Source organism: Anabas testudineus, chromosome 16 (assembly GCF_900324465.2).
Source record: "Anabas testudineus chromosome 16, fAnaTes1.2, whole genome shotgun sequence".
Lineage (NCBI taxonomy): Eukaryota > Metazoa > Chordata > Actinopteri > Anabantiformes > Anabantidae > Anabas > Anabas testudineus.
In genome coordinates this window covers 5475710-6039596 of record NC_046625.1, presented here as the reverse complement: position 1 = coordinate 6039596, position 563887 = coordinate 5475710, and the positions used below count along the sequence as shown (strand labels likewise).

General features: G+C 38.7%; 48 protein-coding genes, 2 long non-coding RNA genes and 1 pseudogene across 104 annotated transcripts; 22 read left to right on the top strand and 29 right to left on the bottom strand.

The window, feature by feature from the left end:
- The first annotated feature begins 9524 nt into the window (after positions 1 to 9524).
- Positions 9525 to 41778, top strand: LOC113169532 (persulfide dioxygenase ETHE1, mitochondrial-like). 13 transcript variants are annotated; one of them, XM_026371012.1, is made up of 7 exons: positions 9525 to 9997; positions 10664 to 10808; positions 21051 to 21199; positions 21584 to 21713; positions 21900 to 21989; positions 22173 to 22289; positions 22435 to 22729. In XM_026371012.1, the coding sequence occupies exons 1-7, from the start codon at positions 9788 to 9790 to the stop codon at positions 22479 to 22481; spliced, it is 888 nt and encodes a 295-aa protein (XP_026226797.1). In that variant the 5' UTR covers positions 9525 to 9787; the 3' UTR covers positions 22482 to 22729. The 13 variants fall into 13 exon arrangements, 12 of the variants coding, with proteins under 12 accessions (XP_026226797.1, XP_026226795.1, XP_026226802.1 ...); XM_026371010.1 differs by lacking the exons at positions 21051 to 21199; positions 21584 to 21713; positions 21900 to 21989; positions 22173 to 22289; positions 22435 to 22729 and adding exons at positions 11125 to 11273; positions 11627 to 11756; positions 11935 to 12024; positions 12539 to 12655; positions 12779 to 12967 and having other exon boundaries at positions 9534 to 9997; XM_026371017.1 differs by lacking the exons at positions 9525 to 9997; positions 10664 to 10808 and adding exons at positions 12825 to 13860; positions 15838 to 15982.
- LOC113169534 lies at positions 24624 to 27222 on the top strand (annotated as a pseudogene).
- A 3310-nt stretch (positions 41779 to 45088) lies between the features above and the next one.
- Positions 45089 to 62531, top strand: phldb3 (pleckstrin homology-like domain, family B, member 3). 5 transcript variants are annotated; one of them, XM_026371007.1, is made up of 15 exons: positions 45089 to 45499; positions 51194 to 51342; positions 51540 to 51650; positions 52007 to 52144; positions 52593 to 52724; positions 53679 to 53858; positions 56667 to 56777; positions 58371 to 58472; positions 58622 to 58709; positions 59239 to 59404; positions 59566 to 59647; positions 59975 to 60154; positions 60362 to 60569; positions 60832 to 60917; positions 61742 to 62531. In XM_026371007.1, the coding sequence occupies exons 2-15, from the start codon at positions 51196 to 51198 to the stop codon at positions 61874 to 61876; spliced, it is 1866 nt and encodes a 621-aa protein (XP_026226792.1). In that variant the 5' UTR covers positions 45089 to 45499; positions 51194 to 51195; the 3' UTR covers positions 61877 to 62531. The 5 variants fall into 5 exon arrangements, with proteins under 5 accessions (XP_026226792.1, XP_026226794.1, XP_026226789.1 ...); XM_026371009.1 differs by having other exon boundaries at positions 45090 to 45499; positions 59975 to 60127; XM_026371004.1 differs by having other exon boundaries at positions 45091 to 45499; positions 60359 to 60569.
- Positions 62532 to 63403: 872 nt separating this feature from the next.
- Positions 63404 to 68190, top strand: LOC113169530 (B-cell receptor CD22-like). Its single transcript, XM_026371003.1, has 11 exons — positions 63404 to 63480; positions 63774 to 63840; positions 63971 to 64339; positions 64418 to 64714; positions 65513 to 65770; positions 65854 to 66114; positions 66753 to 67019; positions 67130 to 67426; positions 67529 to 67619; positions 67806 to 67854; positions 68053 to 68190. The coding sequence occupies exons 2-11, from the start codon at positions 63795 to 63797 to the stop codon at positions 68110 to 68112; spliced, it is 1995 nt and encodes a 664-aa protein (XP_026226788.1). The 5' UTR covers positions 63404 to 63480; positions 63774 to 63794; the 3' UTR covers positions 68113 to 68190.
- Positions 68191 to 68867: 677 nt separating this feature from the next.
- si:dkey-24p1.1 (uncharacterized protein LOC556718 homolog) lies at positions 68868 to 78597 on the bottom strand. 2 transcript variants are annotated; one of them, XM_026371002.1, is made up of 18 exons: positions 78434 to 78597; positions 78286 to 78340; positions 77405 to 77479; positions 76881 to 77297; positions 76063 to 76362; positions 75487 to 75750; positions 75003 to 75266; positions 74600 to 74896; positions 74138 to 74428; positions 72109 to 72366; positions 71417 to 71683; positions 71157 to 71238; positions 71003 to 71063; positions 70776 to 70915; positions 70555 to 70609; positions 69408 to 69466; positions 69259 to 69328; positions 68868 to 69111 (listed from the first exon to the last, which is right to left on the bottom strand). In XM_026371002.1, exons 3-18 carry the CDS (start codon positions 77457 to 77459, stop codon positions 68890 to 68892), a joined length of 3102 nt encoding a protein of 1033 aa, XP_026226787.1. In that variant the 5' UTR covers positions 77460 to 77479; positions 78286 to 78340; positions 78434 to 78597; the 3' UTR covers positions 68868 to 68889. The 2 variants fall into 2 exon arrangements, with proteins under 2 accessions (XP_026226787.1, XP_026226786.1); XM_026371001.1 differs by lacking the exons at positions 78286 to 78340; positions 78434 to 78597 and having other exon boundaries at positions 77405 to 77599.
- A 212-nt stretch (positions 78598 to 78809) lies between these two features.
- On the bottom strand, positions 78810 to 80019 carry irgq2 (immunity-related GTPase family, q2). The gene has a single exon (XM_026372736.1). It carries the CDS (start codon positions 79947 to 79949, stop codon positions 78810 to 78812), a length of 1140 nt encoding a protein of 379 aa, XP_026228521.1. The 5' UTR covers positions 79950 to 80019.
- A 650-nt stretch (positions 80020 to 80669) lies between these two features.
- Positions 80670 to 109164, bottom strand: LOC113169043. Its single transcript, XM_026370172.1, has 8 exons — positions 109020 to 109164; positions 108268 to 108579; positions 107778 to 107990; positions 84387 to 84482; positions 84054 to 84275; positions 83747 to 83915; positions 83607 to 83664; positions 80670 to 83387 (listed from the first exon to the last, which is right to left on the bottom strand). Exons 1-8 carry the CDS (start codon positions 109060 to 109062, stop codon positions 83055 to 83057), a joined length of 1446 nt encoding a protein of 481 aa, XP_026225957.1. The 5' UTR covers positions 109063 to 109164; the 3' UTR covers positions 80670 to 83054.
- Positions 87779 to 98557, bottom strand: LOC113170140 (sialic acid-binding Ig-like lectin 14). 2 transcript variants are annotated; one of them, XM_026372073.1, is made up of 10 exons: positions 98524 to 98557; positions 98166 to 98283; positions 97416 to 97835; positions 96655 to 96975; positions 96238 to 96519; positions 96043 to 96139; positions 89575 to 89765; positions 89367 to 89475; positions 89059 to 89116; positions 87779 to 88687 (listed from the first exon to the last, which is right to left on the bottom strand). In XM_026372073.1, the coding sequence occupies exons 2-10, from the start codon at positions 98227 to 98229 to the stop codon at positions 88328 to 88330; spliced, it is 1902 nt and encodes a 633-aa protein (XP_026227858.1). In that variant the 5' UTR covers positions 98230 to 98283; positions 98524 to 98557; the 3' UTR covers positions 87779 to 88327. The 2 variants fall into 2 exon arrangements, with proteins under 2 accessions (XP_026227858.1, XP_026227859.1); XM_026372074.1 differs by lacking the exons at positions 87779 to 88687; positions 89059 to 89116; positions 89367 to 89475; positions 89575 to 89765 and adding exons at positions 93512 to 94162; positions 94530 to 94599; positions 95663 to 95768 and having other exon boundaries at positions 95873 to 96139.
- Positions 102309 to 105835, bottom strand: LOC113170142. The gene is made up of 3 exons (XR_003299621.1): positions 105584 to 105835; positions 105373 to 105478; positions 102309 to 102859 (listed from the first exon to the last, which is right to left on the bottom strand). It is a non-coding gene; the product is annotated as an uncharacterized LOC113170142 (long non-coding RNA).
- A 2465-nt stretch (positions 109165 to 111629) lies between the features above and the next one.
- LOC113169041 (sialic acid-binding Ig-like lectin 14) lies at positions 111630 to 114989 on the bottom strand. The gene is made up of 7 exons (XM_026370170.1): positions 114926 to 114989; positions 114079 to 114522; positions 113294 to 113611; positions 112980 to 113186; positions 112704 to 112797; positions 112372 to 112429; positions 111630 to 111992 (listed from the first exon to the last, which is right to left on the bottom strand). Exons 1-7 carry the CDS (start codon positions 114987 to 114989, stop codon positions 111630 to 111632), a joined length of 1548 nt encoding a protein of 515 aa, XP_026225955.1.
- Positions 114990 to 116541: 1552 nt separating this feature from the next.
- On the bottom strand, positions 116542 to 121734 carry LOC113169038 (sialic acid-binding Ig-like lectin 5). Its single transcript, XM_026370168.1, has 8 exons — positions 121667 to 121734; positions 120395 to 120537; positions 119526 to 119846; positions 119102 to 119383; positions 118716 to 119003; positions 118493 to 118598; positions 117599 to 117668; positions 116542 to 117225 (listed from the first exon to the last, which is right to left on the bottom strand). Exons 1-8 carry the CDS (start codon positions 121732 to 121734, stop codon positions 117127 to 117129), a joined length of 1377 nt encoding a protein of 458 aa, XP_026225953.1. The 3' UTR covers positions 116542 to 117126.
- Positions 121735 to 126366: 4632 nt separating this feature from the next.
- LOC113169034 (sialic acid-binding Ig-like lectin 5) lies at positions 126367 to 130344 on the bottom strand. Its single transcript, XM_026370160.1, has 7 exons — positions 129897 to 130344; positions 129152 to 129472; positions 128724 to 129005; positions 128338 to 128625; positions 128130 to 128238; positions 127811 to 127868; positions 126367 to 127375 (listed from the first exon to the last, which is right to left on the bottom strand). Exons 1-7 carry the CDS (start codon positions 130342 to 130344, stop codon positions 127016 to 127018), a joined length of 1866 nt encoding a protein of 621 aa, XP_026225945.1. The 3' UTR covers positions 126367 to 127015.
- Positions 130345 to 132260: 1916 nt separating this feature from the next.
- LOC113169033 lies at positions 132261 to 146731 on the bottom strand. The gene is made up of 18 exons (XM_026370159.1): positions 146251 to 146731; positions 145508 to 145924; positions 144375 to 144695; positions 143899 to 144201; positions 143310 to 143591; positions 142926 to 143213; positions 142670 to 142781; positions 142505 to 142574; positions 142017 to 142360; positions 139271 to 139332; positions 138641 to 139045; positions 137610 to 137930; positions 137110 to 137436; positions 136383 to 136664; positions 135990 to 136286; positions 135747 to 135858; positions 135585 to 135654; positions 132261 to 134379 (listed from the first exon to the last, which is right to left on the bottom strand). The coding sequence occupies exons 1-18, from the start codon at positions 146300 to 146302 to the stop codon at positions 134008 to 134010; spliced, it is 4437 nt and encodes a 1478-aa protein (XP_026225944.1). The 5' UTR covers positions 146303 to 146731; the 3' UTR covers positions 132261 to 134007.
- A 3831-nt stretch (positions 146732 to 150562) lies between these two features.
- On the top strand, positions 150563 to 158504 carry LOC113170141 (sialic acid-binding Ig-like lectin 5). The gene is made up of 5 exons (XM_026372075.1): positions 150563 to 150665; positions 155937 to 156359; positions 156492 to 156800; positions 157345 to 157441; positions 157540 to 158504. The coding sequence occupies exons 1-5, from the start codon at positions 150623 to 150625 to the stop codon at positions 157646 to 157648; spliced, it is 981 nt and encodes a 326-aa protein (XP_026227860.1). The 5' UTR covers positions 150563 to 150622; the 3' UTR covers positions 157649 to 158504.
- Positions 158505 to 163647: 5143 nt separating this feature from the next.
- Positions 163648 to 167236, top strand: LOC113169030 (sialic acid-binding Ig-like lectin 14). Its single transcript, XM_026370157.1, has 5 exons — positions 163648 to 163690; positions 164914 to 165336; positions 165464 to 165772; positions 166527 to 166623; positions 166720 to 167236. The coding sequence occupies exons 1-5, from the start codon at positions 163648 to 163650 to the stop codon at positions 166826 to 166828; spliced, it is 981 nt and encodes a 326-aa protein (XP_026225942.1). The 3' UTR covers positions 166829 to 167236.
- Positions 167237 to 171056: 3820 nt separating this feature from the next.
- On the top strand, positions 171057 to 175314 carry LOC113169027 (sialic acid-binding Ig-like lectin 14). Its single transcript, XM_026370151.1, has 4 exons — positions 171057 to 171249; positions 173898 to 174320; positions 174448 to 174756; positions 174895 to 175314. The coding sequence occupies exons 1-4, from the start codon at positions 171057 to 171059 to the stop codon at positions 175209 to 175211; spliced, it is 1242 nt and encodes a 413-aa protein (XP_026225936.1). The 3' UTR covers positions 175212 to 175314.
- Positions 175315 to 193506: 18192 nt separating this feature from the next.
- LOC113169023 (sialic acid-binding Ig-like lectin 14) lies at positions 193507 to 197024 on the top strand. Its single transcript, XM_026370144.1, has 6 exons — positions 193507 to 193519; positions 193807 to 194229; positions 194357 to 194665; positions 194956 to 195249; positions 195571 to 195668; positions 195765 to 197024. The coding sequence occupies exons 1-6, from the start codon at positions 193507 to 193509 to the stop codon at positions 195900 to 195902; spliced, it is 1275 nt and encodes a 424-aa protein (XP_026225929.1). The 3' UTR covers positions 195903 to 197024.
- An 8682-nt stretch (positions 197025 to 205706) lies between these two features.
- Positions 205707 to 210256, bottom strand: LOC113169019 (sialic acid-binding Ig-like lectin 8). The gene is made up of 6 exons (XM_026370138.1): positions 210205 to 210256; positions 209428 to 209850; positions 208498 to 208812; positions 206980 to 207261; positions 206378 to 206471; positions 205707 to 205985 (listed from the first exon to the last, which is right to left on the bottom strand). The coding sequence occupies exons 1-6, from the start codon at positions 210254 to 210256 to the stop codon at positions 205877 to 205879; spliced, it is 1275 nt and encodes a 424-aa protein (XP_026225923.1). The 3' UTR covers positions 205707 to 205876.
- A 3921-nt stretch (positions 210257 to 214177) lies between these two features.
- On the bottom strand, positions 214178 to 218977 carry LOC113170820 (sialic acid-binding Ig-like lectin 7). Of its 3 annotated transcripts, none has more exons than XM_026373086.2 (8): positions 218774 to 218977; positions 218598 to 218708; positions 217965 to 218372; positions 217218 to 217538; positions 216591 to 216911; positions 215457 to 215729; positions 214849 to 214945; positions 214178 to 214456 (listed from the first exon to the last, which is right to left on the bottom strand). In XM_026373086.2, the coding sequence occupies exons 2-8, from the start codon at positions 218656 to 218658 to the stop codon at positions 214348 to 214350; spliced, it is 1590 nt and encodes a 529-aa protein (XP_026228871.1). In that variant the 5' UTR covers positions 218659 to 218708; positions 218774 to 218977; the 3' UTR covers positions 214178 to 214347. The 3 variants fall into 3 exon arrangements, with proteins under 3 accessions (XP_026228871.1, XP_026228872.1, XP_026228870.1); XM_026373087.2 differs by having other exon boundaries at positions 218598 to 218691; XM_026373085.2 differs by having other exon boundaries at positions 218598 to 218977.
- A 3435-nt stretch (positions 218978 to 222412) lies between these two features.
- On the bottom strand, positions 222413 to 238368 carry mag (myelin associated glycoprotein). 4 transcript variants are annotated; one of them, XM_026373151.1, is made up of 12 exons: positions 238266 to 238368; positions 232610 to 232710; positions 231556 to 231648; positions 231066 to 231434; positions 230346 to 230642; positions 229884 to 230141; positions 229070 to 229330; positions 228489 to 228797; positions 227718 to 227817; positions 227000 to 227096; positions 226673 to 226726; positions 222413 to 226356 (listed from the first exon to the last, which is right to left on the bottom strand). In XM_026373151.1, the coding sequence occupies exons 3-12, from the start codon at positions 231599 to 231601 to the stop codon at positions 226198 to 226200; spliced, it is 1950 nt and encodes a 649-aa protein (XP_026228936.1). In that variant the 5' UTR covers positions 231602 to 231648; positions 232610 to 232710; positions 238266 to 238368; the 3' UTR covers positions 222413 to 226197. The 4 variants fall into 4 exon arrangements, with proteins under 4 accessions (XP_026228936.1, XP_026228935.1, XP_026228937.1 ...); XM_026373150.1 differs by having other exon boundaries at positions 231556 to 231631; XM_026373153.1 differs by lacking the exon at positions 227000 to 227096 and having other exon boundaries at positions 226253 to 226356; positions 231556 to 231631.
- A 5894-nt stretch (positions 238369 to 244262) lies between these two features.
- lsr (lipolysis stimulated lipoprotein receptor) lies at positions 244263 to 255766 on the bottom strand. 2 transcript variants are annotated; one of them, XM_026370754.1, is made up of 11 exons: positions 255567 to 255766; positions 254181 to 254510; positions 252800 to 252919; positions 252396 to 252452; positions 251186 to 251332; positions 250231 to 250434; positions 250013 to 250069; positions 248874 to 248990; positions 248411 to 248705; positions 245465 to 245936; positions 244263 to 245047 (listed from the first exon to the last, which is right to left on the bottom strand). In XM_026370754.1, exons 1-11 carry the CDS (start codon positions 255604 to 255606, stop codon positions 245012 to 245014), a joined length of 1875 nt encoding a protein of 624 aa, XP_026226539.1. In that variant the 5' UTR covers positions 255607 to 255766; the 3' UTR covers positions 244263 to 245011. The 2 variants fall into 2 exon arrangements, with proteins under 2 accessions (XP_026226539.1, XP_026226540.1); XM_026370755.1 differs by lacking the exon at positions 252396 to 252452 and having other exon boundaries at positions 255567 to 255765.
- Positions 255767 to 255928: 162 nt separating this feature from the next.
- Positions 255929 to 261404, bottom strand: LOC113169389. Its single transcript, XM_026370758.1, has 8 exons — positions 261232 to 261404; positions 260671 to 260701; positions 259953 to 260446; positions 259211 to 259285; positions 258678 to 258932; positions 257895 to 257948; positions 257744 to 257782; positions 255929 to 257354 (listed from the first exon to the last, which is right to left on the bottom strand). Exons 1-7 carry the CDS (start codon positions 261272 to 261274, stop codon positions 257745 to 257747), a joined length of 990 nt encoding a protein of 329 aa, XP_026226543.1. The 5' UTR covers positions 261275 to 261404; the 3' UTR covers positions 255929 to 257354; position 257744.
- Positions 261405 to 264209: 2805 nt separating this feature from the next.
- On the top strand, positions 264210 to 269362 carry zmp:0000000881 (spindle assembly checkpoint kinase). Of its 2 annotated transcripts, XM_026370756.1 has the most exons (6): positions 264210 to 264675; positions 264768 to 264885; positions 266124 to 266277; positions 266887 to 267025; positions 267390 to 267497; positions 268140 to 269362. In XM_026370756.1, the coding sequence occupies exons 3-6, from the start codon at positions 266132 to 266134 to the stop codon at positions 269055 to 269057; spliced, it is 1311 nt and encodes a 436-aa protein (XP_026226541.1). In that variant the 5' UTR covers positions 264210 to 264675; positions 264768 to 264885; positions 266124 to 266131; the 3' UTR covers positions 269058 to 269362. The 2 variants fall into 2 exon arrangements, with proteins under 2 accessions (XP_026226541.1, XP_026226542.1); XM_026370757.1 differs by lacking the exon at positions 264210 to 264675 and having other exon boundaries at positions 264736 to 264885.
- Positions 269363 to 271262: 1900 nt separating this feature from the next.
- si:dkey-199f5.8 (beta-1,4-galactosyltransferase 3) lies at positions 271263 to 289317 on the bottom strand. The gene is made up of 8 exons (XM_026371379.1): positions 289276 to 289317; positions 288528 to 288712; positions 279027 to 280268; positions 275933 to 276168; positions 274696 to 274883; positions 274456 to 274578; positions 274230 to 274334; positions 271263 to 274116 (listed from the first exon to the last, which is right to left on the bottom strand). The coding sequence occupies exons 3-8, from the start codon at positions 279295 to 279297 to the stop codon at positions 273858 to 273860; spliced, it is 1182 nt and encodes a 393-aa protein (XP_026227164.1). The 5' UTR covers positions 279298 to 280268; positions 288528 to 288712; positions 289276 to 289317; the 3' UTR covers positions 271263 to 273857.
- Positions 289318 to 290194: 877 nt separating this feature from the next.
- Positions 290195 to 291210, top strand: LOC113170825. Its single transcript, XR_003299667.1, has 3 exons — positions 290195 to 290242; positions 290359 to 290620; positions 290944 to 291210. It is a non-coding gene; the product is annotated as an uncharacterized LOC113170825 (long non-coding RNA).
- A 494-nt stretch (positions 291211 to 291704) lies between these two features.
- Positions 291705 to 297763, bottom strand: psmc4 (proteasome 26S subunit, ATPase 4). Its single transcript, XM_026373053.1, has 11 exons — positions 297670 to 297763; positions 296912 to 297010; positions 296359 to 296545; positions 295427 to 295573; positions 294983 to 295092; positions 294747 to 294840; positions 294486 to 294653; positions 294333 to 294409; positions 293859 to 294027; positions 293033 to 293088; positions 291705 to 292153 (listed from the first exon to the last, which is right to left on the bottom strand). Exons 1-11 carry the CDS (start codon positions 297700 to 297702, stop codon positions 292040 to 292042), a joined length of 1254 nt encoding a protein of 417 aa, XP_026228838.1. The 5' UTR covers positions 297703 to 297763; the 3' UTR covers positions 291705 to 292039.
- A 1965-nt stretch (positions 297764 to 299728) lies between these two features.
- LOC113169156 lies at positions 299729 to 302965 on the top strand. Its single transcript, XM_026370338.1, has 5 exons — positions 299729 to 299858; positions 300177 to 300533; positions 301031 to 301300; positions 301940 to 302002; positions 302182 to 302965. The coding sequence occupies exons 1-5, from the start codon at positions 299774 to 299776 to the stop codon at positions 302289 to 302291; spliced, it is 885 nt and encodes a 294-aa protein (XP_026226123.1). The 5' UTR covers positions 299729 to 299773; the 3' UTR covers positions 302292 to 302965.
- Positions 302966 to 303911: 946 nt separating this feature from the next.
- On the top strand, positions 303912 to 317836 carry scn1ba (sodium channel, voltage-gated, type I, beta a). Of its 4 annotated transcripts, none has more exons than XM_026370964.1 (7): positions 303912 to 304916; positions 305056 to 305823; positions 311560 to 311726; positions 312784 to 313024; positions 313261 to 313402; positions 313691 to 313762; positions 314010 to 317836. In XM_026370964.1, exons 2-6 carry the CDS (start codon positions 305727 to 305729, stop codon positions 313755 to 313757), a joined length of 714 nt encoding a protein of 237 aa, XP_026226749.1. In that variant the 5' UTR covers positions 303912 to 304916; positions 305056 to 305726; the 3' UTR covers positions 313758 to 313762; positions 314010 to 317836. The 4 variants fall into 4 exon arrangements, with proteins under 4 accessions (XP_026226749.1, XP_026226750.1, XP_026226752.1 ...); XM_026370965.1 differs by having other exon boundaries at positions 303912 to 305304; positions 305442 to 305823; XM_026370967.1 differs by having other exon boundaries at positions 303912 to 305823; positions 310901 to 311726.
- Positions 316947 to 341748, bottom strand: gramd1a (GRAM domain containing 1A). Of its 4 annotated transcripts, XM_026370956.1 has the most exons (21): positions 341423 to 341748; positions 340594 to 340738; positions 337103 to 338137; positions 331197 to 331416; positions 330960 to 330980; positions 330601 to 330685; positions 330289 to 330392; positions 329955 to 330050; positions 329590 to 329670; positions 328700 to 328818; positions 328157 to 328466; positions 327222 to 327375; positions 326073 to 326219; positions 324833 to 324954; positions 324112 to 324254; positions 322918 to 323021; positions 322190 to 322417; positions 321571 to 321655; positions 320363 to 320470; positions 319160 to 319280; positions 316947 to 318966 (listed from the first exon to the last, which is right to left on the bottom strand). In XM_026370956.1, the coding sequence occupies exons 3-21, from the start codon at positions 337564 to 337566 to the stop codon at positions 318868 to 318870; spliced, it is 2811 nt and encodes a 936-aa protein (XP_026226741.1). In that variant the 5' UTR covers positions 337567 to 338137; positions 340594 to 340738; positions 341423 to 341748; the 3' UTR covers positions 316947 to 318867. The 4 variants fall into 4 exon arrangements, with proteins under 4 accessions (XP_026226741.1, XP_026226742.1, XP_026226743.1 ...); XM_026370957.1 differs by lacking the exons at positions 340594 to 340738; positions 341423 to 341748 and adding an exon at positions 339403 to 339516; XM_026370958.1 differs by lacking the exons at positions 337103 to 338137; positions 340594 to 340738; positions 341423 to 341748 and adding an exon at positions 339403 to 339826.
- A 2039-nt stretch (positions 341749 to 343787) lies between these two features.
- Positions 343788 to 347524, top strand: si:ch211-225p5.8 (uncharacterized protein LOC555567 homolog). 2 transcript variants are annotated; one of them, XM_026370970.1, is made up of 6 exons: positions 343788 to 344058; positions 344243 to 344409; positions 344838 to 345072; positions 345910 to 346069; positions 346313 to 346366; positions 347492 to 347524. In XM_026370970.1, exons 1-5 carry the CDS (start codon positions 344016 to 344018, stop codon positions 346356 to 346358), a joined length of 651 nt encoding a protein of 216 aa, XP_026226755.1. In that variant the 5' UTR covers positions 343788 to 344015; the 3' UTR covers positions 346359 to 346366; positions 347492 to 347524. The 2 variants fall into 2 exon arrangements, with proteins under 2 accessions (XP_026226755.1, XP_026226754.1); XM_026370969.1 differs by lacking the exon at positions 347492 to 347524 and adding an exon at positions 346503 to 346835.
- On the top strand, positions 346845 to 348384 carry LOC113169508 (potassium voltage-gated channel subfamily E member 1). Its single transcript, XM_026370971.1, has 2 exons — positions 346845 to 347608; positions 347906 to 348384. The coding sequence occupies exon 2, from the start codon at positions 347934 to 347936 to the stop codon at positions 348351 to 348353; it is 420 nt and encodes a 139-aa protein (XP_026226756.1). The 5' UTR covers positions 346845 to 347608; positions 347906 to 347933; the 3' UTR covers positions 348354 to 348384.
- A 2-nt stretch (positions 348385 to 348386) lies between these two features.
- On the bottom strand, positions 348387 to 350780 carry dnajc28 (DnaJ (Hsp40) homolog, subfamily C, member 28). Of its 4 annotated transcripts, none has more exons than XM_026370960.1 (2): positions 350715 to 350780; positions 348387 to 349930 (listed from the first exon to the last, which is right to left on the bottom strand). In XM_026370960.1, the coding sequence occupies exon 2, from the start codon at positions 349918 to 349920 to the stop codon at positions 348757 to 348759; it is 1164 nt and encodes a 387-aa protein (XP_026226745.1). In that variant the 5' UTR covers positions 349921 to 349930; positions 350715 to 350780; the 3' UTR covers positions 348387 to 348756. The 4 variants fall into 4 exon arrangements, with proteins under 4 accessions (XP_026226745.1, XP_026226748.1, XP_026226746.1 ...); XM_026370963.1 differs by having other exon boundaries at positions 350745 to 350777; XM_026370961.1 differs by having other exon boundaries at positions 350711 to 350770.
- Positions 350781 to 351518: 738 nt separating this feature from the next.
- Positions 351519 to 368266, bottom strand: LOC113169500. 8 transcript variants are annotated; one of them, XM_026370944.1, is made up of 34 exons: positions 367966 to 368266; positions 367546 to 367593; positions 367249 to 367346; positions 366773 to 367025; positions 366527 to 366555; positions 366024 to 366321; positions 365675 to 365718; positions 365195 to 365480; positions 364834 to 364863; positions 364025 to 364050; positions 363491 to 363761; positions 363361 to 363404; positions 362403 to 362688; positions 362005 to 362048; positions 361496 to 361760; positions 360836 to 360864; positions 360373 to 360559; positions 359098 to 359147; positions 358664 to 358736; positions 358361 to 358560; positions 357901 to 357978; positions 357510 to 357636; positions 356706 to 356770; positions 356164 to 356237; positions 355456 to 355670; positions 355086 to 355339; positions 354783 to 354911; positions 354112 to 354253; positions 353935 to 353964; positions 353335 to 353369; positions 352854 to 353137; positions 352532 to 352571; positions 352316 to 352364; positions 351519 to 352160 (listed from the first exon to the last, which is right to left on the bottom strand). In XM_026370944.1, the coding sequence occupies exons 2-31, from the start codon at positions 367553 to 367555 to the stop codon at positions 353039 to 353041; spliced, it is 3771 nt and encodes a 1256-aa protein (XP_026226729.1). In that variant the 5' UTR covers positions 367556 to 367593; positions 367966 to 368266; the 3' UTR covers positions 351519 to 352160; positions 352316 to 352364; positions 352532 to 352571; positions 352854 to 353038. The 8 variants fall into 8 exon arrangements, with proteins under 8 accessions (XP_026226729.1, XP_026226731.1, XP_026226733.1 ...); XM_026370946.1 differs by having other exon boundaries at positions 356164 to 356234; XM_026370948.1 differs by having other exon boundaries at positions 358464 to 358495.
- Positions 368267 to 368283: 17 nt separating this feature from the next.
- On the bottom strand, positions 368284 to 380222 carry LOC113169502. Of its 3 annotated transcripts, none has more exons than XM_026370952.1 (28): positions 380067 to 380222; positions 378495 to 378546; positions 378242 to 378285; positions 377704 to 377977; positions 377455 to 377498; positions 376814 to 377099; positions 376515 to 376562; positions 376333 to 376367; positions 375877 to 376150; positions 375604 to 375632; positions 374980 to 375262; positions 374781 to 374824; positions 374367 to 374625; positions 373797 to 373844; positions 373528 to 373562; positions 372859 to 373144; positions 372698 to 372741; positions 372337 to 372622; positions 372194 to 372222; positions 372026 to 372090; positions 371432 to 371646; positions 371105 to 371355; positions 370827 to 370955; positions 370509 to 370644; positions 370345 to 370374; positions 370009 to 370052; positions 369536 to 369821; positions 368284 to 369355 (listed from the first exon to the last, which is right to left on the bottom strand). In XM_026370952.1, the coding sequence occupies exons 1-28, from the start codon at positions 380133 to 380135 to the stop codon at positions 369333 to 369335; spliced, it is 3648 nt and encodes a 1215-aa protein (XP_026226737.1). In that variant the 5' UTR covers positions 380136 to 380222; the 3' UTR covers positions 368284 to 369332. The 3 variants fall into 3 exon arrangements, with proteins under 3 accessions (XP_026226737.1, XP_026226738.1, XP_026226740.1); XM_026370953.1 differs by having other exon boundaries at positions 368284 to 369352; XM_026370955.1 differs by lacking the exons at positions 368284 to 369355; positions 369536 to 369821; positions 370009 to 370052; positions 370345 to 370374 and having other exon boundaries at positions 371188 to 371355.
- A 598-nt stretch (positions 380223 to 380820) lies between these two features.
- Positions 380821 to 383718, bottom strand: LOC113170255 (apoptosis-associated speck-like protein containing a CARD). 2 transcript variants are annotated; one of them, XM_026372273.1, is made up of 4 exons: positions 383636 to 383718; positions 382790 to 383086; positions 382362 to 382415; positions 380821 to 382107 (listed from the first exon to the last, which is right to left on the bottom strand). In XM_026372273.1, the coding sequence occupies exons 2-4, from the start codon at positions 383040 to 383042 to the stop codon at positions 381842 to 381844; spliced, it is 573 nt and encodes a 190-aa protein (XP_026228058.1). In that variant the 5' UTR covers positions 383043 to 383086; positions 383636 to 383718; the 3' UTR covers positions 380821 to 381841. The 2 variants fall into 2 exon arrangements, with proteins under 2 accessions (XP_026228058.1, XP_026228059.1); XM_026372274.1 differs by lacking the exon at positions 383636 to 383718 and adding an exon at positions 383514 to 383587.
- On the top strand, positions 383521 to 391687 carry LOC113170253. Of its 3 annotated transcripts, none has more exons than XM_026372272.1 (5): positions 383521 to 383798; positions 384705 to 384730; positions 384850 to 385128; positions 385315 to 385505; positions 391466 to 391687. In XM_026372272.1, exons 1-5 carry the CDS (start codon positions 383555 to 383557, stop codon positions 391635 to 391637), a joined length of 912 nt encoding a protein of 303 aa, XP_026228057.1. In that variant the 5' UTR covers positions 383521 to 383554; the 3' UTR covers positions 391638 to 391687. The 3 variants fall into 3 exon arrangements, 2 of the variants coding, with proteins under 2 accessions (XP_026228057.1, XP_026228056.1); XM_026372271.1 differs by lacking the exon at positions 391466 to 391687 and adding an exon at positions 385611 to 386068; XR_003299626.1 differs by lacking the exons at positions 383521 to 383798; positions 384705 to 384730; positions 384850 to 385128; positions 385315 to 385505 and adding exons at positions 390744 to 391109; positions 391176 to 391367 and having other exon boundaries at positions 391466 to 391593.
- Positions 391688 to 393630: 1943 nt separating this feature from the next.
- LOC113170256 (apoptosis-associated speck-like protein containing a CARD) lies at positions 393631 to 395818 on the bottom strand. Its single transcript, XM_026372276.1, has 3 exons — positions 395515 to 395818; positions 394993 to 395046; positions 393631 to 394734 (listed from the first exon to the last, which is right to left on the bottom strand). Exons 1-3 carry the CDS (start codon positions 395765 to 395767, stop codon positions 394469 to 394471), a joined length of 573 nt encoding a protein of 190 aa, XP_026228061.1. The 5' UTR covers positions 395768 to 395818; the 3' UTR covers positions 393631 to 394468.
- Positions 395819 to 397273: 1455 nt separating this feature from the next.
- Positions 397274 to 401321, bottom strand: etsrp (ETS1-related protein). Of its 2 annotated transcripts, none has more exons than XM_026370713.1 (8): positions 401232 to 401321; positions 400433 to 400514; positions 399334 to 399453; positions 399173 to 399247; positions 398942 to 399091; positions 398621 to 398854; positions 398321 to 398439; positions 397274 to 398157 (listed from the first exon to the last, which is right to left on the bottom strand). In XM_026370713.1, exons 1-8 carry the CDS (start codon positions 401283 to 401285, stop codon positions 397873 to 397875), a joined length of 1119 nt encoding a protein of 372 aa, XP_026226498.1. In that variant the 5' UTR covers positions 401286 to 401321; the 3' UTR covers positions 397274 to 397872. The 2 variants fall into 2 exon arrangements, with proteins under 2 accessions (XP_026226498.1, XP_026226499.1); XM_026370714.1 differs by having other exon boundaries at positions 399334 to 399420.
- A 4399-nt stretch (positions 401322 to 405720) lies between these two features.
- fli1rs (Fli-1 proto-oncogene, ETS transcription factor-related sequence) lies at positions 405721 to 420372 on the top strand. 3 transcript variants are annotated; one of them, XM_026370709.1, is made up of 10 exons: positions 405721 to 405876; positions 411403 to 411608; positions 412589 to 412752; positions 414821 to 415024; positions 415995 to 416072; positions 417467 to 417535; positions 417648 to 417710; positions 418519 to 418566; positions 418816 to 418902; positions 419314 to 420372. In XM_026370709.1, exons 1-10 carry the CDS (start codon positions 405859 to 405861, stop codon positions 419835 to 419837), a joined length of 1461 nt encoding a protein of 486 aa, XP_026226494.1. In that variant the 5' UTR covers positions 405721 to 405858; the 3' UTR covers positions 419838 to 420372. The 3 variants fall into 3 exon arrangements, with proteins under 3 accessions (XP_026226494.1, XP_026226497.1, XP_026226496.1); XM_026370711.1 differs by lacking the exon at positions 405721 to 405876 and adding an exon at positions 405923 to 406431; XM_026370712.1 differs by lacking the exon at positions 418816 to 418902.
- A 207-nt stretch (positions 420373 to 420579) lies between these two features.
- Positions 420580 to 423819, bottom strand: zp3d.2 (zona pellucida glycoprotein 3d tandem duplicate 2). Its single transcript, XM_026370136.1, has 8 exons — positions 423249 to 423819; positions 422539 to 422654; positions 422332 to 422435; positions 421916 to 422090; positions 421686 to 421791; positions 421487 to 421572; positions 421324 to 421397; positions 420580 to 420923 (listed from the first exon to the last, which is right to left on the bottom strand). Exons 1-8 carry the CDS (start codon positions 423735 to 423737, stop codon positions 420580 to 420582), a joined length of 1494 nt encoding a protein of 497 aa, XP_026225921.1. The 5' UTR covers positions 423738 to 423819.
- Positions 423820 to 424724: 905 nt separating this feature from the next.
- Positions 424725 to 425719, bottom strand: LOC113169015 (sperm acrosome membrane-associated protein 4-like). Its single transcript, XM_026370133.1, has 3 exons — positions 425496 to 425719; positions 425096 to 425215; positions 424725 to 424930 (listed from the first exon to the last, which is right to left on the bottom strand). Exons 1-3 carry the CDS (start codon positions 425545 to 425547, stop codon positions 424725 to 424727), a joined length of 378 nt encoding a protein of 125 aa, XP_026225918.1. The 5' UTR covers positions 425548 to 425719.
- An 846-nt stretch (positions 425720 to 426565) lies between these two features.
- Positions 426566 to 432173, bottom strand: ccdc105 (coiled-coil domain containing 105). Its single transcript, XM_026371688.1, has 8 exons — positions 431470 to 432173; positions 431062 to 431346; positions 430126 to 430230; positions 429718 to 429868; positions 428192 to 428358; positions 428010 to 428105; positions 427813 to 427926; positions 426566 to 427134 (listed from the first exon to the last, which is right to left on the bottom strand). The coding sequence occupies exons 1-8, from the start codon at positions 431761 to 431763 to the stop codon at positions 426907 to 426909; spliced, it is 1440 nt and encodes a 479-aa protein (XP_026227473.1). The 5' UTR covers positions 431764 to 432173; the 3' UTR covers positions 426566 to 426906.
- Positions 432174 to 432262: 89 nt separating this feature from the next.
- On the bottom strand, positions 432263 to 441543 carry si:ch73-95l15.5 (paramyosin). Of its 2 annotated transcripts, none has more exons than XM_026371687.1 (11): positions 441351 to 441543; positions 440388 to 440615; positions 439296 to 440308; positions 438945 to 439091; positions 437092 to 437169; positions 435988 to 436104; positions 435350 to 435499; positions 435000 to 435167; positions 434497 to 434622; positions 434043 to 434234; positions 432263 to 433033 (listed from the first exon to the last, which is right to left on the bottom strand). In XM_026371687.1, the coding sequence occupies exons 2-11, from the start codon at positions 440560 to 440562 to the stop codon at positions 432929 to 432931; spliced, it is 2271 nt and encodes a 756-aa protein (XP_026227472.1). In that variant the 5' UTR covers positions 440563 to 440615; positions 441351 to 441543; the 3' UTR covers positions 432263 to 432928. The 2 variants fall into 2 exon arrangements, with proteins under 2 accessions (XP_026227472.1, XP_026227471.1); XM_026371686.1 differs by having other exon boundaries at positions 441378 to 441543.
- Positions 441544 to 443803: 2260 nt separating this feature from the next.
- Positions 443804 to 447121, bottom strand: LOC113168980 (lysosomal thioesterase PPT2-like). The gene is made up of 8 exons (XM_026370087.1): positions 446786 to 447121; positions 446202 to 446355; positions 445534 to 445629; positions 445288 to 445395; positions 445086 to 445169; positions 444891 to 444975; positions 444364 to 444418; positions 443804 to 444246 (listed from the first exon to the last, which is right to left on the bottom strand). Exons 1-8 carry the CDS (start codon positions 446927 to 446929, stop codon positions 444103 to 444105), a joined length of 870 nt encoding a protein of 289 aa, XP_026225872.1. The 5' UTR covers positions 446930 to 447121; the 3' UTR covers positions 443804 to 444102.
- Positions 447122 to 447830: 709 nt separating this feature from the next.
- dhx16 (DEAH (Asp-Glu-Ala-His) box polypeptide 16) lies at positions 447831 to 463115 on the top strand. Its single transcript, XM_026371672.1, has 21 exons — positions 447831 to 448097; positions 448749 to 448951; positions 449119 to 449357; positions 450088 to 450256; positions 450372 to 450428; positions 450605 to 450859; positions 451044 to 451277; positions 451758 to 451949; positions 452438 to 452548; positions 452807 to 452922; positions 453534 to 453744; positions 454025 to 454123; positions 454929 to 455081; positions 455484 to 455624; positions 456078 to 456240; positions 456347 to 456465; positions 457246 to 457313; positions 457639 to 457801; positions 458597 to 458758; positions 461956 to 462129; positions 462434 to 463115. Exons 2-21 carry the CDS (start codon positions 448754 to 448756, stop codon positions 462560 to 462562), a joined length of 3153 nt encoding a protein of 1050 aa, XP_026227457.1. The 5' UTR covers positions 447831 to 448097; positions 448749 to 448753; the 3' UTR covers positions 462563 to 463115.
- A 1114-nt stretch (positions 463116 to 464229) lies between these two features.
- Positions 464230 to 467175, top strand: rnf183 (ring finger protein 183). Its single transcript, XM_026372540.1, has 2 exons — positions 464230 to 464443; positions 465606 to 467175. Exon 2 carries the CDS (start codon positions 465645 to 465647, stop codon positions 466602 to 466604), a length of 960 nt encoding a protein of 319 aa, XP_026228325.1. The 5' UTR covers positions 464230 to 464443; positions 465606 to 465644; the 3' UTR covers positions 466605 to 467175.
- Positions 467176 to 467321: 146 nt separating this feature from the next.
- On the top strand, positions 467322 to 469729 carry LOC113170438. The gene is made up of 2 exons (XM_026372541.1): positions 467322 to 469203; positions 469294 to 469729. Exons 1-2 carry the CDS (start codon positions 468502 to 468504, stop codon positions 469378 to 469380), a joined length of 789 nt encoding a protein of 262 aa, XP_026228326.1. The 5' UTR covers positions 467322 to 468501; the 3' UTR covers positions 469381 to 469729.
- Positions 469730 to 470196: 467 nt separating this feature from the next.
- On the top strand, positions 470197 to 473595 carry mgat1a (alpha-1,3-mannosyl-glycoprotein 2-beta-N-acetylglucosaminyltransferase a). The gene is made up of 3 exons (XM_026371600.1): positions 470197 to 470401; positions 471200 to 472079; positions 472203 to 473595. Exons 2-3 carry the CDS (start codon positions 471471 to 471473, stop codon positions 472899 to 472901), a joined length of 1308 nt encoding a protein of 435 aa, XP_026227385.1. The 5' UTR covers positions 470197 to 470401; positions 471200 to 471470; the 3' UTR covers positions 472902 to 473595.
- Positions 473596 to 474396: 801 nt separating this feature from the next.
- On the top strand, positions 474397 to 481510 carry sh3bp5la (SH3-binding domain protein 5-like, a). The gene is made up of 6 exons (XM_026371598.1): positions 474397 to 474630; positions 476527 to 476589; positions 476990 to 477118; positions 478504 to 478668; positions 478871 to 479044; positions 479402 to 481510. The coding sequence occupies exons 1-6, from the start codon at positions 474397 to 474399 to the stop codon at positions 479945 to 479947; spliced, it is 1311 nt and encodes a 436-aa protein (XP_026227383.1). The 3' UTR covers positions 479948 to 481510.
- Positions 481511 to 482134: 624 nt separating this feature from the next.
- Positions 482135 to 538939, top strand: gabbr1a (gamma-aminobutyric acid (GABA) B receptor, 1a). 4 transcript variants are annotated; one of them, XM_026372012.1, is made up of 24 exons: positions 482135 to 482473; positions 485101 to 485187; positions 485435 to 485499; positions 488060 to 488198; positions 490992 to 491177; positions 492342 to 492359; positions 499729 to 499889; positions 506733 to 506867; positions 510777 to 510947; positions 511603 to 511704; positions 511991 to 512056; positions 512219 to 512410; positions 515714 to 515959; positions 516589 to 516652; positions 517544 to 517621; positions 522412 to 522562; positions 526080 to 526212; positions 529356 to 529472; positions 530879 to 530989; positions 532699 to 532792; positions 534286 to 534413; positions 536549 to 536677; positions 537371 to 537514; positions 537703 to 538939. In XM_026372012.1, the coding sequence occupies exons 2-24, from the start codon at positions 485109 to 485111 to the stop codon at positions 537985 to 537987; spliced, it is 2994 nt and encodes a 997-aa protein (XP_026227797.1). In that variant the 5' UTR covers positions 482135 to 482473; positions 485101 to 485108; the 3' UTR covers positions 537988 to 538939. The 4 variants fall into 4 exon arrangements, with proteins under 4 accessions (XP_026227797.1, XP_026227799.1, XP_026227798.1 ...); XM_026372014.1 differs by lacking the exon at positions 536549 to 536677; XM_026372013.1 differs by lacking the exon at positions 492342 to 492359 and having other exon boundaries at positions 537703 to 537987.
- A 1964-nt stretch (positions 538940 to 540903) lies between these two features.
- Positions 540904 to 542955, bottom strand: tnfb (tumor necrosis factor b (TNF superfamily, member 2)). The gene is made up of 4 exons (XM_026372469.1): positions 542300 to 542955; positions 542117 to 542171; positions 541948 to 542004; positions 540904 to 541735 (listed from the first exon to the last, which is right to left on the bottom strand). The coding sequence occupies exons 1-4, from the start codon at positions 542492 to 542494 to the stop codon at positions 541305 to 541307; spliced, it is 738 nt and encodes a 245-aa protein (XP_026228254.1). The 5' UTR covers positions 542495 to 542955; the 3' UTR covers positions 540904 to 541304.
- Positions 542956 to 563887: the final 20932 nt, after the last annotated feature.

Genomic DNA, 563887 nt, shown 5'->3' with positions numbered 1-563887 from the left:
GAGTAAAACAACGCTAAGTTCCTCGGTTATGCAGTCATATTTGAGCAGTTGGTATTCAGACAGGACTCCATGTGCACACTGAGGATTTCAGATGAACCGTCTTTCATTTAAAAACTCTGCTTCCTGTCGATATAGGGTAAAGGTTTGCTCTGTTTTTAAGTACTAACTTTGGAAGATGTGTGCTTTATGTATATTTGTTTTGTTGTTTTTTTATCCATCCTTTCCCAAAAGATTTAGGCAAGTTGTGTAGAATAGTGAAACGATTTCTGGGCATCTGTGTCCCTGAAATGACTTTGTTTTCTTATAGTTTACTTTAGAATTCAAAGCACAAACACGCATCTAGTCACTAGAGGAGAGTTGCTGCAGTTACTTTAACTCCATTTACACCTAATTTTAATACTTTTAAAGGAATAGTTTGATGTTTTTGGGAAATATGCTTATTGTTTTTTTTGGTGAGAATGAAATCACAAGGTCAGTAGCATTCTCACTAGCTTTTCACCTGTGTTTCCAGTGGTTATGTTAAAGGTCTGGCTCCAGTTTAGTATGCAATGAACAGCTATTGTAGTGTTGCTGTGGTATTGCTCTTCACATCTAATTCTCAACAAGAACGCCCCTAACGCCCCTATGGGTCAGGCTATCGCTTTATACCCACTACAATCAATTCATACTATAATACTAAAGAATTCTATTAAAAGAATTTCAACTAGCCAAAATGCCGTCTATTGTGAGAGCAGTTCAAGATAACGAAGGAGTCGTCATTCTGTCCCTCCTTGACAATCTTTTAATAATGAGAGATTCACCAGTGCCAGAAAGTTTGACTGTCACGGGAAAGAATATAAAAGGATTTTAAAGTTGGTTTAGTATCTGTGACTGGCAGCTTCCTGACAGGAACTCTGCTGCCCTCTCAATAAACCCCAATGATGTGCCTTTCCGTACAAGATAAAACAAATACTATTAAGCTGCAAAAGCAACTGCACCTGAAGGGTTGCTGCAAAGCTGAACTAAAGGTTCTACCCTGCTCCCCTGTCTGATACCACAGGGAGGTGAGCCTGGCAGCGCTGTGTCAACCTGACTAGTACAAATTGATGTAATGTGCCAGTCAATCTGATCAGAGTAAACAAAGACTCTAACATTCTCAACGTGGGAGCAAGTGAAGCCTTATTTAATACATTTATTCACTCATTCAGTCACTGTCACAAGCAGCAAGATATAACTTGTTCAACAACAAGCATGCAGTACGCAGACATTTTATATTTTCAGTAGTCTTCCACATGGAGGGCAGTGATCTTATTACTACACTATCCAGCTGAATGCAAATATACAAAATAGAAATTCTGAACATTTTTATGTAATTGACATGACTGTAGAAGTACACAAACACTTACAGTGGGAAAATACTGCACTACATTTATTATTTAAGTGTCTTTATTAAATTCTCAAAGTAAAAAATTGCTGAAAATGTACAGTAAATAATGAATCTAAAAGAATATCTCTGTTAGCTGCAGGGTTGTGGAACAAAAACAGCAGGTGGTAAAGGTGGAGCTGGATTTATGCACTGACACATGCTTAATCCATTATAATCAATTTTTTATTAGTTCATTCCATTTTTTATGACTAAAAAGGCTGGAAAATAAAAGTAGTTTGGTCATTTTCTGCTTAAGTGCCACTGTGGTCACTTGTTATGTTTCCTGATGTGTAAGATTATTTAAATTACACTTTACAAAATTATATTACACCTCGTCATCCCACACCATGTTTGATTTTTGAAGTGAACTCAGTGGTGTAACCTAGAAGACGTTAAATAACACCACAACTTGAGCTCCTCATTGCTGCCAGCGCCTCACACTGTGTGATGTAGTAACGTGATAGGAGAACAAAATACTCTAGAGAAGTCTGGAAACACACACACAGAGGGAGAGAGAGACTCTACTCACAATTATGCCTCTTCAGATTCACAATCGATTATTGGATACATATCTTTCTTTCATCATGTGTCATTATGTGCATCTTTCTGTGCCGTTATCTTCCTCAGTATTTGTGAGTGGGGGCGACTCCATGGTGTGGTGTCCCTTACCATCTGTTGTTAAACTCTGACCCAAGCTCACAATTATCCCCATGCATATTTCATAGAAGGCCGATGACAAGAGTGCACATATCTGTTACTAACCTGACTGCTGGAGGCTCGCCTGTTCTGACGGGAAGAGAAAGATTAAGTTAGAGATGGATAAAGAGCAAACTGGAAGGAGACAGGGGAAGGTGCTGAAGGGTGTCACACAATGAAATGATTAAGTGGTAACTGTGGAGAGGAGGAGGGCCGCGGCAGCATCACGAGAGAAGAGGCGACAAACTGCTGAAATAAGCTGGAGATGATGGGTTCACAGAAACAGGGAAGATATCTGTGGATTAAAGATGCACCAGGGCAAGAAGACGTCATCGGAGTCTTGCAACTGTCAGTGCAACAGTGATACGCGTCTTTTCCTCTCTGTGCTACCAGCTGGTTTAACAAATGGAAAAGGCACACCTGGTGAATAATCGTATGCATACAAATGAAGCCGCCACATGCTGACATTCAGGTGAGAGAAGTATGTTGTGAGCCAGTCATGCATGATGTAGTATATTGAGCAATGCAATCAGTCACCGATTCCCTTTGTAGTTTGTAGTTAATCAACTGAGGTGAACACTGCTTAACCAATATCACTGCAATCTGTGGGCTTATTTTGCATTTACTCATGAATTCAGAGCATTTTTTATTAATAGTTCCTTATTTAAATGTTATTCAAGTCATCCTTCTTATTTTTGTGGGAAATTCAGTTTAAGGTCGTCTCATTATTTAACCAAGCGTAATTACATATTAGACATTTGCATTAACATAATTGTGTTTTTGAGTAATGTGAGATAATAGGATGCTGTTTAAAATATCATAAATATCATATTAAACTTGTATATTGCATTGCCTTGGTTTCTCTTTGCAGGACTCGATGGATGATTCAGGATTTGCCTTCATTTCTGTGTCCCACCTCTCTTCTATGTGAAAACCAGCTGATCTCTCCTAGACAAACACATGTTTACATCTGCTACACTTGACAAACATCAACCTTAACTCCAAAGACGCTGTAGACTTTTTGATTGGTACCAGTAGCTTAAGCAAGTATGGATTCACAGGTCCACACGGGCAGCACCAGGACTCCTGATGCACAGCAGACAGTTGCTGAATCGGTCAATCAGTCTCCCGAGCACTGGTCATCAACTTCTTTTCAAAGTCCAATAAGTTATGAAGTATCGAACATATCATCTCTGGTCCCTCCTACGGTCCTCACACTTGTACCCCAGTATACACCGTCGACTTATACAAACATCTACCCAGAGCTTCCATCCTTTTCTGAACTAACATCAGAGCCTCAGCTTCCACAAACATCTTCCTCTGGTTACTTAGAGGCTCATGATCAGAAATCCCAGACTTCACCAGTTCCTAGCAGTAATAATCCTCATGAAGCTCAGCAGATGAAACCGTCAGATGGGGGACCACTGGAGGAAGGATCAGTAGGTCTCATATTACCCAAAGATCTGCCTCAGGAAGGACCAGGTATGGAAATAATTAATGCTGTTGTTCAAAAGGGAGCTGCTGCAGTATTTAAAATGCTCAAATGTGATTGAAACACAATCAGTGTTCAAGAAACAGCAACAGTTTGTGGACACCTAAACGTTATATGATTACTAAACATGAAGTTCCATGTTCTTTTACTGTGGATTAATGAGCTGCTCTTCTGATAAAGCTTTAGTTTTAAAGCCTGGCTGCAGGGATTTATGTCCATGAGGTTGACCAGTGACAGTGGACAGTAACACTTGGCTCACAGCCACAGTCCGTTTCATCCCACAGTTGTTGGATGGGATTGAGGTTATGTCTCTGTGCAAGCTGGTCACATTCTTCCACTCCAAACCATTTCTGTGCAAAGTTATTATCATGTTCAAAGAGATAAAGGTTTTTGTCCAGCGCATTGTAGCCTGCAATATGATCATTCTAAGAATAATTTGACATTGTGGGAAATATGCTTATTTGACAGACCATTAACAGTTGCAGTAATTACCTCACATCTGTCTGTTCAATAACATTAACATAAAGACACGATACAAGGTTGGAGTCTGAAGTTGACAATGTCACTGTTGCCACCTCTAAAGCTCATGTGAAGTATAACAACAACAATTTGCAGTTTTACAGGGGGTTATATGAGCCTGTTGTTTCCAGTCGAACATCCTCCATATTTACACTTTTACAGCTTTTTACTCTTTTTTCACTGGCACATACAAATGATGATGTTCTTATCACTGCTACAACAATACCACTAAAGAACTAAAATATTTAATAATTCTAATTTAATGTTTTTCTCTAACTTACAAGATTTGACATGACTACTTTGTGGATGTAATGAGGACTAAATACACAGACAGGCCTGTACATCCTGTTCCCCGGTTCTTGTCTTTTCAAGTCATGACATACAAGACTTTTATCCTTTTTAATAACTATATTAAAAAGCAAAGATTTGGTCCAGGATTTCACCACCACTACATGATATAGTCATTATCTGACTTGCCCGTTCTTCAAAGGTGTTAGGGAGACTGTAGTTCCATCTCCTCTTAATATACTATTGATACAGTGGCTCATTTCCAAGCTTCTTGTCACACACAGGCCTTCTGCTTAATGATAAATCTGCCAAAACAGAATTACTTCCACTGTGCACTGAGCCCTTCTTCGTGCATGCTATTTCAACCTCATATTTGATAGCAGCCTTGATCCTTTGCCTCTACAAAATAACCAACTCCGATTTTCCTCCAATTTAAAGTTCGGGGCTCTGTGAGTGTTCTTTTAATCAGCTCGTGGACGAAACAGATAAAATAACATTTTTCATTTTTTCCAAAAACAGAGTAGTGAGGCAGCTTTTAAAAGCCTCAGTAATACCACTCTAATGTGGAATATTATTGTGTGTAATCTATTTTATTGCTATTTGTCCTCAAAGTGGCCTCTGATACTACTAGACATGATATATTTTTGGAGGCTGAGGCAGTGGTGGCTGGGTTTTCTCACACCATCCTAACTTGGAATGCAGCACATCTAATAAATACTAAACCAAAGTGCTTTACATATTTTAATCCTCAAGATAGAAACAATCTGCCCTGATCTGTTTAGCTCTTTGTGATTTGGAAAGAATGATAGAGAATTAAAAGCTTACATTTCATTGCCTCTCATAGTGGAGAGTAGCTTATCCTCTATTTTAATTTAAGAAATGGTTTTTGTCACGCTTCTTTAGGCTGGAATGTTTATTTTATTGTGTACATTTATAGTATATGCATTCTTACTTCACAATTCGGTCACCTTGACATTTATGCCACTGTTCGTCTCCCTGCTGCTGCAGGATGCTGCTGTGAAGCTTTTATCAAAACTACTGAGAGACTCCACCTTATACCAGTGCTCAACCTCCTCAGGTTACTGTCAGTCAAGCATAAAAATGATTTACATTTTTTTTACACATGAGACACTGCATGCAGCTCATGCTTTGCTTTTGCTATTATACACATGTTCTGTCCTCAGTTCACGCTTAAGAAAAATTATGGGCCAGAAGATTGTGACATGCATGATTGTGTAAACTGTTAAACTGTTTAAATAATGATTTATTTCTTTGTTTATTTTTTGGTGAATGTAGCACATCGAGGGTGTCCAACTTATAAACTGTGCCTGATTGTGAGCATCCATGTTGTCGTCATACTGGTCATCACCATTGTCCTGTATGGTAAAGTGCTGTCCATGTCTCTGCTAGTGGTCAGATGTGTACTGTAATTTTAATTAGTTTAAATGATTCATCAGTAAATCTGACTCAAAGGGCAATAAAAGGAACTCACTTTGTCATTTCTATTTTGCTCTTGATACTAGTCGAGTTCCTGATATTACCAATTACATCGGGTGACTCTTCCAATGGTGTGAAAGGGAACTGCAGCATCCCGACTGAGGCCCCTCATCTGTTACATAATCCAGAGAACCAGACAGTGAGCTTCACTAGAGGTAAAGAAAAATATATACTAATAATAATAGTTCAAAATAAATAACATGTGTAATATACATTTACTGTATTTAACTTTATGTGTGGACTGGTATAAAGCTGGTCTTTTCTTTTTATTGTTTGTCTGTATTTTTCTACCTTTTCATCCAAGCTTACCTTCTTATTCATCTCCAGGCTGCATGTCTGTGGTCAGTGGTGGTCAGCGTATTGTTGGTGGTTCACTGGCAGAGACAGGCAAGTGGGGTTGGCAGGTCAGCATGCAGTGGAGAGGGGATCACGTCTGTGGAGGTGCCGTCATCTCATCACACTGGGTCATCACTGCAGCTCACTGCTTTGTTGAGTAAGGTGGAAACTGGGGGCATGAAAGCGAGGATGAGGGGTTAGTTATTATTTAAGGGCACCTCAAAGAAGCCAAACCCAATTTAATATCACGCATCGGTGCAATTTGCATTTAGAACAGCAGTATTTCTTGAATTTCAAAAATGGGGATCTGTCTGCAGAGACTCTCAACTACTTTAAATGAGTCCACAGACAATTTGTATAAGAAGCTCATGAGATTGTTGTCCAGAAAAAATGGCAAATTAAAAATATGTAGAGTTTGTTTGGGCTCAGAATATACTAATAAATGATGTGCTTACAAATAAATGCGATTAATTTCTGGCTAACGCTGTGGTTTCTGCAGATACCAAATGAATAATGCAGCAGACTGGACGGTGGTGGTGGGCACAGTTAATATCGCAGACATCACTCTGGGGAAACATTACAGAGCACTTCAAGTCCTTTACCACCCCAACTTCAACACAAACACTAACGACTATGATGTGGGCCTGCTGCGCACCATCACTGCTATAGAGATGAATGGTAAGAAGGAGGTGGCTCCATCTGTTGGCTAGGCTTGGCAAAAAACACAACACTCCAAATTGGCCTTAGGTGTGAGTGTGAGAAACACATATTTTTAAGTATGCATCATAATTTGGATGAAAAAACATAATATGTGACCTCATACAGTAATGATTGTACAACATACAGTAACTTTTGTGTCTTTATCACTTTGCTCATATGATATTGCTGTGTGTTGTTTGTAGGAGGGGTGCGACCAGTATGTTTACCCAGCCCAAGCGAGTCCTTCCTTCCTGGAGCTACCTGTTGGATCACAGGCTGGGGATCTCTTTATGAAGGAGGTCTGTTACACTGACGGGAGCCCTCTATACCACTTGTACCTGACAGCAAATTGGGTACAAATAGTCCTTTAGTCCAACTGGACCCAAGAGATTCCCTCAAGGTGTTCCTGCGCAAATAGGAGTAGCTAAAATTTAAACTGAGAAAGGGAACAAGAAGCCAATAGCTTACAGATAAAGTCAGTTTCTTTCTTACATATGAGATGTTTGAAGAAATTGAGCATTCAAAGGATGACACCGACTGAAAACAAGACTTCATCTTGTAATTTGCTCCTTTGGGTGCCCTCTGGCAGCCTGAAGCAGCAGCTCAGTTTGCAAGCGTGCTACAGTAGACCCATCGACTGGAGTTTTCACTTTTATTTAGCTCTGTTTGATTTATACACAGTCACTGCCTAGTTTTTCTTTACTCATTTCTTTCCTTGTTTTTATAGGCTATGTGTCGAACGAGCTAAGGCAGGCTCAGGTGAATGTTATAGCTCAGCCCATCTGCTCCCAGCCAAGTGTCTACGGCACATTCCTAACACCGCAGATGATTTGTGCTGGCACCATGGATGGAGGGGTGGACTCCTGCCAGGTATAGACCCAGTGAAATAAATACAAAAACCATAAATCTGCCCCTAAAACTAAATCTGTTTCAATTCAGTCACCACCAAATGGGTACACATTTGATTTATGACTTCATTTATTTGCTCATGTCTTAAGGGAGACAGTGGTGGACCCCTGGTGTGTGAGACAGCCAAAGGGGAGTGGAGGCTAGCAGGAGTGGTGAGCTGGGGAGAGGGTTGTGGACGGTGTAACAAACCAGGAGTCTATAGCAGAGTTACTAAACTGATCGACTGGGTTGAAAGCTATACAGAGGTATAAAGTGATGTTCCTGTCTTTACATTGTATGTATGGCTTGTGTGGCTGTATATAATTAAAATGGGGGACGGACGTATGCTGTTAAAACACACTTTAGTCATTACACAAACCATAAATCAATTAATTATCAAGCGTCGAGATCAGAGTTGTTTATTTTCTGTTGTCAAAAAATAAATGGAAATCATATTAACTGGGGAAACTAAATATTTACACACAGTTTTTTTTTAAACTATATTTCCATATGTGTTTGTCCTTCTCAGTGTTTGCTATTCTGACTCAGTTACAAATAAAAACACACATTCACTCAGTAAGATGTGCTGGATGAAACTATTAGAATCACTGTGTCAAAAACATAAAGTTAAAGTGACAGAAGATGCTTTAATGATTCAATGCATTTCATACACTTCCTTAATGGAAATATACTACATTATAAATTGTTTCCCTTTCCTTTTGCCACAGGACAAACCATATTACTTGGAAGAGACCACAACTGTCGTGGTCAACTTTTCACAGCCTGTTACTTATAACTGAGACACAAATCGCCTGTATCTACCTGTTTTTGTTCATTAATGAACATTTAGTTTGAATATCTAAACTGTTTTAGTTTATACTGAGTGGCTTTTAAACATTGATTTAGTTTTATTCATTTATACAGTGGCAAAAAACTGAAAAAGTTAAGTGACCTATTTACAATTTCCTGGTTTTCTGTATAAATTGGTTATGAAATGTGATCTGAACCACCTTTGGAAGCAATAACGTCAGGCTGTGGATTAGACCAAACAATGTTCAGTAGGAACTTTTGACCATTCTTCATCATAGAACTGCTTTATAGCTCCTATTTTTACGATTTCTGGTGTGAACAGCTCTCTTGAGGTCACTCCACAGCTTCTCCAATGAGTTTGACTGTGCCACTTCATAAGGCAGATATTGTGTCCCAGATGCCATTCTTTAGAACATTTACTTTACTGCTGTTTATGGTCATTGTCCTGTTAAATCACCCAACTTCACCTGAGTTTATGCAGGTGTAATCCACAGCAACACCAAGTACCAAAAAGTGGTTCAGTCAATAATTAAAAAAGGTTTCACTTACTATTTACTTTTACTATTAACTTTATATGTTTAACTTGTTTAATGTGTTCAATAAAGACATAAAAAATCATGTTTGATCAGGTCTAGAGATGGTTGTCTTGAGAAACAGATGAAAGAAACACTACATGTATGTTACCTGAGAGGCATCTCTAGTCTGTTGGAGAAAGAGATCCATTTTGGTCTCTCAGGTTCTGCAAAATCTCAGATGCACCTTTTTATGTTGTGATTGCAGGCTGCTTGTATGGTTAGAAACTCTGTGATCCACTTACTGTCCACAGTCACGTAGGCAGCGGCTCCAAGTTACTCTGGGATTGTGCAACGTGTGCGTCATGAGCGCGCATGGATGACGGTCGTGCGCAAAAACCGAAAATAAGGATCCATGCGTGTGGTGCCCTGATCTGAGTCACTTACACGGGTGATGGTATCTAATATGAATGCAGAACAAGTTAGAGGCACCTTTATCGTCTCGAAGGTCACGGACAACACTTAATTCAAGATCCAGGCTGCAGCCTGTCTGATGTCTGCGTTCGTCTGATCCGGTTCAAGACATTTCTCCATCTGAAGATATTCACCTGTAGTGCATTCAGTGGAAAATACCGACTGGTGACAATGTGCTCGGTGATCAACAGAGTGAAGCCGGTTCAACGGGCTCTGGCTCTCGGGCTTAGACTCAGAACAAGCACCGAGGGTTTGAGCTGCACAGCAGCCGACAGCCGGCGCTTCTGTCCCGGCGTAAGGACCGGCTTTGATCCGCTCCAAGCTTCCAGCAGAAGATGCTGCTCAAGCATGGCGTCGACCAAAGGACTGTTCTTCAGACAAGTAGGTTCACGTTCATGCATGTTTGAGTGTTTCAGTTTAGGTTGTTTATGTCATGTCAACACGAAAAAACAACGTTTATGAACATTTTCGCTGAGCTAACAGTAGCAGGAAGTTAGCTTGACCGAGCTAGCCGTTAGCATAACTGTCAAAGCTGCATTTGTTTCAGCTGGATCTAATTAACTAATATGATTAATTATTATAATGTTAGAGTGTTATAGTTAAGTTTAGTTAAGTTAAACATCCATTACTGTGTTCAGTCTGCTCAGTGGTTTGGTTAGTAACATGTGTAATAATATAGTCTGTAAACTGCACTGTTGTGGTTCTGTCATGATGATAAATATCTATTAACCTGAATATAAAGTTGAACTATAGAGAATAAAATAAAATGGAATAGTACAAAACTATAAAATCGAAACTGAGAAAAACTGTACACAATTGTCCATGGAGCTTAACAAATCTATATGTACAGTAGATCTAGTTTACAAATAGTCAAAGAGACTAACATTTTAAATTAATCAACTCCACATCATAAAATGTCATATTTCTTTCTTAATTCTTTTATCTGTGTCTGTATCTCACACACAAACAGAAACACATGGGACAGCTTTGTTTGTTTTCTTTCCTGTTGTTTATTGCTGAGTCATTCTTACTTGTTTTACTGTCCAGCTGTACGAGTTGGAGAGCACCACCTACACCTACCTGCTGGCTGACACAGAGACCAAGGAGGCTGTCCTCATTGATCCTGTCCTGGAGACCATAGACAGGGACCTGAAGCTCATACATGAACTGGGGCTCAATCTCAAAGTGGCAGGTAGCTGTCTTCTTGTAGTATAACTGATGTTTCATTCCACAAATTCATACAAAGGTTTTCTTCTTTGTGTAATACATTTACAAGCACTTTACACATTATCCTAATAAACCTAAGAAAAGTTGTATATATGGTTACATTTTTATGAAGTCCTTATACTCCTGGAATAAAGTTACATGTACATTGTGTGTTTATATTGTTCTGTTCATCATGTGTCAATATTAGTACATTACAAAAAATGTTTTGAAACTTTGAAAAGCATTAACATGATATTCATATAATCACAAAATGACTCCACTGTATCCTGTTTTTTTGATAGTGAACACCCACTGCCATGCAGACCACATCACCAGCACTGGGCTGATGAAGAAAAGACTGGTTGGGCTGAAGAGTGCCATCTCCAAATTCAGTGGTGCCTCTGCTGATATCCAGCTGTCAGAGGGAGACAAGATCAAATTTGGAAAACAAGTAAGAAGGAGTGTGTGACTTATTACATTAACAATAAATGCACACTACCCTCACTTGAGAGAAAAGTACTATGTATTATATTATATATTAAATGTATAGGTTTAGATCTGTTGGCTTGTCAAAATGTAAATTACCATTTTTATATACAGCTTCTTAGCATTTAATGGGACTGTCTGTCAGTTTGGTAATGTGCTGCTCACGGACACACCCATACATACTTTACATACTTTACCCATACATTTTTGAACTATGTCAGTATACAGAGACTGTCTGTTACAGAGAAACTAATCCCTGACAGAACTTTTCAGTTACAGTTGTTTGTAATACATCAAGTTGTCACTTCTCTTTTCTAGTATCTGACAGTGAGAGAGACACCAGGACACACTGATGGTTGTGTAACTCTGGTGTTAGCGGATCAGAGCATGGCTTTTACTGGGGACGCTCTGCTGATCAGAGGCTGTGGCAGAACAGATTTCCAGCAGGGTAGATGAAACCTTTTGCATCGTTTTAATAATCTTACATTAATTTTGTAAAAGGATTTTCATTACCTACACTTTGACTGAAATTGAAAGCTTATTTTCTTTTATGTTAGATTAACTCAAGGGGGCAGTATTATATTAGTTACCTGTTCTCTGATCACTGCAAAATCTTTCTATTTTAGGCTGCGCTAAGAAGCTCTACCAGTCAATTCATGAGAAGATCTTCACCCTGCCTGATGAGTGCCTTGTCTACCCAGCACATGACTACTTAGGTTGGCTGAAAACACATATCTGTATTAGTCACAAGAGTGAAAAGTGGCTTTGCAAAAATAGTTTTATTGTACTGATAATTTACAAAATGGCACAACATTAGGAAAATGGTAATCCAGCAAAATAATACACTGATACACTCAAAGTCTACTTTATTGTCAAAAAAACAAACTTGAGTGAACGTTGTGCATAGAAAGCAGTCAAAAAATTGCACAATATTAATATATTACTACTGTACTATACTAAAATTATCAGTGAATATTCTGATCCATAATGGTGCATTCAAGATCTGTAAATACGTTTTTTCACAAGTCAATTATGGGCTGGATAGTGTAGTTGTAACATCACCCCGGGTGTGGCCTACCTTCAGTAGAGGTCCTTAGGCAAGACCTCTTACTCTGCCTTGTAAGTTACCCTGTACCTTGTAAGTCACTTTGAATAACTAAATGTAAATACAAATTAAGCTCACAGTTACCACAGATTACCTATTAGGCTGTGTGTGTCTTTGTATATCAGGTCAAACTGTGTCAACGGTTGGTGAGGAGCGCAAGTTTAACCCACGCTTGACCAAGAACCTGGAGGAGTTTGTGAACATCATGAACAACCTGAATCTCCCCAAGCCAGACAAAATAGGTAACAAAGCATTTTTATAGTACAGTCAAATCACCAGCTATGCTCTGTAACCAAATATATATTTTTTGCACAGACTGAAATTTATTCTAGTGCTAAAAAAACATTTTTCCTTTCACTTTGCAGATATTTCAGTGCCTGCTAATCTGGTTTGTGGAGTACATGAAATTTGAGACGTCCTGCAAAAGACACTATTTTAATCAACTATATCACAGCAAAGTGACTGACATTTACATTGTTTTTTCAGTATAGTTACCCTGGAACTGCTCAAGATGTGCTTTTAACATCTGTATGTAAATTAAAAGATGTGTATTTCGAATGCAATCTGGTCAATTTTAGAGTTGGAGATGAGCACTAATAATTTGTACATGATAATATTAGTTTAAATGTAAGTTTGTTTGTTTTTTTACTTTTTATACACCTGTATTATCATCAGCTACAGAATTTATAAAAAGGAAAGCTCTGGTAAGGATGTTCAGTTAAAGGGTTAGTTCAGTATTTGTGAACACTTGGTCATTTCATTATAATTTATAATTTTCTAACTATACCATTTACATTCAGTGGTTAAGTCACTACTACCATGTTGTAAATACATGTCTAGGTGTCAAATACTGTACAAACAAAACTCCTAAATGCAGTGCCTCTTTAAAACCTTGTTTGCTTGAATTTATGCTCAGAACTCACAAATAAGTAGTTTTTCATCATTAAGTAGCAGAAAAATCGCACATCAAATTTTGATGGCCATGTGGAAAAAGACAGATTTGTTGTATGTTTATGGTTAAAAGAGCAATATGATAAGACAAACGCCTTGAGATCTGTTTATTATGTGCCCAAGGGGGAGCATGCACAAAGTAAATAAGGCAGAACCTGGTGGTACATCACTCAGCTGATGTGCACATGATGCATGGAAGAAAAATTCCTAGTTTCCAAATGTGCTTTTATTTTTTTTTATTTCTATCAGCTCATGGCTCCCTGGGACAGGTTTGTTAGGGAGTGTCGCCTCTGACGTGCTTGTTACGCCTCTTAGTCAGCAGCTGTCAGAGAAACTTGCGACGTAAATAAAAGCCGGAGCTTGGTGCTGGGCAGCGGACAACAGGAGCTGCTTACCCGGCGTCATCTCCGACACTGACCCGGTGCGAACAACCAGCTGAAAGTCACTTTACTGCTCCAGGATGGCGACGCAAACCAAAGGACTGCTGTTCAGACAAGTAGGTTCACTCTCAGTTATGATTGTTTCTTAAGTTGTCAGCTTCAAAAACGTGACGATATAAAAAAATGTTTGTAAACAATTCCCTTCTAGCTAAGCTAATTATTATTACCTAGCTAACGGTAATACAAGTGATGTAGTCAGGTTTAAGTTGACTAAGGCTAACTTAGATACTATCACCTAAGTATAAGTAATATTCTAAGTTGTAGTTTAGATTTTGGGATTGTTTTGATTACTTTTTCAAACAAACAGATTCTACTTTTATTACTTTTGTTTGATAAAGTGATGCTCGGTGTTGTAAATTTAACAGTGCCCATGTTAATTGGTGACCGTCTTCAGAATGTGTCGCTGGTTGCTCGTAGTTACGACAGCGGCTGGAAACCGGAAGCGAGCACACAGTGTGGTTTAAAAGTGTAAACAGCAGTAAATAGTAAAGTATAAATACTCTGTTTCAGTCTTGTTTGAGTACATGTCACGTACTATAAATAGACGCAGGGTGCAGCTTTCCTCGTGATTCCCACTGGTCTCCGATCATACCCATAGTTTTTTTAGTCTTTATATTAGCTTATCTCTGTCACATTTGTTACCACACCCTGCACTGCTAATAGACAATACATGGGCATTGAGATGGAGTTGATACGTACACGTACAGTATATAGTCAATGTTGATTTAAACTAGCAGACTAGCATAAACACTCAAGTTTTTCTTTCATATGAATAAAGTGCCTAAAGACAGTGAGTGTCATATGCTGTGCAGATGTTGGTTGGGTTGTAAACACTGGCTCAAAAATGTCACTTATGCAATATGGGAAATTGTTGAAAGAGATTTTCTCAACAACCAGCATTTACACATGATTCATTTATTAGAAAGATCTGCAGAAATGGTTGTGTGCGCGCGTGTGTGTGTGTGTGTGCATGCATGTTAGAAATCACTTAATGTTTAAGACCTAATTAATACATATGACTTGCAGTAAGGGGTGTGGTATTGAGAAGGAAACATGCTCTCTTTCTGTTCCAGCAACTGTTGTAACTATGAGCAACAACTGACGCATTTGTGAGATGGTCACAAGTTAATTAGTTGTCATTAAATTTGAAACACAATGTTTTGGCTGTGTCATGATGACTCTGCAGTTGACAGAGGTATCTGTGTTATCTAGTCTGATATAGACTATTACTGTAGCGGAACATAGGTGAGGTTTCACCTCAACAATTCATTCCTGACCCTGGAAGCAACAGCTAACCAACCAACCAAACAACTCAAGTTCCCCTTTTTGGATTTGTAGCTCTCACAGGTCCTCGTCAAAAGTTTAAATATGTCTGTGACAACTAAGCAAATTCAATTTAAATGTAAATTGTATTGTTATTGGCTTAAGCACTTTACAATGTTTCTTCCCATTCACACACAAAACCCACACTGACATTAAGGCAGAGCTGCCATACAAGTTGCCTCACCCACCACCTGACCCAGTCATCTTTGAAAAACTCTCCCAGTACTGTGGATTTATGCTGTGTCAGTGTCTTCTGTCTCATCATATAATCCCACACTGGCTAGGCTTGTTGTCATGTTACAGAATGAATTTTTAATGTAGTGCACAACTTATACACACTGCTATAGATTGGAAAGTTTTGTGTGTTAGTGGTCAAAGAGTGAACACAGTTAGCATCGACAAGTAACACATCCACATCACAATCTGCTTCATCTCTTCCTTACTTCATTTATCTCTCATTCCATCTCAGGCAATGAGGAGGACAGACATAATTATCAAATATTTAATTAATGTTAACTATTATCAGGTGACTCCAAAGTATAATGTTTCCTGTTTCTCTCTTATTACCTTTATCTCTGTCACGTTCTCACTCATATACACAGCAAACAACGTTGGCTGATAGGTGGGCAATTACTACCTACTTCCTGTTTCCATCTTGCTGTTAAATATTACAAAGTTATTCTTGTGCCCTCACCTGTTTTACTCTTCAGCTGTTTGAATTGGAGAGCTCCACCTACACCTACCTGTTGGCAGACACAGAGACCAACGAGGCTGTCCTCATCGATCCTGTACTGGAGACAGTTGACAGGGATCTGAAGCTCATACATGAACTGGGACTCAATCTGAAAGTGGCAGGTAACCGTACTCTTTTAGCTTGTCAGAGAGATGTGGTATCCTGTAATATAGATATGTTATGATATTTCAGATAACTTTAAAAAATCAGTCACCATCTTCTTTTTCGACCACTATGTTAGCAAAGACATTACATATTACCATATTGCAGCAAAGTCTGTTGGTGATTCTACAAACATTTCTCAGGAACATTGTTATTATAGCCCTGGATGCTATCCATGCTTTTATGTATTTATTTTTTACTTTTCTAATGTATTTGATAGACAGTATGTCATATAGAGTGTTTGTCAAACCCTGTGGTGAAGCATTCTGTGCTCATTTTCTGATAGTGAACACCCACTGCCATGCAGACCACATCACCAGCACTGGGCAAATGAAGAAAAAACTGGTTGGGCTGAAGAGTGCCATCTCCAAATTCAGTGGTGCCTCTGCTGATATCCAGCTGTCAGAGGGAGACAGGATCAAATTTGGAAAACATGTAAGAAGGACTGTAATCTCTGACATATTACATTAAAATAAATGCACAAACCCTCACTTGAGAGAGAAGTACTACTGTATGTACAAGTTTGGATCCATCAGCGTTTCAAAATGTAAACTGCAGACTTTTTAGCATTTTTGTGACTGTGTTTCAGTTTGATAATGTACTACTTATGGACACGCTCACACAATTTGGTTCTGTATCAACATGTAACACATAATTAACAAAACCTTTTGGTTACAGATTCTTATTAAAATCACCTTGTCACTTCTCTTTTCTAGTATTTGACAGTGAGAGAGACACCAGGACACACTGATGGTTGTGTAACTCTGGTGTTAGCGGATCAGAGCATGGCTTTTACTGGGGACGCTCTGCTGATCAGAGGCTGTGGAAGAACAGATTTCCAGCAGGGTAGACGAAACCTTTTGAATTGTTTTAATAATCTTTTTTTCTGCAATTTTATTCTATAGCCACCAGTGTAAAGAGAAAGCTTTTTTTTGATATTTGAACACAGGGGGCAGTATTGGACTAGTTGTCTTATTCATATGTCTAAACTGTGAAAAATGTTGTCTTTTTTGTTGTCTATTTTAGGCTGTGCTAAGACGCTCTACCAGTCCATTCATGAGAAGATCTTCACCCTGCCTGATGAGTGCCTTGTCTACCCAGCACATGACTACTTAGGTTGGCAGAAAACACACATCTGAATGATTATAAAATACCTTGTAGAGTAATATATAAGGTAATATATATGTGCCTAACATAATAACACAATATAATTCTCATCTGATTTTATGTCTTTAATGAGAACAATAATGATGACCTCAAAAATGCTAATTGGAGTCAGGTGTTAGCATAAGTTAAGGAAATTAGTTTGGAGGTGTAGACTAGATCTACTTTGACTGACAAAACCACTCAAACCTTTTGAGTTTGTTCCACACAAGAAGAAGATGCTTACGTTTTCTTGCCACTGTATTTATTTGTTTACATTCAGTATAAAATTCCATTATTTATAATCCATCGCTTGTTTTCATATGTGTCAACATTAAGCCCACAGTTACTATAGTTGACATACTGAGCTGTGTTTGTTTTTGTGTATCAGGTCGAACTGCGTCAACGGTTGGTGAGGAGCGCAAGTTTAACCCAAGATTGACCAAGAACATGGAGGAGTTTGTGAACATCATGAACAACCTGAATCTCCCCAAGCCAAAGAAAATAGGTATTAATAAAATGATATTATACAGTACCTCATACTCTGTTAGTAAGTATAAATTCTGCGTCATAATATTTCCTGCTCCTCGTGATGATTTGTTTTTCTTTTTCCCTTCCAGATATTTCAGTCCCTGCTAATCTGGTTTGTGGAGTACAAGACTGAATGTCCTGCAAAAGCCAGCATTTTAATTAACTGCATCATTGTAAAATTATTAACATTTATTATGTTTTTAGTAATGATTACCTCAAATCTGTTTACCTTAAAGTGCTTTATTGTCTGTATGTAAATGTATGCTGTATATTTGAATAGCTGTTGTAACAGCTCACTTAGTAGTAAGCAAAGTAAATAATGTTGATTGAAAGAATTTAGAATTCAAAATATACTCTTTCCGTCAAAGGAAAAATGCATTACTACAAAGACAAAAAAGGCAAATGAATTACCACATTTAAGTTGGCTTAGCTAAATCAACACTGCACTGATTCAAAAAATTGCTTTTAGAAAGATTTATTTTGATCTCACAAGACCATAGAACTTTATTCCTGTTGACTTCCGTGCCTGCAAAATGCCAGATGCATATTTAATGTTGTGCTGGCAGCCTGCTTGTTTAGATAGAGTCTCTCTGATCAAGTTTATCTCAACAGTCATGTACGCTGCTCCTGCATTTAACAGTACTATAGAAAGTAATGCCACCTGACCTGCTTCTGCAGCAATACTCAGGAGAAGTGGATTCCTATATGGGCAACATGCAGAATTTACAGCAAATTGTCTAGCTTGGCTTTAAGGCTGATGCCCAATATTTTAAATAAAAATATATATATATATATATATATATATATTTATATCAGAGCACTGATCTTTTCTAGAGTTATATATAAAGATTATATAAAATATGTCATAACATAATTATTATTTGAAAATTATAATACTTTAGTTTATATAGTTATGGTTTCTTTAAATGCGCCTCCTGTTCAGTCCTTTCAAAATCTTTAACAGCTGCAACAGCACATTTGCCTCTAAGTCTATTCTCCTCAAAGCTTTTCCATGTCTTTCTTTTAACACTGTCTTTTAGGAGACTAGAAACAAAAGCATGTCACAGTTCTGCAGTGTTTTATAGGTAACGTTTCAATTCAGACACAACTTACATAAACATTTTATTGTAACATGGGGAGGGGGGGCTCCATGCTAATATTAAACACTACAAGACGAAGTGACACCATGCTAGCAGATTAATAAATGTATTTTTTATTATTTTTTTAGCTCATATGTTATTTTTAAAATAAAAATAACAAAGCTCACCTGCGGCTGAACTTTTCTCAGAGTTTGTGATAATGTACTCTATTTTGTTATTAACCCTTATAAATAAAATATTTAAGACAGTTGTTCAGTGTTTCTCATTCTACAGAGCTGAGAATGATCATAACTATACATTATGTTTTCTTGTAAGGTGAAGTCCACTTTATTTATTAGGGCAGTTTTCATGTTAAAACACCCAGAGGAGGCGCTGCACGGAACCCAAGCTGCACGGAACCCAAGCTGCACAGCCTCCTTGTTGTTCCACAGTTTAAACAGTGGTGCTGGTACCAAATATAGCTGCTCTCAAAGTGAGAGACTCTGTTAAAGTCTAAAAGGTCACAGAAAGGTCAAAGTTTAGCTTCTAAGTGGACTAAAGTCAGCGTTTCCTCGATCTATCTGCTACAGGACCGAAGCCAGCTGCTCGGACCTGATCCAGGCTGCAGCCTGTCTGATGTCTGCGTTCGTCTGATCCGGTTCAAGACATTTGTCCATCTGAAGATATTCACCTGTAGTGCATTCAGTGAAAATACCGACTGGTGACAATGTGCTCGGTGATCAACAGGGTGAAGCCGGTTCAACGGGCTCTGGCTCTCGGGCTTAGACTCAGAACAAGCACCGAGAGTTTGAGCTGCACAGCAGCCGACAGCCGGCGCTTCTGTCCCGGCGTAAGGGCTGTCTTAGAGCCGCTCCAAGCTACCAGCAGAAGATGCTGCTCCAGCATGGCGTCGACCAAAGGACTGTTCTTCAGACAAGTAGGTTCACGTTCATGCATGTTTGAGTGTTTCAGTTTAGGTTGTTTATGTCATGTCAACACGAAAAAACAACGTTTATGAACATTTTCGCTGAGCTAACAGTAGCAGGAAGTTAGCTTGACCGAGCTAGCCGTTAGCATAACTGTCAAAGCTGCATTTGTTTCAGCTCGATCTAATTAACTAATATGATTAATTATTATAATGTTAGAGTGTTATAGTTAAGTTTAGTTAAGTTAAACATCCATTACTGTGTTCAGTCTGCTCAGTGGTTTGGATAGAAACTGTATAATCGACTCAGTTCACTGTTGTGTTTGTGTCTCTGTGACACTGTCGTGTAAATAAATATAACTACTGTGTTTTGTCCAGTTTAAAATAACTTTACAGTAAAAAGTATGACTGTGCTAATAGCGGCACATTAAACAAACTATTCAGCCTCAGCTTATTGTTTTTCCCACATAGTTTGACTATTGTTATGTTTTGAAAGTCATAAAGTTTCACAATGAAATGCACGAAGTCATTTGTTAACTTTATTCAACTTGAAGTAAACAGACAGATAATAATTCACCGTATTTTACTCTATTAAGCTGTATATGAAGTTGGACTATATTCAATTAAAACAACAAGCTTTACAAGTGTTTAAAGAAACTCACATGTTCCATTAACTATTTACTTCACATCCTAATGTGTCACAGTTCTTTTTTCCCCTCTCACTATCTCTGGATCAAACCCAAACTTACACCATAATGACATCATTTGTGTATAATTACAATTTACCCTCCTGCTTTTATTGCTGAGTCATTCTTACTTGTTTTACTGTCCAGCTGTACGAGTTGGAGAGCACCACCTACACCTACCTGCTGGCTGACACAGAGACCAAGGAGGCTGTGATCATTGATCCTGTCCTGGAGACCATAGACAGGGACCTGAAGCTTATACATGAACTGGGGCTCAATCTCAAAGTGGCAGGTAGCTGTCTTCTTGTAGCTTATCTGTGTGATATGTTTCCCATCTTCTTTACTGACAATTCTGCACATGTTGCTGAGGAGTAGTGTTTTTATATTATTGTATTGGAATAGGTATAGACCAGTACGAGGTTCTGACTGTGTGATAACCTTAAGAAAATGGTTTCTCAGCATTGCAGTTGCAGCCCTAAAATATGCTTTTTTGGAATATCCCTCAAATACACAAATGTATTTGCACAACTGGTATTTAAAACCAGAAATTTCTTGGATAGTGGTGCTTTGTAAAACAAAGCAAAACAACTCCACTGCCCTTAATGATGGGATTAGGTTATTGTCAAACCCTATAATTAACCACTGTATCCTGTTTTTTTGATAGTGAACACCCACTGCCATGCAGACCACATCACCAGCACCGGGCTGATGAAGAAAAGACTGGTTGGGCTGAAGAGTGCCATCTCCAAATTCAGTGGCGCCTCTGCTGATATCCAGTTGTCAGAGGGAGACAAGATCAAATTTGGAAAACAAGTAAGAAGGACATGTGTCTGTGTGGGGTTTTTTTTTGTTTGTTTGTTTGTTTGTTTTTATTACAGTTGCTTGTTATCCCCTTAAGACCTAATCAGAAGCTCTAACAATAGTAATTAGAGACCATTAGGAAAGGGATGGAACATGCTGGACAGCCTATTTTTATTATAAAGAGAATGACTGTATTGGCTTTTTAAAATTACACTACAATAGATTCTTTTAAACTCTTTAAATTCACTCTTTTTTATTTCAGTAATGCAATGCTTACAGACACACCCATACATACATCTATGTCAGTATATCATCTGTTACAGAGAAACAGATCACTGACGGAACACATCATTTGCTGTTGCTTGTTGAAATCACCTTGTTCCTTCTCTTTTCTAGTATCTGACAGTGAGAGAGACACCAGGACACACTGATGGTTGTGTAACTCTGGTGTTAGCGGATCAGAGCATGGCTTTTACTGGGGACGCTCTGCTGATCAGAGGCTGTGGCAGAACAGATTTCCAGCAGGGTAGATGAAACCTTTTGCATTGTTTTAATAATCTCACATTAATGTTGTAATGGGATTTTTATTACCTAAACTGTTTCTGAAATTGAAAACTTGTTTTCTTTTATGTTAGATGAACACAGGAGGGCAGTATTAGCATTAGTTACCTGTTCTCTTATCTGTGCAACCTGCATTCTCTGTTTATTTTAGGCTGCGCCAAGACGCTCTACCAGTCAATTCATGAGAAGATCTTCACCCTGCCTGACGAGTGCCTTGTCTACCCAGCACATGACTACTTAGGTTGGCAGAAAACACACATCTGTATGATTATAAAATACCTTGTACCATGAGTCAGTTATCATTATGACTACATATAAAATGACACAAGATAAAAAAAATACCAATCTCACAATCTATTAAATATCCGTCAATGCTTATAAATAATGTTACAAATATTGGGCTGTGTTTGTGTTTGTGTATCAGGTCAAACTGTGTCAACGGTTGGTGAGGAGCGCAAGTTTAACCCACGCTTGACCAAGAACCTGGAGGAGTTTGTAAACATCATGAACAACCTGAATCTCCCCAAGCCACACAAAATAGGTAACAAAGCATTTGTATTGGACGGTCCAATCATCACTTTTGCTCTGATAGCTGATATAATTCCTGTGCCAAAATATTTTCAGTCTAATGCACAAATTATTGAAATTTATTCTGGTGCTGAAAATTTTTTTCTTTCACTTTGCAGATATTTCTGTGCCGGCTAATCTGGTTTGTGGAGTACATGAACTCTGAATGTCCTGCTACAGAAGACATTTTAATTAACTACATTACAGCCAAATAATTATAATATTCAGTAGAATTGCCGTGAAAGTGCTCAGAAAGTGCCATGATTGTCTGTAAATGTAAAGATATTTATTTGAATAGATGGTGTTTTTTGGAATGCAATCAGGTCTTTTTATTAGAGTTGGAGATGAGTGCTAATAATTTGTATGAGGAAAAAAAACACTATTACAGTTTTGCGTTTTTGGATTAATTTTAAATGTGTTGTTTGTCTATTTTTACACACCTGTGTTGTTAAGGATTACAGAATTTAGAAGGGAATTTATGAGACAAATCTCTTGTAGAGATGTTCCTTTAAAGTTCCAATGTCAAGTATAAACTGATGAGTTGAAAAAGATGAGGAGTTAAAGAGTCAAGTAAATATGCAGGTATCTGAAGATATTAACAAGGATTTAATTCTGAATTTGTTAGACAGCTAGTGTAAAGGGATTTGAGTTACATACTCCCTGGACAAGAGTTTAGCATCTCCATTCTGGACCACAAGTAAATGATCCAGAGAAGTTTTACTAAGATGTGTGAAAAGTGTTTTACAGTGGTTAAGATGTCAGAGAGTCAAAGCATTAATCAAGCATGCACCAATCAAACCCCTCCTGATGAGCCAAAATGCAGCAGCATGTCAAACCTTAAAAACATCTTGCATAATGAAAGTGAAACAGCTCTTTCTAGAGCGCTTTACTTTCAAGTTCGCGTGCAAGCATAACTAAATGTAAATGTGGAAAATGTCAGGAACAAATCAAAGTTAAACACTTATCGTCCAGACAAGTCAAATATAACATTAACATTTCTTACTGCGGATTTTACCAAGAAAGAGAAGGAAAGGTGCCGACGACATCTCAACCCACAATCTAACCACAACGACGCGTAACTGTGTAGTATGACTATAATAACAATAATCGCATAATAACACACGGCAGGATTTAATTTAAATAACCTTAATTTTAACTTAACTTAACTTAAGTGGTTGGATGGGCATGGATTCACGTACCACATAGTTTGAATTCACACCCACGGCGCCGCCTGTAGGTGTAAGGAGCAGCTCTCCAGGTAAAAACAGCTGAAGAGCAGAACAGGTAAGGGCACAAGAATGACTGTGCAAAATGTAACAGGAATGAAACGTGTGGTAACGATGCACGTCCTCCTCCTCAGCGTCTTGTGATAGTGCGTGAGAGAGAAATGTGAAAAGAGATGGAGCAGAGTGTTTGCATTATGTAAATTATCCATGTCATTGTGAAAGCATAGTCACATATAAAGTGTTCACAAAACAATGGTTGGTGTTTAAAACAGGATTGGTTTCCACAGAAGTATCAACCTGTGTGCTATGGTCCAAAAATCCGAATATGCAGAACTTGTTTGTTTTGCAAATTCACCTTCTTCTGCTGCAGTGACAGAGTTTATATCAGACTGGATAATACAGTCACACAGTCTGTGAACCGCAGAGTCATCATGACAGAGCCATTGGACCAGCATCAGCTTTTAAACGATAACAGGCTGTAGCATCAACTGGATTCAGTGATTTGTTATTAATATTAACAATATAATGCATTCATGTTTGTTGCACATCACGGATCAGACTTAAAATAATCGCCCCTGTTTCCGCTGAATGGTGGAGACTGATCACTACAGTAATTAAATGGAGAGAAGGTACAGTCCCCTGTATATATATATGTATATATATATATGTATGTATATATGTAGCAGGACATGGCTCACATGGTAAAACCTGCAGAGCGACCTGAGCGCTGTCCAAGGTGCTGGGTCAGAGTCCCCAGGACCTCCGTCCACCCCCAGGGAGCTTATTCATGTTGAAATAACTCATTTCAAACATAATACACAGACTAGAAGTAGTGTTTTTATGAATACGAATGATGATAAATATATTATAGTACAAAGAATTTATTACGTTTAGTCCAAATCATGCTAAAGTGAGTGAATACAGAGGAGCGTGTCCAAACTCTTCAGCAGCCACAGAGCTGGAGTCTGTGCCTCCTCACTTCTTCTAATAACTGTTATTTACAAGATTTTTATAAAAACAAATGTTTTATTGAATGTATTTCCATTATTCCAGGTCTGTAGTTTGTTTGGGAGTGTCGTCCCCTGACTCTGACGCCCATGTCCCGCCTCTCAGTTACAAAAGGCTGTAGGATTGTGTTGGGAACAGACAACAGGCGCTCGTTTCAGGGCTTAATCTGTAACACTGACCCGCTACAAGCAACCAACAGAGAGTAACATTACTTCTCCAGGATGGCGACACAAACCAAAGGGCTGCTCTTCAGACAGGTAGGTTCACTCTTATTGATGATTGTTGCTTTGATTGTCAGGTCTAAAGCATGTCTGTAACTTGTGCATAATGCTATAGATTATAGTTTATTTCCTGTTAAATATTACAAAGTCATTCTTGTGCCCTCACCTGTTTTACTCTTCAGCTGTTTGAATTGGAGAGCTGCACCTACACCTACCTGTTGGCAGACACAGAAACCAAGGAGGCTGTCCTCATCGATCCTGTTCTGGAGACAGTTGACAGGGACCTGAAGCTCATACATGAACTGGGACTCAATCTGAAAGTGGCAGGTAGCTGTAGTAGTAGCTTGACAGAGAGATGTGATATCCTGTGATATCCTGGGAAGCTGTATATCATGTGCATGTCATTATAGAATGATTCCACTCATTTTTATACTGTTAATCGCATTATGTTATTGCTAAAACCCCACAGTGAACACCCACTGCCATGCAGACCATGTCACCGGCACTGGGATGATGAAGAAACAACTGGTGGGGCTGAAGAGTGCCATCTCCAAATTCAGTGGTGCCTCTGCAGATATCTTCCTTTCAGAGGGAGACAAGATTAAATTTGGAAAACAAGTAAGAAGGAAATGTGTGATATTAAATTACATAAAATCAGTCCATACAGCACTCATATTAGAGAGAAGGACAAGATATAGATTTAGTTTCAAAACTACAAATACAGTATAAGTCTGTTTAGCATTTTGATTTGAATCTTTGAGTTTGATAATGCAGCTGCTGCTTATGGACACAGCCATGCATACTACAATATATAATACTACAATATATAATACTACAATATATAATACAAGATTTTTCCATTTCCACTGAAGAGTTTTAGTTTCATTTACCACAACCTTCGCAGTAAGTTTAGTTCTGTCTTTGTAAAACCTGTCTTTTAATTCAAATCAACGAAGGAATTGAACAATCTTCCTGCAATTTAAACCTCATTGTATGAGATTAATGTCTATGTAACTTTGTATTAACATGAATAACTCATCACGTTGTCCCTTCACTTTTCTAGTATCTGACAGTGAGAGAGACACCAGGACACACTGATGGTTGTGTAACTCTGGTGTTAGCGGATCAGAGCATGGCTTTTACTGGGGACGCTCTGCTGATCAGAGGCTGTGGAAGAACAGATTTCCAGCAGGGTAGGTGAAACCTTTTGCATTGTTTTAATAATGAAATACCCATTGTTTTTTTGCAAGTTTCATTCCTTAGACCCTGGCCCAAAGTGTAAAGGTTGTTGTTATGTGAACACGGACCTACTTTTAGATTTGTCTTATCTTTGCAAATTGTCCTTTTTACCTCAGGCTGCTCTAAGAAGCTCTACCAGTCAATTCATGAGAAGATCTTCACCCTGCCTGATGAGTGCCTTGTCTACCCAGCACATGACTATTTAGGTCGGCTGAAAACACACATCTGAATAATTATAAAATATCTTGTAGTCGCTGTGAAGACTAACAACGCTGCTGAATGTTCCCCATTCGTAAATATTCTGCCTGATGGAGCCCATGGCCTCTTTTTATCACAGTGACTGAAAGACCTTTAAATGAACTGATAATTGTAGAGATTATATATTAATGTTTCACACAAATATGTATGTTTTGCTCATTTCTCTTAGTAAATGAATGGATATTAATTTAATTTAAATTTCAATTTAATCTCCTTATTTTAGATTTAGGACGTTTAAGCACAACTGTTTAAAAGAGAGATCAGAAAAATGCTCCTCCAACTGTCTGTCAAATATTAGCATTAAAAATATCTATTGTTTTTATGTGTAACAGCACCATGTGAACACAGTTTCTGTAGATGACATGTATGTTTGTCTTTGTGTTGCAGGTCGAACTGTGTCAACGGTTGGTGAGGAGCGAAAGTTTAACGCACGCTTGACCAAGAACCTGAAGGAGTTTGTGGACATCATGAACAACCTGAATCTCTCCTTGCCTAAGAAAATGGGTATTATTATTATTATTATTATTATTATTATTATTATTATTAGTATTATTATTATTATTATTATTATTAATATTATTATTATTTATGTTTTCAAGTCTATGACACTTCTGTGCACAGGCTTATGCACAAATGGTTGAAATGTGTTACTTGTAACCTCACATCTGTTTCTAATAGTTGTTATTTTATTCCCTCTCCAGCTATTTCAGTGCCTGCTAATCTGGTGTGTGGTGTGCAAGATTGAATGTCATGCAAACAGCAGCATATTACTCAAGTAATAACATTTACTGTGGTTTTAGCAAGGATTCTACTTAAACTGTTTACCATAAAGTGCTTTATTGTCTGTATGTAAACGTAAAGAAAAATATCTGAAAAACTGATGTGATTTAGGATGAAGCTACGATGCTATTGGAACACAATCATTTTAGAGTTCGAGTTAAGGGCTATCTGAAAATGAAAGCAAATTACAATTAAAGTTTTTTATGTTTGATTCAAGAGTTTTGAGTTTTCTTTAGTCATGTTACAAACTGGGGGAGTGGATTTTCTAGGACATAGGCAAAACAGGATTGTGACTGGCACTATGAGAAATGTGGGATCCAGCATTTTGGTAGTTTGATCAGCATGAGGGTCTTAAACTCGTCATATGTTAGCTTCTGCTGTTTATACTTTGGTCATAATGTGTCCAACATTATGCGAGTGGCTGAAGTATAATTTAACTTTTAATGTGTCTTGAATGCAGCATAACATACCAAACATAGCGATACATTTAAGAACAGATGTTTAAAAATAATTAAACAATACACATACTTTCTGTAGTAAAGGTCAGGATGGTCCGTCACAACAATAATTGAATACAGATTGCAGTGTTTTCAGCACACATTACAGCACACATTAAATTACACACAATCTGAGTCTTACTGAATGAGATATGTTGATTTTTTTTGCAACACTGCTACAAGTTCAGCAATCATCTGATGATGTGACATCACCATCCTTAATTGTTAACCCATTGATTGACCTCCTGTATTTCCTTCATTAGACCTACATTTTAAATATTATCATCATTGTTTAATTGACATAATGAATAAACGTCCACTGATCATCTCCATCAGTCAGATGGAGGAATACATCTCCAGGACTGTTGACTGTGACATACAGCCTGGATGGAGAGTAAAGGGACGATGTTGGCTACTTCTTAGTTTCCAAATGTGTTGTACTTTATCAGCCGGCGTTTATCTGCTCATCATCCAGTAGGACAGGTTTGTTTGGGAGTGTACAGCTGTCAGAGAACCACAGGAACTCACTGATGTTAAAGCTGTAGGGTTGTGTCGGGCTGCAGACAACAGGCGCTTCTCTCCCTTCTTTTCCCCCTAAGATCCAACATAGACCTGCTTCGAGCAACCAGCAGAAAGTAAAGTCACTGCTTCAGAATGGTGCAAACCCAAGGACTGCTGTTCAGACAAGTAGGTTCACTCTCATTTATGTTTATTGCGTAAGTTGCCAGATCTGAGATTGTTATGATATAAAGTAGCAGCAACATTTGTACATTTTCTTACTTTTGCAAAAACTTAACGTTGATAAAGTGATGCTCGGTGTTGTGAATTTAATAGGGGCCATGTTAATTGGTGACCGTCTTCAGAATGCGTCGGTGGTTGCTCGTAGTTACGGAGAGCAGCTGGAAACCGGAAGAGAGCACACAGTGTTTTTTGTTACCTTAATAAAACAGATGTTTAAAATATGACATAGTCAGTTAAGTGTCACAGCAGTTTGGACGTACTATACTTTAACAAATAAATTAACAGACAGTAGGATCAACTGAGGTCTTTCTTGTCCTTACTGTACGTTTTGTACGAGACATGTTTACTGAGACAGGACTAAAAAAAGAGTATGTGCATACGTTTGTTTCGATAATGTAAGGAAAACCAGACTAACCGGCAATGACAAGGAAATATGCTCTTTTTCCTGTTTATGAAGAACCACCAGACAGTCACCAGTTGACATCCTGTTGCATTGTAGAATGTAACAGGGTTTTATGTCAATTGTGAAACAACAAAAACACTCATCTTAGATTGTAATTGTCCAAGTGTTATGTTTTGCTCACCTGCAGTGTCCAAATTCAAGTGTGTCTGCAATTTAGATTGCAGTACCTGTTTCAAACACTTAGTGGCAGCACTTCAGAGACAATGTGGAGCAACAAAAGACAATGTTGCTCCAATCATCTCTGAGAATTTGTTAAACTTCTGTGGATTTACACTAATCTAAAGTGCCTGAAACTTATCCACACTGCTATTACATAACCACCACCACAGGAAACTTTGTAAGAGATGACACAGTTTGCAGCAACATGTCCACATCACAGTCTCACACACAATAACAAGACAATAGGGAGCATGTGTATAATTACCACACGCTCATTCCTGTTAATAAAAATATTGCAAAGTCATTCTTGTGCCCTTACTTGTTTTACTCTTCAGCTGTTTGAATTGGAGAGCTGCACCTACACCTACCTGTTGGCAGACACAGAAACGAAGGAGGCTGTCCTCATTGATCCTGTTCTGGAGACAGTTGACAGGGACCTGAAGCTCATACATGAACTGGGGCTCAATCTGAAAGTGGCAGGTAGCTGTCGTCTAGAGAGTTAGAGAGATGATGTGTTGCATGAATTCAGATAACTTTAGAAAAAAGTTTTCCTTCTCCTTCATTTTCCCTTACATTAACAAATACATGACATATTATCTTACTGACTCAAATATATCATGCATCATGTGTAGGTCATGTGTAGGTCATCCTGAAATGATTCCACTAAATTTTAAACTCATATAAATTTAGTGTCAAACCTCATGATAAACCAGTCTCTGCTCTTCTTATCATAGTAAACACACACTGCCATGCAGACCATGTCACCGGCACTGGGATAATGAGGAAAAAAGTAGTTGGGCTGAAGAGTGCCATCTCGAAATTCAGTGGTGCCTCTGCAGATATCCAGCTGTCAGAGGGAGACAAGATCACCTTTGGAAAACAGGTAAGAAGGACATGCAAGACATATTACATTAAAATACTTGTATCAACATGTGACACATGACTGCCATGCATTTAGTTAGAGATTCTTATTAAAATCACCTTGTCACTTCTTTTTTCTAGTATCTGACAGTGAGAGAGACACCAGGACACACTGACGGTTGTGTAACTCTGGTGTTAGCGGATCAGAGCATGGCTTTTACTGGGGACGCTCTGCTGATCAGAGGCTGTGGAAGAACAGATTTCCAGCAGGGTAGACGAAACCTTTTGCATTTTTTAATAATGAAAAAAATATTTTTTTCATTCAATAGACACTAATGTAAAGATAAAGGTTTTTCATTGTGTGAACAAGTGCCATTATTGGACTAGTTGTCCTCTGGATATGTTTAACCTATGGAAAATATTGTTTTTCTATTTTAGGCTGTGCTAAGACGCTCTACCAGTCCATTCATGAGAAGATCTTCACCCTGCCTGATGAGTGCCTTGTCTACCCAGCACATGACTACTTAGGTTGGCAGAAAACACACATCTGAATAAATATAAAATACCTTGTAGAGTCACCGGTGTGAAAAGGGGCATTGCAAATACACACATTTTAACCACTAGCTAAGTATTGTAAGTCTATTGCCAGCATCTTTCAAAGCACAATAACCTAATTTAATAAAACAAATTGCAAATATGAGAAAGAAGAAGCCACATGTCATGATACTGTCACCACCATGGCACCGTGTGCTGTAATGCAGTGTTTGGTTGCCAGCAAACACAATACTTAGCTCATATAAGCCAAACCAACAGCCAAGCCACTTTGGTCTCATCCATCAAGAGAAAGAAATAAATATGCATAAACTATGTGTCAGCAAGCATTTGCAGCGCATCACTTTATTCCATGTGTACAAGCATCATGTGAACAATAAGGCCACAGTTACTAGAGATTACCTATTGGACTGTGTTTGTCAGGTCGAACTGTGTCAACGGTTGGTGAGGAGCGCAAGTTTAACCCACGCTTGACCAAGAACCTGGATGAGTTTATGGACATCATGAAGAACCTGAATCTCCCCAAGCCAAAGAAAATAGGTATTAATATAATGTTATTGTACAGTCCAATCACCACATATGCTCTGATAGTTGATATAATTACTGTGCCAAAAGACTTTCAGTTCTGTGACACCTCCCTTCACAGGTTTGTTGCTTGGAACCTTTCGTCTGCTTCATTTCATTTTTCTTCTTCCTTTCCAGATATTTCAGTGCCTGCTAATCGGATTTGTGGGCTACAAGATTGAGTGTCCTGCAAAAAGGCAGCATATCACTCATCATAGTGACAATACTAACCTTTATTGTGCCTCTTACCAGAAAGTCATTTATTGTTTCTTTGAAAATGTAAAGATATCTATAAAGATATCTATTTAAATATATCTCATGTACAGCTCACTCACCCATTGTTTAAATAAAATATAAAGTAAATAAAGTTAATTGTAAGAATTCATTAATTTAACATTTCTAAAAAATGCTCAGCGATGTCAAGTACTTAGATTTGGACGCCTGTCAGAGCTCCAACTTTGAGGAGGTTTAGGAAGTTGCAGTCACCAGCTGGTAATTAATTTGCCAACATGGACATTTATCTTCTTTGTTGACATTTAATTATTATTATAACAGCAACAATTTAGTGAGAGTCTATCTGTACAATGTTGAAAAAAAGACCAATTGGTTTTAGAAGTCATGTAATTTTGGAAGTGAACCAATGTTCTGGTCAACACTATGAAGACAGAACTTCACGGCAACTGGATACAAGAAAACCCACTGAATAGGCCTTAGGATACAACTAAATCAACATTAGGTAATTGAAAAATACTGTACATGTGGAAACTTGCCTAACAGGTCTAGTGTTTAGTGCTTCTGAGTGTGCATTAATGATGCATGTACACAACAACCGACATAACGATCTATGCTTGTTGTGCATCGACTTGTTAGTATGGAAGAAGTAGCTCTGCAGGAGTGATCTCTACTAGCTCTATACTGGTTATGGTAACAAACATAGCTGCCATAAAAGTGTTTGCTGCTGTTAAAGTCTTGAAGTTCTTGGACAGGGTGCACTGTTTAGATAGCAGCTGAGACGGCTCACTTATGGACGCTAAAAAAGTGATCAGCTACTCAGTGAAATCGGCGACTTGAACTTGGTCCGAGTTCTTGAGTCGGAACTCCAACTATAAGGACTGTTCTCCAATCTTCGACATTTTACCATCTCTGTTTTCAAATGTTATTACAACAGGAACAACTTTGGACAAACATGCAAACAAGAGGAGAACATGCACACTGCACAGTCCTAATATGCTTGAGACCATCAGTTGAGTACAGACTCAAAAGCCCCATGAGTGCTACTACAACTACTGTACTAATTCATATTATGAAACACTTAATTAGTAAGTAAAGAAAACAGTCCATCATTACCTTTATAATAAATGAATGTCAGTTAGTCCAAAAACTTTCCTTTGGTCTGATGAGTCCAAGGAAAATGATTCTTAACACACCTCGAGATTGTGTTTAAGCAGGAGAGTGATGGCCTAGCCTCCACATTTACCTGATCTTAATCCAATTAACATGGTTTAGAATGGGTTGGAGCGGTTAGTTGGAGAATGATTCCAGGTGACTACCTAATGAGACTGTCGAAGATGGCAGCTGCAGACTGTTTCTCTGGATTTCTGAAGAGACATCCATCACTCTCAATCAGGACCCCGGAGGCCACTAGCCTTTCACATGCCACACCTTTTAATATGGATAACGTGGACCAGTTCTATAACAACTTGGAGTAGGTGATGCCAAGATACCAGTTTGTCTTCAGCTCCTGGTCAACCACAGCTCTCACCTGTCGGTTGATGGGCTTAACTAAGCTAAAGAGAATGGGATTGTGAAGCTATGATTCCCCCTTCATTGCTATGATCCTGGATCAGCTGCTGATCAGAATACCTCACCATGTGCAGATAAATTGGTGCTGAATGACACAGAACAGGGCCCCTAAAATCCCCCAGTCACAGGCTACTACCACTGTCCTTCATTCATCAGATGTTTCCACTAGTGAAAGACAGGACTGAAACAGAAAGAACATTCACTGAGCAGAGGATGAAGAAGATGAAGAAGACTGTATTTTCCTGTGTAAGTTCTCATGTGACGTTAGGCTCTTGCATTTAATGAGATTGAACTTTTAACATTCAATTTTAAAATATTCAAAATAGGGATGGTTGTCAGAAATGGACAAAATGTATTTTAAAGTTTTTTTTTCAACATGTTTTGAACAGAAAAAGCTTAAGGAAGATAAAGTCACTCCATTCTTAGCTGACACTTTATCCTTTTATTACACCGTGGATGTTCTAAAGTCGCATTTTATGAGGGATCTGTATAAAAATAAAAAGTGTGACAACCAACCCCGTTCTCCACTAAATTTGCCTTGGGAGTACCGATCTCAAAAGCTTGAGTGTCACTTGCAGTAAGATAAGGGGACTGTAGAGTCCACTTAGACGCTGGGATGGGAAGGATTCAGTTCCGTCCCATAAGACCACGAAACCTTGTTCCAGACGACGATGAGTCTGCAAAATGTTGGATAAACTATTGTTACTGCAGTTTACTTGTTTGGGTGGAGTCTCTCTGATCAAGTGTATGTCAGTAGTCACGTAGGCAGCTCCAGCATGTAACACTAGTATTGTACAGTGTGTGCGTTATGAGCGCGCATTGATGCGGTCGTGCGCAACAACCGACAATAGTGATCCAAGCTCGTGCGCTGGTGTGAACTGTTACTATGGAGGAAGTGGCTTTGAAGAAGTCTTGGGTTCTAGCCCACACATTTACTCAATAGCACCAACACTGGTTGAGGTGCCAAATATACAAATAGACAACAATATAAAAGGGATCGAATTGAGAGTTTCATTATCTGCTCCAGATCTGCTCCTGGCTGCAGCTTCTCTGAAGGCTTCGTGTGAAGGCATTTGTCCATCTGAAGATATTCACCTGTAGTGCGTTCAGGAAAAATACCGACTAGTGACTAGTAATGTGCTCGGTGATCAACAGAGTGAAGCCGGTTCAGCGGGCTCTGGCTCTCGGGCTTAGACTCAGAACAAGCACCGAGGGTTTGAGCTGCACAGCAGCCGACAGCCGGCGCTTCTGTCCCGGCGTAAGGGCTGTCTTAGAGCCGCTCCAAGCTTCCAGCAGAAGATGCTGCTCAAGCATGGCGTCGACCAAAGGACTGTTCTTCAGACAGGTAGGTTCACTTTTTAATTTACGTTGCAGTGCTTTAGTTAAAACCTGAAGAGAGCTCGGGAGGTGCCAAAGGGGGAAAAACTTAATCGTGCGTAATTTGTGTTCTGGATTTATTCTCAGGTGTTTTTGACTCTTCAGCTCATAGATCTATGTCTGAACGCCAGGATAACTCTATAACTATAAATCTTACTGAGCATTTAAGTCACAATCTGTGTTTTTGTTTGCGGAGGTTCAAACATAAATGATGAGTTTTTAGGGCGACAAAAGAAGTGAGGAGACACAGACTCCAGCTCTGAGTTTGGGTACCGCATTATTTCACACCGTCTCCAGAACTGTACATGTTAGTTTACACTGATCACAGAGTTACCATGTTGTAGTCATAAATGAAACGTTCAGCAGTCTTGATGGGAACGTTACACACAGACAGATGTTTGCATATCGCAAAACGCACGGTAATAAAGACAGAAAGCTCTGTGCAGGTGCACGAGTGAGCTCTGTTAGGTTGTCAGGTTGTTTTTACGCACGACGGAATCTCTGCCCTGTGCAAAGACCTGAATCCCTGAAGTTTGTTAGCACAGTTAGCATTAATGATGAATAAAGATGTATCATGAATTTTAACCTAATCATAGAAGATGCCGCAGCTGCGTGGAGCACTAATGTCCATTCTTACAGTCTGGATAAGGCGCATCACAGTGGTGTGTTCCTCTGGTTCAGCACACCACTGTTGGCTCATTTTGGTCAGGCTGTTGTTTCTCTGGGTGGCTTCAGCAAAAAATACTGAGTGAACAAATGGTATAAATAAATAAATACCTGCAGTAAGTGAAGTTCAATTCTTCTAAAATCATGAATTACATTTTCTGATATATGATCTGAGATGATCCCTGAGTTTAAACTAGTGCTTCAACTAGCGCAATAGTTCACAAACACTTAACTCCACATCATAATATGTCCCATATCTTCCTTACTTCCTTATTTTCTGTTTCTAACTCACACACAATGACAGAGAGGAGGTGCATAATTACCACCTGCTTTTATTCTGCTGTTTATTGCTGAGTCATTCCTGTACACTTACTTGTTTTACAGCTGTACGAGTTGGAGAGCATCACCTACACCTACCTGCTGGCTGACACAGAGACCAAGGAGGCTGTCATCATTGATCCTGTCCTGGAGACCATAGACAGGGACTTGAAGCTCATACATGAACTGGGGCTCAGTCTGAAAGTGGCAGGTAGCTGTCTTCTATATATAGTATATAAATGGAAAATTCTCTCTGATGATTGATTAGGTTATTAGGTTATTGTCAAATCTAACCGTGAACCACTGTATCCTGTTCTTGTAATAGTGAACACACACTGCCATGCAGACCACATCACCAGCACTGGGCAAATGAAGAAAAGACTGGTTGGGCTGAAGAGTGCCATCTCCAAATTCAGTGGTGCCTCTGCTGATATCCAGCTGTCAGAGGGAGACAAGATCAAATTTGGAAAACAAGTATGAAGGACATGTGTGACATGAAGTTAAATAAATCAATCCATACAGTGCTCGTTTTAGAGACGGTATATTTTTAGTGACTCGGTGTTACAGACACACAGATATCTGACAGAACTTCTTAGCAGCTGCTAAAATAAATCACGTTGTCCTTTATTTTTTCTAGTTTCTGACAGTGAGAGAGACACCAGGACACACTAATGGTTGTGTGACGCTGGTGTTAGCGGATCAGAGCATGGCTTTTACTGGGGACGCTCTGCTGATCAGAGGCTGTGGCAGAACAGATTTTCCCCCAAGGTGGACATACACTGTTATATTGTTCTATCTGACATTAAATGTCTCTTTTTTATGGTGCTTATTAGTTATATAGTTATATTAAAGTGAAAGCTTGTTTGTAATACTGTTAGATGAACACAAGAGGACAGTATTGTATTAAATGTGATTTCCATTTTAGGCTGCCCCAGCAAGCTTTACCACTCGATTCACGAGAAGATCTTCACCTTGCCGGACCACTGCCTTGTCTACCCAGCACACGACTACTTAGGTTGGCTGAAAACACACACAAGCAGACACACACACACACACACACACACACACACACACACACACACACACACACACACACACACACACACACACACACACACATCAAAATGTTTCTATCATATCTGAATTTAACAGTTCTCAATAACATTTTAATAATTATGACTAAACAGTTCAAGAAAGTCTTTATCCTACTCTACTTTGACTTTGCCAACCAGATGTAAGACTGCATATCGACGTGTCAGGGTGGAAGTGGGTATGTGCAGTGCAATAGATGACCTATTGGGCTGTGTTTGTCTTTGTGTATCAGGTCAAACTGTGTCAACAGTTGCTGAGGAGCGCAAGTTTAACCCACGCTTGACCAAGAACCTGGAGGAGTTTGTGAACATCATGAACAACCTGAATCTCCCCAAGCCAGACAAAATAGGTAACAAAGACAATATACTGTACAGTCACCACTGATGCTCAGTAAAAGTCTCCCTGCACAGATGAATAACATTTTTTTTCTTTCACTTTGCAGATATTTCATTGCCTGCTAATATAGTTTGTGGAGTACATGATGTTTGAAACATCCTGGAAAAGACGCCATTTTAATCAGCTGCATCGAGTGATTCACATTTACTCTTTGTTTAATTTAGTAGAATTACTCCTCAACATACAGTGCCTTCCTTTGTATGTATGTAAATGTAAAGATGTGTTTGAATGTTGTTTTTATGTGGAATGTAATCGGGACTTTTTTAGAGATAGAGGTGAGCATATATGATTTTTTTATATGAAGAAAAAAACACTATTACATTGATCTTCCTTTGACTAAACATTGATGCAATTCAAAATAATGTTTTAAATAAACTGTCAGAAAATCACAATGTTTGCTAGTTTATAAGGTAATATAAGGTTAATATGTACTCTGATATTACTGCAGGGTGAGATAGGTGAGTTTTAATCTCAACATATTATTTTCTGATCCTGGAAAATCCTGGAAAACAGCTGACAAACCAAACTGTTACTGTTATTTGGATTTGTCCCAGTGTCATTTCACTGTTTATGTAAAACTGGACTGGTTATCTGTTGTGTTGTTGTGATTTTACAAAGTGAATTTGTTCTGTTCTACATGGCTGATGAAACTGGGAAAATCCAAAGTGACTGCAACTTGTGCCCCCGACTATAGATTGACCTCTAACACAGGAAACTTAACAAAGAGTTAACACAGTTTACATCAACAAGTATAAACAATCTGCTCCTTCTCTTTCTTCCTTTCATCATCTGCCTTCTCTCATCACTCTCTCTCTCTCTCTCTCTCTCTCACACACACACACACACACACAATCACAAGACTATAAGCATGACATGCATTATTACCACCTGTTAATTATTGCAAAGTCATTCTTAGCTCTTACCTGTTTTACTCTTCAGCTGTTTTATATTGTAGAGCTGCACCTACACCCACCTGTCGCTGACACTCAGAGACCAAGGAGGCTGTCCTCATCAGTGCTGTAATAAAGACAGTTGAACGTTTTCATGTTTACCAGTGCCATGTGAACATTAATGCCACAGATACTATAGATGATGTATTAGGCTCCATTTGTATTTGTGTATCATATCAAACTAGGTCAGGAGGAGGAGGAGCAGAAGTTTAACCCACGGCTGACCTGAATATTTCCAAGCCAAGTATAAAAAGCTATTTTTATAGTACAGTCCAAGGGCCACCCATGCTCTGTTAGTCAATATAAGTCCTGTGCCAAATTATTTTCATGACTGTAACATCTTCTTAGCTGGTACCTTCCACCTTCTGATTGGTAATCAGTAGTAGGTAGGACAGCGATCCTTGAGGACCAGGACGGAGAACCCCTGGATTAGACCACATGTTACACAATAACACTATTTATGGTGCCAAATACAGCTGCTGTAAAAGTGAGTACAGTATAATAAGCTCGAAGTTCATCGACAAGGGGTAAGTTTAGCTTCCAGGCGGCTCTGAAGTTGGAGGCTCTTCCTCCCATTTGTCCTGTGGTGTTGTGGCTGTGAAGATATTTCTCCATCTGGTAGTGAATTCAGGAAAAGTACCGGTGAACAACAATGTGCTCGGTAATCAGCAGAGTGAAGCCAGTTCAGCGGGCTCTGGCTCTCGGGCTTAGACTCAGAACAAACACTGACGGCTGGAGTTGTGCAGCAGCCAATAGGAGGAGCTTCTGTCCCGGACTAAACACTGACTTTGAGCCGATCCAAGTTGCCAGCAGAAGATACTGCTCCAGCACAGTGTTGACCAAAGGGCTGTTCTTCAGACAAGTAGGTTCACTTTTTAATTTATGTTGTTATGCTTCAGTTAAAACCTACAGAGTCCAAGAGGGGGGGAAACTAAATGGTGCACACAGGTTCCTAAACTGAGAGAATAGATTAGTAAATTAAAAAAAGTAATTTCATTGTGCTAAAAAGTAAACAAATCAGTCTGGAATTCAACTCCCATAGTTCAGCTTAAGGGGGGGAAGCTACTTGTCAAGTGTTTCACAGTATCTAGATGCTGTTGTTGTGGAGGGCTGTGGTCTATGGATGTCACTGCCTTGTGCTTTTGCATCCAATATCCATCATTTCCAGGTGACAGTTTGCTAATATCCCTTTCCTTAAAGATCTTCCTGTATCTCATATTTACAGTAAACATTTTGATCTGTCCATCTTTTCTCACTTTCTTTAAGCGGCTGCAGATGTGAGAGTGCTGGCTGCCGCATCTAAGGATGCATAGGCAATGTGGTGTGAATGGGATGTCCCATCAGTAGCTGTGCAGCCCTGTAGCCATTATTCAGAGGTGTGGCTCTGCGTTTAGGTTTCAGGGAAATAGGGTCCAGTGTGTCCTACTTCTTTCTTCTTTGTGTTTCCCTGTTGTTATATTACTCACACACACACAAACACACAACAAAGGGAATGAGGTGCATTATTACCACCTGGTTTCATCTTGCTATTTATTGATTTATTCATTCCTGTGCCCTTACTCGTTTCAATGTTCAGCTGTTTGAATTGGAGAGCAGCACCTACACCTACCTGCTGGCTGACACAGAGACCAAGGAGGCTGTCATCATTGATCCTGTCCTGGAGACCATAGACAGGGACCTGAAGCTCATACATGAACTGGGGCTCAATCTGAAAGTGGCAGGTAGGTATTCCCCATTGAATAAATTATTTTTATTAACAATAACACCCATCTGAAATAAGTGAGTGTGAATACAGGCAAGGCTACAGGGTCACCAGGTGGACACCCTCTCAATGACACGTGAACCTACAAAACTCATAACACATAAAACAATACGATAATATGAATCATCAAAACAAGTCCAATAACTTTTATGATTGGATTATGATCGTTATTAAGTTATAAACCCTACAATGAACCACTGTATCCTGTTTTTGTGATAGTGAACACCCACTGCCATGCAGACCACATCACCAGTACGGGGCTGATGAAGAAGAGACTGGTTGGGCTGAAGAGTGCCATCTCCAAATTCAGCGGTGCCTCTGCTGATATCCAGCTGTCAGAGGGAGACAAGATCAAATTTGGAAAACAAGTAAGGAGAAGTGTGTGACTTATTACATGAAAGAGCTCATTTTAAAGAGAATGAGGGCTATAGGTTTAAATCTGCAGACTACAATACAGTAAAAAATATTTAGCATCTTGACTAAAAGACGTGACTGTCCTTCAGTTTGATAATGTTCTGCTTATGGTCACATCTATACGTACTATGTCCCTTCTCTTTTCTAGTATCTGACAGTGAGAGAGACACCAGGACACACTGATGGTTGTGTAACTCTGGTGTTAGCGGATCAGAGCATGGCTTTTACTGGGGACGCTCTGCTGATCAGAGGCTGTGGCAGAACAGATTTCCAGCAGGGTAGACATCATCATCATCAATCTTACATTAATTAGCTTTTTTGTCTGTTAGTTATATTAGATACACTCTAGCTGAAAGTGAAAGTTTTTATTTGTTTTAGATGAAGGTCAGAGGCCATATTGCAGTAATGCAGTATATTAGAGTTAAGGTCAAAGTATTTTAAAACCAAACAAAACACTTTTCACTGGAAATGACAATAAATAACAAATTGAGCTTAATTATAATGTTTTACTGATATATTGAATTGAACTCTGGCTTTGCCTGACACATCACGTCCATAAGAATCCAGTTCAGCCACATTTATCTTCATCACATCTCTGATTCTCGGAAATCTTGCACCTTTGACCACGTCCGTTTTCTTCTAATTGGATTTTTTTCTTTGTGTCATGTACAAGAGTTGAAGTAGACACTAGCTGTGCTGATTGGAGTCACTCAAGTAAAGTTTAATGCTGATTGATTTGCTCATGGTTTAAAGGCTGATAAATTGTTCACATGGGGCCTAACAATTTTGATCTTAACTGTCACTGCATGCTATCTTTCTTCTTTAGGGTGCGCTGAGAAGCTCTACCAGTCAATTCATGAGAAGATCTTCACCCTGCCTGACATGTGTCTTATCTACCCAGCACATGACTACTTAGGTTTGCCAGCATGTTCCCATTCGTAGTAACCAGCACTGAATACCTCTTATATATCTCTTGTAGTAATAATTCAGCTTCTACAGTTTTATTGTGCTGGTAATTTCATAATATACAATACAATGATGCACAGATCAGGTTAACAGCAAATGTCACAGTCTGTTAAATGTTACAAATCATAATGCTGTGAGACAATTGTGCATACATGATTTGTAAATAGGTATTTTTAATGCATCCATTGTTTTCATTTGAACATTAAGGCCACACTTACTGCAGATGACCTGTTGGTCTGTGTTTGTCTTTGTGTATCAGGTCGAACTGCATCAACGGTTGGTGAGGAGCGCAAGTTTAACCCACGCTTGACCAAGAACCTGGAGGAGTTTGTGAACATCATGAACAACCTGAATCTCCCCAAGCCAAAGAAAATAGGTATCAGTACAGTCCAGTCAGCACAAATGCTCCGTTAGTTAATATAAATGCCAAACAATTTTCAACATCTGTCACCTCGTTGCTCAGATGAATGAAATTAGTTCCAGTTCTAATTTCTTTTATTTTTTCTTTGCAGATATTTCAGTACCTGCTAATCTGGTTTGTGGAGTATATGAAGTTTGAAATGTCCTGCAAAAAACACTATTCAGATTCACATTTACATGTGCTTTTACTGTGCTTTTGGAAAACAATCAGGTCTATTTTATAGTAAGAGATGAGCATTAGTAATGTGTACATGAGGAAAACAAAAACACCAAAAGACCTTTTTGTGTTTGAATTCAATTTTAATGTAATTTTTGTTTTACTCTTTATACTGCTGTTTTATTATGAAATACATAACACACAAAAATAGAGTTCTGTTAGGGATGTTCCGTTCAAAGCTTGGTTTAATATCTTTGTATGCTGTCATGCTGAACAGCGGCATTGAGTTAAGGGTCAAGTCACTATTGTGACAATTAAAATAATGTCATGGCCACGAATCTGTGTTCTCTACTCTCATCTGTTCCTCTTGAGTACCTACTATGAGTCTCTTTAATGGCTTTTACTGGGGATGCTCAGCTGATCAGAGGCTGTGGCAGAACACATTTCCAGCAGGGCAGACAGAACCTTTTATATTTTTTTGATGATCAAATACCCAATTTTTCTGCAATTTAATTTCCTAAGTCACTGGCCTGAACCGAAGGCTTTTTGGTTATGTGAACACAAGAGGGCAGTATTGGAGTGATTGTTACTTAGATTTGACTAAACTGTGCAAAATGCTGTCTTTCTGTTTCAGTCTGCACTAAGAGGCTTCACCAGTCAGTTCAGATGCTGCTTTGTCGACTCAGAACATGACTAACACGTTTAAGTTGGCTGAAAATACATCTGGATAACTATAAAATAAGGTGCAACAGAGGAAAACTGACGTCACAAATCAAATCTAACACATCACAACAGAATAATCTGGAATCCTATATTATATTATACTAATAGAGCAATATTGGTGAATACTGAAGCATCATTAGGTACAGATACAGTAGGTAACAAAGTGTGCTACTCCATAGGAGGCAACAGAGATAACAAATCAACAGGTGCCAGGTGCAATGTACTTTTTTCGTCTTCAACTGCACATGGCCTTTCCAGTGATTCCAGACGCCTTTAGCTACACACACACACACACACACACCTTTTTGCATAGCCAGACAATAAAATGACACTATTTGCATTCAGAATCACGGTAGGTCAAAGCTCTACTGGAAAAGTTACAGACTTATTATTCTGCTTGATTTCTAATAGACTTGTGTGTCAGTTATGAGTATTAATACCTCAATAAAATACTAAGTATTGATACAAATCTGCTTCTGGATTTCTAGATATCCTGTACGTGCTGTTCTCAGCTGGCATTTACCTTCTCATTGGCCAGTAGGACAGGTTTGTTTGGGAGTGTCAGCCTCTGACTCAACCACATGTCTCTGCCACAGAGACCTGCACATGTGATAATAAGCTGTAGGATATTGTCGTGCCGATCAGAAGCTTTTAGGGGCAGTACAAAATGTTTTTATTGAGCTGATGTGAATGGAATCGAACTATTCATCATGATTTTGTTCCTTTTGCCCAGATTAAAAGAAGCACTGATTTACTGTTCAATGGAGGTTCGACTTAACCTGTCAAACTTCAGAATAATGCTGTGGCTGTGGAAAGTGTTTCTAAAGTCTGATAACGTCATCATCAATTTCAGATTAGCTTTATAACACAAACCAGTGTTACAAACTGGTGGTGTGAAATTTAAAGGACATGGACAAAAGATTCATTTCAGTATGGGAAATGGAGGATGCAGCATTTTGGGTGGACTATTCCTTTAACTTTACTACTACTACAGTATGATATTAAAAAGTAAACCAAAGCACTTCTGTACTTCCTGTAGTAATGATCAGAGAGGATTTTCCATCACAACAATAACTGTAAACTTAGAGGTAGAGACACTGGTGTAATGAAGCACATTGAATATCAACCATGATGTGATGAATTTACAAGTCTGTTCCATTTAGTCACAGATTTCAGCACTGCGATCTCAAAAGTTATGTTAAGTTAGATTGAAAATGAGTTTATCTCAGGAAGGGATACTGATTTTTAGATTTGGGACAAAGTGCATTGTTTATAGATAGATATTCAGTATCTGTAGAAACCCTAAGACAAGGTATTGGGATGTTAAGAGTTGGATTAATAACAGACTTGATACAGAGTGTAATGTCTCTCATCATATGAACATCATGGATATTTTAGTTGTGAAATGCATGTGAGCCTTTAAACTCCTTAACAACTGCAAAGAACAATGTGTAGGAGAAAACATCATCTGTGTGCGGGTGCTGGCTGGTCACATGCAAACTAATACGTTTAGCCAACAGCCATTTACCAGCTGTCTCTGTCAGCTCCTGAGACAAACAGCATTATTGGACAGCCTCTCGGCCTCACCTAGTGTCCTCACTGACAGACACCTGCATTGTTTTCCATTGAAAACACGAGGTGTGTGTGAACCATGGCTTGTCGCCATCACACCGAAGATATGTTGCCTCAGTGGTAAAACGAAGGTGCCAGCTGTCCTTTCATCCAGTCTGCGTCGCCCATCTGCCAGCGCTCTTTCAGTCTATCTCCCTCTCAGCCCACCTACAGTACACGGCACCACCATGAACTTGCTGCCCATTCTCTCTCACACCGGCCACATGTCACTGGAAAGAATCTATTACACTATCAGCTCATTCACAAAGAGCTGTAAAGAGGCCAGGGAGGGTGGTGAAGTGAACAGGGAGGAGGCCTTAAAGAAAACTCTCCTATGGGGACTTGAAGTGTGCTAGGAATGTTTTATTTCTCCTACTATGTCAATAACAAGAGAGCTTAGTACTCTTAAATCTCTTAAACTACCATCAATAATCCTACTTCCACAGGAGTTTACCCTGCTGCAGTACTCAGTGGTAAGTTTACCATGACTGTGTAATACTTTACGGTATTTTAATCACTGTAGGAAGTGACAGTGTGTTTGTGCTACTAAAATACTTGATTGTACATACTCATGTGACTCACGCTGCCTTTATGGTCATAGATTATCCTACAGTACACTATGTTAGCACTCTTTAAGGAGTTTGGGTGATGTCTGTTGCTGTCATTGTGATTTTCCTTTTAGTTTTTCTTGTTCTGCAAAAACAAAAGGTGTCAGTGTTAAGGTTCTCAAAACAAAACAAAACGAAAAAAATCCAGGTCAGCTTGCCACTGAAGAGCCTTTCATCTGCACAGATCGACCTGCAAACAGTTATTTGTTTCCACGTAAAAACGAACGACAAGTGAAATGTGGTCTTACTGCATCTTCAGGATGGTTTGGGCATGCAGAAACTGTGTTTGACAGACAACTCTGACGCACCTCTTAGCTTTGTGACAAATTACACCAATTATTCTTATTAAAGCACTGTTCATATCATCCAATCTAAAACTGTGGTGTTAGAAAAGCTCTTTTGTGTAAATCTGCATCTGGGATGCTTCAGAAAAGACACTGCACCTGATGTTCTGAAGGGTTCATTTACCTAAGAGAGTTTCAGCCTTTCGAGCACAAGGCACAAGTGCAGATGATCCCCATGTCTTGTTAAATTTGGCCTAAACATGCACAGGGGCATCATAAAAATAGGGACATCTCCACGGAGAGTTTTAAAAAACCCCTTCAGGTTTGTTTTCCTATTGACATGGAGAAAAGTGGACCCAATAACTACATCTGTAGTGTGCTCCCTCTACTGCATAAGGATCAAATTACTTCTTGCTTTTCTAAAAATGTTTCGACTGACCCCCCAAAGCTCCCCTACTCTATTTGACCTTATATTTAGTTGACAATTTAGGAAGCTGTCATTAAAAGTATTTAAATAGCCTAACCTTTTGGTTCAGAGCTCACTGGCTGTGCGCCTGGATGACTGTTCAGTCCAGTGGCTCCTCAGTGAAAAAGCTCTGTCAGCTCCCAGAATAGAAATCTCATTTGGACTCTGGCTGTTGTGTGTAACTGTACAGAAACCTGTGCTGAGGGTTGTTTGGAGTAAGTGGACGTCATATTTGGGATCTAGATCGACCTTTCACGTATGCACTGGCGCACACAGCCCTCTTGGTTACGCGGTGTCCGCCTCCGTCGCCGCGCGCCTCCGCACGCTTTCAGTTCAATATCACCTGTTGACGACGAGCTGCTCGTTTCTCTGTGAGAGACTGAGTCCAACCAGGCAGAGAGGGAGAGACCCATAACCCAGCCGTCAGCTGATGAGGCTGTAACTTTGGTCGAGCCTGACTTGTGTGAAAATGAAAGTGCTTTTTAGAAAAGTTCTCTGAAGTGACGCTGCGTGTTTCCCCCTCGTCCGGCTTTACCAGTCGTCTCATTATGAACTGAAGCAGCCACAGCTCGTCTCCTGAAGGCTGCAACACGTTTTTCCAGGTAAGAGTTGACTTTATTTCATGCTTTACTTCGCTTCCTTTGTGTTTGTCAGCAGCTCCGTTGAGCCTGCTGCCTCCAAACACAAGTTCCTGTTGAGAACAGAGAGGCGAACAAACAGCTTCCCACACAGGACGCGCTGTGAATGTGTTCAAATGGAGGCTCTCAGTGTGTGTGGAGCTTTTAAATGAGGGGATAGAAACAAGACTGTGTCACATCTACTATCAAATGCTTCTGCAGTTAGAAGAAAAGAGGAATTAAAGCTGCTTCCTTATGTTGAATGAACTGACAAAGTAAAAGTTGCTTGAGAGAAAGTTTGTGAAGCAGCCATAGTTCATTGATTTGATGATGTTTCATCCACCCTCTGGCCTTATCTGTAAAACTATTTAACCATCTGAGAGTTAAACGTCTCTTTCTTACTCCAACTTTTGCCCCCTGATAATAAACTGTGTTTACAGTGACCCTGGATATCTCCCCTTTTATCCCTCCATCAGTACATACAGGGTAAACACAGTGGGTGGGGGTGTAGATGATGGAGGGCTGTGAGGAGAGATTTGTCCTGGATCTGGAGAGTTTGACGTCTGGGGAGTTCTGCCTTTTAGTTACGCTGTCTCATGCACACATCTTGTTTTAACCGACACTGGCCAAATCAGCGTCTGAGCTCGGTGTCTGTGTCCCAGGCTGTTATTAATGGATCACTGTCTTGCATCACGGTTCCCAGAGATTTACTCAGGCCAAAGGAATCTCTGTGAGAGCCGCTCGGAGGAGTTACAGTAGTCTGATGCTCCTCTACGGTGGCCAGTAGGTGCAAAACACACTGACGTTTCAGAAAGCAGAACAACAAAAGAGAAAACACAGCGATGTTATGTTTTGTGAAGTACTATTGTTTTCCCAGTTCTACTTTTAACAGTTTGACTTGCCAATAAGAAAATGATTTACATATTAATATTTTAGTGGGAATGCATTTTTATTATTTTTGGAATCAAACCTGACATTTGTTTTGCAACTGCAGAAACCAGTATATCTGCCTGCTCGGCACTGAATATCTCCAGAGCCTTGATCTGAACACGTTTGATATTCAATTCTGTGGGACTGATGCCAGGACCTGAAATGTACAACTGATGATTGATGACTAGGTGATTTTTTATTTTTTATTTTTGAAAGCTCTTGTTTGCATAAAGCCGTCTTTGTAGTGAGTGCAAAACATTTGACAGTGTGACAGCAGCTTATCATTTAATTTTCCACAGGAGTGTAGTGAAATGCATCACGAAACAACAGAAAAGGCTCAAAAATGCAGCTCCCGCTACCTCTAATGTGTTCGTTTATAGTGTTACTAGTCAGCTTCATTGTTAGTAAGGTCATTTAGTATAGAATCCATACCTAGACAGTAGTTTTTATATAGAGCATATTGCTCTGCGTGTGTCAGGCCCGATTTGTCTCTTAGTCCTACAGTGACAGCTGGTTCATGGCCAAACCTCTGTCTTCTCACCTGCTCTTCCTGTTCAACATGAGCTGCGATGACAGATTCCTGCTCCTCGGCACGGAGCCAGCCGGTCCACATTCAGCAGGTCTGTTAGTCCACAGTATTTAAACTGTCAGATGATGGTCTGCTCTTTGCTTAATGTAAGGACAGGTCCATAAAAATGTGTGGCTTGACTAAATCTTTGCATTCATTGATAGAAACCAATGAGTGCAGTATAGCACAAAGGATTCATCCAACCAAACTTCATTCTTATAGCATGAGAGTAAGACTCATTTCCTTTTCTATCTTCAATTAGGGCCTAAATGTACCACAGCCAGGGCAGAGAAGTGGCAAAAAGAAGGACTTCTGATTATTCACTTTGACTGTAAAAGGAGGAAAAGTACTTAGGTTTTCTGGAAACACTGTCAGCATAAGATGCTGATGTGATGATGTCAGGCCTGCTATTGATCACAGAGTTTAAAAGCCTGGAGATTTGGTCTGTGTGCCCGAAGCCACAGCCTGTAATTATGTTCAATAAAAAGAATATTTGGCTTGTCCTACTAATTCACAAGGCGTAATAGTCTGTTTTGGTCTCTGCAGATGAGTTTCAGCAGTGAAAGAAATAAATGTCACATCTGGACTGGACGTGCCCTTCTGGTCTGTGTCATGCCACTGTGCCAAATTTAATGCAGCACTTGTACAGACGCAGATTAAGGTCACAGTGAATGTACACTGTAGAGAGCATGACTTAGTAAACAATCCTCCAAAAATATTCGAGCCTGCAAACTTAAGATGACGGTGAGTGAAACCTCAAGTTGATCAGCTTTTGGTTCTCGCAAAATGTTTTTAGCTGCAGTACTTAGTACACAGCTCGGTGAGTACACTGACTGTACTCCTGCCCAGGTCTGCAGAATAATTTGTCATTGTTGCTGCCCCCCCTGTCACAGTACAGTTGTGCACATGTTCCCCAGCCAAGGGCCTTTGCTTTGAATGAGCACTGATAGGCTGTTATCAGCATTCAGTCCCACTCAGAGCATACCACCATCTGACTCTTTTGTCCTGTATGTAGCTGTTGTGCTGTTGACTTTATGGTTTTGTGTACTTAATGCTTAGCCTCACTTTTCCTTTTAGCGCCTCACCGGTTTGGGGTCCTGACAGGGACGAGTTCGTTTCACAATGCAGCTGTGTGTTTTTTCCACCGTTAGGGAGCCACATGGTCGACTCTTTCCATGGTTCAGGAACGGATTAGTCAAACTTTAAATGTCCAGGATTTAGAATGTGCTGTGTTGCTCTGGCGGGAGCTTCTTCATGTTGTCATCAGGGTTATTTCATATTTCATATTCATCAGTGCTGCCAGTATTGAATTATACTGTGCACATGCAAAAAAAGGTTATGACTGTAGCTGTGTGCGTCTTAAGAAGAGGCAGCTGACATCTGATAAATGTCCTAAAGTGATGTTATAGCTGTTAAGTCTGTGTTGGTCGGACCTAAAGACTACAAGCTTATAAAGGAAAAAAACGTAGGACTGTGGATTTGGAAAGAAATGAGTTTATTAGAGTTCTGCAGCCAACAATTCCTCACAATAGCAGCTCATGCTGACATTAGCTGCTGCTAATATAACTGTCTGCAGGCAAGATGCATTGTGGCAAATATTTTAATATAATATTATGAGTCTGGCAGCACTATAGGAGTGCAACATTCACACAACAACAACACAGCTGTGTTGTTGGAGATGCATAACTCTCACACTGGTCTGATTGTGTGCATGCACTTCACAGTGTGTGTGTAGCTGTTGTACAGTGAGTCAGCTGTTGCCGGTGGTCTGGGGTTGATAATTAGCACTGCAGACTGATACAAAGTCCTGAAGCCTTCTAGGATCAGTTTGAGAGTTATACTCTAGCTTGTGTTACCTCTGGGTAGTCATTACGTAAAACACACACACACCCACGTGCAAACACATGCACCCTTGATGCTGAACTCTGTTTCTTTCTGCTATCTTCGTCGCCTGTCCGCACCCACCCCTCCTTCAATCAAGTCCAATTATATTGGGTACAAAACTGTGTTTAGTTCTTTGATCTAACTCTCAGGGTGAATTTCTCTTCTTCCTTTTTCCTTTTTCTGCATCTGCTGATTTCGATTTTTAAATCCATAACTGATTCTCTTCCTAGCGTCTCGCGCTCTTGCTTTGTCGGTGAACTGTATTTATTTGTTGCTTTTCACAGACCACTGTGTTTACACGGGGTCTGGACTTTAGTCCTGAATGTCCCCCTCCCTCGTCTCTGTGGTGTTGATAGTGTATCTGAGTGGACTTTAGTTAGAGGCCACATAACAAACTCTTGCACTGATCGTTTGGATACAGTGATAATGTAATTCAGAGTGAAGCAGTGCGAGCGCCACACTATGAAATATTAGCACAAATGATCAATTTAGTGAAGGAGTTTAATATTTTCTGAGATATATTTAGGTGCATTGACTTCTTCTCTACAGACATTTGATGCATTAAAACAGATTTTATCCCAGCATAACATTAAATGACACTTCATTATGCAGTAAACCTATATGGCACCTGACTGGTTAGTGTTATTTACACAGTGTTTACTGTTTTTGAGATGATCTTCTCCAGCATTTACACTGATATCACGACATGCTGATGATAAACTGGTGCCTTAGACTGAAAGTAGTTTTATTATGAGTTTTCACTCATTTGTAAAGTGGTTTTACTTGCATTACTCTGTATGAATGGTGCTATGCAAACAAAATGTGATTGATGTGATAGTTCTGCTGCATATGACTCACCTCTTTACCCCGTGCTATTTCTCCATGGAATTTAAGCGTTATTTTTGTAGTAACTTCATCTACCATCATATACTCTTACCTTAGAAACCTTGAGAAGTTGTGTGAGTCATGGTGCAATAATGAGTTTTTCTTTCCTGTTTATTGTCTCATCAGTACGATTTATACTTCGAGTGGGCGATGGTTGTGTCATTCCTGAACATGCAATTTCAGTTTTATTCTTTTCTTGAACACTTTGTCCTGGTTGTCAATGAAATCTAGTTCATTCAGTTCTTATTTCATAGGTGCACATTGAACTTTTTAGTTTGAACTTGTTATATTTATATCGATCTCGGACCAGTTGAGATCGTTACACAGTCATATTCTACATCCGTGAACACATCTGTAAAGTTGCACTTTGAACATTTAGTGTGTCACTGGAAACTAGAGACTGTCCTTTGACATTTTACACTCCACTTCCTGCCCCTCTGTCTGTTTGCGTCTCCCACTCTCCTCTGTGTCTCTCTTGATGTCAGTATGCCAGTCGTTGTTTGGAAACCCTCGCTCGTATCTCGGCTGTATATTTATCTCTGTACTTCCACTTTGCCTGCATTCCCCGCAGCCTAATAAGGTCTGGGTGGACAGAGAGAGAGACAGAGAGAGAGAGAGACAGAGAGAGGGCATATAGAGGAGGATGGTGGGAAAAAGCTGGAATCAAAAGTATTTTCCCACAAATTGGTTTTGGTCTGTTCACATATGTGTTTCTGCTGGCATGTGCATAGAGAGTGACCACACAGATGACGGTGAAAGGACAAAGAATAAAGCTCCAGCACAATATAGCTCTTTAGGCTGACAGATTCTTAAATGCTGTGAAGCACTTTGATGTGAAAGAGTGCAAACACTATATACATGTGGGGATATTTGCTTGGGTCATGTACATGAATGTGACAGAACAAAAGTGAGACAACATAAAAGTACTTCAAAGACTGTTCTGATGTCTGTGGGCAATTTCTCATTCTAGTATTTAATTTATTGTTCTAATTCCACTTCTATCCTTTTTAAGCCTCCAACAGAAAAGACTATTATTTATCATGATTATGTCCACACGAGAGTCCTTCACTAAGAGAGAGACCCTGAAACACGACCACAAACCACCAGCCACATCCTGAATTCTCTGCTTCTCTTTCACGATTCTTGCTTCTGCTTGTCTACGAAATGTTTTCCCCGTCAAACGCTGGTTTCTGGAAACCAGTGGGGATTTCTGTGTTGTAGAGTGATTATGTAGTATTACTCAGCTGTGATCTCCTCTCTGTGAACGGTCACCTGATCCTTCACACGCCTTCAACCGTGCAGCAGATTAGATTACCACAACACTCTCTAAAGTCAGTCAGACCCCCTCCACCCCCACCCCCACCCCTCACTCAGTACCTCTCATTAACTACCTCTTATTTTTTGGCCTTTAGAAATGCCCCAACATAACATGGAGAGCTCCAGGAGTCGGTGGCAGCAGGGGTTCCAGTCACCGTGGATCACCAGAGTGGCTGGAGGTCACAGTCCCACCTCCTCTGGGGCGGAGTCGGATACAGAGAGCAGCAGCACGGACAGTGAGAAGGTAACTGAGTGAGATGAAGCTGTTGATGCTGAAGCTCTTTCATGTGAAATGTCGTGGTGGTTGAACCTGCTCCTGCATGAAAGAAGAAGGAAGTATCTTCTTGCATGCAGTTTAACCGATGAATCATCCCACATTTCCAGACTAAACAGTTTACTGCTTTAAAGCTTGCATGTGATCTGTTTGCCTACTTTTTTCAGCCCTGCATTAAAAAACTGGAGGTGAGCTCACTGAGGTTCCTGACATCGCCTTCAATGCTCCAACAGCGAATCACAGAGATTGACCAGCAGAAGGAGGAACTGAAGATTGAGGTGAGAAGATGCAAGTTGTTGGTTACTGAGTGGCACAAACATAACTTATTAAGTTTGTTTGCATAAACAATAATTCAATATCTCACTCAGTGTTCTCTCTCATCACAGATTTAATTTGCCTCTCTGTAATGAATTATAAAATATTAAACACAGCCTACATGAGGGCACCTTTAAATGGTTTAAATATTTAAGGATTTTCATTCACTGACTCTCTCAACAAATAAACATCTGTGATTGTCTGATCTGCTGAAGTCTGCATTTTTAAAATCTGCACAGCTTTTCCATGGTCACAGTGAAAGAATGCTCGAGCTCTGGTCACTGTGATTCAGCTCAGTGGTGTCTCCTGTTCTTTTTAGCTACAGCTGGAGATCGCTCTGCTGCAGGGTGAGCTGCAGACAGAGAAGAACCAGCTGCACAGACACACACAGAAGCTGCAGGCTCTACAGCAGGAGGCCAGACAAAGAGAGACGCACAAGCACACAGACAGGCGAAAGGTAAGAGTGTCACAGAGCATTTTATTTAATCCTTTCTTACAGGAGCTGTTTTTCAGTAGAGGTTTTATGCCATCATAATTCATGACCAATTGAATTTATTTCTTATAGAAAGTGAAAGCTAATATTTGCTGATTGCTAAATGGCTTAGTGTAGGGATTGACAATGACAACAGAAAAATTAGTTTAAGGGATTCCACAGAACTGTGTGCTCTCTGTAATGGTCCACTAACATCAACACAAGATCCTTTTAATGATAAGCCAGTTCCCATGAAATGATTCTTGCATGTTGAAAGCCTCAGTACAGAGCAGTTTGAAGTTGAACGCCTGCAGTTATCCTGAACAAACTCCATAAACACTGTTGTGAAATAGATCGTTTTTTTTTTTCCTCTTTTGAAATAGTTTTTGTCTTGTTTTTGGTCATTAAAGTTTTCTCACCTTGTCTGTTACAGCAGGAGCGAGAGAGTCTGGAAAAGGAGAGACGCAGGGTGGAGGAGCTGAAGAAGAAGTGTGCGGAGAAGGAGAAACTGATCCCCAGTCAGCCAGAGAGCCAGAGAGAACAGCTAACACTGCAGCTGCAGCAGGTGAGAGACTGATTTCTATACAATACCTAACATTTTTAGAAGTGTGGCATGGAGTTTGGTTTGGTTTGGTCCAATATTGCAAACAGTGTCTGCATTAAACACAGACACACTGGCAACACAATGGATCAGTGCAACCGTTGCATGACAGATATGTTTCCCAGTAAGACGATGTCCTACACAGACATTTAATAATGCTCATGTCTATCTGGCAGCTACCCAAATGAAACACAAAACTGCAACTGATACTGGCTGTTTTGGCACATGACAGTGTGTTGACATCAGCGCCGACTCCTGTTCAACCTGATGTGTCAGTGTGTGAGATGTTTTTACACATAAAGTGGGTATTGTCCCCTGTGAATGTGACCGAACAAGATGGGACATTGCTCCGTTTTTAAATCAGTATTTAGTTACAGGTTTGGTGAGGTGCAGCAGCAGCTTGTTATTGTATGTTGTGACAAGTCTACTTATTTAGAAAGAGCTTTTTGAAACTGGTTTGGTGCAAACGTATAGACATACACAAACAAAGGACTTGAGCATAAATTGCACAAGAACAAGAGAGCAGGCATTCTTCCTATGAGGCAATGAGCCGCCAGGGGTTTTTTACTCACCTGCACAGTTTTTACCTACTGAACAGTGGATTATTCTGTTTCATCGACCTTATTGAAACCACTCTTCATTTTCAGTAAGGACTGAGGCATTGAAACCAGTGCTACAACGCAAAACACGTTCAAATATTTTTACTTATACATACGTTCTATTTCATCCTAAACTTAACATTCAGATCTTGAGGTTACATTTGCATATTGACGCACACACTCTTTCATCAACTATGAAAGTAACGAAATCTGGAGAGATTTTATATATTTATGTTTTGGTGAAAATAATTAACTTTGCATTAATACTATTCACTGAGTAAATAAGAGTCAACCTCTAATTTTCCGTTGTCCAACGCAGGAGAAAGAGGCGATGGAAGCGGCGGTTCGGGCTTTTGAAGACTGGGAGTTTCGTGTCCTGGAGCAAGAGAGCGGCATCGATGAGGAAGACGAGAGCGTGTCAGACAAAGACATTGGAAAGGATGACAGAGACATGGAGAGGGAAATCTCTTGTCAGCAGCATGTGGTCAACACAGCACAGGTAAACGTGTCTTAGACTGGTATAGTTTTCAGAGAATTTCACAGCTGCTCTCTGACGTGTTATACAGGTTTGCAGCTTATCTCTGTCTCTGTGTCGGTGTCAGCATGTCACTGTTTACCCTCACTGGCTGATGTGGGATTAACCTTCACTCAGACTTCCTGTCACAGTTATGTGATGTGTACAGAGCAGGTGGCCAAAATAACAGATACACCTCATAATCTAATCCAACACAATGTCCTCACTAAAAATCTAGTTTTAATCTAGAAGTTTTAGTTTTCAAACTGTGTCCATGTTTAAATAGATTGGGGTTGTTGGGTTTTCTATATAACTCTGTATACACTTAGTTTTTAACCTTACACTGTAAAGTGCCTTGAGATTACTTCTGTTGTGATTTGGCGCTATACAAATAAAATTAAATAAAATTTCATTAAAATATTTCACTTTTATCTTTTAGTGATGTAGGAATAATAGTATTACGATATTTATAACACACGTCAACCTTTACTCCTACAGTCTTTATTGATTATCTTGCTTCATGAAATGTAATATGTTCATGACTCAAGAATAAGACGCAGCATCCGAGCACAGATCCAATGGAAACTTTTACTCAAGCTAAAGTTTCTGCTTTTCTTTCTGGACCTTTTTGAAGCTGCAGTTGGTTGAAATGTGTTTTCTCTTCTCTTCAGAGTTGAAAGAGCCAAAGCAAAATGGATAAATCTTGCTCAGACATTTTGTGGTTTTGCATTTTACAAACAGTTGTTTACTCATTGTACATTAAATATAAAATACTACACTGGGTGAATAGTGGGGATGGGGTGTACACATGTGCACAGTCTCCTTTCCTCACAGTTCATGGTTGTCATTACATGTTAAGGCTTGTGCTCTTTCCTGTCCCTCTATCAGTCGGTGACACATGCATGAACTCTTTACCTCACACTCACCAGCGTCACCCTGACACTGTCACAAGACTCTGTGCAGCGAGATCAATTATATCAGAGGCCTCAGTGAGAGAGAGGGAGCTTGTAGAGAAAGATGGAACAACAGGGGGAAGATGGAAAGATGGAAGACATGAGAGGATTTGGAAGATTGTGGAGCAGGGCTACACAGTCTTGGCTATAAAGACAGATTCATATTGTAAATGAAATACAGTAACGTATTGCACCTGAGTCACCTGGTTTATCTCTACTATGTTCTCACTGTAAGTTTAAACTCTTTGGGAACAGATGATGATTCTGTGCAACAAACAGATGTTCCACGTTTGATTAGATTCAACAGGCTCTCTAAATTTAAACAATGCACTGTAGCATCAAACTCTATATGATTTATTTTGGAAAATAGTCATTTCAAACAATTGGAGGAGGCCTAGAATATGTTGCCACGTATGTGATAAATCTAATTAATTTATAACTTCAATGAGGTTCCAAGACATGTTGCTGCTGTGTGCTTGTGATTTATTGACATGCAGATACTATTTTAAATTTCTAATTCAGTGACTTAACTTTAAAAACAAGTGCATAAACACATGTTAACAATAACAGTGCTATTTACTGTATGTGACCATTTTTTACATGCTCATTGCAACATTTATAATTCAAGTCATATTTACTGTGCAAGTCCAGAGTAACTAGGTGCTTAAGTTTGGATTTTGTGGAGGGGGATGCATAAATTTTATGTCTATAAAATATTTCTTTGCCAGCATTCATATTTTACAGTCTAAATAGCATTGCTGACATGCTGGTGTTTTGCAGGCACACTGTTCAATGTTCAGTGTTAGTTTAGCATAGTAACCTGTGTGTGCTGTTAGGTTTACAGGTATTTGGCCAGAATCCAAAATGTTTAGCATGATGACAGTGCTAATTAAAATTCAGATGATCACAAAAGGTTTTACAGTTCACCCTGCAGGGAACATGAATGTGTGGACCACATGTTAAGGTAATTAGTAGTTATGTAAACCACAATGTCAATCTTAAGCTGAAGCCAAAATGCTGCATTTACATTAATTAGATAGAGCAGTGCTCTGGGACTGTGTACCCTCGCCCAAAGTATCATAACAAAAGTGGCTAAAATATTGTACTATACCAATTTGGAACAACTAAGAGACATCGTATGCTGAAGACGTGGGCAGTGATGATTCTTATGTATAACGAGTCCACGTTCGTCTTTGGCTGCATGTTAACAAAATCTGTTAACATGTGATTTCTGTTTATTTTCTCACATAGAAGTCCTCAAAATTGGCTTTTTCATTCATGTCAGATTCCTCAGGATCCATGTGATTATAGACAAAAGAGCCATGGTGAAAATAATATGGGATTGTTCCCCAATTAGCCGGAGTATGCAAGAGGAGGACTGCAGAGATGAAGAGAGGAATTGTGTGACAGAGGTGGTAGTTGACTCAGCTGCACTGTGGCCTTGCTGCGGATGACAGCTCGTCTCTAAACCCTCTGTCAGTCTGTCACTATATAATGTTTGCTGTCTTAACCTGCTGATTTAATATCAGTCCATCACTTCTTTGAGTCGCACTTTCAGCCATGCTATCATGTGTCTCTCTCGTGCCTCTCATTAACTTGCAAAATGGATGTTTGATTTGCATTGTGTCTCGGCTGAAGAGATTCGCTTCACTAAAGGCTCCGCGGCACACAGCACACATGTCGTCGCATCGGGGATGTTTGCCCAGTATTACAGCATCATGAAAAGATTAAGTAAACTGAGGCCAGCCAGCTGAATCATCCACTGCACATGACACTTGTTTTTAGGAAAGGAAACCATATGGCAGTCCGCACTGATGGAAATTATGTGTTGAATTTTCAGGAGAGAGTCCAGCAGCTAGAGAGACAGCTGAAGGAGATGGAGAAGGAGAAGGAGAGAGAGCTGAACGCCTTGAGGAAAGAGAAGAGAGAACTCATCCACACAAATCAAACAGTAAGATGGATTGAAAATAGTGGGGGCTGGATCCAGTTACTGCTGTGATTTAATACCAAACTGTAATATTTTTTATCAGACGATATCTGTTCTGTCCAGCACATCTGACATATTTTATTGTGACAGTTTTTTACTTTTACTATGACCACAACCACTCTTATATTCTATGTAATGTCGTGTGGGAATGAGAGCTTATCATATAGGGAGTAGTGATAAGTAAGGGGCAGCTAAACCTTTTTATAGGCAGGGCTGATAGGCTTTACAAACTACAAAACGGCATTCATAAAATACATTTTTATTGTTGTCTGTTGTAGTTAATCAAACCTAGACTTCTAGTATTATTAGAGGATGATGGATGATTTCAGACATAGCCTTAGATTTCTAAGCTTAAAAACCTAATGTATCTGTTTCCTTTTTCACTGGGCTTCAGTTCAGTTTTCATCAGAAACATCCAGTGACTGAAATTTTGGCTTAAATTTTGAGACAAGCCCAAACCAGCATGTGTTATCAATGTTTTACTGTGAATACTGTTCCAACGTATGTGATTTACTCAGTCACTAATTAAAAATGTGCAGTGTATTTTATCACAGAGCCAGTGGTTTGCCTTTGATCACCAATTAAAATGAGGAGGAGACGAGATGTGGGCGAGGAAAAAAGTAAATCAGATAGGGAGCGAGTCAGGAAGAGAAAGAGAGAGAGGGAGAGAGAGAGAGGGAGTTCAACAGACTCTGCAGGGAGGGAGGGAGGGAGAGAGGGAGGGAGGAGTAAGCAATGCAAAGGAGGGTGCCGCATGTGTGAACGTGTGCGCACATGTGCATGTGTGAATGTGTGAGAGGGAGAGAAGGCAGGCTGCGAGAAGTTTCCCATCTTCACACCGTGCGGTAAGATACAAAAAAAAATATACACTCTTTATGATCTGTATGTGTGACGGGGATTCAAACTGTGTTAGTCAGAAAATATTTAGTTGTTTGATTAAATGGGAGAACACGGACGGCTAGAGGGAGGGTAGGAGGGAATGTCAGTGCAGAGGAGGAGAGGGGACCAGACAACATGACTGCAGTGTGACTACAGGATGTGCTGCTTCTGACACATGTGTCGTGACCTTTTAAGTGAAGCTTGTTGTGTCTGAAAATGAACTCTACAGCAGACACTTCTGGAAAACTGAATCTGAGGTTTCAGTCTTTGATATCTACGAAATCCTGAAGAAAACTGAAAATAAAAGCTTTTAAATCTCCTCACATTGCCTGTGGGTATGTGCTGGAGTGGAGCAGTGAAAGAGGCAGACAAGGGTTAAACACCGGACTGCATGTGGCGACTGAATTGCTCATGTGTTTGTGAGTCAAGCAGGGAGGGAGGGTTGGAGGGCAAGATGATGAGGAGATGATTATTATTTAACTCATTGCAATCCCTGCTGGAAGTGGAGTTTCCATTCTCAGCCAGATGTGGTATGTCTGATGCAGCAGCTGCCATCAGTCACTGTGTTTGTTATCTTCTCTGCTGCTCCAATTGGAATAAACTGTTAGTGTTTGTGCCATACAGACCCAGTTTTTATCCTAGATAAAGTTTTACAGTAAATTTAATCTGGTTCTGCAGGTTCTCAAAGAGATAAACCCACTCGCTGATTGGTCGAGCATCACTGGTTCTGCCCCCTGCATGATGTCACTCTCACCTCTGACTGTTCACAAGCCTCCTCAGGTACTGTATGGATAAAATAATTATTCATTTATTTGTAATTATTGTCTTCATAAATCAATCTGCTGCACATAGATATATAAAAACCATCATAAACAGGCTGGGACATTTTTATTTTCCATTTGTTAGTGATACACACTCTTCTTTTGCAGGACCCGTCCAAAGAATCCACCACTTTGCACAGAAGACGGAGTTCACATCGCAACAACAAACTCAACGACAGACCCGTGTCGGTACAGGGTGAGCCACCACCAGTCCCCTTTTTCTCCTTTCTATTGTGCATCTGATTGCTTAAGCTGAGATCACTGTGAAATAGGAACAATAAACACTTGCTCGCTGCACTCATGTCCTCATTTTGTCTGTTTGTTTAGTTCCCTCCCTTTTAGTCAAATCAAAGGTGTGTCGGTAAAGTAGGTAAGTTGTTATTACGTCGGTAGGAAGCAGGACTTACCTGTACAGACCGGATGAGAAAGAGTAGCAACCTGAAACTTAAGCCTAAAAACGAATTATACATTTTTCATTCACTCAGTTAATGTCAGAGTAGCCTGATCTCCAAGGTCCTGTCAAGACTTGCCAGGTCTGTCCTTCACCTTTCATCCACTTGCAGTAATCTCTTCCTGAATGCTGGAGTGGATTCGTAATCAAATGTGATTCATCACCTTGATACCAAGCCACTAGCAGGGATCCTCTCACATCTTATATAAAATTCTCCCTGCTGGCCAGCTCATAGTGTTCCTGCATGTCTTTCTCCATCTCCTCACTCTCTCAGGTTTGGTAAGGACACTTCCAGACAGTCAGACCCCGGAGGCATTCACGTCCCCCGTCCCCTCTCAAAGACTCAGCAATGGGCACAGCAGTGGGCACAGACTTGGGACCAGCAACGGTGGCGGGCTCCTCACTCCCTGCAATAGTACAACAAGCTCTCGTGCTGCCAGGTCAGTTACTTCACTGCTTGTCTGATGAAAGCATCTTTTAAGACCGAAATGAAATGAATATATACAACAATAGGAAGGATTTTTAGCCCACATCATCAGCATGGATACAAGAATAGTGACTCTCTTTTTAATAATAAACGTAACTGGTCTTCCTCTCACAGCCCGTGCCTGTTGGATCTTGTGGAAATTGAGAAGAAACTGAGGGAAGCTAAGGCAGAGAGGGAGAGACTCCTCAGAGAGAGGGTGAGTCACCTGCCGTGGGAAACACTAGCTGGCACCTCTAATCACCCGAAACACACTGCGTTAGGCACGGCTGTCTGACGGCTGACACCCACTCAGCTCACACATGATGGTCCAAGAAAACAGCAAGCAGATGTGTGGATGTTTGTAATGCGCGCTCGCAGCACTGGGAAATGCCAAGACTGCGAAATATGGAGCTCCATGATTTATGTGGAGTTTGAAACTGAAAGGGAGAAATGTTTGCATGTATGCGTATATCAGCCCTGAAGACAATCAAAACATATTTTGGACGATGGCTAACAATCTGCTATGATATGTGTGTGCTTCCAGGAAGAGCGACGACAGATGTTGCTGGAGGAGAGAAGAAAGGGAGAGCTCAACTCTCCCAAAACAGAACGTCCAGAGCGAGAGACCCCGCCAAGGCCAGATACGGAACTAAAGGAGGAACCGAAGGCTAGTTCTCCACCCCCAAACTCACCAGAGGTAGCCATGAAAAGACATACAGCAGTGGTAAATGCCTGAAAACATATGTTCTCAGATAGTGATTGCTTTTTAAATGAACACAACATATTAAGCAACCGATTGGTGGAACAGTATGTTTCTGTTTTTGTGTAAAAATCTTTAACCCTTATCAATAATAACTAATTATTTGTGAAGGATATAAGACATTTTAATTATTTAAAAACCACATTTAAACTCCATTTATCTCTTCAGCAGCGCAGCCTGCCTCTTTTCCTCTCTCCGAACTTTGACCTGCGGGCACATGTGGAGTCCATGGGTCATGGGGTGACCGGCTGCACGGACCTGCGGCTGACACCTCGACGCTGTGCAGGCTTCCTCACCAAACGAGGGGGGAGGGTCAAGACCTGGAAGAAGAGATGGTTCCTGTTTGACATGGACCACAGACGCCTAGCCTACTATACAGGTTAGACTGGCTGGAGTGGTGTTGTGTGCACATAATGACTCGTTTGCATGAGTGAAAGCCTTTTGTGTCACGCTAGGCCACTGAAATTAAAACAGGTGTGTTGTACAACAGTATTGCATCAGTAACATTATTTTCCAGCCTCCATCTTTCATTTATTTTGTTCCAAAAAAAAAAGATTTAAATTAAGATGTAGGTTAAAAGAGGAAGAAGACGAGTTAAGTGTCGTTACAGTTTTTCTACATTCCTTCTCTCTTTGTTGCAGACTGTGATGAGAGAAAGCTAAAGGGAGTCATCTACTTCCAGGCCATAGAAGAAGTTTACTACGACCATCTCCGAACAGCAACATCTGTGAGTTCTCATACAGTGCACAGAATAACGTCCATCACGGTCTATTAAGTGGTGCATCCGGCTGTGAGTCTGGAATCCTTAGAGAAATGATTTGATAAATGCAGTTTAAGCTGAACTTGAGTGTAGAAGCAGTTTGTCAAGCTGGAAGTCTTTTATTTGAGGTCCGTGTAATTGTCATCTATTCATAAATCAAACACAGTTATGGCACATAAACTGTTTGAGGAGTCAACTTTAATGTTTTCAACAGACATTTCGTGCCTCCTTAAATAAAAGCACCATGTCATCTCAACTAGAATGACCTTGGCATGTCTTATCTGTGTTTACTGGGGTCTATCTGCTCTAAAGTATTCTACTGGTTTGTGTTTTTTCTTTCTTTGAGTGGGTCATTTAGTTAGATTAGAAACCCAATAGATATGCAGAGGATTAAAAACACAAACAATGTCTTTTTAGGTAACGCTGCTATTGTTGAGTAAATCCCTATTTACTATCTGCTGGCAGGACTGAGGTACTGAAAAAGTGTCATGTGACACTCGAGGTTCAAATGACACCATGGGAAACCCTGTTACTTCAGTTCTGACTTCACTCAAGTGAATTAGCCAAATAATTTGTCTTTAGCAGAATTAATTGTGCACAAAATGTTTTTTGCACATTTTAACAAGAATCTAGTGATTTAGGTTTTAACATAAGTATCAGCATGAGATTTATGACATTTCTGGGCACTGAGTTTATTGAAATCTTGAACAAACTATTATGGAAAATCCTTCAGTCATGTCAAAAAGCTTCTTTTTCATCACCATAACTTATCGCTCTGTGTTTCTCTCCAGTCTCCGCGGCCCAGTCTGACGTTCTGTGTGAAGACATACGACCGTCTTTTCTTTCTGGTGGCTTCCAACGCAGTATCCATGCGGATTTGGATGGATGTCATTGTTACAGCAACAGACGAGCATAGCCGTTATTGACCTTTTTCCATATGTGACTGGAAAATTCTTGAGTGAAGCTACTGAGCAGACAATGCAACGAGTCACTTGTGGCTGTTTGAGGGGCTGGTTTGGCCGACATCCACATCAGGGGCTGATTCTGCACCTGGACTCGTGGATCTGAGGATGAAGTGCGTTAGACTCTGTGGTGCAGCGTTTTTTTTTTTTTTAGGTGCTGAGACGATGAAAGTAAAGACAACGGAGGAAACTGTTACTGAAAGAGGCTTCAGTGGTGACAGAGGTTCACTAGCTGCAAACCACAAATGCATCATCCTGCACACTGGGCGTCTGTTACTCGGAGGATTTACTCTTTGAGTTTGACCTCACCCTGCTGGTCACATACCAGCATTACAAGTGCACACTACAGCAACACACTACAACAACAGGGTCACAATATGAACCCAATTATAGAACAACCCAGCAATAAGTAAACTGTCAGAGAGCTGTTGAGGTTAAACACTGTGATCATTTACTTTATATCATCAGGTATCCTGTATCCTAGTTTTTAGTAAAGACATATTGTACATTACATTTTTGTAAATTAAGTTATAATTTTGAAATTTATATGGGTTTGATATCTAAATAAGTGTATACACTGATGTGAATGCACTATTAAATGGGTATTTGTACAAACTGATTTATTTGGGTCTCTGTTTTTTAACTTTATAACATTAAAATTGTCCAATTCAAATCTCTCTGTTCTTGTAGACTGATAATATGCAGTATTATCAGTCTTATGACGAAGACAACTTCTTTTACTAATTATTATCCATTGGTCAGGTAATAACTTGCTATTAATGCTTGTTTAGGCAATTATCTTTCACTTGTTACACTTTATTTAGGGAATTAGAGAGATAAACTTCCACCTTTTTTATTTTTTCTTGTTGACTAGCTTTTGTTGAATTGCGTTAGACAGATCTCAGACTGGCAGCTGTATTAGTTCAAGCTAAATAATTGAAAGTCACCACTACCAGAACATATGTGCATTCAATTCTACTTTATATGTCTACAGGATTATTTTACTAATACATAGGTAAATTGTAATGCAAAGTTATGATACCTTGCATTACACTTTACCCTAGGTATTACGTAGACAGCTTCAGTTCATTTTAGGTTAAATAATCTTATTGTCTGAGTTCGACTGCTTGGTTAAAATGTTGTAAATAAGTTAAAATAAATGTTTTGTGTGATCACAGATTTGCATTTTAGTGTAAAATGCTACTTAAGGTTAACTACAGTGGGATTTCCTGAGAAAGTGGCCAAAGAATCGTAGTGTGTAAAGTATCAATACATGTTGTTGTGCTGAGCGCCACTCCCCAGACAAATCTCCCAACAGCTGCGCGTTCCACTCAGAAACACCACAAGTCAGACGTGTCCGAGTTGTTGGATTATCACCACTGATCCTTCAATGCTGGTAAAACCTTAATATGCTTCTCCATCAATTTCAAAACAATAAGCGATTATTAGTAATGGACTAGAAGTAAAATATTAACCCAATAATATAAATACACTAACAACTGTGTCCTGTTTGTTTTTCTTCCAGAAAAGAAAGACGCTGTATGCTGATCATCACTTTGAGCTTCAAGGTAAAAACTTAAATCATACTTTTTTTTAAATGCAATTTTATTTTTAGATTTAATGCAAGTGCATTGACTTGAGTGTTTATTATATTTATATTAATGTTTCATTGTGGTATTGATACATTCACCTCACAGTTGCCTTGAACCCTTTTTTGAATATTCATTCACTCACTTTTACTTTGATATCAAAATAGTTTCCCTCCTAAAAACAGTGATCAGAATTTCTATCTATTCTGTGTGAAAAAAGCCTACATGACACGTAATCACAAATTAAAATTCACTGATGTCTCTTTGTGTAGGATCATCAGTGACAGAAAAGCATGACAGGTGCTCTAAAGGTTTTCTTCATGTGCTGTCTACTTCAGGGTAAGTTATTCTGCATCGGGTCATGATGTGGATATGGGAACCTTTGGGAATTTCATGGTTTTCTGCATTCATTTGTATGTGTGTATATTTCTTTTTTTAATTAGTCACTTTTTTTTCCATTTCACTTTAGGTAGCTCATGCCAGCACTGGGCAGCCTTCATGCCTCAGACCATAGAGGGGCTGAGTGGATCCTGTGTGATCATCCCCTGCACTTTCAGCTTGCCCTCAGAGTGGGATCAACATTTGGATGATTCGTGTAAAGTCATCTGGAAGAGAGGGAGCTGGAGCCGAACACAGGTGTTTGATTCCAGCCTCACCGGAGCAAGTACAAGCTTAAACATCCTGCAGGGGAACCTGACTGGGGTTCTGCACGAGAAGGACTGCACCACCATCTTCAACAACCTGCCGTCCAACCATTATGACAACTACTACATCAGGCTGCAGTGTGACAACTTGCTGAAATTCAACTTTCAAACCAGTGTCCTTATCACCGCTCAAGGTTTGTGTTATTTCGCGATACTTTTACACATGTAAAGCCACATTTAATTACTCTTTGTCACTTGATCCTCGTTTTCAGATTCACTGCCTAGACCTGTTCTAACTCCATCCAGGCTGGAGGTGGAAGAAGGAACTCCAGTGAGATTAAACTGCTCCGCTGTTGCTCCTTGTCCCATTCTGCCTCCAGTTCTGACATGGACGCCCAGTATAGGTGACACTGAAGAGACCACAGAAACTCAATCTGTGTCCTCTGTTATGAACTTCACGGCCTCATACGTCCATAATGGACAGAAGATCTCCTGCACCACCCTCTACAACAGACAAGCTGACAACAGGGACCTCCTGTATGAAAAAAGTGTGACCCTACATGTTCTTTGTGAGTAGGTTTTTGTTCATTATGACATGGGCTGAAACATCTATTTAGTTTTGGGCATCCGACATTAACTAGGATGATTCTTTGAATGATCAGTTTGACCATTAACCTCTGCAAAGTGTTCAGATCGTTTCTAAATTAACACCTCAGTAGTATTTCCAACTGTAGAGTTACATATAAACATACCATAATCCAACTGTACTCTGTTTTTATCCGTGATTTGGTGCAATGAAAATATTGTTTAAATATCTAGTCCCTTGTCCCAGCAAATGGTTGACGTGTGCAAACGACAGATCCTGAGATTGCGAATAGGATCTATGGAAATAAGGTTCATTTAAAAGTGCTCATTTCCTTTCCCGTTCTGCATTGAAGTGGGGCTTGTTTGCAAATGGAACAGCGAACGAGTTATAATATTCTAACATGATCAAAGACAAAAAAAATTATCAAACACAATCAGACAAAACTACTGTTTTGTTACACCAGCACATCTAATTCTGAAAAACGCATGAAAGCAGTGATTGTGAATCAGGGTTATTCAATCAAATACTGATTTCTGAATGGTCTTTAGTGAAAACATTATCACCACTTTGTTTACAAGTGAATATATATTTTTTTAATTTCTAAATAATAATTATTCAAATTCTACAAACACTGCATCACTGTTATTTTCATGTGTTATCTTTTTCTTTCTTTATCTATTTTCTAAATAACATATTTTATTTGGAATTTAGGAGAAATATTGTCAGCAGTCCACAAAAATGAAATATTTCACTTATTTATATTTTCAAACTTCTCTTGCAGATCCTCCAAATAACACATCTGTCATCTACCCTGGTCCTGTGACAGAGGGCAGTTCTGTGACTCTGACGTGCAACACTAATGCAAATCCACCTGTGGACAGCTACGCCTGGTACAAAGTGGACGGAGATGAGGTGGCACTAGTGGGTTCCAAGAAGAGGCTTTCCACCACAGTGTCAGAGGTCGACAGCCAGTTTTACTGCAAAGTCAGTAACAAATATGGAGCCCAGAACTCATCCATCACTCATATAGACGTACAGTGTAAGTCAGACAGCAACAGAAACAAAAACAAATGTACAAATACTAAACAAAACACGGACTGAACCCATTCTTTGTTTTTCTAGTTCCTCCTAAGGGCACGGAGGTAATTGTCGATCCCGCAGGTCCAATACTGGAGGGCAGCTCCGTTTCTCTGTTCTGTAGGAGCCGAGCCAACCCATCTGTGAGCAACTACACCTGGTACAGAGATGATGAGGAGGATAAGGAGCATGGACCGACCCTAGTTATAAGTTTAGCCGACCAAAGACATAGTGGGGACTATCACTGTGAAGCAAAAAATGACCTGGGGGAGGAAATTTCAGCACTGACTGAGCTGGACGTTCAATGTAAGTTTAGCACAGTAAAGACACTGATTTACACTGATAACAAACGGCACACATGAGTTTTTCCAGTGTGCTCATTTGCTGAATATGGCTCTACTGTACCACGAGTCCAGCTGTGCTCACCCAAACATGATGTGGGGCCAAGACTCGGCCACAGAGAGCACACTACAGCGTCTGGACCATGAACAGTAAAGCATTGTCTTGTTGCGTGACTCCTTCATGACTGAGCTCTGCAGTGTGTCCACATGTGTGCCAGTGTGTTAATTTGTGTAGATGTTTTGTTTGGTTTGTCTTTATTGAGATGTCATTTCCAAACACAGATAACGAAGAGGTTGTCTCTCAGTTTATGAGAAAACAAATCTAAATTGTACATAGATTTTATCTTAACCGTGTAAGCATTTACAGCAAAGGAATCCAGTTTTGTCTTTATGCATGATCTCTAAACATACGACAAGACCATATTCAGAAGCAGTTTCCAGTTGTCCTTTTTTAAAAGTTTTTTTTTGTTGTATTAAACCAAATCACTTCACCTCAAAACAATCAACAATCAAATCTAAAAAAGTAATTTGTTGGAGTTGAAGCTGCATTTGCCAAACATTAATGGTTTTGGATGCAGTACTAATTAGCTATTATCTTTTCAGATCCCCCTAAGAACACCTCAGTGTTGGTTGACCCCTCTGGTCCGGTGCTTGATGGTAGCTCTGTGACTCTGACCTGCACGAGCATCGGCAATCCAGCAGTGGTTAACTTCACCTGGTTCAGAGTGGTCGAAGGACATATGGAGTTTGTGGGCTCAGAGCGAGACTTCACCTTCAATGTGACCAAACTCTCAGGGGATCAGTACTACTGTCAGGCTCTGAATGTCCACGGATCTGAATACTCAGAGCCTCCAAATATTGATGTCACATGTGAGATGTATTTATTTATTTCTAATTATTAATTATTCATTTCAATATTTTTTCCCAGTGAGATTTGGTCAAGCATGCATAAAAAGCTAAATCTTCTCTCTTTTTTGCAGTTGCTCCAGAAATCCTGCCCTCGTCCCGCTGTGTCAATATTTTATCCCAGATCCGATGTACCTGTGACAGCCAGGGGAACCCGCCTCCATCTCTGGTTTGGGAGTTGGCTGGGGAGCCTGTAAATCACTCTGCTGACATCCCGATCAGGGAAGTTCCCCTGGGCAACATGCAAATAAGGAGCCTCATCACCATGTACCACTGGCAGGAAGACATGCCCTCTCTGGTCTGCTTCAGCACCAATTCCCTGGGCTCTGATAGTCTGAGGTTCAATGTGTCCTCCAGTGAAACTCAGCTAGGTACGTGAATCTGTATGATGCTTCATTTGCTTTGGCTTTTCTTTCACATAAATCGGCTGTTTCGGGTTTTATTGAGTGATTTGGTTTGCGGGGGCTTTTCAGGTCTCCATGCTGTGTCTCTGTTGATCGGTTCTGCAGCGGGGGCACTGGGGATGTTGCTGCTGTGTGTCCCGCTGCTGCTCTTCATTTGCAGGTGAGGAACATAGAAAAGACAGAACTAATGCCAGTGTTAAAAGAATGTTGTGGACACTGGTTGGAAAGAAGAGTAAAGTGACTCTGACATCATGAGCACTCATGTTTATTCCTGATCACTGCTATCGTAAGATGGATAGATGATGAAATGTTCCCATATTAAAAATTCTTTTTGTGTTGCTTTTAGGAAAAGGAGAGGGAGCCTTTCACTCAACAAGGAACTGATCACTAATGAGGTGAGTTAATGCCCTATATAAATGTCTGTATAAAATAGGTGGAAGCTTAAAAATACACGTATCTTACACAAAGACTTGCAACAGAAAAATGGCAAACAAGTGCTGCATACCCAAACAAGTGGAGATGTCAAATTTTGTTGGGTAAAGAAAAGTAAGTTTCTTCACATAACTGAACAAATTGCTCTTATTTCCCCAAAGGCCAAAGTTGAGATCCTCCAGGCAAAGTCAGCGGGTGAGCTGAAGGATGAAGAAATTTGAGACCAGACCTCCAAGACAGCATGTGCTGTGAACTGTCTGGACTCCGGTGGAAACACAAGAGGAGAAACAAAGAAGGAAGCAGCAGCTTCAAAAGCTCATTTTGGACAAGAGAAAGATGTTTGTGGTGAGGTCAGTTACAAATTGATGGCTTAGCTGGTGCAGTTCACCTCCTGACTTTTACTTTATTTTATTAATTGTAGAAAAGTAACGTAAAACCTTTGTGCAAGATTCAAAAAGGATGTTTTGAAAAAATAACTTTTTATTGATAAGTTTGTTTAGTTTTTTCAAAAAAATACATACATACATGTTTGAGCTTATTTATGAAAATACTTTTTTCTGGCACCAGAGTGGCTTTTAAAACCAGGCATTTAGGAAAACACATTGTAAACATACATACATTGAAAAGAAGCCTCAGTAAAGGGATTACAGCACAGCTTTTACAAAATGACACCTATTGAGCAGCATTGCGTTCAGACCTCACAATAATATTAAAACTATAGTACATTTAGTCACTTTTTTTTTTTTTTATAAATTTAACTCAAATCTAACCAGAATATTGACACATTTATATTTAAGTGCTGTTTTGTTTCAAACCGTCACTTCCCTCATGTTTGGAACTTGTTGCTGCACAGCCATGAAAGCAGAAATACACTTTTAAAACAGTACCATATGTAATAAAAAAACTACAAACCCGAAATTTATAGTTGACAAAATATCTTAGGCAGAAGATAGCTGTGTACATAACAACACAAGTAGGTTAAGAACTTAAGTCTTAAATCAGATTTTGATGTCGGAGTACTGAATCTCATCTTCGCCAGAGCTAGTGCTGCTGGAGTCACTGCTGGATCGCTGATGCCCTGGGTTTGCAGTGAAGGTTACCTGTGCATAGTTGAGCTGTACGTCATCGTCACTGGTATCTGTGTCATCATCGAATGGATATGGATATGGAGGGTTGGCTGCATGTGTGGCATTGATGTTCTCATAGTCTGTTAGGCAATCCTGTTTATTCGAGGATAAATCAAGATTATCAGAAAAACAGAATGGTCTAGTTGGTCTGGTTTTTGGTCTACTGTAATCAACCACAAGTAAACACTGCTATAGTATATTGTAACTTGACATATGGAATGAAAGATCTCTGTGTCTGACCTTTGAATTTGGCTTTTCCCTGGACACCTTAGCATACACAGCATCTTCTGCCGGTTTAGCTTGTGTGTTTCTAGAGAAACAAAAAATATTGCCATACATTTTCCATATAATAGTCTTTTTTTTGTATTATATGCAAAACAAATACTCACTTTTGCAAATCCACAGTGTGTCCACCTGGGGGTCCTGTGGGTTTTTGTGCATTAGGAGCCTGAACAAATGCAGACAGAGGACATGAGTGAATGTACAGAAGCAAATGAATCAGTTCATTCATGCTTTCAAATGGATGCTGCAGGTCATCATTTAATTAATGGCTGCAAAATACTGAATGATTACTGTACTGACAGCTGTTGACAGAAAAAACAGTGAGGGAAGTGCTACAGATCGTTGAAAGACACATCCGCCCTTTTTCAAATAGAGCAATAGAAAAAAAAGTCATTTTAGAAAACGGAAGCCAATGCGTGCATAGTAGTTCTGTAAACACTCAAGTGTTAAAGTGAAATTGTTGAGTCCATGAATACTGAAAAACGCTGTTACACAAGTTACTGAGATAAATTATATTTGCTGTGTATAAGTACTGTTGCCATTTTAGGTAATAAAAATTTCAGCATTATAATCAAAATAATTACTTTTTCTAAAATTTTTACTTTGTAGTATATTTCAGTTGACGTGTAGGTTGTGAAACCTTTAGAAAAGTAGAAAGACATCACTGGGGTATTTCCGTGAAACAGCAATGCAGCAGAGGTGTAAATATCCTGTGTTGTGGTTAATAGACTAAATAGGCCTTAATAACAGTTTTCTACAATTTCTCGGTAGCACATGTCATCAGATCTTATCTGCCTGGTAAACAACCACAGCTTACAACTCATGGCTTCAACATAGTGTTTCTTATATCTGAGTTCTTTTGACTTTAAATCTCTCTGCAGATCCACAGACATTTCATGAGGCAGGTGGAGTAGTAGGTGTAGTAGTATTTATGATAAGAACCTGTATAAAACCGTTTGTGCACCTTTAATAATGGTTAATATACTGTGATTTCACTGAATTAAGACTGGTATGTCCAAATGTCTAACGTGAGTTATTTAATATTTATATTAACATTTCCTTTTGTATTTTCATTTAATGACATGCATTTTGTCCTGTGGCAGGTGTTGCCATACTGTTTATATTTTTCTTTGTATAAGTGTAAAATAAATAAAATACTGGTCACAAACTTTAGTTCTCTCTGACACATTTGCTTTCATGTGTTCTTTTCTTAAAAAAAAAAGTTGTTGTAAAGCTTTAAATTGGTTGACTCACCTGTTTTCGGGGGAAATTGATCATGCTGTAAACACAGCTTTTGTCGGATGCAGACCTGTGTGGAACAACAACACATTATGACAGGGAAGATTCATGATGCCATTCATGTCTGAAAGATCTGAAATGAATGCTTTGACTCAAGCATGAGCTGTAGCCCATCAAACCCTATCTTACAGAGTGTTCCTTGTCTTGGGACATTGTCTGTGTGGCTGCTATCTTACGTGCTGTCTGGAGGAGGCTGACATCGCTGGGCCCCTGGATGATACGACTGTTCGGGCAAGAGGTCATCTCTGCTCCTGCAAGGCTCTGCCAAGACAGTCTCATGTATCAGATTCCCCCTCCTGGCATTGTTTGACCAACCCTGACACGTGCACACACACAGATATGCAATTTATGTCTGAATATGTTTAGTAAAGTCGTCCAAATGTTTGCACAAATGAGTCATTACCAGAATGCTAAAACAGGGTTGTGAAGTCCCTTGTGAAGTTTGTTGTTTCTTCTTCCTGTACCTGAAAACAACAAAAATCCAATTATACATGTCAATCTGTGATTTTTCCTTTTTTAATCAAAACTATGCCTATGTCTAACTATTCATACCTTACCTGTAAACTACAAAAGCTATGAGAATAATGAACAGGATAAGAAACAGGCACAGTAAGATCTTCAAAATCTTCATAAAGCTTCCTGTGGTTAAAAGAGACAAGGTGTTGGTACACACACACAAAGTCAACAAGAAGCACAGTGTCAAACTGCTGTGATTCTATCAGAGGGAATATATTTTGTTAAGTCTGATATCCTGCATTGCATATTCAGCACATAACCAGACTTCTTCTTCTCTTTCATGACTGTGAAAATCACTCACCGTCAAAGAGGTGGACTGAAGCAGATTGTTGTTTATCTATTTCATTTGTTGCAACGCAGTAGTAGACTCCAGGTTGGTCTGAGTTCACTGTGTAGATCTGACCATTATGCACTTCTGTATGTGTTTTTGCATTCTTTTCCTCCTTGTACCATAAATACTTGGTGGCTGCTGGATAGCACCAAGTGCTGCAGTTAAGCTCAACATAGCTCATCCCATTACTGGACTGCTTTTCTGTTGATTGAATGATCTTTGTGTATTTTGGACCATCTAAAAAGGGGAATTCAAGAGAAACACAAATTAGACAAAATTATGTTGTCAATATCTTTGTCAAAGATCATACAAAAAGGGCTGCATAAATTAAATGATAATAGTGGATGTGGATTCCACGACAACATCATCTTAAAATTCGTCAAATGGTAGCTTAAGGCCTCTGAGGCCAAATTAAACACCTCAACAATATGTCTACTAATTACACTTTTTTTAGTTCTCATAAGAATGGACAATAAATTGCTGTGGCAAATTAAAATATGTTTATAATGTCTTGTTCTTTTCTGGTTGGAGAGGTAAATCCTACATTATCCATTTGTTCCCAGGCTGTCCAATAAATATAATTATTTTTTATATAAAATATGCATTTATGCATTTTATTTTGTCCCATTCACACACCACCATGATTGTATCAGTCTACTCACACTTGACTTTGATATCGAATTCCTGCGATTGTCCTGTTCCAATTTCATTTTTAGCTGCACACCTGTACAGTCCACTGTCAGAGGGACCAGCAGACTTTACAGAGAAATTCGTTGAACTCGAGCGAAATATTTCCTTCCCATCCTTTGTCCAGGTGAAAGTGCTAACTCGTGGGAAGGACTTGGCAATGCAGCAAAGTTTCAATGGGTTATTTTCAACAACGGTAGATTCAGATTGAATCATCACGTCTTTGGGAACATCTACAGTTACAGAGAAAAAGAAAAAAAAAAGTGTCAGATCATGTCATTGCATAGAAATCATAATCATCAAATTCACATTTTCCTATATACTATAGGTTGGTGGTGGACTTGAATACAATAACATGCACACCTGTAAAATAATAAATACACTCCAATGAATGACTTCCCTAAAACCTTAAAACAATTCAGGCCACCAGGAGGGGGCGATTGATTGGTGATTCACTGCTTGAGAATTACTGTGACTTAAATATGAAGAAATACCACACAACAGAATTACTCGACTAAATGCTGCATTAATATATTTGACTTAAAGTGGCCATGTTATTAAAAGAACGGGTCCCCGAAGTCCCAAATTGTTCCTGTACATTTTCATGTTGAAAAAACGTGTAGATCATAGTGAGTTGCAGGTTTAATACTTTTTCTGAGTGTCTTACAGTTTTATTCCAAAACTAAAATAAACGTGAATACAGCTCTGCACAACCCTGCAGGAAGGATTTTCTGTAAACGTAACTTATGCACAGGTTTTTTTTCCTTCTGCCTGTACCGAGTGTGTGTGAAACCAATGGTCAAAGACACAACCCCGAACCTGGATGCATGAAATGTCTATAATGTAGATCAGTGACAGCTCAGAGACAATATTAACTGCAAAAGGTAATTCAGGACTAATTCAGGTAATTTAGGACTAATTCAATTCAGGACTGCCAAACATACCAAAAAAATTGTGATTTCCATGGGATATGTAGGTTTTAATTAGATAGGGTTCTAAATTTTGCCTTAATTGATTGTTAATTGATATTTGGTTCTTGACTTGTGAATTAAGTTTTAAGAAGCACAGAGTGACTGGACGCAGCAGACACATGAAACCACTTTAAAATGGTGTCAGATAAACATGATACTACCATAAAAATGCTTTCAAAAGTTTCATATGAGGTCTCTGGAACATCTTAAATGTCCCACTGAGAAATTTGCGTGAAATGTCTTTTGCTCTAGATTCTGAGAGAAGCTAGCGTTAGCCACATTAGCCCTTTAGCATTAGTCTGCAGCTAATTTCGCTATATTCAACAAGCTAACCTAGTAAGACAAACAGTGTTGGTAACACTTACATGTTTTAGACTTTGAATAAAAACATCTTCAGGTCTCAGACAGACAGAATCTGTCAGAGTCTGTTTTTAAACTTCAGTCTTAAAGTGAATCCAATGAAAATGAACTTCACACAAATTGTGAGAACAGCCCCGTCAAAAACAATTAAATCCTGTTTGTTCAGGTTATGAGAGGATGTGAAGAAGAAAAGAGACTTCTGTGTTCATCCAAACACCCAATAAATCAGCTGTGTCCGCGCTTTGTGCTGTTTTGTTTGATTTAGGAAGTGAAACAATGGCGGACTGCGAGGTCGTGGGCGGTGCTTAGACCGAGCCTGAGCAGGGATTGGGCCGTTTTAATTAGATCAATTAAGGACAGGTAAATGTGAAAAGCAGGAAGTGTTTACCTGACGTGTGTCCACGTGCACCAGAGAGTCAAATACAGTATGTGTACAAAAATGAGCATCTTAAGTTTTCTGTTTGTTAGAGGAATTACTGTGATTTAAGAATTTATGTCATTGTAGCTGTTCTACACTACAAAAAGACATGAATGCAGCTGTTACGTAGTTTATCTATAGCAATGCCTCACTTTTACTGTGATACAGAGAAAATGCGATTAACTTGATGTGAAAGTTAGGTTTTGATATGATCTGTCTGATTAGTAAAAGACAATGCAGCGTTTAACTACTCACATTTCACCACCAACTTCATCGCTGTGCTGTCTATTAAACCTTCACTGTTTTGGGCTTTGCAGATATACAATCCAGCATCGTTTGAAGTTACATTAAACCTGTGGAGGAGATTGTTGGAGTTTTCCCAGTAATCATGAAATAAATGCCAAGATGACAATTGAGTATTTGCTTTGGAACTCCTCCATAAGGTGAGCTTTGATGGTGGGAAGCTTTCAACAGTGCAGCTGATGGTGATGGTTTTATTTTCTGTGACCTCAGTAGTCATCGACAGCTCAGGTTTGGTGGGTGGATCTGTGGAGAGGAAACATATGAGAGGGATTTTTCAACCTATTTTTCAGCACCAGCACATGAACAGATTGAGTGAATATCTGTCCTGAAAGCTCGGAAAAATCATTATAAAGAGATTTTGGAGTGATAGCATGAACCAGCCAGGTTCAAATGCAGAATAGTGTGATTACTTACACAGTACTCGTATGCACACTTCGTCACTATTTTCTCCTGTATCGATGCTGTTGGTGGCGTTGCACATATAACATGCTTCATCTGTTTTTTGTACCTTCTCTAACTGTAAGACATTTCTATGTGTTGTGGTGGATGTCCACTGTGAGGAGTCAGCTTTTTTGTTGACGCTGTAACGGTACCAAGAGTATGTTGTTGGGGGAGGATAGGCATCAGTGTTACAGGTGAATCTTAGGGAATGTTCAATTTTTACTCTTGAATCAGATTCACTGGTGGAAAGTGTTGTCCTCCTTGGGTGGTCTGAAAGGAAGAAACGACTGTTAGTACACTTTCTTTAATGATACAGTTTATCTGACATCATCAGCTCATATCAGACATACATAGAGCACAAAGTGTAAAAACTTACATTCAACCTTGATTTCAAGTGGCTTTGATGTTCCAGCACCCACAGAGTTTATTGCTTGACATTTATAGTTTCCTCTGTCCTCAGGTTTTATTACTGTATTTATCATATCATTCTGCTGTCCACTAATCAATACTCCATCTTTAAACCATTTGTAGGTCTTAGGTTGTGGATTGCTTCTCTTCACATTACAGCTTAAAGTCATTGTATCTCCTTCTTTGAAGGCAGATTTAGTTGGAGTCATCTTTATCTCAACATCGGGGGCATCTAAAACGGAACATTTTAATATTTGTTAAGCTTACAATGACATGGCACTAAAATACGGAACAGCAAGACAAATGCCAACCATAACATTTTCATTAAAAAAGAATGTTTAAAAATACAATGGCAACATTATTAAAATTACAGCTGTGTTAAAAGGGGTTCAGTTATGGAAAATCACATTAACACCACATTCATTCATTTTAGTAAAAACTAAAGTACTCACATGTAACATTAATAGTTATTGGGTTTGATTTATTTTTTCCATGTGTGTTTGTGGCTTCACAATAGTAATCTCCATTTTGTGTTTCTTTAATTGATGTGAAGTTCAACTCTGATCCCGTGGTGTTTGGGAACAAGTCAACACCTTCTTTTTTAAACCAGGTAAAGGTGGGTTTTGGACGTCCTTTGGCAGAGCAAGTCAGAGTCACAGAATCACGTTCCTTGATAACGTCAGAGCTTTTTGTGGCCAATGTGTTTTTAGGAGAATCTGTGTCAACAAATTCAAAACAAGTTCAGTGAAAACATGAAAATCACATATAACTACAAATGTAGTCATATAGATTTTGATTTCTGCCTCAATAATGAACAGACATCATGCTTTTAAGGGGAAATGTAATTAATGTAATTGTAATTCAGGTGTAAAGAAACAGTTGTGAACGTATTTAAGTAGTACTATTTTAAAAGAAGCTGCTTAGTGCTGCTGGTTCATAAATGGATCATTATGAGAATCATAATGTTGTAGTAAATAATAACAATAAATAATAGTTGATGTGAATAAAGTCTCTGCTTCCAAACTTACATTCCACGGTAATGCTGACATTTTGGATCATATATTTGTCCTTGTTATCCAGTGTTTGACATGAAAACTCCTTCCCATCATCCTCCCAGTTGACTGGGATGCTGACTGTTTTGCTTTTATATGGGGTATTGCTTTGTAAGAGATTTGAAGGGTCTATTGAGTGCAGCAGTGATAGATCTTTGTCTATTGGATCTATTTGTAGGTCTGAGGAACATGAGTGTAAAGTGGAGCATCGGAGTGTTATCGTCCCACTTTCATTCACAACAGGTGGCTTCTCAAAACTGATCGGACATGGATTTTCTAAAAAATGTGAAAGAAGAAAAATAAATGGTTAATTAACCTTATATGTAGAACTACAGTAGTAAGTTATAATAGTTTGTAAAAGGATTATTTTAAAGTTTGAATATTTACAGCTGAGCAGAGCTTTAGCAAAACTGCTGCCAATCCAACATCCAGTAATAAACTTTTGATGATGCAGAATCCCAAACAAAATTTCTCAACATTACAAATGAATTCTCACAGTATCACAAATGTTACTTCAAAATATAAAAACAATGAATTATTATATTACTATATACTATTATTATTATATACTGCATCCAACATCCAATAGAAATACTGGGCGACTTCTATGATGACTGTGTTACAACAGTATGAGTTACTTTTTCTGACATGAAACATTTATTTTCAGAATGCTATATTTCTAGCTTGAAAAGAAATTCTACATTTAATTTATCAATATATTTATTATATTATCAATACTTAACCAAATAACCTGACAATAAACAGAATTTCACTGTTTTGGTCTTCGTACATACCTTTAACTGTGAGGGTAACATTTTTTTTAGTTACCCAGTTTTTCTTGTTGGGGCCTATAAATCTGAAAGAATACTGTCCACTGTCATTTTTTCTGAGGTTGCAGATTAAAACACTGCACAGTGGCTTTTCTGGAGTTGACAAACTCTTCCAATCTGAAGATGAAGAGCCAACATATTGCACTCTGCCTGCAAAATCTGGACTGACAGGACGTGTTAGGTTATTCGTGCTGTAAATGATGGTGGCAGTAAAATTCTTGTGAGCATCTATCCATTGTGCATCCTTCATCCAAAACCAGTATGCATCATCAGCAGGAACTGATCTTGTGACTCTACATTTAATTTCAATACAGGATCCTTCTATGGCACTCAGCTCACTGTCGTCCAGTTTAAAGGGGGCTGATTCTTCACAAGAAATATCTGTGGTGGTGAAAACACAAATGGAAAAATCAGGTACTAGATATGACATTTATGTAAATTATGTTTAGAGCAAACTTTGCAGTACAAATAAATATTGAAATACCTACTTTTTATCAGGGTCAGAAATACCAAGCAGCCAACTGTATGAAAGTTCATTGTCATGTAGGAAAAAAGCTTGAAATCTGAAACCAAAAACAATACAGTGTGTGCTGTATGTGGACATCTTAAGACTCCAGAATCTTTACTGTAAACTGCTTAGTTACCAAAAAAGCTTCATTATTTTCAATGCAAATCAGCCAGTCTCAAGATTTATCTTCCTCTTTTTTTGTCACTTTTCTGACAGTTTTTTCTTCCTCATTTTAACATAGATGTGAGCTTGTAATGACTTTTGCCTGTGTCTAGATACAGCATGGTCCAAAACAAATATTATTTGTGTGATTATGTTTTAAAGTCTCAGGTGAAGGTTTTAAATTTCTTTTTTCCATAATAATGAAATTCATCATACACAACATGGTCAGACTGCAGTCTAATAATAGAAAAATATTACAATTAAATTAAGTGTTTCTAAAAGTTTCTATATCAGGTAAACACATTTTCACGCCACTCTAACACCCATACCATATATATATATATATATATATATTTATATATATATATATATATATATATATATATATATATATATATATATATATATATATATATATATATATAGTGTGTGTCTTCTTGTAGATCCAACAAGATGACTTTTACCAGGGGAAAATTAAAAACTACCAAAATTTCAAAACACTCCACTGAATCAAACCGCTTCTTCACAAACGACCACTTTCACTAGTTAATTTTACTGGTTAAATTTCACAAAAATTTAACAGAAATATAACCATTTTGAGTGACATAAACCTTTACTTGCAGAAATTACTTTTTGTTGAATTAGAAGGTCAAATACGAGCAGTATTTTAGAATGAAAGCAAAATAAGCTTGTTCTTACCTCAGAGGACCCACGTAAAACAGTCTCTAAAAAGCACCCCCTCTTCTAAACTGTGCTGGGAAAAGACACTTGAGTTGAGTTAAAATCTTAAAGAATTTGCATGCCCAATCATGCAAGCCAGAGAACACTATCTTTTATATATACGTACCGATGACAGTGATATACTTTTCCTTCGACTTGCCTGCTACACCTACAATTAGACATGCAGTTGAACTTCGTCTCACTTCCTCTTTTTAATGCTTTTGTTAATAGTGAAAGTCACTTCTCGGGGTATGTGGGGGATGTCTAATAAACAGGCACTAAGCAACATGCAGTACTTAACACTTATTTTCAGAATGTTTGCTTACAGTGAAGGGATTCCTTCAGTACATCATCAACAAACAGTGAAAAAGTATTAACAGATTTATAAAGTATTTTATAAATACTGCATTTCTTGTATCCCAAAACATCAAAGTTAATGTAAACCACACATGAACAGGAAACATCACAAAGAAAAAAAAAAAACGAACAAAAAAGGTTTGACATCATTTCTCCTCCCCAAGAGCAACAGCCGTTATCTTCTCAGCGTCTGCCGCCATTTCATCAATAGCGCCATTTAACGTTTGAAGCATGGCGGCAAAGGAGCGACTGGCGGAACGAGCATGTCTAGGCAGCGCCATCTCCACCAGCTTTGATGAAACTGTGGCCAAGTCCTTTTCTGCTGCCGCCAACCGTTTTTTAACTTCCCCTTTGCTGACCTCCACTGACAGTGCACAAGTCCGAAGTGCTTTGAGTCTTGCGGGTTCCACACCTCGCTGTTGAGCCAGTCGTTCAACAGATTCATCATCCAGGCACAGAGATAATTGTGCTTTTGTGAGGATACGCACTGCTACGCTTGAATCCACCATAGAGGCTACCAGGGGAACAGGAATAGCTGACATTCCACCAGAGAGTGAGGCGGCTGCCCATACTAGTGCTTTGAATGCCTCCTTTTTCTGGGTGACCAGGGTTGAGGTGAGTGCTGGCAGAGCCAAGAGAAGGGCGTGGGCTCGGATCTCTGGTAGGTCATTGCACATGTCCTCCAACAGAGCAGGAAAGTCAAACTTCTCCAAGGAGGATGGTCTGACCAGGTAGACTTTAGGTTTCTTCACACCCTGTGATGTTAGCATTTCCAGACAGAGTTTCTTCTTTTCTTCCAGACTCGTTTCTGTGTCTTTTCGTGAAGCTAAGAGAGTAAAGTACACTGTTTGCAGCTGCAGTGAACGGGCCTCTAAGAACACCTCCACACTGTTGGGTTGGGTTGTCTGTGTGAATACCATAAAGACAGCATTGTAGCGGAGGAACTTAACTCTATCCATGTATCCTTTGGGTTCAAACGGAGAGGTGGCTGGAACAGGTGGCAGGTCCCACAAGCGAAAGTCTGGGTGTTTAGGGTCAGGATAGCCTGCCACTTCCTCTGGGGCAACAGGGGATTGACACGGAGCTGCCCCTTCATCCCCAGGTCCAAGGCCACGGAGGGAGTTCAAGAAGCAGGCTTTTTCATCCCCTCTGTCCCCAACCACAGCTAAGTTGATCCTGCTGATCAGGAGATCCTCCACGGCATCCTTGACTTCTGATAACTTATTACTCTCTAAGGATTCTTTGAGGATCTCAAGGAGGTTTAAGCCTCTGAAAACATCAGCCATTTCTGTGAAAAGAACATTACAGTTATAATATAGAGTGAGTTTCCAAACAAAGGACTAAAACTGATCTACTTTAACAAACTGGATTGTAGAACGTACAGCTGCAGTAGTAAAATTATACTTACACATTGTTGCATCAGTATTTAAAATGCAGAGGGAATATTTTTCTGTAGAATGTCTACTTTACAATTTCTTTTTATACTTTCATTATACTTCTACTTTGGATTTCAATTGCAATACTTTTACCTGTAGTGGGGTATTGATCTTTTTCTACTTTTTTTACTAAAGTTTATTCAAGATGTGAATACTTCTGTGCCACTGTTTATATTATATTAGATGCTTCATGTAATACATGAACTGAATATTACTAACTAATGTATTAAACCTGAAATGTCCTAAAGCCTTTCTGTTAATCATAAGTATTTCTGTTCTACTGTCCATTCAGCAAAATGATGCACTGACCCACCTGCAGGTCTGGAGAAGAAGAAGCACTCTGTGTCCAGTCCTCTGCTGCTTTGAGGCACTGACAGCAGCAGGTTGATCTATTTAAGGTGTCTGTCCAGCTAGTGGAACGTTCTAATCCCAGAAGCTCAGCCTTAATCCAGCATCTGACTAAGCTCATACATGCATAGTGCCCCAATATTTAAAGCTTTGATAAGCCTGCATACACCTTTACAGGAACATAAAGGCATGCAACTATACATTTTTAAAGAAGCACTGTATTTCTTTATTTGTTTTTGAAAAACAGATTACATAAATTGCCAGCAGAAATAAACTGTTACAGCACAAATTTTTACAATTAAATATTCCAAAGGCAAGAAAGAAAAGGGCTCATCAGTACGACTATGCAGTAAAAAATATACAGTCAGCTGTCCCTTTTTAAAAGCAGTCCACTGATATATGAGGTGAAACACATACTGTATTAGAAACACTTGTCATAAAATGCAATGCGTACAAAAAAAGCATTAAAAAGCATTTTTTTACAGAATAAACTGTAAATAAACTGGTAATCACATGTATTTCTAGCGATCTACAGTGTAAGACATCAGAATAAACATGCACTAAAAATAAATATACACATGCTCTATACACTCAGTGGCCTCTTTATTAGGTACACCAGTACAATCTAATCCAGTTCAATACATCAGCTCTGCAATAAATTCTATGTTTACAAGATACTAACTTGAGAGTGCATTATATTAAGAGGTGTTTCTAATGTATTGTCCCCCTCATTTATGTAAATAGAGTGTCCAGAATGTGTTAGAAACACCTCCGTCTTGGATTATATTAGCTTGTGAAGGTGTACCTAATAAAGTGGCCACAGTTTGTACCTTTATACTGACAGATTTTTAGCATCTGTTCAGTTTTTTTAAACACAAGTACGTGTTTCTCTTTCATTGTCAACATACACTATCAATTTAAAACTTTCAATTTCTTTTCGTTCACTAAAAGCTGTCATGATTTCTTCCCCAGTGATTCTTACTTAGAGAAATGTATTACAGATAAAGAGGAACAAAGACATATTAAAACATCTGAGGGGTTAGACTGTATGTGAGAAACCTCTTCTCTTTTAAGAGGAACCCTGTATGCAAAACATGTGAAACCTGCTTAGAGATCCAGATGTTATTTAGGTTCACATCCTCTCACATTTTTTTGTTCATTTGACAGCTGAAGACAGCATCACACTGTTTAATTAAATTCTGAAATACAAGCGAGCTCACTTCAAATACAAGTATACAATACTAGTGAGACTGCAAATGTTTTAATTAGATTCAGCTACAAACAGTTTATAATAACTCTCTTGGAAGTTTGTTCTTTAAATCCTTTAGAAAATGTTGATTGTTTTAGCTGTAACTGGTAACAGTCCTCCCGATTCTTTCAACTATTTTGGAAGAAAGTGATTAAATGATTTACCTAAAATCATGCTTTAACATTGCATGAACACTGTGTGAACTCATACAATTAAAAACAAGAATATTCTACTGTACACAGAAGATCCTTTTATTGGTGCTTTAATGGCAACCATACATCCTACTACAATATTATCCACATTTTGCATCACAAACATCATAATCGAATAATTTCACAGTTCAATGTTTGCGACCGGTGCATTTGTACAAACTATAACAAATGACAAGTTGGTTATTTTAGTTTGTTCCGCTTCTCAACTTGGTAACAGTGAGCAGACTACTTTAAAACCCCTAATGCCTGACTTTGTGTGAACAAACAAACATGGTCTTAGTTTCAGTGTTACATAGGAAACACTTTGTGAGGATGATACAATCAGCAGATAGACGTCAATGGTTCCTATTTGTTGTACAAGTTTAATTTAGTTATCTTTTTATGTAAATGAGGACCTATAACATGCAATGTGACGTTGTCCAAAAGAGTTAACATCACTGCATGGCCTGACTTGTCTAAATGAACCTTTAAAAGTGTAACTTATTAGATTTACAGATGACTGGCCAGTAGTTATTTGGTATCAGAGGAGGGTGGGGGTCTGTGCAAGTTATTGGTTTTCAATTGGATTCCTTTAATTGAAGGCAGTTGGGTGTAAATAATGTTTGTACCATGCAGCTGTGGTTTGTAGTCTACTGGATTCTATGACCCTCTGGCTGAGTCACTGAAATCTTGTGATCAACATATTTAAGACTCCTCATTTCTAATGTAATTAAAAATAATTAAAACATACAGCAATAAGTGTAAACTTTGATAATTTACATGAATCAAATTTTATATTTTACATCCTAAAAGTTAAACTGCAGCCTGAGATTTGACATAATGTATAATTATGAAATTACTTCTCATTCGTTTTTACATATACAATTTACATAGAGGATTAGATATTGGTTGAATATGGCCTGTGTTTTTCATGTTGTGGTAATAGAAAAATAAAATAAAAAAGCAGAAAATAAAAATTAAAGACTTTCTACTGTAAAAACTGCTGTACAATGGTGACTGCTGTTTGTTTTACACTATAACAGTAGCATAACGTTTTTCCAGGGTTTTGACTTTTAATGGGTCAAGACAATCTGTGCCATGGTACAAACTGCACAAACATTACACCACCTAAGAAATTCAACAGTCAACAACTAAACTCCAGAATCCTTAAATCTCATTAACAATATCCGTCACATTTGAAGGCAGCACCACATCCTCACCTTCCCCCATCACTGGAACATAATGATTTGTCTCCTCTGCCTCCACAACCAGCACAGCTTCCACCTCAGTCAGCACCGCCTCCTCAATCAGCACCTCCTCCTGGATGCCCTCACCAGCTTGTTGCTCCTCTGTTTCTCCTCTTTTTATTTCAGCGTACTCCGTCTCTGTGGTCTCTTCTGAATTCTTCACCGTCTGTCTTTTCAATACAGAGAATTTAATGGTGGAGTAATCCACATCTGTCCTCCCTGCTGCCACATCTCCTCCTCCTTCATCAACCACCTGTCAGATACGACACAGAAATATTAGGAGTTATGTATCTAGTGATGCAACAACAGTTTTGTGCCTGAATCAACTTAACTGGCTGATTTAAAAATAAAATAACGAACTGTCAACTCCTGTTCAGTTTGTCTTTTCTACCACTAGATGTCACCAAATAGCAAAATTCAAATTTAGGTTTTAAGTAACTTATGATATGACCAGATGTGTAACCATAAATACCAGTGGGCCTCCTCGACCAGTTGCCTCAGGTACATTTCCATAAGCCCTTTGTTTTTTTCTGAAGAGAAATAAAATTAAAAGCCACAATATTAATATAAAATAAAAGTAAACAAACAAAAAAATGACGCTTAACAACGTACCTGCAGCACTTTCCTATCAAACAGCAAAATATCGTTGAAAGGATTGTTGAAAGAAGTACCCCAGTCAAAAATGCACAAATGATTTCAGTTTTTTTAATCAGACATAAAAACCTCATCATTGGGTCTGTAATCAAGAGGAACACAATGTTAATGAGACAGTATATTAAACCTAAGGCCATAAAAACACTTTACTTTACCGACAACATATACAACTATATTTACATTTAATATTTACAGGTTCCAGCATGTTTCTGTCCAAAATTCAAAGAAGATTCAGGAACACATGAACTAAAAGATGAACCATTACCTGTCTCATTTTTACTGACACACTGAACATCAGTGCTGCTGTTTTCTGTAGTCAGGGTGATTGTGCAGTTGGCTAAGTTGTTCAGCACAGTGGTAATGAGATGGTGCTCAGTGTGGTTCTCCAACAGCTGCCATTTGATGGTGGAAGGGGAAAATCCTTCACCGACACACACACACGACTGTATTCCAAGATGCTTTCTGCTGTTTGAGCTTGTTAGAGATGCTGCAAAACAGGAAAGAAGCACAGCATTAAAGAAAGTTCATCATATGTGGATGATGCAGAATACATGAAGACATCATTTTCCAACAAAATGAGTCAGCTTACAATACTTACTAGTCTGAGCTACAGTTGTATGTTTTGTTGTGTTGCTGTTTTGTGTAGCGGGATTTGTCATCACAGTAGAACCTGCTGTCTCTTCGTTTTTCTGAACTTTAAGAAAATATTTAAATTGAATTAATGATGCAAAATCATTCCCAACTATTCTAAACTGAGGCTGAGAAACACATAGATGAGTAGTCTCAATAACCAGAAAACAGACAAGTGGACAATGTGGCTGAGAGCAGTGTGCAAACCCTTAAGAAAAAATATACTGAAGCTTAATTAAATAATAATTCAATTTAGAAGTATACATGATGTATACATAAGTATGTAAGACATCACTGAATTAAAATCTCTTTCCATCAGTTGTACAGACTAAATAAAATTGTAAAATACCTAAATCTTTATACACATTAGAGACTAAGATGACAAACTGAATCCAACACACACTGAAGGATGAAGATCCAAAACCTCAACAGTGACTTAAAAGATATAAATAAAAGTAAAAAGTAAATGTAAAAAACACAGTATGTTTTACTCACAGGTCACATGAAGAGTCACGTTGTCTGTGAAGTTGGCCTTACAGGTGACATCTATACCATTGTGTTTAACTGGGAGGGTAAGGGTTAAATTTAAGTTTGAGATGTGGTTTTCATTATTTCCTGCACTTGTCCACATCCAAGTGATATTTGACTCAGATCCAGAGCAGAGACCAGGAGTGCAGATCAGTGAGAAATTGGGTCCTGCTGTCAGATCGTAAGTGGGTGAAAACACAGAAAATCAGGGTGATGTAGTTAATTAACTGAATCTAATGAGCAAACATAGAAATGACTGTTCACTTCCAATAGAACTTGTAAAGTAAATTCCAGTTATCACAAAGGACAGTAAGCACAGTGATGCAGTAATGGGGAAATATAAAGTTCTGTCAGTGTTACTGCAGTTCCTGATTGTTCTCTACAGAGGTCAACAAAGCACAAATACTACCTTGGTGTTACCATCACTACAATAAACATATTCAGTGATATGATTTAGATTTTCATACCTTTTACACTGATGGTTGTCAGATCAGACAACATGTGTATTTTTTTCCCATTGAGGATTCCATCAACTCTGAACAGATATGATCCAGAGTCTGTCTTTGTGTTACCGATAGTGATGTTGCAGTTATTCTGATTTGAGTTTGTCTTGGACTCATCAGATCTTAACATATCACTACATTTCACTTTAGGTTTAGATGTACCACATTTGTACTTTATTACACTTTGGTCAGTGCTGTTGTCTTTGACAGGAGAACACAGTATCACATCACAGGGTTCAGTGTCTGCCGCTATTCCTGCAACTGCAAATATCAACAGGGAAAAAAGAGACAGGAACATGTATGGATATTAACATCAAGATGTCAAATTACATATTATGACAGAATACTTTTACTGACAAGTTGTGAGATCACTGAAACACTGGTGAACATGTGAAAGGACACTTTTTTTTTGCAGCAGCAACATGTGACCAATACATCTGTTTCCTGATGCACAAAGCTGATGTTATATTAGACAGTCAGGTTCCTTTCTTATTACATTGCCAGTAAATTCAGCAATATTCAGCAAAATATTTACAAAATTTAGGTTTCTACATATATTTTACAGATTTTATGTCTTTATCTTATTTGGTAATTTGGACAAACTGAATATCTGTAACTGTACCAGCGTTTTCAGAGCATGAAAGGATGAGCATTCATCATAGTATACTGTAAGAATATAGAATAAATACCTGTAATCTCATAAAAATTCTTATGTTTAAACTATCTGTAGCATTCAAATTTGATCCCATTACAAGATTGTAATAAAACTGCACATCATACCTTTAACAGCGAAGAGCACAGTCACCCAGAACCAGAATTAACATTCTGATTTGACAGATGAGATGCTCCGTCTATGTCTCCACCAGGCAAACTGCTCACTTCAAATGCACCAACACAATACAAGAAGTGCAGTAAACATACAGGAAGTTCGGTTGTTGAAACTGGACCAGAAACAGCTTCACGGCGCAGATGTTAATACAGGATGTTACATGTTCACCTATTCCACATTTATGAGATTAAATTTGACTACAACTTTCCCCTGGGGTTTCCATCGGCCCCCTGACATGCAACAGTGCAACAGTTCTGAACAATAAATATCAGAAGTCTCCACCAGGGTTCTTGTCTGCCTCTGGTTCAATACTTATTCAGTCCTCTATACTGCACAAAGAGAGAAAACTGTAACAAAGCAGTGACTTCAGTTACTTACTGTGTTTCACCTGTCTTGTTTTTCTGCTCTCTTCTGTCCACAGTGACTCTTCTTCTTCTGTGTGACTCTGCTCGTAACCAACTCTTCCCCTCCTCACTTTGAAACCTCTTCCTTCTTTGTGTTAAACTGCATGAAGAACTTTGCAGCTCCTCTCTTCACATTGCCTCAATTTAATATGGGTATGATTTCATTACATGTAATTATGCTTCAATCTAGAAACATGTAACTGAAATGCTGATTAATAAACAGAAACCATTTTTGTTGCATGATTATGCACTTAATCGTGAACAAATTTAGAAAAGGGACGTTAATGACAATTGCACAAGCATTAAAACATTCTGGTTATCTTGAGAAACCAACCAACCAACCAGTGTCTTTTCTTTGTGTAGACTTGAAGATTTTGGACAAAATAGCTTCTTGTCATTTATCTTGTATAGTACAGTACATACTGTGCACAGTTTGATACAGACTTGTAATATTGGCAGCACAAGTTGCCTGGTCTATGATAGTTTTCAGGGTGTTTATGTGTAAAAACAAATAAAATGCATCTAATACTGTAAATCTGGTTTCAAATGCATAGTATCTGTGTCCGTCCTGTGTCTCTATTTGGCGTCTTAGTGTCTTTATCTATAGTGCGATATGTGTAGGTCACTGTGGTGGGTATTCATTTGTGCATTTCCTTATTTAGCACCACTGTGTGCTCAGAGTGCCTCTGATAACTTCCTATTTTCAACTTAACATTAAAATACAAGACTCTAACCACCAAGTTAAAGTTAGATTTTGTGTCGAGCTGAGAAACAGACAGACTCTAACAGTCCAAAGCACTTCACAGTTTGCCCTACATGATCATCATACAATGAGGCCACTTGACTGAACCATTTTTGGACAAAAATACATAAAAAATGCAGAGGTGTTTGTCACCCCACCTTCTCTGTGGCAAAACTTTTCATGACTACAACAACAGCTCATGCAAATTGCAAAAAATAAAACTCTGGCTGCTTTATTTTGCAGCTGCATGTATTTCTTACCATGTAGTCATGTCAAGTTTGTCTGCGTACATATATTTCTACGCAGACAAAGTATAAAAATAATCTTGAAGTGACATGTTCAATTTCACAGGTTTTTTAACAGGTTTTTATTTCCACTATTGTAATGTTTTGAACACTTAAATACAGTTTATATATAGCTTCATGAGAAGATTTGTGCAAAGCTAATTTTACCAACTTCAGCTGATGACGTTGCTGTTCTATGAACCACACAGCACACTGGCATTTACACATCAAATTGAGAAGCCATCAAAATCACACAATACACATCTGCCTGCTTCTTCGATTATTTACATCTCCTCTATATAAGAATATATCTCAGTTAGCCTCATAAACAAAAATGCCTATAACAAGCACACATCACATCCAAGCATGGATGACTGCACCTTTACAGCTTCCATTTCACACTCATGCTCAAATTTACCAATAGCTGAAGCTACAATATGCAAATTAAAGAAACACAGGAAACTCTAAATGTCTTCAGCACACCCTCTCTCTGCTGTGCTGTTTAATGAGTGTGTATCACAGATGGCTTCAACAACACTGCTTTACATAAAGATGTAGTTTGGAGCACATGTCTGATAAAAGGTTTTCCAAAAAGTTACTGTATCATTAAGTTATAAAGTTAAATCTGATGCAGTTCTTCATTAGCAGTAGAATTCAGTGCCACATCCTCACCTCCCTCCTCTACTGTTAGAATACACTGTTCTGTCTCCTTATCTTCATCTGTGATCTCTCTGTCCTGGGCATTGCCCTCCAACATGTCACCTTCCCCTCCTCCATTACACGTTGTTTCTTTCTTAATTTCAGTGTACTCTGTCTCTGTGGTTTCTCTCTTCTTTACCTCTGTGGGATTCTTTCTTTTCAACAAGGAGAAGTGAATGTCAGAGTAATATACTTCTACTTCCACGTCATCATCAGCAGGTGCTGACTGCCCAGGGTGGTCATGAGTCCAGTCATCTTCCACTTCTTGTCCAGTAGCAACCTGTGAGGTACAGTAGAGAAATGAAAAGACAACTGCAATTCAATATATGATCTGAGTACGTTTCAGCTTCAACTAAACACAAAGGTAATTTAAACTTTGAAAGCTGTGTCCACTTCACTAAATCATCTGTTCTTTGCCTCTCATGAGTTGTACTGTACAAGCATTGTGCAAGTAAAGTTTACATTGTATTACAACGCAATAAAAAATATTGTGACAATAAAACAGATAAAATCTTTTCACTACATTACATCTCTCAAACTTGAGGTAAAATAAACACTGATTTTCAGCAATAACTTATAACAAATAACAAACATATCATATAGAAATGTGATAACAGATCAGAAATATAGTGGAAATAGAAGTGGAACTACCTGAGTGGTCGATATCTCCACATACTCAGCCAAATCTTCAGAGCACTTCTGTTTTTTCCTGAAGGAAAATGTAATTTTACAAGTGTCTCAAAAAAGGGACCATATGAGAGTTTGAATATTTCCGCCTATGTAGTTTGAGAACTTTCCGACATGTATCCATTATGATATACCTCTGACAATAGTTAGCATTTATGAAAAGTGCTCGTTATTTGCAGTAAAGTGGACAAATAACACTGGTATGACATTTTATGAAAAGTCTAAACAGATATCACAGGAATCACAACAATGCAAAGATAATAAAACTGTACCTGCAGCATTTTCTTGATGAACAGATGATGGTTGCAGAAAGAAGTATCCCGAGCAAAAATGCAACAATGACGTGTAGCCACCAGTTATTTAACAAATCAATGAAGAAATCTGGAGTCAAAAGAGGAAAAGAACTGATGTTATAACTTCTGTGTGTTGTTACTGGTGATAATTTAACACTTCAGTAATGAAAGAATTGTGAACACTTACAGTACCAGGTGATCTCTTGTTTACAGTCATTTCTTATAGTGAGATTTTCTTTTGTTTCTCCATGTTCATTGCTGCTGACACACTCTATAGTTGTTCTGCTAGAAGTGGTCAGAGGAACAGTGAGGCTGCTGTTAACTGTATGTTGTGACCCAGTTGTAAAAACAGAGTATTTCATATTCAACAGCGGCCATGTGATGGTGGGTAAAGGAACCCCCCGACTGATACACACACAGGTTAGGACGTGGGATTGATTCATACATCCAGAGCCATTTAAGATCTTTGGAGAAGCTGCAAACAAACAAGGAGAATCTCAGCATTACTACTAATAAATTAAACTTCTACTGTGTTAAAATACATCGTTTTAAAGTAAACTGCAGTCTATTTACATGTCACAGTTACATCAGTGTGTTTAGTCAGAGTCTGGATTTGGTGTTTAGCTGTGCAGATGTACTGTCCAGAATGGTCAGCTTTCATATTATGGATGATAAGAAAGGCTTGTCCACCCTGTGTTAGTGGTTGACTTTCATCATTTTTATTAAAACTATCATTGAAGCCAGATTTGGTCCATGTCATAGAAGATGCAGGGAAACTATCAACACTGCAGGTTAGATTCAGGGTGTCACCCGTTTTCACAGTTGTAGCTCCACTGATATTCAGATTCTTAACATCTAACAAAAAAGAACAAACAAAAACAAAAACACTCACTTTCACATATTGACATTGAAGATTCAGATTATCTACACTGAGCTGGGAAAACAATAAAGTTAAACATTTAATGTAAATGTAATTTAACGAAATACAGAATCTACTTACAGGTCACATTCAGAGTCACTGTCTCAGTAATAGTCTTACTCCCATTGAAGTTGACCTTACAGGTGACCTCTGTGCTGTGGTGTACAGCTGATGTGTTAAAAGTCAAAGTTGAGCTGTGTCTCTGTGTGACAGCAGTCAGATTCTCAGTCCTGAATTCACTGATGTTTCCTGGGATGTGAGAGTCGTTCTCTCCTGTTTTTTTCCACGTCCAGGTGATTTCAGGAACAGATCCAGAGCAGAGACCAGGAGCAGTGCAGGTCAGTGTGGTCTGATGTCCCTCTATCAGTGGAGGAACTGTCACTGTGGGTTTCTGACTCAGAACTGTTAGAGAGTAAATGCAGAAAGAGCATTAGCAGGAATCAGTCAATGAACAATCAACCTGGATCATTATTAGGTTTAAATTTGACAAAATAATCTGTTGGTTCAAGATTTCAACTGGTTGATAAGTGCAGAACATGGCAGGAAAGTACAAAGAAGGAAGCTCTGTCACTATTGATACAGATCCTACGGGTTTCAATCGGAGAATAATTAATATTACTCTGTTTCATTAAATTATTATTTTAGCCAAATCACACAAAACAAACTCTGTAAATATTATTATTATCTATTTCCTTTATACTACAAAAGGAAAATAGTTAAAAGAAAAGTAATACAATTAATACTGTTGATCTCTATTTCATTACAGCCATAGTAAAAATCTCTCAGTTTAATATCTCAAGAATCTAAAGAGTTAAATATGTTGGTGTATGCAGCTTTAAGAACAAACATTTCCACTGTACAAACAGTATTTGTTGTGGCTGTTGATACCTGTAACAGTAATATTTGCTGTAGAAGTGAATGTGAAGCCATCTGTCTTTCCATTCCTGGTACCAACAAGTCTGAGCTGATATGATCCAGAGTCTGATTTTCTGAGGTCATTGATGATGATGCTGCAGTTTTTCTTACTCACATCAGGCTCCAACAGCGACACTCGTCCTTTAAACTCAGGCTCAATGTTTTCATTCTTATTGGAGTTAAATACTTTTTTGGTAGTGTCAGAATGATCACACCTTTGTTGTGCAGCTGAATTACATTTGTTCCAAATTAACCCTTTGACATTGAAATCAGCTTCAGTAGTGAAAGAACATGGTAAAACCACACAGAGTCCAGTCTCTGCTGTTATTTCTCCTTTAGTAAGGTTTGTACAATAGGATCCAGTTTGACAGTAGTTTTCTAATGATGAGGTCACTGTTAACAAAAAGAAGAAAAGACAAAACATTTGTTAAAAAAAGCAGAGGAATAGATTTTTATAGCATAAGGGAATACTTTTATTTTTAGATCTTCCTATGATGTTTGTATATAGTGTGTCACAGCTTATTATTTTTTATCAGATTCCCCTTTAAGTACATATTTTATTACTAAAGAAATGATAGAAATACACAATATCTGTTGCCCCCCACATATTTAGTCATTTGTCTTTAAAAACACCTCTTCCTGATTTCCCCCAACAATAAATACATCATCCTAGTTTCAGGGAATTACAACATTAAGGCTGCGTAATGTACCTTCAGCTGATTTGCTGCCTCTGACACAGAAGACTAGAGCCACCCAGATGAGAACAAACATCCTAATTCAGTGCTTGAGACGGTCGGTCTCTCCCTCCACAGGACAAACTTCTTCCTTTCAGAAGTACACAACAAGAAATGTTGAAATGATGACACCAGGAATAACAGCATGTCTCACTGTAAAGGTTTAAATACAGCATGTTGCATGTTTAACATCTCTATAGTTCCCAGTAATACATTTTACTGTCATCATCTTCATCGATCATCATCAAACTTATTAAAAAAAGTTCAGATCTATCTGATTCAACTTCTAAATCTTCCTAAATGACTATAAGGTTTAAAAAAGGCTTTATGAAATCAGCAAAGGAAAACTGAAGACATGATACAGTTCACTATTTAAAACAATAAAACAATTATTACAGTCACGTCTGTCTTGTGCTCCTGCCTTCTTCTGTCTTCTTTGTCCTCTTCTCTAAATGGTCTCTACTTCTTTTCTTCATCCTTATGTACTTCCTCCCTCAGTACAACAAGCTTCCAGGAAGTTTCTCGACACATTGCTGGTTATTATTTACTGTCTCCTCAGACTATCACAGCTAAAATCTACCAAAAGAACAATAAATAAAAGATATGCAATTTGGAAAAATGTAAGTCTGTATGTTGACTAATGAATTAATAACTGGAGATTTATAGACAAAATATCTTAAATATAACTGCATGTAGCGCAAAGTCTTTCTGAAAGTTGTCAAAAATACACTCAAGTCAGACATTTAAAAATATAGTTTGACATCACTGATTATCTCATAACTTCCTGTTTAAGGTGCTAAATTATAACTAGTCTGCTAGCTACAGTACACACGACAGAACCTCGAGACACTTCTGTGTACACACACACACCACGTGGCAGGTACTAGTACATTTTAAAATACAGGAAGTGATCTGATGAAGTGCAGCAACATCAGTTTAACAAAAAGTGTTTAAAATAACTATAAGACATATGACTGATCTAGAAATTGTAAAATATAAAATGTAATCAACAAATATATGAGCTTGTGAAAACTATGAGCTATAAATGAGCTTTTTGTTACTATGCATCCTCTACAAAGTCTTTGAAATCAAGAAGCAACTTATGAAATGAGTGTACCATTAAAGAAATTACACAGATTGTTGAAGTCTCAGTGTTTTCATGTATTTAGCTGAATTTAGCTGTGAAGTTTGTGCAAAGCAAACACTTTGAAGCACTAACACTAACACATCTCATTCAGTAATTTACCATGGAATAGATTGAACCATCCTCCCGGGCTTTATTTATCTGAAGGGACAGTTTTCATCTAAATAGTTTCTATGCAGTTTTATTTACAGCTACCGTTCTTTTTTTAGGCTGCATCTGCTTTGACAATTTTCTTGGCACCTACAACGTCTATATACCGTTACAGGGGAAGAGGCGTGGCTTAAGCTCATCTTCAATGACATAAATTCACATGTGCAGTGGATTATGAAAGTCACTTTTCTCTGCAGTCATGTCTACAAATACATCCAGTTGTGTTTAGAATTTTTTATTTTATTTTATAACAAGTCTGTTGCAGAATTCCATGGATCCAGTTTATAGACATGTACCTGTGTGAACCACCAAAGCTCAAGGTGAACTGATCTATTTCCTACAGTACCATCACCTTGGTCCAACTCAACCTGTTATTACAACACCAGACCATAATGAAATATTCATAGGTTCATAGATGCTGCTTAACATAGAATAAAAAAAGATAAAATACAACATGTTGCTAGTGCCTCTACAGAAAAAAAGAAATAAATTCAGTGAATAACGTTCTGTTTTCTCCTTCAAGTTAGGATCAACACATGGCACCTCTTCAACATCCTGCTGACTTTACACTGCTGCCACAACATATTTGATACTTTATGAGAACTAACTGTATTTTCTATTTTTAATAATTAGTCCATGATCATTGGTATTATACAGTCACACTCATCTCTTTGTACTTTAAGGAAATCAATAGCTGTTTTTTTACAATGGCTGTAAATTATTTGACAGCATATTTATGGTGATTAATAAAAGAGTAAGATGGTTGGAAACACCCATAACGCCTTAGCCCAAAGATTTTAGATATTCATATGTTTCAAGTTTCAATATGACCATTACGCCTCGACTGTGTAGCAGCTTCAGCTGCCTCTTCGTATTGAGTCCCGTCATCTTCCTCTTCATGACCTGCATCAACCTGTCAGGTACAATGCACAAATGTTTCACCAGATTCCAGCTGGACATATGTCAGACAATTCTGTACCCAACTCATATCAGCCTCATCTAAACACAAACACTTTCTACAAATCCTGTATTGTTTGTTTCCCTTGATTTGTACAAGCATTGTGTAATTAATGCTTTCACTGCATTACAGTGCAGAATACGAACATAGTGACTGAGATTCAATCTTCTCTGTTTTACATTATATCTCATACAGAGTTGAAATAAAATAATACTGATAGAACTGCATGTTCAACACAAGACTTATATTTAGCATTCAATAAATATCTAATGAGTCATAACCACGTGCAATGATATAAACAGCAGTAATATAATGTACAGACCAGTGGAACAGCTTGAGTGGTCACCATCTCCATCTTCTCAGCCAGATTTCCAGAGCTCATCTGTTTATTTCTGAATGAAAATGTGATTCACAAGTGACAAATAATTAAAATAACAAATAACACAACCAGTAATCAGCAAGTGTCATTTTTTAAAAGTCGCTTTCAAAAACAGGGTTAAAAAAAAGACACAAACAAGTTAAGTTTTTTTCAGCTTACGCAGTTGCTGAACTGTTTTCTATGATTCCAAATCAAAGAGTAGAGCTTGTTTGAAATGTCTGTGAAAATTCTCTAGACCATGGTTTTCCCAGAAAATGCTTTTCAGCTAAGTAACTGGACTTGTTTTAAGTTCTTGAAGACATTTCACCTTCAGAAGGCTTCATCAGTTCTGACTGATTTGCTGAAACAGTAGACTTATAAACCCTGTGAAGTGTTTAACCCTTTAATGGTCACCTGTGGATTGTTGTTGAACCTGGCTTTTATGGGTGTTACTGTGACCACCTGAGACCAGGTGTGAGCAGATGTAAAACTGTGTATGAGTGAATCATGTATACAATATTTACCCTTTGTCTCTCTCCACCAAACAACAACTTTACAATTGTATCGCACAGCACAGAGGAGCCAGCTCCCTAAGACCATCAAGTGCTAACAACTCAGTGACTCAACGGGGTTTTATAAGTCTGCTTTTCCAGCCAATCAGTCAGAACTATCTATATATCTATACCTATATTGACTGTGTCAATTTATTTTTTGTATGACCCTTTATGATGTCGCTGACATAGTCAGGTAATATATTCAGGGTTAGATACAGACAAACTTTTAAAACATGCACTGTGTTACTTACCAGTACAATACAATACAATACAATACAATACCAGTACAATAAAATTCAAAGTCTCTATTATTTATGGGCTTAACTGTTAATGAAAGTAATTGATAAAATGACTTAAATAACTCAAAAATGTTACGGATATATCATTAATGATAGTTAGTATTTACTGTATTTAAAGTCCTCAGGATTTTCACTGGTATGATTTTTTTTGACTGATCAGGAACAATAATAACAACAACAAATCAAAAATATTAAATCAAAAATGCAAAACAAGCATAGTAACACAAGGTTAATAAAACTGTACCTGTGCCATTCTCTTGCTAAACAGAAGATGATCCCAGAAAGAAGCATCACAATCAAAATCTTAAAAAGGTATAGGTACCATTTCATTGCATTATTTGTAGGTGTATCTGAAGTCAGAAGAAAAAATAATAGTGGTGACAGCTGATCTATTGTTCTTGGTGCTAATATAACACAAAACAAACAATTAAAAAAAGCTCTTTTCAACACTTACATGGTAAAATTATGAGGTTTTCTTTTGTTTCTCCATGTTCATTGCTGCTGACACACTCTATAGTGGTTCTGTGATAAGTGGTCAGAGGAACAGTGATGCTGCTGCTCATTCTATGGTTTGACACAGTGATACAGACAGAGTATTCAGTGAGGTTCTTCAACAGCGGCCATGTGATGGTGGGTAAAGGAACCCCCTGACTGATACACACACAGGTTAGGACTTGGGATTGATTCATACATCCAGAGCCATTTAAGATCTTTGGAGAAGCTGCAAACAAACAAGGAGAATCTCAGCATCAATCCTAATAAATTAAACTTCTACTGTGTTAAAATACATCGTTTTAAAGTGAACTGCAGTCTACTTACATGTCACAGTTACATCAGTGTGTTTAGTCAGAGTCTGGATTTGGTGTTTAGCTGTGCAGATGTACTGTCCAGAATGGTCAGCTGTCATATTATGGATGATAAGAAAGGCTTGTCCACCCTGTGTTAGTGGTTCACTTTCATCATTTTTATTAAGGCTTTCATTGAAGCCAGATTTGGTCCATGTCAGCGAAGATGCAGGGAAACTATCAACACTGCAGGTTAGATTCAGGGTGTCACCCGGTTTCACAGTTGTAGCTCCACTGATTTTCAGATTCTTAACATCTAAAACAAAAGAATAATAAAAAAACAAAAACACTCACTTTCACATATTGACATTGACGATTCAGATTATCTACACTGAGCTGGGAAAACAATAAAGTTAAACAAACATTTTCAAATAAAGAATCTACTACTTACATGTCACATTCAGAGTCACTGTCTCCTCTGTAGTCTTGATCCTTGTGAAGTTGACCTTACAGGTGACCTCTGTGCTGTGGTGTTCAGTTGATGTGTTTAAGGTCAAAGTTGAGCTGTGTCTCTGTGTGACAGCAGTCAGATTCTCACTCCTGAATTCAGTGATGTTTCCTGGGATGTGAGAGCCGTTCTCTCCTGTATTTTTCCACGTCCAGGTGATTTCAGGAACAGATCCAGAGCAGAGACCAGGAGCAGTGCAGGTCAGTGTGGTCTGATGTCCCTCTATCAGTGGAGGAACTGTCACTGTGGGTTTCTGACTCAGAACTATTAGAGAGTAAATACAGAAAGAGGATTAGCAGGAGTCAGTCAATGAACAATCATCTGGATCATTATTAGGTTCACATTTGAGAAATTAATCTATTCAAGATTTCAACTGGTCAATAAGTGCAGAACATGGCAGGAAGGTACATAGAAGGAAGCTCTGTCACTATTGATACAGATCCTACTGGTCTCAATCTGAGAATAATTAATTATTACTCTATGTTTCATTAAATTATTATTTCAGCCAAATCTATTGTGAAAAGTAAAATAGTAAACAGAAAAGTAATACAATTAATACTGTTGATCTCTATTTCATTACAGCCATAGTAAAAATCTCTCAGTTTAATATCTCAAGAATCTAAAGAGTTAAATATGTTGGTGTATGCAGCTTTAAGAACAAACATTTCCACTGTACATACAATATTTGTTGTGGCTGTTGATACCTGTAACAGTAATATTTGCTGTAGAAGTGAATGTGAAGCCATCTGTCTTTCCATTCCTGTTACCAAAAACTCTGAGCTGATATGATCCAGAGTCTGATTTTCTGAGGTCATTGATGATGATGCTGCAGTTTTTCTTACTCACATCAGGCTCCAACAACGACACTCGTCCTTTAAACTCAGGCTCAATGTTTTCATTCTTATTGGAGTTAAATACTTTTTTGGTAGTGTCAGAATGATCACACCTTTGTTGTGCAGCTGAATTACATTTGTTCCAAATTAACCCTTTGACATTGAAATCAGCTTCAGTAGTGAAAGAACATGGTAAAACCACACAGAGTCCAGTCTCTGCTGTTATTTCTCCTTTAGTAAGGTTTATACAATAGGATCCAGTTTGACAGTAGTTTTCTAATGATGAGGTCGCTGTTAATAAAAAGAAAAAAAGAGAAAACATTTGTTAAAAAAGCAGAGGAATAGATTTCTATAACGTAAGAGAATACTTTTATTTTTAGATCTTCCTATGATGTATGTATATAGTGTGTCACAGCTCATTATTTTATCAGATATCATTTATTATATATAGTAAATGAAGAAATTAGAGAAATAGAATCTAGATATATGTAGTATATGGAATCTATTGTCCCCCAAATATTTAGCAATTTGTTTTTAAAAACACCTCTCCTTGATTTCCCCCAACAATGAATAGATCATCCTAGTTTCAGGGAATTACAACATTAAGGCAGCGTACTGTACCTTCAGCTTCACCTTTGTTGCCTCTGACACAGAAGACTAGAGCCACCCAGATGACAACAAACATCCTAATTCAGTGATTGAGACGGTCGGTCCCTTCCTCCACAGGACAAACTTCTTCCTTTCAGAAGTACAACAAGAAAAGTTGAAATGATGACACCAGAAATAACAGCATGCCTCACTGTAAAAGGTTTAAATACAGCACGTTGCATGTTTAACATCTCTATAGTTCCCAGTAATACATTTTACTGTCATCTTCATCCATTATCATCAAACTTGATCATAAAAAGCTCAGATCTATCTGATCTAACCTCCAAATCTTCCTAAATATCACTATTTAAAACAATGAAACAATTATTACAGTCACGTCTGTCTTGTGCTCCTGCCTTCTGTCTTCTCTGTCCTCTTCTCCAAATGGTCTCTACTTCTCTTCTTCATCTTTATTTACTTCCTCCCTCAGTACAACAAGCTTCCAGGAAGTTTCTTGACACATTGCTGTTTATTAATTACTGTCTCCTCAGACTGTCACAGCTAAAACCTACCAAAAAATAAATAAATACAACATATGCAATTTGGAAAATGTAAAACTGTATGTTGATACCTGAAGATTTATAGACAAAATATCTCAAATATAACTGCATGCAGCTACTTGGAAAGAACGTAACAGTTTATTATGCAAAGTCTTTCTGAAGTCAGACATTTTAAAATATAGTTTGACATCACTGATTTATCTCATCACTTCCTGTTTAAGGTGCTAAATTATAACTAGTCTGTTATCATCAGCATCTACTATACACGCGACAGAACCTCTAGACTCTTCTGTATACACACACACACACACACCACATGGCCAATACTGGTCACATTTTAAAATACAGGAAGTGACTTGATGAAGTGCAGTTTAACAAAAAGTGCTTCAAAACACTACAAGACATGACTGATCAAGAAATTGTAAAATTTTAATCAATAAATATGAGCTTGTGAAAACTATTCAAGATTTAAAAAAAAAAAAAAAAAAAAAAAAAAAAAAAAAACTATCACAGAGGGAAATTGTTTTGCCTCATTACCATTGTTCTCAACACAGACAGAAAGAAAAAGAACCACAGCCAGGAAAGATCCAACACCAACATAAATACAAAACATCAATACAGAAAAACCTCAATATATACACACAGAATATGTAAAATAGACAAATGAAATTGGTTCAAAATAAATAAATCTATATCCTATGTGGATTGACAGCAAGTAAATGACAACTTCCCCCCACCCCTTACAGAGGGGGGGGAGGAATTGTACAGATTGATTGCCACAGGTAGAAAGGATCTCCTGTGGCGCTCTGTCGAGCATTTAATGTTAATAAGTCTTTGGCTGAATGTGCTCCTTTGTCCAGCCAACAAACTGCAGTGGGAGGGAGGGATTGTCCAGGATTGAGAGGAGTTTAGACAGCATCCTCCTGTCAGCCACAAGATGTAGAGGGTCCAGCTCCACCCCCAGAACAGAGCCAGCCCTCCTGATCAGTTTGTTTAGTCTGTTAGTGTCTGCCACCTTCATGTTGCTGCCCCAGCAGACCACCGCATAAAAGATGACACTGGAACCACAGACTCAAAACATCCGCAGCATGGTGCTGCAGACGTTGAAGGACCTGAGTTTCCTCAGAAAGTACATCCGGCTCTGAGCCTTTATGTACAATGCTTCTGAGTTCTCAGTCCAGTTTTTTGTCCAGGTACACTCTCAGGTATTTGTACTCGGACACGACCTCCATCTCCTCCCCCTGTATAGTGAGAGGGATGACTCCCAGATTTCCTGAAGTCCATCACCAGCTCCTTTGTTTTGTTGATGTTAAGTTGCAGATGGTTGAGTCCACACCAGTCCACAAAACTGTCCACCACTCCACGGTACTCTGTGACATCTCCACCCTTAATACATCCTACAACTGCAGAGTCATCAGAGAACTTGTGATGATGACAGGACTCTGAGTTGTACCTGAAGTCTGAGGTGTACAGGGCTAAGAGGAATGGAGACAGAACTGTTCCCTGTGAAGCAGTTGTGCTACAGACCACAGTGTCAGACACACAGTTCTGCAGGCGGACATACCGTGGGCGGTTGGTGAGGTAGTCCATAATCCAGGAAATCAGGGGAGTGTTGACCTGCATGTTTTTTTGATTTCTCTCCCAGCAGTGCAGGCCGGATGGTGTTGAATGCACTTGTCACGAGCTGGATGAAGGACTCCATGGCCAGAGATCAGACAGGACAGAACTGATTAGTCAATCTTTATTTATACTGACAGAACACAGTAAATCAATGAATTGAATGAAACAGTCACTAGATGGGAGGAGATGAGGTAGGGTGAGTATGGTGGTCTGGTTGGAAACCGGATGTGACGTCAAAACCAAGATGGCCGACCAACGGAGAGCACATGGACAAAATGGAGGACAATGGAGAAAGTTCAGGACTGTAACAAAAGTGTCACACAAACACCACGAGAATATAGTCCAAACCAAAGGAAAGCAATTCAATGTCTAAACCCAGTGTGGGAAAACAGGCTGGGGTAATGAACACATACAGTCCAAACAAAAATTCACATGGCTAAACTGAGAGGTCGAGGGTAATCCAGGTCATACACAGATAGGCAGTCCAGAGATAAGTCCAGCAGGCAAAATCCACAACCGTAAGACAATCCAGGTCGAAACACAGGGAGATCAACAGAAACAGACTAGGGAAGGGAACAACGAGGGAGAAAACAGAGCAGAGAGAAAACTCACAGAACCAGAGGGGTAAACGGGAAGCAGGGTCAGGTCAGGCTGGTCCAGTGAGGGGGAATCCAGGGTAGAAGGGGTACAGGTCCAAGAAAGGGAATCAGGCAGGCACAGGGACAGGTCTGGTACTGCGAGCAGGGGGAATGACACGGAATAAACAGAACTCACAGTACCAGGGGGTCAGGCAGGAGACGGGGTCCAGAGCAGGCAGAATCCAAAAAAATCCAAAAGCAATCAGTCCACAAGAAACACTGGATAGTGTCCGGGTGTAGACAATAGACTATCTAGCAGGGGAGCAAAGTGAGCAGGCCGGTATTTATAGTGTGGGGGAAACCAGGTGTAGTCAATTAGGTAAGTGCATGTGATCAGACTGGGCAGAGGAAACAGGAAGTTGCCAAAATAAGAGCAAGGGGGAATAAGGGCAGCTCCAGGATCAGCCTCTCGAAAGCCTTCATGATGTGTGATGTCAGAGCCACTGGTCTAAAGTCATTGAGGACTCTGGGACGTGGCGTCTTATTCACTGGAACCAGGCACGACTTTTTCCACCCTAGAGGATCTCTCTCCAGTTGCAGGCTGAGATTGAAATAGTGCTGGAGAACAACACATAGCTGAGGAGCACAGGCTTTCAGCACCCTTGGGTGGACTCCATGAGGACCTTCAGCTTTTGTGGGGTGAAGCCTGTGCAGCTCTCTTCTCACCTGCTCAGCTGAGATTGTTAGGGTGGGTGCTGAGTCGTGTGGGGGAGGGACTGAGAAACAGGTAGTGAACTCTGTGGATCAGCCTGGAATCGATTGAAAAAATTATTCAATTCTTATTGAGGGTGGCGTGACTAAAGTCTCCAGAGATCATAAAGAAGGTGTCCGGGTGTCTGGTCTGCAGGTTGGAGGTGACCGTCTGAATGACGTCACACGCAGCAGCGGCGTCAGCAGATGGAGGAACGTAAACAGATTAATATGGAGTGAGAAAACTCTCAGGGTAAATAATATGGAGGAAGTCCCACAGCCAAAAGTTCAATATCAGGACTGCATACACGCCCTTTCACAGTGACATGACCAGGATGGCACCACCTGTTGTTAATGAGAACATCAACCCCCCTCCTCTCCTGAAACCGTCTATATTAACACTGGAGTCAGGAATACCATCATGCAGCCATGTCTCTGTGAAACACATCAAACTACACTCTGTAAAGATTTTCTCCATCCTCATTAGAGCTGTCAGTTCGTCCATCCTATTGTCCAGTGATCTCACATTACCCATATTCACAGAGGGGAGATGTGGTATAAATCTTCTCACCTTCTCTCTGAACATCGCTATTCTCCGTTCTTTATTTCCTCCTTGCTGTTTTTTGCCTCCCCTACATCCCCTCGTTGTCCTCTTTCTGATCTCCTCTGGGATGTTTAAAGTCCCGAACTAACTTATGAAATTAGTGTACAATTAAAAAAAAATTGACAGATTGTTAAAGTCTCAGTGTTTTTATGGATTTTGCTGAATTTAGTTGTGAAGTTTATGCAAAGCAAACACTGTGAAGCACTACCACTTTAACATAGATATAATGTCTAATTTCCAGTCCTGTCTTAGTTCAATGATCATCTAAACACAAACACTTTCTACAAATCCTGTATTGTTTGTTTCCCTTGATTTGTACAAGTATTGTGTAAGTAATGCTTACACTGCATTACAGTGCAGAAAATGAACCCAGTGACTCAGGTTCAATCTTCTCTGTTTTACATTATATCTCATACAGAGTTTAAATAAAATAATACTGATAGAACTGCATGTTCAACACAAGAATAGTATTTAGCATTCAATAAATATCTAATGAGTCATAACCACGTGCAATGATATAAACAGCAGTAATATAATGTACAGACCAGTGGAACAGCTTGAGTGGTCACCATCTCCATCTTCTCAGCCAGATTTCCAGAGCTCATCTGTTTATTTCTGAATGAAAATGTGATTCACAAGTGACAAATAATTAAAATAACAAATAACACAACCAGTAATCAGCAAGTTTCATTTTTTAAAAGTCACTTTCAAAAACAGGGTTAAAAAAAAGACACAAACAAGTTAAGTTTTTTTCAGCCTATGCAGTTGCTGAACTGTTTTCTTTGATTCCAAATCAAAGAGTAGAGCTTGTTTGAAATGTCTGTGAAAATTCTCTAGACCATGGTTTTCCCAGAAAATGCTTTTCAGCTAAGTAACTGGACTTGTTTTAAGTTCTTGAAGACATTTCACCTTCAGAAGGCTTCATCAGTTCTGACTGATTTGCTGAAACAGTAGACTTATAAACCTTGTGAGCAGCTGTAAAACTGTCTGTGTATGAGTGAATCATGTATACAATATTTATTCTTTGACTCTCCCGACCAAACAACAACTTTACAATTGTATCGCACAGCACAGAGGAGCCAGCTTCCTAAGACCATCAGGTGCTAACAACTCAGTGACTCAACGGGGTTTATAAGTCTGCTTTTCCAGCCAATCAGTCAGAACTATCTATATATCTATACCTATATTGACTGTGTCAATTTATTTTTTGTATGACTCTTTATGATGTCGCTGACATAGTCAGGTAATATATTCATGGTTAGATACAGACAAACTTTTAAAACATGCACTGTGTTACTTACCAGTACAATACAACTACATACAGTGAGGGAAAAAATTGTTTGAACCCCAGCTGATTTTGTAAGTTTGCCCACTAACAAAGAAATGATCAGTCTATAATTTCAATGGTAGGTGTATTTGAACAGTGAGACACAACAATGACAAAAAAAATCCAGAAAAATGCGTTTCAAAAAGAGTTATAAATTAATTTGCATTTCCACGAAGGAAAGAAGTATTTGATCCCTTCGAAAAACGTGCTTTAGTACTTGGTGGCAAAACCTTTGTTGGCAATCACAGAGGTCAGCCGTTTCTTGTAGTTGGCCACAAGGTTTGCACACATCTCAGGGGGGATTTTGGCTCACTCCTCTTTGCAGATCCTCTCCAATGTTTGGCAACTCGAACCTTCAGCTCCCTCCACAGATTTTCTATGGGATTAAGGTCTGGAGACTGACTAGGCCACTCCATGACCTTAATATGCTTCTTCTTGAGCCAGTGATTTGTTGCCTTAGCCGTGTGTTTTGGATCATTGTCATGCTGGAGTACCCAACCACGACCCTTTTCAATGCCCTGACTGAGGGAAGGAGGTTCTCACCCAACATTTGACGGTACATGGCCCCATCCATCCTCCCTTTGATGTGGTGCAATTGTCCTGTCCCCTTGGCAGAAAAACACCCCCAAAGCATAATGTTTCCACCTCCATATTTGACAGTGGGGATGGTGTTTTTGGAGTCATAGGGAGCCTTCCTCCTCCTCCAAACACAGCAAGTTGAGTTGATGCCAAAGAGCTCGATTTTGGTTTTATCTGACCACAACACCTTCACCCAGTCTTCCTCTGAATCAGTCAGATGTTCAGTGGCAAACTTCAAACGGGCCTGTAGATGGGCTTTCTTGAGCAGGGGGACCTTGCGGGCACAGCAGGCTTTCAGTCCTTCACGGCGTAGTGTGTTACCAACTGTTTTTTTGGTGACTATGGTCCCAGCTGCCTTGAGATCATTGACAAGTTCCTCCCGAGTGGTTCTTGGCTGATTCCTCACCGTTCTCATTATCATTGAAACTCCACGAGGTGAGATCTTGCATGGAGCTCCAGACCAAGGGAGATTGGCAGTTAATTTATGTTTCTTCCATTTGCGAATAATTGCACCAACTGTTGTCACCTTCTCACCCAGCTGCTTGGCGATGGTCTTGTAGCCCATTCCAGCCTTGTGTAGGTCCACAATCTTGTCCCTGACATCCTTGGAAAGCTCTTTGGTCTTGGCCATGGTGAAGAGTTTGGAATCTGGATTGATTGATTGCTTCTGTGGACAGGTCTCTTTTATACAGGTAACGAGCTGAGAGGGCTGCCAATGTCAGCTCGTTACCTGTATAAGATCCACCTGGGAGCTAGAGATCTTGCTGACGGATAGGGGATCAAATACTTATTTCCTTCATGGAAATGCAAATTAATTTATAACTCTTTTTGAAACGCATTTTTCTGGATTTTTTTTGTCATTGTTGTGTCTCACTGTTCAAATAAACCTACCATTGAAATTATAGCCTGATCATTTCTTTGTTAGTGGGCAAACTTACAAAATCAGCTGGGGTTCAAATAATTTTTTCCCTCACTGTAACAGTGAGAGAAGGGAGTCTCTATTATTTATGGGCTTAACTGTTATAGAAAGTAATTGATAAAATTACTTAAATAACTCAAAAATGTTACGGATATATCATTAATGATAGTTAGTATTTACTGTATTTAAAGTGCTCAGGATTTTCACTTGTATGATCAGGAACAACAATAACAACAACAAATCAAAAATACTAAATCAAAAATGCAAAATAAGCATAGTAACACAAGGTTAATAAAACTGTACCTGTGCCATTCTCTTGCTAAACAGAAGATGACCCCAGAAAGAAGCATCACAATCAAAATCTTAAAAAGGTATAGGTACCACTTCATTGCATTATGTGTAGGCGTATCTAAGGTCAGAAGAAAAAAATAATAGTGGTGACAGCTGATCTGTTGTTCTTGGTGCTAATATAACACAAAACAAACAATTAAAAAAAGCTCTTGTGAACACTTACATGGTAAAATTATGAGGGCTTCTTTTGTTTCTCCATGTTCATTGCTGCTGACACACTCTATAGTGGTTCTGTGATAAGTGGTCAGAGGAACAGTGATGCTGCTGCTCATTTTATGGTTTGACACAGTGATACAAACAGAGAATTCAGTGAGATTCTTCAACAGTGGCCATGTGATGGTGGGTAGAGGAACCCCCCGACTGACACACACAGGTTAGGACGTGGGATTGATTCAGACATCCAGAGCCATTTAAGATCTTTAGAAGAGCTGCAAAAAAACAAGGAAAATCTCAACATCACAGCCAATAATTTTAACTTCTACTGTATAAAAATACACAGTTAATTCACATTAAACAGCGCCGCCAAGCAATAGTGTGGCTGTAAGGGTTTTATGGAAAATTGTGTTTCAGTATAAAGACTTGAGCTGAAGGGGCCCAGTGCTGCGAAACATAGATGCTAGGGGAATTACATAGGTGGGAATTAAGGCTTTGTTTAGTGGAACGCATGTATGTGTGTGCACGTCATATATAAGTTAAGGCAGAATTTATCTCATTAAAACTTAAACATACCAGCCAGTAAAAAGTTATTATTATTATTAGTTATTTCCTTTATTGTTGCTACCATCACCCCCTTTCTTCTTTCACTGTTTAGCCCGTTCTTCTGGAGCCTACGATGCGCTGACTAGCAGCTATGGACAAAGCATAAACAGCTATTCTTACCTCTGATGACTAATTCTCATTGTTCAAGTAAAAAGGAGATGAGTAAAATTAAGGCAAAGCTTTAAAAGGAAGGGCTCTTATGTAAGATTCAGATCCATCGTTCCTATCAGAGAGCCGTTCAAATGAACCGGATCCTTTGTGAATGTAACAGATTTGCTGCGTTTTCCTTGATAAATAGGTTTGCTACCTCCTGATTTAAAAGGACCTGTTTTTAATTGGCTACAGGTGTGGACAAAATGGTTGCTGCCCTTGTGTTAGAAGTTAACAGTTAATATAATGAAAAGTAAAAGCTTATCATATGCGGATAACGCAGAATACATTAACATTTTCTAAAAATTAACAAAATGTCATGAAATTAATCAGATTACAATACTTACTAGTCTGTGTTACAGTTTCATGTTTTGTTGTGCTGCCTTTCTGTGTAGTGGGATTTGTTGTCACGGTAGAACCTGTTGTCTCTTTGTTTTTCTTTTCCTCTTGATCATAAACTTTGAAAAAATATTTTAAATTGAATTAATCAGACAACATCATTCCCAACTATTATAAATACATGATTTTAGACTGTGAGGCTGAGGAACACATGGACGTGTAGTCTCAGTAACCAGAAAACAGACAAGTGGACGATGTGGCTGAGAGAAGTGTGCAAACCCTTAAGAAAAAATATACTGAAGCTTAATTAAATAATAATAATTCCATTTCTAAGTATACATCATGTACTATACTAAGTATACCAATGGTAATTATATATTATGTGTACTTTTTCAATACTTCTTGGGCCAACCTTTTAGCTTGTGAAAGTACACTTTGAAGTACTCCAAATAGATGTTCTGTATAGTGTATATGCAATAGAGTGTTTTTTGTGATGTACTATTGTTGCTGTTTTGTAGATTCACATTTTATAATTTATTGTACTCTTAAAATACACTTTTAAGTAGTGTTGTTTACATTTTTCATTTTTTATGAATTTGTGTTGTGATACTGTAGCATAGCAGTGACAGCTATGTATTATAGTTCACTTCTAGAAGCACTACTAAGTACTCTAAGGAATACTAATATTGAGAAGGTACTTCTATCCACTGTTTACTCTTATTACTAAGAGTCCTGAGTTTATAACACAACAATTAATTACCTTTCACTTACTCTCTTTAACAAGACAAAACACTGTGTTACTTTACAGTTTGACCATCCTGCAACACTCTTGTAAATGTGCTTCCCTGCTCTGAACTTAAACATGTTCTGTCTAAAAACAGTTCTATATTCTGTACTGTACTTGGACATTGCTGAAGTGAAAACTCTTTCCATCAGCTGTACAGTCTAAATAAAATTGTAAAATACCTAAAATCTTAATACACATTAGAGACCAAGATGACAAACTGACTCCAACCCACACTGAAGGATGAAGATCCAGAACCTCAACAGTGACTTAAAAGTAAGAAAAATAAAAAAGTAAATGTAAAAACACAGTACGTTTTACTCACAGGTCACATTAAGAGTCATGTTGTCTGTGAAGTTGACCTTACAGGTGACCTCTACACCATTGTGTTTAACTAGGAGTGTAAGGGTTAAATTTGAGATTGAGATGTTGTTGTCATTATTTGCTGCACTTGTCCACATCAAAGTGATTTGTGGATCAGATCCATTGAAGAGACCAGGAGTGCAGATCAGTGAGATATTGGGTCCTGCTGTCAGATCTTAAGTGGGTGAAAACACAGAAAATCAGGGTGATGTAGTTAATTAACTGAATCTAATAAGCAAACATAGAAATGACTGTTGACTTCAAGTAGAACTTGTAAAGTAAATTCCAGTTAGCACAAAGGACAGTAAGCACAGTGATGCAGTAATGGGGAAATATAAAGTTCTGTCAGTGTAACTGCAGTTCCTGATTGTTGTCTACAGAGGTCAACAAAGCACCAATACTAGGTTGGTGTTTTTTTTTTTTATTCAGTGATATGACATAGATTTTCATACCTTTTACATTGATGGTTGTCAGGTTAGACAACAAGTATATTTTATCCCCATTGAGGATTCCATCAACTCTAAACTGATATGATTCAGACTCTGTCTTTGTGTTATTGATATTGATGTTGCAGTTATTCTGTTTTGAGTTTGTCTTGAACACTTGTCCATTCTTGTTCTGGGACTCAAGTGTTAAAAGATCACTACAGTTCACTTTAGATTTAGGTGGACCACATTTGTACTTTATTACACTTTTGTCAGTGCTGCTGTTGTTGACAGGGGAACATAGTATCTCATCACAGAGTCCAGTCTCTGTCGCTTCTCCTGCAATTACAAATATTAACAGAAAAAAAAGAGACAGGAACATGTATGGATATCATTATCAAGATGTCAAATTACAGATAATGACAGAATACTTTTACTGACAAGTTCTAAGATCACTGAAACAATGGTGAAGATGTGAAAAGACAATTTTTTTTCAGCAGCAGCAACGTGTGACCAATACATCTGTTTCCTGATGCACAAAGCTGATGTTATATTAGACAGTCAGGTTCCTTTATTATTAGATTGCAAAGAAAATTAAGCAAAGGCTCTATGGCTTCTATGTATATTTTATAGATTTTTTGGCTTTATCTCATTTGGTAATTCCACATCAAACATTTCTGCCATACAGTAAGATGTTATGGGTCATGAAAGCTTTAACTAAAATGTACTGAATATCAGTAACTGTACCAACGTTTTTAGAGAATGAAAGGACATCATACCTTTAACAGCGAAGAGCACAGTCACCCAGAAGAGAACAAACATTCTGATTTGGCAGATGAGACGCTCCGTCTATGTCTCCATGGGGCAATTTGGTCCTCTAAATAGCACAAAGACATAAAACTGTAACAAAGCAGTGACTTCAGTTACGTACTGTGTTTCACCTGTCTTGTTTTTCTGCTCTCTTCTGTCCACAGTGACTCTTCTTCTGTGCGACTCTGCTCGTAACCAACTCTTCCCCTCCTCACTTTGACACCTCTTCCTTCTTTGTGTTAAACTGCATGTGGACCTTTGCAGCTCCTCTCTTCACATTGCCTCAATTTAATATGGGTATTATTTTATTATATGTACTGTAATTATACATCAATCTAAAACATGTATCTTAAATACTGATTAATAAAGGGTGTTTCCCTTTATTTTTTCTGTATTATTATGCACTTAGTTGTGAAATTATTTTAAAAAAAGGGACGTTAATGACAGTTACACAAGCATTAAAACAGACAAAATTGCTTCTTGTCATTTATCTTGCATAGTACAGTGCAGAACAGACACAGTTTGACACAGATTTATTTATTATTTTATTATTTATTTTTTGATAGTTTTCACTTCCTTTACCTTTTAATAGAAGGACAGCGCCCTGAGCTCATAAACTTTACTTCCGCAAGTTTTTTTATAAACACCCCTTTAAGTTTAAGCAACCACAGAATGAAATCTATAAAACAGATCACAAAAACAACTATATTCCCCAAATCATAGCATTTACTCTAGCGAGCGGAAATCAAAGTTGGAGAACTCACACAACCAGTGTCAACGTCAGTGTCCACACGCTGCACCTCCACTGTCGGACCATCTAGCATCAGTCTGTAGCTTAGCTCACAGCTAACGACAGTGAACAACAGGAGTCCATCAGTGAGTTTAACCGTGTCCTTCTCTCGTGTTTCCAGATGTCGCTCCAGGCTTCCTCCTGCTCACCTGGAGCGACATCTGGGAACTCTGGAGAAGTCTCTTCTCAGGCTAGCTGCTTGTTAGCCCGACATGCTAATCCGACAACGATGAACTCCTCTCGTTGTTTGCAGATTCAGTTTACGTCAACGCGGCTACTTAACGTGCTGTAGCTGGTGCAACAACAGGAGTAACAAGAACAATATTCACCGTGAAAACTGCACTCTTCCTTCTTAATGTCTCTGTTTCTGTCGTTTGCATTTTTCTATTCGTGCCGCTCCCGCTCGACCTCTCTCTCAGCTGACCCTTGACCTCTCTGACGCCCGTCCTTTAGCCAATCACACTTCAGAACCACTGTCGTGACGTTTCATTTTTCAATCACAATAACATCAGCATTGGTTGTTCAAAGCACGTTGAACATAGTACGTTGCAACCAAACTACAATATAAAAACATTAATCCCAATAGAAATTATTTCTATTGACCTAAAAACTGATTAAGAAATAAAGACAGTGAACACATCTGTAACAATTTTACAGAACAAAAGAACTGGTTATGCATAATTTCCTAAACTTAACAAGTATTTTTATTTAGGTGCCTAAGATATTAGCCTAGGGGCTGCATCAGATTATTCACGTGTAAAAACAAATAAAACAACAAATACTGTAAGTCTAGTTTCAAATGCATGTTCTATTTGGCGTCTTAGTGTCTTTATCTACTGTGCAAAATGTGTAGGTACTGTTCTGAGCAATGTCGCAGTAGTGGGTATCGATCTGTGGATTTCCTTATTTAGCACCACTGTGTGCTCAGAGTGCCTCTGGTAACTTCCCATTTTCAAATTAACATTAAAATGCATGTCTCTAAACACCATCTGTGTGTTCAGGCACATGTACGCTTCCTCACCAAAGTTGTGTCAGACAGAAAGTGTGAGTTAGATTTTGTGTAGAACTGAGAAACAGCCAGACAGACACACTCCAGCAGTCCAAAGCACCTCTCAGTTTGCCTCGCATCAACACTGATGACTTAATGACATTGAGTTGGGCCCCAGGGATCTATTTGTAATAAATTTCAGTGTCTTGTTCATGGACTGCAAAGTTGTGGACAGGTGAGCCCACTTGACTGAATCATTTTTGAACAAACACTCCACCTGCCCTCAACAGCTCATGCAAATTGCAAAAACATGCAAAACACAAACTCTGGTTGCTTTATTTTGCAGCTGCATTTATTTCTTACCATGTAATCATGTAAAGTGTGTCTGCATACTTATATTTTCTATGCAGACAAAGCGTAAAAATATTTCTTGAAGTGATGTGTTAAATTTCACAGGTTTTTTAACAGGTTTCATTTCCACTACTGTGATGTTTCAAGCACTTATATACAGATTAGCTTTATAAGAAGATTCGTGTAAAGCTAATTTTACCTACTTCAGCTAATGACGCTTCCATTTCACACTCATGCTCAAATTCACCAATAGCTGAAGCTACAATATGCAAATTAATAAAGCACAGGAAACTCAAAATGTCTTCAGCCCACCCTCTCTCTGCAGTGCTGTTCAATGAGTGTGCATCACTGATGGCTTCTACAACACTGCTCCACATTAAGATGTAGTTTGGAGCACATGTCTAAAAAAAGGTTTTCCAAAAATAATTACTTTATCTTTAAGCTATAAAGTTAAATCTTATGCAGTACTTTATTAACAGTAGAATACAGTGCCACATCCTCACCTCCCTCCTCTATTGCTAGAATACACTGTTCTGTCTCCTTATCTTCATCTGTGATCGCTCCATTGACTTCCAACATGTCACCTTCCTCTCCTCCATTATATTGTCTCTCACATGTTGTTTCTTTCTTAATTTCAGTGTACTCTGTCTCTGTGGTTTCTCTCTTCTTTACCTCTGTGGGATTCTTTCTTTTCAACAAGGAGAAGTCAATGTTAGAATACTGTGCTTCTACTTCCACATCATCATCAGCAGGTGCTGACTCCCCAGGGTGGTCATGAGTCCAGTCATCTTCCACTTCTTGTCCAGTAGCAACCTGTCAGGTACAGTGGAGAAATGAAAAGACAACTGCAATTCAATACTATATAGATCTGAGTACGTTTCAGTTTCAACTAAACACAAAGGTAATTTAAATTTTGAAGGCTGTGTTTATTTCACTAAATCATCTGTTCTTTGCCTCTCTGGAGTTGTACTGTACAAGCATTGTGAAAGTAAAGTTTACACTGTATTACAAAACAATAAAAAATATTGTGACAATAAAACAGATCAAATCTTTTCAGTACTTTATATGACATCTCTCAGACTTGAGGTAAAATAAACAATGATATTCAGCAGTAACTTAACAAATAACAAACATATCATATAGAAATGTGATAACAGATAAATAAATATAGTAGAAATACCAGTGGAACTACCCGAGTGGTCGCTATCTCCACATACTCAGCCAAATCTTCAGAGCACTTCTGTTTTTTCCTGAAGGAAAATTTAATTTTACAGTGACAAATGTTAACAAATAACAAGTATCTTATGTGATGTTGAATATTTCAGCCTATGCAGTTAGTGAACTCTAACACATTTTCATTATGATATACCTCTGACAATAGTTAGCATTTATTAAAGTGCTAGTTATTTGCAGTAAATTGGACAAATAACTTAAAACACTGTTATGATATTTAATGACAGATTATCAAAAAAAAAGTCTAAATAAATATGAAATCACAATAATGCAAAGATAATAAAACTGTACCTGCAGTAGATGATGGTTGCAGAAAGAAGTATCCCGAGCAAAAATGCAACAATGACGTGTAGCCACGAGTTATTTAACAAGTCTCTGAGGGTAACTGGGGTCAAAAGAGTAAAATAACTGAGGTTATAACTACTGTGTGTTGTTGTTGGTGATAATTTAGAACTTCAGTAATGATAAACTTGTGAACACTTACAGTTCTCAGTACGTCCTTTTGTTTCAAGTCATTTCTTACAGTGAGATTTTATTTTGTTTCTCCATGTTCATTGCTGCTGACACACTCTATAGTTGTTCTGCTAGAAGTGGTCAGAGGAGCAGTGAGGCTGCTGTTAACTGTATGTTGTGACACAGTGTTAAAAACAGAGTATTTAATATTCAGCAGTGACCATGTGATGGTGGGTAAAGGAACCCCCTGACTGATACACACACAGGTTAGGACGTGGGATTGATTCATACATCCAGAGCCATTTAAGATCTTTGGAGGAGCTGCAAACAAACAAGGAGAATCTCAGCATCACTGCTAATAATATCTACACATGTATTTGATTAATGTAAAAATTTAACATTTTCGAAACACAGAATCTATTACTCACAGATCACATTCAGAGTCACTGTCTCCTCTGTAGTCTTGCTCCCATTGAAGTTGACCTTACAGGTGACCTCTGTGTTGTGGTGTTCAGCTGAAGTGTTAAAGGTCAAAGTTGAGCTGTGTCTCTGTGTGACAGCAGTCAGAGTCTCAGTACTGATTTCAGTGATGTTTCCTGGGATGTGAGAGTCGTTCTCTCCTGGTTTTCTCCACGTCCAGGTGATTTCAGGAACAGATCCAGAGCAGAGGCCAGGAGCAATGCAGGTCAGTGTGGTCTGATGTCCCTCTATCAGTGGAGGAACTGTCACTGTGGGTTTCTGACTAACTATTAGGGAATGAATAGAGAAAGAGGATTAGCAGGAGTCAGTCAATGAACAATCAACCTGGATCATTATTAGGTTCAAATTTGACAAATTAATCTGTTGGTTCAAGATTTCAACTGGTCGATAAGTGCAAAACATGGCAGGAAGGTACATAGAAGGAAGCTCTGTCACTATTGTTACAGATCCTACTGGTCTCAATCTGAGAATAAATAAGAACAAACATTACTCTATGTTTCATTAAATTATTATTTCAGCTAAATCACACAAAACCAACTCTGTAAATATTATATGTCATTTTCTTGAAGTACAAAAGTAAAATAGTAAAAAGAAAAGTAATACAATTAATACTGTTGATCTCTATTTCATTACAGCAGTAGTAAAAATCTCTCAGTTTAATGTCTCAAGAATCTAAAGAGCTAAATATGTTGGTGTATGTAGCTTTAAGATCAAACATTTCCACTGTACATACAGTATTTGTTGTGGCTGTTAATACCTGTAACAGTAATAGTTGCTGTAGAAGTGAATGTGAAGCCATCTGTATTTCCATTCCTGTTACCATTAACTCTGAGCTGATATGATCCAGAGTCTGATTCTCGGAGGTGGTTGATGATGATGCTGCAGTTTTTCTTACTCACATCAGGCTCCAACAGCGACACTCGTCTTTTAAACTCAGGCTCAATGTTTTCATTATTACTGGAGTTAAATATTAGTTTGGCAACTTCAGGTTTATCACATTTTTCTTTTGTAGCTGAATTACATTTGAACCAAATAAACTCTTTGACACTGAAATCAGCTTTAGTAGTGAAAGAACATGGTAAAACCACACAGAGTCCAGTCTCTGCTGTTATTTCCCCCTTAATAAGGTTTATACAGTAGGATCCAGTTTGACAGTAGTTTTCTGATGATGAGGTCGCTGTTAACAAAAAGAAGAAAAGAGAAAACATTTGTTAAAAAAGCAGAGGAATAGATTTTTATAACATAAGAGAATACTTTTATTTTTAAAATCTTCCTATGATGTATGTATATAGTGTGTCACAGCTCATTATTTTATCAGATTTCATTTATTATATATCATAAATGAAGAAATGATAGAAATAGAACATCACTGTTGATACAGTTTCTATGCTGAATATTCAAGTTTCATCTTTCCTCACAAATTTAGCAATTTGTCTTTAAAAAACACCTCTCCTTGATTTCCCCCAACAATGAATAGATCATCCTAGTTTCAGAACTACTTCTATGGGAAGATGGTGTAAAAAATAAACTAGTTTAGTGTCGGCATCTTAATAAATCAACATTAAGGCTGCGTACTGTACCTTCAGCTTCACCTTTGTTGCCTCTGACACAGAAGACTAGAGCCACCCAGATGAGAACAAACATCCTAATTCAGTGATTGAGACAGTCGGTCTCTCCCTCCACAGGACAAACTTCTTCCTTTCAGAAGTACAACAAAAAAATTTGAAATGATGACACCAGAAATAACAGCATGTCTCACTGTAAAGGTTTAAATAAAGCATGTTGCATGGTTAACATAGTTCCCAGTAATACATGTTACTGTCATCATCTTCAGAGTTATGATTATCATTTTGATGCTCGCTGTAAAATCTGATGCAGAGAAAAAAACTCATAAACTTGATCAAAAAAAGCTCAGATCTATCTACTGTAATTTAACCTCTAAAGCTTCCTAAATGACTATAATGTTCAAAAAAGGCTTTATGAAATCAGTGAAGGAAAACTGAAGACATGATATAATTCACTATTTAAAACAATAAAACAATTATTACAGTCACGTCTGTCTTGTGCTCCTGCCTTCTTCTGTCTTTGTCCTCTTCTCCAAATGGTCTCTACTTCTCTTCTTCATCCTTTTTCACTTCCTCCCTCAGTACAAGAAGTTTCCAGGAAGTTTCTTGACACATTGCTGGTTATTAATTACTCTACTCTACTAATTATCTCCTCAGACTGTCACACCTAAAACCTACCAAAAGAACAATAAATACAAGATATGCAATTTGGAAAATGTAAATCTGTATGTTGACTAATGAATTAATAACTGAAGATTTAAAGACAAAATATCTTAAATGAGGCATCTAACTAGTCTGTTATCATCAGTAGTTACAGTACATACGACAGAACCTCGAGACATGTCTGTGTATCATAGGCAAAAGAAGAAACACACACACCACATGTGGCAGATACAGGTCACATTTTAAAAACAGGAAGTGCAGCAGCATCAGTTTAACAAAAAGTGTTTAAAATAACTATAAGACATATGACTGATCCAGAAATTGTAAAATATGAAATGTGATTAATAAATATATGAGCTTGTGAAAACTATGAGCTATAAATGAGCTTTTTGTTACTTTGCATCCTCTACAAAGTCTTTGAAATGAAAAGTAACTTATGAAATGAGTGTACAATTAAAAAAATTACACAGATTGAATTTAGTTGTGATGTTTATCCAAAGCAAACACTGTGAAGCACTAACAGTTTAATCTGGAAAATAATTTCCAGTCCTGTCTTAGTTGAATGATCTGAACATTTAGAGAAGTGATTTATCGTGGTCGCATTAGTTTCTTCAAATCTCATTCATTAAGTAATTTACCATGGAATAGATTGAACCATTTGTCTGGGCTTTGTTTATCTGAAGGGACAGTTTTCATCTAAATAGTTTCTATGCAGTTTTACTCACAGCTAATGTACTTTTTTTGGGCTGCATCTGCTTTGACAATTTTCTTGGCACCACCAAAGTTTATTGTGCTGGTACAGGAGAAGAGGAGTGGCTTAAGCTCATCTTTCATGACATAAATTCACATGTGCAGTGGATTATGAAAGTCACTTTTCTCTGCAGTCATGTCTAAAAATACATCCAGTTGTGTTTAGAAAAAAATATCTATTTTATAACAAGTCTTTTGCAGAATTCAATAGATCCAGTTTATAGACATGTACCTGTGTGAACCACCAAAGTTCAAGGTGGAGTGACCCATTTCCTACAGTACCATCACCTTGGTCCAACTCAACCTGTTATTACAGCACCAGGCGATAATGATATATTCATAGGTTCATAGATGCTGCTTAACATAGAATAAAACATCAAGGATAAAATGCAGGATACTGTCAACAACACAACATAAAATATATTATAAAAAGTTAAAATACAACATGTTGATAGTGCCTCTACAGAAAAAAGAAATAAATTCAGTGGATAAAGTTTTCTCCTTCAAGTTAGGATCAACACAGGGTACCTATTCAGCATCCTGCTGACGTTACACTGCTGCCACTACATATTTGATACTATACTATACTATGAGAAGTGTAATTTCTATTTTTAATAATTAGTCCATGATCATTGGTATTATACAGTCACACTCATCTCTTTGTACTTTAAGGAAATCAATAGCTGTTTTTTTACAATGGCTGTAAATTCTTTGACAGCATATTTATGGTGATTAATAAAAGAGTAAGAATGTTGGAAACACCCATAACGCCTTAGCCCAGAGATTTTAGATTTTCATATGTTTCAAGTTTCAATATGACCATCAGGCGTTGACTGTGTAGCAGCTTCAGCTGCCTCTTCGTATTGAGTCCCGTCATCTTCCTCTTCATGACCTGCATCAACCTGTCAGGTACAATGCACAAATGTTACACTAGATTCCAGCTGGATATATGTCAGACAATTCTGTACCCAACTCATGTCAGCCTCATCTAAACACAAAAACCTCCTACAAATTCTGTATTGTTTGTTTCCCTTGATTTGTAAAAGCATTGTTTAAGTAATGCTTAAACTGCATTATAGTGGAGAAAATGAACCCAGTGACTCAGATTCAATCTTTTCTTTTATACATTTCATCTCTTACGGGGTCGAAATAAAAGAGTACCGGTAATAATAGAACTGCATGTTCAACACAAGACTAATATTTAGCATTTAATAAATATCTAATCAGTCATAACCATGTGCAATGATATAAACAGCTGTAACATAACGTACATACCAGTGGAACAGCTTGAGTGGTCACCATCTCCATCTTCTCAGTCAGATTTCCAGAGCTCATCTGTTTATTTCTGAATGAAAATGTGAACCAACACAGACCAATGTTAACAAATAACATAACATTTAAAAAGCAAATTTCATTATATAAAGTCACTTAAAAAATTGGGTTTTACAAAAGAACCACATTTGTCATTTTGATGGTTTGATCACATACAGTCGCTGAACTTTCCACCATTATAAGCTTTTTTTTAATATTATTCGGGGGGATTGAGAGAGATTTGTAAAATCTGCACTGTTACTTGGGAAAACAACAACATGACAATCACAGAAAAAACAGCTTTAAAGCTCAGTTTTCTTGTCTCTATAGTCTGAATGTGTATGCTTCATGCACACTTATAGTAGGTCCATAAATAATGTAATATTTATAAGTATTTTATCCTCTCCACATCCATCACATTTAATTTGAAATGAAACACTCAAGATGTGAGAAATTCAAGACTCTCAGCTTTAGTTCAAGGGTTTGACAAAAGTATGGCATAAACCATTCAGGAGCTACAGCAATGGGGTGTGAGTATGTGTAATTCCAGAATGGTTAATGCAATCTTTGTCAATTAAAATTAAAGCTGAAAGTCTTGACTAAGTGTTTTGGTGTAAAGGGGACAAAAAAATCTACATGCCTTCAATTATGGAACGGAGCTAACTGTGTATGACAGTAAATGGTAAAATGACTGGAGGCAGAAGAAAGAACACATGAACATAGTTGTTATTTACTGTATGTGAAGTGGTCGTGATTTGACCTGAATTTCTCTTTTTGACTGATAACAACAACAACTAAAACAACAACAAATTAAAACTGAGAATCAAAACACATCGTGAGCAATAAATACAACTGTACCTGTAACGTTCTCTTGCAAAACAGATGATGGCTCCAGAAAGAAGTGTCACGATCAAAATCTTGATGATGTATTGTTGACACTTAATGAACAAACTTGTGAATGTATCTGGAGACAAAGGGGACAAAAAATTGTAGATCCAGTTGATCCTTGTAGTTTTTGAGCATAATCTAACACAAAACAAGCAATAATATAATAATAAAAAAAACACTTCTGAACACTTACAGTACCCGGCATCCTTTTGTTTCAAGTCATTTCTTATAGTGAGGTTTTCTTTTGTTTCTCCATGTTTATTGCTGCTGACACACTCTATAGTTGTTCTGCTAGAAGTGGTCAGAGGAACAGTGAGGCTGCTGTTAACTGTATGTTGTGACCCAGTTGTAAAAACAGAGTATTTAATATTCAGCAGCGGCCATGTGATGGTGGGTAAAGGAACCCCCTGACTGATACACACACAGGTTAGGACTTGAGATTGATTCACACATCCAGAGCCATTTAAGATCTTTGGAGGAGCTGCAAACAAACAAGGAGAATCTCAGCATCAAAACTAATAAATTAAACTTCTACTGTGTAAAAATACATCGTTTTAAAGTGAACTTCAGTCTACTTACATGTCACAGTTACATGAGTGTGTTTAGTCAGAGTCTGGATTTGGTGTTTAGCTGTGCAGATGTACTGTCCAGAATGGTCAGCTGTCATATTATGGATGATAAGAAAGGCTTGTCCACCCTGTGTTAGTGGTTCACTTTCATTATTTTTATTAAGACTTTCATTGCAGCCAGATTTGGTCCATGTCATAGAAGATGCAGGGAAACTATCAACACTGCAGGTTAGATTCAGGGTGTCACCCGGTTTCACAGTTGTAGGTCCACTGATATTCAGATTCTTAACATCTAACAAAAAAGAATTAAAAACAAAAACACTCACTTTCACATATTGACATTGAAGATTCAGATTATCTGCACTGAGCTGGGAAAACAATAAAGTTAAACATTTAATGTAAATGTAATTTAACGAAATACAGAATCTACTTACATGTCACATTCAGAGTCACTGTCTCAGTAATAGTCTTACTTCCATTGAAGTTGACCTTACAGGTGACCTCTGTGCTGTGGTGTTCAGTTGAAGTGTTAAAGGTCAAAGTTGAGCTGTGTCTCTGTGTGACAGCAGTCAGAGTCTCAGTGCTGAAAACAGTGATGTTTCCTGGGATGTGAGAGTCGTTCTCTCCTGGTTTTCTCCACGTCCAGGTGATTTCAGGAACAGATCCAGAGCAGAGACCAGGAGCAGTGCAGGTCAGTGTGGTCTGATGTCCCTCTATCAGTGGAGGAACTGTCACTGTGGGTTTCTGATTAAGAACTATTAGAGAGTAAATACAGAAAGAGGATTAGCAGGAGTCAGTCAATGAACAATCAACCTGGATCATTATTAGGTTCAAATTTGACAAATTAATCTGTTGGTTCAAGATTTCAACTGGTCGATAAGTGCAGAACATGGCAGGAAGGTACATAGAAGGAAGCTCTGTCACTATTGTTACAGATCCTACTGGTCTCAATCTGAGAATAATTAATTATTACTCTATGTCTCATTAAAGTATTATTTCAGCCAAATCACACAAATCAACTCTGTAAATATCATTTAAACATTTCCTTGGTACTACACAAATAAAATAGTAAACGGAAAAGTAATACAATAATACTGTTGATCTCTATTTCATTACAGCAGTAGTAAAAATCTCACAGTTTAATATCTCAAGAATCTAAAGAGCTAAATATGTTGGTGTATGCAGCTTTAGGAACAAACATTTCCACTGTACATACAGTATTTGTTGTGGCTGTTAATACCTGTAACAGTAATATTTGCTGTAGAAGTGAATGTGAAGCCATCTGTATTTCCATTCCTGTTACCATTAACTCTGAGCTGATATGATCCAGAGTCTGATTCTCTGAGGTCATTGATAATGATGCTGCAGTTTTTCTTACTCACATCAGGCTCCAACAGCGACACTCGTCCTTTAAACTCAGGCTCAATCTTTTCATTATTACTGGAGCTAAATATTAGTTTGGCAGTGTCAGATTTATCACATTTATTTTGTGCAGCTGAATTACATTTGAACCAACTTAACCCTTTGACACTGAAATTAGCTTCAGTAGTGAAAGAACATGGTAAAACCACACAGAGTCCAGTCTCTGCTGTTATTTCTCCCTTAGTAAGGTTTATACAATAGGATCCACTTTCACAGTTCTTTTCTAATGATGAGGTCACTGTTAACAAAAAGAAGAAAAGACAAAACATTTGTTAAAAAAGCAGAGGAATAGATTTCTATAACATAAGAGAATACTTTTATTTTTAGAATACTTTCTATGATGTATGTACATAGTGTGTCACAGCTCATTATTTTTTGTCAGATTTAATTTATTATATATCGTAAATTAAGAAATTAGAGAAATAGACAGTTTCTATGCTGAATATTCAAGTTTTTTCTTCCCCCATAAATTTAGTAATTTGTTTTTAAAAACACCTCTTCCTGATTTCAAACAATGAATAGATCATCATAGTTTCAGGGAATTACAACAGGCAGAAGAAAACAATTAATTCTGTGGGAAGATAAAAAATAAACTTTGTGTTAAGTGTCGGCATCTTAATAAATCAACATTAAGGCTGCGTAATGTACTTTCAACTGATTTGTTGCCTCTGACACAGAAGACTAGAGCCACCCAGATGAGAACAAACATCCTAATTCAGTGATTGAGACGGTCGGTCTCTCCCTCCACAGGACAAACTTCTTCCTTTCAGAAGTACAACAAAAAAATTTGAAATGATGACATCAGAAATAACAGCATGTCTCACTGTAAAGCTTTAAATAAAGCATGTTGCATGTTTAACAGTTCTATAGTTCCCATTTCACTAACATCATCTTCAGGGTTATGATTATCATTTTGATGCTCATTGAGCTGCTAAACTCACCTAATGAAAAAAAGCTCAGATCTATCTGATCTAACCTCTAAATCTTCCTAAATGACTATAAGGTTTAAAATGACTTTATGAAACATCGAAGTAAAACTGAAGACATGATACAGTTCACTATTTAAAACAATAAAACAGTTATTACAGTCACGTCTGTCTTGTGCTCCGGCCTTCTTCTCTCTTCTCTGTCCTCTTCTCTAAATGGTCTTTACTTCTCTTCTTCGTCCTTTTTTACTTCCTCCCTCAGTACAACAAGCTTCCAGGAAGTTTCTCGACACATTGCTGGTTATTAATTACTGTCTCCTCAGACTATCACAGCTAAAACCTACCAAAAAATAAATAAATACAACATATGCAATTTGGAAAAATGTAAATCTGTATGTTGACTACTTAATTAATACCTGAAGATTTATAAACAAAATATCTTAAATATAACTGCATGTAGGGTTTTGGAAAAAACGGTTTATTATGTAAAGTCTTGTTGAAAGTTGTCAAAAAGACACTGAAGTCAGACCTTTTTAAACATTTTTGTCTTTGTTAATTATCTCATAACTTCCTGTTTAAGGTGCTAAATTATCTACAGTATCTACTATACACATGACAGAACCTTGAGACACTTCTGTGTATCAGAAGAAACAGACACAGCACATGTAGCAGATACTGGTCACATTTTAAAATACAGGAAGTGACTTGACTTGAAGGGCAGACTTTGCATCAGTTAAACAAAAGTGCTTCAAAAAACTATAAGACATATGACTGATCTAGAAATTGTAAAATATGAAATGCGATTAATAAATATATGAGCTTGTGAAAACTATGAGCTATAAATGATGTATTTGTGTTACTATGCATCTTCTACAAAGTCTCTGAAATTAGGAAGAAACTTATGAAATGAGTGTACAATTTTAAAAATTACACATATTGTTGAAGTCTCAGTGTTTTCATATATTTAGCTAAATTTAGTTGTGATGTTTATGCAAAGCAAACACTGTGAAGCACTAACACTTTAATATAAATATAATGTCCAATTTAGTTGAATGATCTGAACATTTAGAGAAGTGATGTATCGTGGTCACATTAGTTAAGTACGAGCGTTTGAAGATCACATCTCTGTGGTAGAAACTGGTTATAGGAGAGTCGCTGGAGCAACAGTCCATCAATAGTAGAACTAAGTATGAATGTCACAGTCACTCATCTTCAAATCTCTTTCATTAAGTAATTTATCATGAAATAGATTGAACTGTCCTCCCGGGCTCTATTTATCTGAAGGGGCAGTTTTCACCTAAATAGTTTCTGTACAGTTTCACTCACAGCTTTTTTTAGGCTGCATCTGCTTTGACAATTTTCTTGGCACCTACAACGTCTATTGTGCTGGTACAGGGGAAGAGGAGTGGCTTAAGCTCATCTTTAACCAACTGTTAGATTTTTGTCTGTTAATCCACAATCTTTCCCTCACCTTAATCTAGTGCTGTGATGCCTGAACACAATCGTAAAAGTGTTGATAACACTGGAGTCACATATCTGTACGTTGAACTGCAAGAATGGATACTTTCCCAAAAGAAAAAACATTGTTGAAGATTGAATAGTTGGGAACATTGCCTGTGTTCATTTTATTGATATGTTAAGAATAAATGTACTTTGGACTCATCATTTATGTTATTAATAATGTTCATATGTTAATCATATTAACACACCCACACACAGGTGAATGCAGTGAAGAAAGTATAAATCTATACACAGGACAGTCCAAACTACAGCTTTATAATTGTATGGCACAGCACAGAGATGCCAGCTCCCCAAGACCATCAAGTGTTAACAACTCAGTGACTCAACAGGGTTTATAAGTCTGCTTTTCCAACCAGTCAGTCAGAACTGATGAAACCATCTGGATGGAAGAGGAAAAGTCTTCAAGAACTTAAAGCAGTTCCAGTTACCACTTGTTTCAAAATACTTGCACCTTGTAGCATTTTGGATAACAATGACTCTGGTCTGGTGCTGACACTGTAGTAGAGATTCTGTTCTTCACCACTGGAACATTACAATGAACATTATACAGTAATGAACTATGATGAACTCTATAAACACACACGACACAAGTAATAACTTTAATTTTACTAAAGAAACATTCAGTGATCAACGATTTTCAATCCAATTGTGACTCAAAGAATCAGAGCTGCAATTTGCCAATGATTGGTACCTACATATATATTTATGTGTCAATGTATTTTTTGTATGAATACATATGTTGTTTATGACATAGTCAGATAATATATTCAGGGTTGGATACAGAGAAACCTTTAAAATGTGCACTGTGTTGGAAATACAACTACATAACAATGAGAGAAGGGAAAATTCAAATTCTCTATTATTTATTTGCTTAACTGTTAAGGAAAGCAATCGGTAAAAAGAACTCAAAAATTTTACCGATATACCATTATATCGGTAATATAGTTAGTTTTTACTGTATTTAAAGTGCTCAGGAGTGTATTTTAAGTGCTTTAAATACTCGGGTATTTTCAAGTGCTCAGCATGACAGACAATAAATTAAACTTAAACATTTTCAAAGTAAACTGCAATCTACTTAAATGTCACAGTTAGGTTTTCTTTATTTATCTCAGTTGACAATATAATTGCCAAATATTATCAGTTTATAACACAACAATTAATTATCTTTCACATTTACTGTCTTTGACAAGACAAAACACCATGTTAGTCTAAAATTTGACCATTTAATTTTGTTCTTCTTCTGCAGCATTTTTGAAAATCTGGTTCTCTGCTCTGACGTAGTCTAAAAATATTTCTATACTCTTGTTGTCATTATTTCCTGCACTTGTCCACATCCAAGTGATATGTGGATCAGATCCAGAGCAGAGACAAGGATCAGGGCAGATCAGTGAGATATTGGGTCCTGCTGTCAGATCGTAAGTGGGTGAAAACACAGAAAATCAGGGTGATGTAGTTAATTAACTGAATCTAATGAGCAAACATAGAAATGACTGTTCACTTCCAATAGAACTTGTAAAGTAAATTCCAGTTAGCACAAAGGACAGTAAGCACAGTGATGCAGTAATAGGGAAATATAAAGTTCTGTCAGTGTTACTGCAGTTCCTGATTGTTGTCTACAGAGGTCAACAAAGCACAAATACTACCTTGGTGTTACCATCACTACAATAAACATATTCAGTGATATGATATAGATTTTCATAACTTTTACACTGATGGTTGTCAGATCAGACAACAGGTATATTTTTTTCCCATTAAGGATTCCATCAACTCTGAGCTGATGTGATCCAGAGTCTATCTTTTTGTTAATGATGGTGATGTTGCAGTTATTCTGATTTGAGTTTGGCTCAGGCACTGATGATTGTCCATTCTTGTTCTGGGACCCAAGTGTTAACATATCACTACATTTCACTTTAGGTGTTGGTCAGTGATTTGGTCAGTTTTCTTGCAACTGCTGAGAATATAAAATATAGCAACTCATAAAAAAAGTCTTTTGTTTAAACTATCTGTAGCATTCAAATTTGATCTCATTACAACATTGCAATAAAACTGCACATCATACATTTAACAGCGAAGAGCACCATTCAGAAGAGAATGAACATTTTGATTTGGCAGATGAGACTCTCGTCTGTGTCTCCACGAGGCAAACTGCTCACTTCAGATGCACCACTACAACAACTACAACAACACAATACAAGAAGTGCAATAAACATACAGGAAGTTAGGTTAATCAAACTGGACCAAAAACAGCTTCATGTTACATGTTCACCTATTCCACATTTATGAGATTACATTTGACTACAACTTTCCCCTGGGGTTTCCATCGGCCCCCTGACATGCAACAGTGCAACAGCTCTGAACAATAAATATCAGAAGTCTCCACCAGGGTTCTTGTCTGTCTCTGGTTCAATACTTATTTAGTCCTCTAAATTTCACAATAAAAGAAAACTTTAACAAAGCAGTGACTTCAGTTACTTACTGTGTTTCACCTGTCTTGTTTTTCTGCTCTCTTCTGTCCACACTGAGTCTTCTTCTTCTGTGCGACTCTGCTCGTAACCAACTCTTCCTCTCCTCACTTTGTAACCTCTTCCTTCTTTGTGTTAAATTGTTAATTAATGAGTTAAATAACAATTTAATATGAGTATGATTTCATTATATGTAATTATGCATCAATCTAGGAACATATATTTTAAATGCTAATTAATAAAGGGAAACCATTTTTGTTGCATGATTATGCACTTAATCGTGAACTGATTTAGAAAAGGGAAGTTAATGACAGTTGCACAAGCATTAAAAAAATTCTGGTTATCTTGAGAAACCGACCAACCAACCAGTGTCGTTCCTTTAAGTAGTCTTGAAGAAGATTATGAACAAAATAGCTTCTTGTCATTTATCTTGTATAGAACATTGCAGAACAGACACTGTGCACACTGTGACTCATAGTATTTTAAAATGCAAAGTGTCTGGGTCCATCCCGGTCTCTATTTGGCGTCTTAGTGTCTTCATCTACTGTGCAAAATGTGTAGGTACTGTTCTGAGCAATGTCACTGTAGTGGGTATTCATCTGTGGATTTCCTCATTTGGCAACACTGTGTGCTCAGAGTGCCTCTGATAACTTCCTATTTTCAACTTAACATTAAAATACAAGACTCTAACCACCATCTGTGCATTCATGCACATGTATGCTTCCGCACTAAGGTTGTATAAAAAAATGAAGAATAAAGGCTAGGGACACTTTTTCTGCAAAGTTATAGCTGCATGAAGTTCGATTTTGTGTAGAGCTGAGAAACAGCCAGACAGACAGAGTGGGTTTACCTCACATCAACACTGATGACTTTATGACATTGAGTCTGACCCCTCATGGACTGCAAAGCTGTGGACAGTTGAGCCCACTTGACCGAACCATTTATGAGCAAAAATACATTTAAGAAATGCAGAAGTGTGTGTCACCTGACCTGCCCTCAACAGCTCATGCAAAATGCAAAAACATGCAAAACATAAAACTCTGGTTGCTGCTGCATTTATTTCTTAGCAATGTAATGTAAAGTGTTAAATTTCACAGGTTTTTTAACAGGTTTTATTTCTACCCCAGTGATGTTTCGAACACTTATATACAGATAATTTAAAACAGCAAATGATGTTCTATGAACCACACATCACACTGATATTTACACATCAGATTGATTAGCCAGTAAAATCACACAATACACATCTGTCTGGTTCTTTGATTATTTACATCTCCTCTATACAACAATATATCTCAGTTAACCTCATAAGTAAAAATGCCTGTAACATCCAGGCATGGATAACTGCATCTTTACAGCTTCCAATTCACACTCACATTCACAAATTCACCAATAGCTGAAGCTACAATATGCAAATTAATGAAGCACGGGAAAATCAAAATGTCTCCAGCCCACCCTCTCTCTGCTGTGCTGTTCAATGAGTGTGCATCACTGATGGCTTCAACAACACTGCTCTACATGAAGATATAATTTGGAGCACGTGTCTAATAAAAGGTTTTCCAAAAAGAATTACTGTATCTTTAAGCCTTAAAGTTAAATCTGATCCAGTTCTTCATTAACAGTAGAATACAGTGCCACATCCTCACCTCCCTCCTCTACTGTTAAAATACACTGTTCTGTCTCCTTATCTTCATCTGTGATCGCTCCCTCCTGAGCATTGCCCTCCAACATTTCACCTTCCTCTCCTCCATTACATGTTGTTTCTTTCTTAATTTCAGTGTACTCTGTCTCTGTGGTTTCTCTCTTCTTTACCTCTGTGGGATTCTTTTGTTTTAACAAGGAGAAGTCAATGTTAGAATACTGTGCTTCTACTTCCACGTCATCATCAGCAGGTGCTGACTCCCCAGGGTGGTCATGAGTCCAGTCATCTTCCACTTCTTGTCCAGCAGCAACCTGTCAGGTACAGTGGAGTAATGAAAAGACAACTTCAATTCAATATATGGTCTCATGTCACACCGCTCTTCAGATCTTTGCATTGACTTCCTGTGGCTGCAAGGATCAAGTTCAAAGCTCTGTCTATTGCCTACAGAGTGGTCAACTCCACAGCTCCATCTTATCTTAGTTCAATCATTCAAGTCTACATCCCCTCCCGTCCACTGCGCTCAACCGGTGAACGACGTCTGGTACCAGCACCACACAGTCGACACCAAGGAAAACTCTTTAGCTCAGTGATGCAAAAACAGATAAAGTCTTTTCAGTACATTACATTTCTCAGACTTGAGGTAAAATAAACAATGATTTTCAGCAATAACTTAACAAATAACAAACAAATCATATAGAAATGTGATAACAGATCAATAAATATAGTGGAAATACCAGTGGAACTACCTGAGTGGTCGATATCTCCACATACTCAGCCAAATCTTCAGAGCACTTCTGTTTTTTCCTGAAGGAAAATGTAATTTTACAGAGACAGATGTTAACAAATAACAAAACAATCAAGTGTTTTAAAAAAGAATAATTTCAGCCTAAGCAGTTAGTGAACTTTCGAACATATAACCATTATGATATACCTCTGACAATAGTTAGCCCTTCTGTAAAGTGCTCATTATTTGCAGTAAAGTGGACAAATAACACTGGTATGATATTTAATGAAAAGTCTAAACAGATATGAAATCACAATAATGCAAAGATAATAAAACTGTACCTGCAGCATTTTCTTGATGAACAGATGATGGTTGCAGAAAGAAGTATCCCGAGCAAAAATGCAACAATGACGTGTAGCCACGAGTTATTTAACAAATATATGAAGATATCTGGAGTCAAAAGAGGAAAATACTTGAGGTTTTAACTACTGTGTGTTGTTGTTGGTGATAATTTAACATGTCAGCAATGAAAAACTTGTAAACACTTACAGTACCCGGCATCATTTTGATTAAAGTCATTTCTTATAGTGAGGTTTTCTTTTGTTTCTCCATGTTTATTGCTGCTGACACACTCTATAGTTGTTCTGCTAGAAGTGGTCAGAGGAACAGTGAGGCTGCTGTTAACTGTATGTTGTGACACAGTGGTAAAAACAGAGTATTTAATATTCAGCAGCGGCCATGTGATGGTGGGTAAAGGAACCCCCTGACTGATACACACACAGGTTAGGACTTGGGATTGATTCATACATCCAGAGCCATTTAAGATCTTTGGAGGAGCTGCAAACAAACATGGAGAATCTCAGCATCAAAACTAATAAATTAAACTTCTACTGTGTAAAAATACATCGTTTTAAAGTAAACTTCAGTCTACTTACATGTCACAGTTACATTAGTGTGTTTAGTCAGAGTCTGGATTTGGTGTTTAGCTGTGCAGATGTACTGTCCAGAATGGTCAGCTGTCATATTATGGATGATAAGAAAGGCTTGTCCACCCTGTGTAAGTGGTTGACTTTCATCATTGTTATTAAAACTATCATTGAAGCCAGATTTGGTCCATGTCATAGAAGATGCAGGGAAACTATCAACACTGCAGGTTAGATTCAGGGTGTCACCCATTTTCACAGTTGTAGCTCCACTGATATTCAGATTCTTAACATCTAAAACAAAAGAATAAACATAAAACAAAAACACTCACTTTCACATATTGACATTGTAGATTCAGATTATCTACACTGAGCTGGGAAAACAATAAAGTTAAACATTTAATGTAAATGTAATTTAACGAAATACAGAATCTACTTACATGTCACATTCAGAGTCACCCTCTCAGTAATAGTCTTGCTCCCATTGAAGTTGACCTTACAGGTGACCTCTGTGCTGTGGTGTTCAGCTGAAGTGTTAAAGGTCAAAGTTGAGCTGTGTCTCTGTGTGACAGCAGTCAGATTCTCAGTCTTGAATTCAGTGATGTTTCCTGGGATGTAAGAGTCGTTCTCTCCTGTATTTTTCCACGTCCAGGTGATTTCAGGAACAGATCCAGAGCAGAGACCAGGAGCAGTGCAGGTCAGTGTGGTCTGATGTCCCTCTATCAGTGGAGGAACTGTCACTGTGGGTTTCTGATTCAGAACTATTAGAGAGTAAATACAGAAAGAGGATTAGCAGGAGTTAGTCAATGAACAATCATCTGGATCATTATTAGGTTAAAATTTGACAAATTAATCTGTTTGTTCAAGATTTCAACTGGTCGATAAGTGCAGAACACGGCAGGAAGGTACATAGAAGGAAGCTCTGTCACTATTGATACAGATCCTACTGGTCTCAATCTGAGAATAATTATTATTACTCTATGTTTCATTAAATGATTATTTCAGCTAAATCACAAAAATCAACTCTGTAAATATCATTTAGTCATTCCCTTGATACTTTAAAAGTAAAATAGTAAAAAGAAAAGTAATACAATAATATTGTTGATCTCTATTTCATTACAGCAGTAGTAAAACAACAACAAACATTTCAACTGTACATACAGTATTTGTTGTGGCTGTTGATACCTGTAACAGTAATAGTTGCTGTAGTAGTGAATGTGAAGCCATCTGTCTTTCCATCCTTGTTACCGTTAACTCTGAGCTGATATGATCCAGAGTCTGATTTTCTGAGGTCGTTGATGATGATGCTGCAGTTTTTCTTACTCACATCAGGCTCCAACAACGACACTCGTCCTTTAAACTCAGACTCAATGTTTTCATTATTACTGGAGTTAAATATTAGTTTACCAGTGTCAGATTTATCACATTTTTCTTTTGTAGCTGAATTACATTTGAACCAAATTATCTCTGTGAAACTGAAATCAGCTTCAGTAGTGAAAGAACATGGTAAAATCACACAGAGTCCAGCCTCTGCTGTTATAATTCCCTTAGTAAGGTTTGTACAATAGGATCCACTTTCACATTTCTTTTCTAATGATGAGGTCGCTGTAACAAAAAGAAGAAAAGAAAACATTTGTTAAAAAAGCAGAGGAATAGATTTCTATAGCATAAGAGAATAGTTTCCTATGATGTACAGTATGTATATAGTTAATATAGTTTCTGTGCTGAATTAAAGTTTCTTCTTCCCCCACAAATTTAGTAATTGTCTTTAAAAACACCTCTTCCTGATTTCAAACAATGAAAAGATCATCATAGTTTCAGGGAATTACAACAGGCAGAAGAAAACAATTAATTCTGTGGGAAGATAAAAAATAAACTTTGGGTTTATCATCGGCATCTTAATAAATCAACATTAAGGCTGCAGACTGTACCTTCAACTGATCTGTTGCCTCTGACACAGATGACTAGAGTCAACCAGATGAGAACAAACATCCTAATTCAGTGTTTGAGACGGTCGGTCTCTCCCTCCACAGGACAAACTTCTTCCTTTCAGAAGTACACAACAAAAAAAGTTGAAATGATGACACCAGAAATAACAGCATGTCTCACTGTAAAAGGTTTAAATAAAGCATGTTGCATGTTTAACATCTCTATAGTTCCCATTTTACTAACATCATCTTCAGAGTTATGATTGTAATTTTGATGCTCATTGAGCTTCTAAACTCATAAACCTAATCAAAAAAAGCTCTGATCTATCTGATCTAACCTCTAAATCTTCCTAAATGATTATAAGGTTTAAAAAGGCTTCAGTCAATCAGTGAAGGAAAACTGAAGACATGATACAGTTCACTATTTAAAACAATAAAACAATTATTACAGTCACGTCTGTCTTGTGCTCCGGCCTTCTTCTCTCTTCTCTGTCCTCTTCTCTAAATGGTCTCTACTTCTCTTCTTCGTCCTTTTTTACTTCCTCCCTCAGTACAAGAAGTTTCCAGGAAGTTTCTCGACACATTGCTCGTTATTAATTACTGTCTCCTCAGACTGTCACAGCTAAAACCTACCAAAAAATAAATAAATACAACATATGCAATTTGGAAAAATGTAAATCTGTATGTTGACTACTTAATTAATACCTGAAGATTTATAGACAAAAATATCTTAAATATAACAGCATGCAGCGTCTTGGAAAGAACGTAATGGTTTATTATGCAAAGTCTTTCTGAAGTCAGACATTTAAAAATATAGTTTGACATCATTGAATTATCTTATAACTTCCTGTTTGAGGTGCTAAATTATAACTAGTCTGTTATTAACAGTATCTACAGTACATACGACAGAACCTCAAAACACTTCTGTGTATCAGAAGAAACACACACACCACATGTGGCAGATACTAGTCACATTTTAAAACATAGGAAGTGACTTGTATTCTGGATCTATCCAGACAGCACGAATCAAAGGTCACAAGCCTTTCGTATCATCCATAATATGACAGCAGCTTTAATTCTAATTGACAGAGATGACATTAACCATTCAGGAACTACACATACTCGCACCCCATTGCTGTATCTCCTGAATGGTTAATGCCATACTTTTGTCAAATCCCTTGAATTAAAGCTGAAATCTTGACCTCTCTCACATCTTCAGCGTTTAATTTCAAATTCAGTATGATTGATGTGAGGATAAAGGCTAATCACTATTACATTATTCACGGACCTACTTGAAGCATAGACATTCAGACTATAGAGACTAGAGAATTGTCATTGATTGTCATGTTGTTGTTTTCCCAAGTAACAGTGCAGATTTTACAAATCTGTCTCAATCCCATCCTGAATAATATTAACTGGAAATGTCAGTGACAACATAAATAGTTATATTTATATTATACATAAAACAGGCTGAGACATAAAGACAATTTAGATCTTTCTAAAGGGCTTTGAATCATTTGCAAACAAATCCCAGTCTTTGGAGTAACAATATGACTCAGAATGATTCTCGACTCAGTAAAAAGAAAGAAAGAGAGGATATTTTGTGTATTAGTCCTTTATACGGTGCCAAACCATTGAGACATTTGTCCTTTGAGAAAATGTTTGATTTGTATATATGTTTAATTAAATGTATAAAAAAAGTCATTGTAATTCTCATGAAAATCGATTTTTCACCAATCCCAAACTACTAATTCAACACATCTGCAGCCATTTGAACATGCAAGTCAAAAGGCCAAGAAGTTGTCATTAAGCAACACTGCTGAGCCACTGAGCCAAACCAAACAATTACCTGCTATTAATCATTTAGGAGGCTACAATTAATAACTATGAATTATTCAGAAATAGAGGAAATTGTTTCCAGCCCTCATTACCATATTGAAACTTGATGATTAAATGATATTTGTTAACACTTGTCAGTGATGAGCTCTGGAAATCTGGCTGAGAAGATAAAGATGATAACCACTCAAGTTGTTCCACTGGTATTTACATTAGTGCTGTTCATATCATTGCATATGGTTATAATACATTAGGCATTTGTTAATCTAGTGCATTCTGCTAAGCATGCTGGGAAGTCAATGCCTGATGGTCATATTGAACCAAAGGAAAATCTTTGACACTGACCTCTCCATGTTGAAAACAAAGACTCCCACAGAGTAAGCACAGTAACAGTATGCTGAAAATGAGACAGAGGTAAAACAGAAAAAAGACAATGGCCAATAAGTGCAATACATGGCAGGAATGTCTTTATAAAGGTTATAATTGTTACTGGTCTCCATCTGAGACTAATTATTACTCTATGTTTCATTAAATGATTATTTCAGCCCAATCACATTAAAACCAACTCTGTAAGTATCTTTCATCAAGACATTTCCTTGGTACTACACAGGTCCAATAAAATAGTAAATCAATAGAAAATATTGGTTAGATAATAAAAAAATAATACAGTGAATACTATTGATCTCTATTTAATTACAGCAGTAGCAGAAATCTCACAGTGTAATATGTCAAGAATCTTATAGATAAATGATACAAAGACAAAATATCTTAAATATAACTGCATGCAGCCTCTTTGAAAGAACTTAATGGTTTATTATGCAAAGTCACTGACAGACATTAAAATATACTCTGACATCACTGAGTTCTCACCTATTACTTCTTGTTTAAACTTGAAGTTGCTAAATTCCAACTAATTTGTTATCATCAGTATCTACAGTACAGACTACAGAACCACTAAACACTTCTGTGCACCAGAAAACACATGAAGAAACACACACCACATGTGGCAGATACTGGTCACATTTTTAAAACAGAGGAAGTGACTTGACGAATTGCAGCAACGTGAGTTTGACAAAAAGTGCTTAAAAGACTATAAGACATGTGACTGATCAATAATATTAAATACTAAAACATAAATAAGCTTGTGAAAACCTTTCAAACATCTCTGTCATGTTAAATTTGCTTTTTGTCTTAATATCCATGCACAACAAAACAACAGCAACAAGAACACTGCTTCTGTCAATTACCCGCTCTAATTGTCTAGTCTCAGTGTTTTCGGGATGTGGATGAATTCATTCTGTGAGGTTTAGGAAAAGCAAACACATTAAAGCAGAGAGACATGAATAAACACTGTCCAACCTCCAGTCGTTGAATGATTGAATTGAAACAGACATCTGAAGATCACATCCCTGTGGTAGAAACTGTTTAGAGAGTCATTTATTGACTGGACTAACAGTTCATCGTTAATCCATGATACAAATCCTTCACATCTGATAAGAGCAAAGTGGAAATATCACAATCCAACAGAGTCCTCAAGTCTTATCCATTATGTCCTTTACAGTAGAATACACTGCCATGTCCTCCCCTTCGTCCTCTTCTGGGACCCAGTGCTGTGTCTCCTCGTCTTCTTCCATCTCTGCCTCCTCCTCTTTGTCCTCCAACATTTCTATTTCTGCTCTTTCCTCTTCTACTTCTCTTTTAACTTCAGCGTACTCTGTCTTGGTGGTCTCTCTTTTTGCTGCCTCCCTTTTTTTTTTCAGCCGGGTGAAGTCGATGCTGGCGTACTCCACATCTTTAGGCCCATTCTGAAGCTTGGGAGCTATTTTCTCCACTGTAACAGCTTCATCTTCAGCTCCCTCTTCGAAGTGGAGCTGATCATCTTCAACCGCTGGACCATCATATATCTGTCAAGTACAATTCAAATTATTTGACTCTTTCCTTGTTGTTGCTCAGGCTCTTTGAGAGCTCACTCAAAGAACAGCTAATTTTCTACAGCTGTTTGCATTTTATCGTCAGTATCTTGAATGACGTGTTCCTGACTGAAATGATACAGAAAAAAAACACATTTACACATCAAAAATACTGCAAAGTAGAGGTGGAAGTAAGTCTTAGTATTAGGCCTCCTGCCCTGACTTCACTTAAGGAAGGTCAAATCATTTCTCTCATCCAATATGCTTCTCACTTCCTAATGTTGTTGGAACTGTAGAACAACTCAGTTCAATCAGGCTCAGAGGGTCAGAGGTGTTATGTCTCATTTACACATTTACATTTACATTTAGTCATTTGCCAGATGCTTTTATCCAAATGTAAGGAGGTCTTGGGTAGGGGTCAAGGTTCAAGCCTCTTTCCCTACAAAGCTTGTAAAGAGCACACAAACCCACCTTCTATTAGTTTGAGGCATGGATTTAAGATTAGTTGTGTTGGATGTTTGTTGTTTTAACCAGAACCAGGGGTGATAAGTGCCAATTAAACCCATACATCTTGGCAAAAGAAAAGTTTTGTTTTGATGGACTCAGAAACCACAAAGACTGACTTAGCACTATTGAATCATTTGCCAGATGCAAATTTTGCACACTATTAACACATATAAAGTTACATCACCACGTCTGTGAATTCAAACTTAATTTTGACTCCTTTATGGTTGGTACCCTCAGTGATGCTCTCTAGTGGTCTGCCGTGCAGGTTGCCAGTTTTGCATTTACCAGAATTAACCAGTTATGTTACATAGACAAAATGCAGCTTCTCAGATTTGTAGACAAATGCAAATATTTAATTAAAAAGTCAGGTTCTGTCAAGTCCTCTGTCTAAGTCTAAGTCTTGAGAAAGGAGTATCAGATCAATTAATCTTTTATCAGTGTTAGTGAATCAAGTTTCCAGTCCTCAAATTTGCAGCTTAAGCCTGATATGAGTCAACTCACATGACTACACCTCAGCATTATTACTATAAGTAGGCTACTGTTATTTTTGAAACATATCAGATTTGTTTCAGATTATTCTCTTCTAGCTCATTTTCATTTCAGTTTACAGTTTAGAGAGAACTGAACTAAAACTATATAATATTATGAAGAAACTATGTTTAATAAGTGTAATATTAAATGAATATAAATACCAGTGGATCATCTTGGTTGGACACCATCTGAAGAGTCTCATCCAGATGTCCAGAACCTTTCTGTTTTTTTCTAAAGTTGAACATCAACAGAAGGTGAGGTAATGTTACTGTATTATCCACTAACAAAATGTGGTAATTAATTCATCAAATTAAATACTGTACCTGTGGCAATTATTTACCAAACAGCAAAGGACTGTTGACATGAGAACACCAATCAAAAAAGCGATGATGGTTTCCAATTGTGAAGCAATTTTTAAAAACGTTTTGCCATTTTCTGCAATGAGAAGGAAGAAATTTAGATGTTTACGTGCAGTTTGTTCTCAACAATAATCTGCACACATGCAACAGGTACTAAAAATGCAAACAGCAGTCCAACATCAAGGTATTATAGTTGAGAACACGTACCCTCTTGCTGAGACAGGTTCTTTTGGATTTTAAGGATCTTGAGGTTTTTCTTTACTTCCCCATTTGTATTGCTAGCGACACACTCCACAGATCTGTTGGCGTGGTCTTTCACTACGAGTGTGAGTGTGCTGTTGACTGTGTGGTTTGACACAGTAGTGATGACAGAGTACTCTGTGTAGTTCTCCAGCAGTGGCCATCTGATGGTGGGTAAAGGAAACCTGAGGACACTGATACACACACACGTCAGGACGTCTGACTGAACTTCGCAGCGTGAAGAGTTTAAGATCTTTGGAAACCCTGAAATCACAACAGACATCAATAGTTTAGTGCAAAATGTGGAGATAAAAAGCACAGTATCAACATTTAGCTGCACAGTTAGTACACTCTACTTACATGTGACAGTTACATCAGCATGAAGAGTCAAAGTTGTGTCCAGGTGTTTTACTGTACACATGTACCGTCCAGCCTGTTCTTCTGTCACATTAGGCATGAAAAGTGTGGCTGATCCAGTGTTGTTCTGCAGGTCGGTGTCAGTTCCACTGTGCAGGGTCGTGTTGAAGCCAAGTTTAGTCCACTTAATGAAAGACCGAGGGAAACTGTCAACACTGCAGGTGAGATTCAGAGCATCTCCCTCTTCAACAGTCATATTCCCAGTGATCAGGGGACTTCTTACATCTGTGTGAAAATATTTAAACAAATAACTGAACGTGGGGTCAAGACGTAAAAAACAAATCAAATAAGTAGAAGAAAGAATAAATACACCACAATATATTGCAATATATATTGTAAATTATATACATGATTTGTTACAATATAAGAAAAACAACGATGTTTGGACAACTTGTTGATGTGCTACTGACTATTAAACATGATAAAATTTGATAAAAAAAAAAAAGGCAGCTGCAGGCAGTATTATATAAATATTTCATCTATATTAAAGGTAAACACACATTTTAAACCTGAAAATATATAGAACAATATACTGCAGCCATTATCTGTTCTGTAATATACTGGCCTGAAGTATGGATTGGCCAGAGAGCAACTAAAACAATTTTAATAAATATGTTGTTGTCAAAATGACAGAACAGAACAACAGAGAAGTTGTAATCTTTGTACTAACATATCACTGTAACATCCACTTGTTTCTTCAGCGTGTTGTTTAGATGTTTTACTGTGCAGATGTACTGTCCAGAGTCTTTTGTAGTGATGTTAGTGAGGGAAAAAGTGGCTTTTCCATTTTCTTCCTGCAGGAAAGGCTCGGTGACATTGTGCAGGTCGGTCAAAGTATCGTTCTGCAGGTTCATTTCTGTGCCGTTTTGAACGTCTGGTATAGAACGTCCAGTCCATGTGACTAACGATGGAGGGAAACTGTCCACAGTGCAGGTCAGATTGAGAGTCTCACCCTCCTTCACACTTGTATTTCCTGTGATTTTAACTTCTTTTATGTCTATGACACAAAATTTAATATGTTATTTTGTGATAGTGCCCATAACTTTCTAAATTTCCTGTTCGTGTTTTAAAGTTGAACACAGTTCAGAAAAACTCCAGATGTTTCATGACAGCACATCTCTTTGTAGATAGTTTAGTACAAATTAAAGTTGTAAACATGGTTTTACTCACAGGTCACATTCAGAGTCACTGTCTCCTCTGTAGTCGTGTCACCTTTGAAGTTGACCTTACAGGTGACCTCTGTGTCATGGTGTTCAGCTGAAGTGTTAAAGGTCAAAGTTGAGCTGTGTCTCTGTGTGACAGCAGTCAGATTCTCAGTCCTGAATTCAGTGATGTTTCCTGGCATGTGAGAGTCGCTCACTCCTGGTTTTCTCCACGTCCAGGTGATTTCAGGAACAGATCCAGAGCAGAGACCAGGAGCAGTGCAGGTCAGTGTGGTCTGATGTCCCTCTATCAGTGGAGGAACTGTCACTGTGGGTTTCTGACTCAGACCTAATAAGAAAGTAGTGTGAAGATTAAAAGTCACTTAAAGCTTAGATGAAATACTCAGTTAAAATGTAAGTCCTACATAAGTGAAAGAACAAAATACAAAATACTTTTGGGGCCAAAAGCACAAGGTGCTATGGTACTATGTGCAGATGGATCAGTCATGGATCAAAATGTACATCACTATAATGTTGCAGCTTTGAACTACATTTAACTACATCAGCTGCTTTGATGACCATAAAGCTTAATTATATTTTTATTTTTATATATATTATTTTACATACTAGTTGCTACTTTGTTAATTTCACAATTGAGATTGTTTTAATAATCTGATTTGGAGAAGGGACTATTATCTATAGTTATCAAATAAATGTAGTGAAGTGCCATATTTACCTCTGAAAAGAAGCTAAGTCAAAGTATGAAGTAGGATAAAAGGGAAATACTAATTATGTAAATTAATTAAATGTACTACAGAACATTATTTGCTTTCCACCACTGCATGAGACTTTGTTAAATTTTTCAATGAGGCATTACGTAAAGCTTATTCTGTCTGTAGTACTGCTGTAGTTCCTACTGGTTACCCACAGAGGTCGACAAATGCCAAGTACTCTTTTCAGTTCATTCACTATTAACACACTCAATCCACCAAATATGTAACGATTAAGTAATATATAACAATTCACTTCACTGAACACATTTATTGTTGTTCTTCATACCTGTAACACTGACAGTTGCTCTTTTAGAGAATGTTAATCTATCCGGGCTCTGAAGATAGAGACCATTAACTCTGAGCTGATAGGATCCAGAATCGGACTCTCTGAGGTCGTTGATGACGATGCTGCAGTTCTTCTCACTCACATCAGACTCCAACAGTGACACTCGCCCCATGAACCCAGCCAGAATGTTTCTGTTGTTCTCATCACTGTCAAATATTATATCTGACTGACCACATCTGGATTCTGTGGGTTCACATTTGGACCAAACTATATACTGGGATGTAAAGTAGTAGCTCGTAGAAAAAGAGCATGGTATCACAACACAGAGTCCAGCCTCTGCTGTAATTTCTCGTTTAGGTAGAGTGATACAGTATGGACCTTGACAGAACTCCTGAAGTGATGCACCTGTTAATAAAAACAGAACAAGAAAACTAGGAACTGGATATTTCACAACAATATATATTAAGTAGACAACACAACAGAATCTAACTAATTATCTTAGAACAGATACAGTGAGAAATGTTACTGATAAGCTGATATATCAGGGTGGTAACCTGAATATCTTGGTAATTTGAATTATTGCTAACTCGCATGATGGCATGAAAACAAAACCATCATAAAGTTGAATACCTGTATCAGCGTTGCTGCTTCTCACAGAGAAAAGCAGAGTCACACAGATGAGAACAATCATCCTCGTTTGTCAGTTTCTCCCCTCGCAGGACAAACTTTGCACTAAAAATACAGTGAACATGCAAAAACTGAACCAAAGGAAGCACTACAGTGACAACACAGATCTTAAAACAGGACGTTGCAAGTTCAGTTGTTCCATAGTTGCGAGATTAAATCGTTTCACCCAAGGGTGTGACGACTTTAGAGTCACATTTTCTCACAGAGTGCTGTATAATAATCATAATATAGTATAAATTAATTGCACTACAATCATTTTTACAAAAGCAGCTGCAGTAAAATAAATATCTATGATATTTTTTGTCGGTTAAGGGCCCCCGTATACTGTAGATTTGAGCCCCTGACTCAGTTACTGAAAGCACAGACTGTGAAAAGTCAAATAGTATTTTGACAACATAACATAACTTTTCAGTTTCAAAAGGACATTTTGAATTAAATTATCTTGTGTTTTACCTCTTCTCGACTGTGCTCCTGCTCTTCCCTCCACAGTGTTTCAGGTCTGAAGTGACTCTTTGTCTCCTCTGTTTGGGTTTGTGCAACGTTTCAGGAAGTTTCCTCACATTTGTTGAGAAATATCTCCTTGATACTGACAGGTTTTCATATGGTTAGAATGTGTAAATATCACATAATATAATAACTAATAACAATCTTTATCATTGAATGATGAAATGACATTAACGTTAGTTTGCTTGTTTATCTAGATTCTTTCAATGACTGTAAAATACGCAAAAAAGGAAAGTAATGTAATTTTCCCCCCTTTAAAAAATCTTAAACCAATTTTCTGCATGTGTTTTTATCTATACTGTAAATAAATAACCATGTATGAGAGTAAGATACTGTTCTCTGCTTTAATAATGTTTATTAATTTAAACTTTGCCTTTTTTTTTAACACTGCTGTCTTCTCAGTGTCTCTGAACGCATCATGGTTGCACTTTAAGGTGATAGACTTCCACTCACTTTAGCTAAAACCTTTAAAAAATTAAAATGATAAAAGTTTAACTTCATCATGACAGTGAAGGGAGAAGTTTTAGTTACTAGCAGTAATTTATTAGGAAAAAATACGTGGCATGATAAAAGTTGTGCACCATGAAGCATTTTTCCATTTTTGAAACAGTCAAACCATCTGTTAGATAACACAGTCAACTGTGGGATGACATTTGATTCGTTAATGCTATAAACGTGTGTCCTGTATATTTATACATACTCCATATATGGGATAGAAGAAGTCCCTCTAGTCCCGCTAGAGACCCAAAGTTGCTCAGATGCAAACTATTGCTCTGATTTGCTGCTCGAGAACTTTCTCTTCCTCCTCAGGAAGAGAAATTAAGGAAGTGGAGTTGACGAAAGAAAGAAAGGAAGCTGAAGAGTTGCAATCACATCTCTTAATACAGGAAGTTAAATGTTTAGTTTTCTTCAGTTTTTCCATTGTTGCATAGTTAAATTTGGTCACTTTTTTATTCAGGGTGTTGCTAATCTGTTTCTTTCAGTGTGAAGTGTTTCCTGCAATCAGTTCTATAGTTAAAACACCTCACTAACACCTCTGATACAGTAGATGTGTAGCTCCATTGACGAATACTGTGACAAACACCAACAGTCACAAAATAAATATCTGTAGTTCACCTATCATCATGCATCCTTTCTCCAGACACCTTTCCTTAGAGCAATGCCGTGTATTTGGATAAACATTTTCTATGTATTTATAAAGGAATAACAAATATATGGAAAGAGAAATTTAACTGCATATTTCACTTTTTCTTCTCTTTCCTTCCTGCCCGCATATTAAAACCTGTCGATGTTGTTGTTATCTCGCCTATTTAACTGCTGCAGTTCCCACTGGTTACCCACAGAGGCCGACAAATGCCAAGTGCTCGTTCATGTTCATGCAGTTTTAACAGTAGGCACACCGATGAACATCTCCATTGTACACAATGTACTTCTCTTTTCTGTTGTTCTATTACATGAGAGTGCAAAAAACACTCAGGCAGAAACGGCTGTATGGAAACAGCTGTGTGCCCAGTTTAACAACTTTAAACACAGGGAGTTGCAAGATTTGCATTTTACAATTCTCAACAGTATTAACTTTTGTTATTATCATCTTTATAGTCACAAGATCAGTGAAATTATTTATTTTGTCTGTGATATCTGCTACAAAAAGCTTTCAAATAAACATTTTTTATTTATATATAAAAGAAAAAACAGCTTTATAATGATAAAATAAAATAAGAAAGAGTTTACACTACTGTATATAACAATGAAAAAGTTACTACCTGTCACCTGTGCTTTGTGAACAGTCACTGCAGAACCTGAAGACATTTCTTCATGTACCAAAAGAAAGAAAGACACATAAACACCACATGTGACAGATACTGGACAATTTTAAAATTAGCTTTTTATGCTACTATCCATCCACTGCAAATATATAGAATAATTAATATTAAAATAATAATAATTCAAACAAAAAAAAGAAAGTATTACACTGTATTTGGAATCAAAAATCTAATTATGAACTACAGAATCTGCAATTTGGGTAAATTACCCACTTGATTTGTTTAAATTAGTCACAGCTCTGTGGTAGAAACTGTTTAGAGACGAGTCATTCATTGACTGGACAGTTCATCGTTATTCCATGATACAAATCCTTCACATCTGAAAAGAGCAAAGAGGAAAAATCACAATCCAACACAGTCCTCAACTCTTATCCATTATGTCCTTTACAGTAGAATACACTGCCATGTCCTCCCCTTCCTCCTCTTCTGGGACCCAGTGCTGTGTCTCCTCGTCTCCTTCTATCTCGGCCTCCTCCTCTTTGCCCTCCAACATTTCTCTTTCTGCTGCAGCATCTTCTCTTTCCACTTCTACTTCTCTTTTAAGTTCAGCATACTCTGTCTTAGTGGTCTCTCTTTTTGCTTCCTCTCTGGGACTTCTTCTTTTCAGCCGGGAGAAGTCAATGGTGGCGTACTCCACATCTTTAGGCCCATTTTGGATTTCAGCAGTCACTTCCTCTACTGGAACAGCTCCATCCTCTACAGCTACCTGTAATAAGTCAAATGGGTGTGTGTATGTATCTATCTATCTATCTATATATATATATATATATATATATATATATATATATATATATATATATATATATAAAGAATAGCTAAATACAGTATAATATTTAATGAATATAAATACCAGTGGAGCCTTTTGATTGGGCACCATCTGAAGAGTCTCATCCAGATTTCCAGAGCTCTTCTGCTTTTTTCTAGAGTAAATGTATTTACACAACAACAAATTCAAATTGACGCATAAGATTATCCTCTGACAAAATGGAATTAATCAACAAAATAAATTCTGTACCTGCGGCAATTATTTACCAAACAGCAAACCACTGCTGAAATGACAACACCAATCACAAAGGCGATGATGTTTTCCAACCGTGAAATAAATTTGAACAACGCTCTGACTTTTTCTGCAATTAGACAGAAAAAATAAAAAATGTTTGTCTCTTTCTTTTTAGCAGTAATCAGCACACATACAACAGCACATGCTATATGTGTTTGAAGTGCAAACAGCAGTCCAACAAAGCAGAAGTGTAATAGTTGAGAACACGTACCCTCTTGCTGAGACAGGTTTATTTGGATCTTGAGGTTTTTCTTTACTTCCCCATTTGTATTGCTAGCGACACACTCCACAGATCTGTTGGCGTGGTCTTTCACTGTGAGTGTGAGTGTGCTGTTGACTGTGTGGTTTGACACAGTAGTGATGACAGAGTACTCTGTGTAGTTCTCCAGCAGTGGCCATCTGATGGTGGGTAAAGGAAACCTGAGGACACTGATACACACACACGTCAGGACGTCTGACTGAACTTCGCAGCGTGAAGAGTTTAAGATCTTTGGAAACCCTGAAATCACAACAGACATCAATAGTTTAGTGCAAAATGTGGAGATAAAAAGCACAGTATCAACATTTAGCTGCACAGTTAGTACACTCTACTTACATGTGACAGTTACATCAGCATGAAGAGTCAAAGTTGTGTCCAGGTGTTTTACTGTACACATGTACCGTCCAGCCTGTTCTTCTGTCACATTAGGCATGAAAAGTGTGGCTGATCCAGTGTTGTTCTGCAGGTCGGTGTCAGTTCCACTGTGCAGGGTCGTGTTGAAGCCTAGTTTAGTCCACTTAATAAAAGACCGAGGGAAACTGTCAACACTGCAGGTGAGATTCAGAGCATCTCCCTCTTCAACAGTCGATTTCCCAGTGATCAGGGGACTTCTTACATCTGTGTGAAAATATTTAAACAAATACAGTAACTGAATTTAAGCCCATTAGGTAGGAAACATAAAATCTATTTAAAGAATAAGTCAACATATTTTAGATTATATTATATAAAGATGTGTATCCAGTGAGGCTAACATAGAACAAAAGACAAATATTACAGGAAGTTGAAGTTGAATGAAAAAGTTACTAAATAGTTTACTAAGCTTTTTTCTGCACTAAAGTCAGTTTCAGTTACATAATAAGAAAAGGTACGAGACCATTAACTCAGCGTTAGAGAACAACAGAGAAGTTGTAATCTTTGTACTAACATCTCACTGTAACATCCACTTGTTTCTTCAGCGTGTTGTTCAGATGTTTTACTGTGCAGATGTACTGTCCAGACTCTTTTGTAGTGATGTTAGTGAAGAACAGAGTGGCCAGTCCCCTTTCTTCCTGCTGGTTAGTCTCAATGTCGTGCTGTAGATTAATTTCTTTTCCGTTTTGGATGTTTTCACTATAAAGTTCAGTCCATATGACCAACGATGGAGGGAAACTGTCAGTAGTGCAGGTCAGATTGAGAGTCTCACCCTCCTTCACACTTGTATTCCCCATGATTTTAACTTCTTTTATGTCTATGAAACAAAATTTAATATGTTATTTTGTGATAGTGCCCATAACTTTCCACATTACCTATTAATGTTATAAAGTTGAACACAGTTCAGAAAAACTCCAGATGTTTCATGACAGCACATCTCTTTGCAGATAGTTTAGTACAAATTAAAGTTGTATACATGGTTTTACTCACAGGTCACATTCAGAGTCACTGTCTCCTCTGTAGTCGTGTCACCTGTGAAGTTGACCTTACAGGTGACCTCTGTGCTGTGGTGTTCAGCTGAAGTGTTAAAGGTCAAAGTTGAGCTGTGTCTCTGTCTGACAGCAGTCAGATTCTCAGTCCTGAATACAGTGATGTTTCCTGGGATGTGAGAGTCGTTCTCTCCTGGTTTCCTCCACGTCCAGGTGATTTCAGGAACAGATCCAGAGCAGAGACCAGGAGCAGTGCAGGTCAGTGTGGTCTGATGTCCCTCTATCAGTGGAGGAACTGTCACTGTGGGTTTCTGACTCAGACCTAATGACAAAGCAGAGTGAAGATTATCACTCAGGTAAATCTAGGTTAAAATAACATGTTGCAACTTAAAACCTTCCAAATGAATATGACAAAACTATAAAAGTATAATCTCAACAAACTTATTTGAGTTAAAGTGCTATTTATGCAGCGCATTTTATGTCAATTAATATATTATTACTGGATGATAATTACTGATGCATGTATGTTTATCACTTTAATGTTGCAGCTGATTCCACTGGAGCTTACTTTAACTCGACTATAGGCTGTGTTGATGATTATAGGATTTGAATCTAATATTTATACTGTAATGTGAATGACTTTGCAAACTAGTTTGTCATTATCAGACTGGAGATTGTTTAAATAAGCAGCTCGTTAGTGTACCGGTAAGATCACCACCTTCCATGTGGGAGACTGGGGCTGAATCCCAGCAGTGACACATACCCTTGTAAGTCGAATTGGATAAAAGTGTCTGCCAAATTGCTAAATATAAACTTAAATCAGAATCAGATTCAGAAAACTATAGTTCTTAAAGAAATGTAGAGAAGTAAAAGTGGACATACTCAAGTATACCTCAAAATTTTACAGTGCAGTTAAAATAATATATATTTTTTTTAATGTCAAAAAATTGAGTGGGGTCAGTAAGACAAACGTATCTTGCCTATGTTACTGCTGCAGTTCCTACTAGTTGCCAAAAAATGCCAATGAATGCCAAGTACTATGTTCAATCCCTCTTAAAAGTATTAACACACCAAACGTGTTGGTGCAGTTCATGGGCAAAATGATTGGTAAAATATTGTTAAAGCTTCTCATACCTTTAACAGAGACATTTGCTCTTGGGGAGAATGTAAATCCATCAGTCTTCAAGACACCATTAACTCTGAGCTGATACGATCCAGAGTCTGATTCTCTGAGGTCTTTGACGATGATGCTGCAGTTGTTCTTACTCAGGTCAGGCTCCAACAATGAGACTCGTCCCATGAATCCAGCCTGAACTTTTTTGTTGTTCTTATTAGTGTGGAATATCATATCTGAGTCAGCACATTTAATTTTTTTTTGTTCACATTTGTACCAAACTATATGCTGGGATGTAAAGGCAGCACCAGTAGAGAAAGAACATGGGATCACAACACAGAGTCCCGTCTCTGCTGTTATTTGTCCTTCAGTAAGAGTGATACAGAATTGATCTTTACAGAACTGTCTTTCTCCTGCAAACCTGTTCACCTGGTCACCTGTTAATCAAACAGAAAAAGAAACACAGTGATACACAGTGATATACAACAACGGTCAGACACAGCAATGGAATTTCATGGTTTTACATATTTCTTACATTATAATTGCTCAACACATATTCATGTAAAAAACTACTTATCCTAGAATTTCAAAGTAAGTAAACAGATTCAACAGAAATACTACTGATGACCTGAGAATTCAGGTTGGAAAACGAGATACTTGTAATTTAGAAACAACATGAAATATTATCACTGTAAATTACTGCTGATTGTTTTGTTCATATATACTGGTCACCTTAAAACAATATTACAATAAAGCTACATACCTTTGTTGCTTCTCACAGCGAAAAGCAGAGCCACACAGATGAGAACAATCATCCTCGTTTGTCAGACTCTCCAACCGCAGGACAAACTTTACAGTAAAAATGCTGTAAACATGCATAAACCAAAGGAAGCTCCACAGTTGACATGACAGATTGTATAACACAAGTTCAATCATTCTGTGACTGTAGATTATCACACCTGAATCAAGAGTGTGGCTACTTAAGCCATCTGTTCTCATTTGGATCCTATATAAAATATTATTTACAGAAGCAACTGCAATAGAAAAAATATCTAATCCTTGCACTGATTGAGAGCCCCTATCCAGCCCTAAAATCATTTAATATAAGCACAGATTATTAATGTTTGATTATCATACCCTCAACCAATTGTTCAGCAATGAATGTGGATATAAGATTTTATATAAGAATAAATTATCTTGTTTTTCTTTTACCTCCTCTCGCCCTCTGCTCTGCACTCCACTACACACTCATCTCTGCTAAGTGTTTCTGCTCTGAACTGACTCTTCCTCTTCTCATTTTTCTATTTCTATCCTGCTGCTTTTTTGCGGAAGTTTGCTCCATTTCTGACCCATAGTTTCAATTACTTCATTTCAACTGCATGCAGCCTCTTAGGAAGCATTTTGCCTTTAGGTTGTCTATGATTTATACTATGCGCAATAGTTTATGTGGATCCAGAAGAGCAGTGCTCATGTTTGATCCTTAATAGCCATATGACATGCAGTCACTATGCTACCTCTGGCAGGGTTTTCAATTTCCCTTGTTTGAATGAAGTAACTGAACAAAAGTGGTTCCAAAACATTACAAACTAATCAGGATGCAAAAATGGTTTTCAAATACTGCAGAAGGCAATTGTAAGATTGAGTTTCCATGCGGTTTGCTGTTATTAACAGTGATACACTGTGACAAAACATATGAAGCAGCAAGAAAACCAAATAAAGACAGTTCAAAAGTTTAAAAGGAGGTAAACACAAAGCAAAGAGTGATTTCTTCATACAGGACGCGAGTTTACACCACATTATCACCAAATACAATGCAGTTAAGTTTCATTTTTGCTAATAGAAAAGCCACAATGCTGCATGGGAGTGAGACACACATTAACAACACAGAACATAATTCCACTAGACTTAGTCCGTTATCATGTGTGCTGTGGTTATCATAGAGTTTAACTCTAATTTAGGTTATCTGAAATTTTTAATTTCATAGTAATTGAAACAGCATCTTCATCCACAAGACAAACTTTGCAATAAAAATTAACTAAAATGGCAGAGTTGATGAAACAGAAAATAGGAAGTGTTGTCACTAAAAGGATTAAAAGAAAGTTGAATGTTTTAGTTTTTACATTGTGAATTACCTACTCACCAACACATCCCTTGACGGGGGGACCTCCGCTGGCTCTTTGAAGGAATGATGATGTGGTTATCTTGCACAACCCCATTTTCATTTCTGCCAACACACTAAGGGTTTCTATGAGCTTCCACAGTTTGTCTGACACTGCTGTGTGGTTTGACACTGATGAAAATGTATTTAGTGTGGTTCTCCAATAACGACCATTTGATGATGTGTAAAGAAGAAATAGATATAATGTATAAAGGATAAAATGAAAAACCTTAAGCGTTTCAAATATGAGGATTGTGGTTTTTGGACCTGAATATAATACCAGACACAAGTTCGAACAAAACAATGTTTAATAAAAAAAAAACAAGGAAGAAACAAATAGGGCAAACAAAGTAGAAAACAAACAAACAGCAGATAACAAGGCACAAAGTCACAACAGAACACAGGAGACGTGGATCAGTGCAAAGTAACAACTCAAGACTTGAGAGTAACAAGACAAGAATTAACAACAGAAAACCACCAGTAACACGGCAATTCATGAAACTGATAAAGGGAAGCTGGGAAAAAAATCCTGTAACATTGAAATTACAGCTGACTGAATGTGTTTTGTGTCAACTAAGATGTGACAGTTCTAAACCAGACTTTTTATAGGCTAAAATAGATTATACTGGAAATAATCTAAATCTTATGACTGTTATATAGCAAATTCAGTCTTGATGACCCTAGACCTCAAACCTTCATGTCAACTTCTGAGTATCAGCCACTGAGACAATATACTTTTGTAAAGTATGTAAGAGAATTAACTGAGAGTCACCATCTCTTCTGTGGTCTTGCTGCCTGTGAAGTTGACGTTACAGGTGACCAGGAGGAGTGCAGGTCAGTGGAGAAATCAACCTGAGCTTCTAAATCAGATCTAGAGAGAGAGGATTTAAAGAAAGACAAGTGTGAGTTCATGATTACAATCAAGTGAATGGAACAATGAGATTTCAAAAAGTCAGTGAGGTGACTCCAGTGAGCATTTCTAAAGTTAACTTCAAACTGGAGTACAATGATATTAAGTGAGTGGAAGAAAAGCTGCCATTGTTGTTGCTGTTCCCACATCTCACCACCAGAGGACGATACCAACCACGTCATTTCATGTTTAGTTTAGTTCACACAAATGTCACAAGTACAGGTTTCAACAAAGTTTTTATTAAGTCAGTTTCTTTATCGCTGTTAACTGGGACTGTTTGAGCAGGCTTCTACCGCTATCTCTGTCTTATCTTCCATTCAAGTAAATATCATCAAAATCAACGAGAATTTTGCTATTTGACTTTAAATTCAGTAGCTGAAAGAGTCCAGCCTCAGCTGTTAATGTACTTTCAATGAACTGGGAGCTAATGCTGGGTAATTTTAGCTAAATTCTTATGGTAATAAAAACATCATTGGATAACCTTAGTTGATGCCCAAACGACAAGGTTTTTAACAACAGGTTCGACACATTGTGTTAAAGGCCCAGTAGCTGGCAGTATAATGCATGAAATATTGTGCGGCCCAATTAAAAAAACTCAACTTAGCATTATCCATGTGTGCTATTGGGAGATACAAATGTGTGTCATCACACACTTCGTCCACCGACAGCGGAATGAAATATCACAAATATCACGTCTGCGTATAACATGGATGGAAAGCATGTAAAATGAGTATAATATTGGACGCCTGGGACACACCATACTCAGGTACTGAGAGTGAAGACAGAAGTTGTCAGTAGAGACACAAAACTTCCTGTTAAAGTCAAATATGATATAAACCAAAGTAATACAGACCTGATGGAATTCAGATATGGACAAGTCACATGCAAGAATGATGAATTTTGGGTGATCCCACATCTTATTGATATATTATTGTTTCAGTCACAGAAGTTGCAGTGGCATGGGGAGGTGCTGGATTAACTAGCTTAACAGTTTGAAAAAGAAATCTAGGATTATGGCGATTGGTACAAATAAGATGTGAAAAATAACATAGAATTCTTTAACATTCTAATATAAACTATTAGTTGCTCCTTCATGAGGACACAGTGAACTGTAAGACCAGTTGTCTTCCATTTACCCTTCTACATACCTGCTTGCAATTTTGAATGCTATTTGTACTCTGTGGAGCTTGAATAGAGGACTATACTACTTTAGAATATTGTGTGTGCAATACATGTGTTCTTAACACCTGTGAAAGGAAGTATATGTGTGAAACATGTCATTTTCTTAGCGTTAAAAACCCCACAGGAAGATGCACCAAGCTGCAGAGGTTCTGGTTCAGAGAGATTAGTAGACACATTCTCAGCTCTATATCTGGCTGAGGTATTTTAAGTAACACAAATGTCTGCAACACCCAAGGTTGATAATTCAACTCCAGGTTTCCCCAGTTCCTGGCCCTGTATCAAAGTGTCCCTGGACAAGACACTGAACCCCAAACCCTCAGCACCTATATATAGAGCACTGTTTTAACTCAGCTCATGTTTCTGACTGACTAACTTGGCCGCTTCTGAGTTATAATGACAATCTGTGAAGAGTGTGAGTGTGAAGAGGAACTTATCACTAAGAATACAATGATGTCTTCTTACATAGGCCTACCTGTTCTTCTGTTTTCTTGTTTGGGGATAAGAAACAAACAAAAAGTTTTCTTTTCATTTCATTGTTTTTCATTTTTTCATTTTATAGTGTAAACTTATGTACTTGTCCCTGTGTTCAGTATAAAACCTCAGTGAACCCTGTTAGCACAAAGTAAAAGATCAAAAGGAGGAGGAGGTGAGAAAGTTCAGTCACTTCAGTTCTCTTCTGCCAAAGATAGAAACACTCAGCAGCAATCATTGTGAAGAGAAGACAGGAAGAGGTAAAAGAAAAAATGTAATAACTATAACACGATTAAACCATTTATTTAGTTACAGTAATTTTTGCTGTTCACTGTTCTTAGGAATTCCTGCTCGTGAAAGAAAAGATCTTCTCCAGTGGACACAGACACAGAGTGTTCGAAGTACTGATTTAGGATGTTTGTCCTCATCTGGATGTCTCTGGTCTTCTGTGCCAAAGGTAGAGTATGCCGTGTTAATGAAGATCTGTTTTGAGGCTGCAGTCGACATTTTGATGTTTAAACACCAGGATGATCTGTAACATTTCTTCATTGAGATGATGTCGAATTGATTGGATTTAACCTTCCTGTTGTGTTCAGTTCGTCATAATTCGTTTAGTGTTACCACTCAAAAAGGTCAAAAAAACCCATAATAAAACAGCACTACTTAAATTATTATTAAAATAATAATTAGTATATTATCACCTAATGTGCTCGTTTTTTATGAACTTACTATCACAAGTAGGTGCGTGGACCCAAAAGCACAAGCTGAGGCAGGCTGGAGAGCAAGTGTCTTTTATTCAGCAGGTGGTAGATATATAAAACAAAGAGATGAACGGAGTAAACTAAGGATGCTGCACTAACCGGCAGGAGTGTAAGAAAACAAAAATACAATAACTGAATAACTGCACTGGCAGGGGAAAAAGTCCAAAAACAGGATAGTAACTAAAAGCGGCTGCTCTAACGGGCAGGTAGACAGACATACATAGAGTCCGGAGTTAATGGTTCAGAAAATCGTTTTAGTTGAGCTGGTTTCAGGCAGACAGGTGTGGTCTTTCCAGAGAAGGTGACGAACTGACAGGGGAGCAGAGTTGTGGAGTGGGTTATATAGCAATGGGGCAGAGACAATGACACAGGTGAACCAGATGAGTGTTAACAAGGTGCCTGGAGGTAGAGAAGCAGGAACATGCAGGGTATCTGAAATGAGAAAGGGGACCATAAATGAGTACAGACAGGAATGGCAGAGAACAGAATATGCAGAAATGGTGACAGAACCCCCCTCTCAACGGCCGGCACCGGACGGCCCACCAGGCTGATCAGGATGGGCACGATGGAAGGACCGCACCAGAGCTGGATCCAGGATGGACCGGGCAGGAACCCAGGAACGCTCCTCAGGACCGTACCCCTCCCAGTCGACCAGATACTGAAGACCCCGACCTCGCCGGCGGGAACGGAGGAGACGGCGGACCGTGAAGGCCGGCGCACCACCAACAAGCCGGGCGGGCGGAGGGGGCACGGAGGCGGGAGCCAGAGGACTGGTCCGAACCGGCTTGAGGTGAGAGACATGAAAGGTGGGATTCACCCGGAGGGACCGAGGGAGCCTGAGCATCACAGCCACCGGATTGACGATCTTGGATACAGGAAAAGGACCCACAAAGCGGGGAGCCAGCTTTCTGGAATCCACCCTCAATGGTAGGTCGCGAGTGGACAGCCACACACGCTGTCCCGGGGCGTACAGGGGAGCTGGAGAGCGGCGTTTGTTGGCCGCCGTAACATAGCGGTGGGATGTTCTGATAAGGGAGTTCCGGACTCTGATCCATGTCCTTCGGCAGCGTCGGATGAAGGCCTGAACAGAGGGCACGTCCGATTCTTGCTCCTGGGATGGGAAAAGGGGAGGTTGATAACCATAGGCTGCCTGGAAAGGTGAGAAGCCAGTTGCTGAGGAGGGAAGGGAATTGTGAGCATATTCTACCCAGAGAAGGGATTTTGACCACGTGGAAGGTTCTTTTGAGCAGAGACAGCGGAGAGTCCTTTCCAGATCCTGGTTCATCCTTTCGGTTTGGCCGTTTGATTGGGGATGAAACCCAGAACTGAGGCTGGCTGTGGCCCCCAGGAGTCGGCAGAAATCTTTCCAGAACCTCGCTACAAACTGGGGCCCTCTGTCAGAGACAATGTCCAACGGGAGACCATGGAGCCGGAACACCTGTGACAGCATGACCTCAGCTGTCTCCTTGGCAGAGGGCAGCTTTGGAAGGGGAACAAAGTGTGCGGCTTTAGAAAATCTGTCGACAACAGTGAGTATGGTAGTGTTACCTTCAGATGGAGGAAGGCCTGTTATGAAATCCAGAGAGAGGTGTGACCAAGGACGCCGCGGAATTGGGAGTGGGTGCAAGAGCCCAGCAGGAGCTCTGTTGGAGGTTTTATTTTGAGCACAGGTAGAGCAGGCTGCAACAAATTCCCTGACGTCGGCATGGAGAGTCGGCCACCAGAACCGTTGTTTGATCATGGCTAGGGTTCTATCAGATCCAGGATGACAGGCGAGACGAGAAGAATGGGACCACTGCAAAACCTGTGACCTGAGAGCATCAGGAACAAACAGACAGCGGGGAGGACAGTTAGGTGGAACAGGGAGATTGGTGACTGCATCAGCTACCTGTTTCTCTATGGGCCAACGTGCAGCACCGATGAAGCAGGACGAGGGGATGATGAGATCTGCTGGCTCAGAGTCCTCGGTGTCTGGGAACTGGCGGGACAGGGCATCAGCCTTGGTATTCCTGGAACCCGGCCGGTAGACAATAGAGAAGTTGAACCGGGTGAAGAATAAAGCCCACCGAGCCTGTCGTGCGTCTTGCCTCTTGGCAGAACGGAGATATGCCAGGTTCTTGTGGTCAGTCCAGACCACAAACGGCTGTTCGCTCCCCTCCAGCCAGTGGCGCCACTCCTCCAGCGCCAACTTCATGGCTAGCAATTCTTTGTTGCCCACATCGTAGTTGCGTTCAGCAGGAAGCAGCTTTCTAGAAAAGAAGGCACAGGGGTGTAATTTGTTGTCCGACACTGACCTTTGAGAAAGGACTGCTCCTACGCCAGAACTTGAGGCATCCACCTCAACCACAAACTGCCTCTTGGGGTCAGGGATGGTAAGGACAGGAGCCGATGTGAAGCGGTGTTTGAGGTCCCGGAAGGCTTGGTCAGCCTCGGCGGTCCAGAAGAACGGAGACTGGTTGGAGGTCAGTTGGTGGAGGGGTGAGGCGACTGAGCTATAATTACGAATGAATCGTCTGTAGAAATTTGCAAACCCCAGAAAGCGCTGCAGCTGTTTCCGGGAGGTGGGAGTAGGCCAATCGAGGACAGCCTTGGTTTTTCCTGGATCCATTTCCATGCGATCAGGGGAGATGATGTATCCGAGAAAGGTTGTGGATGACACATGGAAAGCACATTTCTCTGCTTTTACAAAAAGCCCATTAGCCAAAAGTCTTTGCAGTACCATGCGAACATGCTTTATGTGCTCCTGCAGGTCCTTGGAAAAGATCAGGACATCATCGAGATACACAAATACAAAGATGTTGACCATGTCTCGGAGCACGTCGTTCACTAGGGCCTGGAATACAGCGGGAGCATTTGTGAGCCCGAAAGGCATCACCAGGTATTCGTAATGGCCGTTCGGAGTGTTGAAGGCAGTCTTCCATTCGTCCCCTTCCTTAATCCTCACCAGATGGTAGGCGTTCCGTAGGTCCAATTTGGTGAAGACTGTGGCTCCCTGAAGGAGCTCAAAGGCAGAGGAGATGAGTGGGAGTGGATATTTGTTTTTTATTGTAATGTCATTGAGGCCTCTATAGTCAATGCAGGGACGGAGACCTCCGTCCTTCTTACCGACAAAGAAGAATCCTGCACCAGCTGGTGAAGAGGAGGGTCTAATGATTCCAGCGGCCAGAGACTCTGCGATATACTTTTCCATAGCCAGCCTCTCTGGGGAAGAAAGGGAGAAAAGACGACCTCTGGGTGGGATGGACCCTGGTAGAAGGTCTATGGAGCAGTCATAGTAAGGTCCTCCAGCTGTTGCTCATGACATCTGATTGCTTTCGCCTGTGCTTCCAACTCACCAGCCACATTGCCCAGGTTTGCTGGGTCCATGTTGGTCAGTTCGTTCTATCACAAGTAGGTGCGTGGACCCAAAAGCACAAGCTGAGGCAGGCTGGAGAGCAAGTGTCTTTTATTCAGCAGGTGGTAGATATATAAAACAAAGAGATGAACGGAGTAAACTAAGGACGCTGCACTAACCGGCAGGAGTGTAAGAAAACAAAAATACAATAACTGAATAACTGCACTGGCAGGGGAAAAAGTCCAAAAACAGGATAGTAACTAAAAGCGGCTGCTCTAACGGGCAGGTAGACAGACATACATAGAGTCCGGAGTTAATGGTTCAGAAAATCGTTTTAGTTGAGCTGGTTTCAGGCAGACAGGTGTGGTCTTTCCAGAGAAGGTGACGAACTGACAGGGGAGCAGAGTTGTGGAGTGGGTTATATAGCAATGGGGCAGAGACAATGACACAGGTGAACCAGATGAGTGTTAACAAGGTGCCTGGAGGTAGAGAAGCAGGAACATGCAGGGTATCTGAAATGAGAAAGGGGACCATAAATGAGTACAGACAGGAATGGCAGAGAACAGAATATGCAGAAATGGTGACACTTACATTCTTATGAACATTACAAGTTTTGACTTTTTATTAAGGGCCTATAGGCTATTAAGCTTCCACAAATTGGTTTTGAGCAAACTAGAATTACTGCACTGAGTTTTTGTTCCTTTGCCAACCAGTGAAGCTGTAGTTTACATACTGTACATTTCTGTCTAGACTCACAATCTTAACAGTTCTTATACAAGTTCAAGTGGAATTCGAGCACCAACATTTAATTAACCTATTAAACCCAGATGCAGGTTTAATTTATAATAGAGGTGTAAAATGCTTTTCTCTTTTCTGTCTCAAGTTGCTTTAAATTTGTGGCTTTATAGCGCTGTTGCTTTAGCTGTCAGTACATGTAAACCACATCATCGCACCTTCAGAAAATAAAGATATTTTTGTCGACTGGTTGATGTCGACTATGGTGTCAGTAGATTTGGTTAAGAACCATTTTAGAGTTTATGGTGGAGTTTCCTGTAGCATTAGTGGCTCCACAGTCAGCGTTCATTTCAACATAAATGATTTCTTTAAAACAAATTATATGAGTTCATGTGGGTTTTGGGGATTGCCATAAAACTAATTGTTTCCTGATTCTTCACTGCCTTGTAGACTTGTCACATTATAGAAATTATATTTTAAAATGTGCTCTTGATGATGTTGAGCTAAGCAGTGGAAGTGTCATTGAGTGTTTGGAGAATATTTCTTCTACCTCTCTGTGCTTCGTCCACATTCTATGATCTAATGAGATGAACTTGTAAATCAGTAAAACAGGACTGGAACACAACAGGAAGGTTGAATAGGATTTAAATGTTGTACCATGTTGCCAAACAGTTCAAATAAAAACTTTTATGTAAGAATAGTGTAATCTTGTTTATATAAATCAAAGGGGAATCTGATAACTGAAGATGTGTCAACAAAAAGACAGGAAACAGCAGTGAAATAATCAGATGCCTTTTACGAAAGTGATTCTTATTTTGTAATATTTTAGTACTTCAGTTAACATTTACTTCATGTTCTTGTTATAATTGTTTTTCTCTTTGAATCTCTTGGATCACAGGTACCGTGGTGGTAAAAATAAAAAACTGTCAAACTGGATCCTACTGCATCACCCTTCCTGAAGGAGAAATAACAGCAGAGGCTGGACTCTGTGTTGTTTTACCATGTTCCTTCACTAATGATGCTGCCCATGATGTCACAGGTTTAATTTGGTACAAATGTAATTCAGCTATAAAAGAAAGATGTGATATATCTGAAACTGGAAAACTAATATTTAATTCCAGTAGTAATGAAAACAATGAGCCTGAGTTTAGAGGACGAGTGTCGCTGTTGGAGCCTGATGTGACTGAGAAAAACTGCAGCATCTTCATCAATGACCTCAGAAAATCAGACTCTGGATCATATCAGCTCAGACTTGTTGGTTACAGGGATGGAAAGACAGATGGCTTCACCTTCATTTCAAAAGCAACTATTACTATTACAGGTACAGACAAAAACAGACACAGACAAAACTAATTGTATATGTACAGTGTAACGTACACAGTGCACTGAGGTGTTCAGCTATATGGACAACAATAATTATAATGTTAATAAATATATATTACTCACCTATTAGATCTGATTCAGACGCCCACAGTGGTGATTCATCCACTGACAGAGGGACAGCACATCACACTCACCTGCACTGCTCCTGGTCTCTGCTCTGGATCTGTTCCTAACATCACCTGGATGTGGAGAAAACCAGGAGAGTCTCACATCACAGGGAACAGCACTGCTTTAAGGACTGAGAACCTGACTGCCATCAGACAGAGACACAGTTCAACTTTGTCCTTTGACCGTTCAGTCACACAGAGTGGCACAAACATCACCTGTAAAGTCACCTTCCCTGGAAACATCAACACAGAGGAGAGTCTGTGTGTGGCCAGTGAGTAGCACATATTTTACATTATTTACAATAATTGTTTGCGTGTTCTTTGTCTAACTGTATATTTTCTCAGATGTTATGGAACTGAAAATCAGTGTAAATACTCTCATAGAAAGGTGATGAGCGATTCTTGTTAACCTGCTGTGTTTCCCAGCATCATTTACTATATTTTACTGTATTGACATCGATGTTATAAAAAGTAAGTGAGACAGATGTCGGTAAGAATACAGCCTGCTGGTAACATTACATGTGTTGAATAATGTGGGTAGTTGGTGGTGAGTTACAGCACGGTCCAAAGACATCTTTATTTCACTTTCACTCCCTTTGTGCACATATGTTGTCACAAATACTGCTAATAATCCAAACTTACAGCCTGTTTAGATCCATCCTGCCAGATCATATCTTTGCAACAAAGCAGAGCATCGGTTACTTTTTTAATGTTTTTTAAATGTGTGTTGACAAAGATTGCAGCAAATCTCAAATCTCAAATGATCCTCCAGAAATATTAAGTGTTGTTGTAATAATACAATATTATTTTTTCTAGTGGCTCATCATGGACCAAGTCCAGTGATTTTCTTGACCATTGCTGTTGTATCTCTCATTGTAAATGTCATCTTCATAATCTACTTCTTGTTCCTTTGGTGAGTTACTACACAGTCATTTGAAGTTTTTAATGCTCTTCGAATAAACTGGACATTCAATAAATCATAATCATTTTGTTTCTTCCTATTCTCCAAAGGAACTCAAGACAAAAGGTGAAACCAGGTCAAGAGGACAGACCTCACAAATCACGTCAGGAAACAGACAATTCACCAGTGTATGCGAACGTTGTCAGGCCTCTGAGATAACCAGTTTTATGGAGTGTGCACACATTTAATAGTTAAATCAGATTAACTGTGATAGTCTTTAGCAAATATAATTGTAACTGCACATTTATCTTTCATGAGGCATAAATTGGAGACTGTGCAATCTCACCTGAAAACCAGAAAAATTAAGTATGACATATTCTTATAATCTTCATTACAGTGACTTTACTGACTGCAGTGACTATTCTCATGTGGCACAAGTTAAATATAAATCATGTTCTGTTAGGTGTTCATGCAAAATCTATCTAGTTCAATGCAGTTTATTTATACAGCGCCAAATCAACAACAACAATCACCTCAAGAAACGTTACATTGAATTACATGGAAAACATGGACAACTGTAATGTACCCCATCTGCAGAAGCATCAGTCACCTCAGCTCAAAGTTCATGGTCTGCTACAACACACAAGGATTCACTGTAGGTCTCCTGCATTAATGGGATTCTCAGTGTGCACAACTCAACACTCTGTTAGTTTAACAGTGTAACAAGTCTATCACTTCCTTAATAACAGAATCGATTAATATTCTCTTTAAAAGAAATGTCTCTGTTGAAAATATGAATATTATGTAGAGTGAAGATATTCATGATCTGGTGTATTTATAGTCTGGACCATGAAGTAGCTTTGGGTAGTTGTCGACCTCTGTAGACAATGACTAGGAACTACAGCAGTTCCTGATGAAGTGACTGATGATCTTCACACTGCTCACTCAGAAACCCACAGTGACAGTTTCTCCACCAACTTCCACTGCTCCTGGTCTCTAATGTGTCAAGACTGAGAATCGAACCGACTGCTGTCACACAGAAACAGCTCAACAGTGGCAGATCTAGAAATGTTGATGTGGGGGTATAAAACTGCTGCAAGAGCTTCTAACAGGATGCCATGGGATGGTGATCTGGGATGATGCTAATTTACATTTAGTCATTTGGCAGATGCTTTTATCCAAAGCGACTTACAAGTGAGGAACAAGGCAAGCAAACCAAATCTAAGTCAAGGAGAAAAACATCAAAGCAAATCTCAGTTGACCACTGTTACCCCATACTAGTAGTGGTAATAATAATAATAACGATATTAATGTATAACTTTTGTAATAAGTTCAGCTTTTCATGTGCAGCTTTGACAAGTGTCTAAAATGTTCTCTTCTATTTCTTTGCTTGTTGTATCTGTATTAGGATGTTTTCACTTGTGATATGTTGTATGCTCCAAGTTGTGTTTTACACATTTTTGTGAATAAATGCTTGAAATGTTGTGGTTCAACTGTCTTCAACTTAATGACATTTAATCTTAAAATATTCAGTATAGTGCAGAATGCACCGTACGAATAGCTCTATTTAAATGCTGTATTTCCAAATACAGCATTTAGAGAGAGAAAGAACATGGTATCACAACACAGAGTTCAGTCTCTGCTCATATTTGTCCTTCAGTAAGAGTGATACAGAATTGATCTTTACAGAATTGTCTTTCCCCTGTAAACCTGTTCACCTGTTAATAAAAACGGAACAAGAAAATACATATTTAATATACACAGTGATATACAACAACGGTCAGACACAACGATGGAAGTTCATGGTTTCACATATTTCTTACATAATAATTGCTCAACACATATTAATTTAAAAAACTACTTATCCTAGAATTTCAAAGTAAGATGAGATGAGAACAATCATCCTCGTTTGTCAGATTCTCCAACCGCAGGACAAATTTTGCAGCAAAAATGCTGTAAAAAAAAAAGAAAAAGTACTCAGTGTGGTTCTCCAATAACGAACATTTGAGGATGTGTAAAGAAGAAATAGATATAATGTATAAATGATGGAGAAAAACCTTCAGCCTTGCAGACCAGATAAGAGGATTTGGGTTTTTGAGCCTGATTAAAATACCAGACACAAGTTCGAACAAAACAAGGTTTAATGAAAAAACAAGGGAGAAACAAATAGGGCCTACAAAGTAGAAAATAAAAAAACAGCAGATAACCCGGCACAAATTCACAAAAGGACACAGGAGACGTGGCTCAGTGCAAAGTAACAACTCAAGACTTGAGAGAAACAAGACAAGAATTATCAACAGAAAACCACCAGTAACACGGCACAGGGACACAAAATAACAACTGAAACTAGAAGATCACAAAAGGGCAGGCTAAACTTACAGAGGGACAGGGCAAAGGTAAAGTCCAGGGACAAACAAGGTCATCCAAAAAAACTAAACACAAGGCAAGAAATAAGACAAGGTCACAGGGCTGGACAGTAGTGTGAGGACTCACATTAACAGTGATTATTTGGCAGAGGAGTGAGGAGGTGGTTAAATAGAAGGAGACAGGAGGACCAGGTGAAATCAAGCAAGGAGAACAGGTGAAATTCATGAAACTGATTAAGGGAAACTGGAAAAAATGCTGGAAAATTGAAATTACAGCTGACTGAATAGGCTAAAAAAGATCATACTGGAAATAATCTAAATTCTTATGACTGTTATATAACACATTCAGTCTTGGTGATCCTAGACCTCAAAGCGTCATGTCAACTTCAGAGTATCAGCCACTGAGACAATATAGTTTTTAAAAGTATATGAGAATTACCTAAGCGTCACCGTCTCTTCTGTGGAGTGCAGGTCAGTGGAGAAATCAACCTGAGCTTCTAAATGAGATCTAAAGAGAGAGGAAATAAAGAAAGACAAGTGTGAGTTCATGATTACAATCAAGTGAATGTAACAATGAGATTTCAAAAAGTCAGTGAGGTGACTCCAGTGAGCATTCCTAATGTAAACTTCAAACTGGAGTACAATGATATTAAGTTAGTGGAAGAAAAGCTGCCATTGTTGTTGCTGTTCCCACATCTCACCACCAGAGGACGATACCAACCACGTGTTTAGTTCACACAAATGTCACAAGTACAGGTTTCAACAAAGTTTTCATTAAGTCAGTTTCTTTAGTAAATCTTAATTTAATAAAAACTCTTCAGGGCTGTTAACTGGGACTGTTTAAAAAGGCTTCTAACTCTATCTCTGTCTTATCGTCCATTCAAGTAAATAACATCAAAATCAACAAGAATTATGCAATTTGACTTTAAATTCAGAAGCTGAAAGAGTCCAGCCTTGGCTGTTATTGTACTTTCACTAAGCGTGATACAGTGATTATATTTGCAGTGCTGTTTCCTCCTGGAGTGGTACCTGTTAATGATGAGGGAGAAAGAAAACACAATTTTTAAAAGTAAAAGATGTTTAAATTTCGATGGAACAGAAAGAAACAGCATATGAACAAAAGTAGTTTTACTGAATTGTAGCAGCATTCGAATATATATTTATCGAGTGCATCCTTCGTTTCAATTGTAATTATTTTTTTTTAATTACACAGTCTCTAAGGTAAATAGATCTTAAGGATCAACCTAGTTTTACAAACCATACAAAACAGGAGAAATACTTAGTAATAATAATAATAGCCTTATTTATAAAGCACGTATCCAAGAGTACAAAGTGCTGTACACTAAAACAGACAATAATTAAAATTAAAAAACAAAATTTTAACACAAGGATAGAAATGAGGACAAAACAAGAGAATTAAAGCTAGCACAAGCATGTCACATATAATCAAAAAAGATAATTAGATAAAAATGAGTTTTAAGACAAGACTTAAAAGATGACACTGACTCAGAAAGCTCGATTTCCTCAGGGAGATCATTCCAAAATTTTGGAATCTTGGAAAAGATAAAATCTAGTACCTGAGGATCTCAGGTGATATGGAGGATTGTATGAAATTAAAAGGGCTTTAAATGTAATAAATGAAATCTTAAAATTGACTCTACAATGAACTGGGAGCTAATGCTGGGTAATTTTAGCTATATTCTTAAGGTGATAAAAACATTGGACAACCTTAGTTAATAGCCCAGTAGGTGGCAGTATAGTGCATGAAATATTGTGTGGCCCAATTAAAAGAACTAACATCTTAATGGAGTTTAACTGCATGAAATTTAAAGACATCCAGTTTCTTAGATCAGACATGTCAATAGTAGAGAACTCAGCTTAGCATTATTCACGTGTGCTGTTGGGAGATACAAGTGTGTGTCATCAGCGTAACAGTAGAAAGAAATATCCCGTCTGTGTAAAACATCTCAGATGGAAAGCATGTAAAATGAGAATAATATTGGACGCCTGGGGCACACCATACTCAGATACTGAGAGTGAAGACAGAAGTTGTCAGTAGAGACACAAAACTTCCTGTTAAAGTCAAATGTCAAATATGATATAAACCAAAGTAATACAGACCTGATGGAATTCAGATATGGATAAGTCACATCCAAGAATGATGAATTTTGGGTGATCCCACATCTTATTGACTCTACTTTGAAGACAAAGTGTGACAGGAAATTGTTTCAGTCACAGACGTTGCAGTGGCATGGGGAGGTGCTGGATTAACTAGCTTAACGGTTTGAAAAAGGAATCTAGGATTATGGCGATTGGTACAAATAAGTTGTGAAAAATGAGATCCTAGCATCCTTTACCATTCAAATGTAAATTATTTGTTGCTCCTTCATGAGGATATAATGAACTGTAAGACCAGTTGTCTTCCATTTACACTTTGCCCTTCTACATAGCTTCTTGTAATTTTGAATGCTAGTTGTACTCTGTGGAGCTTGAATAGACGACTATGCTACTAAAGAATACTGTGTGTGTAAACAGAGATGACTTTATTATATTGACTTTATGTGTGTATAAATATACATGTGTTCTTAACAACTGCGAAAGGAAGTATATGTGTGAAACATGTCATTTTCTTAGCGTTAAAAACCCCACAGGAAGATGCACCAAGCTGCAGAGTTTCTGGTTTAGAGAGATTAGTACACACATTCTCTGCTCTATATCTGCCTGAGGTATTTTAAGTAACACATAAAGGTCTACAACACCGAAGGTTGGTGAGTCAACTCCCACAAATCCTGGACCCCATGTATAGTGTCCCTGGACAAGACACTGAACCCCAAACCCTCAGCCCCTAAAACGCAGCCGCCTTTCTTTGAGAAATTCCCAAAGGAAATTAAAGTATCAATTATTATTGTGAAATTAGAGATATTTAAATTTTTATTGTAGAAAATGTCAGCATGAAAAATTCAGCCAAGATAGTACATCCACACCTTGTCAGCATGTATTAGGCTAATGTGTTTAGTTAAGTTATCAGATTTCTCTTTGATTATATATATACTGTATATGATTATGAGTGAGTTAGAGGAAGAGAGAAAGAAACTAAACTGGGACAGGACCAGGCAGGGATAATAACAGGAAGTTGAAAGTGATCTGGTCTATTTGGAAACTTACTGGTTGTTTCTGGTAGGTAATCAATGAGCTGTCAGTCATCGTACAGCATAGTTTTAACTCAGCTCATGTTTCTGACTAACTTGGCCAGTTCTGAGTTATAATGACAATCTAACACCTCTAATTGTGAAGAGGAAGTTATCACTAAGAATATACTGATGCCTTCTTACATAGGCCTACCTGTTCTTCTGTATTCTTGTTTGGGGATAACAAAGAAAACGTTTACTTTTCATTTAATTTTTTCTCATTTTTTTCATTTTATAGTGCAAACTTCCAACTTATGCACTTGTCCCAGTGTTCAGCATAAAACCTTAGTGAACACTGTTAGCACAAAGTAAAAGATCTAAAGGAGGAGGAGGTGAGAAAGTTCAGTCGCTTCAGTTCTCTTCTGCCAAAGATAAAGAAAAAGAAGAAAGCCTTTATTCGTCATATGTCACATGTACATGTTACAATGAAATTGGTCCTCTGCATTTAACCCATTCCCCTGGGGGAGCAGTCAGACACTCAGCAGCAATCATTGTGGAGAGAAGACAGGAAGAGGTAAAATGTAATAACTATAACACAATTAAACCATATTTTAGTTACAGTAAGTGATTTGTGCTGTTCACTGTACTTACAAATTTGTGCTCTTGAAAGAAAAGATCTACTTCAGTGGACACAGACACCGAGTGTTTGAAGTACTGACTTAAGATGCTTGTCCTCATCTGGATGTCTCTGGTCTTCTGTGCCAAAGGTAGAGTACGCAGCGTTAATGAAGATCTGTTCTGAGGCTGCAGACGACATTTTGATGTTTAAACACCAGGATGATCTGTAACATTTCTTCACTGAGATAATGTTAAATTGATTGGATTTAACCTTCCTGTTGTGTTCAGTTCGTTGTAATTGGTTTAGTGTTACCAGTCGAAAAGGTCAACCCCATAATAAAACAGCACTACTTAAATTATTATTAAAATAATAATTAGTATATTACCACCTAATGTGCTCGTTTTTTATGAACTTACATTCTTATGAACGTACAAGTTTTTGACTTTTTATTAATGACCTTTAGGCCATTAAGCTCCCACAAATTGGTTTTGAGTAAACTAGAAATGCATTTAGTTTTTGTTCCTTTACCAACCAGTGAAATTGTAGTTTACACACATTTCTGTCCAGATTCATAATCTCAACAGTTCTTATACAAGTTCAAGTGGAATTTGAACACAAAAATTGAATTAAATTAAAACACAGATGCATCTTTCAATTTATAATGGAGGCACCAAATCTGTTAGTACAGACACTGCTGCTTTAGCTGTCAGAATATGCAAACCACATCATCGCACCATCAATCAGAAAATAAAGATACTTTTGTCGACTGGTTGATGTCGACTATGGTGTCAGTAGATTTGGTTAAGAACCATTTTACAGTTTATGATGGAGGTTCCTGTAGCATTAGTGGCTCCACACTTAGTGTTCATGTTAACATAAATGATTTTTTAAAACAACTTATATGACTTCATGTCATAATCACTCTTGTCACATTATAGAAACTATATTTTACAATGTCTTCTTGATGACGATGAGCAAAGCAGTGGAAGTGTCATTGAGTGTTTAGAGAATATTTCTTCTACCTCTCTGCGCTTCGTCCACATTCTATGATCTAATGAGATGAACTTGTAAATCAGTAAAACAGGACTGGAACACAACAAGAGAGTTAAATAGGATTTAAATGCTGTACCATGTTGCCAAAGAGTTCAAATAAAAAAGTTTATATAAGAGTAGTATAATCTTGTTTATATAAATCAAAGGGGAATCTAATAACTGACAATGTATCAGCAAATAGACAGGAAATAGCAGTGAAATAATCAGATGCCTTTTAAAAAAAGTTATTCTTATTTTGTAATATTTTAGTACTTCAGTGAACATTTACTTCATGTTCTTGTCATAATTGTTTTTCTCTTTGAATCTCTTGGATCATAGGTACCGTGGTGGTAAAAATAAAACACTGTCAAACTGGATCCTACTGCATCACCCTTCCTGAGGGAGAAATAACAGCAGAGGCTGGACTCTGTGTTGTTTTACCATGTTCCTTCACTAATGATGCTGTCTTCAATGTCACAGGTTTTATTTGGCACAAATGTCATTCAGCTACAAATAAAAGATGTGATATATCTGGCACTGGACGACTAATATTTAACTCCAGTAGTAATGAAAACGTTGAGCCTGAGTTTAGAGGACGAGTGTCGCTGTTGGAGCCTGATGTGACGAAGAAAAACTGCAGCATCATCATCAATGACCTCAGAAAATCAGACTCTGGATCATATGAGCTCAGACTTGTTCGTAACAGGAATGGAAAGACAGATGGCGCCACCTTCCCTTCAAAAGCAATAATTACTGTTACAGGTACAACAACCAAAACTAATTGTATATGTAGAGTGTAATGTACACAGTGCACTGAGTTGTTCAGCTCTATGGACAACAATAATAATAATATTAATAAATATATTTTATGTATTTACTCACCTATTAGATCTGATTCAGACGCCCACAGTGGTGATTCATCCACTGACAGAGGGACAGCACACCACACTCACCTGCACTGCTCCTGGTCTCTGCTCTGGATCTGTTCCTAACATCACCTGGATGTGGAGAAAACCAGGAGAGTCTCACATCACAGGGAACAGCATTGCTTTAAGGACTGAGAACCTGACTGCCATCAGACAGAGACACAGCTCAACTTTGTCCTTTGACCGTTCAGCCGCACAGAGTGGCACAAAGGTCACCTGTAAGGTCACCTTCACTGAAAGCATCAACACAGAGGAGAGTCTGAGTGTGGCCAGTGAGTAGCACATATTTTACATTATTTACAATAATTGTTTGCGCGTTCTTTGTCTAACTGTATATTTTCTCAGATGTTATGGAACTGAAAGTCAGTTTAAATACTCTGATAGAAAGATGATGATTTCTGTGTTTGCAGTATTTCAAAGATCTTAAAAAGCTCTGCCTGTGTGATTCAGTCAGAGGTCCTCACCTGTGTGTGTGTCAGTGAAGGGTTTCCCATACCGACCATCACGTGGCCGCTGGTGGAGAACCACACTAAGTACTCAGTCACTTCCACTGTGTCAAACCACACAGTTAACAGCACCATCACCCTTACTGTAAAACACCACACCAGCACTGTTGCTGAGTGTGTCAGTAGCAATGGAAATGTGTACGTAAAACAGAACCTCACCATCAGAGCTTCAGGGAGCGATGTCGAGACAGATGTCGGTAAGAATACAGCCTGCTGGTAACATTACATGTGTTGAATAATGTGGGTAGTTAGTGGTAAATTACAGCACGGTCCAAAGACATATTTATTTTACTTTCACTCCCTTTGTGCACATTTCTTATGACACTGATTACAAATACTACTAATAATCCAAAATTACAGCCTGTTTAGATCCATCCTGCCAGATCATATCTTTGCATCAGTTACTTTTTTAATATGTGTTCATAAAGATTACAGCAAGTAATCAACCCATGTCCACACCTCAAATGATCCTTCAGAAATTTTAAATGTTGTTGTAATAACACAATATTATTTTTTTTAGTGGCTCATCATGGACCAAGTCCAGTGATTTCCGTGACCATTGCTGTTGTATCTCTCATTGTAAATGTCATCTTCATAATCTACTTCTTGTTCCTTTGGTGAGTTACTACACATTCATTTCAAGTTTTGAATGCTCTTTGAACAAACTGGATATTCAAGAAATCATAACCTTTTTTTCTTATTATTCTCCAAAGGAACTCAAGACAAAAGGTGAAACCAGGTCAAGAGGACAGACCTCACAAATCACAGCACGAAACAAACGATTTATCAGTGTATGCGAACGTCGACAGGCCTCTGGGATAACCAGTTTCATAGAGTGTGTAAAGATTAAATTGTTAAATCAGATTAACTGTGACAGTCTTTAGCAGATATAATTGTAACTGCACATTTATCTTTCATGAGGCATAAATTGGAGACTGTGCAATCTCACCTGAAAACCAGAAAAATTAAGTATGACATATTCTTATAATCTTCATTACAGTGGCTTTACTGACAGCAGTGACTATACTCATGTCGTACAAGTTAAATACAAATCATGCTCTATTAGTTGTTCATGCAAAATCTATTTAGTACAATGCAGTTTTTTTATACAGCGCCAAATCAACAACAACAATCACCTCAAGAAACGTTACATTGAATTACATGGAAAACATGGACAACTGTAATGTACCCCATCTGCAGAAGCATCAGTCACCTCAGCTCAAAGTTCATGGTCTGCTACAACACACAAGGATTCACTGTAGGTCTCCTGCATTAGTGTGACAGTGTGAACAACTCAACACTCAGTTAGTTTAACAGTGTAACAAGTCTATTAATTCCTTAATAACAGAATCGGATTAATATTCTCTTTAAAAGAAATGTCTCTGTTGAAAATATGAATATTATGTAGAGTGAAGATATTCATGATCTGGTGTATTTATAGTCTGGACCATGAAGTAGCTTTGGGTAGTTGTCGACCTCTTTAGACAATGACTAGGAACTGCAGCAGTTCCTGATGAAGTGACTGATGATCTTCACACTGCTCACTCAGAAACCCACAGTGACAGTTTCTCCACCAACTTCCACTGCTCCTGGTCTCTAATGTGTCAAGACTGAGAATCGAACCGACTGCTGTCACACAGAAACAGCTCAACAGTGGCAGATCCAGAGATGTTTGAGGGACAAAAATGCTGCAAGAGCTTCTAACAGGATGCCATGGGATGGTGATCTGGGATGATGCTAATTTACATTTAGTCATTTGGCAGACGCTTTTATCCAAAGCGACTTACAAGTGAGGAACAAGGCAAGCAAACAAAATCTAAGTCAAGGAGAAAAAAATCAAAGCAAATCTCAGTTGACCACTGGTACCCCCATACTAGTAGTGGTAATAATAATAATTAATGCTATTAATGTGTAACTTTTGTAATAGGTTCAGCTTTTATGTGCAGCTTTGACATGTGTCTAAAATGTTCTCTTCTATTTCTTTGCTTGTGTATCTGTATTAGGATGTTTTCACTTCTGATATGTTGTATGCTCCAAGTTGTGTTTTACACATTTTTGTGAATAAATGCTTGAAATGTTGTGGTTTAACTGTCTTCAACTTAATGACATTTAATCTTAAAATATTCAGTATTGCAGAATGCACCGTATGAAGTGCTCCATTTAAATGCTGTATTTCCAAATACTTTGCTCACCTGTTAATAAAAACGGAACAAGAAAACACATATTTAATATACACAGTGATATACAACAACGGTCAGACACAACAATGGAATTTCATGGTTTCACATATTGCTCACATAATAATTGCTCAACACATATTATTTTAAAAAACTACTTATCCTAAAATTTTAAAGTAAGATGAGATGAGAACAATCATCCTCATTTGTCAGATTCTCCAACCGCAGGACAAATTTTGCAGTAAAAATGCTGTAAACATGCATAAAACAAAGAAAGCTCCACAGTTAACATCAAAGATCATAAAACAGGAGTTCAATCATTCTGTGGCTGAATATAACACACTGAAAGCAAGGGTGTGGCTACTTAAGCCATCACTGGAATTTATATACAATATTTTTTACTGCAAAAAAACAAAAAAACTAAACACAAGGCAAGAAATAAGACAAGGTCACAGGGCTGGACAGTAGTGTGAGGACTCACATTAACAGTGATTATTTGGCAGAGGAGTGAGGAGGTGCTTAAATAGAAGGAGACAGGAGGATCAGGTGAAATCAATTAAGACGAACAGGGACTTATTTGTACATGAATATAAAACTGATTAAGGAAAGCTGGAAAAAAAATCCTCTAAAATTGAAAATACAGCTGACTGAATGTGTTTTGTGTCAACTAAGATGTGACAGTCCTAAACCAGACTTTTTATAGGCTAAAATGAAGTTGACTTTACAGGCGACTAGGAGCAGTGCAGGTCAGTGGAGAAATCAACCTGAGCATCTAAATGAGATCTAACATGAAAGGAAATAAAGAAAGACAAGTGTGAGTTCATGTTTACAATCAAGTGAATGTAACAATGAGATTTCAAAAAGTCAGTGAGGTGACTCCAGTGAACATTCCTAATGTAAACTTCAAACTGGAGTACAATGATATTAAGTGAGTGGAAGAAAAGCTGCCATTGTTGTTGCTGTTCCCACATCTCACCACCAGAGAGCGATAACAACCACATCATTTCATGTTTAGTTTAGTTCACACAAATGTCACAAGTACAGGTTTCAACAAAGTTTTTATTAAGTCAGTTTCTTTAGTAAATCTTAGTTTAATAAAAACTCTTCAGGTCTGTTAACTGGGATGTTTGAACAGGCTTCTACCTCTATCTCTGTCTTATCTTGCACTCAATAAATAACATCAAAATCAACAAGAATTATGCTATTTGACTTTAAATTCAGTAGCTGAAAGAGTCCAGCCTTGGCTGTTATTGTACTTTCACTAAGCGTGATACAGTGATTATATTTGCAGTGCTGTTTCCTCCTGGAGTGGTACCTGTTAATGATGAGGGGCAAAGAAAGCACATTTTTTAAAAGTAAAAGATGTTTAGATCTTGATAGATTAGAAAGAAATAATAGATAAACAAAAGTAGTTTTACTGAATTGTAGCAGAATTCAAATATATATTATCATTAAACGCATTCAAGTGTTTAAATTGTATTTTATTTTTTTTAAGTTACAGAGTTTCCAAGGTGAAAAGATCTTGAGGATCATTCTAGTTTTACAAACCAACAGGTTCGACACATTGTGTTAAAGGCCCAGTAGGTGGCAGTATAGTGCATGATATATTGTGTGGCCCAATTAAATTAACTTGTAAATTATTTGAGTTTAACTGCATAAAATTTAAAGACATCCAGTTTGTTAGATCAGACATATCAATAGTAGAGAACTCAGCTCAGCATTATCCATGTGTGCAATAGGGAGATACAAGTGTGTGTCATCAGCGTAACAGTGGTAGTATAAGTATAATTTCTAGGGAAATCGTAGAATAATGAATCAGAATTATGTTGGACAAAGTATTGAGCAAGGGTTACACTATATTAGTAACTAAAAGGGAAGACCTAAAGTTGTCAGTAGACATAACACTTCCTTTTAATCAAATATAATATAAACCAAAGTAATACATAGGGCGTTTCTCTGTGCTATGTTTTACAGAACCCTGCCTTTTTCGAGAATCTTCAATACAAAGAGTAATTTGGAGATGGGGTAATAACTGTCAGCTAGAGTCGGATCAAGCCCAGTTTTCTTTAACACAGGCTGCATACAGGAAAGTTTGAAATGACATAGGCAGTGGACAGTGATCTGTCAAATATAGAGAGAAAATATAGACCTAAACAGTAAATTATGTTTAACAAGAACTTAGCTGGTCTCAAATCACACCTACAGCATGTTGCCTTCTGTTGAGTTATGGTATAAAGTGCCATAACTCCTGTGAGTCACATCCACCTCTTTTTGACTATACTTTAAAGACAAAGTGTGACAGGAACTTGTTGCAGAGACATGGGCAGGTGCTGGATTAACTAGCTAATCAGCAGTTTACTACTATAGAATATTGTGTGTGTAGACAGAGATGACTTGTTTATTTGTATATGAATATATACAGTATGTGTTCATAACATATGTAAAGGGAAGTATATGTGTGAAACATGTCATTTTCTCAACATGAAAACCCAACAGGACGATGCACCAAACTGCAGTGTATTTAGAAAGATTAGAATCTATTAGAACTATATCTGCATGAGGTATTTTATGTAACACAAAGGTCTGTAATACCCAAGTTGGTGATTCCACTCCCTGTTTCCCCAGGTCCTGGCCCCATATCAAAGTGTCCCTGGACAAGACACTGAATCAAACCCTCAGCACCTAAAATGCAGCTCCCTTTCCATGAGAATGTCCCCAAGGGAATTAAGACATGTTAAGTTTTATTGTGGAAAATGTCAGCATAAGAAATTCAGCAAAGATATTAGATCCACACCTTGTCAGGGTGCATCTGGAGCAGCAGAGTATTTTAGGAGTAGTAGTCAAGAAAGTGAAAACCATACAAGGAGGAAGCCATGAGCAGTGAAGTGACAAGTGCGTTCAGGCGACTGAGTCTGGGGGAGGAAACTAAAGAGGAGACTGAAGAAGCCAGAAAACAGGTAACAATAAACACAGTCAGGTCCAAGAAACAGGTCAACACCAGAAGAACGCCTACAACCAGGGCTAATCCAATATCCAAAAACAAAGTCCAAGAAAAAGGAAAACAAGGTCAGAGAAGGACTTACAAAATCAATGGAGCAGGCAGAAAATCAGAGGTCTGAGGTGCAGATCCAGTCAGGTAACAGAGAGCAGGAGATAACTGGCTGACAAGTGACTTCAGGTTTGAAGTGGCACCATCTGACCAATGCTGAAGGCACGATTGCAACAGATCAGGGTGATTAGTGACAGAAAAACCAGAAGAGAAAGATAGTCAATAAATTAACCAACCAGGGCATAACTGGAAGTCGGGCATTGGAATACAGTAGCAGCAGCTGGGTGACAATGATTATCAGTGAGCTGGAAAAGAGGAAGAAGCTAAACTGGGGCAAAACCAGGAAGGGAAAATAAAAGGAAGTTGAAAGTGACTGTGCAATAAATTGATCTGATCTATTTGGAAACTTACTGGTTGTCTCTGGTAAGTAATCAATGAGCTGTCAGTCATCGTACAGCACAGTTGTAACTCAGCTCATGTTTCTGACGGACTGACTTGGCCAGTTCTGAGTTATATTGACAATCTGAAACCTCTAAGTGTGAAGAGGAAGTTATCAGTAAGAATACAATGATGCCTTTTAAGGCGATGTTTATGTGATCTCATGTGACATTTCTTAAAGATTATGCACAGTATAAACCATAAAAAGGACATTAAAAGACATGAATTAATGTTGATGTGACTGTCATCTCTCATCTGACACTGAAGATAACAAAATAGTTTCAAGCACATCATACTATGCACACATTGGTCACACACAGGCCTGTTCTTCTGTATTCTTGTTTGGGGATAACAAACAAAACATTTACTTTTCATTTAATTTTTTCTCATTTTTTTCATTTTATAGTACAAACTTCCAACTTATGTACTTGTCCCAGTGTTCAGTATAAAACCTCAGTGAACACTGTTAGCACAAAGTAAAAGATCAAAAAGAGGAGGAGGTGAGAAAGTTCAGTCACTTCAGTTCTCTTCTGCCAAAGACAGAAACACTCAGCAGCAATCATTGTGAAGAGAAGACAGGAAGAGGTAAAAGAAAACATGTAATAACTATAACACGATTAAACCATTGATTTAGTGACAGTAAGTGATTTGTGCTGTTTACTGTTCTTAGGAATTTGTGCTCTTGAAAGAAAAGATCTTCTCCAGTGGACACAGATACCGAGTGTTCGAAGTACTGACTTAAGATGTTTGTTCTCATCTGGATGTCTCTGGTCTTCTGTGCCAAAGGTAGAGTATGCAGCGTTAATGAAGATCTGTTCAGAGGCTGCAGACAACACTTTGAATGTTTAAACACCAGGATGATCTGTAACATTTCTTCATTGAGATGATGTCGAATTGATTGGATTTAACCTTCCTGTTGTGTTCAGTTCGTTGGAATTTGTTTAGCGTTACCACTCAAAAAGGTCAAAAAACCCCATAATAAAACAGCACTACTGAAACTTAGTTTAGTATATTATCACCTAATGTGCTCATTTTTTATGAACTTACATTCTTATGAACATTACAAGTTTTGACTTTTTATTAATGACCTTTAGGCCATAAAGCTCCCAGAAATGGGTTTTGAGTAAACTAGAAATACTGCACTGAGTTTTTGTTGTTTTACCAACCAGTGAACGTGTAGTTTATGTGCATTTCTGTCCAGACTCATAATCTTAACAGTTCTTATAAGAGTTCAAGTGGAATTTGAACACAAAAATTGAATGACCTTGTTAAAACAGCGGCTGGTTAGTGTAGTGGTAACATCACCGCCTACCATGTGGAAGACTGGGGTTCAAATCCCAGCTATGGCTACCTCCAGTAGGGGTCCTTAGGCAAAACCTCCTCACGCTGCCCTGCCTACCATTGTAACTTGTGTAATGTAAAACACTGATGCATGTTTCAATTTATAACAGAGGCGCAAAATCTCTTGGTGCACACACATTGTACCACGTGCTTGTCTTGCTTTTAATTTCTGGCGTTATAGCACTGTTGCTTTAGCTGTCAGTATATGCAAACCACATCATCGCACCTTCAGAAAATAAAGATACTTTTGTCGACTGGTTGATGTCGACTATGGTGTCAGTAGATTTTAGAGTTTATGATGGAGTTTCCTGTAGCATTAGTGGCTCCACAGTTAGTGTTCATGTAAATATTAATTATTTTTTAAAACAAATTATATGGCTTCATGTGGGTTTGGGGCATTGCCATAAATTGTTTCCTGATTCTTTTCTGCCTTGTACACTTGTCACATTATAGAAACTATATTTTACAATGTCTTCTTGATGACGATGAGCAAAGCAGTGGAAGTGTCATTGAGTGTTTAGAGAATATTTCTTCTACCTCTCTGCGCTTCGTCCACATTCTATGATCTAATGAGATGAACTTGTAAATCAGTAAAACAGGACTGGAACACAACAAGAGAGTTAAATAGGATTTAAATGCTGTACCATGTTGCCAAAGAGTTCAAATAAAAAAGTTTATATAAGAGTAGTATAATCTTGTTTATATAAATCAAAGGGGAATCTAATAACTGACAATGTATCAGCAAATAGACAGGAAATAGCAGTGAAATAATCAGATGCCTTTTAAAGAAAGTGATTCTTATTTTGTAATATTTTAGTACTTCAGTGAACATTTACTTCATGTTCTTGTCATAATTGTTTTTCTCTTTGAATCTCTTGGATCATAGGTACCGTGGTGGTAAAAATAAAACACTGTCAAACTGGATCCTACTGCATCACCCTTCCTGAGGGAGAAATAACAGCAGAGGCTGGACTCTGTGTTGTTTTACCATGTTCCTTCACTAATGATGCTGTCTTCAATGTCACAGGTTTTATTTGGCACAAATGTCATTCAGCTACAAATAAAAGATGTGATATATCTGGCACTGGACGACTAATATTTAACTCCAGTAGTAATGAAAACGTTGAGCCTGAGTTTAGAGGACGAGTGTCGCTGTTGGAGCCTGATGTGACGAAGAAAAACTGCAGCATCATCATCAATGACCTCAGAAAATCAGACTCTGGATCATATGAGCTCAGACTTGTTGGTAACAGGAATGGAAAGACAGATGGCGCCACCTTCCCTTCAAAAGCAATAATTACTGTTACAGGTACAACAACCAAAACTAATTGTATATGTAGAGTGTAATGTACACAGTGCACTGAGTTGTTCAGCTCTATGGACAACAATAATAATAATATTAATAAATATATTTTATGTATTTACTCACCTATTAGATCTGATTCAGACGCCCACAGTGGTGATTCATCCACTGACAGAGGGACAGCACGTCACACTCACCTGCACTGCTCCTGGTCTCTGCTCTGGATCTGTTCCTAACATCACCTGGATGTGGAGAAAACCAGGAGAGTCTCACATCACAGGGAACAGCATTGCTTTAAGGACTGAGAACCTGACTGCCATCAGACAGAGACACAGCTCAACTTTGTCCTTTGACCGTTCAGCCGCACAGAGTGGCACAAAGGTCACCTGTAAGGTCACCTTCACTGAAAGCATCAACACAGAGGAGAGTCTGAGTGTGGCCAGTGAGTAGCACATATTTTACATTATTTACAATAATTGTTTGCGCGTTCTTTGTCTAACTGTATATTTTCTCAGATGTTATGGAACTGAAAGTCAGTTTAAATACTCTGATAGAAAGATGATGATTTCTGTGTTTGCAGTATTTCCAAAGATCTTAAAAAGCTCTGCCTGTGTGATTCAGTCAGAGGTCCTCACCTGTGTGTGTGTCAGTGAAGGGTTTCCCATACCGACCATCACGTGGCCGCTGGTGGAGAACCACACTAAGTACTCAGTCACTTCCACTGTGTCAAACCACACAGTTAACAGCACCATCACCCTTACTGTAAAACACCACACCAGCACTGTTGCTGAGTGTGTCAGTAGCAATGGAAATGTGTACGTAAAACAGAACCTCACCATCAGAGCTTCAGGGAGCGATGTCGAGACAGATGTCGGTAAGAATACAGCCTGCTGGTAACATTACATGTGTTGAATAATGTGGGTAGTTAGTGGTAAATTACAGCACAGTTCAAAGACATATTTATTTTACTTTCACTCCCTTTGTGCACATTTCTTATGACACTGATTACAAATACTACTAATAATCCAAAATTACAGCCTGTTTAGATCCATCCTGCCAGATCATATCTTTGCATCAGTTACTTTTTTAATATGTGTTCATAAAGATTACAGCAAGTAATCAACCCATGTCCACACCTCAAATGATCCTTCAGAAATTTTAACTGTTGTTGAAATAATACAATATTATTTTTTCTAGTGGCTCATCATGGACCAAGTCCAGTGATTTTTTTGACCATTGCTGTTGTATCTCTCATTGTAAATGTCATCGTCATAATCTACTTCTTGTTCCTTTGGTGAGTTACTACACATTCATTTCAAGTTTTGAATGCTCTTTGAACAAACTGGATATTCAAGAAATCATAACCTTTTTTTCTTATTATTCTCCAAAGGAACTCAAGACAAAAGGTGAAACCAGGTCAAGAGGACAGACCTCACAAATCACAGCAGGAAACAAACGATTTATCAGTGTATGCGAACGTCGACAGGCCTCTGGGATAACCAGTTTCATAGAGTGTGTAAAGATTAAATTGTTAAATCAGATTAACTGTGACAGTCTTTAGCAGATATAATTGTAACTGCACATTTATCTTTCATGAGGCATAAATTGGAGACTGTGCAATCTCACCTGAAAACCAGAAAAATTAAGTATGACATATTCTTATAATCTTCATTACAGTGGCTTTACTGACAGCAGTGACTATACTCATGTCGTACAAGTTAAATACAAATCATGCTCTATTAGTTGTTCATGCAAAATCTATTTAGTTACAATGCAGTTTTTTTATACAGCGCCAAATCAACAACAACAATCACCTCAAGAAACGTTACATTGAATTACATGGAAAACATGGACAACTGTAATGTACCCCATCTGCAGAAGCATCAGTCACCTCAGCTCAAAGTTCATGGTCTGCTGCAACACACAAGGATTCACTGTAGGTCTCCTGCATTAGTGTGACAGTGTGAACAACTCAACACTCAGTTAGTTTAACAGTGTAACAAGTCTATTAATTCCTTAATAACAGAACGGATTAATATTCTCTTTAAAAGAAATGTCTCTGTTGAAAATATGAATATTATGTAGAGTGAAGATATTCATGATCTGGTGTATTTATAGTCTGGACCATGAAGTAGCTTTGGGTAGTTGTCGACCTCTTTAGACAATGACTAGGAACTGCAGCAGTTCCTGATGAAGTGACTGATGATCTTCACACTGCTCACTCAGAAACCCACAGTGACAGTTTCTCCACCAACTTCCACTGCTCCTGGTCTCTAATGTGTCAAGACTGAGAATCGAACCGACTGCTGTCACACAGAAACAGCTCAACAGTGGCAGATCCAGAGATGTTTGAGGGACAAAAATGCTGCAAGAGCTTCTAACAGGATGCCATGGGATGGTGATCTGGGATGATGCTAATTTACATTTAGTCATTTGGCAGACGCTTTTATCCAAAGCGACTTACAAGTGAGGAACAAGGCAAGCAAACAAAATCTAAGTCAAGGAGAAAAAAATCAAAGCAAATCTCCGTTGACCACTGGTACCCCATACTAGTAGTGGTAATAATAATAATAATGCTATTAATGTGTAACTTTTGTAATAGGTTCAGCTTTTCATGTGCAGCTTTGACATGTGTCTAAAATGTTCTCTTCTATTTCTTTGCTTGTTGTATCTGTATTAGGATGTTTTCACTTCTGATATGTTGTATGCTCCAGGTTGTGTTTTACACATTTTTGTGAATAAATGCTTGAAATGTTGTGGTTTAACTGTCTTCAACTTAATGACATTTAATCTTTAAAATATTCAGTATAGTGCAGAATGCACCGTATTAACGGCTCTATTTAAATGCTGTATTTCCAAATACAGCATTTAGAGAGAGAAAGAACATGGTATCACAACACAGAGTTCAGCCTCTGCTCTTATTTGTCCTTCAGTAAGAGTGATACAGAATTGATCTTTACAGAATTGTCTTTCCCCTGTTAACCTGTTCACCTGTTAATAAAAACAGAACAAGAAAATACATATTTAATATACACAGTGATATACAACAACGTCAGACACAACAACGGAATTTCATGGTTTCACATATTGCTCACATAATAATTGCTCAACACATATTATTTTAAAAAACTACTTATCCTAAAATTTTAAAGTAAGATGAGATGAGAACAATTATCCTCGTTTGTCAGATTCTCCAACCACAGGACAAACTTTGCAGTAAAAATGCTGTAAACATGCATAAACCAAAGGAAGCTCCACAGTTAACATCAAAGATCATAAAACAGGAGTTCAATCATTCTGTGGCTGAATATAACACACCTGAAAGCAAGGGTGTGGCTACTTAAGCCATCACTGGAATTTATATACAATATTTTTTACTGCAAAAAAAACTGCAAAAAAACTAAACACAAGGCAAGAAATAAGACAAGGTCACAGGGCTGGACAGTAGTGTGAGGACTCACATTAACAGTGATTATTTGGCAGAGGAGTGAGGAGGTGCTTAAATAGAAGGAGACAGGAGGATCAGGTGAAATCAATGAAGACGAACAGGTGCAATCCATAAAACTGATTAAGGAAAGCTGGAAAAAGAATCCTTTAAAATTGAAAATACAGCTGATTGAATGTGTTTTGTGTCAACTAAGATGTGACAGTTCTAAACCAGACTTTTTATAGGCTAAAATAGATTTTGGAAATAATATAAAATGAAGTTGACTTTACAGGCGACTAGGAGCACTGCAGGTCAGTGGAGAAATCAACCTGAGCTTCTAAATCAGATCTAATGAGAGAGGAAATAAAGAAAGACAAGTGTGAGTTCGTGATTACAATCAAGTGTATGTAACATTGAGATTTCAAAAAGTCAGTGAGGTGACTCCAGTGAGCATTCCTTATGTAAACTTCAAACTGGAGTACAATGATATTAAGTGAGTGGAAGAAAAGCTGCAATTGTTGTTGCTGTTCCCACATCTCACCACCAGAGAGCGATAACAACTACGTCATTTCATGTTTGGTTTAGTTCACACAAATGTCACAAGTACAGGTTTCAACAAAGTTTTTATTAAGTCAGTTTCTTTAGTAAATCTTAGTTTAATAAAAACTTTTCAGGTCTGTTAACTGGGACTGTTTGAACAGGCTTCTACCTCTATCTCTGTCTTATCTTGCACTCAATAAATAACATCAAAATCAACAAGAATTATGCTATTTGACTTTAAATTCAGTAGCTGAAAGAGTCCAGCCTTGGCTGTTATTGTACTTTCACTAAGGTTGATACAGTGATTATATTTGCAGTGCTGTTTCCTCCTGGAGTGGTACCTGTTAATGATGAGGGGCAAAGAAAGCACATTTTTTAAAAGTAAAAGATGTTTAGATCTTGATAGATTAGAAAGAAATAATAGATAAACAAAAGTAGTTTTACTGAATTGTAGCAGAATTCAAATATATATTATCATTAAACGCATTCAAGTGTTTAAATTGTATTTTATTTTTTTTAAGTTACAGAGTTTCCAAGGTGAAAAGATCTTGAGGATCATTCTAGTTTTACAAACCAACAGGTTCGACACATTGTGTTAAAGGCCCAGTAGGTGGCAGTATAGTGCATGAAATATTGTGTGGCCCAATTAAATTAACTTGTAAATTATTTGAGTTTAACTGCATAAAATTTAAAGACATCCAGTTTGTTAGATCAGACATATCAATAGTAGAGAACTCAGCTCAGCATTATCCATGTGTGCAATAGGGAGATACAAGTGTGTGTCATCAGCGTAACAGTGGTAGTATAAGTATAATTTCTAGGGAAATCGTAGAATAATGAATCAGAATTATGTTGGACAAAGTATTGAGCAAGGGTTACACTATATTAGTAACTAAAAGGGAAGACCTTAAGTTGTCAGTAGACATAACACTTCCTTTTCATCAAATATAATATAAACCAAAGTAATATATAGGGCGTTTCTCTGTGCTATGTTTTACAGAACCCTGCCTTTTTCGAGATTCTTCAATACAAAGAGTAATTTGGAGATGGGGTAATAACTGTCAGCTAGAGTCGGATCAAGCCCAGTTTTCTTTAACACAGGCTGCATACAGGAAAGTTTGAAATGACATAGGCAGTGGACAGTGATCTGTCAAATATAGAGAGAAAATATGGACCTAAACAGTAAATTATGTTTAACAAGAATTTAGCTGGTCTCAAATCACACAGACTACATGTTGCCTTCTGTTGAGTTATGGTATAAAGTGCCATAACTCCTGTGAGTCACATCCACCTCTTTTAGACTATACTTTAAAGACAAAGTGTGACAGGAACTTGTTGCAGAGACATGGGCAGGTGCTGGATTAACTAGCTAATCAGCAGTTTACTACTATAGAATATTGTGTGTGTACACAGAGATGACTTGTTTATTTGTAAATGAATATATACAGTATGTGTTCATAACATATGTAAAGGGAAGTATATGTGTGAAACATGTCATTTTCTCAACATGAAAACCCAACAGGACGATGCACCAAACTGCAGTGTATTTAGAAAGATTAGAATCTATTAGAACTATATCTACATGAGGTATTTTATGTAACACAAAGGTCTGTAATACCCAAGTTGGTGATTCCACTCCCTGTTTCCCCAGGTCCTGGCCCCATATCAAAGTGTCCCTGGACAAGACACTGAATCAAACCCTCAGCACCTAAAATGCAGCTCCCTTTCCATGAGAATGTCCCCAAGGGAATTAAGACATGTTAAGTTTTATTGTGGAAATGTCAGCATAAGAAATTCAGCAAAGATATTAGATCCACACCTTGTCAGGGTGCATCTGGAGCAGCAGAGTATTTTAGGAGTAGTAGTCAAGAAAGTGAAAACCATACAAGGAGGAAGCCATGAGCAGTGAAGTGACAAGTGCGTTCAGGCGACTGAGTCTGGGGGAGGAAACTAAAGAGGAGACTGAAGAAGCCAGAAAACAGGTAACAATAAACACAGTCAGGTCCAAGAAACAGGTCAACACCAGAAGAACGCCTACAACCAGGGCTAATCCAATATCCAAAAACAAAGTCCAAGAAACAGGAAATCAAGGTCAGAGAAGGACTTACAAAATCAATGGAGCAGGCAGAAAATCAGAGGTCTGAGGTGCAGGTCCAGTCAGGTAACAGAGAGCAGGAGATAACTGGCTGACAAGTGACTTCAGGTTTGAAGTGGCACCATCTGACCAATGCTGAAGGCACGATTGCAACAGATCAGGGTGATTAGTGACAGAAAAACCAGAAGAGAAAGATAGTCAATAAATTAACCAACCAGGGCATAACTGGAAGTCGGGCATTGGAATACAGTAGCAGCAGCTGGGTGACAATGATTATCAGTGAGCTGGAAAAGAGGAAGAAGCCAAACTGGGGCAAAACCAGGAAGGGAAAATAAAAGGAAGTTGAAAGTGACTGTGCAATAAATTGATCTGATCTATTTGTAAACTTACTGGTTGTTTCTGGTAAGTAATCAATGAGCTGTCAGTCATCGTACTGCACAGTTGTAACTCAGCTCATGTTTCTGACGGACTGACTTGGCCAGTTCTGAGTTATATTGACAATCTGAAACCTCTAAGTGTGAAGAGGAAGTTATCAGTAAGAATACAATGATGCCTTTTAAGGCGATGTTTATGTGATCTCATGTGACATTTCTTAAAGATTATGCACAGTATAAACCATAAAAAGGACATTAAAAGACATGAATTAATGTTGATGTGACTGTCATCTCTCATCTGACACTGAAGATAACAAAATAGTTTCAAGCACATCATACTATGCACACATTGGTCACACACAGGCCTGTCTGTTCTTCTGTTTTCTTGTTTGGGGATAACAAACAAAACATTTACTTTTCATTTAATTTTTTCTCATTTTTTTCATTTTATAGTACAAACTTCCAACTTATGTACTTGTCCCAGTGTTCAGTATAAAACCTCAGTGAACACTGTTAGCACAAAGTAAAAGATCAAAAAGAGGAGGAGGTGAGAAAGTTCAGTCACTTCAGTTCTCTTCTGCCAAAGATAGAAACACTCAGCAGCAATCATTGTGAAGAGAAGACAGGAAGAGGTAAAAGAAAAAATGTAACAACTATAACACGATTAAACCATTGATTTAGTGACAGTAAGTGATTTGTGCTGTTTACTGTTCTTAGGAATTTGTGCTCTTGAAAGAAAAGATCTTCTCCAGTGGACACAGATACAAAGTGTTTAAAGTGTTGACTTAAGATGTTTGTTCTCATCTGGATGTCTCTGGTCTTCTGTGCCAAAGGTAGAGTATGCAGCGTTAATGAAGATCTGTTCAGAGGCTGCAGACGACATTTTGATGTTTAAACACCAGGATGATCTGTAACATTTCTTCACTGAGATGATGTCGAATTGATTGGATTTAACCTTCCTGTTGTGTTCAGTTCGTTGGAATTTGTTTAGCGTTACCACTCAAAAAGGTCAAAAAACCCCATAATAAAACAGCACTACTGAAACTTAGTTTAGTATATTATCACCTAATGTGCTCATTTTTTATGAACTGACATTCTTATGAACATTACAAGTTTTGACTTTTTATTAATGACCTTTAGGCCATAAAGCTCCCAGAAATGGGTTTTGAGTAAACTAGAAATACTGCACTGAGTTTTTGTTGTTTTACCAACCAGTGAACGTGTAGTTTACGTGCATTTCTGTCCAGACTCATAATCTTAACAGTTCTTATAAGAGTTCAAGTGGAATTTGAACACAAAAATTGAATGACCTTGTTAAAACAGCAGCTGGTTAGTGTAGTGGTAACATCACCGCCTCCCATGTGGAAGACTGGGGTTCAAATCTCAGCTATGGCTACCTCCAGTAGGGGTCCTTAGGCAAAACCTCCTCACGCTGCCCTGCCTACCATTGTAACTTTAATGTAAAACCTGAGCATGTATTTTCAATTTCTAACAGAGGCGCAAAATCTCTGGTGCACACACATGTCCACTAAGCTATTTTCTTGCGGTTAAAATTTCTGGTTTCGTATAGATCCTGTGCTTAGTGCTTCACGTATATGCAAACCACATAAACCTAAAAAATAAAGCTTCATGTGGTCGATTGCTTTATGTCGACTTACTGCCTTGTACAGTCATGTTTAGAGTTATGATGAGTTGTGTAGCATTAGTGAAACTCAACAATGTTAGGTCATTGTAAATATTAAGTTTGATTTTTAAAAAATTATATGGCTGTACTCATGTGGGTTTGGGGATTGCCTAAAATTGTTTCCTGATGCTTTTGTCTCTCTTGCACAATGTGTCACTTGATCACATTATAACAAGAGGTTAGTTGTTAAAGTGTCTTTTGATGACATGAGCAAAGCAGGGAAGTGTCATGAAGTTTTGTTTGGAGAATATTTCTTCTACCTCTCTGTGCTTCATCCACATTCTATGATCTAATGAGATGAACTTGTAAAATAAGCAAAATGTGACTGGAACACAACAGGAGGGTTAAATAGGATTAACTATTGCCGTAGCATATTGCCAAACAGTTCAAATAAAAAAGTTTATACAGGAATAGTATAATCTTGTCTTTATAATCAAAGCGATATCTGAACTGAAGATGTGTCAACAAAAAGACAGGAAACAGCAGTGTGATGGTCAGATACCTTTTAAAGATTCTTATTTTGTAATATTTTAGTCCTTCAGTGAACATTTATACACTTCATGTTCTTGTCATAACTGTTTTTCTCTTTGAATCTCTTGAATCACAGGTACCGTGGTGGTAAAAATAAAACACTGTCAAACTGGATCCTACTGCATCACCCTTCCTGAAGGAGAAATAACAGCAGAGAATAGACTCTGTGTTGTTTTACCATGTTCCTTCACTAATGATGCTGTCTTCAATGTCACAGGTTTAATTTGGTACAAATGTGATTCAGCTATAAAAGAAAGATGTGATAAATCTGGCACTGGCAAACTAATATTTACCTCTGGTGGTGAAAACATTGAGCCTGAGTTTAGAGGACGAGTGTCGCTGTTGGAGCCTGATGTGACGAAGAAAAACTGCAGCATCATCATTAATGACCTCAGAAAATCAGACTCTGGATCATATCAGCTCAGACTTGTTGGTTACAGGGATGGAAAGACAGATGGCGCCGCCTTCACTTCAAAAGCAATTATTACTATTACAGGTACAACAACCAAAACTAATTGTATATGTAGAGTGTAACGTACACAGTGAGTTTTTCAGCTCTAAACAAGAATAATAATAATAATAAATATATTATGTATTTACTCACCTATTAGATCTGATTCAGACACCCACAGTGGTGATTCATCCACTGACAGAGGGACAGCACATCACACTCACCTGCACTGCTCCTGGTCTCTGCTCTGGATCTGTTCCTAACATCACCTGGATGTGGAGAAAACCAGGAGAGTCTCACATTACAGGGAACAGCATTGCTTTAAGGACTGAGAACCTGACTGCCATCACACAGAGACACAGTTCAACTTTGACCTTTGACCGTTCAGCCACACAGAGTGGCACAAACGTCACCTGTAAGGTCACCTTCACTGAAAACATCAACACAGAGGAGAGTCTGATTGTGAACCTCACCATAAGAGCTATAGGGAGAGAGACAGATGTCGGTAAGAATACAGCCTGCTGGTAACATTACATGTGTTGAATGATGTAGTTAGTTGGTGGTGAGTTACAGCACGGTCCAAAGACCTCTCTATTTTACTTTCACTCCCTTTGTGCACATTTGTTGTGACACTGATCACAAATACTGCTAATAATCCAAACTTACAGCCTGTTTAGATCCATCCTGCCAGATCATATCTTTGCATCAAGGCAGAGCATCAATTACTTTTTTAATCTGTTTTTTTTTTATATGTGTTCATAAAGATTGCAGCAAGTAATCAACCCAAGTCCACACCTCAAATGATCCTCCAGAAATTTTGACGGTTGTTGTAATAATACAATATTATTTTTTCTAGTGGCTCATCATGGACCAAGTCCAGTGATTTTCGTGACCATTGCTGTTGTATCTCTCATTGTAAATGTCATCTTCATAATCTACTTCTTGTTCCTTTGGTGAGTTACTACACATTCATTTCAAGTTTTTAATGCTCTCTGAATAAACTGGACATTCAAGAAATCATAATCATTTATTCTTCCTATTCTCCAAAGGAACTCAAAACAAAAGGTGAAACCAGGTCAAGAGGACAGACCTCACAAATCACGTCAGGAAACAGACGATTCACCAGTGTATGCAAATGTCGTCAGGCCTATGGGATAACCAGTTTCATGGAGTGTGCACACATTTAATAGTTAAATCAGATTAAGTGTGACGTTCTTTAGCAGATATAATTGTAACTGCACATTTATCTTTGATGAGGCATAAACTGGAGTTAATTAGGTACAATATGTGCCATTGAACAATAAAAATCATTTTGACTTGTTTTTTTTAACTTGTGATTGATGATTTTCACACTGCTCACTCAGAAACCCACAGTGACAATTTCTCCACCGACCTGCACTGCTCCTGGTCTCATGTGTATCAAGACTGAAAATCCGACTGCTGTCACACAGAAACAGCTCAACAGTGGCAGATCTAGAAATTTTGACGTAGTGGGACAACACTGCTGCAAAAGCTTCTGACAAGGTGGCGTGGGATGGTGATCTGGGATGATGCTAATTTACATTTACATTTAGTCATTTGGCAGACGCTTTTATACAAAGCGACTTACAAGTGAGGAACAAGAAAAGCAAACAAAATCTAAATCAAGAAGAAAAACATCAAAGCAAAGTGCTTTCAAAAAAGTGTTTCTGTTTCATGAGATGCAAGTCCAAGAGAGCAACCCAGCAAAGAGAGAGTGTCAACTGTGTGGTGCGCAGAACAGTGGACGGGATGGGATATAGACCTTAATGACTGAGTTGAGGTAAGTTGAGTTGAGTTGAGTTGTGTTGTGTACTCCAGGTAGGGTCTGATCTTTCTGATGTTGTGAATGGCATATCTACATGACCTAGAGACTGTGGCAATGTGTTCGTTGAAGGTCAGTTGGTCATCAGTGATGACCCCCAGATTTCTGCCCACTTAGCGGGAACCATCACTGCAGATCCAATGTTGTGTTGTGTCGAAGGTCTGGCAGGGAAGACTAGAACTTCAGTCTTGGAAATGTTAAATTGAAGATGTCTTTCTCTCAACCAAGCAGAGGCAGAGTTGCGTGACGAGACAGTAAAGTCCTTAGACGGAAAGCAGAGGAAGAGCTGGATTTCATGCGCATGGCAGTGATAGAAAAAAGCCACGTGAGAGCCTAGAGAAGAAGTATAGATAAGAGAAGCGGACCAAGGACTGCCCTGGAAGCCCTGTGGTACACCGATGGAGAGGTTATGGGAGTAAGAAATCACGCCCCTGGCAGGATACCTTGAAGGTTCATCCAGACAAGTATGACGAAGCCAGACTAGAGCTGATCCAGGGATGCCGAGAAGTTTTAGACTGCAATCATAAGGATCTGATCATAGTGTCAAAGGCTGCAGATTGGTCCAATAGAATGAGGACAGAAGAGTTACCTGCAGCTTTTGCCACCCATAGGGATTCCACAGGAGTCAGAAGGGCCGTTTCTGTGGAGTGACCACTCTTGAAGCCAGACTGATTGACATTGGGGAGATTGTTGCAGGAAAGAAAGTCTGAGAGTTGATTGACTGCATGTTCCAGGGTCTTGGCCAGAAATGGAAGAAGAGAGACTGGTCTGTAGTTTTTCACAAGGGAGGGTTCCAGAGAAGGCTTCTTCAACAGTGGAGTAATCTGGGCCTCCTTGAATAAGGTGGGAAAGGTGCCTTTTGTCAGAGAAGTGTTGATGATCTGTGTAATGGCTGGTATTAGTGTTGGTGCAATAGCTTGAAGAAGAGTGGAGGGGACCAGATCCAGAGAGCATGTGGTCCGGCGATTCAAGAGGAGGAGGCTGGATACATCGTCCTCTGACGGGGTTGAAAACATCAAGTGAGATGCGTCAGTGGGTTTATTTTATAAATGTCATCATCAGGAAGAGAGAACTGGGAGCTGGGATGGCTGTCACCTTGTTGATGAATGAAGAGGCTCCGCTGTGAGACGGAGGTGGGGGTGGATAGAGTAGAGACTTGAAGGAGGAGAACAGCTTTCTGGTGTCTGTGATGTTGCTGAGCTAGTCCTGGTAGTATTCAGTCTGCTTCCTAGTTACACTGTGAGAGAAAGATGCAAGCAAATCCCGATAATCAGCAAGAGCAAGTTGAGATTTGCGCCACTTCCTCTCAGCACACCTGAACATTGATGCATTGTTCACTGATCTAGTCAGTGAGCCACAACTTGGAAGCCGAAGGACGAGCAGGTCAGGAAGATATCGGGCAGAAACTATCCAGGCTTTCTGGAGGGGAAGAGGGTTAAAGTGAACAAAAGAGATTGAAAGTGGAAAAGGCTGGAAACAACATGTCTTGTGGTGTCACAAAGAGGGCTGAACACAAGGGCTGATGGTTCTGCTGATGCGCCAGCAAAACAGGTGCCTTAAATATGGTCTTAATTGGCTATGGCTGAAACCACCTTTGTTAGGTCAAAAGTGTGAATGCTCGGTGATTACTAAGCTGAAACAACCCCCAACAACAACAACAACCCAAACTCTCTACCTACATTCTTAACACTTATTGAAACAGACTAACAAACTGGCTAAATCAGCAGACTCAAGAGAAATCAAGAGAAAAAAAACAAACAAATTTCAAACAATCCTTACCTATTTAGTAGATCTTCTGTCCTAGTTTGGTCCTGCTAATGTTTTATATTGTTTATATACAACAGACAACAACAGCTAAAAACACTTTGAGATAAATGTAGAATTTATATGATTAGAGAATAAAAACATGTCATGAGGTTCATTGTTTTTCTGCCTCTGTCTGTCTTTTAATCACTTCCTGTTTATCTTTCAGATTCTTCTGCAGTGTTAGTTCATCTACTGTGACATACTGTAGTCGAGATCTGACCGCGTCATTAAAATCCAAGTAGGAAAATGTAGTTACTACAATAACTATAAGATTATTAAAGATTTGACTTGTGCAATAGTCATCATATATATATTTATTCCCATTGTGGCTTGTAATCTTTTGATAGTGAAGAAAGTGTAATGTTATGTGTGCAAGCTTTCAAAAAACTACAGTTACCAAACTATCCACATCTATAATATGTACATTTTACTATTTCTTGTTTAAATCATATTATAAAAACTATAGTGCGCATCATACAAAAATTCAAACACATATTGATAAAAGTCTAAATTGAACACTGGTACACAATAATAATAATAATAATGTGTAACGTTTGTAACAAGTTTTGCTTTTCATGTGCACCTTTGACATGTGCCAAAAATGTTGTATCTGCATTGAGATGTTTAAGAAAAGCTGCCATAGTTGTTGCTGTTTCCACATCTCACCACCAGAGGAGGATGACAACCAGATAATTTCATGTTTAGTTCACACAAATGTCACAAGTACAGGTTTCAACAGGTTTTTAGGGTGTGGTACCTGTTAATGATGAGGGACAAAGAAAACACATTTTTTAACATGAAAGATGTTTTGATGGAACAGAAACAAACAGATAATAAAAATGGTTTTACATTTGTTGTTTTGAATTGTAGCAGCATTCGAATACTGTATATATTTATTGAGTGCATCCTTCGTTTAAATTGTAATTATTTTTTTAAAATAACACAGTTTCCAAGGTGAATAGATCTTGAGGATCATCCTAGTTTTCCAAACAATACTAAAGAGAAATACTTCTTAAAAATAATAAAATAGGCTTATTTATAAAGCACTCATGAAAGAGTACAAAGTGCTGTACACTAAAACAGACAATATTTAAAATAAAAAAAAAACATCTAACATAAGGATAGAAATTAGGATAAAGCAAGATAATTAAAGCTAGCACAAGTGTGTCACATACAATCAAAAAAGGCAATTAGATAAAATTTACATAAAAGATGACACTGACTCAGAAAACTCTATTTCCTCAAGGACATCATTTCAAAATTTTGGAATCTTTCTACAGATACAAGTCTACTACCTGAATCTTAGATCAGACATACACACTGCAAAGAACACAGCTTAGCATTATCCATGTGTGCGATATGGTGATTCAGGTGCTGGTCATATAATTAGAATATCATCAAAAAGTTCATTTATTTCAGAAATTCTGTTCAAAAAGTGAAACTTGTATAATATATTCCTGCATTACACACAGACTCATACACTTCAAGTGTTTTTTTATTTTATTTTGATGATTAGAACTGACAACTAATGAAAAACCCAAATTCAGTATCTCAGAAAATTAGAATATTACTTAAGACCAATACAAAGAAAGTCTGCGGCACTGCTCAGTTGTTATGAGAGCCCAGGTTGCTCTGATAGTGGCCTTCAGCTCTTCTGCATTGTTGGGTGTGGCATATCACATCTTCCTCTTCACAATATCCCATAGCTTTTCTATGGGGTTAAGGTCAGGCGAGTTTGCTGGCCAGTTAAGAACAGGAATACCATGGTCCTTAAACTAGGTACTGGTAGATTTGGCACTGTATGCAGGTGCCAAGTCCTGTTGGAATATAAAATCTGCATCTACCTGAAGTTGGTCAGCAGGTAGATTATGTGCTTCTCCTCTCTTCCTCCAGACTCTGGGACCCTAATTTCCAAAGGAAATGCAAAATTTACTTTCATCAGAGAACATAACTTTGGACCACGAGAGTGGCTTGACACAAGGAATGCGACAGCTGAAACCCATGTCTTGCATACATCTGTGTGTAGGGGTTCTTGAAGCACTGACTCCAGCTGCAGTCCACTCTTTGTGAATCTCCCCTGCATTTTTGAATGGGTTTCGTTTCACAATTCTCTCCAGGGTGCGGTTATCCCTATTGCTTGTACACTCATCAGTCTTCCCCATGATTGTGTAGCCTACAGAACTAGACTGAGAGACCATTTAAAGGCCTTTGCAGGTGTTTTGAGTTAATTAGCTGATTAGAGTGTGGAAAAATCCTTTCTTTGAATTGATCTTAAGGAATATTAAAATTTTCTGAGATACTGAATTTGGGTTTTTCATTAGTTGTCAGTTCTAATTCAAATTAAAAGAAATAAACCCTCGAAATATATGAGTCTGTGTGTAATGCATGAATATAATATACAAGTTTCACTTTTTGAACAGAATTAGTGAAATAAATAAACTTTTTGATGATATTCTAATTATATGACCAGCACCTGTACAAGTGTGTGTCATTAGGGTAACAATGGAATTAAATATAATTTCTGTGTAAAACATCTCAGAGGGAAATCATGTATAATGAGAATAATATTGGAAAGTATTGGGCCCTGGGGCACACCATATTAGTAACTAAGAGGTAAGACATAAAGTTATCAGTAGACACAACACTTCCTATTAATCAAATATAATTTAAACCAAAGTATTACATAGGGCGTTTCTCTGTGGTGTGTTTTACAGAAACGTGCCTTTTTTGAGAATCTTCGAGACAAAGAGTAATTTGTAAATGGGGTGATAACTGTCAGATAGAGTCGGACCAAGCCCAGGTTTTTTTTAACACAGGCTGTATACAGGCAAGTTTGAAATGATACAGCCAGTGCACAGTGATCTGTTGAATATAGAGAGCAAATATGGAACAAACAGTATATGAGGTTTAATAAGAACTTAGCTGGACTTAAATCACACAGACTGGGTGTTGCCTTATGGTATAAAGTACTATAACCCCTGTGAATCACATCCATATCTTTTTGACTATACTTTAAAGACAAAGTGTTACAGGAACTTATTGCAGAGACATGGGGAGGTGCTGGATTAACTATAATAATAAAACTTTTATAATCCCAGAGGGGAATTGTTTTGCCTCATTACAGTTGTTCTCAACACAGATAGAAAGAAAGGCAACCACAACCAGGAAAGAACCACACCAACATGAATACACATAACCAATAACATCAATACAGAAAACCCAATATGTGTACAGAATACGTAAAATGTGCAAAATATAGGTCAATATTTATAGCCTAAGGTGGAACAACAGCAAGTACAAGACACAACTATCACTTCCCCCCATCCCTTACAGAGGGGGGAGAAATTGGACAGGATTGAGAGGAGTTTGGACAGCATCCTCCTCTCAGCCACAACATGTAGAGGGTCCAGCTCCACCCCCAGAACAGAGCCAGCTCTCCTGATCAGTTTGTTCAGCATGTTAGTGTCTGCCACCTTCATGTTGCTGCCCCAGCAGACCACAGCATAAAAGATGACACTGGAACCACAGACTCATAAAACATTTGGAGCAGAGTGCTGCAGAGATTAAAGGACCTGGGTCTCCTTAGAAGTACATCTGGCTGAACCTTTTTGTACAATGCTGCTAAGTTCTTTGTTGTCCAAGTACACTCCCAGGTATTTGTACTCGTATATGATCTCCACCTCCTCCCCCTGTATAAAGAGAGGGATAACAGCACTCCCAGATTTCCAGAAGTCCATCACCAGCTCCTTTGTTTTATTGATGTTGAGTTGAAGATGGTTGAGTCCACACCAGTATGTGACATCTCCACCCTTAATACATCCTACAACTATAGAGTCATCAGAGAACTTCTGAAGATGGCAGGACTCTGAGTTGCACCTGAAGTCTGAGGTGTACCGGTGGAAGAGGAATGGAGACAGTACTCCTGTGGAGCACCTGTGCTACAGACCACAGTGTCAGACAAAATGCAGCTGCCTTTCCATAAGAATTTTCCCAAGACAATTAAGACAATTTTTATTGTGGAAAATGTCAGCATAAGAAAGTCAGCAAAGATAGTACATCCCCACCTTATCAGGGTGCATCTGGAGCAGCAGAACATAGGATTCTAAGAGTTGTAGCCTAGAAAGTGAAATCCATACAGGAAGAAAGCCATGAGCAGCAAAATTACAGGTGCATTCAGGCGACTGAGTCTGGGGGAGGAAACTAAAGAGGAGACTGGAGAGGTCAGAAAGCAGGTAACAATAGCAACATCCACAAACACAGTCAGGTCCAAGAAACAGGTCAACACCTAAAGCACGCCCACAACCAGGGCTAATCCAATATCCAAAAACAAGGTCCAACAAAAAGGCAAACAAGGTCAGAGAGGGGCTTACTAAATCAATGTAAGGTAGAAAATCAGAGGTCTGGGGTGCAGGTCCAGTCAGGTAACAGAGACCAGGAGGTAACTGGTTGGCAAGGGCTTCATGTATGAAGTGGCACCATCTGGCCAATGCTGGAGGACTGTAGAGCTGGTTATAAAGGTAAGGTACAAGTGCAACAGATCAGGGTGATTAGTGATGGGAGAACCAGAGGAGTAACACAGTCAGTAAATTAACAAAACCAGGGCATAACTGGAAGTCAGGCCTCCGAATAAAGTAGCAGCAGCTGGGTGACGATGATTATGAGTGAGCTGGAAAAGAGAAATAAGCTAAACTGGGGAAAAACCAGGAAGGGACAATACCAGGACGTTAGTGACTGTGCCAGAAATTTATCTGATCTATTTGTAAACTTACTGGTTGTTTCTGGTAAGTAATCAATGAGCTGTCAGTCATCGTACTGCACAGTTGTAACTCAGCTCATGTTTCTGACGGACTGACTTGGCCAGTTCTGAGTTATAATGACAATCTGAAACCTCTAAGTGTGAAGAGGAACTTATCACTAAGAATACAATGATGCCTTTTAAGGCGATGTTTATGTGATCTCATGTGACTTTTCTTAAAGATTATGCACAGTATAAACCATAAAAAGACATTTAAAGACATGAATTAATGATGATGTGACTGTCATCTCTCATCTGACACTGAAGATAACAAAATAGTTTCAAGCACATCATACTATGCACACAAGGGGTGGGAAACAAAAAGTTTTCTTTTCATTTTATTGTTTCTAATTTTTTAATTTTATAGTGTAAACTTCCAACTTATGTACTTGTCCCAGTGTTCAGTATAAAACCTTAGTGAACACTGTTAGCATAAAGTAAAAGATTAAAAGGAGGAGGAGGTGAGAAAGTTCAGTCACTTCAGTTCTCTTCTGCCAAAGATAGAAACACTCAGCAGCAATCATTGTGAAGAGAAGACAGGAAGAGGTAAAAGAAAAAATGTAATAACTATAACACGATTAAACCATTTATTTAGTGACAGTAAGTGATTTGTGCTGTTCACTGTTCTTAGGAATTTGTGCTCCTGAAAGAAAAGATCTTCTCCAGTGGACACAGACACAGAGTGTTCGAAGTATTGACTTAGGATGTTTGTCTTCATCTGGATGTCTCTGGTCTTCGGTGCCAAAGGTAGAGTACGCAGCGTTTATCAAGATCTGTTCTGAGGCTGCAGTCAACATTTTGATGTTTAAACACCAGGATGATTTGTAACATTTCTCCATTGAGATGATGTCAAATTGATTGGATTTAACCTTCCTGTTGTGTTCAGTTTGTGATAATTGGTTTAATTTTATCATTCGAAAAGGTCAAATAACCCCATAATAAAACAGCATTGCTTAAATAATTATTAAAATAATAATTAGTATATTATCACCTAATGTGCTCGTTTTCTATGAACTTAAATTGTTATGAACATTACAAGTTTTGACTTTTTACTTTAACCCTATAGGCCATTAAGCTCCCACAAATTGGTTTTAAGTAAACTAGAAATACTGCACTGAGTTTTTGTTCCTTTACCAACTAGTGAAGTTGAAAATTTATTCACACACATTGTACCACTTGCTTGTCTTGCTTTTAATTTCTGGCGTTATAGCGCTGTTGCTTTAGCTCTCAGTATATGCAAACGCAATCATCACACCTTCAGAAAATAAAGATACTTTTGTCGACTGGTTGATGTCGACTATGGTGTCAGTAGATTTAGTTAAGAACCATTTTAGAGATTAAGATGGAGGTTCCTGTAGCATTAGTGGTTTCATAGTTATTCATTTTAACACAAATCACTATTAAAACAAATTATATAACTTCATGTGGGTTTTGGGGATTGCCCCTAACCCTAACCCAGCAGTGATGCTGTTACATCTCCATCTTTCATATCAACAATGTTGGCAAAGTCCTTTATACAAGTTCTGAACATTCAATGGGAATAAACAAGGTACACTTAATAGTTTGTTGGTGTTACAGTGCTAATGTATTGGGTGGGTGATGTGAGCACATCTCTAATGAGATCGAGCACCAACATAATCTACACCATGCGTTCTCAATGTCATTGAGTGTTTGGAGAATATTTCTTCTACCTCTCTGTGCTTTGCCCACATTCTATGATGTAATGAGATGAACTTGTAAATCAGTAAAACAGGACTTAAACACAACAGGAGGGTTAAATAGGATTTAAATGCTGTACCATGTTGCCAAAAAGTTTATATAAGAATAGTATAATATATATAGGAAACAGCAGTCAGATATGTTTTTAAGAGTTCTTATTTTGTAATATCTTAGTTCTTAATTTTCTTGTGATAATTCTTTTTCTCTTTGAATCTCTTGGATCACAGGTACCGTGGTGGTAAAAATAAAACACTGTCAAACTGGATCCTACTGCATCACCCTTCCTGAAAGAGAAATAACAGCAGAGGCTGGACTCTGTGTTGTTTTACCATGTTCTTTCACTAATGATGCTGTCTTCAATGTCACAGGTTTTATTTGGTACAAATGTGATTCATCTACAAAACAAAGATGTGATATGTCTGCCGCTGGCAAACTAATATTTAATTCCAGTAGTAATGAAAACGTTCAGCCTGAGTTTAGAGGACGAGTGTCGCTGTTGGAGACTAATGTGACCAAGAAAAACTGCAGCATCATCATCAATGACCTCAGAAAATCAGACTCTGGATCATATGAGCTCAGACTTGTTGGTAACAAGGATGGAAAGACAGATGGCTTCACCTTCATTTCAAAAGCAACTATTACTATTACAGGTACAACAACCAAAACTAATTGTATATGTAGAGTGTAACGTACACAATGCACTGAGTTGTTCAGTTCTATGGACAACATTAATAATAATATTAATAAATATATTTTATGTATTTACTCACCTATTAGATCTGAGTCAGACACCCACAGTGGTGATTCATCCACTGACAGAGGGACAGCACATCACACTCACCTGCACTGCTCCTGGTCTCTGCTCTGGCTCTGTTCCTAACATCACCTGGATGTGGAGAAAACAAGGAGAGTCTCACATCACAGGGAACAGCATTGGTTTAAGGACTGAGAACCTGACTGCCATCAGACAGAGACACAGCTCAACTTTGACCTTTGACGGTTCAGTCACACAGAGTGGCACAAAGGTCACCTGTAAGGTCACCTTCACTGGAAACATCAACACAGAGGAGAGTCTGAGTGTGGCCAGTGAGTAGCACATATTTTACATTATTTACAATAATTGTTTGCTTGTTCTTTGTCTATTTGTATATTTTCTCAGATGTTATGGAACTGAAAAAAATCAGTGTAAATACTCTGATAGGGTGAAAGTTGATGAGTGATTCTTTTTAACCTGCTGTGTTTCCCAGCATCATTTACTATATTTCACTGTATTCATGTTATAAAAATGGATCGAAGTAGAACTGGACAGTACATCTGCATGGCAAAACTACAACCTGATAAAAAAAGTTGATGTAACACATTTTCTGTGTTTGCAGTATTTCCAAAGATCTTAAAAAGCTCTGCCTGTGTGATTCAGTCAGAGATCCTCACCTGTGTGTGTGTCAGTGAAGGGTTTCCTATACCGACCATCACATGGCCGCTGGTGAAGGACCACAATAAGTACTCAGTCACTTCCACTGTGTCAAACCACACAGTTCACAACACCATCACCCTTACTGTAAAACACCACACCAGCACTGTTGCTGAGTGTGTCAGCAGCAATGGAAATGTGTACGTAAAACAGAACCTCACCATCACAACTTCAGGGAGCGATGTTGAGACAGATGTCGGTAAGAATACAGCCTGCTGGTAACATAACATGTGTTGAATAATGTGGGTAGTTAGTGGTGAGTTACAGCACAGTTCAAAGACATCTTTATTTTACTTTTATATTTATTTTACACTGATCACAAATACTACTAATAATCCAAACTTACAGCCTGTTTAGATCCATCCTGCCAGATCATATCTTTGCATCAAGGCAGAGCATCAGTTACTTTTTTAAAATGTGTTCATAAAGATTACAGCAAGTAATCAACCCAAGTCCACACCTCCAGAATCCTCCAGAAATTTTAACTGTTGTTGTAATAATACAATATTATTTTTTCTAGTGGCTCATCATGGACCAAGTCCAGTGATTTTCTGTGACCATTGCTGTTGTATCTCTCATTGTAAATGTCATCTTCATAATCTACTTCTTGTTCCTTTGGTGAGTTACTACACATTCATTTCAAGTTTTGAATGCTCTTTGAATAAACTGGACATTCAAGAAATCATAATCATTTTTTTTTCCTATTCTCCAAAGGAACTCAAGACAAAAGGTGAAACCAGGTCAAGAGGACAGACCTCACAAATCACGGCAGGAAATAGACGATTTATCATTGTATGCGAACGTCGACAGGCCTCTGGGATAACCAGTTTTATGGAGTGTGTAAAGATTTAAACGTTAAATCAGATTAAGTGTGACAGTCTTTAGCAGATATAATTGTAACTGCACATTTATCTTTCATGAGGCATAAAATGGAGACTGTGCATCTCACCTGAAAACCAGAAAAATTAATTATGACATTCTTATAATCTTCATTTCAATGACTTTACTGACAGCAGTGACTATACTCAAATCATGCTCTGTCAGGTGTTCACGCAAAATCGATCTACTTCAATGCAGTTTATTTATACAGCGCCAAATCAACAACAACAATCACCTCAAGAAACTTTACATTGAATTACATGGAAAACATGGACAACTGTAATGTACCCCATCTGCAGCAGCAACAGTCACCTCAGGTCAAAGTTCATGGTCTGCTACAACACACAAGGATTCACTGTAGGTCTCCTGCAGTAATGGGATTCCCAGAGTGTGCACAACTCAACACTCTGTTAGTTTAACAGTGTAACAAGTCTATTAATTCCTTAATAACAGAATGGATTAATATTTTGTTTAAAAGAAATGTCTCTGTTTAAGATATGAATATTATATAAAATGAAGATATTCATGACTGTGCTGAGGAACTGCACCAGTCTGGTGTATTCATAGTCTGGACCATGAAGTAGCTTTGGGTAGTTGGTGACCTCTGTAGACAATGACTAGGAACTACAGCAGTTCCTGATGAAGTGACTGATGATCTTCACACTGCTCACTCAGAAACCCACAGTGACAGTTTCTCCACCAACCTGCACTGCTCCTGGTCTCTAATGTGTGTCAAGACTGAGAATCGAACCGACTGCTGTCACACAGAAACACAGCTCAACAGTGGCAGATCTAGAGATTTTGATGTGGGGGCACAATAATGATGCAAGAGCTTCTGACAGGATGCCATGTGATGGTGATCTGGGATGATGCTAATTTACTTGTAAGCGACTTACAAGTGAGGAACAAGGCAAGCAAACAAAATCTAAGTCAAGGAGAAAAAAATCAAAGCAAATCTCAGTTGACCACTGGTACCCCATACTAGTAGTGGTAATAATAATAATAATGCTATTAATGTATAACTTTTGTAATAAGTTCAGCTTTTCATGTGCAGCTTTGACATGTGTCTAAAATGTTCTCTTCTATTTCTTTGCTTGTTGTATCTGTATTAAGATGTTTTCACTTCTGATATGTTGTATGCTCCAAGTTGTGTTTTACACATTTATGTGAATAAATGCTTGAAATGTTGTGGTTTAACTGTCTTCAACCTAATGACATTTAATCTTAAAATATTCAGTATAGTGCAGAATGCACCGTATTAACAGCTCTATTTAAATGTTGTATTTCCAAATACAGCATTTAGAGAGAGAAAGAACATGGTATCACAACACAGAGTCCAGTCTCTGCTCTTATTTGTCCTTCAGTAAGAGTGATACAGAATTGATCTTTACAGAATTGTCTTTCCCCTGTTAACCTGTTCACCTGTTAATAAAAACAGAACAAGAAAACACATATTTAATATACACAGTGATATACAACAACGTCAGACACAACAATGGAATTCCATGGTTTCACATATTGCTTACATAATAATTGCTCAACACATATTAATTTAAAAAACTACTTATCCTAGAATTTCAAAGTAAGATGAGATGAGAACAATCATCCTCGTTTGTCAGATTCTCCCACCGCAGGACAAATTTTGCAGCAAAAATGCTGTAAAAAAAAAAAAGAAAAAGTACTCAGTGTGGTTCTCCAATGACGACCATTTGATGATGTGTAAAGAAGAATAACCAGACCAGCAGACCAGATAAGAGGATTTGGGTTTTTGAGCCTGATTAAAATACCAGACACAAGTTCGAACAAAACAAGGTTTAATGAAAAAACAAGGGAGAAACAAATAGGGCCTACAAAGTAGAAAACAAAAAAACTGCAGATAACCCGGCACAAATTCACAAAAGGACACAGGAGACGTGGCTCAGTGCAAAGTAACAAGTCAAGACTTGAGAGTAACAAGACAATAATTATCAACAGAAAACCACCAGTAACAAAGAAGAGGGAGACAAAATAACAAGGCAAGAAATAAGACAAGGTCACAGGGCTGGACAGTAGTGTGAGGACTCACATTAACAGTGATTATTTGGCAGGGGAGTGAGGAGGTGCTTAAATAGAAGGAGACAGGGGGACCAGATGAAATCAATCAAGGAGAACAGATGCAATTCATGAAACTGATTAAAGGAAGCTGGAAAAAAAATGCTGGAAAATTGAAATTACAGCTGACTGAATGTGTTTTGTGTCAACTAAGATGTGACAGTTCTAAACCAGACTTTTTATTGGCTAAAATAGATCATACTGGAAATAATATAAATTTTATGACTGTTACATAGCACATTCAGTCTTAGTGTTTCTAGACCTTGAACCTTCATGTCAACTTAAGAGTATCAGCCACTGAGACAATATCATTTTGTAAAGTATGTGAGACCAGGAGCAGTGCAGGTCAGTGGAGAAATCAACCTGAGCTTCTAAATGAGATCTAACATGAAAGGAAATAAAGAAAGACAAGTGTGAGTTCATGATTACAATCAAGTGAATGAAACAATGAGATTTCAAAAAGTCAGTGAGGTGACTCCAGTGAACATTCCTAATGTTATCTTCAAACTGGAGTACAATGATATTAAGTGAGTGGAGGAAAAGCTGCAATTGTTGTTGCTGATCCCACATCTCACCACCAGAGAACGATAACAACCACGGGTTTAGTTCACACAAATGTCACAAGTACAGGTTTCAACAAAGTTTTTATTAAGTCAGTTTCTTTAGTAAATCTTAATTTAATAAAAACTCTTCAGGGCTGTTTACTGGAACTGTTTGTGAACAGGCTTCTACCTCCATCTCTGTCTTATCTTCCATTCAAGTAAATATTTGATTTTAAATTCAGTAGCTGAAAGAGTCCAGCCTCGGCTGTTAATGTTCCTTCACTGAACTGGGAGCTAATGCTGGGTAATTTGAGCTATATTCTTAAGGTGATAAAAACATCATTGGACAACTTTAGCTGATGTTCAAAACACCAAGATTTTTAACAACAGGATCGACACATTGTGTTAAAGGCCCAGTAGCTGGCAGTATAGTGCATGAAATATTGTGCGGCCCAACAGTTGAAAAAACTCAACTTAGCATTATCCATGTGTGCTATTGGGAGATACACGTGTGTGTCATCAGCATAACAGTGGAATAAAATATCACGTTTGCACATACCATCTCCGATTGAAAGCATGTAAAATGAGAATAGTATTGGACGCCTGGGGCACACAATACTCAAGTCATGAGAGTAAAGATAGAACTTGTCAGTAGAGACACAAAACTTCCTGTTAGTCAAATATGATATAAACCAAAGTAATACAGACCTGATGGAAATTCAGATATGGATAAGTCACATCCAAGAATGATGAATTTTGGGTGATCCCACATCTTATTGACTCTACTTTCAAGACAAAGTGTGACAGGAAATTGTTTCAGTCACAGATGTTGCAGTGGCATGGGGAGGTGCTGGATTAATTAGCTTAACAGTTTGTAAAAGGAATCTAGGATTATGGCGATTGGTACAAATAATTTGTGAGAAATAAGATCCTAGCATCCTTTACCATTCAAATGTAAATTATTAGTTGCTCCTTCATGATCATAAAATGAACCATAAGATCAGTTTTCTTCCATTTACACTTTGCCCTTCTACATACCTGCTTGCAATTTTGAATGCTATTTGTACTCTGTGGAGCTTGAATAGACAACTCTATACTATAAAATATTGTGTGTGCAATACATGTGTTCTTAACACCTGTGAAAGGAAGTATATGTGTGAAACATGTCATTTTCTTAGCATTAAAAACCCCACAGGAAGATGCAGCAAGCTGCAGAGTTTCTGGTTCAGAGAGATTAGTAGACACATTCTCAGCTCTATATCTGGCTGAGGTATTTTAAGTAACACATCACGTTTTACAACAGCCAAGGTTGGTGATTCAACTCCAGGTTTCCCCAGTTCATGGCCCCCATAACAAAGTGTCCCTGGACAAGACACTGAACCTCAAACCCTCAGCCCCTAAAATGCAGCCGCCTTTCCTTGAGAAATTCCCCAAGGGAAATAAAGTATCAATTATTATTCTGTAATTAGAGATATTTTAATTTTTATTGTGGAAAATGTCAGAATAAGTAATTCAGAAAAGATAGTGCATCCACACCTTGTCAGCGTGCATTAGGCTAACGTGTTTAATTAAGTTCTCATATTTGTATGTATGTATATATATATATATATATATAGATATGTATGCATGTATATATGCACAGTTTTAACTCGGCTCATGTTTCTGACTAACTTGGCCAGTCCTGAGTTATAATGACAATCTGAAACCTCTAAGTGTGAAGAGGAAGTTATCACTAATAATACAATGATGCCTTCTTACACAGGCCTACCTGTTCTTTGTTTGGGGATAAGAAAGAAAAAAAAAGTTTCCTTTTTATTTAATTTTTTTCTCATATTTTTCATTTCATTCATTTATTTCATTTAGTGCAAACTTCCAACTTATGTACTTGTCCCTGTGTTCAGCATAAAACCTTAGTGAACACTTTTAGCACAAAGTAAAAGATCAAAAGGAGGAGGAGGTGAGAAAGTTTAGTCACTTCAGTTCTCTTCTGCCAAAGATAGAGACACTCAGCAGCAATCATTGTGAAGAGAAGACAGGAAGAGTTAAAAGAAAAAATTGAATAACTATAACACGATTCTCCTCAAAGAAAAGATCTTCTCCAGTGGACACAGACACCGAGTGTCTGAAGTTCTGACTTAGGATGTTTGTCCTCATCTGGATGTCTCTGGTCTTCTGTGCCAAAGGTAGAGTATGCAGCGTTAATGAAGATCTGTTCAGAGGCTGCAGACGACATTTTGATGTTTAAACACCAGGATGATCTGTAACATTTCATCACTGAGATGATGTTAAATTGATTGGATTTAACCTTCCTGTTGTGTTCAGTTCGTTGTAATTGGTTTAGTGTTACCACTCAAAAAGGTCAAAAAACCCCATAATAAAACAAGACTACTTAAATTATTATTAAAATAATAATTTGTATATTATCAATTAATGTGACTGTTTTTTATGAACTTACATTCTTATGAACGTACAAGTTTTGACTTTTTATTAATGGCCTTTAGGCTTTTAATTTCTGGCATTATAGCGCTGTTGCTTTAGCTGTCAGTATACGTGAACCACATCATCACACCTTCAGAAAATAAAGACATTTTTGTCGACTGGTTGATGTCGATTAAGGTGTCAGTAGATTTGGTAAAGAACTATTATAGAGTTTATGATGGAGGTTCCTGTAGCATTAGTGGCTCCACAGTTAGTGTTCATGTTAACATAAATGATTTTTTAAAACAACTTATATGACTTCATGTCATATAATCACACTTGTCACATTATAGAAACTATATTTTACAATGTGTTCTTGATGACGATGAGCAAAGCAGTGGAAGTGTCATTGAGTGTTTAGAGAATATTTCTTCTACCTCTCTGTGCTTTGTCCACATTCTATGATCTAATGAGATGAACTTGTAAATCAGTAAAACAGGACTGGAACACAACAAGAGAGTTAAATAGGATTTAAATGCTGTACCATGTTGCCAAAGAGTTCAAATAAAAAAGTTTATATAAGAGTAGTATAATCTTGTTTATATAAATCAAAGGGGAATCTAATAACTGACAATGTATCAGCAAATAGACAGGAAATAGCAGTGAAATAATCAGATGCCTTTTAAAGAAAGTGATTCTTATTTTGTAATATTTTAGTACTTCAGTGAACATTTACTTCATGTTCTTGTCATAATTGTTTTTCTCTTTGAATCTCTTGGATCATAGGTACCGTGGTGGTAAAAATAAAACACTGTCAAACTGGATCCTACTGCATCACCCTTCCTGAAGGAGAAATAACAGCAGAGGCTGGACTCTGTGTTGTTTTACCATGTTCCTTCACTAATGATGCTGTCTTCAATGTCACAGGTTTTATTTGGCACAAATGTCATTCAGCTACAAATAAAAGATGTGATATATCTGGCACTGGAAAACTAATATTTACCTCTGGTGATGAAAACATTGAGCCTGAGTTTAGAGGACGAGTGTCGCTGTTGGAGCCTGATGTGACCAAGAAAAACTGCAGCATCATCATCAATGACCTCAGAAAATCTGACTCTGGATCATATGAGCTCAGACTTGTTGGTAACAAGGATGGAAAGACAGATGGCTTCACCTTCATTTCAAAAGCAATTATTACTATTAAAGGTACAACAACCAAAACGAATTGTATATGTAGACTAAAGATGTTTGTTGCTAAACCTACAGTGTTGTTGTACAGCTCTATTGATTATTTAAGAAGTTAGATATTTTAGTGTATTTTATTTAAAAGTATGAGATGTCAGACGTTTTGTCTGCTTCTACTACCACATTAGATTTTTTTTTGTACTTTTCTTATTTATAGTTGTCAAGCTAAAACTAAACACAGCTTTTGATCATCCTCTGGTGGAGGGCAGAAGGAACTGCTGTAACAACAAAACAACAAAATAATCATAATTTCAATAAATATATTTTATGTATTTACTCACCTATTAGATCTGATTCAAGCGCCCACAGTGGTTATTCATCCACTGACAGAGGGACAGCACATCACACTCACCTGCACTGCTCCTGGTCTCTGCTCTGGAGCTGTTCCTAACATCACCTGGATGTGGAGAAAACCAGGAGAGTCTCACATCTCAGGGAACAGCATTGGTTTAAGGACTGAGAACCTGACCGCCATCAGACAGAGACACAGTTCAACTTTGACCTTTGACCGTTCAGCCACACAGAGTGGCACAAACATCACCTGTAAGGTCACCTTCACTGAAAACATCGACACAGAGGAGAGTCTGATTGTGAACCTCACCATCAGAGCTTCGGGGAGCGAGACAAATGTCGGTAAGAATACAGCCTGCTGGTAACATTACATGTGTTGAAATTTTGACGGTTGTTGTAATAATACAATATTATTTTTTCTAGCGGCTCATCATGGACCAAGTCCAGTGATTTTCTTGACCATTGCTGTTGTATCTCTCATTGTAAATGTCATCTTCATAATCTACTTCTTGTTCCTTTGGTGAGTTACTACACATTAATTCCAAGTTTTGAATGCTCTCTGAATAAACTGGACATTCAAAAAATCATAATCATTTTTGTTCTTCCTTTTCTCCAAAGGAACTCAAGACAAAAGGTGAAACCAGGTCAAGAGGACAGACCTCACAAATCACAGCAGGAAACAAACGATTTATCAGTGTATGCAAACGTCGTCAGGCCTCTGGGATGACCAGTTTCATGGAGTGTGTAAAGATTTAAAAGTAAATCAGATTAAGTGTGACAGTCTTTAGCAGATATAATTGTAACTGCACATTTATCTTTGATGAGGCATAAACTGGAGTTAATTAAGTATGATATGCGCCATTGATCATGACAATAAAAATCATTTTGACTTGTTTTTTTTTTTTTTGTTTTTTGCTAGTAGTTTACTCAACACTTCAAAAACTTGAATAATCCCTAATGTTGAGTCTTAAATTGCTTTTGAAGAAATTACACAGAAGTGAATATGCTGTCAGTGACAACACTACATTTATAATGACTACAATGTCTACAATATGTATGCTGTTTATTTATACAGCACCAAATCAACAACAACAATCACCTCAAGACACTTTACATTGAATTACATGGAAAACATGGACAACTGTAATGTACCCCATCTGCAGCAGCATCAGTCACCTCAGCTCAAAGTTCATGGTCTGCTGCAACACACAAGGATTCACTGTAGGTCTCCTGCTTTAATGGGATTCTCAGTGTGCACAACTCAACACTCTGTTAGTTTAACAGTGTAACAAGTCACCTGCTTAATAACAGAATGGATTAATATTGTCTTTAAAAGAAATGTCTCTGTTCAAGATATGAATATTATGTAGAGTGAAGATATTCAAGACTGTGCTGAGGAACTGCACCAGACTGGTGTATGTATAGTCTAAACTTTGGGTAGTTGTCGGCCTCTGTAGACAGTGACTAAGAACTGCAGCAGTTCCTGATCAAGTGACTGATGATCTTCACACTGCTCACTCAGAAACCCACAGTGACAGTTTCTCTACCGACCTGCACTGCTCCTGGTTTCATGTGTGTCAAGACTGAGAATCTGGAGATGTGGGGTGGTGATCTGGGATGATACTAATGTTTATATAGTTTATATACAACAGACAGCAAGAGCTAAAAACACATTAAAACAAATGGTTCCTACAGGCAGTAGGGTTTATGTGATTGGAAAATAAAAACATATTATGTGGTTCATTGTTTTCCTGTGAATACCTGAGTCACCATAGCAGCTTCTGAAAGTCATCCAGATGAGGATAAATGTCCTGATTTGGAGATCGAGTCAGTATCAGGACAACTTTTACACTAGAAGTGGAGAAAACATTCAGCTCCACAGCTGCCGTCACAAATCATAACACAGGAAATCAAATGTTTAGTTATTCCACACTTGCTTTAAAAGATGTGATGGTCACTTTACTGTGTTACTTCTTCTTCTCTTTCGGCTTTTCCCATCAGGGGTCGCCACAGCGAATCATCCTTCTCCACCTAACTCTATCATGAACATCTTCTACCCTAACACCAGCCAACCTCATGTCCTCTGTTAAGACATCCATATATCTCCTCTTTGGTCGTCCTCTTGCCCTCCTGCCTGGCAGCTCCATCTCCAACATCCTTCTACCAATATACTCACTATCCCTCCTCTGAACATGTCCAAACCATCTCAGTCTGGCCTCTCTGACTTTGTCGCTAACACAGGCAACGTGAGCCGTCCCTCTGATGTGCTCGTTCCTTATTCTGTCTAACCTGGTCACTCCTAAGGAGAACCTCAACATCTTCATCTCTGCTACCTCCATCTCAGCCTCTTGTCTCTTTCTCACTGCTACCGTCTCTAACCCATAGAGCAGAGCTGGTCTCACCACTGTCTTGTAGACCTTTCCTTTGAGTCTTGCTGACACTCTTCTGTCACACAACACTCCCGACACTTTCCTCCACCCGCTCCAACCTGCCTGCACTCGCCTCTTCACCTCTTTTCCACACTCTCCATCACACTGAACTGTTGACCCCAAGTACTTAAACTCCTGTACCTTCTTCACCTCAGCCCCCTGTAACCTAACGCTTCTACCTGGATCCCTCTCGTTCAGACACATGTATTCTGTCTTACTACGACTGACCTTCATGCCTCTTCTTTCCAGAGCAAACCTCCACCTTTCCAGCTGTTCCTCTACCTGCTCTCTACTCTCACTGCAAATCACAATGTCACTTTACTGTATTACTAATCTTTGTTTATCTGATGTAGATAAACATAGCTATAACAGGTCTGATATAATAACTGTCTGCCAGTCCAGCTCTGATTCACTGTTGTCCCAGCTGTGACTCTGACAGTAACTCTATTAAAGACTGTAGAAAAAGGCTGCACAGTGTCAGAATAATTAGAAATGGGTTTGGTAACTGAGAGGTCATCGATTTGAATCATCTGAAGAGTCACATAACACGTAACACATGCTCGCGAATTAGGTTAATATCTTTATCCTACACTAAAACTGAGAAGTAGTGATATTGGACCAAATATTCTTTCCTCCAAGTTTCTCTGACAACCTTGAATTGTGTATGATACATGGTGAATGGATTTATTTGACTGCAGGAGCTAAAAACAAGTCAGACACAGAGTAATTAGTCAAAATGTTTGTTTGTTTTTTTGTTGCCAACAAATATAAATATAAACTACTTCCATACTCATACTGCATAATGAACAATATAAGTTACAGTCTTATCGTGTCTTATTAATAACACTTGAGTTAAAGATATCAGATCAGGGTACGTCCTCATAGGACACAGTATATTATTATTATTATCTGCTACACTAGATGACGCTTGTTAGTTCACAGGCTGGGCAATAACATCATACTCAGGTGATTTGTCCACTTTCTGTAGTGACATATAAGTTCTGTCCTCTTGCTCTGGTTTCACCTTTTTTCTCGAGTTCCTGTGGAGAGAAAGGAGAAAGAGTTGGTTACAGTTCATTGTATAAAAGCCTCAGTGTCAGGTTGAAACACCAAGAAAAGAAGATTGAAGTGAAGACATGCAGCATAGAGGCAGTGGTTAAAACAGGCTTACACAGAATTCATGGAATGAAGGCCAGTCCAAATCATGGCGGTAACAGGCAGAAACAAAGTCCTGAGACAACCGTGAAGTCTACAGACAATGAGTTAAACTGAAAACAGATAAAATGACTGGCTATATGCATTTCCATTGAAGCTGAATAGATTCAGCAAGATATGTGAAGCAAAAACAGGTGTGACGGCAGAGACACAGAATTGACTGGGATCTCCAGTGCATCAGCAGAGTGTTAGAAACTTAAAATGAGCAATAACTCACCAAAGGAACGCAAAGTAGCTTATGAAGATGAGATTTATGATGAGAGATACAACAGCAACAGTCAAAAGATGCACTGCATTCAGTCCATGATGATCTATAAGATAGATAAGATAAGATAAGATATGAGGTGCAGTCACTGTGTTGCTACAAAACCACTTTGGTCACTGACTAAATGAGAAATGAGAGGGAGCAACTAAATCACATATAGTGTCATCTGTACATTTCTATAGAATTGTTTTCTTGTTTAGATTTGTATTGAGCGTTTGCTGCAGTTTAAAACTAAATCCACAACACAATAATGTGTGTAAAATAAAAAGTCTGTATATTTTCCAAATCCTCCAAAATAACAAAAATGTGCAAAACTGAAGTTAAAAATATATAAATAACAAGATACTGAACAGGTAATGTAACTTAAATCTGTACCTGCCTGGCTAACCTAACTTAAGACTGAGTCATTTCACATTAAACAGTAGCTCCTGCATGCATGGTATCATCATCCTGGTGGTGTCTAATAAAATTTAACAAATACTGTTTTTATCTTCAATACATTCTCACTGACGTCGGTGATTGATGAGTGTTATGTGTGTCGTGGGTGCACTCACCTTCCTGTCTCTGTGATACTTTGGTGACGAGGTTGTAATGCATGTCACCATTTATATTACTACTGACACACTCGACAACAGTGCCGCTGTGCTCTTTTACAGTGTGGATGACCGTGCTGGTGACTGTGTGGTTTGACACGGTGGTGATGACAGAGTACTCAAACTGGTCTTCCAATAGGGGCCATCTGATGGTGGGTACAGGAAACCCCTCACTGATACACACACAGGAGAGGACGTCTGACTGAACCTCACATCCAGAGCCCTTTAAGATCTTGGGTAAAACTGCAGTCACACAGAAAACAAACATTAGTTAGTAACTTTAAAACTACAATATTTTTTAACAGAAGCTCAATACCATACTCACTGGAGACTTCAGCATATGTCAGAGAGGAGTTAATGTTTTCTTTTACTAAGTCACTTAATGATCCTGTAATCTGCATGTTTTGATTTATTAATTTGATATGGATTTCACTGTTTATACAGCATGTCTTCAAGTTGGGTTTGTATCTCGTGCGTGTGTGTGTGTAGTGCAATTTCATGCACTTTGTTCCATTAGATCATTACGGACTACACCACCAATGTAAAGTAGTTAGGGAGGCACAGGTGAGTGACGGACTTGGAACGCAGCCGTCACCAGACAGTCAGACGTTTAAAGACGGTTATTGTACTTGTGAGACTTTTATAGATCTTGTTTTCAAGTTTGTTTGTTTTTTTATTATTCTTATAATTAAATTAAATAAAAAAAAGTTAATAAAATTAATACATAATACATTTTAACTGCTTTTGTTATATTTTTAACTTTTCAGTCCTTATATTGTGGCCTTAATTTTATGTGTTTTATAGAAAACCAAGCTTGGTCAATGTTCCTCACAGATCACTGCTGCCCTCTTGTGGTGATAACACACACTGTGCAGAGTGTTGCCCAGGCCCCAGGGGAACCAGTTGGATTCAGGTTAATGTTCTTATGAAAAAGTCTGGCAATAAAAATCAAAATAAAAATATAAGAGCACAAAATATGAAAGTACAGGGCTCTTCAAGTTGTTCAGGATAAATTAACGGACGAAGTTTGGTCTTGCAAAAGTCAAATACCATTAATTTACTGTGAAAAAACATTTAGTGGTACAAGTGGTACTTTTTGTCTTCAGGGTGTTCAGGTGTTTTGTTGTGCAGATATACTGTTCAAGTGTCAGTGTCGTTCTGTGGATTTGTTTTTGTTTCATTTTGGATGATTTGGTCAGAAAGTTTAATCCATATGACAAATGATGGAGGGAAACTGTCAACAGTGCAGATCACATTCAGAATTCAGAGTCTCACCCTCCTTCACACTTGTATTCCCTGAGATTTTACTTTCTTTTACATCCATGAAACTAAATTTAATGTTATTTTATATACTGTGATAGTGCCCATAACTTTCCAAATTTCCTTTTCATGTTTTAAATTTGAACACAGTAAAAAAAAAAACTCTCTCTTTGCAGATAGTTTAGTACAAATTAAAGAGGTAAACATGGTTTTGCTCACAGGTCAGAGTCACTCCCTCCTCTGTAGTCGTGTCACCTGTGAAGTTGACCTTACAGGTGACTTCTGTGCTGTGGTGTACAGCTGAAGTGTTAAAGGTCAAAGTTGAGCTGTGTCTCTGTGTGACAGCAGTCTGAGTCTCAGTCCTGAAAACAGTGATGTTTCCTGGGATGTGAGAGTCGTTCTCTCCTGGTTTTCTCCACGTCCAGGTAATTTCAGGAACAGATCCAGAGCAGAGACCAGGAGCAGTGCAGGTCAGTGTGGTCTGATGTCCCTCTATCAGTGGAGGAACTGTCACTGTGGGTTTCTGACTCAGTCCTAATGAGAAAGCAGAGTGAAGATTATCACTCAGTTAAATCTGGGTTAAAATAACATGTTGCAACTAAAGATCTTCATTAAAATGCAAAAAAAGCAAAACTACAAAAGTATAATCTCAAAAAAACTGAATTAAAGTGCTGTTTATGTTAAAGTTGCAGATGATTCCACTGGAGCTTACTTTAACTCGACTATAGGCTGTGTTGATGATGAGAGGATTTGAATCTAATAATTATTCTGTAATGTGAATGACTTTGCAAACTAGTTTGTCATTGTCAAACTGGAGACTGTTTAATTAAACAGATTCAGAAAACTATTGTTCTTAAAGAAATGTAGTGAAGTAAAAGTATGAAGTAGCAAAAAGTGGACATACTCAGGTATACCTCAAAACTGTACAGTGCAGTATAAATAAAATCATTTTTTCTATATTAAACATTTGAGTGGGGGCAGTAAGACAAAAATATCTTGCCTATGTTACTGCTGCAGTTCCTACTGGTTGTTAAAAGAAGCCAACAAATGCCAAGTGTTCATTCCCTGTTAACAGTATTAACACACCAAATGTGTTGGTGCAGTTCATGGGTAAAATGATTGTTAAAATATTGTTAAAGCTTCTCATACCTTTAACAGAGACATTCGCTCGTAGGGAGAATGTAAATCCATCTGTCTTCTGATTCAGATTGTGATCATTAACTCTGAGCTGATAGGATCCAGAGTCTGATTCTCTGAGGTCGTTGACGATGATGCTGCAGTTGTTCTTACTCAGGTCAGACTCCAACAATGAGACTCGTCCCATGAATCCAGCCTGAACTTTTTTGTTCTTATTAGTGTGGAATATCATATCTGAGTCAGCACATTTAATTTTGTTTTGTTCACATTTGTACCAAACTATATGCTGGGATGTAAAGGCATCACTAGTAGAGAAAGAACATGGGATCACAACACAGAGTCCAGTCTCTGCTGTTATTTGTCCTTCAGTAAGAGTGATACAGAATTGATCTTTACAGAATTGTCCTTCCCCTGCAAACCTGTTCACCTGTTCACCTGTTAATAAAAACAGAACAAGAAAACACATATCTAATACACAGTGATATACAACACTGGTCAGACACAGCAACAGAATTTCATGGTTTCACATATTTCTTACATACTAACTGCTCAACACATATTAATTTAAAAACTACTTATGTAAGTAGTAAGTAAGTAAGTTAAGTAAGTAAACAGATTCAACAGAAATACTACTGATGACCTGAGAATTCAGGTTGGAAAACGAGATACTTGTAATTTGGAAACAACCTGAAATCACTGATAAGTACATTTATCACTGTAAATTACTGCTAATTGTTTTGTTTAAATATACTGGTCACCTTAAAACAATATTATAATAAGGTTACATACCTTTGTTGCTTGTCACAGAGAAAAGCAGAGCCACACAGATGAGAACAATCATCCTCGTTTGTCAGATTCTCGTCCGCAGGACAAACTTTGCAGTAAAAATGCTGTAAACATGCAAAAACCAAAGGAAGCTCCACAGTTAACATCACAAAAAATAACATCAAAGACATATTTAGCAATTGCATGCACAGGATTTTGGGATTACTTCACACTGAGTAAAAACAATACCAGAGTGAAATCTAAATAGATCATACTGGAAATAATCTGTTTTTAGTTTTATGACTCTAATATAGCACATTCAGTCTTAGTGATCCTAGATCCCAATGTTTTATGTCAATTTCAGAGAGTGGACTACAATGATATAACATTTCAAGAGAGTAGAAGAAAAGCTGCCATTGTTGTTGCTGTTCCCACATCTCACTGCCAGAGGAGGATAACAACCACTTAGTTTCATGTTTAGTTTAGTTCACACAAATTTCACAAGTACAGGTTTCAACCAAAGTTTTTATTAAGTCAGTTTCTTCTGTAAATCTTAGTTTAATAAAAACTTTTCAGGTCTGTTAACTGGGATTGTTTGAACAGGCTTCTACCTCTATCTCTGTCTTATCTTGCACTCAATAAATAACATCAAAATCAACAAGAATTATGCTATTTGACTTTAAATTCAGTAGCTGAAAGAGTCCAGCCTTGGCTGTTATTGTTCGTTCACTAAGGTTGATACAGTGATTATATTTGCAGTGCTGTTTCCTCCTGGAGTGGTACCTGTTAACGATGAGGGGCAAAGAAAGCACATTTTTTAAAAGTAAAAGATGTTTAGATCTTGATAGATTAGAAAGAAATAATAGATAAACAAAAGTAGTTTTACTGAATTGTAGCAGAATTCAAATATATATTATCATTAAACGCTTTCAAGTGTTTAAATTGTATTTTTATTTTTTTTAAGTTACAGAGTTTCCAAGGTGAATAGATCTTGAGGATCATTCTAGTTTTACAAACCAACAGGTTCGACACATTGTGTTAAAGGCCCAGTAGGTGTCAGTATAGTGCATGAAATATTGTGTGGCCCAATTAAATTAACTTGTAAATTATTTGAGTTTAACTGCATAAAATTTAAAGACATCCAGTTTGTTAGATCATATCAATAGTAGAGAACTCAGCTCAGCATTATCCATGTGTGCAATAGGGAGATACAAGTGTGTGTCATCAGCATAACAGTGGAATTAAATATTATGTCTGTGTATAAAATCTTCCTATTAAAAGTAAAATCATGTAGAATGAGAATAATATTGGACCAAGTATTGAGCCCTGGGGCACACCATATTAGTAACTAAGAGGTAAGATGTAAACGTGTCAAACACACAAAATGTCCTATTAGTCAAATATGATATATACCAAAGTAATACAGACCCACCCAGTGCCTCAATCTATCCAGCAGAAATGCATGATTAATTGTGTCAAAGGCAGCACTTAAATCCAACACCACTAGGACAGAACAATTACCATAGTCAACATTGCTTAAAAGGTGGTTTGTGATTTGTGGAAGGGCGTTTCTCTGTGCTGTGATTTTTACAGAAACCTGCCTTTTCCGAGAATCTTCAATAGAAAGAGTAATTTGGAGATGGGGTGGTGGCTGTCAGCTAGAGTCCGATCAAGCCCAGATTTCTTTAACACAGGCTGGATACATCACCACACAAGTTATGGTATACAGTACCATAACTCACCTTTGAGTCACATCCAAGAAGGATTTGTTTTGGGTGATCCCACATCTTATTGATTACTTTGGAGACAAAGTGTGACAGGAACTTGTTTCAGTCACAGACGTTGCAGAGGCATGGGGAGAAGGAATCTAGAATTATGGCAATTGGTATAACTAAGTTGCAAAATATAAGGTCCTACGATCCTTTACCATTCAAATGTAAGTTAATAGTTGCTCCTTCATGATCATAAAATAAACTGTAAGCTCTGCCCTTCTACATACCTGCTTGCAGTTTTGAATGCTATTTGTACTGTCTGTGGAGCTTGAATAGAGGAATATACTACTATAAAATATTGTGTGTGTACACAGCGATGACTTGTTTGTATGTATAAATATACATGTGTTCTTAGCACGTGTAAAAGGAAGTATAGGTGTGAAACGTGTCATTTTCAAAACATAAAAACCCAACAAGAAGATGCACCAAGCTGCAAGGTTGGTGATTCAACTTCCAGTTTCCCCAGTTCTTGGCTCTATATCAAAGTGTCCCTGGACAAGACACTAAACCCCAAATACTCGGCACCTAAAATGCAGCTCCCTTTCCATGTAAATTTCCCCAAAGGAATTAAGAAATGTTCATTTTTATTGATAAGATATCACATCCACACCTTATCAGCATGACTAGGTCAAGTGTCAGGTGGCTAACATGTGTAGCCTAATGCTGTTATCAGCTTCCCCTTTGATTGTATATACACAGAATTATACTATTCATAAATAAATATTTTTATTTGAATTGTTTGGCAATATGTTACAGCAATTCTTCATTTAAATCCTATTTAAAGCTAAGGGGAAAATCATACAAAAAGCACACCTACAGCCACGGCTAATCCAATATCCAAATTTAAAAAACAAGGTCCAAGAAACAGGCAAACAAGGTCAGACAGTGACTTACAAAATCAATGGAGCAGGCAGAAAATCAGAGGTCTGAGGTGCAGGTTCAGTCAGGTAACCAGGAGGTAAGTGGTTGGCAAGTGGTTTCACCTTCAGGTTTGAAGTGGCATCATCTGGCCAATGCTGTAGGACTGTGTACAAGTGGAACAGATCAGGGTGGTTAGTGACTGCCAACTCTGAGTTATAATGACTAATCTAGTCAAGTGTGAAGAGGAAGTTATCACTAAGAATACAATGATGCCTTTTAAAGCGATGTTTCTGTGATCTCAGTGACATTACATAAACATAATGCACAGTATAAACCGTAAAAGACACAAATTAATAATGTTGCTGTGACTGTCATCTTTCATCTGACACTGAAGATAATAAAATATTTTCACACACATCATACTGTGCACACATTTGTTATACATAGGCCTACCCATTCTTTGTTTTTCTTGTTTGGGAAAGATAAACAAACAAAAATTTTACTTTTCATTTCATTGTTTCTAATTTTTCAGTTTATACTGCAAACTTCCAACTTATGTACTTGTCCCAGTGTTCAGCATAAAACCTTAGTGAACACTGTTAGCACAAAGTAAAAGATGAAAAGGAGGAGGAGGTGAGAAAGTTCAGTCACTTCAGTTCTCTTCTGCCAAAGATAGAGACACTCAGCAGCAATCATTGTGAAGAGAAGACAGGAAGAGGTAAAAGAAAAAATGTAATAACTATAACACGATTAAACTATTGATTTAGTGACAGTAAGTGATTTGTGCTGTTCACTGGAATCTGAGGGTCATTCTTTCCTGTTTTGTGCCACATTCAGGGGATTCCAGGAAAATACCTGTGTCACCATAGCTGCATCTTAAAGCAGAGTCATCCATATGAAGATAAATATACTGATTTGGTGATCGAGTCAGTGTCAGAACAACCTTTACACTAGAAGTGGAGAAAACATTCAGGAAGTTCAGCTGATGCCATGAAATAAAGGAAGCGGCGTCACAAATCATAACACAGGAAATCAAATGTTTAGTTTAAAAGATGTGATGGTCACTTTACTCTGTTACTAATCTTTGTTTATCTGATGTAGAAAAACGTGGCTACAACAGGTCTGATATAATAACTGTCTGCCAGTCCAGCTCTGAGCCCCGATTCACTGATGTGAGCTGTGACTCTGACAGTAACTCTATTTAAGACTGTAGAAAAACGCTGCACAGTGTCAAAGTCATTAGAAATGGGTTTAGTAACTGTGACATCATCGATTTGAATCATTTGAAGAGTCACATGACTGCAGGAGCAACAAACAAGTCAGACACAGAGTAATTAGTCAAACTGTTTTTTTTATTGCTGCTAACAAATACAAATATAAACTACTTCCATACTCATACTGCATAATGAACAATATAAGTTACAGTTTTATCGTGTCTTATTAATAACACTTGAGTTAAAGATATCAGATCAGGGTACGTCCTCATAGGACACAGTATATTATTATTATTATCTGCTACACTAGATGACGCTTGTTAGTTCACAGGCTGGGCAATAACATCATACTCAGGTGATTTGTCCACTTTCTGTAGTGACATATAAGTTCTGTCCTCTTGCTCTGGTTTCACCTTTTTTCTCGAGTTCCTGTGGAGAGAAAGGAGAAAGAGTTGGTTACAGTTCATTGTATAAAAGCCTCAGTGTCAGGTTGAAACACCAAGAAAAGAAGATTGAAGTGAAGACATGCAGCATAGAGGCAGTGGTTAAAACAGGCTTACACAGAATTCATGGAATGAAGGCCAGTCCAAATCATGGCGGTAACAGGCAGAAACAAAGTCCTGAGACAACCGTGAAGTCTACAGACAATGAGTTAAACTGAAAGCAGATAAAATGACTGGCTATATGCATTTCCATTGAAGCTGAATAGATGCAGCAAGATATGTGAAGCCAAAGCAGGTGTGACGACAGAGACGGAGAATTGACTGGGATCTCCAGTGCATCAGCAGAGTGTTAGAAACTTAAAATGAGCAATAACCCACCATAGGATGACAAAGTAGATTATGAAGATGAGATTTATGATGAGAGATACAACAGCAACAACAGTCAAAAGATGCACTGCATTCAGTCCATGATGATCTATAAGATAGATAAGATCAGATAAGATATGAGGTGCAGTCACTGTGTTGCTACAAAACCACTTTGATCACTGACTAAATGAGAAATGAGAGGGAGCAACTAAATCACATATAGTGTCATCTGTACATTTCTATAGAATTGTTTTCTTGTTTAGATTTGTATTGAGTGTTTGCTGCAGTTTAAAACTAAATCCACAACACAATAATGTGTGTAAAATAAAAAGTCTGTATATTTTCCAAATCCTCCAAAATAACAAAAATGTGCAAAACTGAAGTTAAAAATATATAAATAACAAGATACTGAACAGGTAACGTAACTTAAATCTGTACCTGCCTGGCTAACCTAACTTAAGACTGAGTCATTTTACATTAAACAGTAGCTACTGCATGCATGGTATCATCATCCTGGTGGTGTCTAATAAAATTCAACAAATACTGTTTTTATCTTCAATACATTCTCACTGGCGTCAGTGATTGATGGAGAGTGTTATGTGTGTTGTGGGTGCATTCACCTTCCTGTCTCTCTGATACTTTGGTGATGAGGTTGTAATGCATGTCACCATTTATATTACTACTGACACACTCGACAACAGTGTCTTTTACAGTGTGGATGACCGTGCTGGTGACTGTGTGGTTTGACACGGTGGTGATGACAGAGTACTCAAACTGGTCTTCCAATAGGGGCCATCTGATGGTGGGTACAGGAAACCCCTCACTGATACACACACAGGTCAGGACGTCTGACTGAACCTCACATCCAGAGCCCTTTAAGATCTTGGGTAAAACTGCAGTCAAACAGAAAACAAACATTATTAGTAACTTTAAAGCTACAATAGACTTTACAGAAGCTCCATATTCCTCCCTAACTATGCCACCAATATTAATTTTATAGAAACTGTGAATGACGAATTGTATTTTCATGTCTGACCTATGGACTCTTTGCTGAATAGATTAAAAACCTGGACACATACTGTCTGACATATACAGTACAGTACAAAATCATGTAATCTAAAAAATGTCCAGGTGTGTTAAGTTTCTATTACAGCAATCCAGAGACTCCAGTGAGACTGAGATTTACTTTGAAGACTCCCCACAGTTCAGAAAACCTCCAGATGTTTCATGACAGCAGATCTCTTTGCAAATCTTCTTCTTCTTCTCTTTCGGCTTTTCCCATCAGGGGTCACCACAGCGAATCATCCTTTTCCACCTAACTATCATGAGCATCTTCTACCCTAACACTAGCCAACCTCATGTCCTCTGTTAAGACATCCATATATCTCCTCTTTGGCCGTCTTCTTGCCCTCCTGCCTGGCAGCTCCATCTCCAACATCCTTCTACCAATATATCACTATCCCTCCTCTGAACATGTCCGAACCATCTCAGTCTGGCCTCTCTGACTTTGTCGCTAACACAGGCAACGTGAGCCGTCCCTCTGATGTACTCGTTCCTTATTCTGTCTAACCTGGTCACTCCTAAGGAGAACCTCAACATCTTCATCTCTGCTACCTCCATCTCAGCCTCTTGTCTCTTTCTCACTGCTACCGTCTCTAACCCATAGAGCAGAACTGGTCTCACCACTGTCTTGTACAGATCTCTTTGCAAATAGTTTTATTAAAAATTAAAGTTGTAAATATGGTTTTACTCACAGGTCACATTCAGAGTCACTGTCTCCTCTCTAGTCGTGATGCCTGGGAAGTTGACCTTACAGGTGACCTCTGTGTCATGGTGTTCAGCTGAAGTGTTAAAGGTCAAAGTTGAGCTGTGTCTCTGTGTGACAGCAGTCAGAGTCTCAGTCTTGAATTCAGTGATGTTTCCTGGGATGTGAGAGTCGCTCTTTCCTGGTTTTCTCCACGTCCAGGTGATTTCAGGAACAGATCCAGAGCAGAGACCAGGAGCAGTGCAGGTCAGTGTGGTCTGATGTCCCTCTATCAGTGGAGGAACTGTCACTGTGGGTTTCTGACTCAGACCTAATGAGAAAGCAGAGTGAAGATTATCACTCAGTTAATTCTAGACTAAAATAACATGGTCACATTCAGAATTCAGAATTTCACCCTCCTTCACACTTATATTCCCTGAGATTTTACTTTCTTTTACATCCATGAAACTAAATTTAATGTTATTTTATATACTGTGATAGTGCCCATAACTTTCCAAATTTCTTTTTCATGTTATAAAGTTCAACACAGTTCAGAAACCTCCAGATGTTTCATGACAGCACATCTCTTTGCAGATAGTTTAGTACAAATTAATGTTGTAAACATGGTTTTACTCACAGGTCATATTCAGAGTCACTGTCTCCTCTGTAGTCGTGTCACCTTTAAAGTTGACCTTACAGGTGACCTCTGTGCTGTGGTGTTCAGCTGAAGTGTTAAAGGTCAAAGTTGAGCTGTGTCTCTGTGTGACAGCAGTCAGAGTCTCAGTCCTGAATTCAGTGATGTTTCCTGGGATGTGAGAGTCGTTCTCTCGTGGTTTTCTCCACGTCCAGGTGATTTCAGGAACAGATCCAGAGCAGAGACCAGGAGCAGTGCAGGTCAGTGTGGTCTGATGTCCCTCTATCAGTGGAGGAACTATCACTGTGGGTTTCTGACTCAGACCTATTGAGAAAGTGTGAGGATTATCACTCAGTTAACTACATCAGAGTCTGTTTAGATGATCATGTGATTTAAATCTTCTAATTGTAATTTTAATTTAACTAGTCAACAGTATGCAGTTTCACATGGAGAGTGTTTTATTCTCTATTATCTTTTAACTATTATTTGATCTGATACTTAAATAAATGTACTTACTAGTTTACTACCACTTAATAAAACTGTGTTAAATGTTATGAAGGGTGATTAAATAAAACTTAATATCTATGTAACTGCTGCAGTTTCTTCTGGTTGCCCACAGAGGTCGACAAATTGGACAAGTACCCCTTTTAGTTCATTCACTATTAACACAATCAATACACCAAATATGTAACGATTAAGTAATTTATAACAATTCACTTCACTAAACTTATTTAATGTTGTTCTTCATACCTGTAACATTGACAGTTGCTCTTGTAGAGAATATAAATCTATCCGTGCTCTGAAAATAGAGACCATTAACTCTGAGCTCATAGGATCCAGAATCGGACTCTCTGAGGTCGTTGATGACGATGCTGCAGTTCTCCTCACTCACATCAGACTCCAACAGTGACACTCGTCCCATGAACCCAGCCTGAATGTTTCTGTTGTTCTCATCACTGTCAAATATTATATCTGACTCACCACATCTGGATTCTGTGGGTTCACATTTGGACCAAACTATATACTGGGATGTAAAGTAGGAGCTCATGGAAAAAGAGCATGGTATCACAACACAGAGTCCAGCCTCTGCTGTAATTTCTTCTTTAGGTAGAGTGATACAGTATGCACCTTGACAGAACCTTTCCAGAACTGATGCACCTGTTGATAAAAACAGAACAAGAAAACTAGGAACTAGATATTTCACAACAATATATATTGAGTAGACAACACAGCAGAATCTAATTAATTATCTTAGAACAGATACAGTGAGAAATGTTACTGATAAGCTGATATATCAGGGTGGTAACCTGAATATCTTGGTAATTTGAATTATTGCTAACTCACATGATGGCATGAAAACAAAACTATCATAAAGTTGAATACCTGTATCAGCGTTGCTGCTTCTCACAGAGAAAACCAGAGTCACACAGATGAGAACAATCATCCTCGTTTGCTGCTGTAGAGCTGCTTTCTCCCACTACAGGAGAAACTACACTAAAAATGCAGTGAACATTGAAGCAAAGATTGTGATAAAAAATGTTAGTGTGCGATTCTTTTACCTTCAACCACTTGTTCAGACGGGAATGTGAAAATGTCCTGTTCAAAAAGACATTCTAGAAATTGTAAATTGCAAATGTTTCTTATCGGAAACTATTGTGCAACATTTCAGGAAGTACATTTCAAAGCGATATTTAACTTTGCTGAATTCTTTCATTGGATTAGAATTTCACTGTAGATTATCAGACTATTGTAATATACATTGTACATTGAATATTTATATAATATATAACATTTAAATGTCTTTAGTTGTTGTTTCTATAATCCTCTCAATGAAAGTTAACTTCCGCAAAGCTTTTCAAAAAAGGAAGTTATCTGAGTGTTTTTTCTTATTTTGAGCAAACTAGTTTGTGACCGTTTGCTGTCTGGTGGTTTTAACACTGAATGACAAAATCCCACATAAAACCTCCACAATGTCCAAAACACACATTGCTGTGCAATTGCAGAAAATGGTGTGTGTTAGTTCCATGTATTAAATATTCAGTAGGTGTGTATTAAAAAGATGAATATTGTGACAGATTAAGTGTATAAATTATCTAATTTGCTGTATTTAGCACTGTTTTGTTCTCAGTGTCTCAGTGTCTCACTTCCTGTTTGCATTGTTAAGCAACAGCTTGGTTTCATCCGTTGACTGATTGTCTAATCATTGTAATATTGCAAACATCCCTTTGTGGAGGTCATTTGTCTATGTCCCTGCAGTGTCCCCACCACGTTCTCATTATGGACTGTTACAGACCTTTTGCTCTTTTCCTACCATAGTAGCAGAACAAACATTAGGCTAGGGTCTACAACACCCTACCCAACACCTTATAGGTAACCTTCATGTGCCATTATCTTTAGCTGACGGGTCAAAGGTCAAAGTTGAGCTGTGTCTCTGTGTGACCGCAGTCAGAGTCTCAGTCCTGAAAACAGTGATGTTTCCTGGGATGTGAGAGTCGTTCTCTCCTGGTTTTCTCCACGTCCAGGTGATTTCAGGAGCAGATCCAGAGTAAAGACCAGGAGCAGTGCAGGTCAGTGAATGGAACCTACATTTTCAACACTATAAGCTTGAACATAATAAGTACAAATTAAGACAGGGACATTTGTAGAACTGTTTGTCACTATTGTTGTAGTTCCTACTGGTCTCCACCAGAGGATGATCATGGTCAATTATTACTTTACGTCCCCTTGGTTCAGTCAAATCACACAAAACACATACTGATGTCAACAGTTTTCATTTCCTTCATGCCACATAGTTCCGAAAAAAATATGTTCCCAGGAAGACCTGTTGCGGTTTCGCTTTAGTTACGCATGACAAATATAAATGGGAAAATACAAATTTAAAGAATGGTAATTCTACTGACCTCTCTTGTGTTGTGATAGTAGAAGAAATCTCATTTTGATTTCTCAAAATGCGAATAAAAATGTCCAACTCTTAAGAATCCATATAGCTAACCATCCTGATGCCCATTAGACTGCAGTTTTAATAACACATCTTTCAATACATACAGTTTGTTGAACTAGCGAGAGTTCAGCCTCTGCTGTTGTTTAGACAGATTTCTTTTTGTACTGTTATAACAGAGAGGAAAAGAGAAAAAAAACATTTAAAAAGAGCAATAAGAGTTTTGATTTTGATCACACAGTAGGAGATTACAGCTCGGCAAAGATTGCTTTATCTAAAAAGTATTAGCTCATTTAATGATTGTTTTCAGCACCATTAGACAGCTGTCTGTTTGTGGAGTCATTCAATTATCAGATTCCCATCTGAAACAAAAATTACAAAATACAGTTTTTCAGTGTTCATGATGATGGTGAGGTTGCTTTTTAAAACCACATTTTCATAGCTGCTGACACACTCAACAACAGTGCTGAATTACATTTGTACCAAATTAGACCTGTGACACTGAAGACAGCATCATTAGTGAAGGAACATGGTAAAACAACACAGAGTCCAGCCTCTGCTGTTATTTCTCCTGGTTTTCTCTGGTTTTTCTCCTTTTAATGCACAAAATAAGCTCTGTTAGGCCCTATGATAAAGAGGCTGGAAAGCTGTAGACCTGCCAGCACCCGCACTTGCTGCAGTTATGCACCATTTATCTATCCCCATTTCATTTATTCTGATAAACTGGATAATATACTATCACACCTCTCTGCAGTGTTAACTATGATGTTTGGCTTTGGGCTGCATTAGTAAATGCTAGGAGCATACAATCTATGCCTGATTTTCCATCATGATGAATAGATGTTGGAGATGATCCTAACAATACAGCGTTTTAACATTCAATCCTTTATGTATTTAAAGTTACATACTCTACCTGTGGCACAGAAGAGCAGAGCCATGCAGATGAAAACAAACATCGAGAGAAGGAAGTTTGTGTTGTGTTTCTCCCTTTCAGCAGCACAAATTACAAACTAACATACAGTGAACACAATAAGTTGTGATGGGGATTACGGGTCCTCTCAAGACCACCACACGTACAGTTATCATTTCATAATAACCACCTATAGAAAGTTCACCAGCAGATAAAATGAAACACATTTTGTTTTTTAGATTCCTCCTTGACCATTCCTTTTCCAAAGAGGAAAGTATTCACCACTCGGCCACAAAATTAAACACAGCTGTTGTTTAAATTTTGTGGTAGACAGGTCAGCATGGACGGTCTGACTGGTCTGTGGTTACACAGCAAGTCACAGTGCACTCATGGCCACCTACTGTGTTGTTCTGTAACTTAATTAGTGTGAAGGAATTGAACATTTGATCATACTGTAGTGTCTTTTTAATATTTCTCTAATTAGCAGACTCCACAAAGTATTTCTGCTCTCATGCAACAGTTTATTTCCTATTTCCATATGGTAATTATTCGGTTTCAATGTTGTTATAATATGGCCTGATGTCACTGGCCAGATTTCCTGTTCATACTGCTGCTGGTTATCTTCAGCCAGGGTACATTTAATGATGAACTTGAAGTACTTTTGTTAGTAAGACTGAGATTTTTGTTTGTGCTATAGATACTGCATAAATGGTGAAGAGCTAAAGCTGTAGTATCAGCTGTTTGGATGTATACAGGGCAGAGCTATGAGCTAAATGCTTAAATCAGCATACTAACATCCTCATTTTGACATTTTTATCATGATGCTTAGCAGGAAGTGTTCATAGTTTAGTGTATCACAGTAAACACAAAATAGGAAACTGTTGGGGCTGAGATTTTTAGTTAAAGGCCAAAGGTCAAGTATATGACCTGGTACCACCTAGAGACTCAAAAGTCTTTCATTTAGAACAGTAAGCATCAAAACTAAAAGTAGCCTACTCGTAATGCAGAATGACTAATTTTGAGGTTTTTACACCTTATATACCTTTTCAATGATCATGTATGTGCCTAATAACTATAATTGTAATTACTTTCTTGTTTTTTGATTCTGTATTATTAATTTGAATTAGAAACGTTACTAGTGGACTAAAAGTACAATATTTGCCTCTTTAAGTTCATGTATAAAGTAGCAGAACATTTATATTCTCAAGCTAATTAGGTGTAAATAGCTCAAAATTGTGTCTAAATACAATAGAGAGGTTAATGTACTTAGTTTATTCCCATCACAGTTAATGAGACAGCACGAGGAACAGTTTTCCATCAATCAATTTTTTCATTCCATATTGTTTTGCTTTTTTTAAAACTTTATTTATGTTTGCATGGAACTGAAGACAGATGAATTTGCTTGAGGTGTGAAGATGTTTAAAACAAAAACAAAAAGAAAGCAAGCAAACTACATCATTGCAGAAAAACCTACTGTCATGAAGTAACAGTGCTCATTTGCAGAGGGATTGCAAACCCTGATCTGAATTATTGTGTCAATTATACAGTATAGGAAAAAAAATCTCCATAATGATAATTATGATCACCACAAAGTATAGGACATAGAAATGTTTCTTCACAACACACTGGGACAAAAGATTAGGTAAGACATATTTGATATTTCTACTTTGTTTCCATAAAATTAAACAAAAGATAAAACCCTGCATGAGGCTTTATGTCATATATCTGGCACCATTCACCACTAAGTCAGTAGAACAATGTCTTAACAAAAGGCTAATAAGAATGAACATCATGCAGCAAGTCGTCTGTCCCAACTTTAAACGTGATCTATGCTACTGTCCTTTTCCTTTTGTCAGTTACCACAGTCAGAGACTTTTGTTGCATCTGTAAAACCAATTAGAAACAGCTCACAGACAGATGCTGCTGCTGCTGCTGCTGCTGCTGCCTTGATTAACTTAATCTATCATTTCAAATGAGGCAGCCTCAGTATGATGTTGTTTCATAACATACATTTATAAAGCCTACTCTAATTGAAGCATGTGTATCAAAAGTAATTTCCGTCTTCATGAAGAGATGATTATACATCTCCCACTAGACTTTACTTTCCACTTGAGCCTTTTATCAAAACGAGTACATACAAATGTAATGTCTGTCTAGGAAGGAAAAAAGTCAGTGAACAGTTTAGCTGTTCCCCATTTTTCAGAAAGCATTTCCTGTAAATGTAATGACACAGACGTCTATGACAGTATGTTCTTCAGTTAAGGCTGCAGAGTGTCTTGGGGCTTTATAGTTACTAAGCACTTTTAGAGAAACAGAATCTGTGGCAGAATGAAAGCAGAAGAATGACAGTGATAGCTTCCTTATATGGTTTAGACTCTCACATAATCAAATGAGGAACTCCACTGACTTATGTCAAAATTTGCACTAGTGTTCCGCCTGCAAAAACAGATATGTAATGCCCTTTGAACCTTCAGTTTGTATTTATATAATCTGAGAGAAATAGCTCCTTATGATTTTATCAGGGTTTATTTCGACCTGAACCTGGAGGGTACAGTATTAAAAGAGAAAGCAGCGTTAGAAACTAGGTGCACAGTGGTTGAAAGTCGGAGGCATTTACCAGGTAGGGATTGCCCAACTTGAGATGCCACAGGTTGCATTATGAGTAACATAGGACCCAGTTTATTGGCACCTGTCTCATGCTAGGTCTCCTTCAGGCTTATACTCATTGATGGAGAGCTGCTTTAATGGTAAATAGGAAAAACCTTGACTAAAAAGGTTAGAGGTCAAGCACTGTTTTCTAAGCTTGTGTTAAGACAATGTTCAGCGTTGAATGATGTGTGACAACATGTTTTAGTTTGCCACACTGTCTCTATTTTAGTTTAATACTCACAGTAAATGTGTGCCTGCTGGCAAAACACTCATGCAGGGTATTTACTGTACATAGTGGCTTTCCTTTTCTTATCCATATATATATCTTATTAATATATATTATTGACAACATTGTTATCACGTTAAATTATTAGTGAATTTTGATATTATATCAAAGGCTCATCAAATGTTTTTGAAAAGCACAACCAGCTGGCTAGTCAGCATCACACAACATTTTGTGATTCAAACATCTGATGCAACCTTGCAAGAAAAAAATGCATCAACTTCTTAAGTTCAGCGATGCTCAAACTTCCCCAGAGATCGGTGTCCTTTGATCTTTTCAGCACAATATGAATACACACACACACCCACCCATACACACACACACACACACACACAAATACATACATTGTCTAAACAAGATAACACTTTGGCTGCTCATACATGAGCGCGAGTATGTTGTGCTCTGATCAGCAGAGAGCTAGTCCCTATGCCGAAGGGAGAAGAAGTAGAAGCTAGACGGACATGTTGCATTGGCTGTGAAGCAGAACAACTTCCAAATAGTCACAACATGTACTACAAATAAAAAACTGGATAAATGTTGACATATTTTAGGGGAGAACAATACATCACTTAAATTTACAAAATGTCTTGGAAACCCCTTTAGATTACAGCCTGTGACTTATTGTGTAGTTTAACTGAATTAGAGGATATACAACACTGTATCTGTACAGTATATACAAATACATACTTGTAGGTACTTGGTAACAAGAAGAAATAAAGAGATAACAAGCTGCATTTGTAATGTTACCTTTGCATTTTCTTTCCTGGGTTTGAACGTCCTGCATAGAGGTGACAAGGTAACTTTGTTTTCCACTGCAGTGCCATTGAAGGGTATATGTGTGTTTGTGTGTCTATTTTAAATAATATTTCTAAAATATAGTTAATCAGTCAATTGAAAGCAACGTATGTCCTTACCTACATTTTGCATTTTGCATGTAGATACTGACATTTAACCGTGGCTGCTAATGTACCTTAGCTGAAGAGTCCATTGTGGAAATGGTCAAGAACCTTTTCCAGCCCTAAATTAAGAAAGGTGGTTTTGCAGTTGATTTAGCTGTGTTAAAGTGGTGTTAAATGTCTAATTAATGAAGACAAAGTGACATCTGTGTTGTTGCTATGGTACAGCACCATTGACGTTCCTCCATCACGCAACCCTAAGGTTTACGAACGTTTCCATGTTGGTAAGTAGCGTAGCCCACATAGATCCACTTTTTCTTTCAATAATAGAATATGCACCCCATAGTTCTGGCTAGCATTATACACATACCACATATTACACAACATACACTGATTAAAATATACCTACACTGTTAGTCGTCACTAAATTACCTCTTGTCTTTCATCTTGTTACCATATACCTACAACTATGTATCTGTACACACTGGTACAACAGGTACAGCATTGTTACAAAAATGATCCTGTAAATTTGGTTTAACTACAAGTTGTATAATCTAAAGTGTTACGAACTTCTTCAGTTAAGTGATGTCGAAAGTGATGGTGCCATTTGTTTCATTTATTTGGAGGGCTACTTAGTCACAGCACACATTATATACAGTTATACTGAAAACAAGATTCTGAGACGCGTTTTCATCTCCCGTCTCTGCCAGTTATCTTCCTGGGAATTTAATTTACCAAAGTAAAGAGAAAAGAGGGTCTGCTCTCCATTCGCAGACACACAAAGAAAGATAACAGAACAAAAAGCACGGTTACTCCTTGCCCTGATGCATCGACTGGCAGCAGACACAATGACAGTTACAAGAGACAGGTTCAGCTCAAAAGGTCAGACAGAGGCAAGCAGATGTCTGTCTTTGACAACAACAGAAAGCATCACGATGAGCAGCATGAAAAAGGCAACAAAAACATGGTTGCAGGTTAACATTGTATGTTGTAGAGCCCATGTATTACAAACTGAGGCTAAAAATGTAAATCATTTTTTGTACATTGTCCAGAGGGTCGTGGTCTGACCTGAAAAAGTACAAGGCATATGAAGGGCCGTCCGATGGAGGAGGGGCAGCTTCAGAGGGGAGTACTGGCATCAAGTAGGACATTATAAATGACAAACATGAGAAAGAAGGAGTGAAGATGAAGAGTGAGATCCAGTAGAAGAGGGGCAGTTATTGTACAGTTTATGGGGAAGAGGATGTGTGTGATACGGGGCTGCCACTGCGTCTCGCATAGCCGAGGGATCAGGGAAGGATTGCGATTCATTTGGCTTTGATTTCCGAGTAGTTGCTGCCATCATCCCCCCTCCCTGAGGCCCCCTCCCTGGACCTGGCCCCAATAAACTCCAGAGCAGCATAATTCAACTCTTGCCTCTCCTGTCCTGCCATAGAGCCCACAGGTTGATAATCCCCGTCTTCTCCCTGCAGACAGAAGAACCGATCAGTGGCACAAATCCCTGGCAAGGTGCCGGTGACATCCACAGATGACAGACGAGCGCGACAGACACCATAAAGAAAGGATGTTAGTGATTACTGGTCGACGTACTGACAAGGAGACTGAGATGTTTCCTGTTAGTTTGGCAGTTTGTGTTAGCAATGAGGCAGCTATGCAGAAGGCGGTTCGGAAACAAACAGCAGTGTACAGAACACAGAAGCTGAAATGCGAGGAGATGCATCTGTCACTGAAGCTTGTGCTTTTAATTTAATGGCTTTTTCTTTTTTCTTTTAGGAACCTTACCGTAGTCTCCTCTAGAATGGAGTTAAACTTTGAGCCCAACAGCTCTGTCTTAAGCTGTGCAAGAGTTAGGGGAGAGAAAAACAGACAGAAAAATGCAGAGAAGCGATGAAAGCAAGAGAAAACAGTGTTTGGAAAGGTCATGGTTGGAGCTACTAGAATACTAGTGGGAGAGATTGTTTCTGTGACCTCGTTTTCAGAGGTCAAAATGGGGTCTCATAATTTACATCTTGTTTACATTACACAAAACTGTAACCCCAAACAATGTGAGAATGGTGATCCAACCCATCCTCCATCATCATCATAATCATTGACATCAGCACGTCTCACCACTTTCTTCCTCAGATTTTGTTTGTCCTTCTTGACTGCGCTGTAGTACAAAGCTGGGTTCTCCAGGACCACGTCCTGCCTAGGGTTGCCATTCTCTCTGGGGGACGGAGTCACATAATCAGACTCGGTCTCGACTGCCACTAACGCAGGGCGACACGCCAAGCCTGGGCATCCATTTTAAAACAACAAGCTCTGTGAGGTTATGCTGGAGGCCAACTGTGGCTGTGAGTGACGTGGTTATTCAATGGGTTTAGTTGCTGAGCTGACACCCACTTCAGGGGTGATTTGCCAAAGAAAGCTTGCAAATTTGGGGGTCCAAATATGCCTTGAGTCTAGAATAAAGCACCTTGGTTAAGGGGGCTACCTGGGTTGTATTTAGCATAGCAGGTCAAGGATACAGAAGCAGGGTCAGAGCAGGGAATAGAGCCTGCAAAATATAAGGTTAGTCCAGCTTGCTAACCCACTCCACAAGGCAGCCAGTGTAGATCTCGAAGGATTTCAACAGGGAATTGTTGTTGCAAATAAACTGAAATTGCTCTGGAGAAATTATTCTCATGTCCACATCAATCCCACATTCACTCATACTGAAAGTGCACCAATGTTTTAGAATGGATGACAAGGCTTAAGTGTTTCCTCAGCTTTCAGAAAATGCTCAGTGAGGAAAATGACTACTTCTGCCTTGCATTGACCTGTCCATTAGTTCCACATGTATACTCACTTCTTGTTATTGTGGCCAACATATCTCACTGCTGCAATGATGAAGGCTATGACCGCCACTCCTCCGATGGTGCCAACTATAACTGCCATCATGTACTTTTCTGAAAATAAAGATGATCAAAATTAAAAATGGGGTCATGCAACTTAATTATTGATGTAAAGTTTGAACTACACATTGAAAACGAGCACACAATGATGTTATATATTGTAAATATATATGGTTATAAGATGTACATGCAACATTACATCAAGGTAAAAAAAAACTGTTTAATAATGAGGAGAAAAAAATTTCTAACTTTGAACAATTAAAATACATCTTAAATCTTTGTTGACTAAATTACAGCATGGCTGCATTGGTTTATTGAAGTAAATTATTTGCACAGGCAAAAAAAAAAAAAAAAAAGATAACACATGGGGATGAGGGAAAACTGAAAGTCTTTTTCCAGTATTGTTCTCTAAATATACAAACCTCCAATACTGTATTATTAACAGCATGCCACTCTGTCTACTTCAGATGTAAATATATAGCTGTTCACTTCCCTAAATTACTTAAATAGGTCCACTGCAGACAACATGCATTTATTGGGGACTATTTTCTGCTATGTATTAATACAATATAGAGTGATTCGCGTGCAGATGCATGGACGTTGGACAACAATGTAACACTGACATGGAGGAATTCATAGTTTTGGCCACACAGATATGATCAGTCAGAAAAACTGATTCATTGTTAGTTTCAGTCTTTTTGTACAAAGAGCAGAGGTCTACTCACTCTCCTGCTGTAGTTCCAGAAGTACACTCTCTCTTCCGTACATGTTGGAGATGCTGCAGTGCACGTTGACAGCAGGGCCGCCGTTTTCAACCCGCTCGCCTTTCTCACGTAGCTTGATCATGCCTGTGGAGGTGTGTCCATCTGTGTGCGTGTAGAAGTTGTACCGGCCATCCGTTTCATTGATGGTGATGTTCAGGTCAGGCAGGTAGAACTCGATGGTGGGTTCAGGGTTTCCTGTGGCCATGCAGACACACTGGACACCCTCCCTCACCACTGTGCACTTTGACTCCTCCAGAAGCACTGGGGCATCTATTGGAGGCGGTGAAGGGTTACAATTAGAGCAGTGGAAAATGTAACACCAACTATTATTGGATTATTGGATCTGGATAGGCACTGGGGTTCATACTTTACATAACAGTTGTCAGAGAAATAACATGCATAAAATGAAAACTCATAAAACTCAGTTTACCCATTGGAAATAATGAAGATCATCCTATTAGAGATGTTCAAACCTGCATCTCTTAAGTGTCCTACTTTTTTAAAGTAATGTTGGGTGAAATACAGAACAGTGATTCACCCACACTCGACAGTGATGTTGAGGGAGCTGCTGGCTCTGCCGTGTTCATTCTCAGCCAGGCAGCGGTACTGTCCGTCTCCCTGAGGTGTGATCTCAGTGATCTCCAGCACTGAGAGCTCGTCAGCAGTGATAGTCCCTACAAGCTCCCCATCTTTCAGCCAGGTGAGGGTCGGGGCTGGGCTGCCCTGGGTGCTGCAGTGCAGGGACAGAGAAGTGCCTTCTAGTACCGTCATGGAGTCATTTACCTGGGGCTCACGTGGAGGATCTGCAACAGAGAAAGTGAGCTTTTTTTTCTTTGTAATTCACATGTGAATGTCTCTTTATGGTTTATAAACAGTGCCTTTAATTGATAGACACAACATTTTGTTAAATCATTAATCACCGTTTTTGGGGTTAGCAGAAAAAAAGCTATGAACCCAGCACTGACAATGTCTTTTGAGCTAATATGGCAAACTTGTTAACAAACAGCTTATCTGCACATTCAGCTGGTATAGTACAACATTATCATTCATTTGAAGTCAAGCTAAATAATCCTTTATGTTCACCAGCTAGCTTTATTAATGAAAACATCTGCATGATGTGAGCCGGACAAATAAAGGACATGAAACTCATTAAAACTAAACAAACATTTGTATAAAACTGGGACACAGCTCTGGTGATTGCCTCGTATACTTCTTTATTGTTCTGCTGAAGGGTTATTAGTTAAGGCACTCTGATTTTGAAACACAAACTAATAAAATATATAAAAAGCAAAGCCAAGACATGATTTAATTCCCCACTATGTACTAACTGTACACTACTATGTCTCAGAGACTTACATTTCACAGCCAGGTACAGTGAAGTGTTCATGGTTCCATAACCATTATCCCCGACACAGGTGTAGATGCCCTCCTGAGCAGGCGTCACATCATCCAGAGAGAGCGAGATGTTGGATGCTGTGTCCCACATAAGCTCCTGGTCTCCAAACATCCAGGAGATCTTGGAAGGAGGGTTACTGTCCACCTCACAGTGCAACATGACAGAGCTGCCCTCCATCACCTCTGAGGACACGTTCACCCACACGGATCGTGGAGCATCTGTTAGGAAGTGAAAATTAATACACAAGCTCTCAGGTAACCACTGAACATTATCAGCAAACTCAGACTTAAAGTTTTTGTTTAATCCTGAACTTCCTTATATTCTTGAGTTTTACTGATTATGGGAATATCATTAGTATTTAGGACTTTAGGACCTTTAAACTGCAAGTGGAAAAGCAGTATGAATTTTCTTATTTGTCTTACATTTTACGTCTAGAGAGATTAATCTCTCGTAGACCAGTGTGGTGTTGGGGTAGTAGACCCTGCAGCCCAGGAGCTGTCCGTTGTGCATAGGTCTGGGTGTGAAGGTCAGTGTACTGGAGAGTACTGCTGTGTTGCTCTCCTCCAGGTAGTCAGATGAGAACTCTGGATCAGGCAGGTAGTCTGTGTACATCCACTGAATCTCTGGAGTCATGTCGGGGCAGTTGTCAGGAGCATAACATGTCAATTCAAGACTATCATCACTGACAATCTCCTCAGGGACATCAATGTTTGGTTGATCTGGTGAAGAAAATAAACACAATTGTATTATTTCCTGAATTATAATTTATTTGTAAAGTAGCAATTTATTTTTATGCTGAGATTCAGTTAATCAGACTAGAACAAAGATTAGTAATTGTGTTCTATTCAATGAAATGCGTCAGAAACATTAAAATACAAAATAAAAAGACAATAGCATAAAATAACAAATGATGGAAATGACAAAGAATGAAAACAAAAGAATGCAAAAGCAAGGTCACTTCCATTTAACATTATAATACAGTGGCTGCTTGACAGTGCTTAACATGAATTGATGATTGTGTTCTTCTGAATCCTGGTCATTAATTATATAAGATGTTAAAGCTGAAAAATGAATAAAAACACAGTAACTGCTGCTTACTTGGCCTTTTGTGAATGTATATTCCTCTCTAGTCGTTGACTTACCGAGAACTTTGAGCTCAGCAAAGTCTGGGAATGTGTACATGTTGGCTCCACCGAGGTCTGCGCGAAAGTAGTATCTCCCTGAGTGCTCTGTGCCGATGTTGTTGATGAGCAGAGTGCAGTTCCTCTGGTGCAGGTCACCCAGCAGCTTGGTGCGGCCCTTGTAACTCTCATGCACGATGTCTGTGCGTGATTTGAAGACTACCGGAGGGAAAAGTTGAGGGTAGGGTTGGCCAAAATACCAGATGCCGTGAATGCCACGGTACGGCCTGATTCCAGACGGATACATAAAGGTGCACGGGATGACCACGCAGGAGTTTGTCATGGCTGAGATGTCCCGAGGTACCCAAACATTCCACTGGCAAGTGGCATCTGAATAGCAGAGACAGATGTTGAGTGAACTATGATACATGAGCACTGCATGTGTGCTGATAAGTGCAAGGTATTGTAGAGGAATATCATCATACAAGGAAGGGAATAAGAAATGTATTACCATTGATGATCAACAGCAGTGGTAAGAGCAACTCTAAACACCACATGGTCCCTTCTCAACTCTTGACCACAGACCTCTGGAACATATAACAGCCTGTCAGTTGCAGCGAATGCATCATCAAGAGAAAAAAGAAAAATCAGATGTCTTGTTTACAGCACTGAGACTGCTGCATGAGTCATCTAGCTCTTAGAATTACAGAAATATTTTTAATGTTTTTGAGATTCTGAGTGCACACAATTTATGCACATAACACTGTGAAGTACTTCAGGTAAAATGTTTCACCAAAGCCTATTCCATTTTTCTACACAATGCATTTTATATATATTTAAAATAAAACACCTGAGCACAAACAAATCTTTAAACTTTAAAGTGATGCATTTGTGTGTTTAAATAAAGTGATGTTGCAGAATCTTCACTGCCCATAGAGTGAAAAAGATTTCCCCTCAACAAAAGTCATAAAATGTCAATCACCTGTTTTTTCTGTTATTGCTATTGTACAACAGTGATGTTTTATTGAGCGTTCATCTGCAAAATTAAGAGTTTGCATTGCTAACAAGCAATTCTAATTAGTTTTTTCTATCTTATCACAGATCTCTTTTTTCCAGCATTCATCTTTGCACAGTGGTTAATTTCATGCCCCAGCAGCATACCACAGCAGCACCACCACTGTTAATCAAAAACATATTTATCTACAAAAACACCACAATGTTTACTCCCAGATAACCTCCCAACTTTCTTATATTAGGAACAGAAAAAAGAATATTGTGCTGGAAAGAAACAACTAACCTAACCCTAACTGTATGGTATGGTAACAACATGCCAAGTATAGTGAATTTGGTCCAAGTGAAAGAAATTAAAGCCATATTTGTCTTAAATAAGATGTAAAGTATGATTAAAATATGATTCACAGCAGAGATGTGCACAGTTCCTTTGGGGAAGAGGCTTAATTTGTGATTTATTCAATATTAAACATTGAAACACATCTACATTTAATCCAATATGTGTATCCCAGAGAATTTACACATCAGTAAAGGGCTAAAATAGTATGATTCACCTTGAAATGTTGATGGGTAGAAACAACTCTGCAGAACACCTCGTCAGCAGCTCCACTAGAGGGTGCTCATTCACACCCAGTCAGCTTGACAACCTTCTTCTCTGAAAAAAACAAACACAACTAGTGACATCAGCATCATCAGGCAGTGACATCACTCACAATCCCCCCACTCATGCACAGAAACATAGTAAGTTACACAAAGTCATCGTCAGTCAGCACCTGTTTGCCCCCCCCCCTCTCCAGTAGAGTAACTCGTTATGGCTGTGATACGTAATCGCAGTTCCAGTGAATGACTCTTGCTGTGACACAAAGCTGTAGTCCTGTCACCACACATCGTATTATCATTAGATTACCAATACGATCTGGATGTACTGTATGTAAACAGATGCTACTGCATAATCCATTCATTAAGAAAATAAACAAAATGGCACCACAGAGGGACTTTAACCATTCAGTCAGAATGTCTTCCCAGTAATCCTGCTACAGGAAGATTAAGATTCAAGATTCAGGAATGAGTTCTTAGATTAGTCCATCACCATGTAGCTTTGTTCAAAGAGAAGTCTTACATGCAAAATAATGTGTTTTTGATGTTGTTTATGTGTTTTATATCTATGTCTAGTAACCAAAATATCACTAATACCCAGCAATAATCTATGTATATTAGTTATTTTATATATAGACCACAGCTTCTTCGTCTTTCCATGGACACAAGGAATAAATGTAATGGATCTGGGTAACATTTGCGAGGGATTGGCCTGCAGGAGTATGTTCTGTCACTGCAAGAAGAGCATAGTAGGAGTTAATTCTCTTGTGTTATTAGATCTTAAATCTAAATCTAGAAATACTGACATGATAATGTGACATGGTGATCTTGAACTGTTGCACTAATGTTTCAGTCCAACAGTCCAGAGTTCGTCTCTAAGCTGCTGACTGATAGCTTAGGAGCTTTCCTGCTTTCCAAGAAGATTTTGCCTCAATACAAAATATATCAACATTTAAAAATAAGCAAGATTATCTCTGCCAATGTTAATTGGCACATGTAAAACAGTAGCATTAATTACATGACCAGTCTAATTAAATTGTATACTAATATCATGATGACTGTTACTTTGGATGTAAAATTAATTTATGCAGAAGTAGAAGCAGAAGATTTAGCCTCATGCTGCAGCAGCCGGGGTGTGCAGATGGCAGGCCTAAGAGTGGATTGTGTTATAGAGCTTCGTGATTAACACATCCCAACATCCCCCGGATAATCCATGACCAATATTAGCCTTGTTGATGGAGAGAGGTAAAAAAAAAAAAAAAAGAAAGAAATCTGTTGGTGGTTTGACAAGCGGTCATCATGCTGCTCATCATAAAGTCATGTTATTTATATTTTAAGCTCACTTGTCTCAGAGCTGTCTTACACTTTCTGTTTTGCCACCCATTTTAAAAACAGCAAGTAGTAGATGCAGACATAAGATGGGACCACAAATCTTTTGGCAAACAGAAGATAATTAAAGATAAATTGCAAATATAACAGTTCTGGCCAGCTGGTAAATGCGTGTCCAATACCGTCTTTATATATGGTCTGGAAGGGGTCAGGTCTTGAGATGTCTTGGCCCATGATACCACACTGTCGATAATGACAATACTAACTTTTTTTTACTCCAGTATTGCGTCAAGCTGCACCATCTGCGCTGCAACAAAAGGCCAAGAACCGAGCAAGTGTGTCCAGGCAGAGAGGCAGTGCATCAGCAATGGCCGAAGAGAATGGGGCAGAGCAGCCAGGCAGGGCCGCTGACACCATCCGCGACCCCATCAACAACAGCCTCATTGATGGGGCAGACAAACGGCTGGCACAGAGCACAGAGCATACGTGTGCACAATTACACACACAAAACACTTGCCTCATACCAGCCTCAGCACCAGTCTCCTGATCCCTCTAAGTCCTGACTTCTTTTCCAGTTGTTTTTGTCCTCCCTGAGTTGTTCCTCTTGCTCTGAATCCTAGGTTATGTGGGAAAGTACAGAAAAGGAAGATAAAGAAAGATTAGAGGTGATTAGAGGAAGGGGAGGAGAGGAAGTATGGGCAGCCGTAAATATGTGTTCAGGCATTTCTCGGGTCATTCTTTGGCCCACTCAGCATTCCTAGCCTCTGTTCACCATTTCATTGAGTTGCCACGTTTCTCTAAACTGTGAACTCTTGCTCGTGCATCCCTGTGAGGTCCAAGCAAAATATGTTGAAATTAACGGAACTTTTTGGCTGTTTGGCGAAGGAACGATGACTCAGTATCACTTTGAGTGAGGCTGTGTTAGAGCAACATACGGACAGTAGGAGGAACATAGAACTTGTGACATGAATATGTTTATGTAAATGACAGATTTACATTGCTTTGATACAGTTTTGATGTTGGAAAGATTCATTTGTTTTAAATCCTGACCAACAAGAGCTTAAATACCCTTCATTAGACTCAAGGAAGTGTTTGTATCTGATGCCATGGCGGAAAAATTTGAATTTCAGAAATGTGAAAAAAAGGCTTCGGGGCATGATCATTGATCTTATGCAGATGTAATATTTTGCCTGGTGAGGAATGTTTGTAGGCGAGAAGCATGAGCATGGATCCACTCATAGGACCATCTAGTTTACATTTAAACGTAACAAAGACAACTTGTCTGTTCAAGTGGAATTTGTTTTCTACCCTTCATTGTTACATGCAGAGTGAGTCACTGTATCCAAAAGCCGTTAGGCCAACGGCCAAGTGATGGCATCGGCTGAGGCATGGATAACCTCAAGGGAATCCCTCTGGAATCAGTCTAGAGATGAGCTGAAGAGAAGGCTGCATTGACGCCCCCCCACCCCCTTCCTCAGGCGACATAAGGCATGCCAAAAGACTCCTCAGTGTGGGTTTTCAGCTATGCGGCCTTCCTCTGTATCCCCCCTGCGCTGGTTGTAAGCTCAGCCTGCTCCATTGTCCTGCTGGGACTGTAGCCACTGTACACACGGTATATGTGTTTAAACGTGCGAGAAGAGATCCAGTGAGCATCTAAGCAAAATGACATTTTTCCACTTTAAATTGATTCAGTTTCCTTTTTGAAAAGAAAAAGTGACTTTATCAACACTTTCAAAGTAAAACATTTTCAGCAAAAGAAATGACAGTAAAAACTTTTATGATAAATCAGAAAAATAACCCATAAAAGTTGAACTCGGTTCAGAACTGAACGTAATGTTATCTAAATCAGCATCAGCATGTTTTTCTTTTTACTGCCCTGTGCAGATCCTCGTCTTCTAATATCCTAAGTAATCATACAATCACCATCATTACTTATTCCACATCACGCTTCAGGGACACAGATACTATCTGAACAATCAGCTCTGCTAAATCAGGCCACGGCACCTTTTATGAGTCATTTTACATTATTGAAATTGCTCACACAAACCAAAAGGCTCACACGATTGTGCCAAGAAGAACATTTTCATTGTGAATATCGTCTGTGGCTCGTGCACAAGAGCTTTGCCGTGCCTCTTGGATGGGGAGACAAAGAATGGGAACCTTGTCCGCAGAACACTGCCCATTGTGTGAGGAAGAAACTAGAGGAATTTTTCCGGAACAGGCCTGCTCACAGCTTGCACTTTGCTGTTTGCCTATGACGCCCGTTTGTCCACCACAAGCTAAGGCCCCCACTAAAATACTCAGAGGAGCAGATGGTCTTAAAACATGACTGCTCCCCCTCCCACACATGGTGCGTTGAGCTGCGATGAGCCCAGCGCACCACACACACACACACACACACACACTCTAACACACAAGATGCAAACATAAACACGAAGATATGCCAACATCCAGTCACACAGTCTGTCCACAGTACTGCAGCGAGTGCTGGCATAAAAACAACACTGAGACTGGACTTTGAGCTTGCTGCTCGCTCCACTTACAGTTAATACTCTGGAGTGTTTGTAGTAGCTGTTATCTTGTTCATGATGTAAGAAGTATTTTGATATTTTAGGGTTATTTTAACTGTACTTTACATCTGTTTTGTATTTAATATTGCTGATGTGCATTTTTACTATAAGTCTTTGTAGGAGTTTTCTATGTGAAAGGAAATGAAACCACAGAAGAGTATGTTAGCATTTGCAAGTCTGTGGGCGTGTGTCACACCGACTTTGCCAGTTTTCACTTATGCAACATATATTTTAATGTTTTTAAAAAATTTAGTTGACACATAGTAATTTCCTGCTTGGTTAGGCATACAGTCAGCATCTCTAGATAGCAGGTGGAGAGAGATGGCTTGAACAGATATAAACTTTCTTTTCTATTAACCCCAAGACCTCATGCACTGAGCGCGACAGTAGAATGAGCTTCAGATCACCAACATAAGTACATGTAGCTTATTTCCATCTTTGTACCTGGCAAACCTGGTGACTCTGGCAATCCCCAGCCCAGTTGGCAGATGGTGAGCCACAGGCCTCTTCTCTCATTACAGTTCTCTCCCTTCCGTTCTCAACAAAAGGGGGCGACAAACAGAGCCATCACCTGTTCATCCACACAGAGTAATAAAGTGTGGCCCCATTTAAATGTGCCCCAAATCAAGATGGTGAATATAAATCTGTCCTTCTACCACAGGTCTGTCAGGAGTGACATGTGGTTGGATGACACATCTTTGCACTAAAGGTGTGAAGAGAGATTAAAACAAAGGTTCTTTTTAATTACAGATACAAACAAAATAAAATCCCCATATCTCACACTGTTCCTAAACAAAGTCTGGATTTAAAAACTTGGTACACAGGTCCATCGATTCTTACAAAACACATTAACTGGCCTAATGGGGAAGCTATAATTAAAGGTCAAAATCTGAAAAACAAATGTAACATCATTGATTTTCCACCGTGATCTTGTTCAAAATTCACCAGCTGAGACATAATCGGGAATAAACACTACACTGCTCCACTATTACTGGGACTTGTATGAAAAACATGTTTTTCCTTTGCAGTAAAATTTTTTTACTGCAAAACATTTTTCTTATTAAAACTTTCACTTGCACATTCAGGGAACGCTGTGGCCTCTGACAGCATCAATACAAGCAATATATCTTTCACTCAATTAAATAACATAGATCACTGTTAAATGACTTGTAAAATGTTTGTCTGTGTAATCGGAGGCTCTTCTAACTGGCACTGAATCTCTGTTTGGATGTGGTAATACACTCTGGCAATTACAGGAATGGCTCAACGCTAATGGCACAGGCAGCAAAATCTGTCCAGCAATAATTGGCTGGGCTTTTAGCAGCTCCCAATAACATCAAATAACAAGCACACACACATAGAAACCACTCACTCCCTGATTGTGCACCCTTACACATCATCACATATCGCTCACACACACACACACACACACACACACATTCATTACTAACTCAGTCCAACTTGTGACTCATCCAACTGTCAACTGCTTTTTCACTCACTCACCAGCTCGTCTATGAACACCCAGCAAACAACCACAAACTCACCCTGCCTGTAGGTGTTTGAACAAAAATAACAAAGAAAAAAAATGCTTCAAAAGCGAATAGTAATCATTGTTGGCCCTCTAGTTGCTCCCTTTGTTCTCCCTTGTTTTTATCCCTTTGCACCCAATTGACATAAGAAAATAAAAAAAGCAGAAGAAAAACCTGCTGCTCACCTGTGTAGGTGAGTGCGGCCGACCTCCAAGCATCCAAGAGTGTGAGCAGTGCAAGCAGCCTTCCTTCTGACACTCACATGCAAAGCGTCATGCCAGCAGGACCTCTCGCCACTCTCTGTACCAAGCCCCAACGGTGGGGAATAAACTGCCCTCCCCAGTGCCACCACCATCATCACCATCATCACCATCACCCCTCCCATATGAAAATCAGTTCCCTAGTGTGGCAGCATTGTTCGGAGACTTCGCCCTAAGGCCCAGCCATTCATAAATACACACAGGGCCACAAAGGGCCACACTGTTTCCCCTCGCCCCAACAAATATGGGTAAGGCTTTGAGCTCCGAGGCCTTTCTGTCCAACGCGGCCGGCTGGTTTACACTAGATAACTGAGCATATTTGATCTTTTTGGATTGATGGAGTGCACATCCACATTTTGTTGTTGGTTTTAAGGGCAAAGTAAAACAACACAGGAAGTGAGAGTGGAAGGTGGTGATGAGGGTGTGTGGAGGGGTAAGACCAGCACGGTGGAAAGAGAGAAAGATTAAAAGGGTGAAGAGGTTAAAAGCTTCTGTTCGTGTTTTACTTTAATTAGTCAAGAACTGTGTTTTTGCACGTTTTACCACAGTGACCACAAATCCACTGTACAGAGAATAATGAAGTGAATCATGTTTTGAGATGCGTTTTGCCACTTTCCTGCCACTGGATTCCCATCCCCTCCTATCATGACACTAAATCTTCTAGCAGAAACATATTTGCAAAAAAGTGATCCATCATGCCTGATGTCGTAAAGCGATTATAAGTGTAAACTTTTAATTTTAAACTTTTATACCAATATAATTGCATGATGCTTGTTCTCACATGGGATAGCACTGAGGTCATAGTTATGTTGTATGTGTATGTTTTCTGCTGCTGAATTTAATTCAAGTGAATTTAAAGTGTATTAAATTGTAAAGGTGTAACGTCATAAAGTTGCCACTGAGTGTATGAATTGCATTATTTAGCAGTAACAGAAACAGGAAACTATCTTCAGTGTCAAAACGTTTAACAGGTTGATTTTCACAACACTAAAATCACTCAATTTAGGTTTAATTACTCTGATAAATAACCACAACTCAGATGCTGACATAAGCAGTATGTACTCAGAAACAGAAGTACAAACACTCCCATGGTGTATAAATAATGTCATTATCATTGTCCCTGAAGAGGTTTATAACAAGCCATCGTTTCTGATGATCTAGTGAAGTGTGACTCTGACAGACAGTGATAAACATCATGCACCAATTTATTAAGAATCTACTTAAAACATTTACTTTAGTCTAGTTTACTGAAGCCTTAACTACATATTTGAATTTAGTATTGCTGCAGTAGGGCACAGGGCTTTTTTACATTAGTATAAAGCTGGGACTAATACACTGGAACACTTGTACAGTATGACGAACATCTGCACTGCTGCTGTGATTGGAGACGTTGCACACTCCTCCTCGACGTCCTTTGAATAAACCACACAGTGAACTGAGGTCACACTGGAGCTATGTTTGGACATCGTTTTGTTCCTCTTTTCCATTTTCCTGCCTCCTCAAAGCTCTTCTCCTTCTCATTTAAAGGAAATATGGTTAGCGTAATTTTATATTTTTGTACTACTACTGATGTGGTTTGACTAAAATTACAACTTCACCACATTGTCACTTGTCGTTTGAGGCATTTGGATAATAAATTGGGAAATGTGCCTGTTGTAGCCGACCTGCCAACTCATCCTTCCTACTACCAACACCATTAATAAAAACACAACACTAAAATTGGCACTAATAAGTGTTAACACTATCTTATGGTGGCCCTATCATGAAACCCCAATGCTTGTTAACACACCTCCTCCCTCCTCTTGACACAGTAGCCATTGTCTCCTGAGGCCCTCTGGGGCAGAACAGCTCAGCTCGAGCCTGACACGGCACAACACTGGGAAGTCGATGTGCACAGATAATTGTCTTTTAATCACAACAATCCTCTTTTCTCTTCCCTCGCTCATTTGTCTCTGTCTCTTGTTCGACCTTTCTCTTACAGTCGTAACTCAAGTTCAACCAGCCACACTAAGTTGGTGAGCTATGGATTTCATGATGGGAACAGGGTTGAACCCAACAATCATGGGTGCATACTGGAGGTGACTTTGGGGAAAACGAATGATAACTGGTTCATTTCTCTTTGCTAGTCACATGGCATGAGAGGTCAGTAATGCAAAGTGATTTTTATATGAGAAACAGTGGTTCTCATCCTGTCTCCAACCAACTATCAGTTAGGTTGAACTCCTGTGTTTGTATTAATTTGAGATTAGTTGCCTAATGAACCTACTAATAAACCCAGTTCAATATTTTAAAGACCAAACACACAGCATCATGTTTTTACAGTATCATGGTGTAGATGTGGAGGGGTGTGTGGGTGGGTGTGGGGGTAGTTGGGATTGTGCTGGACAGAGACGAGTTACAGAACAACACACTGAGAATGGATCCATTGTCCCTCTGTTCACTTTACTGGACAGCAGCAATGCACGGCTGCCATTTGCAAACAGTTTGAGAAACTTATCAGGTGTTTATTTAAATCCAGATTATCCTGATCTAGAAGAACTTAGCCTTGAAAACATTTACTGGACGTGCTAATGGAAAATCATATATCAATGTCCAATTTTATGTTTGACCCTATTCAATGCTTTCTATCCACAGATCGGACATGCTGTATCCCTGTGTCACATGGGACCTTTATTCCCACAGGTGCAACTAATCTCACATTTGTCCTACTTGGCCCGAGTTCCCATATTGAGCTCCAACTGTCGTTGTGTAGCTTGGATTTGAAGTGTGTTTAATATCGAGGCCATTTTTTGTGTTGTTGCATGACTCATTAGGAGATGAGACTGTTTTTCTAAATGTTTTCTATTCTACAGACAGAGATAACTTTCTCTCCAACCCACTGTTTGATTGCTGCCCCTCAAGCATCTCCCTCTCTTCCCAACCAGGCTCCTTGAGTTGGACCATAAGCCACCCTATGACCTCCCTCTGGTCCCTGGTTTTTGATGCTTCAGTCCAGATGTTGAGCCCTGGATCTTCATCACCACCCTTGTGTTCACAATGTCCTGATAGTGCTGTATCTGTCTGTCTATCTTCCGCATGATGGCCCATAGTGCAAATCTGTTATGCTGCTTTAATCTCTCTGTTGGCTGTAGTGGCAGAGGGTCCCCCCTTGTGTTTTTAGTTTTTCTATTTGGGGTGGAGGTGATGAGTTCAGAGGGTGCCATATGCTGGACATATGGTAAAGACCTGCATTGTAATACTGAGCTATAAAAATAAAACGTTTTTGTCAGCATTTGTCTAAATGGTCGGAAAACAGTGCATGAAAAAGCCAATTAGCACAAAAAATAACACTTAATGTGGCTGTGATGGAAAATAAAAACCTTTCAAACCTTCATGTTAGGTGATGATGAGAATGACTGAAATAAAAATAAACCCTTTTTCCTAATAAATGAATATTCAGAATGCATATTAAACAGAACAGATCAACCAATACCACATACCAAGACTGTAATAATACAGAGCACACTGCTGCCACTTTAGTGTTACCAATAAATTATCACAATTGTCCACTCACTGCCATTCTGCTGCAAAAAATGATTTTAATATGAGAAATTTAACCCAGAAAAGAAAAAACCTAAGAAAAGGAATGATGCAGGTTGAGGATCTGCTCTTTAGTAAATCTAAAAGTAACATTAACTGTAGATCAGAAAACAGCAGAGCTCTTACCTTATCAGCTGATCAAAAGCCAGTGAGGAGCTCAGAGAGTCGCCTTCTCTCCTTCAGCATTTGCTTTCTCTCCTGCTCACCCTCCTCTCTCCTCTTCCTCCCTCCCTCTGCAGATCGGGTCTTTGGCATACAGAACCTGTGATGTGGGGGGAGCCTACCCTTTCAGTTTGGAGGTTTTAGATACATATTTCTTAAAGAAATGGTTACTGATGTTTGAACACATTTTGAATTGTATTTTGCAGTTTTTCCATTTTTCTATAAACGATATTATCAAACCGCTTGAACAAACAGAGGCAGTTTCTGACATTTGGCAACAGGGAGACTGTACGAAAAACATCACTTGACACAGACAATCACACAAAATCTAACCAAAGCATCAATTTAACCAGATTATTAAAGCCATTTTATTTTTAAGTAAGTGTTTCTCACTTTTTCCATTGATTTGTCCTCCAAATATTGCCTGTATCAAAAGGTTAGCAACTACTTTGAGTGAATGTTGTCAATTCCATGTTGAATGGTGGCAATGGGTGTGATAAACTGCATCTATACTTTTAAATGCAAGTGACACAGCAGCTGCATATTCTGAACTTTACAATCTACAAATAACCTGAATTTTCACTGGTAACACCAGGCAGAATACATCATTGTAAGGCTGTGGAGGTCAGGCTGCAGGACGGGGGTATGTAGTGCTCTGATTGGCTACCCCCAGTGCCACCTCCATCAGTCAGATCATGATTGGGTGTTCCTCCACTGGACATCGAGTGAGGCGCCTACATGTGGCCAAGGGGTCCAAACTCTCAAAGTAGTAGTGAGTAAAAAACTAACTTGATTTTTCTCATTCTTTATTTTTTCTGGCTTTTTTGAGCCTCACACTTTTTAGGAAACTTACTTACCAATCTACTAAACTTATTTATTTCATATACATATGCAAAATAAAATCTCACAGAACAAGCGAGCTGTGCTTTTATGATTCCCTAAAAGTAAAAAACATTTTAACTGGTGCATCCACCTAATTTTCAATGAGCCTCTAACATAGTGAACCCTGAACCATGTTTAGAAAGAAACTGTGGTGAATCCAAAAAGCTAATTTTAGCTTTCCCGTCCATGTGACAAAATGTCTCAGGTTGAGCAGGATGTTTATTACAGTTAAGGACATTTCTATTTTTGCAGGAACATTTCACAAAACAGTGCTCTTTTATTCAGGAACACCTTTCTTTAAACTCACATTGAAAAACATTCCCACCTAGAAGCCAATAAGTACAGAACAGTCTAATCTGTCAGGCACTATGACTATTTTCATGACAGCAGATTATTAAAAAATAACCTAAAGTTAAACCTACAGTGATTAATTGAATTCTCAAACTGCCTAAATATTTTGTGACGGTTACACTTTTTTTTTTTTTTCTTACAGCTTCATTACATCAGCAACTGAAATCTTTCCTTATCATAAAAATGTGCCACTTTAAAATGACATTAAAATTGATGTAAATAATAGCTAACTCCACTCCTCTGTGCCTCCACTAGTAGAAAAAAAAAAGAGAAGCAACGCACTGATTCCTGTTTAATTCAAACACTCATGCTATCTAACCTTTTCAGTACTCTAATCTTGAAGGTTTCATTTTGACACAACCTTTCAATGTGACCATTGAATTGATACTGAAAATTCAATTGCTGGCAGAATGATAAGTTTGGTTTCATACGGACTAAACAGAATCCAAACATGGAAACAATTTCAGTTTGTGCATGCAGCAACTGTCACGGCTGATGTAAGGTGGTAACCGGTGGTAGAAATGATTAGCACGAACCTTAATCGCTGTAACCATCTTAGAATCAGAAAGCACAGTGCATGCAGAGCGAAGGGAGACAGAGAAACCTGAAAAAGAAAAAACAACTAGCACCATTTTAAATAGTTAATCAGGAAATCAATAATGTTTCACCTACTTTTCAGGTGACACAGGTGAGCACTTTTCCTGCTTGAATCCTAAATGCATGTTACAGCATCTGAAATGTCAGTAAAAATCCAGTGTTCTTACCTTTAATCTGTAACTACTATCTGAGTGGACAATGCTTCACACTTCATAACACTTCACAAGATCTAGACAAGTGGTTTACACACATTATTTCTGCAAAGCACAGAACAGTTCACTGTACCATTAGATAACAGACTAACGTGAGGGTGTCATCTAGTGGTAAACACGGAAACTCAAATTCAGTAAATGGCTTGTCAGTGGAGACCTTTATTGTAAAATCAGGTTTAATTACATCACAATATACATTTGCATTTTTAGAGTGAATTACTGGTCAGCTGCACAATACACTGTAGGTTAAAACTGAAATTTAGTGTAAAAAACAAATCAGAAATAAGAATCAGAAAAATAAAACAGTGTAGTAGATTTTTTTTTTATCTGAGACTGGTACTTTGTTCACTTGGTTTCTAAATACACTGAATGAGCACACTCTAATACAACTAAAAGCAACACAGGTTTTCTTATAAAAAGATTTTTTTTCACAAGTAAAAACCAAACCACCCATAAACCCTCACAAATCTACATCTGTAACTTTATCGAATAAGCTAAACTAGGTCAAAGTTGAAACTAATGAGAGAAGGAATACATGTCAACGTGTGAACACGCTCCGATTTACCAGGAATTATTTATCAACTTGACTTTTACATCTACAAGTTCAATTCTGTACACTCTAAGGCACTTGTGGCAGCCACAACCTTTTATACATGAAAAGGCACAGAACATTCGTCAGCGCACCTCTTCCCCGTTTTAAAGGTATACATACACATTCATCATCAATATGTGGTACGTTTTCGGTATAGTATGCAATATAAAAAATAAAAAAAATTAAAAATCAGCACAGCCAAGTAGCAGTGTGATTAATATTTACAGTCTCAGAAAGCAAAAGCTCCTTTTAGATGGATTAAACCGTCATGGTTGGACAGGTTCCTCACGTCACAGTTACACGACCAGGCTCTCCCGACTCACGGCTCCGTTCTATAAGACAAAAGAATCATAATTCTCATGTGATCTTATATCTTTAGGTCAGTCAGACTTTAGAGACAAATTTGTGATTTTCTTAATGAAAACACACCTCATTGAAAAAAAGAGAAGTAATAAACACGTTATACATGTTAGTCTTTAAATCTAGTGCCGTCTGTGGTAAATCACTCTTAACAAAGAAGGTGTCAGCCAAAGTACATGTTGCTTGATTTTATGCTATGGCTAACCTTGCAACTCTTCTTAGAAGGAGAAGTTCATTGGAAGATGATCTTATCTTTTCATGAAATGTGTTGGCATGAAGTGAAATATAAGATGTTATCAGACATATTGTTACTGTTAAACACAGCAAGCTTAAATTCAGCTTGAAACGCCGACACCTATTTGAATGAGCACAGTTTATCTGTTACTCACCTTACGGAGGTTGCTTTTCTTAGAAGATGGTACACTTTCATCATCACTGTATGGTGGTGGTGGTGGAGGATGCGGAAAGTCATCACGGCGACCAGTGTGCCCAGAAGGAGGGATCACAGGAAGTGGTGGGGGCCCACGAGGTGCTCTCCCTCGATCTGAGCGCTCGCTCTCGCTGTCCAGGTGCTCCCTGCTGCGGGACCTCTGCTGCTCACCCATCTTCTTCCTTTCCATGGCCTCTCGTAGGAAGCTGTCGTCATAATCGTCTCGACCACCCCTGGAAGCGGCACCCTGCCGGCGATCCCTCTCCAGCTCCACCAGATCGTCACGGCTGCGGCTGCGTCTTCCAGGAAGGCCTCCATAGCCTCCTCCATCTCCTCTCCGACGATCCTCTGGGGAGTAATCGCGACGTCTGCGGTCATCAAAGTCCCGATTGTATCCACTGCGGGCACTGCTGCTCCACTCGTCATCCGAGCTAAAGAGAAAGTTGCACATTTAGATGAACAGGAATCTAGATACACTTCTGCAGAGTTGAAGTCAAGTCAATGTTAAACTTAACTCTCACTCCTGTGTTACAGTTTTAAACGAGGCTGTTGTTCAGCTTAAACTCAGGCACGGCCTCTTTTCCAAGTTACACAATCCGCACAGAAGGAAAAGACCGGAACCCAGTGCTCATCTTACATTAGTGAACGGAGAACTAGAGAGGTGACAGAACTTTAACTCTAGATCAAAGTTCTGCTCATTTCTTTCAGAAGGGCAAACAATTAGGTGTGTATTTGTTGAAGTTAATATCTTTAAGGTTTATTGTTCAAGTAATCAAGACACCATTTTTAGTTTATGCTGGGGCAATGATGACTAAAAACATTAGAAACCAAGTGCTCTGTCCTGCACAAATAGCACAAAACACCACACATAGGAAGTGTGATAACTGTCGGGCATTTAGTTTAGCTGAAATTCAGGTGCACCCAAACCAAAACCACAAGTATCACTTTAGCGTGTGCATCCACCCACTGCAAACATCAACTGAGGGGTGGCTTATTTCTGAGAATCTAATAAAACAGAGAGTTGTTTCCCCAACATATTGAAGGTTCCACATTTAAATACTGCTTGTGTAAAGATTTCTTTTCCAGAGTTGGTAGTTTTATCTTTATTTTTTATTTTATTTTTCTCTTAATTTGTCAAATGTTGTTTGTGTTTTTTTATAATTTGTCTACAGCTAGGAGGGAAAGGACATTCTTTACTTTGTCAGGTTAACACAATTCAAAATGACTGAATGAGACATTGAGGCTCCACAGTGATGAACAACTGCGAAGTCATTCACCTGCCAAACACGTCATAATATGTTATATTTTAAAATAAAACCACACTACATTGGGTGATGCTGGCAATATGTGGTCCTGTTCTGAAAATTTTGACAGTCACTGTCAGAAGCTTTTCACCACAATAAAGACATGTAACAAACCAAGAGGCCCAACTGACTTTAAATCTAGAGCTATTAGTAATTTTGATATTGAAAGTCAAGCATGCCTTTCTTTCATTTCACCAGAGAAAAGCAAAAGTACATTAAATTACAAATATTTCATATCACTGTATCATTATTACAAGGATGTGTCTTTCAGTTTTATTTTTTTTTTTTGCCTTTTGTCTTTTTATAATGACTTCTGAGAAACCAAAAAAACCCCTTTAAGACTGATTGGGGAAACCCCTCAGGACACAGACTCAACTATATGGTTAACTCTATTTAACTCTCAACTGTGATGAGACAGTGCTAGAATATTTGTGCCTGAGGGTAAATATGAATACAATTGCAAGAAAAAGTAGGTGATTTCAATTACCGGGTTTTCCGCATTAATTGCTCATGAAATGTGTTCCGACTTCCAACAAAATCACAAATACCAAACAACAAAACATTTCTAAGCTCATAAAACACCAACAATCATGATGTTTTATGTTTTTATTGAAACATGATGATGTTTTATGATCTATTAAACATACAACGAAAGATGTTAATGGAGAAAGTAAGTGAAACTGTTTTGTTTTGTTGGTTGAACCACTTTTTGCGACAATAACCTCAAAAAAGCTTTTCCTGTAGTCTGTCTATCTCATTCCACAGCTTCTCTTCTTGGTTCAGATCTGGGCTCTGACTGGGCCACTCTATAAGGTTTAATCTTGTGTCTCTGAAGTCATTTTGTGGTAGATTTACTTTCTCATAGTCCTGCTGCATCACCCAGCTACTTCTGAACTTCTTCTTGTGGACAGCCACCCTGAAGTTATCATGAGATTATTTAGGGATGTTGTGGTGGCAGGTGGTTTTCTTTTCACACCATAAGTACTGTTGTGTGTTCTTCCCAAACAATGATTCAGTCATATCTCTACAAGACGTTTTACCAGTAGCGTAGTGTGGTCAGAGTGTCAGGGTGGCAAACTTCCGGCACGCTATAAATTATCTCCATTTATAGACTTCTAGAGTTTGTTGTTCGCATTAATCTAGCCTGGTGTTTCTTCCTTTTTCCACCAAGACTTTGTATGTTATATTGGTGTATTTAAGACATAATTCACTGCCTTTTCTTACTTGCAGTGCAGGTTACTGATGTCAGTGTCCGAAAATACAAACAATGGAGAAACTGCATCTACTGTACGTTACTGTAACATCTATTGTAATCTGTGATTCTAGGATAAGGGAGGTTAAACCTACCCGAACTCATACTGAATTTTTGCTGAATTTTTTCAAATATTCTGCTATGAAGCTCTTACATCTATTGTTAATGGATTTCTTCAGTGAGGTACATACTTTAAATATTTAAGCAATAAACCATTTGCTTTGTGCTTTCTGAAGAAAAATAAAAACAATACCACAGGTGGAGGTGTAATTTTATACTTCTCACCAATATTTTCAAAACTGGTTGACGAAGGTTTGACACAGGTGTTGCTAAGGGAGTTAAGACTCACCCTCTCCTGCCTCTGGGTTCATCTGGCCGCCGGTGGGGTGGATAGTCGTCACGGCCATAGCGGCGACCAATGTCATCAAGGTTGTCCATGGAGCGGGCACGTACTCGATCTCCCATATAGCCCTCACCACGCCGTGGGTAGTCATCACGACGCTGACCTTGCTGAGAGACGCTGCTGATGGTGCTCATGGCTTCATCACGGTCATAAACCGTGGCCAAAGGTGGCGGCTGGGAACGACCCCCACGGCCTCGAGGATCACTATCATGTAGGGAACTGACTTCCGTCATATTATCCACTGAGGGAAGAAAAGAGGAGAGATAAGTGGGACACTATTTAATAATCAAAAGGAATTGACTTTACATCTATTTGGAGGAATTGTAAACCAGGGACAGGCATGACTCATAGATGCCACAAACTCTTGATGCTTTTAGACCAGATTAGCATGAAGAGATCAGTCACTCACTGCGGTTGTAGTTGGCAGGTCTCGATGGGTCCAACTTGGCCAGCTCCCTCTCCATATAGTAAATGGCACGGGTGGCATTCCCATCAGGATCCACCTGAATACGATACCCACTGCGAGCTGGAGAAAAGAACAAAGTAAGACTTTAGCCTCTGCAACCACACACAGGTAACACTTAGTCTTTGAATTCAAATACATGTACAAATATATTATACTTATTAAAGATAAATAATATTTTACACCTTTTCTGAGATATTAGGTTAAAAAATTAAACAAGACATGTCTCTCAGTTCTTGTATGACAAGTGCATAGTCTTTTCAGATTATTAGTTATAGGGCCTTTAATGTAAAAACGTGTTGATGAGTATATTCATTTGACTTTCACACCAAAAAGTGGTTCTTGGAAATTTGCAGACGAAGTTACGATTGTCAGTAAACAGAGTGAGCATTGTGCAATTACTGGTACTTAAAGGACGGAAACACTTGGAGATATTTATGTCATCAACAATATTCCAGAGCACCATGACAGATGGGTAATGTGTCTCTTTGTACAGCAAAGTGTTTATAAATGAAAGGCAGTCATGAAAGTTGCAGTGATTTTAAATGAGAAAATACAGTTGACAATGCAACACAGCATGAAACTGGACAACAACCTACATACAGAGCAGCTGTCAAAGTGAAGGGACTTTCCAACAACTAACCTATTTAATTTCATCTACTGCAATAACACAATAATAAATAAAATGTTAAGCATTAATACTAACTTAGCATAAATATATCGGTATTATATTTAAACTACTAATAATCATTCGCTCTTTAAGTTTTAAGCTGTAAATAGCTTGTATAACAGATCTGAACAACTTGTAGGTGTCATTAATGTGTTGTGCTTGAGTAGAGTAATATAAATGCAAGGCAGGCACATTATATACAACACTATGAAGAATATTAGTTACTTCTACAAAATCTAAAAATAAAAATGCTGACAGGCCAAACAGCCAGAACAACTCATTTCAAGTAAGTGGAAACATGCGATGGTTTGATCTCTCGACTGCACTCTTAGGCAATGGGTTTTGCAGTGCGTAATTCCCCAAGCACATAAATATAGAAACTGGGCTTCCAAAAGTGTGCGTTCCATTTACTCACTGTGGTCCCCTCCACCGTCTTGTTCATGCAGCAAAGGCACCTGGGAACCCTGTCCAACTGCACAGAGACAAATTTGCAAATTAGTTAAAGGGAACTTGTGAAGCAAATGAATTGTGAGAGCTGCTACAGATAATAATCATCAGTTGTTCTTTAATCATATATAAAATAACCTACAGTAAGATGATTTTAAGATTGATTTTAAGGTAAGCAACCATCACCTGAGCTGGCGCCATCATAGTCACGACCATAACCATTATGTGGAGGTGGGGGTCCAGCGCCGTTGGGTATGGGAAGCAGGGGCATGACAGGCTGGTTCATTACTGAGCCACCATATACTGGCTGGCCATACATACTGGGAGCGTAGAGGGTGGCAGCATAATGACTAGGCACACCTTTCTTCACCGCTTTTCCTGCTTCATACACTGTTAAATAATAGAAGAAATTTACTTGCAGTGGAAAGTAATACAAAAGTGTAACTGTGTGGAACACAAACTTTAAACCAACCCTTTATTTCATTGTTTGCAGGGACAAAAGTAAAACAGCAACTGTTGAAGGTCAATAACTATTCATGATTAACTTTTTTACAGTACACAGCTAGAATTAGTTTAAAAATAGCACCAATACAGTAGAGACAGTAAAAAAACACACTAAACTACTTTGTGTCATTACAAAATGTGCATGGTGTTGAAACATTTATGTCAAACGCTATAATCATACTGCACTAACACCTCATCTTCAATCATGTCAGTTATGTGTAAGCATTAATGTAAGAATATGACCATAAAACCAGATGACATAACAAATATCCTCGTCACACAAATGTCCTCACTGGAGGCTAGAACAACTCATAACAACGAGAACTACTATGTATACCAACACTTCAGTCACTGTATAGTTCTGGAGTTTCCTCTTTTCAAATTCGAAACTGGTGTTCACAACATCACAGGACTGAATAATTTATCTATCTAATATTATCTATTTATTACAATGCTGTAATCAAATCCCTCTTAGGAAAGAGATCTTAGCCACTTGTTTCATACATCAAAGGTATGATAGGTTATAGAATCCTCAACACTTTTTTGTGAAGCAGTACTCACTGTAAATAAATACAGATGAATGCAGTAAAACAAAGACTACAAGTGCAGTTCCTGTGACTATACTTGTGGTACTTACATGCTCGTGGGCAGCAGCAGCGCTCAGGGCAACAGGGGCAGCTGACGTAGCAGCAGCAGGTATGTGGACAGCACTGGCACCAGCAGATCCCAATCATGAGCAGCAGCAACAGGAAGCCAATAACCACCAAAACAACCAGGAGCCAGTCTGTGTGGGCCAGAAGGGGGAGCATTAGATGCATTTATACCAAATATTTACAGTATCAAGTTTGTTTAGTGACCAAGTCAGTCTAAACAACACAGTTAAAACTTGGGTGCTGCTCATTTATAAATGTAAACAAACTGGATAATTAGATAAACATGGTTACTGCCTGAATCGATCACAGTTGTAATTTTGATATTTTTTAATGTTTTGTCAAACCAGTAAAGCTGGTTTGTTCCTGGCACAATTACAGTAAAAGCTAGTTCAGGCACAGGCTGCTGAAAAAACAAAAATAGCAATGAGAAAGAAGAGGTTTTTGTTTATATGTTCAAATGAATTGTCTGAAATGGAAAATGAATAAGCAAAGTACAGAGAAAGACATTATGTGGCCATGTTGTTCACTGATGAGGAAATGTGTGCTGAATGCCCTTTTGTTGCAACCAGGCAGTGGCACACTAGCTGCACTCGCCAGTGAAAGTCATACATGGAAATTTAGCCATACTGAAGAAAGAGAAACTGAAGCAGATAACGAGGGTGTGAAGGAGGGAATGATAAAGATGTAATCCACACTGGCTGAACAGCTGGATGTAAATGAACGTCTTCTAGTATATGGTGTTCTGTTTTTTAATTTTAAAACAGGATGTTTGTAGCTTTAAAGAAAGGAGCTCGTTTTCAAGATGAGTCATGGGTTCTGGGTATTCAGAGTAAGGCCTTAGCAGGAAACCACTGACTATAATGGGCCTAACTGAGGCCTAACTGAATTCTGTTTAGGAAGATTTTTTTATTCTGTCTCTCATTAAGATATTCATTAGCACCAGCCTGTGTACTGGCTAATTGTCCTGGGGCCCATCACAAAGATAACCATATATACATTCACACATAAAAACTACAAGAACATTAACACAAAAAAAAAACAACTAAAGGAAAATACATTTAAGAACCATTTACAACACACAACTTCAAAAAACCTCAAGCACAGAAGCTGAAGATACGTCTAGGAAATTAACAACTAAACCTCACAATCTACTGAGAGATATGACTACAAGCTTTATCAAGGGGCTTGTACTACCTTCCATAACCAGTAAGTCAATGCCAGGCAGGAGGTCAGTAGTATTTGACTTTCTCTCTGTGAAAGAAAGATAAAGCCACAATTACTTTAAAGTGCCCCGCGGTATCGGTTTAATTTCTCTGCCTACAAGTGAAGACTCAAAGACGGGGGGACAGAATGTGGCTGGTGGCCGGTCTCCTCACTTTTAACTCCAAAATGCGCCCACACACTAGCTCATGAGACACATGCAGCTCAATTTCACACCGACTTCATCTGGCACATTTCCAATATTTTATTACCTTATGTGCAGTCATGTGCATATAGGAGGATGAGCGTAAAGAGAGCGGAAGAAACCAGAGGAAAAGAAGAAGCAAATACTGTGTTTATGTGCGTCAGAATGTGACTGTACAGTATATGTTACTTACCAAGCACAATTAGCTCTGTGTAGTCTTCGCCATTTCCTGAAAGGTCTTGTGATGACACGACAGAACAGACGTAGACGCCGCTGTCCCCCCATGCAGTCTGTGCAATATTTAGGTCTGCATCTGTGAGAAACATGTGATCCACAGGTTTATTTTAAAGTGACTACAGTAAAGAAAGATCTTATAAGTGTAAGTTCATTAGACATAGTTTCACACACTGATCACCGTGTTTCCCCTTTTTTATTCTCTTCATACCGTTTCTTTTAATCCCTCTCTGCACATTATTTGTCATTTCTTGAAGAGACTACTGAACCCGAGGGTGTTGGAGAATCAGGCCTCAAAATCATGCAAAGACGAGCACCGATGGGAGAAGGCTCTCAGACGCCTGCAAAGGTCACACAGCTGCAGAAGAAACAAGTGGGAGGAAGGGGGTATTTCTGTGTGTGTGTGTGTGTGTGTGTGTGTGTGTGTGTATGTGTGTGTGTGATGAGTAGCAGAAGGGGTAACCTCTAACACTAACCCCTAAAAGTCTACAGTAACCACCTATCCATCCCAGCTGTGGAGAGGGTCAGCACATCAGCATCATTCTGACCTCCACTTCATTCTTTTCTTGTTGGTAACAATGATTTAAGTGTTTAGCAGGGTGTTCAGTACACTTAGTCACATACAGGCCTGTCATAAAAACACGTTTGATGAGTGGTGTTCTGCTTCTGTGTTAATTTTGATGATAACTGCATAAAATATTAGTTATTTCATTTAACCGAACATCGATTTTTCCTACTGATCTTGATAAATCATATTTAGCTTTTAGCATCCATCCTAACATCAATACAACATTGACATACTCAGGCTCTTCAGTCTAAAAAGCAGAAGTACACAGAAATTCAAATGAGTGACAGTCACTGTCGGTCCAACCCAAGAAGACACATACGCTCATCAGACAAAACATTAAATTCAACAGGTGGTTTTCATGTTGTAGTGAACAAAGGTTGGCATAAAATCTCTGTTTTTGGTCTGAAGTGTGTGCTAGGTGAGAGACAGATTTACATAAATAGATTTTAATTTTAAGTTCAAACTGAAAAAATAAAATTATTGAATAGATTTAAATTATGTCTGGAAACTATATCATCACTACACTAGATCACTAATATGATGTTACAATTCAAATAAAGCGACTACTTCCAACATAATTGGTGTTTAGTGCTTGAAAAATGATTATCAAGTCCGCTTCCAGCTCTGTTGTATAATTGTTAAATAACTTTTACTTCATGTTCATGGCATAATTTAGACTACAATTATTTTTATATTCAATTTTAGCTGTCAAGTATATCACACAAATCTATAATATTTATCCATACAGAGCATCATTTTGGGATCAACTCACCATTTACAATGCTGATCTTGCGAGCCTGGTAGTCTGTGCCCAGCGTAATCGCAGTGCCTTGCTTGGAGGCCACTATGCGTACTGTCCTCTGGCTGTCGGCACACTCGATGTTGGGGTTGTAGTTGGGGTTGCTTTGCGCTATGATGTTGCTCGTGCTGCTGGGATTCAGAGCAGCCTGGATGGGGTCCTGGCAATATGATTTGTACCTCCATGTAATAACGGGAGGCTGGGTTGCAGTTGTCTGATAGTTACAGGTGAGGGTGACGGGCTGGAAGAGGATGACAACGTATCTCTTGGTGGGGCACTGGACTGTGATGGCCATGGTGGTTTCTGGAAAGAAATAAAAAATAATAACAAATTAATAAGATAAATCAACATGGAGTGGTAAATGGCAATGATTGTTATTAGTATGTTTAGTAAGTGTTGTTCGCTGGCTATGGTTTCAGGCTGGTGTGCAATGGCCTTGGGGTGTGGTATATAACAAACACTGTTTCTTCACAGCCAGTATCACTGAGAGTGGGTGCAATGAGTCACCACAGAAAGGCTCTGTGTTTTCAGTCTGATCATAACAGTGAAGTAAATTGGGATCATTTATGGTTTCCTGCTCGCTGGATGCTTGTCATCCAGATACTGTCTCATTCCTCTCTGAGCAAGCCGGATTAATTAACAACAGACTATACACAGTGAATATAGGAGGTGTTGGTCTACTCATGGAATTAGCAGGAGTAATAAAAATACAGATGAGAGATGCTCAATAGTTACTGTGGCTGCAGTGACATTAACTTTAGTTTCACACTGCTAATTGTAAAAGCCCCGACACAGCACAGTATGTACAGAATTTTTATATTTAGTAAAATATATAAACATCGTTGGATTAAACAGAAACACAACTTTGTCAGCAATTTAATCTTTGAAGATTTTGTTTAAACATAATCACAGAAATTGGAGTGGGACTGTACTGGACCACAAACCAAAGTGTATTTTGTTTTAAGTTGTTCCATGTCTACTTTATCTGAATGCTGGGCCCTGTTCAGTAAATCATGACAGAAGTGCTTGTCTGTACTTCCCGAGGCCCTGTTTTAGTAATTTTATGCCATTTGAGGACTGTAATTTGTGGAACTTCTGAAAGAAACTGAACTGAACTAAAATGACGCCATGAATGTTTTAGTCCAGCCCCTGAGTGTCTCCTACGCCACATTTCCCCATCGCTCACATCAAAAATCTAATAATTTAAAACAACTTTGCAACTAAATCACGTTTTACATTCATGTACAGAGCCGAGAAAACTGGGTCAATACGAGCAAAACAGTGAAGCAGCTACAACAGCAACAGGAGGCTGTTCACGGAAGAGGGCCCACCCTGTCGCAGAAAAACAGGCCAGCTTACCTGCTGCCACCAGAGCCGCCATTACCAGCCTCCAAAACATGTTCACTCGTCTCTCCTCGACGTCCCAGTCGATGTTACTCTAAATAATCGATCAAACACACGAACAAAATGGTCAAGCTGTGCCTAACATTGAGCGCCACTCGAGGTTTCCTTCAGCCAGGTAGCCTCAGCTCCATTTTGTGTCTTCGTACGTTGTACGTTGGAGGTGAAGGGAGCAGCTACCTGAGCGCGCTGACGTCAGCCGCGCAGCCAACAGGTGAGCGTCCACACACAGGTAACGAAACACCGGGGGGGGCGGCTGAGTGTGTTTGTTCTGTTTGTCTGCTTCTCTTTGTTAGTTTGTTTTTATTTTTTGAAGATGAAATCGTTCAAATAAAAACAGGGAAGTGAGAGAAGAAAATTATTTGAAAGAAAAAAAACTTTTACTGAGATGGGAATTTTAAATTTGACCCAATATTTGTACTCACCTCCTAGTTGGTACGAGCCAGACAGTGACAGCAGTGTCAGGTCAGTGTTAGTTAATGTTCAACTGTGTGTGTGTGTGTGTGTGTGTGTGTGTGTGTGTGTGTGTGTGTTCTGCTGTAACTAACAACAGATCCTGCACAGGTGAGATTTTGCTGTTTTACTCCTTTTTCCTACTTATCGCGCATAATTACAAATTCACAAATTATTTTAATCCGACAGTGGTAAATAATTAATTAGGCTGTATTTACTATTAGTACTTTTGATACCTCAATTTGATCCTGTCGTAAAGTCCACTCTGCATTTTACAGACAAATATTCTGCTTTTTAATCCCATCAAATGTATTCATTCTTTACATATTGAAATTGAATCGCCAACTAATTATTATTATTATTATTATTAGTTTTTATAAGTTTTAACAGTAGAGTTTAACCTTTACCAGCAGCTACTTACAAATGAATGCGTGAATTATTATCAAGTATAACTATAATTGTGAAATGCGCTATTTTGCATTAACAGTCGCCAGTGAATCAACTGCTGGTCTTTGAGTAAACTCATGCAGGACTGTGGTTTTAATAGTTTAGTTTGATCTGAGTACTTTCAGTTGCTATTCACTAAAACTAAAACTAAAACTAACATACAATTCTCAACAATTTCAACATTGATTTATAAGAATTTTACGATTTAGCATTAATTGTTGTTTCGTCATGTCGAGACCAAAATAACTAATAACATTATTATATTATAACATTATATATTATTATTTCCCAGTATGTGTAGTAAATTATAACACAATCATTGTTGTTTAAAACAACATTTTAATAAGGACAGCGGGTAGCCTACATGATAAGGCCAATGTGGCAGAAAGCAAATATGATTCATATCAAAGTGATAGGTAAATAAACATAATACATTTTTAAGACCAACAGTCTTACACAGTTGTGAGCATTTTCTGCTTCATTGCGTAATAGCAAGCTCAATACGCTGAGTTTGAGTGTTAAACAGACAAAAAACAACTTTGTTTTTTCAGCTCAGGCATTCAGATATTGTGATGTTTTTTTTATTTTCACCTGGCATTTTATAAGTTAAAGCTGTTAATTATTAACCTAATAAGGAAAAGTTCTAAACTTTTTACCATAATAACAATAGTCTTAATGACTATACAATGAAAGTACTGTGTACTATTAAGCTGTTTTCATATGTAATACAAATACAAAGAAATAGCTATAATGTAAAAAGCTTTATGAAATGCTTAGCAAGACACTGGCCTCTGCTGTCCCTTTCTTGCTCCTGCAGTGGTCATCACTGTTGAGCAATTTGTCATCCTGTTTAAAAAAAAAGGGGGGAAAGTATATTATATTTAAAAAATAAATATATTCACAATTCAGAGGTTGGACAACCAGTTCACACCTGTATTTTCTGGAAATAATATTTGAAACTAATATTTTAAAGTAACTAGGAGTTTGCATCAAATGAGTTTAGGGAAGTATGAATAATTTAGTGTTAAAAAAGGTCATGATGCATTTGTGGCAGCACTTACAGGAAACAATACAATGAAGTGTAACCATATAATTTTTTGACCCATTATTCTTCTACAATTTCATAATTTTCACAAGGAGTCATACAAAATCTGGTTTGAGCGAGTTGTGTGACTCGAAAAAACATGTTGAAAGTGTGAAGTGTGTAATTAGTGACCATACTGAGTCACACTTACACTAAATCACCATAGGTACCATCACGATCAAAAGGAAACCTGAAACACGAAAATGCAATAATGCCATGTTGAGTCAAGACAAAGAAATTTAGCACGGTATAGGTGGTACATCAGAAGTGAATAACATCCAGTGATTACAATAAATACTAACCAAGGCTGGAAATCAGCTTAGTGGGAGCACAGCTACAGGGCTGCTGCTGTTTATCTAAAGTAAAAGTAAATAAATAAAATAGTATCAGTGCCTCCACAGAACCATATGATGAATGTCTGAATTAATTTTTATAGGAATTATTATTAATATAATTATTAATGAATTTACACAATAAAAGGGTTTATAAAAAATACAGGTAAGCACAGTTAAATATTTTTGTTTGTGGGAGTAATAGTGTAATTATAATATATAATACAGTAATAATATGTATCATGTATTAATTTCCCTTCATAAAGGTTGAGTTTTTGCTGAAATGGTTTTAGACAGGTCCTGTGTCAACTGTACTTGTACTTTATTATACATACATGAAGAAGTATCAATAGAGCTGTTAATGTTACTTATTTAGCCCCATTGATATTATTGATTGAACAAAATAATAGAAGCACATGACTGGATAACTCACTACATGTAAGCAGCTTTAAAACAGAGCATTATAATTTTCATGAAGTTAGGCTTTATTGCAAGACTGTTGTGTTTGACTGCATTACTTTTAGTCACATGCACTGGTACACAAACTGGTAGTTGAGTGTACAGTATAAACTGGCCAGATGAGAATCACCTTATAGATTAAAAACACAGAAATCACCATATTATGACATAAGATGTAAATTAAATTGTATGAGAGCAGAAGTACCGTTTTACACAGACCTGTTCAGACCTGTTCAGTTATTGTCTTTGAAACGGTTACACTTAGCCTCAGTATTGGAAAAAACGTTGTCTCACCTTGTGCAGATATGTTTCTGATCTGTAATCCATTGCTAGTTTCCGCCTCAAATTTCGACGTGTCCACTGGGCAGATGATGGTGATGTGGGACTGGTGACTGCACACATCACAAGTATTAGGAGGAGGTGTGGACACCTCAGAGCATTCCGGAAACGCTCGTTCGTGTTCTTTGAAGTACAGACGAGTGTCGTTAGGTCCAAATATGTTCATCAGCTTTGGGCATCTTTCCTTGTCCATGCAGGTAAAGCACCGCACTGCAGTCAAAAGAAAAAACCTGGATGAGAAGAACTAAAGAGCTCCCAACAGAACATGTAATATACATTTCAGAGCTTTAAAAAAATCCTGCTATGTTTATAATTTAAAATAAAATGTCTTTGGTCTCCTGCAGGTTGAGCCCCTGTAATAAAAAATAAATAAATAGAATATATAGTGTATTACAGTACTTTCATTACAGTAAAAAGTTATATTAGCTCATATCTAATTAAACATATGCACCGTGTTGTATGAAGAAGGTTCACTTTTTGCTATGTACCTTTTTGATTGAGAGCAGATCCCTCAGAAACAGGAGCAAAGATTACAAATGATGCCAAGCAGAACTGAAGGTACACTGGAAATACAAAGAAAAATGTATCATTATGCCAATAATTAAAAAATATATTTTCTTCAGGATGTAGAAATATTATTAATTCCAAAGATGGTATTATTTACTACAGACTCTAAATGAGATATAGGAATAATGTCATGCAGGAATTATACACTTAGTTGCCACTTAATTAGGAGTATCTAGACAATTTAAAACGTAGTTGTTGTGCCAAGTCTGATTTTATGTTGTCTGTCTCAGGTTTTTATGTTGTTCTACGATTTAGTCATTAAATTATCTGTTTTAGCACAGAGGTCATGGTTTTTATGTTCCACCAGTCTGTATTATGTTCAGAGGTGTTTCTAATATGCTGTGTTCTGAATAAAAATTCAGGACAAATGCATATTAATTTAAGTTAGCCTTAATCTTTGTAATAAACATGCAAGTAAATCCACATTTTAATTTATATAAATCAAAAAAATTAACTATACACTTGAGCCTGTGGCAGAGCTGTTGGATTGAATTGCACTAGACTGTGTATATTTCTTAAATGTTGTTGCATACATAGATGTACTCATCTCTGATAATTAATATATACATATATATTTGATATATAAATATAACATTAATATTAATATGTTCTATAAGTGCATTAGCGACTATTTGAAAATAATATGGATTAAAATGTAATTACATTTCAATTTCTTCCCTCCAGTCCTTTTCCTGTTGTTTCTCCTTTTTCCACGAACCAGTGTTGGAACTTTTGTTTCTGCTAAGTTTCCCACGGAGTCCATGTCAGTCTTCACCATGCATTTACCTTCTGCTAATTCTATGTCTGGCTGTTTTTCTGTAATGGCTGTTGATCCTGGTAAAGTGTTAAGTGTTTCCACCTCCAGGCCTTCTTCTGGCACAGCTATCGGCGTGGCTGGTGGAAATGTCATCTTTGAAACCACAGCTGAAGTAATCGGGTTTAATAAACTCTCCTCAGCAAAAACAGAGTGTGGCTCAGGCATCATGGACGGGTTTTCAGCATTTGAACATGGTTGTGCAGGCACCACTGGGCGTGTCATTATTTTTTCCTCCTTAGGAATGGGTCTCACGAAGCTGCCTTGGTCTTCTTCAGGCAAAACATTTTCAGTGTAGCTGTCACTGAACTTATGCTTCATGTTTGAAGAGAGGCCATCCTCTCTGGAATATAAAAAAAATAATGCTTTCCTTACAAACTACAAAAACTCCCTGTTTTCTTTATTAATTTATTCAATGAAAAGAAATTATCATAGTTTAGCTTCATAAATGTGAACAAGACCAGGAAGAAGCTAAAATCAAAATGGCTCCGCCATCACTGTTTTAACTGTGCATGACATGACTATGACACTGATCTCATAAAATTATAAGAAAAGAGCAAAACATACCCACTCTCCTGGGTGTGACAGCCCTGGCAACCTTAAAGTGTAAAATATAACACAGTTAACTTACTAATAAATGTCTTCATTTACAAAACAGGTACTTTTAAAATCGATCATTTAAATAAAATTGCAAACAAGCCAAATTCTGCTCTTTGTGTATTATTCATTGCAGTTACCTTAAAAAATGTCTTCACATGATGAAAATACTACTACTGTTATTAGTAATAACGATTAAAATATATAGCAGGTATATAACAATGCATAACAGCAACACTACAACTCCGTGTGGAAATGAGAAGCAGAACTAGAAGCAGCATGAGTTGTATGATTGAATACGATTGAATTGTTTTTTCTGTTACTGACAAGATTTCAGCAGCAAAAACATGAACACAATTCTCTCTTCTAAAACGGTGGTTTTATCAAAAGTATGTCGAGTTTAAGAACCAGACCGTGCTCCCTGAAATCTTCTGGCTGAAGCTCTAGAATGAATGAGGATGAGCACAATGTGAACTTTCCTATTGTCTGACTAAAGCTGTCAAATGATGAAATTTAAACAAACAAACTTACTTTCTGGCTGGGATCCGGATAAAACATCTGTTGGTTGAGTCATTGTGATCAACAAAAATGAGCAACAGTAAAGAAATTAAGTTGCTGTTAAGGTTCTGGCCTGAGAGCAGAATGGCTAATCCAGGAAATAAACGGCATCTTATGTCGTGTGAATTTAACTATACAACGCCTCCATCTGGTGGACCAGACATTTACCTCAAAATGAACATTTGAAACAAACTGCAGGTTGCATTTACAGAATATCCAGCTCCAGTGCTGGATATTCACACTCATGCACATGTTTCGGTTTCTTTACCTAAGAATCCAAAGTTTTTTCATAAGGATAACCGATTTTGTTTTGAAGGGCGCCTCAGGTGACGGTTGATTTGTACCATGTGTTGCAGCTTTTGCTTTCTGTACGAGCTGCAGATTAGCATTTTATAATATAATGTGCTCACATGTGTTCACATGTGCCATTAAAATGTGTCTTAGTTAATCGTAAACATGTGAACATTTTCCCAATAATTTATTTGCATATGTTTTTTTTTTCAGTTTCAAGACCAAGTGTCTCTAATTTCGCAGAAGAAGTCACCAAGTGACTCATACTAGCCTGACAAACATTGCACTTCCTCTTTCTCCCTCTCGCTGAACAGTCCTGGCCTACTCTCTTTAATGCCTTTTATTTTCATGAAGTTGTTTTCTCACTATTTGCATTTTTCTGTCAGGAAGTTTGTCAGATTTCAAAATCAAGTAGGAGGAGAGACAGAAACGTTCTATTAAAAGTAGTCTCATGAGATTTATTTAAATTCAAGCCCAAGCAGTGCAACAGAGAGACAAGAGAAGAAACACTGCCACCTGTGAAATAAAGTTATTATTAACCACAGGTCACATGATCTACCCAGCAGCAGTTGTTCAGTTGTTTACTTTTGATTGTCTTCATTGAATCTTAAACCAGGTTTACTTGTGTTTAAAAGGATATAATTGTTTGTTGAAATGACTTTAACATCTCAATACCACGTGATTATTATGTTAAATATTTGTGCTAATGTTTGTGCTCCTGGACTTATTGTCTGTATCACTTTTAGGCTTATTTTAATAGATTTAAAGTGCAGTTACCTTTCAGGCAAGTAGTTAAAGAATGTTTCCATTAACATTATCACCAGAAATATAGTTCAGGTGAAGATGCACATGTTTGTTTTATTCTTTGTTGACTTATAGGTAAATGTAAGTAGGTTAAGTTTAAAAATTGTGGCATTAATTCACTTCAATTCAGTTTATTTTTATAACGCCACATACCAACAGCAAACATCTCTTTATTTTACAAAGTGAATTTAACACCTTACAGGATTATATGGAAACTCCAACAAATCCCACTTGAGCAAACACTAGGCAACAACGGAGAGGAAAAACATAACAGAAGAAGAAACTCGAGCAGAACTAGTGAGTGGCCAACTGCCTCGACCCGCTGAGGAGAATGGAGAGATAAAAGAGCAACAATCTGCAGACAAGTAACTGTACCAGGCAGGATATTAGGGCCAGTAACTGCACTGTGGAAACATACAGCCCCAAGGCAGAGGATACTTGCAGAAAGGACCAGGTAGAGGGAGACAGAGAGGAGGAAACACAACTAGAGGAGAAAGAAAACACAGTATGACAAAGAATGAAGGCATATGAATGGAAAGGGAGACAAGAGGAGAGGAGCTTAGTCGAGGTTCTCCAGCAGTCTAAGTCTCTGACAGCATGTTCTGTGTCCATCAGAAGTGTTTTTTTTTTTCTTTACGATTGTAGAACTATTTGAATTCCCCAAACATGCAGAAAGAAATGTTGAGGACATGACCTCACTGTCCTCACTGGTAGCTACAACCCCCATTGCCAAGACAACAAGGAAACCCATAATAAACAATAGGATCAAATATAATTTCATTATAATACCCCTTTATAATAACTCATTGCTTTTCTCTATGTTTATAAGTGTAGGTATGATAAATGGAAATCCTGTACAACATCACTGTAAATATATATTAATTTGCATTAATATTGCTTTAAAAGCAAGAAATTAACAGTAAACTAGTATCTGAGTGGTGCCTCAGTGAAATATCAAGACAGAGGGTTGAGAATGTTTTTTTTTCCTACATAATGCCAGTAGTCCTCACGACAGAATTTATAGTATGCGAATAATGCTGCAGAGAGTTTGTTTCTTCAGAACTGGGTGTGGAGCAACCAAAACTGAAACAACTTTTGGAGGACGAATGACTCCTGTGCACTTCAAAGACATTCGGATGAGTAATCATAATAAGACCTTAACCGACTCACTGTAACCTTCTTTCAAAAGTAATTATATTAATTTACACCTGACCATGCTTGCCTTACCCTTAGCAACACTTAGCAGTACAGTACACATTTAGGCCACAGTAAGGCCACGTTAATAGTAGCAAAGCAATTTCCATCAATTTGACAGCACAATTGTTTTGCTCTATTTGAAAAAAAAAAACCTGTACTACAACTTTCTGTTGTTTCTTAGTGATCATTCCATGTTCAGATAAGATAAAACTTTACTGATCGCTCACTGGGTAAGAGATTTAGATGTTACAGATCATGTATTTCTGAGTTATGGTGACTATTTTATTACTTTCTATGTAATTTATTGTTGGTATTTGGTTGGAATCATGTATATATATATATATATATATATATATATACTGAATTTAAATGCATTGAATAGCAGCTCATACCCAGTCCAACTTTTTTAGTGTGTCTCCAATAAAGGCAAGCAGTATAAGAAAAAGAGATACTCGGTTAAAACTACATTTGTTTTGTTTAGGACAGGTTTAGGTCTTAGGTTTTCCAGGAAGCTGGATTGTCAGTTTACCTGTGAAAAATATTTGCCTGTATACTCACCGGTCACAGACGTGACCAGTAAAATAGGTATTTGTTGTTTTAAGGCAACAGAATTAGCAAATGTTCAGAGAAGTGCATATCCCCCCACCTGGAGTCTGGCTTCTGGAAGACAGGAGTCTGACTGATAGGCCTCATTTACTTAATGAAAGCAGACACTCCTGCACTTTCTTTTATTTCTTACAAATACATAACCTATGACGAAGTACCTAATTTAGCACCAAACTCAAGTGAATGTCATCTGTATTTATTATGTACATTGTCAATTTGATAGTTGAGTAGTTTGAAGTACTTCTTCTGAGTTGGTTTAGTTCACCTAACAACTTCTCCCCTAATTAGCTTTGCAAGTTCAACTTCTTCCAGTGTGGAGTCATTAGTAACTTGTAAACTTATGTTTTCAAAGTAGATTCGCCAACACTGAGATCATCCTGAGGCAAAAAGAGAGCTGTCTTGTGTTGGCTTCCCACTGTTGTAGTCCGTTTAAACCTCCAGTATTTTCTGCCTCGTCATCCTGTGGGAAAACCCTCTTCCTTCTCTTTGCTGTGCCAGGGTTGCCTCCCCCACATTCTGGTAAACAGGGGGACATAAGAATTTGCATTTGCATTACAATATTGTAGAATTTGCATTCATTTTACAATACACCAGTTTATACTGTGCTTCAGACAGGCGTGCCTCACTCCAGGCCACGGTGGAGGAAGGTGTGGAACAGGTATTAAGTCGGGCAGCTATGTTAAGTCATGTTCAAACCTGACACAGCAGCTTCCCCTCCACACCAACAAGGTAGGAATCTGAGTAAATTACCTTTGAAGAACATATGACTTCATGTCTTTATCCACATTTATCTATCCATTTGTAGAGGTGTGTACAACTACTACTACTACTACTGATGTCTTAATGCTGAATCTTTGCTGAGTCTTTGTTTCAGTTTTTAAGCAGATAGGACAGTAGAGCAAAGATTCCTTTGTTGAGCAGAATGAATTTGTCTCCATCCATTGTCATACTAGTAGTTGCTAAAATCTTAAAACACAGCCTACACATAGAGATTGTTTTTGTGTGCTTACATTGTAATGTTGCTGCTGTGTTTGTCACAGTATCGTAGAAGCTACGTTTTATAAATCTGGGTCCTTTTTTCTCCTCCTGACTGGATTTTTATGTTCAAACTTCCTGGACGTGTGTTTGGATTAGCACACAAGTTTTTATTTATACAGCAGGTCCAGTTCTGGCTCTATCCTGATCCGTGATGTGAGCAGAGTGCCTTTGATATCTATTCCTGTTAGTTGTTCCTAATTAGTAGGAAACAACTAGCAACTAAGGATTTGCGATTTTGTGCTTGAGACCTCTGAATATGCAATTTGTTCTGCCATTTAAACTTCAGTTCCATCAACACGATACAAAATGGCAGTCAGTCAGACTTCTTTTTCCGGCTGTGACATTTTCCAGTCTTCCCACTTGACAAAGGTGACACACCTTTATCTCTGATCTGACACTTGACAGGTTTAATCATGCTGACAAGAGGCGCTGGTGAAAGATTTGTGTATTACTAAGATTTAAATGTCATTAGGTAGCACTTGTATTTATGATTTTACAAGCAGACGTCCCACCTTTAAAGGCTTACTTATATGTTACCAGCAAAATAGATGATGTACACACCAGTCATTAGGCAACAGAATGGCTCGAGTAAAAGTACCTTATATTTTATATATGAACACTCAGAAAACAAATGAATGGAATTCAGCTTTATATATGACTCAGGAGTTTGGTTGCATTTGTAATGTGCATTTGTCACAAACACATCAAATTACGCAAGGCTGCCACAAGGAAAGTCCCAAAAACCACACAGCAAATATAGCAAAAACAGGAAATTGACCTTCACAGACACCTTGTGAAAGAATGTGGACTTGACATTTTAGTCATGAGCCCCCTGTCATTTAGTTTACCCTTGTATTGACACAGCTTGGCCTGAGATTCTACTTGACTTTAACAATGACCTCACCCTCACTGTCCTGTCCTCCTGAAAGTCTCTTAGATGGCGTACTCCACTGCCACTATCGCACAGGGCTGTTTTGGGAAGGTGTACAAGGAGAAGTACAATGACACCTGGGCTGCTATAAAGAAGGTTCCTCAACAACTCATCAGTAGAAAGGACCTGGAGAGAGAGTGTGAGGTGTACAAGTAAGTACAAGTAAATACAGTGGTGACGTTTTTGGACGTTTCTGTCACAGGACACAACATTATATAAAACACATTACAAAAATACAAAACAAGGGATATTAGATTAATTTCACAGTTAAACTAAGCTTACATAAAAGAAAACAGCACATTCAGTGAAAATTGCATACAGCACAATAAGCTGTTCTGCATTTCTTACAACACAAGGAGCTAGAATAAATCCAGTGTACTCCCAGTTGCAGACATAACTGCTGTGGAAATTAGATTAATGTGTTACCAATATAGGTTCAAATATGTTGAAACTGATTCCCAGTTCCACCTTGATTCCTGGACACATGTAAAATTGTCCCTGGGCAAGACACTGAACCCTGAACCTTTACCTGTCCACAAGGAATTTCCCCAAGGGGATTAATATTAAAAGTATCAGTTATTATTATTATTAGGAGATCACAATAAACTCTACTCCTGATCTTTATGCTGGGACACATAATTGGACAGGAGTGTCACGCAAATTCTGCTCACCTACAGAAGGAGAATTCAAACAGTTTCAATTCATGAAAGAAACTTGTGCATTTCTCTTTCTCTCCATGACATGTTACCGCTGACATGCAGCAAGGCAAGTCATCCCAACATAGTGAAGCTTCTAGGCAACATAAATCTCAAAGATGGGAAATGGATAATTCCTCTAGAGTTTATCTTCGGAGAGGACTTAGAGACCACCATCTTCCACGCGGCAAAGTCTAAAATACAGGTAAAGTTGTCATGACAGCAGAAAAAAAGCACAGTAGTTAAGGTTAGTAAAATATGAAACATATATGTAATCTCCATGTAAATATGAATTAATGAACCACACTACTAGCAAGTTACTGTAAAATATTTTTGGTTAACTACTAGTAGTGTTTTTTTTTTTTTTTTTTTGGTCTCTATTTAGGATCATACTCAGATTAATATTTTTCTGTAGTCTGCAAAAGAACGTTTACACCCTAACGTTAATTTATTTTAATCCAAGCCTGAAGGAAAAGGGTGTGTAGCTTAATATAAGGAAGCTTAGTTGAGTTATGCAAGTGGTAGATGATAGAAATCCAGCTAAACTTGATCTTAAATTGTCTCTACAGTTGACTCCATCTGCTAAAGGTACTATCATTGTTGGCATGTGTGAAGGACTGCTTTGCCTCCACTCCAGAGATATTGTCCATCAAGACCTCAAGCCTGAGAACATCATGGTGAGTGGAGCTGTGTCCATACTCTACTCTCAGTGTAGTGATCAAATGTTGACAGCATTCAGATTTAATAGCATCTAAAGTTCGTCCACGTGCAGAGACAAAGTAGAGAAGAGGTGTTTGGGTCAGAGTATACAGGTGATTTTAAGGTGGTTAGTTTTACGAATACAAGGACTAATTAATTATTCTCTCTCATAATTAAAAGAAAAACTATGATTCATAAACAGCAATTATTTGTCTGAGGTATAAAACAAGTCAGAACCAACATGAATGTTTTTGAACTTACTGCTGTTAAGGTGTTTTTCGGTGGCATGTTTAGGTTTGCAGAACAATTTACACTCCGACCTGCTTTAGTTGTGCTTTCTGTTTAGTGCCAATTAGCATATTGCAGCATGCTAACAGGCTAAACAAGGAAGTTGAACATAAACCTGTTAACATCATGACACTAGTTTATCATAGTGAGCATGTCATGCTAATGTTAATATTTTCATTATTGTTATTGTTATTAATGCCTTTGGACATTTGTGTGTTTGTAGGCCAAACAAATCTGCTATTGCTGAGCAGAATGACCTGCTCATTACAGTATATACTATTTTAAGGCTCTATAAAATGTTTGTATTCAGACTAAATCATATTTTACTTTAGGTGGAACATTCGACAAACAGAGCAGTAATTATTGATCTTGGATTGGCCAAGTTCTTCCGATATGGTCTCAACTCCGCTGTAGACATGGGGAATGAGGCCTACTCCGCTCCTGAGGTGCTGCAGAGGCGCAGTCAGAGGGACCAGCGTTCAGATGTGTGGGCCATGGGTAAGATCATCGCTGAGTTCTGCGCTCGAATCAGGTTGTACACACCCAGTGTCTGTCCTGCAAAGATCAAGGAGACCCTGAATGATCAGCCGTACTGCAACGCTGTGTGTAGGATGGTTGAGCCTGATCCTACTCTTAGGGCCTCCATGCTGGGGGTTATAAGTGACATACGAAGAGCTGGGGGTGCAGGCATAGTCGTTCAAAAAGACCTCCTTAAGCCACCTCCACCTAACACTAATGTAAGACACCAGTCTCCATCACCACTAAACAAGGATCCATTTCCAATGAAGAGGGATCCATCACCACTACACAGGGATCCATCACCACTACACAAGGAGCCATTACACTTTAATAAGGACCCATCACCAATAAACAAAGCTCAATCACCACCAAACAAGGGTCCTTCACCACTGAACTGGGAGCGTTCTCCCAGGCCTGACTTCAAAGCATTGTATACTCCACCTGCAGTGCGCCCCACTCCTTCCCCTGTCCTTCCAAAGACAGAAGACAGGAACAAAAACCAGGCTCTGGTCCCAGTAGGTGGAGCTGATGCCACACATGAATTCATGAAGATGAGGTTGTACCAAGAAGCTGCCAAAGATCTGCCCTGCAACCTGCCTGCCACGGGTAGGGTGGTTGTGCGGCGCTTTGAGCAGAAGGACGGGGAATTGGGAACGTGGGAGCAGAAGGAGGTGGTGACACGTGATGGGAGGATAGTCAAGTTTGACGACGTCAGGTATAATAGCAACTAAGGACAGGAGCTCTTCAGCAGATACTTTGTGTGCTGGTTGAGTGTTTTACTTCTATTTTTTTTTTTTTGCAACTGGCAGAAGCTGTGTTAAGATGGCAGCTTGAAATAGCTTTGGTCGTGCTCTGACATGATATTCAGCTATGTTAGGTATTTGATTGAGGTTCTCATTTATTTACTGAGAATATCTGCAGACACCAACAATCTGTGAAGGTTTTTCCAGCGTCAGAATGTATTAGACTGTGAACACAGCACATATGTTAATTGTATATATGTGTATAGAAATAAATCTTTGATATGTCTGCAGCAGTTGCTGGGATATCTTGTTTTTTGTTTGTATTTTCTTATGAAGTTGTTACAGTATCCCCAAAATCAGGATATGCTGGTTTTCATTAGCTTAACAATTTTCAAGGCTGAACTGAACATTAGATATTTATATAATTATTATAACTGTTGCATGTTTTTGATCAATGAATTATCTAATTAGTTGTTATATGTTTATGCACTGAAGTTACATTTCCACCACTCATCAGAGTTCAGACACAAAACAAAAAGCAGGTGCTTCACAGTCCACCAGTTTGCTATGTGACACTGCCCCAGTATTAAACATCTGCATCTGATGATCTGAACCCATCACCACCTGCACCAGGCACCTTTAAACATCATCACCGCTAATGCACTCACGACTGGCCTTGCTCATCATGTTAAAGTATTATAAGAACATTTCACATTATGCTTTCTGCTTTAAACCAATGTAGGTTCAAAATCAAGCGTCAGAAGTGATTTGAGGCCCAGAACTTTCACATAAAGACAAACTGAATTGGTCTAGTCAGTCCACATGACTATGTGGCTTTTTTTTTTCTCATTTGTCTGTGGATCTGGACCTGTTAATCCTCCAGTCTATCGAAGGCGCATATTGAGAGGATGTGGGAAATGTGGTTTCCTTCGCAGATGAGTAAAAATGTCTACGTTTGGCGTGTTGAAAGCTGAGTTATGGCTGCAGAGTTACTGTACAAATAATAAAAACATTTGTTTGGTAAAGAAAGTCCAAAATACATATCAGAGATAATAATAATAATAATATAATAAAATAATAATAATATAATAAAAATGAAAGCAACAACAACAAAACATTGGGCATCAATTCATTATAGTTAGAAACTCAAGCTGGATAAAACCTACAGAATGTAAGAGTGAAGTTAAAAGCAGAACTCATAGAGCTGTTGTACAGGTCTGCCTAAAAAAGTGTGTAGTCAGTGTAATGTCAATACCCAGCAAAGACCAGCTGTATCAGCATGATGTGGAAATCTCTTGGCTTACTAAAATTTAATCCCCAATTGACACTGTGGAGTTTAACTACATCAACTCTGGCCCAAGATCATTTACACACAGTGAAGTTTGGCTCATGTATGCTACACCTGATGTAACTCATTGAACAACAGCAAGAAAGGTTAAACCACAGGTTTCTAAATTACTGGCTGTACTTGTACCCGTTTTTATGTGTGGAAAAGTTCTTCTCATAATGTTAATGCGTAGATTAGTGGTTTCAGCATCAAATATAAGTATAGAAATTAGTAAATATTAGTCAGTGAATCAATTACTAGACTACCCAGTGATTGTTTACTGTCACTTGTACGACGCTGTAGTGATTTGTTGACAAAGGAGCAGATTGAAATTTGTGAAAATGTGAAATGCTTTGTCAGACAGTTGTGAGCATATACTGCCCCCTAGTGAACAAACAGCAACATCTCCGATCAAGTCTGAACTGACACTAATATCACTGTCAAAGACCGACAGTAACCAATTTAAAACTTCATGAGTCCAAATGTAGGCAACTTAGATTTAAATAACACACACGTACATTTATATTAATGATCTTTTTGTGTAATTACGTTTTTTTTTTAGGTTTTTGGTGCTTATATGCTACAATAGTCACTGATGCAAATTTATTCAAAGTAAAGAGAGGGGCAAGAGTCAGGGAGGAGACCAGGAACCCAACAGTCAGTTTCAGAAATCTACTGCACAGATGGAAAAACCTGCTGGAAAGAGCCACAGTCTCACGAGACAAAATTAGGCTCTCTAGTCCTCCTACAGCGACGAAGGTGAGTGACAGGATTATTTGCACAATTAGAAGCTGGAGTTTTGCCCTGTTGAACAAATATCCGAAGTGGACTTGGAAACTGAATCTGTGTTTGAAAAAGCAACACCATTTATTTTGAATAATCAGTTTATTAATGAATTCAAGGCCACTCTGGACTGTGCAGATTTAATATAGAGAGCAGAAATAACTCACAAAGTCACGTTGCCCTTGGTTGCTTTAGTACTACCCTGTGATGACTGCTTCCTATAGTTGTTGAGCTTATCCACATCAGAACGGAGTCAAATCAAAAAAAAAAAAAGAAGAAAAAAAACAGCGTTACACAGTAAAGGACGTCTGTACATTGTGACTTTAGAAATAGACGCTTCCTTTGCACATTTGGCTCCAAGATGTCCTTTTTAAGCCTCAACTTTAACACAACAAGAAGCGCTGCACATGATTAAAACCTCCATTTACAGTAAGTCACAATAACAGCTCCAGTACAATCCAGCATGCTTCATATTTCCACGTGAGCACTGATATGTATCGCATCCATGTGGTACTGAATCCATTCCCGAAGTCTTACTAATGCTTCTTTGCCATGCATACTGAGTCATGATATAAAAATTATATTGTATTAGTACCTAAATGTAGTGTATTGCTAAGGCCATGGGAGCTTTGTACAAATTCACATTAAAATCATCTCAAGTATATTATCTATCTATGAGAATCACAGGCAATTACTCTCAAAAGTCATCTTGTCAACATCAGCAGAAAAATACCATAAAAGCATGAAAATATAGATACGTTTCCATTTGTTCACTAATAAAAAAAACTTTTTTCCATTTGTGGTTTGGGAACTTTGAGAAAATAGAAATACATGATGGTTGGAAATTATGAGAGCCTGTAATATAAATATTGATAAGAAGAAAAACATAGGCCTGTTCATTACATTACAGAAATCATTCATAACATATGGAGGGTACTGCATACACTTTTTTTTTATCTATCATCACAGCTTTCCATGCAGTCGTCTTTGGTTTGGTTCCCTGGTTAGTACAGGGATGCTGACTGGATAAAGGGACTTTTTTTTGTTTTATTATTTTCTCATGTAAACAATCAAATCTGTCAGAGTGAAGAGAAAAAGAGGGTCTGCATGCAGTAACACAGGCAGTGGGAAGGTTATGGCACATGTTAAAGAGGATAGCAGGTCACACAGTTTTGGGTGTTTGAAACATTCATACAAAAATAATTAAAGGAATAAGTCTGTTTCCTTGTATGTGTGAATCAGCCTGTAACTTGTGAATATAAAGTCTGCAACGCGAGTCCAACTTCAAAAACAAAACAACATTGTGGCTCCATCAAACAAAGCACAGAGAGTGAGTGACAGTGAATTTGGACTCAAGCTACTGAATTATCTAGTTCGTCTGGACTGATACATTTAGCTACAGAAACTTAAGCTTGAAACGGCAGCATTAACGGATCTCAACTCGCTGATATGAGGAATTTCAAAAGGGCAAATGTATTTTCTAGACATTTTCTAAAAGACTTGTTTAGATAAAAGTCCGAACATATTTTGAATAGCATATACACATCAGCATTAATTTGCATAAAAAGTGTTGATGGAGCTTGCTGGCACTATTGAGGGGCACATTTACATTAACAACAGTACTGTACATAATCCACATCTATACATAAAAAAAAAAAAAAAAAGTGAAGCAAGACAGACTCCATTTTGATGTGAATTACAAGCTCATCTGAAGGCAGAGGACTGATCATCGTCACTTAGAAACGCTTTGTTTGATACAGGCAAATAAACCACCCACACACACACACACACACAAAAGAAAATGCAATTAAATGTTGTAGATAACAGATATGCTGAAATAAAGGAATATTATTTCAAAGGCTGAATTGAATGCTCCGATTACCCCACAATTCAAATGTAATCACTTTGTTCCCATTCCCACTGGTAATTTCACTTCATATCATCCACAGCTCTAAAAACAATAGAGTCTGGAACTATATAGGAACCCTTTCTAAAAGAAATCCCAGATATTTGCAGACAGATATGTGCACTGTTATGTCAAAAGCACTAATAATGACAGTACTAATAAGGTTCTTCATTCACTACACACGGTAGCAGCTTTGCACACTCAACTCGAAACAAAAATCGTCTCCTTCACTGTAGTCATTGGCTTTGAGACAAAAAACATACTTCTGACTGTTGTGGCACAGTATGACTGTTGGAAACTGCAGCTACTGCTGCTTTTAAACAACAGTCAAACTAAAGTTCAGGTGAAAAGACAAAACAAAAAAAGACAAGATTCTAAGGCCTCACAAGGTTTATCCAGCGACCACAGCGCTGTAGATATATAAACTCACAGAGTCCAACTTTTACTCTTTCTTTCACTGTGGCTCCCTTGGAAGAATAATCAGTACAGTAACAGGATTGCAGGTACCAAAGTGGAGAGCTGTTGCCCAGCATCTGAAAAGCTAATGTCTACTGTTTTAAGTTTTAATGATCCAGGTGTTTTAATCACCCAAATGCGTGCCTGGCTGTCTGCAGGCAGTGAGATGTTGATTCTCTAGAAACTAAATCCATCACAAACAAATGAAAAAGCTTAATATGAGCAAAAACACTCCTGGTTACTAAGGAGAAAATCCACCATCCTGTAGCTTGTGCTGATAGGACTGTAATTGTAGCAAGTTATAGCAGAGGACAGACTATTTTTCTGATTGACCTTTTTGTTCGGCAGGGGGGTCGGCTGGATCATTTGATTGAACTTCAGCTGCAGGTTTGTCTGCCAATTCCTTGGCCGGAGGAGCTGGTGTTGGGGGAGGTGAATGGAGGCCAGCCTCAGTGCCAATATTGACCGTAATGTTTGTATAGAGGGGCAAGTATTCCCGTGAGACTATCTCATATTCTACTGTGTTCATCCCATCCAGTTTCCAGGTCTGACGTGTTTTGGCCAGCATGTTGAATCTTGGAGAGAGCAGAGAAGGAGCAGTTAATGTTAAACTTCCACATTGCACTGGTACACTAAAATAAAAATAAAAAACAAAGCTAATAAAACAACTTCGGTCCGTTTACTGTACCTTTTTGGGTTCACATCATTGCCCTTGTCCAGCATGTGCTTAATCATCTTGTAACGGCCAACCTTCAGTGATGGACGTGTGATGTACATCCCCGCCAGAGATACCCTGAGAAGATGAGAAACAAATGTCAGGCTTTTAATGGACAACATCACAAACAGCTCTAAATGTTGTTTAAGTTAATATAAAATAAAGAAACTCACTAACAACTAAGTAACACTATTCTTACCTGACTCCAATATCGTCATCCTCTCCGCCCCAGCCCCAGTAGTTGTTAGGAAAGCCGTTCATTTTGAGGTAGTGTAATGGCGACAGAGCTGACACTCCTCCAAAGTACATCTTGTAAGGAAGCCTAAAGGAGATTAATCATCAGAAATACAAAGTTGAGTCAAATAAAAGCAGAACACAGAAAGTGCTATGGTTTTATCCCTAATGACTAAATGCTTTGTCAAAAGATAAGAACATGTACTTGTATCCAAACTTGTCCATGGCGATGGCTGCATGCTTGGGGTTGGAATCACAGGTATATGTGTTGCGATCATCCTCTGGAATGAGGTCCACATCATGGAAGAAAAGACAGTCCCAGTCTTCTTCCCGCATGGCTTCCCGAAAACCAACATTCATCAGCTTGGCTCTGTTAAATGTGTAGTTTCCAGCCTGTGGAGTATAGACACATGAAAACCCATAAAGTCTGAGTAGTAGTTAATTGTTGGTTAGAACAATCTGGAAAGACCTACCACTTTTAAACCTAAGTAAATAATAACTCAATTAATTTACTTTATATTTTCATAATAAAGACCACCACAAACTTAAAACCAAGCAAATAACTAAAAAAATGCCTCAATTTGTTCTCTAACAGCTGCCAAATCACACACTGCTCTACTGGAAATGTCCTTGGAAATTGTGAGTAAATGCTTGCAAATATTCACTAGACCGAATAATCTAATATCCAGATTTTCCAGTACCAGAATGTCCTGTTTAACATGTTAACCTGATGTTAACATGTGTTCACTCTATGTTAACATGATTTAATTGTGTTAAAAGGATGTAGGTGAAAGTCAAACGGCAACAGATTTTTTTTGCTAGTATTTTTTAATACAGGCATAAAAAAAAAAAACCTGTAAACTCCAGAAACCATTTTTATTTTAATGTTTTAAATATTGTGACAGGATTAAACAACATTCAATTCTAAATCTACAAATTCAGCTTTCTCCACCACATTGTTAATGTTGCATCATATTTTATTCTGATGTTAATTCCTTGATTCATTGTTTATGACTCAGCTGGATTTATTTTTGGAGTATTGGCTAATGGGAGACAAGACACATGAAAAGAAGCAAGCTTTAATAATATGAGCAACAGCAAATCCAACTCAGACAAAGAGATTAAGGTCTGGGGAGTAAACATGAATGAATTGTTACAAGCAGCTATGGGGATTAAACTTAAGCCCTTTCATCCTCTAACATGCACTTTCACTGACTGTACAGTAGAGGGCACCCCTCATTCAGCCTCAACTAGTAGCAACCTGATGGATACACTGATCATGAGGAGCAGATTAACTAGTAGATAGTTGTAAACATCCAGCAAATGCTAAACAGAACACTAAATAAAATAAATAAATAAATAAATAAATAAAATTATACTCAGAACCCTTTTTTTCCCCTCTTTATTTAGTTTGAAATATGAATAGGTTGAGTGAGTTTCACCTGGTGGACGACATAAATTCCATAGTTAAGTTGCTGTCGCTGAAGAAAAGGGTGTAGGTAGTACAGCAGGAACTTAAGGTGGTGTTCTCTGTTCCTATGAGGAATCACAATGGCTGTTCGGTGCCTCGCTTCACAGTCAGGCGGCCTGTAGCGTCCTCCACGTACCACGAGTGGGTTTTTCCTCTGAACCTCTGCTAGGGTGAGCCTTGATGGAAAACTGACATGGATCGGTCCACCTGTGGGCAGAAATCAGTCTGATGTCAGTAGGACAAAGTGTATGTGTGTAAAAGTCAAGGCAACTGGTGTGGTTAAAGTTTGAGAGCCTATGATTTAAATGTGACATCTGTTTGCAAATGACTGTTTTTGCTGTTCAGACTGATCTGAACAGAAAAAAGTGAGAGAGTAGGTCATGATGGTAAAGGTACCAAATTTAGTTTTAGTTAGTTTAAATCCAACAACCCCATTTAAGGTTTAGCTGAAATTGACACTTGTACATTATTAGCTGCGGAGCTCCAAAGCTTTTTTTAAATGGAAGTAGTTCCTGTTCCTGTAGAACTGTTGTTGCTGACCAAGTGTCCAGAAAACAGGAAAAAACAGATTCCAGTGGTCAAAATCCACTGTCACAAAAGTCCCACATGCATAGTATAACGACTTTGATCAATCTGCAACCTGACACAGGGACATTATATAACATGATTATCTAGAGCAGGTTCATGAAAATAACTGACTTTTGTAAATTTAATTGAAAGCGTTGCTTTACAAGTAGGCAAGTTTAGACTTTTCAAAATCTGGGATTTGGATGGTTGGTCAAACAACCCTGAAAGCCCATAATAGTCACAGAAATAATAACGGCAACAACTGTGTACAAATAGCTTTATCACTGTGTTCTTTGTGACAAGTAGTCAAGCTGGACTTTTTATGATAAGAAAATGCCGCCACAAATTCCCCAAATGTGGCTGTGACACTTCAAACTAACCTGTTAGGTCTGTTATGGGAAAACAATTCCAGTCATTCTCTCCAAACCTGTTCAGTGAAACACCAGCCTGCAGCAAATTCACATGTAGTAATAAATCGCCATTATATTTTTCCTAGTGAAGTCACCAATGCCTTTAAAGGTACAGGTATACGGATGTAGTTCATAATTCCTGGCAATAATTGGGCAAGAAACAAAGTGCTTCAGTAAACAATCCATGACTGTGGTATTCAAAAATGTTCCATTTATCCATTTAACATTTATAAGTCATAAAAAGAGTGATAAACTATATAACTTTCCACAGGCTTACTACAATTATTTTCTACTTATTCTCTCTTTTTACATTTCTTCCAACTTTGCTCATTTCATTCAGTAGAAGAAATTGGTATTAGATTTGCCTGGTATCATTTAAATCTTGTAAAAAAAAAATGGAGTCAGTGTTATTCTTAAACAGGGAAGAAGGTGCTCTTTGGAACAGTGTTTGTATGCAACTAGTCTGTAGCCAGAAAGGGGTGAGGTCACACAGTCAAATCTTTTCTCTTAAAGCAACACTGGCTTACAGATCAGAACTCTCAGTGTCCCTGAATTTGTCGTTTCAGTGTTGGGAGGTGTGTACAGTTTGCTTGGAGGTCAACACTGAAAGTAAAGTATCTGAATAACATATATTAAATCACACACACTGTTCATTCATTCATTGAGGTTTAACGTAAACCAAGAAGGGCAAAACATGTATTTCTCGCTCATCTTGCAAGATCGCAAAAAATCTTTTGTTATACCAATAATCTTTTCTTCCCCATTTTAATGGCCCAAAACCTTTGTTTAGCCATTCGACATTGCAGTGTAGCAGTAGGGTCATCTGCCTTTGCAAGAACTTCAATAATTCAACAAGTTTCACACTTTCGGTTTTGAACAAGCTATCTTTTCCTTGCCACTTGACCAGTCTACTCGCTTGTCCACTAGACTCAGGCTACCCTGACACAGTTGGATAAAACACAGCAACCAAAGAATGCACACAGTTTCACTGAGTTGGTAAAAAAAAAATTAGAACACAGATTATTATTTTATTGTATAATACTTTGTGGTCTGGATGGAGACCTCTCTAGGTCAGGATCTGGACTGGAATTCACCAGGTGAGGATCATTGGTTTAGGCATTGTATAAATCGTATGTGACAAGAAACCGAAACAGGGCATAACAAGGTTAACTTCACCTACCTTTTCCTAAACTTTTCTCACTTCCTGGCTCAGATAAGTGATGAGCTTTGGTCACCATATCACACATTTGAAGTATTTATCTGTTTGCTTTTAACTGCTTGCCTTTGATTGCTAATTTGCTGATACATCACTATCTAACTTAAGTTTCATCACCTGTGTTGCCAACAAAAAGATTACACATATTCTATTAGTGGTTGAACACACGTGTGGATACTATTAGACGCTTATTTTAAATGCTACAGTGGTGTGCTGGCAAGAATCGTATAACAATTGCTCAATTAGGTTATGCTTTAAAGTGAAACAGTTTAAGATTACTGGCAAATTCTAGCAAAAAACTAACAAAATGAATGAGTATGCAAACTCAACAAGATCCAAAATGGGATCATCTAGTTATTCAAGTTTTTCCTAATCTTACTTAATATACCTTTACCATCATCACCAACAACGACAACAACAAATAAAAGATCATGCTAAATGGAAATATCTGAAAAATTTATCAGCGCATTTAAGTTCCCTTTCATGCCATTTAACAAGGCCCCATGTGCACATGAATAAATAATACATTTACATAACTTTTAAAAGCATGGTATCACATGTGCAGAATATTTTCATTTCAGACAAAGTCCATACAAATGCAGGAGAAAACGAAAGCACAAACAAGTTGTCCTAAACAGTTGATGACAGCAGAGGCACAAGTTTCAACCAAACTGGACTCAATTTGTTACTAATTTTTAAGTCACTGAAATGGTGATGATTAAATACAGAAGAATTTAATATTCACAGGAAGACCTGTGGGCTGCCATCTGTGCCACATGACCACAATTATACGTGAAATGTAATTCTAGAAAACTGCCACTATTCATAGATCAGTACTACAGAATGAAACAAAGGTAACCAAGACCACTCACCTATAAATGGGGATGTCTTGGGGCAGTAGGGCATGCCATCTCCATGGCTATGAGCTTTGGCTAGGTGGGAGAGGTTGGCATACACATCACCAGCAGTGATGCCGGCTGTGTGGTTGCGGCCTGTCAAACCAGTGGTGTCTGGCTTGCGGAAGATGCGAATGAAGTAGGTTACCCTCTTCTGGTATCCCTCTCGAGACAGTAGTGCCATGACCACAAGCTGGATGCCCAGGAACATGAAAAGGTAGCGCCACTTGGACTGGAAACTGAACATGGCGATAGCAGTGTGTCTTCAAAACATCAGAGGAGGAGGCAGTGTGTCAGGCAGATTTTGAGCAACCCGGGAAGCTCTCTCTTTTAAAAAAGTGGTGATTATCAACTGCACATTTGTTGGAGGCTGATCCTCTGGCTGTACCTTCTCTAAAATGTGGCAACACGTTGAATTGGACAGTTAACTAAATCAAAAGGCACTTTTGGTAGGATGTAAAAGAAAGAGAACACCAATAAAGATAAAATAGAAAAATATTCTACACCAAGGGGAGGAGTCTTATCTAATGTTCTCTATTTCAGTACATTTCTTGCTGCAGATCAGTATGTGGCAAATATCTCCAAAGTTGACTGCTGGTCCAAGTTGTGATTGGTGTGGGGTGAAAAATACCAGTCCCACATCATGTAGTTTCACCCCCACTGAATTCCATCCATTGCTCTTTAAAGCTCATTCTCTTCCAGTTAAATAAATGGCAGCGTTAGTGTCTTTCACCCACTCTCTTGCTCTTTCTTCCTCCCTTTGTGATCTTTATGCTGCCTTCTGCTCTCCCTCATGCTCTATCCTGAGGGAGTCCTCTGCAACAACAACTGCCACCATGACAAAAGAGAGCATATGCAGGCGTATAGGCTCTATACTTTACAGAGGATTACACAGCTTCCAGCAACTCGCTGCCTTACTGGCTGGAGAGCCAGGGGGAGTGGACCGTGTCCAGTGTGGGAGGGGTGGTCAGAGGGTTTTATTTGTGTGTGTTGGACAGTGTATTTATTAGAGGGAGAGCTTCAGTAGAGTCAGGCTGAGAGAAAAAGAAGTGGGGGAGGAGGTCGAAGACGAGGAGGAGGTTGGAGAGCTTTGATTCCCGCTGCTATTGTCCCATAAAGAAGTAATTCACAGCTCTAAGGGCTCAAGCAGTTCAATGAGCCGACAGTCACTCGACTCACTGGATGGACAGGAATTGGACCAATCAATCCAGCACGGCTCTGAAAGACAAAACACAGAAGAGGAGGAGGGACAGTTACATTCACTTGACATCCTTCAAAATGTTGACATCAGCGATTTTTTCACTTACAGCTCAATGTTTTTCCCTCCTACAAACAATAATCAATTGTGCGCAATACTGGCGCAACAAATGCACTGCGTTTGTTTACATGGAGACTCAACAGCACAGTTGGAAAGCCTTGATTAATCGGGCCCAGCATGAGTCCCAGTGCAGATGTCTTCCTAAAAAGAGGTCTGCTGCCCACAGCGGATGGCAGACAGGAGGCCATGCAAGGCTGTGTGGATGCAACGTTCTCATACTAAAGCTAATAAAGTCAAAGGCCTTGTTGCTATGTTTGCTGACCTTGCGCAACCTGTAGCACCGCTCTGCTTCTGTCTGCTGTAGTATCCAACACATTCTTAGACGTAAATCAATTAGTGCTTGTTAAAGTAGCCAGCCTCAGACCACTAATCCTAATCCCACTGAATTCTACAAGACCTGTGGATAGCCTGAGAGAGACCAATAAAATCTGTTTGAACAGTAGTTTTAAAAGAGAGCAGCTGCAAGCTTTCCCCTAGATCTAGACTTTATGTCATTACTTATGTTACAGCTAAGACTTTTTTCCCCAGTTTTGTCTGTTGCACCAAGAGAATGCTATAAAATCATACAGATTTATTTAGATATGTTTTGTTGTTATATTTGTCAAAATGTGTTATAACCTTTGTTTCAAAAGACATCTGTGTGACATCAATTTCACCATCTGACCACATCTGTGAGGGGCCCCTGTAGACCCTGTGTAGATATGCGTTGTATACTGCCTAAAAGTCAAGTAGATTTCCTGTAAATTTATTTCCTGTACTATATCATAATCTTAGGTTTTCTTTTTGACTCAACATAGTTCATGTTCAAATACAACAAAGGCGTTTCACCATTATGTTCCCTCATACGTGGAATCACATACGCAGTTTATTCAAGTCAAGCAGAAACCGCGAACAGGACTTAGGTAATAAAAGACTATTTGATTTTTATGTTTGACTTGTGTGTGCTTTATGCCAACAAACAGAAGTTAGAAACTGACAAATACCATGACGCAGGCATTTTAATGCCCTTATCTCTACTGAATCATCAGTATGGTGTTGACATCTTTAACACTTAGAGTGTGCCGTCATGCTAATTACATGGTAAATAATGTCTCTTATGGAGAGTGCATTCGTTTTCAAAACCCATGCATTTGTTTAATTTGTCAGTCATTTGGAAACAATGGTTTCAACAGCAAATTACGATAACGATAACACTAATGATGTGTTGACAGCTTTAGCTAAGATTGTGAGTCACATAAAAACAAGCACATTACCACAATGACGTTAAATGTATTCATTCTGCATTTGGACAAAACACAGATACACAAACACATTTTGTTTATGTGAGCATAAAAAAGCATCAGATAGGAGAGTCAGGTGGTTGCATTAGAGGGTAACAATGATGAACATCAGCAGACAGCTAAAGAGGAAAAAGCTGATTTTAAAAGATAATTAAAGTGGTTGATGCCAGGCAGGAAGTCCAAACAGTATAATAAAAACTCTCCACAAGCAAACATTGGTTGTTGAGAGTAATTGAGTTAGTTATAAAAGACATACTAATAACATCTGACGCAATGCTATCTATGCTAAACTGTGGTCTTCAGTCCTGCTTTAACAGCATACTGAGGATTTTCTTTAAGAGGATGTTTGGTTCAAAGGGGGGCAGACATACTCTCCTTTGTGCTGCAACTAATTCTCATCTACACATAGAACTGTGAGCAGATGGGAGTTTGACCCCTCTTACTTTCTCTCATAATAACCCATAGATTATGGACGTGGTTCATAAAGATCATACCATAAATGTTAATCCTGTGGTAGGACAATTCAGCTCAACCACTCAGATAAGAAACACAACACAAAAACAAGTTACTGAGAAAACAATAAAGTACTAGTAGCCGTTACTTCTAGTAATGACTGTTTCATGATCATTTATAGTCAAAGAATAAAGAAAAATAATGGATCTTTATCAAGTCTCAGTGGTAAAACATGACAGATATGATTGACATTGAATTATACACCATTAAGCACTGTAGACTAGGAAATGCCGTAGGACTCAATTCAAAATTTCTATGACACTCCCAACCCATTCTCTCACATTGCAGTGTCACATTTATATGTAATTAGATCTATATGTTTTGACAAGCAGAGAAATGTTAGTGCTACAGGGCCATGCTGTGCTTGAGTTGGCTTTAACAGTGAGAATCCTCGATATCAGAAAGCTCCCAATGAACTGCAGGTGCGCTCATAACAAACATAAGTGAGTGAACGACAGAGAAAGATGGACAAGAGATAACAGCCAACAATCAGCTTACACTATGTACTTTTTACTATGTCTCAATAGCATGGAATTCCTCCCTCTCACAACTAGAATTTTAAATGAGGTAGTTTGGCATTACACAACATACACCTGCCACCAAAGCAAAGTCATTCCCTGCCTCTGTTCTTGTCTCTATATTTTTTTTTTACTTTGCTGTGCAATATTTATTTTAAACAATGTAGCACAAAACTAATAATGAATGGGACTTTTTTTATGCCCAAAGGGGATTAATTTTACATATGGTATGCCCCATGCATGCATGCAAATGACAGAATGAAAAAGGAATCAAGAAGACAAGCATACTGGTTACCTGAACCACAGATAGTAATATAAAGCGTGTAGAAGTATGGGTGCTTCTAAAAGGATAGACTCGTGCATTGAAAGCTACTGTAGCCTCAGAGAGAGATAAACAAGATTTAGGAGTCCCAGTGAGAGTAACCATAGAGGAAGTTTACCTAACCAGACATCCTACTAAGATTGTATTGCTCTCTATTCTTTTTTTGTCCCCCTTATTCATTCCTCTTCAACCATAAGGCCAGGCCATTCTACAGACTACTACTGAACAGTAGCATCTGTGGGTTATTTTGAAGTTAATATTTACCTGAGCCAGAAATTCCAGGCACACCTGGTAAAAATCAAATGAACAGCGCACGTAGTTGATATGTGGCCCATCCTTGCTTCAGTACTTTGCCATTTTACTACTGAAAAGAGTTTAACCACCTTTAAAGTTGCATGATGCCAAGAGTTTCTGCAAGAAGGGCAAATAAAAGCTATTAATCATTAACTGCAAATTTCTCTTGAGCAATGTGCACTTAGCCAGGGACATGTAAATCAAAACAAAAATGCTTGCTTGTGCTGTGCGTAGCCATCAACATATTAACAATATATATCACACAATCAATATATGATTGACAGATACGGCGGTATAACTTGACAAGCTTTGATTCAAAACAAAATCTTTGTTCTTCAGACCCTGTTGAGCATGTGTGACACTCTATCCTGCCTAAGGACATCCAATTGCATTCCTACATCTGGCAAGCCAGTTCCTGAAATAAATTAATTCCAACAAAAACCGTACAAAAGTCAGTGGATCCTGTATTAAATAGAGAAGCTAGCTAACCAAAACTGTGAAAGTATTTCAAAACCTGGAAAAGAAATTAGGCAATGCCTAATAAAATTAAAGATTTTGCATGCATAAAGAGTGTTTGCATCAAGTATACCAGGATGAAGGCCCCAAACATGGTACACACAAATTAGCAGATGCAAATGCCAATGTCTGGCCCAGCTGGCACTAACACGTATCCATGGCGAACACTCCCAACGTACGCACTGGAGGTGATCAAGTTTCATCAACAAGGTGACGGTCAAAGCTGATGAACACTCAAAGCATTTCCATGAACACAGCAGTAAAGAAACATCTACTACTGCTGACTACTACATCTTATTCACTGCACAGCTGGAAAGAGAAAATGCAATTTCAGTTCAGCTTTTTTAGTTGTACTCTTGTCTAAATGAAGACATGGCCAAGCATCATAAATATATGTACACAACATATAAAGACATGTTCAGTCAACACATTCTGATCCCACAGTGTCACATAATGGCATTTCCCATTTGGCGTCTTATCTTGACAACAAAGGCCTTTGATATAACTACTTTATCACATGGTAACGATAGTGCCCATCTGTCAGACCTCGTCATGATAACACTTTTAAAATGAGCAGTTACCATACTGATTAGGTTTCAATTGGGTGAGGCCTTGGCAACATAAAAAAATAAAAAAAATAAGAGGATCAAGTCAAGCGAAAAGATTAAATACATACTTCCTGATAAAGGACAAACAAGAACTAACAATACCTCACACAGGAACTGAAAGCCCCAGGTGTCTTGTGCCAATGCTAAGGCATACCTTTAGTGTTAATATGTGACATTTAAAAATGTGACAAAGCACAGAGCACATTAGTTGACAACTCCACACAGTTTGTCACACAGATTTCAGTGGAAAGTGCACCCAGCACAGTAGGATTGCAGCAGGTTCACACAACAGGGTGGCTGTGGCGCAGTAGGTAGAGCAGTTGTCTGCCTATCATAGGATTGGTGGTTTGATTCCCGGCTGCCATGTGAGATCTAAAAGACTCTGCCATCGGCTTGTGTGCGCAAATGGGTGAATGAGATGCAGTAAAATCACTTTGAGTACTAGTTAGGTACAAAAGCGCTATATAAGTGCAGACCATTTACAACAGTAAATAACATGCAAAGCTAAAGAGGAGACTTTTATCTTAACCACTTTATGTACAGGTAGCTTAATGTGTAAAAGAAGTTAATTGCTTATTTTCATCCATTTATATTTTGTATTACAAATCAGAATCTGCTAGGTAACTAGTAACTATAGCTGAAGTCATGTCAATATCTTATGGGGTAATAAGCTGAATATTCTCTCTGAACTATATTACAGGAGAAGTATATAGTAAAAAAAGAAAAACTCCAAGTACTTAAAGACTGTGCTTAAGTACTAAACCAAGTACTGAGTTGTGGATTATGTTTTTCATCTGATGGGGAGATATATACACCCCCAGCTGTGCATATTTCTCTCGTCTGGTAAAGGCCTTAACCTCTTAACACTGCTGAAGCACACCATGGCTCCGCATTAGAGGATGAAGATTTCACATCTGCTTGAGTGTGTCATTAGTTCTATATGTGCCAGACTATCAAAGACAGTCGAGTGCTCTTTCGTCTTATATGTGCGACACTGTGTCAAATCTGTTAAGCTCTTGCTGTAATGAAGTGAAAGTCCATCAAACATATCCTGCTAAAAATACAACTGTGTTGACCCTATATTTAGGCAAGCAGAAAAATCTAATTTCTAATGCCCAAATCAAAGTAATTCCAGCTGTGATTCTGAAACTTAGTTTTTCATCTAGGCACTACACTTCACTATTTGTAAAAAGCTAAGATACGTAAACAGAAAACTGAAACAGATGACTCAAGTATGTATCTGTTGTCTGGGCAAAAAAAAAAAAAAAAAGATGAAAGAAACTTCCAGAAAATGAGATTTAAAATAAGAAAGAAAAGGAGAAAGTGTCTTGGAGGCTGAATATATAGTAAATATGAACAATACAATAAAAAAAACAAAACAAAAAAAATTATAATTATAGTTAAAGCAAAAGATCTGATCGGAAAGTAATTCCAGCGAACATGCCACAATGAACCTTTAACTGTAAATGCAGTCAGACAGCACTAACAGGAATTATCATTTCTTTAACCATCTTAACTTTGATTGATGTCTTGGTCTTTAACTAAATCTAGTGAGACAGTTCATTCTATTGTGACAAACTCATCTGTTCATATAATCCGTCACCACTTCCCTAAACTAAAGCCATGAAGGCATGCCAAAGTGCCCTTTATTCCTGATTCCACAGCTTAATTAAACCCGCAGCTTTATCTAGATTGCTAGAGCTAACAGCTAATTTTGAACATTAAGCTATTAAATTAATGAATGGTTTTTAAATTGATTTAGGAACTGGAGTCTAATACTGTATAAAAGAGTAAAACTAATTTAGACAGATGTCATCAGCAGGCTGCAAAACACTCTTACAAAACACAGGTTGCAAAGACATGAAGAAAATATCTTTTACACAAGTCTTAACAGAAACACAATGGGATAAAGGTAAAAACATCATTCTGATTCCGTATACGCAACGAGGCCTTTTCTCTCAAGCACCAACCAAGCAACCACAGGCAATGAAATAATGTGTAAACATACCCTGAGAAAAGAGTTGTCTGCATAACAACATGTGCCAGCGTTCTTGTCATGGCAACCCGTCCTGTGCCCTGACCATTCATTGTGGGTGCAGCTAGTACATGTGTCTATGGAGGTTGCCTCAAGTCTGACTCCACTGGGACAGACTACTGAGAAGAAGGTGTAAAAAGACACATCATGCTCTTTCTTTTTTGTCTCCTCACCTTTCTGCCTTTGGGTACTCGTGCAGTTTCCCGAGTGTAGTGTTCACCCTTAGTATTAACTAACCCATAAGGGACAGTAAATCACAGGCAACCTCCAGTGGGTTGCAAACTTAGCAATGGCAACCATGGAGACAAAAATAAAAAAAAAAAAAAAAACACAACAGAACTGGAAAGAGAGTTGACACCTCCGCCCTGCAACAATTAGCCTATTCAAACAAAATAATGCAGAAAAGAAACATGAGACTGAGTTGGGCTAAAGTGACAGCTTAAGGTTGTTCTGTGGGAATATCCAGTTCAGCAAGATAACAAAAAAAATGAACAGACACCATGTCAGTTGCCAAGTCTGACAGCAGATACTAACAAATTAAAAAGCTATTATAAACTCAATTTTGTTTAAATATAATTCAACTCAGATTGTCAATATGAATAAATGACTATTTTGCATCTGACTATTAGAGATTTAATGCTTTTAGTTACATTTATAATGAGATGTTAGTAGATGCTATGGTCTCTTAAACCCAACCATGAACATTTCAAATGCAAAACTGTATTTTATTTGTCCTTGTTTCATTTAGCTGCAGCAAATATAGTAAGTCTTTGTTTCTATTTTTAAGACACAATTTGGCGTTTTACTACCTTAATCGTACATGTCTGACAATTTTTGTGTTCCAAGTTAATTACTGTTGGCCAAAGCTGAGATTTATGATGGCAAAATATCTGCTGCAGCAATGTGTGCTATGACTATAACTAAACATATAATATTGTCACAGTATTGTGTATATGACAAACAACGTCGACGTCACAATATCTGTCGATGATGTGCAGTAAATTAGAAATGAATAAATGTTAGATGTAAATATGGTAACTTTTCTTGTTTCTCATGCATCTCAAGTTTAGTAGCATATGAGAAAGATGTTTAAAAAGCGTATATTTTGTAAGAAATCTGAAGTCATGCTGCTGAGAATGAGTGTATGTACAGTGTACATATTTTCTCTGACACAAAAGCGTCTGATTCCTCAGGCATATCTGTCAATCGGACAGAGAGAGTGGAGGGGGGCACATGCAATCTATTGTTCTGCTAAGAAACAGTGCCGAGAAGTGTAAAGGATGTAAAACCAGTTTCAGCTTAAAGTCATGCAAAATGAGTGACATGAATCGTCTCAAGTGATCTGTGCTCCATATCTAACTACTATCGTTACCTGTTAATCAGAAGCTCACGCCCTTTGTGGACGGTAATGGAAACCAGTGATAAAAACACTATTGCTTACAAATTCCGGTTGTTGCACAATCAAAGTAACTGGAGAGACGAGGAAGGTTTAGTGTTTTTTTTTTTAAGTAAGAAACGGTAAAAGTTGTGCAGGCATAGTTCAAAAGAACAGTAACTAGCTAACATTAGCTTAACATGACACAATGTTAACTAACGTTAGTTAACGCTGTAGGGTTTGCTACTAAATTAATTAGCCACTAATTAATAAAAACTAATACAACTTGTGTCATCCTTTGTTTCTGCCACCGTGTAGTCCAAATGACATCTGACTGGTTTATTAACTTTGTTTTTCCAGCGTTTTGTTCCGTGGAGGATTGAACCTCAAGTTGAGCTAACAGCACCGTAAACTATCTTTGAACACTTTGTGACTGCCGCGACCAGGTTTGACTCTAAACAAGCTCTAAACATCCACACTTTAACACCAATAACCCTGGACACACCACAGAGGAGACTGTTCTCACCCAACCTCCAGCTACAACTAAGTCTCCCCAGCTGTGACAAGAAAGCCGAGCCAAACCGAGCCGAGCTAGCCTCTGCGGGTTAACTGACGTTAGTTAGCTAGTTAGCTGTAGCTAGCTGCCACACACGGTGCAGTTTTGGGTGCGAGTTGTCAAAATAGCGTTTTATTCCTACCAGAGTTGGTGCTTTTGTCTCTTTGCTGGTTGTCCGTCGATATCCACAACAACACGCTCCGTCCTGCGTTTCCCCGATATGTTTGGAAGTTGATGCGGGGTGGACGCGGTGCTGTCCGGGAGTCTCCGAGAGCGAATGAGCGAAAGCGGTGTCGCACAGCACCGCAGCACGTTTCTCCTCCCCTCCTGTGGGAACCCCAAGTCACAATAACGTGATGAGCACTTCTATCAGGTGTAATCGATGCTTTTTTCCACTCTAAAGTGGTTAACATGGTGTTTTTAAGGCCTGTTAGTTAGATACTGGCACTATTTAAGAGTAAACCTAGTTAGGTTAGGAGTAATGTTAGGCCTGTCTACATTTATGCAGCAAATAAAGGTTATACAACACGAGCAGCGCCCTTTGGATAAAAACCCACATTAACAAAAACTAAAATAAAGTTAGATAATAAAACTAATAATAATAATAATATAAAGTGAGTGATTTAAAAGTGTCAAATAGTGTAACTTTAAATACAGTGCCTATAAAAAGTATTCACCCCCTTGGATGTTGCATCCTTTTATTGACATTATAAATCAATCTTAGTCAATAAAAGTTGGCAACTTTAAAAAAAAAAAAAAAAAAAGTCAGACAAATACCTCATTAATGTCAAAGTAAGAACAGGTTTCTAAAAAGTAATGTTAATTAAATAAAAATATGTAAGGTGAAATCAGTGTTTGCATTAATATTCACCCCCTTTAAAAGGACTGACCTGATCCAACAGAAGTCCAGATATTTGGTGCTAGTAGTCCTAAAATTAGTGAAATGGGGATCACGTGAGTGCAGTGAATGTGTCTCAAGTGACTGCAGCGTAAAGAAACTTGTGTCTGGAAAGTCCAGTGACTGGTTATTCAGTATTCCTGGCTCCCATTACGCCACGAAGACAAAAGAACGCTCCCAGCAGCTCAGAGAACAGGTAATTGCAAAAGCACAAGTCAGGTGATTAAGAAGAAATAAAAGGAATATGGCACATGTTTAAATCTGCCTAGAACAGGCCGTCTAGTGAAAGACACAACTAACACACCGATGACTACTCTGAGGGAGTTACAAGCTTCAGCAACTGGGATAGATGACTCTGTACATACAACAACTGCTGCCCAGGTTTTTTTTTACCAGTCAAAGCTTTATGGGAGAAAGCCACTGTTGAAGAAAACTCATGTTTAATCACAAATTGAGTTCGCCAATAAGCATGTGAAAGACTCCAAGGTCAAGGGGAAGATGGTTCTTTGGTCTGATGAAACCAAATCTAATAGTAAAGACACAAAGTATGAGAGAGTGCGTGATAGGTCAGGTGTCAGTGAAGATTCTCATTTGTCCAGGTAAAGTTATCTGGAAGTTGAGTCATGGCAACTGGACTCCTTTCTTGTTAGGTGCCAGCATTTCATAAATATAATTACTCCGTAGAGCTGCCAGAAAGCTGCGCCTTGAAATTGTTCCAACAAATAGAGTACACTAAAGCCACAGATATTAACTGGTCATGCTACATTCACATTCACATTTAATTACAAATGTTATTAAAATCCTTTTTAAGTTTCGATTAGGAGAGATATAGTTATTCATAAATGATTATGATTAACCTAATTACTCTGAAGTTATTGTTTAAAAAACTGTTGAATTCTCTAGAAGAGGCTAAAAATTAAAACAAAACAAAAACTTTAAGAGATTAGTTCCATATAAAGGTAAGACACGCAATTATTAACTTTTGGTTATATACTGTACAAGATACTATGAGTATAACATGAAAATGACTTTTTCTACCCTGAATTTGACATAGCTTGTGTTTTTGATGGGACAGAGTTGGAAAAAATGGCAGCCCAACCACCTCTGTACCAGTTATTTCCTCTCAGGCCTTCGGCAGCTCAAATCTGCATGGATGCTTTGGTGTCAGCCTTGTGGTATAGACTCTTCCCTGGACAGTATTTTGGACAAAACCACAGAGTGGATCAAATATTTTCCAGGTTTTTCCACTGGCCAGAACTGGCAACTCGGCAGCTTTGTCCATATTATTTTGACCAGGTCACTCACAGCCTTCCCACCAAAGACCAAGTGAAACACATGTGGGTACCACTATTTAATGTTATTGGTACATGAAGGTATATTTACGGGGTTCCCAAACTTCATGTAACTACTTAATGACTGGGCTGTAACAGCACTTGAAACTATAATTTTAACATTTTAAAGATCTTTGATTTTTTAACTTTAAAATTATATAATACTATAAACTCCAGGCTTTCCCTCAAGGGCCTGTGGTTCTGAATTTGTCCATGCAAATCCACAGTATTATTGCACAAAGGTTCTGTATAGCTTTATGTGCATTTGTTTTACTGATACTGCAGCTAGACTGCTCAGATGAATGATCTTTCCCCCTTGCGGCCTGAAGGGAAAACTGCAACCTCAGGCTGAACTGCTTCAACTCATGGGGAGACTTGAAACGAGAAAGGCAAAGGTCAACTCAGCGGCACAGAGGATTGCATGTGAGGATAAGGCGAGAAGCCCAGCCCAGCACCGGTATCCACTTGAGTCAACTTTGTCAACTGCAAAATCGAAACACAGGCAGGAGTGTATCTACAAAACAGTATATTTCTCTCATGTATGGCTACCGCTGGTAGCTGCCAAACACCTCAAGTTGTCTCACTGTTGAATGAATGTCTAAATACAGATATGAAAGTTGAGTATGTGTCTTAAAGTTTTAGTTTGATGCCAGCATACAGTGGATAATCCTTTTATGCACATATGGAAATTAAGGTTACTGTTTGCCAATTGTTTCTTAAGGCAATTCTCTTCTCACTCCCAGTGGTTTTGTCAATAGTCGATCCCACCCTTAAGGGCAGCATTTTCCATTTCACCGCTTCAAATTTTTTGGACAACTGGCGTCTGCGTAGGTGTTTTGTTTTGGATTTTGTTGGATTATTGAACAGTGAAATACAGTCTGAATAAAGGTCAGGCAATGTAAGACTAATAGGTGAAGTCACTTTAACATGTGTAAAAGTAAATATCATTGCCAAAGGCTAAGCCGTCCAAACTGCTTGATTTCTCCAACCACTAATGATTACATGTCTCATGACAAAATAGAGCTGGTGACAGGCAAGACATAATTATCTATCTTCTATTACAAAACAAACATTCAAACAATGATCACTGTTCATTTTTTTATGGAAAACATCTTTAATGTCTTGTTAGTGAGTAATAGATACAAATGTTCTATCTTAGCTACAGTCAGGGACATATTTTCAGGAATCAGAAGAGTGCATGTACAAAAACACTCCATTACACGGTAGTGTGTCTTCTCGAGACTGGAGACACAGGGCTTATCTGATGGGACGCCTTGTGCGGCTGCGAGTAGATTTCCAAAAAAAAAAAAAAAATCTATGTAAATCAGGGACTGCAAATCTGCAAAGGACACACTGTAGATACTCAGACAAATCAATAACAAACTTGTGTGTCTGGACATGTTTTGTGATGGATGTATTTTCTCTCTACTTGTAGAACTCATGCTCCTGCTCATCCTTTTTGATGACGGTCTTGTAAGCTTTTTCAAAGTCTTTGGCCAGAACGATGTACCTGTTCTCACGCACCGCCAACATGCCAGCCTGAGACAACAGAGGCAAAAATGAACAAAACCAAGAAATCAAACAACAAATTAATATATACTGTATATAAAAACCCCATTTCCAGAAAATTTGGAACTTTTCCTAGAATGCAAAAAAATACTTAAATCTGTGATTTGTTAAACCGCTTGAACCTTTATCAGAAAAGTACCAAAAACACACTCCAAAATGTTGTGACAAGACTGAAAAGTAAAAAAATCTATCAAAACCTTTCCAGATGATTCCAAAGTTAACAAGTTAATGGGTGACAGTTGAGGGTATCACAATTAAGTATAAAAGCTGGGCTGTGGTGTGACTTTGTGCCAAACTTTGTAAAGGGAGTGTCATTGAGTCGTTAAACTTGGAAATAAAATTTGAAACTCTAGTATGCAAAGAAGAATACATATAATAGTTCTGTGCAAAAACTATCATGGGTGATAATACATGTAAAGGTACCATTGTGGCAGTCTCTCATATTGGAACTTTACAGACATATGCTGCCATCAAGGCATCATCTTTCAGTAGGCCAATGTCAGGCCTTATTCTGCACATGCTACAACAGCGTGTGTGCTTCACTGGGCTGCCTGCAGTCCAGATCTGTATCCCATTGAAAATGTATGGTATATTATGAAGAGTAGCATTAGACAGGCCAAGGACTGTTGAGCAGCTTAGGTCTTGTATTTTTTGGGGTTTGCTGCAAGCAAAAGCTAGTTACATTAGTCAGATAAATAATAATTCAAGTGAATAAAAAATAAACCTCTGGAAATGGGGTGTGCATTTAGTTGTTTTATACACAAACTAAATTGTTTTTCCATTAGTATTCATTCTATTACAGCTCCACAAAATAAAGCATAAATAAATGGATGGATAAAACTTGCTCACCTCCTGGCAGATGGAGTTTATGTCAGCCCCAGAGATCTTGTCTGGTCGGGCCACATCTGTGCATCAGTTAAGGATGAATGAATAACACAGTGATGCCAAAATGCAAATGAAACAGAGTATCCCAGCCGTGTTTAGACATACAGGAATGTGTACATAAATAACTCTGACCTTTAGCACTTTTTCAATTCTAAATGCACTAGCTAACAATCTAAGACTACTGCATGTGATTAGAGTTTTCATTTTGGGATTCAGAGTTCAAGTTTTGCATAGTGGCAGGCAGCAGAAACAGTTAAGAGACTTTGTGCTGTTGTCAGGCATTAAATTGAATCTGGCAGAATCAGCAGAAAGCCATTACCAGTCAACTGTGATGTAAAAGCTCATAGATACTTTACGTTTGACACATGGGATATGTGATATTGATACAAACAAATTATGTCGAAAAGCCAAACATCAGGTCATTAACTAAGCTAGATAAGAGCAAAAGTTTAACTTTTCATTAAAAACACTTGAGGTTAAGTCCACACCCCTATGACTTTAGGAAAATTATCTTTAGTCATATCACAAACAATAAAATACTCTGTCAGAAGTATCAAGACAAATTAACACAACAAGCCATTTGTTTTGTAATGCTGACAATTTTCATTAGGGGAACTGAAGTTCAAACAAATCTTTTTGGCACAAAGGGAAGCTGCCTGTAAAAATAATGTATTATTTTATACAATAAATACTTCACTAGGCACCCAAAGCACCCTAAAAGGAACAGTTAATTTCCCATAATGTAATACAAACACACACATAACATATTCAGTTATAAAATTAAGGATACAGTCCTCCAGATCCACCTCCTCAGAGAGGTTCATTTTACTGGTGATGGTGGAGAAAATGAGACGTTTCTGCCTGCGGTCGGGCAGGGGGAACTCGATCTTTCTGTCCAGACGACCAGGACGCAGCAGGGCCGGGTCCAGGGTGTCTGCTCTGTTGGTGGCCATGATCACCTATGGGAGGTTTGAGTAACAACTCAGGTCATGTGAGCATAACAGTAATTTGTAAATATATTATGACATGTGGTGACATTTCTCCATAGAGACAGAGAAATAATGAGAAACTGAATTCTTTACAGATTTTTGTTTTCTTGGATTAGCCACCCTCTTGATACCAAAAAGGTCAAAGCAATAGCAGGAATTTGTTGACAACGAACACACAATGCTTCCTCACTGACATCATGAGTCAGCACATTTGAAGATGGTACAGTCACAGGGGAAAACTTAAGAGCCTTCTGACACAGGTGGACTTGACTCACCTTGACGTTGACATTCTGGTCAAAGCCGTCCATTTGATTCAGCAGCTCTAGTAAGATTCTCTGTACCTCCCTATCAGCTGCAGAAGAAAAACACAAGATTAAGAATATACATTTTTACCAATAAGTCTACAAATGAGCCACAAACGTTCGTACCTCCAGTCTGTGCATCAAAACGCTTAGTGGCTATGGCATCAATCTCATCAATGAAAATGATGGCTGGTGCATTTTCCTTCGCCAGCCGGAAGACGTCACGCACCATACGTGGGCCTTCACCCAAGTACTTCTGAACAAACTCGGAGCCCACCACACGGATGAAAGCCGCTGGAGACAGAGGGTTAAAAGATTGATTACATTTTCTTTTCAAGGTGCATATAATCAAAAGTCACATAAAAGTCTGTAATATGGAGCGCATACCTGTAGTGTGGTGTGCCACAGCTTTGGCCAACATGGTCTTACCACAGCCTGGAGGTCCATACATAAGGACACCCCTAGGGGGGTCAATGCCAATCTGAAAAAGTTAACAGATTGAAGTTATTAAATATCTGGTTATTATTTTTGATAATAATAAGAAATTGAATAATCAATTTCCCTCATTGTGACATGAAGTACAAGTTCTCTGAATCTGCTTTATCCCATTTCTGTTATCTGACCTGTTTGTAGAGCTCAAAGTGTGTAAGCGGCAGCTCCACTGCTTCTCTGACTTCTTGTTTCTGGATATCCATACCACCAATATCAGCATACATGACATCTGGCTTTTGGTCTGGGAGCAAAATCACAATAAAAGGGAAAATTATGCAAGCTTTCTTTTCAAACTGCATACAAGATCTTCATCTTTCTTGGACACCTAAATGTTTTAATTGACAAAATCAATGGGTAATTGATAAACCGGTAAATAATACATTTTGACAAACAACAAAACATAATTAGTTGTAAAAATTTTAGAAGGAAAAAGAAAATTAAGTGTTTGCACATGGCCATAGTCAATTCAAGTTCAATTCCATTTTATTTATATAGTGCCAAATCATAACTGAATTATCTCAAGCCACTTCAGAAATAATAGATGAACTTTAAATAGGCCTCTCTGAATGTTTTACCTGATGTCAGCATCATAATGCTGCTGTCAGCTTCAGGAGGTAGCACATCTACCAGGGCATTGCTGTGCTTGTGCAAGGCCACTGAGGCGTTAGGTTTCAGCAGCTCTCTGTCAATGGTGCTCAAGATACGAACATAGTAGTTGGACCCTGTAAGTGGAACAATGGTTAACACAAGGAGAAAAAACACAGGAACAGAACTCATTATAGATTTAAATATATACTACAAACTAAATAATTAACATCAAACAGCACAAAGTACACCTATTCCCAGTTTTCTCAACAGACTCTGAAAGCCTGAACATGAAAAAGCATTTAAATATGAAGTATGTATGCATCACCTGCTGTCATTAATTTTTAATTCTCAGCTTATTTATTTTTAGTATTTTTGTGTAGCTAACTCAACTCAACTAAACCATTTTGGTATGTATACTATAGAAATCTGGGAATCGTAATGCTAGTAAGACTTTAACTGCTCTTGAGAAGTATGGACTTGTTTGAAGACAACCAATACAGAACTGGTAATTTTCGGCAGTGAGTCTGAGCTGACATGGCATGATAACATTAAAATCCTAAAATTGGCAACAACAAATATTACACAAATACAGAGATGCAGCTCTAGTAAATACAGAGTGCTAAATAACTCAAATCTACAATGAACCAGGTTCAGTTGCAGCTTCACTCAGATATGTTCATGTGTGGGTCTATGTGTTTTTGAAAGTGCAAGTTAATCCTAGGTTAGTATTAGATTAATGTGTTGTTATTCATTTCTGGGGGACCTTTAGTGCTTTTTCAGAGCTTTTGCTCTGACTCTTTTTTTGTTCTAAATATGTGAACTGTAGGTGGTTCTCTGCTGGACTGTAAGCACACAATTCATTTTAATCAACGCTGATCTTTTTTTTTTTTTTTTTTTTTTTTTATTATTTTAACAGTACCTGTTGTGGAGCCAACAATGGCTGTGTTCTGGTCAACAGCTTCCAGGAATTGGCCAATGACAAGTGGGATGCTCTGTATCCTCTTCACCTCCTCCTGGGCATGAAGGAATTCTTTCTTCAGGTTCTTCTGCTCATCTTTGATGTATTCCTCCTGCACCTCAAGGAACTCCAGCTCCTGCTGCAGCTTCTGCAACATTAAGGGGAAGAAAAAGAAAGACGAGTTAGCATAATTCCGTAAATCTGCTTGTTGCTGATCATGGACCTGACGTTGGTAGCATGTATGTTGAATACAGGATCTCAAGTGTCAAAGCAGTTTTTCCCCTTGATAAGCAATTTAAAATATTTGATATTGCATAGACATGCAACAAAGACTTCATGTTAGAAACAAATATATAATTTTAGAATGAAGTTAAAGATCAGATGTATATAGGTGTAATACAACATATTTACAACAATGTAAATATGTTCTATTTCAACAGTTTTATGTAAATATTAATATTAGATTCTGAGTAGATTATAGACTTTAACATAAATGAATGAACAGGTGTCAGACCTTGTATCTGCTGTAAAGGTCCTCAAGGTCTTCTGGTTCTGGTGCCAGGAAGGACAGACCTGTCTGAGGTCGGGAGGTCAATATTGCTGGCATGTCCTCCTGTGAAAATGACAACATACAAACATTTTGCATTAATAAACTGATGTTTTAAGTAGCACTAAGCATGAGTTACTGTGCTTGTTAACAAAACAAATAGAAAAAAAACACATTTATGGTATAGTCTATAGCAGCAGATGCTTGCAAAAATGTAATGTTAACGCTAATAACTTCAAACAACACACAATTTGTTTGCTCGGTTACTAACTTGCCAATGACAGAGACAATCACTAGCTAAACATTTGGCTAGCAGCCCTAGCTGGATAACAGCTAGTTAGAGTTAGCGGTTAATATACCGCAATTTAGCCGCTACAAGCCGTTTGCGATGCACTTGTGAAAAAATAAAAACATTCTCCAAATAATTATGTACATTCTTTAGTAAGACAGGTTATAGAAATCTACAGATTAACATGTTCTTGAGCCTTACAAACGCCATGCTAATGCTAACTGCTAACTTGCATGACATAGCAACCGCACTCGGTCGAGAATGAATTGGCAGGTTTAGGATTTGTTAACGTTAACGAGCTAAGACACGGTAAAATAACGCGACAAACACCTATGGGCAGCTAGATACACTACACTTACGAATATTAACAAAAAGACTAACACAAAGATACTACCAATTTTAGAACAAAACAGGAAACAATCTCTCAAATTCATACCGGGCTCTTCTCTACAGCTACGCAGTCCTCCATGTTGAAAGTCGTCCACCGATTGACGTATGACGTAGTACGTTGACGAAAGGCAGTCTGGGTAATGGAGTTTATCCAGCCAGTGGTCCGCGGTGCAGCCGGTCAGTAGAGTCAACAACCGGTTTAGCTTTTCTGAAGCCCACACAAAGGTCGCCACGTAATTGTGTCGCAATTGTTTCATAAAGCTTCTCAGATTTCACGATTCCCAACAATGAGAGGGGAATCCTTAAAGAGCACCAAGCATTCATGAGTTAAACGGACTGTCCCACGTTAAAAATTAACATTTGGGTTTATTCCCAGTCATCCTATGATCATCAGATATGCCACGTCTCATTAACAATAATAAATGCCTATGTGTTGTATGAAAACACATTTGAAACTACAGCCCTTTGCCTAATGACACCCAGTTTTTCACAACAAAGAGCCCATTAAAGTTTATTTACAGCATGTTTTCTTAAAATAAATAAATACTAAAGTGGGACGAAATTGTGTGTGCATTTAGGACCATTCTCTGGAAATATAAATGAAGTGTCCAATCTTTTCTATTAATGAATTTACATGCACACTTATGCCATATAAATACACTTTTTTATCAGTGTCCGATGAAAACACATTCATTCATGTCCTCACAATGCTTGAATCACAATTTAATGTTGATGTTTTTCTGGACCAGCAGATGTCACCAGTGATACAAAATATTTTACCACTTTCCCACTAACTGGTTCAATTAATATAAAACAAACAACAACAAAAAAAACTATATTAAAAAAAAAAAATCAGTTACAATCTTTAGTTTTTCTTGTGAAATGTAGTCAAGTAGTACAAAGTAAACTTACTAACAGGAAACCACTGATGAAACCACATGTTTTTTATCATTTGGTGTTGTTGTTAACTGTACAAAAATCCCTCTGAAATTTACTTGTAGTCGGTAACAGGAACTACTTACATACTGTAAATATATTTAATTACTTTCCACCACTGACTAAACAATGGAGACTATTTATTATTATTGAATTAGTTTGTTTGTAACTAAAGAATGAGAAACTTTTTATGCTTTATTTCAACAAAAACATCAATTACATCTAAAACTACATTAACACAGGATGTAATGGTTACATACTGTGTAGCGGTGACTCATTCACACTAAGTAACATGATGAACATACAAGGGTGTGCTTTTTTTTGCTTTTTACATTAAAGATGAGAACTCTTTGTACCACAAGCATGGGTGGGTGTGCAGGCAGGTTTTTTATAGACTATATCCTGCTGCAGAATGGGGGTCCTCACACCTCTGCACAGTCTAAATAAAAACAGGCACACACACCACAGTGTTTTTTTTCCATTGAAGTTCAACTGACACAAACCTGAATAAAAATGTAAAATATATGATTTCTCGAGAACTGTTTGTTTTTGCTTTGTGTGGGAGGAGTCAGTAAAACACTTAACACTCTGAAAACAAATAGACTTTAGGTGTGTCGTTATGAACAGTATGCTACATCCGTGTAACAGCTATAATTAAATGCCACAGTCGGGTCATATTTTAGTCAGCACACACATTGACTGTTAAAAAAAACCAATGGAAACAGTGTTCAACACCAGCTTTGTCACCAACATTTTCCAACGTGAAGTATTAGATGTTAAAGACGATACGGAGGAGTCCCACTGAATCAGGGAAACACTTAAACATCCGCAGCAGAGCAACAGTTGAACAAACCTCACCTGCTGATGAAGTGGGTGTCATTCCATTCAACCATGATTAGTCACTACAAACTTGAACAGAGATAAAAAATTAAAAAAACTACCACATCCTGTGAACAACTTTGATTTTCTAGTTCAACCTGATATTTTCAAGTATAAATTTATGACACTGATTTATTAAAAAAACAAAACAAAATAATCAATGATGCCATCAGAACAGTAAAACAGAACTGGGCGTGGAAAACTGCATTGAGTCTTAATTTCATTTTGTTGTTGGACTAAATTCCACTCTGAGGAAGTGGTTTCACACGTATAAAATGCTTGATGCATGTGCTCTCAAAACAGACTGCACTGATTGTTCACTCGTGTTAAGAACCATGTTAAGGATCGTCTTGCCTCAGAGCTTGATTTTGAACAAATGGGGATGGACTTCATGGATGTTTCTTTACTTTATGGTCTTAGGTAATTATAAAGATTTCTGGTATTTCAACATTTTTCAGTTCACAGTTTGTTTGCTGTGGATGTGTACAAACAAACAGTTTTGAATGTAATCGTCACTGCAATTGTACATTTCAACGTGTTGGAAAGATGGACATACACAAGCTAGACACAGTTATGAGTAATAAGCTGTGCACTAGTGTGCATTAGGTGGAAAGCTTAGCCCTGCAAAACTTGTTTGTATCCTGTCTACTGGCCACTTCATATGAAGCTCGTGTCTGACAGGATATTATATAATTGAATGACATCCTGTCATTGTCATTGTTTCGTGGCTCCTGTCAGGTACCCGCTCCCTGGTCACAGTTCACCAGCCTCCTGTGATCACTGCTGCTCTGGGTCATGATGTTATCATGCCATGTCAGCTCAGGCTCACTGCTGATGAGAAAATGGTGAAATTACCAGTTCTGTATTGGTTGTACGCGCCGCATGCTGATAATGTCAAAGTGTGGGAACCTTCTGAGACATATACAGGGCGAGTTGACCTTCTGGACCAAAACGAAAAGTCTTCAAACAAGTCCATACTTCTCAAAAGTGTCCGATGGGCTGACAGCGGGAAGTATCTGTGCAAACTCTCGGTCTTCACAGAGAAGGAAAAAAGCTTCAGGAGAAAAGGAAATGAAACTTTACTCATGGTGTATGGTAAATATGAGTCTTTGTCATAATCTTATTGTGAGAACAATCATAGAATTTCTCAATAATTGTTGACAGACAGAAAAGAAATAATTCTCCTTCAGGCTTTTCTGATCATTGTGATGAAAAAAAAAAAAAACACAAACAAAGGTCTGAGACCATTTATTTTATTAATTACACTAAAATTCACAGTGAGAGTTTAGTTTAATGTAAGAAAAAATTAAATACTGAATAAAATTCAAAACAGAAAAAGAAAGAAGAAAATGCTTCTTGAATTTCTTGCTAGGTTTCATTCAGGCTTCTAATGTGCATTTAAACAAAGTGTATGAACATGTAAGCTTATAGCCATTACAGCTATAACAGATTAAATGATGGGGATCACTGTGCAGGTCCTGCACGAGTCAAAGTATAGAGAACTTCAGGAACTCTAGACAAACGCTGCAACACAAATCTTTGTTTTTCTGTTCTGTGTACTTACCCATGTGTCTGTTTGCATCTCATTTCAGACAACATCATCATTAACCTGACAAATCACAATGACTCTCGCCTCCAGTGTGAAGTAAACGTTTCTGGGGAACCTGGATTTGTTCTGTCCATCATTCATAATGAATGCAAACTGCCAACAGTTGGTTCTGGTCAAAGAGATGCTGTCACCACTCAGCCTTATGTGACACTCTCTGAGAGTGTTTCTCTGATGGGTGTTGGAAAATATGAGTGTCAGCTGCATCTGAAAGATCGTTTGGTAACCAAAAGCATCTTCCACTACCATGTGACTGGTAATAACTTAACACTTCCTACCTTTTGCTGGATAGAAAAGGTCTACTCTATATTTAGTATGTACTCCTAACAATCAGTTTTTGAGTTAAAACAATCAGTCCTCTGTAATTCATACGAACTCAGCACTGCTCCTTTATTTGTTTTTAACAATCACAAAACTTCTTTTTCCCTTATTTATTTGAAATTCCCTCCCTCACAACTCTTTCATTGTCTGGGGAAACACAGAGAGGAAGTTACAGACCAAACGCCCAGTGGCTTTGGAAAACACTGTGTACGTAAATAAAACGTGGAAGTGTTTTACTGGAACCTCTGACTTTGGAAGATACCTGCCCTTTTTTTTTTTTTTTGCTGAAGCATCATGTTAACCTCAGATAAACACTGCGGTATAGTTTTTCTGGTACTAACCTACACTGTAAGTTCATGGAAAATGTGTGTTTTCATGCAGTGAAAACAACATTTATCAGAACAGATATCTGTAGATACATTTTTAGGTTTTCCACACATTTTGCACATCAGCTCTGATTCTGTCTCATGTGAACACAGGCTTTTCTCCCCACTTCATTGGCTTAGAAAAGTTTTAACGATGACGCTATTATTACGAAGGCTTGTTTGAACCAATATCTTTCTCCCTTCTTCAGTGAGTGGAGAAGACAGCGATGCTGGGAACAATGTTTCGACAATATGTTCAACAACTCTGTCTGGTGAGTCGTCCTTAAATAGCTTTGCTCACGTTCTGCTGCTTATGTTGTTTAGGAATTGTGTTTCGATGTTGTGTGTAAACCCAGCGATATGTTGCTATGCATATTTTTGTCTTTTCTTGTCCTGTCTTTGAAAGCTGGCTGAACTTCAAACTCTGTATTAATGGGTGATTTAATCTTAGGATTGGTGGTGGTGTTTCCTGAGCCATGGCTCCTGTACATAGCCCTCCTCCTGGTGCCCATCACATTCCTGCTGGGGATACTCACTGCCCGGGTGCTGTGCAAAAGCTGAGTTTGTCAACTTCTGGCTGAAATGGAGAAAAGAAAGAACACACATCACTGTTGCTTCAGTTAAATAATTACCCAGCAGTGTCCTACTTCATTAATTAACACTTTATAATCCAACTCTATAATAATGGTGTCCTGTTTTAGAAATGTGGGTGTCTCTTCCAGTCCTGGATCATAACAGAGCTCAGAAACTCCAAATGCTTTATATACTAATCACATTATTCACTGGTTGAAATATGTCTTTGTAAGATAACATGTCAAACTTTCAGGAAAATCACAGTCACAAATAATCTCTCATTCCAAATATTTATAATAGAAATAATATTTGCATCTAAGCCCACTTGAAACTGGTTGGGGAAAATCTTTTATTACATTAAACAGATGATTTCCTACTGATTTGTATGAACTGTCAATGTTGTTGTACATATGTGACAAAATCACTCTGAATGTGATGACATGATTTATGAATAAACAGTAACATTATTGTTATTTATCCATTATTACTATTCTTTGGTTAAATGTGTCCATGTAAATATGTCTATTTATATCTGTTTCTCTTATATAAAATTACTTATAACTGCATTTGATCCATCATGACCTGTGTTTCTCTATGTGAATCACTGAAGAGTTGTTCATATTTGTCAATGATTACTGATGTTGTTGCTGTGAGTAACGTTAATCCACATATTAAAAAATATATCTTACATGAATTAGTGATGGGAAGGTCTCTTACACAAACACAGTGCATTAGTTTGAAGAACAAGGCAGCGATCTGCACATCAAAATGACCAGAATGAGAGATGAGCATGCACACGAACACACCAACTCACTGCATCAATCTGAAGGCTGTGAGTGTTTGTATGCCTACACTGTGTGTCTTAATGACTAATGAGCAACAGTAGCCAGAAAAGTGTGTTTTCTGGCTACTGTTGTGTGTTAGCAGGTGTCAGACGAGCTGAGAGCAGGATAATTTGAGTAAATCTGAAACTTCACAATTGGAGTCCAAACACCAAAAATGATCAGTCATAACTAAATGATGAATTAATAGTTGTTTTGTATGTTGCTGTGGCTGATAGTTTAAGGCCATCGTCTTGCTGGAAAACAAATGAGCATAGTTGCACTTTCACAAACATGTACGCCGTAAGTTGCTGTTTTTCTTTTAAATGATCAAATGATGATTTAAAAGATGACAATTAATGTTCACATGGGTATTTCAGCACAACCTTGCATTTCACCCCTGATATTACCTGTGAACGTGGCTTTAAACCTATGAATCTTGACTCTGTTGTGTTTGATGACGTCTTTTGGAGACAGACAAACTGGTATAATTAATATAACATCCTTTTATGAGATGCTATATTTCAGCTTCAGACCTGACTGTTCTCTTTGCCAACACGTGGGGGTTTCTGGAAGGGTTGCAAACATCACATGAAATCACTGTTGCCATAACAACGGCTCTGTACCTCTCTCTCCTCCTCCTCCTCCTCTTCTTTCTCCATCCCTGTGCAGCAATGCATCACACCCTCCCTGCTCCTCCTCCTCCTCCTCCTGCTTGCACCTCCCACCCCAGCCCTCACCCATACCAAAGACTGATTAGCGCGGCATCCTTCCTGTGACACACCACGTAATATCTGGAGGTTACTGATTTGTGTGTGTGCCTGTGTGTCCCCCTCGCTCAGCATCTCCAATGAGGAATCTGTGGGTCAGCAAAAGACATTTTGCACCGTGCGTCTCTTCTTGAAGCCGATAAAAAAGAAGATGATTTTTTAAATTCTTATTTCTTTTCCGTTTCGTGCTCTGATCCTAAAATCGCTCCGATGGTCCTCGGTGTGTGAGCAAAGGGACTCCCAGCATATGAGTGCCTGGAGGACCGCTGAATGGAAGCAGCGCACCTCTGACCAATCAATAGGACGAGACGTTTGAAGGACACGAGTGAGGAAAAGGCGCAGGATTTGTTATGATAAGAGAGGTGACAGGTAAAAGGGCGAAGGCGCAGAGACGCAGCGCTGCGTTAATTGGAAACAGGAGTTTATGTCATTTTTAAAGCAAATTCACAGACTTAACACTAGTTATTAGTTGACTGAACTTTCTCTTGTTACCACCTCTTGTAAACACCCTGTTGTTAAATAATAATCAAACTGCTAAAAGGCACAGGGAAAGGAACTTTTTTTAACCTCTAAAGACGCATAGAAGGCGGACAGCCCCTTTAGCCATTCATTGCATGCCTCCCAGGCTGATTTAATGTACTGGTGGCTCAACTGAGCAGCAGGGCCACCTGTGCTGTTGCAGTCAAGCCTGTGAGCACCATGTGCAGACAGCAGCTAAGCAAACCTCTTGGCTTAACTGATGTGCACACAGAGCGGATGATTTCATCTGAATAACTAAACAAGCAACCAGACTGTGCCCTCAATCACTGCCTGGAGCTTTAGGTGAAGAGATATGTAGTTGGAAATCTGCAATTTGGACTGTGGAGAGAAAGCAATAACACAGATGTGTCTGCAATAATAATTTCTTTCAGGCCAAAGAGTCGGATACTTCACACTGCTTCCATTTGACATGTCACTCACACTGAGGCTCTATCAATCATAGACCAGGTTATTTGCTCAGGTCATATCTGCAGGAAAAGCCAGTGAGTGAAGCTAAATGTTTACATGTGACATTCATTCATGCATGCAGCATTTGACATTTTAACAGACTTTTGAACTGCACGATCACCCCAATTCCATTGCACAACTCTCTCTCACATGCGCCCTGTCTTCCATTTCCAGCACAAATTCCATCGGACAACTCAGCATCAGATCAGCCTAAGATTTCAGTCTTCCGGTAGCTGTTATTTTTTTATTATTTTTTTGCCGTTTATTGACCAGCAAGTCAGGATACTGCCATTATTTTTGTGCACACAGTCTCATTGTTGAGGACCAAGGGTGGACCATAGAGTGTGTATAAATAGTTGAACAAAGGCACTTTTGGAGCAACAAGAGGCTGAAACCTGAAACTCCGAGTGATTCCTCTCTCTGGTAACTCTATATGCTCACACAGTGAAAAGCTGGACAGACTCTCCAGCTAAATAGAGTGATTTGGATCCTGGGTGGTGAAGAAACCAGGCAGCACCGCGTCCACACTGGTGCTGTGAGGTGTTTTTTTTTTTTTTCAGGTGCTTAAGACGACCAGAGCAAGAAGAAGACACACCCATCCCCTCTTCAAATCTTGGTTTCACTGGAAAAAAGAAAAGGACAAAAAGAAAACACCTAGGCGGACCACACCCAGAGTCCGAGGAGAATCAGGAAGGAGACGCCTCCTCTCACCGTCCAGACTTCAATCATTAGTCAATGCGCCTTCGGTATCTTAGTGCTCATCACCACTCTGGAATAGCTGCTGTAGTTCTGTCTTGTCTGACTGTGTGTCTACCATTCAACTGTGTGTGTGAGAGTGTGTTTTGATGCCAGTGAGAGGCACCACCAGTCTTCTTTCTCCTGTCAGGATGTCCGCAGTGCAAGAGCTGCTGCTGCTACCTCTGACCCTCCTGGCACTTCAAGGTGAGTGGGCAGGGGTAGTGTTGCTGTGGCACTGCCGTGATGGCAACACCTTGGCATGCACCTAGAGCCACCATCCAATCTCCCTTTCGCTCTGCTGTATGTTACACTGCTGTCTGCGCCGGTCCTGTGTAGCTGTTGTTTTGGGGTTTTTCTCAAGTTTGTGTCTTTTCACGTGCAGCTGTGTGAGTTTGTGGTTGTGGTTCTCTCGTTGTGCTGGATTGCTCACTAAAAGCCCAGCTGTTCAGAGCTCTTTTTTCTTTTTCAGAGTGATGAGATGAGGCCATGTGGCAGCGTTAAAATGGAGCGCATACACACATGCACCCACACACATACACACAGATACAGGAGGCTTTGTGTATTCAAAGGTCTGGAACAATGTAGATTATTTATATCTCTCTATATGTTGCATTACTTTTCCTGTTATGTGTGTGTGCAGTTCATTCACCGATGTACCAATGTTTTGCTCGATTTAGTTTAATATTTGGTCGATGCAAAGTCAGAAAATCATCAGCGTCAAATACCTTCAAGATGTTCATTTTATAGTGATATGAAACAAAGAAAAGCAAACGAATCCTCAACCAGTGCATTAATTGACAAATCATCCACCCAAGATCAGTTAATGCATGTTTTCAGTGAGTTAATGCAGTGATTTGACCACACATGAGTTGTTCTTGCAAATTATTCTGGCACGTTAATGACTTTTCAAACATCTTATGTTCTGCTGTAAGATATTTCAGGCTGCAGCAAGTGTATTTCACTCAGCTCAGGTCTCCACTTTAATCTTTTATGCTATTACAAACACAGGAAACCCAGCATAGTGAAAACGGGCGCCGTCTAAGTTGTCCTCGACCTTTCCACTCGTCCCGCTGGTCATCATTTGAGATATCACAACTCAATTTGTCACCTTCACAAGAAGCTGTTTATTGACGTTTATTCTTTTATAGCATGACAAACACCTTCCACTGACATGAAAATAGCCCAAACTGCATAATCCATCACTTTTAGATGGCTGTCAGTCCCCTGACAGACACAGGATGTAGACTGACTGTCAAAACAGCTTCATAATATCAAAAAATCAAAGTCATAGTAATATTGTTATTCCTCTAAATAAAATGGCAGTCGAGAATCGGGATAACAAGCAGAGAAGTGAGGCTTGGCACAAAGTACGAAGGTTACACAACCTCCATGGACAGAAATAGACCGTTTGATTGAGGAGCCAGTGGGTTAGTTAAGGACTGATTTGTTGGACCACATCTGGAGCTGGACACAGTGACGACAAGCATATGAGACAAAACAGCAAATTTGATGGAATCCCCCAAAATATGAGGAAAAAATCTGATTGAAGCTGATACAAATAGCAGCATGTGCTCATTTTAGTTCACTGCAGTAAACCTTTAGATTTGCAGCCTTTCGGTCACTCCACTCCAGCCGCTGTTTTTGCACAAACTGGAAATTACATTAGGAAGAAGCTCGTCTGTCTTGAGTAGCAGGAGTAGAACATAAACTTATTATGACCACTCAGTAAGTGATGCACTGCAGTAAGTACCGTCTGAACGTTTGCTCTGGAATTTTTTCCTCTTTGTAGCTTCTTCGGCTTTAAAATCTGCACACATGGACGTTTTATATGTTTCCATAAAAGTTAGCTCCTTCAACAGAACCTGTACTTTTGTGTAAATTATAAAAGGTTGTAAGATCCCGTTAAACCTGCAGCAGCTGTCTGGATCCGTATTTATTTCCCATTGAAGACGCAGGCGTTGTAAACAAGGAGCTCTTGATTGATGCACTCCATATGAACGGCTCTACAATCTGAACCAAAGCATGAATGGGATTTTTTAAACAGTAGCTGACTTGAGCTCCATTTGCAGCTGCTGTCAGAGAGCTTGATGCTGTTGCTACTTGAGGCTTCTGTTTTTTATTGCGAGATTCATTCTAACCCACAAATCTGGAGCGAGATACTGTGTCGCGACCTAATTGCAGGCTGCGTGTGTCCCGCTCACTTGTGTCACTCACACGGCATGCAAACAGACGCGTCCTCACAAACACACACACACACACACACACACACACACACACACACACACACACACACACACACACACACACACACACACACACGCACGCACACCTGAGCCCCTGTTCATCCAGCTGTGTGACAGAGGTCTGTATTCCCAGGATGCCCTGTAGCTGCTGGAGAGGTGTGGGAGTCAGGAGAGGGAGAGGGGCTTTGAAGGACAAGATGAAGGACGAGTATTTGTAGAGCTGGGAACTTTATTGAAAATTATTATTACACTGATTTTTTATATATTTACAACAATAACAACAAGAATTTATAACATTTCTAATGATTTTCTGAACATGGATGTACAAAGAAACACTGAAGAAGATGCAACAAATGCAAATCTGATTAGCAATCAGTCAAGAAAGAAAGACAGAAAGAAAGGAGCAGAGGGAGCTGACATCCTAGAGACAGGCAGACCAATAAGAAGACACCGGTTATCACCATCTCCATTTCATAAGTGCTGTCACGTGACGTACGGCTGCACTCCACTTCTACACTTACTTCACTGACGTAGTGCTTCTGGATATTGTCTGCGTCACGACAAAAGACACACTTTATGTATGAGGACAGATCATTTTCTTTGTGTAGAGAGAGTTGGATGTATCAACAATATTATGTAGAATCATGAACTGTGTCAGGGCGACTTGTGACCTCAGGAGCAGATGAAGACAAGTAAATATTAAGACTTACTATCATCAACTGGACAGGGACACGCTTTCGAACGAATGTTGCTCTGCGTCTGCAAGATGCATAAACAGACAATAAGTTGTTAACATATCAGCTTTACCAGCCTCATGAGATTGATATTTGAATTGCTTTGTAGCCTATTGTGGAGTTCTTCCACTGGAAACGTGACAGCTTGGTGTAAAGTATAAGAGACGCTCACAGAGCAGTGAGCTTCAATGGTCGACCTGCTTCAGTGGAAAGACTCTTGCTTGCTTGGTGTCAAGGGAAATGTCATGGATGCTTGGCATTTCCCCAGGTTATGTATGCCTGCAATATGTGTGTGTGTGGGTGTGTGTTTGTTTATGTCTGTGGTAACCCAGCCTTAGAAACAGATGTTGGCCTCTCTCATCTCTTTTGCTGTTGCGTAGCCAATTTTATTTCTCACTCTGTCTCTCTCAAGACAAGATCAGCAAATAAACGTGATCCTTTTTTCTTCAGTTCCTGGCGACCTGCTAAGCTCGCTAACCGTAGACTGTGGATGGTCTTTTGTGCAACTAAAGCCATAAAACAGTATTTTTTGCTTTGTAGGCCTCAGGGGTATTCAGACACTGATATATGGGATTAACCAGCCAACCCTCATGTCACGGAAAAATACTCTTAATCTGCAATTTCTGGAATATCCGTTGCATAATCCTGAACTTCAGTCCACGGATTATGCAACGGATTTGCGTTTTTGATGCTCTGTGTGTTTGTGTCCGGCCGCTGGTAGTGAAAGTCATTGCTAAAGCACTTTGGTGCCTCTGACTCTGCACTTTGGATGTGCAGTTGTTTTTGTGTCTACTTGCATGTTGGTCTCTCTCTCTCTGTCCCGCTGTCTTCCGAACTTGCTGTCTCAGCTTCGGACAGTCACACTCATCCGTGCTCACCTTGCACATTTTCACCTCTTGCTGTGTCACCAGCCTCCCTGAGGACTCTACTGACTCTGGCTTTCTGTGCATGCAGCTGCTCCAGATTTTGATGCCTCTGTTGTTCTGCCGTGCAGCCAAAGTGCTTTCCACTGTCGTCAGACACTCTCCTAATCGTCTCTTGTTGTTTGTCAAACATGTGCTTTGCTGTTGTTGTTGTTGTAATGTGTCTCTGTGTGTGTTTCAGGTCTCATCTCCTTTTATCTGAGCGTTCAATGTGTCATCCATCTCAAATCCCCCTTGTCTCGCTCCTGTGTCTGTCTGGTGTCTCTTTACCTGTCTGTCTCTTTCTGTCACTGTCTTTTCTGAACAGTACCAGTCGACCTAAAGGAAACTCTCACAGACCTGAGACATATAACGGTTTAAATTACACTGGTGTCTATTATAAGAGTCTACTAGTTGATTCTTCAAATGATTTCCTGTGATAATTACATGGCTGTAATGTCATAAATGACTTTCATCGACCTCTATTGGCAGCCAAGGATTAGCAGCAGCTCTGACAGCTGGTGCAGTTTATATTAGCATGTAATTAACACAAACAACCAGGTCACATTTATATCAGACACCATCGCTAATTAGAGCAGAGGTCTAAGTGAAACATTAAACAGCACAGCTGTTTTCTACTCACTACTGTAAAGACGTTCAGTAAATATTTGCTGTTTGCCTCAGGTCTGTTTGTTCTGAACCAGCTTCCCTGAAAACCTGAAATCACACGATCCCGGCCAAACAAATTTTCTCATTGTTATTGTTCTGCGTAAATGCTACTTTAAAGATTGAACCCTCAACTTACTGGGTCGTAACATGATGTGTTACAACGTCCTTCATCCATCTGAAGGAATCATCAGAACTAAAAGCTCGGCTCGAGCTCAGGTCGTTTTCAGGTTGGGTGGTTTAGTGGTCTGCTTTGGTTTTAAATGCATGGGTTCATCTTCTCCTACAATAAAAACAATAAGCCTGTTCCAACTGTGTTTAACCTATTACATTGTGATCTTAACTTCTCCTCCTTTCCTTTTATCTTCTCTCTCTGCAGTGCATTAGACCTCCTGCTTGTCATCCCCCCTAAGCTTTTATTGAAATGGCTGTTACTATTGAAGGCTGTGCTAACTTTCTCTTTCTTTCCCCCTCATTAATTCCTCCCTTCCATATTTCTCTGCAATGCTGTGGCATTTCTATTTGTGTAATTCTTTTAAAGGGCTCACTGTAGGTGCAGCTAAAAAGTCGAGCTCTGTTTTACACTTTGCATCTGAAGCCACAGATGATTTGCAGCCAGTGTGAATATTAACCCAACGTTTATGATGTCTTAGAGTTAATCTGATCAGCGTTGTGCCATCTGTTTCCTGTCCTCTCCCTCATCTCCCTCCTCCCATCTTACAATTTGAAACAAAAGCTTCCCCAGAGGTCAAAGTTAGGTTGGTTGAGAGCGATGCTGAGTCCTCAGTGGAAACTGCAAGGTGCAGTGTGAGAAAGAAACATTTGGAGTTACAGGTGTGTAACTCTCGGCCGATGAGAAGTATGTGTCATGATGATGATGGCATATATAGACTCACACTTCTATATATGAATTTAGCTCAGACTCCAGTTCATAGAATGCAAGATAACACTACCGCTCACTGCAACCTCTTTATTTCCCCTCAGCTTCACAGATTTCATTACAAAGTCATTAAAATCTAAATGACCACAAAACCAAAACTCAAATGAATAAAATTCACAGCAATATATCAACTGAAATGATGAGAGGAAATAAAAAAAATGCAAGAAAAGAAGCTTTGCCCGTTTACAAAAAGAAAAAGAAGAATAAAAATAAAAGAAACGCATGCAAAGAGTTTTGGGAATAAGCACGTGAAATTACAAACGTTAGCTGAGGAGACAGTTTGCCTGCAAGTAATGAGATAGTGGAAACACCAGAGCTCTGCCCGTGTGTCAACAGGTACATTAAAAACAGAATGATGGCCAGCTATGAACCCTGTGACCTGCAAGTAGACAGAGAGCAATAAAGCATGATGACAGGAGCATCTGACTGCATTCTTCATCTCCTCCACTCTGTAGCGTGTCTTTGCCACGGAGCCTGTGTGGAGGTGGACTCGGACACAGAGGCCGTGGCCAACGAAGGCTTCAAACTGGGCTGCATCTCCTGCAAGAAGAGGGGCGAGGTGCCCGCCGTGGCCTCCGTCAACTGGTACTTCAAGGCATCAGACGAGACAGAGTACTCCCACGTGAGTAGTTTTAAGATAAACAGAACAAACATTAGAGAAGAGAAATTATTATTTACTCTGTTGTTGAAGATTAAATGAGAAAATCGACTCGTATACACACACTGAACATAAAGCTGTAGTCAGAAACTGGTTAGCTTGGTTTAACAAGTGACACACTAATTAATAGTTAATTACCATTTTAAGGTGTGGCTTTATCTTAATTCACTTAACAAAACAACATTTCACTATGTTGCTGTTTGCCACCAAGAAAGAAGCTTCGAGCTACAGTTTCACATTTCTCAAAATATTTAGAAGAAACACATCCTGTAAAATTTCACATTCACCTCTGATGCAGGAAGCCAAACAAACATATCTCACTCTTACACTTTCTGCTGAAAACAGTTAGTGAAAATGAGAAGGAAGAAAAACTCCCTCGTGCTGCTGGTTGTGTAAATCCAGAAAAACTGGATCTAGTTTCTTCAGATGATGTGACAGTTTCATTATGTGATCAGTTATCATGTGCCCAGAATCACCACAGACATGTCCATCACAGCGGTGGAGTTTGTCTTCTCTTCTGGGAACTGGCATTGATGCATTAATCATGAGCAGAGCAGAGGTTTGCATTTTTTATCATAGGCTTTCCCCCTTTGTGCTCACTGCGGGACAGCACTTTACTTACCTTAACAGTCCTGACCAAGAAAAGCAAAGAGGCCATTACAGCTTATACAATCTCTCCTATATAGTGGAGTGGGAGAAATCCCATTAGGTGCCATTTAGAATCTGTAGCCGCTAATTCAGCAGGAAGTCCAGCTTGGTCAATATGGAAACATGGCAGCAAGCGGAGATCGGTTTCCACAAGTATGACAGGAAAACTGAAATGGAAACATGACACTGTGAATAATCACATCACCACAGAACAATGTGTCTCACACCTCTCAGCACAACTACTGACACCTGTAAATAAACAAGACTACAAGCCAAAGATTATTACATCTAGTCTAGTTGTGAATGTGAGCCGGCACAAAGTGGCAGGGATTAAACCTTGACCTGTTGAAAGATATCCTGTCGTTTGTTCCAGTTATGCAGCTATGAAAACGAAGAGGCGTTCATCATTGACATGTTAAGTTTCGAGGATCGCCTGGCCTGGAATGGCAGCAAGCACACCAGGGACCTACAGGACGGCTCCATCTACATCCTCAACGTGACTTACAACGACACGGGCACCTACAAGTGCATGTTCAACCGCATCCTCATGTACTCCAACTACGAGTATCACATCAGTACCAACAAGACCATCGTCATTAACGTGGTGCCACGACGTAAGAGCAGAGGGGAGGGGTGTTGTACTACTTTATGAATAAGAAACTAGACCAGTGGAAAAACACTAATGTATGTGCAGGACACACTGTCAGGAAGTCAGGAAGGTCATGAATTATGAATGATGTTCTGTAAAAAACATATAGCCTGTGCAGCACTTATCCTTTTTCCTCTTTGTGGTTTCCATAATCACACAGATCCAATCTGTTCCACCTTGTTTCCCTCTCTGTCTCTCCAGTCACCAGGGGAATGGCATCCATTTTGTCTGAGGTGATGATGTACGTCTCCATCATCGGGCTCCAATTGTGGCTCGTGGTTGAGATGATTTACTGCTACAGGAAGATTTCAGCGGCAGGAGAGGAAGCTCTGAGAGAGAGCGCGTGAGTAACACCTGAAACACAAACGCAGATGCAGCCTCTCAGCAGATCCAGTGCTACGTTTCCAAATCCTGCTGGGCTGTCCAAATGTCCTGATATCCCACCCCCCGCTGTCGCCCTGTTCTCCCTTCACTTCTCCTGTTTGGACAGCGGAGCTTCAATCTGCTATTTCCAAAATAACAAACACGTCTCTCTGTCCTCGTTGAATTGAAACCTTGTTCCACTGCTGATTCACTGATCATCACTGTCTTTTACATCTTTTCTTCCTTTCTACCACTCTCTTTTCCTCAGGATGGAGTATTTAGCTATAGCATCGGAAAGTAAAGATAATTGTGCAGGTGTACAAGTGGCAGAATAGCACTGGTAGGTCTACATTCTCACTAAACTCGACCTCTGAGTTCACTTTTCTTTTCTTGTACTTTGGCCTTTATACTATTTTTTCTGCACCTGATGTATTTTTATAACAATGAAAGTATTTTTTTTATTGTTTTTAATATTTTTGATATATAAAATAGCATTCAGATTTTAACCTTTTAATTTAGATTTAAGTAGAGCTGTTTTCCACACACCAGCTGCGTGAAGAAATCATTACTGTTTCTCTTTCTGACAGTTTTATGTCGAGGAAGATTTCAAGACGACGTTTTTAAGGAATCTCCACAACATCTACTCCTCTCCTCTCACCGCCACTCACCTCCCACCATCCTCTCCACATGATGGAAAAAAGGGAACCACAAAGTGGAGAACGATTTTCAAAGAAAGCTTTTAAATGACTCGTTAAAAGATGGAAAGGACTGAACTGGATCCTGCACCAGGTCGTGGTTCAACGGGGCAGAGAGTTGTGCTGTATATAGGTGTAGAAGTATATTATAGGCCTCAATATTTGCATGCTTATGAGCTCATGAGCTTATCAAAATCAACTGACAATATCCATCTAACGTTGTGTTTTCAAGAGATTTTATTCTTTTTTCCCCATTTTCATTGAACACAACATGTCAGGGATCGTTGATATGTGCTCTCAGTCAAATGGTTTTTAACCAAATCTGCTTCAGTGGTTCTTATGTAGACTTATGAACCTGTGGGGCAAATAAAATAGGTTCAGTGGTAAAAGAATATACCAAAAAAATATTTGGACGCCAAGTCTGACTGCTCATTTTCTTGGAGCTGTGTTGAAACTACTAAAAATACACTGAAAACACTGCATATGATATTGGAAACTGAGACAGTAATCAATACCAGTGAAAAAACAAGATTGCAGGTTAGTTCTCTCATAAGTGGCCAATATAAAAACATATCAACATATTTATTGGCAAACCAACACAAATAAAAGCACATCTAAACTTTTTTTTTTTGTTATTGTTTTAGTTCTCACATACTTACGTACAATAGAGCAGGTTTTAATGAAGTGAGGTGAGAATGTGAGAGGAACTGTGGTGAAGATCGGTGACTCATTGACAGGCGTCTGGTGAAAGTCTTCATCTCCGCTTGTGAACAGGAAAGAGATTGGCCATCGCCTTCACACATCTGCTCACCAGGAGAAATGCTGTTCTGCAATAAACGTGATTTCTGGTAACAGAAATGCTCATCACTGGAGCATGTTTGAGGAAAACATCATTCTCAGCATACTGTGTCTCTAGCTCTCAATATATATTGTATGTAAATCTTAATGGAAAAGCATAATGCCAGTCTCGTTTTTTTATTTATTTGTAATAACGAGCCGGGGACGCAACTGAGATGAGACCATGTTTGATCCTAAAGTCTCAGACCCTGTGAGCTCAGGATTTATATATCAGTTGGAAAAATGTAAAAAATAATATGTTGATTTTTTGCGGGAAATATTCATGGTATAACTGTTTTTTCTGCAGACTGCAGTGTGGTTAATGCAGCAGGGCAACTGCCGGTTTTGATTTCCTCTTCCAAGTTGCTGTTAAAGCCTCTTACGAGATTAATTGCAGCTGACGCTAAAGTGTGACTTCCTGTGACATAAGACATGATAATAAACACTTTATTGTTCTAGCCCAAATAGAACCACAGCGAAAGAAACAAACAATGACAAAATAAATCAATAAATAAAAGCTTTACCAATTTACCTGCCTGCACTACATGAGAAAAAAAAAAACTTGTACTGAATTTGTGGAAAGTTTTCCACTGATGTTTAATTTCACAAAAATGTCTTAGTGTCTTTGTAGAAATTGAAGGGCTTAGCAAATTGCTGTTATCTAACTGCCATGGGTAAATGTACCACAAAAACCTGTCCAGTGTGCCTCCCAGAGTGAGACGAGTGAAAGGGGGAAAGAAATGCACTGAAGTCTCCTTAGAAATGTTTGTGAAACAGAAAAAGCAGCTGACCTGCTTCTCTTTTAGCCATCGACTATAGCTGAGCACTAGGTGGCAGCCAAACACTGCCCTTCTTCATATTTACTGTTTCTCTTTTAACCAAAGCTGATTTGGATACTGTTAGAAATACTGAAACACTATAAAAACTGGTCAGTTAATACAGAATTACTGCTTAATGATGGCACAGAGGCCACTGTACTGTTGTTTTTTCCCCACTAAAAGACAAAGGATGTCCAATAAGAAACGTAAAATGTAAAAAAAAAGAAAAAGAAAAGAGTTGTGTCTCCGTTTGAGGCCAGTTCAGCCAGTTATACACGGCTTATAGAGTGATTTACATTTTGGGTATGCACCGGTTTACATCATCTATAAGCTTTGTGCACATATGAACAAACCAGTGAAATGAAAAGCACATTGCTCCTCACCACTGTTGTGTCCATGAGTTTTCTTTCAGCAACAACTATACCTGCAGTTGCCACTTCATGTATAGTTGTGGTTATGTTGCCCAAAAAATAAAAAGAACAGAAACGTGTGAACGAAGTGAATAAATTTCTCGGAAAAAAAATAAATCACTGTGTCATCTTTTTGATCGTACATGCAGAAAATGCAAGATAAGCAGGTTTCTAAACAGTCCTTAAAGTACCTACCAACATGCTGCACAAGAAAAGCCACGATCACTCTACAACAGATGACATTATTCTACTGAACCTTCATCAAATGTGTCCTCAGATTATCTTTAATCTGCTGATTTGGCTTTCTCAGTGTTAAAGCGTTAACTAGATTAACTTGAACAATGTCCCTCAGATTACATTATTCTTAAATCACAGATCATTGTGTGAACTTGCATGTCAAGACAATGCATGGTGTAGATTCTCTCAGCCTACTGTATCTCACCTGCATAGTTTCCCTTAAGTAAACGGAAACTTTGTCGTTGAAGTGATCATCTATCTTGTCACTACCAAGCAAAAAGGCCAAACATTTCTCGGATGTGGGGATTTTCTGCTGTTCATTATGAGAAATGATAAAAGGTATAGGTAAAACAGCAAAAAACAAATCAGATAAAGACGTCACAGAAAGAAAAAAAAAACATCTAAGTCACGGTGATTGTGATTATCCATCATCTGGTTAACTTTTCCTCTGTGATGCTAAATTTAACACATGGATATTTTGCTTTTCAAAGAAAGGAAACACCGACTCAAAGATAAACGAGAACTTGTTGCATGTTTTAGAACTTTTTCATTTCTCTCCATGGAGTGGCGTACAATCACATCTTTACAGTACATTATCATCCCCGCTCCTCATCCATCTCTCTCTCTCCTTCCCAATCCACACCCCCCTCCCTCCCTAAATAAATATTACATCCCTGTTGTCTGCGGATGGCCATGCACAGCAGGGCCCACGTGCTTCTGCAGACGCCATGTTCAGTGAAACAAGAGAGAGAGAACGAGCCGGTGAAGGGGAAGACTGAGCGCATAGAGGAGAGAGAGGAAGAGCGGGGCTTGAGTGATGAGAGGACGAGGATAAAGGAGGAAGTAGAGATGGGTGAGATGTTTTCACATCAGAGGCCACACACAAAGATGGACTGAAAATAAACAACAAAGCAGAAAAAAGGATAAAGATAGAAAATGAAAAAGGAATTCCTTAAAAAGACGAGTGAGTCAAGCAAAATTTACATCCACACACACAAAAATACTGCAAAACAAATTCCCTTTCTCTTCACGTGGGCCTGTAAAATTCTGATTGGTCCTTTTGATTTGAAACATCTGGCCCAGTTAGACAAATAAGTAGCTGACTGTTTAGATTTCTACCTGTTCAAGTCTGCAGTAAATCCTTAAGTGATAACTGTTACAGTAATGAACCGAACAAACAGAAAACAACAAAACCTCAAAGCTAATGAGCAAATGTAACATTGAGGACTCGTTAGACACACGCACACATCTGTCCAGTCAAACTCTTCTATGCTTGTTTTTCTTTTTTTACAGCTTTTACACATTCACACAAGATTCATCATTATCGCCATCATCATCATCATTATTATTATTATTATATACTACTTTGTTTCAAACATTCAAAAACTACTAGAATCACTATCGTCATTATTGCTGTGACCAGTCATCACTCCCGTACAGCTCCTGTTGGTCCGCATCGCAACAGCAAATCAGAGCACAAAATACCCACCACATGACTTCTTGAGAGCAGGACAGGACTTCAGGTTCGATCAAGTCGTTGGTAATAATAAATACTGTAACGGTCAGAGAAATAGCTTGCTGTCCAAACAAACAACCCAACACACTGACTTGGGGGGGGGGCGAAAAAAGCTAAAACACACACAGGACTGCAGAGAGTGTGTCTAAAACTGTGTGAAAACTAAAGTGTCTGGTGTTGAAATGTTCCCCGCAGCCTTCGGCAGAGGACTGACAGCCACATTAAGGTGAAAACTAAAGTGTCTCGTGTTGAAATGTTTCCCATCCTCTTTCGCAGACGGGGTTCAACTCAGACATGAAGGAACAAATTCCTGACAGAAAGCGCAAGAGTTGTCCTGCTCCTGTCAGTACTCTCTTTTCTCTTTCCAGGCTTTTGTTCCTCACGTCCGAACAGCGAGCAGTTTTTTTTTTGTTTTTTTTTTTGTTTCAGCAGGCATTCACTAGAGGCAAAGGTATCCAACTGTTCCCAGGACTGAGAGGAAGAGCTCCCACTTTCCAGAACCTATGAAATGTCGCAGGTTATAAGAGGAGATGAAATCTGTGATAGTCGTAAAATATGGAGTTCTGGAAAATAAGAGGTCTGACTTAAAATGATTCTGGCCATTCTGGAAGGTCTGTATGATTCTTCAGGAGTGGATGGTCTGAAGAGGCCCACCAGTGGCCTGTTCCCATACAGTACATACAGACGTCTTGAAGGTAATTATTGCTGTGGTCCAGTCAGAATGAGTTCACTGAAATTGTAACTGGTTGAGGCTGCAATTTCAAGTCAGTCAGGCGAAGATAGTTGCTTGTGATGTAGTTGCCCTGCTTGTCCCACACCTGGTTTTTGATTTGGAAATGACGGAGGATCAGATGTGTCCTGATACAAGATGACCTTCCCCCAATTTCTACTTTACAACTTAACCAGGGTATGTTCAGATACAGATATCAGACTCAGGCTTCAGTAAGGGACTCTGTGAGGGTGTCAGTGGCCTCCTGCTGCACCTCTGGGACCACGATTCCCCGGTGGAGCTTCTCTAAAGACTGCTTCATCTGTAGTGTAGTGAGAGTGAGTTTGAAGGGAAGAGAAGGAGAACTCGATTACATAAAGCAGTGACAACATTCGGCACATTATGAGCACACGTAGATTCTGTGATACCGTGTTTTCTTGCCTCCTAGTTCCCCCTACAGGTGTAAACTAAAAGCACTTTACTGCATAGAATCAAATAAATAGAAACACACAAACCTGGTCGAGAAGCGTTACGGAGGACTGCAGGATCTGCTGCCACTTACTGAGTTGAGCCTGGTGAAACTGCCTCTGAAGCTGCAAGACCTGAGCCCACTCTCCAGCTGTCTGGGGCAAAGGACTGTGGGAAAGGAAAAAGAGGTACAAACATTGTTAGAAAACAATGGGGACTGTCCAACGCAACACAGTTTGATATGGTATAGAGCTGCATGAACAAGTATGACACCATATTAAAAATAGAAGTAAGATACTGGAGATAAATAAGCTGCTAAACATACAGGAAGTGTTAGCAGTGGTTAAGAGATAAAGAAATAGCTATACCACCGATAACACCACAGTGGCCGTCCTTGAAAAGTCTCTCTTTACACAACCTTGCACTAATAAAACAGAAAGCCAAGTGTCTGACTTGGCACAAGGGTTTTCTGTAGAAACAGATTCACAGCGTGAAGGACATAAAGCATAAATTCAACCTTCACAGACACCTCACACAAAACTGTGAGATTAAACTTTTAACATTCATTGGTCCGATAAAACCATCATAATTGTGTTTCTACATGGATGTAGTCAGAACTATCACACCACTGGTGCCATCAGTCTTATCAGGAGAGGAAGTAGAGTCACATGACAATGATCCCACACAGTCACAGGTTGTTTTGTTTCAAATCTTCTTTCAGAAGACAAATCCCTTCAGCAAAGAGCAGCTGAAAAGAATCATTCCTCAACAATAGCATTTGTCCACAGGTTTGTCTGTGGAGTCTGTGCAGGATCTAATTCATTTTCTATATAATTCCGTTTACAGTTATATTTTGTAAGGTCTTAAACTTTACACTGTAAAGTACCTTGATCCAACAAAACTGTCCAAATAAAACTGGACTGAATTGAATTGTGCAGAATTTTGAAGATACTGGTCACAGGGTTTTTCAATGAAAACTGCTGTGGCAAAAACATTTTTCAAGTTTAAAGCAATATTGTTATATTAAGCTTGTATTATAGTCGTTTTAAATTAATTAATTAAGTAATTGAAAAGCAAATCAATACTAGTTGCTATGCAATAACCTAAAAATCAGGGGGATATTACAAACCACAGATCCCACAAGAATTACTCCACAAGCCTGAGAAGAAACACCAATTAACAACACAGTCCCCCTGGACGAGGAATGAAGAAAACAGACTATACTGTATGGAAAACTGCAGCGTGTTTACCTGTCAGCAACAGAATAGGAGTGCCATGTCTCCAGTGTATGGGCTGCTCTTTCCAGAGCATACAGCTTATAGAACAGTAGCATGTTGAGAGCCACCAGCACCACCAGACTGACAGGGACAGAAAAAAAATGCATTCACTGATTGATGTAAAAATGCTGCAATAAACATTAGCAAGATAAAACAGGAGAATAAAAAACTAACAAAATACATAAATAGACATAAATATTACAGGGTTTGTGAATGTTTTACCCACAAACTAAACCTCAGTCATGTAGGAACATGAAACTACAGCTAAAAAGTAGTCAGGACCCCATTTATGAAAGTCAGTCTGGGAATTGCAGGGAAGGATTTGACTGTACTAGTGATGAATGAATGATGATGTTAAAGCAAAGTGCGAACAACAAAAAACACAATTATGACATCGCAAAATCACCCGATGTGCAATGTTCGTACACAACAGTGTAAAGGTGTTTTCAGACTGAATGCAAAGCAAACCTTCAAGAAGGAATGAATGAGAAATGATTCACACTCACACATATTAACTGTAGATTTGCTTTATATTCAATCTGAATGAACCTTAACATGTCTGCATGGTGAATTTTTCCTGTAAGAAAGCGGTTATTCTCAGAGATCACACATGTGCAGGCAGAAGTATAAAAATCAAATCCATTAATACGAACCTGATACAGATCCTATGCACAAGAAGTATCGCAGAAAGGAAGGGAAAGGAAGAGAAATAGCAAGAAAAGTATCGTAAGGCTGTTAGTATGCAGACGATTAATATGCAATGTGTCTGAAAGAGGGAGCAGTCAGACTTGCATAGAACTAAAACAGCAGATAGCTAATAAACAAACTAATACAGGGATTTTATTAGTTAAGAAGTTCTGCAATACAGGAAAATGTCTTTAACTAAGAAGCAGGAACACATGCAGGAACACACAAGCTTTTATGTGTGGACTCATTTTCTCTCTTTAACTGCACACTCAGAAAATCTCTTACTTATATAAGCTCATTAGAAAAGCTCCACTCATGTGTGAGATGACTAATGAATCAGAATTATAATCCATGTGTTCCATCAGTGTGCAGCAAAAAATAAAACATGCTTGAAAACGGTCCAGAACCAAAAATTACAAGCAGCAAAGTTCAGAAGAGGAACTCAGAAGGTCTACTGCAGTTCATGAACACACGTGAAACACAATAGAACTTACATGAAGCTGACGATGAGGAGGATTGTGGATATACCGCTGTGTCCTCCACCACGTGAACGCTCTCCCAGCCTCATAAACTGAGCACCTAATAAAAGCAAAGAGATTTTTTCAGTGATTGTTTTGTGCTTGTCATGCACATTTTCAAGTGGGATAACTACATGTTGTGTCAAAGGCTCTTACATATTCCATTAGCAAAATCAAAAACATTTCTATAAATTTATAAAAACATGGATGAAGCGATGAATAACCAGTAAAAAACCCAACTATTGTGATGTCAGAGGTCTAGAAAAATAGTACGGGGGATTTTCCATTCACATTTTTGGTGAAATAGATTTAAAATGAAAGATTATTTGAACATCTGTAAAAAGACACTAATAGTTTTTAGGGCTTTTTTGAGGATGCATAAATTAGCGTTGTTTTTTTAAGGTCTGGGATGCCCTGGAAAACTCCACAGCAGTCCCATTCCTGTAAAGAAACTACAAACACAGCCAGTAGAGGGCAGTACAGCACAGAAAATTAATTCAGGTCTTAGCCTGGGTACATCACCAGCAACAATGATGGAAAAGGATGGATCATCTACACCATTAAAAAACTTTTTAACGACTGTATCCTGACTTACTGGTTTCCCTTCTGTCCCTTTCCTCCCCGACTCCTCTGTCCCCTTGGTCGGTGCATATGCCTCCTCCCTCCCTCTCTCTTTCCCTCTCACCCTGCCGTCGAGAGCAGGTACGTTTGCGACGACGCAGGGCTGGTGGGGTCTTGGCAGCATCAGCACCCACTACTTCCCCTGTGGTTACCACAGAAACTTCAGACTGAAGGAGTGTCTCCAGCTTGCACACCTCATTTTCTGCATGGGATGTAAACAGGCATGATAATTAAAATACACATACCTACATCATGATGCACAACAAAGCTCAAACGTCAACTGAGTGGAAGAGGACTTTAAATTCAAAGTAAGCTATCGAAACTTAGCACATGGCATCGAAATTTAGATAATTTTATTCTAACTAGTTAGAAAAGTTTAACCTGTGAGTAAAGGAACATATTTGCAGTTTGAGATCATCAAATTTATCAAAAATAAGCCATGAATAACTGATCAATCTCTCATCAAGCATTTATGTTGAAAAAAGAAGGAAGAAGTGGCTCACACAAGAATGATAAAGTGACCACATGTAAATAACCACCATGAAACTGCATGTGGTCTTTATTTCAACTATGTCCTGCTTACGCAGTTTCACTTCCCTTTCGTTGTTACTCACTAACAGGGAAACAAGGCCTTTTAGATCAGTTTGGTTTCCACAGGCTAAGTATAGAAATACACTGGAAGAGGCAAACCAAGTAACTCACCCATGTGTCTGTAGTACTCCTCAATTCCACTCCAAGTGTTCTTTTCGATCAGTGCTTTCACCAGACTCCACGGCTGCTTCCTGTAGCAGATGTCTGAGGAAACTCTGGAAAAAAAATGGCAACAAAAAAATAGACACCTTTCATATTATTGATGAACAACAATTCAACCTCCCGATGTTGCTCTAATGTTAATCACTGGCATTCTCAGTTCACACTTCATATATTTTCCATAGCCCTCAATCAGCATATGACAACAAGCAGGCTTCAGTGTAGTGTGCTCACAGAAGACACACAACACATGCAAAACACACACAGTTTAGAATATGATATAATAATCCCTGTAATTAGTACCCATAGCCCATTGAAAAATGCTTTCTTGGAAAAGACAGAAGAGAGAAAAGGGAAGTTATGAACATGACAGTGGTTTTATATTTCAAGACATGTCTTTGAATGAACCTACTATACTGTAAGTTGCTAAACATGACTAGAAAGACACTACATACAGAATGGTGTGAAGTGTAAGTAATCAAAGGTTAATGTGACAAAAGTGTCACCATTTAAAGTTTATTCAAACCCCTACAATATAATTCAATTCATCTACAACTCCTTTGTGAATCCTCTTAAGATTTTATATCAGAAACAATAATATATGAATAAATTAAATAAAATGATTCATTTTCACATTTTGCAGTGGTTTAATGAGGCTTCAGTGCCCCTCTTCTTTTTCTTCCTGTATGATTGTTTGTGCTAAACACTAATTAAGATGCCCTCGTTCTTTGATCCTGAAATGACTATATTTTCAATCACCAAGGAGAAGGACTTAGCCAATCAACTACAGCTTGCATCATGTAGTCACTCCAAACTCACATAGACATGTGTAAACAAGGAGCCTATGAAGAAAATGTGAAGAGGTGATGACACATATCTGTGCTAACAGAAGTTTTCTGTCTAGCACAAATAATCAGTGCACCACACGTACCACAACATCTCCATTTAAACACAATGACACAACAGTAAGAGGATTTGTTATGAAATCAGTGAGCTATAGCTATACATTCAACGCGAGAGTAATAAAGCAGTTGCAACTTGTGCCTCTTCTGTTTTAACTGTGGTTTTCACAGTTCTTTGGTGAGCTTTAAGTGAAACAAACTCCAGCCCGCATTGATTAGCCCAATATGACAACAACAAACCTACCTGAGCCGGCTCTTGTGCTTGTTGATGGAGGTGAGGCAGTATCTATGAACAGTGTAGAAGTAGTCCTGGTAGGGAATGCCTGAAGTGATGACCTCTGAGTCCACCACCAAGCACTCTCCCCGTGCACTGCTCTTATGCAAAGTCTGAACATAGGAAAAAATGTCGAGGTTGATAGTTTTTGGTATGCAAACTCCATGGTTTCCACTGAAACTCATAAAACTGACATATCTGCTACTTATGGCTTCCTTATCTTTTGTTCTATGAATTAATTCTAGGTCAGTGACAAATGCTAGAAAGAATTAATTCAGAATGCATTTTATTTTAAATTCTTTGATGGCAAAAACATGGGTATGGATTCATCAGTCATACACTAGGTACTACTATATTGTACTAAAAACATGTCCACCTTGTGACCTGTAATTAAAAGCAATTGTTAATATCAAAAAGTATTTTGTTTGGGCAAATGTAGAATGAATGTAAATTGTAAATATAATGTAATAAAAATATTTTTTCATGATGTGTGCAATTACTTTACATTTTTGTTGTAACCTGAACCTGAATTGTAACTGGGCCCAGGTCATTTCAAAATAAAACAGAATTTTTCACTTCACTTCTGGTTAAATAAGCTCAGCATTTCTGTACAGTTAATTGTCTTCATTAAACTCAGTGAACCACAGCGTAAAAGATTGAACAAAAAAAAATCTGGTGTTTCTGGACTGACCTGCGTCTCCACCACAGGGGCAGTCTTCGGGCCGAGGGGGTTGTTGAGTGCGATGGTGTAGCTAAGCACACGACTGGTATTCCCACTGCTGCTGTCCTGCTGCCATTCACCCACCGACAGGTCTGAGAGAGGCAGTGAAAAGAGATGGAGAACATGAGTGAGTCGAACGGAGGATAGAAGACACAGTGTCCCAAGAGATTTTGTGAAAATGAGAGTGTGAAAAGACACCAGAGGTTGAGAATTTATGAATGAAGAACAGAGAGACCACAAGATTTAGAAGGGGTGGGAAGAGAAAGAGGGAGAGGGAGCTCTAGAGAGAGAGAGAGAGAGAAAGGGGGTCAATACACACTCCTTCATAAAATGAAAGAAAGAAATGCCCCAATTAGAGCTACACAATGTTCTCTAGAGTGCTGGGCCTCAGACTAGGGCAGCCACTGGCCAAATCAGCTTCACAGCTTCATCTTTGTCATCATTTAAACTGCAGAAACCAGTCAAAAGTACAAATTGTATTTACACAAAGATTTCTCCAAATACAAGTCTATTAATTGACAAAAAAGAGAGAGAGAGACCAAAAGAAGAACTAATGACGAACTGTGGTTAACACAGCAAAAACATCATCTGTAGTTCCCTCAAAAGTGGCAAAATACAATAAGATGCAGCATGTCTCTGACAGGTGGGATAAATTACACGTTTGTATTTGTCAGCTGGACCGCACAGCAACTTGGAGCAACACAACTACTCTCAAAAGGGAAAACACCCCTAGAAACATGCTCTCACACACTTTCAAACAGACAGAGTGCACCATCAACAGAGTTTAATGGAGGCAAAGCATCACAAGAGACACAAAGAATAAAAAGAGTGAGTGATTTTTTTCCACTCATAGAAGCCTCAGTAGTCCAGTAAACCGCAGAGCAACAACAAAGACTGTGCCTTAACTGTCACTATCTCAACAGGAAAAACTTGCTCTTTCGCACTTAATGTTACGCAACACGCAAATGCAAGTTCTGTACAGTTCTGAGTGCTGAATTGACTTCTGGATGCGGCAACATAACATTATCATAGCATTGTTTTGATGCATGAGAAATCTATCAAACAATGAGCCAGTGAAAACAAAACGTGCCTTAATAGTTTACCTTTAAGTAGATGTGCAGATTATTTTTTTTAGAGATACTTATTATGCAAGAGCAGATACAAAGCACTGACCATCATATTTGTGTGTGTGTGTGTTTGTTGTACCCACCAGTAAAGTGTCGCTGAGAGAAGAGGTGCTGGATAAAATGTGTGTCAGCTGAGAAGAGCAGGTCGTGCAGCTTGTCTACACTCATCCGGACCACAGTGTTGATGTGCAGCCGCCCACTCAGGTCCATGCAGAATGACTCTATTTCACCTTAATGTCAAGAACAAAATTTAGTTAGCTTTATGTTTTATTTTGTTGTTGTTTTATGTCAGGTCATTTAGTACAATTGTCAGCTGTGGATTAACATTCCTGTGCAGGTTCCAACTGAAACCAAATGTAATGTTGAACCAGTCAGTATTATGTACACACTAAGATTCTTCTGTATGCTTGCTTAAGCAATAATTGTGACATTATAATTCATGCTTACTCTAGCAGTGTTGGGTTAAGTGTGAATTTCTTTTCCTGGAATCGTTGCTGACGTGGAAGCAAGAAGAGCTGTAAGCACTCAATCAGAAAGGATAAGTTCACATTTTTTCCCATGTGTCCATGTGAACAATGAAAGAGGCCTTACTTCCTGTAATCATTCCTCCTGTTCATCGAGAGATCCCACACTAAAGCTCTTTCAGTGACAGTAATGAAAGTCAAAATCCAGAGTCCTGGTTCTGTGTGTAACTAAACCTGATGTGAGGCTTAAGTGGTCTGGATCTATTAAACCAAGTGGATATCTTCCAAAATATTTTTAATAGAAAATTCCCTCTTTGTGTTTCTTTGCCTTCTGATAAATTTAACATACATAAGTATATTTTAGAGGGATCCATAAAAGGCCTGAATTTCTGATTACATAAAAACTATTTCAGTTTATATTGGCACCTGGCTGTTGTTTCAAGAAACACTTGTGAATTTGAACCTGTCCTTTTAGGCACAAAAAATCATTCACATAAAAAGTTTTTAAGTGAGTTTTAATTTTATACACTCACTGGCCACTTTATTGGGTAGACCTGTATGATACAGCAGCTCTGCCATTAATTCCACTTTTACAAAGTTAGAATTTCTCAGTTTTTGTTGAAAGTGTCATAAAGATGATAATTCTAGTATGTGTTTATTAGTGAGGTCATACTGGATTGTTAAGCCCTAGTCTTTTATGTAAAGATGCCAAATAAATCTGTCTGTACTGGTTCCTTGTGGTGGTCTGTTCACCCAGACAACACTCACTCTCTTCTTGCGTGTCAGAGGAGTTGCTTGGGTCTGTGGGCAGATCCTCATCATTGGTCATGTCCAGTGAGGAGAGGTTTCCCAGACTGGTTGTTGGTGGGGGCAGCATGTGAATGGCTGACTCAGACAGGCTGTCCCCTCCCTCTTCCAGATTCTGATGCAGTGAAGGGAAAAACACAGTTAGGAAGAGGTCTGTAAGAAAAAATAAATCACCCCACTGTCATATGACTAGAGGGGAAAGAGATCTCAGCTGGGCTGACTTTGTGTTCATGCAGCCTGAGCAGATATAGCACTTCAACTGCACAATTTATCTGTAACAGACACACACTCAACTCAACATAGCACTCAATTTATTCATCGCAGCTTGTCTGTGGCTTCATCTGTTCTTATCAAGATAAAGACAGGGGAAATAAAGGCTCAGACAGTGGGAAAGGACATGCGAATAAAGTCACAGGCTAAATTCAAAACATGGACGTTGCAGTTGCGGTATGGTCTGCAATCACTTGATATGTGTTGTACAAGCTCACACCTCACAAGAGCTAGCTCAAAGTTCAGTTCACACAGATAAAAAAAAAACAAAACTCTAAACCAAGTTAATCTTTTAACATTCTCACCATGAAAAAAAGGTTCTCTCTTCTCTGCATGATATATACTTAAATAACAGCTATGTTCTAAACAATATTTTACGTCTCTTTATCACATTTGTATTAAGTACAGTTGGTTAAGCATAGTGATGTGCATTATCAATGGATAATGACTCACCTGTAGCACATGAATTAAAACAACTACCCCTGAAGCAATCAGAGATAATTACCACTAACAACACAAAAGGAACAGTAACTCAGGTAATAATAATACATTACACTACAATGGAAAAACTATTGTTAAAAAAGTTTATGTCTAAATAAGTACTAATGTCAAGAAAAAGCACTCACAAAGGAGGCAGCAGCAGAGGCTGGGGCAGAGACAGAGGCGTTGGTGGGAGTGGTGGATGGTAACGAGCTTTGTGAGCTGGGTGGGCTGGGTTCAAGAGGGTCAGAGCTGAGTCTGCATGCAGATGAGGAAGGCACCTCTATGGGCAAACAGGAGGCAGATGAAGGTGGAGATGAGCCCCCAAGGTTTGTAGAGGAGGGAGAGCTTGTTGGACCGCAAGACACAATGGGAGGAGGAGAGCTGCCCATGGAGGGAACTGACACTGAGCTCAGGTCTAGTAGCTCTGTGACCGACACTGAATCGTCTCCTGGCCTAGGAGATGGAGAGAGGAAGTGAGAGTGAGTGAAACAAAGACACACAGAGAGTGAAAGTCAGACTGTGAGAAAAACAAGTCTTTGTTAGATAGACACAGAAGTAGGAAAGCTTTAACTGACTAGGCATTTAAAGTAGTAATTAGCCATTGTTTTTTCTGTTTTAAACAAGTGGCCAACGCTGTCTGTATTTTTATCTTTATTGGGCAGCATTTTATGTTTATGAACACTCACAGTAGGCCGTTCATGTGTTCGGCAGTGGGGGAGACATAGTCGTCATCTTCACTTGTGAGACCCAGTTCAGTGCCGTAACACTGGTGTACGATGTGCCAGAGCTCTTTGGGGGATAGAGACTGGGAAAATATACACAAAAACTCTCAATAGATAAATATTTAAGATAACATTTTTTTTTTAAATCAGCTACACATTTATACAAACTGTATGCCTAGAGTAGATAACCTTGACTACATGATAAAATGAGGTAACATCTCTGTCAACGCTGCAATAAAATGTGACAGTATTGACTGATTCCAATTGCACCTTCAATGCCAATCAATTCTAACTGTAAATAAGATGGCAATACTTAATGAGGTGGCACTTAAGCACCAGAGCGTAAATGGGGACATCCAAGATGTTAGGACACAGCCACTTGATTATCCATCTGATACAGTGAATGATTTCAGGGTCATGCGTAACCCAAGATTTCTCTTTTAGAACAAGTGAAATTAAGGCAGTCAAATTATGAGCAGTGAAACTGTGCTTCACCAGAGACTATGCTGAAGTCTGCTCAACTCCAACTTCACAAATTTAATCCACCATATAAGTCTATAAATTAGTGGGAATTTAAAAATATAGCAAGGCAGTTTTTTGTTTGACAGCTTTTTGGAGGTGCAAGGCTGACTCAGTTCCGGTCAACATCCTGTAAGATTTCCACAGTGCTGTCCAAATAAATATCCATGTTCAAACCGTGTAAATAACAGTGATTTAAATTGCTCTCTCAAGCCTGTGTTTCTGTTGTTTCCTGCTTCTTGACACAGCATCTTCTATTCTAAGATGTTAACTACTAGCCATGTCACGGCAAGCAGCAGCATAAACCACCAGGAGGGTGGGAGAAGAGGGTGTACCTTGTCCAATAGTGCGTTCTGCCACAGACGAAAAATCATCATGAAGCTGCGATCCCTTGCTCCAAAAGATGTAAAGAAATGCTGAGAGGTTGAATATATGAGGAATAGAAAGGAAGAAAGGAAGAAAGAAGGAAAAAGTGTCAGTGGACTTGATGTATAGATTACTTCTTTTGGGATGTTGATATTGACAAAGTTGAGTCAGCTCTTTTCATACTGCTTCAATGGCAAAAACACTTCTCATGCTTTTATAGCAGTACTTAACGTCAGCTGTATCGGAAGGAGTAGAGAAGGTCTTTTACATAAAAAACAATTAAAAGTCTTGGGAGTAAGTAGGATCTGTTAAACGTTTGTTATTAAAACCTAACCTTCTCATTGTCAGTGCTGATCTGGATGGCGTTTGGAATAAGCTTGGCAGTCTTCTCCTTTGTCATAGAGGTCACGTCTTTCAGCAGGATAGTGATCTGAAAAGAGAAGGAGAGTGTTTTTTTTTTATCTTCTCCTTTCTATGCTTCAGTGTGTATTTCTATGTACTACCTCTTATCTCAACAATGACCTGCAAGCACTTGTTTGCAGATCAATCTAAATTGAACTGCAAACAAATGCATTAAAAGAACTTCTTATCAGATTGCAGGTGTTACATTAACCAGGTTACAATAGACGTGTGCATGTTAATGTGTACACTATGTCTGCATGACTTACAGTGGTTTCCCAGCGGAAGATGTTACTGTAGAAACAGAGCCAATTCTCTGACAGATAAAGGCGGCCCTGAAGGAGTATGTCCTTCTGCAGAGCGCAAGAGTAGTCTAAGGAAATAAACAGGTACATTTTTATAAGAAATTATTTTAACAGCACAAGAGATTGATTTTAAGGTGAGACGTTTTACTGAGTGTTGAATTATCTATGTGTTGACACAAGTGTAGCTTGCCCTAAGAGCTCAGCACACAGGGTTAATAACATAAGTATCTTTTGAGTGTCTATAAAAGCAGTCTATAATGCCTTTGTCTTACTCACCCACTATAAGCCGCTCCGTGTCAGGAAGTTTCTTAAAGAGTTTACGAAAATCCTCATTCCGCTGCTTGTACGTAGGACTGAGAACCTGAGGACGAGGACGAGAACAGAAAAGAGAAAGGAGAACTTGATATTTCAATTCCCAACTGGCCGGGGAAACAGTCAACCTTTGGCTAGAGTGGAATATTTGGTTAAACAACTGAGAAGTGTTCACCTAAAGAATACAACACAAATTCAACTTATGTGATTAGCATTTTATTGAGTCAACTACTTCCACTTGCCTGAAAATAAAAGCACATATTGGCACAGTCAAGTGCTCTGAAATGAAAATGAAGAGCGAGAGTGTGTTAATGCATACTTACATTGTACCAGCTCTGCACTTTCTGTAAAGAAAAGAACAGCATATTAACTAGTGAACATTATTCAATTATTCATTATTCAACAGAAATCAGAGTATTTTGCTAATACATAAATCAGCAGTCCTATTGTGCATTTTAAGTGGACCACAGGTTCAAACCTTCTCACTTTTGACATCACCTCTCCATGTCTGCATATCTAATTACAGAAGATATCACCCTGCGGGGAATATTCTGAGTTACCTTAGCATTACGGCTGAAGTGGCGAGAAGCAAGGGGGTAGGCAGATGTGATGGAAGAAGCAGAGGGTATGGAAGGCAGGGGGCTATCTGATCCTCCTCCTCCACCACCACTGCTCTTTTCACCTCCTCCCTCATTCTCACTGGCCCTTCCACCTCCAAGGACCCTGCGCCGCAGGGAGGGAGAGCTGCCAGGGGTGCTACGCGGAGAGTTACTGGCCGTACTAGAGAGAGTAAAAATACAGAGAGATTTAGCTCAGGGGAGAACAGCAGAAAAACTTTTAGTTCATCACCACATTTTGCTCTGAAGTAACTTTTATGTCATGCTATAAAGGCTACAAGTGTTTCCTTCTTCGATAATGGCATGCCATCTTGAATTGCCTACTGAAGACCAAAGAGAGACTATGCAAAGCCAGTGTTATCAGCTAAACTAATTTTGACTGGGACAGCAGCCAGACAGTGAGGGTATTTAAACCCATTTAGCAATGTGAAGGTCCAATCAATCAGTTTAACTACTAAACACAGGATACACAGTTCTCTTTGAACTAAAACCCTCGCAGGTCAGAACTCTGGAGAGTCTGTGCTGTAATTACAAAAAATGTTATTTGATTTTTTTTCTGCTTAGATGTCTTGACTTTTCAGTAGCAGTAAGGTCAATAGTTCTAACGACTGGTAAATAAATATAATCAATAACAGTGATAATCAACTGATTTTTCAAAACACGTCAAAAAAAAAAACAAAAAAAAAACACTTTCAAGACAACAACCCTATTTATTAAACAAGGTCTGAACTCCAGTAACACTTCTTGAGTTTACTGTAATAGACAATTAAATTATTCTGAAACGCTTCAGCCTCAAAGGATTCCCAGTGTTAACCACTGCTTTGCACCTCATTTCACTATCAATGTAAGTAGTCATTTTAACTCCCTCTGTGATTATGATAATGACTTTTGTACCAACCATCTCTCATGCTTTGAATTTAAAATGCTAAAGGTGATGCAGGCTCACAATTTTCCACACTGTCAACAATTTAAATTTAAATTTAATTTAAATTTAATTTGCATTTGTTCACATTGTCTCTCAGTTCTTTCCCTCCATCCCAAATGTAGTCTTCTGGAAGGATGCACAGATGAGTTGGAAAATGACTTCATTTTGTTTACACTCTTTTGTCGTGTGTTGTAGTTGGCTTATTCTGCCTGTGCTATTTATATTTAGTGATGTTGCAATGTTTACATGCTGTCCTTAGCTCTCCTTAAAAAAAGCAACCGACAACATTTAGGTAATAAAGTGTATTCTTATACTTGGATGTAGTCGTGATTGACAGGAGCTGGAGAGGACATGAGTCAAAAATCATCATCTCCAAGGCAACACCACTGATGTCGAAAAAGGAGGAGCCATCCTTGGATCACACCAGGTTCGTTTCATAGGAGCATAATCCCGAAATATTACCTTATCAAATGCAGCAATGTTAATCTGTGCGGCATTATGCCAAGCAGCATTAATCCATCTTTGGGCAAACGCACACACGCGTCGTGGCTCCTGTAAATAGGCTCAGTGAGCGTCAGTCCATGCGAGCGAGTATGACCAGGCCACAGAGGGATGCGAAACGGTGTCAGCATGTGTTGACAACCCGCGGCTAAATCCACCAGGAGCACAAATATAAAAGACTAACAGCACTGTCGGGATTTTTCGACATAAATCTCCAGCTATTTTACTCTGGCACAGGATATTTGTCTCTATCCTGTCACAAATTAAAGCGAACCTGCACACATTAACAGCTAACTGGCAGTTAGCATAGCAGCTAATCAAAACAACCGGTTCAATAAATGAATGTGCAACAATATAAGTGGACAAAATCACACGGAGTGCGACCAAGACAAACATGGGTCGTAAGAAGGAGTTACACAGCTCATTAAGTTAACAGGCACTATAAATGTGCAAGGGTGGAGACTGCTACGGTCAGCGAAAAGGGATGGAGGGCGAGGGACACCCGAGAGAGAGCACCGACAGGAGGAACACAGATACTGCAAATATGGACTGTAGCTACACACCCGTGCTTTTGCATCAATTATGCATGTACCTCGTAAATATTATCCACGGGATTTACAAGCAATGACTCGTTCTCATTTGACCGCACCAAACATCCACGGACGAGATGAGGACCACAGGCACATCGCTGCACAACATGCTATTCATCACACTCCCTGAAGGTCTGTTAATGCTACTTACTCGAACATGTCACGGGGCGTTTGCGATCCAACTCATACACACATAAAAACACACACACGCCGCCGCTCACTGTCGTATCAATATGGCACCGGTGTCCCTGGTGTGTGTGCGCGGCGAAAGCGAGCCACACGCTACGGGGATGCAAGTCCGCTCATCTGCCTCATTTCCTTCGCTTAGCTTCGGCGTAAAATGCGCCCATCGTCCACCCTCCCGCGGTCCGATGTTAATTTCCCATCGTGGCCGACGCCCCTGCACCTCGCAGCCAGGTAAGGGTCGGACCGCTGCCGCCTACACCGATTGCAGGACCCGGTAACAGGCTGGCGACTCTGCGTCCATCCGTAATCCCCTTTGCAACTAGAGAGAGGGGTGGGGGGAAGGAGGAGGGAGGAGGCGGCTCCATGTGTTGAGTGAGGCCTTGTTGTTTTATAGCGAGGTGGTGCTGACCTGGGGACACCGATAAGGACGACAGTCAAAACGGAGGGGTCTTATCTGGATTCAGGGAGAGCAGACTGTAGGTCACCGACACCGTCATCTTTGTGACTCTTTCATTTATTTGTGTCCTGTCATGCTTCTGCGTTATGATGTTAAAGTGAATATCTTGAGTTTTCTCTGATTCTTAACTATTTATTGGACAACAGAAGACAAACTTACTACACTGTACTGGCCTCGGGGAAATGTTCATGACCTCTAATATCTGAAACCGTATAGACTAAATGATGAATAAAGAATAAAGCGGTAGAATGATAATAAATATAGGTACAAAACAGTTTATAACGCAAATAAACTTGTTATCATCTAATATAAATAGGTTTAGGATTAATATCTTTATAGAGTCAGTAGGTTTCTTCTGACAGCTACACTAACTTAAAGGACACTATCTGCATGTGGGTTATGCAGAGTCATGCTTCATTTCCTAATTTTGTAGTTTTGCTACTCAAAACATTGCATACAGGCAAAATAACAAAGCAGTCATGACTTAAATGGCCTAACTGGTGGTGCAACATAAGTTTGTCCCCATGTTCCTTTTCATTATAAAATAAAATAAAAAAAAAAGAAACTGTGGTGAATCCACCTGGCCAAAACCCAGAGCCCAATCCCTTAACCCTCAATCTCTCTGTCCATCCCCCTGGATTAGAGTCCACATCATAATCCACGCTGGGCTGAGCCGGGCCCACATTGCCACCATTATGTCTCCCTCTGTGTAATCTGCTTTTCAGAGGTTCACCAATATCCCATAATAATATCAGAGTACCGTGGGTCAAGTGGGCATTAAGAAAGGGGCAAGAAAAGAGACAGAACGCAGCTTCAAGTATCATCCAAAGACAGTACAGGATGGAGGTATACGCTACATCATGTAAACAGTTAACTCTTTACACCTTTTCTGTCCAACAAACCAAGAGGACAGGACTATAACAATGGATTACAAAACAGAATCAAAAGTGATACAGTGGTGCTGGACATAAAACACTTACAACACTACAAGACTACCTACAATTCACCATTCACAGACGAAGAGTAAAATATGTACAGACAGCAACTGAAGGCAAGCTGTGCGGACCAGGAAGAGTCTTAGTGGTATATGTGATGTACATCTATATCAGTCAGCAGATCACTATCTTGTTGATTTGACTGTGCAGTTGTGTTCCTGTATGTTTGACTCCGTTTCAAGACAACTGACATCTTCACCTGGTTTCTGACAAGGGTGGTTCTATTTGTAGAGTATGTGAATGTGTATTCTAGTGCATCTAAGAAACAGCTAAAATAAGTGGAAATAATAAGCACCTGGCGTACACACACGCGTACAACACATTTGGGGCTCTTGTTTGTGCAAGCCTTTCCCAAATAGGTGTGTGAAGAAAAGGGCATTGCTAGTTGTTAATGCAAAATGTTTTATATGTGTTATAATTAGGTTAAAATGTAAGCATATGATGTCTTTTCTGAAAATGTTTGTGAAAAGATGATGCTTAGTTTTTATACTTATCGGGTTCCAATAAGCCCAAATAGCAAAAAGAAATAAAAAAAAAATGCATATCTAATTAGAGCTCGGGTATTAAGAGGTTAAAGTCTACTATGAATATTACCTTGATCCTGATTTCATGAACTAAGTTGACAAGAAGATTGAGTTAGAAATTCAAAACATGTCAGTTGCTCACAACTGATCTTATCTACAGGAAACTTTTGTTCCTCTGTTTAACAAGAACAATACGCATTTGCCATAAAAGGCTAGTGAGACCTGTGCAACTAGGTCTAATAGAGCAATACTTCCCAACCTTTATATTTAAACACATAAAAAAGGGGAATATGATTGTGATATTACGTTAAATAATTGTCTTCACACCGAACTAAGTTTTATTTATCTGTCCTCTTCAAATTTCTAAAATGCTATTTTGTGCACTACTTCCTGCAGTCTTTCATTCATGTTTTTACTACTACACTTATTATCCTGTTTGTCCTATTCTATTATTCTGTCACCTTGTGTCCTTTTTAAGTACAGTATTTATGTTTTCTTTCATTACACTGTGGGCATAGGGGAATGACATTCCACGTCTACTGTGTATGTGCATATGACAATAAGGTTTCTTAAAATCTTGAATCTTAATATTCTGTCTGCAGGCTTTCAAACCATCACTGAAGGAGTTATAATTGAGATATAAAAATTAAGTCCCATTATTAGTCAGCGCAATATAAGTGGGTCAATAAAATGATGTGTAAATGAAGAGGACAAGGGCACAGCTGTCCATATGGAGCACAAGAGAGAATCACCCTCTGCTTGCCCTCCGGAGCCCACTGCAGTGGTGCCCAGAACATGGTCTGATTGGACTTACATGACATCATCAGACTAAGAGCCCACTCCCATTGGCTGACGGTGACGTCATGATTCAGAGGAAGAATAAATAGCACAAGAACCCGCCTCTAGCTCTTTGTGAGCGACCCAGCTCTGTTTTTTCTAGCTGCAAGGAGAGCAGTCTCACTTTCTTTGTTTACTGTGTGCATAACCTTGCTGTTTCTCTTATGTAAAGAGGCTGCTTACCCTAAAAGCTTATAGTATTCATTTAAAATTGAAATCAAAATGTTTCCTTAGTGTTTAGTGAAGGGTAATAGGGGAATTAATTAAATAAATTTAATCATCGAAATTTTACAATCTGGGTGTTGGCTTTCTTTTTTAATCTTACGTCATAGCGTAACTCAATCAGGATTTTAACACTGTAATCTGCTGCACTAATTTTATCCATTAGCTAATTAACTCCAGCATGTAACAAAATAGTTGACCTCAGGGTATTGAGAAAAGTCGATCAAGTGCAAATCTGTCAGATGTAAGGCCATTCTGTTCTCCACGAACACACACAAATGAAAAGATACTCACTTCAGAAATCTGGCCTCAGTAGGTCTGAATGCAAATTTGCTGAGGTTTTTACAGTGCGATAAAAGACTAACTTAGTGCTGACTGTGTGGACGCTCTGTTCTAAACCACTGAACCTGACATAGTGCTGCTGCTGTAATACAGTACGTAAAGCCATCTTTAAAGAAATAACGTCCTACTCAATGAATAAAGTTTTGTGTTTGGGACTTTTGCTCACAAGGGAGTAAACAAACACTCCCCACTAAAATTGTAGTTTATTATTTCTGCCATCACATTTTTCAGTCAGTGACTAATTACTTGTGATGACTTCAGCACACTAACCTGGAGCTGTCCCAGTCAGAGTCTCGACTGAGCAGGCTCCTGAGGGACCAACGGGAGCGCCGACTTGGGGAGGGACTACGAGACCATGAGCGAGATGGAGGCAGGAGGAGGTCCTGTGAAGGGCTGCCCTGACCTTGCTCTTTACTCTCCATGAGTGTAGCCACAGAGGGAGAAGGTGATGGGCTACGATGTTGAAAGGTGCTCTTCTCTGCAGTCTCCTCTATTACAATTCGTGGAGTATTATCCTGCTTAAGAGTGCATCCTTGGTCTTCCTCATTTCGTTTCTTAGCTCGGGTCCTGCTGCGGTGGGATCGGCCATGTCGGATGAAACGTGACAACCTGGGGCTAGGTGAGCGAGACCAGGATTCTGTATCTGAGGATGGTGGCAGGACAGTCAGAGTTGGAATGGGGATGGGCTGAGCCAGAGTGATACCTTCTGTTTCCACAGGAGAGGACATGGTCATTGTGAAAGCTATCCACGGCCTTATATTGTGTTCCAGTCAAGTCAAAGCTACTAGTATATGTTGTAGCTTTAGAGTTGAGACTCACGACTTATGGCTGACATATCTTTCATCAGGTTTGCATTTGACATCATTTTGAAACAGAATGGGTGAACACATGAAGTACTTCCTCAAGCCAGATCAGCACTGACCATAATGGGATGATGCAGTATTTCCCAGTAAGGTGGTGTGGGTGTTCTTTACAGTTAAAAAACAATGCAACGGGATGCGGTGAAAAGGCCTGTCTCTGATTTCACGGGTCTTCTCTTTATGCAATTATTTTCATTCCACATTCCAGTTGTCCATATATGTTGGCTAAGAGTGACTAAAATGCTCTTTCAGCCCTCTTCTATGTTTAGCTTACGTTCTCCACCCCTTTCTCCTCTGCACCTCTTGCACCGCCCGTTGTGTCACTCTTCCATCACTCTTGCCTCTCCACCCTTTGCAGACTTCAAGCTTTCATTTGCATAATCGGGTGCATCTTTGCAACAGTTGGAGTCTCACACAAGACAGATCTGTGTCTGGGAGTAGCTACCTGAGGAGTGAAAAGAGCAGAAACCTTGCATTCAACAGACTGGCCTACATCTGACTTCAACTTTTGTATGTATTTTGGTAAAATATATACTGTATGGTTCAACTTCCCTGCTAAAACAAATTATTGTGAAACTATGGCTATTTATGTACGGTCTTTGATACTGACTAATTTGCCAGTTCTAGGAATATGAGATATCGCATGAACTGGAATTAAATACCGTTTCTGTTGAAAGGCTGATCAATAAAATTTATTTTTGGTGTGGTGGCTCATGTTTGGAAAATTGTGTTATTATTTTTAGAGGTATTATGTAAGGTTTTCTCCCTTCAAGTAACTCAGAAATAGCTGAAACTACATGATCATTGCATGACTGACACCAGTTATCATATCTTTATTTACAGCACGGACCATAACTGAAACCAAAAGAAATGTGATCATCATGTGTTGCAAGGAAAGCCAAAAAAAGCAGGTGCCCTATCTAAATATCAGAATTTCCGTAGCATGACTTACAAAAACACAGCTAGATTTCAAACTGTCCAGCACGAACAAATGCACAATCCAACTCAGCAACTGCCAGACACTGTCACAGACATAAACAACACACCCTTTGAAAATACAGTTCATTACAAGGTCTAATGGTCTCTATAGACTACCAAAGTCATAACTACATGAAAACGTACTGCAGATGTGTCCTCCAACAGGGAAGGGTTGTGTGTGTGTCACTCCATTGTTTGCCTTCAAAGCAGGCACTTCCAAGGCAAGGGCCCAAGCACGTCTGACAGTATTTACAGTGATCTGTTTGAACAAGAACAATCTTGGCACAGACTTGTTTGTCCAGAGTAATCCACCATAATCCCCGTGCAGTCTTCACTCTTTAGTCCACACAAGCCTGACTTAATTTTGCCATACAACAAGGCCCCTCCCAAGCTGTTACACACCAACTACAACCATTTCATATACAGGACATCAAGGTGCAAATGCGCCAATTCAAGCACATACAATATGAAGTTGTGCGGGACAGCTGATCCTGTGATTTCAACTTCATCATTCAACACACTTGTTGATTCGATTTGTTTTTTTTTTTAGAATGACATCACTTGAATCAGCTGTTGTGATGTGAACCAAGACAAACTAATAAATGGTACGTGTTCATATGTGGTATTATCAATGCACTTAAACGCCAAAGGACCTAATCGTATGCAGAAAGGAATCGTCTAACAATACAAACACAAACACAAACAGCATATGTTTACAGTAACCGATCCTACCTCCCATTGGATGAGTTTCCTCCGTTTCTGTTATCCTGCTCGGCCTCAAACATAAGCCGGGCGACGGATCGGGAAGTAATGTTAAAATCCACTTTTTCACAGGAACACATCAACATTATTAGAAGTGTAAAGCAGCATCTGCCGGTTGCAGGTAACCGTTAGCCTTTAGCTAGCTAACGCTACACACAGCCAACTTTAGCTAACGTTACCCCCTGACTCTGAAGGCCAACAGCTCACAAAAAAAAGGTCAACTAGAAGTATTTAAATTCCTTCAGGGCAAAAACCATGGCCGTCGTCTTCCATTTTCACTTTAAAATCCTCCCGACATAAAACAGTTGTCAAACTAAATTCAAAACTAACGAACTAAGTTAGCTTAGCTTCCTAACTTGGCTTTAAAGTCGGGAATACGATTTTAGTCGAAAAGTGAAAAGGGACGAAGTCAGTTGGTCGAGCGATTCACTTGTGGGGGGGGGGTGACAATACGTTTCACTAAGAAAACATATCAGCCATGCTACTGTTTCATAAAAGAATCACCCCACCGACATATTTATTAACGACATTATATGAATTAGTTGAAATGTGTTGTTGTAACGTGATAAAATACACACAACCGCCAGCACAACAAAAACAAACACCCCCTCCGACAAACTTTGTGGTACAGTCCGTGAGAATAACTGTTCAGAGGATGTAACGTGGAGAAGACGAGTGTCGACATCAGACACTAACGCTGCATAAAACAAGATGCGATTCAACTACAAACCACTTTAAGTCAAGTGTAATCTTCTAATCAACACAAAAAATAAACCGGCTTTGTTGTTACAGCTGTATTCTTTCATTGGCATTGAGAAACAAATGCAGCTGCCTTGCATGGCCCTCTTGCAGCATGAATAATAAAGTCATTAAGCAACAATCCATTTTCAGACAACTTCACAGTTTTAGCATCATTTCAAAGTTATTTTGAAGGGAGCTTTCACGTGACTAAGACCAGGATTCATGGACGGAAATACCGCGACCCCTTGTGTCTAATAAGGTGTAGTGCAGACATTATTTATATCCTAATGCTTCATCTCTCACTTTACTCAATTGTTATAAAGTTGTGAGAGATTTTTGGTTCTTCACTAAGCAGACATTTGCATTTTAAATTGACAAAATGATAATACACAATGTTATGTATCTGCATATGCACCTCACCTTCTCCTTTCTGCAGCCGCATTGTTTCACATGACCTCATGAACTATTCTAAGTAGGATACATCTCATCCTGTAAGATATTCGATATCTTCTCCTCCAGGGCACAAACAGTAAACAGGGCCACTGACAGGTCACCTTGCCTGCGGCTGTAAAAAGCACAAGTTCACAAGACACTTTTAATTAAGATGATGCATGAATTTGCATGAGATTACACCCAATATGCACATGGGTTTAAAATGCCCTGATATAAACAGAAACAGTAACATAATCAATTTATGGCTTTAACTAACAGTTATTTTAATTATTGACTAATTTTTAGACAATTCTTCTGAGCAAATAAAGGAAATCAAAATTACAAAAACAACTATGCTTAAAAATGCTTAAATAGTTAAATTATTATCAGAATAGTTGCTGTTTATATTTGTGTTAAATATTTGATGCAGTGGTAGATTTGTCATAATATTATTAATCATTTCAGCTCTTGTGTATTTAAGAGTTTGAGCGGGCTGTCATGAAAGTACAACTACAACTTCACACATCCCTTTGTCACTAATGCCCTCATCATATGCATGCACTTTGCATCTTTCAGTCGTATTTCCATAACGTTGTGCACTCACTGCACCACCTTTTAAAAATAAACATTACAGGTGTAATATCCTCACACGCCAGGAACAAAACTTTTGAAGCTACGAAGCAGAACAAATATAGCTCTAGAAACAAAGTCAGACTTATTGGTTCATTTTTTTTTATAAAGGAGCAGACAACATTTAAGAACATGCAGCATATGCAGAAAGTATGCACATCGTTTGTTGTGATGAATTTGTCTTTACCTGCTTCAGTCTTCAGCCAGCAGTTGCTTCTGTGTCCTTTTAAATCGATGGCAGAGCATCGCAATGACTTGGCAATTTCATATTCTCCATAGGTTTGCCAGGCTTCTCCAGTTTTCTCACTCCCTCCTAGAGTGACTGCCTCCTGAAGCCAACGCTGCACTCCAGCTCCACTTCATAACAGGGGACCAAAGTATGTGCTACACATGCAGCAGTGCTGAGAAACTGCTCCGGGTTACAGCGAGTTGTGTGGCTGAGCACTTCTGGCTGCTGAATCGGGGACTGGAAACTCGATCTGTGCTAAAAATAAAATAACATCACCAGCATAGCGAGAAAGAAGGTGTGTCACTTACAGTGTTTATGCGTGTGTAGTATGACAAAGGTGCAGCCCACCCCAATATAAACAACACACACACACACAGAACACAGAACAAGGGGTCGATTCGGTGTCGTCATTTCCTTGAAGGTTCCCCCCACAAGAGTGGGCTAATCCAAGGTCTTTCTTTCCCCCTCTCTTGCTCACATGTGTCATTTTCAAGATTGTTCTGGCTTTTGTTGTCACTATCACTCACAGGCTCCCACAAGGTTAAAAGAGGTAAGGACCCTTATCAAAAGCTTAGTGCCTCACTCTATGTCATCTGGTTACATCACGTGACAACATCCCTGACCTCCAACACAGCCAGATTATGCAAACACACACATATACACACACAGCCCCACGGCTAGCAAAAAACACATGTATTATACCCTCTTATACTGTGATGATAATTTGTCAGTGTTTCTGTGGCTTCAAAGTGGTGGATGTTAAATTTGTCTTGCGCGAAGGCATTTCCTCTGAAGAAAAGAAAAAACTCTTTACATTCATCACGTTAACACTCTGCCTTTATCTGCCACATGAATCTCTCTGTCACCATAGTCTGCACGCAAGTCGAGGTCTTCAGTCCGCGTCTGTTTTGTCAGCCTTGACTTCAGCGGCCTTGTTTTTCTGACCGTCCAGTTGGCATTGACTGCCTGTCAGAGCCTCTGATGGCAGATATCAAAGGTGATAAGAGACACTACATGGTGTTCCAAAATGTGACTTTCTCTGGTAACTGAACAAGAGGAAAATGTTTAATCACATCTATATGAAATTAGTGGGTAATCTAAGATACTGTAGTATCTTGGTCTAAGTTCATCACAGATTTAATATTGATACTACATTCATGAGAAATTGCAGATATATCAAACTGACAGTGGATAAGACGACATGTTGCGTTATTATAATAGTACTTAAAGTGGAGGACATTTCTAGCATTTTTGAGGTAATAAAGTTACGTAGACAGACATAATTTAGAGTAAATATCAAGGTTTTGGAGTCTCAAGGATGGGCAGATGCCAACTCTATTGCTCAGCTGGTAATTCCGTTTTGAGTAGATCATTTAAATTGTCATCATCCTAATTTTATCTGTGCTGCACTTTCTGTGTTAGTTACTTTCTTTGATTTTGTTTCACCAATAAATGAGAATCCGTCTTCGGGTTATTCCCATCTGAAAACCTTTGGCCAGAACATACTTACACTTCCAAGTCTTTATCTCACTGTTTGTTGCCGCTAAAACAACATATACCGTGGATACTGAGAAATACTCCACCAAGAAGCACCAATAAACAAAACAATGCAGAAAATTTGACCAGGTATTTATAAGTATTTATAAATACTATAAGTAGTAGAAGTATTTATAACAAAATACAATAATGGAACACATTAAGAATAAGAAAGAAAAACAAAGAGACATGATGATAGTCACTATACTTTAATTACCTAAGCATTGCTCACACACTGTACTTCTAGTAACTTATCACTCAAAACACTTGAACAAACTCTGCTGAAGAGACCATGAACAAAATCCCTGAATCCCTGCCAGCTGCAGGTTGCTGTAAATGACCATGACCTTTGACCTGTGGGGAGGAGCAAGAGGACAGAGAAAGATACATTTACAGACAAAGTCCTATATTGGATTAAAACACTATGTACATATACGTAATGTATTCTGATCCCTTTAAGCCTGACATGGTTGGTCTAAAGTATTTGTTTAACAAAACATGTCAGGGGTGATTTTGCATGCCAGACCTGCTGCTTCTTTTTTATTATTATTAAACAGTGAATATAAAATCCACTACGTAGAACAATATAGAACATTTTGGCCTCTAGAAACTAAACTTTCCCTATTTGAGAGCCTATTACTTTGTCAATCTGTAAATAAGAAGAAACAAGCCTGCAGTCTTGCTTTGGATGCACATGGCGTAGTTATGGATCAGATCTCATCCTCTCCGGTTTCTCACACACTCTTCTGGATTCATACGCTCTAAATATAACTGCCTTAAAGTCCGACAGAGCAGGAGAGACTTCAAACTACTACTAAGAAACACAGAGACTCACGTTTTTTTAAATGGACAATTTCTGTGTTCTGAGGACAGAACTAATGGAGTGACAGTCTGGATTAAATGTTCACTGTTTGGCAGGACGCAAGCCAGAAATGTAATCTCAGTGACCACAGGTTTAGGTCAAGTAAAGTACAACATTTTGTTTAACGGCTGGTGATAAGTTGCTCCAGCAGAAATGATATACCACTTATTTATTTTAGTTGTCTTCAGTCTTTTCGGTAAGTCCAAAATGTTTGATTTTAAATTTAATTATGATGTCAGTGATTGAAATTTCATATTAAAATCTGACTATATATTTGAAATATTGTCTTAAAAACCTAAGATCTTGAATTAGCGTTTACGATTCTAACAAATCAACCAGTTCACTCAGTTATTGTGCTGTTTGTTTTCTTTGTCCTGCAGCGTCTCAGTGCCACTGCGGCTGTGCAGAGGTGGACTCCATGACTGAAGCTGTGGCAGGAAAACGATTCCTGCTGGGCTGTATCTCCTGTAAAAGAAGAGAGGAGGTCTCTGCAGAGTCCACTGTAGACTGGCACTTTAAACCACTGGGAGAGGAAGAGTTCAGACATGTGAGTTAAACAGGTGAAATATAAAAACTATATTTATTTTGTATGATAATATGAGTGTATATTTAATTTTAATGTTTCAGATTAGAATAAAAAAAAATTATTTGATTGTCAATTTCTCACAAGCTTTTACATTACACCAAAATAAATCTTTACACCAGTTATTACTTAGAACCCATTAATTGAATGTTTGTGGTACTTGCTTTCTGCTTTCTGACATAATCCAGTATATAGCAAGGCGGCATTGTATTTCTGCCATATTTACAACATGAAATCTAAAAAGAAGGAGAAAGAAAGAAAGCCTTTAATGGTCATATGTCACATTTACATGTTACAATGAAATCTGTCCTCTGCATTTAACCCATCCCCTGGGGGAGCAAAAGATGGTGTTCATGATTGTCAGTCCTTTTCTTTAATTTTTTTAAATTCAGATTTTTCACTATGACCACCCGAATGCTGACATCCTGCATGAAGATTTCAGCCACCGCCTGGAGTGGCACGGGACTAAAAACAGTGATATTCAGATAGGAGCCATCTACATTCATAACGTCACATTTAATGACACAGGGACGTACCGCTGCACCTTCCACCGCACCCTCTTCATGACAGCGTCTACGCAGAATGTCATTGTGGAGAAGGATGTGGAGCTCACTGTGGTGGCTGTAGGTAAGGATGAATAGGCTGGATGTCAGCAGATGGAGAGGAAGCTTTCAGAGCCTTCAGTGTAAAGCTTCTATGTAAAAGTTCAAAACTTTAAAAGTATTCATAGTTCAGAAAAGTTTTCCTGTCAAGAGGCTTTTGTAATGCCTCTGTTTCTAGAACAAATATAAAGCCTTGATTCCACATCTCCTCATCCACGACCCTGCAGTTATACATTTGCAAATGTTTCTCACAAGCACTGGAACTCTACGACTAAATCAGCCAGACAGATTGAATATTCTGCAATATATCCACGTTAGCAGCTCTGTGAAATCATAACCCTCAAGTTCACAGAGATGTAATGCAATTATTGGAACCAAAGTCTGAAATCAAGGCAGTGAGATTTTCCTTTAAACCACAAAAAGTCAGGAGGAACAACAAAGCCAGCTTTAAGATGACCAGGGGTGGTCGAAACATTAGTTTTAGAGTTGTAGTGCTGGTACGTACATTTTAGTGCGAATTTACTTGGTCTTATAACAATGTTTCTGCCAAACCATCCAAATAAATGTTTGAGTTATGAGGATTTATCCTGTGTCTATCCGCACCAGATTTTAAGGCAGTCCATTAAGACACTTCAGACTAGAAGAAAAGATGGACAAAATGAGGGTCAGGTCCATGTTCTAAGGATCTGACAGGTCACATGGAATTGCTGATTTGGATTTAAAATTTGTCACAATCAAATTTAGAAAATAAAGCAAACTGTGTGTGTATGAGTCTATACAGAATATTGCTGGAAATACATTTTTAACCATTAGCGTTCTTAATCTTAATCTGAACACTACAATGTTGCCTCCTCTTTCTCAGCCAATCGGGAGCTGGCAGCAGTCATTTCTGAAATAATGATGTACGTGCTGATTGTGGTTCTGCAGCTGTGGCTCATTGGGGTACTGGTCTACTGTTATAAGAAGATTTCAGCAGAGCACGAGGCTTGGGAAGCCAGAAAAGCTCTCAAGGCTCAGAATGCGTAAGTCATTTAATTTGTCCATTATATAACATAAGATCAACGTGATTCATTTCAGATGAACCTGATCTATTTGAACCAAAATACATTGGTCAGGGGTTTTATGAAATGATGCCCATTTTACTATAGTATGCTTATTTTAGCAGATTATTTTTTACTGTGAATTGTAACTGTAAAAAAGATTTTTTTTTTTTTGTATTTGTTTCTGACATTTTTATAATTAAAATGTTCCTTTTATTTTTCCAGACTGTTGGAATCAAAAGACAACTGTGATGGGGTGCAGCTTGAGTAACATCACTGGTGAGTCAGACTCGCCTTTCAAGTCATTATTATATACATTTTCTGGCTTTAATGTCATATGACCTAAGGATATGTCACATAAACAGTAACAAAGCAATCTGATTTTTGGTGTTTCTATTTTTCATTGTGTATCCAGGTAAAAAGTCCATCTCTGGAAACATCACAACTTTATTGCTGCACCATTATTGTTATGACAACAACATATTTATTGTACAAGAGGTTGATTTTGAATGCCTCAGTCATGGTCAAGCAGTATGTGCGCTATGCAACTTGTGTGATTAACTGGAAATAGAAGGTGATGGTGTGTTAAGCTTAAACAGAATGTCTTTAATTTACCAGTGTCAAGAGACATACACGCTACTATAGCTGGCCTAAATGCCTACATCTGTCTTAAACAATGTCCATCTAAGTTTATAAATGAAGAATAACAGAATAAAAATAAAGGTTTTTATAAATAGATTTCTTCACTGTACTCGCTTTAAGATGCAACAGTGTTACTTTTGAGAATGAGTCATTGCTGATGAACTATATTTGTTTTCAGCGTGTTAATCAAGATGCTTCTGGTGCAAATACTGTGTAATCAAACTTGAACACAGAGTTAAAAAAGGTATACGTGTCTCTGCATGCATCTCTGCTGTCTCTCAAACACCACTGGATTGTACAATAGGTTTCAGGATACACACACACATCTATACACACAGCAGTGACTTAAAGGACATTTAGAGGTGATTGTGTTGTAACTCAATCTAGTCTGGGCTGTGTTGAAGTCTGTCCACCGCTCTGAAAGCAGCTTTGTTCTACTGCATGAGCCTGGCACCACAACACTGACCACAGACTCATACTTCAACTGCAAATGTGAAGATTTAAGATGTAACACGTGGCACACTAAAGCTGCACATGCATTTTTCACAAAATGGGGTTAAACACTAGCTGAGTGAGAAACAAAACACAATGTGGCTCAATGTGGAAAATTCTACCTACAAATAATTGTTTTATTTAGAGAGTTTGACCTTGCCCTGTGACCTCCTAGTTTCATTAAATGTGTTGACATGTTGAACATGCTTTTTTGCAAAAGAGCATGGAAGGAGGGCTCACTGTGTGACTAAAAAAACAGGGGTTGTTCAGTTTTACTTCAGGAGTTGCTTAGAAAACCAGCTGCTTCTAGTCCTTCTGAAGACACAACGTGAAATGATCAATGTCTGCTGACGGCAGTGGAAGGAACTGATAGGAAATCCATGAAAGGTAGGCTCTTTTCAATAATAGTAATGTGGATATAGATTTCTAGAAGTCAACATATTAAACTCTATTATCTCCTTTAACTCTCATAACACCAAAACATATTTTGAAAAGCCAAGAATAAAATAAAATTATATCTGGCAGTCAAGCTCATGTTTGTTCAGTAAGACAAACTGACGTGTCATGTAATTTAAAATTGTTATTTGCTAAGATATCATTAGATATTATTAACACTAAATCATGTGATAATACAGTATTTTGCCTGCAGATATTAATCTTACTCTGCTTCCTTCTCTGTTGCAGTTTATTGAGGTTCCAGCAGAGGTCAGTCATGTCACACATCAACACCACCGAGCTGCAGTCGCTCCTTCTCTCCTTCCTGCAGCACTGCTTCAACAACACAAGTATATTGTCTTCCCCTATACGCCAGAACTACACTACCCAGCAGGCAGCGCACCATGTGGCGGGAACTCTGGCGGACCTTCAATCTCAAGGCATTGTGTATATCCTTCTGGTTGTTGGCATGTTCAGCCTCTTCACATTTGGAATCATGTTCAGTTACATTCGCTCCAAGAAGCTGGAGAGCTCTCATGATCCGTACCACCAGTACATTGCCCACGACTGGACCAAGGTGATGACTTCGTCCAGGTCGGTCGCTCAGGCTCTGTACAGCGAGGCTGCAGTTAACAAACCAAGCAGCAAGGAGCCAGTGATCATCTGCAACCCTGGAGCAGCTGCCAAGCTAGAATGACTGATAGTTCCCAGATTCAATAATATTATAACACATGATGTTTAATTACCTTAACTTTTAATGTTACATAGCAACCAAATGTGACAGTGTAAGGTGTGCATGTTTGGATCAATAATTTCACAGAAACAACTTGTATCATGTTGTATGTTAACAACACATGCAGTTCCTCAGACTTTACAGTTGTGCAACCATCACCACTCAATCCTTCCACTGACATATCTGGACAACAGCACAGAATAAAACTAATTAAGTGGCACAATTGTCTTTAACTTTGATTCAAGCTAAATTGAAATAAGCGTGTGAACACGTCTGTCTGAAATATTCTTCATGGGAACTGTTAAGATTGGTTTAATCAAAAACAACTAATAAACTTTTATCTTTTCCAGTCACTTGTTTGAGAGCTTCAGTGTTTTAATCTGAGCAAATTCCGCATCCAAGACATCAGACCTTGTTTGGTATTTTTAGGTTTAGGTACTGCATTGGCTCTTTTTTTCTCCATCTTCCTCCTCTCTCGCTCCTTCTCTCTCTCTGTCTGCTGGTCCAGTCTACGTTGATGGGCTACTTTCACAGCACGGTCAATCTCTCTGGACATGTTAAAGTGAACCATTTGCATGTTGAGCATCGGTACTATGAGGTTGTAATTGTCCACCATCTTGTTAAGTTTCATCAACTCCTCCTCTACAGATGCACACACCTCCTCCCATTGGCTGTGCTCTTTGGGGGTCATAGGGTCACCAAGCTTGGCCCTCTCCTGTAATAACTTATTTCGGATCTTAGCAGTGGTGTCTCTAATGTCACGTTGGGTAACGACCCAGGGTGGCTGGTAACCATTATCTATAAGGATGCGATTGAGGTTGTGGGTCATAGGATCAGCGTATGGATTGTGCTCAAACTTGTTTAGGGGCTTTCCAGCTCCACTGAGGTTTTTAAAGTCTCCACGAGCCATGGACTCCTGGATCAGGTCCTCCACTAGCCGCTCCACAGCCTGGGTGATCTTGATTTTCCGGCTGCGCTGACGCATGTCTCGTTCCACCAATGCCCCCTCTGCAGCTGCTGCTCTCTCGTGCTCCCTCTGCCGGTAGTTTAAAACCTGTTCGGATGCCCGGTCAACACGAATCTGCTGGTACTGGCGCTCACGCTGGCTAGGCGTTCCTGAACCCATACCTTCAAAGCTAAGGTAGTGTCTGTGTGGAAGTGCTGCACCTCTGAACTTATCCTCATCTTCCACTTCCTTCCCTTCATCAGGGTGCTTGGTCTTGCTCTGATGTGCCAGTACAGCACGGTAGGCTTCCTCAACCCGAGCAAACAGTACTGCATCTGCCGTCGGAGCCCCAGAATCTGGGTGGTAGAGCTTTGCCAGACGCAAGTAGGCCTCTTTCACCTGTGCAGAACTACTGTGCCCCTCGTCAGGCAGCTGCAGGATCCTGTAGCTCTCTTGAAGACTGCGGCTGATCTGAGGGCTGGAACTGAACGCTCTGGGGAACAAGGACTGTCGGGACAAGATCAGCAGAATACGACCATGGTAGAAGTCACTGACTGAAGCCAGTAGATGGAAAGTACAGCTCATTTCTGGCACACTGAAAATTTTGAAAAATAGTTTTAAAAATAAAAAATGTTTTTAACAAACCAAAGTTTTAATAAACATCAACTAATTGCAAGTAAAATAACAGAAATAAGCAAGTGTGAGCCACCTAGCATTCAACTGGATGATCATTTGATAGACTGTACGTGAACAGTAGTGCACTTCAGAAAGAGATGCCTCAGTTATTAAGTTGAATATAAAAATAATGTTGAGAATTCACCAGGATTAGAGAGTACATTTGCAATTACAGTTAAACCAAAACGTTGTAGAAACAGTTTCAGCAAAAGCCCAACAGCATGAAGGGATGATTTGATGATGATCACTGTATTAAACTGCAAATTAAAGAATGGGTGTATGAAATCCGTTTTATTGGCCCATGTGTGTTAAAGCTGCTGATAATCATAAGCATGGTGATTGAGTCATTTCCTTGTAACTTACAGACAAAAGACACTTTGTAATCCACTGGTAAATGACTATAGAGAGCTATCATTGAGTTTACTGACATATTACTGACAAATGACTTAGTGTCACAAATTACTGTACAGGTGATTAGAATAAGTTAAACACATGCCTGTATTAAGGTGTCTTATCTTCAAAAGTCATCAGTACCCACGAATCCCTGAAGCTAACTGCTAAACTAGTTAGCTAGCTAATGCTTCTAATTTCCAGAACAAGACATTTAGCGTTAACATCGTTTAACACTGAGAAGCGGAATAAAAGCTACAGCACAGCTCTGTTTGTGGCAAACGAATGAATAACTTTAAAGTTAAATGACCTACAACTGTCCACAGGAGAGAGAATCAGGTCACCTGCTTGTTTTTGTTGTTATGCTGAGCAGCGGGTTCTTCTTCTCTGGTTTTTTCTCTGGTCGAGTTCTCGTCTTCTTCTTTAGTTTTAATAGTGGTCGGAGAGAAAAAGGTGCGCGTCGCCACCTGCTGCATCGGAGGGTGTCACATCTGGATAAGTTGATTACAGAGGTGGAAGAAGACGTATCCTTAGCATAACCAAAGCAATAATGTAAAAAATACTCACTTGAAAACCATGCATTTAAAATGTAAAAGTATTCATGTCATTTTATTATGATATACATCGACAAAGTGTTTGCTGCCAACAGCAGCAGGAGATATTCTGAAATATTTGGGGATAAAGGCTGTTGGTTCATATTAAACCAAATGCTAATCGAGAACCTTAGAGGTTACAGTAGGAAACAATGTCATTTCTGCGGTAAAGTACATCCACGAACAAACTACAGTGGCAACTGTCTGCGTTAATTTCTCATAAAATCAAATCTGATCTTCATCTAAGTCAAGATTGTTAACAAATGTAATGTATCTTAAATAACAACACAAAATAAATTCTGATCTTTCATGTCTTTATTGAGAACAATCATAAAAAAGAGTTTGCAGTAGCTCCGGGTAGACTCCAGCCACACTCAAGTGCAATAGATTCAAACATTCGTTTATATATATATATATATATATATAAACGAATGTTTGAATCTATATAAACGAATGTTTGAATCTATATAAACGAATGTTTGAATCTATATATATATATATATATATATATATATATATATATATATATATATATGCAATGAAATCAGCACCATTTCCCTGTATTCCTCTTTATTTTTTTAACTTGTTCTTATTTACTGGTCATACCTAAGTTGATTTGGTTTTTTAAAATACATGTTTAAATGCTGTTTTTATTGTTTGACATATAGACACATAGACAACAATACTATATTTTTCATTTACACCATTGTACTCCATTAATCACTGAGGAGTTAAAAACCACAAATACAGAAAACATTTGTACAGTAAACAGTTAACACCTGTTAAGTTCAAAAGATATATCACCTTTCAATAAGGCATTTTAAAGTGCTTTAAAGAAAGATGTACATTAAAGTAACAACACATTTATTTTAAAATAGCGAAAAAAAGAGTAAAAATCAATAAATACATACACTGTAATGCATTTATCCACAGCAATAATTAACTAACTAAATAATATAGATTTCTTTCGCTGTAGCATTATTTCCATGTTTAAACTTTAAAAACTTCAGGTCCATGATTTATGAATGAATAATAAAGACAAACATATTTTGATTTCTTATAGTCATCCTCACTGCTATAAAGATGCTGTGTTGTGATCAAGGAGGTCGGGCAGATGTGTCTCTGCTCACTCTCTGGATCAGCGCAGACCCACTGTTCATCCAGTTTCTCAAAAGAGAGACGGAAAAAAAACTCAATAACATTAACTCATCATCAAATTTAAACAATTTATTATGTTATTTTAAAATATATATAAAATTTAGTACCAGTGCAGATACAGCTACACAAAAAACTTTTCACACAGAGAATAGTGTGATACTTACCTACATATTAATTATCTGCATTTATGTCAGCATCTGACCAGATCTTCATCTAAGCCACATAAATGAACAAACAAACATCTTTTTTAACTCATTACACACTTCTTGGTCTTGTCCACCATCAATCAAACAATCACAATGGAGAAAATCGTATGAAAAATCACAGAATTATATTTTAATTCACTTTATATTATGGTTTAAGTTTTGTAGGACACCTACCTCCCTCCATGGTACCAGTTACATGCTCAAGCTTCTGAACCTGAAGCCACAACACACAAAATGGAAGCAATGAAGCAATGGAAGAGAAATGCTTTGTGTTCTTTCTAAGACAGAATTGATTTAGGTTTTAACTGTGCTTGGTTTGAGCTTCATTGATTACAAAGCTGTTGTGTTGTAGAAAGCTCCAAATGTTAAATTATGATACATCTCACAGTGACAGCGATATCTTCATGTAAAGTCAGAGATATCTGTTGTAAATATATTATAATTTCATTTTATTTGTCCCATTATTCACAACTGAGTTTGAAACTACACAACTCACCAGTGCAAACTGAGCTGGAGTCTGATAAACTCTGCACCAGGTCGTTCCTTTGCATTTTCTTGAAAATCTTCTTGGTCACCTCCACAGCCTTTACACAGTAGGTGTTCATCATCAGATCCACTAGTTTGAACGTGGTTTTGTTTTCCAGCTGACCCATTGGGATGCAAGGGAAACCTGTCTCTATGTCACTTGTACAGGTACCATTTGAATTTTTCGAACTCTTCCTGTGTTAATTGTTCCAACATTTCCAAAAGTTTCTCACTAACTGGTGTCTTAGTTTCTGCCTGATGAATTAAAAGCAAATAGAAAAGAGATGTTAGAGCTGAAAAGCTCACACGAAAACTGTGTAATTACAACACAGTTCAAATTATGATTTGTGTTTGCAAACAAATACAAATGATGTTTAAATGTTAACTATTATCTTCTTAATTAGAAACTTCACTTCGTCATAAAATCAGAGTGATGAAGAATTGTTACCCACTTTCTGAACCAGGGAAGAGCGGTGTTCATCACTCTCTGAGGAGAAATAAAATAAGCATTTAAGAGAGATTTACTATCTGATTATGAACATAATTAGAATATAATACATCATATAATAATATTATGTGATAATAATATAATGTAAAATAAATATTTTCTCTGGTGTATCTGTCATAAAAAATGTCATATGTTTATGTAATGACTACTTTATAAGTTTTAAAAATCTAGCAATAGTACGTTTCTGAATTTAGACATAAAGGATTAATTAGAGCTCATTAATATCTCTGTTTTTAGAACATTAGGACATTAGGATTAGGTCAACCAAAGCATACTGCATCAAATATCAGCTATAAAACCAAAAAAAAAAAAAAGAAAAAGTAAAATCAAGCATTCCTATAAAGCGTAGCTGATCTTTGTGCCCAAGATCCTACATTTCACACTTTAATTTCAACTACATTCATTTCAACTACAAACAGAGGCGTAATGCTAACATGAACGGAAATTACTGTTGAGTCACTATTTAACAGAACTTCAACAGATGTTTTATCATGACTGAAGTCCAAAGTGCAGTTTGGATAAATCCTCATATGCAGTACCTTACCTTTTAACAGCCCTGGGTTTGAATAGTCATCTGGAATAAAATGCAAAATGTTTGATACTGGAACCTTTTTGTACTGCAATCATAACACAACGTATCATAACTATGAGAATCTAAAGCAAGTCATAATTCAGAACATTTTCCATATGATGTAAATGATATTGTTTAATAACCACTAACCTTTTCGAATTTCACAGGTCCACACTGGTTCAGCCTTTTTCCTGCAATTGGATGAGAGTGTGAGGCAGAAGTTCTTGTCTGGATTCTCAATGAAGACCTCATAGAAATTTGGGTCTTGGCTGTCATACCTTAAGGTTATTTTCTGTTTAAAGGAGAAATAAAAAAGACCTCTAGTTAAGTTAGATTAATTCAGTGTTTAAAGGCGTCTTCTGGGGGATCCTGAGAGCCAGAAAAGTGATGCTTCATATTCAGAATTGTCTCTAGACTATCTTGGTATTTATATAAACTTGTCTTTTTGGATCAATAAAAATCTTTAATTATGATGCACCTTTACTTTCAGGGTATATTACAAAATAATCTTTTTTTTAACTAACTTAATGGATTGGGCTAATGTTATTGGAACCCTATACTTACTAATTTAATATATCCATTGTGTAAATGCCCATGGAAACCTAGGATGTATCATTTATCTTCGTACAGCAACATATCCAGATGCAACTCATTGACTCTATTATATAGAAATGCACGTGTACATACTGTGGCGACCTGAAAGGGAACAGTCGAATGGGAAAGAAGAAGAAGTAGTACTACATAGGTGCAAGAAGTAACATGTAATGATTGGCAAACTCATATTTCAATGCCTGTTTAAGGGGAAGCTGCCTGTACAGCACCTCTGGTTGAATTCTGGCTGTGTCTGGTTTCGCTGAAAGATTGAAACTATCCTGCATTTTCAGATACTTGTCTGGACGTGGCTTATGGATTATTTCATAACCTTTGGAGAACTCCTTTTCGTCCACTGCCTGGAAAAAATAAAAAAGCATAAAACTAGATCAGGTTTACAATAAATAGATTATGAGCTGCATTTTGTTTTAACACTGATACTGATATAATTACAATCTCGCTGCACAAATTGTAATTTGATATTGGATTTGGAGCGAACTTTTAATATATGACATGACAAGATATGTAATAACCTGTTGTAGTGCAGGATCATGTGGGATCAGATAGACATGCAGTTTGAGGAACGTTGTGTTGGGTTTGTAGTATAACAACACATTGCAGTTTATTTTAACAGGAAAGCCGACTTTCATCAGAACTGCTCTTGGAGAGAAAACTGGCTCAGATAACTTCACGTGTGATGAAGTGACTCCAGACACTGTTTCCACAACATCTCCACAGTCCTCTATGTGTAGGACAGCGAACTTGTCTAATATTGTTGGGTTGTCTTCTGCAAAATACAAGCACACACACACAAAGTGAGTCACATCAATGTAACTGCACACACGCTTTAAACACAAAGTTAATACGTGTTATAATTTCTTTATTATAAATATGTACACTTACCAATGCAGATCCAGTGTGGCAGGTACACTTCATCTAACTTCCCAGCAATGACTGTGATGTCTATCAGTGAACCTGCAGGCATGTACTGCATACTTTCCATCCTCTCCATGGGTTCCTCCCAAGAACAAAACTGGTATTTGAAGGTGACCTTGTCCTTACAGATCCAACGTAAACTAGAGACACTGCATTCAAAGTTTCCAGCCTCAGACTGAAGGCTGAACCATGTGAAAAACAAACAAGCAAAAAACAAAATACTAAAACAATGTAGTTTATTTATATTTACAGAGAATATGGTAAAAATAATGAAAAAAACTGCATGTGACTCAACCAAATAATATTGGAAACATTTTGCAGTCTAGTAAAAAGGAGGTGGACTCCTTAACTGAGAACTTGAAAATGACACGAAAATGACAAAATGTTAGGGGGAATTTACTTGCTTAGTTGAAAACTCCATGAGTATGAATGACATAGATAATAACACAGACTGATAAACCTCTGTTTAATATATTACAAGTAACGGGCATGAGGCAAGTGACGAGACATGTGCTTCTTTCACAGGATTATTATTATTATTTTAATCTAGGATTGGCTTTTTTGCTTCTGCTTGATATTTGTTATATTTTTGGGTGCATCCTGGGAGCGAGAGACAAAGCTTATTATATTATAATATAATCAATGATTTCTGAGTGTTAAGATGTTATATTTTACCTGTAGGTTGGAGTCTTGTCAGTCTGCATTCTGTTTACATCGGGATCAAGTTTAGTCCAGTGACTGGGGTCCTGCTGCCAAAGATAATAAATCTGGTTACAAATAACCTAAGATGAATGAACTATAAATTACCAAATGAGGCAATTTGCAGTGGTTTCAGCTGATTAGTATCAGCTGGTTGGACTCACAATACTGTTGTGTTATTCTGGCTTCATTTATCCAGCTACAGGCTGACCAGAACAGTGTAATAATGTTAATGCAAACATTTATGTGCCATTTCTAAACTGTCTGCTGTCACAATTCCTGCCAATGCAGGAAATTTAGTTAATTTAATTGAACTGAACACCGATACTACAATGTCTGGCATTTGGACTCTGTGTAAGTCTGTTACACTTACACTCTGTGTAAGTGTAACAGACTTGTTTCAATGTTGTTTCAATATTAAAAATAATCTTACTGGATCCCTACTTTACAACCTCCTGCTTGTCAAGTTTTTTGTACTGATATCTTGTCAGTACCTTCTTAAAAAATAAACAAATTACCAGAACACGCTCACAAGCTTCAGATGTACTGTTTATTTTTTCATCCTTTTTTTTAATTCTTCTCCCTAAAAGGACATTAGAAAAAAATGTTGAATAATTAACATATAAAATGATGTAACATAACACAAAAACAAACATCACACAAGAAACTTAACTTGAATCTTAAAACCTAATTGTTATATATGCTGGAGAGTCCTTTATGAACTAAAAAGGTATTGTGAGGATCCGCCAACTGCTTTCCAGGCTGAACTCTTATTTTGAAAGTCCCATTTCTGTGCCGTGTCGTATTCGTGCAGCAGCTTGACATTCATTGATTACACCTGTCGTGCAGCGGTGTGCATTTAACCTGCAGTGTTCCTCAGACATGTTGCCAGATCGTCTGATGTTTTATTGACAAGATCCAGCATCTATTTCGCTACCCAGTACGACATTGTGTGCAGGACAGTAGGTACTATATGTCTGCAAACTATGTTTAATTAATTTTTTGTTTAATTCTGGACTGTTTGTTTTACGCCGGCGGTTTTGGTTGGATTATCTATTGGAGCTTTATGTTTGGATTATCCTTTTGGATGGTTTGATTGATGGTTATGCTGTAGTTTTTGTTTGTGTACCTAAATAAACACCCAGAACTGAGTGGATTGCTCCGGCCTTATTACTGGTCCTACTAACACATGACAGCTCAAATGTTTCTATCTGAAATGTAGTTGAGTAAAAGTATAAGATATCATGCAAATGTATTTTGTTACTTTCCACCACTGATCAATACTGTGGTAATGAGTGTGATATTGTTTTGAGTGCACTGGCCTTTTTGAATTACAGACGTCCACAGTGTTATTGATTCCCTCTGAAGTGAGAGGTTGAAGACACCGTCTGGATTTTCAACAGTCACCTCAAAGCCATGAAAGTTTCTGCCATATCTGGAAAATGATGACTGTGAAGGAATAACAGATAAAATGGGTGAAACTGACACTGTGTCATTTAACTGTGAAAACTTGTATAAAGGAGCAATATAAATATGAACGGAAATGTTGTCATTTATTGTGAAGTGTTGTCAAATTAAAACTAATTTAAGGTCAAAGAGTAAGAGTTAAAATGTTGGGCTGAACATTTTACAAGTTCTCTCTATAGTTCCTTATTTTCTTTTTTTTGAAATATTTTTATATTCAAATCTGTCTAATCTATCCAAAGATGTTACCTTGATTTTCAGGGACATTGCCGAGTGTGACAGTTGGACTTCAACGTATCCATTAGACAATTCTCTCTTGTGAACTTCCTGTAGGAGAAGATGATTTAATAAGATTTCAAAAATCCTGCAGGTGAAATATGGCCCAAAGGTGTGTTTGTCAGAGTAAATAGTTAATTCTTGATTTGTGCTGTTAGGTGGGGCCAAATGTTAGCGTGAGGATTTCTTGTAATTAATAAAGGTTCAGTGCCAAATGCTCCCCTGTGGTTAAATGGACACAACATTAACTGATTTGGGGAGCAAGGTCTGCAAATGCAGTGCTCAGTATGCACTCTTGATCAGTTTGTGCCGTTTTTTACGTTTTAGAACTCGTAAATGTTACAGTAAGTTAGTCAGGCTATTTGTGTTTTAACGTTTAATTAAAATAGTCAGAATCATGTACAATGTACTGGTCAAAAATTTGATTTAATACCTGTAATATAAAAAGATGATGTGGAATCACATACACATGGAGTGCCAGGGAAGCTGAGTTCATCTTACAATATAGAACAACATCATAGTAGGCTTCTGAAAACCTCATCCGGCGACCCATAGGTGATCCGAGTAACTGAAGATAAAATGGTTTGATGTAAATGCCTTTCCAGGCAGAAAGGTCAAAACTTGTAGCGCTGTCTACATAAAAAGAGCACACAATTGGCGAGAAGACACAGAAGAAGTTTATATGTTACTCAAGAAGAACAGGAACCAACGCTAATGATCATATTGATAAACTTACCATTGAGAGTTGAGCTGGACTCCAGTGAGCTCTGCGTTACTTTAGTCCTGTTCATGTCCTGAAGTGAAAAAATCTAAACATTAACAAAAACATAGTGTGTCGTCACTTCTTGTTAAAATAGTAAAGAATAATGATTTCTTTCTACTTCAGTGTCAGTTTGTAGTTAAATGCATATACTGCTTGAAATTCTCAAGCTCTTGGTAACTCTAATCAAGTTCCAAAAGTAGCTGCTAATTTCTGCTATTGTCACTAAGGGGCAAGTTCTAACTAAATTAAGTGAATATTTTTTTTTTTTCACTGAAGGTTAAGGCATCTGTGTCAGACAAGAACATTTAATGTCCATGATAAAACTATAGACAGTACAGTATTCTCCATCTTATGGGTTCTTTAATGATTCATCAATCAAACTATTAAATTAGTGTGACATTACTCACATCCTGGTGCAATGCAGAATGATGATCTGTGGATCCTATCCATTGTTTCTCTGGAAAGATAAGGTATTTTGAGAAGAGTCATGAACAACCAACTGATTTAATATTGTAATGTTTGTTTGTTCAGCAAACCAACGCTGAACAACCACAGACTAAACTATATTAATCGTTGCGATTAGCCTAATAATCTTATTTAAGTATTTACAGTAAAAGTAAACAGTTTTATAAGCTCACTTTATTGTGCAGCAAACTGATCTGACCAAACCCTTTGTCATGTAAGTCAAACTAAAGTGATCCATCCATCACCATAACCATATTTCTTTTTATGAGGTGTCATTGGGCGAGAGGTGGAGGACACCTCTTCAACGCAAGACAAGGAGTGAATGTGAGAGTGTTTGACAGAAATATCCTGTCCAAGCTGAAACCCAGTGGTGTTATAATTATTATTGGCAATAACGAACATGTTCAACCACACAGTGGGATGGTTCCCAAGTGTACACAGTGCTAGAACAACCCTCTGTCTCAGATCAATGATCATCTTCAGACCCGAAGCTGTACGTTTTGGACACTTTGGTGAAGAGAGGAGAGGAGCAGAGCTGTCAGCTGATCATCACCTTATGGTGAATTGGATCAGATGGCAGGTGAGGCTGCCTTATAGATATGGCAACACCAAACCTGTGGAGAGGGTGAACAGAGGACACCTTGTTGAGCCCCTGGCTGTTTACCTCCATGTGACCTCATAAGGCCACAGATCAGACCCAGAAAACACTGGAGACATCACATATCTCATCTGACCTGGGAATGACTTGGGATCCTTCAGGAGGAGCTGGAGAAAGTTGCTGTGAAAGGGATGTGTAGGTCAAATTACTGAACCTACTACCACCATGAACTGACCTTGGATAAGTGACTTTCAGTGAATGGATGGATTAAAAAGGATGAACTGCTCATACTAGATGCATCATTCCATTATTCTTTCAAGGACTTTTTGCTAGTAGAAGATTAGATTAGATTAGATTCAGCATCACAGAAATATCAGAAATATTTGAAATACCAGCACTGTACCACTGTCCAAGCAAATTATTCTTGAAAAGTGTGAACTGTCTTGAGTGTGATATGCTGTGTTCGCTGTCACTACAATAAATGGCAGCAAAATCAGCATTTCAATAGTTTATTATTATTATTACTATTATTATTGTTATTGTTATTATTATTGTTATTATTATTATATTTACATAATAAAATAAATAAGTTATTTTCACATGATTCTCCTTCCCTTACCTCTGGAACCAGATGTGATGACTGACGATTTCTGCTCTTCCACAAAATCCATCATCTCAGCTGAAATGTCTGTGGTTTGTTCTGTTTCGCTCTGGTGACTGTATCTCTCCACGATCAGCTTCACATCGTCTTCCCTGTACCCCACAACCACTCTGTCTCTTTGGATTATTGGGAAACCAATAATATCCTGAAATAAAATTACACTGACATCAATGTTAGCGGTGAACCTACATCAGGTAACTTATATCAAGTGGCCCAACTTTTTAAAAATCTAATTATATAATTTCTGTAGAAATAATTCTGTACAACTTTCCTCACCAATTAAACATCAACTGTAAAATGTAGGTTTTGAAATAGCCCCATTTTATCATCAGACGTGGTTAAACATCAGAAGAAGTCAGAAAAAAACATTTAGTAACAGTGTTTGAACTTAAAATTAACCTGTTTAATGAAAGCTACTCACTTGCAGAACCTGTTTAGGATGACGTTTTCCTAAGGACAAAAGAAATAGAAAATAACTTATGACTAATTAAATATCAGAAAATACAACAACTTTAATTCAATGGTGTTGCTTTGGACCAATACAATATATAAAGGATTAGGTTTATATAATATTTATGAAATCTTAGCTATCACAAACCGCTTTGCTAATGAGACCTGAGTACACCTGAAAACAGCAGATATTTCACGCATCACTTACCAGGTTTTTAAATCCTCTGTAAAGTCGTTATTTTATTTCCCATGAAGAGACAAACATGCTTTGTCAGATGTATTTTACAATTAAATGATTGAATACAATATTCTGTGTTTTACTGAGCTTTTATATAGGACACTCATCAGTTTTTGAGTTTATATTGGATTCATGTGTTGCACCATGTTGTACACTGTCCCTAATATTTTGTTGAATCTATTATAAAATGACACTAAACTCAATTCAGTAGTGAGATGGAGAGAAAGGCTGCGTTCAGCTCTTAGTATTACTTCTGTTGGATTAATTTATGTTTCTGTTGTAGCTACAGTTCTGTCATTTGTTCTCATTGGGGTTAAGTTTGAGTTTGAAATTTGTATGTCAATACAAACATGATCACATATTGTGGCAGCGTTTATGGTCTCTCAGTCTTACCTTTGGGCTCTAAGCTGGTCTCTGGTAAGTGTTTTACTAGATCAGCTCTGTCCATGTCCTTCAAAATCTCCCTGATCACTTCCAGACACCGCTGGTCATGTCTCTCCACCATCAGATTCATTAGGGTTTGTCTGTCTTGTTTGTCACAAGGGATTTGTGGGAAACCCTTCTGGAAGTACATGAACTGTAGCAACCACTTGAATGTTGCGAGTTCCCTGTCACTCAAATAAAACAGTATCTCTTTAACATCACATGTCGCTGGTCTCTGAAAAAAATCATAGAATATGTTATAAATGTGCTGGTTTAGACATGTGGATATATTAATATTTCTGTTTATACAAAAAATTGTTTGGTAAACCATCCAGTTTAAAAAATGGGTATTGTTTGTGTCATAATTGTTGTTTACAATGAAGATGGTTTTCAATAGTTTTTAATTTTTTTAATTTTTCTGAATCTTAAATTAAGCTGCATCTTTTGATGACAGCTGTGTTGTGCAGAGTCATACTCACCCCCATAAACAGTGCAGGTCCTTGGTTATACAAACAGTGTTTCACTATAAATAAGAAATAAAATAAAATTAGACCATTATAAACGTATCACAAATCCAAGTATACTTAAATAATGTACTGATTTTTTAAAAGGACATAAAATGCAACAATATTACAGGAATCTACAGAATCTAAAGCAGTTCAATATAAAATCCCTGCAACATAACATTGGAGCCGGTTCAGTCCAAGTCCAACTGTCTGTCTCCACCGTTAAATAAAGGATAAATCTCCCCCCAAAATACTTAGATATACAGTTCAGTTTTGTTAACACTGCAGGAGAATGTGTGGGAGTGAGTCCCACATAATAGATGTATTTAAATTAGCAGCTTTATTCATAAATAGAATGCATACAGTACAACCTCCTCTTCCTGAGCTGAAGAAGATCTCTGACAACAGTTCTTCCAGACCAGTCGTTTTTGAGTCCATGCAAATCTTCTTAGTCACCTCCACAGACTTCTGGCCAAATATCTCCATCATCAAAGTTACTGTTTTTGTGTTGTCTCCTTTGTGCCTCCACCATGCTTCTGAGAAGTCCCCCTGGAAGACAGTCCACTGAAGGAACTCGTGGAATTTATTGAGGTCCTCTTCACCCAAATCATCCAGGATTTCCAAAAGCAGCTGTTTAACTGCGGCCATTGTTGCCACCTGAAACAGTTTCATTCAACATTCACAGGACAAATATTTAAACAATGTTATCACAGATACAAATGTTTAAGTACCACTGCAAGTTCACATAAGGTACTTATGTGCATGAAAAATACTACATTATGGATTATATTATGTACATTTTTTGAGGAAAGAAGTAATAAATTATTAATTCCATTCTCCTTCCTTTGTAAGTTATGGAGCCCAATTAAATAAAAATGTGATCTGATCCTCACTGATGGATTAACATAAATTATTAACAAGATCCGAATTGTCTCCTGAATGTTGTGAAGCGCCACACGAAACACTGATTCTGGAGCTACAACTTTTACACCATCTGACTTACCCATACACTAACCAGTTGCTAAGCTCTTCCAACAGAAGAAACTGATCAATAAAGACATGACTGTGTTTATTAGTTCAGAAATAAAGTGTTTGTTCAGATTTGTGAGTTTGATGAAAGTCGGATGAAATTTCATGACCAGTTTGTTCAGAAAATAGTAAATAGAAAATAGTTCACTTACTTTTCTCACCACCATAAATATGATTTCTTTGCTTGCATTAATTTATCATTTGTCATTGCTAACGTTGATATTGCTTTAACCCTTCATCCTTCATCCTACTATATACAAGATCTACTCCACATGTTCAGACAGATGTGACATTGCTCACTTTGTGGATTAATGCAGATGGCTGTTCATCCATGGGATGTTTTTCTGAAGAATGAGAAAAACGATAATTCATCTTACGTTTAATGATGTAGTTATAAGATTTTAAGACACTGTTGTCTTCATGCTCTTACTTCGTGGTGCTGAGCTGCTACATGACAGCCTCTTCACAAGATCTTTCCTCTTGATCTTCTCTAAAACATCCTTGGTCATCTCCACAGACTGTTGGCCATACATCTCCACCATAAAAAACACTGTGTCCTCCACATCTGTTATTGTCAGTAGCCTGTAGTCATAGTAAGGTCTGCACTGGTAAATTTCCCGCTTGAAGTCACTGATGTTGCTTTCGTTGAAATCACCCAGTGTTTCCAAAAGCAGATCTAAAACAGCCACCATCATTTCTACCTGGTAGATTCAAAAGAAATGTGGTAATGGTAAGATTAGATCAGTCATATTAGACAAGGTGATTATACAATTCCTAATATTCATTTGATTGACTAAATATTCTGTACCACATTTTTAACAGTTTGTATTTCATAAGCATTTATTGTACATTTCCATTATTATTTTATTTCTGTTAACAGGTTCAAGACATTTTATGTTTTTAGCCTGCATCTGTTTAGTAAAATCTTTGCTGTTTATAATGAGACAGATAGGAAATCACTCACCTTCTGGATCAGTGCAGGGCAGCGTTCTGAAGAGAAAGCAAATAGAAAAAGCATTATATGCTGCGTTTTTTAAATTTTAACGTATTTATAGATTAAAACACTCATTTCTAACTAAACCTAAAAATCAAATTGAAAGTGTATGGCTTTTTCTTTTATTTTTATAAGATGCGTCTATAACTTGACTGGGGTCAACCAGGCAGCTGTGGCTCAGACATCGAACCCCATGTTGCCCCCTGGTGAGTCGGGTGAGCTACATGGCAGCTCTGGCATCAGTGTGTGAGTGTGTGTGCTTGTTAGTGAATGGTTGAATAAGAAGCAGAGTAAAAGTGCTTTGAGTACAAAGAAGGTAGAAAGGTGCTATAGGAGTGCAGACAATTAACCATTAAATGTCTATTAAAAGATGATACCATCTCTACGGTGAAGCATAGCGGTGGCAGCATTATGTGTATGATGGGAGAGACAGGTCAGAACTGAAGGAAAGATTAATGCAGCCAAAGTCTTTAAAGATAACAAATGCATGAGGCCTGAAACTGGGTGGACTCAGGACAAGTCTCTGAATGTTATTGATAAGCCCATTTAAAGCTGAGACTGAAACCTCATAGAACATGCTGAAGATTGCAGTTTCCAGATGACTGTTATCGAGTCTGATAGAGCCTGAGAGAACCTGACTTACAAAAGAAGACTAAAACTTGTAGTCGCTGCCACAAAAGAGTAAAAATAAATGATTTCAGTTTTTAGACTTTTTATAAATTTGCAAAACATCTAGAACTTATTATGGGTTATTGTATGCAGAGTGTGTTGGCTCCTACCTTCTTCTTTGGATGTTTCAGCTGGCAATTCTGAAAAACATTTAATAAAATATAACTGCTTGTTAATTTCAATGTGTAGCTTGTGGCTGTAATAATAATATTAAATTCTGATCATTCAACTGAACATTATGGCTGTGACCTTAGTTTGAAACACAGAGGCATAATAGGACCAGATTTACCTTTATTGTGTCTACTCTTTAGTGTTCAGTTTTTGTAAATTTGCCTCTGGTATTTTGGCTGTAACTTGTTGTTGCATTGCTTTATGCATTAATTGCAAATTATACTGTACCTACAATAAAAAAGGTTCATAATCTTACATATTTGTATTAATATATATGAATGAGACTGTTTGTTATCTTACTTTTGAGTCCTGAGCTGGTGTCTGAGAGGCACTGCACCAGATCAGTTCTGTTCATGTCCATGAGAACCTCTGTGGTCACCTCCACCGACCGTTGACCATGTGTTTCCATCATGAGATTCACTATTTCTGCACTGTTTTTCCATTCCAGTTGCCTCCATGGGATTAATGGAAGACCCTTCTGAAAGCAAGTGAACTGCACAAACCACCTGAATTTCATAAGCTCCTTACTACTCAAATACGACAGTGTTTCCAAAAGCACTTCTTTAACAGCCGCCATCATCGCCACCTGGAGAATTACAAATAGAAAACACATTATTTATAAACTGGGAAATTGATCTTTTTGCATATTATACCGATAACACGTGATCTTGATCTACTGTTGAAATAGGTGGTACTGCAATATAAAAATATACCACTAATATAGTGTATTATTTTAAACAGCTCTACTCCACACAGTCAGACAGACATGACACTGCTCACTTTTTGGATCAATTCACACTGGTTTTCATCCACAGAATGCTTTTCTGGGGAGAAAGAGAGGAAATAAAAATGAGTAGATTAAATCAAGGAATATTTATTCGAAAAAACTTCATAAAGAGATAAACACAAAATTAAAAACTCCCCTAGAGACATACTGTATAAAATGTTATACAGTACAGTTAATATTTCCCCTTAATCCTAAAGTACAGTATCATTTCCACACTAGATTACAAGTCCTCCTTTTGCTACATCATAACTCAAATCATTTGTAGTGTAAAGAGGAAACTAACTACATAGCTTATGACTTTATAAGACACATGTTATGAACCTGTGTTTTGTTATTTCTTACTTTTCCATGCTGAACCTCTGACTGACAGTCTCTGTATGAGATCAGTTCTGCGCATCTTCTTTAAAACCTTCTCTGTCTTCATCACAGACTGTTGGCCAAAAACCTTCACCATTAAAAACACAATGTCCTCCTTGTTTGTCATGTTATGTGACACCAACATGTTCTCTGAGAAACCATCATCATCATCATCACAGTGAATTGGACTCAGGAGCTCATGGTTCAGCTTTTCAAGCTCCCAATTACTCAACTCTGCCAGCGTTTCCAAAAGCAGCTCTATATCAGATGCCATTTTTTCAACCTGTTAAATTCAAAGCAAAATGTTCATGAAGAAAATGTGTAATTTAGGGAATTTCAAGAATACTGTGATAATTAATACATAGAAACATTTGAAACACTTGCTTATATTGTCAAGTCCAAAGTTTAAGTAGAAGACAGTTTCATGTCTTTATCCACTGAATAAAAGCTGCTCTGTGTTAGAGGCAGACCAAAAAGCCATTACTCACTCTTTGGATCATTGTAGGCCACTGTTTTTCTAAAGAGAAGGGAAGTAGAAAAGATCTGTTAGTAGGTTCAACTGATTTAGCACTAGGCTTTGTCACTGCTAAGATTTGACGACCAACATACTGAAAGCCTTTGATATATATATTTATTTATTTATTTATATACATATATATATATATATATTTGTTGAGACTTGACACCATGTGATGCAGTCGTTGTTTTCACATTTTTGGTCTCCTTTTTCATACCTTCTGTTACTGATAATCTCTGCACCAGATCAGTCCTGTTCATCTTCTTTAAAACCTTTTTGGTCACCTCCACACTCTCTTGGCCAAACGTCTCCATAATCAGCTCCACTACATCCCGCGTGTTTGTCACTTTAAGTCGGCTCCTTGAGATGAGTGAGAAATCTTTCTCCAGCTCAAGGAGAGACCAGAATTTCTTGAAACTCAGATCATTAAGTGTTTCTATCAGCAGCTTCTTAATCGCCAATGTTTCAACCTGTAAAGTATAAAACACACATCTTATTTGATTTATTTAACCTTATTTTATAAGGATGTTGCATGTTGGGGCTTTAAATTAACAGCTGGATGTCTGAACTTCTGAATATTGTACTTCAAAATACTACATTTTTTAGTCTTTTCACCAATTTCAAAAACTAAAATAGTGATAAGAAGAAAAGCAAGACCTAGACTTTTATCTATATATTTGTGGAATTACTCACTTTCACTTTATCCATTACATTTTCATGCTCTGTTGTCTTGAGATCGTTGATAAGACGTGGCTCATTTTCTTCAAGATCTTTGTAAAGAAGATCTTTTCCTGCAATGGATTCAGTGAAAGATTTACTTAACAGTGCTACCATCCAGAGTCAAGGATGGACATGATCTTATCATAACTTACTTGATACATTATAGAAAAGAAGCCCAATGAATATAAAAATACCCTTCAACAGTTCAATAATTTGTAAAATGAGGACATGCATTTGTTTTATTACAGAAAACCTGAACAGTTCATTTACCTTGTGCCATTGTATTTACATCAGTAGCTGCCACTGGGGAACAAGCAGCTGTACAATAAATAAATAAATAAAATTGTTTTATGTATTTATTAACAACAATAAATCATAAAATTTGATCAACCAACCCAAAACAAACGTTTTTCTTTTCTGGTTTTCTATCATCTTTTTATATTTATATTCAATTGTTGAGTTAACAAAGATAGTTAATGTTTTAGTTGTTGAGTGAAAGTAAAAAAAACAGGGAACGATATGTTTTTGTTGGTAAGGTAGGACACCCTAACCCTAAGAGCTGAACCTCGTCCAGAAAGCGGATCTGTTGCAGAAAACGAACTTCCGGTTGAACTGTGTTCCGTTACTCTGTGTCTGGTTTTAATGCACATTAACATTAAGGTCGCTAATGAACAGAAACAGAAAACTCACCAGGTCTGTTTCACTCTCTGATAAAGATCTGAAATCACGGTAAAGATTAAAATGCAGCCAAACCTCTGGTCTGTTCAGTCTTAGTCCAGATGTGGTGTCGAAACCTACACCCTGTTGTATCTGCTACTTTGTTCGTTTTGTTCCGGGATCAAATCGTCAGCAAAAAACGAGGCTGAAGGAGGAGCTGGAAACTCCATAAACAGGTCAGTAAGGATGTCTTATGAAATCCTGGGTGTGTCCACGTCTTTATTTCTCGACCTTGGCCAAAAGTCTAAATCCACTTTATTAGATTTCAACACATCGAAGGTGAAGGTGGGAAACTTTTAGTTTGTTTTGTTTGTTCGTTTTGTTTCAAATGGCCAAAAGGATGACAGGAAATGGTCTTTAAGAGAAAGATTTTCTTCTTTGAGGAAGGAAATGATTTACTGCGTGAAAGCTATAAAATAAAATAATGCTAATCTGACGTTTTCTCCCATTTTAACATATTCTGACATTTTAAAATGTTGACTGATGAACTGCAGAGTTTCTAGGATTTTCTATAAAGAGACAGAGAATTTTTGTCCATTGCTCTACTAACCCATCAGCTTTTGAATAGCAGTCCACTGTAGTGCACTGAACATTGTTGTGTGTTGTTATCTGAAACTCAACTTCAGATAAAGGTCAATAAAGACTCATATAGACTTGTTCAATATCCATTTAGTCAAGGTTAAGTGCATTATGTAGTAAAAAATGTAAAAAAAAACAGAGAAATTAAAAATAAGCAGTAAAAAAAAAAAAAACACGAGAAACAAACAAACGGGGGAAAAACACCATCAAGAAACAACAGTAAATATGAAATTACTCCATAAAAACACAAACATTTTAAGATTCTGTTACAGACTCATCACATAAATTTATGATGTTCTTCAGCATCACAAACTTGACCCTGTGTGTTTGTGAGTTTTTCACACATGTGCTGGACTTTCCTACCTCATCTGTTTCTTCAAGTGAATCATGACTGTTTGCATGATTTAAAATGCAAATACAAAAATCTTAGAATTTCAAAAACACTGTGTGTGAATGATCAAAAATGACATTTTCACATTTACATTAATGTGGGACATAACAGTACAGCAACAATATTGAATTAAACATTCCTGCTGAAGACCTCAGCTTCATGACAGATTTACCATGATGACATTTTTGTTTCAATATTTTTCTTCAAGATAAATTGCTGCATTTTCAAAGTGCTTTTACCAAAGGTGCCTCATAATTTGCCTCGGGTCCTGATGACTGGGAGCTAATTGCAGGTTAACAGTCACTGAACAAAAGGTGTGTCGTGTCTCTGAAGATGTGTTTGCTCAGTTCTGGATCAGTGCAGGATTCTGTTAATCCACTATGTGTTTCTCTGCTGAGAAATTAAAACACAGTGGTATTTGATCATATTCAAACTTTTAACAACTTCAGTTGTTTCTAAATGAAAACAAAATTTAAAAATGTTAAATCTAAAAGTTAAAAAGTGGGTTTTGTTCCTGTGGCTTTGTGAGACTGTGTGTAAGTTACAGTTCAGCTTGGTGGGAACATGACTCACCTTGGGTTCCTGAGCTACTGTTTAACAACATCTGCACCAGATCATTTCTTTTTATTTTCTTGAAAACCCTCTTGGTCACCTCCACAGACTGTTGGTTGTAGGTCTGTAACATCAGATCCACCAGGTCCCACATGTCCGTCTTCTCCAGTCGGCTGCTTGGGATGCACGGGAGGTGTTCTCCGATGTCACTGTTCTTCAGGTGCCACTTGAATTCTTTGAGCTCCTCATCTTTCAACTGTTCTAGCATTTTCAAAATGTCCTCTCTAACTTTTGTGATAGTTTTGACCTGGTGAATTGAAAGTGAATAAACACAGCGATATTATTTGACCATATTATGATAATATTAAGAGTTCTCTTCAATGCAGTTGTGCAAAAGTCAGTTTAAATTATGATCTTGTTTGCATCACAATACAAAATATTGAGTTATTTTTAACATCTAATTAAATGAAACTTGTACTGTGTAAATTACTCACTTTCTTAATTGGTTCAGGCTGATGTTCATCCACAGACTTTTTCTCTGAGGTAAAAGAAAATATAAAGTGACTCTGTGACACTGTATGTAGCTAGCTTGGCATCTTAAAATTTACAATCTAAACAGGAAGCTGTGGACTAAAATGTTCCAAAATGAACAACAAAGCATGCAAGACATGCAATCTTGAATCTATTATCATTTTATTCTGATGATAAATATTTTCTAATTGAAATAAAGTCAGTCAGAGGTGATTCTTTAGCTATTTTATATTAAACCAAAAATTTATTTGTATTAATAAATGGCTCAAATGGCTAAATTTGACTTTGAAATGTCTTACCTTGTCTATGACCAGTACTTTGATATTCATCTGAGCGAAAATGCGAAGATAAGGAGGAAAAAGATGCAGGTGATTAACTAATTTTATCTAACAGCATCTGTCTGCTCTAACAGGAATGAACAAAGAAATAAATTAGTTATGTTGTAGTATTATTTAAAACCAACCTTTTCGAATCACACAGGTCCACACTGGTTGAGGATCGTCCTTTTGTGTGAGGCTGAGCTTGAAGTTTTTGTCTGGATTTTCAATGAACATTTCAAAGAAATTTGGATTTCTGCTTTCATACCTGAGCTTTAAATTCTGCCAAAGCAATTAATAAAAAGGAAAGAAAGAAAAGTGAGAGTTCATCTGATATGTCCTTCAATTAATAATGAAGCACAAGTGATTTTATACTGATATAAAATTTTTATAAAGTGATTTTTATACTGTCATGATAAGTAGATTAATGGTATTTTCAGAGAAATAACTTTTAAATTTAATACATTTGGATAAATCTCTGCACCGTCCAAATCTGCCTTCAGGATGAAACGATCATACATTTTCAGAGACTGCTCTGGATGTGGTTTTCTGATTACTCTGTAGCCATAAGACAGTTCCCTCTTTTCCATTGCCTGTTAAAAAACACAAAAGGTCTTAGCACAAAAAGAGCACAAGGTTTCAGTAGCCAGTGTTGTTTCTTTGTATTGTGTATATATCAATTATTTGTGGTGTCATTCTGAATCTTATGGTTTGTGCTGGTGACAGTAAGTTGTACAGTCACCTGTTCTAGACCAGGGTCACATGGCATCAGATAAACATGGAGTGTAAGGAAAGCTGTGTTGGCCTTATATATTAACACTTTACAGTTTATTTTCACAGGAAAGCCGGCTCTCATCAGGACTGCTCGAGGAGAGAAGATCGGTTCAGATAACTTGACATGAGAAGGTGTGACCTCAGACGCTTTCTCAACAACATCTCCACACTCATCTATGTGTAGGACAGCGAACTTGTCTAATATCTTTGGGTTGTCATCTGCAAGATACAAGCACACATGAGTCATTATGAAGCTAAAAGAGACATTCACATTTAAAAATACTATCCCACTTACCAATGCAGATCCAGTGTGGCAGGTACACTTCATCTAACTTCCCAGCAATGACTGTGATGTCTATTAGTGAACCTGCAGGCATGTACTGAATACTTTCCATCCTCTCCATAGGATCCTCCCAAGAACAAAACTGGTATTTGAAGGTGACCTTGTCCTTACAGATCCAGCGTAAGCCAGAGATACTGCATTCAAAGTTTCCTGCCTCCGAGTTTAGGCTAAGTCAGAGAAGAGAAAACCAATGAGATGATGTCCATAACTTCACAAGGATCCTCTCTGATTTAGGATCTTCTCACACTCATTAAGAACCATTAAGAAAAAATTGTGCTGGCGTTGGTTGCCACTTGTAACCACATGACTTTATACATCACAGTCTATTCCAATTTTTTCTATAAGTGAGGAATTTTGCTTCTAATCAAGATTCAAATCTTGCCAGCATTTACCTTTTTATTTGGTGCAAATAGTTTTACGAAGACTGTTATCATATAAAATAGGTGCAAAAGCAGCAAAGGTATGAAGCATAGTTTAGTTTTCTTTCAATCGAGTTAGTTTCCCTATATTTCTGCTTAGCTGTGCTGCAGTATTTAGGGTATTTACCTGTAAGTCGAAGACTTATCTGTACAGCTCACTTCAGGTTCAAGTTCGGTCCAGTCACTGGAGTTCTGTAGCAAAAGACATTTTAGTAAACAAATGGAAAAGTCTCCTTTTGCACTAAAGATAAATCATCAGCATGTTAAATGAAATCTGTGCTGTTACATAACTCACTTTCTGAATCAACAGGGACGAGTGTTTCTCTGAGAAGAAAGAAAATAGAAAATAACTAATGCATGTTTTTTTTATAATTATTTGTAAAAGGTGTTTTATTTATGAGATTCATATTGGGACCATTGTTTACTTCTTGGTCCTACCTTTAGTTTCTGGATTGGTCTCTGACAACCTCTGCACCAGATCAGCTCTGTTCATGTCCATTAAAACCTGCTTCGTCACTTCCACAGACTTTTGGCCAAAGCTCTGCACTATCGAAGCCACAATTTCTGTGCCGTCTCCTGTTTGTCTCAAATAACAGGAGCTGTCTGACAGGCTCTTTTGAGACACAGTCAGCTGCAGCAACCTCTTGAATTCTTTGAGTTCCTTGTGTCTCAAATCATTCAGGGTTTCCAAAATCAGCTGGTAAACTGCTGCCATTGTTGCCACCTGAAAAGATCAATTATTTGTGGAATGAAAGCTGTGTTGTTGTAGATTAAGTGAGACAAATGTGACATTACTCACTTTGTGGATCAGTGCAGAGTGGCGTTCATCTACAGAGAGTTTCTCTAAAGAGAAAAGTGGTAAAAGGAATGCATAGGGGATTTGTCCAAAGTCCACCTATATGACACATGTTAAGAACCAGTTTTATAATGTTAAGAATGTTTTTGTGTGTGTTGTCTTACTTTTGGGTTTAGACTTGCTGTCAGACAAACTCTCCACCAGATCCGCCCTCTTCATTATCTTTAAAACCGTCTTTGTCTTCTCCACAGACTGTTGGCCATAAATCTGCAGCATCGAGAACACTGTGGGCTGCAGCTCTGCTTCTAACAGCATTTCCCCTTGGATGTCTGAGTGTGAACTGTGAGGGGACGTTTGATGAATAAGCTGCTTGAAGTAGTTCAGCTCTGTGTTGCTCAAACAAGCCAGTGTTTCCAAAAGCTGCTCTATAACGGACACCATCATTTCTACCTAGTAAATTCAAAGAATACACAGATAAGACATAAAGGAAATTTCTTAACTGGGATGATACAGTTTTTAGATTTCAGTTTTTCTTATCACTGTCTTGTAGAAATTGTAATATGATTGCATCACCCATATCCCACAAGCTCAATAATTTTTAACTAATTACACTGAGCCTACTTCACAGTTAGTTGTTATAAACTGTATAATTAAAGGCTTCTTTTTATTTTATTTTATTAATTTACTGTTTAAGACTTTCTTTGTGTACACAGGACAAACTAAATATATATATATATATTTTTTTTTTATAAATGTGAAGAAGGTGATGTCTCTTAGTTGTATGTGTTCATGTTGAATGAAACTCAGATGTGACGGATATCATGTTACTCAACTTTCTGGGTCGATGAAAAGAAGAATTTGTCTTTTTCTGAGGAGAAAGTAAATATTATTATTTCAAAGTAAATTACTACACAGTAACATGGTAAAAATCACTTTTCACCTCATAAACACTTGTCAACATGTCACATTTCCTATTAAGCTCTGTGCTAAAGTATAAAATATCATAAAACTACAGAGAGCTTGGAGTCATTTTCACTTCAGGTTCAAGTAATATTTTATTTCTCCTATTAGTGATCTGTCTTAATTTGAATAAAGAACATACCTTCTTCTGTAGTTTTGACACCAAGTGTTTCAGCTGACAATTCTAAACCTGCAACAGATTTAATACTAACTATAATTTTATAATAAATTTAATGTGCATAACCATAAACCAATTAATGAAATTAATGTCAAATTATGAGGACAACATTAACACACACAACTAATGACTCGATGAAATTAGCTCCACGTGGTACTGCTTGCTGTGAGGTTACAGTGTGAACTAACTCTGTGCATTAGTGAACAAATATAAAAAACACAATGTTTATAAAAAAGACCAAAATCAACAGATTCATCAGCCCGTCATACCACATTTTCTTTACAGGTTAGAATTCAGAACAGTCACGTGACTGAAGCCAAGTTTGTCTAATATCACATTTAAATTTTTATTTTTAATAAAATACTTTTCAGTGTAGGAAACACACTCTTTCCTTTTAAAATAAACAACTAATATTTTGGAGTTTGTGCTGTTCTGTTTTGTTTTTTTGGAAACCATGTTTGAGAGGTGTTAATTGAACTTAGGCCATATTTATTTATTAGTGTATATTAATGTGATTATTCTCCTTTATCTTACCTTTGAATCCTGAGCTGGTCTCTGACAGCCTCTTTAGAAGATCAGCTCTCTTCAGGACCCTGAGAACTTCCATGGTCACCTCGACAGACTGCTCGGCATGTCTCTTCATAATCAAATACACTGTTCGTCCCCTTTTTGCCATCTCGAGTCTTTGCCACGGGATTAGTGGCTGACCCTTGTGGAAGTAAGTGAACTGTAGAAACCACTTGAATGCCACAAACTCCATGTGATTCAAATGTTTCAGTGTTTCCAAAAGAATCTGTTAAAGAAATTCAAAGATGTTTTTTTGCATTTCAATAGTGTCAGTGTTTAGACATGTGGGTGCAAGATTATGGAGCGATATAAGACAGGATTGCGGCAATATACCAATCACAGTCTGCTGAATGAATCTGTCCTGTGTAAAATCAGACTCACTCTCTCAAACAGTGCAGGTCCAGGTTTATGCAGACAGTGTTTTTCTGAGAATAAAATACACAGACTATTAATAAAATAAAATAAAATAAAATAAAATTATTGCAGAATCGAACACACCGTCTCAATCTGAAGAAGCCCTAAACAAATACAAAACTCTGATCCGTAGAGACATATTTTGTCCTGTGGCAATTCTTCCTACCTTTAGGTTCTGAGCTGGTCCCTGACAACCTCTCTTCCAGATCAGTTCTGTTTATGTCCATTAAAACTTTCTTCATCACTTCCACAGACTCCATGCCAAAGGTCTGAACTATAAAAGCCACAATTTCTTTGTTGCCCACTGTTTTCTTCAAATACCAAAAGTTTGGGGGACGTTTCTGGGAGACAGTGGACTTTAGCAGCTCCTTGAAATCTTTGTGCTCCTCAAAACTCAAATCATTCAGGGTTTCCAAAATCAGCTGATGAACAGCTGCCATTGTTGCCACCTGAAAAGAGCAATACATTCATGAGAACAATGTTAAATCCACTGGGACAGACAGACTCACAGATCAGACAGATCACTGACTTTAAAACCTAAAGCAGATTTGTTTCATAATTCTTCTTATGTTTCATTTGTTTTGCTTTGTCTTTTAATACTAGCAATACCACTTGCTGGTTAAAAATGCTCTGAATAGCTCGGCTTGAATATAGTCAGCTTAGGAAAATATCCATGTGAATACAAGTAATTCCCAAACTTCAAATAGTCAAGATGAAGAAGTTTTTACCTGCATCTGTTGAATAAAAACGTTTTTTTAGTAAAAAGTTGAACAAATGTGACATTACTCACTTTGTGGATCAGTGCAGAGTGGTGTTTCTCTGAAGAGATAAAGTGGTAGAAAATGGATGAGTGATTCATCTGACATCTGTATAAAATACTGTTGCCTAAAATTGATACTATACAACATTACACTCAAACTTCCTTAACAATTCTGGCCATTAAAATATGTATTTAGTTCACCAGTTGATGACCTCCATTATGATAAACAGTAAAAAGCCAAATACATAGCTTGTAAGTTACATACGTCACACACCAACTAGTTTAGATTTATTATCGTCTTACTTTTGCTGTTGTCAGACAACATCGGCAGCAGATCAGTCCTCTTCATCTCCTCTAAAACCTCCCTAGTCATCTCCACTGACTGTTGGCCATAAACCTGCACCATTAAGAACACCGTGTCCTGCAGCTCTGTCATTGAGAGCATTGACATTATTCCTGAGTGTGAACTGTGAGGGTAAAGTTCACATATAAGCAGCTTGAAGTAGTTGAGCTCCGTGTTGTTTAAAGCTGCCAGAGTTTCCAAAAGCAGCTCTATGACAGACATCATTGTTTCTACCTAGAAAATTCAAAGGAGAAGTGTTCATGAGCAAACTGTATATATAGATAAGTCTCTAAATCTTTGCATGTTCTTTTACAATTATTTTATTTCTGTTAACAGGTTCATTAGGTTTCTTTTTTATGAAATTAAATGCTTCAGACTTTCCTGATGTGTTCCCAGACAGACGTTACATTACCCACTTTCTGGATCGATTCAGAGCAGCATTCATTCTTCTCTGAGGAGAAAGGAAATATTATAGTACACCAATTTCACCTGATTAATACCTAGTATGAAAGTAATAAAAATACAAAGAGCTCTATTAAGTTCAAGTAATAATTTATTTTATTATATGTTAGTGTCTTCCATTTCATAAGGAACCTACCTTCCACTGTAGTTTTCACACCAAATGCTTCAGTAAATAATTCTGAATCTGCAACATATTTAATCCAAATTATAATTGCATAATAAATAACACTATGTTTGTCTTTATTACATTTCTTTGTTGTTATAGGTTTGAGTTCTGAAGTGGATGCTTGTGCCAACCTTGATTAAATATATAAAGGTCAGTTTAAATGGTTCAATTATCCACTTGATTTAGTAGGTGTCATTTTAACTTAAATGATTTATCATCTGTGTATATTTATTTATTACAGATTTATGTGAGTTAATTCTTCATCCTACCTTCGAACCCTGAGCTGGTCTCTGACAGCCACTGCACCAGATCAGTCATCTTCATATCCGTGAGAATCTCTGTGGTCACCTCCACAATTCGCAGACCATGTGTCTCCATCATCACGTCTACTATTTCAGCCATGTCTGCCCACTCCAGCTGTCTCCACGGGAGTAATGGGAGACACTTCTGGAAGAGAGTGAACTGCAGGAACCACTTGAATGTCTTCAGCTCCTTGTGAGTCAAACCACTCAGCGTTTCCAAAAGCAGCTCTTTAACAGCCACCATTGCTGCCACCTAGAAAACATACAAATGTTCACAGAAAAATGTTACTTCTGCACTAAGTAAATTATATTTAATAGCACTGGTATTATTACTAGTACTAGTTTACTAGTATTTTATTCATTGGATGTTTAAATTTGTTTTACTGATGCATTTGGTTTTGTTTTTTAGAGCAGACAATGATTAACTTTTCTGTCTGTCCTTTAATCTCAAAAACAGTGTAGAGTACAGCAGCTAGATTATAATTGTTATTATAGAAAACATGACCTGTGTTTAATTCATCAGCATTCATGACAACTAATGTTGATAGTTTTTAAACATGCATGTCATTGAATTGAAGCAGTGTTCGGACAGATGTGACGTTGCTCACTTTGTGAATCGTTGTGGAGAGGTCCTTATCCACAAAGGGCTTTTCTGAGGAGAAATAATAAATAGTGAATGACACAAGGCAAGAAAGATGTACATTTAAAGAATTTCAGTCAAAAATCATCCACATTTTTCTCTGCTCTCCTCTAATATTTCAAATGTTTACAGTATAAGTCTTGTTAATTGTCATGTCATGTTAATTATGTAAAAGGTGATGTATTTGTGACATATGTTAAGTTATTTGTTTTCTTACTTTTGGATTCTGAGGTTTTTACTGACAGCTTTCGCAGCATATTATTCCTCTTCATCTCATCTAAAATCTCCTTGGTCGTCTCCATAGACTCTTTGCCACAAATCTGCACTATTAAAAACACAGTATCTTGCAGCTCCATCCTGCTTTGGATGTTTGAATGATGTTTGTTTGATTGGATGTGATGCAGGCACTTCCTGAAATTTTTGAGCTCTTGGTCGTTCAACTCTTCCAGTGTTTCCAAAAGTAGCTCTATAACAGACGTCAACATTTCTACCTAATAGAGTTAAAGAAAAATGTTGGTGATGGTGCAAAATAATAAAAATAAAAGATTGGTCACATTTTTCTGTTCACATCTAATCGAAGTTACTCATCAATTAGAAATACAGATCAAAACAAGGTCCAACAGATGAACAAATAAGGTCAAAATGTAAAGTGCTATATATTTTTATCAGTAGTATCCCGATTTTAAAAAATCATCATTTTATTTTGATAATTTCAACATTTTCAATCTACATTTTATTTACGAGACATTACTCACTCTCTGGATTAGTGAAGGTTGCTTTACATCCACACACTGTTTCACTGAGGAGCATATGTATTGAAAATACAGAAAAAGTATTTATGTAGTTAATAACAGACATTATTAAGCAATACACCTCCAATTCTCAAGGTTGAATTCTTTTGTATTATCATAGTGTTTATTTCTATTTTTACATAATATAATTTATGAGACATGTGAAAGTGTTTTGAGCGCAGCAGTAGTTGTACATGTTACGTCTTCTTTGCCTTACCTTTGCTTTCTGAACTGGAGTCAGACAATGTCTTAGCCATCATTGTGTTTGCCTGGAAGAATAAATCATATCAGTCAAACAAACTCCTAAAAGATTTGAGGTTTATCTATGTGTGTTGTGGCAGACAAACCATAATGTCCTAATAGATAAGCAGTGGTTTTCACTCATCCTCCCACTGATGCTATTTCTATCCAGTAGTTCAGTCATGACTCATTATGACCAACTGGCCTTCACTCAGGTGAGATGCCTGCATCTCTTGAAAATTGTCTATGAGTTTTTGTAACTTCCTGGATGAGTAATTTCAATAATCTACACTGAAAAGGTTTAGTATTGTTCTGCGTTTTCACCATTGTGCTTCTAACTGTGGTTCTGTCGAGACTCAGAGTCTTATAAATACTGCAGCTTTCTAACAGTTTTTAGGCTGATACATGTAACTTGGTAGTTTTTAGAATTAAGAGCTTCTATAAGAGTACAGTATACTTTTTCTGCACAGGCTTACAACATTCAGGCCTGTGCCATTTTCTTGGTGTATGCACTGACCCACTTATTCAGAATATGGTAAGAGATGAGTCATCCGACCACAACACTTTTGCTCAACACCTCTGCAGACCAGTGTGTATGACTTTCGTACCACTGAACTAAAAAATGTGCATTCAACATTTTTTAGAGGTTTATGCACTGCACTCCTATCCCTCTTACACTCTACTAAAGCAAAAGACAATATAAATAAAATACAACTTAAAGCTTTACTTAAATGTCTTGTCAATTACAGACAAAGCTTTAATGTTTACTACTTCACGAAAGGAAACCTTGAGAATGAAAGAGAATATAAAAATACAGTGAAATAAAATAAGTAGGAAACTATCCATTAAAACTACATAATAAAGGAGGAGTAATATTATGAATATTCATTAAAGATACTACAAGAAACATAAATCACCGAACAGCAGACTCTCATACATTAGAGCCTAGAAATAACAGAAGTGAACAAAACCACCAAACCCACCAATGACCTCCATAATAACTACAACTAACAGTTTTAATGTAACTAAAACCATTGGCAAAGGAAATGTCAGACATAAGAGCTTAAATATAAATAATCTTCAGTAACTGGAATACAGGAAAACAGACTGAAAACAGGACACACTTAGGTCCAGCGGCCAGGAAGGAAAGAACCAGCTCTAGGATCCAATAAGTGATGCAGAGGGAGACTGGACCTGCCATCATTACTAAAATAAAACTTAACATAATGTTGAAATATCTAAAAACTATGACGACCTCATTAGTTTTTCTGACACGTGATCGCTGCTCCAAAGAGGAAGCTCAACAACAGAGAAGAGACAAACACTTGGCTTAATCATTTAAAACCAGCTGTTATTAAGGGACAACAGGTAAAAACCAGCCTCTTGGGTGACACTGACACATTTAGGCCTACAGTAATACTGTTAAATGTGCAATGTCCCTAAAAAATCAAATAAAGTAAAACTAATTTAATGAGGTCGCTGCAATCAGACGCTCCTACTGAGGATTAATGCGCTTTGCAACGTGATGCAGTCTGGAAATCAAACTCACCCGTGGTCGGACTGATCCTCTCCTCCTGGTGAACCTGTTCCACAGTCGGAGGGCGGCTGATATCATCATGAAATTTCAGATCCAGTCCCTGTTGAACGTTTTGTCTTTGACAGCACCCTGAATTCAAACGTGTCCCTCAGTCGAGTGGCGTGAAGTAGTGATGCGTTCAAAGTCAGTTTGTCCATCCTCTCATCAAATCACCGCCCAATTTATAAAGCTCTACTGCAAGATAAAGACACAGTGGTTCATGAATGGAAAACTGTACTGATTATCAAGATTGACTTTTATTTCCTTGTTTATGATAGGTCAACCTAAATCAAACCCATTTACCATCAAATAGCACATTTGGGTAAACATTAGCCCAAAAGCCAAAATGTTGCTCATTCAGAGATTTTCTTGCATTAAATTAGCAGCAGTAATCTTTGCCCCTGTCAGTAGTAAATAAATTGACTCCACTGTGAGTCTGAGCTAAAGAAATGTGAGACATACAGAACCCTATTCATAATATTTCATAGTTTAATGTTCAAACATTGGCCAACAAAAGGCATTTTTTTCATGTGTAAAAAAAGGTTTTCATGTAAAATAAAAAAAATCCATACTGATAAAATTCACTTCTGCATCAACATGTCAGTAAAGACAAACTGCTCTGTACATTTGCAACAACTAATTGTTAAAATCAACATGCACATTTTCAAAAAGCTGGACCGGAATGAACGACATTGTACATGCTTCATAGAATCCACCAGACCACACACAGCATTCAGAAGATTTTATTATGAATTTCAAGATAGAAAATGCTCAATGACCATCCAACAGCAAGTAGTTGTTGTACAGTAAAATAAAAACAATTAAATAGATTAAATGAAAGTCCTATTATGCTCTTCATGTTTTATTTCCTATGTTACATATGTACTGTAGCTTTGAGGCTCAAAGCTTGAGGTGAATGTATGTGTTTGCATTGGTGCGCTCCATAACTGGCCATGTGTTTGGGCTTCTCCACCCACTAACTACACCTTCCTGCCCACCCTCTTAGGTTAGTTTCAGTCTTAGGTTAAATTTAGTTATGTCAGTGGCGCTCTCATTCTCAGAGTGTGCGCTGAGAGTATTAGCTCTATGGTGTTATTGCACTGAGTATGCGCACATACTGCAGAGAGCGGGAGGTATGAAGTGTAGTGAACAAACCCTCAACAAACCCCCTCACACCATGAAAAAAATATTTAACAGGGATGAAAAGAAAGAGAGAGGTAATGAGAGAAATGAAAGCCACCCGAAAGCTAAGACAAGGAAATATGACATATGACGAAGGTTATGTAGCGCTTGGCTACGGTGGGAGACGAGGAACAGAAAATAGTTGAAAATAATTGAGAAGCACTGAGTTATGTTAATATGCACCTGATATACAGTTTGGTCTCAATGTTGTCAAAAAAATCATATAATCTTCTATGACTGGAGCCCTAAATTCAGAATATTATGGCCCCTCAAAATCTGTTTATCAACAGGCATGATCGTGGAATTCAGTTTTACTTTAAATCATACAACTGGAAATCTCATCAAGTGTTTTGTTTAAAATAAAGCAATTAAATGAGCTCACTGTTCAGGATGGAGCAGACCCTGAGCACCAATACAAATGTGGACAAGTATAGAATTAGGGGCAACTGCCCTGATTACACTGGAATGAAATCTTTGGAGCTAAATAGCATCAACTTGAATGGTTACAGGTAAACAGGTAAACAGGTAAACAATATCTTTGGTCTAAAAATGGATTGAATCAATATTTAGTCATCTTTCATCTTAAGGTCCTTGATGAGATATGGCTCATTTGACTCAAGAAGTTGGTAGAAGACATCTTTGCAGGCGCCACTGGCTCTAAGGGGACCAGCGAAGAGCTCCCTCATCTTCTGCTGATTGGTAGATAGAGCTCTGATTTTATCATAAACCTCTTGTTGGAGAACATCATGATCCCAGAGCTCATCCAGAATGGGCCCAATGTTGCTCACTCTCTTGATCAGCTCCACTTTATGTTTGTCCACAAAGTGCTTGGCTAAAGAAAAAGGAGACATAAATCAAATTTTAAAGAAAAAAACTAATGGGGTTTGAATTATTTCTATAATTCGAGACAAGTAGGATTAACAAGTCTTATACAAAGGTGTTTTAAATGATAAGTGACATCTGATATCATAATATGATCATGTAGCATATTATGCAAATTGCTAACAAGTCTTAAAGGATATGATGTTGTACATTTGTCAACAAATTCTAATCTATGATGTTAATGAAATATTGAAAACAACTCACTCTCACTGGGTCCAGGTTTTGCAGAGGATCCACCTGCTACCTTAACATCGTCAGCTGCAAAAACAGGAAGACACACTATAAGATTGTGATTTTGAAAAAAGAAGTTAACATTACAATTTTAGATACTTGGTTAGTGTAAATCATATTAAATCTGGATAAAAAATGTTAAAGAATGACAGTGATGCCACTAAGTGAAATATGATTTTGTAGGAAATGTAACAGTAAGAGATGCGTCATAATTATAGTTTATGCTTATTTCTATTGTAATAATAATAATAATAGTGCATATCTCATTTCTGTCTCCTCTCTCGGTGAGTTGTAGGAAACAGTAGTATAGTACAGTAACGAAAGTTAAAGTAAAAAATGTTTTCATGACAATTCCAATCTTCATCTATACACTTATTTCCAAACTATTAAAACATGTTTACCGAGTCGATCTGCGTCCCCGTTGCAGCCCATCTGTCTCAGTATCTCCAGAGCCACCTCCAAAGCTTTGGTTTCGGTAAAAGTTGAGACTAGGACGTCTGCAATGTCCAGGAAGTTTTTCCCCTCCACCCTGTTGCGCCGGACTCGAGGCTCCTGTCTGCGGTCCAGAAGGTGGTGGCGGAACTTGTCAAAGTCCTGCTTCGACAGGTCCTCCAGCATGTCTGCTAAAGCCATTTTAATGGATTTAGATGCCATTTCTCACCAAGAGATGATCCTGATCACACGAGGCTCATCTGCATCTGAAGTTCCGAAAATACAGGGAAGGAGCAGATGGTGCCTTCAATAGCTGCAGGGAATCAACAATTTACATGCATTTTATTTATTCTTTCTCATATTTACATACATTACATTTGAAGTACATCATCCATTATCTGTTTACACCAGCCTCCACCTCTGGGTGACCGTCATAGACTTATAAATGTGTGATTACGCACAATATTGTCCAAACGTTTTACGCACCAGCCGTCAAGTGAGTAATATTTTTTTAAAAAGCCACAGGTTTCAATCAGTTAGCTTAACGTGAAGTGAGTTGAAAATAAAATATTCTGCAACGTGACACTGACTCCAGCATACAGTCACAAGAAGAAGGAGGTCATTACAAACCGACTGGATCCAGACGCTGTAACAGTGTCGTGATATTTCTGACAGTTGTTGAAGGCAGCAGACCTGACGTTTAGGCGCCAGAATACAAAACTCTTCGACGAATAATGGTCCAAACAACGGTGAGAGGAGCTGTGGCGGAGGCGCTGGAGGATCTCAGTAAAATTGACTTTGATAAATTTTCTCACCGGCTGCTGGATTATCCGGAGATCAGACGCAGAGCAGTGGAGGGGAAAAGTTTTCTGCAGATTACAGAGCTCTTGGTTTCAACCTTCCCCGGGGCCCGGGCTCTTAAAGTGACTTTGGAAATACTCAGGTTGATTAACTGCAATGAGGTGGCTGAGAAATTAGGTAAGTCCAAGATTGATTTCACACCTTAATTCGAGTTGATGAGTTTGTAGCAATTTCTCCTCGGTTCGGTTTCGTTTCACACAGAAAATCTGAGCGTACCAAATGACGTCAAGACAAACTACAGGAACACGTGCTCTTCGTCTATTGGTCAGAAACCGTCAAACAGACACACCTGACTGTCACCTGTCAGTTTAACAAACTCCATTTGGAGCAACGGATTATGCGCTGTATACTGGGGAGCATCTCTGATACACATTTGATGTGATATCGCGGGCCAAATATAATAAAATCTGAGTTTGACACCTTTGTTATAGGTATAGTAGCATAGGATATATCTGCAGTATGTGGAAAAAACGACCAGCAGAGAGGCAACTGTGTATACTTTGTTTTTATGGAAAGAAATATGGAATGAAAATGAAAAGACAATACACAATTATATTACAGAGAAATACCTTCTCATGGTGTTTTAAAAGCAGTGGAAAAGTCACTATTAGTTAGAAGAAACTTAATCTCTTTTAACCAGATGAGTACTTTACAAAGAAGAAATTGGCTTCGATGTGGCAAAATGATTTCCTTGGTCTCATATTCAAGATTCAGAGAACTTTAACAACACATGGAAATAATTATATATATATATATGTATATATATATATATAATTATTAGATAGATATATATATATAATTATTAGATAGATATAAATAGAATAAAATATTATTGTAGTTTAACAACACTGCACACAATAAATAGAATTAATAAAAAGGCAGATCAATTGATAGGCTAGCCATTAGTTGCAGCTTTCATTGATATTGTATCGTGGGAGGATCTATGTTGCCCGCTGTTAGTTATTTTAGGATAAACCCTCTTGTTTTTTTACTCTTATCGTCTTTTTTTTTTTTTCACTCCAGATTCAAAAACTGAAGCCTTTCAGGACGTAAGTTCAACCTTATCACAAAATCTGATTAAAATATTTACTTTGACGTGTTTGGACATTTAAAGTTAGAGTCACGTTGGTGTTTTTTATTTGTTTTCATTCTTTTTCCTCTTCATTAGAACGGTGATCCTACTTTCCGTAAGAACTCAGATGGGGATTTGGATTTAGACCCGTCACAGGAGGCTCCGAACTATGCGCCTGACAACAGGTCTTTAACAGCTGCTCTCTCTCTGGGAAATGTCAATCTGAGCATGTGTACCATTCAGTTTGGCAAGTACAAAGGTCAAACCTTCAAGTGGCTGCTGGAGAACGATGTGAACTACACTGCATATCTGGTGGCTAACCATCAGGTGGAGCGACAGCACTCAACATGTCAGAGCCAACTGATGGCCAACAAGGTACTGCACATAAAAAAGAGAAGCTGTCTGCTGAAACATGCAAGCTCCTAAAAGGTCTTATTAATACAAGCTGTAAGGTGTTTATCAGGCAAAACCAACACATTAATTTATTTTGAAGTTAGGTGGAATTTAATATGGATAATATAAAAACAGCAGAGTAATAACTAATTTGTCTTTTATTTGTAGGATTCCTTGACTCAATACGCGATGGCTTATCCTGAGGTTTTGAAGGTAGTCAGATTCCAACTTTCATACCTCGAAGCCAAAGAAAGATCTTGCCAGTCAGGCAAGGAAGGAATGGCCCTTGTTGGCTTTGGTCGTCACCGTTCACTGACCCTGCAGGATCTGTACAACTCGAAAAACACTGACATAATTAGGTATGACTGAAGTTGTGTGTGTTGAAAAAGAGTGCAGCTGATGTTGGTGGTTGTACAGCAGCAGATATTATGATATAAGACCATCACTCGATCTTTTGCACACAGTTATGTCAACTATCTCTGGGGCATGAAGTCAACCTGTGAACCAGGGTCCAGAATGGAGGATGCTATCAGATATATTTTTCAGCGAGACCAGGAGGAAGCTGTCAGGAATACGCAGACCGAAAGAGAAACAGGTCCACAACACTGGACGCCAGTCCACCAGCAGATCAAGGTAGGTTTTGTGTTCAGTTGTGCAGTCTATGTACAGTATGTGTACGTAGTGCTCTGCAAGTTGTTTAAAAACCCTTTGTCCTACACATGTTGTAGTACAAGTACTGCAGCTGTTGTAGGTGTACTAAGTAGCTGTTCCATTAGTACTGTATATGTTCAGTGCAGTCGGTAGAGCGCTGAAGCTGTGCTGTGTAGATAATTTGGGTACTATCTGACATGTATTTTCTGTTTTCTGTGATGGCTCTGTGCTCTGGCTCATTCTAGTTTTTTCTGCCTCCTCACCAGGCTGCATAAGGAGAATGCTAAAAAGAAGTAGAAGGAAGAAACACTTCTTTCCTCTGTCCCAGTTCTGACAAACCTTCTTTCCTCTTTGAAAGAAAGAAAGAAGAAAGGAGGTCAGTCCAGCATGTCGTACCCGACAATCAAAAAATAATAATTCCCACTGTAAATGACGTTTTATTACACATTAGAAGGTATGACCAGTTATTAAGCTGTTTAGCAAAGAAGTATGACCTAAGACGAATATGTAGCCTCTTTTTGGTAAAAGATTATGTAAAACTGTGAAACAGGTTCTAACTAAATGAACGTGTTGGAGGTAAACACAGCTAAATGAATCTCGAATGTGATCTCAGTGAAGACCTGATTTTTCTTTTGTCAAAATAAAATCTACTTATGCAAACAAAACGCCACATGGTTATGGAAATAGACAGTATATATGTGTTTTTTCTAATGTCTCACAGGACCAATTTTAATAAAAGCCTTTTTTAAAACTGTACAGAGTAACTGAGTAACTGATTCTAAGCATTTCACTGCATATCGTACTGTGTATGACTGTGTATGTGACAAATAAAATTTGAATTTATTTATTCACTCACTAAAGACAAAACGACTCAAGAATGACTCTTTATTATGTGTGAAAAATACAAAACAATTATGTTTTATCTCCAAATGATCCTCTGTATGTATGAATCCTTCTGCTGGTCTGTTTATCTAATGTGGTGAAACTTTCTTCGCTTGCTTGAAGAGACATTAGGCATTGTGTCCGTAAATAGTTGATATCTCTGTTGAGGGAGGCAGCTATCTGCTGATTTCTTATAAATGTTTATAAATTGAATATGTGTTCAGAGGTACATAACCAGTGTTTACATTTTCCCCAAAGGGTGGCTCCCACTGAGGGTCTTTCAGCTGTAAAACAAATAAGAAGAAAACAACAATTACACATGTTGACAACTTCAGTGCATGTGGGGAAAATAATGCACTTACTGTTAAAGTAAAATGTTGACCAGTTGCCTTGTTTACTGTAAAAACAAAAACAGAAATTTATGTTAAATGGCAAAACAGATTTCTTTCAGTGTTCAATTTACTCTTATATTTATTTTTTATGTGTGGTTTAGTCTTTTTTTTCCAGCAGAATGGAATAAACTTAGTTAACATTAATTACTTGGAAATAGAGGCACCAATACCTTCTCTGCACACTAGATGGCGCTGTATGTTCTTGTTAAAATAAAGTGTCCTGTTTGAAACACCTCTTGTTTACTGGCCTGCTTTAAGGGACCATTTGAAAGAATAGTTTGACATTTTTGGAAAATCTTTATCAACTTCTTGCTTCGATTTTCACTTTTAAGTAAAATAGCAATGCCTTTCATGCATGTATGCTAAATATGAATCCACTGTGGGTCATCTTAGACCCCCATAAAAGATGTAAACAGGTACATGCACTGTTGATCATGAAATACATAATCAGAGGTGATCAAATAAGCTGTTACTGTAAATTGTTTAATCTTTATAGCCAGAGTGGCTCTCTCTATGATAAACTAAGCCTGTTGTCTGCTGCATTATTATAATTGATGTAGTTGAGAATTACTACTACAAAGTGTAAATAAGTCTTTAAGTCTCTGGGCTCCTTTCAGTTCATGTGATTACATAACTCATAACTCTCATATAGGTCTATATATGTCAGCAGGCATTTTAAAAAGACAGTAAAATGGGAAGTTTCTGTTTGTTTCACATGCTCTTGCCTTCAGTCCACAAGCTGGTGAAAGAATTTCTCAACATTTTGCTTTGAAAGGTTTTCCAGTGTCTCTGCTAAAGTCAGTTTAATAGTTTTGACCATGTCTTAGCTTTTCACCTGAAATGAACAGGCACCTTCTCCTCGCTGGTTAAGAAGACATTCAGGTCGCTCAAAGTTCCCCATGGAAAATAGTTTCTTATTTAATGTCTTTTACTGTAAATCACTTTTCTCCCATGGGAGACAATAAAAGCAAGACTGACGGTTAGCACCTTTTAAATAGAGTTTTAAGAACAAAAGAAACAAAACCAAAGTGGGAGGATTCAGTTGAATTCAGTTTATTTATATAGCACCAAGTCACAACAGAAGTCACCTTAAGGCACTTTACAGTGTTTAAGACCTTACAAAATATAACTGTATGAAGAATTATATAGAAATCCCAACAACCATACTTGAGCAGCAGTAGGAGACAATGGAGAGGAAAAACTCCTTTTAGAGGAAGAAACCTTCAGCCGAACTGGGCTCAGAGTGGGCGGCCATCAGCCTAGATTAAATGTTTTGACAATCTAGAGAAGTTACCAAGTTTGAATCAAGTTGGAATGTATATATTTCCAAGCAGCACTTGAAGGCAGCACTCAAAAGTAAACTACTCCATAGGCATAAGGCTGATTCAGTACTAACAACTAGATGTTGTTGCAAATTTTAAAAAAGCTGGACAGGAATGAATGACATTGTACACGCTTCATAGAAGAAACTATTCAGTCCAAATGTAGAGACCTGACAGAGCATTCAGAAGAATTTACTATAAATTTCAAGATAGAAAACATTCTAATGACCATCCAACAGTAAGTTGTTGTTGTACAGTAAAAGAAACACAATATTAAATGAAAGTCCTATTATGCTCTTCATGTTTTATTTCCTATGTTACATATGTACTGTAGCTTTGAGACTCAAAGCTTGAGGTGAATGTATGTGTTTGCATTGATGCACTCCATAACTGGCCATGTGTTTGGGCTCCTCCACCCACTAACTACACCTTCCTGCCCACCTTTCATCTTTCAATCTTCAATGACTGGACCCCCAAATTCAGAATATTATGACCCCTCTACATCTGTTTTTCAAAAGGCATGACCATGTATTCAGTTTACAGGAAATCTCATCTCATTAAGGGGAACTGCCCTAATTGCACTGGAATGAAATCTTTGAAGATAAATAGCACCAACACGAATGGTTACAGGTAAACATGTAAACAGGTAAACAACATCTTTGGTCTAAAAATGGATTGAATCAATATTTAGTCATCTTTCATCTTAAGGTCCTTGATGAGATATGGCTCATTTGACTCAAGAAGTTGGTAGAAGACATCTTTGCAGGCGTCACTGGCTCTAAGGGGACCAGCGAAGAGCTCCCTCGTCTTCTGCTGATTGGTAGATAGAGCTCTGATTTTATCATAAACCTCTTGTTGCAGGACATCATGATCCCAGAGCTCATCCAGAATGGGCCCAATGTTGCTCACTCTCTTGATCAGCTCCACTTTATGTTTATCCACAAACTGCTTGGCTGAAGAAAGAAGAGACGTAAATAAAATTTTAAAGAAAAAAACTAATGTGATTTGAATTATTTCTGTAGGGGAAAAGTTTTCTGCAGATCACAGAGCTCTTGGTTTCATTCTTCCCCGGGGCCGGGGCTCTTAAAGTGACTTTGGAAATACGCAGGTTGATTAACTGCAATGAGGTGACTGAGAAATTAGGTAAATCCAAACCTGATGGCAAGTCCACAGTCATCACAGTGACAGAATAAGTTACAGACAATACACAATTATATTACAGAGAAATACCTTATCATTGTGTCTTAAAAGCAGTGGAAAAGTCACTATTAGTTAGAATAAACTTAATCTGCAACTCTTTTAATCATTTGAGGAACTTTAAAAAGAAGAAAGTGGCTTCTATGTGGCAAAATGCTGACTTCCTCATATTCAAAATTCAGAGAACTTTAATAACACATGGAAATAATAATTATATATATATATATATATATATATAGAGAGAGAGAGAGAGAGAGAGAGAGAGAGAGAGAGAGATTTGATGTTATTGTAGTTTAATGCTCTGGTATATTATTATAGGCCTTTTCACCATTTTACAACACTCCAAGCAATAAATAGTATTAATGAATAGGCAGATCAATCGATAGGCTAATCATTAGTCACAGCTTTTATTGACGTTGTATAGTGGGGGGATCTATGTTGCCTGCTGTAAGCCATTTTAGAATAAACCTTACTTATTTCACTCTTACCGTCTTTTTTTTCACTCCAGATTCAAAAACTGAAGCCTTTCGGGACGTAAGTTCAATCTTATCACAAAATTGTAATAAAATATTTACTTTGACATGTATTTGGACTTTTAAAGTTATATTCACGTTAGTGTTTTCCATTTGTTTTCATTCTTGTACCTCTTCATTAGGACGGTGATCCTACTTTCCGTAACAACTCAGATGGGGTTTTGGATTTAGACCAAGACTCTGACCTTCTGGCATCAACAAGGCATTTGTGACCACAGAACTGCCGCTCACTGGATATTTTCTCTCTATCAGACCATTCTCTGTAAACCTTAGAGATGGTTGTGCGTGAAAATCCCAGTAGATCAGCAGTTTCTGAAATACTCAGACCAGCCCGTCTGGCACCAGCAACCATGCCACGTTCAAAGTCACTTAAATCACCTTTCTTCCCCATTCTGATGCTCAGTTTGAACTGCAGCAGATCATCTTGACCAGGTCTACATGCCTAAATGCAGTGAGTTGCTGCCATGTGATTGGCTGATTAGAAATTTGCGTTAATGAGCAGGTAGACAGGTGTGCCTAATAAAGTGCCCGGTGAGTGTATGTTGCCTGCTGTAAGCCATTTTAAAATAAACTGAAGCCTTTCAGGACGTAAGTTTAACCTTATCACAAAATCGGATCAAAATATTGACTTTCACGTGTTTGGACATTTAAAGTTATATGGTGTTGGTGTTTTCCATTTTGTTTTCATTCTTTTTCCCCTTCATTAGGACGGTGATCCTACTTTCCGTAAGAACTCAGATGGGGATTTGGATTTAGACCCGTCACAGGAGGCTCTGAACTATGCGCCTGACAACAGGTCTTTAACAGCTGCTCTCTCTCTGGGAAATGTCAATCAGAGCATGTGTACCATTCAGTTTGGCAAGTACAAAGGTCAAACCTTCAAGTGGCTGTTGGAGAACGATGTGAACTACACTGCATATCTGGTGGCTAACCACCAGGTGGAGCGACAGCACTCAACATGTCAGAGCCGGCTGATGGCCAACAAGGTACTGCACATAAAAAAAATAATATAAAAACAGCAGAGTAATAAGTAATTTGTCTTTTATTTGTAGGATTCCTTGACTCAATACGCGATGGCTTATCCTGAGGTTTTGAAGGTAAGTCAGATTCCAACTTGCATACCTTGAAGCCAAAGAAAGATCTCGCCAGTCAGGCCAGGAAGGAATGGCCCTTGTTGGCTTTGGTTGTCACCGTTCACTGACCCTGCAGGATCTGTACAACTCGAAAAACACTGACATAATTAGGTATGACTGAAGTTGTGTGTGTTGAAAAATGGTGCTGCTGATGTTGGTGGTTGTACAGCAGCAGATTTTCAAGACCATCACTCATATTTTGCACACAGCTATGTCAACTATCTCCGGGGCATGAAGTCAGCCTGTAAGAAAGGGTCCAGAATGGAGGATGCTATCAGATATATTTTTCAGCGACACAAGAAGAAAGCTGTCAGGAAGAGAAAGACTAAAAGAAAACAGGTCCACAACACTAGACGCCAGTCCACCAGCACATCAAGGTAGGTTTTGTGTTCAGTTGTGCAGTCTATGTACAGTATGTGTACGTAGTGCTCTGCAAGTTGTTTAAAAACCCTTTGTCCTACACATGTTGTAGTACAAGTACTGCAGCTGTTGTAGGTGTACTAAGTAGCTGTTCTATTAGTACTGTATATGTTCAGTGCAGTCGGTAGAGCGCTGAAGCTGTGCTGTGTAGATAATTTGGGTACCATCTGACATGTATTTTGTGTATTTTCTGTGATGGCTCTGTGCTCTGGCTCATTCTAGTTTTTTCTGCCTCCTCACCAGGATGCATAAGGAGAATGCTAAAAAGAAGTAGAAGGAAGAAGCCTTAATAAATTCCTATGTTGTGATTTTAAAACTGTACAGAGGAACTGATTCTATTCACTCACTAAAGACAAAACGACTCAAGAATGACTCTTTATTATGTGTGAAAAATACAAAACAGTGATGCTTTACCTCCAAATGATCCTCTGTATGTAGGAATCCTTCTGCTGGTCCATTTATCTGATGTGGTGAAACCTTCTTTGGCATTAGGCATTGTGTCCATAAATAGTTGATATCTCTGTTGAGGGAGGCAGCTATCTGCTGATTTCTTATAAATGTTTATAAATTGAATATGTGTTCAGAGGTACATAACCAGTGTCTATATTTTCCCCAAAGGGTGGCTCCCACTGAGGGTCTTTCAGCTGTAAAACAAATAAGAAGAAAACAACAATTACACATGTTGACAACTTCAGTGCATGTGGGGAAAATAATCCACTTACTGTTAAAGTAAAATGTTGACCAGTGGCCTCGTTTACTGTAAAAACAAAAAACTGAAATTTATGTTAAATGGCAAAACAGATTTCTGTCAGTGTGCAGTTTACTCTTACATTTGTTTATTATGTGTGGTTTAGTCTTTTTTTTTCCAGCAGAATGGAATAAACTGAGTTAACATTTATGACTTAGAAATAGAGGCACCATACCTTCTTTGCACACTAGATGGCGCTGTATGTTCTTGTTAAAATAAAGTTTTCTGTTCGAAACGCATCTATTTTTTACTGGTCTGCTTTAAGGGACCATTTGAAAGAATAGTTTGACATTTTTGGAAAATCTTTATCAATTTCTTGCTTCGATTTTCACTTTTAAGTAAAAGAGCGATACCATGCTCATGTATGTATGCTAAATATGAATCCACTGTGGGTCATCTTAGACCCCCATAAAAGATGTAAACAGGTTCATGCACTTTTGATCATGAAATACATAATCAGAGGTGATCAAATATGCTGTTAGATAAATTGTTTAATCTTTATAGCCAGGGTGGCTGTCTCTATGTTAAACTAAGCCTATTGTCTGCTGAATGAATTGTTTTAGCACAATTGCATGCATTATTATAATTGATGTGGTTGACAATTACTACTACAAAATGTAAATAAGTCTTAAAGTCTCTGGGCTCCTTTCAGTTCATGTGATTACATAACTCATAACTCTCATATAGGTCTATATATGTCAGCAGGCATTTAAAAAAGACAGTAAAATGGGAAGTTTCTGTTTGTTTCACATGCTCTTGCCTTCAGTCCACAAGCTTTCTCAAGAATTTCTCAACATTTTGCTTTGAAAGGTTTTCCAGTGTCTCTGCTAAAGTCAGTTTAATAGTTTTGACCATGTCTTAGCTTTTCACCTGAAATGAACAGGCACCTTCTCCTCGCTGGTTAAGAAGACATTCAGGTCGCTCAAAGTTCCCCATGGAAAATAGTTTCTTATTTAATGTCTTTTACTGTAAATCAGTTTTCTGCTATGGGAGACAATAAAAGCAACACTGACGGTTAGCACCTTTTAAATAGAGTTTTAAGAACAAAAGAAACAAAACCAGGTGGGAGGATTCAGTTGAATTCTATTTATTTATATAGCACCAAATCACAACAGAAGCCATCTTAAGGCACTTTACAGTGTTTAAGACCTTACAAAATATAACTGTATGAAGAATTATATAGAAATCCCAACAACCATACTTGAGCAGCACTAGGAGACAATGGAGAGGAAAAACTCCTTTTAGAGGAAGAAACCATCAGCAGAACCGGGCTCAGAGTGGGCGGCCATCAGCCTAGATTAAATGTTTTGACAATCTAGAGAAGTAACCAAGTTTGAATCAAGTTGGAATGTATATATTTCCAAGCAGCACTTGAAGGCAGCACTCAAAAGTAAACTACTCCATAGGCATAAGGCTGATTCAGTACTAACAACTAGATGTTGTTGCAAATTTTAAAAAAGCTGGACAGGAATGAACGACATTGAACACGCTTCATAGAATACGCTTTTTAATAACAAATATAGAGACCTGACAGAGCATTCAAAAGATTTTACTATAAATTTCAAGATAAAAAACATTCTAATGACCATTCAACAGTAAGTTGTTGTTGTACAGTAAAAGAAACACAATATTAAATGAAAGTCCTATTATGCTCTTCATGTTTTATTTCCTATGTTACATATGTACTGTAGCTTTGTGGCTCAAAGCTTGAGGTGAATGTATGTGTTTGCATTGGTGCGCTCCATAACTGGCCATGTGTTTGGGCTCCTCCACCCACTAACTACACCTTCCTGCCCACCTTTCATCTTTTAATCTTCTATCACTGGACCCCCAAATTTAAAATATTATGACCCCTCTACATCTGTTTTTCAAAAGGCATGATCATGAATTCAGTTTACAGGAAATCTCATCTCATTAAGGCCAACTGCCCTGATTGCACTGGAATGAAATCTTTGGAGCTAAATAGCACCAACTCGAATGGTTACAGGTAAACATGTAAACAGGTAAACAATATCTTTGGTCTAAAAATGGATTGAATCAATATTTAGTCATCTTTCATCTTAAGGTCCTTGATGAGATATGGCTCATTTGACTCAAGAAGTTGGTAGAAGACATCTTTGCAGGCGCCACTGGCTCTAAGGGGACCAGCGAAGAGCTCCCTCATCTTCTGCTGATTGGTAGATAGAGCTCTGATTTTATCATAAACCTCTTGTTGGAGAACATCATGATCCCAGAGCTCATCCAGAATGGGCCCAATGTTGCTCACTCTCTTGATCAGCTCCACTTTATGTTTGTCCACAAAGTGCTTGGCTAAAGAAAAAGGAGACATAAATCAAATTTTAAAGAAAAAAACTAATGTGATTTGAATTTTTTCTATAGTTCAAGACAAGTAGGATTAACCAGTCTTATACAAGGGTGTTTTAAATGATAAGTGACATCTGATATCATAATATGATCATGTAGCATATTATGCAAATAGCTAACAAGTCTTAAAGAATATGATGTTGTACATTTTTCTGTCAACAAATTCTAATCTATGATGTTAATGAAATATTGAAAACAACTCACTCTCACTGGGTCCAAATTTTGCAGACGATCCACCTGCTACCTTAACATCTTCAGCTGCAAAAACAGGGAGACACACTATAAGCTTGTGATTATATGATTATATTAATATTAACATTACAATTTCCGATCCTTCGATTAGTGTAGGTCTCATTAAATATAAAATATAAAACGTTTCAACAGAGTTAAGAGTGACAGTGATGCCACTAAGTGAAATATGATTTTGTAGGAAATGTAACAGTAAGAGATGTGTAATAATGAATCCCACCAGGGATAATGGACACTGAATTTTGGCCATTAGGTTATTTATGCTTATTTATAATTAATAAGAATATTTTATTGTAATAACATAATAATATGCATATTTTAGCTTCATTGGTGTGGTTTTCTGTCTCAGTGAGTTGTAGGAAACAGTAGTATAGTATAGTAACGAAAGTTAAAGTAAAAACTGTTTTCATGACTAATTCCAATTTTCATCTATACGCTTATATCCAAACTAGATTCCAACTATTAAAACATGTTTACCGAGTCGATCTGCGTCCCCGTTGCAGCCCATCTGTCTCAGTATCTCCAGAGCCACCTCCAAAGCTTTGGTTTCGGTAAAAGTTGAGACTAGGACGTCTGCAATGTCCAGGAAGTTTTTCCCCTCCACCCTGTTGCGCCGGACTCGAGGCTCCTGTCTGCGGTCCAGAAGGTGGTGGCGGAACTTGTCAAAGTCCTGCTTCGACAGGTCCTCCAGCATGTCTGCTAAAGCTATTTTAATGGATTTAGATGCCATTTCTCACCAAGAGATGATCCTGATCACACGAGGCTCATCTGCATCTGAAGTTCCGGCAATACAGGAGCGGAAGTGGAGCCTTCACAATAAAACACCCAAGAGCAACATCGAAAAACTTGTGTATCTCTTGAAGGATCGTGGTCATGTTTTGACAGACCCTGAGGCATACACAGTGTTAACATTAATCAATGATACAAAGCCCGTGTCGTTGATGATAACTGTATTTTACCTCGTTTGGCATCAGCAGAATGAATGAGGCCTCTGGTCAGCTGAGTCACCTGTCACCAAAGGTAAACTGTTGGAGCATCCACCTGCTTAGTTAAGAGTGCAGTGATATCACGACTTTGTCAACACTTGATGAGAAAGAATTATATCATGAAATATAAATAACATCAAGGCTGTTATAGCAAATCACTGCTGTGTGTGTCAAAATACCAAAAATAATCAAGGTTATATTAAGTAAAACTTATACTCTATAACTGAAATCTTGATTAAAAAAAGATTTTTGCCAATTACCATTAAAGCTGTTATAGACTAAATGAAAATAAGTCCCAAATTGTAAACACAGAAAGCACCAAATACAAGAGTCAATGATACTATAGTTTATGCATGGATAGCAGACCTGTCTGCATGGACACAGCCAGGTCTGCAGGCTGGTTAGTGTAGTGGTAAGATCACCGCCTTCCATGTGGGAGACTGGGGTTCCCAACGGTGGCCTACCTCCAGTAGGGGTCCTTAGGCAAGACCTCCTTACGCTTACCCTGCCTTACCTTGTAAGTTGCTTTGGATAAAAGCGTCTGCCAAATGACTAAATGTAGCTGTAGGGCAGGCGTTAGATATTATTACATAATAGTTTTTCACCTTTAGATCCTGGGGGGTTAGCACCTTTTAAATTTAGTTTTAAGAACAAAAGAAACAAAATCAAACCAAGTGGGAGGATTAAGTTGAATTCAATTTATTTATATAGCACCAAGTCACAACAGAAGTCACCTTAAGGCACTTTACAGTATAAAATATAACAAAATATAACTGTATCCAGAATTACATAGAAAACCCAACAGCCATACTTGAGCAGCACTAGGTGACAGTGGAGAGGAAAAACTCCCTTTAATAGAAAAAACCTCCATGAAATGTTTCGATAACCTGGTGAGATGACCAGATTAAAGTTTCAATCAAGTTAGGATGTATATATTTCCAAGCAGCACTTGAAGGCAGCACTCAAAAGGAAACTACTCCATAGATTATGAGGCCGATTCAGTACTAATGAATTTACAGCTCTAGAATAATCAAAACACTGACAATCGTGTAATAAATCTATAAGGTAACAACAGAGAATGCAGCTTCACACTGAATGAAAATTCCTATCAGTACCTGAATGATTTAGCAGAACACAGATAATAAAAACCAGCACCTGCACCACACATTTTTATATTTTCAGAATTGAAAGTATACAAAAAACTTGCAGTATGAAACAAATTGTACAGAATAAGAGTCAAAAGATACAAATCTATGTTTATATACAGTTTATTTACACAAAACCATCATCACAGGCTAATGCTTTCACAGTGAGTGCATGAAAACATTTCAACTTGTTATTCTGATTAGCAACAGAGGTAGAAAGGAGTTTTGAATCAAATAATATTATAAAATGCACAAAACTCTAAATATAGGTTCATATAAACACTATTTACAAATCAAAATAAAATGAGAAAATGGTCCTACATGTAAAATATATCTATTTATAGTGCTTAAAATGCCCTTGGCTAGTTTCTGTGCTGCAGTTATTCGCCCTGAGGTTAAGCAGCTTCAGGTTTATGGGACAGCTTTTGTCAGACTTTCATGTAGTATAATTAATTATTTAAAAAAATAATGAAGGCCTTGTCTTTGAAGACTGGTTTCACGGTGAATTTGTGGATGTTTAGTTATTTTTTTTCTCTGAAATGCAGCATTTAAAAATTGCTTCCTTCTTACAACAGCACCGCCTCATGAGGACTCTGTAGTTCAGCCAGGGTTTGAAGAGGCAGCGTTATCTTTGCAGGCTGTAGTACTCAGTAAAAATGTGCTCTGTCTCAGTCAGCAGCACCAAGAGTCCCGGCACCAGCTCCCTACTGTGACCCCCATGTTTCACTGCTGTGCTCTGATGTCGCTGCAGCTTGCACCCCAGGACACTGCCATGAATCTGTGTTTGCAGGCAAAACGTTTAGACTACTCAGGACCTCCTGTGCTGTTTTTCCCAGCATGCCCTGCACGTCACAGACAAAGCGGTAGACATAGCGTTTGCCTGCCGTCTTGTGGATGATGTTCTTGTGGTAGTAGTAACGCAGGCCGCGGCTCAACTTTTCATAGTTCATTTTAGGTTTGTTCTTGCACTGACCCCAGCGCTTGGCCACCTGCAGGATCAACAAAAATCAATGTACTTAGGTAGCTGTACTAATACATTAAATTTGAATTAAAATCCTACTCATGTACAACCCTTCAGTAAATTGTTGTATTTAGTTGTATTGCACTACACTATTTTAGTCAGGGCTTAATCCAACACAGGATATTCCTTACCTCTGTGGGGTCGGACATCTTGAACTCCCAGCCGTCTCCAGTCCAGGAGATAAAGGTACGACAGGCAGAGTCAAGAAGTAGCTCCAGTAAGAACTGCCACAGCTGGATTGGACCAGAACCTGAGTGAAAATAATAACTGATTTATGAGCAGACAGATGGCATTTTTATCAAAAGTATTTTTGAGTGATATATACAGAAGTGTTGACAGGTTAATGTTCTTATATGTCCAACGTGTCAGATCTTTGTAAACATGAAGCATTCTCTAAAAAAGATAAAAAAGATAAAACAGTATATTCTTACCCGGATAAGCTGACATTCCTGCCATTTGGGTCTCTGGTCTGTGGGGGGCTGTGGTTTTACGTTTGGCCACCCGGGGGCAGTACTGCTCTGAAGACTGAGGGCTGGAATTTGAGGGGCAGGAGGCTGAAGGCGGGTGTGGTATCGGGGCAGTGAAGCTGGGAGAGGGGTATTCAGGCCAGTACGACGAAGACTGCCTGTGTCCATCAGAGTCGTAGTAGCTCTGATCTGTTTCACCTGGAACAAAGAGAAGAATTAGACCCTGAACTGACGAATGACACCACTGATGGAGATTATTTTATATCAGTAACTGACATATCTTACTTTGTAATGTGTTTGATCCCTTTGCAGTAACAAAGGGGCTGTGGCTGCCCTCCATGGCTGGGCTGAACTGTCCGTTCTGAGGCACCAAGCTCTGGTATGTCTGTGGAGATTCCTGGTATCCAGACTGTGACTGATCTATTGTCAGGCCATCTGTTGATTACAAAGAAGATGAGTCAGAAAAAGGATTTCCCTTAGCATTTATATGTTTAACTATAGGAGTGAGAGGCTCACCTTGTGGATATGAAGCCCACCAGTTGAACTCCTGGTATGAGTCCAGGTTGAACAGGGCTGTGTCACTGGCACTCGCTGAAGAAAAACAAGCAAATACTGTGAGACTATTCAAACTCAACACGCGACAACACGAGACCAATACGTATGTTGTAAAGTTTCACCTTTGACATCGTAAGGATGAGAAGGTTTCGGTGGCTCTGGGTAGCTGCTTTCTGCTGGATACTGCTGCTGTCCAGGTGCTTTACTGTCTAACAGAAAAGACAGGTCTTCACCAGTGTAGTCTGGAGGTTAAACACAGACACAGACAGATGGAGTCAGTGAATGATGACGGAGGCAGGACAGAGGCACAGTTCATGCTTGTAAAGGACCATACTCACGGTTGTAGCCATGCATACTTTACATTAATGCTTACTAAAATGTTTATGGAGTGATTTCAACCCTATTGACCAGTTGCTGTTTCTGTTAACACAGCACTAGCAGAGACTAGAAATTTGACTACTTGTCCATACCAAACTCATTGGTAGGGTCCTTTTAGCAGGAAGTTAAGTGTAGCTCAGCAGAAAAACAGTAAGAGAAGAAAGATTTGATGCATTTGTAAGTTAGACTCAGTTAACACAAGAAAAAAAAAAAGATTTGTTTACTGTTGAATCAGCACCAGGCACTCAAATCCATGCATGGATGGAGGTGGCAATGAGGAGGAAACAAGGGAAGGAGGGGAGGAAGAGAGTGGAGGAAACGCCAGTGGAGGGAGTGTGACTGAGTAGTGATGGCGGGATGGGCAGGGGGGACTCTAAATCTGTTGGAGGGGGAAGTCTGGAGGAAAGGATTAGGGAGGACAGAGAGCGGAGTGCAGCACGGATTGTCTTTAACCTGACCACCCTGTTTCACTCTGTTCAGCCCATTCAAGCATTATTCACATACACACACACACACACACACACACACACACACACACACACACACACACACACACAGCAGCACCCCATTATCCTGACACAGCCACTAAGTTTGAGGGAGAATCCACAGTGTCAAGGTCTCATGGAGTAAACTCGGACAGATGTGATGATACTGTCTGTCAAAATATTTCCTCTGTCCTTCAGCCTCTCAGGTTCAGAGGAAACAGATCGTACAAACATTAAAAAAAAAGTGTTATCCTCATATCTGTCTGGGCTGCTCGTCATCGAGAGGTCAAACCTTGCACCATCACCAGGACTGAAGTTCTGGGCAACATGGTGGAGTCAAGCGAGTCTTTAAACTCACCATAAGATGCAAAGTCGAAGCCAGCTGGCACTTCCTGTGTCCTGAAGTCTTCTGTGTAATATCCAGTCTGGCAAATCTCCATCTGTGGGCCATAAAAAAAGAGGCCATGTGATTACAAATTAAATTAGACGTTTACTCAACTCTCATTGTTCACGTATGGTTAGAGACAAAGGCAACAATCACCAGATTAACCTAGGGGAGGTCAAAATGACCCCACAGGACACTTTCAAATGAGTAGTTGAGAGCTGAAATGATCAGTTGATTAACTAATTCTAATATAATAAATATTAGATAAAAATAATATAAGAAATTGACAACCACTGATTTTAGGTTCAGTGAAAGTGTAGTGAAGTGTAATAATTTAGTGTTTGGTCTGGTAGTAGACTTAATGACAAAGTACCTGCTTTCAGTCTTAAAGTTCTCCTCTGATCGAATAACTAAGATTATCTCAGTGTTAATAACTTGCAGAAATACGTCTTAAAGCCACAAGAACAGAATCAAATTTGAAGGTAATTAAATGATGTAATGTAAATGTACCACATCCTATGGGGACTCCTGGGGCCCCTGGGTAGTTAGAAGCCCAACTGAGTCTGAACAACAAAAATTACTTATTATTACTTCTTTATTTTTGTAAATTACACCTGTGTGTAGGTGATTAACTAACTTGTAATGAGCTAAATGAACTTAATATTTACTTCTACCTACTGTGAGTCTTAGAATTAACCCAATACGTTTTCAATGAATTACGTGTTTTCTAATTCTGAAAAGCAGAAAAAATCCAGTCCAAGTCAAATCCTACCTTTACTTTTGAGTCTTTGCTGTCTCCTGGTTTCAGTGTAGTGTCCCAGTACATATCGCTCTCTCCCGGTCTCTGTGCTGCTTTCACGGGTCACCGTACAACAGTGTGCTCTCTCTGCGGTCGGGCCGCTGCCGTTATAAAGGCAGCGCACGGGTGGGAGGGGCGCGTGCCCGCTCTGTGTCGTGACCAGCGGCTCGAGCGCTTGTTTGGTAAAACGTGACGTCAAACACCCCCGTCCTTCACCCCCACCCCCCAGCAACAGGCAACCAAACACTCATTCATAAAATCCACTGACACTGTGATAGAGACACATTAATGATCAATCAACTCACAACAAAGTAAGAGTTTGAAAGTGAAGGATGGAGATGAAAGGGGAAAGAAGTCAGAAGGCGACAGTACAGATGTTATAAAGTGTGTGAACATTGTGCAGTTGTGCATGTGTCTGGTGTGAACAGTAAAGTGTGCAGTTTGGGGCTGTGTGGCAGCTAGTGACACAGGGACGAATGGATTCCAATAAAAATGAATCTAAAATGTGGAGCTGCAAACAAACTGCCTCTAAAACACAAAGACGATGTATCTCAGAATCCACCGTGACCTACTTCAAAAAGCTGAAGCTTTTAGAAAAGCCATCACAGTCTGCTAACCTGCACTAAAATATAATAAAAGGAGAAGTGCCTGAAAACCATATCAGGAATAGAAAGACACTAAACTGGCTGCAAACAGTGTTCGCAAACTGTGATTCGTGCAAAAGGTGGATTGAGTACTGACTCCATAGGGTGCCCAGTGTTTTAAAAATTTCATGTTTGTGAACTTTTTCACTTTCAGTGATAAAATAAAAAGTAAGTACTAACATCTGAAGAAAGGCTCATTTTAACGCCTGGTGTCTGCAGATGATACATTTACTTACATTACACGTGAAACATCAACTACATGTGAGGCCAAACCCGTGCACACAGCTGGATATAAACAACAAAGCATAAAGCACACGATAAATCAAAGATTACTGAGACATTACTGAGTTACTGAACAGTCACTGCACTACATCTCTCATTTCAATGATTACTAATGGATGGTGTAGAATAATAATGTAAACCTGCTCAATATGGTCATAGATGTTAGTTAATTGAGTCCCACTATAGATAAAATATGATTCCCACAGTGATGATCATGATATTTTAGATTATTTCTCTACATTAAGGGACATAAATGCGAAGAATAAATAATAAATGACATTTTTAACAGCTGGTTTATTGAGTCAATACTATAAAGTCACAGCATCTTCTCCAACGTGAGTATTTGATGGTTTCAGTCAGTTGCAGAATCTAGTTTCCACCTTCTAATAGTCCAAAAGATGAAATAATTGAGATAATAATTAGCATTAAAAACAACATCTCAAATAAATAACATGATAAATAAACATAATGCACAAGATTAACCTTTTAACTTAACTCACAGATCAGTCAGCATTGCTGTTGGTATGTGTTGTTTAACTATGGATATGAAGAAGGGTTTTTTTACAAGGTATAAGGTCTACACATAATCAGTAGTTTGACATTTATATTGAATAAGAAACACAAATGAAAAACTACAGGAATGTAGATTGTTGTGGTGAATAATTAGCAACCGAAACAATAAACAGAGTATTTTTACTCTGAATGGCCTTCAGAGCTGCGGCTCTTCTGATTGTCTGACAGACGGGACACTCACTTGGGTGGAGGCTTTTGAAATCAAAGCTATGTCAGTCGGTTTTTAATGAGGTGGGAGGAAGAAAAAAAAAATCTCTGTATCTTTAGAAACCATTCGACAAAACAATGGCCTGTAAAAAAACACACACACAAGTAGCTGCTGAAGAAAGTCTGAAATCACGGCGTGAGTGGCTGCAGCAGATAAGACCGAGCCCAGAGCCTTGTGTAAACAAACTATTCTCCTCCGACAGGGAAGAAAACACACACACACACACACACACACACACACACACTGAGGGCCAACTCCATCTGGAAAAGTGGAGCCGGGTGAAATCGTGCGCGTCGGTGAGTCGTGATTGGGAGCCCCACCTCAAGACAAGGACACAACGGGATGAAGTTACACAACACGTGAAGTGATTAACAATCGTCGTTCAGCTCAGGAATCCACCTAGATTAACTGCACCGTGTGTCATGGAACAAGACAAGAGTGAAATCATAACGAGACCAGAAGTATGGACAGGGCGCTTTAATATATTACAATTTAAACAGCTTCCAACTGTTTCTTGTTCTTATTTCTAAAGTTGCTGATCCACTTTATTGGTTTTAATGTTTCCTCGAAGTATTTCAACTGTGGCCATTCAAGCACAAATAAAAGAGCAACATGTCTTAACTGTTTATTTTATTTTTTTATTTAGCATCTTGAAACTGTAGGATTACAGTAACAATACTTTAGATTTCAAATACCTTTATGAAGCTAAGAAGAAAATAAATCTATATTCAAAATGTTAAAGGTAAAAGTAAAAATAAAAATAAAAATACTTCCTACACAGAAGTTGGCTCCTGTCAGTGTCATCGTGTGGTTTGTTTATGATACTTTATCTACAAAACAAGTGTTATTTAGCGGAATAAACAAAAGGTAGCACGAAAGCACAAGTACTGTAGTGAAACTAAATGAAACTACAATATTTGAGTACATATACTCAGTTACTTCCGACCACTGTGTATTTTGGGCTACTTTTGTCTTTTGTTCAGATGTTTAAGTTTTACACACTGGACACTGGACTTCAGAGACACATTTGAGGAGAGATACAGAAATTACAGAAGAGCCTTTTGGCTCATATTCATTGTTTTGATAATTACCCCAAAAATTAGCTGTTTTCAAGAAGCACCATCGATCACAAGTCAACAAGTGATGTAACTTGAATCAGCATCAGTTCAGGCTGAAGGCCACGAGTTGATGCAAAGAAATGCACCTATCTAAAAAACAAACCTGCATGAGGACACTGTTGTGGAGCTGGTTTTGATGTTTACATTCTCATCTATCCACAAGTTGATAGATGAACATTAATTTCAGGGACAACAAGAACAAGATGCTGTGGCTCCACCAAGCCCTGATCTCAACCTGGGACGGGAGAGAGAGAAGGTGCTGTGGCACAGAACTGTTCTCCAAGATGCTGCGAAGAACCTTCACCTGCCCGACATGGTTTACTGCTAAACCTCACTGATGTGTGACATTATTTTCAAGAGCATCTTCACTTTACTTTAGTGAAATATGCACTAAATAATTTAGACCTTATTATGAGTTAGTAACTTTTCCACAGTACTGAACATAAGATAAGATAAAATAGACTTTTAATAATTATACAGTGGGGAAATTCTCATGTTTACAGCAGCAGAGGGAACAGAAACAAGAACAAAAATATCTACAAAAATGTGGATTGAGATTTTGAGGATTGAACACTGCCCCTCCCATGAATACTGTACATTGCGTAACACCTACAGTTTCATATTCACTGTGTAAATGTGTTGCTGCACTCTAATGGCAGTGGTACATGAAAGTTCTATAAACTTTATTTAAATTAAAGTTAAGTGTCGACACAGTTAGTCTAACATTTAATTAACTTAAAATACTAATTGTCAGTTGAGCACATGATCCATTTTATAAATAAATGTATCACAAGTTTAAAGTGTCATGTGATATTTGACAGTTAATGAGTCACAAAAGTGACAACACGTGGCCTACTGTAAAATACACAGGTGTTTTGTTTTTTTGTTTGTTTGTTTTTTTGTGGGGGGGGGTATGCATTGATGATGAGTCATGAATCCTTCACACATAGGTCCAGGCCTAGACCAAAAAATAAACATAAATAAATCAACCTGCGACTGCTGCACCCCTGCAGTACAGATGTGGACCTGTTGATGTATAGTTTTTATTATTCCCTCTTCTCTTTGCATTTACACCTGATAGACTGAGTTGTATCTTCTATCTGTCCTAACATTGTCTGGTCTGTTCTAACACTTGTGAACAGTCTGGTTGGTGGCTGTTTATTCACTTACACACGTGACATGCCACATCTGCAACAGCACAAACACAAATGCAATTAATGTCTTTAATTTTAGTCAAACACTGCGTTCAACAGACTTTAGAACCACAAAAGCTATTTTTTGTCTCTCTCTACAGGGGTATTCTATAGGCGGGGGCTCCTTTCATTTTCACTGTGGTTAAACTATTGCAAAACGCAAAGAATGTGTTGTTTCAACTGTTGTGTTGTGTTGTGTTTACGCTCTCACATCTAGTCTCCAGGTAGGATTTTTACGCATTCATCTAACACACACACACACACACACACGCACACACTAAGTACAGTGCTTTTTGTTTTGCCTCATGAACAGTAAGAGTTGGTTTCATGAGAAGCAGTTTCATGCTTTCAGTGAAGAGTGACTTCACTTCCCAATTTAGAGAGCGAGAGAGCGAGAGAGAGCGAGAGAGAGGGGAAAAAAACTTGTCATCCGGTTATGGTCTGTGAGCAAAAAATTGTAACTGCAATGGTTTGCGCCATAGAGCCAATGCGCCCCTGCATGAATTGAAGTGAGGTTAGAAGGCTAAATTAGCTGTAACATTTACAAAAAGACTAAATGACAAAAACTGCGAGGCTGCTGCAATGGACTGTACGATAAAGGTACGTGTTTGATTTGTTTTTAACGCTGCTGCTGGTGGCGATAATGACAGGCGGCCACCCACAACAGCCCTGAGTCTGCTGAGTGAGAGAGTCAAGGCGGTGATGCGAGCTCCCCACTCTTTCCTTCTTGTACAAAATTTCCTCTTCCTTCCCGTTCGTGGTTGTATGTCGGCTCTATAATAACACAACTAACCACTACATCTTTACACTCAGATAAAAACACTAATTGGTGGCCGGTAAGACGCGAAAGAGGATTTCCAAACGCACGAGTTTTGTTTTTTTTTCCCCAATTGCAGCGTTTAATCGAACTCGTCTCTCACCATCCACGGAACCACAAAACAACAGCAAAACTAACGCATGGAGAGCGAAATTACTTAACAATTTGGGGACTGAGAAACGTATTATTTTTCCCTTTAACGAACAATAAGTCGTTGAAGGAGTACGGGACTTTATTGGTGCGCACAAGACAGGTGTCCTTGAAAGCGCCATGGATCAGTGTGGATACATGAGAGCTCCTTTCAAAGAGCAGGAGGATCCATTTCCATCAGATGACTGGTATTTCACATTTGATACTATTGCAGCGACACCTGTTTATCTTCTCCTGAACACCACAATGCCGTTAATTGCTTCGATATCTTGTCTTCCTAGAAACGCAGCAATAGAGGCCTTGATGTCAGGAATTCAAAGCATTATGTGCTTTTTATTAAATGTTTAATAACAATAGAAAGTAATAACTGCGCAATGACACAAAGTCTAACATTGTAATGTAGAAAATCTAATTCTTAAACAAATGTGCGTCTAACAACCCGTTCAACATGGGGCCTTGATGCTTTTATTAATTAATTTTTCTTCAATTAAATATTCTCGTACCTTCTGAGAAATTTCTCTTGAATTGAACCAAATATTATTACAGATATTGTTGCTTTGCCAAATAAAAAAATTGGATTATAAAGGATTATAAGGAATTACTTACTAAACTTAATGTCTTATTCAGCCTGTTGTAAAACGAATGCAATTGAAAAAGGGACCTGAGTGGATTGAGGAACTAATATTTGTACTCATTTCTCTCGTTTCGTTTACAGCAAATATTTAAAGGCATATTGATGATTGCAATTTCGATCAATTTACATCGTTTTCGTTGAGATACTAAAAGCAGAGTAATTAAAAAGGCCTGTGCAGGAAGCTGAGGTTGAACAGAGGACATGTTGGAACGAAAGCTTCATTAAATTCTTTTACAACATGTTTTATTTCATGTTTTCCTTCTTTAAATGTTGGCTCAGATGTGGTATCCTCGTTATTATTCTGATAATTATTCTCTTGAACTCTTTTGCTACAGATTGTGCGTTTGAGGTTATTTTAAGTATAATTTATAGCTGCAAACGGGAGCACTTGTCAGGTGTCGTTATCTGAACTCTGCAGGCTTCCTGTCTCAAACCTCAGACTTTCCGCACTCATTTCCGCCCCCTGGACCAGAAAAAAATGTCAAAAAGGCAACAAAGCCTTGCCAGAAAGAAACGAGTGGACAAACTCGGGCTTTGCAGCGTTTTAACTCTTCACTGCGGGATCGCACAGGCTGGGCGGTGATGGGGGAGCCTGGCTGAGTATTTTGCGGCCTGCAGAGGCCTCCGTGCTGCCATGCCTCGAACTGTGAAAACCGCACCGTTGTTTGTGTAGCAGAAAGTGCAGCTGCTCAGGCCTTTGCAAAATCAGCTTGCTTTAACTTTTACTTCTGCTTTCTGCCACTTGCCTCAGACATGGGCAAGACAGAGAGCTGTGCATTTGCACAACTTAATCTCTGGCTACACCTCATTTTTGTGTCCTTGTGGTTTTCTAATCCATTTGAATACAATCCCCTGTAACATTTACAAGAGCTAAAACATGCATTTTACTTTATTATTAAAATACACTCAATGTATCTGGAAGTTTTTTAAGGTGGAGTCAAATGTAAAAAGAGCTCTGTAAACAAAATGCACTGAATTTCTAGAAACACATTAAAGAAAACACCTATATCAATAAGTTCAGTGCCAGTTTCTTATTTAAACTAACAAGTTTGGTACCGAACTGTGTCCCCAAATCAGCTTCTTGAATGCACCACAAATAAGAATAGGTGTTTCCAAAAATATGGAGGCAATGATCTACCTAAAGGCACATCATAAAATTACTAAAAATAAATCAACAAGTATAAATCCTGTTCTTTGCGTGCAAAAAAGCAGCTGTTAACCACATCCTTGGTTGCACTTTGGGGCAATGGTTCCCAACCAAAAATCCCTTTAAACAAAGTGATGCCTTCTTACAGCCTCTGGTCATGAGTCCAATCTGTCCACATGATCTAAATGTATTTGAATTGTTTTAATTTGCCTGGAGAAGCAAAAAAAAAAACAAACATTAGAGTTAAAATGTATTGAACAAATTGACAAATGTTCGCTGAGATTTATCTTCCAACAACAGAAATATCAGAAAAGATCAGAAAACATGGTTTTAAACTTAACAGCAGAGTTGAAATGATTAGTCGATCAATCAAAATGGCTAAATGTGAAACTTCTTAAATATAATGCCAGATGGTGGGCTCTAGTTAGACAATACCAACAATATTCAGAATGTTTTGTTATTGAATTCTTGATAGTAACGTCACCTACATCAACATGCAGCATAAAATTATATCTAAGAGTAAAAAAACATTTTTAACAACTGTCTTTGGAGCAAAAGTTATTCACAGTCACTTATTTTACAAATTCAGGGCCTGGGATGTTATCACAGCAATATCAGCACCGTCCAATTCATAACATGTCTGCCAGCTAATGCTTTGTCAACCAGGCTGCTTTAATATCTCTACGAAAATGAATTGTTTGGAGCTGAACCTGTTAAACTACACCTCAGGTTAGGGTGGGAGTGAACCTGAAGTTAAACAGTGAATCTAAATTGTTATAAGAATATAAAAAGAAGAGTTTGAACATCTATGTCGTAAACAAGTTCTCAGTTTGGGCAAGAGTGCATGATGCAACCTGCAAAGCTGCTGACTTATAGCTGTGTCAAAAGTTTCCATGCAGGACTTCATGTTTGTTCTCTCACAGCAAGTGAAGGAGTCGAAGTGTTAACTCTAAAACTAAACACAACCAGCGTAAATGTTAGGACATCGAGGCACAAGGTAGTGTCACTCTCAAGCAGGTCATGTTTTCATAAGCTGTTTTGTGTCACTGAGCAACAGGCTGAAGCACACTGAACAGGAAGTGAGTTGTGGCATTGGCGGTCAGGCCGCATTTTGGTATATTTGTATCAGTGTCAGAGAGAGAGAGCGAGCGACAGAGAGGGAGAGAGAGAAAGAGAGGGAGAGAGCACAAGGGGAAGATAAAGAAAGAGCGGGAGCGTGTCTTCAGGTTGTGAAAGCATGAGCATGTCACTGAATGTACAGTGGTGAAAAGTCAATCTTATGAGCAAATATCCACAGTGTTGAGTGTTGAGCATGAAAAGAAACGTCGAAATATTCTTCTTAGCCACGAGGTACAACTGTTCACTATCATGCATTCTCATGAGAATTTGTTGTCGGCAGGCTGTTTCATCCCGCTTTCAGTCAACTGTTTCACTTCTGCAGTAAACGGCCTCTGAAGGCACCCAGTGTGTGAAAGGACGACTGGGGGAAAGAGGACAACACAACAGAAGTATAACAAAGCAACCAGGAGTACACCAAGTCCTGCTAAACATTTGCTGCATGTATTTTACGCTTTTACGTACCATGCACAATCACATCTTATGTATAAAACATTTTCTGACTAGTTAGGTAACTAGGTAGTTACAACATTTAAAGGGGAAGTCCATTGATTTAACACAAGGAAGTCTGTTTAAAGGTACTTGGGAGTAGGCTACTGCATTCATCAATAAAGTCATGTAAGGCCTTTTGTTGCTCCAAGAGCTCCAAGAAGTCTGAAGAGCTGCTTCGTGAGATCTCACCTATAGTTCGGTGTCTGTTGGTGAAAATAAAACCTTAACCACAACCCTGTAGCCTGATCACTTTGAGGCCACTTCAGTCAGAGTCAGTTGGACAAAGTTGAGAGCAGCATAATCTCAGTTTATTAAAAAAAATGGGGGTTTTTTGTGTCTTCAGGACATATTTATTTAATGTTAAATCAAGATTTAGCATTTTAATATCAATCTTTTGCCTGTGATTGTTAAAAAAAAACACAGCCAACGCTGCAAGTAGCAGCAGCAGCAGCAGGTTATTGACATGCCACACACACTGCTGACTTGTGTATCAGTTTCTTTGCAGCCTCGAGGAAATGCCAAACTGTGTGCCATGCATTAAGATGCAGTTAACAATGCTCAAGCAACAATTGAGCTAAAAAAAACATACAGGCAAGAAAAAAAAGGCGAGAAAAACAATGTGAAGGCGGCACTTCAATCAAGGCTATACTCTTCGCGCTGCCCAGTGAACCTATTCCCCCCCCCCCCCTCCCGATTGCAGACCTTTAGGGTTGTTTTCCAGCTTTAAAATGACCCACATTTTTTACTCTGTGCCCCCCTCCTCCACCACTTCCTCTCCCTTGGCCTGTGCCAAAAGGTTCCTCTGCACATGGCGGCCAGGTTTCCTGTAGGCCACTGAAAAAGCACGGCACTGACGTACGAGGCCCAAAGACAATGCTCAACTCCTCTAAACAAACACGCACTTGCACCCACTTAGGCCGCTGTGGTCTCATCTCACATGCAAAGGCAAAATTTGTGCAGAGGACCAAACGACAGGTCCGACATTTGCCCTCTCGAAGTGCGTGGAATGAAAGTGCCATCTTTGGGTGGTTTTGAGGCTGAGGGTTTTGTAGGTGCTGAACACAGGAAGACAGACTTAAATCTCGATTAGACTCCACCTTGAGCTAACACCCCTCCTCCCTGCAACCCCGATCCTAACGACAAAATAAAACTGTGGTTAAAGTTACTGATGTTCTTTAAGATTAGGCAGCCTCCTTACTACAGCCTTCACACTATTTCTAAACTGTATTCTTGCCATTTCACTCCTGAGTGTTTTTCTTAGAGGTTTGATAAAGTTATCGCTCTGCTTGTTTAGATAGAACTTGTAAAGTTTCCACAGGGGAATCCCAGTGAATTGTAAGTATTATAACATGCGTGATTGTCATCTTGAATCTTAACATAGTTAAAAAAAAAAAAAAAAAAGGTGAGGTCAAGAAAAGTCAACAAGAAATGGACTCAACTCTTAAAATCTATTGTTGAAGAACCTCTGAGGAAGTAAAGAGAACTGGTGGAACTGAACAGATAAAAACAAGTCAGTTTATACAATAACAATTACTTTAAAAAACACGCCCATTATAATACTCCATCAATGGCAATGTACTCAGCAGAAAAGGGGAAAGGCGTTACTGTTGGTTATAGACTTTATATCTCATGGTTTCTGACACAGTACATGTGATTTGGTGTAATCTTCTTTTAATCTCTTCATATGTACTGAAACATCCTCGTGGACTGAACAGGTTGTGACCGGGCACTTTAATGTCAGACACTGACCGCTGTTGCTCTGTTGGGCAGGAAGCACTGTCCGTAGTGAGTGAGGATCAGCAGATCTTCGAGCCGTCCTACCCTGCAGCCCCGGCCATGCACATGAAGGCCGAGATGACGTCGCCCGGCGGATTCAGCCAGACCTCCAAGCAGAGTCCGGAGTCCACCGACTCAGAGTGGGTGGGGTCAGCGGCGCAAAATCCTGGGAAGAGAGGAGAACACGTCAATGGAACCAGGTGAGTCAGGATTGACCAGGGCCACAGGGGAGCACAGATTCCCAGATTTTGTGACTGTGTCTTTGTTAGGATCCATGTCAACATTCAGGGTTTTTCCACACTCTGTAAATATTTCTTACTTAAGTCATCATAATTGACAAACATGTCATTAATGTTTCCATTTTAACTGAGGAATCAGTGACAATAGTTCCAAATAGTTTCTTTCACTACATTTAACTGATATCTACAATAACTTGATAATGAAACATGTTCAAGTTAAAGCTGTTTCCCTCTGAACTCTGGTTTCACATAACAATTTAACATCTTTTCTTTTTCCCATCTCGTGATTTATCTCATGAGCTCACAGATTCATCTGGCGAAACTCTGCAGGACGAATCAATTAAAACTAATTTCACCTCAATCAGTAACCTGCTCTTTACACATTTGTACATTAGCATTATAGAATAAAGTCTAAATATTTCTATTCTAATACAGACAATAGAGCTTAGGCGAAATTTTTGTTCTTTTACATAAGTAACATTATACATGCAGTGGAAGCTGTGGAGTTTTTCTGACACATAAACAAACCTGAAACTCTAAATATCTTTTTGTTTGCAGTTACTGAGTAGAGATTTCTGCAAACATTTAATGTCTTGGCAAAAACATCTGCTGCAACTGGCTCAACGTTACTTCCAGCTCACTCCTTACAGACCTTTTTACAGATCAAGTTGCTAAGACACAGTACAGGACTAAATTTATAATTAGTCAGCTACAGATATTAACAAACACCACAAGAGGAAATGTACTTGCAGTCAGTTGAAACTGTGAAATCTATGATGCACTGCCAGAGATTAACAGCCACACTAATAAAAATCTCATTGTTTGAAAAGATAGCAGTTCTTGTAGCTATGTAAATCGATGTATCTCACTGTGAATCCAAACTTCTTCTCTATGTTTTAATTAATGATCACTGCTTAACACAGTGCCTCTGTATGTTTTAGCCGTGAGTCCCCTGTGGACTGCAGCGTCAAACGCTCCAGACACATGAGCAATGACGGGGCCCCAATGTCATACCAGGCCTCATACCCAGAGCCACGAGTCAGCCCCCAGACTGCCACCCCACCCAGCAGCGGGACAGAGGAGAAGAGGGTCATCGTGCCTGCAGGTGAGCTGACTCACTCGCATGAGCTGGCAGTCATCCTTGATCAGCCTCCACACACGACATTTCCAAAGAACCGACCTAACTGGGCTCAAGCAATATCAATAACTGAATTAAACATGGGCGCAGTGTGTTTGTGCTTCTCACCCTTTTTCTGCAAACTGCCACCACTCACTATGATTCTCCTGTACCACAGATGTCAGCTTGAGCATGATATCACAATGATACATGGATGTTATTTTAAAAGTGTGAAGCCTAAAGAGTAAATTTAACTCTCATAAGTCTGATGCTAACAAGAGAGAGAGAGAACATGCAGGAATAGATGCGCGATGGGCTGGTATGGGTATTTTTATTTGTAATCATTCGAATTCTGTTTTTAACCCTATAATATTAAAAGGATCAATTACTAGTAGCCACATCTGTAATCATACTACTGAGATATATAGAGATATGCCATATAAATATCAGTAGATGGTATAGATAGAGGTTTTGAAAAAGGATATGAAAAATACATAATGCAGTAAAACCAACCATTAAAACAGAGAAGATCAATCCTGCACCAATTAAAGTTACAATGCCTTTATTTCTATAATTATGGCAGCCGTGTGTTAAAGTTAAAGTTCCTTCATGTTTGATCTAAACATTGTAAATGACCTGGATAATTAATTTCCCCACTGTGGGATGAATTCAGGTTTATCTTAGTTATCATATAAAAGACTGGCAGTAATGGGTCATTACTATCCAAGAAGTCATAGTCAAGACTTAAACGAGCTAATACACCTTATTTCATGCTCAACCGTGCATGAATCACAGGTCCAGTCGTTGAAAAACTAACCTGATGATAAATTTGCTCTTCTCTATTTTGCACAGCTTTCATACCGTTCAAAGCAGCATGAGTCAGTGTCTGGAGGGACACCACTTTAGAGCGGTGCAGTTGACGCTACAAATGTAGCCCACTAGATTAATCACCGAGTTATTCTGCTTTATAATACTCGGATATTATTTCACTGCAGAATGTGTTAAACAAGGACAATCTGGATTTGAGGGTGTGGAGACCTCTGTTCATGACTAAGGCTCCTGCCTAATATTACGGGCAATTCACAATCATTGTTGGCTACTGGAAATGAGTTTGCCTTCCTGACTGAATATAGTGAATTTTATTTATGTTTTAAATCAATTTAAAAATTAAATGACCACCATTTAAACGTCCTGGGATAAGAAGAATTTAAAAGTCAGTCTGTGAGTTACTGCAATTAACAGGCATCACAGCAAAATACACCTTTGATGAACAATAAAAATACACTATGTATATACATATATATATAAAAAATACATTTTAGATTAGGTAAAACTAGGTATCTGTTTACTCAAAGTGGTTATACCCACCCTACTACTCATTTACAATCAGTCTCAAAATCACACATATCACATCAGGCACTTTTATTTCAATAGTTTCCTGTGTTGTTCATCTCTCGTATCCTACAACCAAATCATGTTCAGTCAAAGACTTTTTTTAGAGCATTTCTAAAAAGACACTCCTCCCTCCATCCTCTAGTCTGTTTTCTACTTATAGGTAGAAAATACTCAACAAATATGTTCAACAAGTTAAACTGTCATTTCTCAGTATATGCAGATTGAATCACATCTGGTTTTAAACTTAGTCACAAAATCTGCTGCTCTTACAAGCATGTCTTAAATTTAAATTAAAGCTAAGGACAGAGAAAGCGCCTTTCAACCGATCAACATGAAAGCAGCCGTCATTCTGGTTGACGAAGCTGAGGCGTTCAAGTGTGACAAATAAGCACAATAAGCATGTTTTAGTGGAGGATAAAGTATTTGCACAGGAAATCCATTATGAAAATTAGTTTGACCACAGTCATTTATGATCATTTCTGTATGACTCTTCTACCTGCAACTTCCTGTTTGTGACTTTTTAAACCACCAGCACCAGATCAGCATTCATCACAATTTACAAGTTCAAATATCATTTGCATTCCAGGCAGCTTAAAGATTTATTGTCTAACAAAGGACATTGTTTCTATGTGAATCTCCTCCCTCCACCCTTTGATGCCAGATCCTGAGGTTTGGACACAGGACCACGTGAGGCAGTGGCTGGACTGGGCCATCAAGGAGTACGTCCTGGAGGAGGTGGACGTCATGCTCTTCCAGTCACTGGACGGCAAGGCTCTGTGCAAGATGACCAAGGAGGACATGATGCGTCTCACGTCTGCCTACAACGCAGACATCCTGCTCTCGCACCTTAATTACCTCCGGCAGAGTAAGGCTCGCCATGCGCCTGAGATATCTCTCATCAGCTGATAATATTGTTTGGTGTTCATCACCTGTCAGATTGCCACAGTGTAAATGTTGTTTCATTGTTCTTTGGCCCAAAGTATTTTATCTGCAGGAACAGAAATCAGACAGGAGGCTTTGTGGATATTTTACTGTGATATTCAGTATGAAGTACAAAAACAGAGTCTCTGCACAGTTCACACAGTTAAATGTAATGTGTGGTTATACCAGGAATATCAGTGAATAATGTTTTGTTTTGCTTTTACCGTTTTATGAAGTTACACACGATTAAACTATTCTTAAAAATAATAGAAAAGTCATTAATGGCAGATTCTAGAAAAATATGCAGTTGTGTAGCTCAATTGATCATGTGGGCCAAATAACTGAAGCGCCTTGTAACATGGAGCATTTACAGAGGTCACTGTTTTTTCCTGCTGAGGCTAGAAGAACATGATGTTATCTGAGGCTGTTAGCCATGTTGTTAAACTAATTTGACGTCTTCAGCAAGTGTTTTGGCCGCTGTTCCTTTTTTCCTAACACAGGTTTTCTGTGTTTAGCATGTATGTCATTGACATATATGACACATATGTTAATATGAGATTTCGATACATGCTGCATTACATCCCTGTAGTGTTTATGACTGATGAAGCAGCGGTAGTATAGCTTCTACAAACACTGTTAGAAATATAAATCAAAAGAAGACCATTGGCAGCATTTACAAGCTTTAGAAAAAGACCAGTCATCATGGGTAGAGACTTCATGGTGATATTACCACACAATGAAAGCAACATGCTGAAATATAACTGAAACTGAAAAGTCCTCAGAGATTAATTAAACCTTAATGTCTATAATTTATTTCTGAAATACTATTCATGAAAGGCACCAGTAATTTTTGTTTTATCCATCTTTAAAAAAATCAATAATATAATGTTCATTTTTGTCTGTCTTTGTTTCAGGTAGCCCAACGTTCTCATACCCCACAACTCCCACCAACAACACACCACCACAACAACCTAGACTACAGGTGAAAGCAGGTGAGACCATCCATTCCTACTCTCCTTAACACCTAGTTTTCATTCAAAGGCCATGAAAAATCTATTTTTTTTGCACAGTTTAAGATTTGTTCACTTGTGTTTTCAAAATTAAAAATTTCTAAATCTCATTTAAAGAAATCTAATAAAATCACATATTCACCGAGCTGATTAGTTGCGTTTAAGTCTGGATAACTATAGACGTCTCCCTCCACCTCCAATAAAACAGTAGCTACTGAGATGCAGTTCTTGTTTCTTCATTTTAAACATCATCCCTGTTTAGACAGGATGTTAGGGGGAGGTGCGCAGTGAGACGAGACTGTTTGTGAGTTGGTGTTGAAATAATTCATGAAGAGAGCTAAAATTAGGCCACCGCAGCACAACTGTGTAATGGACAAAGGGGGAGTTAGTAGTTTGTCACGATGATGAGTGAGGGTGTTTGTGGTTGGAATCTAATTGTGTGCTTTTTTTTTTTTTTTTATTTTACTTGGCAGCTATATTTTAAACACACAAAATATTGAACCAGTGATTCTGACCTTTGAAACCTGAAAACAGTCAAATTTTATACAATTTCATGTGGCTAGATATTCATCTCAGCCTAAGATTTATTATCGATACTGCATTGAACTACTCAACTGCATTTAAAGTAGCTCCACATCCACTACTGATAACATTAAAAGGTTCCTTACACAATTAAAAATCTGTAAATAAAATAAAGTTTATTTAGTGTATAATACCTGTAATGATGCATTTTTAAATTGTTCCCCTTTAAAAATGTGGTATTTTTACTAAAGGACCTGCGTACTTAACTGTTCAGCACTTTAAAAGGGACACTTTTCTCCAAGATAACACTTTTCTCTTAGTTTTCAAGTTTAACTGCCACAGTTTCCCTTTAGTTACATTGTTGAGGTCTGTTTGAATGTTTCTGGGTGTGAGATCAAAGTTCAGAATTCAGGGTCACAAAAGAGCCCTGAGGAAATCTACTTGAATGACTTAGAGATTAAAAAAAGGTGCTGAGTTTCAAATGGTTTTTGGAATCTAAAATGCTGCTCGGTACAGCATTAGTCTCAGTTGACAAAAAACTTTGATGAGTCCAGAACTCAACAGCCAGTTTCAGACAGGAAGCAGCTGCACCAGCACAGGAAATGTGGGGTATGAGTCTGGCTCCTGGGACACAATTCACAATTTTGTGGCGACAGGGGTGGCCTGAACAAAAGAATGTTCACTCAAGAAACTATGGGTCACCTTCAGACCACCAGCGCTTATCATCCATTTGCTGACTTCCTTCCTACTATAGCTGACCTGTCCCAGTGTCCACTTCAAAGACTCGCTAAGCCACGTGCCTGTCAATGTCTTGTCTCATCTCATCTCATATCTGTGTTTGTTTGTGTGTGCAGAGAGCAGTTTTGATGAGATCAGCCGCAGAAACAGCTGGCCAACAAACACCATGACTCCAGTGCCTAAAGGTATGACAACTAAATTCTCGGACTTTACGGAACTGACGATCTGTTTTTCCCTAGAAACTGGTTTTGCCACAGCCGACAATAAGCTTCACATTTTCTTCTTTTTGATTTGTAGGTTCTTCCATGGATCACCAACATACCACAAGAGTTACAGAGCCCACTCCAAGAATTGTGCCAGGTATGAACGCAACCTAGTTTTATCATATTAAACCCACTGACATACAAGCACTCAAACCACTACTCTTATTTACACAGAGTGGTGGTTTGAGCTAAATGCTCATCGACATGCTGATGTGACCAAACACATCAGTAGCGAGTGACATCTGTCCCACTAGTTGTTTCTCCAGCTGGCACACGTGGGCATCAGTAAACAACAGAAGACCTACTAGTAGAATCACAACAAACTAGAGATGTGAGCAACACTTATGTTTATGTTTAGGCACTCACAGCACTTGGTTAAGGTTAGGGGAAGATGTGGTTTGGCTTTATAGTGAAAAGTTGAGTTTGCAAACAACATGCTTATTAACCGTTAAACCTTCAAACAAAAACCACAAGCTTTCACTAACCCTAACCAAAGTACTTTTGTTGCCTAAACTTAACCACACACAGGACTTTGGAGTTCAACCTGTGTCTGTGGTGTGGTAGTTGTGTGCTCTGTACATCTTCCATCCACACCCACCACCTTCTGTCGAACCACTTGCCATTAATAAAAGTAGCACTGAAACAAAATCCATCCAGTGATTATGTGCCCTTCATCACCTTTGCAGTTATGTTGCATAAGAACGTACTTTTTGTATGTTGAGATATCTGTCATGTGATGTTGATGTGTTGAGATATGGTGCATGTGATGTAAAACGTGTTTATCCAACCTTGAAAGCTTGGGGGGGGGGGGGGGAGAGAGACTAACAAGATTATTAAAGTAGTATGTGCAAGAAAGATAATGTATAAAAACAATGACTTAACATGCTTTTTTGCCCCCCTTACAGACCCGTATCAGACATTAGGGCCCATTAGCAGTCGACTAGCCAACCCAGGTAAGACTCTGAACCACGACAAGATAAAGCAACAACAATGACACAAATGAGGCCTTTACACTGTCCGCTTTGGCAACGTAAGAAAAAAAAAAAGCAAGCAAGGGCTGGCACACATGCCCTTATTTTCCAAAATGAAGTAAATGACAAGCAACACCTGTTGTGTCAGCACAATTGCATCACGCTTACACAGACATAAAATCTGGCTTCCCTCTCACCAAAATGACTGTTTGCCCTGCTGTTTCCTCACAGAAGGCCAAGCCCTCAGCTCATCCAAGAACCGAACAGGCAAACAAAGCCAATACAAGCTGCCTGACCCCAGCGCTCACAGGCCTGTGGGTAGGTTTTTGCCCTGTTGTCTGTCATTTCCTCCAAGCCACACAGTGAAAAGGTCACATTTGGTGGGGAAAAAAGCTGAATGAGATGTTAAATATAGATATTATGGTAGGAAGAGAACACATCCACAAGAAAACTAAGTAGTGCACCTTTTCAAAAGGAAAACTAAGGAGCTGCCCAAGGTCCTGGAATAACTGGATGCATCAATGAGTAACTTTTGACACCCCTTTATTCAAAACTCTAATGCTAGTTTTAAATGTTACCTAAAGCTCATGCATTGTTTTTACATACCAATTGCATCCTGTAAAAACACACCACAAACTTTTCTCAAACCTAGTACTAACAATTGTGCAGATTTTCTGTTTTGCTTCATCCACGTCCAGTTCCTTAATTCTACCTTTTTATTTCTTCCAGGTTCAGGGCAGATCCAGCTGTGGCAGTTCCTGTTGGAGCTGCTGTCCGACAGCAACAACGCCAACATCATCACCTGGGAGGGCACCAACGGTGAGTTCAAGATGACTGACCCTGACGAGGTGGCCAAGCGCTGGGGTGAGCGCAAGAGCAAGCCCAATATGAACTATGACAAGCTGAGCCGCGCTCTGCGCTACTACTACGACAAGAACATCATGACCAAGGTGCACGGGAAGCGCTACGCCTACAAATTTGACTTCCAAGGCATCTCACAGGCACACCAGAATCACACGTCAGATAGTGGGATTGTTAAGTATCCAAGTGACATGTCTTATGTCCAGTCCTACCACAGCCACCAGCCCAAAATGAACTTCATGAGTGGCCATCCTCCACCTATGCCAGTTTCCCCCGCCAACTTTTTCAGCTCTCCGTCGACATACTGGAACTCCCCCAACAATCCTATCTACCCTGGGTCAACCATGACCAGACATCCAACCACTCACTCCCACCTGAGCTCGTACTACTGAGGACAAAGCCTGTCACAGCTGAATGGGATAAAATGGGAGAGGAATCCAAGTGTGCCAGATTAAATGTGCACACTCCGTCAAGGACGTACCTGAGCTGAACCCTGTCATGAAGCTGATATGACGCTACGGTCTGGTGTATAAGGGCATTATGTCTGTATCACATTAAGAATGGACAAAGCATGAGAGTAAAGTGACTCCATGATGAATGGAAAGCATTGGTATTGTACTCATCCAAGACTTTTCTGAATATACTGATAAAATATATATTAACAGTTATTCAGTTGTTATGAAACCAAGTTTTTTTTTCCTCTCCATTTGTAAGTAATGTGTTTGATCGTAAAATGATGTAAAGGTGTATTTCACACCTTTTACTGTGTGAGTAGCATAATGGTTTTGTAACTTCTTTCTTCTTCATAGGCCGAAATTGCAGTTATCACATTTAATGGCCTGACATTTGTAAAAGATAAACTGTACAGAATGACTGTCATGTAGCACTGTAACATTTACTCATGATGTAATAAATGTTTGACTAGAACATGGACTCCAGTGACTGATTCTGTATTGAAATGTGGCATTTTGAAGTTTTTGTCTCTTTACATTATATGATCTCTTGTTTAATGTATATATTCATTTATGTACAGCCGTCGTGTGGATACCTGCAACTTACTCTCTGCATGAAAACGGAACCCTTACAAGTCTTAAAAGAGTAACATAACATAAAATAACATTTTGAACGTCAACTTTAATCATCAAAACCAAAGATTTCTTCAAATATCGTGTGTGGTTGTGAGACCAACTCCTCTGCCACAACAGCAGAGCCTGTCACCCGCCTTCCTCCATCCTCCTTCCCATCCCACCTCTCCCCTCCTGCTCTGAGCGGCCACTCCAATTTATTGCCCCCCTGTCCCATCTGAGTCACTGCTATAGCTTCAGGCTGTGAAACCATCGTCCATTCAGTCACCTCTTCCATCGTTTCCAGTTGAGGTGCTGTTGATGTCGTGGTGGAAACAGTCTTCCTCTTTGGGGTTGTGGCAGGTTTCACTCTAGGCTCTACTCTCCACGCTCTGGTGCTGATTAATTTGGTCACTGCAAAATGTTGAACTTTTTATATTAGCACATAATTTATCCACAAATTATAGCAGAGGTGTCCAATAGAAAAGTACTCCAGCCTTTTGTAAGTCACAAAGTACTTAATTGAGACATATAGCATCACATGAAACAAAGAAATTGAATCAAAGCAAGCCCAATATGAACTATGACAAGCTGAGCCGCGCTCTGCGCTACTACTATGACAAGAACATCATGACCAAGTTGTACGGGAAGCGCTACGCCTACAACTTTGACTTCCAAGGCATCTCACAGGCACACCAGAATCACACGTTAGAAATTACTACTTTAATAAACAACAAAACAATAGTGTGCAGAATGTCTTTTTCATGCCTTACATTAGTTGTATTAAGGAAAAATTAAAGAAGTAATGACTCACCTGTAGATGCAACAGATTCACAATTGGAGTCACAGCAGGTGCACACAGAGTCTGGCCCATACAATTCAACCCATCTGAGAAAAACAATGATGAAGACCAGATTCCTTTTTTCACTTTTCAATTTCTGAAAAAATTAAATAAAGAAAAAAAACAACGGACTAACCTTCCCAAAGTTGTGTCGTAGTTGCAGGACTTGGCTGTACGTGAAGGAACTGAACTACCCACAGATGTGGTGCAGTGCATGTAGAGCTAGAGGATAGACGTCAATAAATTGTTTCAGTCTTGTAGTGCTGTATTTAAACATACGCCTGATGATTTGTGGGTCTGCAGAAGCTCTAACACAAAAATGTCTCTTTGCTTACCCGGCCTGTCATTCCCTTGAACAAGAAGGCATCCACAGAGAATCTCACAGCATTGTTTTTATATGGGATGAACCTAGAGCGACGGTCCTTGCTTTCAACCATACACCTTTAACAGAAGGAAAGAAAAGCTGGCCATAACAAATGTTCATTTAATAATATAGGTAGAGAAAACTAAGTGAGAATGAATCGCAATATATCGAGTTCTTGTGAGAGAGCGATATGTGAATTACCCAAAGTTTGTCACAACTGGAAACTGAGGCTCAGAAGTGTGGGACTTCTCAGGAGTCGCATAACACGAGTGGACATACAGTCTTTCATCCTGGGACAACGACGCAGTCTGAGCCTCAAAGTACATGGGTTCCCCTAACATGTACTCATCTGATGCAGAAAGCCGCTCCCACTGAGCTGAAAGATGGAGAAAGGTTTGTAAAAGGATTGTTTGGTGAAAATCAAATGATAAGAAACATAATATGATTATTGTAAAGCAATTAATATATTAGTATGACCAAGTAATTCAACAGAATCAAAAGGATCTATTGGTGTATTGAAAACTGCTTTATAGTATCAATACAGTATTATTATTAGTGTTGTTCTTAACCCAAGATCTGAGAACTGCAGCAATCAGATGTGTTTCTGTGAGTTTTACCATTATGTGGAGTCAGAATGAACTTTGCTTGATTCTTCATTGGTTTGAAAATCTTGCGCATCTGTAGCTCTGGTGTGTAGCCAATTTTGTATGAATATTGGTACCTGAACAGGTAAATACATTCTCCTGGTTAAATACAAACTGTACATGTTTGATTTTAAAAGGCAAAAGAGTTTTGTTCACAATGATTTCTGAAGCCAAGCTCACCTGTTAAAGTAACATGCAACAGGCAGGGTGAAGGGCACCGTTCGTCTGATTAGTCCTTGGTGCCTCGGAGGGTGATATTGTAGCGTGTTCGAATAGGTCACCCTGTTATCAATTATCTGCAAAGATTTGGCTAAATAATCAAGCTTCTATTAACAAGACAAAGACTCAATATGTGTAAAGCTGCACTTTATGTGCACCAAGCTCCACCGGAGTCCTTCCATTTGTTATTGAGACAAGGTTGCAACTAACTGTATTTTATTATTATTTAATGTCAGATTTATCTCTACAGCTTTGCTCAAATAAATTATTGAGTCTGAAACATCAGAAAAATTTAAAATGTCATAAATAATTATAGTTATAAAAAGCTCTAAATCTATCTCACTCAAGAAAAACAGCAAGTTGTCACATTTCAGAAACTGGAACAATCCATTTTAGGCACTTTGATTAATTTATTGCTATTATGTACAGTATATTATTGTAATAGTTCCAGATTAAACTTCCACTGATAAACCAACACTCTTGAAGCACATTCACCCAAAAGTCTGTGACTATGTCCAGAACTGGTTTTAAGACTTTGTAATGAGGTTATTAGTTGGTTTCATTCTAGTCCTACTGCAAACAGCATTTATTTATAAACAAACCACTAAACAGAGTTTAGAGTTAAGATTCTCCTTCTTATTAGGACATAAAGTAAGATACTAGATAATCACCTGGCGTTTCGTCCCACACATGTCAATGTCATATTGAAAGTACAGGTAGTGTCTTGTAGTTCTACTGGCTCGACATGTCCCCAGTCTGAGCTGAGACTGTGCGTCCCCGGAGCCCAAAATGCTCTTCGACACCTGCACATGCATTTTGTTCAGCTCGCAGTAAGTCCTCACGGAGTCTCCAGACGCACTGGGCGGGGTGGTGGTGGTGCTGGGCCGCCGAAGCGGGAGCAGGATGTTCCGAACGGGCTCAGGTAAAGGCTCCAGTCCGGTGCCTCTGGCCGGAGAGAAATGCTCCTTCCTCACCAGCGGCAGCCTCGACTCCACAAACACGGGGAGGTGGAGGTAGGGCGGCGGCAGGGTCGGTGCTTCTCTCCGGGAAACTGTCTTCATCACCTGGACAGTTTGATTTAAAGCCGAGGCCAAAAGCGGCAGCACGACGAGCAGCGAAAGGTGAAAGAGGCGCTGAAGTCTGGCTGAAATGTGGCACATTTTAACGTTTAGGGTTTTAAAACATCTACCAGAACTGTAAATGTAAATGTAAATGTAATCCAGCACATCAGTGACTGTGTCTCCTCCAGGTGTACCCAAATTAACAGCACCTGCAGTTGGCAGATTAGACTGACAGCGACGCGGACCAATCACAGCAGAGAATCCGCCCACTCGGCTTTTATATGTTAGTGCTTCTCGTTTAATATCAAGCACTGTTAGTCTGACACCTGCTAAATCAATAATAATAAAGAAAGAAATAATGTGAGCATTACTATGTAAGTTCTGGAGTTATACGTTTTCTTGTTTTTTCTTTCTGCTTGATTTCTACTCACACATGGTCGAGAATCGGTTAAAAGTCATTTAATAATAGACAGTATAGCCTTTAAATGTATGTGTGTCTGCCTTGAAATGTGATTAATTACGTTTTATGTCATGTTTTATGTTTGGCAGAGCAGGGAGGCGTTCAAGTGTGCCAGCTTTGCATACGAGCACACACACAGGTCAGATCAAGTTGACCTCTGTGCAAAGGTTTCATTCATGTTGAGGGTTTCAGTAAAACACTGTCCAATACTGAAATGCTACAGTTTCAAATGTGGTTTCATAAATAACATAATGTTTCTTTACACTGAATTCACCACATTAAGACAGTTTTAATACTGTTATTATACACATATACTGTACTATATTTAATACTTACTTTTCAGGCGTATCAGCAATTAACTTAACTGATACGTTTATTATAGTTTATATAAAATACTAAAATAAAACAACACCATTCCATTCCCGAAACAGTCTAGCAACCAAAAATTTATGTCCTTAGATGTTATTAGCAACAATCAGATCAAATTATTGTTTTTCTGTGTCACATAGATGCTAAAATAAATCTTGTTTACAGTAAAGATCAACTTACTAAACTTAATTCACTAAAGTATGTTGGTCCTTAGAGGGCAGAATAAGGCTGTCACACCCAGGTGCCCACATTAATGTTCATCTATTCATACAACTGAGTATGAAATAAGTGAGTAATGTGGCAGTCCAGTAGTGTGCGGCAGGTGTTGCTCGATTGCACAGGTGTGTGCTGCAGCATTTGTTAGTGAAGGTGAAGTTGAGTCCCATAGTGGATTTTTCACCCGTGTCTCCACACAGTGTAGGCAGGATGCAGCTTTTTTCATGCAGCACCACATGGAAGTCTCCTGAAAGTTTATCAGAAACATTAGTTTGAGAGTTGCACACACAAACACACATTTAAAAAAAAAAAACACACTGACATCTCCCGCTGTGCTGTCATTACATTTCTCAGTTCTTTTTCTCAGTTTTGATTCATTTAAATGTTGTTCAGTGACTTCAGGTGCCCTCACCTTTTTCTCCCACAGCTCTGCTTGAGAGACAGATCTGCCCTGGTGGACACTTCAGAGGAAACCCGATGCATTCCAGAGGTGAGACGGTGGGGAACACGCAGGTGTAACAGAAGAGAGGAACTGATGAACAGACATGTTGGTTAAAACCACAAAAATTGCTTTGATGTTTTACAGAAGAACATGGGTGGTGAGTCCAAAAGCAGGATGCCAAACATCTGCTGGGTCCAACTTCTCCTTCGCTGTCTTAAATTAATGTGCAGTGAAAATTTTCAACTTTATTTGTTTAGTTTACTGTAAAAGCTACAGTACTTCTAATGGGAAGAACATTGTTGTTTTAGTACATTCATAAACACAAGTAACCACTCAAACATGCGCACACACTCACGCTTTGTTCACTTACCCACGCCTGGAAGTAAACAGAAGAGAAGCAGAGGGTAAACCAGATTCGACATTACCGTTTGTCTCACGGGAAGAAAATATTCCTGCAGCTTGATTCTTCAGCTCCTCACGTTGCTCTTGTTATTTTCTAGAACAAACTGGCTGTCCTAATCTCAAACTGAATGAACCCCCTGAATGCTCCGTCTCTTCTGGTTTCACTTGGTATTCTGTCAATTAACTCCAAGAATCTCCACACCCCAGCACGTATGATTCAATTAGGCTGTGAACTTCCCTGTGGCGTGACGGCACTGCCTGGACTCACTGTCCTGATGAGAATAGTCCTATTCACATTTAAGACATTCACTAAGGCTTTGTATAGAAACTGCTCAAGTTTAGGTCTAAATCTATAGATAATGATTTTTTATACAAAATGGCAGGATATGTGTCTTGTACGGAGGTAAAACAGGGGAGATTTTACTAAATCCTAAATCTTATCTTCTAATAAATGAAACTGAGTTTGGGTGGAGGGCTGTCAAGTGACCTGCAGTCCCATGACTGAATTATAGAAATCTGAGCAGGAGATAGGACCAGTAGCAAGGTTTTTAATTTAATGGAAAATAAATTTAATCCACAGGTATTTTAAGTGAGTTTGGTTATTAAAAAACTGAGTTTGTCCAATTTTACATTAAAATTAACTCTAATACTATAGTTTAATAATGAATAGTTTTCAGTTGGGAATCTGATCAACTGTTTTCCTCTATTAAGGTTGTTTTCCTTTTAAAAACAAAAGGCATTTGATTTATTATGGCCATGATTCATTGTAGTAATAATAAGATAATTAGACCACAATGAAGCAGTTAAAGCAAATAAACCCTGTCCTTTCCGTTACAGACTAAATTATGGTTGGCTGCGGTTTGCTACAGGGAAATGTTAGGCACATTTATTGTGATTGCAGACCTTAATATTTTATGCTTATCTAACATTTTATTGCATTTGTTCTTCTTGAATTCACTTTAGTTACACCTCGAGAATCTGGCAGGTACAACAAAACAATTACACATTGTTTCATAATTTTTTATACTTTCTTTTAGCTTTTATTGAATTTCAAAGAGAGAGAAAACAAAAACCCCAAGAGTGCAGAAATATACCTCATGTGTCCAAAGGTGTGCAAACATTAGAGCCATATAGCTGTTCAGGGTTTCTTTATGAAACCATATGCATTAATCTGCTTTTCCAACAGGGTTTGCTTTCAACAATACTTTGCAACATGACTGAAGAGATCTAACATTTTTAGAGCTGTTTGCAAACTAATGCTGTTATAATGCATAAATCTAGAACTATAGGACTACATGTACCTATTGTGCATAGCTTCTTCCCATGTCTCATCACACATAAAGTCATTCTACCTTCTCTCTGTCAAGCTTTTTTAAGCTCTATGGAACACAAGATAAGGGGAGCTGGCCCCTGCACACCCCCTGCTGGAGGAAAGAAGGCATGGCTCGGTTGTCCACCCGCTGGCGCCTCATGCGCACGATCCCTGCATCCACCTGAGCTGCTGCACTCTTGCCCCGCAGGTCGTTCAGCAGCTGCCGACAGGTGTGCTGCAGTGTTTCCAGTTCACCCTCAGAGGACATTAGACATCGCCTTAGCACTGCACTGCCCTGAGAGACAGAAGAAACACATTTTCTCTGGTTTGTTTTTTCTGAGACACTCTTTTTCTGAACATCTGCCACAATATTCAAATACAAAGACATCCTGGCACGTGTTTACATGTGTTTATTTTAAGACATGAGAAGAGAAGCTCCTATGAAAAGCCAGATTTACTCCTCTAACAAAGCCTTTATTTGTCATTATTCTTTATATTCAGGTTTCTTCCACAAACCCTAACACCGCTTTTGCAGCAGAATTGAAAGACAACTCCCAGTTTTGGTTTGGTTTAGATTAGTCACTGAGATTGTTTGCAGAGGTGCAAGTGCAAGCTAACGTATCTCCTTTTCCATCAAAAAGGTTTATGATTCTATATTTAGAAGTCCCTCTCTTCAACTCTACGCAGTGTTATCAGTGTTTTTTTGGTGTAAAGTTACAGTTTTATGCCATAAATCAGTTTTCAGCGTAGAAACCTCTGAAGAGGCAGACACGACACCATGTTAGCACTTTTGCTGGTGAACCTAGTGAATCCTTCAGTAGCTTAAATCTTGTTCTGTACCTGCTGGCTGCATAATAAAGCAACTTTTACTTTCCCTACTAATCTATTATTCACCACATTAACTTTACAAAATGATTATACTTTATGTCAAAATTGTGTGATAGCAACATTTGACATTTCAAGCACTCAGCACCTGGATGAGAAGGGCGGCCTCAGGTAGCTGTGTCCCCGGGTGTCTCTGGTAAACATGCACCAGAGGCCTGTTGAGTTTCTCTCTGGACAGTACGTCCCCACTGTACTCTGGACCCTGTCAATAAAAATGGCACAAGGAGAACATCACTTTGTGTTCATTATCACTGAACCTCAAATTAAATCCACGTGCACACCAACCTGCGCTCTGCCGTGGCTGTGACGAATGCAGTTGATTTCCCTCTGCTTGCGAAACATGGCCTGTCTGGTGGCTGCAGACATCAAAGTCAGATTTTGCTACAAAATACAGAATGAAGTAGAAACTATTAGTCATATAGAAACAGTTAGGGAGATGTTTATAGTGTTCCTCTATTTGTGCCTACCTGCAGGTTGATAGTCTCAGCAATTTTCTTGACCAGGCCATCGTTGACAGCACGATGAGCAGCTTTCTGCCTGGTGATGGCGCTGGTTAGCATCCGTCTGATGGTTTCCCTCAGTTCCTGTGACTGGCTGACTGTCAGAGCAGACGCATCTAAAACCTGTTTACACTCTGCAAGAGTCCAGAAAAATATTCTAATCAGTTTTCAACAAGTGAGGTTTATCCCACAATAAACCATCTTCCTGTTACTATTCACAAAACTATAACTCTTTTACTTTTTGATACATAGTGGGCCAGATCAGATTTTGTTGTGAGTATGGGCAGTTGTACTGTGGGCAAAGACTATGTTTTAGAGATTATTGTAGTGAAAAGAAACTGTACAACTCCTGAGCCTTATATCAAACGTTAAAGAATTATACCTTTAATGACTCAACAGTAATTATGTGGCATCTGTCTACTGGATATAAATAATGATTAATTCATATGAACTTGTAACGCGTGTCAGGATTTGTCATTAGGAAACCTTGTGGTAACGCTTCAACTACCTACCTGATGAGTTTAATGTAGTGAAAGCTAAATAAAGATATAAGTGCTACTGGTTTTAAAATGTCAACGAGAAGGAAGATCGTGGATGTCAAGATAAGATCTGAAAGACAAAGGCACCTTCAAGCTAAAACTGAAAGTCTGCTTGGTGGGAAGGAAAAGCAAAACCCCCACTTGACGTACTATCAACCCTTCAAAGCAGAAGTATCGCACCAAGACGTTTTGATAACTTACTTTACCACATCAAAAATGACGACCAGCCTGTCTCTGTGTCACGAGGCGTCACACATTTCGAGTAATGTGCTCCTCATTCTGCTGCAGAGTATGTTTAATAGTGATCAGTCTTTTTCAACAAAATAATAATAAAATATTTTAAAACCACCTTTAAGACACAGTTTCACTGTAGTGTCAGATTAACTTCACACACAAGAAAACAGTGTCGAGCATTTGGCCAGTAGATGTCACTGTTTATGATCAATCTTAGCACTTACCTGCAACTTCACCACAAATGTTAAATGTTTAAAGTAATAGTGTCGAGCAAAAGTAATTTAAGTTCAAGTTAAAGTTTAATTAGAGCTTCTTGGGCACAATCACACTGTGTATTATGAAGTGTAAAAAGCTTTATACTGGAATAAAGGTTCACCCATTCATTCATGTTCTGTCTGCCATTAGACTTTTCATCACTGTGTCAAAGTTTGTTTTGCTTATTTTACCATCAGTAATGTGTTGTGTTTATTGCTATTCACCTAATTTTAAATGCTTAACTAAGATGTCAAACAGGTTAGGGTGGATCACATTGCTAATATGCTACTTACTTACTAGCATTGACATTTAGCTCACAGAATACTTAGCAAGGGTGTAAACTCAGTCTTAGTAACACTGGTCTCTGTGGCCTACTCCTTCTTTTGTGTATCTCTCCTTTTTCTGTTTCAACTGCATGATTGCTCACAGACGTTGATCCAGTTTCACCTTCTGTCCTGAGCATACCTGGTGTAAAGGCGCTGACGGGGTCTGCTTTGGTGAAGGTCTGTGCAGTGGAGCCCTGTCCCCCAGCAGAGGCGGTGTGAGGCAGCAGCTCCAGGACACAACCCCGCTCACCGGCACAGTCCAGCAGCCGCCTGCTGCTCTCACCCAGCGCCTGGAAGACAGGGAGAGATTTACAGTAAGCATGTGTACTGACTCACTGAGACCCTGTGAAATAGGTAACCTGGAAACAAACTGATTGTATATTCCCTTTTTTCATATCACACTTTATTTTACAGATTAATACTTATCAATATACAGACAAATAAAAAAACACACTCTAAAATGGTTAATGTGGGGGTTATAGGTCAGTTCGGGCGGGGGGGCTTAAAGGAAAATGAGTCAACCGATGACGACAGTAGACAACATCACCTCTAAATGCATCAGCGTGTTTTTCAGTGCTCCCTCCAGATCCTGTTTCAACTCAGCCAGCTCTCTCCTCTCACACAACAGCAAGTAATCGGCACCATCTCTCTCCTGCAACAGAACAGACCTGTCAGCAAACATATCTCCTCTCGTGACAACTGAGGTTCATCCTTAGTCTGCTGTCTCACTTACATCGCTTGTGGCGTTTGTTAAGCTGTAATGACTGTGGGAACTTAAATGTTTTAGTCATTACTGGACTTATTTAAAGTCTAAAGAACAAACCCAGAGCAATTAACAGATAATTAATTCTTTTAAGAAGAAATACCTGTGTATCTAAAGCCTTATACAGCTCTGTGCCTCCAAGTGTCATTACTTTCCAAAACCCTTAAGAAACACATTAGTGTGCAACAGCTGGGTGGATATAAAATACTGCCAGTCTTATTCTTTAAACTTTATTTATTAACTGTACTCCGTTTGCATATGATTTGTAATAAAAATGTGTGACATGTAGGATTTTAACAACATATTATATCTTTTGGAGTTTCTTCTCCACAGGAAGAGGTCGTAATGGAACATAACAGCAGTCCTGAAGTATTGCTGAATGCTGTTGGGGTCAGGCAGAGTGTGGCTATTAACATTTCATGCTGGCGGCAATCGCACAACTCCAAAAGACTCATAATAAGTATCAGTAAGGCCAAAGGAAATGGTCAGGAAGAGACTTAAATACCTAAAAGAGATGCTGCTATATTTGTTTCTGTTGCGTTTTGTTATTTTGTGGCTTTTTCAGGTTTGGGAATGAACTTGTGTGGGTCTCAGGGTCCATGAGTATAGATGATTAGGTGGATCATGTTCTGTCTTGAACTATGGAAACAAAATCTATGTACATGATGACTGATTGGAGACAAGACTCTGTAACTGACTGTTCATCATCAGTTCATTTACCGTCTCAGCAGTGGATGGTCTCCTGGTCCTATCCTCCGAGCTCCTCCTGTTGACAGTCAAATCAGTCCTGAGGCTGCGCAGCATCCTCTCCAAGTGGCTCCTCTCCCTCTCCAGTTTAATGCCCTCCTGGGTCACCCTGCCGGCCTGCCTGCGCAGCTGGCCCTCCACCTCCCGCACCCTCCGCATGTACTCTTTAGCCACAGCAGTGCTGGCCCCGGCACACTGCTCACGCAAGCTGGTGGCTGGGAACGGGGCCACAGGCGTCCTCTGGGAACCACTGGGGAACTTGACAGGGACGTTAAACTGCAGTTAATATGTGCAAGTACACCTAATTTCTCAAGAACCATGTAAACATAGGACGTCTGCCAAACGTCCATCACCAAATGATTTTGTTTGTAAGTTTCTCACCATCCCTCCTGTAGTTTGGGGCCTGGATGTCTTGTTTTTGCAGTTGCAGTCACGACTCTCTCCGCATTCGTCTTCTGTGATCTTATCTTCGGTTGTTTCTGCGGCGTCCTCTGCTTGTTTTGGGGTGAAACTGGCCCCGGCGCTGCAGCTCCATGGCCGGCTTTTGGCCACCGACCGTCCGGCCCAAGTCTGGCGCACCAGGCGCTCCGCTCTCCGAACGGAACGGACCGTCCCATCGTGCCAAGACTGCGGTCCGATGGTAATCGAGCTCAGGGGAACCGACTGGACCTGCATTTCCAGACATGCACCTTTCCTGTTCTCGCTAAATAGTTTAGGTTTCAGGAGAAACCCTTTATGTGTCCACTGTGAAACATCGAGGGAGAAAAGTTTGTGTGAAGTGTTGATGTGTGCGCCATAGCAACAGTTCCTGAAGTAATTAGAAACTCCAAACCGTTTGATGATTGGACCGTGAGGACAAGACAGGGGGCACTGTCAGTGTTCCTATACAAAGTTACATGATTTAAATATAGATTACACGTTTGGACCCATTCATTAATTCACACATAGGCTGCACACAAGTTAATTACGACTCCCAGTCTGCACCGAGCAAAGTGTAATTTCAGACTATTTACTTTTGGACTCTAGGAATTAAAGCTAATTGGTAGAAGTGGTCATAACATCAACCTGTGTGCTTGTTGCATTTTACCATGTTAAGTAACATGAAATATTAAAGACCATGTCTTTGCAAAAGAAGCATGATTGTTCATGAAATAACAGCTTCTGTGGACATAAGTTATTTGGATCAGAGTCTTTAATTCTCTTGAATTAAAAGAAATAAAACGTTTCTAATAATAAGGCCCAGACCAACAGTGCAAGACATGTAAACAATGAAGATAATTGAGAATAGCTTCAAAATAAAAGACAAAAAGAGACATATAGAGGAAGAAAACTGTTTAAAATATATTATTGGTCCTAAGTATTTTCCTCCACGAATGCTTAAGTCTCCACTGTAAACAAAATATGGCAGATCTGTGTAGAAAGTCAAACTAAGAAGATAAACACAAGCTGCAAAGTCAATGGAAAGAGCGTCAGAGAATAAAAAAGAAAGCCACGTTCAGATTTAAACAATAATGTACCAGCTCCAGCCCTGAAGGATATAATTAATGTTATGACATGAATCCCTGCAGGCACCCTTTTACATTCACAAATCAACTATTAATCATCCTGCTATAAGAAGCCAGAAGCCATGTCATCTGAAATTACTGATTCACTCCAGTCAAGTACCATTTATAAAGAAAAAAAAGTCCTTCAACCCACGTAGGTCTGCAAATGCAAAAAAAAAAAAAACTAAAGATAAATATAAATAGACTAATTTTACACCACAATAAAGAGGCAAAACAGTGGTGGTGAAAGTGCAGAAGTTCCCCTCCGACGCTGTAGTTTCTCGTCAGTGAGTGTTTCACAGTGTGTGTCTGACGGCTGCCACAGGTTCACGTTTGTTCACCAGGTTCTGCTGCAGCTCCCTGAACAGCTGGTCCCGCTCCTCAGCATCCAACAGGATTTGCTATGTTGAAAAAGAATAAAGCTGTGAGTCAGTCGCCATCACAAATATTCATGATGATCATGTACCATAAAAAGAGATGTAACATATTATACACAAGCCGCTTGTTGCAGCAGCAGATTTCCTGGGATTTGCTGATAACAGAATACTGTTTTGTTGACCCACTCTTCAATCAACCTAGCAATGTTCTGATATAAAGTAAATAACATTACTGCTGTGCTTTCCTGGATATTAACATATTCAGAGAAAATACAGACTAAACTACCAACAGCTTAACGTAAACAGGTCTGAATTGTGTTCCTGTCTTCATGTACTTTGGTTGGAGGTAAATTAAGAAGTTTTCTACTGTTTACGTATTTTTTCCTTCTGTAGTTTGTGCTTTTCACTGTGTGCATTTACCTCTTGCTCCTTTGTCTCCTTTAATTGTATTGACACAGTAAGGACATTCAGTAGCAAAGGTATAATTATCATAATAACATGCACATAAAAGTGAAGTAAAGTATGCTTGAAGAGTATGGAAACAGGGTTGGTAAGTGAATGGTATGAGGAAGAGAGAAGTGTAACACTGTACAGAGCAATACAAGAATAAAACAAGATGAACCAAACTAAACTAGAACGACTAGGATGACAAACTAGAATGAAACATTTGTACTGAGAGTGTCTTGAAATGTGACAGATGTCAGACTGAAATATTTCCTGCCTTCACATCTGTGTTACTCTGCGTTAACGCTCATGTCACACTAGTGTTATTTTTCAGTTGTTAATGAATGACCCTGGACTGTTTTACTGTAACATGTATTTGGAGTTGATGTGTGTTTGGCAAACTCTTCCTTCTAATAGCATTTGGTTATCAGTTGTGTCTTGACAGATAACAGCCTGGAGTTAGATATGAACGCTGGATGGCCCTGTGTTTTTTTTTTTTATACAGCATGGGTCTAACATGCCTAATCGTCACAGCTCCTCAGATATGGTGAAAATGCAAATATTCAAATTAAACTACAGATTCATTTACCTCTATGAGTTTGTCTCTTTTCTCCAGGCTGCTCCTGAGCTTCCTCTCCTCTTTGTCTCTGTCCTCTTTGATGTTCTGCCAGGTTCTCTCGGCCTCCTTCTTCTCCTTCTCTTTCTGCCTCAGCTCCTGCCGAGTGTCTGTGAGCTGAGCCGTTAGAGACGACACCGTCTGACTGTGACTCTCTTCCTGATTCTGGTGAAAAGCAGAATAAAAAGCTTAAACGGCTGATGTGTTGCCTGTAAGTGTTTTAGTTGGAAGTGCACTTAAAACCACCAGGAGGATTTAATATCACGGTAGATCAGTGCATTTCTGTCTACTTTAGAATCACTTGTCTAATATCAGTTAAAATTGATCAAAGTAGCAGGTGAAACATACATATTCAACTCAGAATATGTAGGCAGGCTGTTGTTTTTCCCTTTTATTAATGTATGAATCAGTAAATTCTTCTCCCCACCTTCACCATGTCCTGGTATTTCTGCAGGGCTGCAGTGAGTTTGGTGACCTCCTGGCACAAGGTGGCGCTGATTCCCTCTCTCTCCTTCAACAAGGCTGCCGAATCAGCCCTGCCTTCTCCCAACTCCTGACCAGTCACAGGGATCATTAAAGAAAATGACATGTTGTGAGTAGAAGGTTCCTCTCGCTCACTGTATTCAGTATTTAAAGACAAACTGAAAACAAGGACTGCCGAAAAGTCTCCTCATTCATAACACAGAGAGAACGAAAGCTCTACAAATGTATTTTAAAGATGGAAGAGCTTAAATAAAAACATGTTACATTATAACCATCAATCAGCTATTAGAAAGCTGATATATTTCTGCTAATTATGTGGATAAAATACTAAAGCACTAAATAGAGTATATACGCAAAACAGTCTGTATTTAATGTTTCTTGTTTTTACTAGACAATTAATGTATAATTGTGTTTCTGTACATTCAAATTAAGGGCAAAAAAATATACCTGCATATCTTTCTGATAGCTTTCTAGCTCCTCTTTGAGACACCGTATCAGGGCTTCCTTCTCCTGCAGGACAACAGTGAGAGCCCTGTCCCTCTGTCTCCACACCTCCCTGTCTTTGTCCACCTCATTTAACAGTCGCTCCTTCTCGCCCAGAGCCACTCGCAGGTCCTAAATCAAGCACAAAGCACGGGTTTGTCTAAATAAAACTTTAAGGGGGTATAAAGTGAGACAAAGTACAAATGTTCACCGTGCCTCCATGTACTAAGTATGTGGATGTGGGTGTGTTTTCAACCACAATGACTTCAATTGTATGCTTGGTTTTTAGTGCATCCCTTTGTGTGTGTCATTACATTGATAATATCCTGGTTGCACTGCAGCACGGTGTTGAGTGTGTTGAGGTCTTTCTCTCTGTCTCTTGCAGCCTTCCTCAGTGCTTCAATCTCTCTCTCCATACTCTTCTCTTTCTCAGTCATTTCGGACCTCAGACTCTCCAGATCAGCCTACAGACCACAGAACATGTTACAGCATCTACATTTGAAACATCTATGTTATTAACATCAGTGAGTGAGTGAAATAAAAGTAAATCAGTAACACAAAATCAGTGCCAGTAATTAGGAAAATGTGCAGGCAATGTCTCTGATAAGCAGAAGAAAGTCAATAGATCACAGCTGAAATTATTCCATTTAATACATTGATTACATTTCTAGCTCTATTCTCTGTTAATTACCATTTGTTTCTGAGAGGCAACAGATCAGTTTATCAAAATGCTCCACATGAAACACAAAGTGTTGATCTTCAAGTGATTTAATGTCAAGACGTGCACCGCTAACACAGAAGCCTTCAAGGACAGAGTCTGATGACTATCAGCAGAGGTCTTTATGCATGTGCTAATAGATGCTTTGCTCAATGACTGGACGATGTGTGTCACCACAAGGAACAACTGTAATAGCGTCATGTCAGCATCGTAAAGCACAATGCAAACTCTAACCTTGTTGTCAGCAAGAACTTCCTTCAGATTCTCAGACAGTTTCTCAGTAAGCTTGTCTGCCAGCTCAGTTCCTGCTTCCTCCTCCACACACAGTCTTCTCATCAGAGCCATGCACTCCTGGAAGAGACACAGTATCTGGGTGTTTAGTGCAAAATAGTAAACATGCTCAAGTAAGAGGGGAAACGAGTTTATGACGCCATTCAATGCTTTGTTTAATGTATAGGGCAATAATAACCTCAAGCAAGTGTTCACATAGATGTCAGAGCCAAGCTTATATGCATGCAAATGAGAACCACTGCCATGATCAGACAGGGCCGTCATAAATCTACAGCTCCATGAAACAGGCAGTTACATTTATTACTCATCTATTCGCCCTGAAATTCAAATCTGTCAAAACCTGCTTAAATCTGTTTGAAACCACAGCTCAGAAAAAAAGCTGCTGACTTTATAACAATTAGCACTAAACTCCTGAGAATATGATTGACGCACGTGTTCTTTTATTATAAGGATTCAGAACATGTAGTGTAAACACACAGTGTTTGACACAAAAACACACCTGGAATTTGTGCATTTTAAATGATTAACTAATACAAGTCATGTTTGCACTGTAGATATGACAACTACACTGGTTCTGTCTATTACCAGCAACTATTTCACTAATTAACCTGCCAACTTTGCAGAGAATTAGGCTTTTCATTTCATTTTCAGCACACATATAAACATTCTCAGTGTTGCATAATATAAAACCCTCACTGTACAAAATTTAACACATGTTGATGTGCAACAGAGACTTTTTTATATTATTATATTGCTATATTGCAAATTTTTAATATTGTAGGCAGTAATTAAAGATTAGTGATATTCATCCAGCGTGGCTAACAATAAGCCATCCTGTAAAATTCCTATTGTAAGTTCAGTGTAACCAGTGTAATGTGGTGAACAAACAAAGTGAAAACTGTTTTGGTTCTGCCACTTTAAGGGCGTACTGCGACTTCAAAGACAAACAACATTCCAGCGAGCTTTGACCCCCAGCCAGAGCGGCAGCAGAAGAACCCGGTGCACTGAGCATGACTAAATCGTACCTCCTCTCATCGCTTCACCCACCTGGATCAGACGCTCCCGGCTGTGCAGAGAGTGACTGAGGCTCTGAAGCAGGGAACTGTTTCCCCCCTCCTTGAACAACTAGGGACAGAAGAGAATAAATGACAGTGGTTTCTTTTAAAAGTCAAAGCAGTGGGTCAAACTTGCAAATCACTATTATTGTCATGATTGATCTATTCATCATTTGGCCCATAAACATAGTAACCTGTTTAACTACAGGGTGACAAACGTAGCTACAGATTTATTTCCAAGTTAATAATCAGATTTGAAATTTCTGAAACGTTACAATAATCACGTTTTGCCACCCATTAAGTAGTAATTTTGTGGGCTTTGGACAGCTGGTAAAACAAAACAAGACACTTAAAAAGCTCATTTTGCAATTAGAGTCATTAATTGAAATAATTGATCATAAAAACATGATTGAATAATTAACTGATTTAATAATAAAAGGGAAAAAAAGATTTTCTTTAATTCTATTGCAGCTTGTTTCTATTTTATTTCACGCGTACTGTAATTTTGGCTTATGGTTCTTTTTTAATATCTTTTATGCTTTGTGGAAAGCACTTTAAATCCCCTTGCTGCTCCCAATAACTCTGTTTCTAAACAGGTTGATGTTAAAAGTGAAAATACCAAAACTGGGATCTAGATGGTGGAGATCTTGGTATAGTAAAAACCACATCCTTCCCTCAAAGGTTGTAGCAAAAACAAAGCTAAACGTTACTGGATAACAGGTTTCTGTTCGCCCGGTAGACTTGTGTCACGAATGAACGATGATAGCCTGCCTTATCAACTCAAAAGTGATAATGTATCAGCTCTCAAAGCGTCTTCTCTGCAACCCAAACAAAAAAAATCAGTTATTACAGGTTTAAACCTGCTGCTACTCCCTCACGTTTCACAATAATTCTTACTAATATTCAGCTCTGCTCATTGTGCGAACACACATCCTCATTCTGTGCTCAGTCATGTGGACGCTACAAAGCAGCTGAGTTAATCCTGTCTTCTATCATAAGACTACAGAGCCCAGGGCAAACTCCACTGGTCGGGGAGGATTCCAGACAGAGGCCCTGTGTGTGTGTGAGTGTGTGTTTACCTACACCTTTATATGAGGAAACGCAGACACACCCTCCCACAGGCACAAAACACATTACGCCTACCCTTCATTTCTTTCATGGCTCTATATTTGTGCTCAGTCAACATTCCCAGTGGTTTATGAAGCTGTTTGGTCATGAGATTGGGGCGCAGCTGTCCGTTGCTGCACTGTGCAGTAAACCTGTTGTTCTTGTGTAAGAAAAGATATTTATTTCCTATGACAGCTGCTACAAATACCCGTTACGTCACAGCCTCACTGACATCTCAATCCAATATCTAATTATATCCATTTTATTTTTAGATTATTATTGGGGGCACACATTCCTTTTATATTTGGAATATACTTTTAGAAACTATTAATGTTCATACTCACTTTGAATTGATTATAAAACTGACTGTTAACCTTTTAAAGGAACATTTTCACATTTAAGATTTGGGTGGTAAAATATGGTAGAACTCTCACTTGTTATTTTAATTAATGGATTAACTATTTTGTTCAACATTTTGAATTGTCAAGTTCATCCTGTGTGAACAAAGCATCAAATCCTTTTGATTTGAAATTTCTTCATATTTTTGCTTAATGTTTTTAAAACAACTAACGATTAGTTACAGCTGTTATTTCATACAGCACTAAGTGCACTGTTTCTGATTTGAAGCTAAGCTAACACGCCTGGCAACCAAGTAAATAATGTTTCCCAAAATGTTTAACTTCTCCTTTAACAAATAGCTTTGTATGATGTGTGAGACAGAAGAAATTAAATGCTTACAGGGGCCCAGTCTTCGGATCCGTTGACTTCACTTGATTTGCTCCTCCCGTGTTTCAGCTCGTCCTCCAGGGTCCTGATGCGGGACAAAGCTTTGTCCAGCTGGACTCGCAGGTGTTTGACAGCGTGCTGAACCCTGCCATTAGTGCTCTGAAATGACAAATGATTTCATTGTAAACATGGACTGCTGTATTATATATTGTACAGAAGTGAAACATGTTGTTCTGATGTTGCTGGACTGCTGGACTGGCCAGAGCTGCTCCCAGATTAGGCAAGTACCTATTGCTGCACACTGTGTTAATATTTATGGACACTAGCATGCACAGCATGTTCTTACAAAGTCCAAACACTCACCTCACGATTAAGAGGCATGAACTCGTCCCTCAGCTCTGTTAGGACATCCCCATCTTCTCCATCCATTTCATCCCCTTTATGCTCCAGATCCTCTAAGTCCAGCACTCTGTTCACTGAAGGTGATGATATTTCTCCAGTTTTCCCTGAGTGCCTTTCATCTTTCCTCCCCAGGACTGGGATTCTACTCCCTGAAGGGGAGCTGATTGGCTTCCCTTCAATGCTTTTTAGCTCCTTCAGCATGAAGTTGAGTGACGGATCATCTGGTGAGTCAAAGGGATCGTTGCCATCGAGAGAGTCCAGAGAGTGAATGGACTCAGTACAGGAAGATGCTCGTAAGGAGAGGCTAGACCCTGCCAGCGAAGCCGGGCTGGAGTTGATGGATGGCACCTTCTGCCAGTGGAGCGGCATGCTCTGGGATTTGTCTCGGGACAGTGGCAGTGGGGAGAAGGGCCGGAGAGGCAAGTTGCGAGGAACCCCACAAACTGACTCATAATCCGAGTCGGACACCCGTAAGGAATCACAGCCTTCACATCCTTTGCCCTTTCTGCATCTTTTACCCGTTTTTATAAAATACGGACAAGTGTCCCACTTCTCGGACCAGCACTCGTACTCTGAGAGTGCCATGTTCTCTTTAAGCATCTCCCTGTATCCCTCCTTCTCTGTCTCGCCGTCGTCCTCGCTGGTGCTGCCCCTGCTCTGGAAGTCCACTGGGTGTCTCTGGGAGAAATTCTGACGCACCCACTGTCTAATCTTGTCCCTCTCTTGTGTCAGCTTCTGGAGCCTCTCGGAGGACAGCACCCTAACCCTGGCTATCACTGAGTCGAACTTGAACACCCGCTCGAGGAGACACACACATTTGCTGCACACAAACTCCCCCTGCCCACTGACCCGTGGTACAGAGTGCCCCAAGATGTGGGTCAACACCGAGAGCACATCTATGGCTTTGGACGGGGAGTTAAGGGATGACTGGGACTTGGAGAGAGACGCAGAGGAGCCTAGAGATAATGTGCTGCCTGTGAAGAGTAAAAAATGCTTGCTTCATTCTCACTAACAGGTATAAAAATTATTTACTTCCTTATGCTCCAGACTCACCCCAGGGGCTGCTGTGAGTGGACTGGGAAAGACTTCCTCCTCTCCAGGACTCTCTCGGGGTGCGAGGTTGACCATTCTTCTTATTTTGGCCCCCAAACAGCCACCGCCTTTGGTTCCCCTGGAGAGCTCCGCCACATATTTTGCACAAGTCATTCTTACCTCTGGAGGACATCATGGACAGAGGGCTGCCACTACCCCCCTCGCTGTCCAGTAGGTGTTGGGCAGTGTCTGTGAATTAAAGCAGAAAACCAGGGGTTTTGTTATTTACAGACACTGGCAGTAGTCTCTCCTTTCCTTACTAATCACGTAGTGACCCTTGTTTGGGTAGGGTCCTGATTCCACAGTATTTCTTGTGGACAGAAGCTACAGTAAAGTTATGTGTAACCTATAAGAGTTGTGGGTTCTGAACTTGAAAAAGGCTGAGTTTGCAACTTTCTACACATGAAACAGGTCAGAGGAAGCCTGGTCCAACCAGCTGGAGACTTTAAGTGTCTCACTGGCGCTTTGGCCTGCATTAGTTGGGTTTTATCTCCTCCCTGTCTGGGTGTTGTGCTCGGTTATTGCGGCTCTCAGGCGCTGGGTGTTTACAGCAGCTTCCCACACGGGACACGTCGACCTTCAGCCACGCTGACACTGAATCCAGTCTCACAGTCGATGAATGAAAGCCTCTCTTCAACCTTCAGTCGCTGCTCACGTTAAGCATTAGACACCCTACAGTCATTTAACATTTGCAAAATCAACATAACTATAGTAGAAGTAAACTTTGAAAAACACATCAGCCATTAAAAGCATGACCTGTAACTGTTTAACCAAAGCGACAGGCACAGTCTGCAGATCCAGAGGACAACAGAGCAACTGTCTGCTGACAGACTGTCAAAGAGGAGACACACAGTTTCCACATGCAGGGAGGAAAAGCCCTCCGGTGCGGGTCAGTCTGGTTCCAGCACCGCTCGGATCACTCACAGCTTTGCAGCTTTCAGCAGGTCTTACTTTCAAACTCCTCCGGGATTCACAAGTTAAACTCGTCCCTCTGGAGACTCAGAAATCTTCATAGTCGTGTCATTAAGGGAGCAAAGTTAAAAAAAAAAAAAAAAAGGCTCCTCCGGGAACTGAACTGCGACCGTCGGGACCCACCGGAGCAGAGGAAGGAAGGTGGGTGGCACCTTGCTGACGTCACCGGTCATACCTGTTTAGAGCCGTGCGAACAGTAGGCGGAGCAGAGCGGAGCGGAGCAGGGCGGAGCAGAGCAGAGCAGAGCAGAGCAGAGCGGAGCGGAGCAGAGCGGAGCAGAGCAGGGCGGAGCAGAGCAGAGCGGAGCAGAGCAGGGCGGAGCGGAGCAGGGCGGAGCAGAGCAGAGCGGAGCAGAGCAGGGCGGAGCGGAGCAGAGCGGAGCAGAGCAGGGCGGAGCAGAGCAGGGCGGAGCAGAGCAGGGCGGAGCAGAGCAGGGCGGAGCAGAGCAGAGCAGAGCAGGGCGGAGCAGAGCGGAGCGGAGCAGAGCGGAGCAGGGCGGAGCAGAGCAGGGTGGAGCGGGGCGGAGCAGAGCAGAGCACCGGGGCCTCTTCTCTTAAATACTAGTCCACATCCACAATTCATGTGCAGCAAGGAAATCCGGCTCGTACTGTCACTGTGCTGTGATGTTCCCAGTGATTCTTACTGGACTACCTCCAGTAGGGGACTGTACAGTCATGTCCTCCAGGGTAAGATTTGGATAAAAGCCACTAGCATTTAGTCAAAGGACTAAATGTAAATGTAACTAAGCACTTTGCAGTTTATAGTACTATTTCAGTACTTTAGAAACTTCTGTTCAATGAGGAACACAACATGATACAACTTGAAATATCTTTATTTATCCAAAGATCCAAGTAGACTTATCGACTAAACTTATACACTCATGTTGTCAATAGCATCAAATTTGCTGCTTAAAATCCATTCTTTTCTTTGTGGACTACTTGTACTTTTCTACTTAAAATACATTTTATAAAATGTATATATGTATGCAGTAGTACAACTTGAGGAAAGAATTTGAAGTGGTATTTCTACTTGTAGAGCAGGCATATTTGGGGAAAGTAATTGCATTTTTTGAGTGTTTTAGACAAATACTCGCACTTTTATTTGAGTATTAGGTTTGTGTACTTCTACCATCTCGGAAAAGTAGGGTTACATAAATCAAGTAAACCTAAGTAGATAAATTATAAGTACTTCAATATTGTACTTACAGTACAAATGTAGTCTCTGCAGTTACGTTCATGTTACTTATGTATATTACTTTCAACTGGAGCCATACATCAATCCAACAAAATGGTTGTGATCCACATTTACGGAAAAAAAGGAATCAAACACAGACAAACAGGTAGATTCAGTGAAGTGGCTCTAATAAAGAATAAATACATGACCAGGGTTCCTCCCAGGATTCAGAAAGTGACAACAAAAACAAAACAGGCAGCAAATGAGAACATGACGATCTGTGAGGAAATAAATTAAAGGAGTCTGAAACCTTAATAATAACATGTGCAGACAATGTTTTCCCAGTTTGTCTATAAATTTATTGCATAAGACATTGTCAATTAAGAATAATTACCGTCATCGCAAACTAAAATAACCCCAAACTAGATAATTCTTACCTGCAGAATGATTTCTTACACAAATAATCTGAACTAGAAATTAATTAGAACTCATTGGAAAATGTCAGTAATATCAGTCTGCACTTATTTAAGAGTCAAACGTCTGATTAGATAGTTTCCATGTTTTCCATTGCTCGTTACTGTTGACCCTTACAATTGATTTAATTGACTGATCACATTCCCTGTGACACTTGACTCTTATCACGTGTAAAGGGCAAAGAGTCAACATGTCAGGGTGCTAAGTGAACATCTGACAATCTGCATCAACACGTTAACTCTCAGTTAGAAAACAGCATAAATAGATCAATCTGAAGCTTTTACAAGACACAACATTTATCAGAGAATCAGTCAAAAATAACTGACTGTTTCTAAAATGTTGTGTTCTTGCTGAGACTGATTTAACCCCTACTTCATAGTTGTGTGTAAACATTATTTTGTGGCTGTATTGTTGTATAAGATCACATTACAATGTATAAGGGTTTCTATTTTAGGGCCAAGTGATGACCAGATTATATAAAGCACAAACATACCACTAACCTACTTTTTCTTTGTTCAAGCAAGCAATTTGGTGGAATACAACACACTTTAAAGTTTCAGGCAACAGCTTCCTCTGACCTTTTACAGGACCCTGAAGTATTATAAACCTCCACCAGAGGGCAGCGATTAGTCATTGCTCATATACAGCCACAATAACAAGATCGTTTTTCTGGAAAGGAAATTTCCAAAAGAGGCTTTTATCTCAAAAATGCATGAAAGAAAAAGCAAAACAAGCAGATAATGTAATACATCTATAAATGAAGGGAAAAAAACACCATTGAAATTTAATTACAAGGAACATTGCACATACAGTACGGCTTTAAAAAAACAAAACGTCTTTTTCCTGTGCTGCCTTTGTACCTCGTTTATAACATCACTTTAACATCAAGTTTAAAAGTCATGATACATCTAACATGTGTTATGCACACTGTAAAATATGAATCACATGCACATCTTTGCACAAGCTAAGCTATTTCTGTTTACAGTGTTGATCATATGGTCTATTTCAGTCCAGTAATCATCATCAACATCTCTCACATTCTGTAGGTGAGCCGTTTTCATGTGAGCCACTTCTCTATGCAGTTCATGAACACTGTGAGGTTAGAGTGCCAGTGAGTGTGCTTCACTCCAGACTGAACGCACACCGACAGATCCCCACGAGCCTCCAGCGTCTTCAGCCCGAATGTGTCATTCCTGAAAAACTTTAAAAGGAGAGAAGAAGAGAAGCGCAGGTTTACTCAGCACAATGTGTGGAAAAAATAAGAGTAGGGAGAGGTGGAGTGTAGGATTTGACAGAGGTGCATTAGTGTCCAACTTACCTCCTGGTTCTTCATTTCTACAACATTTTCATTGCTGTCATAAAATCCAAAGTGGCTGTGAAGAAAAGAGGAAGTGGTCAGTTCAGGTAAAGAGGTCTTGAAACCTTAGCAGCATGTTACACCAGAAACAGTCCACTTAACACGCTTATTTTAAAGGCTCTGTTAGTAACTATTTCAATTGTGTTGCACATGTGCAGCCAAATAAGCCATTGGTGAAACTTGCACTTCTCAAACTCCTATTTTTGCCACCCCTACGTGTCAGTTTCATTTACTGTAGATGCTATAATGTTTCTTAGCAAGCAGCAAAACTGTCATTCTGATAAATTCCAGTGTAGCAGAGAAACACATTGAAGTTTTACAGTAAGTCCACTGAAACTGTAACGTCTTTTTTGGTCATTCAGAATATACCTTTAATGATTGTTTAAACATTAAATTGCATTTAATGCAAAGGATCATTTCATAGACCCATTTAAAAGAAAACGTATAAACTAGACACTGTGACTGTGAAACAAAGATTGTAGTGAAACCTTGACTGCCACGGTGTGATGACACCATCATCTGGTCCTCCAATCAGCACAAGCTTCTTGATGTGTAGGAAGTTTTCCCTCCATTCTGATAAAGTGAAATTAAGAAAAAAAAAATTGTTTCATTTATTTAGTTTTATTTTTTACAACACACATTTAACTTTACATTCGAAGGTATAAATTAACTGCAAGCATTACCTTCCATGTGTTTATGAGGTTTTTCACCATTAAGTATCGGCAGAAAGTTGTTACTCTGCAGGTAGAGGGACCTATGGTGAGGGTCTGTGGAGAAAACATGAACACATAGCTGTTGTACTACCTATATTGTTCATAGGGAGAATACAATGACATGTGAAGGTTCAAGAGTAATATTTCAGCTTTTAAAATCCCTCGTTCTCACCATTCCAATAGTCACAAATAGAGACTTTTGGTCCAGATCTTCTGTAGCAAATTTTATACACTATCTTCTTCATGCAGCCAGGAAATATTGACTTCATGTAGTCTGTGTCTGTGCAGCAGGACAATGAGAAAAACAGTATTTTGCAATTTAGTATCTATTACAAATCAATACTGTTTGTTGACATTGTAAATGTTACTAGAGGACAAGGCTTATCTATGCTTTAAACAGAAAATAAAGACTACTGACCTCCATACTGCCCAGCCAGAGGTGATGACAGTGAAACGAAGGTGTTCACATTGTGGTTTGGAATCATGGAGAGAAGTGCTCTGCAAATTAGACCACCTTAGAAAAGAAGGAGATGATTAAACAATCAGGCAAACCAATACATAGGCTGTGATCTGATGTAGTATGGCCTCTGTAAGAATTTACCTTAATGTAACTGTGTGGTTTCTAAGCATGTGTCTTCTCATTTGCTGCATCACATTACACATTTTCTAACAACGACTATATGTTTTTATTCTCCCAGCAAGTGTTTGCTATTGATGTGAAGGGGGGGCTGTAGTTTGAAATACTGTATTGCAGCTGTTGATACATTTCATTGCAAATCACATTGTCTTGGTTGCATTAGAAGAAAGACCTCATGATCTGATCACCGGCATCATCGTCTGAGTACCACAGATGTTTGTGCAAAATCCTATACCAGTCTATTTAGAGGAAGTCAAGGGTTTTCATAGGGAAGTGAAAAGAAACTGACCTATTGATGGCATTAGAGGAAAATGCAGAGGATCACCAAAGACAGTAACCATCCTCTAAATAATTGTTCCTCTTATCTAATGTTCAGCTCTCTGTTATGTAGATTACCTGCACATAAACATTGTTAAAGAATGAGTGTGTGAGTGGGAGAGGAAGAGGACCTTGTGAAAAGCACAGAAGATGGGTGCCGTTTGGAGCCTTTCGCATGATGAATTCAGCGGCTTTCCTGAAGCCTTGAACCTGCTTCCACAGAGGCTTCAGACTGGCTAGGTCGTCATACAAATCAATCACTTTTACCGAAGTGCCTGGATGTGCCTGCGATTCAATCAAATGACAAGGAATAGCAGATTTAATCAATCAGCACACAATTACGCCTGATGAGTGATAGTGTTATCAGCCCCCCAAAACAAAGCTGATCTTCAAGAACAGAAAATGACAGGGGAACTGAAATCATTACTTTTAAAAAATCTTGCTGATTTTCGCTTAACTTTAATTCTGAAGTCTGAAATCTTTGGAATAATCTGTCATTAAATCCCAAATCCTAAATAGTTTAATTAATGCCCAATTCAGGGTGAAGTGGCCAATTAGTCCCCTCACATAGTTCAAATTATGGTGAGTAAAATATGAGAAGCAGATTTTATTATACTCCATAATAGGACCTTGATTTTTTTATCTTGCTCTAAAGCTAAATAAGAGGACTTAAAGTACACAGCACAGTTATGTGTTAGTTTTAAAGATGTCCTACCTTGGTTATGAAAGCACTGATATTCTCGAACTGTTTCGGTCCATCAAAAATGCCATGCACGATGATGACAGGCTTGTACCCGTTGGAAACCACTGCAAGCAGCAGAAGCTGCAGCAGCAGGAGCAGCAGAGGGGATCGTCGCATGGTCAGCGGAGTCTTCGTCTGAACGGGGTCACAGGTGAGACCTCAGGATAAAGGCACCAAGGAGGATCGATGGATGTGGGAGTGAAGGGGGCGTAGCGTTTCTGAGTAGGTGATGATCTTCTTCAACTTTTGTTTGCAGACTTGGAGAGCATGCAGCTTCCCCCTCCGCCGACAGTGCTGTTGTAGTGTTTCGTTTCGTTTGTCATCTTTTTCTTGAGTGCTTTTTAAGATCACATCCGTTTTCATTACAGAGTATGGCCTATACCGACACATCAAAATCTAATCACCCCACACCCCCCACCCAGTTTTCACTACTGCTTTTCTGCAGCGGTTTAAAGAGCAGTATTCACTGTTCGCTCATTTTGCATTATTGCAACATATAATAACTTAATAAGCTACTTCTTGCAAAAAATGCGTTTTCTACTTTACTACATATAGTTTTATAAAGTACTTGTTTATTTGAAGATTCAAAATAAAAACACGAATAAATAAATGTATTATTATGTATTATTTTAGGTTACGATAAGATCATTGTAATCCAATAACTTGCTGTAATATAGACAACTTTGTCATGAAATTAGCTTTTTTCTTCTTTAGAAGAAGACTTTCACTTGTGACCCGTGTTTATTTTTGCACGGTTTCTCAGTATATGGACAATTTAAAAGTGATAGACTGCAACACTTAAGCACAATTATATTCATATAATCATATTCTACGGGTACAGTCATTTGGTTGTTTTGTTGTTTAGTTATGCAACAACATAATGTACAGTGTTTTCTAAAGGTACTGACAGAAACAACAGTTGTTGTTTTTCAGACGGCCGCAGGGGGGCAGTGAATGCAGCAGCGTCCGACGCGCCAATACGCCTCGGCCGTTTAATATGACGTGTTTCCGCTTTCAACTTCAGCGTGCATCAGGCTAACGTTATGTTAGCAAAACATACCTTAGTTTTACATGCTATTTGGTGTTTTGTTGAACAAAAAAAAGTCTCAGATAAATAAATTTGGTCACGGAGAGATGGACGTACTCATTAAGTGCCCTTACTGGGGACTTTTGAGCTACAATTGACACTACATACACCTCATTTGTATGTAGAATTACCTGAGTTAGCTAACACACATCCTGCTAGTTCTGCTGTAACAACAACGTTTGTGCGCTTTAGAAAGCGGTAAGTGAATAAAGTTTATGAGGAGATTTTGTCTCAAAGTAAAGTGTCTAGTGAAGTCTTCACACAGGACGTTGTAAATATTTCAAGTATTGTAATCATAATAATAGCTGTGGAATCTCGTTCATTAAGTTTCTTCGTCTCTTAAAGGATTCTGTCCCCTATCTAGCTGCTTCTTTGGACAGTTGTGCCGCTATAATGTGAATTACGTCTCTGACGAACGAGAAAGTGTTAAATCCGTAAATGAATACTTCTTTTTTTCCACTTGGACTGTAATTTTCTGTCCGTGTTTTAAAATTTCTTGCACAGTCTGTATGGAAAAACACAGTAACACATGGGAAAATACTTTGTAAATCTCTAACCAGTTTTTATATCAAACCTTTTTAAATAAATGGTTAAAACAATACACCAACGTTACCAATTTCTTTGGTGAAATTTATTGTGCTTTAACTACTAGGTTGAGTACATTGAGCTGTTAACATGCTTTATTGTTAGAAAACATTATTCACTGTCTATTCGTCAAATTTGTTGCCGTACACCCGTATTGCTTAATAATAATACCAGTAATTTCTGTAACTGCATACCATACCTTCTAGGCCTACAGATGGATTGTGAATAACCATAATCTTTGTGTTTTGACTGCTTCCTCAACAGGAACCATGGCAGGCTTAGAGCAGTGGGTAAATGACCGTCTTCATGACATTCTTGGGCTGAGTGACAGATATGTGTCTCAGTTCATGATCGGCACTGCACGGAAAGCATCAAGTGCTCAAGACTTTGTGACTCGTCTTGAGCAGACAGGCACAATTGACATTGACCAGAGTGTGATTGCCTTTGCTGAAGAGCTGTATGAAAAGGTACGGTCACAAAATTGTGTCCCTATTCCTTGTGAAAACCTTGCTATAACCTTTCCAAGTGAGATTTTAATGGTTCAAACTCAACACGGTAGTTGTTGATGTTTTCAATCTGGGAAGTTTGTTGTAGGAATGCAATCTTAACAGTCTCTAAACACTGTGTGTTGTAGATTCCTCACAAGCAGGTTGTTGAGAAAGCATCCCGCGCAATTGAACGGCAAGCCATTGAAATGGAGAGGAAGAATCGGACGTACACGTTACTGGAGGACAGCGACAGTGATGGAGATCTCGTAAAGGAGAAACAGAAAGGGAAAAAGAAAAGTAAGGACAAGGACAGAGAAAACAAGAGAAAGCACATCAGACAGAAGAAAGAGAGCGAGTCATCCAGTGAGGATGAAATACCTAAGAGGTAAGCCATATATTTTATACTGATTTAATTATGCTTACTACTTGTTGCATGTTTCACGATGTTTCATTGAATTTGTGCAAAGTATTCATAGTATAGCAGGACAGACTATGTTGTGATTTTATCATAGTTGTACATTCATTCAAAAGTCACCCCCTGAATTTAACTAAGCAAATAAATAAGAGCCTCCCATTGGATAACTGCATGGATGATTATTTAACTGATGCAGTGAGTTCTCATCTCTTAAACAACCATGTTGGAAGACTGTGGTCGTGGAAAAGATGTTAATGTGTTTCAGAAAGGTTAAATTATTGTCATGCATTGGCTTGATCTGGGGTTGCTGCAGTTGTTCAAGTCCAGGTTCAGCAACATGTGCCCAATGTAGGGGGTCAACTGACTACATGAATATACTGAATGACCAGGTTATTTCATCTGTGGAATTTTTTATTCCCTGATGGCACTTTAGCAATCAAAACTAAAGACGGGCCAACAAAATATTACAGTGTATGGCTTTTTTTTTTTTTTTTTTTTTTGGATGGGCAGTGTATCAAAACCTTTTTAAAATTAAGAGAATTATGCCCATCTTTTATACACTAATAAATGTGGAAAAAAACAATTAGACACAACAAATCATAAAATAATTCACAATAGCACAATGATAAAACAAAGAAAACAAAAAAGTACATAGGGTTATAATGTAATGTTTTTTTTGTTTGTTTGTTTGTTTTTTCAGAGGTGATTCGGGGCAGTCTGTCAAGAAAGAAGAGGAGGAAGAAGAAGAGTGGGAGAAGGAAGAGAGAGAGCGACTGCAGGACATTGAAGAGAGAGATGCTTTTGCTGCACGAGTGAGAGAGAAGGACAAAGACAAGACCCGTAACATAGCAGAGAGGACTGATAAAAAGGTGGGAGATGAGAGAAACACAACATGACAGTCATTTTTTTATAGATGACCCACTATGCCATGCAGGTGAAAACCTTTATGTTTTTTTGTTGTTGTTTGTTTTGTTTTTTTTTCAGGCTTATGAGGAGGCCCAGAAGAGGCTGAAGATGGCTGAAGATGATCAGAAAAATATGGTAGGTGCTCCGACTTGACAGATACGTTTGTTTGTGCTGGAAAAAAAAACTCATGTTAATAAACAGACCATCATGTAGTTATTTACTGCTGTACCTCTAAAGGGCATAATATTGGTAAATGAAGGCAATAAAAATGAGTTGTTTCTGATCCTTCGTCCTTCTCTTTCTCTCTTAAGTTGCCAGAATTGAGGAAGCGCTCTCGTTGGGATTATCTAAAGAAGAGAGAGGCAGAGAAGCTGGAGGACCTGGAGGCAGAGATCCATGACGAGGAGTACCTTTTCTCCAAAGAAGATCTAAGTAAGAGGGAGAAAAAGGAGCTGGAATACAAACGCACCCTTCGGGACCTGGCTAAAGATTACAAAACAGCTGGTGCAAGGGAACAGGAAGAAAGGAAGAACAGATACTATATGCCAGAAGAGACGAGAAGCAAGGTACAGATGAGTAATGTCAGATACTGACAAATCTGCAGAAACTAGGGATGAGGTGATTTTAAATGTGCCAAACTATGAAGTGAACCTAGTCAAGTCGGAAGAAAGTGGGATATTTTATTTCATATGTTCTAACCCTAGCAGAAACAAAGTGTCCATCATCTATTTCCCCTTCCCCACGTACCAGGAGGTGCCCCAGAGGGACCTTGAGCTGGAGGAAACTCCCATGGAGCTGGGTGGAGAGCAGGGCCGCTGGGAGGAGGAGAGGCTTAAGACAGCCTCTCTAAGCTTTGGGGCCAAGAAGGAGCGAGAGCAAGGGATGAGGCATGAGCAGGAGAAGTACCAGCTTATCCTGGAAGAGGATGAGATGATCAACTTTGTCAGCACTGCCATTACCATGAAGGGAACTCGGTCAGAAAAGGTGGGCTTCATTTAGTACTTTACTTTTTAATTACTTGTGCATCAGGTTTTATTTCACTGAAAACTGGCTAACACTCTATCTAGTACTCATTTGTCATTCTTGCCACAGTTTATAATCTGTAACTAAACTGTAGTTACCATTTAAAGAAGAAACAGTGCTCTAGTAAGATCATAAATCTGCTTTCAATTCAGTAAAAAGTGGAACTCCCCTGTTTGCGCATCAAAATCTGTTAAGGTCTTTTGGAGTACTAATACCTGCAAGCAGTATTAAGCTTTTTTTTCTCCAGAGGGAGCTGTGCAAATTCTGATAAATATCGTCAAGTCAGAGTCAGTGACTCCAAGGCCTACAAGTTAGAATAAATACTAACGTCTTCTACTGGGTAGTGCCTTAAAGATGCATTAGCAGCACAACCTGAGTCCCCAGACTGAACTAGCTGTGGGCACAAGATGAGACTTTTTTTTCTGAACCCTCTCTGTTCAGGATCAGGAGGCCCCAGCTCTGTCACAGGCAGAACTGAAGAAGCAGTCCATGCAAGAGGTCCGGCGCAGCCTGCCAATTTTCCCCTACAGAGAGGACCTGTTAGCTGCAATCCATGAGCACCAAATACTGGTCATTGAAGGGGAGACAGGTTCTGGAAAGACCACGCAGATCCCTCAGTACCTCCTGGAAGATGTAAGTGCAGAATCAAATAAAAGCATCATATACTCTCTGGCTATTAACCAAGAAAGTAAAAATGAGACTGCAAACTGAATAAAAAACAATGTAAAAGAAACAAGTTGTGGTTTTAGGGGTTTTCCTAGAGACTTGAGTAAAGGACTGTTCCTGATAAAGAAGTAGTCCAGCACGAAATTCATGTAAAACCACAAATTGTGGTTCTTATGTGCTCATATTTACTCTAGAGGAGCTTTTGTTTTTACCATTGGAGCAGGATGAGCTATTTCCTAATGTGCCCAGTCTTTAGAGTACGCTAAGCTAAGCTAACGAGCTGACTGTAGCTTTATATTTATTGTACTGTTGTAAGAGTGCTGTCAATCTTTTCATCTTGTCGGTGAAACGTATCAGTTTCATGAAATGGTAATCTTCCTTAAACTATCTGCATGGGAACATAACATGGGTGTTAGCTGGGGATATATTTATGTAGCTTTCACTGTGTTTCTTAGGGCTATACTAAAGGAGGCATGAAGATCGGATGTACACAACCTCGCAGAGTGGCAGCCATGTCTGTGGCAGCTAGAGTGGCAGAGGAAATGAGTGTAAAGCTTGGCAATGAGGTGAGTGTCGTATATTATCATGCTAATACAATTTTTATATATACACTATTATTAATTCTGGATGGAGCTAGATAATGAAAATAAAGATCTATACAAAAATTAATTATGTTTAAAATTGAGATTATGTGCTGCTGTTTAAATTTTTTACTCCTGTACTTCATTCTTTATTTAATACAGTTGCTGAGGTTTTGTTTGTAAAACAATGTGAAATCAAATCAAAATGTGTGTTTTCTGGATTAACTTTATTGCTTCATCCAGGTGGGTTATAGTATCCGTTTTGAGGACTGCACATCAGAGAGGACAGTGCTGAAGTACATGACAGACGGCATGTTGCTCCGAGAGTTTCTCACTGAGCCTGACCTGGCCAGCTACAGGTAATAAAAAGGAAGGAATAACTAAGGGAGTGGGAGGCTAACACCTTATGGATGAGCATAAACCAGACTTTGGTAATCACCTCCAAAATTCAGAATCAGGCTGAATTTCTGCTCGATCAGTTACTGTTTAATGTGAGAGTGGGTCACTTGATTTAATCACCAGAATGATGAACAATCTGGCTGTCAGGTGATGAGGTGGATTTCTGGCAGGTCAGAAATTGTGGTTTGTCTGCAATTTGAGCAGTTCCACAGTTGGACTTTCCTCAGGACCGTTTCTGTTCATGTTATTTTACACCACAGCAAAATTAGTACATACAGTGTTTGCCAAAATTAACCTGTTCAGAGAACAAAAGCTACAGTGCGTTTTATCCACATGGAAAAAATGTTGACAGAAATTCTTCATATTTGTTTCCTCCTTTTTCTCTGTTTGTTCCTTATTACATTCCTCATCCTATTTTACACGTCCACCTTCACCTCATGGTGTTTTTACACATCACACTGTTACTCTCTGCACTTCGACGTCCTAAATTAATATGTTTATGTACGTTTATTGTACATCTTGTGCTCATTCATTCTCTTACCCTGTGCTTTCTTTCTTTCTCCACCTCCAGTGTGATCATCATAGATGAGGCCCATGAGCGAACGCTCCACACAGACATCCTGTTTGGTCTGATTAAGGACATTGCCAGGTTCAGACCAGATCTGAAGGTGCTGGTAGCCAGTGCCACTCTGGACACCGAGCGCTTCTCTTGCTTCTTCGACGATGCTCCTGTCTTCAGGATACCTGGCAGGAGGTTCCCTGTCGATATCTTCTATACTAAGGTAGGAAATAGCATGTTATCTGAATTCTTCATACAGTACATTTTCAGTAATAGATTTTTTTACTTGTTTGTGTATTTTACAAGAATAAATACCTAATATATAAAACAGGTTTTAGTGAGTCCCTGTCCCAGAGACAATTTCTCACAAATTCTGTCGGGGACCAAATCTGTAACATTAAAATTGAGACAACAGTGAGATAATTTTTTAAAGAATTAAATGTTGCTGTTTACACAGTCGGGCTGTTGTGTAGATGTAAGCATCTGTTTGTTTTGTTGTCCAGGCTCCAGAGGCAGACTACCTGGAAGCATGTGTGGTGTCAGTCCTACAGATTCATGTCACGCAGTCACCAGGAGACATTCTGGTTTTCCTCACTGGACAGGTATTGTTTACATGAAGCATGGGATTCTTGGAAATCTCATGATGTGGAATGTCAGGAACTCCAGACATTCGGACATTGTTGTAAAGGTCTTTTTAATTTTAAGATGTTAACACACCTTACAGTTTCTTGCAAGCATACTTGACTGCCTCTTAACTTCCCCTAAAATGTGGTTGTAATCACGGTGTGCCTCCATTTCTTGTTTTAAAATAGCCTTTGCCAGTATAGTTAATTTTGTTTAACCTCATATAAAAGTTGTGACACAAAGTCTGGTGCAGATTTAACACCAGAATGAAGCCAGATGAAAAAGACCACACTAACTCATATACCTGATCAATCAGAAAGTGAAAAGGAGTCACAGAGGTGATTTTGTTAGTTTCTTATTAAACACAACATCTCTTATCATAATATTCAGGGGAAAAAACACCTTTTGTGTTGCTGTTCTACTTCTGTGTGAATTATAAAATGAGGTCAAGTCGCAGTGTGTTATAGTAATACCTATAATCAGTGCTTTATTCCGGAGCTCTCACTGACACCAGAGAACATAAACACACCTGTGCGGCGTGACTTCCTGTCAGTGTGTGAATTTCCCCCATGGAGGTCCATGTAGTGCCAAAGCTGTACAGTCAGTAAGTTGCCTCAGTTCATTCATGACCTTCACAGTCGTGGTGTGACTGCATACAACCAAACAAATATAGTTTTCTCTATCAGTGTTCACAGAAAGATATTATTGCACAGTTGAAGTTCTTGTTATTTATACAATGTGGGATGGTTGAATCGTTTACCTCCTTCCATATGTATCTGACAGGAAGAGATCGAAGCGTGTTGTGAGCTGCTGCAGGAGAGATGCAGAAGGCTTGGATCCAAGATTGCAGAGCTGCTGGTCCTTCCTATTTATGCCAACCTGCCATCTGACATGCAAGCGAAGATCTTTAACCCTACCCCACCGGGGGCTCGTAAGGTGAGATGCTTGATGATTTTTTTCTTTCAGAATATTTGGGAAAATTCTTACTGTTTGCCTACGCAGTTGTCCCAATGTACATGTATAAGGGCATTTGTTTGAATCAGACAACAAAGGCTCAGCAGACTACAACAATGTTTGATGATAAGAAAGAGGCTCTCATATTTATCTGTACTAAGGTTTCATGACTATTCACCAACAGAGGCTGCTGTAGTACAATGGCTCTTTATGGTGTTCTGTTTGTTTTTTGTTTTTTTTTTTAACATTGTACAGGAAAAGTCTTGTTTTGATATTTTTGTTACATCTCTGTTCCCATTGTTTGTTTTAATCTTCATGCTGCTATGTTTGAGCACTGCTTAAGCACCTTATCTTTTGGCACTGTTTGTGTTCCTGTCAATTCAGGTGGTGGTGGCTACCAATATAGCAGAAACTTCACTCACCATAGATGGGATAATTTACGTCATTGACCCAGGCTTCTGCAAACAGAAGAGTTACAACGCCCGTACCGGCATGGAGTCACTCATAGTCACGCCCTGTTCACGGGTAATTGCTCACAAATTTTCTTAATGTTTAACAAGCAAGACGTCAGTATTGAAGGGAACTAAGAACTTTTTTTCTGAGATCATTGTTGTGACTGGTGACTTTGTTATTGGTATAAACAGTAACAATAAGTCACCTGTCACATGCCTTCATATGTAGAAACATCTCCAGGTGATCCCAAGACTGTGTTGGAGAACAGACCTGGTTAGTGCTGCTGGAGAAATAGTGGTATGACAGACTGTTTTAGATCTCCCAGCAGTGTGTTATGTACAAAACCGTGTAGACAGGCATAGTGCTTCCTTTTTGCTTAAACAATAGGATTATATACAGCTGTGGCTTTTAATTGGTTGATAAGGCAGCTTTTCAACTGTGTGTGCGTGCGTGTGTGTGTGCACGCGCCATTAGGCTTTGTATTGTTTTTTGAAATATGACATGATGTGTGTTGTTTGATCTTAGGCGTCGGCCAACCAGAGAGCTGGCCGTGCAGGCAGAGTGGCTGCTGGGAAATGTTTCCGGCTGTACACAGCCTGGGCCTTTAAACATGAAATGGAGGAAACAACTGTGCCTGAGATTCAAAGGACTAACTTGGGCAATGTAGTCCTGCTGCTGAAGAGTCTAGGTGAAATTATAGCAAAGATAAAATGGTGTCTCGTCAAACAGTTTTCAAGTTAAAGCAGATATTTCACTGTTGGAGTTTGAAATAAGCTAATATCTTTTGCTTGCAGGCATCAATGACCTAATACACTTTGACTTTATGGATCCACCTCCTCATGAGACTCTGGTGTTGGCGCTGGAGCAGCTCTACGCCCTTGGAGCACTGAACCACCTAGGGGAACTCACAAAGGTACAAACTCAGAGCCTGTATTTGTCAAATTATTAGTTAGACTATTAGCAGCTATAATCTGTATTTTTAAAACAAAGTGTGTCAGCTGACTATGACATAAAATGCTTATTGTGGAACACCTAGAGAGAATAATCACTGCTCAAATCAATTTTATGAAGCTTTTTAGTAAGTTTCAGCTAACTGCTATCTGATCTCAGCATTATTGTTGGTTGGTTCAGTCTCACTGACATCAGGGTGTCATTGCTTCAGCAGCAGGCAGTTGTGTCCAGCAAAAAAGCTCTGAAAACCCACAGTTAAAGAATTTCAGATGCTTTCTAAATCTGTGAAACAACAATGACATTCCCACTATTACTGCACTAACAAGCTTGTACAAGAAGCAGTGGATTAATTATTATGTCGTCCGCAGGATAGTTGTCACAGTCAAATGTGCAACATAGGGAAACTTTTTTCATGGTTGAGTTGGTCGCAGCAAATGGAGAACTATAACCTTTGTCTTTGATTGTTTGTCTGCATATTGACTTATTGCACTGTAGCTAACGGATTCTTTAGATTTGTTACACCTCCCTGCACACTAGTCATTCACTTGCTTGATCAGAAGTAATATGTGGGTTAGAGGACTCCCTGCATTTAAAGCTGCAGGGTTGTATTACAACATTCAAGGTCCTGTTACAAAGTTATTCCTGTTAATCAGTGGCTATCAAGGATGTGAGGATATTTTTCATCATTGATAACTGATACAGGTTATTTTTTATGGCATGAATAACTGTTTTTGTTTTTTAGCTGGGACGTAGGATGGCTGAGCTACCAGTGGACCCCATGTTAAGCAAGATGATCCTAGCGTCTGAGCAGTAAGTCTCCAGTCTGATACTAGCATAATCATTTAATGTACTCTCCTTTTAGAATCCATTCACAAATACTCCAAGCTTTTATTTGTTCACGTCTTGATCATGCAGCTATGGTTCAGGAGTGACATTTTGTACAGTTGCCTACTCGGTGTGCTCCAACTTTAACAGTAACAGGACATATGTGGTGGAAGACCTGCATGGATTTATGAAAGAATTGTCTCAGCAGCTTATGAAATTCAGCAGATTCATCAGCATGGTGGAGCTTATGTGTGCTCAGCTTGAAGATCTTCTATTTCTCTTTAATTTCTCCCACTGCACTTCTCACCAGGTACAAGTGTTCAGAGGAGGTGTTAACGATAGCAGCAATGCTGTCAGTCAACAACTCTATTTTCTATCGACCCAAAGACAAGGTGGTGCATGCCGACAACGCCAGGATGAACTTTGTAGTGCCAGGGGGAGACCACCTAGTGCTGCTCAATGTCTACACACAGGTATAAACACAGCAGATATAATAGACAACAAAACAAAACTCTTGTGCAACATATAACAGATGGCACCACCTTTCAAGATGTTTGCTGTTTATTAAATCTAAAAACAGACATACACAGAACTTAGAAAGTGAATAATATCATGTAATCTGACTAGTGTTGTTTTCACTGCCATTTGTTAGTTTGCTCCAAAATTTGGGCCTTTCATTATTATTTATTAGCCAAATTAATTTAGTTTACTTGTACAGATGTTGTAATTAACTAGGCGTGTTCTCAGTTTCGTTGTGTACAAAATAGCTGCTGGAATGCAATGTGATGCAGTGCAGTCCATTAAACTTGCTAGACAAGTTGTTTGTATAAAGCAAATAATGTACAGTGGAAGTGTTGATTTGTTTCTGTTTAAGAGCTTGATGTCATGCTGGTGTTCTCTTACAATTTATTTAAATTGCCAATTTAGGACAGAATGTTAGAGCTGACAGTCTCAATACAGAATTCACTGTTGTAATGTAGACTTTATTTGAGTTCCTGTGATGAGCTAAAATAATTTTAACAATTTGTGTCCAACCCGCTAGAATGGAAACGGAAAATATTTAGGGTATGCACAGAGGTTTCCAACTACATGACACCTTGACATCTGTTGACACTAGTTTGCACCTGCTTCGCAGTAATTAACAGTTTGTAACCTTCTCTATCATTTGACTGTTGTTGCTTAAAGGACAGGATGAGTATTTCAATCAATACGATGGAACAATTGCTTAAATGTGCCACAGTTCACTTCTCCATGTGTTTCTCCCTTAGTGGGTTGAGAGCGGCCACTCCACTCAGTGGTGCTATGAGAATTTCATCCAGTTTCGCTCCATGAGAAGAGCCCGTGATGTCAGGGACCAGCTCGAGGGTCTGATGGATCGCATTGAAGTGGAGGTGGTCAGCTCTCAGGAAGACAGTGTTCCTATTCGCAAGGTCAGTGCATAAATTCTTATTATATTGCAGAAGGCCCCCCACAAATGGCCTCTTTTCTGAGACACAAGTCAACAGTAGTATTTTCACTAACAGTTTTATTTTTGTATATATTTTTTACTTTAATTAAAATGTCATTATTGAAGTTATTTCGAGTTATTATTACCAGTGGTTTCATTCATTTGTTTTGGTTTCAGTTTTAGTTATTTTTGTTTAGGATAAAACTTGAGGTGAGGTGTGAAAAACATTAAACATTGCATAAATAAACACCATACTCATACAGCAAAGTCTTTTCCAAAAAAGTTGTGCTTGAATCTTTAAACCATTTACTTCAGGCCCTTTGGCACTTTGCATTTTCACCACACTCACATAATTAGGAAAATTACTGTGTGTGGTCCACAGAGTTTTGAATTTCAGATCAAGTGCAGTGTGAAATTCTTAGAAAGCGTGTCACATGATATGGTTGATAAACCTGTGTCACTGAATAAATTGATTGTGACTTACCATTTTGTCCTTGGAGCTGGTTATCCACTCTTTGCTATGACCTGGAAGTGCAGTAGCTTGTAACAGTTAAACTTGAAATAATCCCAGATTGTCAACCTGACATACTGACCTCGCAAGTTGTAGATCGCTAGGTCGAAGTCGATGCATTACCACCTAAAGGTTGTAGGCTATAGCTGCAGATGTTGGGGACATACAGGAGACCTGTGCACGGAGCTATCAGCAGTAAGACAGAACTTTGTCTTATTTTTATTATTATTATGTTTTTGCAATCATTATTAATTTCTTTTCCTGTTAGTTTTAGATTTTTTCAGATATTTTATTTCAGCTTATTAAATTAAGAAAAAATTAATTAAATTAATCAAAACTAATTGTTTTTGGGTCAACATTTGTTTTGTATACAATAATAACTTTTGACACAACTCATGTTTCTTGTAATCATTTATCCAATAGACCTCATTATCTGTAAGGACATTTTATGAACTAGAGTAGCTTTTTAACCATAAAACACAGTGATGACCTGTTTCTATAACACACAGCGGCGCACCTGATGTAATTAAACAGAGTGAACTTTGTCTTTGATGCCAATACTGCTTTTCATAAGATTTTGAACTAGTTTTTTGTCTTTAGATGATTCTTAATTTTGTTTTATACCCCAATATCAAGTTAAAGTTTTTCTTTGTACATCAGGAACAATTTGTGTTGGATATCATAAAAAGTGTTTTCAGTTTCAGCAAAACTTGACTCAGTGGAGGTCGAGACTTTGACAAGCTCCTGTCAACAGGGAAAAACAGGATGTTTTTTTAAAAATATCCTGTTGTAAGCTGAAGTTAAACTTGATCTTTTAGCGTTCATAGGGAAGAGAAAGGTCAAAACTTGCAGGATGCAGCCCTTATTTGCTTAAGAACACTTCAGACACATGGAAATGCTTCCTGTCATTAGCTTTGACAGTTTTGGGCTCTAGAAAAGTATGTGGCTCTGAAAATCTGTTAGTTAGAAACCTATAAATCATCACTGAATAGAGAGTTTGTTAGCAGCCTTCTCATATCAGCAGATGCATGCGACGTGAGCGCACCCCTAAACCACTTCAGATAAGTGAGAGTGTTTGTTATACTATCTGGGTTACACCTTTTCACATCATATGCGGATTATGCCTCTGTTTGATCCAGCAACCAAATATGCCAAAGCAATCCATGACTTATCAGTTATCGTTCTGAAAACTTCAGTAAATAATTCTATTATGTATGGCTAATGGTGAAAACGAGGAACTGGCCTCAGTGGTTTTCTGAGTAATCTCTGTTTTCAACTAGAGGACACTGACAGATTCATTTTTACTGTGCATGCAAACTTAAACAAAGAGAATTAGTCATTTGAAAATATTTATTTTGTTTTAAGGTAAAATGACAGCTATGCAGACACGCAGCTAATACCTCGCGTCTGAAAGAAGCATTAGTTTTGTGAACACACCCAACACCACCTGTCCTAGTTCAGCAGGTGTGAATAGTTTTTGTGTATCTGTTAAAGAAAGATGAACAAAGCTGGGCCTGAGAGTGTGACAGTATTTGTTCATTAACCTCACAAAAAACACATCTTCAGTACAAACCTTGTTTTATATGCTTGACGGATATTTCAGTTGCAGTTAGAAATATGCTGTTTTTCCTGTTGTGTTTCCCTTCAGACAGTAATTCCTACCAGCGCCACATTCAGGTTGAACAGTATATTATCTCTGCATTGAGGATACAGAAGATTTTATTACAGTTTTGTAAATTATAGATTAAATCTCCTTTGTGCAGCAGTCTTCAAAAGTCTTCAGTTGCACAGTTAAAACTGGTTACCCTGCTGTAGCCGATTCAGAATTATTTAATAGTAAAACAGGTATGTAGAAATAATGATAATTTATATTTATTAATTTAGATTATTTAACACTTCAAACAAGACAATCAATTTAGATTGTACAGGGCAATTTAAAAGGTAAGGGATTCACACCCCAGTCTCCTACGTGGAGGGCAGTTATATTTTGTAAGGTCTTAAACCTGCAACACTCTAAAGTGCCTTAAGATGACTTCTTTGTTATTTGGCGCTATATAAATGAAATTGAATTGAATTGATTAAGGCGAGACTGGAGGTTAAGACAAATCAGGCCCATCAGTAATTAATCATGGATAGAAAAACAAAAACTAGATAGAAAACAAAAGACTAGACAGATTTGCTTTTTTTCACCACAAAAACTGTTTAGTCTATTTGTTACAACAACATAGTTTAATCTCTTCACTTCCCACAGTTTTTTTTAAGGGTAAATAGACCAAATAATTAACACTGTGGTATTCTTCAAACTGGATGGACCAGTCTTTATTATGTTTATTCAACCAGAGTATTGAACAGTGGTATTATTTGTCCTACTATTTTTGGAGTTGCACTATTTTACATTGTTTACAAAAGTATCACCTGAAGGAATATTTCAAACATTTTTAGGCAGTGTCTGACTATGACCTTCTCTGAAGATCACTAAACTACATAATTAACAGTATGGTTTTATTACACATACATATCTTTTGCTTTGTTACAACCTCACATTTATGCTCTTTGTCCTTAAAGTGCTCTTTTCGTATGATGTTGCTGTGCTCATCTTGACTTCGACCCCTCATGATGATTAATCAATTTATATAAACCCCTCTCCTCCCCTTTTGTTCTCCTCCTAGGCAATTACAGCCGGATATTTCTATCACACTGCACGACTGAGCAAGGGTGGCTACAAGACAGTGAAACACCAGCAGACAGTCTATGTTCACCCCAACAGCTCTCTGTTCGAGGAGCAGCCCCGCTGGCTCATCTACCATGAGCTGGTCTTCACCACTAAGGAGTTCATGAGACAGGTCAGCCTGAGGACAGGACACTGTTTTCTTTTAAATAGTCTTTTAGGAGATAGATTTTATAAATACATTCCTTACAGTATCACGAGCCTTCACCATTATTATATCACGTCATGTAGTTGTTGTTTAACAAGCTAAACAACACAGTCACACCTGTCCCTGAGTCCACCAGGAAGGCTTCCACAAAATAAGCACTATGATCATGATATAGCACATTTATAAGGAAGTGGGAAGGGTTCCTGTGTAATATTTAACTGCTTTCTACCTATCAACATCTCATTAACTAACCTCTCTCCCATGCATACAGGTGATTGAAATAGAGAGCAGCTGGCTGCTTGAAGTAGCTCCTCACTACTACAAGAGCAAAGAGCTAGAAGATAGCAGCAGCAAGAAGATGCCCCGCAAGCAGGGCAAAACAAAAGAGGAACTGGGCTGATGGCTTAATTAATGCTCATGGAGCAGAATAAAGTACAGCGTCATACTTCCTCAGTTTGGAGGATAAAAGTGGGAGGGTGACTTTTAAAAAATGGAAATAACATGGAAATAAGTAGGAAACATGTGGGAAATGTAGTTGCTCTGTACTAGTTCAGTATGTAACAGCTACACAATGTATCTTCACATGTGAAATGTCAAAACTGCTGTAGGTTGACTTGGCATTTATCACACATCGCTCGCACAGAATCAGAATTCATAGTAGTAATTTTGGACCAAATTTGTACACACAAAAGAAGCTGAACATAAACACATGGAGCAGAGAAATGGGTCCATGGAAAAGTGATTCACAAACTTTCTGACTGGTTTATTCATAAACCTTCGTCATCTGGGCCACATCATTAATGCACTTGGATCTGAGTATCCCACATCCGCAGAAGAGGGGGTTCTTCAATTTATTAATGAACTTGAGACTGTTGGTGTGTTTTTCAGGTGCTTCTGATCTTCATATCTTGTTTATTTTCAATTTTATAGCGCAATAAAGTTTTATAATGACATTTTTGTCCTTTGTGATTTTCTCAAGAGAAAAGTATATCAGTTGCTTAGTAGCTCTTTAATTGGTTATTAAATTTGTATTGTAAATACAAATGAACTTGCAGTACAAATTTTAAATGAACCTGGAAGTTCACAATTGTTAAACAAGTTATATTTAGATTCCTTATTTGAATAATTTCCTATCAGGATGGTTAAGTTGAGACACAAAGGGACTGTGTGAGGTTGGAGTAAACTTTCCTTCAAATTACAGTAATTCCTAAAGGTTTTTATTTTAAAAACAATCAGTGTTGATGTAGCACCTTTAAAGCGACTTTCTGTACTGACTTCGGAATTTCTCCAGGAACCATCAGGATTTTCTTACATAAAGACTGACTCATCGCTCCCTTACGAGAAGAGTTGTTTGACAAAGCAAACACCACGGTTCTGTGTTTTAATCTGGTTAATATTCAATGTGTAATATTTAAATGACTTGTTATCAGGGTGTACTCTCATATTTTTAGGTAGCTTTGATAAAAAGATTGAGTAACTATGACTGTGCAACAAGAAGAGTTTGAGCTATGTAGCTGTTCTTGTTTGGGTGGTACAGTGTTGGGTAGACATACGACAGGTATGGGACAGTGGTAACGTGCAGTCTTGACAACCTTTGTCTATTTGTGCAACATCAGTGGAATCTTCCCAACAGTCACTGTTGTTGATTTGTGCAACACAAGCAGTCCCTTAGAGGAAGAAAAAAAAATGAATGTGTTCCTCTAACATGAGACTGATAACACTGCTGATGCCAGAGCTGATACTGCTCACTCACTAAAACAGCAAAGGCTGAGAAACATAAGTTTGCTTCTGAAGTTGTTCAGATGTAATCACTCACAAAGCTGCATCTAAGTATGAACTGTACATTATATTTATATGTTGCATATTCTGCTCTGTGAGCTGTACAGAGACTTACAGTATCTAAACAAATGGCCTCCCTGTCGACATATTTTACAGCTACAGCAAAAAGCCACTGTCACTACAGCTGGTTCAACTGGTCTGACAAGAAAGAATAAGGAAGGGCGGGAAGCAGTGAGACACGGCAGCAAAGAGGAGGGATTAGAGGAGGCAGTGCTGTGTTACAAATACAAAATAAAATATGAGAGGAAAGACGCACAATAGACGCGAAGAGCAGGGGCTCCAGAGAGACCAAAAGAGTTCCTGATGGACAATATGTAGTTGTTTTATTTTAGTAATGAAGCTTAGTTATGGTCACGTTTCTACTGCACTGATACACAAAAGGATTATTTCACTTGTCAGATGATCTCTGGCGACGTGATCTGACGTTCATCTACCTCAACAGGTGAGTGTTAGTTTACCAGAGGTGGTAAGCAACTAAGTACATTTAGTGAAGTACTGTGCTTGAGTACAATGTTTGAGGTACTTTCACATTACTGGAGTGTTTCCAGTTTAGGTTATATTTGCTTTCACTCCACTACAATTGTGAGAGAAATGTTGTACTTTTTATTGCATTACATTTGTTTGACAACTTTAATTACTTGTTACTTTTTGCAGATGTAAATTCTTCTTTATAATTAATAAATTATAATCTACTATATAACCTATATATACATATATATGGGTTAACCAGCCGACAGGCCATGAAGTGGTTAAAATCAGTTTCACCTTTACTAGTTGTGCTGTTTTTGTTCCTCATCTCTACAATCTTTGACCCTTATTTTTTATTAGTTACTATAAATTTGGTATTTAAAATACTCTGTCTTCTTAGATTGGTTTGTTTGTACTGTAGTACTTAAATAATCTTAGATCATGCACTTAGTACACTACCATGAGTAAATAAGTGTAGAGTAATTTTTAGGCAAATACTACACTTTTTTGTACTTGTACCACCACTACTCTTTACATTCTCTGTTGTTTTTGGTCTTAGCTGGAAACCTCAGATTCACTTCTTTTAAAACTGATGAATTGAATTACCACATACACTTGCAGCTAAACCTGTAAACATGTAGAACAAAGCCAGCTCAGTTGTGTGCCTCCTCTGAATTGAAAAGTTAATGACTCACAATGGGTGATTGACAGCTGCAAAGGAATGTTTGCTATGACATTTCAAAACAGTAAAGCAGAGACACAAACCAATGTCACCCTTGGTTTAGTTTAACAGGTTTCAACTTACTACAACAGCAGGATCATAAAATCCTGATGAACTCAGATCTGTTCGTTCTGACTAGAAACACTTCTGCAAATGATTTCTGTGCAGGAAAGCCCATTAAACAAACAAAGAAACTCGTTATCAAGGCAAAAGCAGCACATGCATGATAAATACATGAAAAATAAATCAAGATACAACATTTTGTAACAATAGAGATGTTAGATAGCAGGTGATTAGGAATTAGGCATTATTGCTTCATCGTCATGAAACAGCAAAGGTTATTGTGCAGGTAAATTCCTACAATCTTCCACAATCACTGATAGTTTAAACTTATACAATGTTTAAATTTCAACAGCTCCTGTTGGCACTCTACCTCTCACATCATCCCACCAACATGAGTGAGAACGAGGAGGGACACAATCAAAGCTCTGGAGCCAAACAGGCCCCCAATGTGAAGCCCAAGCTCGGTCAGAGTGAGAGCAACAGCAAAGAGGGACAGGGGAATAATCAGAAACCTGCAAAAGTGAGGAGATCCAGAAGTACTGACTCGGAAAGGTTAGAGAGAGGGAGGAGGCGAGAACGAGACAAGCACCACGGGGAGAGGAGGCAGCGTGGGAGGAGTGAGGAGGCCCGGAGACAAGACAGCAAACAGGAAGGGAAGAGTCGGAGAAAGGCGAAGCTCCCTGAAGCCGATGTGGAGGACACAGAGTGTGCTGTGTGCTTCTGCACTTATGATAATGTCTTCAAAACTCCAAAGCTGCTGGCATGCGGGCACACCTTCTGTCTGGAGTGCCTTGCTCGTATCAATGTGTCCTCTCCCGAGCTCAAGACCCTGTCCTGCCCTGTGTGCCGTGAACTGACCAAGCTTCCCCATGGCCAGGACCTGCCCCGCCTGGGCACCAATAAGGACATCATAGGCCAACTACCCCCAGAGATGCAAAGGGCACTTTCAATACGCTTCAAGCGCAGCAAGGGCAAACTGGTTCTGAAGAACCCACCTCCTAGCAGCCCAATCAAGTCTAATGTCCTCGCCCTGCCTAAAAAGAGTCCAAGTGTCCAGGAACCAGCAGCTGGTGGCATGACGTTGAGCGCAATGGAGGAGGGAATAAACCCAACCACTGTGGTGGATGTAGGCAGGCCTCCCAACAGGGTGAGAGGTCGCCTGCGCAGGTTGTTCCGCTCAGACCAGTGCTACTACGCTGTGGTGGCGTCCATCATCACCATCACTGTGGCTCTCATGCTAGTGGGGATTCTGGCCTTTGTGATTGTACCCAATGTGACCATATACATGAGGCCTGTTACAGGGAACCAAACATCAAACCAGCCCACACATACAGATGATCCGTCTCCCTGAAGGAGTAGGGTTGGCTGGGCTGGGCTTTAGGAGACTAAAATGAAGGGAGAGATTATTACACAATAATGTCTCAGTGATCCTTGAGGCAAAAACTAAGCAGGGGGACACTTCACTGTTCAACATGCCGTGAATTGAAGAAATGAAGGAAAACAAGGACAGCAACATTGTTTTGACACAGGACAAACAGGCTTAAAGATGCACATGGAGGCTGTTGGCAAAAATGTATGCTTTAAATGACTTATTTACTTATTTTCTTAATATATTTGTTAGTACTGTGAAAGCCAGAATTACTGTACAGTATGTGTAAAGAAACTGTTGATAATGTTTAATAGGTTGTAAATGTTGAAATGCACTAAACTCTGTTGTGAGGTTCTTCTGTCTATCTAGAGGCCGTTCTCTAAGGGTTTTCTTACAAACAGACTCACTGTACAAGTATTTCCTCTTTTCCAGGACTGGACTTTACGATAATATTCAGTATTTTCAAAACACACACACTTTCTAGACATTGTCGCTTTTTTCAAAATCATGTGGACTTTTTTTGCACACATTAAAATGACACGTCTCCTTTTAACTGCTCTGATTAATTATTATACTTACAGTACAGTGGGAACTTCCTGTCCATTTTCCCAACACTTGTGCTCTGCTGAGTCAAAAGAGATCTTGCGTTTCAGAAACATGCATTGTTCCTCAGACCCCTGATACCCTCTAGTGGTGTTAACAAACCAGTTAAAAGGGTGTCTTAGCCACAGAATTTCTCCTTGGCTGTGTCTTTCTGCCTTGAGGTGGACAAACCTGTTTGACCAAATGTCTTTACCTTTCTCCTCCAGTGAGTTTTGATAATGAGATGAGCTTTGTCATCACTTGCAACATACCATGCAGCTCTTTGGGACAGAAAAAACATCTGACAAGCAAATCATGAAAGTCCAAAACAAACACTGCAGCAGGGACACAAGACAAAATCAGCTCTGTGAATCGACCTCTTTACCACAGTCCTACGCTACATTTGAATGTCCACCAGGTGTCTTTAAACATGGAAGAAAATAACAGGATCATTATGGACTAATACATCTGCATTCAAGTAATTAGTAAATTAGTTTCCTAAATTAGTTGTGGCCATGCTTTTAGAAATTGTGAGGTCACAACTCACAGATGGGACTTAAAAATAAACTTGTCTTGTTTTTCTACTTGGTTAGAAACTTGACAAACTAGTTGCCCCTTTTACAGATAATGAAATGAAAAGAATGCAAACATGACACCATGTGGAGGACGGTGATGTATGAGCTGATGCGTATTTTACAATGTTTGGTTTTACTCCCCAAAATATATTGAGACCATTCACACCCACCCCTCTGAGGTGCTGAAGCAGGAAACTTACATTTAAAATGTAGTCAGAGATTGTTATCCTGGTCTATTTGCACATGTAATTTCCAACAAAATGTAATATTTACAAGTTGAAACGTTTCCAAACCCTTCACACCTGCCAAATGTAGAGGATGTGGCCTCAGTTTGGCCTTGTTTTAGTCCAGTTTGACCAGTGGAGTATTTCCATTCATTGCATCAGTTTTTCACAGCTCACGTGGCTGATAATTAGGTTTTACTTTTACTTAATGTCGAATGCATGGCTTGTTAATGTTACACAGTGTTTTACAGTGGGTCAGGCCAGTTACTACTTTTTTCCATGTTGTCTCAAGACACACCCCTCTGAGCAACTCCAGGACTGTCGAGGCAAATATGGTCGGGAAGACCTGACCAGAAAAGTTCCCCTCCTCTTATCCACCCCTTATGCAAATCTGCCTTTAAGCGTTACTATGTGGCTCCTTGGATAGAGGCTGAACAATAGAATAGAATAGAAAGTTTCCAAAACAGGAACAGTTTGTTGTGGACATAGTCGACCCCTATGGCTTCCACTCCATCCACTGCTGCCTTGTCTGCTGTTCTCCGGTGCCCGGGAACTATCTGGACCAGAAGCCCATCGAACAAGCGGCCTGTCGCTACGGGGTGCAGCCTCGGACTGGCCGCTGGGGCGCTGCGCGACTCGCCAACGGAGCGCACCCGGTCAAGCCAGACGTCAGCGTGGGAGGCTTTTCTTCGAGAAGATCGTGTTGTGGTGGGACGAAAACTGACTGTGGTGTATAAGTCAGCCCGGGTAGATGGTAATATGTTGAGAGAAAAAGATTTTAGAGGAATCAATGACTTCATTTATCCAAAGCCTTCGCCATCCACAGGACACGCGCACCCATGCGCCCAAAGCGTGCTGGTGCGTCAGCTGACGCGCGGGCTGATATTTAAGCTGCCTGGAGTAGACAGATGCTTTAAAGTAATTCACATGATTAACTGCGAAAAGTATGCCGGACATATCTGTAACTTAGCTGTTGTTCAGGAAGCTAGAGTTTTTCCATGTGGCGTTTTGAAAGTGTCCATAACGTCCCCACGTTGGATGGAACATGCAGGACATTTAATGAAAACGCTGAAGAGCACCTGCATATCTTTGACTGCTCTGGTGTCAGAAATGATGTGGAGTACTAATAACAGCCCCAGTGGTGCGTCACAGGTGCTGTGCCTACAAGATGAGAAAAGCTTTAAACACAATGTCCTGCAGGTGAGACTAAACAAAAAAAAACATGATTTACGGTAGTTTATATCCCAGCATATGCCAGTTACTATACACTGGAATCATTTCCTCTTTCAGGCAAATGAACACAGTTCCACTGAACTCGCCTCCTCCAAGGGCACCTCGGGCTGTGGACAAAAGATCACAGAGGACAGACCTGACTGAGGGACAGTCCAAGGCCTCGGCACCAAAACACACACTGTAATCTAACTTTATTTATTGACTTTCACTTGACTTTTGCAATAAACAACCCAGTGGCATATGAGGGCAACTGGTCTTTAAGGGAATTTATTTGAGGTTTTAGTAAGAAAGGACAACTTCAGTCCTCCCAGTGGGTAGTTGGAAATAATGGTAGTACAGTTTGTTTTTTTTCACAGAAGTGTGCCCAGAATCAAATTTCTTAAAATGGAAATTTAAATGAAGTCTATTACAAGTTGTCAGCAGTTGTGATGTTCCTTCCTCTTTTTGTTTTGACACTGTAACTCTTATGTCAAATAAATTGATAAATCATTAATGTCTCTGCATTTTATTTACAGACTCAATAGAGTAGATTTTACGGCAGTCATATTGTTCACTGGATATTCAGACATAACACAATTGTTACTTTGGTTGAGCGGTATATAAATGTATGTGTCCCACTTATTACTACCCATAATATTAAGCCAGACACCACTTATGAAAAAAAGAAAAGAAAGATGCAAAAACAGCATTTGCCTTTTTCTTTGAAACCACTGCAAATGACACACATGCACAGATCTGCAGCCAAAGAGAGATTGTTCAGACAGGTACATAAACAAACAATTCACATGACCTAGTTTTTTCTTTCTTTCTTTATTCTCACTACCATCTGTCGAAGTTACAGTGTGTGAAGTCAGACTCTGCTGGTTTTAATGAGCTCCACAGAGACTGTGTCAAAGTGTTGGGTCATTTCTAGGTGACAGCGAGGGCGGGACTTCCGGTGGCTGCTCGTACACAGGAAGTCGTCGTGTTACTGGATTTCTCTCCTCCTCCTCTTCCAGTCTTGTGAGAAAGAAGAGAAACTAAAGGGGCGTTAAGTTGCTTTTAGCAGGGAAACTAACAGGAGAGCACTTTTACGCCGGCTCCTGTCGTGTAACTTTGCCGGCTGTCATCGGAGAAACGGAGGAAGAGATGTTCACAGCCAGAAACAAGTGGTCCCACTGTCGGGGTAAGGGCTAATTTAAAGACGCTCCTCCTCAAGGTACAGTATTGACAGTGTGTCGAGTTTAACCTGTCTGACGAGCAGCAGGTAGGCCGAAAATCCCTGTTTAGAGTTGTTTTTTAGCCTAAATAAACGTTGTTCTTGCTTCTTTTTTTTGCGAGGCAGCCACATGTGGTAAGATAAAATCGACCAAACCGTGTGGTGAATCATCACTCGAGTTCCGATAAACTTCGTTAAAAAAAAAAAAAAAAAAAATGGAAATGAACCCAAACTTCTCATGTTTCCTGTTTGCAGTTACTGCTGCTGTTCTCTTTTATAAAATCTCCAGCTGCCAGCAGCTTTAACGTTACCAATTAATCCACCGAGTCGATCCGAAAAACAAACAAACTCCAAAAACAAACTAAACATGTTTAATAGTTTATTAATCGCCCGAGTCTTTGTTTTTTTTAGAGCCAACCTTGTGAGAAATGATCTACACATTTTGTTTCCAGCTTCTAAAATGGCAGGATTTCATGCTCGTTTTTCACCTTTGTTTTATTGCAACTTTAGGCTATGCTTGGGATTTTTTGTCACTTTTTTTACCACGAACTAGACAAAATAATGATTTGGTGAGAAAATTAAAAGCCATGCACCCAGGATATTTAGTTTAGTATCAAATATAACAACGAAGTTATAGGACATTCTTATCTTTCAGTGGCTAGAAATATTAAAAGTTAGTTTATGAAATGTACAAAATTTGACTGTACTATTTTAAATGACTAATTCATCTGTTACGTATTTATACACATTTTCTTTTTATTTCAGATGGAAGAGGATATTGAAACTTGGGGATCTGCCACAACTATACTATAGCATGAGCCCTATATCATCCGTTCTCACCTTCACTTTGCATATTGTGCTGTCATAATTTTAGTAACTACACAGCGAGCCAGCCAAGGGTGACTCCAAAACTTTGATCATGCACTTGTGGGCTGCCCTTCCCATATCCCATTTCCATTGTCTGTAACAAGAACACACTTTTCTATTCGGACCCCGTCTTCCTGAGCCCCCCTCCCTCTCTTTGATTTTCTGGGCCATGCACCGCAAGAGAGGTTCCCTCATCCTTTGTGGTACGTTCCTTTTTATCACCTGGAATGCCATACTGGTACTTCTGCTGTGGGGCAGACCCACGCCTAGTGGAGACCAGGGGGAAGTGGTTTCAAGGACTAATAAGGATTTGGTGGAAGATGTGATCCAGATAACGAACACCATCGAAAACGAGCTGGAGATACAGAAAGAACTCTTGATCCAGATCCTAAATCATCAGTCACGGTCTTCAAACAAAAACAAGCCAAAGGTTGTTGCCCCCGCTCAGCCTGTCATTCCTATCCTGGTTATCGCCTGCAACAGGGTCACGGTGAGGCGCTGCTTGGACAAACTACTGCAGCACCGGCCTTCAGCACAGCTTTACCCAATCATAGTGAGTCAGGACTGTGGACATGCTGACACTGCTGAGGTGATTCGTTCTTACGGAAATCAAGTAACTCATCTGAAACAGCCCGATTTGTCAGATATTGCTGTGAGACCAGAGCACAAGAAGTTTCAGGGTTACTACAAAATCTCCAGGCATTACCATTGGGCTCTCAACCAAGTGTTCAAGACGCACTCTCATTCCTCAGTTGTGATTGTGGAGGATGATCTGGAGGTATTTATATTCGATGATAGGTTATTGATGTTTTACAGCTGATTAGTTGTATCCTTAAAACACTTGAATTTAAGTTACAGTAGTTATGTGAACTTAAACTGAATTATTCATCTCCTGCTCTAGGTGGCGCCAGACTTCTTTGAGTACTTCAGAGCCATGCTGCCACTCCTAAAATCCGACCCTAGTTTGTGGTGTGTGTCAGCCTGGAATGACAACGGCAGGGATGGCTACGTGGATCCTGGCAAAGCCAACCTGCTCTACCGGACAGACTTCTTTCCTGGTCTGGGGTGGATGCTCCTCAGGGAGGTGTGGGAAGAGTTGGAGCCAAAATGGCCAGCTTCGTTCTGGGATGACTGGATGCGTCAACCAGAGCAGCGCCGCAACCGTGCCTGCATCCGCCCAGAGATCTCGCGAACTTTGACTTTTGGCCGTCAAGGCGTGAGCCTGGGTCAGTTTTATGACAAGTACCTGCGCTACATTAAACTGAATACTGAATTTGTGCCTTTCACCAAATTAGACCTGAGTTACTTGAAGGAGGAGACGTACAGAGAAAATTTTATCAAGGAAGTTTACAGTGCTCCTGTGGTTACATATGAGGAAGTGACACAGGGACAGCTCAAAGGACCTGGGCCCTTCCGCCTTCAATACTCAAGTAAGAACAGTTTTAAACTACTGGCCAAAAATTTGGGCATCATGGATGACTTGAAGTCTGGGGTTCCAAGGACAGGATACAGAGGAACTGTCAGTTTCTTGTCAAGAGGAAAAAGAATTTACTTAGCCCCTCCTCCTGGATGGACCCAGTATGATCCCACCTGGAGTTAATCCAGTAGAAAGCCTACTGTATGTGCAGTTCTGTTTTTGTAAGATCTAAATGTTGTTCTAGACCAAAGACTGACGTTCTATCTGAATGTTCTAACGTTCTAACTCTAGTTTATAATCCTTGATAAGATTGCTGACGTCCTTGAGATTTCTATTTGAATGTTATGAACTAGTTTATAATCCTTGATAAGAATGATTGTTAAAATTATTGGTGTAGGGGTCTTTGCCAATGCTACTCAGGTTCTTCTTATTATTCCAAAGTCTTAAATTGTACTACACAGCCTAAACAGTTTGTTAGACAAATCTGCTGTAATTCACCAGAGATCTATTTTTATATGATAATACTTGTGCACATGACATTCATTAATGCCTCCAATGCAATTTCCTAGTTTGCCACTTTTGTTTAAATTATTTGAAATTTCTGGTAAATAAATTATCTTTGTCTGGTACAAATGTGAAATCATAATATGTGTATGGTTGATTATGGTGTTGGTGACTGGGCACAACTGCAGTGTAATTGTCTGATTTGTTTTTGTCTCCTCTGAAAATCAGTTCTTAAATTTCTAATCACAAATAATTGTGTTTCATGATTCTCTAAAGTTGTACTCCTGGAAGGTTTGTTACCTGTCAAACTACAATGCTTGTGTGACTGTATATTTCTTTGAATTAAAAACAATACAGAGTTTTGCTTTTTTAATTAGTTTCTGAATTCAGTTAGAGTTCTACAGAACAATATTTGAGTTCATGGTATCTAGTGTGTTACAAGTTATAGCTTGCAAACAATAAAAGAGGCCCTGCAGTGTTTCCCATGGAGCACCACACACCTCCAAAGTACGATATTCCCTCCCCAGTAACAGCGTATCACAAAGTGTTTGTGCAGGTTTGCACTAGTCCATGATGACGAAGTCTAACAGCCTGATTCACCACAGCATCCGCGACACTAGTGAGCTCAGTGATTGCGGTGGTTGTGTCTACGGGAGCCTTCCGGGTCCAAACGATGCACCGCATATTTTAGCTAGCGATCGTTTGTTTACTACACTTGATGATGATGTGAGACCGAAACCGCTAGCTAGCTAGCCAAGCTAAAATAATGAAGAGCCGGTAAGAAATGGAGGAAACAATAAATGTGATGGTGGGACATATTAGTGGGTCTCATTTTACCTTTAATCGCTCGATAGACTTTTTATATCACCTGTTTGCTGTGACGCAACCGTTAGTTAACGCTGTATTCTTATTGAGTCCGTTAGCCTGTTAGCCACCTAGGCTGCAGGCTAAGCTAGCTTCAGCGGGTTCGTTTTTCGTTGTGAAATAAGACCGATATGGCAGATTGCAAACTGCACAACAGTCGTCATCGCTGGGAGTATTTTCCACTTTCCTCCTGCTCCAAGTTTTCATTGTTTTTAACTAGACTGCGTCTGTAGGTTGGCAAACGAGCCATCGCGCCTGTTGTTGAACGAGCTTAGCTAACGCTGCTGCTAGCGAAACTGTCTGGACTGGAATGGAGCCAGGCGACTTGCGGGAGAGCCCCGCTGGATCCGGGGAGTCAGATGCAGGGGACTGGAGAGAGGTTGTTCCCGGTGAGGATGAGGGGGGCAAATCTACCGAAACTCATGGATCAATACAAGACACGCCGCTCAAGGACACCTGCGAGGAAGGCGAAAGCGAAAAACAAAAAATCCTGGGAGAGCAGCTACACAGTCCCTACGAGGAGGAATTGGACCCCAGGATCCAGGTATGAGAAGCAGCCATTGTTTGATACGATCGTTAGTGATCTACCAGGTTAAATTGACATATTAATCTGCCACGTTTTAGTGCGTGACTGCTGTCCTATTTCTTTTTATTGGGACAAACCCACGAGATAAATTATGTTTTTCAATAGGGTCCAAAAACTCGCATAAATTCTGAAACATTACAATAAAAATAAATGTTTACTGCAAAAAATAGTCAAATGTAACACAACAATACATTATGGTATGACTGGAAACACATAAGCCTACTATGTGTTTTTAAATTAGAGACTCAAATCTTAAAATGACTGAAAATAAGTTATTCCACTTGATACAGGCCATGCATGTCTATGAACAAGGTTTGTTTTATTAAATAAAAATGGTCCAGAAGGCCCTCTCATTTTGAAAAGTCTTAAAGCCCTGTTGGATTCAGTTTACGTGACAAGGAGCCTTGGGAGATATTACATTTCTTCCATATAGGGCCTAAATTTGTTCTCTTGCCAGTCATCAATGGTGATATTAGTTGTAAATTCAGACTTTAGCCAAAAAAATCTGCTTAATCCATCCATCAAGTGGACGGTGGACATGTTTTAGACTTTTTGTATCTCTTCTTTGTCTCCTTGTGGTTGTTTTGCACCTACTTATTTTTTAAACAAGTCACTACAGAAGCTCTGGAACATGGACAACCTGACACATCTGGCCAGACATCAAGCTATTAAGAGGTGTAAAAATCTATTAGAGAGAACTAGGAACAGTCAAAGCCTTTGTCATTCAAAGACAGGAAAAGAGGAGATATGGTGGAATGTTTATCAGTTTATCTGCATGTTAAAACTGTAGTGAGGCAGAGGCAAAGCAATTTTCTTCCTTCTGGGGAAAAGTGCTGTACTATACAAACCAGAACTGCCAGATTCTGCAAGAGTTTTCTCCCCCCAGGTGATCGGACTCCTCATCACCTGTAACATCCCTAATACACATACATAAGTATGACAAATTGCACAATATATACCTGTTGTTTTAACCTGCACAAAAACTGGCATTACTTTTCACCTACACTCTAGTCATATGCTTAATTTATTGTGGTTCTAAGCACATTTTTATTGTTTTTACATTTTTCTTAATTAGATATTGTCTTAGGCTAGAAGTGAGTGTACTTTTGTTCTGCAATGCACCACCTTGTGCTTGGCTTTAAATAACAATAAATGCAAAGATGAACTTGATTTGGGGTGGACCAGTGTGGTACTTAGTTGTTTTAGTTGTTTTAACAAAGTGCATTATCTTGTACAATACTTTAATTATATACAAAAAATGCTGGTACTTGTGGTTTGTATTATCTCTGTTGTATATCTGATATATTTAATTTTGTGTTCAATCTATATTTTTTTCTCTGTCATCGTTATGTTTTGAACATTTGGCCATATGTGGAAAAAATAAAACACAAATCAAATGGGTGGATTTTATTGGATCACTCTTGGTTAATCCTAACACATAAAGTACCTGTGTGCTGGAATTAAAACATCCTAATAATGGCTTTGCCTGTATTTTGAGGTAATTTCACAAAATGTGCTTTAATCTGCACAAATCTTGTTTACAGATCAAAACTGATTATCCTCTCAGCTGGTACAAAATATCACTAATGAGCCTTTACGGTGCAGAATATCTTACTTGTTTACATTTCATTCCTATTTTTGCTTCACTTTCATTATTATTACACTCGTGAAACTTGAAATTATATAATACAAACCAGTGCTAATTTCACCCAGACTGTTTATGATTCTCCTGAAAGAACACTATTTAGTTTATTCTAATTTCCTCATATTTAGAGCACAGCAGGAAGGCTTGGAAAAGGTTTTTTTTGTACTTGTTAGTAAGAGCCTGAAGCATTACATTTTCTTTTCCTACAGGAAGAGTTGGAGCACCTCAATGAAGCCAGTGCAGAAATCAACAGACTAGAGCTGCAGTTGGATGTAAGTAAAAAATGCACATTCTTATATATATTGGACAGTTCGCCCAATTAATGAGGTTTGTTTAAACTCTGAAAATGATTAAATTATAACATTAGATATAATACATTGGTTTTTGACAAATCTAATGAGAGATGTGAAGAAAAAACTTTTACTACCACCCTGGGAATACTTCAATACAGTGTGTGTCTCTTTCTAAATATTTTATTATTCTACCCAGAAGGTGCTAATCAATATGATAATCTTGTTTTCAATTCCTGCTAAGATCTGAAAATGCTAAAATGGAATATGCATTTGTGCTGATAGTCTGAAGTGATGGCTCACTTCTAGCCATACGCCTTCTAAAATCTAATCAGCCGTTCCATTACAGGTAACTCTAATCTTGTCATTTTCCTGCATCCAGGATGCCAGATCAGGGTACCGGAAGATCCTCACAGAGTCTGCCAGGAAGCTGAATGCTCAGAGCTCTCAGCTTGGCAGCTGCATAGAGAAAGCCAGACCGTACTATGAAGCTCGTCGCCTTGCAAAGGAGGTACACAAAAACAGCCTGTTTGTCTAAAAATATGTCCCATATGTTTAAAATATTGTTCTTATAAGTAAGTTGACATGTAAACTGGCCGTATTATATCTATAATTATAATAATTATATCTGTTTTTATTTCATTCTGCTCCACTGTTTCAAGTTAGAAAGTACATGAATACATGTTATAATGCAACAGTTTCTCCGGTCTTGAGCCTAAAAAAGCTTGTTTGATGTGTCTGTAAAGCTCCACTGTGCTGTGATTGGCCAGCTTGTGGAAGGCTTCCTGTCGACTGAACTATACCCAAAACCACTATTACTACTACTTTTGCCGGGACTGGATGATGTCCCACAAACTGTATCATTTTTACATTATACAGATATATTGGTCTTTTTGCAAATTAAATAAATTAATAATTAATTATGATGTGAAATGACAAGCTTTCCTAACCAGAAATAGGAATGCAGTTTATTCTCTGATTGAGTACAGCCTGGTCCTACTGTATCACTTTTATAGCTTTAGCTTTGTAAAGGATGTCTGCTGCATTGTAGAGTATCACTCAAACCTACTGTTGACATTATAGCCTAACTAATTTATGAGCCATGTAATAAAACAACCAATACAAAACAATATATCAGGTACTTATTTTAACTTTCTAGTCCCACTCCTGATTCCTATATTTGCCAAGGTACAGTAAGAACAGTTGTGGCTGAACGCCCTAAAGTCAAAATTCTGGTGGGCAGGCAGCTGCATTTAAGGCGCCAAGGGTCGGGGTTCAGTGTCTTGTCCAGGGACAATGCAACATGTGGCCAGCAAGCAAGGGAACTGAGAGTTGATCCACCAAAAGCAGAAGTATATTTCAAAGCACTGGTTATTATCTCTGATTTTCTGAGGTTTTTCTCTGTGTGAGTTCTCCATTTCCACGGTTGTTGTCCATGAGCTACACTCTCTGTTATTAAGCCCTGGCATACAGAAGATCTTGACAATCACATTTTGCACCAAATGTAATTTTCCACCATGCTTTGAAAAAAAAAAAAAAATGTTATTTGTTGAGTAATGATGACAGTGGTGGGTCACACTCAATGACAAGAAGTCTCTTTATTTACAGAAGACAAAATGAAAGATACTCATGAAGTACTGCGACTGTGACCAGTTAATAACTTTACAGAAAAGTATTTCAAAGACAATTTGCTGTATTGCTTTTCTTTACTTGCTTTTAATTAGTCCGATGATTAATTTAATCAAATTTCAAGTAATTTAAATCAAAAAGCTATGATTTACAAGAATCGTTTGACTGACTGAGATCTGAGTGCAGTTAGATTTAACACAACCAGCGGTCATGTCCTTGGCATATTTCATGTCTCTTGGCTATAAAATGTTTGTCTTCTCTCTGTAGGCACAGCAGGAGACCCAGAAGGCAGCTCTGAGCTATGAGAGAGCTGTTTCTATGCACACAGCTGCCAGGGAGATGGTTTATGTGGCAGAGCAGGGACTGATGGCTGATGGCAAGAACACCCTGGATCCCACCTGGCAGGAGATGCTGAACCACGCTACTGCCAAGGTAAAGAGGTTGTAGGTTGTAAGATAATCGTTATGATTTGTATCAATACTATTACGCTTACTTGTTCTTTATTGAAACTCTTAACCATTCTTTTTGTGTGAGTGAAAAGATTATTGATCTTGACATTTAGAAACCTTGGACACAAACTGTTAGTGGGTCACGATTGGTAGCCTGACATAACTGTGAACTGTGTAATTCACAGGTGAACGAAGCTGAGGAAGAGCGACTCCGCAGTGAGAGGGAGCACATGCGCGTCACACACGCCTGTCAGGAAGCTGAGGCTCGGGTTCAGATGCTGCAGAAGTCCCTCAAGAGAGTCATCCTGAAATCCAAACCTTACTTTGAGCTCAAAGCCCAATTCAATCACATCCTGGAGGTAATCCAAATACACATACACCAATCAGCCAATAAATCCATCTGGTTGTTTTATTATTGCGGTAGACAGTTGTGATTGTGATCTGATTGGTGATTGGAGTCCACTATTATCTGTATGTGAAACCTTAAAGAGATGCAGTGCTGTACTCTTTACCTAATCTCCCAGTCTCATAAGGAAAATTCAGTTGTGTTTATGTAGTTGAGTTGTAAATATACTGCTGACTTGGCAAAAAATACTGTAATATATTCTGTGTTTTATAGATTTACTTGAGGTCACTGGTGGGTTATTCGCTTGTTTGGCATAAAATCAATGTTAAAATTAATGATGGAAGTATCTGTGCCCTCTGTGTGACTCCAGGAGCGCAAGGCGAAAGTGTTGCAGCTTGAACAACATGTGGCTAAAGTGAAGACCAGCTACTCCATCGCCCTGCGTAACCTGGAGCAAATCAGTGAGCAGATCCACGCTCAGAGAGGGAGGGACCCGGTCGAGGGAGGGCGCCACACTGTCTGTAGCGGGCGGAGTCCCCCGGTTGGAGCTGAGTCTGATATCCAAGTTCAGGAAGAAGGTGGAGCCTGCGGCGGTGGTGTGACGGGGAAGGATCGAGTGGATGCAGCCATTAACCTGGTGGAGAAATACAGGGAGAAGGAGAATGAAAAGGCGAGGGAGCGGGCGGGGTCAGATTCCCTATCGGTCTTCAGCTTGCAGACCATCGCCTCCGACTTGGAGAAATATGACTCCATCGAGCACCTCGGGGACCTCAGCGATGTTGGGAGTGTAACTGGGGATGAAGTGGAGAAAGACAAAGTTGGAGTGATGGATAGAAGAGACAAGCTGACGGAAACAACTGCTAAAGAGCGACAGCAGAACTTTTACAAGCAGCACCACAGAAGTTTCAGTTTGTGAGGCTGCTATTAATACTGCAAAAACAAAATGTGAGTTAGTATAAATCCCTAGATAGATGCCAACCAAAGTATGAGTACACACTGAATTAGCTGCAAATGTAAAACTGGACTGTCACGATAGGTGGATGATACTTGTGTAAATAAGCACATTTATGATGACTGACAACACATTATTCTAAAGCTGACACTGCAGCCTAGTTAGAACACTACTGGAATCTACAGTGCTTACATCCCTCCAGGACATGTATACTGTATTCACTCCCCCTGAGAGGTTCTGGGTAGAATTTGTTCCTTGAGCATGAAGGAACAGTAAAAAAAGCCCTGCTCCAACAGACATATTTAGAAAAGCATCATTTTTTAGTTTCCCAGTCTAATTGTTGATCTAATTTGGTAAGACTGGTGAAAACTAAACCCTCCATTGTTTTCCCCTGCAGTCACGTCGAATCTAATCATCAATTGCTTCAAGGTAGAGGGTCGCACGGTTTCTCTATTCACAGTCACATCCACGTTGTCATACACCATCATCAAGTTAGTTAGTAGGGAAAAAATGACAAAAACGATTCTGTCAGTGCAGAGTGAAAGCTTAAAATTCACATTTCTTATATTTATTTCCTTTTCCTTTTACAACAATTTGTGATTTTGTCACTTTTGGCACGAAAGAATGCGTTTTTTGAAAATTCCCGATGTGATAAATGGAGCGAATGGAATAGAGTTTGACTGTTTCCACTCCGACAGCATGCACTCCTGGTTAACTATTTAAACAGATATTTATGACACATATTCAGGGCTACACTCTGAAACAAACGCTGGCATAATATACCTAAAATGATGAAGCTCAGTTTTCTTTTTTATGTCTTGATGCAAAAGCCTTTGCTGAAATGTGTATTATTTAGATATTGTTTACATTTGTATAAATGGATTTTGTTGGAAGCAGATGCATTTGCCCTTTTGCCTTTTTTTTTTAATTGCCTGTGTTATTTGAATTGTGTCTTGACACAGAACAAGTAACATATTTAGCATGAGTAATACACAGTGGTAAACTCATTTGTAGTTCTCATTAGAACAAATGAAATAACGTGCCCTTTTATGATTAATAAAAACAACAGAAAAACAGTAATCTGACTGGCCCAGTCCCGTTTTCTGATGAGACTTGAAGATCTATGATTGTTTTTGTTTTGTTTTTTTTGTTTGATGTGATGTGTAATATCTTTTATGATATTGTACTTTGATTATCAAAATGTATGATGAAAAACAATGAAGTCAAGAAATGACTTGTAAATGTATGTAATTATTACAAAGCTGGAAAATATTGAACATGTACAGTTACATGTGCTGCTGATTTGAATATTTGACAATTTTGTTGTGCAGATGTTCTGATACTCACATTTCACTGTGTGTATTTAAATCATTATTGGTGCAGTTTGTCTGAATCCCTTCTCACCTGTCTCCAGTCTCTTCAATTAGTTTCACTATTCAGTGGCACTAGTGAATTAGTCAGAATGTCCTTAATTGTTTCCAGTTTATGCATCGTTACACCTGTAATCAATAAAAAAGATCATACTTAGCCTTCGTGTTTCACATATTTAACATTTACTTGATGTCTTTTAGGAGTTATGTAATTTCCTGTATGGGAAATTACAGATACAGACAGAGGGATGGTGAGAGACAGGGAGAGGTTATGTCTTCCCCAGCCTTCCCTCAATTATTTAGCAGATATATAAATATGCTGATGTCAGAATAGATGGTAGAAGAGATGCAGAGGATGGGGCAAAGACAAAAAGGAGAGATGGTAGAAGTCGATGATCTTTGATTTAATAGATGACCAGTGTAGTAGAAGCGACTGATTGCTGCTTCGTTGACTTAAGCTCTAAAGGGCTTTAGAAAAAGGCTTAATGTAGTCTCTGTTAATACCACAGCGCCATATCTGCACCTCCATCCATGTCTAGTCTTCCTGTCGTGATACAATTATTCACGGTGGGATAAATCCACAAGCTTATCATAAACCCAACGCCTCCACTTTAAGATTCATTATGATATTGGTTGTTGTGGGCCTGGACCTTAGCGCGTTTCATCGTGGAAAGGAGGGGGAAAAAATCCGATAAAGGCGTGAGAGAGGGGATGTTACGCACGGTGCGTCTCCATCATGACGTCGTGAACTAGCTCAAGATTGTAGGGGGGGGGGGGGAGAGAGAAAAAAGGAGGGGAGTGTGGTGAATCGGTGTTTCGTTGTTTATGGGGATGCGTTTGTATATAGTGCATGTATATTTTTTGTATGGATTTTTGTCGTTTCTTACCTTTGCCATGCGCAACTGCAACACATGGAAACACCCCGAGTGAGATGCGGTTTGCTTTTGTAACGTTGTGTTTACGCGCGGAGCAGCCTGCACATTTATAGCCATATTAATATAGCCATAAGAAACGTTGCAAAGATGCATATTTTTACCAAATAATCCGACACTGGGTTTTCCCTGGCGGATCCCACCCGGAGGACGTACTGTTATCTTGACTGAGCGCATCGAAACTAATAGTAAGTACACATGCTACAGCCTCGCTTCGGGGTGCTAGATGCTACTATTACTGTAAGTCGCAATATTAAACTACATTTATTTATTTAGAAGATGCTCCATTTCCAGTGTAGATAATCTTGACAGATGCCAAATTCGTGCTTCGTTTTGTATGCAAGGGGCCATACATTTTCGATGGGCACAGGCCAGATTTGTTTTGAGTTCCTTCTTGCAGGAAACCATCCCTATCCAGCCTGCGCTTACACTGCAACGATTTAGAAAGGAGGGCTACCAGGATGGGATTTCATACATTTTAAAACAACATGCATTGAGTTTAAGCAGATGTCATGTTATTCTATGCGCTCCTTTACGCATTTATTCATATGAGAGCGATACGGGCTCGTTAATATGGTCGGCCTTCCTCTGCAGGCCATCACGGACTCCCTTGTCAACAGCCGATAAGTAACTACCGGCAACACACGGTTGGTGGCACCCTTACTGTGACCCTCACGTCTCAATAGTTCATGCTCAACCATGCACAAAATCGAGCTTGAGTCTATGTGCATGTATCCCGTGTGGACCTGCTCAGAGCCCGCAAATAGCCACTACATGCTCCGCAGCATGAAGTGTGAGCTGTCTTTCGCTGCTGTAATGGTCCGGATCATCTCTTCTCATCCCTGTTTCCGGCATTAAAAACGCAGGAGGAAGTAGGCAGTGTGTGTGCAGGAGTGGCATTTGAGGTTGGAGTGAACGGCTGTGTGGCTGTAGGTGTTTCTGTAACTAGGTGTTGCACAGGGCTGCAGTGTTGGAGCTGTGAAGGTGCTGTCTGTGGTGCTGAAGCCTTAATTGCATTTAAAGCTTGAGGCTAGTTGACGGCTCGCCTTCCCCCTGTCTGCTCAGTGCCACTGCAGCCACAGAGCTGATGGAGTTAGCTGGCTTTGTGCTGGTTAGGATGCTTCATCCGTGCTACACTCACTCACATAGTTTGCTTTTATCCGGCTCAGTGTGTAATTGCTGATATTAATGACTCCTGCTGGGCTGTCCTTCTTCCCCCCCTTCTCTCTTTACTGCCTCACCTCTTTCCTCCCCACACTGCCAATACACACACACACACACACACACACACACACACACATGCACAGATACACACTGTGGTGGTGTCTACTTCCTGCATGCCTCTTGTCAGTGAACTCTAAAAATACACTGGATAATGCTAATGAAGTATCCAGCAGAGTTTGTCTGTCTTCCACCAGCAAGCCTCGCTGCCATCTGTCTCACTCACTGTGGTGCTTTGCTTTGTTATGCCCCCACCCACCCACCACACACACACACACACACACACACACACACACACACACCCTCCACCCCCTTATTGCCTTGTTAAGTGTGAGAACATGAACGTGTTTATGTTTGCGTATGCGTGACCACCAAACATTTATACTTCAAAACTGCAAATGAGCAGCCGTGTATAAAGCTGTATCATCAATACAGTCAGTTGTGTAAGTGTGTGTGTTTCCCAGTCTGCCAGCACTCCAGGGCCTGTGGCTCACGAGACTCTAGGGTCTTTTGACTTTCACTAGTTAGCATAGCACACCTATCGGTACTCTGCACATTAGACAGCCAGTGTCAGTTTCACACACTAAGCAGCTAAGTTAATGTGATAGTTTGTGATAGACTACACTGAGGCAATATATTCTATTTGTTAACATGCCAGACGTTTATTGACTTAATTGGATATTTACTGTTTATTTGAAGTAGAACTCCATGACTCTGCACATCACAAAAAAAGAAAAAAATCAGGGGTTGTAGTGTTTCAATGAGATCATCAGACCTTTGGAGACTTGAGACTACATTAACTGCTTTTACTGGAATCTCATAACGAGGTGTTGCTTCTTCTATTGCATTTTGGGTAATGCAGGGACCACATTTTGCCATAAAGAAGAATGCATGCAATTAAGAACATCATATTTCTCATCGACAGTGTATATACTGCATTCTAGATTTAGCCCTTTTTCATTTTTATTGTCCAACAGTCTGACGAAGGGATACAGGAGTGCAATGCTAAATTTGTAATGTACTGTTTAAATATATCTCAAGTTTCCTTGCCAGTGGCATGAGGTGAATCATTGAGAAATGCTGTCAACACACCTGAAAGCACCTTTCTGCCTTGCAATGGAAAGCTTTTGAGTCTGTTGTCTAGAAACTGTTTTCGACCCTGATATGGAAAAAACTCCAAAGATTATTGACTCTGCTTTGGTGTAAAATGTTTCTATGGATGGCAAAAACATCACTATTAGCCATCAAACTCTGTGTGCAGGGCCTTTGAACTGAAGTAATGCAGGCGATCAACTGAACCTGAGCTGTCTGCACTGTAAATACAAATGGAAGCAGAGAGGCAAAAGTGGGCTCATCGTGCAGCTCATCCTCTCTGTGCACAGACATGCAGGTTTAAAAGAGCGCTTTTTGCCAAAACGTTGATGCCTCCCTTTTACAAGGACATGCAGCAGTGAACCAAAATAACTGTAGTGTAAGAATATTTTCTCCGTTACCGTTTTCTTCCTTGTATTGTGTTTCCTCTTTCTCAAAAACCCTCAATTTCCCTGTCACACTTCCCTCTTTTCTCTTAAAACCTCTCTTCCTTCTCTTTCAGATCCAGAGATGGCACGACTATTGTTTCTGATTATTCTCTATGCTCTTCCATCTCTTGTTGTGCCCATACATAATTCATCAACTGGAGGTAATTTGTGTGTGTTTGTGACTGGGTGTGTGCACAGATATGTCTGTCTGTGTGTGTGTGTCTGTTTACAATGCATTAATGGACAGAAGTAACTCTGAGAGAGTTTGCTAAGTGACCTGAATGGAGCACTGTAATTTGTGCAGTGTGGAAGGCGTCAGTTAAATCTGCAATATATCATGTTGCTATAATAAATCTATTATCCAGAGATACAGCTCTCCCTCTTAGCTCATTCTTCTTTTTTTTCCAGGCTGTGCTATCATCCGGCCTCCCAGGGACGGGGGGATCCGCTACAGAGGTCTGACACAAGAACAGGTATAGATACTGCTGTTACTACACACTGCAGAAACTCACCTGTCAAATTAAGCCCATTAAACTACATTGGGATTAAAAATATTACTAATAGATAACATGTAATAGGAATAATTAAGCAGTTAGCAGTTGTGTTTGCCAATTAATGTATCAAATGCATTTCCTGCTAATTAAATTGGAAATATAAAACATGAAGTCAGTCTGAGAAAATGAAGTGATTACATTGCATTATCACAGATCATGAGGGATGTTTCAGCTAATAATATAACAATATATTATCAGTTAAATTTAAGATACGTTAGTGAGTTTAAGGAATGGGAATTTGAAGGAGCACGTAGTTAGTTTAGTTTAGCATAAAGACTGGAAACAGGCAGATGTTAGTGTGGTGATCGAGATTTTCTCATCCAGCTCTCAGCAAGAAAGCCAGCAAGCAAATTTCCCTAAATGTTTTTAGTTATTGATTGTTATTGATTGATTGTTATTGATTTAAAAAGGGACATTTTGTTACACGTTGACATGTGTCACGTCCACCATCAATTGCTACAGAGCAAAGTGCTTGCTCTGATGGCTCATGCACAAAATTGCGTCATAGTATCTGCTGCAACCTTTTACCTTTGCCCTTTGGATCTTTTCAAGTCTCATTCAGCTGTGAACTGATCAATAAAACAGAAATGTTCAACAAAATCTTCAAAGCACACATTGTTATGTTTGAAAATCTGAAATTAAAGGGACATTCTTCAGATTTTACACCGGAGCAGGAGTCAGCATGTGAAAACTGTCGTACGATTGTCTCGTGTGGCTCCAAAGGGAACTTTGTCAAGTCTGGGAAAACATTCCCTGGTGATGTTTTCTGACTAAAAATGGACTAGAGTACAAATTGTTTATAGAAATCTTGTGTTACAAAATGAGGCTACAGAGTCGTAAAGAAAATGTGTGTTTCCCAGTCAGGGACAGTCTAATGAAAAAACACTATTGACTTGCATTGTGGCAAATGTAGTATGCTGAAGTGTGGGAGCTTGATCAGTATTTGGAGCTGTAAATCAGGATATCACAGACTCTACTGCATCAACAATGTTTTTTTTTAAACAGCTTAACAGATATTGAAAATGTTTATTTGTGACTTTGAAAACAGTAGTGTGACATGAAAAACTCATTGTTCAAATATTAACTTCCATCATTTGTGTTTTAACTCTGTTTATTTTTTAATATTTAGCATTTTTCCTATTCTTGAGATTCTGGCCCTAACACATTCCTCCATTCTCAGTCACCTGACCGTCTCTGCACACTCACACTCCTGTTTCCAGTTTCCTCATTGGCTTTTCCATTATTTAAATCTGCCAGCTCCACATGTTCCTTGCTGGATTGTCTATCATACCAAGCAGCAGAGTTGCAGCATTATCTTCGAGCTGGTCCTTGGACTTTGACATCTGTCTGCTCCTTACGCTTTTTTTGGTGTCTTTTTTTTGCCTCTGCCTGTGAGCCTGCATCTGCCAGATTCACTACTAAAGTTACTTCCCTGCACCTGCATGTAAATGAGTTTGTGAGCCTGTGTGCTCTGTAAATCGGCTATGACAACAAACCTTAACACTAGCATTGTAAAATGAGAGAGAAAAAGCTACTGAATGGACCTTCAGTTAAGTATTTATTTCCATTTAAATAGTTTTTAAGCTGTAGTGAATGATTTGTAAAAGTAAATTGAATCTAATCTCCTTGTAATCCTGTTTTCACTAAAGAATCAACTACATTTGATGTTGATGTTAATTTACAGATCATTATATGTCTTATCTCATAAGACATAAAATAATACTCATTAAATTAAATACTAACAAACTAATGCTTTTAATTTAACTGCCAATGTATGAATATGTAAATGATGCTCATCTGCTTGATATAAGTATATTCTTGGTTTATGGGCACTTGAAGTTTGAGGTTTCCACACAACACTGGATCACAGTTGGCTTCCAAACTGGTTGAGGTGTGGAAAAATTCTGAATGTATGCACTGAGATGTAAGGTGAGCACAGAGAAACTTGACTTCTTCAGCAGATAAATGTAAAAACAGCCTTGCTGTGTCAAAGTCTGCACAAAAATCATTCTGCAGTATTCTGAGTACCACAGTTTCTGGAGGGGGACTTTACAGCTCACTGCAGCAAAACCCAAATTAGAAGAGAGATTGATGCAGTTTCAAAGAACTGAAGAAGGAAAAGGCTGTCTACAACTGAACCACTCAATTGTTCTTAAATGTGATTGCACCATTCCTATTTTATGCACACAAATCAAACACATACTGTACGGACACACCTCAACACAAAATGGAAAGATATGAAGACCTGGCAATCCTGCTTATTTCCTCCCTCTACCAGCCAGAAAGAAGGTGTAATTCAGAGTGTGACAGCCCATCAATTCAGACAATATTGTCATAAAATGCTCCTCTTGGTAAAGATTTATTGTCACAGCCATATGGCTCTGGAGCCTGCTGCACTGAGACAGAATAAAGTGTGTCCCTGACTGGCATGAGAGAGCATCCATCACTCCTTAATTACTGTCTGTCTCTTCTCCTGCAGATCCGTAGTGTGCAGATCCTGCCTGTGGATTATGAGATCGAGTACATCTGCAGAGGAAACCGGGTGATTGTGGGCCCCAAGGTCAGGAAGTGCTTACCCAATGGCACGTGGACGGACATGACGCAGCACAGCAGATGCTGTAAGTTCTTTCTGGTTTAATTCTTATCTTCTTTTACTTGTACTCCTCTCCTCTTTGATCTTGTCACAAATTTCCTTTTCAAGATTGTGTGTGTGTGTGTGTGTGTGTGTGTGTGTGTGTGTAATCATCAGTTGAATCAGCGTCAAATTAAAACCACAATTATAATCAAATAAAATCTCAGTTGTTCTGACAACATGTCATCGCCACCTTCCCCATTTACACTACACTGAGAGGAAAGCGTGAAATACTCAGCAGCCTTCAGTCCCACTTTTTTCTATCGAAGGTTTGAGATTGGAGTCATTTTTATTTTCTACAGTAGTAATATGAAGCTCCATGGTAAAATAAAAATGACAGAGCTTTCATTAAACCAGTTCACTGCTTTGCATTGTTGACTTACTTACTTTAACTTACTGATCTTTGTCTTATATGTCTTTCAACTGGACATAGTGTTTCTTATTTTCTACCTACTATCATTTATTTGGAGTTGTGCTCCATACGTGTAAGCCTTCTTTAGCTCAGTTTTGGTTTGGTTTTTTCTCTCCTCAGGGAAATCCCTTTAGCTATCAAGTGCTTATTCTTCACCAAGCAGGTTGCTAATTTTGTCTGCCTGCTGTTTAGTGCTGAGCAGGTAGTTTACAGTGGATTTTTACAGCTTTTCGCTGACAGGTGCTCGCTGGGGCTAAAAGCAATGAGAGCGAAACCTTGAACAGTATGTGACAAAATAATAACTCGCTTCTTTAAAGCTTTTGGCCACATCTCACCCAAAACATACTGTATGGCAAAAACACATACACGTCACCAGGAAGAGCAGGGATTTCATGTAGCATCAGCTCACATGAGAAGTATAATGGTTATTTTCACAGCTCTAATTCAATGAGTTTAACAACAAAGTCAGTTTCTATTTTATACACCGCTGTTCTCTGTTGATTTTTATTTTCATGATTAATTATGTCCAGTGATTTCTTCTTTCCACCATCAATCATTAAAAACACTTTTAATATGAAAATTATGGATGAATTGTTGAGTTTCATTAACCATAGCTTAACATACTGAGCTTTTTTCACTACAAATACTCAGATGCCAAATACATTGCATATAGAACCTGAGCTGTTAACCAACCTGAACTGAGCTCTGATTAATTAGTCATACAGTTTGGTTGAATGTTGACAAGTCTAGTAAAAATCTTCTTTGCTTTATAGACCATATGTCACCAACCACAACTTGTGAACATGCTGCTGTGTTTTGTTGATTGCTAATTAGATTATTTTTGCCTCACACATATTATACATGTCAGTGTATTTCTGATAAAGGACGGATTTAAAGTACATGCAAGTGTAAATGTATCTGTAATACCCCATAGAAGTGTGGGTTGAAGCTTGTTCTGTTTGTACATTATGTTACATTCTTTAGTGGTTTTATGGCTCCTGCATGGTTAAGCTATATATTGCTGCTGCAAAAGAAAATCTTCTTATTGGACTGTAAAGTCTGAGTCTAATTTCTACTCCTATCACATCTACAGTGCCTCTACAAATACAGAGAATAAGGCCAGAGAGCCAATCAAATCCCTGTTATATGTGTTTTTGTTCTTTCAGTTCACATTTAACATCAGTGAAATTTATTTTTCCTAAGAGTGTCTTGTCTAAAGCAGGATTTTTGTTTTCTCTGGCTTATGTAAGAGCGCAAGCTGCAATCTGCAGATTGGAGTTTATTATGTGCTCACACGCTGGAAGGAAGATTCAACAAACTCGGCAGCTAAACAGAATTATAATCAAGAGCTCAGCCATTTTGTCAGGAAGTCAAGAAGACAAATGCTAAACCTCATTTATTTCTCAGTGCTAACTAACACAGAAGACTTCCTTGGACATTTTCAGAGACTTTCTAACTCTTTCATATTTGTGTTTTATTGTGTCTGTAGTGTATTTGGGTTGGATATAGAACATTTTCACATGTATCTAACAGCCTGCCTACCTGGAGACAGTACATTAACATATGCAAACATGTCTCAGAGGTAAAGCTGCAGAGGCTGAAGGCAGAAATAATCTCATAGGATGAATTCATTTAAACCTCAGCCGCAGACGCTGGCTTAGGTAAAACTTTTATACTTTGTGGCTCATTTATATTCTGTCTTTACATACTGATTGTTCTGACATTGAAGAACAAACACTAGAGCATACTCACTTTTCTATCATTATAAGAGGTGAATAATCTTAGAATCTGACTCTGAGGTTTGAGTGTTTGATTGTTTTGCTACACAACTGCAAACCTTTCATCTATCATTTAAACTGAAATGACACGTATATCTGCAGAAGTAATGACACTGTCATCAGCCTCCACGTGTCTAATGCTAATTAGGTGCTAATTATGCTAAAAGCTAACATGGGAACTGAAATATGCATTGTTACTGTGCAAGGTAACATGCTACGGTAGAATTTAGGTCAAAGCAAACTACAAACTACACACTCATAGTGGATCGTGTCAGATCATTGATTTTCTCTGCTGTGGTTTTGTTTCCAGCACAGCTAATAATCCCACTGTACACCACCTGGCAGGGTGGCAGCTAAAAAGCCTGACGTCTCCCTCAGGTGCTGGTAGACACCATAACTGCAGAATATTTAGTGTAAATAACCAACTGTTCTTAGCATGTTTAGCTTGTTAAGATGATCTGTGTGCCCACTGCAGCCAATACTAATCCAAATGTTTGTGTAACTGTGAATCCACTCACCAGTTATTATGCATTTACCTTCCTATAACTATGTCCCCCTCTCTCTCTCTCGTGCTCCTTCTTGTTTCCAGTGCTGCTGTGCCCGCGAGTGTGGACGTCTCTTGAGAACGGCCGGGTGATGGCGAAACCTCCCGGACCACCAGTGGAAGGGACAGTGCTCCATTACAGCTGCAACGCCGGCTTCATCCTGGAGGGAAGAAACATCAGCCATTGCACTAAACTGGGCAAATGGGACGCCCCGAAACCCACCTGCCTCTGTGAGTGTCTCAACCATAATGTGACTAAGTGAGATTTTGCTATAAGCTGCCTGTAGCAAAGCAGTAGAACAAAGAAAAGTTTCTGGGCTATTTAATGCGCATTTACTTTTTGTTTTTTGGCAGTAACATGGACTATAATCAAATAAAGAACACTTTGCCTTCCTCAGAAAAATGGAAACATGAGGTTTAACATGACTGATAATTACTAACACCTGCTGTCCCACTGGTGAAGCACAGTTGCTAGGCAATAAATGATCCAGCCAATCAGAATGTGGTCCACAAAAGAGGAGTCTGTAGTGTTGACACATGCAGGTAAGAGGAAAGCTGATGTATAAACAGGATAAATACCTAATGATGATGTTTTGAGACTGTGAGAGGATATTTGTGAATTCACTGACACCCAAGAGTGTTCCCAGTTACAACAGTTGGCAGAAGTGTGTAAGAAGGTTTGTCAAACACACACACACACACACACACACACACACACACACACACACACACACACACACACACACACACACACACACACACACACACACAGATGAGACAAGAAGAACTGAAAGAAAGAAGATTGTAAACTGGTTATCACTGGAGTTGACATGGCAACCAGTAAAGTTGCTATGGGAATGGTAGTACCAAAAGGGATGAAAGAAAATCACCACAGTTGGACTGGACAACTGAGAGTAGGCTGCTTCCTGTATAATCTCTATTAACTAGAAGATTTATGCATTTGACTCCTATGTGTAAATACTGTACAGTACTCTAGTACTGCTCCAATCTACTGTATGGTTTTCTTTGGTGTGTGTACTACGTAACTGTATGAAATTAGTTTTTTCTATGTGTATTGCATGCTTGTAGAATATCAAAGGGTTATATAATATCTTCTAGGGACCTCCTGCCAGGCATTATTGCTTGGCAGAAACCCACAGTTTGTGCTTTTCTCCAGGACAACTACAGTGTTGCATCCCTGCCATCTAGTGGAGGAAAATGATCACAGCAATAAGCTTTACTGTACCTGATCTCAGCTTGAATAATGTAATGGAAAAATGTGCTTTGAATATTCATTGAATCTGTTTTGAAATGCTAAAGCAGAAAAATCAATTTCTGTTAGTTAATATTTACTGAACTATAATAAGCTGTTCTTTTTCTTCTTGCCTACCAAAGACGACAGAAACTATACAGGTAAGACATTTTCATTGTCATTATCATGTCCATGCTAGCCAGGGTCTGCAGTGCAACATTTAGTTAGTTCAGATGTCTGTTGTGTCATGCACATACACATCCCCAACACACATTCACTTACATGACACTAAACACAGATGATCTAGTGTAATTTGTCCCATGTGAATTCTTTGCACGCAGCATCAAGTACCGAACAGCTAAATACCCAAGGGGTTTTTTTTGGAGAAGTGTGCATCCTGAGCACATTTTCTACTATGTATGAACTACAGTAGATTTCCAGTTTCAAATAAATCACTCAGCAAACTGTTTTTGTCTTCACGCAGATCAGTAAAACATCTGGTTCCTATAGCTAATGACAATGTACCTGAATCTTCCTGGCTTCCCCTGGGGCCTGGGCAACACTCTGCATAGTACAGTGTGTATTGTCACCACAAGAGGGCAGCAGTGATCTGTGAGGAACACTGACCAAGCTCGGGTGTGGCTCCATTTGAGGCAGCAGTGCTGCACCGACAAGTGGTTGTTCTCCAGCAGAAGCTTTAAATCCCCACACGAGTTGGGAAAACATGGCGTCTTGGGGAAATAAACTTCTACTGCGAACAACTTGTCCAATTAAAGATTTTGCTGCTCTCAGACACAGTAATTTAGATTAAAGTTAATTAATCTATAAACTCAAACTAGTTAAGGAAATTAGTTTTTGTATCTTATATCAGAAATCACATATTACAGAGCTGACAGCAATTTTGCCAGTTTCTCACCAGCTCATTACATGAGGAACATTATTTTTGGACCCCTGAGTATGCAGCAAATCCTTCTTTTATAAATCAAAGCATTGAGGGAGAAGATTAAGACTATTAAGTCTCATAAGCATCAGTAATGAAGTAGCATTTCCAACTCAGCCCTTCAAAACCTCTTATGTTTTTTGTTAAGTTTAATGTGAAAGGTTTAATAAAAATTATGTATTAGTTATTAGTTTGTTAGTGACAGCCTTCTGAGACATGTATTTAAAAAGCAAAGCATAAGAGTATAGTAGCTTTGTGTTTGCCACAATGCAGGTAGCCTATAAATATAATCAGCTATGGGATATTCTGTCCCATCACTACATATAGTGCTACTTTAACTGTGTATTTCTATTTCTGTATGAGTAAAAGTGTATGAGTTAGCAGCAGGTCATTGTTGAAAATGAACTAATGTGCTTAGTCAGCCTTCCCTGAAAAAATAAAGGGTCAAAACGTCTACTGGTACAGCCATTTTATCTGATCCCTGGCAAAGATGATGAATACATTTGCTACTGTTGCAGGATGGCTCAGCCTCTTGCACAGATATGTCACCACATTAGGCCAGATATTGAATCATACACTCGCTAAAATCCTAGGAAGCCTCACAACACTGCACTGTTGCTCTAATGAATTAAGCATAACCAGTGATGGTCTTTTCTATAAGCCAAACACTCCTGGTCACACATTCACAGACTGTTCATACACACATTTTCACCTTTATGACAACAACATGCAGCACTGAACTTGATATGAAGTTTTATGCACATATTCCCTTAAGTTGCTGGTAAAAACTTTCCAAATGTCACGGACAGACTTGACAAACACATAATTAACAAAGCATCCGACAACACTGTTTCCACAAATAGAAATTTCCATCTCCTGTCTCAATCCTGACCTCCTTCTGGCTCTGCTCTCTCTCTCTCTCCACTCAGTGTGCCATCAGCACCCACTTACTGCCTCCTCAGCAGGAGAAAGGTTAATACCCTGCTCCTGTCTGTGTCTGCTCTACCCTCTGTGTGTGCTTTATTTGCACATATATGCAGTAGGATTGCATCTCCAGTACAAGTACAGTAAAACAAAGCCACAGGTGCACAATAGGTAGAAACACAAACAGCTTAAAAAGTTATAAACTGCATTTAATAGATTTTATATTTTAGATACTTATTAATGTAAAAAATCATTATATTTCCAGACTTTAAAATTGCTAACACATAAACATAAGCTTGGCTATATTATTCTTGTCGTTCTTTAAAAATCCAAAGTTGCGTCCCTAATCGCACAGCTTTTGTACATTATGTTGAGCCCTTTTGTAGCTTCTGAAAAATCTTTATAAACAAAAAAGAAAACAATACCACTCACTGCTATATTACTCACCCTTTGCTTTGACCTTTTGTTTTGCTTGGGAGTACTTACGACAGCAGGACATGAAAACAGCGGCCATGCTGATTATAATTCAGAAACATAAATGCTCACTGACATGTTTTTATAATGATAGAACAACTCCAACACTCTGTAGTGGGATCAATTAATTTGTTGGTTTTGGTCTTTTTGTGGCAATAAATCAAACATTTTTTATTATTATTTATTATTATATTTTAGTGGAATTTTTGCTTTGGCTAATCCAGCATGTGGATAATTTGCACAGCATCACAGGAAATCAAACATACAACCCAATACAAAACATCTAAAATGTCTTGTGGTTTGATACCCATCACCTAATGGAAATGGAAATTTGAGCCATGCACATGACAATCATGGATATTTTTAAGCATTTTAAACATGTCTGATGGTGATATAGCAGAAGTTATTTCTATTGTCATAATGATAATCATAAAATACAGAGCACACACACAACTGTCTACCAGATGTACGATGGTATCCTCTGGTGGCATGGACAACCTGCTGTATTATTCTATACTCAGATATATTGTTCTAATAACTCAGATGCTGAGTATTGGAAACAGGCAATGTGTATTGTATGGCTGCAGGACAAATTACGTAATGATAGAACTGGATCTAAGTTAGAGCTTTTCACTGTGTGATGAACTGTATTTCTTCACCACGCGGGCTAACATTTATACTCCTACCATAAATCCCTAACATATCAATATCTGCCAAATAATTCTGTCCCTTCAATATATAAATGCAGCTCTCACCAGAGTTTTTACCCGGACCTCCTGGCACAAATAGCCAAGTTAAAAAACCATGCTCTTTGACAAAAGTGAGATCTTTACACAAACAAACTGGATATGCACTGACTTGTACAGTCAGCACAGTTGAAAAACCTTACGTGTACAAAATATCAGCGTCATGGGAACTGCAGCAGTCTGATTGATGTCACACAATACATTCTGTCAGAGCATTTTCACAATGATTTCTCCCGTGAAATTAAATGTACTCTGCAGGCAAAGGACAACGCAATCTTTATTAAAGAGGGAACATTCAAAGCAGTATTTTCCCTACTAACACGACTGACAAAAGCAAAAGAGGCCATTATCCTGAAGGATGCCCAATGCCCAGCGTTCAAAGTGCAGACACACAATATACAGTACAAGGCTCTCATTAAAGTGCCTAAGCAACATGCTATAGCACTCATGCATCGAATGCATGATTTCCAGGCTGCGCCACAGCCAATGTCGTCCCTGAATGTGGAATTTGCCACCATGGGGGTTGTTAACACTGCACTGTCTAGTGCTGGTGTGTCTTGCTTGTGTTGGTTGCAGGCTTATACAGTGAAGCGGTGTATAAAGTTCATGGCTGAATAATTGATAGTGCGTTGGATGGGTCACAGGACGGAAGAGAGGATGAGGAGGTGGAAGTGGAAGGCAAATGCCAACAGTTGATCACTACACTCGCCTCAGCTTGTGAGGGCTTGTTAGCAGCTGGATCTGAATAGCTCTCTGTTACATGGATGTATTCAGATAATGAGATTTGGGTAATGAACCAGAGTTATATAATAGTTATATTCCATTGCCTAACTACAGAGGATTTTTTAATTTAGACTGGTGAAATAATGGTCTTCCTCTCGATTGCTGCAATAAGTAATTTTCAAAAACGAACCTTAACGCTAATATTACATTGCAATTATAGCACTTGCACAAGAACTGCAATAACATCAGCATACAATGGCATAAGAATGTAGTCAATAATTCATGTAGACTGCATTGAAAATGGCAAAAAGTAATGTCGCCAAGTTGTTAACCTTACATTTCCTTTATGATTCCTTAAGTGACTCATTAATATAAAATGTAGCTGGCAGATGTTATGTTCTAAAACATCAAAAGTTCATTTTAGATGAACCAAATTAAAACCAGGTGTATGAGGCCATTGTGCCCGATTCGGCGTTTGCATGTGTTTATGTATGTGCATGGTTACAAGCAGCAAAGTGTGTGCGCATGGTCGCATGTCTTTGTGTGTTGAAAATACTGTGCTGTGAACAGAGGGTTCAAACAGCAGGTGTGCAGTGGAGCCTCTCTATCCCGACACCGACTGTATCAGGGTTTTTGCTCAGATACATATGAAGCTAAAATCAGCTATGATTGATACAGACACTCTTTATTTTTGCTGATTTTTCAAACTAGATTTGGTTGCATTTTATAGACTTGGGCATGGAGAGGAGGTAGGGATGAAGCAGCCTGTGAATTAGCAGAGGTGGATACAGAGCTGAGTTGCACATGCTTGTGTGTGTGGTAGGAGTTATTGATTCAAACAACATCAAAGCATTTGGAATAAACTTAAGTTCAATTTGGTTGAAATTTAAAGATTCTTCTTCAGGTAACACCAGCATTTAAATTAAAGTAGATGATCATTCAGGTTGTACGACTTGAATCAGTGTTTTCTCTAGTGCTGTGTGGCGGTGTTGGCTTTTCAGTTGGTTGTTCAAGACTTAAGTATCTGTACAACCACTAAATGGATTTGGATTTAGCACCAACCATGAGGTTCACATTTGTGTTTTAGTTAAATGTCTCAACAATCATTGGATGGACTGCCATGGATTTGGTGCAGACATTCATGTAGACTAATATTTAAGATTATTGTTCTTACTTCAGATTCAGTTTTGTCCAAATTTTTGTTTAAGGTAATTATGACATTCCCATTAATCCCATAATTAATAAATCCCATCCCATCCTAGAAATGCTAATCCCATAAATTGCCTATGGTGCTAATTAACAAATGTTAGTTTGCTAACAAACAAAACTAAGATGCTGATGGAAAATGATGATAAATATCTTTTTAGCATTGTCATTGCAGGAGTGTTAGAATTTGAATGTTAGCATTTAGTTCAAACTATTGCTGTCTGTTTACTGTTTATTATACAACCTTCTTGGTTTACACAGTTACTTTTAAATGTATTAGTACCCTTCCACTGTAATTTATGCCTTTCAATCCACACACAATAACCCATAATGAGTATTCACACCCTTGACCAGATAGTGTTTTTTCTTGAGATGTGTCTAGAACCTGAGTGGAATTAAATGTTAAATGAAGTTACTGGACATACTTTAAAAAGGAACCTGTTTATATAGGGTCCCACAATTCACACTACACGTCAGGACAAAAACGAATCCATCAAGTTTAATGAACTCTTTGTAGACCTCCACAGTAACATTTAGTGACAAGGCACAGATCAAGACTAGGGGATAAAACCAAGTCTAAATAATTGTGAAATAGTATAAAATCATGCTATGTGGGATGCATCTCAGTGTCAGAGACGGTGGAACTGGTCAGAAGTGAAGGAAGTGACTGTCCTAGATTGGCCCAGCCAAGCCCAGACCCCATTGAACTTCTGTGGAGAGTCCTGAAGATGGACTCCAAAAACCCTGTCTAAACCTTATCCAATGTGACGCTGCTTGAGAGGATCTGTCAGGAATAATAGAATAAACTGCCAAAATCCAGTTGTGTGAAGCTCGTAGAGACTTATCCAGGAAGACTCAAAGCTGTACTTGCTGCCAAAGTGGCTTCTACACAGTTCAATAAATGAGAGATTTGAATTTTGGGTTTTTTGATAAATATGAAAAACATAAAAAAATATGCTTCACTTCATCTTTATGGTTTACATGATCCATTTGATTCAATTAGCACTTTTTTCTAATTAAAAATAAATTGAAATGTGTAAAACGTGAAGGGGCTGAATCATTTTAATTGATTAATTGTTTTACGAAGGCAATCAAAGCCACCAGTGATCACCTAGTCTGAGCTTCTCAGTAGAGGACTTGCTGACTTTCTATGTTTCATACAGCATGTAAATGGATAATTTTAGACTAGTGGTCTGACAATGTGACTGATTTTAACCTTGGACTGTAGAAAAAAGTGTTGACATTTGAAAAAAATACACATTTTCTGCCATTTAATAGACTAAATAATTAACAGATGAATTATAATATAAAAAACAGGCTAGTTGAAGCCCTGACTACACATTAAACAGTCACTGAGTGAATCTTATTAGTCAGTATAAGAGTATATTGTGCATTATTGATGTTGTGATAATGAAACCAGACTGCTCAGCTCTACCTACTGAGAGTGTTTAAAAGCTGATTGATTGATCAGAATTAAACTAGTGGCTGTAGCCGGCAGTGATGGAAGTAGAAGCCAAATGCAAAGACGAAAATGTGACAAAAGTTAAGCTCAGTGTGTAACTCATTAGAAAATCTTTGAGGAGATTTTGCCCAGAGCCCCCTCCCAGCCAGCCGTCCCTCTGTTCCTCTCCCTCTCCCTCCTCTCTCTCTCTCGGCATACATTTCAGACTTGTCCTGGCTCTCTCTCTCTCTCACACACACACGGAGCCAGCCGGTGCTGCAGTGGATCAGGCGCAGAGCTAAAGCGAGCCCGCTTTTTTCCGCGGCAAATCGTTTCATCTGCTGGAAACGGGCTGTGACGGCGTCAAAAGGGGAGATGGAGCTGCTATTTCCGGTGCTCTAGCTCCCAGTTCACACAGTCACTTGACCTGATTGGCGTATTCTGCGCGGACTCCGGTGTCTGAGCGCGTCCCCCTTTGCGTAAAAGTCGTGAGTAACGGACGCGCAGTCCAAAATTCATGGTTGATTCAAAGCGATGCGTTCGTTTAATTTAGTCACAAATGTGTGTAAATGCATAGAAATGAGTGAAGCTGCAGGGTCGAGGTTCGTTTGAAACTTGACTGAGCGTCACGATCACATGATGCCGAATGAACTGTGTTTGACTTTGTCCTGAAAATATCCAGCATGCCACACATAATGAAACACGCATTACGCTCAATTGGACGCTGGTTAAAACATTTACCCGAGTCCGTAGACACCTGCAATTAAAAGGAAAGAGCGATTTCACTCCATATCCGCAAAAGCTCCGCGTCAAACCCAAACGTGCCACTCGTGTTTTGTTCGACGGAGCCAGACACGTGTTGAATTCACCTACGTTTGAGTTGAAAACTCGCACAGAAGCCGCCAGCCTTTGTCCGACTTGACTCCGCCGCAGCACCGGGGCCAAGTCGCTCCGGTTTAGCTCACCTTGAACCATGCTGGTCAAGAGCACAAGTCCTGCGCGGGCACCTCGCGGGCATACGGTGTTCCTCCGGGCATCTCTCATCGTTCTTCTCCTTTGGCCACGGCCGTCCGCAGGCAAGAAGAAGCTGTACATCGGAGCGCTGTTCCCCATGAGCGGAGGATGGCCGGGCGGCCAGGCATGCATGCCCTCCGCCCAGATGGCCCTGGACCTGGTCAACAACAGGAGCGACATCCTGCCCGACTACGAGCTGGAGCTCATCCACTACGACAGCATGGTGAGTGCATGTGGAGGAGAGACAGAGGAGGTGCGCGCTTAAGTGATGTGTGGTGTCAGTCGGTGAGGGATCTCATTATCTGCCTCTCAAATTAACATGAGGAGTAACTTACTCTGCTGTGCCATACTGTGTGATGTACATTATGTATCATCACTCTTCTCTTTAATTTGGTGTTTCCTCCTGCAATCAAACAACATTTTCTGACTTAATGGAGCTTGTTTAATTTTCCACCCAGGTCATGGCGGGTAAGAAATACGACTTTGCCAAAACTACAGGACAAGCTGCCTTTTCAGGGACACTTGTTTTTCCAAATCACTGGTCTAAAAGAGCCTGCATTAAAGGTTATTCCAGTGATAACCAACCTTCAAGTCCTCACTCTGCTTAACAAAGGGGGCTGCCATACCATGTATACGGTGCTGATTTGTTCTAAATGAACAAACACACCTCCCGCTTGTTGCTCATCAATCATTAATCATGGTGGTATTTCAAAATGTCAGCATTATCAACCACTATAAATTCAATATTCACCCCCGACTGGTTTTATTTCCCCTCACTTCCCCAGTTTACCACCCACTACACTCAGATAGAATTTAATCAAAAAAGCACATTGTTTATCTTATTAAAATTGTTTGATTTGCGCCTTGTTGCTCCATATTCTAATTGTTATTTTGACAATTAATTCCCAAAAGCAACCATTTTTCCCAAGAGAAAGATGAGTGGAGACACATGAAAACAATTACAAGATATTCCCCTATGTCTCCCCTCTTGAGGGTCGTTATCAATCATGCTGCAGGCATTTGCCTGGAGATTGACAGGGACACCAAACAGTTAACTGTACTGGGAATGGTTAGAAATTTGCTATGAGCTTTATTCTGATTGGTGTACAAGGCTCTGCATTGGAATCCTGTTAAACAGAATAGCAGGGAGAGAGGAGAGTATGAGTGTGCGTATGTGTTTGAGAGAGAAAGAGAGAGAGAGGGAGAGTTGGCATGGCAACACATTTACTCTTGAAGCAAACCACAGAAACAAATAAGGTTTTGGGTCTGTAAAAATATGTGTGCAAATTCGTACGCTGGGTGTATGCAGACCCGATGGTACAGTGCATGCTTGTACACATTCTTGATCAAATGCTAAACAGATAAATGTGTGTGTGTGTGTGTGTGTGTGTGTGTCTGATTACAAGTGTAGTGAAGCAGGCATCTGCAGATGCGGCTGCCATATACATAAAGATAAAGCAGTTGCATGAACAGCTTTCATAGGGATTTGAAAACATCGCTTCTCGTGCTTCAGGAGTCGCTGGTGCCCCCGGCTTGAGAAATAGATGCAGATCCTTTGACTAGAACAGCTGAAAGACACTGGTATAACATTGCTTGAGTGATGCTGGTTAATTCCTTGAGTTATGTCAGGAAGGAAATTTATTACTCCTGGTCTGGGTGCAATTTGTCTGCAGTGAGGTTTTCACGTTCTGATTGCAAACATTTTTCACCTGGTTGGAATTGTAATTAGCATCTTAGCCTCTGAGAGGCAGAAAAGCAATTATAAGAAAAGAGATTAATCATCCACATTTACACCCAGTTATTATAATTTGTTTGGTCAGAGAGCCGATCATCTTGTGAGCACAACTCTTTGTTTAACTGTGGGTCTGAGACGAAGGTGTATGTAGCCCTTTGTTTGCTCACATCTCAAGATCAAGGCTGGAGAAGCGTAATCATTCAGCTCAGTCTCTTGATCTGATTTTGTGATCAAGATGAGAAAGTTTTGTCGCATCTGAGAGCGGGACTGAAAACAAGTCTTCCATTAAAGTTTGACTTGGATCTGGCAAGCAGTTGTCTTAACACACTCAAACTCATATCAGTTTGTGACCGTTAGGGTTGGGAGTATCAAGCAATGTCCTCAGCTTGTTCAACATCATACAATATTCATGAAGCTCAACACTTAATCCCAGCCTGTCCGTTTAATGGATGCAGATACCCTGTGGTAGCAGGACGGCTTGTTTCTCTGGCTATTCTGGCGACAGCATCAGACTATTTACAGCCTTCTGAGATTTACACACACAGACAGGCACGCACACACACACACATACAGTACGTAGAGAGACACACACACACACACACACACACACACTTCGTTGCCATGGATATATCAAAGCCGAGACTGCAAACTTTGATCAATTATTAACCGTGATGGAGTGAGACAGAGGAGATACAGAGAAACGGTGAAACAAGGTGCTTCCCTCACTTTCCACACCTTTATTTTAATTGGCAACCATATCGCACTTTCCCATCCACTGTGGCATAACCAGTATTTATCACTGGTCTTCCCGCATGTCCATTGGCATACAAGCCTGGAGTTGTGAGCCAAACGTAATTATGAGGAAATTAGGATGTAGCTGAGCATGCTTTGAGATTTAATACATACGTTGTCCCCCAGGCTCTTATTTTATCCCCTCTTCACACTCTTTTTTATTATTCAATCTGGAATGTAATTACACAGTGTAGTATGACGAGACAGTGTGTTCTCCTGTTCTTCCCAGTGCAGGGAACCTTCAGTTTCTTTTAAACGTTCTCGTAGGCTGCGTTTGACTGATTGGAGAGGCTGCATCGACACGTTAACATCAGCACCAATATTGGCTCAGGGAATTTCAGCACCGAGGACAGCGACAGAAGTGCTGGTGCTATGTCATCTGTGTGTAGATGATGTACGAGTTTAGTTTTTATGGCTGTGTACACACACAGATTAGTGTGTGTGTGTGTGTGTGTGTGTGTGTGTGTGTCAGTCCATGTGTTTGAGAATGTGTACATGAATGGCATCAGGGCCGTCAATCCAGATGCTCTCTTGAGGCAAGGAGGGCTAGAAATGAAAGTGGAAATGGTGATGACCCCAGAGGGTTGTAGAAGACAGACCTGCAAGAATAGCAGAGATTCCTCAGGCTTTATTGCATACCTGCCAACAGCCCTGTTTTCAAGGAGGAATGTGCACGTTTTCACCTTTCAATGCACTGTGGCCTTGATATATAAATATATATATATATTTTTTGCCCAAGGTTTCATTTGTGCACCTAGAATAGTTGAATGATTGAAGGGTTCAACTACAGGGCTAGATGCTGTTTTGCAATTGTATGCAAGAAATAGTTTTCTTTATTATGTGCTTTTGCAGAGTTTATACTTATGAACATTACTGTGGAGTGAAAATGGGAAGTCAAATCCAAGCTGTTGCTTCTCCTTCTCTGTTTGCTCTTACAATAATGTTATTAATGATTAATAATGTTAATAATGATGAAGGGCTTTAATATCAGTATGTACTGTGAGCTTTATTTATAGCACTATGTTCCACAGTCTTGCAAATTTAACATTATAGTAGAAGCATTTTGGAGATTTATACACACTCAGATATATATTTTATTGATCCCCTTGGGGATATTGTTGTTCGGACCGCTGCACTAGATGACGGTGGGGTTTCGATGTCTTGTCCAAGGACACTTCAACATGTAGCCAGGAGGGACTGGGAGTTAAACCACTGACCATGGGGTTTATAGACGACTGCTCTCCACTAGTGGAGCTACATGTCACCCCACTAGTGATTGGTTTTGCCTTTACCACCCTATAAAACCGTTTGAGTGTTTGCACTTCTTAATCTCTTACTGCATTGAATAAGTAACTGGTCTGGGTAAAACAAATGAACGCATTCTTTGAAAGAGAATCTACATAAACATTATTTTGTACTTGTTGACTGAGGCATTTTTAAGCTTTTTAGAGATATGTTTGTCCACTAGTTATTAGATTTACTGCTGGTTTACAACCCATCAAAGCAGTGTTTTACTCACATTTAAATATTCTACATGATTATGTAGTTGCAGTTATTTCCTACTCCATTGTAGAAACATAATATTCACTAAACAAGTTGAGTAATATCAAGACAATGGATCTTTGTCCCTGTTTGGATACTTAACATAAGCTCCACAAGGTCAGAATGTGCACTTTCTAATTGAATTCTAATTTCTACAAGTTGTCAGCAGTGGCTAATTAGCAAATACAAAAAAAAAAACCACATTCAAACAAGATGTTATTAAATTCTGTGATGTGAAATTGTAGTGATAGATTGATTAAATAATTCAAAGATAATTGTAGCATAGGCGATGAAAAACTGCTCATCAGAGTAAGATTAAAGCACGTTAACACCAGAGCGCTAACAAGCTTCTTCTCAGTATGAAGCCAGCCCACAGCCACAGCGACAGACAACACAAACAACCTTTGGGAAAGACAGTCTTTGAAAAGGTCAGTGTGTCAATCTGCATCTCTCTCACACAAAGATAAGGCAGCACTTAGTTTTGTGAGGAATCAGGCTGCAGATTTGTAACCAGCTGAAAACTGCAGCAGCTGATTTCACCCAGAAACACCAGAGGTGACGAAGTGATCTGCGAGACCAGCTGGTGTAGTGATTGAGGGGAAGGAAAATCTGCATCCACTCAGCACTCCACTGCACAAGGTTGTCTATTCCTGTATGACATCAATATTGTGAAGCTGCTTTCCCAGTCAATACTAATTCTATTAAGCCAGTGAATAGAGGATGGTCAGCAGTGCATGGCAATGGACTCAATGAGCAGTTTTACAGACATGTATTCCAAAAACTTTAATTAATTTCAGTTTAATTGAAATCACAACACAAATGATCCCAAGGCTCTTTACATCGAAAGGTTACGACCTTTAATTATATGGAAAACATACATCTATATAGAGTTATCTATTAAAAAAGAACAAATCACAGGGGAGAGGACAAAATCACTGTACTGGAAGAAACCTCCAGAAAAAGCAGAGTCAGGGTGGGCAGCCATCTGCCTCGACCGGTTGGACTGAGTGGAAAGAGGGAAACGAAGAGGAACAACAAGCAGCAGACAATACAGTGGACGGGTTGGTAGGGCCAGTCACTGGACACTGGAAACCTACAGCTCAGAGTCCGGGGATACTCGCATAAAGGTACACAGAGAGAGGGAGACAGAGAGGAGGAATCACAGCGACAGTAGAGAGAAGGCACAAAGTTAATCCTGAGTATGTGGGCGCTGTGGCATCGTTGGTTTACGTGCCTGTCTAGTAAACAGGAGATCCCAGCAGTGCCCTAATAAGCTGTCTTCTTACAAGAACCACTTTCCCTAAAAGTACATGAAGCATTAAGTGGCTGATTTATGTTTGAAAGTTTTTCTCTCTGTTCTTTCTGTTTTGCAAGGGCAGATTGGAGGAGATTTTAAGTCTCCCCATCTCACAGACAGACACAAACTCCGAGTGTCCACATACAATACTTGCTTTAAACTAAACATGTTTCTTTGCAGTGTGTCACATCGCGCTGCAGCTTATCTGGTCAAAGCACACATCTTGTAAACAGGCGATTTCTGGGTTCACATCCCAGCAGTGATGACAGATAATTGGATTTCTGTGCAGATATTCAGTTGTTCACTTCCTCTGATGTTTGTTTTGGACATCAAGCAGGAACCATCATGGCTAATTGTTAAATCCAGTGTGGAGGTGCACACATGTTTCTACCGTCAAGAACTCTCCAACATCCAGGTTTCAAGCCAAAGGGATGTTTGATTTTCAGAGGTACAATGCTGGTATTTTTAATACATATATAAATAAATGACTTTGACTAGAACCATATGTGAGAACATCACCAGTCAGAGCCGAGCGTCACCAGGATTCGGGCTGAATTACTCAACCTGAGAGTGTGTAAACGTTCTCCCTTTTTCTACAATGACGTGACACCACTATAATTCCGCCCAATCTTGAGTTAATGGAAAACACATCAGTCAATAAGAAGCGCAGCTCTTCCACACATTCCCATGTCTTGAGTGGTGATTACCTCTTCAGAGAGATCACAGGGCTCCCTCAAAGAGACAATTCAGCCGTTGAGACAAACAACCCAATTAGGAGCCATCTTTGGTCATCGCCATCTTCTGCTTCAGTACAATTGTTTGTAACACTCATGTGGAGTGTGTGAGTTTTTTTTTTTTTTTCGTGAAGTGCATGTGTGTGCTTGTGTTTGCAAGCCGTATCTTCTCTTCCATGCTGAATCATTAGATGTGTCAGGCTAGTTTATCTGTGGCTCTGATGAGCAGTGCGGCGGCGACGGCCTGTCGGTAATCTGACTGACAGAGCAGTGATGGATCATTTCAGCCACACTCTCGCCACCTGGACATGCTGTAAATGACTTTATTGGGGGGCTGTAATGACTTGTGATGGCTGCCGTTGTGGTCGCCGGGCTCACTTTTGTTTGGTTTCCGCCTGTCTTTCTGTTTTATGTCTTGATCTGAGGACGGTGTCTTGTCTTTTGATGACACATGCTGTCCGTATGGATGTGAACTCCACGTGTGCAGATAATGTTTTTTTTCTCTTGTCCTGCTGCAACTTGTCTTTTTTCTTCACGTTTGCATTTGCATTGTTTGCTGCCCCCTGCTACTTTTGTGTCATTTTATCTTGACCTTGTCTGTTTTGTTCTTCCCATTTCCCTTACTTGTCCTTTTCTTTCTCCTACTTGTTTTTCTTCACATTTGCATTTGCCTTTTTGTTGCTCCCTGCTACTTCTATGTCATTTCTCCTTACATTATCTACTCTCTTCTGTTTTCTGTTTCTTTTTATAGCCACCTCCATCTCCCACAGTTCATTGTTTATTTGTTTCTTCCTTTTGCTTGTAAATCTGTCTCTGTTCTTTCCCATTTTCCACCCTCCATGTCAGTCTCTCTGCTCTTTTTCTCTCTCTGTCTCACTCATCTCATCTCATCATTTTTCTTCCCTATTATAAATCTATCTGCTCATCTTTCCATCTGTTAAACACTTTTTCATTTTGTCCTTACAGTGTGACCCAGGAGAAGCCACCAAGTTGCTCTACGACCTTTTGTATACCGAACCCATCAAGATCGTCCTGATGCCCGGCTGCAGCGGTGTCTCCACACTGGTGGCTGAAGCTGCTCGCATGTGGAACCTTATCGTGGTGGGCGTCTTTTGTTGTCTACACTGAATTTCTCCCTTTCTGGACATTTTGCAGTTATTGTAACTCAGAGATTTGAAACGAAGGCAGCACATAAATGAAACTCACAGTTTTAGATAAACGTCCATGTGTATCTACTCAGAAATAATTTAAAAAAAAAGTTCACATTATAGCTTTATAGCATTATAGCTTTTGTTAGATAGCAACATAGCATTAACAGACAGAATCCTCTCCTCAGAGAAATCTTTAGCTCTGTCTCTGCTTTTATACTAAATATGCTACAGATGCTGCTGGAAGCTGTCATTGATTTAAATAATGACTTTTAAAGTTTGTAGTTGTGGTAATTATACTATAAACCTACGTTCTACTTGCTTATTGATTTTAAAATACTTCACCATGGAGCTCTGAGGCTTCACAATGCAGCTTCACCACACTGCATTGACAGCTGCACTGTGCAGTGGCACAAACATGTTGTTTACCTTCACACACTGCATGATAATACATTTCTTACAACTATGAACACAACTTGTGTCTCTAAATCACCAAGAGATCTGACGCCGTCTTCTGCTGTTCTTATTTTTTTGGGAATATTTGAGCTTTTTATGCCTTCATCAGTCAGTTTATTTTGTTTATCTCATTGTCTTGTCTTCTCTTGATCTGCCTCTCTGTCACTCACATCGCTCTGCTTATTAGCTTTGTCCTATAATTGAAGTTTCATCCAGAGATTAGTCATCGAGAACAATCAGTTCTAGTGGTTGGCATCAGCCCCTCTTTCTTGTTTCTGCTCTCTCTCTCTCTCTTCATCACCCTTTCTTTCCTCATCATTAAAAATTCTTTTCCACTTTTTGACTCTTTGCCTTCCTCTTTTCTCCTTGTGTGTTGTCAGTGCCTGAAGCTGGTCTGCTCTATTTCAGACACTTTTCCCTTTCTTCCTTCCTTCCTCCTATCCATCTGTGCTGTATATACAGTATCTCCCACCATACATTTCCGCATTACTCCCTCAGCTCGAGCAGTGGATTCTCCCCACACACAGAGATTTGTCTCTTTTTACTACACGCCACCACTGGCACAACCTCCTAACCGCCACACTCAATTATTTCTGTATGCGTTCTGCCTGCAGGAGCATCCTTGCATGTCAAACAGGCTCATCATAGTGCTGGGGAGACAAAAGCAACCTCCATTTCTGGACGCTGATCAAGGAGGGGTTCTCGATTAGCTGCTCTTGGCACTGTGTTAATTTGATCCCCCATCTCCTTTTCTAAAAGCACTATAAGCCATAGATGGGCATTGATCTGCTGCTACAAGGCTACAGGAGAACTGACGAACCAAGAATCGCGATATATTATTTGTGCTTTTGGGGAGATTCGATATGGAACTTTTTCTGTCTGTTGCAGAGTGCTGCTGTACAGGTCTATTTCTGCCACAGTAGCTCCATTGCTCTGTTTCAGATTTGTCACTGTTTTTGTGTGAAGGTTTATTCGAGTGTTGCCATGGGGCTTACAGCTCTAAGTATGATAATTTCAGGTTTTGACCTCAGTTGAAATATTGCATTTTACCAGGCACAATGCCAATGAAACCAAAATAGATTGGACACATATGGTTTGTAGCCATGTTCCTTTTTTATTGGTTCCCCAGGATATAAGATATTGACCTCTGCTACAATTGAGCTGATAGGAATAAAATTTTTGATGTTCACAGCATTGACAGCATTGAAATATGGTTTTGCGAGCAACAAGTGGAACGCAGACATTGCTCAAAAGCAGAGACTGTTCACTCATTCAGTCACTATTTCCTAAATAGGTGATCAGTAATATGATGATCAGTAAACAGAAATTTTGGAAAATTATTAAACACACTGCATTGTGGTATTTTTAGCAGATTAGTAGCACTCAATCTTAATATGTTACAGACACAACTTTTTCCATTCCTACGAGGAATTTCTGAAGGTACTGACACATTTCTAGCTCAGATTACTGACAGAGTACTGAGCATTATTAATGGCACTGTATCTGCTGTAGATTAACTGGGACACTGTTTCCAGAAAACAATGTCACCACAGAATTTGAAAACTATATATATTTAACAAAGCTAGTGGTGAACCTCCAGGGATAGATACTGTATGATGATGTGTTGGTCACTTTAATGTCTCAACAAGGATAATTTCATATATCGCCTCAGAGGGTGAATCTTAATGACTGTATGGTCCCTTCACTTCCACCACCATGTAATGCATCACTGATCCGTTCTTAACTAGTGGGTTGATTGCAATCAAATTTTCTGTTGATGCTGAAGTTGTCACACATTAAGTTAAATAGAATAATAGAGGACAATCTAATAATCGAACAATATAGAATAGAGCCAGCCTTATATTTAAAGAAATACATTATTGAGTATGTGTCATCCACCAAAGTTGCTTCAAGTTTCTAAAGATCTTTTACTGCTGCGCCCAGAACACCTGTCTGTTCCTGTATAGTTTCCTTTTCTTTGTATTGATGCCTTTGGCTTCCTGCCTGCCGTCTACCTGTCACAGGAATTTGTTTCCGTAGGGAATACACATTTACAGGACATTTGACATCTATCATCAAGCCTCTTGCTTGCAGTGGTGAACATCCCAGGGCTGTATAGGTAATGGGGCAGAGATGAGAGTTGGAGAGGAGGATAGGCTGTATGTATCTGTAATGGTTCCCTAAACACTAGATTTCTCATTTTAAAGGAGACCTGTCGAGGATTTTATCTCCGCTTGTCACTGTGAAACTAATTGTTAGAGGAACAGGTCTTCTTCCTCTATCCCTCCCTGTTGCTTTGGACACACATCTTAGCAGTCTGCCTCACACCGCAAGGGGACTTTTTGTGGGAATTGGGCCTGAGAATTTAAATTATATACAGAAGGTCTAAATGAAACCGATGATCACTGGGGCTACTGTCTGCGACAGCAATAATGATATCATTTCTGTATTTGTTCTGTTTGTAATTGTAGAATGTGTCATCACAATTTCATGGCAATGCATGCATGGAAAATTCCGGATGCAGTGTTTTATTTTTTTCATTGAAATTACAGAGTTTATCGACATGGCCCATAAACCGGAGGGAGGGCGGGGGTGTGGATGAAAATGAGAAAATAGGAACAGGGATTGTCTCTCTGGTTCTCTGTCTTTTCGCTGGCTTTCCTCTCTGTTGTTTGCTGTTTGTACCGGTTGCCATCAAAGAACACCGTGTACAGGGGAGGAACAAGAGATTCATGATATGAATACATTTTGATTGAAGTCTGTTTACTACTGATGCCTGGAAAGATCTTCAGAAGTATGTTTTTTCTCTCTGTCTCCTTCCCCCTGAACTTTTATATCTTTTACTGTTTCCTTCCTATGTCACTGTTAAGGCTGGAAGGTATCTATTGTATGTATCTACTGTATTATTGTATTGCATTTATTAAAAAGGTTTATACATTTGTGGTGCATGTACTTCAGTATTTCCACTACAGTTATCTGACAGCTGTAGTTACAAGGCGTGGGTGAAAATATCAATACTTCTGAGTATGGTGATTATGTTGTTTCGGGAAACTGTCAATTTTCAAAACCTCTAAAAATGTAGTTGTTTTGATTCTACACAAAAGCATATATATAAATAAATATAGAATAAGAAAGAGTTTTAATATAGATTAAAGTCTCTTTATACTCACGCAGGTGTATTTAGTTATGTGGCTCATAGAAAAAAGCTCTGCTGGGTCAGGAGAGCTCCTAAAGTTAACAGCCTAGACCTTCGCTGTGTAGATACGTTTAAAGAATCATCTTCTTTTACGGATGCATATTTAAATACTTTGATACTTTATGTTTTTACTATAAAGTAGTGTTTCCACAGTGCTGCTTTTAATTTCAGTTTATTTCACTTAATCTCTTTCTGTTACGTTTTGTCCAGCTGTCCTACGGCTCCAGCTCACCAGCCCTGTCCAACCGTCAGCGCTTCCCCACCTTCTTCCGCACACACCCTTCGGCCACCCTCCACAACCCCACCAGAGTGCAGCTTTTCCAGAAGTGGAAATGGACCCGCATCGCCACCATCCAGCAGACCACCGAAGTCTTCACTTCAGTCAGTACCTTTAATCTCCATCGTCTCGTCTCTCTCGGATTTTTTGCCTTTGTTTTATCTCAGACTCATTCGTCTTCTTTTTCCTTTATCTCCCTCACTTGTTTTATTCATTTTTATCATTTTCATTTATGGTAAAGTCTGGTTTACCTGATTGTCTGCCTACCTGGGTACGTTTGTTTATCAGAGCTGTTGTGCTCTCAGACTGTGAGATACAGCTTCAGGCAATTTCTCCTGACGATTGCTGGAGGATTTTTGAAGTAATTTGTTGGAATATTGCTCGCAAGACATATTGATCAGGCAATACATCTCTCTCGGGCACCGCGGTCGATACCATGACACTTGAGTTAGTTCCTGTGATGGAGGTTAAGGATCCCTCTCTCACATTCTTTCCGGTGCCCGCTCACATTCTTCTTTTCTTCTTTCCAGTCGTGTTCTTTGTTTAAAAATCTATTATCTACCGTGCTGTTTTTTTGTTGTTGCCGCATTTCTCATATACACTTCAGAATTGTCTGGCTTGCTTTTCTTTTGTCTTTCTCTATGATCTCAACCTGTCACCTGTCTGTGTTTCTCTGTTCAGCTGCCTCTCTAACCTCCTCGCCCCGCACCCCTGCCCCTCCCTGTCTGTCTCCCTCTGTCCGTCCCTTTCATCTTGCAGACGCTGGACGATCTGGAGCAGAGGGTGAAAGAGGCGGGCATCGAGATCAGCGTTCGCCAGAGTTTCCTCACCGACCCGGCTGTCGCTGTCAAGAACCTCAAGGTGCTTTGATTAAAAATTCACCTCAGCTGTTGGCCGTCTCTCTCTCTCTCCTCTCTCTCCTTCCTCCTTTGGCTCACAGCTGTACACGATACCATTAGCATAGAGAAGAAGAAATTAATGCGCCATGCTAATTAGCTACTCCTGAACAGCGGTACGTGCCTTCCCGTCAAGCAGCTGGAACTTTGGCATGATGCGCTGCCACATCAAGCTGTGCTTTTGTGAAGTTATATTGTTGCTGCAGATGTAAGTAAGCGATGTTTTGTTTTGTTTTCATGTTTTGACACAGCGTCAGGATGCGAGGATCATCGTGGGGCTCTTTTATGAGACTGAAGCCAGAAAGGTGTTTTGTGAGGTTTGTACCTTTTTCCTGCTCAATTAATCCCAACAGACTGAACCTGACTAGGTATTCGGAGACCTTGAGTTCTGTAATGATCTGGCGGCATGTCTCCTCATGCTTATTTATAATCCCCTCACCACCGCCCCTCCCAACCCTCAATATCCCTCCCTGCTGCAGGTGTTCAAGGAGAAGCTCTATGGGAAGAAGTATGTGTGGTTCCTGATAGGCTGGTATGCAGACAACTGGTTCAAGATCAAAGACCCAGCTATCAACTGTACCGTGGAGAACATGACGGAGGCTGTGGAGGGACATGTGACCACAGAGATCGTCATGCTGAATCCTGAGACTGTCCGTGGCGTCTCCAACATGGTGGGAACACATCAAACACTGTAGTGTCTCCTCCCCTGCGCAACTAATGTAGTAATTATATCAAAGAGATATGAAGCAAGCACATAATGAGATGCTCATCTAACAACATCAGATGGTGCACAGCAACATGGAGAACTTCACAATACAAAAATAAATACAAATAAGTAATAAAAAGAAAGGAATTATTACATAAGTAGCTGTAAATCCATCATGAACTACTAGTTTCCTACTAGTGTAACTATTATGTTGATATGTCTGTCTTTAGTGGAATATCTTAGCTATCAGCTGGATAGTCGGGACATTTTGTATTGGCATTCATGTTCCTCTTATTATGACGTTTGTAACAACTTTGGTAAAAAGTTTGATACCAAATACTGAAACTATCTACATGTACAACAATATTTTAATATATTAGCATTGGCTTTGTTGATGTTCATGTTAGCAGTAAGCTGGGTAGTAACAGACAGTATGGACCAACCCTGTGTTAGTGTTCAGCTCAGACACTGACTGATCCAAGATCCAGTCAGAAACATCAGTACTTTCTTTTGTGTGTTATCATTCTTACTTTATGTTTTTACCGAGGCAGATTAAGACCTGAGATAATTTTTTCCCCATCAAGTTGAGCCATCTCTGTTGTGTGTGACAATGCCCCCTGAGCGGATTTGTGCATAATGTCGGCTTTTTAACGACCATGTATGCCGATGCGTCGTATCTAAAATTCACCTCACATTCTGTCTGAATGCACATTAGTCTTCTTTAATAGTCAAAACACAGACAAACACTGAGTTTCCAGAAATGAAAACAAAAAATAATGAGCCGTAAAATACTGAAGAAGTTGTGACATTTTTGCTTCTCTTTAATGAATTAAATTTGCTAGTGTTTCTGCACTGCAGTTTCCAGAGTGTGTCAGTCAAACACCATACTGCGACATGATTTTGAATTAGTTTATCTGCTGGGGTCAGCGCTACCTTTTTGAACTGTTCACCTCATCCTGTCCATCCATAACCAACATTCTCTGTCATTTGTGTAAAATGGATCAATTCCCACGAGGCCACATATTTAGGGCAACGACGGCATCGCTTGAGTGAACCGTGTAAGACCTGAATCAGTGTAATGTTTTTGAAATCAGCGATAGAAAGTAGAATAATAGTTATTTCTTGATGGGGGGATGTCATGGATTGAAATTGAAATGATCCCTGTCTCTTTTTGAACATCTTCCTTTATAATTTGGCCCAACTGTAATTTAGCTTTTCAGGTACCAGTCAGTTTCTGTTTCTCTCTCGCCTGTCTCTTGCCTTCACATTCTCTAATCCTCTGTCTGACTGTCTCTTTCTCATTCCCATTGTGCGACCTTGTGTGACTCTGGTGGTTTATCATGGACCTTCCTTTCATTCATCTTGTTTACCCACCACTCCTTTCCCTTCTCCTCTGCCATTTCCTCATTTTCTTTTTCACCACCCCACCCATATCTTCCCTCTACCCCTCCTCCCTTTTCTCACACTTCATTAGCAGCTGTTGTTTATATTCATACAGCACCTGTCTCTACCTGCTGATTTAGCTGTTGATGTTCTGCTCAACGGGTGATAAGAATTACAGCCCGAACCCCTGCTCATAGTCAATCTATTCAAATTCAATTTCCAAGTTTGAAATTGGCATATTTCTTCTAGATAGAAGACTCAGATGAAGCCAGTGTGCCAATACTGCAGGGTCTGCAATAGCACATTGTCAGCTAGTTTTCAGTAGGTAGTGGCAGATTTAAATGCCAAGGTGGAATTTCAATGAGGTGCATTCGACATAGCTGAATTGGAAGTGTGTAGGCCACTAATTGGTCTCAAAGAATCTGCAGGGACACCACGATGATTTGTTGCATTAATCCCCCATTACAGATTTAATGTCACTTTTAGTATTTTAGGGGAAAATGTTATTGTTTAAAAATAAAAACAAAATGTTCTAAAAAGCTTTATTGTACACTTTGGTGTAAAATCGAAAATAACATCTAGGTTGTTAAGTTTTAGTGAAGGAAACCGTTGAGTTATATTTACTCTGGAACAAGATGTCCTAATTCTACATTTAATTTTTTAAATGATTTATTCTCTTAATTCACAGCGGGGGCACTGGGCAAATACAGAATAATGCTTTTATCAAATGTCAGTTATCTATTATCTAACCCACTCAGTTGAGGGTAGCAGGGGATGCTGGATCCATCCCAGCAGTCACACTGGGCGAAAGGAGTAAAATAAAACAGTGCTCACTATCTAAAATGTTAGATCTTATATCTTGTTTGTTTATTTTGTGCGAACGCTGAAGTGTAGATTTGCTGAGTTATGGTATTACAGGGAGTTTTTTGCTGGACTGATTCCTATTACCTCTATAATTAACACCCCCCACCCCATGTGTGCGTAATCCTGAATACAAACAGACATGCAGTTTTGGGCAAAGCCAAACTGGCTGTTTTCTCCTTTTTCCAGTCAAGATGTTACACTAAGATAATCACCTACAGGCTCCAGCTTTGTTTTTAGCGTACAGTACATGCATGATCAATCTTGTCATTTGACTATTGGCAAAAAAGCAAATAAGCCGATTTTACAAAATGTCAATCCGTTCCTTAAGAAATGTCAGACTGCAGCAGTGAGCTTGGTGGGTACAGCACTGAATGCCAAGGGGCCCAAAGAAGAAAAGAAACTTCTATCCAGCTTATCTTATAATAGGACACAGTGTCCACCAGAGAGACATTTAGATCCCTCACATCAGCTAACCCACAAAACCTCCTCAGGCTCGTCCAAGTGCCCTCTAGATAGCGCAAGAGCTCCTGTGGGCCAGTCGCCCCTCTGGTCTGCTCAGATAATAATCTGGTGTGATGTTATGGCAAAAACTGTAACTCTGCATCTTCTTAGGCAACGTTTGTCTGTTTTTAAGCCCAGCCAGCTGGTTCATTTGGACACCTTAAATGTAGCTGTATGAAATATATGAAAATAAAATAAATGAATAATACCTCATGATGGATGCACGGACAGGTCCTACCTTTTTTTTTTTTTTTTAAATCTGATTAGCTTGTGGCAGCCTTCATAAGTAAGGTTTAAATTCCTTCATAGTTTCATAAAATGTGTCTTAATATGAAGCCATTCAGTTTGGTCAAAACATTCCTTTGAAATAGTTGAACATGAAGACTGAAATTGTTATCCACTGTCTGTTCACAGACGTGTCTTCCGCACATTAAAATTGTCTCGGTGTAAATGTTTTCACAGCGTTAAGTTTCTTCAGAAGGACTCCGCTCTGATAACCTTTTTGTCCTGTTTCTTTTAGACATCGCAGGAGTTTCTCGCTGCCTTGATGTCTCGTCTTGGAGGGAAGAACCCTGAGGAGACGGGCGGATTTCAGGAGGCTCCTCTGGCCTATGATGCGGTGTGGGCACTGGCCCTTGCCCTCAATAAGACAGTGGCACCGCTGAAAGCAAAAGGCCGACGTCTGGAGGACTTTAACTATAACAACCACGACATCACCTCTGAGATCTACAGGGCCCTCAACACAAGCTCCTTTGAAGGTGTTTCGGTAAGTGCTGAGATAAGAAAGATGATGGGAAAATAAACGACTAAAGATGTGAAATGGATATCTGCGTGACGTAAAAAAGTAAAAAACAGTTAGTGATGTTTCAAAAGAGGATAGAATCTCACACAAATGCCACAGCAAATTCTATCTTGATTTTTAATTTAGATAATCACAGTAATAATATGGTGACGATGGGGAGCAGATCATAGGCTGCATACCGTTTGATGTGGCACATTAGCATATATTCTTTGTGTGTGTGAGACACTCAGATACATGTGTGGAACCATCTGTGCTGCTTCTGGGTTTTAAAGTTTAGCCAGTGACATTTCTATTAACTAGTTACATCAGTTCACAAGTTAGCCAACAAAGAGAACAAAATGATAAAGAATGAGAGTAGACTGTGTTTCTACAGAAGTTAAAGGTTTTTAGTGACGCTGCCACGTTCCCATCTCCTCTCCTCTCCTGGCTATTGGCCAGAACATTGAAAATGTTCATGTCATAGTTTTATGAGGACAGTGTCAGTCTATGAAGAAAACGTAGATTTATTCATAATAAATTTAGAAAGTCACAGGTCTTATTAGGTAAGTATAAGTACCTACACTAAAATGAACTTCCTCCTGTCTGTGTCTTAGGGCCAGGTGGTGTTTGACGCCCAGGGTTCCAGGATGGCAATGACTCTTATAGAACAACTGCAAGGTAAAACTCTCCCCCACTTTTCTCTCAAAGATGTTAAATTGCAGAGTTAACAGTAAATGTCACTCTTTCATGAAAGGAAAAAAAAATCATTCCTGACTGTATTCTTCATGTATCGATTGTCAACCTCCACTCATTTTCAGAGTAAAGCCTCTTTTCTGGGGAGCTTTGCGGCCTTCACTGCAATTGGTCTCAGTGTCCTATAATTGCACATGCGATTGGACTAGATGCAAGATTGTGTTGACTCAAGGCTCCTCTCTAATTGGGCACAAGCCTTCATTTTAAGCTGTTTCTGGAAATGGCATCCTATTTGTCACCAGTGACTTAATGAGTTTCCTCGCGCAGGATAAGGTTGAGGATTATTTTCCACCTCTGTTCTCTTTTGGCGCTCTAAACGATGAGAATTTATAATCCTGCCCCTTTCCCCTCGCATTCTGTCTCATATTTCCTGTTGCGGTGTCGAGGTAATTTGACATCCGTGATGAGACGACCTGACTTGAATCCATTAATCACTGTGGGACCTCATCAGTATTCCTGGTCAAGACTGCCACATGAGCGTCCTTTTTTTTCCTCTTCTTTCTCTCCTTCTTCTCCCCTTGGTACTTTTTTGTTTGTCCTTCTTTATGCACCTTTTTATCCCTCATTTCTTTTATCTTTTCTTTGTGCATTATTTTTCTGTACCCACGCATTCCATTAATATGAAAGCCCAGGAATGATAGAAAATAGCTAAACGGTGTCTCTATGAATATAAATCTTCATCTGCTCTGTCAGTTTTTGTTGTATTGTTTGAAATCACGATCCCACTCTAAACACCAGGCGATGAAGTGAGTTACACAAGCAATACTAATTAAGTTTCATCTCCTGTTTCTGGGTATTTTTCTTGCAAACATCTAGGAGGGAGTTATAAGAAGATTGGTTACTATGACAGCTCTCAGAAGAACCTCTCCTGGTTTGGAAATGATGTTTGGATAGGTAAGATGGAGTTCATGACACTGTCTATGGCCAGCTTCCTGTGTCTGTATTTGTGTTCTGTCTGTAATTCTGTGACTCACATCTTTGTGCTTTGACATTAGACCTCCTCTGTGTGTCTTAAATTAGCCTTTCTTAGTGTCTTAATGGTATGTAATCATGCTGGATTTTCTCTAACCGCTAGTTTGAGTGAAGCTAGTTATTTGGATGCTGACGCACACCAAAACTGAGCCGCCTGCACACTCACTGTGCAACATGTGTTCAAATGTTGGTGCAGAAAATGCACGGTAATCATACAGGGCAGCTGCTAGGTTTGCCTGACTAAACCAGGGGTTTTAAAAGTCTCACAGTGTGGGCGCGCAAATCAAGACAGCTGCACATCAGTCAATTTTTTTTATCCCTTATTTTCATTTTGACAAACTGACACCATTAAAAGCAGATTGACAGTATACCACTAAATCTAAAGGCAACTGTTACTGGATTTCTTTGGTAATGAAAGAAACTTAACAACGTTCCTGCTGAGCCTGATGGTTGTTTTTTACTCACATGCACCTGTCACATTCATGTCACACAGTGTCTTTGCCTCACAAGACTCTCTTCAAGCCTCACATTTATCTCCAAACCATTGGAATAACCTAAGTAACCAAACCAAGCTTTTGTATATTTATATCACTCTGCTTTATGAAGAAACCACAACCTACAGTCTATCACCGGCTGCTCATTTTTGCTGTAAAAACGTATTTCTGTTGATTTGCCTCAGACACCAAGACCGATGTGGGTGTTGTTTACTGGCCTGCGCCCCCCAGAGAGGTGACATACTTGTGCCTGGACAGTGTATGTGCCACTAATCAATCTTGCATGCCGTGGTGGCCCATAGAGAGCTGCCTTTTTTAGGCTTTTAAGGAAATTATCTGTAGCCAAGGCTTAACTGAACCCAGCAGAGGTAGAGATTCCAGGTCAGCACAAGTGGCGAGAGACGGGAGACCTTTGTGTTGAGGAAATATGTCCTTCAACCACTTCTCTGCCAGCTCTTTAGTTTGGCTTGTTGCGATGTGACAGGCTCTGAGTTAGCCCAGTTAAAACTCACTGGTTTGAAGCTGACTTGCTTTCCAAAGTGTCAGAGGTAAGTTTTGTTTACTTTGCTTAGGCTTTACACTCTCTACTTAAGCTTAATTTAGTTTTTTACTGTTTACCAAATACAGACACATCCATCTGACATCTACTTGTCGAGAGGATGTGAGTAATTTCCTGCTCTCTGGAGCTGACTCAGTTCGGGAAAGTTTTTTTTGATTGGGGGCGCGCTTGATTTGCTCCTTGCTGACAGGGTGGAGTACACACGGGGGCTCTCAACTTAACCCCTCCGCTTGTTTTCTTGTGTGTTTACCAGGCGCCTCCCTGCTTCACGTTCTCACTCTCTTCACGGTCGCCCTAACAACCACTTCAGCTCAGCTCTTCTTCTAATCGCTGTGGCAACTGTTATAAAGCTGGGTATCCATGGTAACACCCTGTCCTGATTCCTTGATCAAGGACGGAGGAGAGTTTAAATGATGTGAACACATTGACTGAATGAACAGTTAACACTCTCACACGTGAACACATATGCAAACACACAGCAGTAAGTGCTACTATCCCATAATGTATATTCATGTGCACGGAACACTTTAGTGTTCTCTTTAAAATGCATCATATAATAGCAATAAACTTTATTTGTAAAGCAGTGTTCATACAATCTATGCAGCTGACAGTTAGTCCGTAACAATGCTGCCTCCTTTGTTTTGAGTTTTAACATTTAATGATGTGGTTTTGTGATGGCCTAAGGCTGCAGCTAGGTCTCTGGATGGTGTCTCGATGTTGAGCCATTTAGCGCCTTCATTTAGAGTAATAAAAATGCAGACGATGCTTAAGTGGGTTTAATGGGCACGCTCTTTGTTGTTAAAACTCTGGCATAATGGCATGTGTCAAACTTGCCATGTAAACCTGGTTGTACCTTTTTGAAACACACAGTATGTGATGACTCACTGCACATCTGTGCTACTTTTCTGCATATTGTGCGTGCTGTTAAGAGTGTATGCTGTCATGTAGTTCTTGTAGTACTGTTCTTATTCCACAACCACACTGAAGCTTAAACACACACTGCAGGAGGCTGTTTGCCCTTTGTCTAAAGTTTCAGTCAGTAGTCAAAACCTAAACTTGTATTTGACTTTTTTAATTTGTCAAGCCCTCCGTCTGTTTTCGAATGCTTATGTGAGTCTAACTTGGATTATTTAAATTAATTATATCATTAAGAATTATTGATGCATACTGCTGCAGGCTATTGAAAAAAGTGTGATGTAATAATAAATTATTCTGGGCCATATGGTCCCTATTGGTTTTCCAACATGCTTGCAAAGTATGCAAATTCTGCCTATGATCATGAAATGAGTATAAAATCGCATTGCATGTGGTATTAAAAAGGGATTTAAATTAAACTTGGCGAATCCTACAGAAGCCGTCTTATATCGTCATTCCTCAGTCAGCAGTCAGCAGTCACCAGTGACAAGCATCTAAACAGAGCATGATGGGCGTCTTGACACCCTGTGGACCTCGAGGGAGCAGAACTCTTGACACTTCCCTCTGACATCTGACACTTCAGCTTCACGCAGCTCTGACACTCCTGCTCTGCTTCCCCTCTGACATGCACACACACTCTGTCTTCCTCTATTTCTCTCACTCAGACATACACGAAATACATACTGTGTGCATGTGTAAATGCTCCTCTGTGCTCGTGTAACCCCTTGAGCATATTCACTCGTGCTTACTGTATGTGGCTGCATTCTTATCACGCGCACAGTATATGGTTCAAATTCGCATAGTCATACCCAGGAGCATGCACAGACACTCGGACACATGTATCAGACCCAGATTTAGGCAGCCAGATAGTCAAAGCCTGTCGAGTGTAAAACGAGGCTCCCTGTCCATCTGCCCCTCTTTGAACCCTCCTCACAGAGGAATCCTTCTGGTTTAAAGCTGTGCATGAATAATTAGCTCGTTTACACACACCCTCTTTAAAGCCAAAAAACTCCAAACTCTTCATTAACACCACAGTTGCCTTCTGATGCTAATGATACTACTAGACTACTACTGTGTCTGAATTATTGAACTTTACGTTTAAGTAGAAATCACTATGAAGAGTTGATTATTTATTTGATTTCTTTATCCTGATGCTACAGTATAATATTTTATGTTGTGAGAAACAAGTTTGGGAACCTGCAATATAAAAGTAGTAGTATTTTTTTGTATGGTTTTGACACAGCGTCTGTATTTGACACCTTAGTTGGACTGATTTGTATATAGTTGTGTATTGTAGCTATAAAAAAAAAAAGCATCACAATTACAAGCGAGTTGTTTTCTTCTTCCATTATATCTTTAATGTAAAATAGAGTTTACAGCTGTCAACACATCTGTTTAAATGTCTAAAGGTCAGGTCAACTCAGTAGTAGTTTAAAGACCCTGTTGTCCAAAACACTTTGGGATTTAAGAGTTTGTACTGTAGCTGTTCCCAGCAGCTACACCTGAAGGGTGGAGGCGGAGAGAAAAACTGGCTGTCAAAGCACAGGAGGACATGATGAGCTGAGTCAGGCACACTTCTCTGGAAGGCATTTATATTGTGGCAGTGTTTTAGAGGAAACAGAAATTGTTCTAGAGGAACTCAATGTAAATGTCAGATTGTCATCTTCAGAAAGTCGGAGGACAGCCATACCTGTTCCTAAAGGTGTGGGCTTTCTAATTAGTATTTCTGAAGAACTGTTGGTTGGTCATTTTAAAACTGTTCAAATGTGTGTACAGAGCAGATTTCACTCAAGTTAAATAATGGCCTTTTGTTTGTTTTGTATGTTGTTCTCAATGGGTGAAACCTTTTTTCTGACTACCCTTTTTCTGAACCTGGTTGAATGGACACTAGGGTTTCGTGACTTGCTTTTCTCGATGTGGGATTTGGTGATACTGATGTTGCAACATGAATTGACACCCTGACTCATTTAGAAAAGTAGCAAGACAAAAGGGCAGCTGAGCTGAGCATAATTCTGATATTTTAAACAATATGTATATGCTTGAATCTTCAATAGCTTTGTAAATAGTGATAGTCAAATATTGCATAAAGAATTATCTCATGAATCATTGAAGTAGCCATGACTGAAAAGTCTCAGAAGGCTCAGCGAGTCCATCATTATGACACGTTATGAGTTATTGTTACCACTTAACTGCAGTAATTGCTACTCTAATAATTAGATGCTGATTGCTTACATTTATCAGTTTCCATTGACAAAGAGGTTGCACATTCATGTAGAGATATTCAGTCATTTTAAAAGGCGGGCTTGTGATCGGAAGCTTTTTGATTCGATCTGTGGGCCGAGATGATAAATCTGAGTAGTCAATGCCACAGCTGAGGTGCTGCTGACTACCCTCCACTACACCAGTCCCTCTCAATGCACTGCTCACTCCTACTCACTATTTGAGCAATATTTAATAGAACTACAACCCCCAGCTGTTTCAGGAAATGATTTATATTTAAATATTTTTTACATAGTTCCATAGGAACCAATGGATTGGGGTTTGGTGCAGCAGACAGGCTTGTAGTCATGTTTTTTTTTTTATGCAGATCTTTCAGTGTTTTGGTTATTGTGAGTTAACATATGACTGTATCCACCATCCAAGAGCTTTTATTCTGTGAAGATATTGCGATGGGAGGTTTTCTCTCCTAACATTAAGTGCTCATGCTCTCTCCTGCATTAATCACGGTCACTCTCTCCGTTTAGGTGCTGGACCTCCAGCTGATCGGACAGTGGTGATTGAAGAGTACAGGTTCCTGTCTCAAAAGCTGTTTGCGTCCGTCTCCGTCTTCGCTGGCCTTGGCATCCTGCTTGGCATTGTTTGTTTAACCTTCAACATCTATAATGGAAATGTTCGGTAAGAATTAGTGCATGACCTTGTGCTTTTTTTTAATTCCCAGGCTAATATTGAAAAACCTAAAATGTATGTATTCATTTGCTTTGGGGAATGATTAATCATTGGAATCCACTTTAGTGATTTCAGCTTCAAAAAAATAAGGTTAGTGAATAATGTGAATATTTGTAGGGCCTTTTGAGGTTGATAGAAATGCCAAATGGCATTGCTGACTTTTGAGTCAACTACAAAGCTAGTGATTTGGGTGTGGCTTTTGGGTCTGGCTTTTCTACTAGCAGCCAGTTTCATTGTCACTGCTTAAGCATAGCTCTAGACCAAATGCAAATAGACTTTAAAAAAAGTCTTTTGATCTAGGATTTCTAGGTTTAATACATGTCTGTGAACCCAGCAGAGCATATCCCCGATGTCTTTTAACCCGTATGTTTATGTTTGACCTGGGTTCGAAGTGATTTAAAGTCCAAGCTTATCGTATCCGATAAGGGCCGTAAGTCCGTAATTTTTTTGGGGGGAAAAGCAAGAGAATTGTTCCTCTAGGGATATCTGGCTGGCTCCAGTGTTAGGCGCTCCTCCAGCTTTGATTATATTTCAAACACAGTTTCACCGAGGGCTGCTCTCAGCAGCCAAAACACTATGAGTCAGATCAAATCAAATTTATTCACTAAGCTGTTTTTACAAAATAAGTTTGCCACCAACTGCCTTGTTAAGAGACAAAAATACAGAACCACTCTACTTTAGAAACAGGAAAAAGTCAAATGCAGTCACAGACATAAAGGAACGATCCTTTGGAAACGGAAACAATTTGACGATTTGATACCATGACCGGTTGATAAGGACTCAACACTACAATTGGTTAAACAAAAGGTTTATTTTAAGAGGCTCAGGAGACAAGAAAGGAGAACAGAACTAAACACGAAACAGGGAGACAAGAACTAGTGACCCGGAGGTTCTGGGAAACGTGGTTGGGATCAGTGAAAGCAACAAACAGGGCCAGGGCATGACATTGATCAAGCAGGGGGTACTGGGTAAGTCTGGTCGCAGGTGAGGTAGAAATGAGATGGGGCTAGGCGACTGGAGCGATGTAATACAAATGAAAAACTAGAACAGGGGTTGGGTACAAAAAAACTGGTCGATACAAAGTCCAAGGAGGCAAACAAAATCCAAAAATCAGAGTCAGAGGTACACAGTGATCAGAGCCACAGTCCAAAAGGCTAGTCAGAGACAGGACAGGGTCCGAGTCAGAGGTCTAAGCAGACTTATAAATCCAGCGGATGAGGCAGAGGCAAAGATCTGGTCAACGATGCAGGCAGGTCAGGAACAAATGATGCTATAGGGTGGTTTGTGTTGGAACGAAACGGCACAATCTGGCAGTAGAGTAAAGTCAGAGAGATGTCGAAATAGAAATGGAAAACACGGGTGGAACAGATCAGGCAATCAGGGCAGAGGAGAGTGGAGAAAGTAGACACATGAACCAGATGAGTAATCAGAGTAAGCAGGGGGAAGAAACGGAGAACAGGAAATGGACCATTCATGGCAGGGACAGAAAATGTTTAAATATCAGCTATTAAAATGTCTGTCCACTGCAGCTACAGTACAGTGTTACTATAGAATATCCTCCAGGGATCTAAAACATCAACAGCAAATCAAATTTCCACCGCTCTGGCTGTTTTCACACTTGTAATTTAGTTCATTTGGTCCAAGAAAATTGGAAACAAATTGCTGTATTTCATTTTTTATTTGGGTCTTGTTCACACTGACTTGCAGTATTTTCAATTTCCTGGTTTTCTGCATTAATCAGTTATGTTTTTCAAACCAAACAAGAGCTGTACACATGAAGTCATACAGACTCAGACTCAACAAACTCATTGTTTTGACAGTTTTTTACATGAGGAGATCAAATTCCAGTTGGGTTTTTGGGTTTTTCAGCACTTTTTCAGCACACCAAGAGCTGAAAAAGAAATAATTAATTATAAGCATCTTACTAAATTATTTTTACTATGGATAAACATTTAGGTTCACAGGATACAGGTTGAAATGTTTTTCTGGGCCTGTGGTTGATTTGCTCTCCAATCAGCCACAAATCACAGAGACCTTCTTTTTCCGTCAGTCTCAGTGTTGTTGTGGTTTTTGACCATTTTCCAGCCCAAACAGAGCTTACTAAAACCGAGCAGGGTTTGGTTTAACCAAACCAATCTTTTTAGGTGTAAAGCAACCCTAAAACAACAAACATTCAGTTTTGCTCTTGTCCAGAGTCCCACAAGAACTTCCTGGACTTCACAACATTCAGTAAAATCCAACAAAGAAGAGGAAAAAATGCCTGTTATTCAAAGAAGCATAGCAGTGCAAGAAAGTAACTTAACATCAGAAAATAAGTCCTATCAGAGGCGCCAAAGATTAGTTGGGGTCAGTGTCCCTGTGAGTATGTGTATATGTTAATGTGTTTGTGTCTGCAGGCAGTGCATGTGTGCGGCTGCACAATAAATATGCAGTGTGGCCTCAGGGCGATACAAGGGCAGGTCAGTGGGATGAAAGAATAAAAGACACACATTCTGCTGCAGGATGAGCTGGAGCTGGAGGAGCAGAGGAACAGCTGCTGCTGCTGTTGTCTTGATCCGATATAAATCACAATCCTTTTTTTCTCCTGGCAGTTTAGCTCCTGTCTGTATTTTTCCATAGAGTGCAGTATTTTAACGAGATTATAAAAGCCACACTTCAGTGAAATGGCAAAACTTTCATCTGTTGAAATGTGGATCTTAAAACTTCAACAAACAATTGTTGCTTCCATGCCTGAGTGATATGGTTTCCTGCTACATCCAAATTCTAAAAGTGCAAATGTGGTGGTATTTAGGCATTCAAGAATTTAGGTTTTGGCTGTGAAGGTTTGTAGAAATCCATTTTTAAGATCTCTCTTGTCATGCTCTAGTCCTGTTCAGTAGGTAGCAGGGAAACTAGATTTACAGAGTTTGTATACCCCACTAATATTCTAGTAAGTTTACACATGAGTCCAAGCAATGAAATTCCTTCCAGGCATTTCTGAGATATTAAGAGAGATTTCTGAGAGACTATTAATTAATGAGAACATATGTGAGGTCACAGTGACTTGACCCTTGAATACCTTGAAGGTAATCCTTGAAAGCCTTCTTCACAAACATGTAGCACAAGAAGCTAACTAGGGCTATATATCTGATGAGACAACAAAGTTAACACATTGTGTAAATGCAAAGCATGAATTCACCTTCTGTCAACAATACTTTAATTAATGACTCTTAATCACACATGAGTCAGGCAAAGATGTTAAATATGGATCTTCTTTTTTTTTTCAAAGTGACAAAAGAAAAAAGGCAGTTGTCAGAATTTATTATTTTTTAATTGAAACCAAAAATAAGTAGTAATAATAGTTAACAGCCATCACCATTTCTAAATACAGATGGTACACAACCACCTACATACAAATATCCAACTTAATTAAAAACTGTTTGTTTTTCTGAATCTGTTTGTTTTTTGTCATCTCTCACTGTTTCAGCTACATCCAGAACTCTCAGCCCTACCTGAACAACATGACAGCAGTGGGCTGCATGATGGCTCTGGCTGCAGTGTTCCCACTGGGGATTGATGGCCACCACGTCCACAGATCACAGTTCCCCGTCGTTTGTCAGGTAACTGGAGAAAGAGACAGGAGATTGACTGGAGAGGGGTGCTGTATTTTGTCTGCAAATCTTTGGTTTCACTGATTTGATAACGAGACTAAGGCTGTAGTTTTTAAAGGTCTGTGTTGAAAAGAATCTTATTATGTGAGATAATCCAAAGTGGAAAAATAAATTCAAGCAAAAACACAAATTCTAGACCTGGCTTTGGAAACTATTAGATTGATTAATGTAATAAACAGCAGATTATGTCCTGTTTGCTCTGGAAGAAAAAAAACATACAATTTGTCTGCAGCACACACATGAATTGAAGCTATGCATCCTTTACACTTTACACATTGCTTTAAATAAGCCTCACGTAGGCTTTTCTCTCATAGGAAGTTGTTAATTGCAACTCTGGGTTTATTTAAAAACTGGGTTTAAGTATCCAGGTTTATTAAATTAATGTGAGTGACATCATCAATTCATTATTTATATAAATATATATATATATACATATGGTGCAGTCCCTGCAGGAAATACAACTTGACACAAATAAAATAGAATAACAAGCTGCAGAAACAAAGTATTTTGTATTGTATGTATGGCTATTCTGAGTGTTGGTTAAAAGTTAAAAGTAATGTAAAACTTTCAGTAATGACTAAAATGTTGCATTTATAATCATGGGAGCTAATTAACAGTATCGGGTCTATTTCTTTCAAAAGGCAACAAAGAGATTAGTTTATATGTCGAGTAATCACAGAGTTGCCTGATGTAATTCTGTGCTGCAGTGATGGAATAAGAGTGTAATTGTCTGTTTGTATTTATTCCTCTGTTTTTTAGATGCTGTGCCTGGGACAGGAAAATGATACAGAAAATAATGTAGTTTTGTTGTAAACTGTTTTGTTCATATTGGGATCCTGTCGCCATGATGAGTCTGTGTTTCTAGTGACCTGATTTTGAGTGCATCCTCTGAAGTTAAGGTGCTAGCAGTGCTGCATTGAGGGGTTAAACGTGATTAGAACAGCAGCAAACCAGGCCAACAACTCTCTAATCTGTAGTACAGCCTCAGGTTCAGCATCAAATTGAACACTGCGTGAGCAGTACATGAAAGTACAGCACACTGTTCTCCAATGAATATTGATTCATTGTATTTGACTTAAGGTGGTTTGACACCTGGCAGTTATATTTGGTGCTTTGCAGGTACAGCTGTCAGTTTTTGTAAAGCCCTCACCAACTGTGAAATTGTGTTCCTACTTTAAGCAAACCCACATTTAGGTGTTGTGATACCCTGACAAGTGTCATGTTGCTGCCTGTGACAAACAGACACCTGCAAACTAATCAGCAGTAGTTTTAGGATTTTTTATTACACACACTTAGTGGATTAAAATGATTTAAACACAGACATAGTTCATTAAGTATTTGAATGTGTTTTGTTGCTTAGTGGTCCACGCATGATTTGCTTGGTGCTAGAATAGCACAGATGATGGGTTCCCAGTTCTAATGAGGAGTGGGAGAACTTCTCTGTCACCCATGTTTGAGTTTTCTTTGTGTTGTGGAGGCGAGAGGGAAATTTCCATTCCTGTCTCCTCCCTGCTCTTTGTCCCTGTCCAGTCATTCTGTCATGATTTGTTCTGTCTCTCTGCCTCTGACCTTCTGCTCTGGATAGTTGTTTCTGTTTATACAGTCTCTCCAACCTCAGACTTATATTATCACTGTCCTCCACCTGCTTGATCTCTTCATCTCACCTTATCACCTTTTTTTCTTTCTACAACACCTAATTTACCCTGTTCTGTTGTCGCCACCCTTTACTTCTCTCACCTCCACATCCACTGAGTGTCTACCAGTGGTATGAAAAAGTAAGCTGAGAAAGAGAAAATAAGACATAAAACAGAGAGGAGATGAAAGAAAAGAGAGCAGAGGCAAGGAAAGAAAGATAGTCACATTTTATTGAACCTTTATCTCCTCCCTTCTCCTGTACATCCTCCGTATTTTAAGTTAGTACTAATAATATATGCTAATTTAGATCATTTCAGTACTTTCACAGTTTTGTGTCTTAAAACAACAGTTAGTGCTTAAATGAACCCCGCGCTCTGACCATTCCTCATGTTCATAATTACCATAAGGAAGTCCTTCACAAAAATATTTTTTGTTTAGATATTATGTGTATCTAAAGCTAATATGATTCAAAGTCTTTTTAGTATAAGATTTCTTGTTTCTCTGGACTGTGTCTTGCATTTGAGTGATAATAGAAGGATAGCAACAGTGTGGATTTTGTATTAAAAAGACAGCAGCTTCAGAAGGTATCCACTTAATGGGACTAATTGTGGAGATTAAAGTCTTATATTGTCTTCAAACAAAATGTTTTAATACATTTTTGCAAAGAGGGAGGACTGTGAATTTTGGTCTCTAACAGTTCCACTGGAAAGAATCTTTAGGGGAATTCTTTAAAGACCAGTATGAAAAGGAGGACTGATAACAGGAAGTAAAATGTGTTTCAGTGGTTACATAGGCACTAGACTAGTGTTTCAGGATGGACGAGAAAAACAGTGAAACTATTAAAGATATTTAATATAAATATTAAATAACATATTAAATACTATTACTTAAAGACAAAAAGAACATACACAATTTATTGTGTTTTCCTGCTTAATTGCCACTGGACACTTCTAATTCTGTCCCCGACCAGGTTTCTATAGTAAAATGAGTTGATAAAATCATTCTCTGAGCTCTCCTCTGTGCTCAGGGTACAAAAGGTTTGTGAACTTTTGCCTTGGGCTTCACCTCCGAGGCTGACAAGCTGTCCTGTGTTGTTGGTGGAATTTGTAGGGGAGGTTCACAGTCTAATAGGAATAACAGCAGACAGTATTCAGGGCTGGAAAAAAAAAAATCTAATCTAGATACATTTCAAATTAATAAATTATTGTAGTTTTTTATTTTATTTAATGCTACTGATTAATAGGAAATATCTCTGCACTGCTGCCAGTGAGCCTGGGTCACAGATACCTTTAACAGCACATCTCTATATTACGATTAGTTTTGGAGTATTCTTCTGCAAAATATTATAAAAAATGCTTAAAGAAAAAAAAGCTAAACATGGTTCTTTATATACTGTTTATAAATGCTAAATAAATGACTTATTTTTATTTCTCTCCTCTCTTCCTGTTCTCGTCCAGTTCCGTCTGTGGCTCCTCGGCCTTGGCTTCAGCCTGGCATATGGCAGCATGTTCACCAAGATCTGGTGGGTCCACACCCTCTTCACAAAGAAGGATGAGAAGAAGGAGAAGAAGAAGGTAGGATGGAGGAGAGGGAGGGAGGTAGGCAGGGAGGGATAAGCCTCTCAGCGGTCTCATGAGAGCAAAGAAAGGATGGGAGAGGGAGGCCAGGCCACTCGGCATGTGTGGCACTAGCTGATAAAAAAGTTGGACACTTTGTAATGTAAGATTCAAAAAAGGCCAGCTTGTCGTCATTTACTAAAGTGGTGGTGTAATTAGAGTGCAGGGATAAGGTTCATTTCAAACACATTGACATAGATACTCAACACATGCACACACAAAGTACATGCACCTACACATGTGCAGAAATACGCACATGTAGGTTTTGGGCACACAACACGCCTGCATCATTAGCTTTATTTGCATGCTGCTGTGTTTAAGAACGGGAATATATGTGTTGATGTGTCTGTGAGTGTGTATGTGAGCCACCTCTTGAAGATAGTGTATCCTGGAGCCAGCAAGATACTGCCAGTCTGTGATGTGTTGTGGGAACTTCTAAGACCTAATCAGAAGAATAAGAGATTAAGCCATTTATGGAATATTTATGAATATGGATGAGTATTACAGTTCTATGCAGAAATCCAACCTTCGGGGGGTTTATTATTTGAGCCAAAGCACAACGAATCATGTTGACTTTCAACTCTCTTCATGTCCACAGAAGGGCAATTTGCCAGAGAGCTCTGCATGAGTATTTAAAGAAACTTTCATAAATCGGGGGAAGAATGAGCCCCTTTCAAATCATTTTTCATGCAACTCAAATGAAGGAGAGTCCAGAACTGTGTAATGTGTTTTCTTCCTTATTTTATTTTTCAGTTTTACTCATTGCATGCTTGAATGGCTATTACTATGTTGGAGGTGCTGGGAGTAAGCTAGTATGGGTGTTTAAAAAAAAAAAAAAAAAAAAAAGATCTGTGGATAAAGAGAGGGAGAGCAAAGCTTGAGAGCTCATTTCTGTTGCTTGTTCTCACTTATCGGTATATTGCTTCCATAACAGCTTAAGTTAAGAATAATGGAGTCTGCACTGGCTGCTTCATAAACTTTTCACACGAAAGCAGTGTCATCTCAGTGTGTGAAAGCAATGATTCCAGGTGGAAGCACAAATATAGCCACTGCAGCTGTCTGTGTATCACCTGCAGACACACATGCACAAACTCACGCTGTTCCTAAATATATACTTGGACACACACACACACACACACACACACACACACTCAAAGTGAAACACATTCAGAAAGACAATTTGTGCTCAGTCATCCAGAAATCACAAGGACGCCTGTCGTATTATTTGTCCTGGTTGTTTGTCTTTGTTTGTGGACTGGCTCGTGATGCCCTTGGATAGTGACAACTGTTGTGTATGTGTGTCCGTGTGTGTGTGTGTGTGTGCGCGTGTGCGTGTGTGTGCGTGTTTGCTCAAACTCACACAGCAACACTTGGAGCCATGGAAACTCTACGCAACAGTTGGAGTGCTGCTGGCTATCGACTTCCTGTCACTCATGATCTGGCAGATTGTGGATCCTCTGCACATTACGGTTGAGGTAGAGTACAAGAGACAGATGAGATAATTTGTGTGTCATCACTGATTTGCACAGACCATACAGCTACTGTCATCAGTCAATGGTGCCGTAATGAGACACTGAGCTTTGTTTTGTAGAAATGTTCTTTCAATTTGATTCATCTTACACTTGAAGAGCACAATCTGAAAGAAGAACAAACACTGTCATTTTATAACACACAGATGAACAGCAGTACTGTAACAGTGATATTTACAGCTTGAATAGTTATATTTCTTTGTGTTTGATTGAATCACAGGAGCTCTATTAGGTACCCTGTGCAGGCATTTATAGAGTTACAAAATTCCACATCCATCCAACACATTTAATGAACTCCTTTATACTTTAAAATTCCCATTAAATGATACATTTAACTTTATTAAAACTGTATTGCTGACTCACTTCTTCATGTTTAGCACTCATAGTGCAGAAAAAACTGAAAGGTTAGCCAGTTGTATGCTGCATTGCTGGGTTTAGCCTCTTTTAGCTTGTTGTTTTGGTTTTACTGCACATTTATTATATGGTTCAGTCTGAGCTGCACATTTTTAGCAAATTGCTATTGAAAAATCTACCAATCTACCAAGCTTTTTGTATATCCCAACAGTAGGTGGAGTAGGGCAAATAAATTAGGCAAACAGGTGCTTATTTTTGCATGTGTAGCAGTTATGAAACATTATTCATTTGCCATTGTGTTTGTAGCCACCTGATGAATGTACGTCTAAGATGCTGTTGTTAGTTTTGATTATTCTGAGAAATTTCCACAACACTGCTTGTGGACATGTGGTCTCTAACAACCCCTGAGGGCAAATATCTGGCTGCTACATGCTCTTTACAAGCAAACCGGGTCACATTGAAGTTGTTATACGGTCTATTGTTAACATGGAAATATTGATTTATAGCCATTTTAATCACGTGAAAACTACACTGTAAGTTAAGTGTTTGGACGAGCACTGTATCTCCTTTTTTCTTGTCTTATGTGCAAGATAAGAAAATACACACCGGGCTTATTTCTTGTGCTCCGCCCCACCCATGATGGTATGCTTTGATGTTACTTGTGCATGTGCTGACAAAACACAAGGTACAAACAATACAGAAACCCATTCATCAAAACCTTTTCTTCACTGAGCTACTAGTAATAAAAAAAAAAACCTCCACAGGGTCTCGTTAATATCTCGGACCATCAAAAAACCACATAATTACTTTACATTTTTAATATTAAATTGGCATATGCCTTAGTCCAGTGTCACTTCCAATAAGTACATTCAACCTTTTTCAGAAACAAAAGTTCCATAAAATTACCTTTTTATCTGCCAAACTCATTCTGCACAGCACTGATTTTAACTACAGTCAAACTTTTAAATTTATTTTTAAATAGCTATTTCATATGGATTGGATATCTGATACTCTATTAACTTAGTCATCTACATCTGATTTGTGAGAAGGACCTATGTAACCGAGGGGATCAACCACTGGAACGTATCAATTAAACTTTATTTGTACAGCACATTTCATACAGGTTAATAAAAAGAGCAAAAAGTGCTTTGCAGACGACTGCGACACTGATAATAAGACAGAACAAATGTGAACAGTGTGCTGCTGTCTCATCCTTTTTTATCTCCTTCTTCTCTGTTCTTCTCCCTCTCTCTTTTATCCTCTGTTCCTATTCCCTCTTCCTTGGTCTGCCATGTGAGTAGAAGTTCACTAAGGAGGCCCCTAAAGAAGATTTGGATGTCCTGATTCAGCCCTTGTTGGAGCATTGCAACTCAGAGAAGATGAACACGTGGCTTGGTATCTGTCCTCAGTTTTTTTTTTTTTTTGTTTTTTTTTTAGCCTCTCACATCTCAGTCTGTCTATTTATCACTCTACGCTCTGCTCTAGTTTTGTATGTCTTTGTCATACACATGGACATATGCAGACACATATGTGTACAACGGACACGTCACTGCCATTCACTCTGAATTAAACATCTCGCATTACAACCCCCGCCTTCCTCAGCCCCTACTGCCTTGTTACATTCGATTCCTCTATTTTTCTCTTCTCTCTCGTTTTTCTCCCTCTTTGCTTCACTATTTTTTTTTTTCAGCCCACGCAGTCCCTCTCTCTTGCTGCCTGTCTCTCTGCTGTCTTTCCTAGCATGGCAGCTCTTATGAAAGGATAATGGTGCTGAAATTCAAATAATGTGGGTCACAAACTGGGCCATTGCCCCATAGCATTTCCTTTCTCAGAGAAGAAAAGACTTCTAATAAATGCTTTATTATCAGGCGGTATAAAGAAACAATGGACAATCTGAAGTGTCTAAGTTACTCAGTCACAGTTTTTCTTTTCTTCCCAGCTTTTCTGTCTTTCATTGTTATATCCTCATTTCTTCTCAGTCTGCCTGGCTTTCTATAGGTTTAATATGTTTGTTCTGTGGCATCTTTTGTATATAAGTACTGTACATGATTGGCTTTCAATGCTAATTTTGTACTCCAAACTACACATTTCAACCTCATGATGGTGCTAGAGGAAAAGCCGTGGGACCGACAGAGACATTCAGATTTATCGGGGAGCCATAAACAGATTTAATGGCAATAGTTGTTGAGATATGTCAGTCTGGACCAAAGTCTGGGTCGCACCGAGCGAATAATATATGAAAGATTAAATCACTTTCAGCTTTCTCAGAAGACTTTATACAGCTGTATAAAATTCCCTGTTATTAGTAAATCGATACTGTAAGATTAATGAAAAAGCCTACATTTCATTGAGGTGGCATGGCGGGAACTCCTTTTCATCTAACAGCATCTGAATGTGTTAGCTTCATGTCTGAATAAGCACCCTGGTCACCTCTTAGTGAAAATGGTACGGTAATCTTAATAGGCCTTACTTTTATGTAATTTATGTGTCACGTTCAACACGGAACAAGTCTTAACTGAAGTATAATGGGCCTACCATTCAGAACAGTCTAGGATGAAGCTCCCAGACCCCAGACATTATGTGGAAGCTCAGCTCACTGAAAGATCTTGTGCATGTGGCAGATATCCCACACATACTGTGGCTTTTTTCATCACAGTGTGTCTGAATGACAGAAAGCCATCAGTTTAACTGATTGGAGAAGCCAAAATGTTATGTATGGCATGTCGGAAGGGCTGTAGCAACGATATAATCAAAGATACATTTATAGTTTGGTAATGTTGTTATCTAATCATCATTTTGTTTTTCAATTTGAAAAAACATTTGTGTCCATATAGATTTTCATAGGGCCTCTATTATTGCATTATACCACTGTTTTCCTCTTCTTGCAGGTGTGGTTTATGGCTACAAGGGTCTGCTACTGCTGCTGGGCATATTTCTAGCATATGAGACCAAGTCCGTCTCCACAGAAAAGATCAATGACCATCGGGCCGTGGGGATGGCTATTTACAACGTCGCTGTGAGTAGAAAAAAGAAAGCACACCGTCAGGCCTAAAACGTTTCGAGGTTCGATGTTTTTTGCTGTTTTTCTGTAGCACACTGACTAACATTAAAGTAGCAATAAGATTTTTATTCCCCCATTTCACAAAATAGTCGTAGTATATCTGTGGGGGGTTTATCAGTGCCAGTGCTGCCATGATTACTTTGCCTGGTGCTGAGATTTTTGGCTTTCAAAAACCTTTTTCTTGCTTATTTCAGAATAAAACCACTGACCTGAGTTTAAAGACACTGCAGCTGCAAGCGCTTAAAAAGCCCTGTTATCAGGGGCAACTGGTTGGGGTTCCTTCTGCTTAGTTATAAAAGTTAACATATAAATTCGTCTTTAATGCCTCTGTTGTGTATTTTTCTTATTAACTTTACTGTCTAAACATATCAGAACAAGAATAAAGTCATACAACCACAATAGATTTATTTTTCTATTTGTCTGATAGATGATCTGCTTTTAGTGTTGGAATTAATGGTTGTAGATTCACTGTTTTGCATCAGTCTTCAAATATCTTACCAGGAGACATCAATTGTGGACACAACAGAATATTAATGACAGTCTTCTCTCTCAACCTGTGGGATGTACAGAACACACTGATTAATGATCTAGTATAAAATACTGAAACGTACATGCTGGCATAATGATTGGTTTGAGCGATATGAGACACAAAAACAGGCTTATATATAAATTATTCAAGCTCTTCCTCAAGTGAGTCTTGAAATTTTATTCTCTAAAATGCAGATCCCTGGACGCATTTCTGTCCAAGTCATAATACTCTCAGCACAAGCTGCCGTCTTATATGAATCATAAGTTTTGAAGCTTGTGGCGCCTGTGGTGCTATCATACTAACAGTTATATCCCCAGTCTGCCTTGTAAAATAAGGACTTGTTCTGTTTTGTATGAGTGAAATAAATGTTAAATAACAATAAAAAAACGAATTGGATGCGTCACAAACTTTTATTGTTGCAGGAATATCATGTAACTGAAGCTCCCCTCAGTTTTGCAACTGCATGCTTTATACTTGTACTGGGCATGAGGTTATGCATTATCAATTTGTGTGGATGATACTGTATATATCACATACACACTCCTTTGGATGGAGCTATTACTTTGTCCTATGGCAGGAACAGGTTTAGAAATGGTGCCCATTTGGGCACTAAAGTACAGTGGTAAACGCAGCCATCAGTCATAAACATTTTTCAGTGGCTGTTAATGGCAAGTGAATCATCTTAAATGGAGGCACCTAGGATGCACTTTACACTGAAATCGCTGCCATTAAGCTCACTTTAACCACTTCAGACAAATACTCACTGTCATTTCCTGACACTCTTGACATGGGGTAACTTTGAAACTGATGTAAAATGTGTGCTGAAAAAGAGGTTTCTGTCACTTTAACCGCCAGAAGAGTTTTTCCTGTTTTGATAAAAAGCAAGCAAACATTTTTTTTTTTTTTTTTAGCTTTTAGCTGCCATTTTACAGAATTTCCTGTTTTTGCTCAGATTCCAATTAATAAATAAAAGAGAAGTATCTCAAACGCATCATTTATCAGCTTATACTTTGTGAATATGTAATTAATAAATGGATTGATCTTGCCTCCTTCATCAAGCAGAGTATTTGTCATTGATCTATCATTCATGATTATTTATGAGAACATTAAATGCAGCTTGCATGCTCATTTCATCACGATTCCTTAATGTGAGAGTCTAATGCTATTACTTTATGTTATGATATACACAATTCAATTTTATGATGATGTCAATAGTTAATGGTGTCTGTAAAGGGATCTCCTTCCTCTTTGCTAAGCAGCAAGCTTCAGGCCCTGATGAGATGACAATGTGGTGATTGTCAGCGCGCTGTTGCCACTTCAGTCATGACTTTTTAATGCTGTTTTCACATGGGAGCCCTCCCCAGAATGATAAACAGATGCCTAATGCTTTTATGGATGTGATTTTCCACCCCTCTCATTCTCTCGCTTTTCGACTCTTTCTATTCTGCACCTCCTTTACTCTAACACCCCCTGCTGTCTACTTTCTCTTGACTCTAAACCTTACTTTTACTTTTTCTTTCTCCCAACCTCTCTTTCTTTCTGTTTCTGTCTCTACTTGCAGGTACTGTGCCTCATCACGGCTCCAGTGACTATGATCCTGTCTTCACAGCAGGATGCCTCCTTCGGCTTTGCTTCTCTAGCAATCGTCTTTTCTGTCTACATCACGCTGGTGGTGCTTTTTGTCCCTAAGGTGCTCTGACTTGTGACTTGTGCATTAATGATGTAGACATAACAACCAAAGGTCAATGTGCTAGCCCTCAGTGTCTTTGGCAGGGGAGTATAGCCTCTACTGCATTAAAATGCACAACAACCATCATATTGTTCAATCTGCATTGAATATCAGATTGGCCACTTAAATTATTGCATTTTAAAGTATTTAAACAACTATGGTAAGAATTGTGAAATGTCCATGAATCTATGTATAGATTTTTACATTCTTTACTGCTGTAATCCTTTTCTGTTATAGAAAATTCTCTGGCAAAAACAAAGTAAGATACTTGTCTGGCAGCAGGAGGGAATAAATAGAAGTAGAACTGGCTTGTGCAAATGAGCAGTGCTGTAGACTGTGCAGACAGAGAAAAGAGAGCCACCTACAGAAATTCCATCTTCATAAACTGGAAATCTAACAAAAAAATAGCAAAACAATACTGTCTCCACTGTTTGATTGTTGAGCTGTTTGTGGTAATATATGAATATCTACTGCAGAGTAAAAGTTACTTTACTTGATTGAAAATATTTAAAGACAAAATGTGAGAGATTTGGATAAAAAGGACTGCCTGTGTTCATATTAGGTGTTCTTGATAGATGCATTATTTATTTAGCTCTGTGTACTCTTAAGCCAGATTTTCTTCTTTATTGACTTCTTGTACCTGCGGCTGTCCAGATGCGGCGTCTCATCACCCGAGGTGAGTGGCAGTCGGAGCAGCAGGACACTCTGAAAACTGGTTCGTCCACCAACAACAACGACGAGGAGAAATCCAGGCAGCTGGAGAGGGAGAACCGGGAGCTGCAGAAGATCATCCAGGAGGTGAACACGTTATATACACATGGTCCTTATTAAACGCATAAATGCAAATGCTACAACATTACTGAGACACTGAAGGTGAACTACCGTCTGGAGAAGGCGTGTGAAGGCGTGTGAATTCTGTCCATAGGATGAGTTTTGACAAATCAATTGTTTATACATAAAAAGTCACTTTTCTCTCATAAATTTAGAAAGAAGAGAGGGTATCAGCACTCCGCAACCAGCTGGCTGAGCGGCAGGCTCTGCGCAACCGCCGCCGACCATCCACAGGCCAGAATCAAAACCACAACGCACCGCCACCCTCATCCCAGCCTGATCCCAAGTCTCTGCTTCTTCCTCCTGGATACCCCAACCCCACCACGGACAATCACTCTCTCCCACCCTCCTTCTCCAACTCCTCCAATCTCTACCCGGCGGACAGCAAGATGAGCCGCAACCACTGTCACAACAGCCAGATCCCACTGCTATATAAATAGGTGAAGCTCGGGGGTGGAGAGACAGCCACACGGTGCACATGGGGGACACAAAACACAACAAGACACTGTGACTTTCACTTGTTTGAGCAATGAGCACAGCGGTGTAGTGACACTGTTTTTAAAATACAGCGTGGAAGCACAGAGAAGTACACCGGAGTGATTTACACATGGCAGCTTCGGAGGGAGTCACACAGGTAACACCCGTCCTCACGGTTTTGAGGCACTTGTGACTGGTTGACACGGAGACAAGCACATCTCAGACTAGCAGCACTCGATGTCTTTTTCAAAGACCAAGTGAACAGAAAGATCTCTTAATCATTCCTCTCCCTCATCCCTTGTCTCGTTTTGTTGTGGAGACGCCGCGTCAAGGATGTTTAAAGGAAACGTTTGTGTTTGTGTCTTTGCAATATCGTCTCCACCTTTTGTCTCTCAAGTTTGTTGACTGGACAAGCACATACAGTAGTGATTTATATAGTTATGTAATAGCTGACCTGTTTTGTCATGGAGTTGGTGTTAAATTATTTGTTTACTTTTCATGAGAGTTGTGAAAACTGAAATGTACAAAGGGACAAAGCAATGTACAGTTCTTTTCAGTGTTTTCATTGAGGAGCGACTGAGCTTGACTGTGTAGAAAACTGTTTTGACTGAAAAGTGATAATGTGCTTTATTAAATAGCCATAATTTAGAAGGGCCCAGGAGTTTGGCATGTATGGATGTTTATTGTCAGAACTTTGTATTCAAGTACTGCGTCTTAAAATCCCAGTCTTTGGCTGATGTGTGACTATTATACCAATTTTATGGCAGAAAAAGGAGAAAAACCTGCAGATGTAAAGGGACAATTTGATAGTTTTGGTATTTGAAATGATGTTTTACGATATCTTTTTGGAGATTTGTGTTGTATCTACTTAGCAGTATAGTGGTTGCCATCAAATAAATCTCATACTGCATCTAATAAATTTCACAGACATCAATGGGCGCTGCTGCTGCTGCTGCTACAGTTACTGCAGCTCATTCTTGTACATAATAATAAAGATCCCAAATCCCAAATAGTCCAAATTTCAACTAGTCAGAATAATACTTTGCCTCCTGAAAATAAAAGCCAATTTATACTTCTACAGGAGCAGACTGGTGAGATGTGGGGCTTCTACAATGGCTATTTCTGTAGATAATTAGAGAAATACTTTTTTCCTCATGATTTTATATATGTGAATATGTCATTTATTGTCAGCTTTTTTATTTTGAAAGGATGTTTTTTTTTTAATGTTTCCCATAACAGACAATCTAGATGGATGCTCTCTTTTTTGTAGTTTTTTTCTCATTTTGCCTTTGAATAACGGTTGTAAATGTATCAAAGAAGGATTTAAGTAATGTATTTATTCAGCAGTTAATCTGGATGTACTATTTCATTTATGAGCTATTTCCAGATTTTATAAAGCAATGATACCTGAACAGCTATCAAATAAAGCTATAAATAAAAAATATATATATTTAAATATATAGATATATAGATATATATATTTCAGTGTGCACTTTAAACTGAACAAACTATGGTTATTCCACTTTATGCTTCTGGTATCCTAATGCATTTTAGCTCAGGGTATGGAGAAGAACAGTCATAAATGAATGAAATAGGCCATATTTATTAACTGTGCTTTACCTGGATCAGATAGTGTAACATATGAATGCAGAAATAATTTAGGAGATGTTTTATTATCTTGCACATATATGACAATATAAATGAATTTCGGGATATTCGTATTCACTATATCTTAAGATCTTAAATGTTAATATACTGTATTTCAGAGTATGTGTATGCAAGTATATGGGTACCATAAATAAAATAATTGTTTTTTCACTGGGTATATTTGTGTGTCTGTATACTAGTGATATCTTTTGCATTAGAGTTAATTTCCAAAGGACTAGACTGAAACTGTAATGAACTTTTTCTGCATTTTCAGAAGCACAAACAGCTATCCCTCTTAAGATAGAGGTCTCAGTTTCCTCTGGGTTACACGACTGAGCATGCTCACACCAACCACTAGATGTCACCAGGTATTTATTTACTTTCTTAATCATGTTGACCTTTGAGCAATTAACTCTGTCACACTGCGTATATTTTGTCAGTGACACTTGATATTTCCCTTCAGGCTGACCTGTGGAAGTGAAAGAGCAAATAAACTCTGAAAAGGAGATCATTAAATGAAAGTGGAAAGTGGTTTTCAACGCAATGACCAGCTGCAAAGGCCAGTGGGAACCTCATTACTGAGACAATACATGGATGTTTGTTGATACGTTTAACAAAAGTAGACAAATCCCAAGTACCCTGACCTTGGGTATTTGTATAATGTGTGTTTTTAGATGATGATGATGATGAGAAAACGCCAGCTGTGCTGCAGTCCCATTGTCCCACACTACACACTGTATGCAGTCACATACACACTCCCTCCCAAGTCTCTTTCTAGCTGACTGAAGCTGAGGTATGTGGTAATAGAGGAAAAGAGGTTGGTGGTGGTGTGAAGGAGGTTGTAGGGTGTGTTTGTTTGTGAGTGGGAGTGGAGAAGTGTGTGTGTGTGTGTGCGAGGGTGGGGGGGCGACATTGGGGAAAACCCACTCTGGGCTGAGGCTTCTGTGGGCCTCCACCTGACACAGCTTTCAGTGAGACTGAAAATAGTAGGAAATTCCCCTCATCTTGTCTGATCTAACTAAGGAAGTATTTGCTGGCTGAGGAGGAATTTCACAGCAGTTTTGCCAAAGACTAAATCCACTGCACAGTGCGTGTGAGCTACTGCCCTGGAGCTGTTTGCCAAGTCAGCTGCAAGTTAATAGTGACACAAAAGTGTGAGTAGTTGGTATTTTTTGTTCTTTTAATTAGTTCGATGTACACAACATGTATAAATATAATATTTAAGACAGAGTTCCAACAATTTAAATAAAAAATAAATACCAATAAATACATACAGATTGTAATAAGTTGTGATCATAGTTATGCACATACTGTAATCCTCATGATCCTTAGACCAAACAGTCCCAAGTGTGGAGCTGTGTCGTTACCTGATACAGCAGAGAACTACTACAATCTCAGGTCTGCATAAATAATGTACAAAAAAGTGCCTAAAACAGAGGGAATGTCCCAAACTGTTTGTTTGTAGGATTTAAAAAAATCAGCTTTGCCTTTCAGCTATACATCTCCATTGAGATTAAACATTTCTACATCACCATGACGATGAATAGTAATAAAAACACATAAAGTCTAAAAAAGGCCACTTATGGCATTGCAGGAAGATTTAAATCTTCTCTAATGGTATCACAGAATCTTTTTAAAGTGCAAATACACCAAAGAAAGTATTGCCACTGTTCATCTCCAGCTGTTCTAGCTTGTTGGTTACCGTCCACAGTATGTCTCCTTTATTCAGTTTAAACACTGCACCTAGATAAATGGCACTGTACCAGCCCCGTTCATCTTCCTGAGCAGTGTTCTGGCACACTGATCTTATTGAGCTCATCAGAGAGACGTCGCCACCTATGGATTCTGAACGGCGCCATATCCCGTGGCTGAGGTTTTCTGCTGCCCCTTCGTCATTATTGCAGGTGACTCTGAACAATGCCTGGCTGTAGACGAAGTAGATGCCCGTGTGTGGGATTATAATCGTGTTGTTCTCCAGTCGGAAGTCACCCTGAACAAATGCCTGACCTTGCCCGCTCTTCCACTTCAAGGTCCCAACATGTTCATCATCTCCATCATAGTTACCTGGAAACAGGCAAAAAGAAATGCTATTACAGCTTATTGAAAATAATAACATACATTGTAGGTTTATGAGTAGCTTGTGCAATAAACCTCATAGTGGGACCTGCTAACATACTGCATCACAAGTGGAAGGAATAGTCTAACATGTTCTTTTGAAAGCAATAACATAAGCCCATTGTTTGCTGAGAACTAAATCAAGGTAGGCTATGACTCACCTTCTAAATGGATGGCTGCCTTGGATGTGCTGCAGAGCTGCCTCAACTTGTGAGGATCTGAGAAGAGAGGGACAAATGTGAGTTTGTCTTTAAAAATCCCCAAAGACTTAAAGTATCAAGAAAAAACCCTTAGATGTTTTAAAATGAGCAACCATTGTTGTGAAATTACCTGTTTTCTCAGTAGCGTTCTTCTGGATTCTGGCTTCTGGGTGACCTGATTCGCTCTGTATGGAAGAAAAAATAGACCGATTAGAGATAACAGGAATGTTGTTTTTTTTTTTGTTTTTTTTTGCTGGAAAGAGTTCTGGCAAAGATATCTGATCAATTTCATAAAGACAGAGCCGCTCCTTACCATCATGTCTGGCCTTCCATTCCAGTACCAACCAAGCAGTAGGATGCCTCCGAAACAAAGGGTCACAATGAGAAGGGCCATGGACGCTTTCCATATCCTGCCTTTAGGTGAAGGTGACTTCTTTTCTATCAAAACTATTGTCTTCTCCTCAAAACCCATCTCCAGGTCACCTGGCGCAGTTGTGTACCCCGACATACTGTGCACAACTCTGGTCTGAGATTTTACCGCTTGCTCTTCAGAAAAATCTACAAGCTAAACACTTGGCTAGATGCTGTGTCAGAGTCTTCAGGTGCATCCAGATTCGTCTCTTTGTGTTGCTATTGTGTTAGAATGAACTTCTGCCAGAGACCTTGTAGTATTTATGCTGTGGCGGCTGCTTTTGCAGAAGGGAAACTCCAGTGATGTCACTCCGTAAGTGGAGACAGAGCAAGAGGCAGCAGCAGAGCAACCTGGGCCACGGAGAGAGAAAAGAGCCGCAGCCAGAAGGGAAACAGAAGTCACAGAATTTTTAGTGGAGTTTTATCAGAGCGTGGAACCAGACAGGAGTTGCGGTTTCAGGATGGGAAAGTGGGTTGGTTGCTAATTTGCTTTTACAAAAAACAGCTACACAGTGTAGTCACATACCGACATACACACCAACACATATTCATGTACAACACTTATTCATGTACAACACTTATTCATGTACATATTGTACACAGGCTGAGTCAGATACAAAGTCACGAACACACATAAATAAATCCGGAGTTCATTACTAACTTGACCCACCCACAGACTCGGGTCTGTAACTGCTGAGGTTCATACATCGCCAGCTCACCAGCAGTTTGAGGTCAGATCAGCACAGATGTTATGAAACACCACAGAAATGTGAGAATGTGTAAACAATCCTGTCATTTTTAAGCAGTGTATGCAGTTTCAATAAATGGTTTACAACAACAGCTCACAGATATAATCTAGAGTGTTTGTCAACAATGTTTACTTGCCTTGTAAGTTAGCTTGAATAAAAGCGTCTGCCAAATGACTAAATGTGACATAACCTGTGCCCACAGTAGAATTTAAAGCTGCTGATGAATAAACTGTGTAAGAAATAAATTAGATGTAGGACATATATAATGAACAAACTCAGTTGAAAGACTTTTGTTTTGTTGTTTCACTGAGTTGTGGATTTTTTTTTTATTTTGGGAGGTTTCCCTATGATAAACTGAATTTACATAAAACACATTTCAATTCAGTCTCAATAGAGAAAACTGCGGCAAAGCAAAACTTGGCACCGGTCGTCTTTCTGTTTCAGAACTGAGATATGATGCAAGTCCATTCAAACCACACATCAAACAGGTTTTTCTGCTTCTCCTTATGAGCCACTGTCTCTGCTCCCATTTCCCCATTTCACTTTCTCACCTGACTTTTGGGGTTTGAAACAGGACAGTCAAGTACATGGGCTTTTTGTCGCACATGCCTGAAATGTCCAGTGAGTTCTGTTTTCATGTGGCAGTGCTCTTACAGTAACATTCACTTTTTCATTTCATTTGAACTGGGGGAATGTGCAAAGCGCCTGAATATCGAATGGGATATGCAGCACATTTGTAAAGCATTTGTAAAATATACAAAAAGGTGGTGAGATGTTTATTTAAAACAGTTGTTTGGTTTTTTTTAAATTACATTCAGTTAATGAATGAATCAGTTACTTTATAGTAGTTTCTTGTAGCTGTGATTGTTTTGTGGCCTTTATTTGTCACCTTGTCGTTATTTTGTGTTTGTTTTGTCTCTTTGTGGTTGTTCTACTCCAGATTGTGGTGCTTTGTGTATTTGATGGTAATTTTTCTCTCTTTTTGGTAATTTTCTTCCCTTTGTTTGATGTGGTTTAATTGCATCTCTTTGTGGTGGTTTAAACAAGTTGTTGTTTTGTTCCTCTTTGTTTTTTGTCTGTGTGGTCATCTTTGGTCTGTTTAGACATTTTAGGTCCACTTTGTGTTTTTTTGTTTGTTTGTTTCTGGTAGTTTTCTATTTTCTTCTTAACTCTCTGTATTGTAGGTGTTGTACATGTCTTATTGTTGTTTTGTATCTCTTTGTGGCAATTTGTGTTTGTGTGTATGCTCTTTGTTATCGTTTTTCTTCTCTTTTCTTCTTTTGTTTCTTTATTGTGACTTTGTGAAGTATTTGTTGGTTATTTTATCTTTTTTTCTACTCTTTGTGGACAATTGATGAGTCCATTCCTGACACGGTTTGTGGTCATTTGATAGTTGAAGCCCTTTCAGGAATCCATTAATGACACTATTTAGCCCAATATTATTCTGTGTAAAGGGCACTTGGATTAGTAGAATTTCCTAGGGGGCCGGTGCCACCCCTCTGGCCCTGACCTTGTAGAGTGGCTTTCAGTGAACTTTGTGTTTGCATATCTCGAAACTTGTCAGGACTTAAATGTGACGCTGAATAGTACTTTTATAGTTTTCTGTGTTGTGTGAAATCATGCCACCGTGTCTCCACCATGACAGTTTCGTTCCAACATCCAAATACAAGCTGACCACAAGATGCTACAAGATGATATCATTGTCACCATCCTATGCACCCACATGACACATACATGCGCGCACACACATAAACAAATGCACTCATCACATCATTACAGTTCCCCTTGCTCTTTCACCCACCAACTCTCGATTATTCATAAGAAGATACGTGATCATATCCGGCGCTAGAAATGTACAGGAAGCACACAGGCAGGCTACATTCTTAGCTCTAATCTAACTGAGAAAAGTACCACCACAGGGTCTGACATATTGTTAAAAACAGTAGTTAATATAGTTTGTAAATGTCAAAATAACATCATCAATCTGACAAAACGACACTTACTGTTAATGGAACACATTTTCCCATATCTGTAATATGTAACTCATAAATTCTCACTGGATTTTTACTACAGACAAATGCCTCTTTCTATGGATGAAGCAAATAAAACACTGGAAACTAAATCTCCCCAGGTTGAACTTTAATATCTAGGTGCCCTTTTCCCTTCCAAAGGTGCCTGAATCTTTAGCAGTGCTCCCCTAATCATTTGGTGACACACATCCCTCATGTAACTTCCCCTGCGATATCTGGAGAGCTTAGAAAAAGCCCTCCTTTGTTCTTTGCTGCTGTTGCTCTTGGATTGTATCATGAAATCCCTGGATTGTGTGGTCATCACGCAGTGGAGCTCAGTCACAATGCCGTCAGTGATTACTTCAGTGCAGGAAGGAAAGGATGGAAGGAAGAAGGGCAGTAGGAAGGTGGGAGGCCCAATTGTGGAGGATGAAAGCTATCGTACATGAACCTGATGCCATGTTTACGAGATTCGAGCTTCATTGTCAGGATTGTCCGCTGACACAATTACAGGTGCTGGTTCTTGAAGAAACAAAAATCCACATCACAGGGTTTTGGTTTCCTTCTCATCATTCCTTCTTATGTGTTGCCATGTGTGGGCTCAGTGAGGGAGCTGTTGATGTGTAAGAGAATAAACTAGGCCAAAATGAGGTTTACCCACAAATGCAAGGTGGCTTCCGCTGCCAGACTGTATAGTCTGGTGGCCTACAAACCTCATGCCTCCAAGAATTTACGCTGTATCTACTGTACTATTCGGTGTTTTACCATCTCATTTTCCGACCGTATTTGTCATAATGGTATTTACAAAGGTGTGCATTCTGCTTTTCACCTTAACCATTAAATTAGCTAAGCCCATCCCGTGTGTACGTGTTTGACAAGCATCCAAAACACATTACACACAGGCCTTAGAGACAAATTAATCAGTGTAACATGAAACTTCTAAATCTGTGTGTTTTCACTATGGTTGTTACTGTAGAATTGACACATTTTAAGAATTTGTAGTCATCTTATTAATATCAAACACACCTGACAGCAAAGTTACTCTTAAAATGACACAGGCATGGTGACTCTTTTCAAGCTTTCAGTTTTGCTTTAAAGCCATCAACATTAGCAGGCAGAAGTGGCAAGAAAACATCTGGTATCTGGTATTTATTAGTCATTCATTTTTGTCATCTGATGATGGTTTTAAAGTAAAACCAAAAACCTGAAAAGAAAAAACAGTTGGTATTTGTACTTTTTAAGGGTTATATCATTGTTTGTATATTACGCAGAAACAAGCTGAGAAAAACATTTTAAACGGCTGATTTTGTACTTCGACACACACTTTTAACAAAGGGGCTACAAAATGATTAGAAAGAAAATCACTACCTGCAAACATACTGTAGTATAATGTTATTTTTTAGAGTTCCTGTCTGTTTTTGCATGTTTAAACTGTTCTGTAGTGACATTTTGAGTTGTTACTACTAAAGATTGATAATTATTTTCTTATATTTCAGGGTCCTGGCAGCATTAAACTTTATGACTTACCAAATAAAAGTAAATTTAAATGCGAAACAAAGACAAAAATGAATCCATATTAAGCATTATAATCAAAATAAACAAGTGCTTCAGTAGTAAAAAAAATAGGTTAGCCCAACCTATTCAGAAGAACACAACAAGGTGAACAGTAAAATAATTACACACTGTGAACACGACAGACTGACTTCCTGCTTCAGCTTGCTTGCTTTAGTAGTGCATGCAGACAGTTTCTGTGTTCACATGGTGACTCTTGTTTACTACCAGGTTTATCCCCATATAAAGTGGTTTTGATGACCTGACAATCAAGATAAATCTGTTGGCGTTTGTACAACTTCTCTTGCTCCTTTTGACTTTGTTTAGTGATATTGTGCTACGGTGTGCCCACATGTCAGCTGTGGTGAGTGCAATATTATTAGTTCATAATCTACGTAAACAATAGCCAAAATTTAGGGACCCAAGTTATAATAATAATACCCAAGTTGTTAATTTAGAGCACTTACTGTATTAGGTAGCAGTGAAACAAGGTGTGAACACAAGTCTGTTTGCAAACATCTAACTGCTTATCTCTGCTTTTTCTGGACACCTGCCAAATGTAAGTCTAATATTCACTATTTTAAAGCTCTCATTAAAACCCCTAAGGGAAATAGCTGCTAAATAGCTACCTCAGCTGCTAAGTGTCAAACTATTTAATTGCCACAACCAGCATGTAGAAAGGGCTGTGATGCACAGGTCATGAACGCAGGGACCTCTAAAACCTCCAAAAACCTAGTAGTAACCTAACTACTACAGACAAGCCTGGTAAGCATGAACCAACAGACATGATACACGTATCTAACTATGGAGTATGATTTAAGGGGATTATTCATAATGACCCTCGTAACTAAATGAAAATCCTTTTAAATCTTAGAAAATGGGGCTGCAGTAGCTCAGGTGGTAGAGCAGTCGCCTACAGACCCCAGGGTGAGTGGCTTGATTCCCGGTTCCTCCTGGCTACTAGCTGAGGTGTCCTTGGACAAGACACCGAAACCCTGTAGTAACGCCGACTCAGTCTGGCAGCTGTCCAAAACGAATTTCCCCAAGGGGATCAATAAAGTATACATTATTATTAAAAAAGATCTTCAGTCTCACAGTTGGTAAGTCATAGTTGCCAGTACACGGATTATCTTATAGCAAACAGGAACTGTTAACAGGCAATTCAGCGTACTAAAACTTTATATCTTTTTATATCTTTCTGTGCAGGTTGTGAAACAGGTCAATGTCAATACACCATTCTGATAGGCATCCATGTTACTTTAGTTAGTAAACAGGGGAAGGTTCGTATTTCATTCAGAGGGTTTGCTAAATTATTGGTGGATCACACTTATATAGTGATTGTGGTTGGTTAATTTCCTGGTCCTCTTGGATGAAATTGTCTACTGTAATAAACCAGTGGGGACAGCTACTGTAACTTAAACTGAGCAAATAGACTACAGATGTAAGGCGTGGTCATGGTTGTCAAGTTGTATCACCCTGTCAGGGACAGGATTGAAGTATGTTTTAAAGGTGCACAATGTCAGAGATTTGTACCTACCAGTAGAACTAGTGGAACTAGATTTATGCTTTGCTTGAGTGAGGATAGGAGTGGAAAGCAGCTTTGACTTCAGTCTTCTTTCCCGGTACTGTGCTCTCATGTAATGTCCAATTTCTACATCATTATTGCCTCTAGTTGCTAGCTATTAGTAACCATATCACACAACAAAATAAAAAAAGAAAACATGAAATGAGCAAATGGGGAATTGCAAATTTAGGTCATATTTCCCAGTATGTTTGTTACTACTACCCCTCACATTACTTGTAGTCATTTCATACCGGCAGCTTCAAGAAAAAAATGAGTGGGACCCAGATACAACACAGATAACCATGAGTACAGATAAGATCTGTCCAGGCTGTGGTTGTTTCAGTTCAAATTTGGTCAGATTCAGTCTCTGTCAGTAAGAAAGGTGACTAAGATCCAGGACTGTAGCAGAACAGTTTACTTTCTTTGACCTTTGACAGCTTGCAAAGCATACAGCTCTGTAGTTTCACATCTGCTGTCGGCCTTTTAGCAGAATTTGGAGGTTGTGCCTTGCTAAAGGGCATCCCAGCAATATTTTTTATCAAGGCAGACAGCATTGTTTTTCAGACCTTTCCATTTGCTGGGGATTCATATGTTGCATACAAGACCAAGGTCCACTTCTCTAATCTTCAGGTCATTGATTCCTGCATTTCATAAATGTGTCAGTTGATTACTCCTACACTTGTTGATATTTGTGGCTTTAACAAAGTTCAACCTTTGTTAAAGCTAAATAACAACAAAGTTTGTTGATTTTCTTCTTGCAATAAGGTAGTGGCACAACAACTGTAACTTTCTCCACATTTCTGTCTTCTTCATCACACTGGAAATTCACCAATTACATCATTATGACACAATGACAAAAATAATTTAATAGAAAACAGCTTTTTACCTCTAGTCCAGCCGTCACTCTTTTACTGTTAACCGGTAACACATCACGAACAGTCAAAAGAAACAAACCCCAAAAAACATACAAACAGAAAAACACATCAGAATACAGGAACTTCATTCCATCTACATGACCTAAAATCATGTGACTGGGAATGTTAGCCCTGACAAGACAGAGGAAGTGATGAAAGGAGTCCCTCTTTTTTTCTATTATTACATATAAAACACCATAAAAAGCTAATATCTTATAATGATGGCGTGCATGAATCAGGAAGTGTGACATATTGTTTAGTGTTTACACTCACATATTAGAGCCCCTGTCACGCATGGAAAACTAATAAACGGACACAACAGCTTGATACAAAAAGGGAAATTACATTCTTTACAGTTATACTAACTTACGTAACAGCAGCAGTCGTTCCACTCAAACCTTCAATGCAAACATCCCACCACTTCATTAGGTACACCGGTTATACTTTCTCAGTTTATTCTCAGTTGCCACATTTAAAATGATTGACATAGTAGAATTATCACCTTTCTGACAATTTCAACTTAGAAACTGGAAAAATTATAACCATTGCAGTGAGTTAGTACTAGAAAAAGTATTTCTACTTAAGTAATGCTCTTATGAGAAGTACTTAATGACTTCTTTAATTTGCAGATACACATTTTACACAAAAGGTGAGCTTAGAAAACATTGTGCACCACCCATCAGAATGCAATGCCTTGAGAAGCTGCAGATAAAATATGTGACTTACATGTTGACATGTCAGTAATCAAATAATGTAATAAAGTAATACAGAAGAGACGTGTACAGCTTAATTTGTTATACATACTGAGCAGTAAATCCAGAAAATCTTAATGTGCTCTTGAACATAAACAGCCTATCACAATGAAGAAAAGAGTCATTCAGGCATCCTTAAAGGCAACGTAAGGGGTAAGGACGTCTTTGCTTAGCTGTAAAATGCCTTCACTGTCAGTGCTAGGGCAAAAACATACACACCTGGTTTATAGATAATATCTAAAAGTACATGGAACCATTAGCCTATGTAAACACAATAAAACAGCTATCCCAATGACATTAAAACATCAGAATTATAAAAAGAGAAAATTTAAGGTAAGGTTAAAAAGGTCAATAATATGTCCAACTAAATACAGGCTTCCGCAATATATTCACTCCATCCTCTGTCTAACAGTTGTTGAAGAACAATAATCAGAAGATCACCGAAGAGAGAAAATATAGAGGGATTGCCCTATATAAGAAAATCCTGCAAGAATAACAAGGACTGAGGTAGAGTCAAGCTGCTGTACAGGTAAATATATTTCGCCACCACACAGGGAACATTCCTGTTTCCTTGTGAAAGTGTTATCAGAGTTCAAACTGCTAGAAATGACAAGCCTGATAAACCATCACTGTAGAAACTACAAATGCATGAGAGAACAAAGGGACAAGTGTTGTAGGGAATGTGTGAGGAAGTGAGCAACCCTTGTTACCTGTTAGAGGTGATGTCATGCAGTCTGCTTTCTACAAATCCTGATGAAAGGGGCCCTCAGCCCTACAGGCTGCGTGAGCATTGATAAGGTCAACAGCATGTGGCGAGTGTACAGGGAAATGACACATAAAATGAGTTGGTAGCAAAGTTGGTGACTATGAACCCCTAAAAGATGAGGGACTTAGGGGATCTCATGATCCTGTAGCAACAACACAAGGCTGATTTGTGGTTTTCAGTTCAAGAACGTTCAAGCAAACTCTAAATATTACTATCATTATGTCTCAATTTAAAAAGTCAGCAGTTACTGCTTAAAAATTACTGCAGCTCTCAAAGTCATTTTCTACCTAAATCAGTACAAAAACAATATCTGAGGCTGCTTCTGGTGTAGGGTAGGAGGTGGATACTCAAACCTAACTGAAGGGTCCTGTCAGTCCCAAGGGTTTGGGTTGAGTTAAGGCAGAAATATAGAGGTCATGTTTGGGTTCGGATTGGTTTGGATCTGGTAGGCCACACGTCAGGCTAAATATATAAATAGATGTCTGGAGCTCTCAAATGTCTGCTTTGTCTAAGGGTCATGTGTTAATAGTCATGTCATGTTTCGACATAGGTCTTCCTCAGATTTAAGCACGTGGAAGGCATGAGGAATGCACAAAGGCAATTCTAGAAAACAACTCAACTGCACAAGGCTTTAGACATTAAATTTTATTTCATGTTGGGTTTGGATTCGGCCACTACACTCTTGGGTCATGTTCAGTCAGCAGTTGTCTACAAACCCCAGGGTTGGTAGTTCATTTCCTGGCCACATGTCAAACTGAACCACTGGCGCCTCAAGTGGGCAGTCTGTACACAAAGAATTTCTCCAAGGGGATTAATAAAGTATTATTATTATTATCTTTTCAAGTCAAAAGATGGAATCTTAAGTCTGAACAACTCATATTTACAAGTTTTAAAGATGTCTGAAAATTAAAACTAGAAATTCTAAATACAGTACAACTTACATATTTACATTCAGTTAACAAGAAAGGCTGTAAAATGTATATTTTATACAGTAAATTCCTGTATAAATGTAATAAATGTATATATGTCAATGTATTGCATAGATACGCTTTAAACGGTGATGCACTGCATGCACCTACAAACATCCTCACAGACCTACTACTGTAGCACAGCTTTAGACTCTCAGTTTTGTTCTGTCAGGACTTTCCCACATACATAGATGTACAAAGATGTTTACTTAATGTTTGCCTGATTGATTACTCTTGTTCAAGGAAATGAATCGCAGTCAGATTTTTTGAAACCTGATAAAGTCTGGATAAAGTAAATTATTGTAATTTAATTGGTGCAATTAAAAAAGAAGCCGTCATAGAAATGTTTGCGTTAAGATGTTCTACAGTATAAGCACTGAGTCTAAGAATAGAGTCAGTATTTATTGCTTAAGAGGAACTCAACTGCCTCCAAGAAGTATGATCAGAGGGCGTTTTGAGTTCACATATGTCTGGTGATGTGTTGTAAAGGGGAAGTAGTATGACTGATGTTGCACCAAATATGTGGCTTCCTGTTTTGCACCTGTTACTCCTGCTTCTGTCCGTCTTAGTCATGTATGTGCAGCACCAGCACCAAGCCATATGATAAGTAACACCATGCTTGTTAACATGTTTTGCATTGGTAAGGGCATTTAACGACATTGGCCAGTGGAATATCTCTGCAGGTTTTAGATGAATTTGTAATCAGACTATATAATATGATTTCAGAGTGAGTGGCAAGAAGAGTAATGTGCAGTCTTTCTTGTCACATCTGATTTGGAGGAAGGTAGCACCACCATGTGGTCAGCCTAAAAAGTGAGTGAAAGGACTCAGTGGCTTTGAAAGAATATTTCTTTATTATTATTTCACCCCCATCACATAAAAAAACAAACTAACACATTTCATAAATAACAGAACAGTTATAAGTAAAAAATAAAACAAACATATTCCTGTCCCAGACAGTCAGGTTACAGTCAGTCAGAGTATGCTATGGTTGGACTGATTGTAGCATTTTAGTGCTCCATGTTGGCCACAATTAATCACTAAAAGGCTTTACTACCTTTAAGAAATTAGTAATTTTGGCATACAGTTGTCAGAGTTCAATATGACACAAAATATTGTAACAACATGGAGCGTATGAACACCTTCTGTTGAATCATATTAGTACCAACAAAGTATCAGTCCAACCAAAAGTAATTCTCCATATTATAGCAACAAGATCTTGAGAGCTGCAGTCCTAATGAAGCTGAAAGGCACCCCAGAATGTGCTATCTTTTAGACAGTCACCTGTGATATCTAGGCTGATACTGTCCTCGTTTGTAAGCTTGACGATCTTGCCCACCCACACAGAGCCCTCTTTTGTTTTTGGGAAGATTCCCTCAGCCAGTATCCTCATCCTTTTACCAGGTCTTTCACCTTTCTTCAGAGTCACCTTTTTATTTGTCTTTAAGTGTTGCTGTATGGCGAAAGTGACATGAGCATAGATGAAGTATATACTTTCTTCTTTGCAGAGAACAGAGTTGTTGTGCAGGATGAGGGAGCTTTGGGTACATTTGTGTGTTACTTCCCAAGAATCATTTGTCGTTGCTACGGGAGATAAAACAAACTTTTTTAAAATCACACAGCTATGAAACATTCTCAACTCACCCATTACAAACTTTATGCAGTGACACATGACACCTCAAACATTAATAATCTTAGCTGTAGAGCACTTGGTAGGTTGTGACATCATGCTGAAACAAATGAGCTATACTTTACCAAACCTGTTTTAGCCATGTCTAGCACACGTTGACATAGGAAACATTTGCATTTAGTCATTTGACAGACACAAAGACGTACAAGTGAGGTAAAAGGTACAAGGCAAAGGCCTAAGCATGGAGGTCTTGCCTAAGCATCCCTACTGGAGGTATACCGCAGCTGGAATTCAAACCCCATTCTCCCACATGGAGGGGCAGCAATCTTACTACTACACTATTCAGTTGAAACAAAGTCAATAATTATGTAAAGTTAAAAGGGTGATACTGATAATGTTGGTAAAAATTCAGCAAAAATTAACTGAATCTCTTGTACACTGTTGTACACATTAAGGCACATCACCAAATATATATAGGAAATTCAAGTCACACACGAATACACTAAGAAAACATATCTATTCTATTCATTGCTGGTGTGGACCACTCAAACTATCATCCCAAGTGTTCAGTTAAGAAAGTTGATCTACCCAATTAATGGCTACATATGATTTTCCTCCAGCTGGCAGACTAAGCATCCCCTGACAAACGGAGGGTGCTTGTGGCCGTGGGCTGAAATTATAGCTCATGTCAGCACAGCCCACATTACGGCTCGGCTTCGGATTTGTTGTGGCTTTAGAAACCCACTTCACAAAGGAAAATGCAGTGTAGTGGGAGGAACACCGTGCATGAGACTGGAAACATGACAGTACTGTATGTCTCTCTCGGTCGGAGCAGTGCTTTAGCCTGACTGTGCATGTAGAAACATACAGTATACGTTGCTGTTGAAGTGTAATAGAATAGTAAATGAGCAAGGAGCAATAGAGTTGCTCTGAACCAGCTTAAATCACTGAAAAAAATTCACATAGAAATATTGAAATCTCTTTTATGTAGGAATGCATGCGTGTAGCAAGAAGCTCATTGAGACAGGATCGAAACAGACCCAGTGAGACTTGTTTTAGTCTGTCTGGATTCTCACTTTGAGTGTGTCAGGAAATTAGGAGGTATTTTGTTGTTATTTACTTATTTGTGCACCCACTTCTCATCAGCCTGCTGTGTCATCTGTGTCACTTCCTACGTTTCTCAGAATTACTTTCAGCAGCTCCCAGAGAGAAAGTGTGGTGTTGTTACGCCAACAAATGTGGGTGTGTAATGCGGCATCCTTTTTGTATAGTAGAGGTGTAGTAACAGCAAAAGAGACCAGGGAAGAGTCAGAATCAGGCCCCTGCTACAAACATCTTTCATTTTGGTGGTGGGCAAAAAGCAACTCTTTATTTAAATGTAGGTTTCTTTAGTGATCATTGACAGCTCTAGGAAAGTGGTCCAAAAGGAACTGACACATTTTTCAAAGCTGAAAATGTTCCTGCTGTCTCACAGCAGCAAAGTTGCAACTTAAATATGCTTTCTACATCAAAAACCTGAAAAATATGTGAAAGTTTGATTCCTTTATGAACTCATAATCGATGAACCACGTCAAATCACCACATAAAAAGAAATGAAAACAAATCTGAATCTGATAAACCAGAAGAGGAAGTGTACTTACACTTGATTAACTGGATGAATGTGGGAGACAATCCTGAAAAGCAATATAATTCAGAGGTTATTTGGTGATTTGGTAACCGCGGTGAAAATGTTCAGAGAATATTTTACCTTTTAGTATCCTCAGTGTGTTGTAAATATAATAAAGGTTCAATAAAAAAGTACATTATAGAACTCACCTACTGATTTTAAAGGGGTAATGAAAGTGTTGACTGCAATAGAAAGGCATGGCATTAAATCCAGCTTCATGTTGAATGTTTTTATCTTATTATTAAACACATTCAGAATTAGTATGTCCATTAATAAAAAGTATATTAGTCTAATATGATATTCCTTTAAAAGGAGTCATTTAAAGCAAGAGTTTGACATTAATGTACCTGATGGACTGGCTGTTGGATTGTCTTTCCTCTGCACAGGGAATGGATCCTAGGGAAGACAAGAAACCATCATCATTAGATGCACTATTGCAGTCATCTTCATTATTCCTGTTACTTTGTTGTCTCACTAGAAAACAATCATGTCACATGTTCCCGAATGTTAATTTTTGAGATGCTTCAGTGTGGGTTGGAAGGATTTCATCAGCTGGGAAAGTCTCTCTGAGTTTATAAGGGAAATGTTATCCTTCATTTATCTGGAAAATACTGTTATATATTTATCTTTTTTATGCTATTATCTATCTGGAGCAATGCACTACAATACAATAGCTCTGCAGTACTATGTCATGTAGCAAAGAGGCAGCAGTTTGTGGTGTTTTCATTCAGTTGTGTTATATTGTGCACATGTTCGTTTACTGTATTCAAGTGTACATGTACAGTATCATATTACTAAAGTACCTACAGTATCAATATCGCTGCCAAATAAGACTCTCATTCAGCTGTTACAGCCAGTCAGTCACGATGTTGCTGCCACCCAGAGGCACTAGCTGGGAGTCTGGGCTTAATTTATAAAAATCAATACATACTGTATATGTCACTAAATAGACAGAGGACAGACTCTTTCTGGTTTTTGCTTTCATATACATTCAACCTATACTTTTTTTTTTGCATGTAATATGATTCTAAATTTTGAAATGTAGGTTTTTTTGTGTTGAGTCATGAGATTTACACAGTTGGAATTTACAAGCACATGTGTGCTTGTAAAAAAAAGACTAAAACCAGAAAAAATTTACCATTCATATGACCTGAGAAATAACAGATTAAGCCAAAACATTTCCGACAGCTGCTGGATGAATATGCATTTAATGTAAGTTTCTGTTTCTGCATGCCAGGTGTACTGACCTCAGTTGACTTTGATTTGATTGAAGCGAGAAATGCAGCCATAACCACCATGGTGACAGTGAGGAGACCACACCACACCTGCAGCACCAGGTATTTATGAGAGGACCTCGACTGAAACTCCATTCTGTAAAACACACACACACACACACACACACACACACACATAAACACACAGTTAGTTTTGTTTGGTATTCAAGATTGTATCAATCCATACAAAAAGAACTGGCGCTGGTCTCAATTCAGTTAATGCCCTGGATATTATTACTTATTATTATTATACTTATTAAAAAAACCTTATCTTTCTTTTTGTAGTTTTGAGCATCAGTTGTGAACATTTAGCATTCAGCTTTACAGTAGAGTCGGGTAGGCAGTGGTGGAGAGTAACTAGTATACTCAAGTATTTCCATTATGCAACCTTATACAAATATTGATACTGAACTACATTTTCTAATGACTACGCCTTAGGCCTAATCGTCTCACAACCTCTCAGATTCATCTTGTGTCCCTCTGAAAGCTTTCCAATTATACTTGGATCCTAGATTTTTATCCGTTATTGAGCATTTTCACACTGTAGCACTTGATATGTAGTCCTTCTACATTATTTAAGTAAGGCATCTGAATATTTTTTCCACCACCTGTCATTAGGGCAGCTAGCACAAGCTGTCAGACAGGTTACAAGCAACTCTCCAGTTTAACCACATTATCTAGACAGCATATTTGAAAGAAGATATCAAGGAGAAGGGAAAGAAAAACTGAGGAACTTCGTCTGACTGCTAAATGAATTTCCATCAGGTTTTTAATAAGTAAGTGACACTTTTTGACCTTTAGGCTCTAGCTCTTTTTCCAGTAAGTATGATTTGAGACATACAACAAAACCTACACACATAAATGTACATGTCTAAATGTGTCCCAGAGTGGCACCTATATGCACATAATGGGTACATGCCCCTTCACCTTATTTCCGCCATGCTATTGCCTCTCTGGGATTTCACCTCAGTGGAGGTGCTTTTGTTCCTGCACAGAGAATGGCATGAGTGTGCACACGTTGTGGTCTGTGTGTTTTTATTTGAAATGACACAGACTGAAACCAGTAATTGCTAAAATGCCACTGACCTTGAACTGTGTGTCAAGGGATGTCATTCTAACCCTAAACCTTCAAACAAGAAATGTTGGTCTACGGGTAATTTCCAGGAGCATATGGTGCATACTGGTACATGCACACTGCCCTGCTTCACGTTCCAATGCATGTGGTTTATGATTTGCAGTAGGTGTCATAGGTTTAACACAAATCCGTTTGACACAAAAAGACAGTAAAAGGATTGAAAGCAAGTTAAACACTCTGTGACTTAACATGTGAGCTGACATATTGATTGTACCTCACTGATGAATTATAAGAGAAAACCTGATATTTCTGACCAACACTGCATGGAGGAAAGAAGTGCAGTAAGAAGCAAAAGTTTAAATCAGTTGTCATTTGGTGGACTGCAGCATTTTTGAATTTGCTGTGTTTGCTGGATTCACCTCTTACCTGATGGTGTATTACATCCTCATTTGAACTAAGTGTACTATAGTAATGTCTTATATGTGAGTGTTTCAGGTTAATTTCACTACAGCTAATTAGTACCTTAGTAGTATTTACAGTATATTAACCACACAATATCCTAACAAGTTATGTAATTTAATATAAATGGCATATTGATGGAGATGGAGGAAATATCCACTTTGTGTGAGGTTATGTTATTTATACCAATTAAGTGTTTTCTTCAGTGGTACCCTATTTTTCCTACTCCCCAATCTTCTCATATCTAGACATACTTGCATATCTGTGGGATTTCAGCAGCAATGCCCTTAGTCACACACACTGACTAAAAACACAAGGAATTCTAATATTCTCTGAGCTATCACAAGAATGTGAAACTAAATATTGACACAGATTGAAGAAAGAAATTAAATTCACTCACAAGATCTTGACTCACCCGGTGCGTGTTGACCGCTCAGTGTCCAAATTTATCTGATGCTTCTCTCACAGAAGCATTTCAGGTTGACAGGGCTTTCCCTTTGACATGGGCTTGTAGAGAAGAAGATGAGATGGAGTTTTTTTTTTCCTCTGTAGAGAGAGTTGTGGTTAGAGAGTGGAGGAAACAAAGCTGTGGTGTAGGTGGCGCCACTTGCAGACGGAATAGAACATTGCATGTCGAGTGAAACTGAGATGCACCCAATGTAGATTAGTGTGAAACCTCTTTTAGATAATTAAATCAAGATGCAGTTTCATCTAGTCTAATTTTGATGTGGAATGATTGCCCTTAATTCCTCTAAATCTGATTTAGAGTAAACTGGAAAACAAACTTTGAAACTAAACAAAACAAAAAAAAAAAAAACCCACTGGTAAGATATTGAATAACTTTGTTGAATAAGATGTGGACAGTGATGCATGTGTGTGACACGAAAGGAAACATGTTGTGGTGCAGCCCCTTATTGTTTGTTGGTATTTGTCATGGGTGGGTTGTGACTTCCCACGTTTATAGGTCACTGTTAAGCTCCCTAACAACAGCCTGTGACAGGGACTTTTTGTTCACACCTAGCGTTTGATCTGACTTGACCTGATGTGTGATGCAGAGTCTTATTTAAATCCATGGCATCCCCTGTTACATGCTGCTGCTGCTGCCTCATTTTGTTTCCTGAATATAAGAGTCGGTATAAACCTTTGCATCCAAACCTGTGGTTATATTTATAGCACATTAAAAGTTCAGAGGGTTAAGAGTACTCCAAAAAAAGAATAGGTTTCAGTTTCATGAAGTGCATGAATAGTTTTTCGTGTTTGAAGATATTTGGGGTTGCTTCTTTAAAAATCACATTAAGGTTAAATCTGTCCACTTCCTTCCTTCATGTTGATGAAGCAGTTACAGGACAAACTGCACAAATTCTCATAGATACGTCAAGGTTTCTTCAAATAATCAAATTTCCTACACAATAGCAAAGCAGTGCCATGCCTGACATGGGTACTTTTTAAAGTATCTATCCTTTTTTCCACTACTGAAAACACAGTATTACTAAGATTTGCCATGTTTTCTGAATGGCAGTCTATACAATAACAGCTGCATGTGTTAACAGGTGTAGCAGATGCAATGTATTTAGAGTTAAGCAAGTTCCAACTGGAGTAATATGAGTTGAATACCTCAGATTTTGAGATTTAAAACATTCAAGTTAAATTCAGCCACTTTCTCCCTCCTTGGTCTCTGGTTGACTAAGCGATAGTGAAACAGTGCCCATTCATTTACTGCCAATTGAAAGTTTTTTGGGTGTTTTGGTATGAAAACATGCAGACACCACTGCCAAGGGTATTTCAGAGTTTCATAAACAATTAAGAGGACAGTATGAGTAAGATTTGCCACCTAATTTCTTAATGAAAGACTTTTGTTTTAAAGCTGAATTCTCTGGACTGAGCTCGTATCTGAAACTCAAACTGAAACTCTATTGTGCTAAGAGAAGGTCATACATATGTTTTGTGGAAACATGGACTTCACACAGCATGTTCCACTGTCTTTCGGTCTATTTGACATGAACTTGCATCCAGAGATCTTGGCAGGGCTCCTGCACAAAACTAATGTAGGACCTTCTCCTAGCAGAATGGGGTTTTAGTTTGGATTTCTGGATGCAGCAGCAGACTTGAATTACAACAGTTTTCTCGTAAGTCTATGTGGTAATATCCGTCATAATAGCATGACAGGTCCTCATGCCTGAGGGCTCGAAGGTCATGAACATAGAACATTGATCCCACCTTTGACCTTTATGGACTGAGATTTCCCAGTGCATCAACCTTTCCACAATATTTTGCACTGTAAAAGTAGTCAGTACATTCTTTGCCTTGAGAAACATTCTTTCCGAACTCATTTAATTTGGTTGTAAAAACCAACTTAAATTGTACTTCACAGATTTTTTATGTTTATTGTATATTTTTATTGTATTGCCTTCAGTGCAAATAGGGTTTATAGGCTTGAAGTTAATTATGCACAAATGTTGTGTCATAATAGTTGGAGGTTAGATCTCATTTGATAGAGCAAAGTGCTGCTGTCACTGACACCATTTTGGAACGTAAGCAATCTCACTCGTGTTTATATGTCTGGTAGATTAAAAAGATAAACCTTTAAGAGTCATTTCAGCTCCACTGAGGCCTTGATCATGCCTCAAATATTGGCGGTTGGAGATGATTTCTCTGCAGATCAAATTTAAGTTTCTTTTCAGGCATGTTGATCTGTCCTGGTCCTTAAATCCTACATATAATATAACTTCAGGGCTCTGAGTTTGATTTGATCTTATATGGTAGAAAAAGGTGTGTGTTACTCGGCCATGGGACTTTTTAAAGTTATTTAAAACTACTAGTAAGTATGTAGTAGTACAGTATGAGTAAGATTACTAACATCTACATCAGTCAGCACTGACTGTAAATTCCCTTCCATACATTTGATCTCTGATTTAGTTATTTATTTATTATTTTTTGGTCATTTTAGTTTTGTTGTGACATTTTGTGGTCATTCAATTTCTCTGCATCACTAATTATTTCAAAGTATTAGGGGGGAAATCTGTCGAGTAAAACAATGTGTTTAAGATAAGATGGTGTAAGATTAGATGTATTTTACAGCTTAAAATGTTCTTGTGTTTTTTTAAATATCACACAAATAGCAGAAACAAAGTGATCAGTGGCGTTTACAGTCATGAAAAGTGTGGTTGGTCGGTCAGTTCTGGACATAGATTCTCCCTGTTTGTACTGATCATTATGAGATTCCTGTCTGTAATAAGCTTTTAATATAAGTGATGGAGACAAAATTCAGAGTCCTTGTTTAAGTTTAAAAAAGTTTATTTATTTTGGTTTTCATGTGCAAAAATGTAATATAGTCCCTCTTTATTTAAGTTCAACAAATAATGTTTCTATTTGTATTGTAATTCCTTTGAGGTGGTTCCCCAGGTAATGTTTGAAAGTTTGAACATGTTGAGACATTGACTTAATATAACAAAGTGGGAAGTTTGATCTGAAAAGACTTTAAGTATCATAGTGGCTTCAGATTAACTTTGAAGCATATTTTTACACAGAAAGATGATGTGATTTTGTTCCCCAGCCATTACACTGAAATTTGTATAGGAAGGACTCTTTTAATTCAACACCTTCTCCTAGAAATTACACAACAGTGAGTCTACCATGAAGAAAACATGGGTTTTCTATTAAACAATGAGGAAATGCATTGTAGGTTAAAACAGGAACGGGGCTCAATGATTTAAGATTCAATGCGTTTTTTAATATTCGACCAAAACTGTGGCCTTTTTTTCGCCGAAATATTAACAAACAAACTTTTTGTGTGTAAGCCTAGCCACAGCTTGGAGTTTTGGTGCAAACGCTAGAATCTCAGAACTTTACCACAAAACAATTTGTTCACTGGCCAGTGATAAACAGGAAAAACACCTTAATTAAAGCAGTTTCAATGTGGCGACAGTTAAGAGTAACCAGCTTTGCCAGAAGAGAAGACATGATTGCTGGAATTCTGTGTCTGAACTGATGGTGAGAGGAACAAAGTTACAGGATAGCAAATTTAAATGCAGACATGAGGATGAGATATATTTGTGTGAAAGCAGTAGTGAAAGTAACATTTTGGCTTTGAAGAATGCAGTGTGAACCAGAGACACAAGAGAGTGAGATGGTCAATTTCCATTTCACTTTACTGTTTTTGGTTTCATGCTCCATGGGGAATCCCCAACAACCAGACTATGTTCTCCTGGATTATGTAAATGTCACTGACTTTCTTCTAAGTTATGTCTGTCAAGCACACTCACACAGATACAAACAAACACATGTACACCTACATACGGATCATGAAAGATAGATGGGTTGGATGTGGGTTGTTGGGTGCTGTCCCCACTCAAAACAATAAGGGAACAAACAGTTTTTTTGCTTTTTTTTCTGCTTATCTTATCTGTTATAGTAAATTGTTTGATAAAAAAATGAAGGGTAAAATAATTCTTATCAAATGCCTCTGTATAATTTCCCTCTATGTGCAAATGATCCATACAAAGACACATCAGTGAATCTGATTAATAGATAATGTCCTCTCCAGTAAAGAACTCTGTGCTTTTTTTTTTGTTTGTTTTAGTTGTTTACTGTTACAGTAGATTAAGGTTAACTGTGATGAGTGAGAACATTATGTCACTCTCTGTTGTGTGACAGTGGTGATGTAAACCTGTTAAATAATTAGTTTCTTTGAATAAGAGCGCACAGTTCTGCTTTTGAGGTCCCACACTGTGATATTGCCACTATTGTTAAATGCTTCAGATTGTATCATGACCACAAAAAGAAGTTTTACATAGGTGAACACCCAATCAATACCGATTTTATTAGACTAGCATTAATAGTGGTGAATTTGGAAAAGCTACTAAAACTGTATCAGCTAATTATATATTAACACATAAACAATCTTGATCTGGGTCATTTCTTATTTTAAAACTATTACCAAGATGCATACTGAGTAAAAATGCAGCCTTTTTGTTTTGCAGTTTTCTCTTTCTTTGTCTGTTTTACCTATTTGATGATATGTGTCAATCCATTCTATGTCTACTTTTACTACTACTTTACTACTACTTTAAAAATTGGGTAATATGAATGCGTAAACTTTATTTTTCATTGTGATAGATTGCAGCTGTTTCTTTTTGAATACATTTGTACTGGACTGCCTGTCCACCACAGCCTGATAACCATGAGGAGGCCAATGAAAGGAAACCAACCTGATAAATGTGAAGAGGGGATATTATTTTTTTGTACCAGTTATTTGTTCTGCTATTGCATGTCAGCAATAGTTCCCCAAACTGTTGTCATCTCCCTAAGCACTGGTCTATCTCACAAACAAGTGAGTTACTAAGTTATGAGCTTTGTTTACTAGAAACACGTGTCAAGAAGTGTCCTACAGTTGGAATGTGTAACTTTCAACATGCAGAGCAGAACTTGAGTTACACAATCACGCTATGCTTTGTTTAGTCCAGGGCAGAAAGTGGAAGTGACTGGAATATTTGTTTCTGTGATAACAAGCGTTTATATGCAAACATAGTGTTCTCTCCTTCTGTTTATTCTGAATAAACCGCTGTTGATTAGTTTAGAAATCACTTCAGGGAAACACAGGGTGTTATAATGTATGACTCAATAACAAAACTGAAGGGATAAATTACACCTGTTGTGTGAAATAAAACATAAAAGTGTTGTGCTTTTTTTTATTTTAGTCACATGTATACTTTTGTAAAGTTGGGTGCCTATGTTACACATAGTCAGAGACCCAAAGCTTGAAATGAACATGTGTTTGCATGCTGACTGGTAGGAAACACCCAGGTTTCAGTTTAGCCAGTTGGCTTTTTTCACAAGAAATTTTTCGTCCGTTTTGTTTTTCTTCATTAACCAAAGTACGCTGCCTCAACACCCTCTCAGATTAGCTGTCATATTAACTAGGTTGTTGTTCAAGGATGATGCTGTTCCAACTCACAGGAAGACTCCCATATGCTCAAACAAGCCATTTTAGTCAGGCCAGAGGAGCTGTTGCAAGTTGGATCTGTTGGAGTTTCTTTTGTGACTTGAAAATCATATGATTTAGTATAGATGGAGCCACAGAATCAAATATACATCATAAAAGAAGCAATATATGG

What these genes read in the sequence shown, in the direction of transcription:
- fli1rs (XM_026370709.1), top strand. An exon ending in CACTCCAAGAATTGTGCCAG is followed by an intron (nt 417,711 to 418,518) that starts GTATGAACGCAA and finishes CCCCCCTTACAG; the next exon opens with ACCCGTATCAGACATTAGGG. An exon ending in CAGTCGACTAGCCAACCCAG is followed by an intron (nt 418,567 to 418,815) that starts GTAAGACTCTGA and finishes GTTTCCTCACAG; the next exon opens with AAGGCCAAGCCCTCAGCTCA.
- phldb3 (XM_026371004.1), top strand. Translation starts at nt 51,196, where the DNA reads ATGCCCCAACATAACATGGAGAGCTCCAGGAGTCGGTGGCAGCAGGGG. An exon ending in AGGAGGAACTGAAGATTGAG is followed by an intron (nt 51,651 to 52,006) that starts GTGAGAAGATGC and finishes TGTTCTTTTTAG; the next exon opens with CTACAGCTGGAGATCGCTCT. An exon ending in TGAAAAGACATACAGCAGTG is followed by an intron (nt 60,155 to 60,358) that starts GTAAATGCCTGA and finishes TTATCTCTTCAG; the next exon opens with CAGCGCAGCCTGCCTCTTTT.
- LOC113169015 (XM_026370133.1), bottom strand. Translation starts at nt 425,547, where the DNA reads ATGTCGAATCTGGTTTACCCTCTGCTTCTCTTCTGTTTACTTCCAGGC. An exon ending in CTGTTTACTTCCAGGCGTGG is followed by an intron (nt 425,216 to 425,495) that starts GTAAGTGAACAA and finishes TCTGTTCATCAG; the next exon opens with TTCCTCTCTTCTGTTACACC. An exon ending in CAGAGCTGTGGGAGAAAAAG is followed by an intron (nt 424,931 to 425,095) that starts GTGAGGGCACCT and finishes ATAAACTTTCAG; the next exon opens with GAGACTTCCATGTGGTGCTG.
- LOC113170140 (XM_026372073.1), bottom strand. Translation starts at nt 98,229, where the DNA reads ATGTTTGTTGTCATCTGGGTGGCTCTAGTCTTCTGTGTCAGAGGCAAC. An exon ending in GTTCCTTTACCCACCATCAC is followed by an intron (nt 89,766 to 96,042) that starts ATGGCCGCTGTT and finishes ACCCACCATCAC; the next exon opens with ATGGCCGCTGTTGAATATGA. An exon ending in TCATCAAGAAAATGCTGCAG is followed by an intron (nt 89,117 to 89,366) that starts GTACAGTTTTAT and finishes ATTTTCCTTCAG; the next exon opens with GAAAAAACAGAAGTGCTCTG.
- LOC113169043 (XM_026370172.1), bottom strand. Translation starts at nt 109,062, where the DNA reads ATGTTTGTTCTCTTCTGGGTGACTGTGCTCTTCGCTGTTAAAG. An exon ending in TGTGCTCTTCGCTGTTAAAG is followed by an intron (nt 108,580 to 109,019) that starts GTATGATGTCCT and finishes TTGTAATTGCAG; the next exon opens with GAGAAGCGACAGAGACTGGA. An exon ending in CTGGTCGAGGAGGCCCACTG is followed by an intron (nt 83,388 to 83,606) that starts GTATTTATGGTT and finishes CGTATCTGACAG; the next exon opens with GTGGTTGATGAAGGAGGAGG.
- ccdc105 (XM_026371688.1), bottom strand. Translation starts at nt 431,763, where the DNA reads ATGCAGGTCCAGTCGGTTCCCCTGAGCTCGATTACCATCGGACCGCAG. An exon ending in CCCAAACTACAGGAGGGATG is followed by an intron (nt 431,347 to 431,469) that starts GTGAGAAACTTA and finishes GTCCCTGTCAAG; the next exon opens with TTCCCCAGTGGTTCCCAGAG. An exon ending in CTGAGACTATCAACCTGCAG is followed by an intron (nt 428,106 to 428,191) that starts GTAGGCACAAAT and finishes TGTATTTTGTAG; the next exon opens with CAAAATCTGACTTTGATGTC.
- LOC113169156 (XM_026370338.1), top strand. Translation starts at nt 299,774, where the DNA reads ATGTTAAGGATCGTCTTGCCTCAGAGCTTGATTTTGAACAAATGGGGA. An exon ending in AACTTTACTCATGGTGTATG is followed by an intron (nt 300,534 to 301,030) that starts GTAAATATGAGT and finishes ATCTCATTTCAG; the next exon opens with ACAACATCATCATTAACCTG. An exon ending in CTTCCACTACCATGTGACTG is followed by an intron (nt 301,301 to 301,939) that starts GTAATAACTTAA and finishes TCCCTTCTTCAG; the next exon opens with TGAGTGGAGAAGACAGCGAT.
- LOC113170820 (XM_026373085.2), bottom strand. Translation starts at nt 218,658, where the DNA reads ATGATTGTTCTCATCTGTGTGACTCTGGTTTTCTCTGTGAGAAGCAGC. An exon ending in AGTGACTCTGAATGTGACCT is followed by an intron (nt 215,730 to 216,590) that starts GTGAGTAAAACC and finishes GTTTGACTGCAG; the next exon opens with TTTTACCCAAGATCTTAAAG. An exon ending in ATCTACTTTGTCATCCTATG is followed by an intron (nt 214,457 to 214,848) that starts GTGGGTTATTGC and finishes TTCTCTCCACAG; the next exon opens with GAACTCGAGAAAAAAGGTGA.
- psmc4 (XM_026373053.1), bottom strand. Translation starts at nt 297,702, where the DNA reads ATGGAGGACTGCGTAGCTGTAGAGAAGAGCCCG. An exon ending in CATTGTTGGCTCCACAACAG is followed by an intron (nt 295,574 to 296,358) that starts GTACTGTTAAAA and finishes TTCCACTTACAG; the next exon opens with GGTCCAACTACTATGTTCGT. An exon ending in CATTATGATGCTGACATCAG is followed by an intron (nt 295,093 to 295,426) that starts GTAAAACATTCA and finishes TTTTGCTCCCAG; the next exon opens with ACCAAAAGCCAGATGTCATG.
- LOC113169030 (XM_026370157.1), top strand. Translation starts at nt 163,648, where the DNA reads ATGCTTGTCCTCATCTGGATGTCTCTGGTCTTCTGTGCCAAAG. An exon ending in TCTGGTCTTCTGTGCCAAAG is followed by an intron (nt 163,691 to 164,913) that starts GTAGAGTACGCA and finishes CTTGGATCATAG; the next exon opens with GTACCGTGGTGGTAAAAATA. An exon ending in GGAGAGTCTGAGTGTGGCCA is followed by an intron (nt 165,773 to 166,526) that starts GTGAGTAGCACA and finishes TATTTTTTTTAG; the next exon opens with TGGCTCATCATGGACCAAGT.
- LOC113169532 (XM_026371014.1), top strand. Translation starts at nt 38,139, where the DNA reads ATGTGCTCGGTAATCAGCAGAGTGAAGCCAGTTCAGCGGGCTCTGGCT. An exon ending in AGATCAAATTTGGAAAACAA is followed by an intron (nt 39,617 to 39,810) that starts GTAAGGAGAAGT and finishes TCTCTTTTCTAG; the next exon opens with TATCTGACAGTGAGAGAGAC. An exon ending in CCCAGCACATGACTACTTAG is followed by an intron (nt 40,579 to 40,887) that starts GTTTGCCAGCAT and finishes TTTGTGTATCAG; the next exon opens with GTCGAACTGCATCAACGGTT.
- LOC113170438 (XM_026372541.1), top strand. Translation starts at nt 468,502, where the DNA reads ATGGCTTCCACTCCATCCACTGCTGCCTTGTCTGCTGTTCTCCGGTGC. An exon ending in TTAAACACAATGTCCTGCAG is followed by an intron (nt 469,204 to 469,293) that starts GTGAGACTAAAC and finishes TTCCTCTTTCAG; the next exon opens with GCAAATGAACACAGTTCCAC.
- lsr (XM_026370754.1), bottom strand. Translation starts at nt 255,606, where the DNA reads ATGTTTTGGAGGCTGGTAATGGCGGCTCTGGTGGCAGCAG. An exon ending in AGACGGTGGAGGGGACCACA is followed by an intron (nt 248,991 to 250,012) that starts GTGAGTAAATGG and finishes TCTTTTCTCCAG; the next exon opens with CTCGCAGTGGGTATCGTATT. An exon ending in ACCTGCCAACTACAACCGCA is followed by an intron (nt 248,706 to 248,873) that starts GTGAGTGACTGA and finishes TTCTTCCCTCAG; the next exon opens with TGGATAATATGACGGAAGTC.
- LOC113170255 (XM_026372273.1), bottom strand. Translation starts at nt 383,042, where the DNA reads ATGGCATCTAAATCCATTAAAATGGCTTTAGCAGACATGCTGGAGGAC. An exon ending in CGGGGACGCAGATCGACTCG is followed by an intron (nt 382,416 to 382,789) that starts GTAAACATGTTT and finishes CTGTTTTTGCAG; the next exon opens with CTGACGATGTTAAGGTAGCA. An exon ending in AAAACCTGGACCCAGTGAGA is followed by an intron (nt 382,108 to 382,361) that starts GTGAGTTGTTTT and finishes CTTTTTCTTTAG; the next exon opens with CCAAGCACTTTGTGGACAAA.
- si:ch211-225p5.8 (XM_026370970.1), top strand. Translation starts at nt 344,016, where the DNA reads ATGATATACCACTTATTTATTTTAGTTGTCTTCAGTCTTTTCG. An exon ending in GAGAGGAAGAGTTCAGACAT is followed by an intron (nt 344,410 to 344,837) that starts GTGAGTTAAACA and finishes TTTTAAATTCAG; the next exon opens with ATTTTTCACTATGACCACCC. An exon ending in GCTCTCAAGGCTCAGAATGC is followed by an intron (nt 346,070 to 346,312) that starts GTAAGTCATTTA and finishes TTATTTTTCCAG; the next exon opens with ACTGTTGGAATCAAAAGACA.
- LOC113169508 (XM_026370971.1), top strand. Translation starts at nt 347,934, where the DNA reads ATGTCACACATCAACACCACCGAGCTGCAGTCGCTCCTTCTCTCCTTC.
- LOC113169502 (XM_026370952.1), bottom strand. Translation starts at nt 380,135, where the DNA reads ATGATGATATCAGCCGCCCTCCGACTGTGGAACAGGTTCACCAGGAGG. An exon ending in TGTCAAAACTACAGAAGAAG is followed by an intron (nt 373,563 to 373,796) that starts GTATGTTCTTTA and finishes CTTTCTCCTCAG; the next exon opens with AAAAAGACAAATTCTTCTTT. An exon ending in CAGCAAGTCTAAACCCAAAA is followed by an intron (nt 372,742 to 372,858) that starts GTAAGACAACAC and finishes TTTTCTCTTTAG; the next exon opens with AGAAACTCTCTGTAGATGAA.
- LOC113170256 (XM_026372276.1), bottom strand. Translation starts at nt 395,767, where the DNA reads ATGGCATCTAAATCCATTAAAATAGCTTTAGCAGACATGCTGGAGGAC. An exon ending in CGGGGACGCAGATCGACTCG is followed by an intron (nt 395,047 to 395,514) that starts GTAAACATGTTT and finishes CTGTTTTTGCAG; the next exon opens with CTGAAGATGTTAAGGTAGCA. An exon ending in AAAATTTGGACCCAGTGAGA is followed by an intron (nt 394,735 to 394,992) that starts GTGAGTTGTTTT and finishes CTTTTTCTTTAG; the next exon opens with CCAAGCACTTTGTGGACAAA.
- LOC113168980 (XM_026370087.1), bottom strand. Translation starts at nt 446,929, where the DNA reads ATGCGACGATCCCCTCTGCTGCTCCTGCTGCTGCAGCTTCTGCTGCTT. An exon ending in TATTTGTGACTATTGGAATG is followed by an intron (nt 445,170 to 445,287) that starts GTGAGAACGAGG and finishes TTTTCTCCACAG; the next exon opens with ACCCTCACCATAGGTCCCTC. An exon ending in ATCACACCGTGGCAGTCAAG is followed by an intron (nt 444,419 to 444,890) that starts GTTTCACTACAA and finishes TTTTCTTCACAG; the next exon opens with CCACTTTGGATTTTATGACA.
- zp3d.2 (XM_026370136.1), bottom strand. Translation starts at nt 423,737, where the DNA reads ATGTGCCACATTTCAGCCAGACTTCAGCGCCTCTTTCACCTTTCGCTG. An exon ending in CATTCTGACTCCACATAATG is followed by an intron (nt 422,091 to 422,331) that starts GTAAAACTCACA and finishes TCCATCTTTCAG; the next exon opens with CTCAGTGGGAGCGGCTTTCT. An exon ending in CCAGTTGTGACAAACTTTGG is followed by an intron (nt 421,792 to 421,915) that starts GTAATTCACATA and finishes CTTCTGTTAAAG; the next exon opens with GTGTATGGTTGAAAGCAAGG.
- scn1ba (XM_026370964.1), top strand. Translation starts at nt 305,727, where the DNA reads ATGCCAGTGAGAGGCACCACCAGTCTTCTTTCTCCTGTCAGGATGTCC. An exon ending in ACGAGACAGAGTACTCCCAC is followed by an intron (nt 311,727 to 312,783) that starts GTGAGTAGTTTT and finishes CGTTTGTTCCAG; the next exon opens with TTATGCAGCTATGAAAACGA. An exon ending in CATTAACGTGGTGCCACGAC is followed by an intron (nt 313,025 to 313,260) that starts GTAAGAGCAGAG and finishes CTGTCTCTCCAG; the next exon opens with TCACCAGGGGAATGGCATCC.
- LOC113169041 (XM_026370170.1), bottom strand. Translation starts at nt 114,989, where the DNA reads ATGTTTGTTCTCATCTGGGTGGCTCTAGTCTTCTGTGTCAGAGGCAAC. An exon ending in TAACAGCCACAACAAATACT is followed by an intron (nt 113,612 to 114,078) that starts GTATGTACAGTG and finishes ATTCCCTAATAG; the next exon opens with TTAGTCAGAAACCCACAGTG. An exon ending in GCAACCATCATCTACTGCAG is followed by an intron (nt 112,430 to 112,703) that starts GTACAGTTTTAT and finishes ATTTTCCTTCAG; the next exon opens with GAAAAAACAGAAGTGCTCTG.
- etsrp (XM_026370713.1), bottom strand. Translation starts at nt 401,285, where the DNA reads ATGTACTGGGACACTACACTGAAACCAGGAGACAGCAAAGACTCAAAA. An exon ending in GCAAAGACTCAAAAGTAAAG is followed by an intron (nt 400,515 to 401,231) that starts GTAGGATTTGAC and finishes TATGGCCCACAG; the next exon opens with ATGGAGATTTGCCAGACTGG. An exon ending in GTGGGCTTCATATCCACAAG is followed by an intron (nt 399,092 to 399,172) that starts GTGAGCCTCTCA and finishes TGTAATCAACAG; the next exon opens with ATGGCCTGACAATAGATCAG.
- dhx16 (XM_026371672.1), top strand. Translation starts at nt 448,754, where the DNA reads ATGGCAGGCTTAGAGCAGTGGGTAAATGACCGTCTTCATGACATTCTT. An exon ending in CTCAGTACCTCCTGGAAGAT is followed by an intron (nt 451,950 to 452,437) that starts GTAAGTGCAGAA and finishes TGTGTTTCTTAG; the next exon opens with GGCTATACTAAAGGAGGCAT. An exon ending in CTAAGGAGTTCATGAGACAG is followed by an intron (nt 462,130 to 462,433) that starts GTCAGCCTGAGG and finishes CCATGCATACAG; the next exon opens with GTGATTGAAATAGAGAGCAG.
- irgq2 (XM_026372736.1), bottom strand. Translation starts at nt 79,949, where the DNA reads ATGGCTGATGTTTTCAGAGGCTTAAACCTCCTTGAGATCCTCAAAGAA.
- gramd1a (XM_026370956.1), bottom strand. Translation starts at nt 337,566, where the DNA reads ATGACCATGTCCTCTCCTGTGGAAACAGAAGGTATCACTCTGGCTCAG. An exon ending in CACGGAGCGGCTTATAGTGG is followed by an intron (nt 330,393 to 330,600) that starts GTGAGTAAGACA and finishes TTATTTCCTTAG; the next exon opens with ACTACTCTTGCGCTCTGCAG. An exon ending in CTCCTCATCGTCAGCTTCAT is followed by an intron (nt 320,471 to 321,570) that starts GTAAGTTCTATT and finishes TGTCCCTGTCAG; the next exon opens with TCTGGTGGTGCTGGTGGCTC.
- gabbr1a (XM_026372012.1), top strand. Translation starts at nt 485,109, where the DNA reads ATGGCACGACTATTGTTTCTGATTATTCTCTATGCTCTTCCATCTCTT. An exon ending in TCGCTGTCAAGAACCTCAAG is followed by an intron (nt 511,705 to 511,990) that starts GTGCTTTGATTA and finishes GTTTTGACACAG; the next exon opens with CGTCAGGATGCGAGGATCAT. An exon ending in GCTCCTTTGAAGGTGTTTCG is followed by an intron (nt 515,960 to 516,588) that starts GTAAGTGCTGAG and finishes TCTGTGTCTTAG; the next exon opens with GGCCAGGTGGTGTTTGACGC.
- mag (XM_026373151.1), bottom strand. Translation starts at nt 231,601, where the DNA reads ATGTGGTGTTTAGAGTTGCTCTTACCACTGCTGTTGATCATCAATG. An exon ending in AATCTCTCTAGACGTAAAAT is followed by an intron (nt 230,142 to 230,345) that starts GTAAGACAAATA and finishes ACTTCCTAACAG; the next exon opens with ATGCTCCACGATCCGTGTGG. An exon ending in AAAATCTGAGGAAGAAAGTG is followed by an intron (nt 226,727 to 226,999) that starts GTGAGACGTGCT and finishes ACTCTTGCACAG; the next exon opens with CTTAAGACAGAGCTGTTGGG.
- LOC113169034 (XM_026370160.1), bottom strand. Translation starts at nt 130,344, where the DNA reads ATGTTTTCTTTTCTTCTTTTTGTTACAGCGACCTCATCATTAGAAAAG. An exon ending in GGTGACTCTGAATGTGACAT is followed by an intron (nt 129,006 to 129,151) that starts GTAAGTAGATTC and finishes CTTTTGTTTTAG; the next exon opens with ATGTTAAGAATCTGAATATC. An exon ending in TCAAAATGATGCCGGGTACT is followed by an intron (nt 128,239 to 128,337) that starts GTAAGTGTTTAC and finishes TTTTGACTCCAG; the next exon opens with ATATCTTCATATATTTGTTA.
- rnf183 (XM_026372540.1), top strand. Translation starts at nt 465,645, where the DNA reads ATGAGTGAGAACGAGGAGGGACACAATCAAAGCTCTGGAGCCAAACAG.
- LOC113170141 (XM_026372075.1), top strand. Translation starts at nt 150,623, where the DNA reads ATGTTTGTCCTCATCTGGATGTCTCTGGTCTTCTGTGCCAAAG. An exon ending in AGCAACTATTACTATTACAG is followed by an intron (nt 156,360 to 156,491) that starts GTACAGACAAAA and finishes CTCACCTATTAG; the next exon opens with ATCTGATTCAGACGCCCACA. An exon ending in ATCTACTTCTTGTTCCTTTG is followed by an intron (nt 157,442 to 157,539) that starts GTGAGTTACTAC and finishes TATTCTCCAAAG; the next exon opens with GAACTCAAGACAAAAGGTGA.
- LOC113169033 (XM_026370159.1), bottom strand. Translation starts at nt 146,302, where the DNA reads ATGATTGTTCTCATCTGTGTGGCTCTGCTTTTCGCTGTGAGAAGCAAC. An exon ending in AGTGGATGTTACAGTGAGAT is followed by an intron (nt 143,592 to 143,898) that starts GTTAGTACAAAG and finishes ATTTTCACACAG; the next exon opens with ATGTAAGAAGTCCCCTGATC. An exon ending in TGCTGATGTAACTGTCACAT is followed by an intron (nt 143,214 to 143,309) that starts GTAAGTAGAGTG and finishes TTGTGATTTCAG; the next exon opens with GGTTTCCAAAGATCTTAAAC.
- tnfb (XM_026372469.1), bottom strand. Translation starts at nt 542,494, where the DNA reads ATGTCGGGGTACACAACTGCGCCAGGTGACCTGGAGATGGGTTTTGAG. An exon ending in ATGGAAGGCCAGACATGATG is followed by an intron (nt 542,172 to 542,299) that starts GTAAGGAGCGGC and finishes TCTTCCATACAG; the next exon opens with AGCGAATCAGGTCACCCAGA. An exon ending in GGCAGCCATCCATTTAGAAG is followed by an intron (nt 541,736 to 541,947) that starts GTGAGTCATAGC and finishes GCCTGTTTCCAG; the next exon opens with GTAACTATGATGGAGATGAT.
- LOC113169500 (XM_026370944.1), bottom strand. An exon ending in GAGATTATCAGTAACAGAAG is followed by an intron (nt 366,556 to 366,772) that starts GTATGAAAAAGG and finishes CCTTCTCTTTAG; the next exon opens with AAAAACAGTGGCCTACAATG. An exon ending in ATCATCTTTTTATATTACAG is followed by an intron (nt 357,979 to 358,360) that starts GTATTAAATCAA and finishes CTTCTCCTACAG; the next exon opens with GAAGTTCACAAGAGAGAATT.
- LOC113169027 (XM_026370151.1), top strand. Translation starts at nt 171,057, where the DNA reads ATGAGCAGTGAAGTGACAAGTGCGTTCAGGCGACTGAGTCTGGGGGAG. An exon ending in AGCAATAATTACTGTTACAG is followed by an intron (nt 174,321 to 174,447) that starts GTACAACAACCA and finishes CTCACCTATTAG; the next exon opens with ATCTGATTCAGACGCCCACA. An exon ending in GGAGAGTCTGAGTGTGGCCA is followed by an intron (nt 174,757 to 174,894) that starts GTGAGTAGCACA and finishes CTGTGTTTGCAG; the next exon opens with TATTTCCAAAGATCTTAAAA.
- si:dkey-199f5.8 (XM_026371379.1), bottom strand. Translation starts at nt 279,297, where the DNA reads ATGTTCAGTTTCCAGTCCAAGTGGCGCTACCTTTTCATGTTCCTGGGC. An exon ending in GAATTTATGTCGTCCACCAG is followed by an intron (nt 274,884 to 275,932) that starts GTGAAACTCACT and finishes TATACTCCACAG; the next exon opens with GCTGGAAACTACACATTTAA. An exon ending in AATGATGTGAACCCAAAAAG is followed by an intron (nt 274,117 to 274,229) that starts GTACAGTAAACG and finishes GCTCTCTCCAAG; the next exon opens with ATTCAACATGCTGGCCAAAA.
- si:ch73-95l15.5 (XM_026371687.1), bottom strand. Translation starts at nt 440,562, where the DNA reads ATGATGTCCTCCAGAGGTAAGAATGACTTGTGCAAAATATGTGGCGGA. An exon ending in GCCGGGAGCGTCTGATCCAG is followed by an intron (nt 436,105 to 437,091) that starts GTGGGTGAAGCG and finishes TGTCTCTTCCAG; the next exon opens with GAGTGCATGGCTCTGATGAG. An exon ending in AAAGAGACAAACTCATAGAG is followed by an intron (nt 433,034 to 434,042) that starts GTAAATGAATCT and finishes TTTTCAACATAG; the next exon opens with CAAATCCTGTTGGATGCTGA.
- mgat1a (XM_026371600.1), top strand. Translation starts at nt 471,471, where the DNA reads ATGCACCGCAAGAGAGGTTCCCTCATCCTTTGTGGTACGTTCCTTTTT. An exon ending in TTGTGGAGGATGATCTGGAG is followed by an intron (nt 472,080 to 472,202) that starts GTATTTATATTC and finishes CTCCTGCTCTAG; the next exon opens with GTGGCGCCAGACTTCTTTGA.
- LOC113170253 (XM_026372271.1), top strand. Translation starts at nt 383,555, where the DNA reads ATGGTCCAAACAACGGTGAGAGGAGCTGTGGCGGAGGCGCTGGAGGAT. An exon ending in AAACTGAAGCCTTTCAGGAC is followed by an intron (nt 384,731 to 384,849) that starts GTAAGTTCAACC and finishes CCTCTTCATTAG; the next exon opens with AACGGTGATCCTACTTTCCG. An exon ending in GCCAACTGATGGCCAACAAG is followed by an intron (nt 385,129 to 385,314) that starts GTACTGCACATA and finishes TTTTATTTGTAG; the next exon opens with GATTCCTTGACTCAATACGC.
- dnajc28 (XM_026370960.1), bottom strand. Translation starts at nt 349,920, where the DNA reads ATGAGCTGTACTTTCCATCTACTGGCTTCAGTCAGTGACTTCTACCAT.
- zmp:0000000881 (XM_026370756.1), top strand. Translation starts at nt 266,132, where the DNA reads ATGGCGTACTCCACTGCCACTATCGCACAGGGCTGTTTTGGGAAGGTG. An exon ending in AGAGAGTGTGAGGTGTACAA is followed by an intron (nt 266,278 to 266,886) that starts GTAAGTACAAGT and finishes GCTGACATGCAG; the next exon opens with CAAGGCAAGTCATCCCAACA. An exon ending in CGGCAAAGTCTAAAATACAG is followed by an intron (nt 267,026 to 267,389) that starts GTAAAGTTGTCA and finishes TTGTCTCTACAG; the next exon opens with TTGACTCCATCTGCTAAAGG.
- LOC113169389 (XM_026370758.1), bottom strand. Translation starts at nt 261,274, where the DNA reads ATGACTCAACCAACAGATGTTTTATCCGGATCCCAGCCAGAAA. An exon ending in ATCTGCTCTCAATCAAAAAG is followed by an intron (nt 258,933 to 259,210) that starts GTACATAGCAAA and finishes TTTTGACTGCAG; the next exon opens with TGCGGTGCTTTACCTGCATG. An exon ending in TAAGCTGATTTCCAGCCTTG is followed by an intron (nt 257,783 to 257,894) that starts GTTAGTATTTAT and finishes TTCGTGTTTCAG; the next exon opens with GTTTCCTTTTGATCGTGATG.
- si:dkey-24p1.1 (XM_026371002.1), bottom strand. Translation starts at nt 77,459, where the DNA reads ATGACAATGAACTTTCATACAGTTGGCTGCTTGGTATTTCTGACCCTG. An exon ending in ATAGCTTTTGTAGTTTACAG is followed by an intron (nt 71,064 to 71,156) that starts GTAAGGTATGAA and finishes TGTTGTTTTCAG; the next exon opens with GTACAGGAAGAAGAAACAAC. An exon ending in GGGAAAAGCCAAATTCAAAG is followed by an intron (nt 69,112 to 69,258) that starts GTCAGACACAGA and finishes TCGAATAAACAG; the next exon opens with GATTGCCTAACAGACTATGA.
- sh3bp5la (XM_026371598.1), top strand. Translation starts at nt 474,397, where the DNA reads ATGGAGCCAGGCGACTTGCGGGAGAGCCCCGCTGGATCCGGGGAGTCA. An exon ending in CTCGTCGCCTTGCAAAGGAG is followed by an intron (nt 477,119 to 478,503) that starts GTACACAAAAAC and finishes TTCTCTCTGTAG; the next exon opens with GCACAGCAGGAGACCCAGAA. An exon ending in TGAACCACGCTACTGCCAAG is followed by an intron (nt 478,669 to 478,870) that starts GTAAAGAGGTTG and finishes TGTAATTCACAG; the next exon opens with GTGAACGAAGCTGAGGAAGA.
- LOC113169019 (XM_026370138.1), bottom strand. Translation starts at nt 210,256, where the DNA reads ATGATTGTTCTCATCTGTGTGGCTCTGCTTTTCTCTGTGACAAGCAAC. An exon ending in AGTATCACAGAGACAGGAAG is followed by an intron (nt 206,472 to 206,979) that starts GTGAGTGCACCC and finishes TCTATCTTATAG; the next exon opens with ATCATCATGGACTGAATGCA. An exon ending in AGCTACTTTGCGTTCCTTTG is followed by an intron (nt 205,986 to 206,377) that starts GTGAGTTATTGC and finishes TTCTCTCCACAG; the next exon opens with GAACTCGAGAAAAAAGGTGA.
- LOC113169023 (XM_026370144.1), top strand. An exon ending in AGCAACTATTACTATTACAG is followed by an intron (nt 194,230 to 194,356) that starts GTACAACAACCA and finishes CTCACCTATTAG; the next exon opens with ATCTGAGTCAGACACCCACA. An exon ending in GGAGAGTCTGAGTGTGGCCA is followed by an intron (nt 194,666 to 194,955) that starts GTGAGTAGCACA and finishes CTGTGTTTGCAG; the next exon opens with TATTTCCAAAGATCTTAAAA.
- LOC113169530 (XM_026371003.1), top strand. Translation starts at nt 63,795, where the DNA reads ATGACAGGTGCTCTAAAGGTTTTCTTCATGTGCTGTCTACTTCAGG. An exon ending in GACTGAGCTGGACGTTCAAT is followed by an intron (nt 66,115 to 66,752) that starts GTAAGTTTAGCA and finishes TTATCTTTTCAG; the next exon opens with ATCCCCCTAAGAACACCTCA. An exon ending in TCCAAATATTGATGTCACAT is followed by an intron (nt 67,020 to 67,129) that starts GTGAGATGTATT and finishes TCTTTTTTGCAG; the next exon opens with TTGCTCCAGAAATCCTGCCC.
- LOC113169038 (XM_026370168.1), bottom strand. Translation starts at nt 121,734, where the DNA reads ATGTGTCGAGAAACTTCCTGGAAGCTTGTTGTACTGAGGGAGGAAGTA. An exon ending in ATATCAGCTCAGAGTTAATG is followed by an intron (nt 119,847 to 120,394) that starts GTAACAGGAATG and finishes ACTCTCTAATAG; the next exon opens with TTCTTAATCAGAAACCCACA. An exon ending in TTTGCAAGAGAACGTTACAG is followed by an intron (nt 117,669 to 118,492) that starts GTACAGTTGTAT and finishes ATTTTCATTCAG; the next exon opens with AAATAAACAGATGAGCTCTG.